This window comes from Ovis aries, chromosome 3, assembly GCF_016772045.2.
Source record: "Ovis aries strain OAR_USU_Benz2616 breed Rambouillet chromosome 3, ARS-UI_Ramb_v3.0, whole genome shotgun sequence".
Classification (NCBI taxonomy): domain Eukaryota; kingdom Metazoa; phylum Chordata; class Mammalia; order Artiodactyla; family Bovidae; genus Ovis; species Ovis aries.
Window position 1 is genome coordinate 183,688,188 of NC_056056.1, and position 576,716 is coordinate 184,264,903.

Sequence of the window (576,716 nt, forward strand, 5' to 3'; positions counted from 1 at the left end):
ATCTAAGAAGTCTTATGATTCACAAGTGAAACAAACAGCATTGTAAAAGTTTGAGTAAAACCATAGCTGCATTTTTTTATGTAAACTGATGATAACATCAGTTTGTAATCTGGGATTATAAATGGGAGCCCCCAAACTGCAATTTGACATCTCACCCATGGAGTAGATACACTACTTTGGACCCTTTCTCAATTAAGACTCCAGATTGCTCTTAATGTGGAACTTCCCAGTGCTGTTCAAATCTGGATGCAGGTGTTGACTCAAGTTGGTGATGAATATGCTGTTCAGTTCAGTTCAGTCCCTCAGTCGTGTCCAACTCTTTGTGACCTCATGAACTGCAGCACACCAGGCCTCTCTGTCCATCACCAACTCCCGGAGTTTACCCAAACTCATGTCCATTGAGTTGGTGATGCTTTCTAACTATCTCATCCTCTGTTGTCCCCTTCTCCTGCCCTCAATCTTTCCCAGCATCAGAGTCTTTTCAAATGAGTCAGCTTTTCACATCAGGTGGCCAAAATATTGGAGTTTTATCTTCAATATCAGTCCATCCAATGAACATCCAGACTGATCTCTGTTAGGGTGGATTGGTTGGATCTCCTTGCAGTCCAAGGGACTCTGAAGAGTCTTCTCCAACACCACAGTTCAAAAGTATCAATTCTTTGGTGCTCAGCTTTCTTTATAGTCCAACTCTCACATCTATACATGACTACTGGAAAAACCATAGCCTTGACTAGACGGACCTTTGTTGACAAAGTAATGTCTCTGCTTTTTAATATGCTGTCTAGGCTGGTGATAACTTTCCTTCCAAGGAGTAAGCGTCTTTTAATTTCATGGCAGCAGTCACCATCTGCAGTGATTTTGGAGCCCCCCAAAATAAAGCCAGCCACTGTTTCCACTGTTTCCACATCTATTTGCCATGAAGTGATAGAACTAGATGCCATGATCTTCGTTTTCTGAATTATGAGCTTTAAACCAAATTTTTCACTCTCCTCTTTCACTTTCATCAAGAGGCTTCTTAGTTCTTCTTCACTTTCTGCCATAAAGGTGATATCATCTGCATATCAGAGGTTATTGATATTTCTCCTGGCAAACTGATTCCAGCCTGTGCTTCTTCCAGCCCAGCGTTTCTCATGATGTACTCTGCATAAAAGTTACATAAGCAGGGTGACAATATACAGCCTTGCTGCTGCATCTGCTAAGTCACTGCAGTCATGTCCGACTCTGTGACCCCATAGACGTCAGCCCACCAGGCTGCCCCATCCCTGGGATTCTCCAGGCAAGAACACTGGAGCAGGTTGCCATTTCCTTCTTTAATGCAAGAAAGTGAAAAGTGAAAGTGAAGTTGCTCAGTCGTATCCAACTCTTAGCGACCCCATGGACTGCAGCCTGCCAGGCTCCTCTGTCCATGGGATTTTCCAGGCAAGAGTACTGGAGTGGGGTGCCATTGCCTTCTCTGAATATACTGCCTTAACGTACTCCTTTTCCTATTTGGAAGCAGTCTGTTGTTCCATATCCAGTTCTAACTGTTGCTTCCTGACCTCATACAGGATTCTCAAGAGGCAGATCAAGTGGTCTGGTATTCCCATCTCTTGAAGAATTTTCCACAGTTTATTGTGATCCACATAGTCAAAGGATTTGGCATAGTCAATAAAGCAGAAGTAGATGTTTTTCTGGAACTCTCTTGCTTTTTCAATGATCCAGTGGATTTTGGCAATTTGATCTCTGGTTCCTCTGCCTTTTCTAAAACCAGCTTGAACATCTGGAAGTTCACGGTTCACATATTGCTAAAGCCTGGCTTGGAGAATTTTAAGCATTACTTTACTAGCATGTGAGATGAGTGCAATTGTGCGGTAGTTTGAGCATTCTTTGGCATTGCCTTTCTTTGGAACTGGAATGACAACTGACTTTTTCCAGTCCTGTGACCCCTGCTGAGTTTTCCAAATCTGCTGGCATATTGATTGCAGCACTTTCACAGCATCATCTTTCAGGATTTGAAATAGCTCAACTGGAATTCCATCACCTCCACTAGCTTTGTGCATAGTGATGCTTCCTAAGGCCCACTTGACTTCACATTCCAGGATGTCTGGCTCTAGGTGAGTGATCACACCATCATGATTATCTGGGTCATGAAGATATTTTTTTGTACAGTTCTTCTGTGTACTCTTGCCACCTCTTCTTAATATCTTCTGCTTCTGATAGGTCCATACCATTTCTGTCCTTTATCAAACCCATCTTTGCATGAAATGTTCCCTTGGTATCTCTAATTTTCTTGAAGAGTTCTCTAGTCTTTCCCATTCTGTTGTTTTTCTTTGCATTTGTGTATTTCTTTGCATTTGTGTATTTCTTTGCACTGATAACTAAGGAAGACTTTCTTATCTCTCCTTACTATTCTTTGGAACTCAGCATTCAAATAGGTATATCTCTCCTTTTCTCCTTTGTTTTTCACTTCTCTTCTTTTCACAGCTATTTGTAAGGGCTGCTCAGACAGCCATTTTGCTTTTTTGCATTTCTTTTTCTTGGGGATGGTCTTGATCCTTGTCTCCTGTACAATGCCACAAACCTCTGTCCATAGTTCATCAGGTACTCTATCAGATCTAGTCCATTAAATCTATTTCTCACTTCCACTGTATAATCATAAGGGGTTTGATTTAGGTCATACCTGAATGGTCTAGTGGTTTTCCCTAGTTTCTTCAATTTAAGTCTGAATTTGGTAATAAGGAGTTCATGATCTGAGCCACAGTCAGTTCCCAGTCTTGTTTTTGCTGACTGTATAGAGCTTCTTCATCTTTGGCTGCAAAGAATAGAATCAATCTGATTTAGGTACTGATCATCTGGTGATGTCCATGTGTAGAGTCTTCTCTTGTGTTGTTGGAAGAGGGTGTTTGCTACGACCAGTGCATTTTCTCTGCAAAACTCTGTTAGCCTTTGCCCTGCTTCATTCTGTACTCCAAGGCCAAATTTGCCTGTTACTCCAGGTGTTTCTTGACTTCCCACTTATGCATTCCAGTCCCCTATAATGAAAAGGACATCTTTTTTGGGTGTTGGTTCTAAAAGGTCTTGTAGTTCTTCATAGAACAGTTCAACTTCAGCTTCTTCAGCATTACTGGCCGGGGCATATATTTGGGTTACCATGATATAATGGTTTGCCTTGGAAACAAACAGAGATCATTCTGTCATTTTTGAGACTGCATCCAAGTACTGCATTTCAGACTCTTTTGTCGACCATGATGGCCACTCCATTTCTTCTAAGGGATTCCTGTGCACATTAGTAGATGTAATGGTCATTTGAGTTAAATTCACCCATTCCAGTCCATTTTAGTCGCTGATTTCTGGAATGTTGACGTTTACTCTTGCCATCTCCTATTTGACCTCTTCCAATTTGCCTTGATTCATGGACCTAACATTCCAAGTTCCTATGCAATATTTGTCTTTATAGCATCAGACCTTGCTTCTATCACCAGTCACATCCACATCTGGTTGTTGTTTTTGCTTTGACTCCATCTCTTCATTCTTTCTGGAGTTATTTCTCCACTAATTTCCAGTAGCATATTGGGCACCTACCGACATGGGGAGTCCATCTTTCAGTGTCCTATCTTTTTGCTTTTTGATACTATTCATGGCGTTCTCAAGGCAAGAATACCGAAGTGGTTTGCCATTCCCTTCTCCAGTGGACCACATTCTGTCAGACCTTTCCACCATGACCTGTTACTTCTCTCTATTGTTTCTATTTCTTTTTTTCTTCTAAGGACCATGTATTGAAATTAAGTTAAATAATCTTTTATTAAAAGTTGAAATCATTTATTTTTGTGTAATGAGTGGTTTCCTTTGTTAAGGAACCCTTTAAACCTAAAATAAAGTAAAACTTTTGGCAAAACTAAATTGTTGTGAGCCGGATTCATGAAACCAAATGCTACCCTTTAAAAAAAGGAGAAAATAAATAAGAGGTTAAGTTTTTACTTAACCTCTTAAGATGGGATGATTTGCTTACTGCTTAGGACCCCAAATTAAAGCAGGCTAAATCTTTGGAAGTTGTTGAATGTTTGCAGCTTGTGCCAATTGAGAAAGGACAAAAATGTAGCATTCTGCGTTGGAGAGGCTGGATCCTCCTCCCTGCCTGCCATGAGGTACATGATTAAAATTGGTTGAGGAAAAATTAAAATTGGAGAAAGAGTCATCTGGTTTGCAGGTATAGTTGTTTATCTTAGAATGTCAAAATTACATTTTAGCCTACCAAGTCTCTACTTTCCAGTGTGTAACTGAAAAAAGTTGCTGTAAGTGTTGCACAAGGTAAGTGTCGAAAGTGGTGTGGTAAGGTTAACAAAAGAAAGTTCATTCTTGGAAAATGATGGGAGAAAAAGCACAGAGACCAAGAGATATTTTAAATCTCAAACAGAAACTATGAAATCTCTGTTTGTCTGGATATATGTATACGTATATGTCTCAGTATGTAGTTTTGTCTTTGGAAATATTGCTAAGGGTAATTTGTAAATAAACTATTTAATTCCTTAAATAAAAGTAAGTGTTTACAAATCAAACAATTATAAATACAAAAGAACTAAGCTAAATGAATGTCAATTTCACTGGGAAGTATTTAGTCTTAAATTTATAGCTGACATTGTGATTCTTAATCTAATTAACATAGACATGCTGTGAATGTGTTGTACTCATCATGCCATCAAATTTGGAAAACTCAGCAGTGGCCACAGGACTGGAAAAGATCAGTTTTCATCACAATCCCAAAGAAAGGCAATGCCAAAGAATGTTCAAACTACCACACAATTGCATTCATCTCATACACCAGAAAAGTAATGCTCAAAATTCTCTATGCTAGGCTTCAACAGTACATGAACTGAGAACTTCCAGATGTTCAAGCTAGATTTAGAAAAGGCAAAGGAATTAGGGATCAAATTGCCAACATCTGTTGGGTCATAGAAAAAGCAAGAGAGTTTCAGAAAAACACCTATTTCTGTTTTATTGACTATGCTAAAACCTTTGACTGTGTGGATCACAACAAACTGGAAAATTCTTCAAGAGATGGGAAGACCAGACTGCCTTACTTGCCTCCTGAGATATTTGTGTGCAGGTCAAGAAGCAATAGTTAGGACCACAGATGGAACAATGGACTGGTTCCAAACTGGGAAAGGAGTACGTCAAGGCTGTACATTTTCACCCTGCTTATTTAACTGCTGGGGTCCTGCCCCGGTGGATCCAGGGAATTCGAAGGGTGGACGGCGTTGGCGTGGAAAGACTTGTTTATTTATTAATATAAGATTAGATTAAGAAACTATAGTGTAGTAAGAAGATTAAGTGGAGGAAGAGGGCTGAATAGCTTGGTTTACACGGAAGGCCAATAAAATTCCAGACAAGGAATTTGCACCATCTACGTTGGGCCACCGGCGCCCGCTTGCATATCTAAGGGTGCCTCGCCTTAAGCTCCCTTTCACGCGGGTCATAACAGCCAGGGCAAGTAAGTAGACCTGGCGAGCCTCCGCGCCCCAGGTGGAGATTCAGCCTGAAGTTAAAGTAAAGAGCAGAGAGAGGGAAAGGGAGAGAAGAAGAAAGAGAGAGAAAGACACGGGGGAAGCCAGAGTCCCAAGAAACCAGGCCGAGAGACTAGTTCGAGAAACTGGTCCAAGAAACTGGCCCCCTCCTTTATTGTTCAGAAGGCCTTTTATACTTTTGATAAAACATGGAGATCAATGGGTAACACAAAATTATGTAGCGTTCGCAACCCAGATTCTTCCAGTATATCATTTTGTATACAAAAGGTCTCAGGTGATTTACATTATCTTCTGGCCAAGAGGCTTGTTAACACTTTTTGGCTCTCTTCCTTAGTGAATGTTAATTTTGTTTCCCCTGAAGTGTTTTTCTTTAATCTGCATCTCCTTAAAGCATTAAAGTTACATCTCTATAGAACAAAGGTGCAGTGGGATATAACAAAGAAGGTACTTAACTCAAAGATCTAATGTTGCTAATATAAGATCTACTACTTGCATTTCTATATACCAACTATATCTAAAAATAAAGGATATCAAAATTTGGCAGCAAGCATTGACTCAACAAATGAAACCTTTAATCAGTCCTATTCTAAAGATTTTGACTCCTCGGAAGCCCCTACATTCCTAGGATGTTTTAAGCTTCCTGTGCCTCCTGCGGTCAGGAGGCCTCAAACAATCACCCGCGCAGCTGTAGGAGTCCTGCAGGCAGGCTAGAAAGCCATCAGAGGGGTATTTGGATTGAAACACTCTTTCAAATGCAGAAGACTAAAGCCCTGAATTGACTTTTTCCAGAAAATGTCAGAAGAGTAGAAAAGCAGAGCACAAAAACCGGCAGATTTTTGTTGGGGTACATGCTTAGGAATTTCCAGAGGGGCCCCTGAAGTCTGAGCACGCCTTGCGTATGTCAGCTTCCTTCCTCATGACCTTGTCACGGGCAGGACTCTTCACACTGGCTCCCGGCATTTAACTTCTATGCAGAGTACATCATGTGAAATGCCAGGCTAGATGAATCACAAGCTGGAATCAGGATTGCTGGGAGAAAGATCAATAACCTCAGATATGTAGATGACATCCTCCTTATGACAGAAAGTAAACAGGAACTAAAGAACCTCTTGATGAGGTGAACAGGAGAGTGAAAAAGTTGGCTTAAAAGTCAATATTCAAAAAATTAAGATCAAGGCATCCAGTCCCATCACTGCATGGTGAATAGATGGAGAAACTATGGAGACAGTGACAGACTTTATTTTCTTGGGCTACAAAATCACTGGATGGTGACGGCAGCCATGAAATTCAAAGATGCTTGGTCCTTTGAAGAAAAGCTATGACCAACCTAGATAGGAAATTAAAAAGCAGAGACATTACTTTTGACAAAAGTCCATGTAGTCAAAGCTATGGTTTTTCCAATAGTCATGTATGGATGTGAGAGTTGGACCATAAAGAAAGCTGAGTTCCAGAGAATTGATGCTTTTGAAATGTGGTATGGAAGAAGACTCTTGAGAATCCTTGGGACAGCAAGGAGATCAAACCAGTCAATCCTAAAGGAGATCAGTCCTGAGTATTCATTGGAAGGACTGACACTGTAGCTGCAGCTCCAACACTTTGCCCACCTGATGCGAAGAACTGATTCATTGAAAAAGACCCTGATGATGGGAAAGATTGAAGGCAGGAGGAGAAGAGGACGAGAGAGGATGAGATGGTTGGATGGCATCACCGACTCAATGGACATGAGTTTGAGCAAGCTCCGAGAGTTCGTGATGAACAGGGAAGCCTGGTGTACTGCAGTTCATGGGGTTGCAAAGAGTCAGACACTGAGTGACTGAACTGAATTGAGACATGTCTTCGTTCAGTTCAACTCAGTTGCTCAGTTGTGTCCGACTCTTTGCGACCCCATGAGTCGCAGCACACCAGGCCTCCCTGTCCATCACCAATACCTGGAGTTCACTCAGACTCACATCCATCGAGTCCGTGATGCCATCCAGCCATCTCATCCTCTGTCGTCCTCTTCTCCTCCTGCCCCCAATCCCTCCCAGCATCAAAGTCTTTTCCAGTGAGTCAACTCTTCCCATGAGGTGGCCAAAGTACTGGAGCTTCAGCTTTAGCATCATTCCTTCCAAAGAAATCTCAGGGCTGATCTCCTTCAGAATGGACTGGTTGGATCTCCTTGCAGTCCAAGGGACTCTCAAGAATCTTCTCCAACACCACAGTTCAAAAGCTTCAATTCTTTGGCACTCAGCCTTCTTCACAGTCTAACTCTCACATCCACACATGACCACAGGAAAAACCATAGCCTTGACTAGATGGACCTTAGTTGGCAAAGTAATGTCTCTGCTTTTGACATGTCTTCGTAGTCACTGATATTAAGTATAATACTTTCATTGTGCCTATGTTTACTATAACTTAAATAAAATATTGTTTTATCGGTTACAAATTTGTCAGAAAGGAAAGCAACTCAACGTGAAGAAACTTTTAAGGAAAGAAAATGTAAATGAGATAAGAGCTTTTAGATTAAACTCTACTAAGAATAATTAAGCTTTAGGAATATCTACCTAAAATTGTTTTTCCAGATTTTGGTAAATTGAAATTCTAGGGTTGTGGTAAATTAAGTTAAATGATGCAAGCTTATTAAATAATTAGGCCACTTGCAAATAAAGTAAGATGATAAAATATTAATTAATAAACACTGGCTTCCTTTTATAGAGACACAAAAAGTTTAGAACTAATAATGAGTATGTTTGGGATCATCCTGAGTTGTTCTCTATAAGAAAGTAAATATTTTTAGAAATTATTACCGACATTTATGTTCACCAATCTTCTGAGTGCTAATATAAAGGACAGTTTATGGTTACTTAAGGAAAATAGGATATGTGTTTTTAGAAAAGGAGTTATGATGAATGGAACTGCATTATGTTAAGGGAAACCGAAGTAGGTCTGACTTACAGGTGTCCGTTTCTCAGTGGGAAGATAAAGTTACAGATACAGAATGTAAAAGAAAGGTTTGTGGAAAGTGGACCTGGGAAAAGAGTTTTATTCATGGTGCAAGTTTTCTTGGGATGTTGAGCTTCCTTTGATAACAGATTCTGTTACTTTACCTCTTAAGTGGTTTGTTCTGTATTTGCTTTGAAAACTTTTATTGTTACTTTGGCTGAGTGAATAACTATTGTTTCATAGTGACTTGTGATCTTATCTGACTGAGTGTTCTTAACCCTTTGATATTTTTGACAGACCTTCCTAAAATCAAATTGTAATGAAATTATTTTGACTTCTAACCACTTTGGGGTGCTTCAGAGTGTTCCTGAGGCATCCCAAAGAAAGATACTAAACAATTAGTTTTATTTGGTATGTTAAAGTATATGGGAAGTATTATCAAATAACTAATAAATTTTCTCAGGTTGTATTATATGGTAAATGTTACTAATATAGATATTCTAGAAAGTATATAGAAATCATAAAGTTTTTATATGACCCGGTAAAATTTTATCTGTCATAATTCTAGTTACTGTATTAAAGTGTTACATGTCATAGTAGTAACCAAGTTACTTTGTCAAATGCATTCTAATCAGATTTTAAATGTGCCTTTTTAAGTTTTTTGTTATTATAGAGAGTTATGATTTCACCCTGATGCCTTGCAAAAATACTGCCTCTTCAAGATTTATAGAAAGGACTTTGTAAGATTAAATTAAAATTAACCAGATAAACAAATTTTGTTATTATCAGTAAGCTGCTATCAGACTGGAATTTGGTTTTCTCTGTTAAGGCAACAAAGTTTTCTTGGCATGCGGCATTTGATAACACATTAGATGAATCTCTTTGTCTTTAAATAATTTTTATGTATTTTTAAAAGCTTTTGTTATTTTCTTAAATATTATTTCACAATTATCTATGAAGTTTGTAGCACACATAAATAAAGCTCATTGTGTTTCTACAAAAAATTAACACATCATTGTCAGACTTTCCCTGGTGGCTCAGATGGTAAAGAATCCCCCTGCAATGCAGAAGACCTGAGTTTGATCCCTGGGTCAGAAAGATCCCCTGGAGAAGGGAATGCCTACCCACTCCAGAATTCTTGCCTAGAGAATTCTATGGACAGCAGAGCCTGGCAGGCTACAGTCCATGGGGTTGCAAAGAGTCGGACATGACTGAGCAACTAACATTTTCACTTTCGGTTTCATGCCCTTAGGACATGGCAACAGTCTACTCCTAAAACAAGGAATTTAAAATGGATAAGCAATAGCTATAGATCAACAGTCAGGGCTGTGGGAAATCTAAGATGGCCGCTTGGCTTTTTCTGGCTCTCTGACAAACCTCATTTTTTTTTTTTTTTTTTAAATTTGATGGGATAAAACCTTCCCTGGCTGTGAGGTTAATGCCCTCACAAAAAATTTTGTTTCATTGAATAGTAAATTCTAGTTTTGTTCATTGAGATCTATGTTGACCAAGACTCACTAACTGATAGTTACTTGCTGTTATGTTTTATTGCTAAAAAGTTTAATTGAACTACTCTAAAGCTTAACTCAGTAACCTATCTTTGGATGGAAATCAGATACCCCATGAACTACAACCAAGGGACATAAAATTATATGTATCTATCAATAAATTAAATGCTAATTGGAACTTATGGCAAAAACAAGGCAAAAGAGAGCCCTTGCATCTCTGGGACAGGGAAATTTCCAGAGCTGAAAAGAGTTATACTAAGAGGAGTCAATTTGCTGAATTATATGTAATATATCAGGTTCTAAAACAAGAAAATTTAACAGAATGTCAAATTTATACAGATTCTTATTCAGTAGCCGATGGATTGGCCACTTAGCTTTCCATGTGGGTAAAGAATAATGTAAATTCATTCCAAGGAATTATGGGGAAAGGAATTAAGGTCTGACATTTGGGAACCTGTTCAAATCGCTAATGTTTCAGTCTTCAATGTAGAAGCTCACAGTATTCCAAATCTATGGAACAATGGTATAACTGTATTATAAATTAATAAACCCAAATCCAAACAGTAGAAGTTGACTCAAACTCTGGCGACTTAAAAGGTTTGACTTTATGGGCACGCCAAAAAATGTGGCCATCTGGGGGGAAAAAAGCAAGATACAGGTGGGCCCAGGATCAAGGTATTTCTTTAACTATCAATCTCTTTAAATCTGCATTTTACAATGCAGATTTAAATGTCCAATTGTCCGATTTACAATGTCCAACTTGTCAACGTATTAAGCATAGAAGCTTGCCACACCTAGTCAAAGGACAATTGGCTTGTGGGAAAATATGGCAAATTGATTATATTGGATCCATTAATTTGAGATAAAGGATGTCAACACATGTGTACTGCTGTGGACACCTATACTGGATATTTAGTGGTCATTCTCTTCAGGAAAGCCAATTAGGCTAAAACTATTAAAACATTGGAGATAGTTTATATCACGGTGTTCCATTTCAAACTGAGAGTGACAATGGGTAACATTTAAAAGGTAAGTTAATGCAAGAGTTTGCCCAGGAACATAACATACAATGGATTTTTTATATTCCTTACTATTTCCTGGTTTGATTTAAAGAAGGAATGGTCTGCTTGAACGTCTTTTAATTAAACTTGGAGAGGGCTTTTATAAAAACTGGAGGACAGATGGCTCATTGGTAAAGAACCTCCCTACTAATGCAGAAGACACGAGTTCAGTCCCTGGGTCGAGAAGATCCCCTGGAGAAGGAAATGGCAGCCCACTCCAGTATTCTTGCCCACTCCAGAAATCCCATGGACAGGGGGAGCCTGGAAGGCTACAGTCCATGAGGTTGCAAAAGAGTCAGACATGACAGCATTTGAGCATGAGCATGAGGAGAATCAGAAACTCCTTTGATGAGGACGATTATTCCAAATTTACAAATTCATAAAATACACTTCTTTCCTGGAACAACTAAATATTGGGAAATCTGGAAAAGGAAATGGCAACCCACTTCAGTATTCTTGTCTGAGAAATCCTATGAACAGAGGAACCTGGCAGGCTACAGTCCCCAGGGTTGCAGAGGAGCCAGACACTAAAACTGAGAGACTAAACAACGATAACAAATTGGAAAATTAGCCCAAGAGCATTAGCTCCTTTCCGAGCTACTCCTGAGGCCACTGGACAGGATTTGTACTCCATATCTGAACACATACTTACTGAAAGATTGGCATGTGCTATTTCAACTGGTCTTGTAATTAAAATGCCTCTCAGACACTTTGGATTAATCAAAGAATGTTCCAGTGTAGCGTTAAGAGGGATCTGTGTCTATGGGGGAGTTACAGATCCAGACTACCAAGGAGAAATCTTAGTAATTTTACAAAATGAAGGAAAAGATGATCTGTCTGTTAATAAACATAATCAAATTGCCCAATTGCTGATTTTTCTAATGTAATTGGAAAAGTACAAAAAGGAGACTCTCCCATCGTACTAACAGAGATGATAGAGGGTTTGGGTCCACAAAAGAAATATATGCAATTGGAGCTAAAGTCTGGGTGAAGCAGCCTAACAGTCCTCCCATACCTGCTGATGTGATTACACAGGGAAAGGATAACACTGTATTAGTGATGATCCCTGGACAGGAAAAATGGAAATATGGTACATTAACCCACTGTTAATTCTCACAAATAGATTATTCTTAGAAGCCTGACTGTAATGCAGATTGTCATTCAAGCCTCAACCTTCAAGGATCTTTAGCTGGAGAAACATGAGCTGGACCTGAACTCAAGATAATTTTTCCTGCCCAGCAAATAAGATTGTCTTTTCTTAACTTTGACTTTCTAAGGACAAAATTTATCTGTTTGTTAGATTACACAGCATTAGTAAAGACATAGCTCAAGCCTTGACCATTAATGCTAAGTGGATGCCTACAATATTAAAACCCCAAGAACTTAGTTTTAACGTACCATAAAGACTTTTTATGGCCTTCCCTGGTGGCTCAGAGGTTAAAGCGTCTGCCTGGAATGTGGGAGACCTGGGTTCGATCCCTGGGTCGGGAAGATCCCCTGAAGAAGGAAATGGCAACTCACTCCAGTATTCTTGCCTGGAGAATCCCATGGAGGGAGGAGCCTGGTAGGCTATAGTCCATGGGGTCACAAAGATTCGGAGACGACTGAGCGACTTCACTTCAAAGACTTTTTACAGGTGTTTTAATGACTCAGTAATATTTCAGCTATACCAAACTAAATCCTTAACTGACATGTTTGATTGCATTGTTCTATGCAGCTGTTATATTACCTTGCTCAAAAGGATAAGGCCCCAGGAATTTTAATGTCTACTAATGCACATTCGCTGGATCATCGAAAAAGCAAGAGAGTTCCAGAAAAACATCTATTTCTGATTTATTGACTATGCCAAAGCCTTTGACTGTGTGGATCACAATAAACTGTGGAAATTCTGAGAGAGATGGAAATACAGACCACCTGACCTGCCTCTTGAGAAATCTGTATGCAGGTCAGGAAGCAACAGTTAGAACTGGACATGGAACAACAGACTGGTTCCAAATAGGAAAAGGAGTACGTCAAGGCTGTATATTGTCACCCTGCTTATTTAACTCCTATGCAGAGTACATCATGAGAAACGCTGGGCTGGAAGAAGCACAGCTGGGATCAAGATTGTCAGGAGAAATATCAATAACCTCAGATATGCAGATGACACCACGCTTCTGGCAGAAAGTGAAGAGGAACTAAAAAGCCTCTTGATGAAAGTGAAAGAGGAGAGTGAAAAGTTGGCTTAAAGCTCAACATTCAGAAAACGAAGATCATGGCATCTGGTCCCATCACTTCATGGCAAATAGATGGGGAAACAATGGAAACAGTGTCAGACTTAATTTTGGGGGGCTCCAAAATCACTGCAGATGGTGACTGCAACCATGAAATTAAAAGACGCTTACTCCTTGGAAGAAAAGTTATGACCAACCTAGATAGCATATTCAAAAGCAGAGACATTACTTTGCCAACTAAGGTCCATCTAGTCAAGGCTATGGTTTTTCCAGTAGTCATGTATGGATGTGAGAGTTGGGCTGTGAAGAAGGCTGAGCGCTGAAGAATTGATGCTTTTGAACTGTGGTGTTGGAGAAGACTCTTGAGAGTCCCTTGGACTGGAAGGAAATCCAACCAGTCCATTCTGAAGGAGATCAGCCCTGGGATTTCTTTGGAAAGAATGATGCTAAAGTTGAAGCTCCAGTACTTTGGCCACCTCATGCAAAGAGTTAACTCATTGGAAAAGACTTTGATGCTGGGAGGGATTGGGGGCAGGAAGAGAAGGGGACGACAGAGGATGAGATGGCTGGATGGCACCACGGACTCGATGGACGTGAGTCTGAGTGAACTCCAGGAGTTGGTGGTGGACAGGGTGGCCTGGCGTGCTGCGATTAATGGGGTCACAAAGAGTCGGACATGACTGAGCAACTGAACTGAACTGAACTGAATGCATATGAGTGGAAAAATTATTTAGAGAATGTTTCCTAAAAAACACTAGGTATTTATTTCTGAAGCATTACCAAGGGCACTGACACCTGGTGCCAAGGAACTCTATACCATTATGGTATAGTTGGTATGAGTTTAATGTGCCTATTTTACCTATTGTTTTTGAGAATACTGGCCACCTCATTCACTGGAAATTATTTGGATGTTAATAATTCGGAGAAGGCAGTGGCACCCCACTCCAGCACTCTTGCCTGGAAAATCCCATGGATGGGGGAGCCTGGTGGGCCACAGTCCACGGGGTCGTGAAGAGTCAGACACGACTGAACGATTTCACTTTCACGCATTGGAGAAGGAAATGGCAACCTACTCCAGTGTTCTTCCCTGGAGAATTCCAGGGACGAGGGAGCCTGGTGGGCTGCCGTCTCTGGGGTCGCACAGAGTCGCACACGACTGAAGCAACTTAGCAGTAGCAGTAGCAATTGCACTCACTTACTGATAGACTGTAACAAGGCTACTGAGGGACTCTTATGTGGACCAACTTTTCACGTTTGGGATCCCTGCTTATTGGAGAACTCGATCAACTACTGTGAATGGGCTATCTTCCCTAAATCCTGTTTTTGAAATAACCCCTCAATTTGTGTGTATTGTAGCCAATGACGTAGAAATTACTTTTACATATTAGTTCAATTCAGTCACTCAGTCGTGTCTGACTCTTTGTGACCCCATGAACTGCAGCACACCAGGCCTCCCTGTCCATCACCAACTCCTGGAGTTCACCCAAACTTATCTCTGTCGAGTCGGTGATGCCATCCAGTCATCTCATCCTCTGTCATTCCCTTCTCCTCCTGCCCCCAATCCCTCCCAGCATCAGTCTTTTCCAATGAGTCAACTCTTCGCATGAGGTGGCCAGAGTACTGGAGTTTCAGCCTCAGCATCAGCCCTTCCAAAGAACACCCAGGACTGATCTCCTTCAGAATGGACTGGTTGGATCTCCTTGCAGTCCAAGAGACTCTCAAGAGTCTTCTCCAACACCACAGTTCAAAAGCATCAATTCTTCGGTGCTCAGCCTTCTTCACAGTCCAATTTCATATCCATACATGACTACTGGAAAAACCATAGCCTTGACTAGATGGACCTTAGTTGCCAAAGTAATGTCTCTGCTTTTGAATATGCTATCTAGGTTGGTCATAACTTTTCTTCCAAGGAGTAAGCGTCTTTTAATTTCATGGCTGCAGTCACCATCTGCAGTGATTTTGGAGCCCCCCAAAATAAAGTCTGACACTGTTTTCACTGTTTCCCCATCTATTTCCCATGAAGTGATGGGACCAGATGCCATGATCTTCGTTTTCTGAATGTTGAGCTTTAAGCCAACTTTTACTCTCCTCTTTCACTTTCATCAAGAGGCTTTTTAGTTCCTCTTCACTTTCTGTCATAAGGGTGGTGTTATCTGCATATCTGAGGTTATTGATATTTCTCCCGGCAGTCTTGATCCCAGCTGTGCTTCTTCCAGCCCAGCGTTTCTCATGATGTAGTCTGCATATAAGTTAAATAAGCAGGGTGACAATATACAGCCTTGACGTACTCCTTTTCCTATTTGGAACCAGTCTGTTGTACCATGTCCAGTTCTAACTGTTGCTTCCTGATCTGCATATAGGTTTCTCAAGAGGCAGGTCAGGTGATCTGGTATTTCCATCTCTCTCAGAATTTTCCACAGTTTATTGTGATCCACACAGTCAAAGGCTTTGGCATAGTCAATAAATCAGAAATAGATGTTTTTTCTGGAATTCTCTTCCTATTTCCATAATCCAGCAGATGTTGGCAATTTGTCTCTGGTTCCTCTGCCTTTTCTAAAACCAGCTGGAACATCAGGAAGTTCACGGTCATGTATTGCTGAAGGCTGGCTTGGAGAATTTTGAGCATTACTTTACTAGCATGTGAGATGAGTGCAACTGTATGGTAGTTTGAGCATTCTTTGGCATTGCCTTTCTTTGGAACTGAAATGAAAACTGACCTTTTCCAGTCCTGTGGCCACTGCTGAGTTTTCCAAACTTGCTGGCATGTTGAGTGCAGCACTTTCATAGCGTCCGCTTTCAGGATTTTAAATAGCTCTACTGGAATTCCATCACCGCTACTCACTTTGTTCGTTGTGATGCTTTCTAAGGCCCACTTGACTTCACATTCCAGGATGTCTGGCTATAGGTGAGTGATCACACCATCATGATTATATCGGTCATGAAGATTTGTTTTGTACAGTTCTTCTTGTATTCTTGCCACCCCTTTTTAATATCTTCTGCTTCTGTTAGGTCCATACCATTTCTGTCCTTTATCGAGCCCATCTTTGCATGAAATGTTCCCTTGGAATCTCTAATTTTCTTGAAGTGATCTCTAGTCTTTTCCATTCTGTTGTTTTCATCTATTTCTTTGCATTGATCACTGAGGAAGGCTTTCTTATCTCTCCTTGCTATTTTTTGGAACTCTGCATTCAGATGCTTATATCTTTCCTTTTCTCCTTTGCTTTTTGCTTCTCTTCTTTTCACAACTATTTGTAAGACCTACTCAGACAGCAATTTTGCTTTTTTGCCTTTCTTTTCCATGGGGATGGTCTTGATCCCTGTCTCCTGTACAATGTCATGAACCTCTGTCCATAGTTCGTCAGGTACTCTATCAGATCTAGGCCCTTAAATCTATTTCTCACTTCCACTGTATAATCATAAGGGATTTGATTTAGGTCATACCTGAATGGTCTAGCGGTTTTCCCTACTTTCTTCAATTTAAGTCTGAATTTGGCATTAAGGAGTTCATGATCTGAGTCACAGTCAGCTCCTGGTCTTGTTTTCGTTGACTGTATAGAGCTTCTCCATCTTTGGCTGCAAAGAATAGAATCAATCTGATTTCAGTGTTGACCATCTGGTGATGTCTTCTCTTGTGTTATTGGAAGAGGGTGTTTGCTATGACCATTGCATTTTCTTGGCAAAACTCTATTAGTCTTTGCCCTGCTTCATTCCACATTCCAAGACCAAATTTGCCAGTTACTCCAGATGTTTCTTGACTTCCTACTTTTGCATTCCAGTCCTCTATAATGAAAAGGACATCTTTTTGGGTGTTAGTTCTAAAAGGCCTTGTAGGTCTTCATAGAACCCTTCAACATCAGCTTCTTCAGCGTTACTGGTTGGGGCATAGACTTGGATTACTGTGATATTGAATGGTTTGCCTTGCAAATAAACAGAGATCATTCTGTTATTTTAGGAACCCCTTTTCTCAGATGCCTAGCACACGTTGATCATTTATATTGAAAGTGATAGTAGTGTGAAAGTGTTAGTCGCTCAGTCATGTCCAACTCTTCATGACCCCTCATGGACCATAGCTCTCCACACTCCTCTGTCTGAAATTTCTCATGTAAGAATGCTGGAGTGGGTAGCCATTCCCTTCTCCAAGGAATCTTCCTGAGTTAGGGATCAAACCCAGGTCTCCTGCATTGCAGCGGATTCTTTACCATCTGAGCTACCAGGGAAGCCCTGATATTGGAAGGGTATCACCTATTTATTTTTTCTTATTCCCCCATGAGAACTCTGGTATTGTGAACTCAAATGTTATTCCCTACTCTTTCTGTTCCCAATATTAGCTTCTCCTTAAGTAAGATTTTGCAGGGAATCAAAGAGTCGCAAAATCTATTGATAAACATAATTGTACCTTGATAGAACATTCTGTTATTACTACTATTGCTGCAAATACGTTAATAGATGTAGGAGCTGATATACAAAAACAAATTTCTCTTTCACGGGATTTTTTCTTTACTAAATCCCCTATTGCTCAAAAATTGTTTTCTGCATTGTTTAACCCATACATGTTTCTTTGATCACTGTTTCTATTGACTATCTAGAACTGCTATTAATATTTGATTTATAGAATTAAGAAGACTGCTCATTTTATTTTGCTTCATTCCTGTGCTCTACAGCCTAAACAATCTTGAGGCTGACTGTTAGGAAATTAACATGGAGGAAGTTGTGTTCAGGCTTCAGAAGTAGGAGAGCAGGCCTCTGACCTGTCTGGACACTGCTGGGATTCTGTGCCTGCTTGCAAGCTCAGCAAGTCAGAAGGCATTTTAGATAAGAAAGGGAGTAGGTCTGGGAACTCTTGAGTCCCTGGAGGTCTGGACAACACCACAGGGTCTAAGTTTTATAACTCACAAGTTCAAACAAATAACATTATAATGTTGTTTAAAGAAAGTAAAATCAATCCCTCCCCTACAATGGGCAGAAGCCAGAAGGCTGATAATTAAGATTCCCCAAACATCAGTCCAGAGAAGGCAATGGCAACCCACTCCAGTACTCTTGCCTGGAAAATCCCATGGGTGGAGGAGCCTGGTGGGCCACAGTCCAGGGGGTCGCGAAGAGTCAGACACGACTGAACGACTTTACTTTCACTTTTCACTTTCATGCATTGGAGAAGGAAATGGCAACCCACTCCAGTATTCTTGCCTGGAGAATCCCAGGGACGGGGGAGCCTGGCAGGATGCCGTCTCTGGGGTCGTACAGAGTAGGACATGACTGAAGCGACTTAGCAGCAGCAAACATCAGTCATCCTGTTACCTCACCACTGACCAATCAGAAAAAATTTCCTCAAGCTGATCACACACCTGCTGCCCTCATCCTCTGTGGGGCCCTAAATGGGAAACCTTAAAAAAGATGGGTGAGCTTTGCCGTTGGAAACTAAGATGGCGCCTGGCAGAAGAGATAGGGGCGTGGTCTATGTTACAATTTTTGATTGGCTCTCTTGATTTCCGTGCATGTGGACAGCGCGTGAGCACCATAGACTCCTGTTATAATGAAGGCACAAGACGATTTGAACTTTAACGTGATTGGTGCAACTATGGCATATTACGATTTGACCTTTAATGTGATTGGTGCAACTATGGAAAGTCCCTCGGAAAAACCCCCTTGCTTGTCTATATAAACCAAGAGTTTGTGGCAATAAAGCGGAACTGCTTAGACTGAACGCCTGTCACGTGTGATTGTCTCTCACTCGCAGAGGGGCTGGGTTGGCGGACAGCAGGCTCACCTCTCCTCGGGACCCCTTGGCTTTGGTGAGGGAAGTTCCACTGCCTCTCTCTTTCTGTGGAGCGACCCCCGCAATCCTCTACTGTTGTTTAGTTGCCAAGTTGTGTCTGACTCTTTTGCGACCCCATGGGCTGTAGCCCACTAGGCTACTCTGTCCAGGAGATTTCCCGGGCAAGAATACTGGAATGGGTTGCCATTTCCTTCTCTAGGGGATCTCGTCAACCCAGGGATCAAATTCATGTCTTTGGCATTGGCGGCAGATTCTTCATCACTGAGCCACCTGGGAAGCCCACCCTCACCCTCAGGGTTGTCTTTAAGAACTCTTGCCTGAAAGCCATGAGGGAAATTCTGATGTTTGGCAAACCAGCTGCCTGTTTTCCTTGCTTGGAGCCTTGTACTTTCTCTTACCACAGTCCACTGTGGGTAGATTGGCTTGGCTTCAGGTAGGATGAGCAAGAGCCCAGTTCGATTCAGTGAGAAAGTATGTCCCACGAAAACAAAAATGTGTATACTATTAATATCTCACCCTTCATAGAAAAAGTTTGCCTATTTCTTCCTTTATACTTGCCTCTCACCACTCTCCATTGTAGCAACCCCAAACTGTTTGCAGTCCCTAACAGACTATGTTTTTCTCTCTGATCTGCTCTCCTCTCCCACCCCTCCAGGGTGTTTCAATAAAACTAACTCCATTTTAGCATTTAACAGTTATTTTGATTTCCCTTTTATTTGTCTGGTTCAAGTGTTCACCACTGAATTCTTAACACCCAGCACAATTCTTGCCCTCCTTCAGCACTGGTAAAAGTGTGGTGATTGAACAAGCAGCATCTTGAAGAAATGAACAATACTGTCTTCCAACTTTCAAAAGTCTGCAAAAGGAAGACATATAAATGACAAATTAATTTACAAAGAAGAATTGAAAAGTAGCAAGTACTCTGCAGTATAACCAAGTAGAGAGAATTCCACCAAGTGAAAGTTTCCCCTTTAGAATTCTTTCTGATTTGAACACAAGCCCCCTCTATGATGAAATTCTTACTGAGCTTTTTGCAGTCATGTAGTGTTCTCATCTGTAAAATAAAGCTAAATAATTCCAATTACCAAGGGAACATTTCTGCATAGATGGGCACAATAAAGGACAGAAATGGTGTGAACCTAACAGAAGCAGAACATATTAGGAAGAGGTGGCAAGAATACACAGAACTATACAAAAAAGATCTTCATGATGCAGATAACCACGATGGTGTGATCACTCAGCTAGAGCCAGACATCCTGGGGTGCAAAGTCAAGTGGGCCTTAAGAAGCATCACTACGAACAAAGCTAGTGGAGGTGATGGAATTCCAACTGAGCTATTTCAAATCCTAAAATATGATGCTGTGAGAGTGCTGCATTCAATATGCCAGCAAATTTGGAAAACTCAGCAATGGCCACAGGACTGGAAAAGGTCAGTTTTCATTTCAATCCCAAAGAAGGGCAATGGCAAAAATGTGCAAACTACTATACAGTTGCACTCATTTCAAATGCTAGCAAGATCATCCTCAAAATCCTTCAAGCCAGGCTTCAACAGTATGTGAACCAAGAACTTCCAGATGTACGTTAGATTTAGAAAAGGCAGAGGAATCAGAGATCAAATTGCCAACGTTTGCTGGATCATACAAAAAGCAAGAGAATTCCAGGAAAACATCCCCTTCTGCTTCACTGACTATGCTAAAGCCTTTAACTCTGTGGATCACAACAAACTGTGGAAAACTCTTAAAGAGATGGGAATACCAGACCACCTTACCTGTCTCCTGAGAAATCTGTACGCAGGTCAAGAAGCAACAGTTAGAACTGGACATGGAACAACAACTGGTTCAAAATCGGGAAAGAAGTACGTCAAGGCTGTATATTGTCATCCTGCTTATTTAACTTATATGCAGAGTACACCATACAAAATGCCCGGCTGGATGAACCACAAGCTGGAATGAAAATTGCATGGAGAAATATCAATAATCTCAGATATGGAAATGACACCTCCCTTATGGAAGAAAAGGAAGAGGAGCTAAAGAGACTCTTGATGAAGGTGAAAGTGGAGAGTGAAAAAGCTAACTTAAACTCAGCGTTCAAAAAACTAAGATCATGGCATCCAGCCCCATCACTTCATGGCAAATAGATGCGGAAAAAATGGAAACAGTTCAGTTCAGTTCAGCGGCTGAGTCACATCTGACTCTTTGTGACCCCATGGACTGCAGTACGCCAGGCTTCCCTGGCTGACTGGATTGACTGGTTTGATTTCTCTTGGGCTCCAAAATCACTGTGGACGGTGCTGGCAGCCATGAAATGAAGAGACACTTGCTCCTTGGAAGAAAAGCTATGACATACCTAGAGAGTGTATTAATAATCAGAGACATCACTTTGCCCACAAACGTCCATACAGTCAAAGCTATGGTTTTTCCCGTAGTCATGTATGGATGTGAGAGTTGGACCATGAAGAAGGCTGAGCACCAAGGAGTTGATGCTTTCGACCTGTGGTGTTGGGAAAGACTCTTGAGAGTCCTCTGAACAGCAGCAGATCAAACCAGTCAATCCTAAAGGAAATCAATCCTGATTATTCATTGGAAGGACTGATGCTGAAGCTGAAGCTGAAGCTGAAGCTCCAATACTTTGGCCACCTGATGCAAAGAGCCAACTCATTGGAAAAGACCTTGATGCTGGAAAGATAAAAGGCAGGAGAAGAAGGGGCGAGAGAGGATGAGATGATTGGATGGCATCACCGATTCAATGGACATGAGTTTGAGCAAGCTCCGAGAGATCGTGAAGGACAGGGAAGCCTGGCGAGCTGTAGTCCATGGGGTCACAAAGAGTTGGACACAACTTGACTAACAACAACAAATTCCGATTTCACAGGATTAAAAGAATATGGTTAATTTTTTATTATTTTTGGTTATGCTGGGTCTTTGTTGCTGCATGCAGGCTTTCACTAGTTGCAGTAGTGGGTAGGAGGCTACTCTTCCTTGTAGTGGCTTCTCTTCTTCTGGAGCACAGGCTCTAGTAAAATAGGCTTCAGTAGTTGTGGCTCACGGGTTTAGTTACTCTAACGCCTGTGGAATCCTCCTCAACCAAAGATTAAACCCATGCCCCCTGCATTGACAGGCTGATTCTTATCCACGGTACCATCAGGGAAGACCAGAATATGGTTAACTATTGAAAACAAGCAGTTCAGTGCTTACTTTCTTATAGGAGGTGCTCGATAAACGTCACTCTCCAGTCCTCTAAAACACGCCCTTTGACGGTCATGGTTTCTGTATCTAAGAGGGTCTCCGGTGTGCATCCACTAACGCTGGGCCCAGCATGGAATGCACCCCTGTAGTAACAGCGGCCACGCCTAGAGCCGCGAGGTTCCAGGAGGTACTAGCAGAGGTCCGGCGCCGGGCTAGCCCACCAGGGGGTACCGCCCGAGCCGCGCCAGAGGGACTGCAGAATGACAGCTCACGCAGTCCTTCTCAGAGCCCAAGACTTCCCTCTGGTTTATCACACTGTCTCTCCGGCGCAGCGTCCAGGGTTCCGCCCAGAAGGGGCTACGCGATCCCTCTGTAGTCGCGAGCGCGCCGGCGCCTGTCACCGGAAGAGGCGGGTGACGTCACGAGGGACTACGCGTTGCGCTGGAGGCGGGAGTTGAGAGGCGGTCTCTGGCTGAATCTCCGCGGCCCCGGGACCCTGGAAGAGGCTCCGAAAGGCGGCCGCGATGCCCAGCCCCCAGCGGGTCAGTCAGCTCCTGGATCTGTGAGTCCGCCCCGGCCTGCCTTCCTCTCGCCCCGCCCCGGCACAGCCCGCGCCCGCCACCCGTCACGGCACCCCATCCCCGCCCCCTTCCTGCACCCCATCCCCGCCCCCTTCCTGCACCCCATCCCCGCCCCCTTCCTGCCTCCCATCGAGGAGGTCCACAGGCTGTTTCTGCTCCTGGGTCCGTGATTTGTCCTATCCTGGCTGAGAAAAATCGTGCCAAGTGGGCTGCCCGGCAGGCTTGCCCCTCTGTCCCCCGATAGGTGTCCGAACTCAGCCTTGACAGCTCCTCGCCCAGGCGATTCCTGGCAGTGGCCTGTCTCTGGCGGGAGCTAAAAGCCTTAGTAAAACAAAACAAAACACTGGATGGGGCTCTCAAAAGCCTTCAGCAGAGTTACACCCAGTTGCTGTAATGGGGATAATTATTGATTCTTTGACGCAGCGCTTAAATCCCTGATTGCGCTTGCTGGGTTCAGCACCCGGGTCTACCATTCTCCAGCTGTATGACTATGGGAGAGTAGCTTAACCTTACAAAGTTGGTATAATAACAGCTACCTGTCTCATGGCGTTATGTGCTGTGCTTAGTCGCTCAGTCGTGTCTGACTCTACGACCACATGGACTGTAGCCAGCCAGGCTCCTCTGTCCATGGGGATTTTCTATGCCTGTAAAATATTCGTATCAAGTTAAGGTCTCTGAAATTTCTTTTACTACTAGGCAGTCTTCTAAGGATTTAGGTTTAAATTTACTCCTCCCTGTAACGCTATGGCATGTAACTGCCTAGTATTAAAAGAAATTTCAGAGAGCTTAACTTGATATGAATATTTTATAGGCATGTCATTATAGGATGGCTTATAAAGTGAGCATAAGGAAGTTCTTTAACCTTTGCAATGGTTTAGGACATTAGGAGTTTACAGATGGTAGGAGATTGGTTTAAAGTGATTACTTTAGGCTATTTTAAGAAGACGATTTAAGTTGATTGTCAGAGGCATTTACAAGAAATAAGTTTCACTTATGTTCATGATATAAACTAGATTTGGTTTTGCTTATGTGACTTAACTGGTTTGGTCACCTTGAGGGATTTTTCAAGCCTCATCTCGATTTATTTTATTTAAAAAAATCCCCAACTTTCAGTCATTCTCTCAGCAGGCTAAGAGTGAACCAATCTAGTGTTACTCTCACTACTCCTTCAGTGTAGGCATTGGGATGGATGGTTTTGTAATTGCCCTTACCGGCAGTTGCACAGTCACCCTGGACACTGGCAGTAGGATCTCTGTGTTCTTCCAGTTGTCTAACACTAATGGATAACATTTGATGTGTGAGTAGCCACTGAAGACATTTAGAACTCTAGAGAGGATACAATGCGTTAAGGAGGCTAAGATGATGACTATCAGGAGAATAATAGCCAGGTATTGAAAAGGATTCTCCAGAGCAGAGATTTCCAACTAAATAATCAAGAGAAGTGTGTGTGTGTTAAGTCACCTAAGTCATGTCTGACTCTTTGCGACCCTATGGACTGTAGCCTGCCAGGGTCCACTGTACATGGAATTCTCCAGGCAAGAATACTGGAGTGGGTTGGCGTTTCCTTTTTCAGGAGATCTTCCTGATCCAGGGATTGAACCCGTATTTCAGAAGTGTTGCCAATTTGTTGAAAGATTGGCATCTAGTCTTTCAGATCTTTTTGGTATATTAACATAGAAACTTTTTTTTTTAAACTAGTTATGCTGTTAACGAATCACAAGTCCATGTGCCCAGTGAGGGCCATCAATACTAAAACATTAGAGTTTGAAACAGAGATTTATTACAGACTCATACAAGGAGATGGGTGGTTCATGCCCTAAGAACCCCAAAGTTACTGAAAGCTCTCAGCAAGCCCCTTAAAAGTAAAAGGTGAGGGGGGGCGGGGGTGTGGTTAGTTGTTACAAACATTTTGTGTAAGATCCTTTGCTCTTGAGGTCAGGTGATGGTCAGGTAACATTCCTGTAAATCTCCACCAAATGAATGTTATTCTGTGTCTTGACAAGAAAGGGCAGGATCCCAAAGCACAGCTTTCACCCTCCAAAAGCCCAGGAGGCAGATCTCAGTTGGCAGTTCTCTCAGGGCCAGGTTCCCACATCCTGCCCAGATGTCATCTCTGAGGGAGCCAGGCACTCAACCCCACTGACCCTCAGTCTCCTCAAGCCACCTAGATGGGGAGACCAGGTTCAAGGCCTGGGCCAAGGCTAGTGGAAGGCCTTAGTAAGGGCTCTGGAGCCCTGTAGAATAACACAGTTCTTAGTGTGTTCCCTGGGCGCTCCAGCTCACCTGCTGGCCCAAGACTAAGTGAGCTGGAGGGCCTCCTTTCAGGAGAAGGCCTGAATCTGCCTCTTACCTCACTCTTCACCTAATGACCACCACACCAATGACCTTTGGGTAAATCACTTCCCTAATGGTCCCTCATTGACAGTTACTTGTGGACAGGGCCCACTGGGGCACTGAGCAATGACTGAGCAAGACCTGTTGCCTAGTAACAGAGTGCAGAGTAGTGAGGCACAGCAATGGCTGCCTGCTAAGGGCTGTGCTCATCTTGCTGTCTTACAATAGTACATGTACCTCCATCTTGGGTAGTTAGGGTGTCTAAGGCTATGCAGTTGTCTAAAACAACTCTGGCTAAAGAATTTCTAGATTCTTGCTGTGATTATAGAGTTTTTCAGAGGATAAGGTCTCTCTTAGTGAGATTTAAGTGCAATTTTTTGTTGGTGTCTTTTCCAATAAACTGAGTCTCTAGATTTTAATATATGAGGCATTGTCTTGTTTAAGAAGCAGACCACAGAAAGCTTTATGGAGCTGGTGGAAATAAGCCTTTTAGTATTACATTAATGTCTTATAGTACTGAACTATGTCATGTTTACTTAGGATGGGATTAACATGAAGATGCCTTATTTTAGGAAGTGGTATGATAGATAAGCTCCCATGTAAGTAAGCTTCTATATGGTATAAGCAATCAGTTAGTTAATAAGTATTACTGTGGAAACAAACGAAAGGCAAAGATTAAAGATTAGTTGGAGCAAAGTATAAGTGTAGTTGTTGAGTCTAGAGAGCAGCCAGTCAAGAAAATTTTTGGAGCTGAGCTTAGATTTTTAGATGGTGGAATGAAGATGGCAGTTTTAAACTGATAGATTTTCCTGGTTTGCGGTTTGAATGTTAGTGATGATGTCATCAGGTGTTCTGAAGTAAGTATGAAGGTTGTTTTTTTGTCTATGCATGATCCATTGTGGTGAATTCTCTGAAGTCTATATTAAGACCTATAGCTTTATCTTGTAGGGTTTGATGAAAAGAACAGTTTTAGTTTTAATTTCAAGTCAGAAGTGTGGGAGAAAGTTGAAAATATTAGTTTGGAGAGTTGTAATCAGATTTTAGAGAAAACCGCAAGAGTTCAGGATCCAGTCCAGTTTACAGTTAGAAAAAAAAAAACCCAAAGAAAATAAGCAGGACTAGAATTTGATTATGGGTATGCCAAAGTTTTCTGTTTAAACATAATTTTTCTTTCTATAGTCACTTTTACCAAAGTAATTTGTTTGTAAAATAAGTCTAGTCTCTTTAAACCTGACTTGTTATTTACATAAGTACAGCAAGAATAGATTTTATGTGCATTCTCAACTATGATATTCCAATCAAAGCTTTGGTAATATCCAAGGGCTTTTATTGACTCTATAGAGTTAACTTTAGGAACTTCTCTGGTGGTCCAGTGGTTAAGAATCCACCTTCCAATACAGTGGACCCAGATCCAATCCCTGGTAAGGAAGTAAGATCCCACAGGCCCTAGGGCAGATAAGCCCCCATGTACCACCACTGTGGAGCCTGCTATCTCTGGAGCCTGTGTGGCAACAAAAGATCCCTCATGCCAACAAAAGATCCCTCGTGTGACAACTAAGACCCGTCACAGCCAAAAACAAACAAACATATATATATATATATATATATATATATTTTTTTTAAAGTCAACTTTAGATACTTAAAACTGACTTAACAAGGAAACTCAGGTTACATCTTTAAAAGCCTCTTTTTGCTAAGAAGCCAAGTGAAGGACTTAGCAGTTATGTCCTATTACAGGAAAAACAAATTCTTATTGAATTTATGCAAATATCTATTGCCATGAAAATAGGAATAGTCAATAACAGGGTTTTTAAAATTTGTTTTAATTCTGAAGGAATCAGATAAGGAGAGAAAGAAAAATGTTTCATTTTTATTTATAGAAGTATACCAAATTGTAGGTTTAGATAATTTAGAAGGAGAGGGGAAAAAAAGATTTTTAAATCTGGAAAACAAGCATTAAATAACAACAATGTTTCAAGAAATGTCATAAAAGTTAGCTATTTTCATCAGTTCATTTGGGCCCTTGGCATTAATCTTTATTTTCCCTAATCTTGGGTTAGCAGTTTTATGAATTAAGCAGTTTCTCCATTAGAGTTCTAGAAATTCTTACTCAGTGTACTGGTATGATCATAAAGTTATCAGAAAGCTATATTCTAGAGTACTTGTCAGGGTCCTTTCTGTGACTCTCCACAAAGACAAAGCATTCTGGCCTATCAGTTCAGTTCAGTCGCTCAGTCGTGTCCGACTCTTTGCGACCCCACGATTCGCAGCACGCCAGGCCTCCCTGTCCATCACCAACTCCCGGAGTTCACCCAGGCTCATGTGCATCGAGTCGGTGATGGCATCCAGCCATCTCATCCTCTGTCGTCCCCTTCTCCTCATGCCCCCAATCCCTCCCAGCATCAGGGTCTTTTCCAGTGAGTCAGCTCTTTGCATGAGGTGGCCAAAGTACTAGAGTTTCAGCCTCAGCATCAGTCCTTCCAATGAACACCCACGACTGATCTCCTTTAGAATGGACTGGTTGGACTTCCTTGCAGTCCAAGGGACTCTCAAGAATCTTCTCCAACACAGTTCAAAAGCATCAATTCTTTGGTGCTCAGCTTTCTTCACATCCATACATGACGATCCAACTCTCACATCCATACCTGACCACTGGAAAAACCATAGCCTTGACTAGACAGACCTTTGTTGGCAAAGTAATATCTCTGCTTTTGAATATGCCATCTAGGTTGGTCATAACTTTCCTTCCAAGGAATAAGCATCTTTTAATTTCATGGCTGCAGTCACCATCTGCAGTGATTTTGGAGCCCCCCAAAATAAAGTGTGACACTCTTTCCACTGTTTCCCCATCTATTTCTCATGAAGCGATAGGACCAGATGCCATGATCTTCGTTTTCTGAATGTTGAGCTTTAAGCCAACTTTTTCACTCTCCTCTTTCACTTTCATCAAGAGGCTTTTTAGTTCCTCTTTACTTTCTGCCATAAGGGTGGTGTCATCTGCATAACAGGTTATTGATATTTCTCCTGGAAATCTTGATTCCAGCTTGTGCTTCATCCAGCCCAGTGTTTCTCATGATGTATTCTGCATATAAGTTAAATAAGCAGGGTGACAATATACAGCCTTGACGTACTCCTTTTCCTATTTGGAACCAGTCTGTTGTTCTGGCCTATAGTTGATTGCAAATGCTTTCCAAGAAGAATTAAGAGTAGAACAATAACTCTCTGTGAATGACAAAAAACTTAAAAATAGCCATGGTTAAAGACCTGATGAGAGTTCCCTATTTAAAAAAATGATAAAATTGTCAGATAAATTCAGTTATTTCTATGACATACAATATTTTAAGATGACTGATAACATTATACTAGGATGGGTCAGATTTCTAAGAATTTCATGTAATTTCTGGAACACATATTAATAACATTTTGCTGTTGTTCAGTCACTCAGTTGTGTCTGACTCTGCAACCCATGGTCTGTAGCACACCAGGCTTCCCTGTCCATCAGCCATTCCTGGAGCTTGCTCAAACTCTTGTCCATCGAGTCAGTGATGGCATCCAACCATCTAATCCTCTGTTGTCCCCTTCTCCTCCCACCTTCAATCTTTCCCAGCATCAGGGTCTTTTCCAATGAGTTGACTCTGCATCAGGTGGCCAAACTATTGGAGCTACAGCTTCAGCATCAGTCCTTACAATGAATAATCAGGATTGGTTTCCTTTAGGATTGACTGGTTTGATCTCCTTGCAGTCCAAGGGATTCTCAAGAGTCTTCTCCAACCCCACAGTTCAAAAGCATCAATTCTTCTGTGCTCAGCCTTCTTTATGGTCCAACTCTCACATCCCATACATGACTACTGGAAAAACCATAGCTTTGATTAGACGGACCTTTGTCAGCAAAGTAATGTCTCTGCTTTTGAGTATGCTGTTTAGGTTGGTCATACCTTTTCTTCCAAGGAGCAAGTGTCTTTTAATTTTATGGTGGGAGTCATCATGTGCAGTGATTTTGGATCCCCAAAAAATAAAGTCTCACTGTTTCCATTGTTTCCCCATCTACTTGCCATGAAGTGATGGGATCAGATACCATGATCTTAGTTTTTTGAATGTTGAGTTTTAAGCCAAGTTTTTCACTCTCCTCTTTTATTTTCATCAAGAGGCTCTTTAGAGAACCCCATGAACCCCATGAACAGTATGAAAATTCAGACAAAAATTAGTGTAAAATAAATAATTTTTTTCTTTGTAAAACCAAAAAGCCTTACCTTTTGTAATGTTGCAAAGGTTCAGTTTTCCTAACTAATTACAGATCTGATAAAGATAACATGAAGCATAGGAAATTATTTTGCTAAGACACAGAATCTTTATTTTTTTTACTATAAATTTATTTATTTTAATTGGAGGCTAATTACTTTACAATATTGTATTGGTTTTGCCATACATCGACATGAATCCACCACAGGTATACATGTGTTCCCCATCCTGAACCCCCCTCCCACCTCCCTCCCCATACCATCCCTCTGGGTCATCCCAATGCACCAGCCCCAAGCATCCTGTATCATGCATTGAACCTGGACTGGTGATTCGTTTCACATATGATATTATACATGTTTCAATGCCATTCTCCCAAATCATCCCACCCTTGCCCTCTCCCACAGAATCCAAAAGACTGTTCTATACATCTGTGTCTCTGTTGCTGTCTTGCATACAGGGTTATCGTTACCATCTTTCTAAATTCCATATATACGTTAGTATACTGTATTGGTGTTTTTCTTTCTGGCTTACTTCACTCTGTATAATAGGCTCCAGTTTCATCCACCTCCTTAGAACTGATTCAAATGTATTCTTTTTAACGGCTGAGTAATACTCCATTGTGTATATGTACCACAGCTTTCTTATCCATTCGTCTGCTGATAGACATCTAGGTTGCTTCCATGTCCTGGCTATTATGAACAGTGCTGCGGTGAACATTGGGGTACACGTGTCTCTTTCAATTCTGGTTTCCTCAGTGTGTATGCCCAGCAGTGGGATTGCTAGGTCATAATGCAGTTCTATTTGCAGTTTTTAAAGGAATCTCCACACTGTTCTCCATAGAGGCTGTACTAGTTTGCATTCCTACCAACAGTGTAATAGGGTTCCCTTTTCTCCACACCCTCTCCAGCATTTATTGCTAGTAGACTTTTGGATCACAGCCATTCTGACTGGTGTGAAATGGTACCTCATTGTGGTTTTGATTTGCATTTCTCTGATAATGAGTCATGTTGAACATCTTTTCATGTGTTTGTTAGCCATCTGTATGTCTTCTTTGGAGAAATGTCTGTTTAGTTTGTTGGCCCATTTTTTGACTATGTCATTTATTTTTCTGGAATTGAGCTGAAGGAGTTGCTTGTATATTTTTGAGATTAGTTGTTTATCAGTTGCTTCATTTGCTATTATTTTCTCCCATTCTGAAGGCTGTCTTTTCACCTTGCTTATAGTTTTCTTTGTTGTGCAGAAGCTTTTAATTTTAATGAGGTTCCATTTGTTTATTTTTGCTTTTATTTCCAATATTCTGGGAGGTGGGTCATAGAGGATCCTGCTGTGGTTTATGTCAGAGAGTGTTTTGCTTATGTTCTCCTCTAGGAGTTTTATAGTTTCTGGTCTTATGTTTAGATCTTTAATCCATTTTGAGTTTTTGTGTATGGTGTTAGGTAGTGTTCTAGTTTCATTCTTTTACAAGTGGTTGACCAGCTTTCCCAGCACCACTTGTTAAAGAGATTGTCTTTTCTCCATTGTATATTCTTGCCTCCTTTGTCAAAGATAAGATGTCCATAGGTGCATGGATTTATCTCTGGGCTTTCTATTTTGTTCCATTGATCTATATGTCTGTCTTTGTGCCAGTACCATACTGTCTTGATGACTGGCTTTGTAGTAGAGCCTGAAGTCAGGCAGGTTGATTCTTCCAGTTCCATTCCTCTTTCTCAAGATTGCTTTGGCTATTCGAGGTTCTTTTTTATTTCCATACAAATTGTGGAGTTATTTGTTCTAGCTCTGTGAAAAATACCATTGGTAGCTTGATAGGGATTGCATTGAATCTATAGATTGCTTTGGGTAGTATACTCATTTTCACTATATTGAGTCTTCCGATCCATGAACATGGTATATTTCTTCATCTATTAGTGTCCTCTTTGATTTCTTTCACCAGTGTTTTATAGTTTTCTATATATAGGTCTTTAGTTTCTTTAGGTCGATATATTCCTAAGTATTCTTTTCATTGCAATGGTGAATGGAATTGTTTCCTTAATTTCTCTTTCTATTTTCTCATTATTATTGTTTAGGAATGCAAGGGATTTCTGTGTGTTGATTTTATATCCTGAAACTTTACTATATTCATTGATTAGTTCTAGTAATTTTCTGGTGGAGTCTTTAGGGTTTTCTATGTAGAGGATCATGTCATCTGCAAACGGTGAGAGTTTTACTTCTTCTTTTCCAATTTGGATTCCTTTTATTTCTTTCTCTGCTCTGATTGCTATGGCCAAAACTTCCAAAACTATGTTGAATAGTAGTGGTGAAAGTGGGCACCCTTGTCTTGTTCCTGACTTTAGGAGAAATGCTTTCAATTTTTCACCATTGAGGATAATGTTTGCTGTGGGTTTGTCATATATAGCTTTTATTATGTTGAGGTATGTTCCTTCTATTCCTGCTTCTGGAGAGTTTTTATCATAAATGATGTTGAATTTTGTCAAAGGCTTTCTCTGCATCTATTGAGATAATCATATGGCTTTCATTTTTCAGTTTGTTAATGTGGTGTATTACACTGATTGATTTACGGATATTGAAGAATCCTTGCATCCTTGGGATAAAGCCCACTTGGTCATGGTGTATGATCTTTTTAATGTGTTGTTGGATTCTGATTGCTAGAATTTTGTTAAGGATTTTTGCATCTATGTTCATCAGTGATATTGGCCTATAGTTTTCTTTTTTTGTGGCATCTTTGTCAGGTTTTGGTATTAGGGTGATGGTGGCCTCATAGAATGTGTTTGGAAGTTTACCTTCCTCTGCAATTTTCTGGAAGAGTTTGAGTAGGATAGGTGTTAGCTCTTCTCGAAATTTTTGGTAGAATTCAGCTGTGAAGCCATCTGGACCTGGGCTTTTGTTTGCTGGAAGATTTCTGATTACACTCAATTTCCGTGCTTGTGATGGGTCTGTTAAGATTTTCTATTTCTTCCCAGTTCAGTTTTGGAAAGTTGTACTTTTCTAAGAATTTGTCCATTTCTTCCAGGTTGTCCATTTTATTGGCATATAATTGCTGATAGTAGTCTCTTACAATCCTTTGTATTTCTGTGTTGTCTGTTGTGATCTCTCCATTTTCATTTCTAATTTTATTGATTTGATTTTTCTCCCTTTGTTTCTTGATGAGTCTGGCTAATGGTTTGTCAATTTTATTTATCCTTTCAAAGAACCAGCTTTTGGCTTTGTTGATTTTTGCTATGGTCTCTTTTGTTTCTTTTGCATTTATTTCTGCACTAATTTTTAAGATTTCTTTCCTTCTGCTAACTCTGGGGTTCTCCATTTCTTTTTTTTTTTCTAGTTGCTTTAGGTGTAGAATTAGGTTATTTATTTGACTTTTTTCTTGTTTCTTGATGTATGCCTGTATTGCTATGAACCTTCCCCTTAGCACTACTTTTACAGTGTCCCACAGGTTTTGGGTTGTTGTGTTTTCATTTTCATTCATTTCTATGCATATTTTGATTTCTTTTTGATTTCTTCTGTGATTTGTTGGTTATTCAGTAGCATGTTGTTCAGCCTCCATATATTGGAATTTTTAATAGTTTTTCTCCTGTAATTGAGATCTAATCTTACTGCATCATGGTCAGAAAAGATGCTTGGAATGATTTCAGTTTTTTTGAATTTACCAAGGCTAGATTATGGCCCAGGATGTGATCTATCCTGGTGAAGGTTCTGTGTGCTTGAGAAAAAGGTGAAATTCATTGTTTTGGGGTGAAATGGCCTATAGATATCAATTGTATCATTTAAAGTTTGTGTTTCCTTGTTAATTTTCTGTTTAATTGATCTATCCATAGGTGTGAGTGGGGTTATTAAAGTCTCCCACTATTATTGTGTTATTGTTAATTTCCCCTTTCATACTTATTAGCATTTGTCTTACATATTGTGGTGCTCCTATGTTGAGTGCATATATATTTATAATTGTTATATCTTATTTTTGGATTGATCCTTTGATCATTATGTGGTGTCCTTCTTTGTCTCTTCACAGCCTTTGTTTTAAAGTCTATTTTCTCTGATACGAGTATTGCTACTCCTGTTTTCTTTTCGTCTCTATTTGCATGGAATATATTTTTCCAGCCCTTCACTTGCAGTCTGTATGTTTTGTTCACTTGCAGTCCCCTGTTTTGAGGTGGGTCTCTTGTAGACAACATATATAGGGGTCTTGTTTTTGTGTCCATTCAGCCAGTCTTTGTCTTTTGGTTGGGGCTCAACCCATTTAAGTTTAAGGTAATTATTGATAAGTATGATCCCATTGCCATTTACTTTATTGTTTTGGGTTTGAGTTTATACATGCTTTTTGTGTTTCCTGTCTAGAGAAGATCCTTTAGCATTTGTTGGAGAGCTGGTTTGGTGGTGCTGATGAATTCTCTCAGTTTTTGCTTGTCTGTAAAGCTTTTGATTTCTCCTTCATATTTGAATGAGATCCTTGCTGGGTACAGTAATCTGGGCTGTAGTTTATTTTCTTTCATCACTTTAAGTATGTCCTGCCATTGCCTCCTGGCCTGAAGAGTTTCTATTGAAAGATCAGCTCTTATCCTTATGGGAATCCCCTGTGTGTTTTTTGTTGTTTTTCCCTTGCTGCTTTTAATATTTGTTCTTTGTGTTTGATCTTTGTTAATTTGATTAATATGTGTCTTGGGGTGTTTCACCTTGGGTTTACCCTGTTTGGGACTCTCTGGGTTTCTTGGACTTGGGTGATTATTTCCTTCCCCATTTTAGGGAAGTTTTCAACTATTATCTCCTCAAGTATTTTCTCATGGTCTTTCTTTTTGTCTTCTTCTGGGACTCCTATGATTCGAATGTTGGGGCATTTAACACTGTCCTGGAGGTCTCTGAGATTGTCCTCATTTCTTTTAATTTGGTTTTCTTTTTTCCTTTCTGATTCATTTATTTCTACTATTCTATCTTCTACTTCACTAATCCTATCTTCTGCCTCCGTTATTCTACTGTTTGTTCCCTCCAGAGTGTTTTTTATCTCATTTATTGCATTATTCATTATATACTGACTCCTTTTTATTTCTTCTAGGTCCTTATTAAACCTTTCTTGCATCTTCTCAATCCTTGTCTCCAGACTATTTATCTGTGATTCTATTTTGGTTTCAAGATTTTGGATCATTTTCACTATCATTATTCAGAATTATTTATCAGGTAGATTCCCTATCTTTTCCTCTTTTGTTTGGTTTGGTGGGCATTTATCCTGTTCCTTTACCTGCTTGGTATTCCTTTGTCTCTTCATCCTGTTTACATTGCTGTTTGTGGGGTGGCCTTTCTGTATTCTGACGGTGTGTGGAGTTCTCTTTATTGTGGAGTTTCCTCACTGCATGTGGCTTATCAAGGTTTCCTGGTTAGGGAAGCTTGTGTCGGTGTTCTGGTGGGTGGAGCTGGATTTCTTCTCTCTGGAGTGCAATGAAGTGTCCAGTAATGACTTATGAGATGTCAGTGTGTTTGGAGTGACTTTGGGCAGCCTGTATATTGAAGCTCAGGGCTGTGTTCCTGTGTTGCTGGAGAATTTGCATGGTATGTCTTGCTCTGGAACTTGCTGGCCCTTGGGTGGTACTTGGTTTCAGTGTAGGTGTGGAGGCATTTGATGAGCTCCTGTCAATTTATGTTCCCTGGAATCAGGAGTTCTCTGGTGTTCTCAGGATTTGGACTTAAGCCTCCTGCTTCTGGTTTTCAGTCTTATTTTTACAGTAACCTCTAGACTTCTCCATCTATACAGCACCCTTGATAAGACATCTAGGTTAAAGATGAAAAGTTTCTCCACAGTGAGGGACACCCAGAGAGCTTCCCAGAGTTACATGGAGAAGAGAAGAAGGAGGAGAGAGATAGAGGTGACCAGGATGAGATGAGGTGGAATCCAAAGATGAGAGAGCAAGCTAGCCAGTAATCACTTCCTTATGTGTGCTCCACAGTCTGGACCACTCAGAGATGTTCATGGAGTTATACAGAGAAGAGAAGAGGGAGGAAGGAGACAGGTGGCCAGGAGGATAAAGGAGGGAATCAAAAGAAGAGAGACAGATCCAGCCAGTAATCAGTTCCCTAAGTGTTCTCCACTGTCTGGAATACACACACAGATTCACAGAGTTGGGTAGAGAAGAGAAGGGGGAGGGAGGAGATAGAGGCGACCTGGTAGAGAAAAAGGAGAGTCCAAAGGGGGAGAGAGCAGTCAAGCCAGTAATCTCGCTCCCAAGTAAAAATGGGTACTGAAGATTGGGTTCTTAAAGGTACAAAATTGATAACAAATACCAAAAAGCAAAGATTAAAAATCTAGAGTAGAGGTTGGATTTTCAAAAATACAATATTAAAGGAAAGAAAAAAAGGAAAAAAAAGTCACAAAAATTATAAAAATATATATATATGAAGTTTGCTTTAAAAAATAGGGTCTCTCTTTTTTTTTTGCGAAGTAATAGTATTGTATAAAAATGAAAATTAAAGGAGTAATAGAGGACTTAAAAATTTTTTAAATAATGATAGTAAAAATAGTAAAAATATATCTAGGACTTTCTCTGGTGGTGTTGTGGGCAGTGTGGGGTCAGTTCATTTTTGGCTAGTTCCTTGATCCAGCTCATATTTCTCAAGATCTATAGGCCCCTTCCTATGTAGTCGGTACTAACGACAGGGTTGTAATCTATTGCACCTGTCACTTCCAAGACAGTTCCCTCTGTTTTAGCTTCTTCTGTTTGCTGGTCTCTTCAGTGTCTGATTTCCTCCCTGACACAGGGGGCCGTGGTGGACACTTTTTTAGGCTCACTTGTTCGGTCACACTGTGGGGAGGGAGGGACGCTGCAAACAAATAACACTGGCGTGTGCTCGCAATGTCTCAGCCACACTGGGCCTGCCCCCGCTCATGGCACGTGTGCCCTCCCTGCCCACACTGTTCAGGCTCTAGGTTGCTCCACTGGGAAACATCCAAGGCCAGCCCTGGGCTGCATGCACCTCCCAGGTCTAAGCTGCTCAGGTTCACATGCTGGGGTAGTCCTTAGAAGCACAGACTTGGTTGGGCTTGCGTTTTGTGCCCTTCCCAGGTCCGAGCAGCTCAGGTGATGAGGTGTTTAGCGAGCACGATCACTGTGACTTATCGCCTCCCCCATCCCTGCCGCTGGGTTTTCCAGAGGTACAACCGGCACACCTTCTCAGGTGGATGTTGAAATCCAGAACCCCAAAAAGTCTTAGTTAGCAAAGAAGCCTGCTTGCAGTTTTGTAGATAATGTCTCTCTGGGTCTGTGATTGCCCCCTTCCAGCTCTGGCTGCTGGTCACCAAAGGGGGGTGGTCTGCAGCCAGCTGTCTCTGTTCAGTCCTTTGTTCTGTGAGTGGGCCTGACAGTGTGTTACATTAGGGCTTTCGCATGGTAGGTATCCCACAGTCTGGTTTGCTCGCCCAAGTTAGTTCCCTCAGATTGCCCTCAGGGCATTCAGGCCCGGTCCTTACTCTAAGCAATGCAGCCCGCACCTCCCTGCCCAGCCTCTGCTTGCTAGTGGTGGGTGCAGGCATCTGCGCTGCTTCTCTACTGGGGGAGTTACCGTTGGGCACGTGATCTGTGGGTTTTAATTATTTATTTATTTTTCCTCCCAGTTATGTTGCCCTCTGTGGTTCCAAGGTTCGCCACAGATTCAGCAGTGAGAGTGTTTCCTGGTGTTTGGAAACTTCTCTCTTTTAAGACTCCCTTCCCGGGACAGAGCTCCCATCCCTACCTCTTTTGTCTTTTATATTTTTTCCTACCTCCTTTCAAAGACAGTAGGTGCCTCATATCCTCTGCCGGCATTCAGAAGTTGTTTTGTGGAGTTCACTCAGCGTTTAAATATTCTTTTGATGAATTTGTTGGGGAGAAAGTGGTCTCCCCATCCTGTTCCTCCACCATCTTAGGACTGCCCCCCAGAATCTTTAGTTTCTAGATAGATTACACAAAAGGTAAAGAAAAACCTTTTATAATATTAAGAGTAGATCAGTAATCTACTTTTTAACACAGGGGGCAGGGTGCCTCCAATTTGTATCAGTTTATTACTGAGCTCATTTTTAAAACTCTTATAAGTAAATCTATTTAAGTTTAGCTAAATTCCACCTTTCAACATAAAATTTATAAACAAGCAACTTTCTATATTCATTTAGACTTTGTATTAGTCCTTTTGCTCATTTTGGAGTAATCAGTAATTTTACTTTACAAAGTTACTGTATAAAATTACTCCCTTTCTTTCCATAACAAAAACACAACCTGTATTCTTTACATAGTCTTCCCTGATAGCTCAGTTGGTAAAGAATCCACCTGTGATGGGGAGACCCCAGTTCAATTCCTGGGTCAGGAAGATGCCCTGGAGAAGGGATAGGCTACCTACTCCAGTCTTTTGGGGCTTCCCTGGTGGCTCCATTGGTAAAGAATCTGCCTGCAGTACAGGAGACCTGGGTTTGATTTCTTGGTCAGGAAGATCCCCTGGAGAAGGAAGCAGCTACCCACTCCAGTCTGGCCTGGAGAATTCCATGGACGGAGGAGCCTGGCAGGCCACCATCGGTGGGGTCTCAAAGAGTTGGACACAACTGATCGACTTTCACTTTCATATAGAAATACATCCCATTTCTCTCTCATACCTTGTATACAAAGTTGTTTTCTTTCATTTTTGTTTCTAGTATTTATTTTTATATATGATTATTAAATTTAACTTTTATTAACATTTGTTTTCCAGTGGAAACTCAGAAGCATGCAGTTGTTGAACTGTCTATCATATAGCAGCATCCTGTAGTAGATTAGCAAATTCATGAATATATAATTACAAAACATATTTTTAGAGACTTTTTTTTTACAGTATAACTTTTTCTCACAGTTTCATTGAGAAATAATTGCCATGCAGCACTGTGTAAGTTTGAAATATACTGCATAATGACTTGACTGACATATACAGTAAGTTCAGTGAATTATTTGTCATCTTATATAGATACAAAATAAAATAGAAAAAAAAAAGATTTTTCTCATGATGAGAACTCTTAGGAATTATTCTCATAACAACTTTTATGTGTGACATACAGTGTTAATTGTATTTGCCATGTTGTACATTCCATCCCTAGCACCTATTTGTCCTATAACTGCAAGTTTGTACCTTAAAGATTAATGCCTTCATTCAATTCTCCCTGCTTCTGGTAATCACAAATCTGATATCTTTCTATAAATTTGTTTTTTGTTTTTAAAGTATACTTGTCCTACAACACTGTATTAGTTCCTGTTACACAAAATAGTGATTCAGTATTTCTACACATTTCAAAGTAATAACCACAATAAATCTAGTTATAATATCTCACCATATAAAGATATTTTATAGTTATTGATTATATTTTATATACTATGTTTTTCATACCCATGACTCATTTATTTTTAAACTAGAGGTTTATACCTCTTAATCCCCCTCATCTATTTCTTCCTCACCCCATCCCCTCCCCTCTGGCAGCCATCTGTTTGTTCTCTATATCTGTAGCTATATCTGTTTTGTTATGTTCAGTTTTGTCTTTTAGATTTCACATATAAGTGAAATTGCATAGTATTTGTCTTTGTCTGACTGGTCTCACTTAAGCATCATGCCTTCTAGGCCCATTCATATTGTCGCAAATGGCTATATTTCATTCTTTTTAATGGCTGAGTAATAGTCCATTTTGTAATATATATCACATTTTTATCCATTCATCTCTTGATGAGTGCTTAGGTTGCATCCATATCTTTATTATAAGTAATGCTGCATTGAACGTAGTGTAGTATATATCTTTTTAGTTTTTGTTTTCTAAAGATAAATACTTAGGAGTGGGATTGCTGGATCACATGGTGGTTCTATTTTTAACATTTTGAGGAATCTCCATACTGTTTTCTATAGTGGCTGCACCAATTTACATTCTCACCAGCAGTGCACAGGGCTTCCCTTTTCTTCACATCCTTGTCAACACTTGTTACTTCTCTTTCTGATAATGTCCATTCTAACAGGTGTGAGTTGATATCTCATGGTTTTGATTCGTATTTCCTTGATGATTAGTGAAATGATCATCTCTTCAGGTGCCTCTTGGCCATCTGTGTGTCTTCTTTAGAAATGTATCTATTCCGGTCCTCTGCTCATTTTGTAAGTTGTTTGTTTTTTAATGTTGAGATGTGTGAATTCTTTGTATATTTTGGATATTAAACCCTTATCAGTTATATTGTTTGCAAATATCTTTATATTCACTAGGTGGCCTTTTGTTTTGTTGATAGTTTCCTTCACTCTGCAAAACCTTTTTAGTTTAATTTAGTCTCATTTGTTTATGTTTGCTTTTGTTTCCCTTGCCTGAGGAGAAATAACCCTACAAGTATTGCTAGGACCAGTGTCAGAGAGCTTAACTACCTGTGTTTTTATTCTAGGATTTTTATGGTTTCAGGCCTTTCATTGAAGTCTTTAACCCAGTTTGAGTTTATTTTTACATATGGTATGAGAAATGTTCTAATTTTATTTCTTTAAATGTAACTGTTCAATTTTCCCAGGAATGCTTATTGAAGAGACAGTCTTTTCCTCATTGTATGTTCTTGCCCCTATGTCATAGTTTAACTGACCAAAAATGTTTATTTCTGGACTTTGTATCCTGCTCCATTTAACCTAATGTGTCTGCTTTTGTGCCAGTACAATACTGTTTTGATTTCTGTAGCTTTGTAGTACAGTATGAAATCAGGAAGCATGATGCTTCCATCTGTGTCCTTCTTACTCAACTTGTTTTGGCTGTTGAGGGGTCTTTTGTGTTTCCATACAGATTGTCAGATTATTTTTTCTAGTACTCTGTAAAATGCCAGTGGTGTTTTGATAGGAATTGCATAGAATCTGTAGATGGCCTTGAGTAGTATGATCATTGCAACAATATTAATTCTTTCAGTTCATGAAAACAGTATATCTTTTCATCTATTTGTATCATCTTCAATTTCTTTCATCAGTGCTTTATAGTTTTCTAAGTACAGATCTTTTACCTCCTTAGTTATATTTATTCCTAGGTATTTTATTCTTTTTGATGTAGTTGAACATGGGATTGTTTTTTTTTAATTCCTCTGTCTGATAGTTCATTGTTAATATACAGAAATGCAACAGATTTCTGTATATCGTATCCTACAAGTTTACTGAATTCACTGATCAAATATGGTGTTTTAGATGGTGGCGTTGGGATTTTCTATGTGTAGTACCATGTCATCTGCAAACAGTGATGGTTTTAATTCTTCCCTTCTTATGTTGATTCCTTTTATTTCTTTGTCTTTTCTGATTGCTGTGGCTCGGACTTACAATACTACATTGAATAGAATTGGTGAGAGTGGTATCCTTGTCTTGTTCCTTGTCTTAGAGGAATTGCCTTCAACTTTTCACTGTTGAATATGATGTTAGATGTGGGCTTGTCATATATGGCCTTTATTATGTCATGGTACATTACTTCTATACCAACTTTGTTGAGAGTTTTTATCATAAATAGATGTTGAATTTTGTCAAAAGTTTTTATACATTTATTGAGATGATGATATTTTTCTTCAGTATGTTAATGTGGTATAACTCATTGATTTCTTTGTGGATATTGAACTATTCAAGGATGAGATTGATTCATCCCATCCCTGATGACTCTTTTAATGTACTATTGAATTCAGCTTGCTAATATTTTGATGAGGATTTTCACATTTATGTTCATCAGTGATGTTGGCCTGTAATTTTCTTTTTTGTGATATTTTTGTCTGGTTTGGGTATCAGATTGATGATATTCACTCACAGAATGAGTTTGGAAGTGTTCCTTGGTCTGCAATTTTTTGGATTTATTTGGGAGAAACAAATAAACTTGTTAACTTTTTTCCTAAATTTATGGTAGAATTCACTTATAAAGCCATCTGGTCCTGAAGTTTTGTTTGTTGGGAGATTTTTAAATTACTGATTCAATTTAATTCAGATTCATAACTGGCCTGTTCACATTTTCTATTGTGTAATTTTTTTAATCTGCAAGAGGCATGTTTATTACTCAACCTCAGTAGAGACTTCTCCAGTTGTCGAGTGGTTAAGAATCTGCCTCCCAATTCAGGGGAGTTGAGTTCAATCCCTCGTTGGGAAACTAAGATTCCATGTGCTGCAGGGAAATTAATCGTGCACACCACAACTAGAGAGAAGCCCTCACACTGCAATGAAGAGCCTTTGTGCCACCAGCAAGATCCCAAGTATTGCAACTAAGATCCAACATAACTAAAAATAAAATAATAATAATAAATATTTTTTAAAAATTAAAAAATAAAGCAATTGTAAAAATTAAAAAGCCAAAAGTAGGTAAAAATTAATGTTTCAGTATATTATCATATTTAGAATTGGTCTAGAAAAGCTATGATAGGTAATGAATATCCATCATTTAATTTAACTTAGTATAAACTTTTATCTTACATCTATTTAATCTACTTGTTTTTAATAAGTATGCTTGGCCTTAAACATTAAACAGCTAATAATCATCTTATATTGTTTTTCTTGCTGACAAATTTTATAGCATAGAAATAGCACAAACTTCTTTGACTATTACCTTGGTAGAAATGGTTGTGTGTTCACATTATATTTAATATTGACAACCCTGAGGACAAGCCTGTTTTATTAAACTGACACATTTAAGTTGGCTTTTATTTAGCAAAGTTTATTCCAGATAATACAAACTTGAAAAACATGTGGGTTAGTCTCTATAATTTACATAAGTGCTTATTTTCCTTTAAGTAGATTAAATAGAGCTCTTTAAAAATTTTCACATAACATACATGAATTTGTGTATACATGCATCTATATGCATAAACAGACACAGATCATATAACTTTCATTTTAAAAATTTAGCCATGCATCAGGTACAATAATATAAAGCTTTTTTAAAAAAATAGCTGAATCCAAATTGTTTCTGACAGATGGAATAAATTAAGGTTACCTGCTTATGGCCAGAGTTTTACCAAAATTTTTCTGTCTGTGTGCTGTAATGATTCTTTTAGGGAAGCTATTTTTGGGGTCATTTTGTCTTTTAGAAGTTTTTGCCTACCATTGTCTCTGAGAAGTTTGGGATATTCTTTTTTCAAGGGTGTCACTAAGATGGACTATCATATCTAAATTAAAGATTCCCCAAAGTGGCTACTGTGAATCCAGTTATCCTTCATAAAGTTCACCTATTTTTTCAAAAAGTCTCAAGATATTGGTCTGTGATTTGGACCAGGTAGAACCCATCTTCACCTTAGATTCTCTAGGACATCTTAACTCTGAAGGGTACGGTTTTTGAACAGGTGTTCTGAAACCAGGGGATTACTCCTCCCAACCCCCCACTTTTTGAACAGGGTTGGGTACTTACCAAAAAGTTTCAGTAACAGTTCTTAGTAAAATTGGAGAGCTCAACACAAAAGGTAGTGATGCTTGGATCCAAGAGAGATTTACCATGAAACTCCATGGTCAGTGAGAAAATAGTGAGCATAATGAACTCTATTAGTACTGGTACTTGTTTACTCACCACGCCCTTGACTAATAAGGGGTTGTCTATAGGTCCCACTTCTGACACCAAAAACTGTCAGAAGAAAATAAAGAGAGATTTATTTGTTATGAATATTTTTTTGAATGGGGAAGAAGCTATTCATGAACAGAGACTTCAACTGAAAGTGGTTAGAAGTTCAGAGTTATGTAGTTACAGGATGATTTATAAAGTGAGAATGAGGAAGTCATTTAACATTTACAGTGATTGGCTATTACAGTGGAAGTTTACAGATAACAGGAATTTGGTTAAAAATGTTTATCTTATACTATTTTGGAAGATGATTTAAGTTTTACCTATTGTTATCAGAAGCATATATAAGAAATAGTCTAAGTTAACTTTTGCTTAAGTTCATGAAATAATCTAGCGTTTCACTTATGTAGCCTAGCTGGTTTTGTTTTCTTGGAGGATTTGCAAGCTTAGTTTCCATTTTATTTTAACACTAGCAAGTAATATATCGGAGAAGGTGATGGCACCCCACTCCAGTACTCTTGCCTGGAAAATCCCATGGGCGGAGGAGCCTGGTAGGCTGCAGTCCATGGGGTCACTAAGAATCAGACAGGACTGAGCGACTTCACTTTCACTTTTCACTTTCATGCATTGGAGAAGGAAATGACAATCCAGTGTTCTTGCCTGGAGAATCCCAGGGACAGGGGTGCCTGGTGGGCTGCCGTCTATGGGGTCGCACAGAGTCGGACACGACTGAAGCGACTTAAGCAGCAGTAGCAGCAGCAAGTAATATATACTAAATGCTAGTTATTGTTACTATTAATTATTTTACACCAGAAATTGTGCTGGAAATTGCAGTTATAAAGGAAATTGTTTATCTCCAGGAGCTTTCAGTCTATTAATATTGCCACAAAAAAAGTTAAGATTGAGAAGAACAATTGCTTTAATCTACCAGATGCCTTCTAAAAGAGTAGGATTTGACATTTATGTTATATCTCATAAACTTCTGGCCCTCAGTCCACAGTCACTTTTCATAAAAGAAAAATCTATTGATTCTCCTTTATGTAGACTCAGACTTGCATAGAGTCCTGAATAAAGTATCTTGGTTTAGTTCTTGGTATAGTTTTTATACTTCATCCAAACAGAATATCTTTACTGTCAGTAAAGACAGAGTGGTTCGGCATCTGAGAAAGCCGAGCAGCCATGGCCCATCAAAGGGTTCTTGGGGCACTTCAGAGGTTTCCCAAGGCCCATGGAGGTGGCAGAGGTCTCCTCCACCCACCAATGCCTCAGCCTTCATCCATGGCATCAGCTTCAGGCTTCACAAAAGTAAAAACAAGCCAGGAGTAAGACAAAACCAGTACAAAGAAATCCACAAGTCAAAACAGTTACAGTCAAGTTCAAGGAAAGCAAAGAACTTGATAAGCAAAAGCTACCAGAAAGATGGCAGAGTAAAAGGACATGCACTCATCTTCTTCTATGAGAACTCCAAAGTTGCAACTAATAGCTGAACAACCATTGACAGAAGAATGTTGGATCCCACCAAAAAAAGATACTGCATGTCCAGGGGCAAAGGATAAGCCCCAACAAGACAATAGGAGGGGCGAAATCATGTTTTGAATCACACCCCATACCCACCAGAAAGCTCAGAGGGCTCAAACAAAACATTCGCACCAGGACTCAGGGACCCCACAAGAGACTGAGCCAGACCTGCCTTTGAGTGTTTGTCTCCTGTGGGGGCATGGGTCAGCAGTGGCCTCCTGTGAGGACAGGGACTCTGGCTGCAGCAGACCTGGGAGGGACGGCATGTGAGCCCCACCATAGAACCACTGAGTGGATAACCCACAAACAGGAGAACAGTTACACCAAAGAATTTCTCACACTGTTGCAAAAGTTCTAGGGCCACAACATATTTCCCAACTGGGGATCCAGTAAAGGGACTGAGAACCCCCAGGGAATTTGACTTTGAAGGCCAGTGGGATTTGATTACAGAACTTCCACAGGACTGGGGCAACACTCTTGGAGGGCACAAACAAAACCTAGTGTGCACCAGGACCCAGAAGAAAGGAGCAGTGACCCAAATAGAGACTGAGCCAAACTTGCCTGTGAGTGTCCAGGAGTCTCTGGGGGAGACGTGGATCAACAGTGGCCGGCCATGGGGTAAGGAGCACTAAATAAAACAGTCCTGGCATAAGCCCTTTTGAAGAAGGTCACCATCCCCATACCATAGTTTGGCCTAAGACCAAACTACAGGGAGGAAACACAGCCCCACCCATCAACAGAAAATTGGATTAAAGATTTATTGAGCATAGCCCATCAGAGCAAGACCCACATTCCCCCACAGCCAGGCCTTCCCATCAGGAAGCTTCACAAGCCTCTTATCTTTATCCTTCAGAGGGCAGACAAAATGGAAACCACAATTACAGAAACCTAACCAAACTGATCACTTGGATCATAGTCCTGTCTAACTCAGTGAAAGTGAGCCATGATGTGTAGGGCCACCCAAGACGGATGGGTCATGGGGGAGAATTCTGACAAGACGTGGTCCACTGGAGAAGGGAATGGCAAACTACTTCAGTATTCTTGCCTTGAGAACCCCATGAACAGTATGAAAAGGCAATAAGATATGACATGGAAAGACGAGCTCCCCAGGTCAGTAGGTGCCCAGTATTCTACTGGAGAAGAGTGGAGAAATACCTCCAGAAAGAATGAAGAGGCTGAGGCAAAGTGAAAACAATGCCCAGTTTATACAATTATAATTATATGTGGAAGTGGCAAATAGATTCAAGAGATTAGATCCGGTAGATAGAGTGCCTAAAGAACTATGGATGAAGGTTTGTATCCTTGTACCAGAGGCTATGATCAAAATCATCCCCAAGAAAAAGAAATGCAAAAAGGCAAAATGGTAGTCTGAGAAGGCCTTACAAATAGCTGGGAAAAGAAGAGAATCGAAAGGCAAAGGAGAAGAGGAAAGATATATCCATCTGAATGCAGAATTTCAAAGAATAGCAAGGAGATTAAGAAAGCCTTCTTAAGTGATCAATACAAAGAAATAGAGGAAAATGATAGATTGGGAAAGACTAGAAATCTCTTCAAGAAAATTAGAGATACCAAGGGAACATTGCATGCAAAGATGGGCTCAATGAAGGAGAGAAAGAGCAAGGACTTAACAGAAGCAGAACATATTAAAAAGAGGTGGCAAAAATACACAGAAGAACTATACAAAAAAAGATCTTCATGACTCAGATAACCACGGTGGTGTGGTCGCTAACCTAGAGCCAGACATCCTGGAGTGCAAAGTCAAAAGGGCCTTAGGAAGCATTACTATGAACAAAGCTAGTGGAGGTGGTGAAATTCCAGCTGAACTATTTCAAATCCTAAAAGATGATACTGTGAAAGTGCTACACTTAATATGCAAGCAAATATGGATAACTCAGCAATGGCCATAGGACTGGAAAAGGTCAGTTTTGATTCTAATCCCAAAGGAAGGCAATGCCAAAGAATGTTCAAACTACTGCACAATTGTACTCATCTCACACACTAGCTAAGTAATGCTCAAAATTCTCCATGCTAGGCTTCAGCAGTATGTGAACTGAGAACTTCCAGATGTTCAAGCTGGATTTGGGAAAGTCAGAGGAACCAGAGATCAAACTGCCAACATCCATTGCATCATAGAAAAAGCAAGAGAATTCTAGAACATCTACTTCTGCTTCATTGACTACACTAAAGCCTTTGACTGTTTGGATCACAGCAAACTGGAAAATTCTTCAAGTGATAGGAATATCAGACCACTTTATCTGCCTCCTGAGAAATCTGTATGCAGGTCAAGAAGCAACAATTAGAACCAGACATGGACCAATGGACTGTTTCCAGTTGGGAAAGGAGTACATCAAGGCTGTGTATTTTCACTTTGCTTATTTAACTTCTGTGCAGAGTGTATCATGTGAAATGCTGGACTGGATGAAACACAAGCTAAAATCAGGATTGTTGGGAGAAATATCAATAACCTCATATATGCAGATGATATCACCCTTATGGCAGAAAGTGAAGAGGAACTTAAAAGCCTTTTGATGAAAGTGAAAGAGGAGAGTGAAAAAGATGGCTTAAAACTCAACATTCATAGAACTAAGATCATGGCATCTGGTCCTATCACTTTATGGCTAATAGACAGGGAAACAATGGAAACAATGACAAACTTTATTTTTGGGGGCTCCAAAATCACTGCAGATGGTGACTGCAGCCATGAAATGAAAAGATGCTTGCTCCTTGGAAGAAAAGCTGTGGCCAACCTAGACAGCATATTAAAAAGTGGAGATATTCCTTTACTGACAAAGGTCAGTGTACTCTAAACTATGATTTTTCCAGTAGTCATGTATGGATGTGAAAGTTGGACTATAAAGAAAGCTGAGTGCTGAAGAATTGATGCTTTTGAACTGTGGTGTTGGAGAAGACTCTTGAGAGTCCCTTGGACAACAAAGAGATCAAACCAGTCAATCCTAAAGGAAATCAGGCCTGAATATTCATGGGAAGGATTTGTGCTGGAGCTGAAACTCCAATACTTTGGCCACCTGATTCAAAGAACAGTGAGCCTTCATTGGAAAAGACCCTGATGCTCAGAAAGATTAAAGGCAGGACGAGAGAGGATGTGATGATTGGATGGCATCACTGACTTGATGGATGTGAGTTTGAGCAAGCTCCGGGAGTTGGTGAAGGACAGGGAAGCCTGGCATGCTGCAGTCTACAGGGTCATTAATAGTTGGATACAACTTAGTGACTGAACTGAACTGAACTGAAATACACAGTAGGTTAAGAGTAGAAGTTAGGAAAACAGACTACCTGGGTTCTATACATACACTTAATATTTACTAGTTATACAGTCTTATGCAAATGATATAACTTGTCTGAATTTCAGTTTTCTCATCTGTAAATGAAAGATCATGGTAATATTACGTGCCTTATTGAACTGCTATGAAGATTAAAAGCCAGTACATGTAAATTCCATGAAATAGTGGTTGGCACATAGTAAGTATTCATTTATATTAGTTATTAATCTTATTTCATACCTACCATGGAAAGCAGTGTAACAAGGGCTTTGTTACCTAAGGCCTGACCTTTTTTTCCTAAGATGTGACTTAGTTCCTATCTCTTAGTTCTGAACTCTATTCTAAGGTCCCTTGAGGGTTCCATGCAAATGATCCTCTGAACCTCTGTGGGCAGATTCAAGTCTTCCATCTCTTTGTATGCATCGTTTTTTATTTTTAGGAGTTACTATTCAGGTAAGCACCCTCTTCCAACAACACAAGAGATGACTCTACACATGACCAATGTGTAGATGGTCACCAGATGATCAATACCAAAATCAGATGGATTATATTCTTTGTAGTCAAAGATGGAGAAGCTATATACAGTTAGCAAAAACAAGACCAGGAGCTGACTATGGATCAGATCATGAACTCCTTATTACAAAATTCAGACTTAAATTGAAGAAAGTAGGGAAAACCACTAGACCATTCAGGTATGACCTAAATAAATCCCTTAAGATTATACAGTGGAAGTGACTAACAGATTCAAGGGATTAAATTTGATAGACAGAGTGCCTGAAGAACAATGGATGGAGGTTCCTAACATTGTACAGGAGGTGGCTACCAGAACCGCCCCCCCTCCCCAAAAAAAAAAAAACAGAAATGCAAGAAGGCAAAGTGGTTGTCTGAGGAGGCCTTAGAAATAGCTGAGAAAAGAAGAGAAGTGAAAGGCAAAGGAAAAAGGGAAAGATAAACCCAACTGAATGCAGAGTTTCAGAGAATAGCAAGGATAGATAAGACAGCCTTCTTAAGTGAACAGTGAATGCAAAGAAGTAGAGGAAAACACTAGAATGGGAAAGAATAGAGATCTCTTCAAGAAAACCAGAGATACCAAGGGAACCTTTCATGCAAAGATGGGCACAATAAAGGAGAGAAACAGCAATGACCTCACAGAAGCAGAAAAGATTAAAAAGAGGTGCAAGAATACGCAGAAGAACTATACAAAAAAGGTCTTAATGACATGGATAACCACAATGGTGTGGTCACTACCTACCGTCAGACATCCTGGAGTAAGAAGTCAAGTGGGCTTTAGGAAGCGTTACTGCAAACAAAGCTAGTGGGGATGATGGAATTCCAGCTGAGATATTTCAATTCCTAAAAGATGATGCTGTGAAAGTGCTGCACTCAATATGCCAGCAAATTTGGGAAAAACTCAGAAGTCACCACAGGACTGGAATAGGTCAGTTTTCATTCCAATCTCAAAGAAAGGCAATGCCAAAGAATGTTCAAACTACGCCACAGTTACGCTCATTTCACATGCTAGCAAGGTAATGCTCAAAATCCTTCAAACTAGGCTTCAACAGCATGTGCACTGAGAACTTCCAGATGTACAAGTTATATTTAGAAAAGGCAGAGGAACCAGAGATCAAATTGCCAAACATCTTTTGGATCATAGAAAAAGCAAGAGGGTTCCAGAAAAACATTTACTTCTGCTTCACTGACTACACCAAAACCTTCGACTCTGTGGATCACAACAAACTGTGGAAAATTCTTAAAGAGAGAGAAATACCAAATCACCTTACCTGCCTCCAAGAAACTTGTATGCAGGACAAGAAGCAACAGCTAGAACTGGACATGGAACAATAGACTGTTTCAAAATTGCCAAATGAGTATGTCAAGGCTGTAGTCACTGTGCTCATTTAACTGATGTGGAGAGTACATCATTGAAATGCCAAGCTGGATGAAACACAAGCTGGAATCACGATTATGGGAAGAAATATCAATAACCTCAGATATGCAGATGACACCATCCTAATGGCAGAAAGTGAAGAACTAAAGAATCTCTTGAAGGTGAAAGAGGAGAGTGAAAAAGCTGGCTTAAAACTCAACATTCAAAAAACTAAGATCATGCATCCAGTCCCATTGTGCATACAGCTAAGTTGCTTCAGTCATGTCTGACTCTTTGTGACCCTATGGACTGTAGCCTATCAGGGTTTTTTGTCCACCGGATTCTCCAGGCAAGAATACTGGAGTAGGTTGCTGTACCCTCCTCCAGGGGATCGAACCCAGCCAAGGATCGAACCCATATCTCTTGCAGCTCCTGCATTGCAAATGGATTCTTTACTGCTGAGCCACCAGGGAAGCCCCCAGTCACATCACTTCATGGCAGGTAGATGGGAAAACAGTGGAAGCAGTGACAGACTATACTTTCTTGGGTTCCAAAACCACTGTGGACAGTGACTGCAGCCATGAAATTAAAAGATGCTTGCTCCTTGGAAGAAAAGCTATGACAAATATAGACAGCATATTAAAAAGCAGAGACACCACTTTGCTGACAAATGTCCGTATAGTCAAAGCTATGGTTTTCCCATGTTCATATATGGATGTGAGAGTTGGACCATAAAGAAGGCTGAGCACCAGAGAATTGATGCTTTAGAACTATGGTGCTGGGGAAGACCCTTGAGAGTGCCTTTGACAAAAAGGTCATCAAACCAGTCACTCCTAAAGGAAATCAACCCTAAGTATTCAGTGGAGATAGTGAAGGACAGGGAAGCCTGGCATGCTGCAGTTCATGGGATTGCAAAGAATCAGACACAACTGAATGACTGAACAGCAACAGATTCAGTTAAGTATGCATTTAAAAAACACACGTGGCATATGAACCACTATGCCAATGATAGTTGGAAATAACTAGCATGAAAGAGGTATAGTCTTATGGGACTAGCACAAGTATATAGACAACTATAATATAGGTGGAGTAATGACAAAAAGAGGGATTAACAAATGGAAGTACATTCAAGAGGAAGTAAAAAGAACAAAGTCTGACAAACAGGAAAGTTAGAAATATGTGAGAAGACAGTACGTAGTATTTCTGTCTGGCTGGAAAATACAATAGTGGAATAGTAAGACATAAAGCCAGGTAATTAGGAGCAGAATGTTGGCCACGAGAATGAAATGAGTGTTTAATTTATGTAGCAGTGGGAAGTTATTGAAGGTTTTGGAACTATGCTGGGAGCAGAGAGAGAGTCGAATTAGGGAGCAGCTAAGAATAAGGGGACAGGAAACTGTTTTAAAATTTTGGGAAGGGGTAGAAAGAGCCCAAACCGAGAGACATATGTGATGATGGTCATTGCAAAATTCATTCTGGTAAAAGAGAGCTGGAATGTCCATCACTGGTAGAGGTGCCAGTATGCAGTTGCTAGGAGAGTAAAGAATAGATGTGTATGTGTTCACTTGGATGGAACTTGAAAACATAGAGCTTAGTGAAAAAAGATGAAAAGAGAACATATGAAGAAAAATTATCCAAAACTTTGAATTAAAACAAAAAGACTGACTACATGACCTTCATTGTCATATTGGAGTATTGTTTCCCATGTTAAGGCCCATATTTTCAGATAATACTTTCTAACCTTTTGGAGTCAAAATATGTTCAGACTAGTTGTTCAGCAAGCTATTTCTGGAGTTACCTTGGTTTTTGTTACCTTCTAACAAGGTAAGGAACTTGATCCAGAACAGCAGTCAGCTGTTACTAAGTGCGCTGTTTAGTCCAGAGGAATGGGACTTCTCCATGATGTAAACTGCTTGGTTTACATCCTTGCCTAAGTTCATAATCTCTTCACTGGGCCAGCATTTTAATAGCACTGCCTCTGGCTCTGAGATATGGTGAACAGTTTTGAATAAAGGGAACAAAGAAAGACAGGAGTTAAAAATTACTCTGAAGTTTTTAACTTTGTTGACCAGAAATATTGTGATATCGTTAGATAATTATGGAGGAGTGTCTTATCAGGAAAATTAATCAGAACATCCAGTTGAAAAACAAATAGCAGTTAGAAATATAATTTTTAAAAATTTTAAACCAAAAAAAGCCAAACAGTTCAGCTATTTCTCCCTAACCCCTACCCCCAGCCTCCACCTCCAAGAACCACCAGTCTGTTTTCTGCATCTATGAACTTTTGTTTAGGTTTTCTGTTTTGTTTTGTTTTCATACTCCACAAATAAGAGAAGTCATATGGTATCTGACTTTCTCTGTCATCTCACTTACCATAATGCTCTCTAGGTCTGTCCATGTTGCTGCAAATGACAGGATATAATTCTTTTTTATGGCTGAGTGATAGTCTATTGTATATATGCCACATATTTCTTTATACATTTATTCATTGATGGACAGTTAGGTTATTTCCATATCTTAATATTGTAAATAAAGTTGCAATGAACATGGTAGTGGAAATACCTTTTCAAATTATTATTTTCATTTTCTTTGTGTCAGTTCAGTTCAGTCAGTCGTGTTTGACTCTGCGACCCCATGGACTGCAGCACACCAGGCTTCCCTGTCCATCACCAACTCCCAGAGCTTGCTCAAACTCATATCCATCGAGACAGTGATGCCATCCAACCATCTCATCCTCTGTCATCCCCTTCTCCTCCTGATTTCAGTCTTTCCCAGCATCAGGGTCTTTTCCAGCCTGATGGGCTGCCGTATGGGGTCTTACAGAGTCAGACACGACTGAAGCGACTCAGTAGCAGCAGTAGATGGATGCACAACTCTGTAGAATCACTAAAACCCACTGTTATGTCAGTTATATCTTAATAAAGCAGTTACTCCACAAATGATCCTTTTTTGCTAAGCTTTTAACTTTTAGAATAAATGATGTAAATTTCTGTTAATGGTAGAGCATCTGATTTCAACATCATAACAGAGTTGAAGAGAATGAGAGCTGAGAATGTCTGAACTTGTCACCCTTCTTATTCCTTCAGTTCAGTTCAGTCGCTCAGTCGTGTCCGACTCTTTGCGACCCCATGAATCACAGCACGCCAGGCCTCCCTGTCCATCACCAACTCCTGGAGTTCACTCAAACTCACGTCCATCAAGTTGGTGATGCCATCCAAGCCATCTCATCCTCTGTCGTCCCCTTCTTCTCCTGCCCCCAATCCCTCCCAGCATCAGAGTCTTTTCCAATGAGTCTTACTCCTTGCAGTCTATTAAATATGAATTACGTAAAATGTAGAAACATAATGATACATAGTTTTGGTAAGTGAGAGTGATATCCATGGAGATGTGTTACCCAGATCACCCTTCAAGGAAGGACTTTCTGCCCACCTTCAGAATTTACCTCTGCTGACTCTGCACTCACCTCACTTCAAGTCACACTCTTCCAAGAGCAGCCCACATTGATGGCAAGGATATAAAATCCCAGTCAAAACTAGAATTCCTGTTTAAAACCTAGTGTCTCATGCCTTTATTATGCACAGGTATATGGTCTGAATTTTCACTATTAATATCCTCAGATGGAAAAATACCATTTAACTATGCTTTGGAATTTGTGAATATTCATTAGGCCCTATTATGGTCTAAATGTTTTTGTATCATATGTTGCAATCCTACCCATAAAGGTGATGCCTTTAGTAACTGGAGCCTTTGGGAGGTGTTTAAATCATGAGGGTGGAGCTGTTACCAAAAAGTGTGGGGTCTGGCTGCTCACCACCCAAAATCCAGTAAGCAGGCCGGGTTGGTGGAAAGAAACGTTTGCTTTATTTCAGATGCTGGCAACTGGTGGGGAGGTTGAACATATGTCCAAAGGCCAACTCCCCACCCCAAGAAGCAGAGAGTAAGAGCTTTTATACACAGAGTCAGGAGTGGGGGATGCTACATGGAGAAACAGAAGTCATCTCTGACAGTCATCCTCAAATTGGTCATTAGTGGTCTGACCAGTGTCATCTTGGTTGTTTTCAGTTCAGTTCAGTCCAGTCACTCAGTCATGTCTGACTCTTTGTGACCCCATGGACTGCAGCATGCCAGGCTTCCCTGTCCATCACCAACTCCTGAAGCTTGCTCAAATTCATGTCCATCGAGTCAGTGATGCCATCTAATCATCTCATTCTCTGTTGTCCCCTTCTCCTCCTGCCTTCAATCTTTCCCAGCATCAGGGTCTTCTCTAATAAGTCAATTCTTTACATCAGGTGGTCAAAGTATCAGAGTTTCAGCTTCAGCATCAGTCCTTCCAATGAATATTCAGGACTGATTTCCTTTTGGATAGACTGGTTGGATCTCCTTGTAGCCCAAGGGACTCTCAAGAGTCTTCTCCAGCACCACAGTTCAAAAGCATCAATTCTTTGGCACTCAACTTTCTTTATGGTCCAATTCTCATATCCATACGTGACTCCTAAAAAAACATAGCTTTGAATATATGGACCTTAGTTGGCAAAGTAATATCTCTGCTTTTTAATATGCTGTCTAGGTTTGTCATTGGAGAAGGCAATGGCATCCCACTCCAGTACTCTTGCCTGGAAAATCCCATGGACAGAGGAGCCTGGTAGGTTGCAGTCCATGGGGCTGCTAAGAGTCGGACACGACTGAGTGACTTCAGTTTCACTTTTCACTTTCATGCATTGGAGAAGGAAATGGCAGCCCACTCCAGTGTTCTTGCCTGGAGAATCCCAGGGACAGGAGAGCCTGGTGGGCTGCCGTTTATGGGGTCGCAAAATCAGACACGACTGAAGCGACTTAGCAGCAGCAGCAGCAGGTTTGTCATAGCTTTTCTTCCAAGGAGCAAGTGTCTTTTAATTGGTTTTAATTGGTTGTTTTATGTACGGTTAATCTTCAGTTCCAAAATCCATTTGTTACCGTTTCTTTGAGGCCAGTTCTAGGAACTGTGACAGCTCATTTCATGGGTACAGTCTGGTCATTATGTAGTTAACTTCTTCACCCCTATGTTTTAATATCTATAAAACAGTTCACAGGATATGGCTCAGAATATTATCTGTAGCCTTGAGAAAGAACTAAAGGTCCTTGACTATGCTTAATGCCTACATTATTATTTGGTCTCTTTTGACTGTTTTTCTTTGTTTTCCACATTTCTCACTTCTCTGATTAAACTTTCTCTTTGACTAAAGTTTTCCACAGACCAAAGGCAGACAGAGGACATGGGGTAGGGGTAAGGATGATAGAGTCCTGCTCCATTTCAAAATCTTACAAATTGGATTAGTGTCTTTACAAAGAAGCTCCAGAGAAATCCCTAGCCCCTTCTACCATAAGAGGACACATAGAGAAGGTGCCAGATGTGAGTCAGGAAGAGAGCCCTAACTCAACCATGCTGGCACTTTGATCTTAGCCTTCTAGCATCCAGAACTGTGAAAATTAAAGTTCTTTTGTTTAACAGATCTATCCAATCTATGGCATTTTGTTATTGCAATTCAACCAGACAAAGACAGTGTCCTTAAGTGGAGGAAAACTCAGACTTTCACCATGAGGTTTGCTTTCACAACACCAAGAACACAGGATTCTCACGCAAAACTACTTCTGCCGAAGAAGTGTTAACAGTCAAAATTTACAAAGTACCTAAAGAACAAAATAGCATGAAAGAGACTCAACAGAAAATAGGACAATTGACACTTTATTAACTTCGGACAGTAAAATAACTTGAAAGATATTTTAAAACAAATATATTGGAAATGTTCAAAAACAAAGCAACAGTTATTCTTAAGAGATGAATATAGATAAAATAACAGATAAATTTAAAAAAATTAAAAGCCCTAGGAAAGAAAAATGTAGTCATTGAAATAACCACCTAAATTTCCTTGTATCTTTCATAAGAGGTGATAGACTGGACTTTGACCACATCCTGTGTGTTGAAAATAACACCTGCTGGTTACCTTCCCCCACGCCACACTTTTTCACAGTTAGCTGAATCTGGGGCCCAGTGGTTACTTTTGAGGTCATCACTGCAGGTTGGCCTTATCCTGCTACTTGGAGTACTACTGATATGTCAGGAGACATTCAACTTTAAGGAATCGACTTAAAGAAATTGTTTTCTTCCTTTGTGTGCTGTTTCTCAAGGGCCCTCTGTTCCTTATCAGTTCCTTGAAAACAAATGAACAGAGCTACACGCAGTTCTTAGGACTGAGGTCATGAGACAGCACATACATGGATTCCCTTCAGTGACCTTTTACTTTAAACTATTCAGTCACATCCCTATTACTCAGATATGGATTGTCTTTTGGCCCTGTGACGATTATTATTCACCTGGTTCTATTTTTGCTCAACTTTATTTTTGCTGCCTAAAGCTTCCTTGTATGGGGATATATAAGCACACTCTGCCACAAATAAAGCACCCTTGTTTCACTCGAGACTTGGGTCCCCTGCGTCCCTCTTTTCGTGGTCTCCAGTCCCCAGGTCCCAGTCTATAAAGACCATGACGTTGATAGCTGTTCACTCACTAAGTCATATATCCAACTCTTTGTGACCCTGTGGACTGTAGCACACCAGGCTCCTCTGTCCTCCACTATCTCTGACAGTTTGCTCAGTTTCATGTCCATCGAGTCAGTGATGCTATCTAACTACCTCATCCTCTGCCACTCCTTTCTCCTTTGCTTTCAGTATTTCCTTGGATCAAGGTCTTTTCCAATGAGTTGGCTATTGATAATAGCTTTAATTAAGTGCTTTAAGAGACAAATTGAACAGATTAGGTTTTAGCCTCTGTTGGTCAAATTAAAGTAGCTGATAGAGTGGCATACTTCCATGAATATTTGAATTAAGCCAAGAACTTACTGGGGTGGATTGTTGGAAGAGGCGACACCATGGACCTGCACATTCTTGCTGGGTATACCAAGAATGCAGGGCCTTGATTACCTAGGCCATTTCTCAAGGTTGCGTTTGTAGTAAACAGCCTTGAGAGATGAAGTATTTTCTCCTTCCAAAAAGAGCAGTGTTGCTTCCGGTTGCTATAAAAATGGTGAACCCCCTCAAGCTCAGTGTTTCTGTCTTGTAATACAACACACTACATGAGTAAACATCTATCTGGACCAACTTTCCTACATTATACTGTAGGACCTGGGGCATGGATAACCAACACAAACATGAAGCTCCAGCTACTACTCTTTTTCTTTTTTTAAATTTATTTATTTTTGACTGAACTGGGTCTTTGTTGCTGCCCATGGGCTTTCTCTAGTTGCAGCGACCAGGGGTTACTCTGCTCATTGCTGTGGCTTCTCTTGTTATGGAGCACAAGCTCTAGGGTGCACAGGCTCGTGCTTGTGAAGTATGGGGTTAAGTTGCTTAGCAGCATGTGGGTTCTTAATTCCTGGACCAGGGTTTGAACCCCAGTCCCCTGCATTGGCAGGCAGATTCTTAACCACGGAAGAATCCTGGGAAGTTCCTTGGCTACTGCTCTTATCCTGAGTAATAAAGTCGTTTTTCACTGACCCAGCATTCTTCTGCCAGCATTCATAAAATGATAATAAAGCTAACTCATAAACTGGTAAGTAGGATCAACTCTCAAATTCTGCACAACTCTTGACAGTTATAAAAATCAATTACAAGAGAATTTTTAAGCAAAAAATGAAAGGTAAGGGACTTCCCTTTGGTCCAGTGGTTAAGACTCCATGTTCTTACTGCAAGCGGCATGGCTTCCATCCCTGGTCAGGGAACTAAGATCCCACATGATGCAACTAAGACCCAGCACAGCCAAATAAATAACTATTTTTTAAAAAGTACAAGTATTGCAAACTAAGAATTCTACAGATTTAGTAGAAAGAATAAGAACATAGAAGAATTAAATGATACTAATCAATGAATAATCACATACACAGTGGCTCAGATGGTAAAGAACCTGTCTGCAATACTGGAGGCCTGGGTTCAGTCCATGGGTTGGGAAGATCCCTTGGAGAAGGAAATGTATTCTTCCCTGAAAAATCCCATGGACAGAAGAGTCTGGTAGGCTACAGTCCATGGGGTTGCAAAGTGTTGGACACGACTGAGAGATTAACACTAACACACATAATATATTTATGTGCACATACATGTACATACATGGAGAGAGATATTTAGGCACACATATATAAAACACAGAAAGAGAACATTGGAACTCTCAGATAGAAAGTACACATTTTCCGAATATTTATAGAGCACATACAAAATCAGTCATGTATTTGACCACAAAAATAGCTAATAAATTTAAGTAAAAAACATAGCAAAATAGATAAAAGATATGAATAGACTATTTTGAGGAAAGAATATCTAGATAGCCAGCAAGTTTATAAAAAGATGTTAAACTTACTAGCAATTAGAGAAATAATTAAATTAGTAATGAGATACTAGTTTTCACCCATGATATCTGTAAACATTTAAGAGTAAGCAGATCATAAAAATAGTGCTCAGTGAAAAACTAAACAAATCTGTGACAAATACCACACACATAAATTAGAAATACATCCATAGAACAATCATGTTAAAAGGATACATATAACAAAAGGATACACATTAGACATTAGAATGATTTCCTAGAGCCAGGGGATGAGATTGGGAAATGGACATAATGAAAATAAATGGAAAAATAAATAAATAAAATGAACAATAACATATATTGCTCAGCGATGTAGAGGAAAAGGAACTCTCCAACAGTGCTGATGGGAATATGAAGAAAATAATCTGACAACATATGTTATATCCTAGAAACAGTGGAATGCTCCTCAATAGGGGATGACTAAGTCATCTACACTATGAAATACAATATTTAGCCACTAAAGGAGAATTAAAACTATACTTGATGCTTTAAAGAATTATTATTAAATGAGTTTGTAGAAAAGTGAGTATACACTGATGCCATTCTAAGAAACAGTAATCTCTCCCCACCCCCACCCTAACTTTTAAAAGTATGTGTGAGAACATAGATACATGTGTGAGTGAATGTGTGTGTGTGTATGTGTGTGTGTGTGTGTGTGTACAAGCACAGAGGAAAAATAAGAATATACAAGGAATAGCATGAGGAACTAAACTAATGGAAGGGGGAAAGATAGGAGAAAGAAAGGCAGAGGCAACCAAAAGAAGAAAAGAAAAAAAGACCGCACTAAAAAAATTCAAGTGTGTATATGTGAAAGTATTTGTAGGCAGAAACTAAGAAAGATTTGTATTTATTTAACATACAAGTATCTCAGATAGTTGGACTTTCAGGCCACATGTCAATATGAAGCATGTTGGTTGTATGGGTCTTGGTTGTTGCCTGCCTTAATGACTCTGTGATATGTAATACTGGCAGTAAGTTTATTATCTCTCTGATTTGTACTATTTGTGGAATCTTTGTGGTTACAGTTCTTTCTTGGTCCTTATACCTGTACAATTTTTAGGAAAAATAGTGAAAGCAAGTTTGTTGGATTAACACATAAAATTTGTCAATTAATAGGCCCTAGTTTAATGTTTACTTAGGAATGTATGTGACTAAAAGCTTGATAGTAACTGTGTATCTTAGGAATTGGAGAGACTGACTTAAGAAACATTTTTTGTCATTCAGAATGCATTTTAGTAAGTGATGGATGCTGAGAAAAAGTTGTAGAGGAAAAGGGCAACTTGTTCATAACTGAGGCTTTTGAATCTTACCAAGCTTAGGTTGTAAATATTCATATAAAATGTGCACCCATTTTTTCTTTCTTGTTTATGAAAGAACTAAGTACTAACAAATGCATTAAACAAATATTAGGAGTCAATACCTGTATAGTGTAATTTACCATATTGTATTTGTATTTCAGATGCCTTTGGTGCTTCATGAAGAATATTTCTAGATATATCACAGACATTAAGCCTTTGCCACCCAACATAAAAGATAGACTCATCAAAATTATGAGCGTGCAGGGGCAGATAACAGATTCAAACATAAGTGAGGTAAGAAAATATACAACTGTAAAGCAAGCTTATTATATTTTACTGTTGAGTTATCATTTCAGATTTTTGGAACAATGTTTTATATTAGGATGAGTAATTTTAGAATATACTAAAGTTCTTTTTTTCTCCAGATAACCATAATGTCCTTGTGTAATAGCTTCTAAAATAATCTCCCTTTGACTTCCCTGGGGGTCCAGAGGTTAAGACTCAACGCTTCCGATGCAGGGGGTGCAGATTTCATTCCTGGTTGGGGGACTAAGATCCCACATGCTGAGCAGCCAAAAAACAAAATAAAAATTAAAAATCTTCTCCCACTGTTCCAGTTATTCCCCTGTCTTCATGGTACCAACATCCATGAACTACCTATTTTCAAGAAATGTTAAATGTTTTGGTTAAGTATACCTTAATAAATCTGGAAAAAATTAAAATGCAGAGCAAAAAAAATGAATGGAAAAAAAAGACCCACAAGAAGAAATATGAATGTTACATTGTCACTCTAGGACACAAACCACACCTACGTGTAACAGTACAGTGTGCAGTACACTTGGATATTTTCTATTTTATTCTAGTATGTCTTATTTCAATTAAAAAATGTTGATCATAGCCTACTAGATTGGTTTTATCCATTCAAGGATAACAATCAGTTAAAAATCATTCTTCTAAACTCTTTTCATTCTTCTTCTGGCCACCTCACTCCATCTAACTTATACTTACTCCCTTTCCCTTTATATATGTTAGTTGCCCAGTCGTGTCTGACTCTTTGTGACCCCCATGGACTGTAGCCCACTAGACTCCTCTGTCCATGGGAATTCTCCAGGCAAGAATACTGAGTGGTTTGCCATGCCCTTCTCCAGGGGATCTTCTGTATCCAGGGACTGAACCCAGGTCTCCCACATTATAGGCAGATCTTTACCAACTGAGCTTCCTAGGAAGCCCTTTTCCCTAATTAAGCTAAAATTAACAATTCTGTAAGGGAGAATGTATAGTAAAGCTTCTGGCCTGAATGAAAATACCAGCCTTGCCACTCTTTCTGACACTGAACCTCAGTTCTCTTAATTGTAAAATGGGTTTGCAACTATCATCACTCACTGCCTACAGAGATTAAAGACTTGTACCTGCTGAGCAAAGAAGCACATAGCTAGACTCTCTCATGATAGTCAGAAACTACTGGAAGAGGATAAGCACCCCACTACCTTGGTTCTGCTTCCATATCTAATGGGTTCTTATTCTGTACCAACTGTCTCAGTAGAGCTCTGTGTCCCAACAAGACTTTGGGGACACTATAAGCTGCACCCTCAGTTGGAAGTAGACTTGGTTTTTTCTGCTTTTTGTGTCTGTCTTCTCACAAATGCATTTCTGTATTCTTTGCTATAGTTTTCACCTGCCATTTCTCTGTTATGACCATTAAAACACTGAATATGGAATAAATATTTATGTCTGTAGGAAATTTTAATTTTTCAAAATAATGTATGTATTATAGATTTTACATCCTGAAGTCCAAACTCTAGATCTACGAAGCTGTGATGTTTCAGATACTGCTCTCCTGCACCTATGTAACTGCAGAAAACTGAAGAAATTAAATTTAAATTCCTCAAAAGAAAACAGAATTTCCATAACTTCAAAAGGTATGTTTATTAACACTATCAATTACGAATGAATTGGTACAGAACTATTCACCATAGTTTTGGAGCAGAGAAGGGGAAGCTATATTAAAAGATAGTATGAAGATGTCAGTCAGTCAGTTCAGTCGCTCAGTCATGTCCAACTCTTTGCTACCCCATGGACTACAGCACTCCAGGCTTCCCTGTCCATCACCAACTCCCAGAGCTTGCTCAAACTCATGTCCATTGAGTCGGTGATGCCATCCAACCATCTCATCCTTGGTCATCCCCTTCTCTTCCCACCTTCAATCTTTCCCAGCATCAGGGTCTTTTCCAATGAGTCAGTTCTGAGAACCCCATGAACAGTATGAAGGTGTCAAAGAAATAGAAACTATATTTATCAATTAAAATATTCAAAATAAGCTAGAGAATCCTAATTAGAATTCTTGCTTATAATCGGTGCTGAAAGTTAGGAAATACGTTGTCACTATTTAAATTTTAAATATATTTAAAATAAACATGGCTAGATAAATATTTTAAATATTTGCCTAGTATAGTGAAATAAGAAATGACCAGTTCATAACTTTGTTAAGACTTTTTTGTTGTAATATTACAACAGAAAGTTAAATCATTAACAAATATTTACTAGGTTCTCTTCTATCAGCCTGTATAACACATAGTTTTGTAGCCAGAACTGCCTCATTTTGAACTGCACAAAACTTGAAATGTGTATTTTCAAGTTGCCCCATTTTGAGCTGCACGAAACTTGAAACATGTATTTTCCACTCCTGCTAACCTAAGCAAGCCTCAAAACAGTTTTAGACAATGACTAATTGACTAAGAAAGAACTAATTTTGCTTGCTTAATTCCAGATACCAACTTCAAGGACATTGGCAGGGAAGCTGAAACAATTTAGACTATAAGCCAGTCACATAACAAAATCACCAAACGCCCAGTTCTCTGAAAGCTATAAGGATCTAACACACACTCCTAAGTTGTTTTCACAGGAAGCAGACCAGATGAAAACTGCTGACTGCAAGCATGTAGACCCCAGACCAGTTGAAACCAGAAGACTGGTGATGTTTGAAACTTCACCTTGATGCCAACCAGTCTGAGAACTGTGTATGAACTGCTTGTGTGCCTTGCAGCCCACCCCCTCACATATGCTTTAGAACCTTTATCTCCCAACTGGCAACTTGGAGATGCTCTTAAGGACGTCAGTCTACCATCTTCCCAGTTTGCCGGCTTCCTGACTAAAGCCACTTTAAGATTTCCACCAAGTCTTGTCTCTTGAGTATTGACCTTCCGAGTGGCAGGAAGCTGAAATTGGGTTTGGTACCGACCTTGTCCAGTTACAGTGTTTTATAACCAGGCAGACTGCATGTATCAGTGTGACTGTTACATGAATTAATGGATTTTTACCATTTTTAAAAAATATAAAATTTTTACTCTTTTCAATATAAGAAAGAGGGAGTTATTTGGCTACCTAGGTTTCTGGAAAATTTTGTAGGTAGTTGGCTTTATTTTACAATTAGCTTGGTTAGCAAGTTAGAATATTCATAATATTGCAAGGAAGCATAAGTTTTAAAATGTTTACACAAATACTGACTCTCTAAAAAGAACTTTCATGCTGAACACTAATGAATAAAGTAAGAGTTCTTTCAGTTCAGTTCAGTTCAGTTCAGTCGCTCAGTTGTGTCCGAATCTTTGCGACCCCATGAATCGCAGCAAGACATAGTAAACAATAAAAATGACCTACACACGAATTTACCATCTTCCATTTTGTGTATTTTGCCCATAAAGGTGTCTTTTAACAGTGCTATAATGTTTGTCCATGACTGAAGGGCCCAGGATTCCTTCAGTACTCTTTTTATTTATAGGGCACATCATCACATACCTGTTACCAAAGTGCTTTTACATCAATTTAATTGGATTAGGGCCTGTCTTTTCTTGACCCTTGGTAAAATTTAAGATTCATCCAGGCTAACAGAAGGAGCATGGTGGTAGGAAAGGGTAGAATCAAAGAGGTAGGGGAAAACACAGAAACATGGGTATGATTTCTAAGGATAAGCATGAAAGCTATTAAGACATTTGCGGCATTTAACTTTTGACTTCTTTTCAGAGTCTACAAGAAAATTAACTTTATTACTTTAAAACTTTTAACAAAAAGGAGATTCATTACTATTTAATTACCTAATTTGGTTCTGAATGATATTTGGTCATTTCTTAAAAGCAAATCTAATCATAAAAACGCATGTCATTAATTACAGATATTCTGAAGACTGTACTACAGAGAATATAGAGAATTCTTGAAACATTCTAAAAGAGTTTTAAATAATGACAGCATCACTGGAAAAATAGTATGTTCCCCATATGAACTACTTTGGAAAAGGCTAACTGGATGTATCAGTACTGGTGATTACTAAAATAAAAATCAGTCACATTTCTCATATATAAACATCTATAGCTCATTGATATGGAATTATATTTTCCCTCAGGAATAAAAGCTGTGGCTTCATCTTGTTCTTACCTGCATGAAGCTTCTTTGAAAAGATGCTGCAATCTCACTGATGAAGGAGTCCTTGCTCTTGCACTCAATTGCCGGCTGTTAAAGATCATTGATTTAGGAGGCTGCTTAGGTATTACTGATGTGTCCTTGCAGGCATTAGGAGAAAACTGCGCATTTTTGCAGTGTGTTGATTTTTCAGCTACTCAGGTAAATGAAATAAAACTTGAAATGTAGAGACTGTATGTATTTATTTGCCCAGTATATTTCCATAACTCATCAGAACACAATTTTTGTTGTTGCTGAAATTATTGACTTCATATTTTGATAGTTAAATAATTACAATATAATTTGGCACCCTCTCCTCAATTGTTTTAAGTAAGGGTAGAAGGTATGTGGTGGCTAAAACACATGTTTGCTAAATGGGAGGAAATAAAACAATATCTAAATAATAATTTTTAGAAAAATATGCTTCCATCATCTCCATTTATGTGCTGTGTTCTTTTTCCCTTTGCTTAGGTATCTGACCACGGTGTGGTTGCGCTTGTTAGTGGACCTTGTGCCAAGAAATTAGAGGTAATTTAAAAATATCTATAAAGATGATGATAACTGAATTTATATTATCCTCAGAAATTCTTTATTAAACCTAGAAGACAACCAGTGCCTTATTCTCAATTAGGTATTTCCAAGGACTTTTTTCCCCCTCCACCTCTTTATTCCAGAGTGAAAAAAAAGACTGGTAAAGTTAGGAGATAAAGTATGCTTTATAAAAACCCATTTTACTTCCAATAAATGTTCTTATTTTCCAGAGGTTTTAACTTCTAATATATTTAAGGATAGCCTTATTATGGATAAAGATAATGAAAATTTATCAATGTAAAATGACATCCTTTAGAATTTTCATGTCTGACTGATATTTTTACCAGGACTACTTATGCTCTTGCCAGTGTATTTTTCTTGACATCATATTTATTCTCTCTTGATCATCTTTTTCTGAATCTATGAAGGCATCCAAAGTATACCACTGTGGCATAAAGATTATTTTGAGCTGAAGATGTCTAAGAAACCACAGAGGTTAAAAAAAAGACTTTGTCTGAACCGCCTCCCATCCCCCCTCTCTGCCTAAAAGCAGACACTTCCAAAAGAATTCAAACGCCTCAAATCCTTTTTAAGGGAGATTTTCAGATGAGAAATTGCATTAAACAGGCATTGTCAAAAGATTATCATAACTCCCATCTATTTTCCTAAAGGTCCATTTTGTCTTCCCTAAAAGTCATTTGTATGACTGTTAAGTATCCTTTCTCCTCCTCCTCTTCCCCTATTAAGATGGTATATAAACTAAATTCTAGCCATTTCTTTGAACCACGACCTTTGTGAGCTTGTGAATAAATTTTGCCTTTCCTCTTGTTAATCTTACTGTCAGTTTAATTTAAAGGCTTCCAAAGGCAAATATAAGCAGATAGAGAAAAGGTTTTTCCTCCCCCAGAAGCCACATTGTGCAGCTGTTTAAAAAGATCTTAGTGTTCCTTCTTTGTATTCAATGACAGATGTGGCACCTATAACCTGTTTCTAAATATTAAGAAGTCTTTTGTCCCAAGATTTTTATTTTTTTCCTTTCCCAGTTTACAGTGTTTTAGTTTGTTTTTACTCTTAATTAAAAGCTGTGCTTTTCAACAAAAAGTCACATCAAATCCTTTTTGGAAGTAAGCAGCCTGTAAATGAATTATACATGTTAGTAACCACTATTAGAATGGTGATGCCATGTTTTTGCCAAAATATTTCTGCTTGATTTATTGCCCAAAGAATTTTTTTTGTGATGTCTATATATCTGCATCCTGCTTATATGTATATATATGTGTTTGCATATATAAAATAGCATATATATTTTTATGAATTTTTTCATTAAGAAATTTTGTTTTTAAAGAAGTTTCAAATTCCAAATTGCATTCTAACTGTAGGTGCAATAAACTGCCAAAACTTTTACTGTTTTAAATACAAACATTTATTGAGCACTTAATATGCTATCCTCCATGCTACTTCCTTATATTCATTAGGTTATTTTATTTTTACAGCATTATGCTATAATCACCATCAATTTTATCAAAGCTATCCAACATTTAACCTAGTTTATCACTTCCTAATAAAACCACCAGGAAATTAGTTGTTGTGCAGTGGTAGGGAATATACCTACATATCTACTTTAGCTTTATAAAATAAAGGGTACCTAGGCAGACTGAGGAAAAAATCCAACCACCAGTGCATTGGTCATTGTAATGTTTTTGAATTTGTCGTTTTTTCAGTTTTCCAAAGCTTATTTCTGTAAGTGTCAAAATATTTTAATGAAAATCTTTCTAAAATTTGTTAGAACTTAATTCCTTCCTTAAACAAAGGAACATATTTTAACATTTGACTCATTGCATCTTTGTGACCACAATTTCTGACAAATAGAAATGCAAACACCTTCATTTCTTTTAACTGATTCTTCTCTTTTGGGTAATATATATACCTACATTTTCAGATACCCCATTTTTAACCTGTTGCTTTTAATTTGTTCAGTTCCTGAGAGTTAGGGGCTTCCCTCATAGCTCAAGTGGTAAAGAATCCACCTGCAATGCAGGAGACCTAGGTTCAATTCTTGGGTCAAGAAGATCCCCTGGAGAAGCAATAGGCTACCCACTCCAATATTCTTGGGCTTCTCTTGTGGCTCAGCTGGTTAAGAATACACCTGCAATGCCGGAGACCTGGGTTTGGTCCCTGGGTTAGGAAGATCCCCTGGAGAAGGAAAAGGTTACCCACTCCAGTATTCTGGCCTGGAGAATTCCACGGACTGCATAGTCCATGGGGTCTCAAAGAGTTGAACACGACTGAGTGACTTTCACTTTCATTTTCTGGGAAGTTAAATATCAAGGTTGCTAAATAGTTAATAATTTGAAAATATATTTGATTAAAAGTCTAAGAACCTCTCCTAAAGATTGCCATTTAGTAAAAACATATGTTACAGCATTTATGGGCTTCCCTGGTAGCTCAGATGACAAAGAATCTGCCTGCAATGTGGGAGACCTGGGTTTGATCCCTGGGTTGGGAGGATCCCCTGGCAAAGGAAACGGCTACCCACTCCAGTATTCTTTCCTGGAGAATTCCATGAACAGAGGAGCCTGGCAGTCTACAGCCCATGGTGTCGCAAACAGTTGGACACAACTAAGCACCTTTCACACACACACAGCATTAATTGAATGTCAGTATTGACTCTGAAATCTTTATTGGTCTGAGTTCTCAGTGAGAGCAGATCATTTTGTTCATCACTCGGTCATCATTCTATACCTAGGTTTTACTACAGTTCCAGTCACACAGTAGTACCTCAATAAATGCTGTCATATTTTAAACTTTATATCACAGTCATTTTATAGCTTTCTACAATCTTAATGGTTAAACTTTAATTTGCTGTGAAAGAATTATTCATTTATTAAATATTTATTGAGTATCTGTTAAGTTCTAGGCACTGTCATATTAGAGAACAAAATCTGTCCTTGTTATGTATCACTTTTCCTTAATGGTTTTTCTGATGTTGGTACTTCAGCTTATTTACAGCTTTTATCTATTGGAAATAATCATGTGTTGGGACATATCACTTTTTCTTCCTTTACTATAATTAAGTCCCTAAAACAACACAAGTGGATCAATTCTACGTCATTGTCTGTTGTTCTTCAGTCTCTTAAGTCATGTCCCATTCCTTGTGACCCCCATACCATAGCACAGCAGGCTCCTCTGTCCTCCACCACCCCCTACAGTTTGTTCAGATTCATGTCCATTCTGCCGTATTGACTATGCCAAAGCCTTTGACTGTGTGGATCACAATAAGCTATGGAAAATTCTGAAAGAGATGGAAATACAGACCACCTGACCTGCCTCTTGAGAAATCTGTATGCAGGTCAGGAAGCAGCAGTTAGAACTGGACATGGAACAACAGACTGGTTCCAAATAGGAAAAGGAGTACGTCAAGGCTGTATATTGTCACCCTGCTTATTTAACTTCTATGCAGAGTACATCATGAGAAACGCTGGCCTGGAAGAAACACAAGCTGGAATCGATTGCCGGGAGAAATATCAATAACCTCAGATATGCAGATGACACCACTCTTATGGCAGAAAGTGAAGAGGAACTAAAAAGCCTCTTGATGAAAGTGAAAGAGGAGAGTGAAAAAGTTGGCCTAAAGCTCAACATTCAGAAAACGAAGATCATGGCATCTGGTCCCATCACTTCATAGGAAATAGATGGGGAAACAGTGGAAACAGTGTCAGACTTTATTTTTTAGGGTTCCAGAATCACTGCAGATGGTGACTGCAGCCATGAAATTAAAAGACGCTTACTCCTTGGAAGAAAAGTTATGACCAACCTAGATAGTATATTCAAAAGCAGAGACATTACTTTGCCGACTAAGGTCCGTCTAGTCAAGGCTATGGTTTTTCCTGTGGTCATGTATGGATGTGAGAGTTGGACTGTGAAGAAGGCTGAGCGCCAAAGAATTGATGCTTTTGAACTGTGGTGTTGGAAAAGACTCTTGAGAGTCCCTTGGACTGCAAGGAGATCCAACCAGTCCATTCTGAAGGAGATCAACCCTGGGATTTTTTTGGAAGGAATGATGCTAAAGCTGAAGCTCCAGTACTTTGGCCACCTCATGCAAAGAGTTGACTCATTGGAAAAAACTCTGATGCTGGGAGGGATTGGGGGCAGGAGGAGAAGGGACGACAGAGGATGAGATGGCTGGATGGCATCACAGACTCGATGGATGTGAGTCTGAGTGAACTCCAGGAGATGGTGATGAACAGGAAGGCCTGGCGTGCTGCAATTCATGGGGTCACAAAGAGTCGGACACGACTGAGCGACTGAACTGAACGGAACTGGGTTGGTGATGTTATCTAACCATGTTGTCCTCTGCTATCCCCTTCTCCTTTTGCCTTCAATCTTTCCCAGCACCAAAGTCTTTTCCAGTGAGTCAACTCTTCATATCAGGTGGCCAAAGTACTGGGGCTTCAGCTTCAGCATTTGTCCTTCCAAAGAATATTCAGGGTTGATTTCCTTTAGGAACGACTGGTTTGATCTTGCATTTCAAGGGACTGTCACGAGTCTTCTCCAACACCACAATTTGAAAGCATCGATTCTTCAGCACTCAGCCTTTCTTGTGAGGACAGAGAAGCCTGGTGTACTACAGAATGGGGTCGCAAAGTGTTGGACACGACTTAGCAACTGAACAACAATAACATACAATGAGAACAACAGATGGAAGGAACAGTGTTCAGCTCAGGTTTCATTTAAAGTATATTAAGGGCTTCCCTGGTGGTTCAGAGGTTAAAGCATCTGCCTCCAATGCGGGAGACCTGGGTTCGATCCCTGGGTCAGGAGGATCCCTTGGAGAAGGGAATGGCAACCCACTCCAGTATTCTTGCCTGGAGAATCCCACGGACAGAGAAGCCTGGTAGGCTACAGTCCACAGGGTCGCAAAGAGTCGGACACAACTGAGCAACTTCATTTTCACTTTCACTTGAAAGGCATTTAAAAAAAGAAAGTATTCAATTCTGGCAAATACGGGTTCTAGCAAAAATTTCAAATTCACAATATTAACTTCATGGGAAACAATATAGCAATGTGAATTTAGGACCTTTTCTCCTCTACATGGAAAACCCTAAAGACTCCACCAGAAAATTACTAGAGCTCATCAATGAATATAGTAAAGTTGCAGGATATAAAATCAACACACAGAAATCCCTTGCATTCCTATACACGAATAATGAGAAAGTACAAAAAGAAATTAAGGAAACAATTCCATTCACCATTGCAACGAAAAGAATAAAATACTTAGGAATATATCTACCTAAAGAAACTAAAGACCTATATAGAGAAAACTATAAAACACTGATGAAAGAAATCAAAGAGGACACTAATAGATGGAGAAATATACCATGTTCATGGATCGGAAGAATCAATATACTGAAAATGAGTATACTACCCAAAGCAATTTACAAATTCATTGCAATCCCTGTCAAGCTACCAGCCACATTTTTCACAGAACTAGAACAAATAATTTCAAGATTTGTATGGAAATACAAAAAACCTCGAATAGCCAAAGCAATCTTGAGAAAGAAGAATGGAACTGGAGGAATCAACTTGCCTGACTTCAGGCTCTACTACAAAGCCACAGTCATCAAGACAGTATGGTACTGGCACAAAGACAGACATATAGATCAATGGAACAAAATAGAAAGCCCAGAGATAAATCCACACACATATGGACACCTTATCTTTGACAAAGGAGGCAAGAATATACAATGGAGTAAAGACCATCTCTTTAACAAGTTGTGCTGGGAAAACTGGTCAACCACTTGTAAAAGAATGAAACTAGATCACTTTCTAACACCGTACACAAAAATAAACTCAAAATGGATTAAAGATCTAAATGTAAGATCAGAAACTATAAAACTCCTAGAGGAGAATATAGGCAAAACACTCTCAGAAATAAATCACAGCAGGATCCTCTATGATCCACCTCCCAGAATTCTGGAAATAAAAGCAAAAATAAACAAATGGGATCTAATTAAAATTAAAAGCTTCTGCACAACAAAGGAAAATATAAGCAAGGTGAAAAGACAGCCTTCTGAATGGGAGAAAATAATAGCAAATGAAGCAACTGACAAACAACTAATCTCAAAAATATACAAGCAACTTATGCAGCTCAATTCCAGAAAAATAAACGACCCAATCAAAAAATGGGCCAAAGAACTAAATAGACATTTCTCCAAAGAAGACATACGGATGGCTAACAAACACATGAAAAGATGCTCAACATCACTCATTATTAGAGAAATGCAAATCAAAGTCTCTGCTTTTTAATACACTGTCTAGGTTTATCATCCCTTTCCTTCAAGCAGCAAGCATCTTTTCATTACATGGCTGCAGTCACCATTCACAGTGATTTTGGAGCCCAAGAAAATATAACCTGTCACTTCTCCCACTTTTTGCCTCCTGTCACTGCTTCCACTTTTTGCCATTAAGTGATGGCACCAGATGCCATGATCTTGTGTTTTTTGAATGTTGAGTTTCAAGGCAGCTTTTTCACTCTCCTCTTTGACCTTCATCAAGAGGCTCTTCAGTTCCTCTTCACTTTCTGCCATTAGAGTGTTATCATCTGCATATCTGAGGTTGTTGATATTTCTCCCAGCAGTCTTGTGTTCCAGCTTGTGCTTCATCTAGCCTGGCACTTTGCATAATGTACCCTGCATATAAGTGAAATAAGCAAGGTGACAATATACAGCCTTGTTGTACTCCTTTCCTAATTTGGACGAACCCATTATTCCATGTCCGTTTCTAACTGTTGTTTCTGGCCTGCACACAGGTTTCTCAGGAGACAGGTAAGGTGGTCTGCTACTCTCATCTCTTTAATATTTTTCCACAGTTTGTTGTGATCCACACAGTCAAAGGCTTTAGCACAGTTGATGAGGCAGAAGTAGATTTTTTTTGGACCTCCTTGCCTTCCCCATGATCCAAAGAATGTTGCCAATTTGATCTCTGGTTCCTCTGCCTTTTCTATACCCAGCCTGTACATCTGAAGTTTCTTTGTTCTCATACTGCTGAAACCTAGCTTGAAGAATTTTGAACACTGCCTTGATAGTATGTGAAATGAGTGCAATTGTATGGTAGTTGGAATATTCTTTAGCATTGCCCTTCTGTGGGATTGAAATGAAAACTGAACTTTTCCAGGCCTGTGGCCACTACTGAGTTTTCCAAATTTGCTGGCATATTGAGTGCAGCACTTTCACAGCATCATCTTTTAGACTTTGAAATAGCTCAGCTAGAATTCCATCACTTCAACTTGTTTTGTTCATAATATGCTTCCTAAGGCCCACTTGACTTCTCACTCCAGGATGTCCAACACTAGGTGAGTGACCACACCATCATTGTTATCTGGGTCATTAAGGCCTTTCTTGTATAGTTCTGTGTATTTTTGCACCTCTTCTTAATATCTTCTGCTTCTGTTAGGTCCTTACCATTTCTGTCCTTTATCATGCCCATCCTTGACTGAAACGTTCCCTTGATATCTCCCGTTTTCTTGAAGCGATCTCTAGCCTTTCTCATTCCATTGTTTTCCTCTGTTTCTCTGTATTGTTCATTTAAGAAAGCTTTCTTATCTCTCTTTGCTATTCTCTGGAACTCTGCATCCAGTGCATGTATCTTCTCCCTTGCCTTTTGTTCCCCTTCTGTCCTCAGCTATTTGTAAAGCCTCTTCAAATAACCACTTTGCCTTCTTGCATTTCTTTTTCTTTGGGATGGATTTTGGTCACTGCCTCCTGTATAATGTTATAAACTTCATTTAATAATAATCTCATATAAATGTCCATAGTTCTTGAGGCACTCTATCAGATCTAATCTCTTGAATCTGTTCATCACCTCTACAGTACAACCATAAGGTATTTTATTTAGGTCATACCTGAACGGCCTAGTTGATTTCTCTGTTTCTTTCAGTTTAAGCCTGAATTTTGCAATAAGGAGCTCATGATCTGAGCCACACTCAGCTCTGGCTCTAGGTATAGAGCTTCTCCATCCTCAGCTTAAAGAATATAATCAGTCTGACTTTGGTATTGACCATCTGGTTATGTCCATGTATAGAGTCATCTCTTGTGTTTTTGGAAAAGGGTGTTTGCTATGACCAGTGTGTTCTCTTGACAAAACTCTGCTAGCCTTTGCCCTACTTTATTTGGTACACCAAGGCCAAACTTGCCTGTTATTCCTGGAATCTCTTGACTTATCTACTTTTGTATTCCAATCCCCAAGGATGAAAAGGACATCTTTTTTTGTGTTAGCTCCAGAAGGTGTTGTAGGTCTTCATAAAATCGGTCAGCTTCAGTTTCTTCAGCATCAGCGTTTGGGCATAGACTTGGATTACTGTGATGTTGAATGGTTTGCCTTGGAAATGAACCAAGATCTTTCTGTCATTTTTGAGGACACACCCAAGTACTGCATTGTGGACTCTTTCATTGACTGTGAGAGCTACTCTACTTCTTCTAAGGGAGTCTTGCCCACAGTAGTAGACATTACAGTTATCTGAATTAAATTTGCCCATTCCCATCCATTTTAGTTCACTGATTCCTGTCATTGTTCACTCTTGCCATCTCCTTCTTGTCCACATCTAATTTACCTTGATTCATGGACTTTACATTCCAGGTTCTTATGCAACATTGTTTTTTACATCGTCAGACTTTACTTTCACCACCAGATACTTCATCCACAGGGAGTGCTGCTCCTGTTTTGACCCAGCCACTTCATTCTTTCTGGAGCTATTCGTAATTGCCCTCCACTCTTCCCCAGTAGCATACTGGACACCTTCCTACCTAGGGGCCGCTCATCTTCTGGTGTCATATCTTTTGCCTTTTCATACTGTCCATTGGGTTCTCCAGGCAAGAATGTTGGAGTGAGTTGCCAACCCCTCCTCCTGTGGACCACGTTTTGTCAGAACTCTTCAGTATGACCCATCTGTCTTGGGTGGCCCTGCATGGCATGGCTCATAGATTCAGTGAGTTATGCAAGCCCCTGCCCCACAACAAGGCTGTGATCCATGAAGGGGTTTATTGTCTGTCACCTTGCCAATTCATATCATAGGATGCCTTTTCCATGTAGAATATGATGCTTTCTCTTCAGTTTTCAAGAATTTTCAATATATTCAAGTTTCCTTTATTTTAAGACATGATTAATTATAATAATATGTATACCAACATAATATCAGCTTTTCAATAGAAAAGAAAAACTACTACCATAAGTATACATATCAATTATTAGTTGAATCTTACTTTCAGAATTGTTAAAAAGTTCTTGATGTTGGCAAATATACATAAAATTTACTATTTTAACCATTTTTAGGGTACAATTCAGTGGATTTAAGTACATTCACATCATTGTGCAGCAAATAGAAATTCTTTGCCCTTTAAACAATAACTCCCCATTATCCTTTCCCCCAGCCTCTGACAACCTCTGTTCTATCTTCTGTCTTTATGAATTCACCATTATAGTGACATTTTTAAAAACCATTCATCCACTGATATGGTTCCACCTTTTGCCTTCTGTGAATATCTCTACTATGAACATAGCTGTATAGACATCTATTTATATCCCTGCATGCAGTTCTTTGGAGTATATCCCTAGAAGTGAAATAGCTAGATAATATTCTAATCTATATATAATTTTTTGAGGAACTGCCATACTGTTTCCATAGCAACCATATCCTTTTACATTTTCACTAGCAATGAGAAAGTATTTCAAATTAGAACATTAAACAAAAGATTGATAATATTTCAAATATATGAAAATGTATGGAAATTTTTATAACAGAGACCTGTGAGCCAACCACTTGAATTGTCTGCATTTATTCCAGCCAATTATATTTTTTAAAAATTATTAAATGTGATATCTAAAGCTCCCTCCCCTCATTTATTCCCCTTCTTCCGTCAGAGGTAACCACTCTTCTGAAGATGCCTGTGTATCTTTCCTTCCATGTTTGACTATTTCATCTTTCTACATATGTGTGTGTATATCTGTGACTGTTGTTGTTCAGTTACTAAGTTATATCTGACCCTGCAGTCCCATGGGACTGTGACACGCCAGGCTTCTCTGTCCTTCACCATCTCCCAGAGCTTGATCAAACTCATGTCCATTGAGTCAGTGATGCCATCCAACCATCTCATCCTTTGTTGTCCCCTTCTCCTCCTGCCCTCAGTCTTTCCCAGCATCAGGGTCTTATCTAACGAGTCAGCCCTTCACATCTGGTGGCCAAAGTATTGGAGCTTCAGCTTCAACATAAGTCCTTCTAATGAATATTCAGGACTGATTCCCTTTAGAATCAACTGGTTTGATCTCCTTGCAGTCCAAGGGATTCTCAAGAGTCTTCTCCAACACCATAGTTCAAAAGCATCAATTCTTTGGTGTTCAGCCTTCTTTATGCTCCAACTCTCACATCCATACGTGACTACTGGAAAAAACCATAGCTTTGACTATACAGACCTTTGTTGGCAAAGTAATGTATCTGGTCTTTAATATGCTGTTTTGGTTTGTCATAGTTTTTCTTCCAAGGAGCAAATGTCCTTTAATTTTGTGGCTGCAGTCACCATCTGCAGTGACTTTGGAGCCCAAGAAAATAAAGTCTCTCACTTTTTCTGTTGTTTCCCCATCTACTTGCCATAAAGTGATGGGACCGGATGCCATGATCTTCTTTTTTGAATGTTGAGGTTTAAGCCAGCTTTTTAACTCTCCTCTTTCACCTGCATCACGAGGCTTTTTAGTTCCTCTCTGCTTTCTGCCCTAAAGGTAGTGTCATCTGCATATCTGAGGTTATTAATATTTCTCCCAGCAATCTTGATTTCAGCTTGTGCTTCATCATTTGTGATCAGTTCAGTCGCTCAGTCGTGTCCAACTCTGCGACCCCATGGACTGTAGCACGCCAGGCCTCCCTGTCCATCACCAACTCCCAGAGTTTACTCAGACTCATGTCCATTGAGATGGTGATACCATCCAACCATCTCATCTCTGTCATCCCCTTCTCCACTGCCTTCATTGTGATATATTCATAAACAAGACATTATATTATGTGTTTTTCAGTTCAGTTCAGTCACTCAGTCATGTCTGACTTTTTGCAACCCCATGGACTGCAGCACACCAGGCCTCCCTGACCATCACCAACTCCTGGAGTTTACTCAACCTCATGTACATTGAGTCGGTGATGCCATCCAACCATCTCATCCTCTGTTGTCCCCTTCTCCTGCCTTCAATCTTTTCCAGCGTCAGGGTCTTTTCAAATGAGTCGTGTGTTTTTAAATAGTGCATAATAGTTTCATATCATATGTGTTGTTTTACAATTTGAGTTTTTATTCAAAATCATGTTTTAAAAATTTTTTTAAGCTTTATTGGAGTTTTATTTACATACAATAAAATTCACCTATTTTAAGTGTACAGTTTGATGAATGTCAGTAATTGTTTACAATCTTATAACCACTACCACAATTAGGTACAGAATATTTCCATCACCCCAGGAGGTTTTCTCCCATCTCTTTTCAGTCAGTGCTCTGCTGTAGCCTTCCCCCAAGCAACCACTCATTTGTCAATATAGTTTTGCTTTTTCTATAATATTTTATATGAATGAAATCATACAGTATATCATCCTTTGGCTTTTTACTATTTTCTTTACTTCTTTCATTTGGCATAATATTTTTGAGATTCATCCATGTTGTTAAACATGTTAATATTTCATCCCTTTTTTTGGCCGAGTAGTATTCCATAGTCTGGGTATAACACAGCATGCTCATATATTCACCTTTCAGGTTGTTCCAATTTTAGACTATTATAAATACTGCTGTGGACATTTGCATACAAGTGTCTGTGTAGACATATGATTTCATTTTGGGGGGTAATGACTAGAATGGAACTGCTGTGTCAGACAGTAAGTACATGTTTAGCTTTATAAAATGCTACAACACTGTTTTGCAAAGTGTCTGAACTAACATGTTTAGGATTTATGTCTATTAATACAAGTAAATATTTTTCTTTGTAACTGTTTTATCTTATTACAATGTATTAATGAACCACCATTTACTTACCCAATCTCCATTTATCTACTATTACAAGTAATATTTCAGTTGACATATTTATAAGTTGTTTCCTTACACACATGTACAAGCATTTCTATATATATAGTGGACATCTGCTGTTTGAATTAATTGCTAGGTTCTGGAGGATACTTATTGTCAGTTTAAATAGATACTGCCAAATTGCCTTATAAAGTGGTTGGGCATTTAACTTTTAAAGCTGCTATACCTTCCAAATTACTGTAGACTTTCATCGGTCCTTCCTATAGTTTTTCATAGGTATTGGGGGTTTTGTTATCAGAGTACAGCATTTCCCAAGCATTTCACACTGTTCTTATTGTCCTGTTTTTTCTTTTGATTATACTTTCTTTATTTTTAAACAGGAGATTCATATGGGGCATTGTGTGAATCTGACTGATGAGGCTGTAGAAGCTGTCCTTACTTGCTGTCCTCAGATATGTATATTACTCTTCCATGGATGCCCTCTAATAACAGGTTAGTATAAGGCTGTGTGTGTGTGTATGTTAGTTAAGCAATCATGTCTGACTCTTTGCGACCCCATGGGCTGGCTGTGGAATTCTCCAGGCAAGAATACTGGAGTGGGTTGCCATTCCCTTCTCCAGGTGTGTGTGTGGGCTAAGTTGCTTCAGTTGTGTCTGACTCTTTGCAACCGTATGGACTGTAGCTTGTCAGGGTCCTCTGTCCATTTGGATTCTCCAGGCCAGAATACTGGAGTGGGTTGCCATGCCCTCCTCCAGGGGATCTTCCCAACCCAGGGATCGAACCCATGTCTCGTGAAGTTCCTGCATTGCAGGTGGATTCTTAACTACTGAGCCACCAGGGAAGCCCCTCCTTCTTCAGGGGATCTTCCCAACGTAGGGATTGAACCCAGATCTCCTGCATTGCAGGCAGATTCTTTATACCATCTGATCCACCAGGGTAAGTATGAGGCTGCTTGGGTTCAAATCTTGGTTTCATCTTTTAATAACTGTGTAACTTGAGTAAATTACTTAACCCATTCCATTATTCAGTTTCCTCATCTGAAGGTGAGTATAATCACAGTACCTACCTTATAAACTTGATCATGACAAACATTTTTTGGTGCCTAGCACATACTGAAGGCTCAGTAAATGTTAATCGTGATGATGATGGTGATGGTGATGGTGGTGATGGCCAAGGCTCAGTAAATGCTAACTGTGCTGATAAGGATGATGGTGGCAGTAGTAGTGGTCATGATATTAAACATGATGCCTTATGTAGTCGTTCATATTATTACATCTATCAAATATGCTAAATGACCTGTTAACTGTAATCACACCAAGCTGTAGCTATTGAGATTCAGAATCATTCGGCTAACATGGCACTTCACTTAATTAGTCACAGCCTTTGGCTTGTATAAGAGCCATGACACCTCTTTCACATTATTCCTACACATGGGTCCCCTACCACAATATAACCTGGTTCTCACTTGTAAGTCAGTACTTAATGCCCTGCCCTTCCAGCTTATTTTCCTAATTATAGTTTAATAGTTACTGTCCTTTTGACAACTTCCACTTTTTCTGTTTGAACTGCCAATCTAAACTAAGCCTGTAATGGGTTATATTTGGTTATTGAAGACATCTGTAATGAAGATTAAAATCTTATTTTAGGTAGACATTTTTCAGAACACTAACGCCAAAACTTTAGTTGGAAACTATTACCAGTGGGTACCTCTGGGGAAGGTTGTGGAGAGACAAGAGTAGGAAAAAGCTTTCATCATATACTCTTTTGTCCTTTTGAATTTTGTACCATGTGAATGATTTTACCTGTTAAAAATTAATAATCATAATTTTAAGAAAATAATTTAGAACCAGAAAAATTTCTGTGACTGAGTACAGGGAATCAGTTAATGTGAACACTATTCTGAGGGTTGTGAGAGGCAGGCAGAGGCTTTCTAGTCATCAAACAAGGCAGAAAATTACATTTTAACAAGAAGGCTATTATTATAAGGTGGAAGAGTCCACAATATGTGAAATGTAATTGCAGCCATTTTTGATAATAGGTCTTTTCAGAATACCAACTAAAAGTGTGTAAATCTACTCAGTGAGGTATATGTATATTTAATCAATACACTGAACAAGAAAGTGGTATTCATAAAGTGACTCCATTTTCCTCTCACTGTATTAATTACAAATTTGCTCTACAGGAGTTAATTTTTCCCAAACCCAAATGAAAATCTCAAACATGTGCCACTGACTTTTCTTATTATTCCCATGTAATACTCCAAATGAGTTCAAATTAAAGATGTTCACTCCTCCAGTTAGCTCAGGTTTGCTGTAGGTGGAAAGGCTGCTGTGTTAAGGGAATATTGTTAGTTTCCCTGTTTTCCCTCCTGATTCTCCTCCTCCTTTCCTAAATCACCCACCATGGTTTCTGACCTCAGCAGTGTTAGTGCAGGGTAGGACTGCGATGAGCAGGAGGGCAGGTAAGGGAAAAAAAGGTCTTACTTGAGCACTACTGCTGTGATCTAGTTGCAGCACCATGGGCTCAGTGGGTGAGCTGATCCTGATCCATACTCTCACAAAAGTGGGGCACTGTTTACCTTCTTCAGAGTCCACTTTCTGCCATTCCCCTCCTCACTGCGTGTATCTCCTATCTACAGTTCTCTTGATTCAAGCAAATGTGTCTCGTGGCTAGTAGCAAGCTTTTTCTTCCTCTGCCCTCATGCCTTTAGCAGCATACCTTCAGTTTCTTTCTGTTGAGGTTGCCTCAACCATCTAGGTTGCTTTCATGAGCAAAATACAAGGCAACCCATGCCAGCCCACATCTGTCCACAGGGAACACAATACTTTAGATGGTGAGAGTGCAGATATTTCCCCGCTTCAGTACTCTCTTTGGCCCCATGGACTCTTAACATAGCCTGCTTTTTAGTTTTCTTAGGTCTGATGTGTACTGTTTGTGATGTGTATTGTGTGTGATGTGTATTGTGTTCCCCAAGCTCCAAGGGACGTATCAGATTCTCCAACTGATCCCCTTGGAGCCCTCTCTCACTAGGCTTCAAGGGAAGAGCAAGCACCTGCAGCCCTCTTTCTAGAACTCAAATCACAACTGTCTTCAAAGAAATCCTTTCTTTAATTTCCAATTTTCCATCACTTCCCATTTTTACACTTTTATATCTTTGAATGGATAAGGCACCAAAGATTCCAAAATCAGTTTTCAGCCAAGCATTTGCAAGTCATGTACAAGTGGTCTGGTATCTCATTTCGGAATGAGAGAGTAGCTGATACCTCTAGTCCTAGAACCTTAGCTGGAATAATTCTGGTTTAATGTTCTATTTGTCTCAGATCAGCTTGACTACCTAACATGTTATAAACTCAACATTTGGTAATTTTACCTTGATCATCTTTCTGGTTACAATTTGGAAATAGTTAATCTGGCATTTCGTCTCACTTTTAATAGAAATGAAAACAGAGTATACACAGTCAACCAGAAAAGCTTCTCCTTAGGCAAACTGCTTAAAACAATTATCAAAGACCTTATAGGTAATGAAATATTTAGAAGATACAACCAAAGAACTGAAAATTTGAGTACAAGACCAATATTAAAATGCTTAAATGTGCCTGTATTAATTTAGACATGGCTAATGAATATGAATTGAAAATATGTTGTGTGGTTAGTCTGATTTTTAAAGCAAAAAGACAGTTTTGAGATAAATTCTATAATTACTGAGATCACTGGAAACCAAAGATATATTATCAGCTGGTGAATTAAAGAGAAATGCCTATCTGGTATGATTATATAACACTGGATGTAGACTACTGGAGTGTGTTGCTGTTTCCTTCTCCAGGAGATCTCCTTGACCCAGGGATCAAACCCAGGTCTCCTGCATTGTAGGCAGATTCTTTACTGCTGCACCACTGGGGAAGCCCCTGACTGTAGACTCTTTTCCCATCCATATCATGACTCAAAATACTGAATTTACCAGCTCTCATGTGACCTAGAATAGAATGACAAATAACCTCCCTCCTCAGTCTCCTGGGAGTTCCCTTACCTTACTTCCTTTCCGAGACTCTTACACACACCCCTTTGGAAGTTTTTCTGTTGTGTGGGACTCCCCTTCCCTGCAAACCTGGAAAAGGGCTGGCAAGTAAATCTCTTTGTATGCTACTGCTACCTTGTGGTCATATCTTTTTTCTTGTTCTATCACACAATCCCTTGCTCAAGGTATGCAGCATAAAGCAAAATATGTTTGTTATGTCCAAAAAGTTTAGGAAATATATCACTGTAATGAATATTCATTTTTCAAAGGCTCTAAGAAATACTATAGCTAAGAAACTTTTTTTTATCTGAATGTCAAGGAGTTAGAAATTTTCCTCTACCCTTTTAGATTCTTCTGGCTTATCGAAGAATTAAATTGACAGAAGGCAGGTAAAGAGGAGAAAATCAGAATTTACATACATGGGAGAGACCCAAGAGAACTGAGTAACTAGCCAAAGTGTCTGAAACATCTTCAGCAGCTAAAGAGGACATGCAGGGGTAGACATTTGGAACTTCGAAGGAGATGAAGGCAATTCACATGGAGATAAAAAAGCAAATGCTTGGTAAACAAATATTTGTTGGGCCATGCAGAGACCGTGGAACATAAAGGTTCTCTGAACTCTAGCCCCCTCACTGAGTTTCCCCCACCATACCTAGCCCAGATTCTTGGCAGATAATCTCTGATGGGGATAGGAGGACTTATCTGAACTTCCTTTAGGCAGTAAGGGGAAAGGGCAAAGTTTCTTCTGGAGTCTTTTGGGCCTTGATTGTTTTTGGCTTGAAATAATCCTGATGCCAGACATTTTGGGATGGCTACAAAGTTTTGCTCCCCTAAACAAGCATTTCTCAAATTTTTTTTAACACAGGATAATTTATGTGGGTTTTTTTTTTTCAATCCCTGCTTTCCCAGAATAGGAAAGTGAGAAACTGAAATGGTACTTGCCCATTGTGACAGAGTTTTTAATAATAGTGCTAAGATTAAACAAAAATCTCAAGATGAAGTGAAATGAGCACCAATCCTCAGTGTCAGCCACACATAGGTACTTGCCATGGGAGCCTGCCGTCTACCTCTACAAGGATTTAATCTTGTGCTGCTGTAGTTGCTGACCTTCAACACCCCCTGAAAGGAGTTCAGGGTGGAGAAATGAGGCACTCTGTGCTGGTGGGGAGGGGGAAACTGGCAGGTCAGGTCTTCAGATAGTTGGATATAAAATTTTATATCCCCAATTCTTGTATCTCCTCATCTGTAGAAAAGTGCTAAAATCCTTCATGGAGATGATTGTTTCTCGTGACCAGCAGAAAGCTTCACGAGGCTTGAGGCAACTTTCTGGGAAAATGTGTGCTTGATTGCATATACTCTCCCTTCCTCAAAATCACATGTATCTTGACCTTTCCCCCTACATCTTTGGAGCAGTTTCTCTGAGGTGCTTTCTCCTGGGCTGCAGTCCTCATTTTGCCCCCAAATAAAATTTATCTCTTAACTCTCACATTATGCATTTTTTTTAAGTCAACATTGGTCTTCTCAGTTCAGTTGAGTTCAGTCGCTCAGTCATGTCCGACTCTTTGTGACCCCATGGACTGCAGCTCGCCAGGCCTCCCTGTCCATCACCAACTCCCAGAGTCCACCCACACCTGTGTCCATTGAGTCGGCAATGCCATCCAACCATCTCATGCTCTGTTGTCCCCTTCTCCTTCTGCCTTCAATCTTTCCCAGCATCAGGGTCTTTTCCAGTGAATCAGTTCTTCGCATCAGGTGGCCAAAGTATTGGAATTTCAACTTCAACATTAGTCCTTCCAATGAATACTCAGGACTGATTGACTTTGGGATGGATTGGTTGGATCTCCTTGCAGTCCAAGGGACTCTCAAGAGTCTTCTCCAGCACCACAGTTCAAAACCTTCAATTCTTCAGTGCTCAGCTTACTTCACAGTCCAACTCTCACATCCATACATGACCACTGGAAAAACCATAGCCTTGACCAGAGGGACCTTTGTTGACAAAGGTCTCTGCTTTTTAATATGCCATCTAAGTTGGTCATAACTTTTCTTCCAAGGAGTAAGCATCTTTTAATTTCATGGCTGCAATCACCATTTGCAGTGATTTTGGAGCCCAAAAATATAAAGTCTCTCACTGTTTCCACTGTTTGCCCATCTATTTCCCATGAAGTGATGGGACCAGATGCCATGATCTTAGTTTTCTGAATGTTGAGCTTTAAGCCAACTTTTTCACTCTTCTCTTTCACTTTCATCAAGAAGCTCTTTAGTTCATTTTCAGCCATAAGAGTGGTATCATCTGCATATCTGAGGTTACTGACATTTCTCCCAGCAATCTTGATTCCAGCTTGTGCTTCTTCCAGCCCAGAGTTTCTCATGATGTACTCTGCATGTAAGTTAAATAAACAGGATGACAATATACAGTTTTGACATACTCCTTTCTCGATTTGGAACCAGTCTTGTTGTTCCATGTCCAGGTCTAACTGTTGCTTCCTGACCTGCATACAAATTTCTCAAGAGTCAGGTCAGGTGGTCTGGTATTCCTGTCTCTTTAAGAATTTTCCAGTTTGTGGTGATCCACACAGTCAAAGGCTTTGGCATAGTCAATAAAGCAGAAGTAGATGTTTTTCTAGAACTCTCTTCTCTCCAAAACACTGAATAACTTAACTTTATGGACCTCAACTTTCCCTTATGTATAACTGTCAGTCATAAAATTGGGTGATCTGATAATAATACAGGAGTTCCTATACAATGGTTTTTATCATTAAAGTTTCTTAAAGAGAAAAAAGCTGAAGTTTTTCAACTACCCAGATCATCTCTACTCTTCACTCTTTCCTGTCAGCACTGCACCATTGTATATTTTTGCTACCATCATTGAATAAAAATAAATCAGTTCAGTTGTTCATCATGTCCAGCTCTTTGCGACCCCATGGACTGAAGCACGCCAGGCCTCCCTGTCCATCACCAACTCCTAGAGTTTACTCAAACTCATGTCCATTGAGTTGGTGATGCCATCCAACCATCTCATCCTCTTTTGTCCCCTTCTCTTGCCTTCAACCTTTCCCAGCATCAGGGTCTTTTCTAGTGAGTCAGTTCTTCGCATCAGGTGGCCAAAGTATTGGAGTTTCAGCTTCAGCATCAGTCCCTCCAATGAATATTCAGGACTGATTTCCTTTAGGATGGACTGCTTGATCTCCTTGCAGTCCAAGGGACTCTCAAGAGTCTTCTCCAACACCACAGTTCAATAAAAATAAAATGAGTTAATATATTCACCTTATGTTTATTAATTTCTTTTTTCTCCAAAGAAGACGAATGCTTTTTTTTTGAATGCTTTTTTTTTAAACCTGATAAATGAAAGTTCTTTCTTCGTTCCTATCCTAACACTTTATATGCTTCCTCTTTTATATTCATGTGATTTGTCACATCTGACTAGATAAAACAATATGATTTATATTCTGTAAAAAGAAGGTATGTATAGGACTTCCCTGGCAGTCCAGTGGTTAAGACTTCACCTTCCAATGGAGGGGTGTGGGTTTGATCCCTGGTGGGGGTTTCCTTGTAGCTCAGTTGGTAAAGAATCTGCCTGCAATGCAGGAGACCTGGGTTCAATTCCTGGGTCAGTAAGATCCCCTGGAGAAGGAAATGGCAACCCACTCCAGTACTCTTGCCTGGAAAATCCCATAGACAGAGAAGCCTGGCAGGCTACAGTCCATGAGGTCGCAAGAGTCAGACACGACTTAGTGACTAAACCTCCTCCTCCTCAGAGAGCTGAGATCCCACATGCCTCTAGGACAAAAAACCAAAACATGAAACAGAAGCAATATTGTAACAAATTCAATAAAGACTTTAAAAATGGTCCACTTTAAAAAAAGAATTTATGTATATACATATGTTTGTGCAATTCTAGTATTATGTTATTCTCAAAGCAACCTGACCCCCAGATTGGCAGTTACTCATCTGATTCCCTGAATTAACAAGTTTATCTTCTTCTCTGTGTTTCTAAGTTTTTATAAAATTTCTTAACATTACAATCAGACTGTAAGGAAAACTACACATTATAAATTAGGTATTGAAACTATTAGAAGCACTCTGACTTTATATCTGCAGAAGAGACAAAAAAATTATGCTGCTGTTTAAAATATTGTAAATCATAGACATTACAGAAAACAGGAAAATAATTTTAAAATGTATTATTTTAAATTCAGTTATGTCTGCTATGATTTTCAGTAATATCAACTCACATAGTTTTGTTAATCTCCTTAATTGGACATGCATTTCTATTTCTAACCATTATCTAAACATGTTTCACAGTATTCACAGCCATCTAGGTTTAGATTTGAGAAGGGCAATAAAGCAATTAGCACAGACATCCTAATGTTTATATTGAAAGGCAGGAAAACCCAGCAGGAAATCTGGCACTTTGGGTTGACTTGACTCAAATTTTAGTGATATCTGAGGATTTGTTTCAGCTTCATTACTTAACAAGCAAGTTCTTTAGATTCCTGGATAATAAATATGTCAAGATTTACCACATTGAGCCAAGTGGTTTGTTTCAGAGTTTTCTGTAATTAAAGCTGATTCCTTGCTTCAAGGACAACTACTTTTTAAATTTCGTATATTTCATTTTCTGTACCCTAGATTATTCTGTTTCTTCATTGTTCTTTAGTTATCTGTTGCTAATCCAGCATGACAGAACTTCTTTATGCCATACACTGTAATGGCGTAATAGACAAAATGTGCACAGCCTCGCTTATTTACCTGTGTATTTTTTTTAATGTGTTAATTACATTCCCCTTGATCATTTGAAAAACTTAGTTTGTTAATTTATATTCCCTTAGTTTCTTCTTTTTCTTGGGGCTTCAACAGCTCCCATAGTGAATCTCTTTCAAAAAGTGGTCTCCATCTACATTAGTCATAGATTTTTAAAAAGATGGTAAAGTAAAAGATTCCTCAGAAGTCATCTACACAGTTTCTTTGTTTGAAAGATAAGGGAACAGAAATTCAGTGAATTTAGGTGGCTTATCCCAGATATTAAAAATAGGTACCAATAGAACTGGAAGTAAAAAACCTAAATCACCTAATCTACAATCTCCACTTTTTTTTCCAATAGAGGAATTTCCTAAGCCTTTGGTGTCAAGTGGCTTAACTACTAGTAGAGAAGGGAAGGAAGTAGGAGAGTGACATCAAGCATCAGTAATGTGATTGGTATAAATGACCTTTAGAGTCTTTTTCAGTCCCTAGTCTGCTTTTGATGAGTAGCAGAATTTTTATTTAGTTGGTTAGTCATGTCTGACTGCCAGGCTCCTCTATCTGTGGGATTTCCTGGCAAGAATGCTGCAGTGGGTTGCCATTTTCTTCTCTGGAGGATCTTTCAGACCCAGGGATCGAACCCAGGTCTTCTGAATTGGCAGGTGGGTTCTTGAGCCACCAGAGAAGCCCAAGTAGCAGAATAAGCCACCCCAAATATGCCTCTTTGGCATAAGGATTATTTTAAGCTATTTTTCCTGAGAATCAGCAGACACTGGAGGAGCTCTGAAAAGAGTAGAAGTTACCCTTTTGTGAAGAGAGTTCACATTTTTAAAGAAAATCTTCATTTGTAAAATGTCTCCCTCTGTGTCTCCCTCTCTGTGCCAAGAGGAGAGTGAAAGTGAGAAGAGAGGGTGACTCTAAATCAGAATCATATTCAGTGGATAAGGCACTTTAAATCTTCATAGTGAATCTTACTGTTACCAAACTGAAATCGGGTCTCTTCACCTCATGTGCAGCAAAGCCAATCTTCTGACACCAAGCTGTGGTGAGGGAAAGTGCAGGGTGCCAAGCAAGCAGCATGGGCAGCTGATTCTCAAAAGGCGGGAACTCCCTGATGGCTTTCAGCCAAGGGGTTTTTAAAGGCAACATAAGTGATGAGGGTCACAGGGTGCATGATCAACTCATGCATGTTTTTCTGATTGGTTGGTGGTGAAATAGTTGATGTTTTGGGAATCTCAATCATCAATCTGGTTTCAGCCAGTCTTCGGTCAGCCAGAATGCTGGTGGTCATCATGTAGTCAACATCTTCCACTTGGTGAAAGGGGTGTTAGTTTCTGCAGAAAAACTCAAAGATATGCATCAGATTGTTATCTGTATCCCTTCAGGAGGAACTAGGAGTCCTGTGACTCTATTGTTCAAGCTATTATTACTTTTCTTGCTTGATTGCTTTCTTTGTTTCTGCATTTTCTATTTCTCTAATCATTAACTGTTTAAGTGTTCTTTGGAACTCAGTGAAGGCCTAGTAGACACAAGGCTTTTCTATAAATAAGAAGTGGGAGACATGGAGGGGCTTATACCTAGGAGGGCCTGGCAGAGTTTGGTTTCATTACCCTTGTTAATTGTACTTTTACTGGTAACTTTCCATAACCAGTTTCCCAACAATCCCAACATGTCTCAATTGTCTTTAGCTAAAAATGGTGGTAACGTGGGCCATCTCAAGGAATTTACTCATTTTTCCTGGTTATCTCCCATATATACATGAAGTATTCTTGTTGATAAACTTCTGTTTGTTTTTCTTTTGTTAATTCATCTTTGGTTACAAGGGGATCTCAGCCAAGAGCTCAGAAGGGTAAAGAATTTTTTTCCTCTTCCACAGTTTCTACAAAATATTCTGGCAAGAGATCATGAAATACTTAGAGACGCCACAGTTTCTCCCTATAGCATAAGAAACTTACAGGCATTAAATATTCCTACTATTGACTCACTGCCCTAAGTACTCTATATATTTATGAGGAAAAGCTGCCTGATTAGACTGAGTAATGTAAATCTGGAAAAGACAGAGGGCAGAAAGAGATGAGGGCATCAGAGGATGAGATGGCTGGATGTCATCACAATGCAATGGACATGAACTTGGGCAGACTCCAGGAGATGGTGAGGGACAGGGAAGCCTGGCATGCTATAGTCCATAGGGTTGCAAAGAGTCAGACACAACAAGGCAACTGCCCTCTAGCATCAGAATTTGTAATTACATTAATATACACTGTATACTCAGAGCTAGAGGGAAAAGTGTTTTTCTATATATATATGTGTGTGTAATAATAGATTCCTACAGAAGAATGACACACATATATAATCAGAAGTTAAATATTTACATATATTTGATAATAAATTCATAATTAGTAAAAATGCCAAAATAGTCTTAGAAACACTAACTAAAGTATATCAGTAAGTATATGTTTCCCATTTTGTTCTTTTTCAAAACCGTATTGACTGTTCTGATTCCCTTAAATTCCTGTGTAAATACTAGGATTGTTTTATCAATTTCTTTTTTAAAAATTAGGTGGCATTTTGCTAAGGATGGTATTGAATCTGTAGATCAGTTTGGGGAGTACTGCCATGTTAACGAAAACTTCTGATCTATGAAAAAATGGATAATGATCCATGAATCATTTATACCTTTGAATAAATGGACATCTTCCCATTTATTAGACCTACTTTCATTTCTTTCAACAGTCTTTTGTAGTTTTCAGAGTATAAGTTTTCACTTATTTTGTTAAACTTATTCCTAAGTATTCTTTTTGATGGTAATATAAATGAAATATTTTCTTAATTTCGTTTTTTAACCAAACCCAGATTTGGCTGCTTGCATCTCACATGCCAGTAATTCAAGAGACAAGTGTCATTAGAAAAGAAAGTGCTTTAATCAGAAAGCTTGGAGAAATTCCCTGGCATTCCAGAGGTTAGGACTCCATGCTTTCACTGCTGAGGGCCTGGGTTTGATCCCTGCTGAGAGAACTAAGATCCTGCAAGCCACCTGGTATGGCCAAAATAATATAATAATAATGAAGAAGAGTCTTCTCTTGTATTGTTGGAAGAGGATATTTGCTACAACCAGTGCGTTCTCTTGGCATAACTCTAGTAGCCTTTGCCCTGCTTCATTCTGTACTCCAAGACCAAATTTGCCTGTTATTCTTTTTTATCCAGCAAAAGAATCAACAGGTTAGACAAACCACAATGTGCACTCAGGAGAACATAAGTCAGGTGTTCATTTCAATTGCTTACTGATTTCATTTCTATAATTAGTTCTTTTACGATTAGAGGGGAACAGAAATGGGTAAACATGAAAGGAGCAAAGAGCTACTTTCAATTTTTGGATTGTTCATTGCATAGAAATAAATTTATTTTTATATATTGATCTTATGCACTGCAACATTTCTGAACTGATTTATTAATTCTAATTTTTAGTAGATTCCTTAGAAAATTCTATAAACTGTATTATGTAACTACAATTTTTTAAAAAAAGTTTTACTTTTTCCTTTCCAACATGAATGGTTTTTCTTTTTCTTCCATAATTTCCATGGTTAGAACCTCCAGTGCACGGTAGTATAGAAATGACAAAAGCAGAAATCCTTGTATTTGTTCCTGATCTTAGGAGGAAAGTAGTTAGTCTCTCACCAGGAAGGATGACATTAGTGGCAGCTTTTTCATAGATGCCCTTTATCAGGTTGAAGAAGTTCCTTTCTGTTTCTAATATGCTAAATGTTTTTTATCATGAATGTTGGATTTTATCAAATGTCTTTTCTGTGTCTTTTATAATGATAATGTCGTTTTTATCCTTTATTCTATTAAGATGGTATAGCCATAAGCAAAATAATGTCCCCACCCAAAAACGTCCATGTTCTGATGGTTAGAACCTACAAATATACTGACCTTACAATAGGAAGATGATCCTGAGTTACCCAGGTCAGCCCAATGCAATCATTGTTGTTCAGTTGCTAAGTCATGTCCAACTCTTTGCCATGCCATGGACTGCAGCACACCAAATTCCCTGTCCTTCACTATCTCCCAGAGTTTACTCAAATTCATGTCCATTGAGTTGGTGATGACATCAAACCATCTGGTCCTCTGTCATCCCCTTCTCCTCTCGCCCTCAATCTGTCCCAACATCAGGATCTTTTCCAGTGGGTCAGCTCCTCCTATCACGTGGCCAGAGTATTGGAGCTTTGGCTTCAGCCTCAATCCTTCCAATGAATATTCAGGATTGATTTCCTATAGGATTGACTGGTTTGATCTCTCTTGCTGTCCAAGGGACTCTCAGGAGTCTTCTCTAGCACCACAATCTGAAAGCAACAAATCTTTGGCAATCAGCTCTCTTTATGGTCCAACTCTCACAACCATACATGTTGTTGTTTTTCAGTCACTCAGTCATGTCCAACTCTTTGCAACCCCATGGACTGTAGCATGCCAGGCTTCCCTGCCTTTCATTGTCTCCCAGAGTTTGCTCAGATTCATGTCCGTTGAGTTGGTGATGCCATCCAACCATCTCATCCTCTCTTACCCTCTTCTACTCCTGCCTTCAATCTTTCCCAGCATCAGGGTCTTTTCTAGTGAGTTGGCTTTTCCCATCAGGTGGCCAAAGTATTGGAGCTTCAGCTTTAGCATCAGTCCTTCCCATTCAAGGTTGATTTTGTTCAGGAATGACTGGTTTGATCTCCTTGCAGTCCAAGAGACTCTCAAGAGTCTTCTCCAGCACCACAGTTCGAAAGCATCAATTCTTTGGCGATCAGCCTTCTTTATGGTCCACCTCTCACATCTGTATATGACTCCTGGAAAAACCATAGCTTTGACTATATGGACCTTTGTTGGCAAAGTGAAGTCTCTAGTTTTTAATATGCTGTCTAGGTTTGTCATCGCTTTCCTTCCACAGAGCAAGTGTCTTTTAATGTCATGGCTGCAGTCACAGTCCACAATGATTTTGGAGCCCGAGAAAGTAAAATCTGCCACTGCTTCCACTTTTCCCCTTCTATTTGCTATGAAGTGATAGGATCAGATGCCATGATCTTAGTTTTTTTCAATGTTGAGTTTCAAGCCAACTTTTTCACTCTCCTCTTTCATGTTCATCAAGAGGCACCATAGTTCCTCTTTATTTTCTGACATTAAAGTGGTATCATCTGCATATCTGAGGTTATTGATATTTCCCCCAGCAAGCTTGATTCCAGCATTTTACATGAGATACTTTGCATAGAAGTTAAATAAGCAAGGAGACAATATACAACTTTGGCATACCACTTTCCCAATTTTTAACCAATTATTCGATGTCAGTTCTAACTGTGGCTTCTTGACTCATACAGGTTTCACAGGAGGCAGGTAAGGTGAGTTGGTATTCCAATGTCTTTAAGAATTTTCCACAGTTTGTTGTGATCCACACAACCAAAGACTTTAACATAGTCAATGAAGCAGAAGTAGATGTCTTTTCTGGAATTCCCTTGTTTTCTCCATGATCCAACGAATGTTGCCAATTTGATCTCTGGTTCCTCTGCCTTTTCTAAACCCAGCTTGCATATCTAACAATTCTCAGTTCATGTAGTGCTGAAGCCTAGCTTGACAGATTTAGAGCATAACCTTGCTAGGATGTGAAATGATTGCAATTGTATGGTAGTTTGAACATTCTTTGGCATTGCCCTTCTTTGATATTGGAATGAAAACTGACCTGTTCCAGTTTCTGTGGCCCCTGCTGATTTTTCCAAACTTGCTGACATATTGAGTGCAGTGCTTTAACAGCATCATCTTTTAGGATTTTAAATAATTCAGCTGGAATTCCATCACTTCCACTATCTTTGTTCATATTAACAGTAATGCTCTCTAGTGAAAGTTGCTCAGTCATGTCTAACTCTTTGTGACCCCATGGAATTCTCCAGGCCAGAATACTAGAGTGGGCAGCCTTTCCCTTCTCTGGGGAGTCTTCCCAACCCAGGGATTGAAGGCAGGTTTCCCACATTGCACGTGGATTCTTTACCAGCTGAGCTACAGGGAAGCCCAAGAATACTGGAATGGGTAGCCTATCCCTTCTCCAGCCAATTGTCCCAACCCAGGAATTGAACCGGGGTTTCCTGCATTGCAGGTGGATTCTTTACCAGCTGAGCTACCAGGGAAGCCCTCTAAAGGTTTGGCCTGCTTTAATTTAAGGTTCCAATTCTCACATAATCCAGTGAATACATCCTATTCACTAGCTAACGAGCAATAGGATGAATCTTCCCACCTAGGAATAAAAACTTCATCAACCTTAGTCTCTTTTTTTCTTAAAGAGTGGCATTTTGTCTCACAAATCCTGCTCACAGCACCAATTAGTGTTTTGCCTAAAGTTTTCACTTTCATCTCAGGTTCAAAAGATTTGTTAACAAAATAAGCCACTCACTATATACAAATAAATAATAGATATTTATTAGAGAACTATCTACCTTACTTTCAATATAATAACATTAAAAGAAAAGAGAAATAGAAAGAGCAGCGAGTACATCGCCAAATTGGGTTTTGACCAACATCCGGACTTAAACAGTGCTGGAAAGTCCCGTGTCACAGCACATCTGGAGTCCCAGTTGGGAAAGGGTCCCAGGCAGCACATCTGCTCCATGGGTGAGACTTCCAATGCTTCCTAATGCCCACTTGACTTCACGCTGCAGAATGTCTGGCTCTAGCTGAGTGCCCCCACCATTGTGGTTATCTGGGTCTTTAAGACCTTTCTTGTACAGTTCTGTGTATTCTTGCCACCTCTTCTTAATTTCTTCTTCTGTTAGGTCCTTACCATTTCTGTCCTTTATCGTGTCCATCCTTGCATGAAATATTCCCTTAATATCTCCAATTTTCTTGAAGAGATCTCTAGTCTTTCTCATTCTGTTGTTTTCCTCTGTTTCTTTGCATTGTTCATTTAAGAAGGCCTTCTTCTTCCTTGCTATTCTCTGGAATTCTGCATTCAGTTGGGTATATTTTCCCCTTTCTTCCTTACCTTTCACTTCTCTTCTTTCGTCAGCTATTTGTAAAGCCTCCTCAACCAACCACTTTGCTTTCTTGGATTTCTTTTCCTTTGGGATGGTTTTGGTCACTGCCTCCTGTTCAGTGTTACAAACTTCTGTCCATAGTTCTTGAGGCAATCTGTCTATCAGATCTAACCCGTTGAATCTATCTGTCACCTCACTGTATAAGGGATTCGATTTGGGTCATACCTGAATGGCCTACTGGTTTTCCCTACTTTCTTCAATTTAAGCCTGAATTTTTCAATAAGGAGCTCATGATATGAGCCACAATCAGCTCCAGGTCTTCTTTTTACTGACTATATAGAGCTTCTCCATCTGTGGCTGCAAAGAACATAATCAATTTGATTTCAGTATTGACCACCTGGTGATGTCCATGTATAGAGTCATCTTTTGTGTTGTTGGAAAAGTGCTATGAAAAGTTGTTGCTATGGTCAGTGTGTTTTCTTGACAAAACTCTGTTAGCTTCTGTCCTGCTTCATTTTGTACTCCAAAGCCAAACTTGCCTGTTACTCCAAGTATCTCTTGACTTCCTACTTTTGTATTTCAGTCCCCAAGGATAAAAAGGACATCTTTTTTGGTGTTCTAGAAGGTGTTGTAGGTCTTCATAGAACCAGTCAACTTCAGTTTCTTCAGCATCAGTGTTTGGGCGTAGACTTGGATTACTCTGATGTTGAATGGTTTGCCTTGGAAATGAACCAAGATCTTTCTGTCATTTTTGAGGATGTACCCAAGTACTGCATTGTGGATTCTTTTATTGACTGTGAGAGCTACTCCACTTCTTCTAAGGGAGTCTTGCCCACAGAAGTAGACATATTATAGTTATCTGAATTAAATTTGCCCATTCCCATCCATTTTAGTTCACTGATTCCTAAGATGTCAGTGTTCACTCTTGCCATCTCCTTCGTGTCCACATCTAATTTACCTTGATTCATAGACCTTACATTCCAGTTTCTTATGCAATATTGTTTCTTACATCGTCAGACTTTACTTTCACCACCAGATACATCCACAGGTGAGTGCTGCTCCTGTTTTGACCTAGCCACTTCATTCTTTCCGGAGCTATTTGCAATTGCCCTCCACTCTTCCCCAGTAGCATACTGGACACTTTCCTACCTGGGGGGGCTCATCTTCTGGTGTCATATCTTTTGCCTTTTCATACTGTCCATTGGGTTCTCCAGGCAAGAATATTGGAGTGAGTTGCCAACCCCTCCTCCTGTGGACCACGTTTTGTCAGAACTCTTCAGTATGACCCATCTGTCTTGGGTGGCCCTGCATGGCATGGCTCATAGATTCAGTGAGTTATGCAAGCCCCTGCCCTACAACAAGGCTGTGATCCATGAAGGGGTTTATTGTCTGTCACCTTGCCAATTCATATCATAGGATGCTTTGTCCAATGTAAAATATATGATGTGTTTTCACCTCAGTTTTCATGAATTTTCAATACATTCAAGTTTCCTTTAAGATTTGATAAATTATAATAATATGTACACCAACATATATCAACTTTTCGATAGAAAACTACTGCCATAGGTATACATATCAATTATTAGTTGAATCTTACTTTCAGAATTGTTTAAAAAAATTGATATTGGCAAATATACATAAAATTTACTATTTTAACCATTTTTAGGATAGAATTCAATGGATTTAAGTACATTCATATCATTGTGCAGCCATCACCATTAACTATCCCCAGAACTTCTTCCTCATCCCAAACAGAAACTCTTTACCCTTTAAATAATAACTCCGCATTATCCTTTCCCCCAGCCTCTGGCAACTTCTGTTCTATCTTCTGTCTTTATGAATTTGCCATTATAATCAGATTTTTTAATGTGACAATTAATGTGTCCTGTCACCACAACAAGACTGTCCATGAAGGGGAAAATAGTGTACATTAATTAATTCCCAAATGTTACGCTAACCTTACATTCCTAAGGTAAATCCCAGCTGATCATGTCATATAATCCTTTTTCTGTGTTGCTAGATTTGGTTTGCTCTTGTCTTATTGAGGATCTTTGAATATATGTTCATAAAAAATATTGACCTGTTGTTCTTTTTCTCTGTGTGTGTAATGCCTTTGTCTGGCTTTTGTGTAAAGGTAATACTGTCTGCATAGAATAAACTAGAAGGTGTTCCTCCCTCTCATATTATAGATAAGGTATAAACTTCTATACATAGTTTTGTTATAGTTGCTGTCTTTATCCATCCTTTTACTTTCAACCTATTTGAAATCTGCCATTAATCTAAATTTCCTGTAATAATAGACCTCCTCTGTAATAACTAATGATACTTTTAAAACAATGAAAACTCCATTTGTTGTATTTTTAGGCACTTAACAAAATTAGCTGCCAATGTAAACCTTGATTTCACAACTATAATTTCTTGTTTCCAGATACTCTGTGGTTCTCTTTCTTGTACTAAATCTTAATGTTTGACTTATTTTTGTTTTACTTAAAATAAAATCTAGTAACCATATGTTGGGCCCTCTTTTTTTCCTTGTTGTTGCTGTTGTTTAGTCATGTCTGACTCAGCGACCCCATGGACTGCACCATGCCAGTCTTTCCTGTCCTTCACTATCTCCCAGAATTTGCTCAAACTCATGTCCACTGAGTCGGTGATGCCATCCAACCATCTCATCCTCTGTTACCCACTTCTCCTCCTGCCCTCAATCTTTCCCAGCATCAAGGTCTTTTCCAGTGAGTCGGCTCTTTGCATCAAATGACCAAAGTATTGGAGCTTCAGCTTCAGTATGTGTCCTTCCAATGAGTATTCAGGGTTACTTTCCTTTAGGATTGACTGGTTTGATCTCCTTGCAGTCCAAGGGACTCACAAGAGTCTTCTCCAACACCACAGTTCAAAAGCATCAATTCTTCAGCACTCAGCCTTCTTTATGATCCAACTCTCACATCCATACGTGACTACTGGAAAAACCATAGCTTTGACTATATGGACCTTTGTCAGCAAAGTGATGTCTCTGCTTTTTAATATGCTGTCTAGGTTTGTCAGCTTTTCTTCCAAGGAGCAAGTGTCTTTTCATTTCATGGCTGTAGTCATCTTCTACAGTGATTTTGGAGCCCCCCCAAAATAAAGTCAGCCACTGTTTCCATTTTTCCCCCTTCTGTTTGCCATGAAGTGATGGGACCAGATACTATAGTCTTAGTTTTTCCAGTGTTAAGTTTCAAACCAGCGCTTTCACTCTCCTCTTTCACCTTCATCAAGAGGCTCTTTAGTTCCTCTTAGCTTTCTGCCATTAGGGAGGTGTCATCTGCATATCTGAGGTTATTGATATTTCTCCCAGCAATCTTGATTCCAGCTTGTGCTTCATCCAGCCCAGTTAAATAACCATGGTGACAGTATACAGCCTTGATGTACTCCTTTACTAATTTTGAACAGGTCCATATCTGGTTCTAACTGCTGCTTCTTGACCCACATACAGGTTTCCCAGGAGGCAGGTAAGGTGGTCTGGTATTCCCATCTCTTTAAGAATTTTCCACAGCTTGCTGTGATCCACACAGTCAAAGGATTTAGCATAGTTTCTTTAAGTCTGAGAACCACTAAGACTAGGTTGAAAGTGAAAGTGAAGTCGCTCAGTCGTGTCTGACTCTCTGCGACCCCATGGACTGTAGCCTACCAGGCTCCGCCGTCCATGAGATTTTCCAGGCAATAGTCCTGGAGTGGGCTGCCATTTCCTTCTCCAGAAGACTAGGTTAGAGATATGTTATACATACAACATAGATTGTTCATTGCTTTACAATGTTTTGTTGGTTTCTGCCAAACATCCAATCAACCAGCCATAGGTTTACATATGTCCCCTCGGTCTTAAGCCTCCCTCACACCTCCCACCCTATCCCACTCCTCTGGGTTGTCACAGAGCACTGCTTGAACTACCTATGTCATACAGCAAATTCCCACTGGCTATGGCAATGTATGTTTCAATGCTACTCTCTCAATTTGTCCCACCTTCTCCTTCCCCTGCTGTGTCCACAAGTCTGTTCTCTATGTCTGTGTCTCTATTGCTGCCCTGCAAATAGGTTCATCAGTATCATTTTTCTAGATTCCATATATATGTGATAATATACGATATTTGTTTTTCTGACTTACTTACAGACTCTAGGTTCATCGACCTCACTAGAACCAACCAAATTCGTTCCTTTTTATGGCCGAAACTCCTGAATAATTTTTTAACTAATTTATTTTAATTGGAGGCTAACTATAATGTGATAGTGCTTTTTGCCATACATTGACATGAATCAGCCATGGGTGTATATGTGTCCCCCATCCTGAACCCCTCTCCCACCTTCCTCCCAATCCCATCCCTCAGGGTTGTCCCAGTGCGCTGGCTTTGAGTGCCGTTCCATGCATCAAACTTACTGGTCATCTCTTTCACATATGGTAATATACATGTTTCAATGCTATTATCTCAAATTATCACACCCTTGCCTTCTCCCACAGAGTCCAAAAGTGTTCTTTACATCAGTGTATCTTTTGCTATCTTGCTTATGGGGTCATCATTACCATCTTTCTAAAATCCATATATATGCGTTAATATACTGTATTGGTCTCTTCCTTTCTGACTTACTTCATTGTATAATAGGCTCCAGTTTCATCCATCTCATTAGAACTCAAATGCGTTCTTTTTAATAGCTGAGTAATACTCCATTGTGTATATATACCACAGCTTTCTTATCCATTTGTCTGCCAATAGACATCTAGGTTGCTTCCATGTCCTAGATACTGTAAACAGTAGTTCAGTTCAGTTCAGTTCAGTTGCTCAGTCGTGTCCGACTCTGCGACCCCATGAATTGCAGCACCCCAGGCCTCCCTGTCCATCACCAACTCCCAGAGTTCACTCAAACTCACATCCATCGAGTCGGTGATGCCATCCAGCCATCTCATCCTCTGTCGTCCCCTTCTTCTCCTGCCCCTGATCCCTCCCAGCATCAGAGTCTTTTCCAATGAGTCACCACTTCGCATGGGGTGGCCAAAGTACTGGAGTTTCAGCTTTAGCATCATTCCTTCCAAAGAAATCCCAGGGTTGATCTCCTTCAGAATGGACTGGTTGGATCTCCTTGCAGTCCAAGGGACCCTCAAGAGTCTTCAACACCAGACTTCAAAAGCATCAATTCTTCGGCACTCAGCCCTCTTCACAGTACAACTCTCACATCCATACATGACCACTGGAAAACCATAGCCTTGACTAGATGGATCTTAGTTGGCAAAGTAATGTCTGTGCTTTTGAATATGCTATCTAGGTTGGTCATAACTTTTCTTCCAAGGAGTAAGCGTCTTTTAATTTCATGGCTGCAGTCACCATCTGCAGTGATTTTGGAGCCCAGAAAAATAAAGTCTAACACTGTTTCCACTGTTTCCCCATCTATTTCCCATGAAGTGATGGGACCGGATGCCATGATCTTCGCTTTCTGAATGTTGAACTTTAAGCCAACTTTTTTACTCTCCTGTTTCACTTTCATCAAGAGGCTTTTTAGTTGAGCTTTAAGCCAACTTCTTCACTTTCCTCTTTCACTTTCATCAAGAGGCTTTTAGCTCCTCTTCACTTTCTGCCACAAGGGTGGTGTCATCTGCATATCTGAGGTTATTGATATTTCTCCCGGCAATCTTGATTCCAGTCTGTGCTTCTTCCAGCCCAGTGTTGCTCATGATGTACTCTGCATATAAGTTAAATAAGCAGGGTGACAATATACAGCCTTGATGTACTTCTTAAACAGTAGTGCAATGAACATTGACCCCAGTGTTCTCTTGGGGAGACCCCAATGTGTCGCTTTCAATTCTGATTTCCTCATTGTGTATGCCCAGCTGTGTGATTGCTGGGTCGTATGTCAGTTCTATTTCCAGTTTTTTAAGGAATCTCCAGACTGTTCTCCGTAGTAGCTGTACTAGTTTGCATTCCCACCAACAGTGTAAGAAGGTTCCCTTTTCTCCACATCCTCTCCAGCATTTATCCTGAATAAGTTTTAAAGTAATAAAATTGTAGCAGTATTTTTACATTAGAAGATATTATAAAACTGACTTTGTAAAATCACTCCTATATATTGTGATAACTGAAAACCATCTAAATGTCTATCATATACATTGGTTAAATTACAAGGAATTCATATAATAGTTATCTATTTAAAACCATGTTTTGTAAGTATATGACATGGAACATGTTCAACAGTTGGTTAAGTTGTCCTGTTCTGGTAACTACTCTGGAGAAGGTAATGGCACCCCACTCTAATACTCTTGCTTGGAAAATCCCATGGATGGAGGAGCCTGGTGGGCTGCAGTCCATGGGGTCGCTGAGAGTTGGACACGACTCAGTGACTTCACTTTCACTTTTCACTTTCATGCATTGGAGAAGGAAATGGCAACCCACTCCAGTGTTCTCGCCTGGAGAATCCTAGGGACGGCGGAGCCTGGTGAGCTGCCATCTATGGGATCACAGTGTCGGACACGACTGAAGTGACTTAGCAGTAACTACTCTCTCCCCTAACTTTTTTCAGCATTTTGCAGGTTCCCAAGGTGTTTTGCCATACCTGCTGGCTTCCTTTATCATACTTTCTTTAATCACTCCTTTTTAAATAGTCACTTCATTAACCACTGTTCAAACATGCTACTTTAGCATGTCATCTAATTCCTAGCAGGACCCTGAGAAAGTTTAACCCTGTTACTCTCTGTTTGGTGTAATTAAGATAAAATTAAAGGACTTCCTTGGCAGTCTAGTGGATAAGAATCCAGCTGCCAAAGCAGGGGACATGGTTCAAACCCTGGTCAGGGAAGATCCCAGATGCTGCAGAGCAACTAAGCCCATGTACTACAACTACTGAGCCCATGCTCTAGGCCCTGTGAGCCACAACTACTGAGCCCGTGTGCCTAGAGCCTGTGAGAAGCTACCACAAGAGAAGCTCACTCACTGCAAAGAAGAGTAGCCCCCACTCACCACAATGAGAGAAAGCCTCTGAGCAACAATGAAGACCCAGCACAGCCAAAAAAAAAAAAAAAGATGAGATTACCGAGAAAATAAGAAATGCCTGTTTTTTCAAAGTATCACTATGTTTACTGCAGCTGTGTTAGTCTCTCAGTCACGTCTGACTCTTTGCAACCCCATGGACTGTAACCCACCAGGCTTCTCTGTCCATGGAATTTTTCAAGCAATACTGGAGTGGATTGCCATGCCCTCCTCTAGGAGATCTTCCGAGCCCAGGGATCAAACCCGGGTCTCCTACATTGCAGCCATATTCTTTACCATCTGAACTACCAGCAGGGAAGTCCAATAACAGTGATGGCTACCATTAATTAAATGTATTTTTAGGTACGCCATGGCAGACTCTTTGTGACCCCATGACCTGCAGTACGCCAGGCTTCCCTGACCTTCACCATCTCCCAGCATTTGTTCAAACTCATGTCCATTAAATAAAAATTAAAAACGAGAAGGTGATCTGAATAAGTATACTTTAATAAAGAAAAATTCTAACTTAAAAAGTAAATAAATAAATAAATAAATAAATGTATTTTTAGTTTATACTATGCTTTGTATATCATCTAAGTCTTTTAACCCTATGAGGTATAATAATCATCATCCCCAGTTTATACATGAGGATACATTCAATATCGTTGACTACTGTGTATTAATATATTGTCATTGTTTTCTTTTGTAGATCATTCACGAGAAGTCTTGGAGCAATTAGTAGGCCCGAACAAACTAAAGCAAGTGACGTGGACTGTGTATTGAAGCTCACTGAAGCTTATCAAATCTATGATCTTCATACTACTTTCCCTGGAAACAATGGTCTCAGAGATTGGCTTTCCAATAGTATGATTTATGCTTTGAAGTTAACCTGGCTTTTATACATTTTGACAGTGCTTTTATTTCTATATGTAAGTTCATTGATGAGTGAGTGTTCTTGAAATGGCAGTTATAGCATACCCTCTGATATATTGGGGGAGGGTATTGTTTTTTTTCTTAAATAAGAATGTTTTAAGTTACCTGTTTACCCTGGAAATTTCCTTCTCCTAACTAGATATTTGAGCTGCTATAAGAGATATTTATCACTGTGGATAAATAGGAGAATTCTAAGTTATTTGTAAAAGCATAGTTACCTTCCCAGCTGTTTTCTGGCTACTGCCTTCCAACGTATTTAAATGTCCACTGGCCAAAAAGCAAAGCCTGAATATCAGGCCTGTATATTCTTCACAAAAAATTATTATTTCAGTGAAACAAAGAAATGTAATAGTTTAATGTCATAATCTCAGATATCATACCTTAGACATTTAGCATATGAGTGATACTGAGGCCTTTGCCCAGCCACTTATTACATTGATTTTTATGGCTACTTTCCCCCAATACATGCTATTCATCCACAAACTTTCTTCCTTAAAAACTGCATTCAAGAATGTGTAAGAATGAGTAAATATGAACTAGCATCACAGAGGCTGTATCCTGAAGCTCTACTGGTTTCACATTGTAAAATAAACAGCAGAGGTCTTGGCTTTCAAATGAAATGTATTACTATCTATAATCACAAAATTCTCTGAAATATACCATGCTTAAACTACCCCCAAATTCACCATATTCCCTGTGCCAAAAGCCTTTGTCAGTGGGATCTTCTTAAAGACTTCCTATTTTAACTGTGATACAGTGAATAACAGGGAAAGTATGGTATGGTAGATTACTTGGACATACATAGAGGGACAGGTATACATATTCAACTCTACTGCTTCTCCTTACTATTAACTACTTTATAAATGTGCTATGTTTGTAGTGTACAGTGTACATTATAGTGTTTGCCACTGCAAAGGTGGTACACATGTATGTATGTATAAAATGGGTAAGGCCTCTTCCATCTATGAAATTTCTCTAAAGACAAATTCAGTAAGATTTAACATTGAACACCTAACCAAGTCACTACCCTTTTCCCCTTTTAAAGAAACTAGTTTCAAGATCTAAAGTGTCAGATTTTGGGGGTCTATAAAGGACTTATCATCCTAAAGCAGCTTGTGGCTTGATCTTTTTTATATCCCTGGTTGTATCAGCTATTTTTCAGCACCCTGCTTAAAGGTCTGGTCTCCCATCCCTATCCTACCTATAACTGTCACCCTTACCTGTCATTCTGAACTCTATTTTTCCCCTATCCATCTTTTACCATCTGACATCTTATTTTTTATTTATTATCTGTCTGTCCACCCTAGTATATAAGCTTCATGAAGACAGACATTATTTCTCTTTTTTCACTGCTGTATCTCCAGTACCTAGAACAGTGTCTGGTATATAATAAGCACCCAAATATTTGTTGAATAAATAGACAAGAAAATGAATAAAAGTAATACCCATACTTCAAGTTTCTGGTCTGTGACATGTACAGAGATTGGAAGTTATCACTCCTGTCCCCACAAGATAAAAGCTGAACAAACTGAAAATCATGAAGCAGTACAGCATTGTTTGAAAGTAGAGTTGTATTAGTTGTAGATGTACACTGCAAACTGCAAACTCTAGGGCAACCATAAAATAAATTTTAATAAATATGATTGATGTCCTAAGGGAGGGGAGATGAAACCATATAAAATGCTCAGTTACACCAGAAAAGGAGGCTTCCCTGGTGGCTCAGTGGTAAAGAATCTGCCTGCCAATGCAGGAGACACAAGCTTGATCTCTGGTCTGGGAAGATCTCACAAGCCAGTGCGCGTCAACTATTGAGTCTATGCCCAGGAGTCCAAGAGCTGCAACTATGGAAGCTGATGCACCCTTGAGCCCATGCTCCACAAGAAGAGAAGTCATGGCAATGAGGAGCCCACACACCACAACTTCAGAAAGCCTAAGCAGCAACAAAGACCCAGCACAGCCAAAAAACAAAAAAAGATAAAGGAGAATTCCCCAGTGGTCTAGTGGCTAAGGACTCTGCACTTTCACTGACAAGAGCCTGGGTTCTATTCCTGGTCCAGGAACTAAGATCCCACAAGACTTGCATTGCAGCCCCACCCCACACCCCCACCCTGCAAAAAAAGATAAAATCAGAAAAGGTAGAAAAAGTAGAACACAAAAAAGAAAGAACAAAGGCAAGGAATAGGAGACAGCTATAAGGATGGTAGAAATTAATCCAACTATATCAATAACGTCTTTAAATGTTTAAATGTGAACAATTTATTTGTTAAAAGGTTTTTTATTTATTTAAGGTTTTGGCTGTGGTGGGTCTTTGTTGCTGCATGCAGGCTTTTCTCTAGCTGTGATGAGTGCGGGCTACTCTGATACAGCGTTCAGGCTACTCTTGTTGCAGAGCACAGGCTCTACTCACTTGAGCTTCAGTAGTTTCAGCAAGTGCACTCTAGAGCTCAGGCTTAGTGTTGTTGCATCACACAAATTTAGTTGCTCTGCGGCATGTGCGTTATTCCCAGAGCACGGATCGAGCCAGTTTCTCCTGCATTGGCAGGATCTCTGAAGAAGGTTTAGCTTCAGGGCCAGGAACCAGGCTTGATCACTCAAGAGCTTTTGTGTAGCAGTTTTGTTAAAGTATAAGAGGGGACAAAGAAAACTTCTAACATAGACATCACAAGGGGAATGGACAGCACCCCACTTGCTACTCTTAGCAAGGGAGCTATATACTTTTTAATTGGGTATAACAACAAATCAAAAGAATGTCTCACGGTTACAAAGATCTTACTAGATCCACTCCCACAATTTACATTTTCAGATGACATTTCAGTTCAGTTGCTCAGTCGTGTCCAACTCTTTGCAACCCCATGCACTGCAGCACACCAGGCCTCCCTGTCCATCACCAACTCCCAGAGTTCACCCAAACTCATGTCCATTGAGTCGGTGATGCCATCCAACCATCTCATCCTCTGTCGTCCCCTTCTCCTGCCCTCAATCTTTCCCAGCATCAGGGTCTTCTCAAATGAGTCTGCTGTCACGTCAGGTGACACAAGTACTGGAGTTTCAGCTTTAACATCAGTCCTTCCAATGAACACCCAGACTGATCTCCTTTAGGATAGACTGGTTGGATCTCCTTGCAGTCCAGGGGACTCTCAAGAGTCTTCCCTAACACGGTTCAAAAGCATCAATTCTTTGGTGCTCAGCTTTCTTTATAGTCCCAACTCTCACAGTCATACATGACAACTGAATGTATGACTACCATAGCTTTGACTAGACGGACCTTTGGTGGCAAAGTAATGTCTCTGTTTTTTAATATGCTGTCTAGGTTGGTCATAACTTTCCTTCCAAGGAATAAGCATCTTTTAATTTCATGGCTGCAGTCACCATCTGCAGTGATTTTGGATCCCAAAAAAATAAAGTCTGACACTGTTTCCACTGTTTCCCCATCTATTTGCCATGAGGTGATGGGACCGGATGCCATTATCTTCGTTTTCTGAATGTTGAGCTTTAAGCCAACTTCTTCACTCTCCTCTTTCACTTTCATCAAGAGGCTCTTTAGTTCTTCTTCACTTTCTGCCATAAGGTGGTGTCATCTGCATATCTGAGGTTATTGATACTTCTCCTGGCAGTCTTGACTCCAGCTTGTGCTTCTTCCAGCCCAGTGTTTCTCATGATGCATATAAGTTAAATAAGCAGGGTGACAATATACAGCCTTGACGTACTCCTTTTCCTATTTGGAACCAGTCTGTTGTTCCATGTCCAGTTCTAACTGTTGCTTCCTGACTTGCACACAGGAAAAGGCAGGTCAGGTGGTCTAGTATTCCCATCTCTTTCAGAATTTTCCACAGTTTATTGTGATCCACACAGTCAAAGGCTTTGGCATAGTCAATAAAGCAGAAATAGATGTTTTTCCTGGAACTCTCTTGCTTTTTCCATGATCCAGCAGATGTTGGCAATTTGATCTCTGGTTCCTCTGCCTTTTCTAAAACCAGCTTGAACATCTGGAAGTTCATGGTTCACGTACTGTTGAAGCCTGGCTTGGAGAATTTTGAGCATTATTGTACTAGCATGTGAGATGAATACAATTATGCAGTAGTTTGAGCATTCTTTGGCATTGCCTTTCTTTGGGATTGGAATGAAAACTGACCTTTTCCAGTCTTGTGGCCACTGCTGAGTTTCCCAAATTTGCTGGCATCTTGAGTGCAGCATTTTCACAGCATCATCTTTCAGGATTTGAAAAAGCTCAACTGGAATTCCATCACCTCCACTAGCTTTGTTCATAGTGATGCTTCCTAAGGCCCACTTGACTTCGCATTCCAGGATATCTAGCTCTAGGTGAGTGATCATACCATTGTGATTATCTGGGTCGTAAAGATCTTTTTTGTATAGTTCTTCTGTGTATTCTTGCCACCTCTTCTTAATATCTTCTGCTTCTGTTAGGTTCATACCATTTCTGTCCTTTATTGAGCCCATCTTTGCATGGAATGTTCCCTTGGTATCTCTGATTTTCTTGAAGAGATCTCTAGTCTTTCCCATTCTATTGTTTTCCTCTATTTCTTTGCACTGATATCTGAGGAAGGCTTTCTTATCTCTCCTTGCTATTCTTTGGAACTCTGCATTCAAATGGGTATATCTTTCCTTTTCTCCTTTGTTTTTCACTTCTCTGTTTCACAGCTATTTGTAAAGCCTACTCAGACAGCCATTTTGCTTTTTTGCATTTTTTTTTCTTGGAGATGGTCTTGATCTCTGTTTCCTGTACAGTGTCATGAACCTCCATCCATAGTTCATCAGGCACTCTGTCAGATCTAATCCCTTAAATCTATTTCTCACTTCCACTGTATAACCATAAGGGACTTGATTTAGGTCATACCTGAATGGTCTAGTGGTTTTCCCCACTTTCTTCAATTTAAGTTTGAATTTGGCAATAAGGAGTTCATGATCTGAGCCACAGTCAGCTCCCGGTCTTTTTTTGCTGACTATATGGAACTTCTCCATCTTTGGCTGCAAAGAATATAATCAGTCTGATTTTGGTATTGACCATCTGGTGATGTCCATGTGTAGAGTCTTCTCTTATGTTGTTGGAAGAGGGTGTTTGCTATGACCAGTGCGTTCTTTTGGCAAAATTCTATTAGCCTTTGCCCTGCTTCACTCTGTACTCCAAGACCAAATTTGCCTGTTACTCCAGGTGTTTCTTGACTTCCTGCTTTTGCATTCCAGTCCCCTATAATGAAAAGGACATCTTTTGGGGTGTTAGTTCTAGAAGGTCTTGTAGGTCTTCATAGAACCGTTCAACTTCAGCTTCTCAGTATTACTGGTCAGGGCACAGACTTCTATTACCATGATACTGAATGGTTTGCCTTGGAAACAAACAGAGATAATTCTGTAGTTTTTGAGATTGCAACTAAGTACTGCATTTCAGACTCTTTTGTTGGCTATGAGCTACTCCATTTCTTCTAAGGATTATTCAGAAGGTTCTTAGGGAGGAGAAATATGTCCTTGAGCAGGATACATTGTTTATATAGTCATTGGTACAGAGTTTAAGGAAAAACATACCCTTTAGCAAGATGAGTTGTTTTGTTGTGCAATCATCAGCTCTTGATTTAAAGAAAAAAAATTTGTCCTTTTATCCTCCTTGAGAACTCCAGACTCCTATCTTCTTCTCGGGGACCCTGGACTTCTCATCAGCCTTCCTAGGAATTGACTCTCAGATTCTCAACCACTGCACCACCAGGGAAGTTCATATGTGAACCGTCTTAATACAACCTGTTTGTTAGCTATTAAGTCATTTCAAGGATCACTGTTATATATATATGGGAGATTTAAAATATTTTAAGTAATATTTGAATATCTCAAACACCTTCTTGTACCCACCTCATAAATAATTAAGATAACAGAAACAGGGTTGTAGATATTTAAAATTAATATCTACTCTTGGCCTCTTCAAGTCAATGTCCAACAGTGCTCCAGAGTATAATTCCCTTTAATTTTCTCCTTCTTATCCTGCTGAGAAAGACACTACCCAGCAGAATATCCTGAATTTCCAAAGAATGTGTCGTCAAAACTCTTTCTCGCCAAATACCATCCAATACCACTGTAGCCTATAATTTCCATTAATGTTTACCAATGCAGAATCAAACTTTTGAGTTTATAATTTATCCCCAGTAGATCAATGGAAATTGGGTATAAGAATTGATTTATTGGGTTATAATAATCTCTGCTAAATTCAGAAATCAGAAGGTCCTCTGTTGACCCCAGCTCCAAAACTCCCATGTAATGATCCTGTTTTCCTATCTAAGCAACAACTTGCTCCTAACTGCTTTCTCTACATTTCTGTTGAATGACTGTAACTATGATCACATCTCCCTGGTATCCTAATCCCATTGGCATGTGTGTATTATTAGAAAGCACATAATGCAAGTGTCGTAACCAATTCCTAAGTAGTATGTAAGAACTAGAGAGTACAGTTGACCCTTGAACAACATGGGTGTGAACTGCACTTAATGTGTTTTTGTTTGGTTGGTTTTCAATAAATACTACAGTATTATGCAATCCATCCTTGGATGCAGAAACTTGGATTTGTAATGTAAAGTTATACGTAGATTTTCAATTCTAAGGGGGTGGTTGGCGATTGTCAGCACCCTAACCCCCACGTGTGTACAAAGTTGCATTTTATACTTCACATGTAATATGTATTGTGGTCATGTTTTGTTTTAAATTGAAGAATAGGAAATATAGTACATAAAATCAGTACAAAATTATAAGACCCAAAAGTAAAAACTAGATCTCCCTCCCACCCTCATCCATCAGCCATCTGGTACCCTTTCTGAACACAACCACTCTGACCAGTTTCTTACTTACCTTTCCGAAGACATGTCTACTGCAAGTAAATATATATCCTTTACACATACATTCATATGTAGGTATATACACATCTTTTTTTTCATAAATAGTAGTATACTATACATATAATCCTTCACATTGTTTCTCATTTATGTCGTAACATTCTTATTGATATATAAGATCCTGACAACCTGGGGCACTGGTGGTATAACAAACTGTCACTGACCTTAATAAACCATAAAAATCCATCATAAGGTATCACAGTACTGAGTATGTTGTTGTTGTTGAGTCACTCAGTCCTGTCCAACTCTTTTTGAGACCCCATGGACTGCAGCACATCAGGCTTCCCTGTCCTTCACCAATTCCCAGAGCTTGCTCAAGCTCATGTCCACTGAATCGGTGATGCTATCCAACCATCTTATCCTCTGTTGTTCCCTTCGCCTCCTGCCCTAAATCTTTCCCAGCATCGCGGTCTTTTCTAATGACTCACTTCTTCCCACCAGGTGACATATCGGCCCTTCCAATGAATATTCAGGGTTGATTTCTTTAGGATTGACTGGTTTGATCTCCTTGCAGTCAAAGGGGCTCTCAAGTGTCTTCTCCAACACAACTCAAAAGCATCAGTTCTTCAGCGCTCAGCTCTCAAAACATCTATAAATTACTACTGGAAAAACCATAGCTTTGACTACATGGACCTTTGCTGGCAGAGTAATGTCTCTGCTTTTGAATATGCTGTCTAGGTTGGTCATAACTTTTCTTCCAGGAGCAACTGTCTTTTAACTTCATGGCTGCAGTCATCATCTGCAGTGACTTTGGAGCCCAAAATAGTCTGACACTGTATCCATTGTTTCTCCATCTATTTGCCATGAAGTGATGGGACCAGATGCCATGATATTCATTTTTGAATGTTGAGTTTTAAGCCAGTTTTTTCACTCTCCTCTTACACTTTCATCAAGAGGCTCTTTAGTTCCTCTTTGCTTTCTGCCATTAGGGTGGTGTCATCTGCATATCTGAGGTTATTGATATTTCTCCCAGAAATCTTGATTCCAGCTTCTGATTCTTCCAGCCCAGCATTTCCCATGATGTACCCTGCATAGAAGTTAAAATAAGCATGGTGATAATATACAGCTTTGGTGTACTCCTTTCCCAATTTTTAACCAGTCCATTGTTTCATGTCTGGTTGTAACTTGCTTTTTGACCTGCATACAGGTTTCTCAGGAGGCAGGTCAGGTGGTCTGGTATTCCCATCTTTTGAAGAATTTTCCAGTTTGTTGTGATACACACAGTCAAAGGCTTTAGCATAGTCAATAAAGCAGAAGCAGATGGTTTTCTGGAATTCTCTTGCTTTTTCTATTATTCAGTGGATGTTGGCAATTTGATCTCTGGTTCCGCTGCCTTTTCTAAATCCAGCTTGTATATCTGGAAGTTCTTGGTTCACGTACTGTTGATGCCTAGCTTGGAGGAATTTGAGCATTAGCTGCCTAGCATGTGAAATGTGTACAGTTTTGCAGTAGTCTGAACATTCTTTGGCTTGCCCTTCTTTGGGATTGGAATGAAAATCGACCTTTTCCAGTCCTCTGGCCACTGCTGAGTTTTCTAAATTTGCTGGCAGCAAATTTTCTAAATTTGAGTGCAGCACTTTAACAGCATCATCTTTTAGGATTTCAAATAGCTCAGCTGGAATTTCATCACCTCCACTAGCTTTGTTCATAGTAATGCTTCCTAAGGCCCACTTGACTTCACACTCCAGGATGTCTGGCTGTCGGTGAATGTTGGCAATTTGATCTCTGGTTCCTCTGTCTTTTCTAAATCCATCTTGTACATCTGGAAGTTCTTGGTTCACATACTGTTGATACCTATAACTACACCATAGTAGTTATCTGGGTCATGAAGATCTTTTTTGTATAGTTCTTCTGTGTATTCTTGCCACCTCTTCTTAATATTTTCTGCTTCTGTTAGGTCCATACTGTTTCTGTCCTTTATTGTGCCCATCTTTGCATTAAATGTTCCCTTGGTATCTCTAATTTTCTTGAAGAGATCTCTAGTCTTTCCCATTCTATTGTTTTCCTCTTTTACTTTACACTTCCTTCACTTAGGAAGGTTTTCTCATCTCTCTTTGCTATTCTTGAGAACTCTGCTTTCAAATGGGTATATATTTCCTTTTCTCCTTTGCCTTCTGATTCTCTTCTTTTCTCGGCTATTTGTCAGGCCTCCTCAGACAACCATTTTGCCTTTTTGCATTTCTTTTTCTTGGGGATGGTTTTGATCACTGTCTCTTGTACAATGTTACAAACCTTCTAAACTCTTTATTTTTATCTATGTTTCTTAATTGATGCCCTATTGTGTACTAACCTATACTAGGCACTTTATACTTTCATTTAATACAATAACCTTTTGAAGTACAGTACAAATTTATTACTATTAACATGAGCCCATGTACTTAATCCCCTGCTAACTGCATCTCTGATATTTACAGGTAATTTTAATATAGTATTCTTCTGTATTTTTTATTTTAATTCAAAGATACACTGTAGTTCTCAACTATAGAAACAGACTCTGTGAAAACATCTAATTCCAAAAAACTTTAAAAAATCGAATTCCTCTCTGCTACTTAAATTACATGTGGTTACTATTGGATACTGCCTTGTATAATTATATTTCTATAGCAGGATGAAGGTATGGCAACCTGCTCCAATATTCTTGCCTGGAGAATCCCTATGGACAGAAGACCTGTTGGGCTACAGTCCATGGACTGCAAAGAGTTTGACATAACAGAACAACTAAGCATAGCAGTAAAACTAGAAAAAAATAAATTACAGATAGAGATTTCTGCATTTGGCTTACTATAGAACAAGTTATATGACAAAGGCTGACAAAATTTTAACCTTCATATTTTCAAAGCAAGATTTACCATTTAACACAAATCACCTTCTTTGAACCAGACAGTCTTTTCAGGTTAAACCCAAACATAGCGATATCCCCTATTGGAGGAACTTCAACAGCTCAAGGCTGAAACTGCCACACTGTGCTTGTTGTCAGTCCATTGTTTTCCTGCCTTGTAGGCTCTGGAAGTGAATATTCTGCTACTTTGTGCAGTTGATGCTGAATGCTGTGTCCACTGAATTGGGGTCGCCCAGGGTCACCAATCAGTACTTGAGTTCTGTGGGTCTCAAAGCAGTTCTTCAGCCATTGAAGCAGACTGTCTGCAAGGTCTTCATCATAAAACATATCTCCAAGCACAACAAGGTCCCACTTATCTTGTTCCAAATCCAAAATGTTTTTGATTAAAATGGGAAAAGGATTCAGTTGGTTCAACTCACAATTTAGTGTAATAGCCATTCCTGCAACTTTAAAAAGAGGACATGGTGAATTGGTATATGCTAGGTTATTTTAATTTCCTACTGATTAATTTAAATAATTTAGAGAATCTCCAAAAGGTTTTTTTCCCCTTTCTGTTGAAAGCTGTTTTTTTAGGTAAAGAAGCCTAAACTATATGCCAATATAAGCTATTTCCTCCAATGCTCAAGTATATGACTATTCTGAAAACAAAGCAAACAATACCACACACCTGGAAAAGCAGAAGTTTTAAGGAATATTTGCTTATCTCAACAAGACCATTTAGAACTAACACCAAAAAAAGATGTCCTTGTCAACCTAGTGGGGTGGAATGTAAAACTAGAAGTGAAGAGATACCTGGAGTAACAGGCAAGTATGGCCTTGGAGTACAAAATGAAGCAAGGCAATGGCTGACAGAGTTTTGTCAAGAGAACACACTGGTCATAACAAACACCCTTTTCCAACAACACAAGAGACAACTCTACACATGGATATCACCAGATCATCATCATCATCACCAACATCAAAATCAGATTGATTATATTCTTTGCAGCTGAAGACTGCGAAGCTCTATACAGTCAGTAAAATCAAGACCTGGATCTGACTGTGGCTCAGATCATGAGCTCCTTATTGCAAAATTCAGGCTTAAATTGAAGAAAGTAGAGAAAACCACTGGGTCATTCAGGTATGACCTAAGTCATATCCCTTATAAATATATAGTGGGGTTGATGAATAGATTCAAGAGATTAGATCTGGTAGACAGAGTGCCTGAAGAACTACAGACACAAGTTTGAAACATTGTACAGGAGGTAGTGATGAAAAGCAAAAAAAATGCAAGAAAGCAAAGTGGTTGTCTGAGAAGGTCTTACAAAAGATTGAGGAAAGAAGAAAAGCAAAAGGCAAGGGAGGAAGGGAATGATAAACCCAACTGAATACAGAGTTCCAGAGAATAGCCAAGAGAGATAGGAAGGTCTTCTTAAATGAACAATGTAAATAGAGGGAAACAACAGAATAGAAAGACTGGAGATCTCGAGAAAAATTTGAGACATTAAGGGAACATTTCATGCAAGGATGGGCGTGATAAAGGACAGAAATGGTAAGGACCTAACAAAAGCAGAAGAGATTAAGAAGAGGTGGCAAGAATACACCAAAGAACTATACAAAAAAGGCCCGAATGACTCAGACAATGACAATGGTGTGGTCACTCACCTAGAGCCAGACATCTTAGAGTGTGAAGTCAAGTGGGCCTTAGGAAACATCACTATGAACAAAGCTAGTAGAGGTGATAGAATTCCAGCTGAGCTATTTCAAATCCTAAAAGATGATGTGGTTAAAGTGCTGCATTCAGTGTGTCAGCAAATTTCAAAAACTCAGCAGTAGTCACAGGACTGGAAAGGGTGAGTTTTCATTCCAATCCCAAAGAAATGCAATGTCAAAGAACGTTCAAACTACTGTACAGTTGAACTCCTTTCACATGCTAATAAGATTATGCTCAAAATCCTTCAAGTTAGGCTTCAGGAGTCACTGAATGGAAAAATTATAGATGAACAAGCTGGATTTAGAAAAGGCAGAGGAACCAGAGATCAAATTGCCAACATCCACTGGATCATGGAAAAGCAAGAGAGTTCCAGGAAAACATCTATTTCTGCTTTATTGACTATGCCAAAGGCTTTCACTGTGTGGATCACAATAAACTGTGGAAAATTCTGAAAGAGATGGGAATAGCAGACCACCTGACCTGCCTCTTGAGAAACGTATATGCAGGTCAGGAAGCAACAGTTAGAACTGGACATGGGACAACAGACTGGTTCCAAATAGGAAAAGGAGTAGTCGAGGCTGTATATTGTCACCCTGCTTATTTAACTTATATGCAGAGTACATCATGAGAAACGCTGGGGTGGAAGAAATACAAGCTGGAATCAAGACTGCCGGGAGAAGTATCAATAACCTCAGATATGCAGATGACACCACCCTTGTGGCAGAAAGTGAAGAGGAACTAAAAGCCTCTTGATGAAAGTGAAAGAGGAGAGTGAAAAAGTTGGCTTAAAGCTTAACTAAAAAGCCTCTTGATGAAAGTGAAAGTGGAGAGTGAAAAAGTTGGCTTAAAGCTCAACATTCAGAAAACGAAGATCATGGCATCTGGTCCCATCACTTCATGGGAAATAGATGGGAAACAGTGGAAACAATGTCACACTTTATTTGGGGGGGCTCCAAAATCACTGCAGATGGTGATTGCAGCCATGAAATTAAAAGACGCTTACTCCTTGGAAGGAAAGTTATGACCAACCTAGATAACATATTAAAAAGCAGAGACATTACTTTGCCAACAAAGATCCGTCTAGTCAAGGCTATGGTTTTTCCTGTGGTCATGTATGGATGTGAGAGTTGGACTGTGAAGAAAGCTGAGCACCGAAGAGTTGATGCTTTTGAGCTGTGGTGTTGGAGAAGACTCTTGAGAGTCTCTTGGACTGCAAGGAGATCCAGCCAGTCCATTCTGAAGGAGATCAATCCTGGGTGTTCACTGGAAGGACTGGTGCTAAAGCTGAAACTCCGATACTTTGGCCACCTGATGCAAAGAGTTGACTCATTCGAAAAGACTCTGATGCTGAGAGGGATTGAGGGCAGGAGGAAAAGGGGACGACAGTAGATGAGATGGTTGGATGGCATCACTGACTCGATGGACATGAGTTTGAGTAAACTCTGGGAGTCGGTGATGGACAGGGATGCCTGGCATGCTGCAATTCATGAGATCGCAAAGAGTCAGACATGACTGCGCAACTGAACTGACTGACTGACCACTCCAATGGCAGAAAGTAAAGAACTGAAGAGCCTCCTGATAAGGTTGAAAGAAGACAGTTAAAAAATACTGGCTTAAAACTCAACATTCAAAAAACTAAGATCATAGCATCTGGTCCCATCACTTCATGTCAAACAGAGGGTGAAAGTGGAAGCGGTGACAGCTTTTATTTTCCTGGGCTCCAAGGTCACTGCTGATGGAGACTGCAGCCATGAAATTTTTAAAAATGCTTACTCCTTGGAAGGAAAGCTATAACAAACATAAACAGTGTATTAAAAAGCAGAGATATCACAAAGCCAACAAAGGTCCATATAGTCAAAGCTATGGTTTTTCCAGTAGTCATGTATGAATGTGAGAGTTGGACTTTAAAGAAGGCTGAGCACTGAAGAATTGATGATTTTGAACTGTGGTGTTAGAGAAGACTCTTTAGAGTCCCTTGGACTGCAAGAAGATCAAACCAGTCAATCCAAAAGGAAATCAACCCTGAATATTCATTGGAAGGACTGATGCTGAAGCCCCAATATTTTGGCCACCTGATTGGAAGAGCCAACTCATTGGAAAAGACCCTGGTGCTGGGAAAGATTGAAGGCAAAAGGAGAAGGGGCAGCAAAGGATGAGATGGTTAGACAGCATCACTGACTCAACAGCCATAAATCTGAGCAAACTCTGGGAGACAGTGAAGGACAGGGGAGCCTGGTGGGCTGCAGTCCATTGGGTCACAAAGAGTTGGATAACAATGAAGACTTTTGTTTGTCACGGCTGTACAAGAGACAGGGAAACAAGGCTTATGTTTGAGCAGGATAACAACTTGGAACTGAGAGTCCTATTTATAATAAGGCTCAAGGGCTAGATCCTCAACGAAAGGGAAAACTACAGAAAATCAGGTAAAATTAACATTTACCTGCCTCAGCTTGGGTTCGAATGGAATAAAACCTCCCTCAAACGCCCAGGTCTATCTTCACTTGGGTTTTGGTCAAACAAACACTACCTACATATTTCAGGAAATCCCTAGCCCAGAGATGACCAACAATAACTTTTCCCAGGTTGGTATCACTTTGGGATATCTGCCAGACACAAATAAAAGTCCTCCTGTCAAAAATGCACCATCAACTCAGGCCTTACAGGGTTCCCACAGACAATGTCACACTGAGTTCACCATATTAGATTATGAAGTACAACATGGAAATGGCTTATGGTGTTGGAGCAACTGTAGATATTTATCCTGGAGGAAAAAAATAGATGAGTTCAAAATATTCAAAAATATGACAGTCTTACTAGGGTCTATGTCATTGGCCAAGATCCTGAAGGCTCCACTCATCTTAGCAGCGATGGCTGTAGCTCCACATCCACTCCCAATATCTAACACAGATTTTCCTCTGACAACATCAGGATTATCCAAAAGATACCTAAATTAGAAAAGGGAAAATATAATCTAAGACAGATGGGAGGTCAGTAAGAGGTGTCCAATATTTTTTCTTTGGATTGATTGGACAAGGAAATAGTGAAACTTAGCAGAAGAATTCAGTCTGACATTGGCAAGTTTGGCCTGAATAGAGTGAGAAAAAAATGTCAGTTTTAAGAGCTGGGCAGAGATGGCAGAGAGAGGACCTAGTCGTTTTAGTCTGTTACTTTACCAAGTGTGAAGAGCAGTTCCATACAACTGACTAATCACGCTTTTAAAGTCAACTTTTTAAAGTATTGACCATTTACTACGAATCAGAAAGTACCAACCACCAAAAATACAGACTGACAAAATACTGTTATAATCAGGACTCAGTAAGTTAGATCCAAAATTCACTCTCTCCTTTTCATTGTTCATCAGAAAGTGGTTTTACCTACAGCTTGAATGGTATAAAAATGACCTCTCTAGAAAAGTACCATCAAAGTCCAGTTCAACCAAAGAATGTGGACCTGGGTTAAGCATTTACCAAACAAGTGAAGATGAATGGGCAAACACTGAAATAATAAATGTCAACTGACACTTGACCTCAGTACTGGAAAAATAAAGAGCAGAGGAAATTCCCTGGTGGTCCAGTGGTTAGGACTCCACATTTTCACTGCCAAGGGCCTATCCCTGAGATCCTGCAATCCAAAGACAGACTAAGGAACAATGGCAAGGCAGGGGTATAGTGCCCCATCTAAAGGGACAGCTGTTACCCATCTTGAGGTAACAGTTGCCACAACAGAAATTAGGTGTAAGCAGAGATTTAAATCTGATGTTAGCAGAGATTTTTTTTTTTTTTTTGCCATGTGTTTTGGCTTGCAGGATCTTAGTTCCCTGAATAGGGACTGAAATTGGACCAGGCAGTGAAAGTGCCAAGTAACTCCAGAGATTCTTATTTTTCAATTGAAGTAAATTTTTACATGCTTCAAGTTTTAAATGATAGCAACTGATTGTTGTAAAGTTTATAAGTAAAACAAGTTTAAAAGTTTACAAAAACATATCCATTTTTTTAAAACAGAAAACACATCTGTGGATCACCAATTTGTGACCTCTGATTCAGTCTCCTAAGGAATCTGATTGCCCTTATATTTGGAGTTGATACATAACAATTCGCATAGGTATCACTTGCAAAGATATCACTTATTTTTTTTTAATGATACAAGTAAATATAGGAAAATTTGGCAACACAACAGCCAGAAAATTGGAATTGATACCACCTGTAAAGTTTTCCAGAACTCAGGGTTTTCCAAAAAGCTCTATGTTTGCATTTATTTATTTTGCATTTAAAACTATGTACAAACTGGACTTCACTGGCAGTCCAGTGGTTAAAACTCCATGCTTCCAATACAGGGGATGCAGGTTCAATCCCTGGTCGGGGAACTAAGACCCCACACACCACATAGCGTGGCCAAAGAAATAAATTTTAAAAACTGAATACAATCTGAGTTCTACTAGACCATACCATTCCTGTGAAAGAGAAGTTCTTATACATTTCCTTTCACAGTTTTGTAACATCAAGGCATTAAAAAATTAAATTATTTACCAATCTAAGAGCAAAGATTAGATTAAAATGCTGAAAGTTCTTGCATTTGTTTCAGTGACTGTTTTAATAAAAAGCTTTGTGTGTATATGTGAGAAAATGTCCTAAAGAAGACCTTTGCAGTATGGGGAGTTGAAAGGGGGGACCTTAAAAATGCAGGTTCAAGTCCACCTGAGTGATGTCCCAATCACTCCTATCCCTCATTCTTTGGGCGCCTGGGAAAAGGCAGTGGTAGAGGGAGCAACATTTACAGAATTAAACCAGGAGAAGGAGTGGGGGGCTTTAAGTTCCACCAAGGATCTGCATGGGCATCATAAACCATGAACCTGATAATAGTGTGAGATTTCTGGATCATTACCAGTTCCCTAGGGTCTTGACAGCTGACCTAGGATTTCTCTGTTCCTAAACTCTAATAAAAGGGTTTGGGGTTTTTCTGAGGAGCAGGGAGAATGTGGAGTTGGAAGGGACAGAAAAGAGAGAGGTGGTGAGGAGCCATAAAGGTTCCTGCTTCACGTAAGGCCATACGTACCTAGATAGGGCTTGGCCCCCTGGCCAGTAGATTGCCCAGTAAGGATCCCTGAGGGGCCACAGGTCAGCTCTCTCCCACCAGAACTTGCATCTGGGGGTCAAAAGCCGCAACTGGATTTCAGGGGTGAGGCTGCCACTGCTGGTGACTTCAGTGTTCTCTTCCAGGAAAGCTTTCATCTTAGGGTCCAAAAGGCTTCCAGTTCCTCTCCAGGGGCAGTGACCCCAAGGAAACAAGAGGAAGCCACTGCTTCTCACAGCCTTCCAGAGGACAACATAGTGGTTCATGGGAAATGATGCAAACACTCTCCAGCCTGGGCTCAAAGCCATCAGTCTGGTCCCAAAGCACAGGTATGCTGGTGTTGCTCTTGCTAAGAGCTGCTTCTCCTGGGGAAAGAGTCTGGTTGCCAAACTGATCTCAGCTGGAGTCACTGGACCTCTAAAAACATAATAATGAAAACTCTAACATTTCCAAATCCTATCACATAGTAAGAAAATATTAGTGTTACCTCTGTAGCAGATGATGCACAAGTGCAAGTTCACTTTAGATGAAAAGTTTTTGTGTGTTAATTTAGGAAAATCCAATCTTCTAAAACATGCCTTTTCATTCTTTGTGAACAACAGAATCCGTTTAATAATTTAGAAAACCAAATATACAAGCATTTGATTTTGATAGAATCCTCAGGAATATCCCTGTTATATAAAATAAGGTATACACTTAACATTATTTCATTCATTTAATAAATCATTCTCCTTTAAGCAGACACTGTGCTTGATAACCGTGAACAAAATAAACAAAAGTCCCCATCTTGAGGAAACTTAGATTCTAGTGATAGAATAGAGCAGGTGATCAGGGCAAACACAGTTCTTGCCTTTATGGAGTCTAGCCAAGAGTCGTGCAGATTATCAAACTGTAGCTGTGGTTAGAGATATATAAATTATACGGACCGGTCAATTAAGATAACCCTAGCATATGGGGACTTTCCTGGTGGTCCAGTGGTTAAGAATCCACCTTTCAATGCAACAGATTCAATCCCTGGTCTGGAACTAAGACCGCTTGTCACAACTACTGAGTCCTCATGTTCTACAGTCAGTGCACCACAGCTAGAGAAGCCTGTCCACTGCAACAAAGACCCAGCCCAACCGAAAAAAAAAAAAAAAGCCCTAGCATAAAACAGCAATGTAATTGTTTTTTTCCTAAAACAAACAAAAAATACTATGGATTTAATTGTAATAAAAGAATATCAAATCACTTTCTGTAAATACCTCTGATGAGTCATCTTCATGAAACCTAGACTTAATAGACATTTTGATTAAGAATAAGTAAGAATGAGGAAGAGAAGTTTAAACACAAATTATACACCAAGTTGTTTGGAACCTTTGGTCTGTTCTGCATAAATATTTTAAATAGTCTTAAATTCACCCAAATATTTAGAGTTGTTCAGTTGCTAAGTCAAGTCCGACTCTTTCAACACCATGAACTGCAGCGCTTCCAGGCTTCCCTGTCCTCCAGAGTTTGCTCAAACTCATGACCCTTGAGTCAGTGATGCCATCCAACAATCTCATCCTCTGTCACCCCCTTCTCCTCCTGCCCTCAATCTTTCCCAGCATCAGGGTTTTTTCCAATTAGTCAGCTCTCCCCATCAGGTGGCCAAAGCACTGAAACTTTAGCTTCAGCATCAGCATGAGTCCTTCCAATGAATATTCAGGTTTGATTTCCTTCAGGATTGACTGGTTTGATCTCCTTGCTGTCCAAGGGTAGGGGCCCCAAACTCAAATGCCTACCTGGGGCCAGACTGGTGATAAATGAGGGATGCAGGCTGGTTGCTGATAACAGAGAGGCTGTGGCAAACTAGAAAGTGTTTCAAAACAGTCCAACGGAGCCAGCAAGCTGTAGCCTGTCCTGGGACATATGGCCAGATCTTTCCATTTTTCGAGATAATCCACAGACTTCCCCCGCAGTCCAGTGGCTAAGACTCCCAATGAAGGGGGCACAATCCCCGCTCCTGGAACTAAGATCCCATCTGCTACAAGTCCCCACCCGAAAAATAACAATAAAATTCCCACTTTTAAACGCGGGAAATTAATTAAAATGTCAAGACAGAAGGAGGGTCAAAATGCCTGTCAGGCCACTAGTCTGTGAACTCGGGATAGATTTTAAGTGGGTGTCAGCCCACATTTATGCCCTTGTAATCACATGCTCTCTTAACAGCCTGACCTCACTGGACTAATTGTGTAGGAAGGATTGGGTAAGCCCTTGAGTCTAAGGTTTAAAAAGAAAGCAGAGCAAATACGAGACGATTTTGGACATAGTGTCATCCAAACCGATGCCGCTCCCTCCCACGCCAAGAACCAATGAAGCATCTGTTATGAATATGTGATTAAGCGGGGGACACTGGGTATTTGGATTAATTAGTAAGAAGACAGGTTTAAAAGTGCAAGCTCCAAAAGCGTCAGCACGTTATTTTCCTCCTAGGAGGACGGGAGTCAGCCTTAAAGGGGCAGGCACAGTCTTCCTTTTCTCCTTACCTGTCTGCGCTAACATCACCCTGGGGAGCAAAGCACAGGGCAAGTCAGTCACTTTGCCTTTGCGCCTCTTTTGGCGCTTTCTTTACAACTGCACTCGGGATCCAGAGTTCCCGGCGTAGCCTGCTACCAGCACCCCTGTCCCCGCCCTTGCCCTGACCTCCTGCTCCGCCTTCCTTCCCGGCAGCGCTCTCTCCCTTCACTTAAAGGGCTTCTTAAAGGGACAGAATGTGAAACCAGAGGGTGCCCTGACCTCGCTTGGAAAATAAGGGAATGTCAAATACTGATTTCTAAAAAATATGCTCTAAAGCCGTGGAGCATCTGCTTTGTGCTAATCACACTTCTAGGTACTGGGCATAGGGTGGTGAGGCAAATAGACACAGTAGAAACCCTTAATGACCCACTCAACTGAGATTAAATCATAATATGTCCTCCCTATTATAATAATTTTCATGCACGTACAATCTTTTTTGTTTAATTGTAACTTGTCATTTCAATTAATGCTCACTGATTCTATTGTTAGTCATAATTCCTAATAGATGTTCAAGATCTAGAGACTTCCCTGGCAGTCCAGTGGTTAAGACTCTCATTATCCCAATGCAGGGGGAATGATCCCTTGTCTGAAAACTAAGATCCCACATGCCACACTGTGTGGCAAAAAAAAAAAAAAAATCCAGATCGGTTTGTCTCAGGATTTTAGTTTTTAACCAGCTAATGTATTCTATCACAGAGACAGTTTTCAAATTGATCTTTCCATTCCTCTTGCCTTGCCCTTAGTTCTGGCTTGTGATTGCTCGCCTGAATTCCAGCAACTGGTCTCTCTGCAATCCTGCCTTTTCTATCCCATTCACTATTGTGCAATTTAAATGTTTTTTTTTCCTGAAACTTTCATTCCATAGTCCAAAATAAAAGGATTCCTACAAGATAAGCTAAGCAGATAAGCCAAGAGAAACAGACTGTAAGCCGTGAGAAGCAAACCTGGACTTTCTTCTCTATTGTTTGCTGTTGATTTTTTTATTTTTATTTATGTATTTATTTTTGTCAAGGGGCAAAATCTTAGTTCCTTGATCAGGGATTGAACCTGTGCTCCCTGCAGTGGAAGCCTGGAGTCTTTACCGCAGGACAGCCAGGGAAGTCTCTTTTGTTCTTTTTAACTGAGAGAAAGAATTGTCTCTCTTTTATCAACATTGACCCAAATGCAACCAAGCAGACCTGTCAATTGTTTGGTAACAACTGAGCTATCATCTGACCTTGTGATTTTTGCCTTTAAATATCTGCCTGCATCTTTGTACACGTTCCAATTCCCTAATAACTGGACACTCTTGCAAGTTAAAAAATATATATTTCATACTCAAATTTGTCTTTCAAGGTTTTTTTGAACAAGTTATTTAAGTATACTTATTAGCTGTGTGACCTTGGGCACATTATTAAACTTTCCTAATTAATAGGGATCAGGATATGCCACTGTAGCACAGGAATTGTTTTGAGTGAAAGAGATTTGAGTTTCTGAAATCTCTTATCTGTCTAAAGCAGACTCTCCCCAAAGAACTCAATTGTCATAAAACCCCTCCTTGAGAACACTCTTAATTTTCTTGGACTTGAAAAGTGGACACCACACCCAAACAGACATTGTCTCAAGATTATCATATCTCTTATCTATTCTCCTAGAAAAACACTGATCTTTCCGAAATGTCATTCCTATAAGCTCTTTCCCGATCACCTATGATGGAATAAAATGTATGTTTTTTAAGGCAGGACAAGAAAATTTAAGCATAACACATGCCCTCCCAGACAGGGCTCTCCCCAGTGTGCAATGTGCTTCTTAATTATACATTAACCAGACCTCTTCAAACACAGAAATGTCTGCTCAACCATAAAGTTCGTTTTTCCCTTCTTCTGACGCCAGCAATGTGACTCCTTAGAAGATAACATTCCTTTCCTAATCCTGTAAGGGGTCATGGTGACCTGCTGCTCCCTTCCTACATGTAGGTCTGGACTTCATGTCTCTACTGAACTGTAAAATGTCAGTGTACCGGTTTGATGAATGATCCTTTGTCTCAAAAATATATAAATGTGCTTTTGACTTCTAACCAAGGGGAACAATCTGCAGAGTTATCTGACTGTGATAGCCTTCAGGTTGGCTAGAAAAAAAAAGAACACCTCTATTTCTTCTTTAGATCTACTATTGATTAATTTTTCATCAACACCAACTGAGTTAGATATATAAACACAAAAATTTAGCCACTCCCTATGAGCTGCTCATCACTGAATTCTCCTGTGTGTATGGTATGTGTTGCATATGTAAACTTGGGTTTTTTTTACCTGTTAAGCTGTCTTTTGTGAGTTTAATAATTTACAGATCCCAGACAGTGAACATAAGAAGGTAAAGAAATGCTTTACCTTCCCTACACTAAGTATCAGTGTTCTCATCTGTAAAATAATGATGATGATAATAACAATGTATTGAGAAGATTTAATGAGATAGAAAGTAAAGTGCTTGGCATAGTTCCTGACATATCTGAACAGTGTGATTATCGTTACTGAAACTATGGAGTTAGTGTTGGTATTAATAAGACACAAAACTGGAAGATGAAGATCAAGTTTTCAGTGAAGAATGACAGGATCAGATTTGAGTTTTAGAAAACAGTTTTAAACTGTGGGTATCAAACAAAGAGGTTGGACTGAAGGAGACATCAGTAGAAGAACCTGGTGGTAACCCAAGGAAGAATTAATGAAGGCATGGGAAGAAATGGACACATCTGAGCGTGACTCAGCAAAAGCCATTGGCAGGACTTGGAGACCAATTAAATATGCTTGCTTAACCATGTGCATGTGTGTGCGTAGTCACTTGGTGGTGTACAACTTTGTGACCCCATGGACTGCACTCCGCCAGACTTCTCTGTCAGTGGGATTCTCCAGAAAAGATACTTAAGTGGGTTGCCATTCCCTTCTCCAGGGGATCTTCCCAACCCTCGGATCAGACCCAGGCCTCCCTCATTGCAGGCAGATTCTTTACCATCTGAGCCACTATGGTTAAGCTAGCTATGCTTAACCATAATGATAGACAATCCAAGGACAAGATGTCATTTTTTTCTTTATCAGCTTGACCTGGGCTCTTAATCACCATGCTATCTGACCTCATTCTTCCCTGCTTGAAATCCTGTCTGACTTTCCAAGCAGTAAATATCAGAGCCAAATTGCTGATCACAGCTTCCTAAGCTCTTAGTAATCAGTCCCTGCTTACCCATCTTTTCTTTAGAAAACCCTTTCTCTCCTACAGTTTGTTTTCTTGTAGCAAGCCCTTGTTCTCTCACTTCATGCCTTGCTTCCAACAAAGTTACTGGGCCCACCACACATACATCCCCTCCTCACTGTCCCTAACCACCTCCTCATTTTTCAGAATGCAGCTCAGAGTTAAAGCCCTCAGAAACCATCTGCAACACACACACTGATCTTGACATTTCATTAGCTTCCTATGGGCATGTCCAGCAAGAATACCATGCAAACTATCATCGTCTGGCTCCTCTACTGGACTTAGAGGTAGACCATTTCATTCCTCTTTTATCTTCTGCCACAGTTAAGACACTCAATAAATGCAGTTAAGTGAAAGAAAAACCAAATAAAGGAGGAAATTAACAAATATGACATGTCAGTATCTCATTTCCAAATTTTATTTTTAACAGCTTTTTTGAGGTAGAACTGACATACAATAAATTTCACAAATTTCAAGTGTACATTTTGATGTGTTGCTATGAAATTTTCCCCAAAATTAAGAGACTGAACATCTTCAGTGCCCTCTGTTATCCCTCCCTCTTGCCCTTCCCTATATCCTCTCTATCCCCAGGTAGACTCTGATCTGCTTTCTGTCAGTATAGATTAGTTTGCATTTTCTAGATATTTATATAAATGCAGTTTTACAGTATGTACTCTTTTTTTTGGTCTTTTTTTTCCACTCATCATAATTATTTTGAGATTCATCTATGCTATTTCATGCATCAGTTATTCATTCCTTTTCACTGCAAAGTAATTTTCCATTGCATGTATGTATTGTTGTTGCTGTGTTGTTCAGTTGCTAAGTTGTATTCAACTCTTTTCAACCCCATGGACTACAGCACACCGAGCTTCCCTGTCCTTGACTATTTCCCAGAGTTTGCTCAGACTCATGTCCATTGAGTCAGTGATGCCATTCAACCATCTCATCCTCTGTCTCCCCTTTATCCTCCTGCCTTCAATCTTTCCCAACATCAGGGTCTTTTCCAATGAGTCAGTTATTCCCATCAGGTGGCCAAAGTATTGGAGCTTCAGCTTCAGCATCCATCCTTCTAATGAAGATTCAGGGTTGATTTCCTTTAGGATTGACTAAATTCAAGGAATTCTCAAGAGTCTTCTCCAGCACAATTCAAAGCATCAATACTTCAGTGCTCAGCATTCTTTATGGTCCAACTCTCATATCTTACATGACTACTGGAAAAGCCAGTATGTATGTATTATATGTGTTTATTCCTTTATCTGTTGATGAATATCTGGGGGGTTTTGTTTGTTTACTATTACAAACAAAACTGCTGCTAACTCTTGTGCACTAGTCTTTGTATGTGCTCAATCACTTCAGTCATGTCTGACTTCATGCAACCCCATAGAATCCATGGGATTCTCCAGGCAAGAATACTGGAGTGGGTTGCCATTTCCTTCTCCAGGGGATCTTCCTGACCCAGGGATTGAACTTGCATCTCTTACATCTTCTGCACTGGCAGCCAGGTTCTTTACCACTAGCATCACCTTCAGAGCCCCAAGTCTTTTATAGACATATGCTCTTTTTTTCACTGGGCAAATACTTAGGAGTGAAATGGCTAAGTCACATGGTGGTGTGATTAACTGCAAACCTTTTCCAAAAGGGTTGTCATTTTACATTTCAATCATTCAGTGAATGAAAACCCCAGTCTTTCAAAGAGATGAGAAAAATAATTTCGTTTTTCTGGGTTGCTTCAGTTCAGTCACTCAGTCATATCCGACTCTTCGTGACCGCATGGACTGCAGCACTCCAGGCCTCCCTGTCCATCACCAATTCCCGGAGTTTACTCAAACTCATGTCCATTGAGTCAGTGATACCATCCAACCATCTCATCCTCTGTCATCCCCTTCTCCTCTTGCCTTCAATCTTTCCCAGCATCAGGGTCTTTTCAAATGAGTCAGCTCTTCACATCAGGTAGCCAAAGTGTTGCTACCTATTCGTTTTACAATATGAAAACACGACTCACACCTAGAGTCTGAACATTTAGAAAAAACTTGAGTTGATAATACCCACAGTAAGTTCCTGCTTTGCTTTCTGCAGGGCACCTTTTAAAATAACAACTTAGGGGAAAGCCTGATGAAAGTTAGCAACCTCTGCCCAACCACCTTGAGTAACAGGTGCTTGCTACCCTGCTCTCCACTTCCTGTTTACCTAGCTCTCCTTTCCTATAGCTCAGTGTACCCCCCTTGCTTTTGGGATCTGTAATAATAAATCTTGTGATTCTGCTTCCTTTGTGTGTGTATATTGAAACTACATCTTCACTTAACATGACCCATGGGCTTCACTTCCCCAAAGTGGGAGCTTATTTGCTGAGGGAGTTACATGCTGACCCTGAGTGACTTTTGCCCCTTCATTATTCAGGTCATAATCTGCATATTCTTATATATGTGCATGTGTGCTTAGTCACTCACTCATGTCCAACTCTTTGTGACCCAATGGACTGCAGCCCACGAGGCTCCTCTGTCCATGGGGATTCTCCAGGCAAGAATACTGCAGTGGGTTGCCATGCCCTCCTCCAGGGAATCTTCCCAACCCAGGGATCAAGCCTAGGTATCACTCATTGCAGGTGGATTCTTTACTGACTGAGCCATCACAGAAGCCCATTCTTATACATACATATAATTTATTTTTAGCTGCACTTGGCCTTTGTTGCTGCATGGACTTTTCTCTATTTGCTGCAAGTGGGCACTATTCTCCAGTTTCGGGGCACAGGCTTCTCATAGTAGTGGCTTCTCTTCTTGCAGAGTACGGGCTCTAGGGCAAACAGGCTCAGTAGTTGTGGCTCCCAGGCAATAGTGTACATACTTAATAATTGTGGTGCACAGACACAGTTGCTCTGTAGCGTGTGAAATCTTCCTGGACCAGGGACAGAACCTGTGTCTCCTATATTGGCACCAGATTCTTTACTACTGGGCCAACAGGGAAGCCCTCTACATATACTTAACTCAGTACACAAGCTCTGGCTTCTCAACACATTCCACATCCTCATCCACACTTCTTTCTTTCTGATTATAGACGTCCTAGGAGGCATGAAGTGCTAGTTCATCATGGTTTTAATTTGCATTTCCTCAAAGACTAACAATGTCTCAGCATCCAAATTGTTGCTTTATTTTTCTGATCTTTCACAATTTGGGCACATTAAAAATAGGCATTTTTTATCTATGTTTTTCCTCAGTGCTGGAAGAATAGTTCAATAAAGCTGGTGGAATTATCTGGAATTATGAGAGAAAAATAACCTTTTTTAGAGAATTTATTTATAAATATAACACAATTGGCAGATGTTTATAAATACTAATTCTAAATAAATTTGTAAGTATAGTTATTTTAAAATTATTTTTTTATTTATTTATTTTTGGCTGCATTTGATCTTTGTTGCTGTGCGTAGGCTTTCTCTAGTTGTTGTGAGGTGGGGTTTGCAGTGCACAGGCTTCTCATTGCTGTGGCTTCTCTTGTTGTGTAGCACAGGCTCTTGAGTGCAGGCTCATTATTTAGTTATTCCCCAGTGTGTGGGATCTTCCCTGACCAGGGATCAAAGCTGTGTCTCCTGTATTGGCAGGTAGATTCTTAACCACTGGACCATCAGGTAAATGCTTGTAAATATATTTCTAATAAAATATTTACTTCAATCAGCCTTGAGATGTGAACAACAGATAAATTGTACTCAGGAAAGTGTGATTTGCCTCTGCCATCCCAGAATGTGTTTCTTGGCATACTTTTAAATGAAGTTTGAGGTTTTGGATTTTCCAGAGCTTTGGCTTCCTCTTTTCTCCCTCAAACTGCCCTTGCAAAAAGTCCAGAGCACCATGTCATTTTTAGGCTTCCTTTTCTCAGTTCCTTATCTGCATTTGCAGTCTTCAGTCACTTGGCAAGCTTTTATTTTATTTTATTTTATTTATTTATTTATTTTTGGCTGCACCTCACAGTGCATGAGATCTTATTTCCTTGATCAGGGATCAAACCCACACCCCTTGCAGTAGAGGCACAGAGTCTTAACCACTGGACCACCAGGGCAATCTCTAGACAAACTTTGAACACCTGTCACTAAATCTTGCCTAAAAATCCTGACATCTGGCCCTTTAAGACCAGTCTGTTATAAAAAAAAAGATTGTGGGCCCACAGAGATGTGAAATCCTCAACCAACTAAATCCATAGTGCCATCTGGTGGTAATTTAGGTGTCTCTGAGCAAAAATGGTAAAAACTTAAAAATGATACACAAGATTCTCACCCACAATTTGACCACACACTGGTATATGTGTTTAGTTGTAAGATGCAGCAGAAATACTTGTCACTGATTAAAGTGAAGGCCTAAAATTTATGAAAGAATTGGTATCACTCATGATTCTATCTCTGTCTCACACAAACACACGCACACACACTCCACAACTAATCCATCAGGAAATCCGTAGGTTTCACCTTCAAAATTTACTAGAATCTGAGCTCTCTTCACCACCTGCAGTGCTTCCCTCCAGTACAGCCACTGGCAGGTGATTATTGTGATGGTCTCTGAACCAACCCCTAGATTTCTGCCCTTCTTCTCCCGGTGGTCTATAACAAAAAAGCTAAAGTGATCCTTTGAGAAGGAAGTGAAGTTATCAGCACTTCACTGGAGCCCTCTGACAATGCCCTATTGTTCCTTCCTGGTATATCCAGCCCAGCTCCTTCTCTGACTTCCACTCCGACTGCTTTCCCCCGTTTTGATGACCTTTCATACACACTCGACCAACTTCTACTGTTTTGTTTTTTGTTTGGCCGTGGTGTGTGGCTTGTGAAATCTTTTTTTTAAATTACTTTTTAAATGTGTTTGTGGCTATCCTGAGTCTTCGTTGCTGTATGAGCTCCTCTTGAGTTGCAGCGCGCTGGCCTCTCATTACAGTAACTTCTCTTGTTGCAGAGCATGGGCTCCAGGGCACGTGGGCTTCAGTAGCTGTGGCTCCCCTACTCTAAAGCACAGGCTCCGCTGATGTGGCACAGGGGCTTAGCTCCTCCACGGCAGGTGGGATCTTCCCAGATTGAACCCATGTCTCCTGCATTGGCAGGCAGAGTCCTTACTACTGAGCCACCAAGGAAGCCCGGCTTGTAAGATCTTAGTTCCCCAACCAGGGATTGAACCCCGTCCCTTGGCAGTGAAAGCGTGTAATCCTAACCACTGGATGGTCAGGGAGTTCCTTCAACAATTGCTTAAGTGTTTTGTTTTGGTTTTGGCTATGCTGGGTGTTCATTGCTGCAGGCGGGCTTTTTTCTGGTTGTGGTGTGCGGACTTCTCTTTCCTATGGCTTCTCTTGTAGCACAGCATGCGCTCTAGAGCTCTCAGGCTTCAGTAGTTGTGTCATGCGGGCTCTAGAGCAAGGGCTCAATAGTCGCGGCACATGGGCTTTGTTGCCCCAAAGCATGTGGAATCTTCCCAGACCAGGGATCGAACCTGTGTTCCCTGCATTGGCAAGCGAATTCTTAACCACTGGACCACCAGGGAAGTCTAGATTAACTTTACCTGTTCTAGAGTTTTACATAAATGAAATTACACAGTTTTTTGTATCTGGGCTTCTTTTGCTCAGCATAATGTTTCTGAGATTCAGCTACACTGTTGTTTGTATTGTTGATCCTTCACTCCTCTTTCTTGTTCAGTAGCATTCCACTATGTGAACATACTTCAGTTTGTTTCTTTTTCCGATTATTGACAATTGTATCATTTCCAGTTTGAGGCCATTATTAATAAAGTATCTATGAATATTCTTCTAGAATTCTTCTTGTGGGCATATGTTTTCATTTCTCTTGGGTAAATATCTAGAAGGGGAATTACTGGACTATAGGATAGGTATATGTTTAACTTTATAAGAAACTACCAAATAGTTTTCCAAAATGGTTATGACATTTTAAGATTCTCACCAGCTGTAAGAGGTCTACATCATGGACTGTGGCCCATTTCAATTTTAGCCATTCTACTGGCAGTACGGTAGTATTTCATTGTGGTTTTTAACTTGTGTTTTTCTGTAACTGAATTTCCACATGCTTATTGAAGGCTGGGATTTTGTCCATTTTATTTATTGCTTTATTATCTGACCATTAGTGCAAGCAGAGAAGGCAATGGCACCCCACTCCAGTACCCTTGCCTGGAAAATCCCATGGATGGAGAAGCCTAGTGGGCTACAGTCCATGGGGTCACCAAAAGTCGGACACGACTGAGTGACTTCAGTTTCAATTTTCACTTTCATGCATTGGAGGAGGAAATGGCACCCACTCCAATGTTCTTGCCTGGAGAATCCCAGGGACGGGGAAGCCTGGTGGGCTGCTGTCTCTGGGGTCGCACAGAGTCGGACACGACTGAAGCAACTTAGCAGCAGCAACAGTAGCAGCATTAGTGCAAGGTGGAACTCACATTAGGAGATAAATAAATATCTACCACAGTGCTTTAGTTCCCTAAAAGGTTGTTTAAATTTAAAAAAATTATTTTATGCCTATGGTGGTGGGAAATGTGAGAACTATTAATAAAATTTAGGTAACTGAAAGGGCTTCCCCCATGGCTCAGTGGTGAAGAATTCACCTGCAATGTAGGAGATGTAGGAGACCTGGGCTTGATCCCTGGGTTGAGAAAGATCCCCTGGAGGAGGGCATGGCAACCCACTCTAGTATTCTGTCCTGGAGAATCTCATGAACAGAAGAGCCTAGTGGGCTACAGCCCAATGAGTCACAAAGCGTTGGACATGACTGAAGCAGCTGAGCACACACACACAACTGATTGAAAATTATCCTTGGATTTTTAACTGATATGCTCAGAATTCTTAAAGTGTTGTTCTTCAGTTGCTAAGTCATGCCCTACACTCTGCAACCCCATGGACTACAGCATGCCAGGATTACCTGTCCTTCACTGTCTCCCAGAGTTTGCTCAGATTCATGTCCACTGAATAGATGATGCCATCAAACCATCTCATCCTCTGCCATCCCTTCTCCTTTTACTTTCAATCTTCTCAGCATCAGGGTCTTTTCCAATGAGTCAGCTCTTGACATCAGGTGACCAAAGTATTGGAGCTTCAGCTTTAGTATCAGCCCTTCCAATGCATATTCAGGGATGATTTCCTTTAGGATTGGCTGGTTTGATCTTGCTGTCCAAGGGACTCTCCAGAGTCTTCTCCAGCATCACAGTTAGAAAGCATCAATTCTTCAGCGCTCAGTCTTCTTTTTGGTCCAACTCTCGTATCTGTACATGATTACTGGAAAAACCGTAGCTTTGATTATCCTGACCTTTGTTGGTAAAGTGATGTCTTTGTTTTTTAATATGCTGTCTAGGTTTGTCATAGCTTTCCTTCCAAGGAGCAAGTGTCTTTTAATTTCATAGCTGCAGTCATCATCGGCAGTATTTTGGAGCTCAAGAAAGTAAAATCTGTCTCTGCTTCCACTGCTTCCCCTTCTACTTGCCATGAAGTGATGGGACCGGATGCCTCAATCGGCGTTAATATAGAATTGTAAGCCAGATTATTTTTTAAGATTTGAGGAAAGTCCTTTAACCAATAGTATTCCATCTATAGCTTGTTTTTACTATGTTTTCATTGATTACATTTTAAACTTCTCAAAATCCAACTATAAAAATGGATTATAGCCAAAAAAATAGTATCACTAAATCATTAATTCATAATGTTGTAATCAATAATGTAACCTTGAAATGATTAAAATATGCTTTGCTATACTTAGAGCTTTTGAAGAAAGTAATCCTTTTTTAAATTTTTTTAAATTTTATCTTTAATTGGAGGATAATTACTTTACAATATATGATGGTTTCTGCCATACATCAACCTGAATGAGCCTCAGGTATACATATGTCCCCTCCCTCTTAAACCTCCCTCACAACTCCCTCCCCAGCCCACCCCTCTAGGTTGTCATGGAGCACCGGTTTTGGGTTCCCTGTGTCATTCAGCAAATTCCTATTGGCTATCTAATTTACATATGATAATATATTTGTTTCATTGCTACTCTTTCAAATAATCCCACCTTCTCTCTCCCCCACTGTGTCCAAAAATCTGTTCTCTATGTCTGCATCTCTATTGCTGCCCTATAGAAAGGTTCATTAGTACCATCTTTCTAGATTCCATGTATATGCATTAATATATGATATTTGTCTTTCTCTTTCTGACTTACTTCATTTTGTATAATAGACTTTATATTTGTCCACTTCATTAGAACCTTTTTGAATTCCTTTTAATAGCTGAGTAATATTCCATTGTGTGTATGTACCACTACTTCTTTATCCATTCATCTGTCGATGGACATCTAAGTTTCTTCCATGTCCCGGCTATTGTAAATAGTTCTGCAATGAACACTTGGGTACATGTGTCTTTTTCAGTTATGATTTCCTCAGAGTGTTTGCCCAGTAGTGGGATTTCTGGCTCATATAGTAGCTTTATTCCTAGTTTTTTTATAAGGACTATCCATACTGTTCTCCATAGTGGGTGTACCAATTTGCATTCCCAACAACCGTGGAAGAGGTTTCCCTTTTCTCCACATCCTCGTCAGCATTTATTATTTGTAGACTTTTTGATGATGGCCATTCTGACCAGTGTGAGATGATACCTCATTGTAATTTTGACTTGCATATCTCTAATAATGATTGATGTTGAGTATCTTTTCGTATGTTTATTAACCATCTGTATGGAGAAATGTCTCATCCTTAGAGAAATGTCTGCTTAAATCTTCTGCCCACTTTTTGATAGGGTTGTTTGTTTTTCTGGTATTGACCTGAACAAACTGGTTGTATATTATAGGGGTGTTTCTTTTGCTATTATTTCCTCCAATTCTGAGGGCTGTCTCTTTTTTATTTATTTATTTTTAATTGAAGAATAATTGCTTTACAGTATTTGCGGGTTTCTGCCAAACATCAACATGAATCAGCAATAGGTATACATATGTCCTCTCCCTGAAGGCTGTCTTTTATTCTTATTTATTGTTTCCTTTGCTGTGCATAAACTTTTAAGTTTAATTAGATCCATTTGTTTATTTTTGTTTTTATTTCCATTACTTGAGGAGGTGGGTCAGAGAGGATCAAGCAATAGTTTATGCCAAAGAGTGTTCTATGTTTCCCTCTAAGAGTTTTATAGTTCTTGGTCTTACATTTACATCTTTAGTTCATTTTGAAATTTTTCTGTGTATGGTATTAGTATGTCCTTTTCATCCTAGGGGACTGAAATGCAAAAGTAGGAGTCAAGGGATATGTAGGGTAACAAGCAAGTTTGGCATTGGAGTGAAAAATGAAGCAGGGCAAAGGCTAACAGAGTTTTGCCAAGAGAACATGCTGGTCAGTCAGAGCAAACATCCTCTTCCAACAACCCAAGAGACAACTCTACACAGGGACAAGAGTTCAGTTCAGTTCAGTCACTCAGTTGTGTCCGACTCTTTGCAACACCATGAATCGCAGCACATCAGGCCTCCCTGTCCATCACGAACTCCCGGACTTCACTCAGACTCATGTCCATCAAGTCAGTGATGCCATCCAGCCATCTCATCCTTTGTCGTCCCCTTCTCCTCCTGCCCCCAATCCCTCCCAGCATCACAGTCTTTCCCAATGAGTCAACTCTTTGAATGAGGTGGCCTAAGTACTGGTGTTTCAGCTTTAGCATCATTCCTTCCAAAGAAATCCCAGGGCTGATCTCCTTCAGAATGGACTGGTTGGATCTCCTTGCAGTCCAAGGGACTCTCAAGAGTCTTCTCCAACACCACAGTTCAAAAGCATCAATTCTTCAGCGCTCAGCCTTCTTCACAGTCCAACTCTCACATCCATACATGACCACTGGAAAAACCATAGCCTTGACTAGACTGACCTTAGTTGGCAAAGTAATGTCTCTGCTTTTGAATATGCTATCTAGGTTGGTCATAACTTTCCTTTCAAGGAGTAAGCATCTTTTAATTTCATGGCAGCAAACACCATCTGAAGTGATTTGGAAGCCCAGAAATAAAGTCTGACCCTGTTTCCACTGTTTCCCCATCTATTTGCCATGAAGTGATGGGATCAGATGCCATGATCTTCGTTTTCTGAATGGTGAGCTTTAAGCCAACTTTTTCACTTTCTTCTTTCACTTTCATCAAGAGGCTTTTTAGTTCCTCTTCACTTTCTGCCATAAGGTGGTGTCATCTGCATATCTGAGGTTATTGATATTTCTCCCGGCAATCTTGATTCCAGATTGTGCTTCTTCCAGTCCAGCGATTCTCATGATGCACTATGCACATAAGTTAAATAAGCAGGGTGACAATATACAGCCTTGATGTACTCCTTTTCCTATTTGGAACCAGTCTGTTGTTCTATGTCCAGTTCTAACAGTTGCTTCCTGACCTGCATACAGATTTCTCGAGAGACAGGTCAGGTGGTCTGGTATTCCCATTGCTTTCAGAATTTTCCACAGTTTATTGTGATCTACACAGTCAAAGGGTTTGGCATAGTCAATAAAGCAGAAATAGATGTTTTTCTAGAACTCTCTTGCTTTTTCCATGATCCAGCGGATGTTGGCAATTTGATCTCTGGTTCCTCTGCCTTTTCTAAAACCAGCTTGAACATCAGGAAGTTCACGGTTCATGTATTGCTGAAGCCTGGCTTGGAGAATTTTGAGCATTGCTTTACTAGCATGTGAGATGAGTGCAATTGTGCAGTAGTTTAAGCATTTTTTGGCATTGCCTTTCTTTGGGATTGCAGTGAAAACTGACCTTTTCCAGTCTTGTGGCCACTGGTGAGTTTTCCAAATTTGCTGGCATCTTGAGTGCAGCACTTTCACAGCATCATCTTTCAGGATTTGAAACAGCTCAACTGGAATTCCATCACCTCCACTAGCTTTGTTGGTAGCAAAGCTTTCCAAGGCCCACTTGACTTCACATTCCAGGATGTCTGGCTCTAGGTGAGTGATCACACCATCATGATTATCTGGGCCATGAAGATTTTTTTTTTTTTGTACAGTTCTTCTGTGTATTCTTGCCACCTCTTCTTAATATCTTCTGCTTCTGTTAGGTCCAGACCATTTCTGTCCTTTATCGAGCCCATCTTTGCGTGAAATGTTCCCTTGGTATCTCTAATTTTCTCTTAGAGATCTCTAGTCTTTCCCATTCTGTTCTTTTCCTCTGATTCTTTAATTGATTGCTGAAGAAGGCTTTCTTTCTCTTCTTGCTATTCTCTGGAACTCTGCATTCAGAAGCTTATATCTTTCCTTTTCTCCTTTGCTTTTTGCTTCTCTTCTTTTCACAGCTATTTGTAAGGCCTTCCCAGACAGCCATTTTGCTTTTTTGCATTTCTTTTCCATGGGGATGGTCTTGATCCCTGTCTCCTGTACAATGTCACGAACCTCATTCCATAGTTCATCAGGCACTCTATCTATCAGATATAGGCCCTTAAATCTATTTCTCTCTTCCACTGTATAATCATAAGGGATTTGATTTAGGTCATACCTGAATGGTCTAGCGTTTTTCCCTACTTTCTTCAATTTGAGTCTGAATTTGGTAATAAGAAGTTAATGAACTGAGCCACAGTCAGCTCCTGGTCTTGTTTTTGTTGACTGTATAGAGCTTCTCCATCTTTGGCTGCAAAGAATATAATCAATATGATTTTGGTGTTGACCATCTGGTGATGTCCATGTGTAGAGTCTTCTCTTGTGTTGTTGGAAGAGGGTGTTTGCTATAACCAGTGCATTTTCTTGGCAAAACTCTATTTTCTTTGCCCTGCTTCATTCCACATTCCAAGGCCAAATTTGCCTGTTACTCCAGGTGTTTCTTGACTTCCTACTTTTGCATTCCAGTCCCCTATAATGAAAAGGACATCTTTTTTGAGTGTTAGTTCTAAAAGGTCTTGTAGGTCTGCATAGAACCGTTCAACTTCAACTTCTTCAGCATTACTGGTTGAGGCATAGACTTGGATAACTGTGATATTGAATGGTTTGCCTTGCAGATGAACAGAGATCATTCTGTCATTTTTGAGACTGCATCCAAGTACTGCATTTCAGACTCTTTTGTTGACCATGATGGCTACTCCATTTCTTCTGAGGGATTCCTGCCCACAGTAGTAGATATAATGGTCATCTGAGTTAAATTCACCCATTCCAGTCCATTTTAGTTCGCTGATTCCTAGGATGTCAACGTTCATCCTTGCCATCTCTTGTTTGACCACTTCCAATTTGCCTTGATTCATGGACCTGACATTCCAGGTTCCTATGCAATATTGCTCTTTACAGCATCAGACCTTGCTTCTATCACCTGTCACATCCACAGCTGGGTACTGTTTTTGCTGTGGCTTCATCCCTTCATTCTTTCTGGAGTTATTTCTCCACTGACCTCCAGTAGCATACTGGACACCTACTGACCTGAGGAGTTCCTCTTTCAGTATCCTATCATTTTGCCTTTTCATACTGTTCATGGGATTCTCAAGGCAAGAATACTGAAGTGGTTTGCCATTCCCTTCTCCAGTGGACCACATTCTGTCAGACCTCTCCACCATGACCCGCCCATCTTGGGTTGCCACGTGGGCATGACTTGGTTTCATTGGGTTAGACAAGGCTGTGGTCCTAGTGATAGTAAATACCAAAATCAGATTGATCATATTCTTTGAAGCTGAAGATGGAGAAGCTCTATACAGTCAGCAAAAGCAAGACTGGGAGCCGACTGTGGCTCTGATCATTAATTCCTTATTGCAAAATTCAGACTTAAATTGAAGTAGGGAAAACCACTAGATCATTCAGGTATGACCTAAATCAAATCCCTTATTATTATACAGTGGAAGTGGAAAATAGATTAAAGGGATTCGATCTGATAGAGTGCCTGAAGAACTATGGGCAGAGGTTTGTAACACTGGACTAAAGGCCGTGATCAAAACCATTCCCAAGAAAAATAAATGCAAAAAGGAAAATGGTTGTTTGAGGAGGACTTACAAATAACTGAGAAAACAAGAGAAGGAAAAGGCAAAGGAGAAAATGAAAGATATATCCATTTGAATGCAGAGTTCCAAAGAATAGCAAGGAGAGATGAGAAAGCCATTCTCAGTGATCAGTGCAAAGAAATAGAGGAAAACAATAGAATGGGAAAGGCTAGAGATCTCTTCAAGAAAATTAGAGATACCAAGGGAATATTTCATGCAAAGATGGGCTCAATAAAGGACAGAATGGTATGGACCTAACAGAAAAGAAGGTATTAAGAAGAGGTGGCAAGAATACACAGAAGAACTATATAAAAAAATCTTAATGACCCAAGAAACCACAATGGTGTGATCACTCACCTAGAGCCAGACATCCTGGAGTATGAAGTCAAGTGGGCCTTAGGAAGCAATTCTAGGAACAAAGCTAGTGGAGGTGATGAAATTCCAGTTGAGCTATTTCAAATCCTGAAAGATGATGCTGTGAAAGTGCTGCACTCAATATGCCAGCAAATTTGGAAAACTCAGCAGTGGCCAAAGGACTGGAATAAATCAGTTTTTGTTGTAATCCCAAAGAAAGGTAATACCAAAGAATGTTCAAACTACTGCACAATTGTACTCATCTCACACACTAGCAAAGCAATGCTCAAAATTTTCCAAGCCAGGCTTCAACAGTACTTGAACCATGAACTTCCAGATGTTCAAGCTGGATTTAGAAAAGTCAGAGGAACCAGAGATCAAACTGCCAACATCCACTGGACCATCAAAAAAGCAAGAGAATTCCAGAAAAACATCTACTTCTTCTTTATTGACTACACCAAAACCTATGACTGTGTGGATCAAAACAAACTGTGGAAAATTCTTAAAGAGATCGGAATACCAGACCACCTGACCTGCCTCCTGAGAAACCTGTATGCAGGTCAAGAAGCAACCGTTAGAACTGGACATGGAACAACAGACTGGTTCCAAATTGGGAAAGGAGTACATCAAAGGCTGTATATCGTCACCTTGCTTACTTAACTTATACGCAGAGTACATCATTCGAAATGCTGGGCTGGATGAATCACAAGCTGGAATCAAGACTGCTGGGAGAAATATCAATAACCTCAGATATGCAGATGACACCACCTTATGGCAGAAAGTGAAGAGGAACTAAAAAGCCTCTTGATGAAAGTGAAAGAAGAAAGTGAAAAAGTTGGCTTAAAGCTCACCATTCAGAAAACGAAGATCATGGCATCTGATCCCATCACTTCATGGCAAATAGATGGGGAAACAGTGGAAACAGGGTCAGACTTTATTTCTGGGCTTCCAAATCACTTCAGATGGTGTTTGCTGCCATGAAATTAAAAGATGCTTACTCCTTGAAAGGAAAGTTATGACCAACCTAGATAGCATATTCAAAAGCAGAGACATTACTTTGCCAACTAAGGTCAGTCTAGTCAAGGCTATGGTTTTTCCAGTGGTCATGTATGGATGTGAGAGTTGGACTGTGAAGAAGGCTGAGCGCTGAAGAATTGATGCTTTTGAACTGTGGTGTTGGAGAAGACTCTTGAGAGTCCCTTGGACTGCAAGGAGATCCAACCAGTCCATTCTGAAGGAGATCAGCCCTGGGTGTTCTTTGGAAGGAATGATGCTAAAGCTGAAACTCCAATACTTTGGCCACCTCATGCGAAGAGTTGGCTCATTGGGAAAGACTGTGATGCTGGGGGGGATTGGGGGCAGGAGGAGAAGGGGACGACAGAGGATGAAATGGCTGGATGGCATCACCGACTCGATGTAGATGAGTTTTCGTAAACTCCGAGAGTTGGTGATGGACAGGGTGGCCTGGCGTGCTGCAATTCATGGGGTCACAAAGAGTCGGACACAACTGAGTGACTGAACTAGAATGGACCTGCCCAGTTTTCCCAGCACCACTTCTTTTTTTTCTTGTTGGCACAAGGATACATGTGCTTTATTGCTTACGCTGCATGTTCAAGTGAATACAGTAAACCCCCTTTAAAAAGTAAGGCACGTGAGTGGCCTTCTGTGCAAGTTCCATATTATTTAAAGTTCCTATTGGCTAATGAAGTATTTCCACTCCAGAACTACAGCTATCTGAAAAAGCACATAAGTTTTTTGCAAGCAGAATACCTGAAACATTATTATATGTTACCTCATGGCAGAATTAAACAGCCTCGTATCAAATGTCTTTATCTAAGGAAAGATATAACTATTGTTACAACTGGGAAACGTTAACCAGCTTATCCACATATATACAGTTGGGTCCCCAAATAGTAGTTATACAAAATCTAAAGAAAGAGCAGTGTCTAACTGCACTGGTGCTTGTTTCATTAGAGGTAAGAGATTTGGCATTTTCAGTCTTTTTTTCCGTAAGTCATGCTGGTATTTGCAGAAAGGCAGGGTCATACGATGCTGACGACCATGGACAGATACTGTTCATATGACACTTGGATCCAGCCATCCTGGTCTGTATCGTAGCGTCTGAATATATCTGTCAACCTCTGCAGCACGATGCAGCCCTGGATGAAGTCGTCGAAGGTGATCTGCCCCGGCCTTGTCGGTTGAACTTCCGAATGAGGATGTCGTGAAACTGATCAGAGAGCCGGTACCCGAAACCTGAGAGGGCTTGCTTGAGCTCGTTCTTGTCGATCATGCCTGAGTTGTCCTTGTCGTATGTGCGGAAGACGTTCTGCCAGTCCGTGATGTATTTCCAGACGCCAGTGAACTCACTGAAGTTCACACCGGCCTTGTTCTCTCTGTCAAACATGAATATGATCGATCGGACAGTCACTGGGTTAAACGGAGTCCAGGTGCCATTGGACAGTGCTTGCTGAAGCTTATTGTCAGATATCACACCGCTCCTGTCCTTATCAACCCTCTGGTAGACGTTCCACAGGAAGCTCTGGTCTGGCAGCATGGTGCCCGCGGCAGGGCGGTTGCCAGGCCCGGGCAGTACGGGTAGGCGGCCATGGGCCGAGGCGCAGCAGGGTTGAGGTGCAGCTGAGGGGCCCCCAGCACCACTTCTTGAAAAGACTGTCTTTTTTCCATTGTACATTTTTGCCTACTTTGTCAAAGATAAATTGCCCAAATGTGGGTGGATTTGTCTCCAGGCTTTCTATTTTGTTCCCTTTTTCTATGTTTCTATTTTTGTGCCTGGAGAAGGCAATGGCACCCCACTCCAGTACTCTTGCCTGGAAAATCCTATGGACTGAGGAGCCTGGTAGGCTGCAGTTCATGGGGTCAGGAAGAGTCGGACACGACTGAGTGACTTCACTTTCACTTTTCACTTTCACACATTGGAGAAGGAAATGGCAACTCACTCCAGTTTTCTTGCCTGGAGAATCCCAGGGATGGGGGAGCCTGGTGGGCTGCCGTCTATGGGGTCGCACAGAGTTGGACAGGACTGAAGCAACTTAGCAGCAGCAACAGCATTTTTGTGCCAGTACCATACTGTCTTGATGACTGTAGCTTTACAGTAAAGCCTGAAGTCAGGGAGGTTGATTCTTCCAGCTCCATTCTTCCTTCTCAAGATTGCTTTGGCTATTCAGGGTCTTTTGTGTTTCCATACAAATTGTGGAATTATTTGTTCTACTTCTTTGAAAAATACCATTGGTAGTTTGATAGGGATTGCACTGAATCTATAGACTGCTTTGAGCAGTATAGTCATTTTCACAATATTGATTCTTCCAATCCAAGAACAATTTATATCTCTCCATCTGTTAATTAATTTCTTTCATAAGCATCTTACAGTTTTCTGCAAACAGGTCTTTTGTCTCTTTAGATAAGTTACTCCTAAGTATTTTATTCATTTTGCTGCAATGGTGAATGGGATTGTTTCCTTAATTTCTCTTTCTAATTTTTCATTGTTAGTGTATAGGAATACAAAGGAGTTCTGTGTATTGATTTTAGATCCTGTGACTTTACTATTTTCATTGGTTAGCACTAGTAATTTTCTGGTGGAATCTTTAGGGTTTCTATATAGAGAAGCATATCATGTGCAAACAGTATGAGTTTTACTTCTTTTCCAATCTGGATTACTTTTATTTCTTTTTCTTCCCTGATTACTGTGGCTAAGACTTCCAAAATTATGTTGAATGATAGTGGCAAGAGTGGGCACCCTTGCCTTGTTCCTACTCTTAAGTGAAATGCTTTCAATTTCCTTACCATTGAGAATAATGTTAGCTGTGGGTTTGTTGTGCTGTGCATGCTAAGTTGCTTCAGTTGTGTCTGACTCTTTTCTGACTCTGATCCTAAGGACTGTAGCCTGCCAGGCTCCTCTGTTCATGGGATTCTCCAGGCAAGAATATTGGACTGGGTTGCCATTTCCTCCTCCAGGGCATCTTCCCGACCCAGGGATCGAAACCACATCTCTTATATCTCCTGTATTGGTACGTGGGTTCTTTACCACTAGTGCCACCTGGGAAGCGTGGGTTTGTTGTATATGGCCTTTATTATGTCGAGGTATGTTCTTTCTATACCTACTCTCTGGAGAGTTTTTATAATAAATGGGTATTGAATTTTATCAAAAGCTTTTCTGAATCTATTGAGATGATCATATGGTATTTATCTTTCAATTTGTTGATATGGTGTCACATTGATTGACTTGTGTATATTGAAGAATCCTTGCATCCCTAGGATAAAGCCCATTTGATCATGATGTGTGACCTTTTTAATGTGTTGTTGGATTCTGTTTGCTAGAATTTTGTTGAGGATTTCTGCATCTGTGTTCATCAGTGATATTGGCCTATAATTTTGTGTGTGGGTGGTATCTTTGTCTGGTTTGGTATCAGGGTAATGGTGATCTTGTAGAATGAGTTTGGGAGTTTTCCTTCCTCTGCAATTTTCTGAAAGAGTTTAAACACAAAATGTGTTAGCTAGTGTCTAAACTTTTGGTAAAAATAGCCTGTGAAGCCACCTGGCCTTGAGCTTTTGTTTGTTGGAAGATTTTTTATTATAGTTTTGATTTCCATGTTTGTGGTTGTTCTGTTCATGTTTTCTATTTCTTCCTGGTTCAGTTTTGGAAGGTTTTACTTTTCTAAGGATCTGTCCATTTCTTCCAGATTGCCCATTTTATTGGCATAGAGTTGCTCATAGTACTCTCTTATGATCCTTCGTATTTCTGTGTTGTTTGCTGTGTCTCCTTTTTCATTTCTATTTTTATTGATCTGAGTCTTTTATTTTTGATGAATTTGTCAACTTTGTTTATTTTCTCAAAGAATCAACTTTTAGTTTTGTTCATCTTTGTTATTGCCTCCTTCCTTTTTTTTTTTTTTTCATTTATTTCTAATCTGATCCTTACAATTTCATCCATTCTATCAATTTTGGTGGGGTTTTTTGTTCTTTTTTTCTAGTTGCTTTAGTCGTAAGCTTAGGTTGTTTATTTGATGTCTGTTGTTTCAAGGTAGGTTTGCATTGCTATAAAATTCCCTCTTAGCATTGCTTTTACTGCAACCTATAGGTTTTGAATTGTCGTGTTTTTATCATCATTTGTTTCTAGGCATAATTTGATTTCCTGTTTGATTTATTCAGTGATCTGTTGGTTAGTAAGAACCATAGCTTCCATGTTTTTGTGTTTTTTATAGTTTTTTTTTTCTTCTGTAGTTGATGTCTAATCTTGCAGCATCATGGTCAGAGAAGATGCTTGAAATTATTTCAGTTTTTAAAAACTTGCCAAGGCTTAATTTGTGGCCCAAGATGTGATCTATTCTGGTTCCATGTGCACTTGAGAGAAAAACATGAAATCTATTGTTTTTGGATGAAATGCCATGTAGATCTCAATCAGGTCCAACTGGTCCAATGTATCATTCAAAGCCTATGTTTTCCTGCTAATTTTCAGTGTGGATGATCTGTCCATTGCTGTGAGTGGGGTATTAAAGTCTCCCACTATTGTTGTGTTATTGTCAATTTCCCCTTTAATAGGCATTAGCATTGGCTTTTGGAGAAGGCAATGGCACCCCACTCCAGTACTCTTGCCTGGAAAATCCCATGGACAGAGGAGCCTGGTAGGCTGCAGTCCATGGGGTCGCTAGGAGTCGGACATGACTGAGCGACTTCACTTTCACTTTTCACTTTCATGCATTGGAGAAGGAAATGGCAACTCACTCCGGTGTTCTTGCCTGGAGAATCCCAGGGACCGAGGAGCCTGGTGGGCTGCTGTCTCTGGGGTCGCACAGAGTCGGACACGACTGAAGCAATTTAGCAGCAGCAGCATCTGCCTCAGTTTCTGTTAAGTGAGCACAGATGTGGGCATAGATCAGTGGATTGTGGTGGGAAAAGAAAATGTAGGTTAGTTTTGTATAGGTGTGGGTCTCTTCCTGGTGGTAGTTTCATGTTAACTTCTGAATTAGCTTTTCCAGGGTTTGATAAACTCTATTTCTTCATCTCCACCATAATCAGACTTTCGGATAATGATTTTGAAAGGACTGTAGGCATCTCCCAGGCATTTGAAAAATTTTAATTATTATCTATGGAGGAAAAAGTGAACTGCAGAATCTAAACATTTTTTTTTTAGAATATCTGGCATGAGAAATCTCAAGAGGAGCAGTCAATTTAGGGGAAAGAGTAGAAATGTTTTATGGGACTTTAGCAAGCAGAGTGTATCAAAGTTCAGATTGTTCTGAGAATAGAGAAAAATCATTCTTGAGGATTAGCAGCCATATCTTTAGTAATCTGCAGTTTGCATGCAGTGCTGGGAAAGAACAGATATAAGTCCTGGGCCCAAAGGTTGGGCAGAAGAACTGTTGGGACAAACACCTACCAGGTTCTCAGTGGAAAGTTTCTAGTCTTTCTTTTCTAGTCTTGCAGTCCCTCGTTTTGGTTGATGGGGATACTGAGTCTCATATCTAGGTCTTACTACATCTTGCTTGTTCAATTCACTAGATCTATGTTGCCCCTGAAGACTTGGTGAAACACAGACATTCAGGATTCCCATGACTTTTGCCTTTGTAACTCCAGTCACCTGATGAATGAGTGGTTGCCTAGAGGAGAAAATAGTAAATGACTGTCAACTGTCATGAACTGCCCATTTACATCTCCCCACCACCACCACCCAAATTCAGATTTGAAACCATAATCCCCAGTGTGATGGGACCTTTGGGAAGTGATTATGTCATATGGATAGGGCAATCATGATGGAATTAGTGCCCTTATAAGAAGAGGCAGGAGAGAGCTTGTTCTTTCTGCTCAGCCCTATGTGAAGATGTAGCTAGAAGATGGCTGTGTGGAAATGGGAAAAGGGTCCTCATCAAGGGCCCATAGAGAATCTATAGAGAAATAAGACTCTATATTAATGTGTTTCTGTAACACTCTCTTTGCTCATCCTTCTCATTTTCCCAAAGTAACAAACATCAAGGGAAGAAACTTTAAGAATTTCATTTTAGCAATAAGAGCTTTAAATTAACACAGAGAGAAGAGATAGCCAAGCAAAAGAGAAGAAAGAGACAAAGAAGAGTGTGGCAGTCACTGACTTCAGGTACACCAGGATCCTGATTCCCAGGTCTTGGGTAGAAGATATCCACAGCTATCCACCTGCTGTATAGTCTGAGGCTCTTGGGAAAATGGTTTCCTTCATGATGCTTCTGTTTCTGATAAATTTCCTCCCAGTGATGCTCAAGACAGTCTTACACTGTTATGATTTTCAATAAGCCAAACTCTCTTGGATGAAGGTCATGCAGAGGTTTACCTTTTAGAAAAGTTGCTGAACCCATTTTATAAACTGGGAAATTCTGCATTCACCCTCACCTTTTGCAATATTGGGCTGTATAAGAGCAGCCTCAAGGGTAAGGGTGAGATCCACAGATACTAAAGAGTTCAGTGAGTAGCTTACATGGGGATTGTCTATGAATTCTTTTTGGAGTGACCCTAAAGGCCAGGAGAGCCTTTGACTGCAGTAACTGGAGTTCCTTTGGTAGTTTAATAAATTACCATTTATTCAATTTTTTCTGAGAACTAATGGTGATAAGGCAGCAAAGCTTATGCGTGACGGAGCCCTAGAGAGTTCCTTAACTATTTCAGTGAATTGTGTTCCTCCATCACTAGACAAATTAGGTGGATTTTCTCCAAGTGGGAACATAAGAACTAAAAAAATTTTACTACCATCAGAGCAGTTGCTTTACAAGAGAAGGCTTCTACCCAACCAGAAAACAGAGACAGAGTAGTAAGAACACATATAGAATTCCATGAGAATGAAGCTGAGTTAAATCCATCTGTAGAAGTTTAAAGGACATAAAGGGTTTTGGCTCACTTAAATGTTCCTTCTTTAAAAGGTTTCCTAGGAATATGGTTTGGATGGATGGATTGTATTCCAGAGATATCCTCTGAAATCTTATGGAAGATTTCCTAAAAGCTTATAAAAGACTGTGATATCATAAGATATATATATTTGGTCGTTGTTCCTGGTACAGGTTGTACCTTCACCCTATCTGACAAAATTTGGGTTAACAGTGAGACAACTATATTACCTAGTGATAGAAACAGCTCACTAATCTTATAACCCTTTCCTATATGAATCAGAGTGAACTGAAGGGAGATTCCTGCTAGACTGGTTTTGCTGCCTGCAGACTACACCACCAGTGTAGCCAAACCCAATGTCCTTCCAAAGGTGGAAAAGTTTGGGTATAAGTAGAGAGGAGGAATAGCAGTATAGGAATGAATAAATGAGTTGTTAAATAAGGGAATCCCAATATTACATTAATACTCAAAAGAGATTCAGAGCAAGAGATGACATTGTCTCTTAGCTCAATTTATCAGATGCCTGAAAGGATGAAGCCAGGTACTGCTGGCAGTGCTCCTGCTTTTAGAACCTGACAAGATGAAATGGAAGTTTGCAAACCTGAGTTACTTTCCCTGGAGAAATTTTTCCTTGGAGACATTTTTGTACAGTAAGGATTCCAGTCCAGAATAATTATTAATGACTGAGTCAGTTCTAGTCGTGTGCCACATCTCTTAAATGTTAGGATCCTCAGACCTGTGGCATATTTAAAAATATGTATTTGATCTTTGTCCCCAGTTCCTGGCACAAAGCTTCTAAAACCCTTGGAATTTCCTGTTATAGGAACATCTTTTATTACTCATAACAAGCCTTTTTCAACCAACCCTGAGTTTAAGTTGATTAACTGACTCTTGGTAAACCTTTAGACAGCTTCAGGATGAGGGCTGCTCATCAGAGGAACAAGTCTTATGACTGGAGGGCTGGAACATTCAACCCCACTCCCAGAACTCAGGGGAGCAGAGACAGACTGGAGATGGAGCTAATTACCAATAGCCAATAATTTAATTGATCTTGTCTACCTAATGGAACCTCCATAAAAGCCCCTAAATGAAGGGGTTTCAGAGAACTTCTGGGTTGGGAGACACATCTAGATTGTGGAAGGATTGTACTCCTGGAGAGGGCATGAAAGCTCTGCCCTCCTTCCCTCTTCAGTACCTTCTACTATATATTTTTCCATTTGACTGTTCCTCAGTTGTAACTATTGCTGTGCTGTGCTCAGTTGTGTATGACCCTTTGCGACCCCATGGACTGTAGCCCATCAGGCTTCTCTGTCCATGGGATTTTTCAGTCAAGAATACTGAAGTGGGGTGCCATTTCCTCCTCCAGGGAAACTTTCCAATCCAGGGATAGATTGCACATCTCCTGCACTGGCAGGCAAATTATTTACCACTGAGCCACCTGGGAATCCCGATAAGGTAAATCACTTTCTTGAGTTCTGTGGGTTGTAGTGATTTACTGAAACTGAAAAAGGGGTTGTGGGAAGCTCTGACTTTGTAGTCAAGTTGGACAGAAGTGTTGGTAACCTGAGGACTTGATCCTGGTGACTGGTGTTTGCAGCGAGGGCAGTCTTGTGGGAATGAGCCCTTGGACCTGTGGAATTTGATGCTAACTACAAATGGATGGTGTCAGAATATCCCAAGATTCATCTGTCACTGATTCTTATTTCATTCCATTGGAATTAGAGAGCACACTTTGTACGATTTCAATACTTTTGATATCATTGAGACTCACTGATATCATTTTTCACCCAGCATATCGTCCATCCTGGAGAACTTTCCATGTGTACTCGAGAAGGATATATATTCTACTGTTATTGTCTGTAGTGTCTATTGCTGTTAAGTAGCTAAGTCTATCCAACTCTTTGTGACCCCATGAACTGCAGCACACTGGGCCTCCCTGTCCTTCACTGTCTCCCATAGTTTGCTCAAGCTCATGTCCATTGAGTTTGTGATGCCATCCCACCATCTCATCCTCTGCCAGCCTCTTCTCCTTTTGCCCTCAGTCTTTCTCAACATCAGGGTGTTTTCCAGAGAGTCAGTTCTTTGCATCAGGTGGCCAAAATATTGGTGCTTCAGCTTCAGTACCAGTCCTTCCAATGAATATTCAGGGTTTGATTTCCTTTAGGATTGACTTGTTTGATCTCCTTGCTGTCCAAGGAACTTTTAAGAGTCTTCTCCACCACCACAGTTTGAAAGCATCAATTCCTTGGTGCTCAGCCTTCTTTATGCTCCAACTCTCACATCTATATATGACTACTGGAAAAACCATAGCCTTAACTATACGGACCTTTATTGGCAAAGTGACATCTCTGCTTTTGGATACATTGTCTAATCTGTCATAGCTTTTCTTCCAAAGAGCAACTTTTTCTTTTTTTTTTAATTGGAGGCTAATTACTTTACAATATTGTAGTGGTTTTCACCATACATCAACATGAATCAGCCATGGGTGTACATGTGTCCCCTCATCATGAACCCCCCTCCGTCCTCCCTCCCCACCCCATCCTTCTGGTTGTCCCAGAGCACTGGCTTTGAGTGCCATGCTTCATGCATCAGATTTGCACTGGTCATCTGTTTTACATATGGCAAAATACATGTTTCAATGCTATTCTCTCAAATCATCCCACCCTTGCCTTCTCCCACAGAGTCCAAATGTCTGTTCTTTATGTCAGAGTCTCTTTTGCTGTCATGCATATACGGTCATTGTTACTGTCTTTCTAAATTCCATATATATGCATTGTGTGAGTATGAGTGTGTGAAGTCTCTCAGTCATGTCCGGCTCTTTGCAACCCCATAGACTGTAGCCTACCAGGCTTCTCCATCCATGGGATTCTCCATGCAAGAATACTGGAGTAGGTTACCATTTCCTTCTCCAGGGGATCTTCCCAACCCAGGGATCGAACCCGGGTCTCCCACACTGAAGGCAGACGTTTAACCTCTGAGCCACCAGGGAAGTCATATATGCATTAACATACTGTATTGGTGTTTCTATTTCTGACTTACTTCACTCTGTGTAATAGGCTCCAGTTTCATCCACCTCATTAAAACTTACTCAAAAGTGTTCTTTTTTATAGCTGAGTAATATTCCATTGGGTTTATGTACCAAACTTTTTTATCCATTCATCTGCCAATGGACATCTAGGTCGCTTCCATGTCCTAGCTGTTGTAAACAGAGCTGCAATAAACACTGGGATACATGTGTCTCTTTCAATTCTGGTTTTCTCAGCATGTATGCTCAGCAATGGGGATGCTGGGTCATATGGCAGTTCTATTTCCAGGTTTTTAAGGAATCTCCACACTGTTCTCAAAAGTGTCTGTACTAGTTTGCATTCCCACCAACAGCGTAAGAGTGTTCCCTTTTCTCCACACCCTTTCCAGCATATATTGTTTATAGACATTTTGATGGCAGCCATTCTGAACTACACGAGATAGTACCTCATTGTGGTTTTGATTTGCATTTCTCTGATAATGAGTGATGTTGAGCATCTTTTCATGTGTTTGTTAGCCATCTGTTTGTCTTCTTCGGAGAAATGCCTGTTTAGTTCTTTAACCCACTTTTTGATTGGGTCATTTATTTTTCTGGTATGGAGCTGCATGAGCTCCTTGTATATTTTGGAGATTAATTCTTTGTCAGTTATTTCATCTGTTATTATTTTCTCCCGTTCTGTAGGGTGCTATTCTTTTCACCTTACTTATAGTTTCCTTTACTGTGTAAAAGCTTTTAAGTTTAATTAGGTCCCATTTGTTTATTTTTGTTTTTATTTCCATTACTCTGGGAGGTGGATCATAGAGGATCTTGCTGTGATTTATGTCAGAGTGTGTTCTGCCTATGTTTTCCTCTAAGAGTTTTATAGTTTCTGCTCTTACATTTAGATCTTTAGTCCATTTTGAGTTTATTTTTGTGTATGGTGTTAGAAAGTGTTCTAGTTTCATTCTTTTACAAGTGGTTGACCAGTTTTCCCAGCATCACTTGATAAAGAGATTGTTTTTTCTCCATTGTATATTTTTTTCCTTCTTTGTCAAAGATAAGGTGCCCATAGGTGCATGAATTTATCTCTGGGCTTTGTATTTTGTTCCATTGATCTATATTTCTGTCTTTGTGCAAGGGCCATGCTGTCTTGTTGCCTGTACCTTTGTAGTATAGTCTGAAGTCAGGAAGGTTGATTCCTCCAGTTCCATTCTTCTTTCTCAAAATTGCTTTGGCTATTCGAGGTTTTTTGTATTTCCAAACAAATTGTGAAATTATTTGCTCTATTTCTGTGAAAAATACTGTTGGTAGCTTGATAGGGATTTCATTGAATCTATAGATTGCTACTCATTTTCACTATATTGATTCTTCCAATCCATGAGCATGGTATATTTCTTCATCTAATGTGTCATCTTTGATTTCTTTCATCAGTGATTTATTCTTTTCTATATAGAGCTCTTTTGTTTCTTTAGGTAAATTTATTCCTAGGCATTTTATTCTTTTTGTTGCAAAGGTGAATGTGATTGTTTCCTTAATTTCTCTTTCTGTTTTCTCATTGTTAGTGAATAGGAATGCAAGAGATTTCTGTGCATTAATTTTATATCCCACAACTTTACTATATTCGTTGATTAGCTCTAGTAATTTTCCGGTGGTGTTTTTAGGGTTTTCTATGTAGAGGATCATGTCATCTGCAAACAGTGAGGGTTTTACTTCTTTTCCAGTCTGGATTCCTTTTATATCTTTTTCTTCTCTGATTGCTTTGGCTAGGAATTCGAAAACTATGTTGGATAGTGGTGGTGAGAGTGGGCACCCTTGTCTTGTTCCTGATTTTAGAGGAAATGTTTTCAATTTTTCACCATTAAGGATTGTTTGCTGTGGGTTTGTCATATATGACTTTAATTATGTTGAGGTATGTTCCTTCTATGCCTGCTTTCTGGAGAGTTTTGATTATAACTGGGTGTTGAATTTTCTCAAACGCTTTCTCTGCATCTATTGAGATAATCATATGGTTTTTATCTTTCAGTTTGTTAACATTGTGCATCACATTGATTGATTTGCAAATATTGAAGGATCCTTGCATCCCTGGGATAAAGCACACTTGGTCATGATGTATGATCTTTTTAATATGTTGTTGGAGTCTGTTTGCTAGAATTTTGTTGAGGATTTTTGCATTTATGTTCATCAGTGATGTTGCCCTGTAGTTTTCATTTTTTGTGGCATCTTTTTCTGGTTTTGGTATTAGGGTGCTGGTGGCCTCACAGAATGAGTTGGGTATATAAGAGGAAGGAATTTACCTTCTTCTGCAATTTTCTGAAAGAGTCTGAGTAGGAAAGGTGTTAGCTCTTCTCTGAATTTTTGGTAGAATTCACCTGTGAAGCCATCTGGTGCTGAGCATTTGTTTGTTGGAAGATTTTTTTTTTAATTACGGTTTCAATTTCTGTGCTTGTGATGTCTCTGTTAAGATTTTATATTTCTTCCTGGTTCAGTTTTGGAAGGCTATACTTTTCTAAGAATTTGTCCATTTCTTCCAAGTTGTCCACTTTATTGGCATATAATTGCTCATAGCAATCTCTTGTGATCTTTTTTATTTCTGTGTTGTCTGTTGTGATTTCTCCATTATCATTTCTAATTTTATTGATTCTTCTCTCTTTTTTTTCTTGATAAGTCTGGCTAATGGTTGGCCTATTTTATTTATCTTCTCAAAGAACCAGCTTTTAGTTGTGTTGATTTTTGCTATAGTCTCCTTCATTTCTTTTTTATTTATTTCTGCTCTGATTTTTATGATTTATTTCCTTCTACTAACTTTGGGGTTTTTGTTTTTTTCTGTTTCTAGTTGTTTTAGGTGTAAAGTTAGGTTGTTTATTTGTTGTTTCTCTTGATTCTTGAAGTAGGCTTGTTTTGCTATGAACTTCCCTCTTAGCACTGCTTTTACTGAGTCCCATAGTTTTTGGGTTTTCATGTTTGCATTTTCATTTGCTTCTATGGTTTCCTTTGGTTTCCTTTTTTATTTCTTCTGTGATCTGTTGGTTATTCAGAAGCATGTGGCTTAGCTCCATATGTTTTAATTTTTAATAGGTTTTTTTTTTCCTGTAGTTGACATCTAATCTTACTTCACTGTGATCAGAAAAGATGCTGGAAAGGATTCAATTTTTTCAAATTTCCCAAGGCTAGATTTATGGCCCAGGATGTAATCTATCCTGGAGAGTGTTCCATGTACACTTGAGAAAAAGGTGAAATCCATTGTTTTGGAGTGAAATGCCTATAGATATCAATTAGGTCTAACTGGTCCATTGCATCATTTAAAGCTTGCGTTTCCTTGCTAATTTTCTGTTTGGTTGCTCTAACCATAGGTGTGAATGGGGTATTAAAGTCCCCCACTACTATTGTGTTACTGTTAATTTCCCCTTTCATACTTGCTAGCATTTGCCTTATGTATTGAAGTGCTGCATGTATATTTACAATTGTTATATCTTCTCTGATTGGTCCTTTGATCATTATGTAATGTCCTTCTTTGTCTCTTAGTGTGGTCTTTATTTCAAAGTCTATTTTATCTGATATGAGCATTGCTACTCCTGCTTTCTTTTGGTCTCCATTTGCATGAAATATCTTTTTCCAGCCCTTCACTTTCAGTCTGTATGTATTCCTAGGTTTGAGGTGTGTTTCTTGTAGACAGTATAAATAGGGCTCTTGTTTTTGTATCCATTCAGCCAGTCTTTGTCTTTTGGTTGGAGCACTTAGTCCACTTACATTTAAGGTAATCATTAATAAGTATGATCCTATTACCATTTATTTTGTTGTTTTGGGTTCATTTTTATAAACCTTGTCTGTGTTTCCTTTCTAGAGAAGATCCTTTAGCATTTGTTGAAGAGCTGGTTTGGTGGTGATGAATTCTCTCAGCTTTTGCTTGTCTGTAGAGCTTTTGATTTCTCCTTCATATCTGAATGAGATCCTTGCTGGTTAGAGTAATCTTGGTTATAGGTTTTTCTCTTTCATCACTTTAAATATGTCCTGCCATTCCCTTCTGGCCTGAAGACTTGCTATTGAAAGATCAGCTGTTATCCTTACGGGGATCTTCTTATGTCTTATTTGTTGCCTCTCCCTTCCTGCTTTTAATATTTGTTCTTTGTGTTGATCTTTGTTAGTTTGATTAATATGTGTCTTGGTGTGTTTTGCCTTGGGCTTACCCTGTTTGGGACTCTCTGGGTTTCTTGGAATTGGGTGGCTATTTTCTTCCCATTTTAGGGAAGTTTTTGACAATTATCTCCTTAATTATTTTCTCATACCCTTTCTTTTTGTCTTCTTCTTCTGGAACACCTATGATTTGTATGTTGGGGCATGTAACATTGTCCCAGAGGTCTCTAAGGTTGTCTTTTAATTCTTTTTCTTTTTTCTTGTCTGCTTCATTTATTTCCACCATTCTATCTTCCACCTCATTTATCCTTTCTTCTGCCTCAGTTATTCTACTGTTGGTTCCTTCCAGAGTGCTTTTGATCTCAGTTATTGCATTGTTCAACATGGATTAACTCTTCTTTATTTCTTCTAGGTCCTTGTTAAACATTTCTTGAATCATCTTAATCCTTGTCTCTAGTCTGTAACTCCGTTTTGTTTTCAAGATTTTGGATGATCTATACTATCAGTATTCTGAATTCATTTTCAGGTAGACTCCCTAACTACTCCTTTTTTGTTTGGTTTGGTGGGTTTTTATCATGTTCCTTTACCAGCTGAATATTTCTCTGCCTTTTCATTTTGTCTATACTTCTGTGTTTGGGGTGCCTTTTCTGTAGGCTCGAAGTTCATGGTTCCTCTTAATTGTGGAGTTTTCCCTGTGGGTGGAGTTGGACTAGTGGCTTGTCAAGATTTCCTGGCTGGGGGAGCTTGCATCTGTATTCTGCTGAGTTTAGCTGGATCTATTCTCTCTGGAGTGCAATGAAGTGTCCAGTAGTGAGTTTTGGAGCATTTATGGGTTTGGCATAACTTTGGGCAGCCTGTCTTTTAATGTTCAGGATTGTGTTCCTGTTTTACTGGAGAATTAGCATGGCATGTCTTTCACTGGAACTTGTTGGCTCTTGGGTGGAGCTTGATTTCAGTGTAGGTATGGAGACTTTGCGTGAGATCACAATAAACTGTGGAAAATTCTGTAAGAGATGGGAATACCAGACCACCTGACCTGCCTCTTAAGAAACCTGTATGCAGGTCAGGAAGCAACAGTTAGAACTGGACATGGAACAACAGACTAGTTCCAAATAGGAAAAGGAGTGTGTCAAGGCTGTATATTGTCACCCTGCTTATTTAACTTATATGCAGAGTACATCATGAGAAATGCTGGGCTGGAGGAAGCACAGGCTGAAATCAAGATTGCCAGGAGAAATATCAATAACCTCAGATATGCAAAAGTTGGTCACCCAGAACAATAATTTTCCCTTAAAGTGTTTCTTCTTAAATGCCACGCCTGTGTCACCCTTAAAGTAGAGTCACATTTTTATGGAGCAAAGATTTAGTGGGTTACAGCAAGAAAAGAACTTATTAACTCAAAGTCTAATGTTACTAATGCTAAGGCTACTGCTTGTTTTTTCTACATCCTGACTATATGCACTCCCAGGAACACAATGGATAAGGGATGTGGGAACTTGGCAGCAAGCATTGGCTCAACAGTGTTGCAAGAGTCTGGATAAACCTGCCAAGTAAGCTAGAATGCTAACAGGGGGTTTGAAATACTCCTTTCATGCCCAGGAGATTTATCAACTAGAGTCCTAAGTTAATTTTTTCCAGAAAAAGGTGGTCGGGGATAGCCCCCTGTTAATGTCAGAAGAGTTGGTGAAAGGCATAAAATAGTAAGACAGACAGATTCTGGTTTTGGGGTAGATGCTCGAGCAGGTCCTGGGGGTCCCTCAAGTCCTGATCCACCTTGCTCATCAGATCTCTCCACATGACCTTGTCATGGGTGGGATCGGCCCAGAGAGTCCCTCAAATCCTGAAGCCTTGCTTGTCAGGTCTCCTTGTCACGAGTGGGATCTCCCGTGCTGGCTCCCAGCAATCACCGACTCAATGGACATGGGTTTGGGTGAACTCTGGGAGTTGGTGATGGACAGGGAGACCTGGCGTGCTGCAGTTCATGGGGTCATGGGGAGTCGGACACGACTGAGTGACTGAACTGAACTGAACTTGTCTATTAAAGTTCCCTGGAGTCAGGAGTTCTCTGATGTTCTAAAGTTTTGGAGTTAAGCCTCCTGCCTCTGGCTTTTGGTCCTTCTCTTACAGTAGCCTCTAGATTTCTCTGTCCATATAGCACAGAAGATAAAACCCCTAGGTTAATGGTGAAACAATTCTCCATAGCCAGGAACACCCAGAGAGATTCACAGGTTTATATAGAGAAGAGAAGAGCAAGGAGGGAGGGAGAGGTGACCAGGAGGAGAAAAGGGAAAGTCAAAAGGGGAGAGAGAAATCTAGCCAGTAATCAAATCCCTAAGTGCTCTCCACAGCCCAGAACACCCAGAGAGATTCGCAAAGTTATGCAGAGAAGAGAAGAGGGAGGAAGGAGATAGAGGTGACCTGGTAGAGAAAAAGAAGAGTTAAAAGGGGAGAGAGCAATCAAGCCAGTAATTAAACGCTAAGTGAAAATGGATACTGATTAGTTTCTTAAAGGTAAAAAATTGATAGCAAATATCATAAAGCAAAGATTAAAAATCTAGAATAGAGGTTCAGTTCAGTTTAGTCACTCAGTCGTGTCCAACTCTTTGTGACCCCATGAAGTGCAGAATGCCAGGCCTCCCTGTCCATCATCAACTCCTGGAGTATACCCAAACCCATGTCCATTGAGTCAGTGATGCCATCCAACCATCTCATCCTCTGTCGTCCACTTCTCCTCCTGCCCTCAATCTTTCCCAGCATAGAATAGAGGTTAGACTCTTAAAAATACATTATAAAAAATACAAAACAAAATCAATCACAAAAATTAAAAATATATATAAGGAATTTGTTTTTTAAAAAATAGGGTTTTTTTGTAAAGGTAATAGTAGGGTATAAAAAATGAAAGTTAAAGGGGAAATAAAGAACTAAATTTTTTTAAATTAAAAGTGATAATAGTAAAAATGTATCTAGGAATTTCTCTGGAGCTGTTGCGGGCAATGTGGGGTCAGTTCAGTGTCCAATAGTCCCTTGTTCTGGCTTGTACTTGTTCTTAAGTTTTATAGGTGTCCCTCAAATGCACAGTCTCATTATTAATTGATGGATTTTAATCTGTTGCACCTGTCATTTCCAGAGTGGTTCCCCTTTCTTTGTTTATTTTGGCTTCCTCTGTTTGCAAGTCTTTTCAGTATCTAATTTCTGCCCTGAAACAAGGATGAAGGTGGCCACTTATTTAGGCTCACTTGTTCAGTTGTGTTGTGGGGAGAGAAAGACACTGCAAACAAATCCTGCTGTCATGTGTGGGGAGTGCTCTCAGTGGATGGACCACACTGGGTTTGCCACAACCCAAGCCAGCATGTACTCCCCAGGTCTCCACTGCTCAGGCTCCAGGGTGCTCTGTAAGGGCACTGTCCCAAATGAGCCCTGCATTTTGTGCACTTCCCAGGTCTAAGCTGCCTAGGTTCTTGGGTGCTCAGCAGGGGCACAGACCCAGATGGGCTGTGTGTTTTGTGCCCATCCCAGATCCAAGCAGCTCAGTCAACTGGGTGCTTGGTGAGCATGCTGTCCCAGGTGGGCTGTGCATCTTATTCACCTCCCTGGTCCCGGCTGCTTGGTTTCCCAGGTGTGCCTCGAGAGCACAGTCCCAGGTGTGCCATGTGTCTCTTCTGGGGAGCTGATCTTAGGCTGTGACACTCCTGGCAGATGTCAACCATCCAGGATCCCAGGAAGACATGGTTAGCAACTGGGAACCTGCTCACAGTCTGATGGAAGATGCGGTCTCTGGGGCCGAAGCTGAAGCAGCCCCTTGCCTTCTAGCTCTGGCTGCCACATGTCTGCCTCTCTGCCTCTTGGGAAGGAGGGCCCTATAAGGCAGCCAGTTTGCTCTCCCTTGGTATTCACTCAATTCTTTGTTCTGTGAGTGTGCCAGGGGTCACTGTGCAGCATTAGAGCCTTCATGGGAAAGGTCTTTTTTTTTCTTCTCTCTCTGGTAATGCCACAGTTTGGGTTGAAATCTCACATAAGCTCCCTCAGATTGTCCTCAGGGTATTTAGACCCAGTCCTTATCCTAATGACTTATCCTACGATGCAGCCCGCACATCCCTGCCCAGCCCCCACTCACCGGTGGCAGATTCAAATATCTGTGCCACTTCTTGGTCTTCACTTGTAGTTGCAGTTAGACACATATTCTGTGTTTTGTTTTGTTTTTAATTCCCCTCCTGGTTATGTTGCCCTCTGAGATTCCAAAATTCCCCACAGACACGCCTGTGAGAGGGTTTCCTACTGTGTGGAAACTTCTCCTCTTTCATGATTCCCTCCCCGAGAGGGGTCTCTGTCCCTAAATCTTTTGTCTATTTTTGTCTTTTATATTTTGTCTTACCTCCTTTTGAAGAGATTGGGCTGCCTTTCAGGGATTTCCTGATGTCCTCATCAGGACGCCTGATGTCCTTCACCTGTGTTTAGAAGTTGTTTTGTGGGAATTGCTCAACATTGAAATGATCCTTTGATGAATTTGTAGGGGAGAAAGTAGTCTCCCTGTCCTATTCCTCTGCCATCTTGGGACCACCCCCTCAAAGAGCAACCGTCTTAATTTCATGGCTGCAGTGGCTGTCCTCCATGATTTTGGAGCCCAAGAAAACAAAATTGGTTACTGTTTCCATTTTTTCCCATCTATTTGCCATAAAGTGATGGGACAGGATCCCTTGATCTTCATTTTTTGAATGTTTAGTTTTAAGCCAGCCTTTTCATTCTTCTCTTTCACCTTTTATCAAGAGGCTCTTTAGCTCCTCTCCACTTTCTGCCATTTAAGTGGTATTATCTGCATATCTGAGGTCGTTGATATTCCTCCTAGCAATCTTGATTCCCACTTGTGACTCATCTAGCCTGGCATTTTGCATATAAGTTAAATAAACAGGGTGACAATATACAGCCTTGATGTACTCCTTTCCCAATTTGGAACCAGGCTGTTGTTCCTTGTCTGATTCTAACTGTTGCTTCTTGTCCTGCATACAGATTTCTCAGGAGATAAGTAAGGTGGTCTGGTATTCCTATCTCTTTAAGAATTTTCCATATTTTGTTGTGATGCACACAGTCAAAGGCTCTAGCTTAGTCAATGAAGCAGATGTTTTTCTCAAATTCCTTTGCTTTTTCTATGATCCAATGCATATTGACAATTTGATCTCTGGTTCCTCTGCCTTTTGTAAGTCTAACTTGTACATTTGGAAGTTCTTGGTTCAGATACTCCTGAAGTCTAGCTTGAAGGATTTTGAGCATGTGAAATGAGTGCAATTTTATGGTAATTTGAACATCCTTTGGCATTGCCTTTCTTTGGGATTGGAAAGAAAACTGACCTTTTCCAGTCTTGTGGCCACTGCTGAGTTTTCCAAATTTGCTGACTCATTGAGTGCAGCACTTTAACAACATCATCTTTTAGGATTTGAAATAGCTCAGTTGGAATTCCATCACCTCCACTAGCGTTGTTCATAGTAATGCTTCCTAAGGCCCACTTGACTTCACACTCCAGATGTCTGGCTCTAGGTGAGGGACCACTCCATTGTGGTTATCCAGGTCATTAAGATCTTTTTTGTATAGTTCTACTGTGTATTCTTGCCACCTCTTCTTAATCTCTTCTGCTTCTGTTAGATCCAAACCATTTCTGTTCTTTATTTTGCCCATCTTCAGATGAAATATTCCCTTGGTATCTCTAATTTTCTTGAAGAAATCTCTAGTCTTTCCCACTCTATTGTTTTCCTCAGTTTATTTGTATTGTTCACTAATGACTTTCTTAGCTCTCCTTGCTTTTCTCTGGAATTCTGCATTCAGTTGGGTATATCTTCCCATTTTTCCTTTGCCTTTCATTTCTCTTCTTTTCTCAGCTATTTGTAAGCCCTCCTCAAACAACCAATTTGCCTTCTTGCATTCTTTCTCTTGGGGATGGTTTTGGTAACCACCTCCTATACAGTGTTACAGACTTCCATCTACCAGATCTAATCCCGTGAACATATTCATCACTTCCACTGTATAATAAGGGATATGATGTAGGTCATGTCTGAATGGCCTAGTGGTTTTCCCTCCTTTCTTCAATTTGAGTCTGAATTTATAGATGCTTATTGAAAGGTCAGGGCGAGGTCAGGATGAAGGGTCAGGGCAAGGTCAGGATGAAAGTTCAGGGCGAGGTCAGGATGAAGGGTCAGGGCGAGGTCAGGATGAGAGGTCAGGGCAAGGTCAGGAGTGCTGAGGCGTGCCTGGGCATGCCCGGGCATGTTGGGACATGTCCCGGCAGAGAGCGATGCAGACAAGCCCCGGAGACAGGCTGGCAACCAAGCCGACCAATCAGGAGCCGACACGAAGCCCTCACTGTCCAATCAGGAACCGACACGGAGCCCTTGGACACCAATCACCGCTGAGCCCGCGTTTTCTTCCTTATATGGGAGCCCCAGCCCGGGCTGTGTAGACCTCCAGCTTCGGCCTCCGGCTTCGGCCTCCTCGGTCCCCAGCTTGGGAGGGAGATGTCCCGAACTGCTGTACGGACCCCCGGCTTCAGCCTTTCCGGTCTCCCAGCACGGGAGGAAGACTTTCCGAATGGCTGTGCGGATCTCCGGCTTCCCTTGGCACCCAAAGACGTTCGGGCAGCGAGGGTTTGTCTCCGTTTGGTGATCGCCATGGGATCGACGGCCTCCAAACCTGATCCCCAATATTCCACCCCCTTAGAGTGCCTGCTGGCTAACCTGCGGACCCTAAGACTAAAGGGATATATCCGCTCCAAGCAGCTCACTTTTCTGTGTTCACAAGCCTGGCCTCAGTATCCCCTAGATAATGGCTCACAATGGCCAGCCACAGGGACATTTGACTTTGACGTCCTCCGTGATTTAGATAACTAACTACTGCTGGAGAACAGGAAAATGGTCTGAGGCCCCCTATGTTCAGGCCTTTTGGGCGTTGCGCTCTCGCCCCACCCTTTGCACCACATGCACTCCCCGCCAAATCCTGCTTATCCTGGCTCCCCCTATTCCACCCTCCCGGGCCAAACCAGCTCCTCCCGTCTCTGAGTCCTCTGCTTTCTCTGTTCCCCCAGAAGATTTGGTGGCCCCTCCTCCCTATACCTCTCCTACGGCCCTTACCCCTTCCACTCCGGTTTCTGCTACCTCCCCTTCCACTCCGGACTCTCCTACCTCCGCTCCCGCCCCCGAGATTCCACTACCGGTCCCGGATCCTCCGGCCCTTAACCCTATCTTGTATCCTCCTCTTCCCCTCGTCACTCCCTCACCTTCCCCGGTTAGCTCCCACACTCGCTCCCACAGCAACCCTCCGGGAGCCCCCCTTCCCCCTTCCCCAGCCCCGCTATTCCCTCTCCGACAAGTAGCCGGAGCTGAGGGTCTAGCCCAAGTCCATGTCCCCTTCTCCCTCCAAGACTTAGCACAGATTGAGGCCAAACTGGGTTCCTTCTCCTCCAACCCCGCTCAGTACATCAAGCAGTTTACTGGTCTGACCCGTGCCTACGCCTTGACATGGCAGGACATATATGTCATCCTGGGGTCTACCACCACCCCCGAAGAGAGGCAGGCCATCTGGACGGCAGCCAAGGCTCAGGCCGACCAGTGGCACTATGCCAACCCCTCCCCCGAGCGCCCCCCGGGGGCTCAGGCAGTCCCTGACACTGACCCTGATTGGAACTACCAGGAGAGGGGTGGCGGCCAGCTTCGAGTACGCTATATGATCGAGTGTATCCTCGACGGGATGGAAGTGTCCTCTCACAAGGTTGTAAACCTCCTCAAACTAGATGAGGTGACCCAGGAGCCTGACGAAAACCCAGCCATGTTCCTTAATCGGCTGACCAAGGCCCTCGTCCAATACACCAGGCTGTCACCTGAGTCCCCTATCGGGGCGGCCACCTTGGCCAATCGTTTTATCTCCCAGTCTGCCCCCGATATCTGGAAAAAGTTGGCCAAGGCCAAGGATGGCCCTCAGACCCCTGTCCGAGACCTGGTAAAAATGGCTTTTAAGGTCTACCATGCCTGCGAGGAAATTGCTGAGGCCAGCTGGAAGGCAAGGCTCAAGCAAAAGGCGGAATTTCAGGCAAGCCTCCTAAACCAGCAAACCCAGGCCTTGGTAGCGGCCCTGCGGCCGGCAGCGGGCTCGGGGCCCCAAAACCCCCCTCCGGGGGCCTGCTTCAAGTGCGGCCAAGAAGGGCACTGGGCCAGGATGTGCCCCAATCCACGACCTCCTTCCAAGCCATGCCCGTTGTGCAAACGACGAGGACACTGGGCTAGTGACTGTCCCCAGGCCTCTCGGGCCCCGACCTCTAGGGGCCGGGGACCAGAGCGCCCCAGGGAGACCTCCTGCCCTCCTTCGGCTTTGGAGCTGCTGAACTTCGACGGTGACTGACGACGCCCAGACTCGGGGACCCCAATAACCCAAGCTGAGCCCAGGGTAACGCTCCAGATAGCGGGTAAGTCCATCAATTTTTTGGTTGATACGGGGGCTACCTATTCGGTCCTTCCCTCTTTCAGAGGCACTTTACGTCCTTCCCAGGTTTTGGTTATGGGCATTGACGGCCAACCCTCATGTCCGCTCCAAACCCAACCACTATCCTGTCAATTAGATTTCTGTCTATTTACCCACTCCTTTCTGGTCATCCCCTCCTGCCCTACTCCTCTCTTGGGAAGAGATATACTGGCTAAGCTGAAGGCCACTCTTCAGTTAGCTCCAGGGTCAGCTCCCACGTCAGGGGCCTTCCTAATGCTACTGGTTGACCCTCCAACCCCTTCTGTTAATCCTGAGGTCTGGGACACCTGAGTCCCGGTGGTGGCTCGGCACCACCCTCCAGTCTTCATCCGGCTAAGGGACCCCACCTGTTTCCCAGCCCGGTCCCAGTTTCCTTTATCTACTCGCAACCTCAGAGGGCTAAAGCCCATCATCGACCGTCTCATGAGACAGGGTCTCCTGATCCCCACGACCTCCCCCTGTAACACGCCTATCCTCCCTGTTCGGAAGGCTTCAGGAGACTACCGGCTAGTGCAGGATCTCCGCCTGATCAACGCGGCGGTAATCCCTGCCCATCCACTTGTCCCTAACCCCTACACCCTCCTTTCTTCCATACCTCCTCAGACTTCTCATTTCACCGTTATTGACCTCAAGGATGCCTTTTTTACCATCCCACTCCACCCCGACTGGCAATTCCTCTTTGCATTCACCTGGACTGACCCCGACACCCAGCTGACGACACAACTCACATGGACCGTACTCCCTCAGGGGTTCAGAGACAATCCCCACTACTTCGGGTAAGCTCTGTCCCAGGACCTGGCTAGGTGCTCACTTCGCCCTAGCACCCTCCTCCAATACGTAGATGACTTGCTCCTTTGCAGCCCCTCAGAAGAGACCTCCCGACAACATACTACAACTCTCCTCAATTTCCTTGGTTCCCAGGGTTACAGAGCCTCACAATCCAAAGCCCAACTGACTCAGACTTCTGTCGTCTATCTGGGTCTCCAAATCACTCCGACCACTAAAGCCCTGACAGCCGACCGGTGTAGCCTCCTCCGGTCCATTTGCCCTCCGGCCAACGGAAACCAGATATTGTCCTTCTTAGGACTGACGGGATTCTTCCGACACTGGGTCCCAAATTATGCTACCCTGGCCAAACCTCTATATGCGGCAGCCAAAGAGACTCCCACAGGGCCGCTGTCTTCTCCCACCGAAGTGATTCTCCTACCGCTCCACCCTCACGGGGCCGACCAAACTGACCATTACCCGAACCCCTCTGTCGCCGATTCCTGAGTGACGGAGAAACCACTGTCCAAATCTTTTATTAAGAGGAGAGGGAGGAAGACCTTAGGGAGAGCAACAGAGGGACAGGACAGAAGGAGTAAGACAGAGAGGAGGAGACGCAGAAAAAGGAAGGAAGACGAGGGAAGGAAAGAACCAGGGGAAATGGAACCAGAGAAGGAAAGAGGAGAAAGTCAGAGAAAGCAAAAGAAAGTCAGAGAAAGGAAAGAGAAGAGTTGAAGAGCGAAAAGGAGAGAAAGTAAAAGAAAGTAGGAGAGAGAGAGAAACAGAGAGAGAGACAAGGCACGTAGGAAAGGAAGGAAGAGAAAGACTGAAACTGAAAGAGTGAGAGGAAAGAGAGACAGAAAGGAGTTAGAGAGTGTGCAGAGAAGCAGAAAAGAGAGACAGAATCGAAGGAAAAAGAGAGAGACAAAGGCAGAAACTGCCAGGAAGGAAGGCAAAAGGCGAGAGAGAGAGAGGCCCAGCAGGGCTGGTTTGAATCCTGGTTCCAGAGCTTCCAGAGCTCCCCTTGACTGACAACTTTGCTATCTTCCCTAGTGGGACGGATCATCATTCTCCTGCTGCTCCTGACTTTTGGGCCCTGGATCCTGGATGGGCTTTTGGCCTTCATCAAACAACGGCTCGACATGGTCCAGCTGATGGTACACCGACGGCAGTACCAAGGGCTTCCAACAAGCACTCCGTGGCAAGATTAATGGCAGACGCCCCCTGTCATCCCGGCCATACCCTACCCCTCGTCGCCCCCGTTCAGCAGGAAGTAGCCAGAGAGAATCGGCGCCCCTTGTCCTATATCAAAAAGGCCGGGATGAAAGGTCAGGGCGAGGTCAGGATGAAGGGTCAGGGCAAGGTCAGGATGAAAGGTCAGGGTGAGGTCAGGATGAAGGGGCAGGGCGAGGTCAGGATGAGAGGTCAGGGCAAGGTCAGGCGTGTTGAGGCATGCCTGGGCATGCCCGGGCATGTCGCGACATGTCCCGGCAGAGAGCGCTGCAGACAAGCCCCAGAGACGGGCCGGCAACCAAGCCGACCAATCAGGAGCCGACACGGAGCCCTTGGACACCAATCACCGCTGAGCCCGCGTTTTCTTCCTTATATGGGAGCCCCGGCCCGGGCTATAAAACCCTTCCCCACCCTCGCAGACTCCGCAGACTCCCTTTACCCCGCAGACTCCCTTTACCCCGCAGACTCCCTTTACCCTGCAGACTCCCTTTGCTTCGCAGACCCCCCTCGCTCCCTTGCTCACCCGCCCCCGGGAGTTCTGCCCGAGAGCGACTGCCCAATAAAAGGCCCTGATCAACGGTCTATAGGGGTGGCTCCTTCTTCCCGCAGCGTTTCTTACACTTATTAGGTCTAGTTGGCTTGTAACGTAGTTTGTCTTCTATTTCTTCATTGATCTTCTGTCTATTTGTTCTGGTTATTGTTGAAACTGAGTTATCCCCTCTTATTACTAAATTTTCTGTTTCTTTCAGTTCTGTCAGTTTTTGCTTCATCTATTTTAGGGTTCAATTATTAGATGTGTATATGTCTGTAATATTAACATATTTTTGATGGATTGGCTATTTGTTATCATATACTGTTCTTTGTTTTTTGTAACTATTTTTTGTCTTAATTGTCTGTCTAATACTATTACAGCCACTCTTTGCTTATTCTTTTCATGGAATATCTTTTTCCATTCTTTTACTTTCTTTTATATCTTTAAATGTAAAGCAAATCTCTTCTGGACAGCATATAGTTAAATCATGATCTTTAAAAATTCATTATGCCAATTTCTGCCTTTTAATTGGCATTTTAATCCATTTAAGTGTATGCTGCTAAAGCCAGACTTACTTCTGCCATTTTGCTACTTGTTTTCCCTGTCTCATGGTTTTTTGTTTTTGTTTTTGTTTTTCTGTCTTTGTTCTTCCATTACTGCCTTCCTTTCCGTTAAGCAGATCTTTTCTGGTGTACTGTTTTAATTCCGTTGTTGTTTGTTCTGGTATTCATTTTTGAGTTATTTTCTTAGTGGTTGCTCTTGGATTACAATTAATATATTAACTTATAAAACCAGTTCAGATTAATACCAACTTAATTCCAATAGTATCCAAAATTTTTGCTCTTCATTCCTCCCCATCTCTTTTGTGCCATTAATGCCATACATATTACATCTTCATACAGTCTATGCCCACTCTGTCCATGAAGTTCTCCAGGCAAGAATACTGGAGTGGGTTCCCATTCCCTATTCCAGGGAATCTTCCCAACCCAGGAATCAAACCTAGGTCTTCTGCATTACAGGTGGATTCTTTACTGTCTGAGCCACCAAGAAGCCTTTCTATGCCCATTAGCATAAATTTATATTTATTGCTTTCTGTAGTTGCCTTTTAAATCATATAGAACAAGAAAAAAGTGTCACAACAAAAAATATATTTCTAGTGTCCTTTTAATTCAACCTCGAAAGATTTATTTTACTATTCATTTACTGTAAACAAATTCTCTTGGTTTTTGTTTATCTGGAAATATCTTTATTTCTCTGACATTGACAAATTTGAACTTTCCTGGGTGATGCAGTGGTTAAGAGTCCACCTGACAATGTGGAGTACATGGGTTCCATCCCTGGTCTGGGAAGATTCCACATGCTCCAGGGCAACTAAGTCCATGTGCCACAAGTACTGAGCCTCAGTTCTAGACTCCATGAGCCACAGCTACTGAACCCGCATGTTGCAACTACTGAAGCCCTTGGGCTCTAGAGCCCATGCTCCCCAACAAGAGAAGACACCCAACAATGCTCACACACTGCAACTAGAGAATAGCCCCCACTCGCTGCCACTAGAGAAAGCCATGAGCAGCAACAAAGACCTAGCACAGTCATAAATAAATAAATAAATCTTTTCTAAAATAAATAAATACAATAAAATAGATAAGTTCCCTCAACTCACAACCCACCTTCTTGGTAACCACCTTTCCTTCAGGCCATAGAAGGGCCCATGCTCTGTTCTAGAGGGCTGTCTCCTCCAGCTTGTCTGCACTGTGACCCTGCCTCCTGATTCAGATGGCATGGCCTAAGGGAGGAAATGACTGAATTTGGACTTGGAACTAAGAAGACTCCTTCGAACCACCTGACTCCTAGGAGCTGTCAGAATATATTTCCCACCAAGCAAAATGAACACTAGATATACTGAATAGATAAAGTCATGCATGGAGAGGTATAGTGTAACCAGGGCCTATGGAAGATACAAAGAACTATTAAACACTGTTCTTATCTTCAAGCAAGGGACAGGAAAGATAAATTGAGCAAGAGGGAGTTCATATTGTGCCCAGGTCATAAGGTAGTTCCTAAAAGTCAATGATAAAATTCATCAAAGTCCTCAGGAACCTTATCATCTTATGGAGAAAATTACTGGAAGGACAATCACAGTTTGATCAATTCTAGCACTAAGTATAGGGTGCTGAAAGCACTCAGAAGCGATCTTCCTAATCCAAATTCAGAGCCAGGGAAGAAGCTTCTTTAAGAAAAGCCTAAGCTAATTCTTGGTATAAGAGTAGTTAGCATTATTAACAGATCATTGTCTCATTTAATCTTCTCTATAACATTATGTGGCTTTCCAGGTGACCAAGGGGTAAAGAATCTTCCTGCCAATGCAGGAGACGCAGGAGACACAGTTTCAGTCCTTGGGATGGGAAGATCCCCAGGAGGAGGAAATGGCAACCCACTCCATTATTCATGCCTGGGAAATCCCATGGACAGAGGAGCCTGACAGGCTACTGTCGATGGGGTGGAAAAGAGTCGGACACGACTTAGCGACTGAACACATGACAACACTACGTGGTAAGGACAAATATTCTGTCCAACTTACAGATGAGGAAGCTGAGCTTCAGTGAAGCTCAGGGACCTGTTAAAGGTCACACAGCTCTGCAGCGGTAATGCTGAGCAGCTCTAACCAGGCATGATGAGTTTAACCACCCATACTCATAACCACTGTGCTGCTACAGCTCTCTAGCAGTTCATGGGGCTGGATTGGGAAAGGGGAACTTCAAGTCAAGGGGGTCAGGAGGAGAAAGGTGGATGGGTGAGAGTGCAGAATGTGTTCTGCAACTGAAGCAGTTCAGAGTGGCTAGATTGAGAGAGTAAAGGGGGAAAGAGCAGGAACAGTAGGTTGGAGGAGGGACTCATAAAATTGAACCGCTGATGATTTTAAGCATCAAGAACTAAGATAAGATGTTGAAAGTATGCAGAATGGATCACGGAAAGTGTATGACTAGAGTCAAGGAAATCAGATAAGAGATGATTGCTTAATTCCAGCAAAAATGATGACCTTATGAAGACTGCAGCAGGAATGGAGAGAAAGAACAGATTCAAGAGACACAGAAACATTATACTCAGAAATGTGGCAGTCAGCTGTTTTTCTACCTGAGCAATACACTCTAAGAGACCTTTTCAGAGTCTTGGTAGAATCTGGAAATTTTGTGGAGAACTAAGGCAAATGCACTGTAGGTTTTTTTCCTTTGATGATAACACCCATCATTCTGACTTGAAGAATTGTATGTGCGCCTAGTTGCGCTTACTCGCTCAGTCATGTCCGACTCTTTGTGACCCCATGGACTGTTGCCTACCAGGCTCCTCTGTCCGTGGGGATTCTCCAGACAAGAATATTGGAGTAGGTTGCCATGCCCTCCTCCAGCGGATCTTCACAACCCAGGGATTGAAATGAGGTCTCCTGCACATACCCAGGTCTCCTACATTATAGGCAGATTCTTTACCATCAACAATGGAAAGTGGCAATACTTCCCTAAGTAGAGAAGTCCAAGAAAAAATTTTGTATGGAATATATAAATTCAGTTTGAGTTCATCTTGAGTTTGAGGTAACTGAGGGAATCTGAGATTAAGGGATATTCTAGAGGCAGCTGAATATATTTCTGGAGTTCAAGAGAGTTTCTGGTTTGGATGTGGTGTAGACAGTCTGCAAGGTGACCAGGTGCCCAGACCCAAGAGGTATCCTGGAACGTGAGATTTTCAGTGCTAAAACCAGGACAGTTGCAGGCAGAGCAGGACAGCTAGTCACCCTAGGAAAAGTCTGGGACCCCAGAGAGAAAACTGAGTTAGAAACACATATGTAGGCAGCACCAGTCTATAAGTGGCAGCCAGGAAGGAATGGAATCACCCAAGAAAGATGTTTGTGATATAAAGAAACAACTGCCGAGGAACGAATCTTGAGGATTGCTAACACTAAATGAAAAGGTAGAGAAGTTAAAAACTGGCTCTCTGTTGGTTGTTTACCCAATAGCCATTCTCCTTTCTTTAATTTTGGGCCACAATGTACTCAGCTGAGGGTGAGCGGTGGACCGTCCAAGCCAGTTAACAGCAATTGTCTCCCCCTTTCCAGGGATGGGTTTAAGGGTGGGCATGTGACCCAGTTCTGATAAATGAGAGTCATTGGTCCCTTCAGCAAGCAAGGACTGATTGCCTACCAGGCACCAAAGCTGTGGGGATATAGTTGAGATGAAACTCCTTAACTTCACAGAGTCTACTTTTTCATGGATAAGAAAGAAAGGCGTATGTCGGCTATTGATAATCGCTAAGAAGAAAAAGCAGAATAAGGGGAATAGGTTAAAGCGGGTTGAAGTAAACAAAAATTTTATTTGGAGGAATGGAAAGCCTCAGTGGTAAAATGATATGAAATACATGGGACACTGTCCCGGTGGCAGATACCTACCAGAGATTTCAGCACCACCTGGTGACCACAGAGGGAGATACCACTGAATCAAGTCTAGGGGAAAGAGCCTGGATTCTTAGTGACATCACTGAGTAGCCAAACAGGGGTGGGAAAGGAAAGAAGGAAAGGAGGGAAGAAGGTCATAAAGCTTTGTGTCCTAGAAACTAAGGAGAAGGAAAGTTAACAGTTTCAAATGCTACAGGGAGGCTAAGGAAGATAAATGTTTGAAAAGTATCTAATGGTGACCTTGATCAGGGCCATTTCAGCAGAGCTATGATCACATGATCACACATTTTTCGGGACCCTGGTGTGGAAATGGAAGGTGAGGAAAGGACACAACTGCCAGATGAGGGATATAAACCAGAGGATGAAACTCATAAATCCATAACTACATCTACGCTTGTTTTACATTGAGGAAAAGTGAAAAACAATAGACGGGGGAAAGCTAAAGCCATGGGAGTTAATTGATAGAGACAGTATTCATGGGCAGGGAAACCACAAATGTACAAACTGCTTTTCTTCTCATAGAAAGCCAAGTCCTTTTGGGCTTTCAAGGCCCCCACTACAGCTCTGCTCCTGTCCGCAGCCCCCTCCCCGCACCACTCTGAGGCTTCCGTCCCGGCCTTCTTACTGCTCCTCCCTCCAGCTGCTCATTGTTCTTCCCCCCAGATATTTAAGTTCTCCCTTCCTTCCTTCTGTGCTCTGCTTACAGATCACCTTTTCAAGGAGTCTCCTTGACCAACTGATATAAAATAACACCGCCATGGGCACTCCGCACTCCCAATCCCTTGCCTAACTTATTTTCGTTGCACTTATTACCATCCGACCTATCGTTCGTCTCACTTTCTTAATCGTCCACTGCCTGTCTCCCCACAACTAGACTACAAGCTCCACGAAAACAAGGCCTTTGCTTTGTTTTAAGCACTGAGTACACTGTGTGGCACGTAACAGGCATCCAACCAACATGTGTGGAATGAATGAATACGTGGCAAACAAGCAGCGGAGACAACATAGGAACTTAGAACTTAGAACATATGAACTGCTGTGACACGGTGGTCAGAAAAGGCTCAGGTCCAAGAAGGCAGCATGAGCAATAGGAGCTCACATCCTGCCTGCTAGACTTTGTTCTAAGTACTTTACATAAATTGTCTTTTAAGTTTCAAAATGGGTCTAGAATGTAGGTGTTCTTGTGACCTCTGGAGGCACAGAGAGGGTAAGTCGTGTACTTGAAATCTCATACACAATTCACAGCAGAGCTGAGATGACAGACATAGGCAGTCTGGTTCCGGAACTGCGCACATAAAGACCAGGTTCTATTCCTTTATCCTTTAAGGATTTAGACTTGGGGGTGAGAGAAGAGAAAGATATTTCGGGCACAGAGTGAAAGGCCAGAATTTACAAGTTCATTGTGGAAAGAATAAAGAGGCCAGTCTAACTGCAGAGGGGCATTCATGGGCTCCAGGAAATATGAGACAAAATTAGAAAGACAGGGTGGGGCCAGCTGGTGGACAGCTCAATTGCCAGACTTAGAAGCTTAGATTCCATTAGGAATTTCAGCTGGGAGTCATGGTAGACATGTGATCAGGGGAGTAACAATCTGTCAGCAGCAGTGCAGTAGCTGTAGGCATGTTAACAGCCTCTGAAAATAAAGCAGACACAGCTAGGAGGATTGGGAGGGTGAAAGAAAAGCTTTCTCGTCACCGAGTTCAAACTACTCTGTATTTTAATTAAGTGTTTTAAACAGATGAAATGGTAGACTGACAGTCCTCGCCAACTTTCCTGTCTCCAGCAGACAGATTTAGACCTTCTAGTCCATAATTGGGATTCCCAGGTGGTGCTGTGGTAAAGAATCTGCCCTCCAATGCAGGACACAGGCGATGCAGGTTCAGTCCCTGGGTGAGAAAGATCCCCTGGAGGAGGGCATGGCAACCCACGCCAGTATTCTCACCTGGAAAATCCCACGGACAGAGGGTCTGTCAGGCTGCAGTCCATGGGGTTGCCACTGTGAACAGGGATGATGCAGTCATGACCGGTAGCACCCGAGTACTGCATTTCACATCATTTACATAAAGTATTTCATTTAATCTGCACAACAACCTGTTCATGAGAGTAAACTGATGCTCAGTTCTAGAATCATAGACTGTTAGAATGTAAAGGAACTTTACTATCATCCATGCTATCATCCATACTTACCTGGCAGGCTTTACTATCATCCATACTTACCTGGCAGGCTTTACTATCATCCATACTTACCTGGCAGGCTTCCCTGGTGGCTCAAACGGTAAAGCGTCTGCCTGCAATGCAGGAGACCCAGGTTCAATTCCTGGGTTGGGAAGATCCCCTGGAGAAGGAAATGGCAATCCACTCCAGCACTCTTGCCTGGAAAATCTCATGGACAGAGGAGCCTGATAAGCTACAGTCCATGGGGTCGCAAAGAGTCAGACATGACTGAGCGACTTCACTTCACTTCACTTCACTTCACAACATCTGAAACTCACCAGAGTCTGGGCTGTCCAGTTCTAGCTGCTACTGAGAAGAGGGACGGGCAGTATTTCTCAAAGTCAGTCTCTCATTCTCAGCCCAAAGTAATCCTTAGAAGCTTAAAGAACACTGAAGAAGAGACTTCCCTGGCAGCTCAGTGGCTAAGACTTAGAGATCCCAATATCAGCAAGGGGCCCTGGACCGATCCCTGGTTAGGGAACTAGATCCCACACACTGTAACTAAAGATCCCAAGTGTCACAATTAAGAGACAGCACAGCCAAATAAATAAATAAGTACATTTTTTTAAAATCAAATGAAAATATCACAAATAGCTCAAGGATAGTAAGTGTTGTTACTTCAGAAATTAGAATATGTATATCTTTACACAGAAACATTGTAATAGATAATATTTAGTTCCTAGGCCCTCAAACAAAAGATTGTTTAAGCCATGCTGTCACTTAAGACTTCCATGTTTGCAGTTTAAAAACAAATTTAAAACCATTCTTTGGGGAGGGAAAGGGGAAAGAGGTTCAGAAGGGAGGGGATATATGTATACCTATGGCTGATTCATGTTTAGGTTTGACAGAAAACAACAAAATTCTGTAAAGCAATTATCCTTCAACCAAAGAAATAAACCAATCTGTTGTAATAGCAGAAAATAACAAAAAATATTCTAAATATAATCAGCAGCTTTTTATTTATCTTGAAAGTTGACACTTTAAGAAAAAGAAAGTCGACTTCTAAATGAATGAAAAGGAGTAGGGAAATTCCTGACAAGATGAAAAGAAACATCTGGGTAACTGAAAGGCTTTAGAAGTTGACACTATGTTTTTAGAAAGTCTTATTTCATTCAGGACTTATATGGCTTTTGCCCCCAGTCACTATCAGCAGTGGTTTTGCACCTGTACATGGAATTAAAAGTAACAGAAGACATTTTCCTTAAAACAATATGTATACATGTGGAAGAAAAACCTGGAAGGCAAGTAAATCCGTTTTAAGGAAAAAAAAAAAAGATAGAATCTCCAAAAAGAAAAAGAAAATATTATAACAGTTATTGATTTTCAAGCACTGTACATTCAAACCTACACTTTTACATGGTAAACAATGGTGCTCAGCAAATAATGGAGTTGGGCTCTTGTCCAGAGTTTCCTGCCAGCCAAAAGTACAGGCTGCCATCTGTGGCACTGTTTGCCCATGTGATTTAATACTTTACTGTTTCCTCTTATTTCGTTTTTTATTTTTTGCCTTTTAAAATTTATTTTTAACTGGAGGATAATTGCTTTACAATGTCGTGTTGGTTTCTGCCATACATCAACATGAATCAGTCATAGGTATACATATGTCCCCTCCTTCTTAAAACTCTCCGCCACCTCCCACCCATCCCACCCCGCTAGGTTGTCACAGAGCACTGGTTTTGAGCACCCTGAGCCATAGTTTTCCCTTATTTCAATGAAAAAAAAAATCAAAGAAACTGTTTAAAAATGAAAACAACAAATAGACCACATTCAGTTCAGTTTAGTTCAGTCGCTCAGTTGTGTCCGAATCCTTGCAACCCCACGAACTGACACGCCAGGCCTCCCTGTCCATCACCAACTCCCGGAGTTCACTCAGACTCACGTCCATCGAGTCAGTGATGCCATCCAGCCATCTCATCCTCTGTCATCCCCTTCTCCTCCTGCCCCCAATCCCTCCCAGCATCAGAGTCTTTTCCAATGAGTCAACTCTTCGCATGAGGTGGCCAAAGTATTGGAGTTTCAGCTTTAGCATCAGACCTTCCAAGAACACCCAGGACTGATCTCCTTTAGAATGGACTGGTTGGATCTCCTTGCAGTCCAAGGGACTCTCAAGAGTCTTCTCCAACACCACAGTTCAAAAGCATCAATTCTTCGGCCCTCAGCTTTCTTCACAGTCCAACTCTCACATCCATACATGACCACTGGAAAAACCATAGCCTTGACTAGACAGACCTTTGTTGGCAAAGTAATGTCTCTGCGTTTGAGTATGCTGTCTAGGTTGGTCATAACTTTTCTTCCAAGGAGTAAGCATCTTTTAATTTCATGGCTGCAGTCACCATCTGCAGTGATTTTGGAGCCCCAAAAAATAAAGTGTGACATTGTTTCCACTGTTTCCCCATCTATTTGCCATGAAGTGATGGGACTAGATGCCATGATCTTCATTTTCTGAATGTTGAGCTTTAAGCCAACTTTTTCACTCTCCTCTTTCACTTTCATCAAGAGGCTTTTGAGTTCCTCTTCACTTTCTGCCATAAGGGTGGTAGACCACATTAATAGAATACAATTGAGACAGAAAGGGTTCTCAAAAGAGCACCTCCTGAGTTTCTGCTGAATGCTCACTAGTTGAACTATGAAGGAAAAGAAAAAAATTAAAGAATATGAGCCAGGTATTAGAAACAAATATTTGAAGAGTGTGAAATAAAATTAAAGATTTGATTACTCATTTTAGTTCTCTTTAGTTTTAACAACTAAAACTCCCATAACACATAAGTTCATATAGAGCACCTAAATCCAACTTTCAAACTTTTGATTCTCAGAAATGCTGCACTATAAGCACAAGAGTAAAGAGATGGCCAGTACAAAACAAGGAAGCACCTGTGCCAGGTGATTTCCCAGGGTGGCCACCAAGGGGCACCATCAGGTCATTCATAAATAACTTGCTCAGGGAGCTGTAAGTGAGGGAGGGCTGTTTCCAGTGTGGTTTAATAAGGAGCTGTTTCATGCATTGATTCAGCTGGGACTTGTACAATTTAGTATTTGTAGCTGAGAGACTGCCAGAGATTCAGAACGTAATTTGATTCTGCCAGAGATTCAGAATGTAATTTGAGTTTTGCTATGTCACTGAACACATCTCCTGTATAAATGTAGTCTTGATTCTCACTTCTCCATTCTCTTAACGGCTTATAGAATTATTCCATTTCTGACAAGGCCCCAGTAGCCTCATCTGCTAGAGTGGATTCTCTTATCTCTTTGAACTCTGAAACACCGAATCTAAGTAAGAATCTGACCTTGGATTTTTAATTTAAATTAGATAAACTGTTGCACTTACATTTATCTGCATAAGTGCTGTTTGTGTCAAGACAGGAGGCAGATTCTAGACCAAACTAAACTCTCAGTCAAGAAAATGGCAGCCATGCAGCCCTCTCGGTTCCCGCGGCTCTGCTCCCAGGAAGACACCCAGTGTTGCTGAGTGATCTTGCACTAATCGCTGTCTAGCATGCTTTCCCTTTTCAGGTATTTCCTGTTGCTGACAATCTGCTTATTTTAAGGCCTAAGTTACTATAAACCATTTAAAAGACAACTTGGTGTGAGAAGCTTTGGCTGGCAAGCCTTGCTGCCTGCTAAAGAGGGTCTTCCTGGGAAGCAGAGAGCTGGTGGGAACCTCACATTCAGGATCTGGCCCCAAAGTCAGCTTTGACAAGACACAGAGATAGAGACTTACACCACCACATTCCCAAGAGTCTACTGTACAAAGAACAATACACTGTGATTTATTACAGCATAACAAACAAACCGGGTAAAGGAACACTGATGGAGGCTCCTCCATGGTTTGATGAAAAGAGCTTTTCTTGAGTTGTTTCAACTGATGGTAGCCTGATCCAATAGAAGCAAGTTTTGTTTGTTCATTTCTCAAGGGCACGTCATTTCCACATGTGGGGAATGCATTTTCCTGTAATGTCGCTCACATACTAGGGTGTGTGTGTGTGTGTGTGCATACGCACACTTAGTCGCTCAGTTGAGTCCACTCTGTGACACCATGGACTGTAGCCCACCAGGCTCCTCTGTCCATAGAATTCTCCAGGAAAGATACTGGAGTGGATTGTCATTTCTTCAGTGGATCTTCCTAACCCAGGGATCAAACCTATGTCTCCTGCAGGAGATCCTGCATTAGCAGGCAGGTTCTTTACCACTGAGCCACTTAGGAAGCCCAGGGAAGCCCTTAAAACAGTATGAATATGCCTTATTGTGCAGTCACTCCCCACACTATACATCCCACACGCTGTTCCTCCTCATGTTGAGGTGGCCTCTCTTTCCAGTAAAGAGTAAGGATGATCATAGCCTGGTGTTAAGATAGTTAGGCTCTGCCAGGTAACAAATAAACCCTGAACTCTCAATGGCTGAATAGTATAGAAATTTGTTTCTCGATCGTGCTGATGTTCCTGGTCAGAGGGTTTTCCAGGACAACTATTCTCTAAACAGCAACTTCCAGGATTAGCGCTGCTTCCATCACACACCTCTGCCAACTCAGAGTCTTCACTGTCAGCCTCCCAGATGGAGAGACAGCCGACTAAAAGAGCGTGAGGAAGTTTATATATGGGGTCCTGGGAAATGTAGACTTCCTGCAAGCTCAAAAGGAAATGAAATGATCTGGTCAACACACAGAATCAGCTCTGCCATGATCATGAATCATTATTTCTAAAAAGGAACTTTCTGTAAACATCAAGTTCATCTTCCATTTTAATCTCACGTTCTTGGATTCTATAACGTTTCTAATAACAGGGAGAAATTAAGTCAAAATTTTTCATCCTTGTGATTTTATTGCCTGTATAACCTACATAAGTATCTTAATCTACATAATATTTTGCTTAACCTGGAAGAATATTTTAATTACAAGCCACCCTTCATAGATGGAAAAGCACTGACCACACTGTCGCTCACCCTGACATTCCACCTTGAGACTTCACACCATGTTACAATTGGAGCCCACAACCATGTGCAAGACCTTGCTTCTCCACATTTGCAAAGCCTTAACACTCCCAAACACAACAGAGAACATTAAACTAGAGTAAAGTTTTCAAATTCCTGACACATATTAATCTTCGGGATTTAGGAATGAGATACCAGAATTCCCAAGAAGCCCCAAAACCATTTTCCTTAAAATACTGCTAACATTCTTCCTACTCTTTATTCATGATTATAAATATTGGAAATAAATATAACAATTAATAAATATTAAGTTTAGTGGTATTGCAGAGAACTACAGCCTACGGCAAATATTAAAACACTGAAGAAAAGTGGGTGAATGTTAGTAGATAGTATTTGTAACATTCACATCTTCCACCAAGGTTAACAGCACTATCAGAATCACATATGAAAATTGCCAACTTAAGCATTTGTTGTGCTTCCCAAACGTGTTATTTTTGTAATAGCACTCACAGGATTTGTGTAAGGTATATGATGCACATAATTGAATTGATACTTTCTTTGCAAGAATGACTCAGTTAGCAGCAGATGGGACCGTGAATATACAGGTGTAACATGGCAACAGCTGCAAGCAACATGGCCTGATTAGATGGTGACCACTTCTCTCTAAGTGTTGACTCCAGCCTCAGCTCCATGTGTCAGCAAAACCTTACCGAGCAAAGCTCAAAAGAATTCTGGCACAGACACAGTGAATCAGGACAAGTTCAGCTAACTCCTGCACTAGAACTGTTTGCTCCCACTGATTGCCAGTCTCTTGCCTTGTGTCTGACATTTGGTGAGTCCTTTGCCTTCTATGCTCTTCCCAATGCTGACTAATTTCCATCCACTTGGTGAGATCCCCCCTGAGCTCTAAATGCTTCTTTCCCCTAGGTGTCCCTTCTCAGGCTCCCCACCCTCCCCAAGTCCCTGCTCTATCTACTGCTTAACCAGCCTTGGTCCCCTGGCTTAATCCCAGACCTGAGCACTGCCAGCTTCCATTACCACTGATGCTTCCCATTGATCCTGATAACTAACCTTCCTATGTGGCCCTTAATGGAAGATACAAGTATAAATAATATATTAGAAAAGGGAACCCTCCTACACTGCTGTGGGAATGCAATTGGTACAACCACTATAGAAAATAATATGGAGCTTCCTCAGAAAACTAAAAATAGAGTTGCTATATGATCCAGAAATCCCACTCCTGGACATATATCCAGAGAAAACTAATTTGAAAAGATACGTGCACCCCAATGTTCATATCATTATTTACAATAGCCAAAACATGGAAGCAAACTAAATGTCCAAATATATTCAGTGAAATACTGAAGTGAATTGAAGTGAATCACTCCATTGTGTCTGACTCTTTGCAACCCCATTGACTGTAGCCCACCAGGCTCCTCCATCCATGGGATTTTCCAGGCATGAATACTGGAATGGGTTGCTATTTCCTCTCCAGGGGATCTTCCCGACCCCAGGATCAAACCCGGGTCTCCCGCATTATAGGCAGATGCTTTTACCATCTGAGCCACCAGGGAAGTCCCACTCAACCATAAAAAAAGAATGAATGCCATTTGGAGCAATATGGATGGACTTAAAGATTATTATACTAAGTGAAGGAAGTCAGACAGAGAAGACAAATATCATATGATATCACTTATACATAGAATGTAAAATATGATACAAATGAAATTATTTACAAAACAGAAACAGACTCACACACAAAAAAAACTTACAGAAAGGGGGGAAGGGATAATCAGAAGTTTGGGATTAGCAGATACAAACTACTATATATAAAACAGATAAATAACAAGATCCCACTGTACATAGCACAGGAAACTATGTTCAGTATCTTGTAATAAACTTGTAATAATGGAAAAGAAAATGCCAATATATTAAATGTACAGATTGAAATAAAATGCTTCATATATGATCTCAATCTCATAACACATCTGAGAGATGAAAACAATGACAGCATTATTTCCTTAATCTTAAGATGAGAAAAAAATGATGAATATGAAAGTTGTGATAAATTTAAACAGGTCAACTTTTAATATAGCTGAACCAGAATCAGTGTTTCTTTTTTATTATTTGAATAGATAAGTGAATGCTTACTAGTGCCAGGCGCTTAATGCAGTTTTCATTTTATTTATTTATATTCTCTAGAAGGGAATGTGCTTATATCAATGGTGAATAGTGCTCTATCACTATTAACCAGATAGTCATAGCAAGAGGTTACAGAGGTAGAGTCTGTGTTGGTTGAATGTTATTTAGAAACCATTAATCATATCTGAGCACTTTCATTAACTGTTTCTTAATGATTGATGCTAAGAACTAATTCATCCATCTTTGCAGCCCAGAGAGGAAGGCTTGAGGAACTGTCAGAGAAAGGAACTTTGAGCACTTTACAAACTATAAAGTGTCACTAACATATCCTTTAATATAATCCTCAATTTTCTGAAGGGATATGGCCAGGATTATCTTTACTACATAAATGAAACAAAGACAGGGACATAAAATGAAATCCAAGGACAAACCTACTTTTTCACTCTTGATAAATTTTGGAACAGTCTTTGTGGAAACCCCCCTGCAGGTCAAGAATGTAGCAAGAAAGTGATGGTGATGAAATATTCCCAAATTTAGTTTTACCCAACTGACAAAGACAGGTAAGTAAATCTTTCAGTTTGGAGAAACCCATCCCAGTTTTTGACAATACATAAAGGCTTAGACCAACTGTACTGACCGCATTTGTTTGTTTTTGGCTGCGCTGGGTTTTTGTTGCTGGGTTTTGGCTGCATTCAACATGCCAGCAAATTTGGAAAACTCAGCAGTGTTCATAGGACTGAAAAACGTCAGTTTTCATTCCAATCCCAAAGAAAGGCAATGCCAAAGAATGTTCAAACTACCGCACAGTTGCACTCATCTCACAAGCTAGCAAAGTAATGCTCAAAATTCTCCAACTCAGGCTTCAACAGTACATGAACCATGAACTTCCAGATGGTCAAGCTGGATTTAGTAAAGGCAGAGGAACCAGAGATCAAACTGCCAACATCCATTGGACCATCAGAAAAGCAAGAGAATTCCAGAAAAACATCTACTTCTTTATTGACTACACCAAAGCCTGTGACTGTGTGGATCAAAACAAACTGTGGAAAATTCTTAAAGAGATGGGAATACCAGACCACCTGACCTGCCTCCTGAGAAATCTGTATGCAGGTCAAGAAGCAACCATTAGAACTGGATATGGAACAACAGACTGGTTCCAAATTGGGTGAGGAGTATGTCAAGACTGTATATCGTCACCCTGCTTATTTAACTTAAATGCAGAGTACATCATGCAAAATGCCAGGCTAGATGAAGCACAAGCTGGAATCAAGATTTCCAGGGGAAACATCAATAACCTCAGATATGCAGATGACACCACCCTTATGGCAGAAAGCAAAGAACTAAAGAGCCTCTTGATGAAAATAAAAGAGGAGAGTGAAAAACTCAACATTCAGAAAATTAAGATCATGGCATTTGGTCCCATCACTTCATTGCAAATAGATGGGAAAACAGTGGAAACACTGACAGACTTTATTTTCTTGGGCTCCAAAATCACTGCAGATGGTGACTGCAGCCATGAAATTAAAAGATGCTTACTCCTTGGAAGAAAAGCCATGACCAACCTAGACAGCATATTAAAAAGCAGAGATATTACTTTGCTGACAAAGGTTCGTCTAGTCAAAACTATGGTTTTTCCAGTGGTCATGTATGGATGTGAGAGTTGGACTATAAAGAAAGCTGAGCACCGAAGAAATGATGCTTTTGAAATGTGGTGTTGGAGAAGACTCTTGAGATTGCTTTGGACTGCAAGGAGATCAAACCAGTCCATCCTAAAGGAAATCAACCCTGAATATTCATTGGAAGGACTGATGTTGAAGCTGATGTTCCAATACTTTGGCCACCTGATGCAAAGAACTGCTCATGGGAAAAGACCCTGATTCTGGGAAAGAAAGAAGGCAGGAGAAGGGGACGACAGAGGATGAGATGGTTGGATGGCATCACCGACTTGATGGACATGAGTTTGAGCAATCTCCAGGAGTTGGTGATCGACAGGGAAGCCTGCCGTCCTGCAGTCAATGGGGTTGCAAAGAGTTGGACACGACTGAGCAATGGAACTGAACTGACTGGGTTTTTATTGCTGCCCTCGGGCTTCTCTTGTTTTAGCATCATGGCTCAGTAGTTTTACCCATTGCATTTCTTGCTTCAAGTTAGCAGCACTTTCTACTGCATTCCTACTGTGTTTATACCACAGTGAAGCTTTGCAACAGCCTGGATTCAGCTGCACAAATTTCCCGGGTGACCACCATTGCAGTCTCATCAGTTATCACTGAAAAGCCACATAGCAATAAACATGTAGCCCACTCAACTCCTGTGGGTAAAACCAAAAAGCAGCTGGGGTAATATTGAACTTGCCACTGGGAGGTGATACAGAGTTGAGATTGATGGTTCGGGACGGTGAGCCCAGACAGCTCAAAATCTGGCTTCATTATTCACCAGTGGTGCAACTTGAACTGCGACCTCCTCTGTGATTCTGGCTCCTTATCTGTACATGGGTAACTAATAGCACAGCCTCAGAGGTGGCAGTGAAGATGAAGGGCGGCAGAGTATGCCTGCTCAAAACAGGCCACTTTGGCCTGAGGATTATTTTGAGCTGGGGGCTTCCCTGATAGCTCAGTTGGTAAAGAATCCACTTGTTATACAGGAGATGTGGGTTTGATCCCTGGGTTGGGAAGATTCCCCTGAAGAAGGGAAACCTTACCCCCTCCAGTATTTTGGCCTGGAGAATTCCACGGACTGTATATTCTCTGTACATGGGTAACTAATGGCACAGCCTCAAAGGCAGTTGTGAAGATGAAGGGTGGCAGAGAATGGCAACTCAAAACAGGCCACTTTGGCCTGAGGATTATTTTGAGCTAAAGGTACACAGCAAGTGAGCTGACCAGCTCTCTTTTCTTCCTAAAAGCAGGAGACAAACTGCCCTATGGCTTTCCTGATGGCCCAAGCGGTAAACAATCCGCCCTGAATGCAGAAGACACAGGGGACTTGGGTTCGATCCCTGAGCAGGGAAGATCCCCTGGAGAAGAAAACAGCAACCCACTCCAGTATTCTTGCCTGGAAAATCCCATGGACAGAGGAGCCTGGCAGGCTACAGTCCAGGAGTTGGACACGACTGAGCACACACACACTGTTGGAATTGGAAACCAGCCTATGAGAGGTGTCCACCTACAGAAAGGAAACAACCTTATCATCAAGGGTGGGAAGGTGGAGGCAAGAGACTTCTGTGCAAAAAGACCTTGTTAAAGTAACTCTTATCTTTCTTTAGCCTCCTTGTTTATTTTAGTTAGTTTTCCACAGTTACCTGTCTTTGCTCATTAGGTCTTTATTTCCTTATGAGGGCTTTCCTGTCACATTAAAATTATACTAAATAAATATGTATGCTTTTCTCTGGTTAATCTGCCTCATGTAAATTTAAATCTAATGCCCAGATGAAAACTCTAAGTTGTTCAGTCACTAAGTCGTGCCGTACTCTTTGCGATCACATGGACTGTAGCACACCAGGCTCTTCTGTCCTCCGCTGTCTCCCAGAGTTTGCTCAAATTCATGTCCATTAAGTTGGTGAGGCTATCTAACCATCTTATCCTCTACCACCCCCCCTCCTCCTTTTGCCTTCAATCTTTCCCAGCTTCAGGGTCTTTTCCAACAAGGTTCTTCACCTCAAGTGGCCAAAGTACTGGAGCTTCAGCTTCAACAACAGCCCTTCCAACGAATATTCAGGGTTGATTTCCTCTAAGATTGACTGGTTTGAGCTCCTTGCAGTCCACGGAACTCTCAAGAGTCTTCACTGCTGCTAAGTTGCTTCAGTCGTGTCTGACTCTGTGCGACCCCATAGATGGCAGCCCACCAGGCTCCCCCGTCCCTGGGATTCTCCAGGCAAGAACACTGGAGTAAGGTGCCATTGCCTTCTCCAAAGAGTCTTCACTAGCACCACAATTCAAAAGCATCAATTCTTCAGCCAAAGGTTAGGTAAAATTTTGCCTCCTCTACAGGGATTAAATAGGATAACTATGTATCTGAAACACCTTAATATAGAAGAAACACTATTATTATCTACTAAATATGTGCATATATGTGAATGTGAATGTAAATGCCAAACAAAAAAAAGTGCTCTGGAAGGAAGCACAAAAAAATGGTAGTAGTTGTCATTCTAGGGAAGGGGAGTGAGATTCAGGGGAAGGGTTGAGAATGATGGGTGACTTTTACTATTTACTCTGTATTTTTCTGAATTTTAATTTTTTTCAATGAGAATTTCTTCATCAATGAATTATTTGTGGAACTTTAAAAGTGATATATAGGGAATTTCCCAGCAGTCCAGTGCTTAGGACCGCAAGCTTCCACTGCAAGGGGCATATTTGATCCCTGGTAGGGAAACTAAGATCCCACAAGCCTCATGACTCAAAAGCCATGTGACATGGCCAAACCAAAAAAAATTTTTAATTGAAAGAACTGACATATAAAAGTCACCCTTTGCAATAGTGTTAGAAAAATCACATCATGTACTAAAAGTACCTATCATTTAATCAAGTAAAACAGGTTTTGTATTTTTTAAAATAACCTGAAAATATCTTTTAAAAATTAAAAATCTGATTTTTAAAAAAATCATATCGGTTTTACCATAGGAGAGGATTGCCTTAGGAAGTAGCTAAAGCAGTGTCATAGGAAAGTGTGTTAATGTGCTCCAATCACAACATCTTAGAAACCTCTTGTGGTGTAATTATAATGGAAGTTCTTACATGACAATGCCAACCTTTTTCATTACTGTGTCACTGTCTAGAGCGGTCATTGCTTTTAGTCTTCTGCAGTCATATCATCATGACTATTTGAGTTTCCACACCAACATTACTTCACCTAGGCCACAGCCATGCATTATTATATAGGACACGTTTTATTATAGGTAATAAAAGTCACAGCAAAAATACACTTTTAAATTTAAAGCCAGTATTCTGCACTAGTCCAGAATATTTCTGGTGACTTTTGTGCCTCATGTTTGGAAATATTAAAACAATAATTTACCTGAGCGGTTTATCCCTTATTTCAAGGGTATAAACTCTGGGAAGAGGAGCTGTGGTAGAGATGCTTCTGGGGCTCCTATTCCCCCATACCGAGCCTAACTGTACCCACGGAGGCCTCTGCTGACCCTTCCTCCTTTTACAGGTATATAGAGAAAGTGCAGGGACTGTAAAGGCTGAAGCTTGAGATTCTCCAGCTGGTGAAATTGAATCGAAGATAACTAAGTTAGAGAAACTTGTTCAGTGTGGTCAACCATTCACACTATCCTAAAGGAAATAAAGGCTTTTCTAGAGGGATATTAGCGGGGGCGGGGGTTGGGGACAGATGTGTGCAATTCGCAGCCAGCACAATGAGAAGCCCTCCCACGGCAACTTGAGAGTAGCCCTACTCACCACAACTAGAGAAAAGCCCGAGCAGCAATGAAGACTCAATACACGCAAAAAAAGAGAACAATTAAAAACGTCTGCCTTAAAAAAAAGAGAGAGAGGGGGGGAAAAAAGGAAAGGAGGAGGAATGGTAAACTGAAAGGGGCAAAGGAGTGGCCTTTGAGGAACCAGCCCAGATGAAAGCTCCTGCGATTGCATAACATAACCACCAGGTGGCGCACGGAAAAGCATCAAACTCGGGTCTTCGGAGGACTACAGTTCAGTCATTCAGTCCTGTCCGCCTCTTGGTGACCCCATGGACTGCAGCGCGCCAGGCTTCCTTTCCGTTACCAAATCCCGGAGCTTACGCATGTCCATCGAGTAGGACTACGGTCTTGCGTTAAAGCCACCAGCCCCTTAAGTTCCCACCAGTAGTCAAACAAAGCAAGGGTGGTCTCGCTTTGGCAGCACATAGACTAAAATTGGAACGGTACAGAGATGAGTATGGCCCCTGCGCAAGGATGACACGCAAATTCCTGAAGCGTTCCGTATTTTGCGCCCTTCCCCACCGTCCAGACACCGTTTGCGTCTTAGCCCCCAAGGAAACGCTTTTTGTCAAAACCACAACGCCTAGCAGTTAATTCTGAACTTGTGGTTTTTCACTATAAAAAATAAGGCAAGGGTGATTGTAAACACCATGGAATTGTGCCGCATAGATAGGAGGGAATTGGGAGGGGCTCATAAAAGGGTTTGGGTTTCTGTTAGATGATTTAGGGAAGAGTTCATCAGGTGAGGCTTGCTCTGGACCAGGTGCAGTCAGAAAGAAGGGGTAATTTAGTGACTGAGTATCTTAATGATTTTCATCAAATATATGACAGGAACGGGATCAAGCTAACGCCGTCATTCAGAAAGAACCATAAAGAAGGGGCAGTTACTCGTGTCAGCTAGGAAATGGTGGCGGGGAGCGCAGGGCAGGAGGCAGGAGTTTGGTTGTTTCCCCTGGTTCTAAGAGCTGCTTTCGGAGAAGGCGATGGCACCCCACTCCAGTGCTCTTGCCTGGAAAATCCCGCGGACGGAGGAGCCTGGTGGGCTGCAGTGCATGGGGTAGCTAAGAGTCGGACACGACTGAGCGACTTCACTTTCACTTTTCACTTTCATGCATTGAAGGAAATGGCAACCCATTCCAGTGTTCTTGCCTGGAGAATCCCAGGGACAGGGGAGCCTGATGGGCTGCCATCTGTGGGGTCGCATAGAGTCGGACACGACTGAAGCGACTTAGCAGCAGCAGCAGCAGCAGCAGCAAGAGCTGCTTTGGTTTGTGCTGGAGGCATGATTGCAGAATGGTCTCTGTTTCACTCCACAGAGGGTTCTCAGGAGACAGTGCCTTTCTGAGAAAAGGTTTATGATTGGCAGGTACTAAACCAGTTCCCAGCTGTAGAGGCCAGGCCGGTTACCAGCTGACAGCTATGGAAACTTCTTTTTTTTTTTTTTTTCACATGCTTCTTATCCTCTGGTTCCCTGCTGTCAGAAGGAGCATCCTAGGAAGTCATCCCCAGGGAAGCCTGTGGCATGGTAGCTAACCGGCTGAACCATGGCTTTAGACTGACCTGACTCTGCTTCTCAAGTCTACCATTCACACTGGCTGTGGGACCTTGGATAAATTATTTAACTTCTCTGTGCCTGTTTCCTCTTTTGTAAAAGAAAATAAAAATAGTACATGGAAACTGGGAAACTGGGAAAATGAAATGAGATAGCATATGTAAAGCACTTACAACAGTGCCTAAAACATGATAGGCATTTAACTTAGACTAATCTACCCTGTTCTGGAGAAGGAAATGGCAACCCACTCCAGTATTATTGTGTGGGAAATCCCACAGAGGATCCTGGCGGGATACAGTCCATGGGGTCACAAAAGATTCCGACATGAGTTAGCGACTAAACAACAACTCAGTTCATTATTTGTCAGAGGTCACAATGCTCAATGCACTCTGGAAACCCATCAGGGGACTGAAGAATCAACTAATATTCAGTTTATGAAAACACTTCTACTATCAGAAGGTGCTCATGCATATACCACTACTATATATAAAGTAGATAACTACTGATAATAAGAACCTACTGTATAGCACAGAGAACTCCATCAATACTCGATAATAATCTATATGGGGAAAAGAAGGGATATATGTATTCACTTTGCTGTTCACCTGAAACTAACACAACATTGTAGATCAACAATCAATGCCAGTAAATTTTTTTAAAATGTGTTCATTAAATAATGTTTTTCTTTTTTATGACAACTTGAAAATAAAATCAGAATATTTAAAAGAAAACAAAAAAGATTACTCATAAATGAAGTTGAAGTGTTCTCTTTTATTTCTGGTTTGTCCAAAGCATATCTATTCCAGACTTACTAAGAAGAGACTTGTATTCAAAAAGATTGTTGCAAGGAGGGAAGGAAAATACTGCAGTGAGCAAAGGCTGTGACATAGGTTTGCTGCAAGCATCTCAAAGTTGGGCAAACAGATTTTCCCTCTGTTATAGAGAGGAGTAAACAAGGCTGGGAAGAGCCAGTCTCAGGGAAGTGGGATGAAACAGTGGTGTGAGAACTTCCCTGGTGGTCCAGTGGTTTAAAATGTACCTGTCAATACAGGGTACACAGGTTCAATCCCTGGTCCAGCAAAGTCCCACGTGCCACAGAGCAACTAAGCTTGTGTGACACAACTCTCGAGCCCAAGAGTCACAACAAGAGAAGCCACTGCAATGAGAAGCCTGTGCACCGCTACTAGAGAGTAGCCTCTGCTTGCCATCACAAGAGAAAGCCAATGAGCAGCAATGCAGACCCAGTGCAATCAAAAATAAACTGGAAAATAAAAAAGAACTTAAAAAAGAGTGGCATGAATGGATGGTAGATTAGAGAATGTTTGACCGTATTCTCAGAAGCTGTGTGTTCAAACATATCTGACTCTTTGTGACTTCATAGACTGTAGCTCATCAGGCTCCTCTGCCCATGGAATTTTTCAGGCAAGAATACGGGACTGGGTTGCCATTTCCTTCTCCCAAAGGATCTCTCTGACCCAGGGATCTAACCTGCATCTCCTGTGTCTCCTGCACTGCAAGCAGATTCTTTACCACTCAGCTACTGGGGAAGCCCTTTCTCAGAAGCTGAAGTGAAGTGAAGTCGCTCAGTCGTGTCCGACTCTTTGCGACCCCATGGACTGTAGCCTACCAGGCTCCTCTGTCCATGGGATTTTCCAGGCAAGAATACTGGAGTGGGTTGCCATTTCCTTCTCCAGGAGATCTTCCCAACCTGGGGATTGAAACCAGGTCTCCCACATTGTAGGCAGATGCTTTACTGTCTGAGCCACCGGGGAAGTCACTGAGGATGGGCCAAAGTTCAAGGACCTAGAGGAAGAAGAGAGCTTAACCAAAGGTTAACATTATTGTGGTGCGTTTATTGGTAGAGACAAGCAGTTCAGCTAATCATTTATGAGGCAAAGAAAGGAAATCATGAGGGTCTATGTCTGGCCTTGTCACAGTGAACAAGGGACATCTTGTCTACATTGGCCAGGAAAGGACGGGTCTTAGTATTAAGCAAAGGCTGCTGGGGGATTTCTTAATCCTCACCAATGTTTTCCAGGATAACAGGACTCAGGTAAGATTCAGCATTTATTCAGGTTGCAAATTATAATACAAGTTTCCTATTTCTTAAATTGCTGTGTTTCACATAAAGGATGAAATATCCTGAGAGATCATGGATCCTTACATAGAGGCACGGGTCTGTAAGGCAGAATGGGCAGGGAAGGGCTGGTTTATTTGCAAAGCCCTTGGCAAACTGAACTGTTTAGAACATATAACTTGTGTGGCTCTTGCATTTCTTCCAGCCTACAAATGAATCCTGGTGACTCAGTGTTGAAAAATCCACCTACTAATGCAAGGAGACACAGGAGACACTGGTTTGATCCCTGGATCGGGAAGATCCCCTGGAGAAGGAAATGGCAAACTACTCCAGTATTCTGCTGAGATAATCCCATGGACAGAGGAGCCTGACAGGCTACAATACATCGGGTCACACAACTGAGTGACTAAGCATGCATGCACCCACAAGTGGATCAATAAAAACTAAACCTTGAAATGAGGCAACATCAGCACATATGTTGAAACCACATGTTAGTTCAAACCCTGTTGAGGGCCCAGCTCTCCTCCAGGGCTTTGGGGAGTCTCAGTGTTAAAATGCTGCTCAGCCCACACCCACTGCAGGGCGATTGCTGTGCTGCTTACTTCCCTTTGCCTGAAAGGAGTCCAGCCTGCATGTAGACCATCTCCCTCTCATTCTGTCCTCTCCTTTCAGAGCCTTTCCATCTGGAGTGACACAGCTTGAGGGTGCTCACATATTCCACTTTGGAGCTGGGCAATCTTGTAACTCCTGCATTTTGCGATGTGTCCTGGAGGCAGCCTGGATCTGCGCTAGACCTGAGAGGCTCCCCACACCTGCCCTCCACCTCGGGGAACGTCTTTATTACATGGTCTTGTCAGGTTCTGAGCAGTCAAGCTTTGATTTACTTTTCCTTCTGAGAACCAAGGGAATAAAACTGTCACGTACAAGCTGATGATCTGAACTCGTTCTGAGGATTTATGAAAATGCTCAAAATCCATGCAGGGCGTGAGGACAAACAGCCTGACGTCCTCAGCCAGGAAATGCGTGCAGTGGGTCTCACCACCCTCCCCACTCGACCGCCCCTTCCTCTTTCCTGAAGAGATTCCTCTCCCGCTCCTCCCCACCACGTCAGGGGACAATGCTCTCCCCGTCTTAAAAACAAAACCAACCCCTGCCTGTTCTGAGAAAGAGGATGTGAATCAGAGTCTCCTGTAACTGGAAGGAGCTTGACTGACTTGTCTGGTCCCCTTCCCTCCTTTGAGAAACTACTTGTGGCTCCACATTTGGAAGGTTAGCTCCGCCCTTTTTCTTTACATCTAAGAAGCTTCTAATTATGAATCTTTCTAGGGGCTTCCCTGGCAGTTCAGATGGTAAAGAATCCACCTGCAATACGGGAGACCTAGTTTCCATTCCTGGGTTGGGAAGATCCCCTGGAGGAGGGCAAGGCAACCCACTCCAGTATTCTTACCTGGAGAATCCCCATGGACAGAGGAGACTGGGCTCACAGTCCATAGGGTCGCGAAGAGTCAGACACAACTGAGCTACTTAAGCACAACTGCAGGTGCCCACACACACTCAGTCCTCTCTGGTTCCTTTCTTCAAGTAAGCTCAGAGAGCGCTGTGTGTTTAAATTCAAAATAGATGAATGGTTACGTATTAATTTTGCTTGAAGATGAACAGAGTTTACAGTGGGGGATTGCCAGGAAGCAAACTAGAGACACAAGCTAAGAAAGCAGAGGAGGACTTCCTCAATGAGTGGCCACTATTCAGATGAAAGGCAAAGTAAAATTCCTCCCAGAAAGACACAGGAACAGTTGGAGAACAGAATCCTTCTAAGGCTTGCACCTTGACAAGCATATAGACTTTCTGAGGCACTGCAAACTGTATAAACTGTTTCAGTCCTCTTAGGAATGCATTTGTTAGCATTTAGAGAAAAGAAAATTTTACCTTTGGACCCACATTTTAAATACCTGTTAATAGCTAACTATCACAGGTTGTAGAGCTTAATATAGCCATTTTTTAAAAAGATGTATTGATTTACTTGGCTGTGGTGGGTGAGTAGGGGCTATTCTGTTGCAGTATGCAGGCTTCTCATTGTGGTGGCTTTTGTTGTGGAGGCTCGAGGCACAGGGGCTTCAATAATAGCAGCTCATGGGCTCCCTAGTTGTGGCTCTCGAACTCTAGAGAGCTGGCTTAGTAGTTGTGGTACATAGACTTAGTTGCTCCGCAGTATAGGGGATCTCCCTGGACCAGGGATCAAACCAGTGTCCCTTGCATCAGCAGGTGGATTCTAAACCACTGGACCACCAGGGAAGCCCTTGTCAATCATTTATTTTGCAAGTGGTTTCACAGGTGAGCAATTTGAGGACTCCACAGGGCAGTCTGTCTGCCTGGCTTCATGTGGGGGCAGCAAGGTCTAGTGATAGCCTTCTAGGTGGCGTCTTTGCTCCTGTGTCTGACATCTCAGTGATCCTTGGGCTTTTCTTGATGCCCACCTGGGGCTTCAGACCCCAGGGCTTCTTCATGTGGCTTGAGCTGCTCATAGCATGGTGGTTTTGAGAAAGCTGCACTTTCTAGAAGTAGGAAATAGATGTTACTAAGGCCAGTTAAGGGCTATACCTGAAACAGGAACAGTGTCACCGCTGCCGTATTCTAACAGTCAAAGTAGTCACAGAGCCCATCGAGGTTCAAGGGGAGTGTCAAGTCCTTGTTGCAGAAGAGCAGTGGGGTTGGGAGATATTATGTGGCCATCTTTAGAACATACAACCTATCACAACTGATAATCTTTTTAGGAATATATCACATGGAAATTATGCCAGAGAAGTACAAATCAGAGAAGCTCATCACAGCTTTTGTAGGAAAAAACCTCCAAACAGTGGAAACAATCTATAGGCCTACCAATAGGTAAATGACTAAATCAATTGTCACGTACCAACTCACAGGAATAAAAAGCCATAATAATTGAAAAGACTACGAAATAACGTGAATAAGTGTTACTCGTAGCTCAGTTGGTAAAGAATCTGCCTGCAGCGCAGGAGACCTGGGTTCAATTCCTGGGTCGGGAAGATTCCCTGGAGAAGGAAATGGCTTTCCACTCCAGTATTCTTGCCTGGAGAATCCCATGGACAGAGGAGCCTGGCAGGCCAGTCCATGGGGTCGCAAGAGTCGGACATGACTTAGCGACTAAACTACTACTACTACTACTATAAAAGGAGAAAATGTACAATTGAAAAGCATATGTACTACGATGATAATTATGTAAAACCCTGCACACATCTGGGTAAAGTCTGGAAGGAAATATGCAGAAATGAAAATTATTGCCTTGAGGTGGTAAGATTCTACATATCTTCCATTTTCCTCTTTATTGTTACAGCTTCACGAAAAATGAAATTGAGAAGAAAAGAAGTAAAGCTTTAATTGTCAGTGCTCAGTGCTTGGCAGGTACATGTAGAAGTGCAGGGAAGATACACTGAATACAGGGAATTACAGCTCTCCCTGTAATTCACTCATTCAGATAAACTGCCAGGTCAGAGGATCCACAGATATTCTTGTTTATAATTAACTTTCTGCTTTGACCTCTCATTTTCAGAATGCTGATTGTCATAGGAGCAATAATTGTCATATTAGCCTTGCTATGTTCTTAAGGCTGGTCATGATATGAGATTGTAAATACTTTAAAAGCTACTATAACATAAAACATAAGGTGATATTTTAATCTTTTTCATAATAACTCCATCTACCGCTACCCCTCCTTCTAACCCTGTCTCCCATGAAACACTCCCAGTAGTGAAGCCTCTATGCAGTCTCTTGAATCTTGGCTGACATTGTTGACCCTATTAACCAATAAAATATGCCAGAAGTGATGCTGTGTTAGGTCCAGGCTTCAGTCTTGAAATGATAGTAGCTTCCACTTTTTGCTCTTGGGAGCCCTGAGCTGCCATGTACGAAATCCAATTACCTTGTTGTAGGGACCACATAAAGCTGGGAGGTCAGCTGACCAGGGAGCTGGGAGGCCTCCCTCAATATGCCAGCTGATTGCAGATACACAAGTGACCACTGGCAAGATCAATAGAAAAATCACTCAGCTGAGCCTAGCCCAAGTGAACAGTTGTTTTACAACACTAAGTTTGGGGAGAGTTTGTTATGCAGCAACAGAAACACCAGATACCTGTGCCTTTTATTGATGTACTCATTCCAAAATATTTATTGAATCTCTTGTTGTTGTTGTTGTTCAGTAGCTAAGTCATGTCTGACTCTTTGCAACACCATGAACTTAGCACTCCAGGCTTCCCTGTCCTTCATTATCTCCCTGAGTTTGCTCAAACTCATGTCCCTTAAGTCAGAGATGCCATCCAACCATTTCATCTTCTGTCACTCCCTTCTCCTCTTGCCCTCTATCTTTCCTAGCATTTGGGTCTTTACAAATGAGTCGGCTCTTCACATCAGGTGGCCAAAGTATTGGAGCTTCAGCTTCAGCATCAGTCCTTCCAATGAATATTCAGGGTTGATTTCCTTTAGGATTGACTGGTTTGATCTCCTTGCTGTCCAAGGACTTTCAAGAGTCTTTTCCAGCACCACAGTTCAAAAGCATCAGTTCTTCAGCACTCAGCCTTCTTCACGGTCCATCTCTCACATTGGTACATAACCACTGGAAAACCCGTAGTTTGATTATATGGACCTTTGTCGGCAAAGCGGTATCTCTGCTTTTTAATACACTGTCTAGGTTTGTCATAGCTTTTCTTCCAAGGAGCAAGTGTCTTTTAATTTCATACCTGCAGTCACCCTCTGCAGTGATTTTGGAGCCCAAGAAAATGAAATCTGACACTGTTTCCACTTTTTCCTCATTTATTTGCCATGAAATGATAGGACCACATGCCATGATCTTCATTTTTTGAATGTTGAGTTTTAAGCCAGCTTTTTCACTCTTTTCTTTCACCTTCATCAAGAAACTCTTTAGTTCCTCTTCATTTTTTGCCATTAAAATGGTATCATCTACATATCTGAGGCTGTTGATATTTCTCCCAGCAATCTTGCTTCCAGCTTGTGATTCATCCAGCCCAGCATTTTGTATGAGGTACTCTGCATATAAGTTAAATAAGCAGGGCAACAATATATAGCCTTGACATACTCCTTTCCCAATTTTGAACTAGTCCATTGTTCCATGTCCAGTTCTAACTGTTTCTTCTTGATCTGCTTACAGGTTTCTCAGGAGGCAGCTTAGTGGTTTGGTATTCCCATCTCTTTAAGAATCTTCCACAGTTTTTTGTGATCCACACAGTCAAAGGCTTGAATATCTACCAGTGCCAGTTCTAGGAACTGGATACAGTGGTGAAAATTAACAATTAAACAAATAGATAAACACTTCCTAAGGAAGTTGGTCTTGAGTAGAGATCTAAATGATTAGATGGAGCCAACTATACAAAGATTAGAAGGAATCATGTTGCAGAGATGGTGAAGAGATGCAGTCAAACAGGTAGGTAGGGACTAGATCATGTTTTGGCCCTGGAGGAGTATGGATTTTATTCTATATGTAATGGGTATTTACTGGAGAGTTTAACAAAATAGAATAATATTGTCTAATGTGGTCTCTTAAAAAGATGATTCTGGCAGCCATGTAGAATAAAAACTGTAGGGTCACCAGAGGAATTAGCCAACTCTTGCCATAGTCCAGGTAGTACGTAAGGATGGTTCAGACTAGAGAAGTAGATCTCAAAGTATGGTCTTGGTAGCTTAGTGTTTCCTTAAAAAACTAAACATTGATTTGCTATATGACCTAGCAGTTCTACTTCTTGGTGTATATCCAAGAAAACGGAAAAGCTTGCACACTGATGTTCATAGCAACATTATTGATAATAGCTAAAAAGTGGAAAGAACTCAAATGTCTATCAACTAGTGAATAAATAAAATGCAGTATATATCCCGGAGAAGGCAATGGCACCCCACTCCAGTACTCTTGCCTGGAAAATCCCATGGATGGAGGAGCCTGGTAGGCTGCAGTCCATGGGGTCGCCAAGTCGGGCACGACTGAGCAACTTCACTTTCACTTTTCACTTTCCTGCATTGGAGAAGGAAATGGCAACCCACTCCAGTGTTCTTGCCTGGAGAATCCCAGGGATGGGGGAGCCTGGTGGGCTGCTGACTATGGAGTCACACAGAGTTGGACATGACTGCAGAGACTTAGCAGTATATATCCATGTAATGGAATATTATTAAGCTATAGGAGTAAATGAAGTACTGATAGATGCTACACATGAACTCTGAAAATACTATGCTAAGTAAAAGAAGACCACTGAATTGAAAGTTCAATTCAGTTTTTACAAAGCACCCAGAATTGGCAAATCCTTAGAAAAAGAAAGTAGATCAGTGGTTATCAGGGGTTGGTATGAGAGGCAATGGGTAAAGATTGCTAATGCAGAGATAATTGCACAACTTTGTAAACATGCTGAAAACTATTGAACCATCGGTCTTTTCTTTCCTTTTTTTTTTTTTTTTTTTTTTTAAGCTTCATCATACATCTCATGTGCTCTTAGTCCTTCCACCAGGGATTGAACCCAGACGCCCAGCATTGGAACCTTGAGTCCTAACCACTGGACCACCAGGGAATCCCCTGTTGATCTTAAAAGGGTGAAGTTTATGGTATACAAAGTATAGCTCCATTTTTTTTAATGTTAAAAAGTGCTTTCTGGGGAGCCCTGAAGATCCCTCTGAGACATTCTTGTGGGTTTGTAAGGTCAAAAGTACTTTCATAATAGCAGTAAGACATTACTTGCCTTTCTTACTCTCATTCTTTCATGAGTATACAGCAGAATTTTCCAGAGGCTATGTGACATGTGATATTGCAGCAAATTGAATGCAGAAGTAGCTATGAAAGAAAATCCAGCCTTTTTAAAAAAAGTCAGACATTAAAGAGATTGGCAAAAAAGTAAAGCAATGCTACCATTATCACTAAATTTGGGGGGATATGTCTATTTAAAGTGTACTATTTATATTAACATGATACAGACTTATTTTTTAAAGGGTAAATAAATATTTTAAATTGTTTCAGCTCTGATTTCTGATGCTAATGATATATATTAATACAACTCATATAAACATAACAGGTCTTTAGAGTCCATAACAGGAATTTCCAAGAGTGTGAAGGAACCCTGAGACCAAAACATCTGAGGATTGCTGAAGTAGAATGATAGCAATGGAAACATTAAAAAGTGGTTTGAAATAAGCTCTATTGCTGGGGATTTAGATGTTAGTAGTAAGAGGAAGAAAGAATCAAGGATGGGTTCTGGTTGGGGGCCTAAGCAAGTATGCATGGTGGGGCCATGAGCTGAAATCAGGAGAACTTCAATATGTCAGCAAATCTGGAAAACTCAGCAGTGGGCACAGGATTGGAAAAGGTCAGTTTTCACTCCAGTCACAAAGAAGGACAATGCCAAAGAAAGTTCAAACTACCATACAGTTGTACTCATCTCACATGCTAGCAAGGGTATGCTCAAAATTCTTCAAGTTAGGCTTCAGCAGTGCATGAAAACTTCCAGATGTACAAGTTGGGTTTAGAGAAGGCAGAAGAACCAGAGATTAAATTGCCAACATTCGTGGGATCATCGAGAAAGCAAGGGAATTCCAGAAAAAATGCCTACTTCTGCTTCATTGACTACGCTAAAGCCTTTGACTGTGTGGATCACAAGAAACTCTGGAAAATTCTTAGAGAGGAATACCAGACCACTTACCTGTCTCTTGAAAAACCTGTATGCTGGTCAAGAAGCAACCGTTAGAACTGGACATGGAATAACAGACTGGTTCAAAATTGGGAAAGGCAAAACAAACAAAAAAAATGGGGAAAGGAATACGTCAAGGCTGTATATTGTCACCCTGCTTCTTTATAACTTATGTGCAGAGTATATCATGCGAAATGCCGGGCTGGATGAATCACAAGCTGAAGTCAAGATTCCTGGGGAAAATACCCACAAACTCAGATAATTGATACCACTCTAAAGGCAGAAAGTGAAGAGGAACTAAAGAGTCTCCTGGTGAGGGTGAAAGAGGAGAGTAAAAAGGTGGCTTGAAACTCAACATTTAAAGAAAACCAAGATCATGGCATCCAGTGTCATCATGTGTGTGTGCTAAGTTGCTTCAGTTGTGTTCGACTCTGTGCGGCCCCATGGACTGTAGCCCACCAGGCTCCTTTGTCCATGGGATTCTCCAGCCAACAATACTGTAGTGGGTTGCCATGCCCTCCTGCAGGGGATCTTCCCAACCCAGGGGCTGAACCTTCATCTCTTATGTTTCCTATATTGGCAGGTGAGTTCTTTGCCTCTAGTGCCACCTGGGAAACCCTCTGGTGCCATCAGTTCAGTTTAGTTCAATTACTCAGTCATGTCCGACTCCATGGACTGCCGCATGCCAGGCTATCACCAACTCCTGGAGCTTGCTCAAACTCATATCCATCGAGTCGCTGATGTCATCCAACCATCTCATCTTCTGTCGCCCCCTTCTCCTCCTGCCTTCAATCTTGCCCAGAATCAGGGTCTTTTCCAATTAGACAGTTCCTTACATCAGGTGGCCAAAGTATTGGCATGTCAGCTTTAACATCAGCTTTTCCAGTGAATATTCAGGTCTGATTTCCTTTAGGATTGACTGGTTGATCTCCTTGCAGTCCAAGGGACTCTCAAGAGTCTTCCACAACACCATAGTTCAAAAGCATCATTTCTTCAGCCCTCAGCTTCGTTTATAGTTCAACTCTCACACATATACATGACTACTGGAAAAACCATAGCTTTGACTAGATGGAGCATTTGTTGGCAAAGTAATGTCTCTGCTTTTCAATATGCTGTCTAGGGTGGTCATAGCTTTTCTTCCAAGGAGCAAGTGTCTTTTAATTTCATGGCTGCAGTCACCATCCACAGTGATTTTGGAGCCCAAGAAAATTAAATCTGACACTGTTTCCCCTTTTTCCCCATTTATTTGCCATGAAATGATAGAACCAGATGCCATGATCCTCATTTTTTGAATGTTGAGTTTTAACCCAGCTTTTTTCACTCTGTTTCACTTTCATCAAGAAGTTCTTTAGTTCCTCTTTGCTTTCTGTGTTAAGGATGGTGTCATCTGCATATTTGAGGTTATTGATTTTCCCCTGACCATCTTGATTCCAGCTTGTGCTCATCCAGCCTGGCATTTCACAAGATGTTTGCCCATCTTTGGATGAAATGTTCCCTTGGTATCTCTAATTTTCTTGAAGAGATCTCTAGTCTTTCCCATTCTATTGTTTTCCTCTATTTCTTTGCATTGATCACTTAGGAAGGCTTTCTTATCTCTCCTTGCTGTTCTTTGGAACTCTGCATTCAGATGGATATCTCTTTCCTTTTCTCCTTTGCCTTTCGCTTCTTTTTTTCTCTCAGCTATTTGTAAGACCTCCTCAGACAACCTCAGACAGGCTTTTTGCATTTCTTTTTCTTGGGGATAGTCTTGATCACTGTCTCCTGTATAACGTCATAAACTTCGGTCCATAGTTCTTCAGGCAGTCTATCAAATCTAATCCCTTGATTCTATTTGTCACTTCCACTGAAAAATAAGGGATTTGATTTAGGTCATATCTGAATGGTCTAGTGGTTTTCTCTACTTCCTTCAATTTAAGCCTGAATTTTGCAATAAGGTGCTCATTATCTGCAAAGAAGGCAATGGCACCCCACTCCAGTACTCTTGCATGGAAAATCCCATGGATGGAGGAGCCTGGTGGGTTGCTAGGAGTCAGACACGACTGAGCGATTTCACTTTCACTTTTCACTTTCATGCTTTGGAGAAGGAAATAGCAACCCAATCCAGTGTTCTTGCCTTGAGAATCCTAGGGACGGGGGAGCCTGGTGGGCTGCCATCTATGGGGTTGCACAGAGTCGGACACAACTAAAGTGACTTAGCAGCAGCTCGTTATCTGAGCCACAGTCACCTCCTGATCTTGTTTTTGCTGACTGTATAGAGCTTTTCCATCTTCAGCTGCAAAGAATATAATCTATCTGATTCCAGTATTGACCATCTGGTGATGTCCATGTGTAGAGTCTTTTCTTGTATTGTTGGAAGAGGGTGTTTGCTATGACCGGTGTAGTCTCTTGACAAAATTCTGTTAGCCTTTATCCTGTTTCATTTTGTACTCCAAAGCCAAACTCGCCTGTTACTCCAGTTATCTCTTGACTTCCTACTTTTGCACTCCAGTTCCCTATGATGAAAAGGACATCTCTTTCTGGTGTTAGTTCTAGATGGTCTTGCAGGTTTTCATAGAATCATTCAGCTTCAGCTTCTTCAGCACTAGTGTTTGGTGCATAGACTTGGATTACTGTGATATTGAATGGTTTGCCTTGAAAACCAAGAGAGATCATTCTGTTGTTTTTGAAATTGCACCCGAGTACTGCATTTCAGACTCTAGTTGACTATGATGGCTCCTCCATTTCTTCTAAGGGATTCTTGCTCACAGAAGTAGATATAATGGTCATCTGAATTAAATTCACCCATTCCAGTCCATTCAAGTTCACTGATTCCTAAAATGCCGATGTTCACTCTTGACTCTTGCCATCTCCTGTTTGGCCACTTCCAATTTACTTTGATTCATGGACCTAACCTTTCCTATGCAATATTGTGCTTACAGAATCGGACTTTACTTCCATTACCAGTCACATCCACACCTGGGCATGGTTTTTTTCTTTGGCTCTGTCTCTTCATTCTTTCTAGAGTTACTTCTCCACTCTTCTCCAGCAGCATATTGGGTACCTACTGACCTGGGGAGTTCATCTTTCAGTATCATATCTTTGTGTTTTCACACTGTTCATGGGGTTCTGAAGGCAAGAATACTGAAGTGGTTTGCCATTCCCTTCTCCAGGGGACCCCGTTTTGTCAGAACTCTCCACTATGACCTGTCTATCTTGGGTGGCCCTACATGGCATGGCTCATTGTTTCATTGAGTTACACAATGCTGTGGTCCATTTGATCAGTTTGGTTAGTTTTCTGTGATCATGGCTTTCATTCTGTCTGCCCTCTGATGGATAAGGATAAGAGGTTTATGGAAGCTTCCTGATGGGACAGACTGACTTTGGGGGTCACTGGTACCTCACTTCACGGCAAATAGAAGAGGGGAAAGTGGAAGTAGTGACATTTTATTTTCTTGGGCTCCGAAGTCACTGTGAACAGTAGCTGCATCCGTGAAGTTAAAAGACCTTTGTTCCTTGGAAACAAAGCTATGATGAACCTAAACAGTATATTAAAAAGCAGAGACATTACTTTGCCAACAAAGGTCTGTATAGTCAAATGTATGGTTTTTCCTGTAGTCATGTACGGATGCGAGAGTTGGACTATAAAGAAGGCTGAGCCCAAAGAACTGATGCTTTCAAACTGTGGTGCTGAAGAAGACTCTTAGTTCTTTGGACTGCAAGGAGATCAAACAGTCAATTCTAAAGGAAATCAACTAAATACCCATTGGAAGGATCAATGCTGAAGCTGAAACTTCAATACTTTGGCCACCTGATGGGAAGTGCCACCTCATTGGAAAAGACCTTGAGGCTGGGAAACATTGAGGGCAGGAGAAGAACTTGACAGAGGATGAGATGTTTGGATAGCATCTCATCAGTGGACATGAGTTTGAGGAAATTCCAGGAAATTGTAAGGGACAGTGAAGCCTGGTGTGCTGTAATCCATGAGATCACAAAGTATTGGACATGACTTAGCAACTGAACAACAGCAACGTGTGAGGAAGAAGTTGGGCAGAGAAAAATTAACTTCTACATCAGAAATTTAGATACTTAGACATTGAAGGACGACCTTATTTACTGCTTTCTCCAATCTGATGAATTAGATATTTTATCTTCATTTTACATATGAAGATGTTATAACTCAGAATTTGCCTAGAAAGCAGGAGATGAATCCTGCTCTGCACCAGGTCTGACTGAAATCCATGCTTATCTCAGTTTCCCTTAACTAAATTCACCTAAACTCCCAAATGAGCTTCCCCGGTGGCACAGTGGTAAGAATCTGCCCGCTAATGCAGGAGGTGCAAGAGAAATGCGTTTGATTCCTGGGTCGGAGGATCCCCTGGAGTAGGAAATGGCAACTCATTCCAGTATTCTTCCCTGGAAAATTCCATGGACAGAGAAGGTTGGAGGGCTACAGTCCATGGCGTCGCAGAGTCAGACATGACTGAGAGCACACACACACACACAAACTCCCAAATAGGAGGAAACAATAAAGGGATTTAGGTAAAAATGATATTTAAAGTGTGTAGCCACCATTTTGGTACCCTATGAAGGCTTCAGTTCCCACAAGCAGCCACGGCAGGTTTCCTGTGAGATGGTACAAGATGAGGGACCAAGTGGGCATCAAGCATGTCCACTAGGTGTGGGCCCATCAGAGACCAATCCTGCCCCACAGAGGGCCAGAAAAGCCAGGGGCTGGGTCAAGGGGAGGAGGAGGAGGAAGTGATAGGGTGAGTTTTCACCTTTTAGGAAGAATTTTAATATTTCAACAGAATGCAACAACTGCAGTGTAAAGCCAGCTGAAAGTTAGCTGTGATGTTAGTAAGGTTGGTGTTAAAATATTTCCCCTTTCATTCTGGATTCAGAGAAATTGTTTTCAAAATCAGAGATTGGGTTTTAGTTTTGCCCTTTTTGTTGTCTTGCAAATAATCAACTTACTCTATTTCTAATTCTTGGATAAAATTAACCACCTACGCAACCAATCTATCAAATATGGGAATGTGATTTATAAGATATATTCATTTTAACATAATTTCAGCATAACAAAACAATACATGGAGACAAACTCAAAGTTCAAATTCCTGCAAGTTCAATCTGAAAAAATGTTTGTATTACTATTGTTATCTAAGCTAGGTACTATCAGTAAGACCTTAATATTGCTTACTGTATATTATTTGGTATTAAAGTTTTCATTCTTTCACATTTGTAAATGGCATTATGATTGTGCTTTTTAAAAAAGATTCAATATCTTAGATGTACATACTACAGTATTTCTGATGAGATATTTTATATCTGACAGTTAATTTCCAATAATCTAGTGTAGTGGAGTGTGGGGTTATAAATGAACAAGACTGCCCATATAGCGATAAATGTTGAATCCAGGTAATCAGTACATAGTAGCAGTTTAGTCACTAAGTCGTGTCCAACTCTTGTGACCCCATGGACTATATAGCTTGCCAGGCTCCTCTGTCCATGGGATTCTCTAGGCAAGAATACTGGAGTGGATTGCCATTTCCTTCTGCAGGGAATCTTCCCAACCCACGAACTGAACCCGGGTCTCCTGCACTGCAGGCCGATTCTTTTCCAACTGAGCTACGATGGAAGGCCAGTACATAGCTCTGAGGGAATCAGTACACAGGGACTCATTATTCCATTCTTTCTACTTTGTCTATGTTTGGAAATTTCCAAAACAAAAAATTTAAGAAAAAAGTTCTATATTTATGCAATTTTTGGAGAGTGCTGCTGTTCAAAAAAAAAGGACACAGGATACCAGACAGTAAATTATTTTCTGTATTTCACTTGCTTTAGGTTCTCTTTTTTTTCTTCCTTGAAAGGGTTCTGTGAAACTGTACATTTCAAGATGAATATAAAAAGTAGTATGTATTTACCCATAATTTCCTTTTAGTAGTTTCTGGGCGTCTCTTATATACTTCCAACTATAGCAATGAGAGTAAATAATTCCCCCTAATTTAGTCTTAACGCTCAACTGCTGTCACATTAATTGCTACTTTTGTGTAGCTGCTGCCTAGCAATACATTACTAGACAAGACAGATATTTTAGAATCTAAATTTGGATATTAACTTAGCAAGTTTTTCATTTCTCATTAATTTACTTTTTAAGGTGAAAAAATGTTAATTCTGTTATTGGCTTAGTTCTTTATTATAATCTGGGCACATTTCATCTTAGAGGAATCTCCAGAACTTTTACCCAACAATGTTCGAAAGATGGTCCCACAATACTTTAACATTTCTAGCTATCAATTATTTTTATATCCCTAAATAAGGCACTCTTGCCACCCTTACCACCAACACCCCTTACCACCATGTGAAGAGATAACTTGAAGATGGCTATCTGCACACCGGAAAGAGCATTCTTCCCAAACAACTAAGCTGACCCTTTGCTCTTGGATTTCTCAGCCTTCAAAAGTGTGAGAAATAAATTTCTATGCTTAAACCTCCCAGTCTATGATAATCTGTTACTTGCAGCCTTAACTAAGACATGGAGTTTGGTGTTTTATAAGCCTAGATAGCAATTTTGTAAAGTAATAAAAGTTAGGCAAATGATTAAATTTAAGGACAGAACAGCTAAATACAGAGAGTTGAAACTATATTATCTAGCTCAAACCTTGAAGAAATGGAGTGTAAATTTTAAAATGATTATTTCCTGCTCTTGGTTCTTTAGTACTAGACAGTGTTCTTTCCTACTCTTAGTTAATAACATGCATATCTAAAATTAAGCCTCTTGTGTTGCCTTGGATTCTGTTACTTTAAATAGGCACCCACCAGATTATAATTTTTACTTGTTTGAAGATTGTTGGAGTCTGATATTAATTTCTTTCCTGCCAAAAAATCACAATGAGCAAGCTGGAAGTCAGAGACAATTATTCAGGATAGTACAATTAAATTGGCTTTTCTCCCAGCATCTTTCTTGTTACCTTTAATTATCGTTGGAGTCTGAAGTTCAAGGAAATAGTCATAGGAGAAGAATTCTTTTACAAAAAGAGGGGGAAAGGGAGAGAGATTGTGAGAGGAAGAGTCCATAGTTTTCCTAAAACAGAAGCGGTACTTTTCACAATGTATTCTAAAAACTGTTATGTAATTAAAATTGCTCCCTGGAAATGACCGAGAGAGTTCTAAGCTTGGAGGATAACAGTTGCTTAGAAGCAACTAAGGTTAATAAACATCCTACAATTTCTTTCTAAGATTTCAAGGCTAATTCAATGATGTGGTTATGTCTAAATTGCTAAGCTTAAAATAATTGCCTCATGAATAGTCTTATTGATTATGACTGAAAAACACAGAGGATCTGTGTTCTATTTTTAGTTTAAACATATGCTCTTTGTTGAAGAAGCCGAGGGATGCATTTAGTCAACTTTCTGAAAGAGTAAACTGTGATGTGTGGATGTGAGGAGAGAGAAAACAGTTCCTAACCTCCATAAGCTCTCAGCTACACAAGTTGGAAGAAAAAGATTTTTATATATGAATTAATTCATATTGCAAGAATAAATTACGTAGGACTAATTACAAATGCCTCTGAATTCAGAGTGGGAGAAAGTAGATGAGTGAGAGTTTTGTGATTTAGAGAAGGTATTCAAAATTGTATACGAAGTCTGAAACTAAGAACTCAGGTTTAAATTCCAGCATGTGGTTAGAGTCTAAAAATGGTGGATCCAAAATACACCCAAATCAAGATTGGTAGTTTTATTTAGTTGGCTTTTCGATTTGGTGGTTTCAACCATGAAATTTGTAGTTGAAACTGAGGAAGACTGCACATTTATAACATGAAATCGAGTTCATTAATGAATAGCCAAATTAAATAGTTTTGATTGAAAATTATGCATACATAAACATTATACCCTGCTAGATTTCAACATTTATAGTTACTTGTATTCTTAAGACTATTTTGGATCTCCTTATGTGCAACACTGTAAATCTGTAGGACTCTTTGACATATCACTAGAACACTGCCTGGCATACAGTAGGCACACGGCAAGAATTCTTGAGGACTTCCCTGGTAGTCTAGGGATTGGGAATCTGCCTGCTAATGCAAGGGACATGGGTTTGCTCCCTGCTCCGGGAAGATTTCACATGCCTTGGGATAACTGAGCCCGTGTGCCACAGCTACTGAACCCACATGCCCTGGAGCCCGGGCTCTGAAACAAGAGAAGCTATCGCAGTGAGAAGCCTGTGCATTCAACTAGAGAAAACCCCCATGCAGCAATGCAGCAATGAAGACCCAGAGCAACCAAAAATAAATAAAATTATTTTAAAAATTGTCAATTCATTCTCCATTATGCATGCATGTGTATATATGCATATATTCAATATTACTTTATCTATAGTCATTCGAATTACCCTTAAGGATAAGTCAGTAAAATAGCTACAAGTGTGTTATGTTTATGAGAATGACTATGATTCACAATGTTGATAATCTCACAGAAAAATACACATACACACTTTCAAAGAAAGATTTTGAATTACAAAAAGCAATAGATGCCTGTTGTACAATTTTTAATAATTAATAAATTTAATATTCAGAGATATGAAAAATAAAAAGTGGATGCTTTTCATATTTTTTAAGCACAAACATATGTATAGTTTATTTTTAACACAGAATCATACTACATATTTTCTTTCTTGATTTTCCATTCAACCATATAGTGAATTTTTTTTCCACCAATGCAACTTCTTTCTTTGCATTACACCACATAAATATACTATAATTTATATAAGCATTTCCTCTTGGTAGAAATAAGATTGTCTCCATTTTTTTATATCATAAACAATGTTTCAGGTAATATCATTGCACACAGTATGCTTTACTTGTGTGTTTTTGTAGGAGAGGTTCTGAGAAGCAGAACTGTTGAACCAAAAGGTAGGAGTGTTCTAAACTTTGATGGAAGATCTGTATTTTAATCACTACTCATATTCTCAATCTTGGCTTTGTGACAAGGAATCCATCCAACCAAAGAAACTATCAATTTCTTCCTCACGCTATGGACCCTGATTCTCAGTGGGGAGCCTGCCCTAGCTGCCTGAGATTCTAGTGGCTTACTGTTACCTCCTTGAAAAGAGATAAGCCTGGGTTGTTTTTTCCTCCAGAATATGGACTTACATATTCTTTCCTTTTAGGTTTAAAATATGTATTTTTTTTTTTTAAACTGGGAAGGATCTTACAGACCAATCCCCTTATTTGGGGGGCATACTTTTAGTTGCAAGTAAAAGAAAAATAATTCAAGCTGGCTGAAACACTAAAAGGAATGTATTGGCTCACATTAACTGACAAACTTCAGATACTGAGCTGGCTTCTTGTGTGATTTGACCCAGAGTTCACGATACAATCTGCTTTTCAGAGTTTCTCTACTCTCTGCACTGACCTGTATGATGGCTTCATCCTTGGTCTGGCTTTCCCCCATAGGGCTACCAGCAATTCTGTATTCTTCCTTACTGACATCCAAGATGAGAAGATGGTGCTCCTTCCTCTGTCAAACAAAGGTTCCGAACCTCACACTAAATAGACCAGCTTAGACAATAGACAATTGTACATCTCCAAATCATTAACCCTTGAAAAGGTCATAGGTTCACAAAGCCTCCCCCTAGAGTTAGTGGTAAGGCCAGTCCCACCCAAACAACATCCAGGCTACACAATGAAGGGAGGGGAATGGCTTCTGATTAAACAAACACTCCTTAGGGAGGAACTTCCTTTCCTCTTGCCTCCTGTTTCCATAAGGAGGGACCTCTACTACTGTAACACTCGTGGCCCCTCCTTTACCCGATGCTTACTGTTCTCGTGGGTGATGGATAGCAAAGGCTGTTCATGGTCCTCATTTCTCTGATGGAAGAAGCTAATCTAATTAAATGTTGTAAGCACTGAAGATTCGGCTGTTTTCTTTCCTCCTGGAACTTACATGGGATGGCAATACTAGGTTAAATGCAGTTGCTCTGCAATCTCAAATGTTCCCTTCTGTGTGCTGTGTCAGGGTATGGCCTGGGGGAAGATTTCTGAACACAAAATGCAACCTATCAACAATTGAGGAAATAAATGTATGATATTTCAAATATAGTTTGCTATTGTTTCAAGAAGTAGACAGATAAGGTACACTTAGTTTCTACAGGTTTGTGTCTTTATAATTGTATAGAGATCTTGAGGGCTTCCTAGGTGGTGCTAGCAGTAAAGACTCTGCTTCCCAATGTGGGGAGATGTTAAGAGACTCGGGTTTGATCCCTGGGTTGGGAAGATCCCCTGGAGGACGGCATGGCAACCCATTCCAGTATTCTTGCCTAGAGAATCCCATGGACAGAGGAGCCTTGCAGCCTGCAGTCCACAGGACTGTACACAGTTGGACACGACTGAAGTGACTTAGCATGCATGCACGCAGAGATCTTTAAAACATACAGAAATACAGGTTCTCTTCATATCCTTTGAATCAGGGGCTGAGTGGATATATAGACAAGCCTTTATACTTTTTAGCCCAGGGTAGCCTGAAGGTTTGCCCAATTCTTCCTGTCAACATTCTCCAGGCCAAATTGCACTTAAATATGTGCTCTTTCGGCTGCAAGTGGCAGAAGCCCAACTTAAATTACCTTAGGCAAAAAAAAAAGTCAAATTCACAATAACGATAAAGGATGTTTGCTCCATTTGTCTTCTCTGTCCTGGATGTCAGTCTCATTCTTCTCTCTCGCTGCAGACTATTTTTCTTCGCACAACAGAAACATGCCCACTGGTATCTCCTGAGGATTTCCGCTTACAACACTGGCCATCTGCAGAGAGACCACCTCAACTCTCTGGGCCCGAAGTCCAAGACCAATGGGAATCGCTTATTGGCCCAGCTTGAGCCATAAGCCTTCTTCTAGACCAATCAATTCTTCTGAGAGGAGTGTGTGTGTGCGTGTGTGTGCACGTGTGTGATGTTGTATAATATCATTGTAGCTTCTGAGAGAGCAATTTGGTTGGAATGAAAGGAAGGAGGTTCTCAGAAGGAGGCAGTCCTGAGAAAACAATTACACGTAAATCTACTAAAGTATTATTGGAAAAAAGAGAAAGAACAGGACTAGATGATGAAAAGGAACTAATGTTGGGTATTTTATGTGAGGTAAAGGGAGAAAAGAAGGTCTAGATATTTCATTGAGAAAGTAAGGAAACGTTTATGCGAAACTTTAGATAGGACAGACATACTCAAAATGCTGACTAATCTTGTGCTTTATTTACTTTCAAATACTTCAGTAAAATGGAGGAGGAAATGGCAACCCGCTCCAATTTTCTTGCCTGGAGAATCCCATGGACAGGGAAGCTTGGTGGGCTATAGTCCACAGGGTCAAAAAGAGTTGGATACAACTGATCGACTAAGCACCCACGCACTTCAGTAAAAAAAAAACAATTAAATGGCAAAATGTTAATATTCAAACCAGGTGATGGGAGAATAGTCAAATTCATGGAATCGTAAAGTACCCTGGTAGATGGTAGGGGAGGAGGTTGGGATAGGCGAGGGAGAATGGGTAGTTGGTGTTCAATGGGGACAGAGTTTCAATTTAGGAAGATGAAAAATTCAGGAGGATGATGGTACAACAATGTGAATGTATTTAGTGCCCCTGAACTATACTGTTAAATATGGTTAAAACAGTATATTTTATATAATGTGACTTTACCATAACAAAAAATTTTTAAAGACTAAGTGATGGGTATACTGCTGCTGCTGCTGCTGCTGCTAAGTCGCTCCAGTCGTGTCCGACAGGTGTCCATTATTCTAGTCTTTCTGTATGCTTGAAAAATGTTCATCACAAAAGAAAAAAATAATCAAATTCTGAAGTGAACCTAAGATGAGAAGTCATAAGCAGCACAGAGGGAAAAGATTAGTCAACTCAGGTAGAGAGATTTCATAGACTTACAGACATCAGAGGGCTTTCCAGGTGGCTCAGTGGTAAAGAATTGGCCTACCAATGCAAGAGACTCAGGAGACACAGGTTCAACCCCTGGGTCTGGAAGATCCCCTGGAGAAGGGAATGGCAACCCACTCCAGTTTTCTTGCTTGGACAGTTCCATGGACAGAGGAGCCTGGGGGACTACAGTCCATGGGGTTGCAAAGAGTCAGACATGACTGAGTGTATGTGCACACATACACACAGACATCAGAGCTGAGAAGGCCTTAGATAGTCTACAATCCAGTCTTTGGTTTTGTTCCCAGTTCCACCACTGACAGTGTGTGTTTGGGTAAGTCACGAAAATCCAGTGGAACTTAAGACATTTTTATTTGTAAAATGAGGGAGCTAGCTTTGCTGATTTCAAATATTCTGTGTTAAACTCATTCAAAGCTAGCTAAGCCGAGCTCTCAGGTATCAGCAAAACCAAGAAAGTGAGTTACCCCTACTGCCTGGCATTCAAGGCCCTTCATGCTCTGGCTCCAACTGAATTTCTGTCCTCTATACACTTTTATACCCCAGTCATTTCTTCTGTGCCCGGATGTTCCCTCCCAGTTCTACCTCCTATTTCTTTTATGAGATCATCTCAAATATGACCACGTTCATGGTGTCATATTGGATTCCTTAATAAGATCTGACTTCTGTTCACTATATCCCACATATTTATAGAACGTGTCATGTGGAATACACAATATTTTACTTTTTACTATTTCTAATGGTATTTTAATTAGTTTTGAAAAATATTTTCCTTCCTTGTTGTTCCATTGCTCAGTCATGTCTCTTTGCAACCCCATGGACTGCAGCATGCCAGGCTTCTCTGTCCTGCAACATCTCCTGGAGCTTGCTCAAAACTTATGTCCCTCGAGTCCGTGATGCCATCCAACCATCTCATCCTCTGTCATTCCCTTCTCCTCCTGCCTTCAACCTCTCTCAGCATCAAGGTCTTTTCTAATGAGTCAGCTCTTCGCATGAGGTGGCCAAATATTGGAGTTTCAACTTTAGCATCAGTCCTTCCAATGAATATTCAGGATTGATTTCCTTTAGGATTGACTGGTTTGATCTCCTTGCAGTCCAAGGGACTCTCAAGAATCTTCTCCAACACCACAGTTCAAAAGCATCAATTCTTCAGCACTCAGCCCTCTTTATGGTCCAACTCTCAGATGCATACATGACTACTGGAAAAACCATAGCTTTGACTAGACGGACCTTTGGCAGCAAAGTAATGTCTCCGCTTTTCAATATGCTGTCTAGGTTGGTCATAGCTTTTCTTCCAAGGAGCAAGCATCTTTTAATTTCATGGCTGCAGTCACCATCTGCAGTGATTTTGGAGCCCAAGAAAATAAAGTCTGTCACTGTTTCCATTGTTTCCCTATCTATTTGCCATGAAGTTTACCCATCTATTTTCTTTCCTGCTAGACTATAAACTCATGAGGAAAAGGGATTGTGTCTTATTTAGTTTCATATTCTCAGATCATTAGCATAATGACTTAGACAAAAGTTTTTTTAAAAAATAATTTTAGACCCATTGTTTAAGGTGGAAACAGATTTATGTAAAACTGTGAGTTGGCTGTTTAGCTTCCAAACTCTATTTTTTTTTTTTTTTTTTTGGTTGCATTGGATCTTTGTTGCAGTACGGGGGCATTCTCTAGCTGTACCTCGCTTGGGACTTCTGGTTACAGTGGTTGGGCTTCTCGTGTTGTGGAACACAGGCTCCAGCTTGCATGGGCTCAATAATTGCAGAATACAGGCTAATTTGCCCTGAGGCATGGGGTATCTTAGTTCCCCAACCAGGGATCGAACCCGTGTCCCTTCACTGGAATGTGGATTCTCAACCTTTGGATCACCAGGGAAGTTCTGCCACCAAACTCTTATTGGCATAAACTAATGCTTTTTCTGAAACTAATGATGAGGGAATATGACTATTGATTTTCCAAATAATTTTTAATAGTGGTAAGATTTTCCCAGAAACCTTTTTAGTTGGCAGAAGAAAACATTGCTCAAAAAAATTCTGCCACAAAAGAGAATCTTTTGTTGGAATTGCGATTATTTGGCATGTTTTGTGCTATGGGATTGTTGCCTCCACTGTAGGTTTCCAGGTGGGCAGCATATGTACCAGGAACATCAGCAGAATGGAAGGCAATGCTGTTAAGTATTTGAGCAATGATCTCTAAAGGACTCTCTGGTAAAACCTCTAATGGAGGGGATGACTTATGTGTGGAGAGGTTCAGCCATGCCAGGGTTTGCTCCCTGCAGGAGGCACAGGAATGAGGAATTAACTGATTACTGCTAACCTGGCATAACATATGGTGACTCTGACTACTAGTAAAACGTGGTCTAAGGAATGTGTAGGGCTCTGAGTAGTTTCTTTAGCAATCCTGTCTCTCTTGGTTATGAATATGTGTAGATGACATGGTGGAAAGGAAGAATGGTGCCAACAACAGTTATCTTAGCATGGGAATAGAGATATGATCTCTCCCCTTCTCAACACAGTTGAAATACCTTGTAAGATTTAAGTCATTTTACAAGCAACTTCTGCAGCTCAATTCCAGAAAAATAAATGACCCAATCAAAAAATGGGCCAGTGAACTAAACAGACATTTCTCCAAAGAAGACATACAGATGGCTAACAAACACATGAAAAGATGTTCAACATCACTCATTATCAGAGAAATGCAAATCAAAACCACAATGAGGTATCATTTCACACCAGTCAGAATGGCTGCGATCCAAAAGTCTACAAGCAATAAATGCTGGCGAGGGTGTGGAAAAAAGGGAACGCTTTTACACTGTTGGTGGGAAGGCAAAGTAGTACAGCCACTATGGAGAACAGTGTGGAGATTCCTTTAAAAACTGAAGATAGAACTGCCGTACAACCCAGCAATCCCACTGCTGGGCATACACACTGAGGAAACCAGAATTGAAAGAGACACGTGTACTCCAATGTTCATCACAGCACTGTTTATAATAGCCAGGACATGGAAGCAACCTAGATGTCCATCAGCAGATAAATGGATAAGAAAGCTGTGGTACATATACACAATGGAGTATTACTCAGCCATTAAAAAGAATACATTTGAATCAGTTCTAATGAGGTGGATGAAACTGGAGCCTATTATACAGAGTGAAGTAAGCCAGAAAGAAAAACACTAATACTAACGCTAGTATACTAATGTATACTAATGCATATATATGGAATTTAGAAAGATGGTAATGATAACCCTGTATTCGAGACAGCGAAAGAGACACAGATGTATAGAACAGTCTTTTGGACTCTGTGGGAGAGGGCGAGGGCAGGATGATATGGGAGAATGGCATTGAAACATGTATATTATCACATGTGAAATGAATCGCCAGTCCAGGTTTGATGCATGATACAGGGTGCTCGGGGCTGGTGTACTGGGATGACCCAGAGGGATGGGATGGGGAGGGAAGAGGGAGCGGGGTTCAGGATGGGGAACACATGTACCCCCATGGAGGATTCATGTCAATGTATGGCAAAACCAATACCATATTGTAAAGTAAAAAAATAATAATAATAAATTTAAATAAATAAATAAAAATGTCCTTTAAAAAAAGATTTAAGTCATTTTATTCACTTAGCTAATTTATTTCTGTGTCATCATTTTAGAGGAAAACATATGTGCATTGATGTATAGTTAATTCTTTTTCTTTTTTTTTGCTGAGATCTTCATCATGCAGGATCTTCTGTTGTCTTAGACTCTCTAGCTGTGGCACACAGGCTTAGGTGCTCCAAGGCATGTGGGATCTTACTTCCCTGACCAGGACTTGAACCCGCTTCCTCCGCATTGCACAGTGAACTCTTAAATACTGTACCACTAGGGAAGTCTCTCTTGGTTATTCTTTCAACTTTGTTTTATTGCAGCTTAATGCAGAATATACCACAGTGTTGTTCTGAAGTGATAATTAGGAACATACCCAGGTATTTTCAAATTAGAGTTTTAACCTTGTAACGTGTGATAATTCTATTGAAAGCTTTAGGCAAGATTTTAGCCACAACTAAAAGATCCCACATAACACAGCTAAGATCAAGCACAACCAAATAAAACATTTTTTTAAGTCAGTTACTTTTCAAATCAACAAAAGTACCATATCCCTTGGCTAGTTCAAACAGTGAATTAGTTTTCTATTGTCCTTTGTTAATCTAGAATCAAACAAACATTCTGTAAGGATCTACCAGCAAAGATAGGAGAAACACATACACATCCTGTCATTCTCTCCCCTCATTAGTGAAATTGTTTTACATATTTCAGTTCTGTCTATATGAGAAAAAGCAATCATTTCATAATAGCAAATTAGCATATGTTCATAAATATGTCACAGATAGAATTTCTGTATTTTCCTAGTAGCATTAACAACTTGTTACTACCGATATAACCACCCTTCTTTCATTCATTTAATAAACATGAATTGAGGGGCTAGGTGGACCAGGGTTCTGCTAGACACTAAAATAGAAACAGGCTGAACCTAGTAGGATCCTGACTCCTGCTCTGTGGAGCTTACAATCCAGTTGAGCAGACAGACATAGGAAAGGTCATTGTAAGTGTTTTGAAGGAAAAGTGCAGGGTGGAGTAGGAGCTAAAGGTGCATTACCCAGGCTGTGGCTCATTCTGATTTTTTTATTCTTCTTACACTTCAAACCTGAGGAGAAAGTGAGGGTACAAGCTACAGTACCTGATGGTATGCGTGTATGTGCTCCATGGACTGCAGCACATCAGGCTCTTCCATGAGATTTTCCAGGCAAGAATACTGGAGTCGGTTGCTATTTCGTTCTCTAAGGGATCTTCCCAACCCAGGGATGGAGCTTTTGTCTCTGGGGTCTCCTGCAGTGGCAGGCAGGTTCTCTATCACTGAGCCACCTGAGTGAGTGAGTGTTCAGTCGCTCAGTCGACTCCAACTCTTTGCAACTTGATGAACTGTAGCCTGCCAGGCTCCTCTGTTCATGGGATTCTCCAGGCAAGACTGCAGAGTGGGTTGCTGTGCCCCTCCCCAAGGGATCTTCCAGACTCAAGGATCAAACCCCTGTCCCTTAGTCTCCTACACTGGCTGGTGGGCTCTTTACGACTAGCGGCACCTGGGAAGCCCACTGAACTTCCATACATATCTTCCAGGGAGGACATTTTCCAGTCAAATAATTGAGGTTTGGTCTCTCAGTCCATCTCCCTGGAATATTTGCTAGAATGTCTACCAGAAATGTCACGATGCATACCCACACGCTCCCCCCAACCCACCCCATACATTATACCCAAATCCCTAAAAAAGAGTACCGAAGTGGTATGGAAGGAATGACCATGTGGAGATAGTATGGATTTAGTTTTTCACTTTTCAAGGGAGTAAGAGTAAATCTGTGATGTCGTTGTGAAGAGTGGAGAGTCAGAGGAAAGAGCAGGGTAAGAAAGCCTTAGCCTTGTGAAGAGAAGAGTTCAAGGTTTAATTTCTTTTGCCTTATTAGCCGCCGATTGTACCTGCTGGAAGAGCAGATAAGTTCAAATGAGTACAGAGCTGGGGAACTGGAGCGCCTTGACTACATTACACTGACCTGGAAAATGTCAGGATAAATTACGGAATGGGTCGGCTAGGGGAAGTTGGTAATTGTGGTCATTTTAGAAGTCTTGGAAAAGGAAATGGCAACCCACTCCAGTGTTCTTGGTGGGCTGCCGTCTATGGGGTCGCACAGAGTCGGACGCGACTGAAGCGACTTAGCAGTAGCAGTAGAAGTCTTAAAGCTTTGTGGATATTGAGTGGGTTTTTTGTTTTCTTTGTGCCATTGAGTAGGCACCAATTCGGTGAGGAAGGATGGCTTATGAGCAGGGTTGGGCGCTGGTGGAAGAATTCAAGGACTACGATCTTAAAATAAGATGGACATCCGCACTTGTCAGTTTAAAATATGTTGATGGTCCAGATCGTTGTGGGAAATGATTTCGGAGCAGCCGTTAACCTTTCCCCAAGCTGCATGTCTTTTTTAAAAATTCAGGATAGGAAGCATTTCCTCTGCGGCTTTGCCTCTTGTTGGCAGCCGGAGGCGCGTGTGTGGGGTCGCCCTTGTGCCGCAGCCCCGGCCGCCGGGCTGGCACGAATCCCGCCAGCATCCGGTGCTCCCTTCCGAGCCCGCTGGACGCGCGCGCACGCACCGCCGAAACGCGCGCTCCCGCCCCTCGCGAGCGCGCCCTCCCCTCCGCGCCCCCGCCCTCCCCGCGCTCCCACCGCCAGAGCGCCGCTCAGCTGACCGGCGGGCGCCAGACGGCGAGGCTCCCAGCTCGCGAGCGCAGCTGCGGCGACGCGGGCCTCTCACGGCGACACTCCCCCCGCTCGCCCCTCCCCCGCCGGGCACCGGGAGCGGGACCGACCGGGCACGAGCTCGAGGCCGCTTCCCCGGCGCCGAGCGAGGAGCGAGGCTGCGCTAACGAGCGGCGGCTGTGCGGCCATGGGCTCGCCCGGATCGCCCTAGGGCGGGCGCGCGGAGACCGAAGCCCGAGCGGCAGCCTCAGCAGCGAGTCCTCTCAGGCGACGGCGGCGACAGGAGCAGCGCGGCCGGGATGAGCGGGAGCGGCGCGGCGCCCGGCCCGGCCTCGGGTTCCTCCCCGGCCGCCTGCCGCTTCGCGCACTACTTCGTGCTGTGCGGGATCGACGCGGACAGCGGGCTGGAGCCGGACGAGCTGGCGGGTAAGGCCGGGCTGCGGCAGCGCGGGGTCCCCTCAGGGACGCGGGGGACGCTGCGGGGACGCGCGGGAGGCGGGGTGCCGGCTCCAGACAAAGTCAGCTCCCGGCGGCGCTCTCTGGCTGGCCGGCCAGGCTCTCGGGCAGCGGTTTAATGACATTGTTATTTATTCCGCGTGCAGGGTGCTCTGCTGAGCCCGCGGGCGCCCGCAAGCCGGCCCCCTCGCCCGCAGCTGCCGGCGGAGGCGGCCGGTGAGTCACCGGGCGCGTTAACTCCCGGCCTCGCTGTGCTCCCGCCCCCAACCCTCAGCCCGGACCTCGAAGTTTCAGCCTCTGCACGTGACGCGGCGCCCCGACCCTTCGGGGAGGGGGCGTCGGGGGCCGCGGGGCGAGAGTCCACCCAGTCGGCGGCGGCCCGCGGGGCGGGCGCGGGGCGGGCGGCTGATTGGACTTCATCCTTGAGTGTTCGCGGTCTGCGCCGCCTCCGGCCTCGGGTTCTGCGCTGACGGTGGAGTCACCTTTTGGAATCCTGTCGATTTGGCAGTATCGCGGGGGCTGGAGAAGATCTTTGAACCTCGGGACTTAGGACGATGCTTTGTTGATACCGCCTATAGGGTTCCGAGTTTAAGGAGTTAGACATTTCCACTCAGTTGGGTGCACCGAGTGTTGTTGCCTGGGTTTTCCCGGAGGGGCATCGTGCGTCCTCTTGACTCATTATTTGATGGCGCAGTGCGGGGCTGAGCTGGGGAGCAGCCGCTGGAAAGGGGGCTGTTAAAGGCTGGTGGTGGAGGGGGCAGGGGTGTGTGCGCAGTGTCAGGAGGAGCCTGGGGAGAAACGACTGATTTCATTTTTCACGCCTGTTTCTTTCTGCTTGCCTTCTTGGGTTCTGAATCTCGATTTTTTTTTTTTTTTTGACGTGTGAGACAAGTGACATCTACCGCTTGAACTTTATCTGTGTCAGTGTTAAACACTTAGGTCATAGCCTTTCAGAACAGCTTTTTTGGACATAGCATTCTTGATTGCACCAGTGTATGTGTGTGTGTGTGTGTGTGTTTTCCTTTTTTGGCGGGGAGGGGGTGACTGTGAAGAATGTATTAAATAATAAACAGTAGTAAACAGAACTATTCAGCCTTTAGAACAATACCCACCAGCTCACCTCTTGGCTAAATGAATATCTTAAGTCAGTTTCACAGCAAAACATTTTCAACAAAAGCTATGTCTAATTTTACTTAAAAATTTTATTTGAAAAGAGAGATGAGTACCAGGCTATGTAAAATTATATATTCCTGTCGTTTCTTCATGTACGTATTAAGAATGGCTTTGTTAAGGGTTATGGAGTTAGAAAAAAGAAATGTTTGGAGAGATTCCTCTTTCAGGATTGGTGAAGGGGTTATTTTAGATTTCTAGAATCCCTTTCCCCCTAAACATTTCCCTAAACATTTATGACACTGAGTCACTTGGAGACCTTCTGTCAGTGGTTACTGATGACTGGAAAAAGCCTGTATTTTTTTCTTCATCAAGTCTGTATGCCTAGTAAAGCTAAAACAGCACCTGTAAGTGTGACCTGAGTCTCTTTGGGCATAGTGAGAATGGCTTTAACAAAACAGTAAAAAAAAAATTTTAATGCATTCATTCAGTAAGTAGTTTTGAAAGCCTTTAGGTATAGATTGTGTTCTAGGCACTGGGCTCAGCTGTAATCAAAGCCGTCAAAAAAATCACTGCCATCATAGAGCTTACATTGTAGTGTAAAGAAATAATAAACATATGTAGTTTTGTCAGAGGTTATTAAGTGCTGTGAGGAAAAATACATCTGGGAGATGAGAGTAGAGCAGTGCCAACAGAATGATGGAATTTGTAGGGTTGTAATGATTTTAAATAAGATGGTTAGGGAAGGCCTCGCTGATAAGATAATGTTTGAAAAGAACCCTAAAGGAGGTGAAGAAGCTGGCCATGGGGATTGTCTCAGGGAACAGCATTGTAGGCAGAGGAAACAGCATGTGCAAAGACCTGAGGTGGAAGACTTCCTAGTTTTGTGGTAACAGCAAGGAGGCCAATACTGAGTAAGAAGGAGAGTAGTAGCTGTCATCACTGAGAAGAAGTTAGGGCTTCATAGACTGTTAGGCTTATAGATGGGAAACCATATCACTAGGCTTTGAGCAGTGTAATGAGATATGATCTACTTTCTAAACAGATGGCTATGGCTGCCATGTTGACTGGACTATATCAAGGGCAAGATAGAGGCAGACCAGTTAGGAGGCTCTTTTTCACTCTTTGAGGCAAAAGTTGTTGGGGGTTGAATCAAGTTATGTGGTTAGAAGCTGAGTATATTTTTAAGGTAGAGCCAGCAGGACTTGGTGATGAATTGAGTATGGTATTCATAATAAAAGAAAATGATTAAAAAAAAAAGACTCCAAGATTTTTTCTCTAAACAATTACAGGCACCTGTTTACTGAAATTGGAAGTCTGATGGAGAAGCTGGCTGGAGAAGGTTAGTTTAGCTTTGGGCATACTAAGTTTGAGGTTCATATTAGATATTCAGGTAGAAATACCAAGTAGGCAAGACGTCTGTCAGGGCCCCTAACTTTATTTTTGGGTGTAAGTTGAAAGCCTTGAAGTTGAGTGTTGTCACCCAGGGAGTGGATGTAGATAGAAAAGAGAAGAGGCTTGAGGATTGAGTCCTGGGGATATTGCAACATTCTGAGGGAAGAAAGATGAGGTGGAAACGACCAAGGAGTTAAAGAAATATGGCTAGTGTGACAAGAGGAAAACAAGAGAATGTAGTATCATGAACCCAACTACCAACTTCTTAACTTTTTCCACAGAGCTACATTTAGGGATCAGGAAACAAGGCTGGTGAGTTAAGCAAATTAGTCACAAGGTGGTTTCTGTTTTGCTGCATTAATTTCAGAGTTAATGATAGTTAGGTTTCTGTTTTACTTTTCTGGAACTAATCTATTTTTATCCTACTGTTTCTTGGCAAGTTGTCACCCCACCTGTAGAAGATCTTAATTGACTTCTATTAAACATAAACCAGTTGCTTTATAGACTTTTTCTTAACATATACATATTCCTAGAACTTATACTTTGCAGGTGGTGGGTCATTATTATCAAATGAAGGACACGAACCATATGATGAAGTAACAGTTACATAGACTGAGATCTAATGAGAAATGAGATCTTGTAATAAAGTGATCTGGGCTTTACCTTGCTTTTTAGACACTCCTCCAGAAAGCTTTGCTTTACCAACAATGGAAAAGACTTCTTTCATCTCATATAGGTCTTTTAACAACTGAAAGTAATTTAAATATATATAAATTTAAAATATGGAAGTCCTAGAGATTTTATGGAAGTGTCTCTCTCTGTATGTATACTGATACAGCAGTATTGGGCTTCCCAGGTGTTGCTAGTGGTAAAGAACCCACATGCCAATGCAGGAGACATAAGAGATGTGGGTTCGATCCCTGGGTCAGTAAGATCCTCTGGAGGAGGGCATGGCAACAGACTCTAGTATCCTTCCCCGGAGAATCCCATGGACAGAGGACCCTGGCGGGCTACAGTCCATAGGGTCGCAAAAAATCGAACACAACTAAGTGACTTAGCATGCTGCATGCACGCACAGCAGTATTGCCTGTTGTTCTTCTCTGCCATGTCTTAGCTATTGTTTTTCTCCTACTCACGGTGTATTTTCAAGATCTATTTGATCCATAAACAAAAATGTCCCTAAAATGTTAAAGCAGAAATATTTAAATTTCCTTTAATGTTAAAGATAAGATGTTTCAGACTGACTATTGCATAAAGAAGAAAGGTGTAAATAGAAGTCACTGGAATTAGTTGATGTGAAGGGAAGTAGGTATCATTTTGAAATTTTCCTTTATGTCTCTCATTTCCTCTAAGACCAAGCTGTAGGAATTTATGTGGCTTGATATACAGCAACAGATCTTTTAGGCAGTGGGAAAATGAAGGATATAATTAGACCTTTATTCAAGTAACGTAAATATGCAAGGCCCCAAATATTCTTTCCCCCAAGAGGGAAATAAGCGTCTTTGCTGCTCTCTTTCATAGTACCTTGTACAGAGTGTTTAATAAGTGAATATAAAGTTTACAAATGAGTCTGCAGATTGTGTGGGACCAGAATATTCTTAAAGCTTTTCCATGGTAGCTTGGATTCAGGAATGCTGATAGATATGGAAGTCTGATGGGTGAGATCCTTGCCTTGTTTCGAGATCTTCCTTGGTGCCTCCAGCTGTTTATTTTTAGCCTTGGTATCTTGGCTGTGGTTTAGAGCTTAGAGGCAGTGCAGACCATGTTCTGAATTCAGATATAAAATTTTGTTAAAACTGACAGTATCATGCTGCAGTAGTACCGGAAGGGACCGTAGACATCATTTAGAGTGGAGAAACGAAGACTGAAGAGCTTAAGATCTCAGAGATCCCATTTGATCAGAGCAGGCACCAGACTAAAGGCTGGTGGTTCTTTTTTTTTCACCCGTGCCATTCAGCTTGTGGGATCTTACTTCCTCAACCAGGAACTGAAACCAGGGCTCCAGCAGTGAGAGCAGCAAGTCCTTAACCAGGGAATTCCAAGTTTGGTTGTTGTAATGCACAAAGCTGCATAGTTATTTAAACTCAAAAAAAGATGAGCTTAACATGAGTTCTGCAAGCATTTCAGGATTACTCTCAATCCAGACTGAATGTCATAGTCAAGGCTGTGCTAAAGTCTTTTAAAAACCATGGCCAGGTGTACAGGGATGGATGGGATAGGAACTTCCCTGATCTGACCACAATTGATAGTGCCTCAATTGTTAACTTTACTGACATCCTTGGTCCACAGTTGATTATGTTTGGGAGTTTGCAAGGTCTGCCCTGGTAACTGGGGGGCTGGGGAAGGAATAATACAAGGATCAACTTACGTTCGAATGGGGCCAAAGAAGATTGAAGGTCTAATTGCTGTGGTATAGTGATACTTGATTTTAAAATCCACTTGGGATAAAATTCTTTGTAGTGAAATTGTCCCAACAGTGAGGGGAACTAAGTCCTAGGGCTCAGGCATCTACTGCACTGGTTCATGCAGGGCATACCAGCATAGGGAGCTCAGAAGAGCAGAGAAGATGAGATGGTTAGGAAAGAGGGCAGGAGCGAGGAACGTAAGTGTTTTTGGAGGAGAAATAGTAACAGAAAGGGAAAGAAAGGGGATGAGAAGATAAAAAGGAGGCTGGAGGAGGGCAGGTACATAGTATCCAGTGCTGAGGAGTTGAGACAGACTGTCCTGACATTCCTGAGTATATTCTTTGATTTGCATTTCCACTTCTGGTCACAGACACTCTGGGAGTAATAGAAGTAAATGTCTACAATACAGTGCATTGTTAGTCATAATTTTTGTTGAACTCCATATGGAAGAGAACATTTTCTTCTATAATTTGTTAGAGGGTAGAGGCAATTCCTACATAAGGTACTTCAGTCAACTGTACTTCACTTTTAAAAAATAGGTACTTTAGGAAACAAGTGCCGTGTGTCCAAATCCTTAACAGTTTTGATTAGGCTTTGGATTAATTATTCAGTGTTAAATGCTTACAGTGTGCCAGGTTGAGGAGTATATAGGTGACAGTCACTGTTTTGAAAGATCTACAATAAAATAGCAATAATAAAATAACTTTCTGCATGCCAAGCACTGGCTAAATGCTTCATAACTATTACCTCATTTCATCCTGACAACAACCTTAGGAAATGGCACTATTTTCTCTATTTTACAGATGAGGAAGCTGAGGCTAGAGAATTTAAGTACTTTGCCTAGGTTCATATAAGAAGTGAGAAGCCTGAATTAAAAGTCTGACATGATCCATCCATGCTTGGAACCTCTACATTCAATGCCTCCTTCATAATACACACTGTATCACACAGGTTATAAATTCTGCCAGTACCCTACATGGATAACCTTATAATCAAGTATGATTGTTGTTTAACACCTCTGTAGAAAAAAGGTGTTAAGAGGGAGAAAACTAGTCTTTATTACCTTTAAGACCCGACCTGAAAAAAAAAAAAAAAGACCCGACCTGGCTTGTCTCCTTGAAGGCAGCACTGCATGCATTCTTTTATTCATTTATCAAAACAAAAAAAGAAGAGTATATATTTGATACTACACCTGTTCTTATTAATGAATATAAGATACAATGGACGTATAAGGTATTTACTGCACAAATAAAAACACTACTTCCAAAAAATGTTAAGCCTTTTGTTCTTATTGGGTTTTATACCTATCTTTTCTTGGCATAAATTACCTGTCCTTAGATAAGTTTATACTTTTTAAAAGGAATGTTGCTTGCTTGTGAAACCTTGGCTGGTGTGGCTGTCAGTACAATTGTTAAAGCTGTATGCACAGTCAGAAGCTCAGAATCCGGTCCTGGGTCTGTTATTTAGGACAGCTCTGGGTCTCAAGTGTTTTTATATGTGTTGAAGGGTTGAATGAGGTACTTGGTTTATGAATTTACCACTCCTCTCTTTATGGGTTGGAAATTGTTTTTGAATGAAAAACTAACTGTATCAGTTTTTAAAAAGAGTAATCCTAAATGACATAGAACGTGAAGACTAAATATACCCCATATTTCACATGAGGATTGAGTAATTATAATCTCAGCCACAAGGAATGGAAAAAAATAAGTTAGTCTGTGCTGTGCAGTTTTTTAGTAAGCATTTTGAAATGTTAGCTCATGCGCACTCAGTTGTTATCTGCATGGACTCTTAGAAATCCAGAGATCTCTGTTTGAAATGACCATGTTAAGTAATCTCTAGAAGTCTGTACTCTAGCAGTGTGAATGATACTGCCAGTTCTCCACAAAATAGCCAGTGGTATATTAGAATAATTTTTTTCCTTTTAAAATTCTTCAGTAACTGTCTTTGTAAAGGCCCAAGCTCCAAATACCATCACATGAGGGATTAAATTTCAACATAGGAATTAGGGGGTTCAGTTCAGTTCAGTTCAGTTGCTCAGTCATGTCCGACTCTTTGCGACCCCATGAATCGCAGCACGCCAGGCCTCCCTGTCCATCACCAACTCCCAGAGTCCGCTGCGACTCACGTCCATCGAGTCAGTGATGCTATCCAACCATCTCATCCTCTGTCGTCCTCTTCTCCTCCTGCCCCCAATCCCTCCCAGCATCAGAGTCTTTTCCAATGAGTCAACTCTTCGCATGAGGTGGCCAAAGTACTGGAGTTTCAGCTTTAGCATCATTCCTTCCAAAAGAAATCCCAGGGCTGATCTCCTTCAGAATGGACTAGTTGGATCTCCTTGCATTCCAAGGAACTCTCAAGAGTCTTCTCCAACACCACAGTTCAAAAGCATCAATTCTTCAGCACTCTGCCTTCTTCACAGTCCAACTCTCACATCCATACATGACCACTGGAAAAACCATAGCCTTGACTAGACAGACCTTAGTTGGCAAAGTAATGTCTGTGCTTTTGAATATGCTATCTAGGTTGGTCATAACTTTTCTTCCAAGGAGTAATCGTCTTTTAATTTCATGGCTGCAATCACCATCTGCTGTGATTTTGGAGCCCCCCAAAATAAAGTCTGACACTGTTTCCACTGTTTCCCTATCTATTTCCCATGAAGTGATGGGACCAGATGCCATGATCTTTGTTTTCTGAATGTTGAGCTTTAGGCCAACTTTTTCACTCTCCTCTTTCACTTTCATCAAGAGGCTTTTGAGTTCCTCTTCACTTCTGCCATAAGGGTGGTGTCATCTGCATATCTGGGGCTATTGATATTTCTCTCGGCAATCTTGATTCCAGCTTGTGTTTCTGGAATTCCAGTCCAGCGTTTCTCATGATGTACTCTGCATAGAAGTTAAATAAGCAGGGTGACAATATACAGCCTTGACGTACTCCTTTTCCCATCTGGAACCAGTCTGTTGTTCCATGTCCAGTTCTAACTGTTGCTTCCTGACCTGCATACAGATTTCTCAAGAGGCAGGTCAGGTGGTCTGTATTCCCATCTCTTTCAGGATTTTCCACAGTTTAATGTGATCCATACAGTCAAAGGCTTTGGCATAGTCAATAAAGCAGAAATAGATGTTTTTCTGGAATTCTCTTGCTTTTTCCACGATCCAGCGGATGTTAGCAATTTGATCTCTGGTTCTTCTGCCTTTTCTAAAACCAGCTTGAACATCAGGAAGTTCATGGTTCATGTATTGCTGAAGCCTAGCTTGGAGAATTTTGAGCATTACTTTACTAGCATGTGAGATGAGTGCAATTTTGTGGTAGTTTGAGCATTCTTTGGCATTGCCCTTCTTTGGAATTGGAATGAGAACTGACCTTTTCCAGTCCTATGGCCACTGCTGAGTTTTCCAAATTTGCTGGCATATTGAGTGCAGCACTTTCACAGCATCATCTTTCAGAATTTGAAACAGCTCAACTGGAATTCCATTACCTCCACTAGCTTTGTTCGTAGCGATGCTTTCTAAGGCCCACTTGACTTCACATTCCAAGATATCTGGCTCTAGATTAGTGATCACATCATCATGATTATCTGGGTCGTGAAGATCTCTTTTGTACAGTTCTTCTGTGTGGGACACAGATATTCAGTCTGTTCACCTGGTTGGCAGAGCTCTTCCTAATCTGCTCTCTGCCTGTCTTTCCAACCTTTTCTGATTGGAACAGTCTTTCCTGTTGCATTGGTTTTCTTAAAGGTCCTTAAACATGGCAAGCTTCTCATCTCATGACCTGTTTATCTTTTGTTCTCTCCCTAGAACCTCTTCCCCTAGACCACCATGGTCCGTTATAATTATTAATATAATGTAAGACATGTTTATAGTTTTAAAATCTCAAGCCACATTTAGAAAAGTAAAAAGAAACAGGTGATATTAATTTTAGCAATATATTTTATTTATATATCTAGGAGTTTATTTCAACATATAATCAACATAAAAATTATTCGTGGGATATTTCACATTCTTTTATTCTTACAAAATCTTCAAAATCTGGTGTGTATTTTATGCTTACAGCATATCTCATTTGGACTAGCCACATTTCAAGTGTTTGGTAGCCATGTTTCAAGTGTTCAGTAACCACGTGGGTCAGGTAGCCACCTTTGCACAGTGTAGCCCTGCATCTTTGCAAGATTGGCTTCTTCCTGTTCAGATTTTTGCACAAGTGTTGCCTTCTCAGAGTAGCCTTCCCAGACCATCCTATATAAAGTTGTGTCCTTCCTCTCTCTCCCTGCCCAACCCTTGAAGTCTCCCTGCTTTATTTCCACATTATTTATTTCCAGGTATATTGTACTTGACATGTCAATATTTCCCATTCAATTGTCGGCTCCTGGAGGGCAGGACCATGTCTCTCTTGTTTAGTTTTGTATACCCAGTGACTAGATTATTTGAATAAATGAATGAAATCCCTTGAGATGGGCTTTCCTGATAGCTTAGTTGATAAAGAATCCACCTGCAATGCAGGAGACCCTGGTTTGATTCCTGGGTCAGGAAGATCCCCTGGAGAAGGGATAGGCTACCCACTCCAGTGTTCTTGGGCTTCCCTTGTGGCTCAGCTGGTAAAGAATCCACCTGTAATACAGGAGACCTGGGTTCGGTCCCTGGGTTGAGAAGATCCCCTGGAGAAGGGAAAGGCTACCCACTCCAGTGTTGTGGCCTAGAGAATTCCATTGACGGTATAGTCCATGGGGTCGCAAAGAGTCAGACATGACTGAGCAACTTTTGCTTTAACTTTCACCCAGTGGGTAGATTGTTTGAATAAATAAATGAAATCACTTGAGATGGATAAATATAGAACTTTTCTTTTTGTTACCAACAATAAAAGTTAGTATATTTGGTTTATTTGTGGGTTTTTTAACCTCTAAAGTGAACTAGCGTTTTTTGTTGTTGTTTTTTTTTTTTAAATAGGAAACTTGAAATTGATAAAAAAGCAAGAGAGTAGAAGAATGGTTAATTTTTTAAAAGGTCTATGTCAGTTTTGTGGAAGGCTATTAAAATTTCTTATGTTTATAATATCTTTAGTCTATTCCTTTCCTCTTGAAATAAGCTATGATAGGTAAATAAAATTAATAAACTTTTTTTAAAACACCAATTTTAAGCAAGCATGCAGATACCAACAAATCTTTGATTTTTTCCTCTAAGCAGACAACATGTCTTATTTATTTCTAAACTAGTGCCAAGTAATGAGCACATAAATGGTGAGTAGTGTTCCTGAAGTTTCAGAAAGTGGCTGTATGAAAGAACACTGATAACTTCAGTTGTGTCTTTAGAGGGATACTTCAGGAAATTGCGTTCCATTTCCTTCTTTGTGGACATCCACATCGGTTTTGGGCCTGGTCAGCCAGGACAGTTCTCTTTTTCTATAAAGTTTAATCCTTTGTAATTTTTCCCCATTTATATTTTGTTTTTATTGTACCTTGTATAATGTTCTCTTCTGCCTGAGACTTGACTTTTTAAGATTTAATAACCTCTTAGCCAAAGATTCCAGAAATTTTCAGTATGAGGCTACTTTTCAAATAGCTACTTTTCTACACTACTTTTCAAACAGAATGCAACAATAGCTGTTTTATTGTGAGGAGATAAGAACTGAGAGTTCTAGGAATAAAAATGAAATGTTTTATGTACTGCTGAGATAGCACATCATGAAGCTAGAAAAATACGAAACAGTTGCTTTCCCCTTCATTCCTGCACCAAGAATCCATGATTTTTACCAACTTTATTCTGAATAAAATATTGTAACTATTTTAATTAATGGATTTCTTAAGTTAGTGCCTTTTATTTTCCTTTCATAAATTTTTATACATCACTGGTGTAGAAAGTTAAGTTTGAAATAATGCTTTTTTAAAATAACTTTCAAAGATACATGCTAGCACTATTAAGTCAGAAGTATCCCCAGGAAATCCCCTTTATATAATGAAGCTGTGAAAATAGTTAATGTTTATTGGGCCATGAACTTTGATGATTTATAAATATTATCTTGAATCCCCACAATAACTTGAATGTATTACTGTCATCACTTTATAGGCGAGAAGGCTGAGGTTTGGTGAGTTGCTGCCCAGAGTCACAGAGACAATAAAGCCCAAAGCTGGAGTTGCATCCTGCTGGCCCTTTTCCGCTGTGCCCTGCTGCCCCTCAAAGTCCTCCAGACCAGCTGTCCTCAGCTGCTGGGTGGTGACATATTTCCAGGCCTGGTGGCTGTGGATTGGGTCACAATTAGTTATTAATAATAGTTGAGGACTTTCTGGTGGTCCATTGATTAAGAATCTGCCTGCCAATGCAGGGAATACAGATTCGATCCCTAGTCCAGGAAGATTTCATGTGCCATGGATCAACTAAGCCCGTGGGCCGCAACTACTGAGCACGTAGTCTAGAGCTAGAGCTTCGCAACAAGAGAAGCCACTGTAGGGAGATGCTCTCGCATGCAACAGAGTAACCCCTGCTTGCTGCAACTAGAGAAAGCCTACGGACAGCAATGAAGACCCAGCGTAGCCAAAAATTAATTAATAAAAAGTAGGTGAAATACTGAGGTTTTAAGTGGTATTTTTAAATAAGTGGAATTAATTCAATATCTGCCCTTTAATGATGTCATTCTCACTTCCATTCCTATGTGCTTTTATTAAGTGGTGGAAGAGAAAGTTGGCGTTACGTGCACTATACCAGCAATTGTGAATAGCCCTACACAGGATGGGAAATCTATCTTGTTAATGCTACCACCAGGTTATTCATGAGCTGTGAATAGTTTCCACATATTTCTATTCTATTAGGAATACCGTTGCAAAAGTAGTCTGCTTGCTTCCCTTCCCCGTAGATTTTTTTAAAAATTATTCATAGTTCAAGGACACGTAAGGGAGTATGTTTTTGAATTCTTCATGCTGATCTAGGTTGTTTCTTGATACTTTTCTCAATTATGAAATGTGACAGTGTTTTGCCAAAGAGCTTTCTAAACTATAGGATAAAAATATGAGGTATAATTATAATTTTAGAGTTGTAGAATTTTTTAAGTTCAACCCTGCCGTGGGCTAGTAGGCTGAACCCTTAGATACAGCTTGTAGACCTCTAGGTTTTAAGTATGAAACCCAGTTTAGAGATATTTTAAGTTTTGGGTTTTTTTTTTTCCTATATCCCGGAGGCCTTGTGATGTAAATCCATCTGTCTTGCGTAATTTTCTGGTGCTCTGGCCGAAAGAATCCAGGTTTCTGCTATGAAGCTCTTGTTTTCTTGTCCTCTTTGTCTCCCTCTTTTCTAGTACAAGGTACTCCTTCTGTCATTTATTTAGCATAGGAAAGTGTTCTATAGTTTGAAGCAATATCGTGTAGAACTGGTGTCTAAATTAAGTTTCAGATAGTCATCATGGCACAAGTTTGCTCACAGGCTAGGTTTTTGTATTTTTTTCCCCCAGTCCCTTCTTCAGAGATCACCCTTATTTTCACTTTAGTTCTCATGAACCTGCTCTTTTGGTTGTTTTTTCTGTAATAATGGGGAGAAGATTTTTTTTTTTGGCAAAATTTTTTATTGTCATTAAAATCTCATAGTGAAGAAATTCTAAGGTCTTATTGAATCCTCCAGTTACCTTCATCCTTAGCAGAACAAGGAGGAGTTTTTATTATTATTATTTTCTTTTTGGCTGCACTTTGTGGCTTGTGGGATCTTTATTCCCTTAACAGGGATGGAACTCCAGCCCAGCAGTGAGAGCACCAGGTCCTAACCACTAGACTGCCAGGGAATTCCCAGGAGGAATTCTTATTTCCCACAGCTATTCAGTTTCATACTTTCTGTTTCTAGTATCCTTTCCATTTCCCTCCTTTTTCTTCCCTCATAGTCCTTTGGGAAAACAGGGACAGTCTGCTAGACCAACAATATTTTTTCTATTATTAAAATTTTATATATTTTTTCTCCCAGGACTAAAATAACAGAGATTGTTTCCCTATAGGCAGATGAAACATGATTGTTTCATAATCATCCCATAATCTCATATAATTTCCAGACATGGAAGTCCTCCCTGTCATAAGACTCAACACCAACATATCAACTGGAATTCCATGAGAATAAGGTATTGACTTTAATAAGAGTAGTTTGGGCAGTAGGAATTTAGGACTGTAGTTGAGTTTGATCCCTGGGTCGGAAGGATCCCCTGGAGAAGGAAACGGCAACCCACTCTAGGAGTCTTGCCTGGGAAACCCCGTGGACAGGGCAGCGGGTGATAGTCCATGAGGTTGCAAAAGAGTTGTGTCGACTGAGTGACTGAAAACAACAACACGTGTTTGAAGTTTCTGGGTGATGCACTTCTAGCACCACGTTTTGTTTTACTTTCTTGTTAATTTTCTTCACTTTAAGTTTAACCCTAACTTTTAAGGAAATTTAAATGGCTGGGGTAACAAGATAATAAATTGTTGAAAAATATTTCCCCATCTATGTCAAGTATGTTCTTTTTCTTAAGAAATAAACTTTTGTCCAGATTTTAAAATATTCTGGCTCAGCTCCACGGAAATGAGCTTTGGTACTTGACTGTTCGCTTTGTGCCATTGTTCATTAGAACAATGACTGTGATTTCACAGTTTATTAAAACAAAAGCATTGGTACCACTGAGGTGATTTGATTATGCCAAAATTGGTTATTTTGTTTAGTTGTTCTCACTCCTGTCTGGCAGTGCTTATTTTTCCATTGGCAGCCCTGTTGTAGTTCTATTTTAAATAAACACCTGAAAGCTGTGTGGGCTCGAATATGAAATCTTGCATATTCCTCACAGTGAAGGGTTGAGAGGCCTCATTTACTGTGAAGCACTAGTAAGCCGTCTTGTCCCTGGTGGAAGGAGCCACTGGGGAGAGAGGTAAAGTATGTGTGTATAGAGGGTGGAAGGTGATGGAAAACAAAAAGTTAAAACCGTACTTATTATTCCAAAATCTTCTTTTCCTGATCTTGCTGACCTGGTACTGTTACCCTGTCTTCTGTGTGGAACACAGTTTTGTGGTTAGAGTGTGATGAACGATACAGAGATATCCAGAGATGCCCTAGATCCTGGAGTCCCCACAGTGATTGTGTGAGAGAAGTCATTACAGAGTCTCCTGTACAAATGTCACACCTGCTGAAAGTCTAACAGAATCGTATTCACTCTTCCTGGAATGAAATCTCCTGTAACAGAAATAAAAATGTGGCCATAAGGTCAAGAAGTAGACATATTTTGTTGAACCATTAGGGAGTAGAAGCCTTGCTGTGAAATGTCTGTTGACATGTATGCATATTTAGTATTTATTTCTGTGTCCCTGTGAACCAACCTTGTTGAATAGATCAGGTGACAGCTTTTATCTGAAAGTCAGTCTTTGAGGGGCAGCTGAAGCGTGCGTGGGTGTGTGAGTGTGAGGGATTGGTGTTTTTTTCAATGTCGGGGAAAGATGTAACTTCTTAAATTCCTTGCTCTTAGAAATAAGGAATACTTTCATAAAATTCAGATTTGCTCCGGGACTTACAGGAAATGGTTGTATTATTTTAGTGTGTGTGACTGAATAGTTTTTTAATGTCTTCTGGAATAATGAGATATAGGCTCCTCTCAAGTGTGGGAACTGTTTTGCACCCTGTTCCCATTTGCTGACCTCTGCCTTTTGACCCTGCTGCTTTGTGACGAGATTATGGGCCTTTGAGCTTTTCACCAGTCCACCCAGACTTATGTTTCGTTATACAGAAACATAAAGCTTTAAAGCTTCCTTAAAAGGTGTTTTTAGAATTGAGGCGAACATTCAGATTTAATTGTGGGCATGAGCTTTTGTAAATATTTTTTCCTTGAAATGTTTGTTTTTTTCTGTCCAAAGTATTACATGTTTTCTAATAGGAACTTTAAAGTTTTGTGGATATGTATATGACTAAATATGGTTTTCTTTTCCCCTTAGGAGTAAAGTGTCACAAAGTAACAGTGTGTATTTAGGGAGAGACTTAAAATTCAAGTTTTCTAGCTTAAGGGAACCAAGGGAGACCCAACTGTTTGCTCTCCATTGTTGTCTTTTTAGGCACGAGAAGTTAAAAATCTGTATTCAGAGAGTGTTATACAAGAGCAACAAATCAAATATTTCCAGAGAGAATCAATGCTTTTTCACCTGCTTATCTTACAGTAAATACTTTTTAGACACCTTGCCAGATGCCCAAAATAGAGAAGGAAGAAAATCAGGAACAGACAAAAAGAGATAAACTCATTTAGTTTTGCAACTTGTTTGTAGTTAATGTGATAGTTTTCCTTTTGTTTTTGGAAAGAGGGTAAATTTAGTATCAAAAATAAAGGTTTGTTGATTGTCTGTGTATTTTATTATTATTTTATATACTGTCTTCAAGATTATCCAGAAAACTGTGCATTTGCTGTTTCAAACATTGTTGTAAGGCTTTCTGAAGAATGTCTGTTTACACGCTGTTCGAAAGATTTATAATAATGAAGCTTTTGAATTTTTGTTTACATGGCACTGTCCTGCTACTGAATATCCTACCAGAAGTGAGGATAAGCAAAACAATTGACTTGAGATAATGAAAAAGAAAAGTGCTTTTTTTAAAAAAAAAATGTGGCTTTTAAATTATAAAAATAATGTGTGTTCAATTTAAAAACTGAAGTAGGTAGAGAATTGTATTAAAGAGAACAAGCATTTATTATCCCAGAGGGGTGGAATTTAAAATACGAATAGAAGTTCTGATTTCGGATCACTAGGTAGAAGCCACAGTGATCATTTTACTAAGGTGTTGTGGTTAAATGAACTGAGAAACACAGTAGGATTTTCTTTTGTCCAAGTCATTGCCATTGATTTAGTAAGACAGTTGTGATGACCTCGGTGAACCGTTACTTGAAGGAGTGAATGAATAAATAATATGGAGTTGTCTACCTCAGGTGTTTACTTTGAAGGATAAAAATTAAATGCTTAGTACTTACAACAGAATTTTTTAAAAACCAAAATCCTCTATAAGGTCAGTAATTACAATGAAATAGGAAAAGAAATAGTGGCTTTGAATGTTAAGAGTTTGACATTAATATATATGTTTTCATTATGGAAAAAGAGAAAAGCGTTGGTGACAAATAAAATAGGAAGAGGAAGGAGAAACTGGTAAGCAAAAGAGGCGGCTCAGTGACAGATGAGATAAACTCTTGATCTCCATCTTACTGGGAATCCAGTTTGTTTATAGTCACATAGCGGAATGGAAATATGTTTAGATGGCATAAGAAACCTCTGGTGGAAAAGCTGCTTGTCTCCCCTCAGGTTGCTGAGCCAACACTTGCCCCTCACAGCTCCCGGCCTGCCTCCCACGTAGGGACTTTGTAAACATTTCAGGAGCAGCGCTGGCAGTGGCTGCAGAGGATGCAGAGAGGGCTTGCTGTTTCCTTTTTCATGTAGCAGAACAAGGAGAGCAGGGACAGTCTTTTGATTGTCTTGCAGTGTTTTGGCTGTTAGTTCTTTTAGATCCTTTCTGTTAATTACTTTCCTAAGATACTTAGTCAAATGTTTAAAGTCATATGTTTAACTAACCAACTAGAGACCGTAACATACCAAAGAGGGGATGTTTGTCATCCTAACTGAAAAAAACTTTACAAGAACAGATGTGCTTCTCTCATTTTCTTTAAACCTGTCTGTTTCCTGCCATGAAGGTGAGTTTTGTCAATAATGACTATGCATTCTAAAAATTGTATGAGTAAATGAGGTAAAACTCTTCCTCCAAAAGAAATTTTTTTCAGGGGAGAGAGAGACAGATAAGGAGGGCGGTATGGGGAGAGGGAGAGAGGACTTTAGTTCTTACCTGGAGAGGTATTATTTGCATTTTTGTTTTGGTTTAGTTATTTTAATTTTTTTAGGATGGGCTGAATTGAGGTGAATTTTAGTTGTTCTAAGATCTATGTCTAGCAGTGATTCTTGAAAATTTTTTCTGAGAATATTAACACATTCACAAAAGAAAGTAGAGAGGCAAACCATTGGGAAGAGAGGGTTTATTTATGCCCAGATCTCTGCCCCCACTTCTTGTTTCTATAACTGGATATGTACCTTACACACTTAGAGATAATATAGACTAGCTGCCTTTAAGCATTTCATGCGATGGAGATAAGTCTAGCTTTTAGAAGTTTTTTTCTGTCAGTTAGAATACTTGTGACTATAGGTCAAAGAGGACCTAAGGAATGAAGGGATTTGGCTGGTTCACACAGCAGTTTTCTTCGGGTGGAGGTGATCAGGTACAGTTCAAACAAAGCGCTTGCCCCAGTTCACTGCAGTTCTGTATGCCCCTTCTGTCCCCAGTGTTGACTTCCTCTTCAATTTGGCTTCCTTCATGGTATTAAAATGGCTTTACATTTGCACTTTATGTCTTCCCTAGAGGAGATTTAACTTTTCCTCCTCCATTCCCCACTCATGTCTGAAATAAGAATCTGGGTCTTTGCTATGACTGGTCCACTTTAGGTCACACTGCCCAGAGGGCATCCTTGAACCATTAGTGTGGCCAAGGAAAATGGGGTTAAGCTGACTGTTTAGAGACCAGTTTGGGATCAAAGTACAGGACTTCTTCACAATGGAAGAGCGGAAGATTGGCTGCTGGAGTGCAGCCTCTTTGAATGCTAGACTTTGAAGGCAGAACGTGCTTCTGGGCTGAGTTCTAGGAATATCACTCTGGATGAGGGGTTAGAATAGAATTAAACTGGGGAGAAACTAGAAAAGGGGAACCAATTCGATTGTTTTACAAAACAAACTAGAGAGGAAGGGCCTGAATTAGGGTAGTGGCGATGGGAATAAAGAAGCAAGGATGGATGTAGGAAATAGAATAGATATAGGAAGAATTGAACTTGACTTATATACACTTAAAGAATTGAGCTTTAGTGTATATAAGGTTAAAGGGGAGGTGAGATGCACATGACTAGACTTTGCACCCAGGCAACAGGGCTATAAGAGTGTCATTCATAGCAGGAACACAGGAGGAAATAAGTTTGAGAGGATGGAGGTGAGTTTAGTTTTGAATTTGTGGTAGTGATGGTGCTGGTATGATGTTATTTTTCTTTACATTGGGGTGGACCAAAACCACATTCTCCACATCTTATTATAATAGTAGTGATTAACTGTTAAAGGATGTGTGTGTGTGTGTGTGTGTGTGTGTGTGTGTGTGCAAGTATTGGAACTAGAACTTGAATTCAGGGCTTCAGACCCAGAATTCCATAGTCTTTATATTATGTCACACTTACACTGTTTATAGACATAACTCATGCATTCTTTCTCCTCCTTTTCTCTCCCTCCTCCCTCCTTTCTTTTCTTGCTTGGAGCCAAGAATATATGTGTGTTCATTTAAGTCTCTGTTTTTAAACAGAAGTATAAAAATACCATAGGGACTTCCCAGGTGCTCCAGTGGTTAAGACTCCGAGCTTTCATTGCAGGGGGTGGGGACTGGATCCTTGGTCAGGAAACTAAGATCCCACATGCTGTGCGGTGCAGCCAAAACAAAGTGAAACTATTATTAAGGACAATATGGAAACTGCCCAGGACACAAGTAGAGAGACGTATTTTTTGAGTTAGGGTAATTCATTGGGCATTAATTAGTAAATAATTTACCTTTCTCCCCAGTGCTTCAGTTTGTAGTTAAATGCATAGTGTTTGTGGCAGGCTTTAGTAGAGCATTTAGAATGCATCTGTATTCTTCAGCTGTGAGGCAGTGAGCCATATGCTGCATAAACTCTCTGGAGTTTGTACAGCAAACAACTCCCTCACCAGTTTGTAAGTACTTGTACAGGGTTCTAGGCATTCCCACCTAGAACATTCAGGCCCTCTGTTACTGGTGTAGAACTCTGCCTACCAGTTGGCTGAAACTGCATATATAGTGCATACTGTAGACGCTGGTAAGATACAATTGCTCAATAAACATTAACTGCTACCCTTGTTAACATATAGATTGGATTAAACCCCAGACACTGGTGAGGTTTAAGGTGTTTCTGGAACTCTCCTTTAGACATTAAAAGATAGTCCCTAGGGCTGTGTCCTTTTTTTTTTTTTTTTTTTAATGACAGCTAATTTTATCCATTATTTTTGTTTAAAATGTTTATTCATTGATTGATTTGGCTGCCTCGGGTCCCTGTCGTGTATGTAGGATCTTTCAGTGTGCTCTGCAGACTCTCTAGTTGCTGTGTGTGTGTTCAGTAGTGGCGTGTGGGCTCCCTAGTTGTGGCACACAGGGCTTGGTTGCTCGATGGCCTGTGGGATCTTAGTCCCCTGATAAGGGATCAAACCCTTATCCTCTGCATTGCAAGGTGGATTCTTCACCACTGGACCGCCAGGGAAGTCCATATTCATTATTTTTGAAATAGATAATATACTCATTTGGTATCATTTTTAGAAGATACAAAAAGATTACGTTAAACAATGTGTCCCCTTTTCCCAGCTGTCTAGTTCCTTTCCTCAGATGCAACCTTAGTTATCACTTTCTTGTGTATCCTTCTAGAGACATGCTATGTTCCATGACATGTTTCTTATCAATTTCAGAGTGTACTCTTAACCTCTGAACTTTGATATATTTCTCTTACCCATGTTAATTGCTCTTTTACCCCACTTTAATTATTAACATTAATGATAAAGATATTGCCCAAGTTATATTTTTTATTGCTTATAGCAGGTCAGGTACTAACCCTGGCTTGCTGTTTGTAGTCATGTTCAGAGATTTTAAGTAATGTGCCTAAATTTGCATTGCTTCTGGTAGAAAAAGAACCAGAAAGGGTCTTCTGGGTCCAAATTCAGGCCCCTTTTCCTACAGAAGAACTTAACAGTTTTCATGAGTAAAAGAGCCCACCCCTTTAATCTGATGGAAAGCAGGGCACTTACATTATACTTAAAGAGAATCATAATAAACTTATTAAACTTAAATCACATTTTAAATGAACACAGGACCAACCTTGGGCTGTTGTACACATGGAATTACAGATTTTATTGGTTGACTGTCTGTTTTAGGGATAGATTATCTACACATACAGACATACATTTTTTGTGTGTGTGTGCTTTGCTTTATTACTTTTCACCTTATGGACTTTTTTTTTAATCCTGTGTCCAGCAAATCTGTTGATGTCATCTTTCCAATAGCAGCTGCTCACTTTCTGTCCCTTTGTCACATTTGGTAATTGAAATATTTCAGACTTTTTCATTATTACTGTAACATTTGTTATGGTAATCTGTGATAAGTGTCTTTGATATTACTATTGTAATTGCACCACTAACCAAGCCCATATAAGATAGAACTTAATCAGTATGTGTGTGTATTCTGACTGCTGTATAAATCCACTCTTCCCCTGTGTCTCTCCCTCTCCTCAGGCCTCCCTGTTTCCTGAGACACAGCAATATGGAAATTAGGCCAGTTAATAACCCTACAGTGGCCTCTAATGTTCAAGTGAGGCCACTTGAACGTTAATGTTCAAGTGATGAGTTGCATGTCTCTTGCTTTAAATCAAACCTAGAAATGATTAAGCTTAGTGAGAAAGGCAAGAGCCGAGCAAACAGAAAGCCAGGTCCTTGTGCCTAACAGTTAGCCAAGTTGTGAATGCAAAGGAAAACTTCCTGAAGGAAATTAAAGTTCTCCTCTAGTGAATGCATGAGAGCGAAACACCTTTATTGCTGATGTGTAGAAAGAAGTAGTGATCTGGATAGGAAAACAGGCTGCAACATTCCCTTAAGCCAAAGCCTAATTTGGAGCAAGGACTTAACTCTCTTAAATTCTCTGAAGGCTGAGAGAGGTGAGGAAGCTGCTGAAGAAAAGTTAGAAACTAGCAAAGGTTGGTTCATAAGGTTTAAGGAAAGAAGCCATCTCCCTAACATAAAAGTGCGAGGCGAGGAAGCAAGGGTAATGTAGAAACTGAAGCTATTTATCCAGAAGATATCGCTCAGATAATTAATGAAAGTGGTTACACTAAACAACAGATTTTCAGTGTAAATAAAGCAGCTTTCTATTTGAAGAAGATACCATGTAGGACTTTCATAGCTAGAGAGAAGTCAGTGCCTGGCTTCAAAGCTTCAAAGAATGGGCTGACTCTTTCGTTAAGGGCTGATGTAGCTGTTGACTTGAAGTTGAAGGCACTACTCATTTACCATTCTGAAAATCCTAGGACCCTTAAGAATTCTGCTAAATCTACTCTGCCTGTGCTCTGTAAATGGAACAACAAAGACAACATCTGTTTACAACATGGTTTACTGATTATCTTTAGTCCACTGTTGAGACCTGATGAGAAAAAAAGACTCCTTTCAAAATATTGCTCCTCACTTGACAATGCACCTGGTCACCCAAGAACTGTGATGAAGATGGACAATGAGATTCATGTTGTTTCCATATCTGCTAACACAACATTCATTCTACAACTTATGGATCGTACATTTCATAAGACTATAGCTGCCAAAAACAGTGTTTCTTCTGATGGAACTGGGTAAAGTCAATTAAAAACCTTCTGGAAGGGATTCACAATTCTAGATGCCATTAAGGACGTTTTTGATTTATGGAAAGAAGTAAAAAATACCAACATTTATAGGAGTTTGAAAGAAGTAAATTCTAGCTCTCATGGATGATTTGATGTGGAAATAGCAAGAGAACTAGAATTAGAAGTGGAGCCTGAAGATATAATAGGGTTTCTGCCATTTCATGATAAAACTTGGACGGATGAGCAATTGTTTCTTATGAATAAACAAAGTGGTTTCTGGAAATGGAATCTACTCTTGGTGAAGATGCTGTGAAGATTGTTGAAATGACATATTACATAAACTGAGTTGATAAAGCAGCATTAGGGTTGGAGAGAATTAACTCCAATTTTATTGTTTTTTTAAAAAAAATTTTTTTTTAGTTTTTATTTTTAAATTTTAATATCTTTAATTCTTACATGCGTTCCCAAACATGAACCCCCCCTCCCACCTCCCTCCCCATAACATCTCTCTGGGTCATCCCCATGCACCAGCCCCAAGCATGCTGCATCCTGCGTCAGACATAGACTGGTGATTAAATTCTTACATGATAGTATACATGTTAGAATGTCATTCTCCCAAATAATCCCACCCTCTCCCTCTCCCTCTGAGTCCAAAGGTCCGTTATACACATCTGTGTCTCTCTCCCTGTCTTGCATACAGGGTCGTCATTGCCATCTTCCTAAATTCCATATATATGTGTTAGTATACTGTATTGGTGTTTTTCTTTCTGGCTTACTTCACTCTGTATAATCGGCTCCAGTTTCATCCATCTCATCAGAACTGATTCAAATGAATTCTTTTTTACGGCTGAGTAATACTCCATTGTGTATATGTACCACAGCTTTCTTATCCATTCATCTGCTGATGGACATCTAGGTTGTTTCCATGTCCTGGCTATTATAAACAGTGCTGCGATGAACATTGGGGTACATGTGTCTCTTTCCATTCTGGTTTCCTCGGTGTGTATGCCCAGAAGTGGGATTGCTGGGTCATAAGGTAGTTCTATTTGCAATTTTTTAAGGAATCTCCACACTGTTCTCCATAGTGGCTGTACTAGTTTGCATTCCCACCAACAGTGTAGGAGGGTTCCCTTTTCTCCACACCCTCTCCAGCATTTATTGCTTGCAGATTTTTGGATCGCAGCCATTCTGACTGGTGTGAAGTGGTACCTCATTGTGGTTTTGATTTGCATTTCTCTAATAATGAGTGATGTTGAGCATCTTTTCATGTGTTTGTTAGCCATCCGTATGTCTTCTTTGGAGAAATGTCTATTTAGTTCTTTGGCCCATTTTTTGATTGGGTCGTTTATTTTTCTGGAATTGAGCTGCATAAGTTGCTTGTATATTTTTGAGATTAGTTGTTTGTCAGTTGCTTCATTTGCTATTATTTTCTCCCATTCAGAAGGCTGTCTTTTCACGAGAATTAACTCCAATTTTAAAGTATTCTCACTGTGGGTTAAATGCTATCAAACAGCATTGCATACTACAGAGAAATCATTCATGAAAGGATGGGGCAAACTTTGCTGTTGTATTATTTTAAGGAGTTGCCACAGAAAATCTATGGTGGTCCAGTAGTTAAGATTCCAAGCTTTCACCGCTGAAGGTGTGGGTTTGATCCCTGGTAGGGGAACTAAGATCCCACAAGTCACGCAGTGCAGCCAAAAACTAAAACAAATTGCCACAGCCACCCCAGCCTTTAACCATCCACCACCTGATCAGTCAGCAGCTATCAACCTTGGGACGAGAACCTCCACAGAAAAAAACATTGCAACTCACTGAAGACTCAGATGATGGATAGCACTTGCAGCAATAAAGAATTTTAAAATTATGGTATGTACATTTTTTTTTTTTTAGGCATAGTGCTGTTGCACACTTAGACTACAGGATAGTGTAGCTGTAACTTTTATATATGCTGGAGAACCAAAAAATTCATGTGACTCACTTTATTGCAATATTAGCTTCAATGCTGATTGTCTGGAACCAAACTTACAGTATCTCTGAGGTATGCCTCTGACTGATCAAAGACACCCACATACATAAGACATATGTATGTAGGTCAAAAGGGCTCAAAACATAAATGTAAAAGGACTCAATAGATATAATCCTTTCTTTTTTTTTTCCCCTTCATATTAAGTATCTTCACGGCTTCCCCAGTAGCTCAGCTGATAAAGAATCCGCCAGGGGTGCAGGAAACCCCAGTTCAATTCCTGGTCAGGAAGATCCCCAGGAGAAGAGAACAGCTACCCACTCCAGTATTCTTGCCTGGAGAATTCCATGGACAGAGGAACCTAGCAGGCTACAGGCTCAGTCAAAAGGGCTATATGTTGGTCAAAAGGGATTAATGACATAAATGTAAAAGGACTCAATAGATAATCTTTCTTTTTTTCCTTTGTTTTAAGCGTCTTCATATTTATTTATTTATTGTTTATAGTGAAAGCTCAGTAGTTGCAGTAGCATAGTTTTAAACAAGTATATTGTGTCAGATTCCATTTCAAATTACAGAGAAATGCCTGGAATCTCATTAACTGTGCTTTAACACATTTAACACAAATTTTCATGCTTAGGCTAACTGCAGTTGCATCCTTCCTTGCTGACACCAATCCCCTGAGTGGGCCTCAGAGTCTATGAGACTGGCTGGCCAAGTATGGCAAAAAACAAAGGACTGGAAAATAAGATAATTCCTTCTTTTAATAGATACTTGAAAATAATTCAGAAGTAGAACTGCACATGCTGCATTAATGAAAATTTTACTTTAAAAAATCTTTATTATCAGGAATTTTGTGGCTGTCCAGTGGTTTCATTGCTGAGGGCCTGGGTTCAATCCCTGGTTGGGACCAAGATCCTAGGAGCCACACCTTGCAGCCAAAGCAAACAGACAATCTTTATTATCTAAAGAAGTACAATACACACATTTGATTAACCTTTTTCTTTGGTAAGATGCATTTCTATAAATTATGTGACACTAGTCAAGGCTATGGTTTTTCCAGTAGTCATGTGTGGATGTGAGAGTTGGACTGTGAAGAAGGCTGAGCGCCAAAGAATTGATGCTTTTGAACTGTGGTGTTGGAGAAGACTCTTGAGAGTCCCTTGGACTGCAAGGAGATCCAACCAATCCATTCTGAAGGAGATCAACCCTGGGATTTCTTTGGAAGGAATGATGCTGAAGCTGAAACTCCAGTACTTTGGCCACCTCATGCGAAGAGTTGACTCATTGGAAAGAGTCTGATGCTGGGAGGGATTGAGGGCAGGAGGAGAAGGGGACGACCAAGGATGAGATGGCTGGATGGCATCACTGACTCAATGGACGTGAGTGTGAGTGAACTCCGGGAGATGGTGATGAACAGGGAGGCCTGAAGTGCTGCGATTCATGGAGTCGCAAAGAGTCGGACACGACTGAGCAACTGAACTGAACTGAACTGACCTTGATTTCGTGGAGTGTTGGTATCCTGAGTGGAGGTTTTGGTGGATTTTGGTAGTTAAATAGGAAATTAGGCAGTGTAGAGTATATTTTGTTTTGTCTCCTTAGGGGGAAAAAAAAAACCACACCAAAAACAAACAAACAAAAAATAAATCCCTCATTAGTATGGAGAGTTTGAAACATACTTAAGAAAGAGGAGTTTAATGAACCCTCATGTGCCTCCATGGACAGAGGAGCCTGGTGGGCTGTAGTCCATGGGGTCGCAAAGAGTTGGACATGACTGAGTGATTAAAAATGCACAAACATGTGCCGATCAGCTTACTAGTATATTATTTTAGCTTCCCTCTCCTTCCTCCTACCTATCAGTATAGAATTACTTGAAATAAATGCCATATATTGTCATTTCAACCACAATGTTTTAGAATGTTACTCTAAAGATTAGTACTCTTTTTATGTACACTTTTAATAAAATGAATTTTGGTTTTGTGTTTAATCTTCAAATGCCAGTTGCAAACAGTTTATGTGATGGATAGGCAGTATGAAATGTCTCGTTAACCAAATGCAGTAACTAAATCTAGAAGTAAATCTTTTAACATTTTGAAAGTTAAATTGACGTAGATTCTAAAGATGTGACAAATTTTGGGGGGCCACACCATGTGGCGTGTGGGATCTTAGTGCCCAGACTAGGACGCAAACCTTTTCCCCCTGTGGTGAAAGTGTGGGGTCCTAACCACTGAACTGCCAGGGAATTCCCAAGATGTAACTGATTATTAAAAGCACCAGTGTTATTCTGGCTTAGAAATTTAGACATTTTTTTGCTGGTCTTTTTCTACTTCTCTTTTTAAAATTGAGATTTAGTTGATTTACAGTATCATGAATTTCAGGTAATTTTCAAGAAAATTAGAGACACCAAGGGAACATTTCATGCAAAGATGGGTACAGTAAAGGACAGAAATGGTATGGACCTAATGGAAGGAGAAGATATTAAGAAAAGGTTGCCAGAATACACAGAAGAACTATACAAAAAAGATCTCCATGACCCAGATAATCACAATGCTGTGATCAGTCACCTAGAGTCAGACATCCTGCATTGTGAAGTCAAGTGGGCCTTAGGAACTATGAACAAAGCTAAGGGAGGTGATGGAATTCCAGTTGAGCTATTTCAAGTCCTAAAAGGTGATGCTGTGAAAGTGCTGCACTCAACATGCCAGCAAATTTGGAAAATTCATTAGTGGCCACAGGACTGGAAAAGGTCAGTTTTCATTGAAATCCCAAAGAAAGGCAGTGCCAGAGAATGTTCAAACTACTGCACAATTGTACACATCTCACACACTAGCAAAGTAATGCTCAAAATTCTCCAAGCCAGGCTTTGACAGTACATGAACTGAGAACTTCCACATGTTCAAGCTGGTTTTAGAAAAAGCAGAGGAACCAGAGATCAAATTGCCAACATCCATTGGATCATCAAAAATGCAAGAAGAGTTCCAGAAAAACATCTACTTCTTTTTTATTGACTACACCAAAGCCTTTTACTCTGTAGATCACAACAAACTATGGAAAATTCTTCAAGAGATGGGAATACCAGACTGCCTTACCTGCCTCCTGAGATATCTGTATGCAGGTCAAGTAGCAACAGTTAGAATCAGACTTGGAACAACAGACTGGTTCCAAATCAGGAAAGGAGTATGTCAAGGCTATATATTGTCACCCTGCTTTTTTAACTTATATACAGAGTACATCATGCGCAATGCTGGGCTGGATGAAGCACAAGCCGGAATCAAGATTGCCGGGAGAAATATCAATAACCTCAGATATGCAGATGACACCACCTTTATGGAAGAAAGAGAAGAGGAACTAAAGAGCCTCTTTATGAAAGTGAGAGAGAAGGCTGAAAAGCTGGCTTAAAACTCAGCATTCAAAAAACTAAGATCATGGCATCCACTGTCATCATTTCATGGCAGGTAGATGGGGAAACAGTGGAAACAGTGACAGACTTTATTTTCTTGGGCTCCAAAATCACTGCAGATGGTGGCTGTAGCCATGAAATTAAAAGACGCTTGCTCCTTGGAAGAAAAGTTATGACCAACCTGGATAGCATTTTAAAAAACAGAGGTAATACTTTGCCAACATAGGTCTGTCTAGTAAAAGCTGTGGTTTTTCCAGTAGTCATGTATGGATGTGAGAGTTGGAGCATAAAGAAAGCTGAGCACCGAAGAATTGATGCTTTAGAACTGTGGTGTTGGAGAAGACTCTTGAGATTCCCTTGGACTGCAAGGAGATCAAACCAGTCAATCCTAAAGGAAATCAGTCCTAAATATTCATTGAGATGATGCTGAAGCTGAAATTCCAATACTTTGGCCACCTGATGCGAAGAACTGACTCATAGGAAAAGACCCTGATTCTGGGAAAGATTGAAGGCAGGATAAGGGGGCAACAGAGGATGAGATGGTTGGATGGCATCACCGACTCGATGGACATGAGTTTGAGCAAGCTCCGGGAATTGGTGATGGACAGGGAAGCGGTGGTGTGCTACAGTCCACAGGGTCACAAAGAGCCAGACATGACTGAACAACTGAACTGACCTGAAAGAGTATGCTTCACTTATAGTTACTATGAAATATTGACTGTATTCTCTGTATTGTAAAATAAAAGGCTCTTTCTATTAACATCTTGTTATAAGTAAGCTGTCAGTAGGGCTACTTGCTTGTATTATTTAACTATCGCCATGGAACAAATTATCCTAAAATTTAGCACTGAACAGAAGTGTTTATTATCTTGCATACTTTCTGAGGGTCAGAAATCCAGGGGCAGCTTAACTGGATGGTTCTGGCTCAGAATCTGTCTATTACAAGATTGCAGTCAAGCTGCTGGCAGGGAGTGCAGTCACCCCAGGGCCCTGCCCAACTGTGGCTGAAGAGTCTGCTTCTAAATGCAGTTGTGTAACTGTTAGCAGCCTGTTTCTTACCACTTGGGCCTCTTTGTAGGCTGCCTGTTCATCCTAATTACATGACTGCAGACTTCCCTCAGAGCAGGTTATGAGAGAGACAGACAGACAGTCACAGATAGATAGATGGAGAGAGGGCTCATGATGGAATCCGTGGGGTTTTTTATACCTTATCTCAGAAGTGGCATACCATGGTTCCTGTCTTACGTGTAGGACCCACAGTCCTGCCCTAGTTCACTGTGAGAGGGTATCCTCAGGGCTATGAATGTCAGATGATGGGGATTGAGCTATCTTGCAGGTTGGCTACCACAATGATTTTGGCAATATTAAAGCCTTTAAATTTCTGATTTAGGACTTGAAACTTTCAGCAGTGATTTTAAATAGGATGTATCAAAGCTGTGGTAGTAGTGTGCAGGATTTTGAGCAATCTGTATTTGAAAGAGATAATACTGATATGCTGTTTCAGAGAGGCAGAGCAAGCAGAATTTGAGTGCAGGCTCTGAAGCAGACTGCTTTGGGCAAGGTACTTAAATTTCCTTTACCTAATAATAATAGAACTCTAACTCCTCTTGGGATTTGCTGGTCAAATGCTTAGAACAGCGTGGCACATGAAAATGAAAGTAAAAGTCACTCATTTGTGTCCAACTCTTTGTGACTGCTTAGACTGTACAGTCCTTGGAGCTCTCCAGACCAGAATACTGGAATGGGTAGCCTTTCCCTTCTCCAGGGGATCTTCCCAACCCAGAGATCAAACCCAGGACTCCCGCATTGCAGGTGGATTCTTTACCAAGTGAGCTATGCCGGACACACAGTAGGCGCTTAAATCTTATTTGCAATTTTAATTTTTATTGTTAAAAGCTTGAGTGAACTTGGTTGTTTTTGTCTCTGGAACATATGTTAGAGTGTTGGAAGATGAGTCTGGAGAGGTAGGCAGGGACCTGTGTGCTCTGGGAAGGATGAAGCTTCACCTCTGTTAGCTAAGCAGAGCTGATTTGTGTTTATGCCTGATAACGCTTGGCAATTAGTGTTTATTTAAAACTACTTTGTTTAGAAAAGAGTGGTTAGGCTTTTGTAGCACTTCCTTTGTTTTGCCTCAGTAATAACACCTAGACTCATACTTTGGCCTCAGAGGATACAGATATTCTTTTCTTTAAAAACAAAAAACCAAACCAAAAAACAGTCCCATTTGAAAGAGAAGCAGTGGTGGTATTGCTCTTTAAAAAAGGAAAATGAAAAAAGAAAGAACAAAAAGGGTGGTAGTAGAAGGGAACTGAAAAGTGCTTGATAAATTATGTAAGGAAGCATTTAGCTTTGGTTGGAAATTTAGTTGTTAGCCAGCTGCAAGCAAACCCATCTGGCACTTTTTCATTATTCTTCTGAAATATTCATGGGCTCCACCAGCCCTGCCTTGTTTCCATCAGTTCCTCAAGCAGTCTCATGCTTGGGAGCCAGTCTGGAGTTGCAGTGAGTTGCCCTTTTTTGTTTCCTTGTTGCTGTGGATGTAATCAATAAAGAATAGACACTCAAGGAAAACTTTGTGTATACTCAAATTCTCTTCAAAAATAAACTGTGAGCCAAATTAAATAATGTAGGATTTGAACAAAGTAATCACTACAGTTCGTTATGCTTAGAAGTGTCTATGATACTTTAGGCATTTCTGAATTATGCCTCTCACTTGATCATCAGCAGTACCATTCATTTTCATTAAAGAAATTTTATTTTTTATTTAGAGAGCATAGGATTAGTAAACTTAAAAAACTGAGTGAAGTCGCTCAGTCATGTCTGACTCTTTGCGACCCCATGGACTGTAGCCTATCAGGCTCCTCTGTCCATGGATTTGCCAGGCAAGAGTGCTAGAGTGGATTGCCATTTCCTTCTCCAGGGGATCTTCCCGACCCAGGAATCAAACCCAGGTCTCCCGCATTGCAGGCAGACGCTTTACCATCTGAGCCACCAGGGAAGCCCCAACTTAAAAACAAAAATGTTTGTACAAGGTATTTGCATGTTTCTTATTTCTCAGAGATCTCTTGAAGTCATTTAGAATGTAGATCATGGGAGCATAAGCAATCCTTTTATATTTTAAAATTAGCTTCTTTATTGAAGTATAGTTGGTTTATAATATTAATTTCAGGTATAATATAGTGATTCAGTATTTTTACAGATTATACTCCATTTAAATAATGGCTGTATTTCCTTGTGCTGTACACTGTATTCTGTTGCTTATCTATTTTATACAAGTAGTTGGTATCTCTTAGTCCCAGACTCCTAACTTGTCCCCCTCCTCTTTCCTCTCCCCACTAGTAACCACTAGTTAGTCCTCTGTGTCTGTAAGTCTTGTTTCTTTTTTGTTATATATATTTGTTTGCTTTATTTTTAGATTCCAGGTATAAGAGATAAGAGCATTTGTCTTTCCCTGTCTAACTTGAACATTAGAGCGCATGTATCTTTTTGAACTAGTGTTTTCATTTTTTGGATATATACTCAGGAGTAGAATTGCTTGATTATGTGGTAGTCCTATTTTTAATTTTTGAGAGATCTCCATACTGTTTTCCACAGTGTCTGTGCTAGTTTACATCCTTACCATCAGTGCACAAGTGTTCCTTTTTCTCTACATCCTTATTTCTTGTCTTTCTAATGATGGCCTTTCTGGCGGGTGTGAGGTGATATTTCACTGTGGTTTTGATTTTCATTTCTGATGTTAAGCATCTTTTCATGTGCTTGTTAGCCATCAATATGTTTTTGGAAAAAATGTCAATTTACAGTTTCTGCCCATTTTCAAAATTGGATTAGTTCAGGGTTGTTGTTGTTTTCTATATTGGGTTATATGAGCTGTTTATATATATTGGGTATTAACCCCTTATCAGTCATATCATTTGCAGATATCTTCTCCCTTTCAGTAGGTTGTTTAATTCTTTTACCCCAGATCATTGATGTTGGAATTGTTTTTAATATTCAAAAAAAGGTTCTGAAACTGGTCTTATAAATTTCTCTCCAGGTTCACAAAAGTGCTCTTCCTACACATCTATTATAGTTATTCCTACTTCTCTCTCTCTCTCTCCCTCTTTTTTTGGGCTTGCTGTTACTGCTTTATCTCAAATTCCTTAATGTGGGCTTTAATAGAGGGATATCTGGAACTTTGGCGGGGATGTTGGTGTCTTAAAAGGGCTGTCTTATGAGAAGCTTAAAGAGCCCCCTTATTCCGTGCTGCTTTTTTTAAAAGAATTTTTTGGTTTTAATCTTATTTTTTCTTTTACCTTTTGACTCCTTTCAGCAATTTCTCTAACTTCCCCCCACCCTTGCCACCTTTGGCACCACCAGTTTGTTCTGTGAACTTGGGTTTATATATACGTGTGTGTGCGTGTGTATGTATGCACATATGTATATAATATATATTATATATAATTTTTATATATACTATATGGGCTTCCCTGATAGCTCAGTTGGTAAAGAATCTGCCTGCAATGTGGAAGACCTGGGTTCAATCCCTGGGTTGGGAAGATCCCTGGAGAAGGCCAGTATTCTGGCCTGGAGAATGCCATGGACTGGGTAGTCCATGGGGTCACAAAGAGCCGGACACAACTGAGTGCTTTTCACTGTGTAAGTTTTCTTGCCTGGGAAATCCCATGGACAAAGGAGCCTGGCAGGCTGTACAGTCTGTGGAATTGCAGAGAGTCAAACAGGACTGAGCACACACACATGTATATACACATATATGTGTTTGAGTAGTTTTTAGATTCTGTGTGTAAAAGACATCATACAGTATTTGTCTTTCTCTGTCTGACTTTCTTCACTTACTATAGTGCCCTTGAGATCCATCCATGTTGTCACAATGGCAAGATTCTATTCTTTCTATGGCTGAATAATATTCCATTATATGTATATGTGTCTTTGTGTGTATATCTATCTCACAGTTTCTTTATTCATTTATCCGATGGTGGACACTTGTTTTCAAATGTTGGCTCTTGCAAACCATGCTGCAATTAATATTGGGGTGCAAATATCTTTTCAAGTTAGTGTTTTCATTTTCTTCAGATAAATACCCAGAAGTGGAATTACTAGGTCATATTGTGGTTTTGTTTTTACTTTTTTGAGGAACCTCTATACTCTTTTCCATAGTACCTGCACCAGTTTAACTTCCTTTCTTTTGGCTCTGCTGCATGGCTTAGAGGACCACCCAGGGAATTCCTGTCAGTTCAGTTCCCGTCCCTCAGTAGTGTCCGACTCTTTGCAACCCCCTGGGCTGCAGCACACCAGGCTTCCCTGTCTATCACCAACTCCCGGAGCTTGCTCAAACTCATGTCCATCAAGTCAGTGATGCCATCCAACCATCTCATCCTCTGTCGTCCCCTTCTCCTCCTGCCTTTGACCTTTACCAGTATCAGGGTCTTTTCCAATGAGTCAGTTCTTTGCATCAAGTGGCCAAAGTATTGGAGTTTCAACTTTAACATCAGTCCTTCCAATGAATATTCAGGACTGATTTCCTTTAGGATTAACTCTTTTGATCTCCTTGCAGTCCAAGGGATTATCAAGTCTTCTCCAACACCACAAATCTAAAGCTACAATTCTTTGACGCTCAGCTTTCTTCATAGTCCAACTCTCACATCCATACATGACTATGTAGCCTTGACTAGATGGACCTATGTTGGCAAAGTAATATCTCTGCTTTTTAAAATGCTGTCTAGGTTGGTCATAGCTTTTCTTCCAAGGATCAGGCGTCTTTTAATTTCATAGTTGCAGTCACCATCTGCAGTGATTTTGGAACCCAAGAAAATAAAGTCTGTCACTGTTTCCCCATTTATTTGCCATGAAGTGATGGGACCGGATGCCATGATCTTAGTTATTTGAATGTTGAGTTTTAAGCCAACTTTTTCACTCTCCTCTTTCACTTCCACCAAGAAGCTCTTCAGCTCCTCCTGACTTTCTGCCATAAGGGTGGTATCATCTGCGTATATGAGGTTATTGATATTTCTCCCAACAGTCTTGATTCCAGTTTGTGCTTCATCCAGCCTGTCATTGCTCATGATATAAGTAAAATAAGCAGGGTAATAATATATAGCCTTGACATACTCCTTTCCCAATTTGGTACCAGTCTGTTGTTCGATGTCTAGTTCTAACTGTTGCTACTTGACCTGCATACAGATATCTCAGGAGGCAGGTAAGGTGGTCTGGTATTCCCATCTCTTGAAGAATTTTCCACAGTTTGTTGTGATCTACACAGTCAAAGGCTTTGATATAGTCAATAAAGCAGAAGTAGATGTTTTTCTGGAATTCTCTTGCTTTTTCTATGATCCAGCAGATGTTGGCAATTTGATCTCTGGTTCCTCTGCCTTTTCTAAATCCAGCTTGAACATCTGGAAGTTCTCGGTTCGCGTACTGTTGAAGTCTGGCTTAGTGGAAGTTCTCAGTTCACATACTATTGAAGTCTGGCTTGGAGAATTTTGAGCATTACTTTGTCAGCATGTGAGATGAGTGCAATTGTGCGGTAGTTTGAGCATTCTTTGGCATTGCCTTTCTTTGGGATTTTAATGAAAACTGACCTTTTCCAGTCCTGTGGCGACTGGTGAGTTTTCCAAATTTGCTGGCATATTGAGTGCAGCAGGTTCACAGCATCATCTTCCAGGATTTGAAATGGCTCAACTGGAATTCCATCACGTCCACTAGCTTTGTTCGTAGAATTGCTTCCTAAGGCCCACTTGACTTCGCATTCCAGGATGTCTGACTCTAGGTGAGTGATCACACCATCGTGATTATCTGGGTTGTGAAGATCTCTTTTGTATAGTTCTTCTGTGTATTCTTGCCACCTCTTCTTAATATCTTCTGCTTCTGTTAGGTCCATACCATTTCTGTACTTTATTGAGCCCATCTTTGCATGAAATGTTCCCTTGGTATCTCTAATTTTCTTGGAGAGATCTCTAGTCTTTCCCATTCTATTGTTTTCCTCTATTTCTTTGCATTGATCACTGAGGAAGACTTTCTCTTCTCTCCTTGCTATTCTTTGGAACTCTACATTCAAAATGGTATATCTTTCCTTTTAACCTTTGCCTTTAACAAAAGAGAACCTGAGGGGTCTCTTTTCTTTACATTCTTGCCGATGCTTGTTGTTGTTGTTCTTTTTGATGTTAGCCATTCTGACAGGTGTGAAGTAATATCTTATTTTGGTTTTGATTTGTATTTCCCTGATGATTAGTGATGTTGAGCATCTTCTCATGCACATGTTAGCTATCTGTATGTCTTTGGAAAAATGTCAGTTCAGATCTTCCCCCCATTTTTAAATTGGATTTTTTTTTTTGCTATTGTAAGAGTTCTTTGTATATTTTAGATATTTACCCGTTATCAGATACATGATTTGCAGATATTTTTTTTCCATTCAGTAACTTGGCTTTTCATTTTGTTGATGGTTTTCTTTCTTGTGCAGAAGCTTTTTGTACGATATAGTCCCACTAATTTATTTTTTGTTGCTATTGCTTTTGGTGTTAGATTTTAAAAAATCATTGCCAAGACCTATGTCAAGGAGCTTACTGGCTATGTTTTCTTTGGGGATTTTAGTGGTTTTAGATCTAATGCTCAGATCTTTAATCCACTTGATTAAATCCATGATTGGTGGATTTAATCCATGCATGGCATAAGATAGTGGTTGAATTTCACTTGTTTGCATGTGGCTGTTCAGTTTTCCCAACATGGTTAGCTGAAGAGACTGTCCTTTCCCTATTGTATATTCTTGGGTCCTTTGTTGTAAATTAATTGACCATTTATATGTGAGTTTGTTTCTCCATGTTCTCTTCTATTCCATTGATCTGTGTGTCTGTTTTTATGCCAGTCACATGCTCTTTTAATTGCTATAGCTTTGTAATATAGTTTGAAATCAGAGAGTATGATGCCTCCAGCTTTGTTGTTCTTTCTCAGGATTGCTTTTGCTATTCAGATCTTTTATGTGTGTGGTTCCTTATAAATTTTGGGATTATTTATTCTGTTTCTTTGGAAAATGTCATTTGAATTTTGATAGAGATTGCAGTGAATTTGTAGATTGTGTTAGATGGTTATCATATTTTAACAGTCTTGATTCTTCCAATCCATGAGCATAGAATATCCTTCCATTTATTTGTGTCATTTTCAATTTTAAAAAAAAAACTTCAATACACAGATCTTTGATATACAGATGTTTTCAATATACAGATCCATTTATTTGTGTCTTTTTTTTATTACTGTCTTTGATATATACAGAAAATTTTGATATATAGGTCTTTTTCTTCCTTGCTTAAATTTATTCTAGGTATTTATTGTTTTTGATGCAATTGTAAAGGGGATTGAATTGCAACAGTTTTTTGCATATTGATTTCATGTCCTACAACCTTACTGGATTTATTTATTAGTTCTAATAGAATTTTGATGGCTTCATCAGGGTGTTCTATACATACCTACTTCTTTTTCAAGAAGAAACCTTGCAACTATTTAGGGATATCGTCAGTGGTCATACATGACATTCTTCTATTAGCTCCCAGTTTTACATGGGAAGAAAACTCTTATATATATTTTAAAGGAGATTGGCAGTTTTTATGCATACCAACTGCTAAGATTTTACCTACCTGCACAATAGATTAAAATTTTTAAAACAGTGAGGTCAGTCTTTTCATTTTTGTAGGTTAGCATTATGACAGTGGTGTTAATTAAAAAACAGGGGCTGTTTGTGTCACAAATTTGTGTGAGATGGATTTTAATGTGTGTATGATCTTCCTTTGGTTTCTCTTTTAGCTTTGGCTCCTTTGTCTGCTCTGGTCTTGCAAGATGAAGAAACATAATGACTTTTTTGGGGTCAGTGCTTCCCAGAAACCTGGCTGGCTTTATTGGTCAATAGGACCCATTTGCCACCTTTTAAACAAAGGATTTGAAGGCCTTGCAGGCTGCCCATCTGTCCTAGGAAGCTTTGTATAGCTAACGTCTAGAAAGAAGTTTTACTTAGAGGCAGAAGGAAGTCTTTTCTACATAAGTATTTAGAATTTATGAAAGGTAAATACATAAAGTGACTTTCAGCTTTGTTTTATATTCTAAGTCACCTGATTTTGTTTTCATGTGGTATGAAGAGATAAGTTGAACAGAAGAAGTGAAGGTCACATCATTTCTAAGCTCATTTTTCTGTCCTCCAGATTTGAATCTAGTTGAGGGAAACAGTTTACCATAGCAGTTGAGTATATGCATTCTGGAGTTTGAAGTGCCTGGGATTAAACCCTAACTCTGACACTTGCTAGTTTTGCTTCTTAAATTTTCTAAGCTCTCATCTCTAAAACAAAGAAGTTTAACTCATAAGGTTGTTACATTAATAAATGAGATAATATGCACTGTTTGGGATACATAGGAAACAGTAAATATAATCTGTTATTTACTTTTGTAACCCCTCAGCATCTAGTACAGTGCCAGAATGCATAATCATTGTCAATATAATTGATAAGTGTACTTGAAAGATCAGTCCTGGGTGTTCATTGGAAGGACTGATGCTAAAGCTGAAACTCCAATACTTTGGCCACCTCATGCAAAGAGTTGACTCATTGGAAAAGACTCTGATGATGGGAGGGATTGTGGGCAGGAGGAGGATGGCATCACTGACTCGATAGACGTGAGTCTGAGTGAACTCCAGGAGTTGGTGATGGACAGGGAGGCCTGGGATGCTTCGATTCATGGGGTCGCAGAGTCAGACACGACTGAGCGACTGAACTGAACTGATGCTTAAAAGAAAAGCAAATGCTTATGATTTGATATTTATATCTTATTTTGACTGTAGTCACTACACTCAAGGTCATATCAGCTCCTATCACAGACCTAACAAATATTAGGTACCCAAGATGTGTTTGAATAAATTGTTGATTTTTCACCTGTCCTTGAAATGGCAAGTTTTTGTTTGTCACTTTATGTTATGATAAACAGATTAGAGCTTTTGGTGTCCTTTTTGAAGACTGAAACTATAAATTCAGAATGTTAGATGCTGTCTAAGATTCAGAATGGTGATGAGTTCTGGTTTTGTTTTGGTTTTTGTTTCTAAAGCTGATCATCTCAGCTTTAGGTTTTCAGGTAAAACAAACTGTTTTAGATATATACCTCTAGCAGAAATTATTGTTTAATTTATTTGCATTTACCTGGCATTGAGATTTATTTCCTTGCTGTTTCTCTTTGCCGTGTTTGGGTAAGGAAATGCTTTCTAAGCTTTAAGTTATATTTGATTTGCTTTTTTTCCCCCCATGAAACTCTTACATTAGTGTGTACCAGGTATATATATGTGACTCAGGGCATCTGAGTGTAGATCTTTCTTGGTAACAGAACTCCTCCTTTCTTTGTCCTTTGCATAGAGTTCTTCAAGTCTCTAAACATGACTGGAGTCTTGACAAAAGGTTTCAGATAATCTCTTATTCCATTTTCTCGTGGGAATATACTCCTAGTTCTAGGACTGTCTTCCACAGTCTTTGCAAGGTGAAGTGAGTTCACTGAGGGTGAATTTCTTCCTCCCTTTCTCCTTTCTTTCCTTCCTTCCCACTATATTAAGCATACTGGCCAGGGTAGGCCTCACTGAGAAGTGATCTTTGAGCAGAGACCTTAAGGAAGTAAGGAAGTTAACCAAGTGAACGTTTGGGATAAGTGCCTTCCAGGTAAGAATTTTTATTCCATTTTACTTATGTTAAAGTTAGATTTATTGAGGTATATTTCCACAAGGTAAAGTTAAACTATTTTAGCTCATAGTGTTGTGCATTTTAACAAGCTCATACAGTTGCATAAACACCGCTGTAATCAAGACACAGAACAGTCCAACACTGCCCCCAACCCCTTAGCACTTGGCAATCACTGATCTGTTTTCTGTCACTATAGTTTTGACTCTTCTAGAATATCATGTAATGTATGGCTGCATGCATCAGTTTATTCCCTTTTATTGCAGAGTAGTATTCCATTGTGTGAATGCAACATAGGTTGTTTATCCATTCACCCATTTAAGAACATTTTGCTTATTTCTGGATTTTGGCAGTTACCAAAAAACTACTACGAACATTCTTATACAACAAAACATAAGCTTTGTCAACCAAAATTTTGACAGGTAATTTCTGTATTTACAGGAAATAGAAAGAAAAGAAAAAGAAGGAAAAAAAACAAACATTGAAGTCTGAGATGAACATTCCACAGAGCGTCTCTTCACAGAGTGTTTCATAGTAGGAATCAAAAGAGTTTTTAAGGATGGATAGAAAATCTGATGATGTTTGAGGGCCTTTCCAAAGGAGGAGGATAATTCTTAACAAAACTGGAGATTGGGAGTAACAAAACTGGAAATTGGGAGTAAGAAAAACAAATAAATTGGTTTCAAGATGAAAAGAGAGAGAGAACAAGAAAAGCACAGATTCTCGGTGTGATTCTGGTGGTGGTCTGTGACTCCAAGGAACCTTAAGGAGCCTGGAGGAATGAACAGGAAGAAGGATAACGGAGAGGAGGGCAGAAGGGTCACTGTACAGCCCATGGAATTCTCCAGGCCAGAATACTGGCATGGGTAACCTTTCCCTTCTCCAGGGGATCTTCCCAGCCCAGGCATCGAACCCAGGTCTCTCCCATTGCAGGTGGACTCTTCACCAGCTGAGCCACAAGGGAAGCCCCAGAAGGGTCGCGGATGAGGTCAGATCCTGAAAGGCCTTGTATGATTGAAAGGGCTTTGGCTTTTAACTCTCGGAGATGAAGAGCCATGGCAGGGTTTGAACAGAGGGGAGACCTCTGACTTAGTTTTCAAAAGATCATTCTGGCAGCTGTTTCAAGACTGAACTGCAAGGGTATAAGAGTAGAAGCAAGAAGATCTGTTAGGAAGCCTGTAGTAATCTAGGTAAGAGATGGTGGTAGCTCAGAATACATGGTGAGATACGATTAATTTTGAGATATATTTGGAAGATTGAAGCAATAGGATTTCATTACCAAATTGTGGGATGTGATAGAAGGATAGGAATCAAGAACAACTTCAAAGGTTTGAACTTCAGCAACTTGAAAAATGGAATTGCTGTCAGCTTAAATGGGGGAAGACTGTGGGTTACAAAGGTTGGAGGAGTGGCAGTGCAGATCAGGACATGGACATGCTGAGTTTGAAATGCTTATTAGATATCTTGGTCAAGTATGTTAAGGGTATGAGTTTGAAGTTAGAAAAGACTGAGCTGAAATTAAAATGTAATTATGCATGTATTTAAATCCTAGAGAGAATTATAGATAGAGAAGAGGAAAAGAGCCAAAGATAGCTCATGGACACTCTAACATTAATACTGTATCAATAAGCACATGTAAAACATTTTAGGGAAAAATTGTGAATATTTTTTAAATAATAGGATAATAAAGGAGTGTGGCTGTACTCAGAGACTGAACTGTAGGAGTTCTTTTTTCTTCCTACTCTTCCTTCATTTACAAAATTCTTAAAAAATTTTCCTTTGGTAGTAAGCTGAAGGTCAGAGTGAACCTACTCAGTTCAGTTCAGTCGCTCAGTCATGTCTGACTCTGCAGCCCCATGGACTGCAGTATGCCAGGCTTCCCTGTCCATCACCAACTCCTGGAGCTTGCTCAAACTCATGTGCATCGAGTCAGTGATGCCATCCAACCACTTCACCCTCTGTCTTCCCCTTCTCCTGCCTTCAATCTTTCCCAGCATCAGGGTCTTTTCCAGTGATTCAGTTCTTTGCGTCAGGTGGCCGAAGTATTGGAACTTCAGCTTCAGCATCAGTACTTCCAATGAATATTCCAGCCTGATTTCCTTTAGGATTGACTGGTTTGATCTCCTTGCAGACCAAGGGATTCTCAAGAGTCTTCTCGAACACCACATTTCAAAAACATCAATTCTTTGGCGCTCAGCTTTCTTTATGGTCCAACTCTCACATCCATACATGACTACTGAAAAAACCATAGCTTTTACTAGATGGACCTTTGTGGGCAAAGTAGTATCTCTGCTTTTGAATATGCTGTCTAGGTTTGTCATAGCTTTTCTTCCAAAGAGCAAGCGTCTTTTAATTTCATGGCTGCAGCCACCATTTACAGTGATTTTGGAGCCCAAGAAAATAAAGTCTGTCACTGTTTCCATTGTTTCCCCATCTATTTGCCATAAAGTGATGGGACTGGATGCCACGATCTTCGTTTTTTGAATGTTGAGTTTTAAGCCAACTTTTTCACTCTCTTCTTTGACTTTCATCAAGAGACTCTTTGGTTCCTCTTCTCTTTCTGCCATAAGGGTGGTGTCATCTGCATATCTAAGGTTGTTGGCAGTCTTGATTTCAGCTTGTGCTTCCAGCCCAGCATTTCGCTTGATGTACTTTCCATATAAGTTAATTAAGCAGGGTGACAATATACAGCCTTGACATACTCCTTTCCTAATTTTGAACCAGTCCTTTGTTCCATGTCCAGTTATCTAACAGTTGCTTCTTGGCCTGCATGCAGATATCTCTGGAGGCAGGTAAGGTGGTCTGGTATTCTCATCTCGAAGAATTTTCCACAGTTTGTTGCGATCCACAGTCAAAGGCTTTGGCATAGTCAATACAGCAGAAGTAGATGTTTTTCTGTAACTCCCTTGCTTTTTTGATGATCCAGTGGATGTTGGCAATTTGATCTCTGGTTCCTCTGCCTTTTCTAAATCCAGCTTGAACATCTGTAAGTTCTCGATTCATGTACTGTTGAAGCTTAGCTTGGAGGATTTTGAGCATTACCTTGATGGCATGTGAAATGAGTGCTAAAATATTTGTGTTTCAATAATTTTATGCACTTAAGCGGTATTCATAATGAATGATAGAAAGTGGCTGACCTAGCAGCTGGAAAATTCTTACTGATAATTTTAGTGAGTTGGGTGGAGCTGATTCTGAACTATAATGTGGCTTAGAAGACCATGTCCTTCTTTCTTCGCTCTTCTTCCATTCTGTGTCCAGTTCTTGAGCTTGTCTTTGAATTTGTTGAGTACAGAAAGTAGCTTGACTTGCCATCAGTTCATTTCCTCTACTAATTGTTCAGCTAAAATAGGCTGGAGACTGATTATTTTTCCTTCACTCAGTAATAAGGATTATCAGTACTAAAATAATATAAAGTTTGCTTTTCGTTTTTCACCTGTTGTTAAAACTTCTGTTCTAAATGACATACTTACCATTGAATGAAGGTATATTTGGTGATTGAACATGTGATATTTGGGAAGACTGTTTTTCCTCTCCTCACAGATAATGCTTCAACAATGCTGATTAAGTTGGCAGTTAAGAGTCTTTAATCACTCCTAATGAGGAATGAAATTGTATTAGTTGCATTTGTTAATAAAAATCAGTAACAGACCATATTCATGAGGTTTCTAGTTTGAAGAATCACAGATTTTCGAATACTAAAACTTTCAATTACTAAATGAATGTGTAGTCAATTCTTGGTCATTAGGCTGATTGGTTTTGGGGCTTTACTTCTATAATTAAGCCAGTCCTTTAGGAGGAGGGAAGCAGAGGGGCAGTGATTTAGAGTACTGTACAAAATCATTGGAAGTATTTTTCTGCTTTTATTCATGAAGTCATGAGTTCAAAGAAGTTTTAGTAAAATGCCCAGTTTTATTTCCAAAGTCAGAATAAACTTTGAAAATAAGTTTGTAACACTTGGGTACAAACTGAAAGTCCAGGGAAGGGAGTAATTTGGATCTTGCATCTAAAATTTAGAAGTTCTAAGGAAAACTTTCTGTCTGATTTTGGACATCTGTAAGTCTCCATAGATCAAAGAGCTGGGGTTCAGTTTTCTTCTTTTGCTATTCCTTCACTTTCACTGCAGTAATCTTTGTGAAATGGTATCATTGCAATTGTTTTTTGTTCCAAGCCCAAGAAAAAGAAAAAGAAGAGGGAGAGAGAAGCTCACTTATGTGTGTCCAACTCTCTGTAACCCCATGGACCATAGCCTGCCTGACTCCTCTGTCCATGGGATTTTCTCAGCAAAAATACTGGGGTGGGTTGCCATGTTCTCTTCCAGGGGATCTTTCCAACCCAGGGATTGAACCTGCATCTCCTGCACTGCAGGCAAATTCTTTGCTGCTGAGCCACTAGGGCAGCCCCATTGATATGTTGTATGTGAGGAAATTTAGAACTGTCCTTTATGAGGAATTACTAAAAAATACATTTTCAGTAATTTTGCTGTAAATATCACAGTAAAGCTTTGTGATATGTTTCCATATAACTTTAGAACAGGTTCAGTGTCTGAGGATAACCAAAGCTAGATTATCGTGATGGTGAGCTCCTGAGACTGGCCTCTGTGGTTGGTTTTGTTTTGGATGGGGTGGTGGGCTTAAAAGCAGCTTCCCTTGTGCTGCTTCTGCTGTGGTGAAAGTGGTGAGCATCTCTCTGGTGAAACAGGTTGCTCATTGTTCCCACTCTTTCAGTTGTTTTTCTCATTTCTCCTTTTCCCTACCCCCCAAGAGACCTGAAATGTAGTAGAGAGGTGGGGAGGGCTTTGTGCTTTTATTATTTTTTTCCATTGTTAAGCTTCCTTATTCATTCTAAGCCTTGAATTTGCACTTCTACTTTTTGCCTTTAAAAATGAATATATTGGACTTTACTGGTGGTCCAGTGTTTAAGGCTCTGTGCTTCCACTGCAGGGGGTCTGGTTTCAGTCTTGGTCTGGAAAGTTCTGCATGCCTCGTGGTGTGGCCAAAAAAAGAGAATAGTATTTTTAAACTGATTATAAATATATTACATATGATTTGTAGGAAATTCAAGCAGTACAGGGAAATATAAAGGAGATAAAAGTGAAAAGCAGCCCAACAGTTGAGGAGATAACCACTGATACATTTTATTGGACATCATATCTCTATTCTCTATACATGAAGATACAACATATAATAAATTATTTATTTAATATTAATAGTAACTTTAATATATATGATTTAAATGTGTCATTTAATATATTTCCATAATGTTTTTTCATTATATAAAAACAATGGGAGGGTTTCCCAGGTGGCACTAGTGGTAAAGAATATGCCTGTCAGTGCAGGAGATGCAAAAGATGCAAGTTCAATCCCTGGGTCAGAAAGATCGAGAAATAACAACCCACTCCAGTATTCTTGCCTGGGAAATTTCATGGACAGAGGAACCTGATAGGCTACAGTCATGGGGTTGGCACGAGTCAGACACAAGTGAGCAACTAACACTGTTCTTCTAACAGTAGAATACCATGTGTTTTATCTATCCACTGAGATGGTTGGATGGCATCACCAGCTCAATGGAAGTGAGTATTGAGCAAACTCCAGGAGATGGTGAAGGACAGGGAAGCCTGGCGTGCTGCAGTCCATGGGGTCACAGAGTTGGACATGATTGAGTGACTGAAAAACAAAATATATTTTATGATGCACTTATTTATTTACATATTATCTTCCAATAGCTTCTTAGGTTGTTTTGAATTTTTTATTTATAAACAGTATTGTGGGGTGGAGTGGGGGAGAAACTCAAGAGGGAGGTGATACATGTATACTTATGGCTAATTCATGTTGTTGTAAGGGAGAAGCCAGCACAATTGCTTACAGCATTGTAAAGCAATTATCCTCCAGTTAAAAGAAAAACAGTATTGCATGAAACTGCCTAGTAGGAAAATCTTTGCACAGTTTTAAATTATTTCTTTAGGTCATTTTCCAAAGGGGGAAGTTACTGGGTCCAGTGGTATATATATTTTATTTTTTAATGTATTTTGCCAAACTGCCCTTTATAAAGGCTATACTTGTTTGCCAGTATTATTTTTTACCTGTATTCTTGAAGGAATATTAATGGTTTTGACACTTTTTTAATCCTCCACTATTTATTTTGTTAAGAAAACACATTCCACTGAAGGTTTCAGAATCTCTTTATTCTGTAGAAGATGGATTTCTTAATAGTGTCCTGCAAAACCTCTGGAATTTCCAGGTGCTGTCAAGCTCTCTCTGAAAATTAAGAGCAGCCTCTTAAAGAAACTCATTTGGCCAAAAAAAATTTTTTAAAGAAATACGTAGATAACATTAATTAGTATTTGTCTTCTAGAATAATTTTAATAATCTTAGGTTTTGTGCACAACTGTCAAAATTATAATTCCTTTTCTTATAATGAAGAAAAAGAAGTTGGTGCCTTTTTAGTGTAATGAGGAGACTTGGTTATCATTGCTGATGCGAAACGATGATACATTTTAACTCATTTCTGAATTTTCTTACTGAAGCCACATTAGAAAATGAGTTTAGCTTTCAGTACTGTGCTTATTGATCCTATGATGAAAGGCTTAAGTTTTCAGTTGGACCCAATAATATATTCTCTGCATAAGGAAACTGTAGTACTGACCTTTCAAAAATACATAACTGTAAATTAATTAAATTGGTTCCCTTGAGGGCACTCTTGCTGAAAAGGTCCATTCTTTTACACAAAGAAGGAGGAAGTTTGATTAATTTACAAATTTTACTATAGCATATTATATAGTATTTGGGGAAATGTCAGGCTTTCATGAATTTAAAAAACCTATACTATGGGAAATTCACTTACGTGTTAATTGAATTAATTTCCAGAAGAATGTGAAAGCCTCAGAAGGTCTTGTGATGGGAATCAGGTTTGTTGAGAGGCAGTATGTCATGTAAGAAAAAAGAAACCTGATCTCAGAATCAGATATTCTGGGTATTACTCCTGTGGGGAGACTGACTTGGTCTCTCTCGGCCCCAGTTTTCTCAACTGAGCAGTGTTGGTTCACTTTCTGGGACTTCAGTGAGCATGCCTGTCTTGGGGACAGAGTCAGTTCAGTAGTTCTGGGCTGGGTCTGAAGTTCTGCCTTTTGAACAAGCTCCTAGGTAACGCCACTGCTTCTGGCCCAAGTCTATTTTAGTAGCAAGGAATATATAATAAATATGTGTTTCTTCTAGCTCCAAAAGTCAAACTGAGGCTGTAGTAGTGTGCATACTCAGTCGTGTCCGACTCTCTTGTGACCCCCTGGACCATAGCCCGCCAGGCTCCTCAGACCATGGAATTTTCCAGGCAAGAATACTGGAGTGGGTTGCCATTTCCTATTCCTGGGGATTTTCCCAATCCAAGGGTGAAACACACATCTGTTTCATTGCCTGCATTAGTAGGTAGATTCTTTACCACCAGCACCACCTGGGAAGCTATAATAGAGATGGTTTAATATCTTAACATTTTAATATTTTTTTTGGCCATGCCACACAGCATGCAGAATTTTAGTTCCCTTACCAGGGATCAAACCCAAGCCCCCTACAGTGAAAATGAAAGCAGGGATCTTAACCACAAGACCACCAGGAATTCCCCAATGTAAGTGTTTTTAATATTGTTAGCTTTAAGTGAAAGAAGACATGTGTCTTTACAAATTTTAAGTTTGCTAATGAGAGACTTTCTTCTGATCATGTCCAAGATTTGTTTTCAAGCAGTCCAGTATTCACTCCCTCCCTTAAAAAGTTGCAAGGGTAGGGCATGGGTAATAGATAAAACCAGAATAACAGATGTTGGTAATTGTTGAAGCTGGATGACCGGTACATAGGGGTTAATTATACTTTTCCCTTACTCTCTGTCCTTATGTGAATATATGAAAATTTATTTTTAAAAAAGAAAGAAAACACAAGCAATAATAAATTTGAATTTGCCAGGGTCGCAGGCTGATATAAATACATACATATATGTATAGCTTTAGGCACCATTTCTCAGTACTAACTTGTCTAATATGAAACAACAGTGGCAGTGACCTGAGAGAAGCGCTTTGAAGGAAAAAAAGCACAGTAGCTAATGAAGCACATTTGCCAGAAAGAAAGGACTCAGAGCTGCCATTCTCCATGTGCAAGTCTTAGGCTGTTTGTTTCTTTTAAACATTGCAAATATGCTTCTGCCGACTAAACTTCAGTGTGTTAAAATGATATTTTTGGAAATTGATTTTGCAAACTGTAAACTCAGAATAAATTTTGGTCGCTATAGTTGGATACATCAGTCAAATATTGTATTTTTTTAATAGAACAAAGATACTTAAATTAGTGTACAGGAAGTACACATTCAACAAATGTTTCCCACAAATCCAGGGGCTTTTAGATATGGGGTTATAATGTTGCTTTTAAAGCTAGAGTGATTTTTAAAAAACTTGATTCCCACTAAACATGTATTTTTCAGGGAGGAGTTGAAAACAAAATGGAGAAAGAACATGAGAGCTTTGTTTTGGTAGGATTTCAAGGAAATGATCAGAAAATAGTTAGAGAATGGTACCCTATTTAGGAAATAACATGTTCATATGAGATAAAAAAACTATCTAGATTAGTTATTATATAGGTCATAATATAGTTTATACTTTGAAAATAAATACTTTTAAAACACAAATTTTAAAAACAAAAACAAAAACTAGAAAAAAAAATTTAGAAGTGTAAACCCCAGGTACAACCATTGTTAATATTTCTTTGTATGTCTGTGTTTAATGTGATTTTTTGTTTTTAATGTGATTTTATATAGTTTTTCTCCTTGATAAATCCTTTTATCCTGTTTTTTTTTTCCATTCAACATTGTAAAGTATGCACTTTTGTTATTATACAGTCTTTTGTAAATATAACCTGAGTAAAGTAATTCTCTGTCAGGTCAGGATAAAGACCTTCATGGCTCTCAAATGGATAGTTGAGAAGGATCCACTTTGATTAGGTCTAGGTTATCTATTATGATGAGTGAAATGGAGATAGAAAGTAATTTTCTGTTGGAAAAATCAAGGCAGTTGCAAGATCTATTCAATATTTTGAGTTTTGAACTGAAAAAAATTTTTATCTTCATCCGAGAAAGAATGTAATCCCAGGTTGAACGGAGCCACACTGAACTTTTATGAAGTCCAGACAAGTGACAGCTCTGATGCCAGGATTCAGCACTTGGAAGGCTCTTCATAGGGAAGTGAACCTTTGGGGATAAATAAGATACGATACTGGTGATTCTTGTCAGTCCAGGGAGTTCAAGTCTCAGCAGAGGACAAAACAAAAAGTCTGTATTTACAAACATGGATTAAGTGAACTGATACCAGTAAAGTGCTTAGAATAATTCTTACCACATAGTAGGAATATAAATGTTAGGTACTGTGTAAAGAACTGAAGAGAGTTTAAGGCAGCTTTATGTTTAATGTTAAAAGTAGTGTAAGTAAAAGTTCAATTTCTTTGAACACTGAATATGTTGAACCAAGTTGAAAGCAATGATTAAGCCCGTTTGCCTCTCCTTTTCTTTCATGCTTTATCCCTGTTACTGAGGACCTTTCTCGGTGTTACCTATTTCTCTATTTTAAGTCTTTTTTTAGATTCCTAGAGTAGAGTAGGAGGTGAATCTTATTATTAGAAGCAGGGGGAATTAGCTAATAACCTCACTGGTAGCTGAGAGCAGTAACTTAAATTTAAGGTCCTAGGCTTCTGTTCCTTTAAGGTTTAAAGTTTTCAGAAGTTAATGTACTTGCTCTGTTAAGGAAATTCTTTGGAGCATGTTTTCATTAGAACATTTTCCTGGCATCTAAACCTGACTTGAACTTGACAAATTTCCTTTATTATCAATGTAATTGCTTTTAAAGGTGTGAAAGTATATTCTTTTTCTAAAATTCAATAATTTCTTCAATCCTGACACATTCAGCTTGTGGTTTATTTTGATTTTCAGATCTCTAGTGATGTTAACTTTCAAACCTGAAAGTTTAAACTATGTTAAGATCATGGATCCCATTGAAAATATAATAAAATATGTGAACCTTCTTTCTGGAAAGATGTATGTACATTCAAAATGTTGTATATAGTGTAAGACTTTTCACAAATATCCTGAAACTTATCCATATATTGTTTTTAAAAACTGTTGCTCCTCCTAAGTTAAAAAAAAAAAAAGAAAATAAAGATTCCTTCTACCAGGATTAAAAAAAAAAAATGAAAAAACTGTTGCTCTTCCTTAGATATATTACTAGTCTATTTCCATTTCATTAATGTCTTATTCAAATTTTAAAATTGAACTACAAAAAATTGAACTACAATGCTATAGTATTTAATTTGGATAACACACAAGTTCTAGATTGTCTCTTTGTAAGTAGTAATAAAATAGAGGAAGGCTAGTTGTGCTCAGTGGATTGTTTTTGGAGGGGGCAGAATTCAAAGCAGTGACTACTAAGGCAAATAAAGCTATCCTTATTTTATATGATTTCCCTGGTAGTTCAGCTGGTAAAGAATCTGCCTGCAATGCAGGAGACCTGGGTTTGATCCGTGGGTTGGGAAGATCCCCTGGAGAAGGAAAAGGCTACCCACTCCAATTTTCTGGCCTGGAGAATTCCATGAACTGTATAGTCCATGGGGTCACAAAGAGTCGGACACGACTGAGTGACTTTCACTTGTTTTGTATACTTTATATATTTGTATATACTTCGGCTTACTTTTTAAAATGTAGTATTAGAGATTCTAAAAAAAAATTATTGACATAATTTTATGTAGGATATTTTTTAAAGGTATTCTCTTGAATGATGGATATTTATTTCTGTAGCAATTAGAAGGCTATGTAGCAGTATGTATTGTAAAATTTGGGGATAAACCAGAAGATCTTCCAAGATATTAAGTAAGCTAGGCTTTTCTTCATTAGATCCAGTTTCCTTAAAGAAATGCTAATAGCTCCATTTAATCTTAGGATGACTGAGGTTATCAAATTTTCTTTAGTTCTTTTCTGCCCTGATACATATGTACCACTTTGTGATTTTATAGGCATGCTGTAACTGTCTTCTCTCTTGGTGATTTAGTCCAATATCATGACTTTAATATGATCTAATATTAGCACTCTACTGATTAAATGTTAAATTTATATCTCTAACTCAAGAGTTTTCTCCTGAAATCCGAACTTGTATCTAATTGCCTTCCTAACATCTCCATTTTGAATTACTATCTCAAAATCAGTATTTCCAAAACTGAAATTCTGTTATTTTTCTCTAAAATTTGTCTTCCCCTTCTTAGTTGATGATATCAGTCTCAAAGCATTGGAGTCATTCCTGATTCCTCTCTTTCTCTCACACTTCACACTCTGTTTTGCCTATCAGTACTTATTACCTCAACCTTCAGAATATACCCAGAATCCAACTGCCTCTCACTAACTCCGCTGCTATCACCCTGGTTAGAGTTACTACCATCTTTTGCCTAGATTACAGCTTCTGTAGTGTCTACAGCTTCTACTTCTTCGTTTGCCCTCTCTATACTTAAATTTTTTTTGCTGCAGATTCTTATTCTGAAAAATATCACATCTATAGAAGTGCTGAAAGAATAGTTTAATAAAAACCCATAAACCCTTCCTGCTAGATTCACCCATTGATAACAATTTGCTATATTTTCATGTTATCTAGTATGTGCTCTCTTTTTCTCTCTCTCTGTGTTTGTTTTTGCTGTACAGTTTAAAAGCAAGTTACACGCTTTATTCTTTCAGCATTTAACCCCTAAGAACAGGGTATTGCCCTGTAACTGCAGTCCTATTATCACACCTAAGAAAATTAATGTTAACTCAGTATCATCTGGTCTTCCCTAGTGGCTCAACTGGTAAAGAATCACCTGCACTGCGGGAGACCTGGGTTCGATCCCTGGGTTGGGAAGATAGATCCTCTGGAGAAGGGAACGGCTACCCACTCCAGTATTCTGGCGTGGAGAATTCCATGGACTATATTGTCCATGGGATCGCGAAGAGTTGGACACGACTGAATGACTTTCACCTTCATTTTCAGTATCATCTAATGTCTAAGAAATGTCTTTCTATGCCTTTCCCTTCAGTAGTAGGCTGAATGATAGTCTTTTAAAACATCAGATCCTGGAACCTAAATGTTTCATTATTTAGAAAAAGCATTTTTGCAGTTGTGATTATATTTAGGATTTTGGGATAGAGATATTATCCTGGATTATCCCAGTGGACTCTAAATAAGAGGGACGCAGAGAGCAACTTCACACACACACACACACACACACATACACACACACACATACACACACACACATACACACATAATAAGAGGGAGACAGAGAGCAACTTCACACACACACACACACAATAAGAGGGAGGCAGAGAGCAACTTCACACACACACACATACACACACAATAAGAGGGAGGCAGAGAGCTACTTCACACACACACACACAATAAGAGGGAGGCAGAGAGCAACTTCACACACACACACACACACACACACACAATAAGAGGGAGGCAGAGAGCAACTTCACACACACACACACAATAAGAGGGAGGCAGAGAGCAACTTCACACACACACACACACACAATAAGAGGGAGGCAGAGAGCAACTTCACACACACACACACACACACACACACAATAAGAGGGAGGCAGAGAGCTACTTCACACACACACACACAATAAGAGGGAGGCAGAGAGCAACTTCACACACACACACACACACACAATAAGAGGGAGGCAGAGAGCTACTTCACACACACACACACACACAATAAGAGGGAGGCAGAGAGCTACTTCACACACACACACACACACACACACAATAAGAGGGAGGCAGAGAGCTACTTCACACACACACACACACATATGAGGAAGTGATGTAAAGACAGAGGTAAATATTGCAGTAATACAGCCAACAAGCTAAGGTATGTGAGAGCCACCAGTAGTAAGGAACAGATTTGCCTGTGGAGGGATGACGGTCCTGTCAGGACCTTGCTTTCCACCCAGTGATGCTGATTTCTGCCTTTAGAACTGTGAGGTATTCAATTTCTGCTGTGTTATGCCACACAGTTTGTCGTGATTTGTTACAGCAGCCATAGGAAACAAATATATGCCCCCTTGAGGATTTGAGTCAAGGTTGTTCGTTTTGCTTCTTTGTTCTGGCTCCTTTAATCTAAAATAGTCCCTCACCTTTTTTTGTTTGTTTGTTTTTCATGACGATGACTGTTTTAAAAAGTCTGGGCCTGTTGTTTTGTAGAATTTCCCATACCCTAGAATTACCTGATTGTTTTCTCATGGCCAGGTTCAGGCTAAACATTTTTTGACAAGACTGTCACCTAGGTCATGTGTAAAAACTATTCTTAGTACAACTGCCAGAGCCATCCTTGTTTTAAAACAGTGAGTTTGAGCATTGTACTCAGTGCGGTCTCCAGCGGCCCCCATCTTGTTCAGAGGAGAAGCCAAAGCCCTCCTGTGGTCTGGCTCCTGGGACCCTCTCCCCTCCCACCCCCGCCTCCCTCCCTGTTCTTCCTTCTCACTGACTGTTGTGCTGCTCTCTGAACAAGATGGGCTGCTCCAGTCTTGGAACCTTTGTTCGATCTGCTCCTTGGCCTGGAAAGCTCTTCCAGAGAATAGCCTTGCCCTGCCCGCCCCTCCCTCACCCTCGCCAACCTTGTTCTTATGTCATCTTCTCAGAGGGGCCTTTCCACACGACTGTTTTGAAGATGCCAACTTTTCCTCCCCTTCTCTACTTCCGGTCTCCTGAAACTGCTTTACTGTTGTGTTTTGTCATAGCACTATTACCTTCTCACACATCATATAACTTACTTTTGAAATTTATTACTTATTGTTTACTTCTCCTACTTGGAAAGCAAGAGCCATAAGGCGGAAATCTTTATTTTTCATTCACAGAGTCATCCCATGATCTTAATGTTCATAGCAAGTACACAGTAACATAAAAGAACTTTAGATGAATGTATCTAACTTTACCTTACTCCATAGGTATGGAGCCTGCTTTTTTAAAAAAGTAACCAAAACCCTTTATTTTGAAATAACTGTAGATTTGCAGAAGAGTTTCTAAGACAATACAGAGTTCCTGTACGCTTCACCCATCTCTCCAGATGTTAACACTCCACATGACCATGGTACATTTATCAAAACTAAGAAATTAAAATTGGTATAATACTGCTTACTAAACTACAGACTCTATTTGAATTTCACTAATTTTTCCGCCACCCTCCTCTTTCTGTTCCTTGGGCCAATCTAGGATACCACACATTGCATTTGGTTGTGTCTCTTTGGTGTGCTCTACTCTGTGGAGAGGCTGATTCAAAAAGATAAATCTTTCCTAAGAATATTACCTTGTGTAAATTATTGTAAAACACTGCAGCTTGTTCATTGTTTGAGCAAATGGCTATGTCAAGAGAAAGAAAGATGGTAAAACCCAGGAGCACCAGACTGTGTAGCCACGGGCATTGTTAAACTTCAGATCACAGGATTTGACAGTACTTTCTGCTTTTGATGCAGAATATACCTGTCTGGTCCATTTTCTTCTGCCATCAGAACTTCCCACCCCATCCATATTATCACTATGAAGAGATGAATCCTAGATGAATCCAGACCATTTGTGACTTTTTAACAGGTAAATTTGACTCAATATGTTTAACTTGCTTCATATTATTTGCCTGTGTCTCTCTTTGAGGGTAATTAATTCTGTAGTGCACTAAAGTAGAGATGCGTTGAGTACCTACTCTGTAATGCATTGTGTTAGGCCTTGGGAGAGTGGGTGCAGAAGATTCAAAGAAGAGTAACAAGGTTTTTACTGTTCAGAAGCTTTCATTCTAATATGAGTAATAAAGAACTAATGGAGTGTAATAACAACTGGTTTGACAGTGTAGAGGAAATTATTAATTTTTCCTAGGTAAGGTAAGAAATGGGGGAGGATCATATTTGAACTTGCCCTTAAAGTACACATCAGTTCAGTTCAGTCGCTCAGTCGTGTCCGACTCTGCGACCCCGTGAATCGCAGCATGCCAGGCCTCCCTGTCTATCACCATCTCCCGGAGTTCACTCAGACTCACATCCATCGAGTCAGTGATGCCATCCAGCCATCTCATCCTCTGTCGTCCCCTTCTCCTCCTGCCCCCAATCCCTCCCAGCATCAGAGTCTTTTCCAGTGAGTCAACTCTTCACATGAGGTGGCCAGAGTACTGGTGTTTCAGCTTTAGCATCATTCCTTCCAAAGAAATCCCAGGGCTGATCTCCTTTAGGATGGACTGGTTGGATCTCCTTGCAGTCCAAGGGACTCTCAAGAGTCTTCTCCAACACCACAGTTCAGATGCATCAATTCTTCGGCACTCAGCTTTCTTCAAAGTATACATAGAGCTTTTTAAATTTTTTTTATTTTTTAATATCACATGTTTTTTAAAATTTATCTTTTTCACACACAGCAGGGCATTCAGGATCTTAGTTCCCTGACCAGGGATGAAACCTATTCCCCCTGCAATGTAAGCAGAGTCTTAACCACTGGACTGCCAGGGAAGTTCCTGCATAGAGCTTTTAACACAGTTTGAGATGTAATTCATATACCCTATGCACACCACACATACCATTTAAAGCAGATAATTCAGTGGCATTTAGTATATTCACAGGGTTATGAAACCATAAGCACAAATCAATTTTATAACATTTTCATTATGCTGAAGAGAAACCCCATAGCTGTGTTGGCTCCCTGTTCTCCCCTCCTCTCAACTCCTGGTGACTACAAAGCTATGATTTGCCTACTCTGGACAATCCATGTAGGTGAAATCATACAATATGTGTCTCACTTCTCTCACTTGGGCTTCCCTGATAGCTCAGAGGGTAAAGTGTCTGGCTGCAATGCAGGAGACCTTGGTTCGATCCCCAGATTGGGAATATCCCCTGGAGAAGGAAATGGCCACCCTTTCCAGTACTCTTGCCTGGAAAATGCCATGGACAGAAGCATGACTATTAGGCTACAGTCAATGTAGCCTAATAGCTGTACATGACTGAGCAATGTCACTTCTCTCACTTAGCATAACATTTTCAAAGATCATCTGTTTTATGGTATAATTTAACATTTCTTTCCTTTGAATTGCCAAACATTATTCCATTGTATTAGAAATACTGTATTTTATTTTTCCATTCATTAGTTGATGGACATTTGAGTGTTTCTACTTTTTGACTATTATGAATAATACTGCTATGAATATTCATGTACAAGAATTTGGGGGGACATATATTTTCAGTAATTTGGGGTATTGAAACTGGGAGTGGAATTGCTGGGTTGAGGAACTGTCAGATTGTTTTCTAAGGTACCGTTTACATTCCTGCCAGCAGTGCACGAGGATTCCAGTTTCTCCACATCCTAGCCAACATGTGTTGCTTTTTATTTTAGCTGATCCATGCAGCTTGTAGGATTTTAGTGCCCTGACCAGGGATTGAACCCAGGCCTTGACAGTGAGAGTGCAGGGTCCTAGTATCTCCAGGAATTAATTCCCTTTTTGTTTTTGTTTTGTTTTAAATTTACTAATCCTAGTAAATGAGATCATAGAAAAAACAAGACAATTCCAGAAAAACATCTGCTTCATTGACTACATGAAAGCTTTTGACTGTGTAGATCACAACAAACTGGGAAATTCTTAAAGAGATGAGAATATCAGACCACCTTAAAAATAAGAATACCAGACCACCTCCTGAGAAGCGTGTATACATGGTCAAGAAGCAACAGTTAGAACTGGACATGGAACATCAGACTGGTTCAAAATTGGGAAAGGAGTACATCAAGGCTGTATATTGTCATCCTGCTTATTTAACATATATGCGGAATACATCATTTGAAATGGCAGCCTGAATGAAGCACAAGCTGGAATCAAGATTGCTGGGAGAAATATCAACAACCACAGATACGCAGATGACACCACTCTAATGGCAGAAAGTGAAGAAGAACTAAAGAGCCTCTTGATGAAGGTGAAAGAAGAGAGTGAAAAAACTGGCTTAAAACTTAACATTCAAAAACTAAGATCATGGTTTCCAGTCCCATCACTTCATGGCAAATAGATGGGGAAACAATGAAAATAGTGACAAAATTTATTTTCTTGGGCTCCAAAATCACTGTGATAGTAACTGCAGTGAAAGTGAAAGTTGCTCAGTCGTGTCCAACTCTTTGCAACCCCATGGACTATGCAGTCCATGGAATTCTCTAGGCCAGAATACTGGAGTGGGTAGCCTTTCCCTTCTCCAGGGAAGATCTTCATGGTAACTGCAGCCATGAAATTAAAAGATGCTTGCTCCTTGGAAGAAAAGCTATGATAAACCTAATGTGTGTGTCTTAGTCGCTCAGTTGTGTCCAACTCTTTGTGACCTCTTGAAATGTAGCCCATCAGGCTCCTCTGTCCAGGCCGTTCTCCAGGCAAGAATACTGGTGTGGGTTGCCATTCCCTTCTACAGGAGGTCTTCCCCAGGAATCGAACCTGAGTCTCCTGCATTTAAGACATATTCTTTACCATCTGAGACAGCATATTAAGAAAGTAGAGACATCACTTTGTTGACAAAGGTGTGTATAGTCAAAGTGATGGTTTTTCCAGTAGTCATGTAGGGATGTGACAGTTGGACCATAAAGAAGGCTGAGAGCCAAAGAATTGATGCTTTCGAGCTGTGGTGCTGGAGAATGCTCTGGAGAGTCCCTTGGATGGCAAGTTCTAACCAGTCAATCCTAAAGGAAGTCAACCCTGAATATTCCTTGGAAGGACTGATGCTGAAGCTGAAACTCCAATACTTTGGCCCCACTTGATGCAAAGAGCTGACTGATTGGAAAAGACCCTGATACTGGCAGGGATTGAGAGCAAGAGGAGAAGGGGGTGACAGAGGATGAGATGGTCGGATGGTATCACTGACTCAATGGATGTGAGTTTGAACAAACTCCTTGAGATGGTGAAGGACATGAAGACCTAAAGTTCATAGGGTTTCGAATGAAGAGTCAGACAGTACTCAGCAACTGAATAGTAACAGTGAATGTGAAGTGGTTTTGATTTGCATTTCCTTAATGACTAATGATGCTGAGCATCTTTTCATGTGCTTGTTGGTCATTTGTAGGTCTTCTTTTGAAGCATAGAATTTTAATAGATGAAGAAAGGAGAAAGGAAGGGAACACTTAAGCCTAAGATAACAGGGTCAAAGACCTGAGAAATGGTGCTGCTGCTGCTGCTAAGTCGCTTCAGTCGTGTCCGACTCTGCAGCCCACCAGGCTCCCCAATCCCTGGGATTCTCCAGGCAGGTACACTGGAGTGGGTTGCCATTTCCTTCTCCAATGCATGAAAGTGAAAAGTGAAAGTGAAGTCGCTCAGTCGTGTCCCACTCTTAACGACCTTAAGGACTGCAGCCTACCAGGCTCCTCTGTCCATGAGATTTTCCAAGCAGGAGTACTGGAGTGGGGTGCCATTGCCTTTTCCGGAGAAATGGTGAGAAGTCAGTAAAAGTAAATAGTAGGGTCTCCAGATGAAGGGAGTGAGAGAGAATACTGGAAAATTTAGATACGATTGAGTCTGTTTTCTTGGGCTTCTCAGATGGTAAAGAATCTGCCTGAATTGTGGGAGACCTGGGTTTTATCCCTGGGTTGGAAAGATCCCCTGGAGAAGGGAATGACTACCCATTCCAGTATTCTGGCCTGGAGACTTTCATGGACAGAGGAGCCTGATGGGCTACAGTCCATGGGATTGTAAAGAGTCGAACGTGACTGAGTGACTTTCACTCCCTGAGTCTTTTTATTTTTTGATGAGTCAAGTCACTCTGTCCTCTGCTTATCTTAAACTTATATTGGTTGAATTTCAAGGTTATTCCTTCTTTTGTAAATGTCAGAGTGTTGTGGCTAGCTCACTTGATTGATTCATCCAACCTTAAGTAAAAAATCATTGAGGGCTTACTTCATTCCAGGAGTTCCAGGCCTCAGTTAGTGAGGAGATACGTCAGAGCAAAAGCAGGGAAGGTCCTTGCTTTTCATGTACCTTATTTTCTAGTGGGGCGATTTTTGTACCAATGAAAACCTGCCCTTTAGAGGCTGCCTTTATCCAGCATTTCTAGGCTTGATAAGCGAATCCAGGTCTATTTTGCTCATGCTGTTGCTGATTTTGTTGGCTTGGATCATAGCACCTTTCAGCTTTCACTTTTTTCAGACCTATGTTTTAATTTTTAATAATCTCTTATACAGCAGCAGCCTGAAATCCTTCCTGGCATCCTTGTTCCTCTTTTTGGTAGTGTTATACTTGAAATTTTTTCCCACTGTGTGTAGGAATTACTCAAAAAGTCTGATGAAGTATAAAGAAAAGTTACATAAATATTTTTAACATTTTCTCTTAGAACATACTATGTGTATTTCATAGGTGTTTTGTTTTAGGACCGAGGCTTTTCATTTGAATAAGGATCTGCTGAGAGTAATTTTCTGTGATATGTACTTTTTACAATATTTAATCGTTTATTTGGCAACATCAAGTCTTAGTTGTGGAACACAGGCTCTTCATTGCTGCGCACAGGCTTTTCTAATTGTTGCAAGCGAGTTGTATAATGTTTCTTATGTAAACCTCACATAAAAAATGAATCAACTGTGGTTTTTGATTTCCATTTCTTACAGTAGAGTGAGAATTTAAAGCCATTTCAAAGAAATCTGAGTGCAAAATCTATTTAGATTTTTATGATTTTTCCACCCTTATCTAATTAGATAGCTTATTATTTTTGTAGCAACTTGCCTATGATTTAGCTTCATTTTTATAGAAATTCTGGATCCTTTCACAGTCATATTTGATCATTTATTTGCTGATTAAATTATGAATTAAGCATCATATAAGACTGCATAAACAGGTTGGGAAAGGCTGTGGCAAACAAATTTAAGGACAGGAAGCAGAAGTGCTACTGACTATGATCATTTTGGCCCACTGTGACCATCAGCCATAACGTTTTATAGGAGAAGCAGTATTAGTTCAATCCAGGCTATTGGCTAAGGAGAAATTGGTTAGGATTGTTGCTTTCATGTATTCCAAGCTCAGTCCTCTTCCACTGTTTCTCCTAGTACTCTGTGGAGACCTCTTTTATAACACGTATGCTGCTCTCTAGTTGTCTACTTGTTTGTCTTCCTTACGGGATTTCATAGTCTTTGAGGGAACAGTATTCTCTCTTGTTGTTATATTCATAGTTTCTAGTATATTCTTGGCATATAATTATTCATTCACTTTTAAAAATAATTGACTGTAAGCGCAATATAATTCAATTATATGACCAGTTGCACTTAGTTGTTTATAGTATTCAGAATAGTTCCACTGTATTCATGTTGTGTTGAACTAGGGTGATAGATTTTAAGATACATATTGACTAACGTAAGCACATCCCTTAAAAAGTTAATTCAGTGAGACTGTGTTTTATGTACTGCTGTATCTCCAGTACATTATAAGATAGAGTATTAATGCCTGGTAGACCAAAGGTGCACAGTTTTTTAAATTTTAAATTACTGAATCCAAACAATGGAAAATAGGATAGTGACATTTCTTTAGTATTTCTTGAGGAATGGTAAAATGAATAGGGTGTGCTTCCTTACAGGAGGAAATCAGTGAATATATCAACCAAATTTGAGGCCTAGTGATACAGAAGAGAATGTGGATCTCATTAGCTCTAGGACTGAACTGAAACTAGAGAATATAAATGGAAGAAAAGCAGATTGTATCTTAAGTTTTTTCTAATTATTAGGACTTTAAAAATAGAAAAATAGAATCAATTGTTTCATGAGGTCACTGGAACAGAAGTTTAATAACTTATTTCAAGGATGTAAAAAAAATAAATTTTTGTATGAAGTGTGAGACTGGTTTATCTAGACAAGCCAAATTCATCCTAATCTAGGCCCTGTAATCTCCTGTTTCAGTCTTCCATTGAATTAATATTCTTCATCAGTCATTTATCTTATAAGCTGTTATAGGTCTTTGGACATTAAGGAGAAAAAGTGACTTTTTATCTCCCCATTTAATTTTTAACTTTGATGGCAAGCAGATACTATATCGTCAATTCAGTTCAGTTCAGTCGCCCAGTCATGTCCAAGTCTTTGCCACCCCATGGACTGCAACACACCAGGATTCCCTGTCAATCACCAACTCCTGGGGCTTGCTCAGACTCACGTCTATCATGTCCATGATGCCATCCAACCATCTCATCCTCTCTTGTGCCGGTCCCCTCCTGCCTTCAGTCTTTCCCATAATCAGTGTCTTTTGCAATGAGTAAGCACTTTGCATCAAATGGCCAAAGTGTTGAAGCTATAGCTTCAACATCAGTCCTTCCAATGAATATTCAGGGTTGATTTCCTTTAGGATTGACTGGTTTGATCTCCTTGCAACCCAAGGGACTCTCAAGAGTCTTCTCCCACACCACATTTCAAAAGCATCAATTTTTCAGTTCTCAACTTTCTTTATGGTCCAACTCTCACATCCATACATGACTCTTGGAAAAACCATAGCTCTGACTAGGCAGACCTTTGTCAGCAAAATAATGTCTCTGCTTTTGAATATGCTGTCTAAGTTGGTCATAGCTTTTCTTCCAAGGAGCAAGCAACTTTTAATTTCATGGCTGTAGTCACCATCCACAGTGATTTTGGAGCCCCCCAAAATAAGTCTCTCACTGTTTCCATTGTTTCCCCAATCTGTTTGCCATGAAGTGATGGGACCGGATGCCATGATCTTAGTTTCTTGAATGTTGAGTTTTAAGCCAACTTTTTCACTCTCCACTTTCACTTTCATCAAGAGGCTTTTTAGTTCCTCTGCTTTCTGTGGTTAGGGTGATGTCATCTGCGTATCTGAGGTTATTGATATTTCTCCCAGCAATCTTGATTCCAGCTTGTGCTTCTTCCAGCCCAGTGTTTCTCATGATGTACTCTGCATATAAGTTAAATAAGCAGGGTGACAATATACAGCCTTGACATACTCCTTTCCCAATTTTGAACCAGTGCTTTATTCCATGTAGAATTCTAACGGTTGCTTCTTGGCCTGCATACAGATATCTCAGGAGGCAAGTAAGGTGGTCTGGTATTCCCACCTGTTGAGGAATTTCCCACAGTTTGTTGTGATCCACACAGTCAAAGGCTTTGGCATAGTCAATAAAGCAGAAGTAGATGTTTTTCTGGAACTCTCACTTTTTCTGTGATCCAGCAGATATTGGCAATTAGATCCTCTGCCTTTTCTAAACCCAGCTTGAACATCTGAAAGTTCTCGGTTCAGGTACTGTTGAAGCCTAGCTTGGAGAATTTTGAGCATTACTTTGCTAGCATGTGAGATGAGTGCAGTTGTGTGGTAATTTGAGCATTCTTTGGCATTGCCTTTATTGGAATGAAAACTGACCTTTCCCAGTCATGCCGTCACTGCTGAGTTTTCCAAATGTGCTGGCATATTGAGTGCAGCACTTTCATGCATCATCTTTTAGGATTTGAAATAGCTCAACTGGAATTCCATCATCTCTTCTAGCTTTGTTTGTGGTGATGCTTCCTAAGGCCCACTTGACTTCACACTCCAGGATGTCTGGCTCTAGGTGAGTGATCACAGCATCATGATTATCTGGGCCATTAAGAACTTTTTTGTATAGTTCTTCTGTGTATTCTTGCCACCTTTTCTTAATATCTTCTGTTTCTGTTAGGTCCATACTGTTTCTGTCCTTTTTCGTGCCCATCTTTCTATGAAATGTTCCCTTGGTATCTCTGATTTTCTTGAAGAGATCTCTAGCCTTTCGCATCGTATGGTTTTCTTCAATTTCTTTGCATTGATCACTTAGAAAGGCTTTCTTTTTTTAAAAAAAAATTTATTTATTTATTTTAATTGGAGGCTAATTACTTTATAATATTGTAGTGGTTTTTGCCATACATTGACATGAATTAGCCGTGGCTGTACATGTGTTCCCCATCCTGAACCCCCTTCCCACTACCCTCCTCATCTCATCCCTCAGGGTCATCCCAGTGCACCAGCCCTGAGCACCCTGTCTCATGCATCGAACCTGGACTGGCGATCTGTTTCACATATGATAATATACATGTTTCAGTGCTGTTCTCTCAAATCATCCCACCCTCGCCTTCTCCCACAGAGTCCAAAAGACTACTTCACATCTATGTCTCTTGCTGTCTCGCATATAAGGTCATCGTTACCATCTTAGAAAGGCTTTCTTATCTTTCCTTGTATTCTTTGGAACTCTGCTTTCAGATGGATATACCTTTCCTTTTCTCCTTTGCGTTTTACTTCACTTTTCTCAGCTATTTTTAAAGCCTCCTCAGATAACCATTTTGCCTTTTTGCATTTCTTTTTCTTATGGATGGTTTTGATCACAGATTCCCATATAGTATGTTACAAACTTCTATCCATAGCTCTTCATGCACTCTGTCTATCAGATCTAATCCCTTGATTCTATTTGTCATTTCCACTGTATAATTGTAAGGGATTTGATTTAGGTCATACCTGAATGGGCTAGTGGTTTTCCGTACTTTCTTCAGTTTAAGTCTGAATTTGGCAATAAGGGGTTCATGAGCTGAGCCACAGTCAACTCCCTATCTGTTCTTGCTGACTGTATAGAGCTTCTCCATCTTCAGCTGCAAAGAATATAATCAGTGTGATTCTGGTGTTGACCATCTGGTGATGTCCATGTGTAGAGTCTTCTCTTGTGTTGTTTCAAGAGGGTGTTTGCTATGACCAGCGTATTATCTTGGCAAAACTCTGTTAGCCTTTGCTGTGCTTCTTTTGTATTCCAAGGCCGAACTTGCGTGATACTCCAGATATATCTTGACTTTCTTGACTTACTACTTTTGCATTCCAGTCCCCTATGATGAAAAGGACATCTTTTTTTTGGATGTTAGTTCTAGAAGGTCTTTTAGGTCTTCAGAGAACTGGTCAAGTAAACTTTGACACCAGTGGTTGGGGCATAGACTTGGATTATTGTGATATTGAATGGTTTGCCCTGGAAACAAACAGAGATCATTCTGTCATTTTGAGATTGCACCCAAGAACTGCATTTCAGACTCTTGTTGACTGTGAGGGTACTCCATCTCTTCTAAGGGATTCTTGCCCACAGGAGTCGATACAATGGTCATCTGAATTAAATTTGCCCATTCTAGTCCATTTTAGTTGCTGATTCATAAAATGATGTTCACTCTTGCCAACTCTTTTTGGACCACTTTCAATTTATCTTGCTGAGTGGGCCTAACATTCCAGGTTCCTATGCAATATTGTTCTTTACAGCATGGGACTTTACTTCCATCACCAGTCACATCCACAGCTGGGTGCTGTTTTTGCTTTGGCTCAGCGTCTTCATTCTTTCTGGAGTTATTCTCCACTCTTCTCCAGTAGCATATTGGGCACCTACTGACCTGGAAAGTTCATCTTTCAGTGTCATATCTTTTGCCTTTTCATACTGTTCATGGGGTTCTCAAGGCGAGAATGCTGAAGTGGTTTGCCATTCCCTTCTCCAGTGGACCACATTTTGTCAGAACTCTCCACCATGACCCCTCCATCTTGGACCCTACACGGTATCTCTCATAGTTTCATTGCGTGAGAAAGCTGTGATCCATGTGATCAGTTTGTTTAGTTTCCTGTTTTTGTGGTTTTCATTCTGTATGCCCTCTGATGGATAAGGATAAAAGGCTTATGGAAGCTTCCTGATGGGAGGGACTAGCTGTGGGGGAATCTGGATCTTGCCCCTGATGGGCGGGGCCGGGCTCAGTAAGTATTGAAACCAATTTTCTGTTAATGGATGGGGCTGTGTTCCCTGTTTTCTGTTGATGGGTAGGGGTAGTGGTGGTAATTACTAGAGAAATACAAATCAAAACCAGTGAAGTATCATCTCACACCCATCAGAATAGCCATCATCAGAAAGTCTACAAATAATAGTGCTGGAGAGGGTGTGTAGAAAAGAGAACCCTCTTATACTGTTGGTGAGAATGCAGACTGGTATAACCACTATGGAGAACAGTATAGAGATTCATTGTGGTTTTAATTTGTATCTTGTGTGCGTTGTGTGTGTCTGCATGCTCAGTCTTGTCTGACTCTTTGCTACACCAAGGACTGTAGCCCACCAGGCTCCTCTGTCCATGGGATTTTCCAGGCAAGAATACTGGAGTGGATTGCCATTTCCTTCTCCTGGGAATCTTTTCAACCCAGGGATTGAACCCCTGTCTCCTGCTTGGCAGGCTAGTTCTTTACCATTGAGCCAGCTGGGAAGCCCTAATGACTAATGATGCTGAGCTCCTTTTAATTTGCTTATTGGCTTTTTGTATATATAAAATTTATTCTCTTGTTCAGCTCTTTTGTCCATTTTTTAAAATGGGTTGTCTTTTTAAAATTATTATTATAGGAATTCTTTTAATATTCTGCTAAACAAGTCCTTTGTTAAATATAAGGACTTTGGTTTTAAAAATTAATAAAATATTCAATTAGATGTTTCAAGATTCTTTGGGCATCAGAGTAAAAGTCAATTTAATATTGGCAGAAATTCCATTCCAGTTCTAAATCTAGGGTTCCAGAAAAAAATTGGTTGGGATATGTGGATTTTCTGATTATCTATTGCTGTGTAACAAGCTATCCCATAGTGGCTTAAATCACCAGTGATTTGCTATTTCTCACAATTTTCTGGGTCAGTTAGGCAGGTTCTCTGTTTTACACAGTGCCTACAGGGGTTGCTTGTTTGGCTTGATGTCCCAGGGTGGCTTCTCTCACTTGATTTGGGTGGCTGTAATGGCTATAGACTAGGTCTGTTTCTGCTTCTCCATGTCATCTCTCATTATTATTTAGTAGGTTAGCCCAAGTCTCTGTATGTGGTAGCTTGATTCTAAGAGAGAACAAATAGGAGCTGTCAGGACTGTTAAGGGCTAGGTGTAGAACTGACATAGTGACACTTCTGTCGCATTTTGCTGGTTAAAGCAAACCACAGGGCCAGCCCAGATTCAAGGGGAGGAAAGTACAGCCCTTGTTTTGATGGAAGAGGCAGCATGTACACATTCAGGAAAGGGGAGAATTTTTGGTGGTCATTTTTTGTGATATTTTATTACAGTGGAGGAGATGTTTATAATTCCCTAGTAAAAGATGATTTCATTAAAAATATAATCTGTAAATTATCCCCGTATTTATTTCTAAGTATCTTTCTAATTGGTTTTTATTTCGTGCATTTATTTATTCCTACTGCATATACTCTGCTACCAGTGTTTCTCAGACATGATTCAAAATTGGAGATGATTTTAAAAAACTCAGTAGCTTTCACTTAAAAAACAACAAGGAGGCTTACTGAGCTATTCCAGATGTTAATTAGGGTTCATTTCCTTTAATATGCTAGAGAGAAGTTATGACGCCACTTTACTGATGAACAAAATGAGCTTAATCACATCCTGGGTGCTAAATATTCTGACATTATAATCTTTTCTCTCAGGGCCCATCAGAGCAGTCTTAGGATTCAGGATAAGATGCTGGGTGACATTATAGGGCCAAGTGTGTCATGTACAAACAATGAAGGAAAAGGGGATGTCCTTGGGAGTCCTGCAGGGTTTGTCTCCTCATGTACTTGTTTTCACTTTCAAAAATTGGGATAAAATTCCCCTAACATAAAGGTAACCATTTACCATTTAAAAGTACACAGTTTAGCTGCATTTAATATATTCACAGTATTGTATGTCTCCTCTCCTCTTACTTTATAAAGGAAGCCTTTATTTCAGGGAAATGAACAATAGAATTCAGGCCTCCCAGGTGATGCTAATCCACCTACCAATGCAGATTTGGGTTTGATCCCTGGATTGGGAGGATCCCCTGGAGTAGAAAATGGCAACACACTCCAGTATTCTTGCCTGGGAAATCCCAAGGACAGAGGAGCCTGACAGGCTACAGCACATGGGGTCCCAAAGAGTCAGACACAATTGAGCACACTCTCATGAAAACTAGGGCAAAACAGACTGATAAGATGTCTAAACATTAACTCAAAAAGAACTCTTCTTTGGTGGAATGCTTTAAGAGATATGCTGGGACCACTGCCTTCCCACTGAAGTGCCAGTGTCTGGTCAGCAACAGCATGGCCTAAGCAATCTCCTCCTCATCTCCTGCCAGCCTCCTAAATCCTCCAAAATTGCAAGATTAGTTCAACTTTATTTTACCTTCCTTATTCTAGGGACGGTAAGCAGTCTCAGGGAATTCACCACATTGGTCCTCTGTATCACAAGGCTTGGGAATTTCACAGATCTTTATTCCAGATCTGAGAGAAGTGGTTTTCTTGGGAGCAGGGATTGTGGGCATCGTTAGCCTCTCCTGATCCTTTTCTCTGCCACAGAATGACTGACACACAGTTGTTCTGAGGGCCAAAGCCAACTGCAGTAAACTTAAAGTTTACTTGAAAAGGCCCTCCTACCTTTTCCCCTAAAAATGTAAAGATATTTAGATGGTTTTTGTCATTGGTGCTTTACTGGGATCTGGTAAGACCTGAACAGATACAGTAAGTCATTCGAGATATAAAGATGTCTTAAAAATTTAGCTATACTTGCCCTTACACACTTAAAATAGTCTCAGGACTTAGCTACCACCTCCCTTGACCTAAAAAGGGGTGGAGAAATGGGGAGAGCGAGGAGACATCTGTGAGGAAAAAGAGATACTTTGCCGAGAAGAATCAGTCATTCCAATATCCATCTTAATACTTAGAATAAGATGAACTGGAAGCAAGAAGATTAAAGAGAATATAACCTCCTTGCTGCTGCTGCTAAGTCACTTCAGTCATGCAGTCATGTCTGACTCTTTGTGACCCCATGGACTGTAGCCCTCCAGGCTCCTCTGTCCATGGGATCCTCCAGGGAGAAATACCAGAGTGGGTTGCCCTGCCCTCCTCCAGGGGATCTTCCCAATTTAGGAATTGAACCGTGCTTCTTAAGTCTCCTACATTGGCAAGTGGGTTTTTTTTTACCACTAGTGCCACCTTGGATAGTAGTAATCCAGTAATTTTTTTTTTCAATGAGATGTTGGAAAAGCAGTGCTGATGATTATGGGGCACACCAAGAATAATATTAGCAACCTTACTAATTAAAATGTAATACCGGTCATAACTTATTTGATATTTCCCTCATCTATGAAATGGAGATCTACCTTACTCCTAGAGAAAGTTGCATTTAGAACTGCAGAGTACAGCAAGTTTTAGTTCTCAATAAGGCCGTGGTATTCTGAGAAATTTCCAGAGGTATTTTAACCTTGATTTTAGCCTTCCGTGATCACATTATAGACAAAGCCTTGTAAAATTTGACTCCATTGCACACCGTGATAGGTGTGGAAAAAGGAGGTTGAGCGAAGTGCATCTAACATTCCCTGGCAGCATTTCCCTGAGATTGTATCACTGAACTAGGAGCAGATGTTTGCTAACTTGGCAGGGATTGAGGGGAGAATGTCTTAAGCTGAGTGAAAATATTTGTAAAGGCAGAAAGAGGTAAGAATGTGACAGAAGCAATTCACTCTAGCTAATGTGGGAGGGAAGAAGATGAGTTGTACAAGTTAAGGAATCTGGGGCTTCCCAGGTGGCGCTAGTGGTAAAGAACCCACCTGTAGGAGACACAAGAGACTCAGGTTCAATCCCTGGGTCCAGAAGATCCCTTGGAGGAGGACATGGCACCCCATTCCAGGATTCTTGTCTGGAGAATCCCATGGACAGAGGAGCCTGGCAGGCTACAGTCCATAGCATTGCAAAGAGTCCAACATGACTGAAGCAGCTTAGCACACACACAAGGCATTTGGGTTTTTATTCAGCATTAAAGGGCCACTGAAGGATTTCATGCCCAGGATTGTAACAATCAGACTAGAATAATAACAGCAGTATAGAGGCCAGATTAACAAGGAGGCCAGTTCGGAGTCTACTGGAATACTCTGGGCAAGAGATGACAAATACCTTAACTAAGGCACTCCTTCAGTTCAGTTCAGTCACTCAGTTGTGTCCGACTCTTTGCAACCCCATGAACTGCAGCACGCCAGGCCTCCCTGTCCAGCACTACTTAGGCTGAATTAAAAGAGAAGCTAACTTCAGGTATCTAATGCTGTGCTGCTGAGTATGGGGCACTTAGCCAAACATGGCTATTGAGCACTTGAAACTTGACTATTGCAAAGTGAGATATGCTATAGATGCACTCACTCAACAGATTTCAGACTCTTGGTGTCTCAGCAGAATGTTCTTGTGTATTGATGACAAGTTAAAGCAATATGTTGAATACATTGTGTTAAGTAAAATATATCAGTACAATTAATTTTTCTTGTTACTTTTTACTATTTCAAGAATGTGGCTACTAGAAAATTTTAAGCTACATATATGGCTCACATTGTATTTTTACCTTTTTCATTGCTGACTGAATTTATTTCAGTTTAGTTGCTTGCCTAATTTATGCTAGCTGTTTGACTAGAAGGTGTTTCATTTTAATTTGTAATAGGTCTGAAAACTGCAGTAATGCAAAATGAGTTTCATATATTTGGGAAACAAGGTTGAAAAGCTCTGTAAGACTATATTTTTATTAATTTATTTATTTTATTAATATGAACCTCAGCACTTGAGTATCTGCAGGAACCTGGCTTTTGCAGATGAGGTCACAGTGTATTTTCAAATCCATTGTTAGATAATGTTTATTCACTCTTCTGCAAATAATTTTTACAACAAATGTTCCAAAGCTCATGCATGGATAAGACTAGACTAGAGAAAAAGTTTATCTGAAAAACATTTTTTGAGACTTCTTAGGTGTTGTCTAAACACTTTATAATTTTTCCTCCCATGTTCCAGTTGATAAGGCCAAGAAATGCCCTCACAGGTAACAAACTTTCATAGCTAACAGGGATGGCTATTATGTCAAAAACTCTGTCTACTCATAGGTACAGATGTGTTTTTTTGTTTTTTTGGTTTTTTTTTTTTTGAAATGATGAAACGTTCTAAAATTAGATAGTGGTTATACAACTCTGTGATTATCCCCCAAACCTCTGAATTTTTTACTTAAAAAGGATGAATGTTAGTGTGTATGAAACATATCTCAATAAAGTTGTTATTTAAAAAGCTCAATCTTTACATGCACATCTATTGCGGTTACTGATTTCCTAGTCATTTAATGAGAATTATGTGAGCAGACACACAAAAAGGAGCCATATGTTCACAAATTACTGTGATCAGACAAAAACGGTCTATCCTGTTTTGGCTTCTCTACTAGCCTCACAGATCTGGTGGTATATAGGGAAGCCTAGTAGCCTCCTTTGGTGAGTACTTGTGAAGCTATTAAGCATTGTTTAGCTTAAGAGAGTGAAAGATTAAGTACACTTGGTTCTTATTCATGTTCTAGTACACAGTGGATGTGAGTAGAAAAAATAATACTCTGATATTTGATCATTTGATGTTGAGGAATTTCTTAGTTTTTAGACAGAGTTCTAAGAGTTGGTTTATATGTACTCTGGATTTTGTTAGGCCCGTCTCCTGTTTCTTATATCTTGGTTCATCCTGTAGAATACCATGCCATCTGACTCACTAGATATCCAGAGAACAGCCGTGGAGTGTTTTCAACTCAGAAACTGGCAGAGGATGCCTTACTATTTCTTTTCCATTTGCTACCATCTGAAGGAGGATTTTCTGGCTCATCACCACACACCTATCATCTCAGAAAGGAAGAAGCAGGGTGGATTTGGTGCATCTTTTTTTCTCTCTACAACCTCTTTCCGAGTTGTTTCCACAGAACTGCCATGGTACAGAAGAGACGCTGGGTGCCAGTTTTTCTGTCAAAAGCAGAGCTCTTCAAATAGATCTTTACACAGCTGCTGCATTTGTTGTAATCCTTTTCCTTGCAGCCTTGTTACTGCGGCCTTGCTCTAGAGCTGCTTTCAGCAACCTCTCTGACACAGGTTTAATGCTGATTAGTTCTCAAATGATTCTAGGGCGGCGCTCCCTGCCAGGATAAAGAATGAACAAAATTGGTTTGCACACAGGCCAGCTGCAGTTGCTGCAACTTGAGCCTGTCAAATACGGACCACTTTCTTGTTTACCAAGATGAGGTTAACTTAGCACGGCATGAAGCAAAACAGATTTAAAAAAATTAAAACTAACTATGCTAGTTGAGTAGGATGCAGTGAGTGTGGAATTCAGGTGATTTTAAGTTAGTTTGAAAAGGTAAGGTAGTATACAGCACTAAAAGCTGATTAAAAGTCACTTTCAGGTCTAGCGCGGTATGAATTGCTCATTTATGAAGTTATTTTCTGAAATATTTGAATCAGGTTTTATGTGTTTATAGAGCGATCTCTGGCAGACAGACTTCCAGACTAGATGAGAAAGCAAGGTGAACTATGTAATAAGAGAACCCCAAACCCAAGAGGTCTCTGACTTCCAGAGCTTAAGTATTTGAGACTCCCTTCCTCTTTTGTGTGAAACCTGCGCACAGATCATCTCTTGGGAACCCAAAACTTCCATCCCTTACATTCAGGGCAAGTTGAGGGGAAGAGGTGGAGTAATTAGCTGAGGATTGGAAGAAGTATAGGAGTGGACAAGGAAGAAAAGGCACATGCAGAGAAGAGTGAGACAAAAGGTACAGTGTCTCATCTGACTCCCGAGCCACTAAGCTTCACTCCCTCGTCCTTCATTATCTGTGGGTTTGAGAGCTCCAGATCTTCTCTTCACTCTGACCTTCCCAGGTTCTTGTCTTAGGTTGTTAGGTGTTTTACTCCTGCTAGTTTAGGGCTGGAGAGAGAGAGACACTTAACCGCCTATAACATTGTTTCTAAGGGAAATGAATTCTCTTATAGACCAGTCCCTGCGTATAACCATTAATTAAATTAAGGCTATTAAACTGCAGGTTGTGTGGTAGAGAGAGATCTTTTTACCAACTGTGCACTTCTCACTAGCACCGTACTGTACATTTCGCTATCCGTCACCTCCACTGAGATAATGTACCTAATGTCTCAAGACAAGGAAGCAACAGGAGTATTAAGACACAGCAGCATAATCAGCATGTTACCTACTCACAGGCCATTATCAGTTCAGGCTGGAGGGAACTCACAGAAAAAATAAGATCTGCCTGTATTGGAAATAAAGTGGGTTGGATTTAGAGAAAAGAGGAATCATTGTGGATTGTAGTAGGGTAGTTTGTAATTTAGACTGTGTCCTGAGAGAGGAATGACTGAGCTAGGGCGGACTAGTGTTCTAAGTTCCAGACCTATAGGGGTCAGGGAGGGACATAAAGGGGACTTTTATCTCTAAGATTTTGTTTCTGTTTTTAAAACATTGTGAAGATGCTATAGCAACATGTTAACATTTGTTAAATTTAAGTGGAAGATACCCACACAAGTGTTGATTATTTTTCTTTTACTTTTCTCTGTGTTTGAAATGTTTTTTAATTACAAAAAGGAAAATAAATAGCCTTAGAGCTGGGCAGTACAAGAGAAAAATGGGCTTCCCAGATGACTCAGTGGTAAAGAATCTGCCTGCCAGTGCAGGATGCAGGTTCAATCCCTGGGTCAGGAAAATGCCCTAGAGGAGGAAATGGCAGCCTACTACAGTATTCTTGTCTGGGAAATCCCATGGCCGGAGGAGCCTGGAGGGCTACAGTCGTGTGGTTGCAGAGTCGGATATGACTTAGTGACTAAACAACAGCAACAAGAGACAAATGGAAGAACTTAAATAACATACAAGTCAGTAACCAACTCTTGAGTAGGGAGGTGGTAATGGTAGTCATTTTATCAAGGGTCTTGAAGAAACATACAAATAGTATATTTTTCTCCAAGCAAAGAACTGATAAATGATCAAAATCATCCATAATAAAAGATCAAATTAATGAAAAAGTAAATAACAAATCAAAGCATCTTCATGGCTTGGGCTTAACCACCTTTAGGTCTGGAGGTATGCTAACACAGAAATACATTGTGTATCATTGGAGGAAGTGAACTGTTCAGTCGCTCAGTTGTGTCTGACTATTTGTGACCGCATTAACTACAGCATGCCAGTCTCCCTGACCTTCACCATCTTCCAGCGCTTGTTCAAACTCATGTCCTTTGAATTGGTGATGCCATCCAACCATCTTGTCCTCTGTCGTCCCTTTCTCCAATAAATTATATATTTTAGTCACTGTAATCAAAAGGAACAAGTTCAGGAGCAAAGGAAGAAAGCATAACCATTTGGTTTTCACATGAATGTTTATCATGAAAAGTAACCATAAGCATAAGAATTATTTTTTTGAGAGGTTGGCTTTGATACATATATATATATATATAGGGATTCCCTGGTAGTCCATTGGTTAGGACTCTACTCTTTCATTGTAGAAGGCAAGGGTTCGATCCCTGGTTGGGGAACTAAGATCTGATATGATACAGCCCCACCTCAAAGACCATATATTTAAATCCTGTAAAAATATACTGTATTGCCTCTCTTTTTCTGATATAATTGTTTCTGTTTACCAGCTTGAACTATTGCCTTCCCAGGAATTTCTTCTATAAGCATTGAGGGGAAAACCATTACTAATAATCTTTCTGTATTCCTAATATGCTTGATTAATTTTATAGAAAGAGCTGGATATATTTGTTGGTTGGCAATATAGAATTGTGAGCAGTATATTAACTACCAGTTATGCTGTGTTCTGGGCTTCCCGGTAGCTCAGATGGTAAAGCTTCTGCCTGCAGTGTGGGAGACCCAGGTTCAATCCCCAGGTCAGGAACATCCCCAGAGAAGGAAATGGCAACCCACTCCAGTTATTCTTGCCTGGAAAATTCCATGGACGGAGGAGCCTGGTAGGTTACAGTCCATGAGGTCTCAAAGAGTTGGATGCGACTGAGTGACTTCACTTTCACTTTTAACTTTCATACTGTGTTCCTAGTGAATAAAACAGTTTAATCTTAGTGTGAAAACTATGTCCATGTAATGTAGTTTTCCAAATTGACACACTACTGATTATATGTAACTGAATGAAGTTTGAATTTAATGGATTTTTGTTCATTCATTCATGCAAAATGGAAAGACCTTTAAAACCCATCCTAAAAGTACCTCCCTCCTATTAGGATGTCTTCTTTCAAAAAACCAGAAACAAGGAATGTTGGTGAGGATATGGAGAAACTGAATAATTGAGTTTATTAGAATGTAGACTGGTATACTTGCTGTGGAAAACAATGTGACAGTTCTTCGAAATATTAAAAATAGAATCACCATAGGATTTCACAGAGGGCATATACCTACCTGAATGGATCGAAAGCCAGAGTCTCAAAGAGATATTTGTGTCAGGTTCATAACAGCATTATTCACAATGGCTCTGACAAGGAGGCAGCCCAGGTGTCCATCAGTGGATGAAAGGGTAAACACATTGTGGTTTATGCTATACACGGGAATTATTCAGCTTTCAAAAGGAAGAAGATTCTTCAGTACACTGCAACCTAAATAAACTTTGAGAACATTATGTTTAAGTGAAGCAAGCCAGGCATGAAAACACTCTGTGATTCCATTCATATGAGGTACTTAGGAGTAGCCCTCATAGTCAGTGAAAGAATCTGAAATGCAGTAATTGTGTGCAGCCTCAAAAATGACAGGATGATCTTGGTTTGTTTCTAAGATAGACCATTCAACGTCATAATAATCCAAACCTGTGCCCAAATCACTAATGCCGAAGAAGCTGAAGTTGAACATTTCTATGGAGACCTACAGTCTTCCCTGGTGGTTCAAATGGTAAAGAGTCTGCCTGCAATGCAGTAGAAGTGGGTTCGATTCCTGTGTTGAGAAGATCCCCTGGAAAAGGAAATGGCAGCCCACTCCGATATTCTTGCCTGGAAAAGCCCATGGACAGAGGAGCCTGGTGGGCTATAGTCCATGGGGTCACAGAGAGTCAGACATGACTGACAGACTTTCAGTTCACCTCACTTCATTTCATGAAGACATACAAGACCTTCTGGAACTAACACCAAAAAAAAAAAAATGTCCTTTTCGTCATAGGGGACTGGAATGCAAAAGCAGGAAGTCAAGAGATACCAAGAGTAACAGGCAAGTTTGGCCTTAAGTACAAAATGAAGCAGGGCAAAGGCTAGCAGAATTTTGTCAAGAGAACACATTGGTCATAACAAACACCCTCTTCCAACAACCCAAGAGATGACTGTGGACATCACCAGATGGTCAATACCAAAATCAGATTGATTATATTCTTTGTAACCGAAGATGGAGAAGCCCTATACAGTCAGCCAAAACAAGACTGGGAGCTGACTGTGGCTCAGATCATGAACTCCTTATTGCAAAATTCAGGCCTAAATTGAAGAAAGTAGGGAAAACTACTAGGCCTTTCAGATACGACCTAAATAAAATCCATATGATTACACAGTGAAGGTAATGAATAGATTCAAGGGATTAGATCTGATAGAGTGCCTGAAGAACTATGGGTAGAGGTTCATAACATTGTACAAGAGGTGGTGACCAAAACCATCCTAGAAAAAAAGAAATACAAGAAGGCAAAGTGGTTGTCTGATGAGGAAGACTGAAGGCAGAAGAAGAGGGTGACAGAGGATGAGATGGTTGGATGGCATCACTGAAAGAGTGGTGAGTTTGAGCAAACTCTGGGAGATAGTTAAGGACAGGGAAGCCTGGCGTGGTACAGTCCATGGGGTCGCAAGTACTCAAAAGCTAATTAGTGACTGAACAGCAACAGCAATAGTAATCAAAACCATAGAGATAGTAGAATGATGATTGCCAGGGACTGAGGGATAGGAGCAAATGCGTAATTTTTTTTTTTAAAGGGGATAGGGTTTCAGTTTACTCAGTTCAGTTCAGTTCAGTCACTCAGTCGTGTCCGACTCTTTGCGACCCCATGAATCGCAGCATGCCAGGCCTCCCTGTCCATCACCATCTCCCAGAGTTCACTCAGACTCGCGTCCATCGAGCCTGTGATGCCATCTCATCCTCAGTTGTCCCCTTCTCCTCCTGCCCCCAATCCCTCCCAGCATCAGACTCTTTTCCAATGAGTCTCTTTTCCAATCAGACTCGCTTCGCATGACGTGGCCAAAGTACTGGAGTTTCAGCTTTAGCATCATTCCTTCCAAAGAAATCCCAGGGTTGATCTCCTTCAGAATAGACTGGTTGGATCTCCTTGCAGTCCAGGGGACTCTCAGGAGTCTTCTCCAACACCACACTTCAAAAGCATCAATTCTTCGGCGTTCAGCCTTCTTCATAGTCCACCTCTCACATCCATACATGACCACAGGAAAAACCATAGCCTTGACTAGACGGACCTTAGTCGGCAAGTAATATCTCTGCTTTTGAATATACTTTCTAGGTTGGTCATAACTTTTCTTCCAAGTAGTAAGCGTCTTTTAATTTCATGGCTGCAGTCACCATCTGCAGTGATTTTGGAGCCCAAAAAAATAAAGTCTGACACTGTTTCCACTGTTTCCCCATCTATTGCCCATGATGTGATGGGACCAGATGCCATGATCTTCATTTTCTGAATGTTGAGCTTTAAGCCAACTTTTTCACTTTCCTCTTTCACTTTCATCAAGAGGCTTTTGAGTTCCTCTTCACTTTCTGCCATAAGGGTGGTGTCATCTGCATATCTGAGGTTATTGATATTTCTCCCAGGAATGTTGATTCCAGCTTGTGCTTCTTCCAGCTCAGCGTTTCTCATGATGTACTCTGCATAAAAGTTAAATAAGCAGGGTGACAATATACAGCCTTGACGTACTCCTTTTCCCAGTCTGTTGTTCCATGTCCAGTTCTAACTGTTGCTTCCTGACCTGCATACAGATTTCTCAAGAGGCAGGTCAGGTGGTCTGGTATTCCCAACTCTTTCAGAATTTTCCACAGTTTATTGTGATCCACACAATCCAAGGCTTTAGCATAGTCAATAAAGCAGAAATAGATGTTTTTCTGGAACTCTCTTGCTTTTTTCATGATGCAGCGGATATTGGCAATTTGATCTCTGGTTCCTCTGCCTTTTCTAAAACCAGCTTGAACATCAGGAAGTTCACGGTTCACATATTGCTGAAGCCTGGCTTGGAAAATTTTGAGCATTACTTTACTAGCATGTGAGATGAGCGCAATTGTGAGGTAGTTTGAGCATTCTTTGGCATTGCCTTTCTTTGGGATTGGAATGAAAACTGACCTTTTCCAGTTCCATGGCCACTGCTGAGTTTTCCAAATTTGCTGGCATATTGAGTGCAGCACTTTCACAGCATCATCTTTCAGGATTTGAAACAGCTTAACTGGAATTCTATCACCTCCACTAGCTTTGTTTGTAGTGATGCTTTCTAAGGCCCACTTGACTTCACATTCCAGGATGTCTGGCTCTAGATTAGTGATCACATCATCATGATTATCCGGGTCGTGAATATCTTTTTTGTACAGTTCTTCTGTGTATTCTTGCCACCTCTTCTTAGTATCTTCTGCTTCTGTTAGGTCCAGACCATTTCTGTCCTTTATCAAGCCCATCTTTGCATGATATGTTCCCTTGGTATCTCTAATTTTCTTGAAGAGATCTCTAGTCTTTCCCATTCTGTTGTTTTCCTCTGTTTCTTTGCATTGATTCCTGAAGAAGGCTTTCTTATCTCTTCTTGCTATTCTTTGGAACTCTGCATTCAGATGCTTATATCTTTCCTTTTCTCCTTTGCTTTTCGCTTCTCTTCTTGTCACAGCTATTTATAAGACCTCCCCAGACAGTCCTTTTGCTTTCTTGCATTTCTTTTCCATGGGGATGGTCTTGATCCCTGTCTCCTGTACAATGTCACGAACCTCATTCCATAGTTCATCAGGCACTCTATCTATCAGATCTAGGCCCTTAAATCTATTTCTCACTTCCACTGTATAATCATAAGGGATTCAATTTAGGTCATACCTGAATGGTCTAGCAGTTTTCCCTACTTTCTTCAATTTGAGTCTGAATTTGGTAATAAGGAGTTCATGATCTGAGCCACAGTCAGCTGCTGGTCTTGTTTTTGTTGACTGTATAGAGCTTCTCCATCTTTGACTGCAAAGAATATAATCAGTCTGATTTCGGTGTTGACCATCTGGTGATATCTTCCATTGTGTTACTGGAAGAGGGTGTTTGCTATGACCAGTGCATTTTCTTGGCAAAACTCTATTAGTCTTTGCCCTGCTTCATTCCGCATTCCAAGACCAATTTGCCTGTTACTCCAGATGTTTTTTGACTTCTTACTTTTGCATTCCAGTCCCCTATAATGAAAAGGACATCTTTTTTGGGTGTTAGTTCTAAAAGGTCTTGTAGGTCTTCATAAAACCGTTCAACTTCAGCTTCTTCAGCATTCCTGGTTGGGGCATAGACTTGGATAACTGTGATATTGAATGGTTTGCCTTGGAGATGAACAGAGATCATTCTGTCGTTTTTGAGGATGCATCCAAGTACTGCATTTCAAACTCTTTTTTTGACCATGATGGCTACTCCATTTCTTCTGAGGGATTCTTGCCCACAGTAGTAGATATAATGGTCATCTGAGTTAAATTCACCCATTCCAGTCCATTTTAGTTCACTGATTCCTAGGATGTCGACGTTCACCCTTGCCATCTCTTGTCTGACCACTTCCAATTTGCCTTGATTCATGGACCTGACATTCCAGGTTCCTATGCAATATTGCTCTTTACAGCATCGTATCTTTCTTCTATCACCAGTCACATCCACAACTGGGTATTGTTTTTGCTTTGGCTCCATCCCTTCATTCTTTCTGGAGTTATTTCTCCACTGATCTCCAGTAGCATATTGGGCACCTACTGACCTGGGGAGTTCCTCTGTCAGTATCGTATCATTTTGCCTTTTCATACTGTTCATGGGGTTCTCAAGGCAAGAATACTGAAGTGGTTTGCCATTCTCTTCTCCAGTGGACCACATTCTGTCAGATCTCTCCACCATGACCCGCCCATCTTGGGTTGCCCCACAGGCATGGCTTGGTTTCATTAAGTTAGACAAGGCTGTGGTCCTAGTGGGATTAGATTGACTAGTTTTCTGTGAGTATGGTTTCAGTGTGTCTGCCCTCTGATGCCCTCTTGCAACACCTACCATCTTACTTGGGTTTCTCTTACCTTGGGCATGGGGTATCTCTTCACGGCTACTCCAGCAAAGCACAGCCGCTGCTCCTTACTTTGGATGAGGGGTATCTCCTTACCGCCACCGTTCCTGACCTTCAACGTGGGATAGCTCCTCTAGGAATCATATAGATGGATTGGAGTGATGGTTGCACATTATAAATGTGTGTAATGCCACTGAATTGTATACTTAAGAATAGTTTAAATGGTATTTTTTACATTATGTGTATTTTGCTATAATAAAAAAATTGAAGGAAAAAATTAACCCTAAAATGAATTTGGCTTGTATTCTATCACAGAAATACAAACATTTATGGCAGTAAAATTTAACCACAATACAAGTATATCTGCAAAACTATATGTATCTGTAATGGTCATGGCAGGAGCACAAAATCCATAATGTGCTTCCCTGGTTATTTCTCACCTATTTCTGCATAATTAGTTCAGTTCAGTTGCTCAGTCATGTCTGACTCTTTGCGACCCCATGGACTGCAGCATGCCAGGCCTCCCTGTCCATCACCAACTCCCAGAGTTTACTCAAACTCATGTCCATTGAGGCTGTGATGCCATCCAACCATCTCATCCTCGGTCGTCCCCTTCTCCTCCCGGCTTCTATCCTTCCCAGCATCAGAGTCTTTTCAAATGAGTCAGTTCTTCGCATCAAGTGGCCAAAGTATTGGAGATTCAGCTTCAGCATCAGTCCTTTCAATGAATATTCAGGAGTGATCTCCTTTAGGATGGACTGGCTGGATCTCCTTGCAGTCCAAGGGACTCTCAAGAGTCTTCTCCAACACCACACTTCAAAAACATCAATTCTTTGGCCCTTGGCTTTCTTTATAGTCCAACTCTCACATCCATACATGACTACTGGAAAACACATAGCTTTGACTAGATGGATCTTTGTTGGCAAAGTAATGTCTCTGATTTTTAATATGCTGTCTAGGTTGATCAGAACTTTTCTTCCAAGAAGTAAGCATCTTTTAATTTCATGGCTGCAGTCACCATCTGCAGTGATTTTGGAGCCCAAGAAGATAAAGTCTCTCACTGTTTCTACTGCTTCCCCATCTATTTGCCATGAAGTGATGGGACCAGATGCCATGATCTTCGTTTTCTGAATGTTGAGCTTGAAGCCAACTTTTTCACTCTCCTCTTTCACTTTCATCAAGAGGCTGTTTAGTTCTTTGCTTTCTGCCATAAGAATGGTGTCATCTGCATATCTGAGGTTATAGACATTTTTCCCAGCAATCTTGATTCCAGCTTATGCTTCATCTAGTCCAGCATTCCTCATGATGTACTCTGCATATAAGTTAAATAAGCAGGGTGACAGTGTACAACCTTGACATACTCCTTTCCTGATTTGGAACCAGTCTGTTGTTCCATGTTCAGTTCTAACTGTTGCTCCTTGACCTGCATACAGATTTCTCAGGAGGCAGGTAAGGTGGTCTGGTATTGCCATCTCTTGAAGAATTTTCCACAGTTTGTTTTGATCCACGCAGTGAAAGTCTTTGGCATGGTCAATAAAGCAGAAATCGATGTTTTTCATGAACTCTTCCTGCTTTTTTGATGATCCAGCAGATGTTGGCAATTTGATCTCTGGTTCCTCTACTTTTTCTAAATTCAGCTTGAACATATGGAAGTTCACAGTTTAGGTACTGTTGAAGCCTGGCTTGGAGAATTTTGAGCATTATTTTGCTAGTGTGTGAGACGAGTGCAGTCATGTGGTAGTTTGAACGTTGTTTGTCATTGCCTTTCTTTGGGATTTTAATGAAAACTGACCTTTTCCAGTCCTGTGGCCACTGCTGAGTTTTCCAAATTTGCTGGCATATTGAGTGCAGCACTTTCACAGCATCATCTTTTAGGATTTGAAATAGCTCAACTGGAATTCCATCACCTCCACTAGCTTTGTTCGTAGTAATGCTTCCTAAGGCCCACTTGACTTCACATTCCAGGATGTCGACTCTAGGTGAGTGATCACACCATCGTGATTATCTGGGTCATGAAGATCTCTTTTGTATGGTCCTTCTTTGTATTCTTGCCACCTCTTCTTAATATCTTATACTTCTATTAGATCCTTACCATTTCTGTCCTTTATTGTGCTCATCTTTGTATGAAACATTCCCTTGGTATCTCTGATTTTCTTGAAGCGATCTCCAGTCTTTCCCATTCTGTTGTTTTCCTCTATTTCTTTTTGTTGATCACTGAGAAAGGCATTCTTATCTCTCCTTAGTATTCTTTGAAACTCTGCATTCAAAATGATTTATCTTTCCTTTTCTCCTTTGCCTTTCACTTCTCTTCTTTTCATAGCTATTTGTAAGGCCTCTTGAGACAACCATTTTGCCTCTTGGCATTTTTTTTTCCTGGGGATGGTCTTGATCACTGCCTCTTATACAATATCGTAAACTTCATCCATAGTTCTTCAGGCACTCTGTCTCTCAGATCTGTACCTTTGTATCTATTTGTCACTTCTACTGTATAATTGTAAGGGATTTGATTTAGGTCATACCCAATGGTCTAGTGGTTTTCCCTACTTTCTTCAATTTAAGTCTTAATTTTGCATAAGGAGTTCATTATCTGAGCCACAGCTCCCAGTCTTGTTTTTGCTGACTGTATAGAGCTTCTCCATCTTTGGCTGCAAAACATATAATCAGTCTGATTTCATTATTGACCATCTGGTCATTTTGACAGATTGAAAACCACAATTACAGAAAACTAACCAATCTGATCACATGGACCACAGCCTTGTCTGGCTCAGTGAAGCTATGAGCCATGCCAGGTAGGGCCACCCAAGATGGATGGGTCATGGTGGAAAGTTCTGACAAAACGTGATCCACTGGAGATGGGAATGGCAAACCACTTCAGTATTCTTGCCTTCAGAACCCCATGAACAGTATGAAAAAGCAAAAAGATAGGACACATGATAGATGAACTCCCCAGGTTGGTAGGTGCCCAATATACTACTGGAGAAGAGTGGAGAAATAACTCCAGAAAGAATCAAGAGGCTGAGCCAAAGCTAAAACTGTGCCCAGTTGTCGATTTGACTGGTGATGCAAGTTAAGGCTGATGCTGTAAAGAGCAATATTGCATAGGAACCTGGAAAGTTAGGTCCATGAATCAAGGTAAATTGGAAGTAGCCAAACAGGAGATGGCAAGAGTGAACATCAACATTTTAGGAACAGCGAACCAAAATGGACTGGAATGTGTGAATTTAACTCAGATGACCATTATATCTACCACTGTGGGCCGGAATCCCTTAGAAGAAATGGAGTAGCCATCGTAGTCATCAAAAGAGTCTGAAATGCAGTACTTGGATGCAAGGCTAACCATTCAGTATCACAGTAATCCAAGTCTATGCCCTGACCAGTAATGCTGAAGAAGCTAAAGTTGAAAACCTACAAGACCTTCTAGAACTAACACCCAAAAAAGATTTCTACATAATATTGTGAAAGAAACAAATACTTTTACAATAATAGTAGTGATAATTTTTAATACTACTACAAAACTGTTTACCTAAAATTGGTACAAAAATGATAAAAATCTTTACACATTGTCGGTAGTGACTCCTGCTCTTTCTGCTAGCCTGTGTTCATACTTGTTTGCTTACTTAATGAGTGATCCCTGAGTTCACGTATCCTTGGCCCTGTGTAGGCCCTGGGGATTGAGTAGTGAGCAACTTTTACTTTCACAGAGCTGCAGCCTTTTCCAGAAGAAATGACTATAAGCTTTGATCTGAAGTGTGGTCAAGAATTCACGGTGGGCTATGGAGTGGGGGCAATACTAAAAGCAGTGTTTGCAGCAGACAGGCAGCATGTGTAAAAGTCAGCTAATGTGAGAGTGCGTAGTAAATATGGTGAACAGCATGACTGGAGTACAGAATGCAAAGCATATGAAAAATTCTGCAGAAAGGGTTAAGACATAAGCAGTCAGGTTGTGAAAAATTTTGAAGTGATACTAGGCAATTTGAGATTTAACATCAGGGTAATGAAGCAGTATTGAAGGAAAGTATTGGATTTGCATTTAGAAAGATTTCTTGGCTGCATTGCAGAGTAGGGTTGGTAGGGAGTAAGCCTGGAGGCAGAACACATTTTTAATAATTCAGGTGAGAGATGGCATTGGATTGGATTAGAGCAGTGGCAGAGGGGATGGAGAGAGCTAGACAAAGTTAAGAAAATAGGAAGTAAAATCAATAGGATGAAGCAACTGATTAGATGTGGGCAATCAGAGGGGAAAAGGAGTCAAAGATGACTGCAGCTATCCATCTTGAGCCTCTGGTTAAAACGGTTGTACTAATTGGGATGGAGAAGTTACAGCTCAGGGCTTTGGAAGTGATTCCCTGTTTGATCTCTAAGAATTGTCCTATTGTGAGGAACAGTTCTCACAAATCTAAGAATTTGTGATTCTTAACTCTTCTAAGGAAGCTCATTATATATCCTACAGATTAGATCTTTTTATTTTTTATTTATTTATTTTTTTTTTAGATCATTTTTATTGCCATGTACACAAACATCATTCCTGAGATGTCCATATCCTTAATTACTCTTGGAATTCATTGTTAGAGCTCATTGGCTTTTTTGTTAAAGAGAATATTGTTTTCTGTAGGCAGTGTATACTCCAGTGTTCTTGCCTGGAGAATCCCAGGAACGGGGGAGCCTGGTGGGCTGCCGTCTCTGGGGTCGCACAGAGTCGGACACAACTGAAGCGACTGAAGCCACTGAAGCGATTTAGCTGCAGCAGCAGACAGTGTATAATTTTGTCAAGTTGCATACATAACTGTTAGGTATAACCCTTTGTAGGCAACATAGCCATGTATCAAATGACTCCAAAACTAACTGTAATGATAACAATGCCACTGTTGACAAGGATGACAACATAAATATATCTGAATAAGTTAATGTTAAAAGTAAACATTTGACAATTCTCATTCATTGCCAGTGGAAATGCAAAATGGTATAGCCATTTTAGACATCACTGTGACAGTTTCTTATAAAACTTAACATACTTTACCATGTTTCATCAGTCACACTCCCTGTTATCTATCCAAAGGAATTGAAGGCTTACATCTACACAAAAACCCTTACACATGAATGTTTCTAGCAGTTTTATTCTTAATTGCTCAAATTTGGAAGCGTTCACGATATCCTTAAGTAGGTAAATGGATAAATAAGTTGTGGTATGTTCATACAATGGAATATTATTCAGTGCAAAATTGAAAGGCTAACAAGCCTTGCAGAGACATGGAGGAAACCTAAATGCATATTACTAAGTGAAAGAAGCCAGCCTCAGAACATTTCAATTGTGTGACTTTTCTTGAAAAGACTAAACAATAAAGATGGTAAAAAGTTGGTTATCAGAGATTAAAGAGGAGATGGGAATGAATAGGCAGAGCACAGAGGACTTTTAGTGCAGTGGATTGTTCTGTACCATACTACAACAGTGGATACATGGCATTACAAATTTATAAAGACCCCTAGAATGTACATAACCAAGAGTGAACTCAGTTGTAAACTATGGACTTTGGATGATATTGATGTGTGAATCCTCTCTTATTCAGGATTACCTTTTATTCAAACACACACACACACACACACACACACACAAATTAGGCAAATGGTTGTCTGAGGAGGCCTTAAAAATATCTGAGAAAAGAAGAGAAGCAAAAGGCAAAGGATAAAAGGAAAGATATACCCATCTGAATGCAGCGTTCCAAAGAATAGCAAGGATAGATAAAGCCTTCTTCAGTGATCAGTGCAAAGAAATAGAGGAAAACAATAGAATGGGAAAGACTGGAGATCGCTTCATAAGGAATGCTGGACTGGATGAAGCACAGCTGGAATCAGGATTGCTGGGAGAAATATCAATCACCTCAGATATACAGATGACACCACCCTTATGGTAGAAAACAAAGAACTAAAGAACCTCTTGATGAAAGTGAAAGAGGAGAGTGAAGAAGTTGGCTTAAAACTCAACATTCAGAAAACTAAGATCGTGGTGTATGGTGCCATCACTTCATGGCAAATAGATGGGGAAACAGTGGAAATAGTGAGAGACCTTATCTTTTGGGGCTCCAAAATCAGTGCAGATGGTGACTGCAGCCATGAAATTGAAAGATGCTTGCTTCTTGGGAGAAAAGCTATGACCAACCTAGACAGCACATTAAAAAGCAGAGACAGCTTTGCCAACAAAGATCCATCTAGTCAAAGCTATGGTTTTTCCAGTAGTCATGTATGGATGTGAGAGTTGGACTATAAGGAAAGCTGAGCGCAGTAGAATTGACGCTTTTAAACTGTGGTGTTGGAGAAGACTGTTGAGAGTCCCTTGGACTGCAAGGAGATCCAACCAGTCCATCCTAAAGGAAATCAGTCCTGAATATTCATTGAAAGGACTGATGCTAAAGCTGAAACTCCAATACTTTGGCACCTGCTTCAAAAAACTGAGTCTTCAGAAAAGACCCTAGGAGAGCTAGCTTTGTACGTCAAGAATGCTTTTTAGACATGCTTGCTATTGTGTTCTCTTTTCCTGGCGTTTGGAGGAGGATTTTGAAAATAACCTTTATAATATTTATAATTTTAATGATATAACTTCACTCATCATTGCATTGTCCTTTCTGGAAAATACAGAAAAACTTAAGTAGTGTACCCAAGGTCACATGTGGCTTGTTCGTTGTATATATATTTATGTTCCAGAAACAGAAAGCTAAAATTCATTCCCCGCATTGTGGGAATGTTGAACTCTCTCCATTTCAGAAAATACTTTGTATGCTAGATGAATTCTATTTATAGTCATTCTATTTTTTTCAACCTTTTTCAAGAGAATAGAGTCAATCTCAGGTCTTGACTTGGATGATTCTTGGTATATCCAATATGATAGCTATTAGAAATGTATCTTATGCAGCTAAGGAATGGAATTTTAAATTTTATTTAATTAAAATGTAGATATCCATGTGTTAATAGTGGCTACTTTATTGAACAGTGCAGCTCTAGATTACCAGTTAGAAGACAGGACCATGTTAAACTCTAGTAGGGGGAGGCAGTCAGCACAATTCAGACTGTGGGAAACTCTGTCAGGTTCTTCAACAGAGAAACTCCAAGCGGGGAAAAAGATGTGGAGGGGAAATCCTAAGATTAAAAGAGACTTAAAGGGCATATCAGCAAATCACAATGTATGGACTTTATTTGAGTCCTGGTCAGTTCAGTTCAGTTCAGTCGCTCAGTCGTGCCCAACTCTTTGCAACCCCATGAATTGCAGCACGCCAGGCCTCCCTGTCCATCACCAACTCCCTGATTTCACTCAGACTCACGTCCATCGAGTCAGTGATGCCATCCAGCCATCTCACCCTCGGTCGTCCCCTTCTCCTCCTGCCCCCAATCCCTCCCAGCATCACAGTCTTTTCCAATGAGTCAACTCTTTGCATGAGGTGGCCAAAGTACTGGAGTTTCAGGTTCAGCATCATTCCCTCCAAAGAAATCCCAGGGTTGATCTCCTTCAGAATGGACTGGTTGGATCTCCTTGTAGTCCAAGGGACTCTCAAAAGTCTTCTCCAACACCACAGTTCAAAAGCATCAATTCTTCGGCACTCAGCTTTCTTCACAGTCCAACTCTCACATCCATACGTGACCACTGGAAAAACCATAACCTTGACTAGATGGACCTTTGTTGGCAAAGTAATGTCTCTGCTTTACAATATTCTATCTAGGTTGGTCATAACTTTCCTTCCAAGGAGTAAGTGTCTTTTAATTTCATGGCTGCAGTCACCATCTGCAGTGATTCTGGAGCCCAAAAATAAAGTCTGACCCTGTTTCCACTGTTTCCCATCTATTTCCCAAGAAGTGATGGGACTGGATGCCATGATCTTTGTTTTCTGAATGTTGAGCTTTAAGCCAACTTTTTCACTCTCCTCTTTCACTTTCATCAAGAGGCATTTTAGTTCTTCTTCACTTTCTGCCATAAGGGTGGTGTCATCTGCATGTCTGAGGTGATTGATATCCAGCTGGTGTTTCTTCCAGTCCAGCGTTTCTCATGATGTACTCTGCATAGAAGTTAATTAAGCAAGGTGACAATATACAGCCTTGATGTATTCCTTTTCCTATTTGGAACCAGTCTGTTGTTCCATGTCCAGTTCTAACTGTTGCTTCCTGACCTGCATGCAGATTTCTCAAGAGGCAGGTCAGGTGGTCTGTATTCCCATCTCTTTTAGAATTTTCCACAGTTTATTGTGATCTACACAGTCAAAGGCTTTGGCATAGTCAATAAAGCAGAAATAGACGTTTTTCTGGAACTCTCTTGCTTTTTCAATGATCCAGCGGATGTTGTCCTCTGCCTTTTGTGAAACTGTTAAAAATATTTATTACATTTATGAAATAATTGAATAACAGTTAGATTTTTGGTATTAGGGAATTATTGTATTTTTTTAAGCATCATGATATATTGTAGTTGTCTAACAAAAGGAGGAGAGTGAGTCATTATCTTTTAGAAAGATGTTGAAAGATTTACTTCCTGCCATATGAAATTAGGTTTATATTTACTGCATTTTTCATCAATGACCTATTTTATTTTAGCATTGAGTTAAAAAAAAAAAAACTTCTTACATGGAGAATTTTGAACACATGCAGGTGGATAGATTACTACAGTGATTATCCATATTTAAGAATTATCAATTCATGACCAACATTGTTTCCTCTTCATATCCCCATATTATGTTTTATAAGCAAATCCTAGACGTTTTATGATTTTATTTATCAGGCGAAAAAAATGCTGTTGTTGGAAAGATATCAGTTGTAAACATTGCTAATTCCGTTAAAGTGGTATAAATTAGTCTGAAGTGCTCAACCACTAGATCAACTCTAACTCAAAGGATAAATATGTTGAGCTTTTCTGACCTTCCTGACTTCAAACAGGAAGCTTGGATTCTGTAGACCTATCAAGTGTCCAAGCCTTTTCATGAATTTGCATGTATCTTTAGCTTAAAACTTCCGGAGACAGGAAGTTCAGGAGACACTGTGTTGGGAAAGCTCCTTAGTGTTCTCCTTGTGTGTATGTGTGCTAAGTCCCGTCAGCCATGTCCAACTCTTTGCAACCCCATGGACTGTAAGCCTGCAAGGCTCCTCTATCCATGTTATTCTCCAGGCAAGACTACTGGAGTGGTTCGCTGTGAGCTTCCTCAGGGGATCTTCCCCACCCATGGATTGAACTGTCTCTTAGCCTGTTGCATTGGCAGACAGGTTCTTTACCATTAGCGCCACTTGCTGTAAATAGTGGGTCCTTTTCTCAATCTTGGCTTGACACCCACTGAGAGGCAAACCCAGTTTTCAGATAACAAGGCCTCTTTGGTTTTCCATTTCTTCAATACAATTACCAAACCTAAAATTTTTAAATAATATTATTTTTAAAATATCATTATTTTATATTCAAATTCCCACTTGCTTCAAAAACTTATAGTTTACATTTAAATGACCAAACATGACAATTCCGTAAATAAACCAAGTTACATGATCCATTTTATGTTAACGAAGTGGCAATGTAAAACAAATGTTGCATGAAGTACTAATTATGAAAAGGATTGTGTAGACCTTTGTGACAGTTATGAAATAAGCCAAAAATAACGTAAGGTAGCATTGCATTTGTCAAGTTGATAAGTCTCATTGTAAAGATACTTGAAATGTAATGGGAAAGCTTTTTTAGAAATTTTTCTTTTAAATTTATTATTTAGTGCTGGGTCTTTGTTGCTCTGTGCAGGCTTTCTCTAGTTGCAACAAGCGGGAGATACTCTCTAGCTGTGACACATCGGCTTCTCATTGCAGTGGCTTCTGTTGTTGTCGAGAGTGGGCTATAGGGCATGCGGGCTTCAGTACTTGTAGTACATGGGTTTGGTTGCCTCAGAGCATGTGGAGTCTTCTCAAAGCGGGGATTGAACCCATGTCCACTGCACTGGCAGGTGGATTCCTATCCACTGGATCACCAGGAAAGTCTGGGAAAGCTTTTTAGAAAATAAATAAGATATTAGAGTGGAAACTACTCGAAGGCCTCTATAAAACTCTTTGGTTTGGACAACTTGAATCATAGAGTTCATGAGAAGTTAAATAATGATTGTACAGTATAGACAAGGAAATGGGATAAGATGAATATGTTTTAATAGTAATTTACCTTGAGTGTTGCTGAAAGAGCGTAGTGAAGAGATTGCTAGGAAATAGAAATTTTTTTTTCTTTAAAATGCCCTCCTATAGAAAATAATAGCAAATGAAGCAACTGACAAACAACTAATCTCAAAAATATACAAGCAACTCAAGAAGCTCAATTCCAGAAAAATATACGACCCAATCAAAAAATGGGCCAAAGAACTAAATAGACATTTCTCCAAAGAAGACATAAAGATGGCTAACAAACACATGAAAAGATGCTCAGCATCACTCATTATCAGAGAAATGCAAATCAAAACCACAATGAAGTACCATTTCACACCAGTCAGAATGGCTGTGATCCAAAAGTCTACAAGCAATAAATGCTGGAGAGGTTGTGGAGAAAAGGGAACCCTATTACACTGTTGGTGGGAATGCAAACTAGTACAGCCACTATGGAGAACAGTGTGGAGATTCCTTAAAAAACTGCAAATAGACCTGCCTTATGACCCAGCAATCCCACTGCTGGGCATAAACACCAAGGAAACCAGAATTGAAAGAGACACATGTACCCCAATGTTCATCGCAGCACTGTTTATAATAGCCAGGACATGGAAGCAACCCAGATGTCCATCAGCAGATGAATGGATAAGAAAGCTGTGGTACATATACACAATGGAGTATTACTCAGCCATCAAAAAGAATACATTTGAATCAGTTCTAATGAGGTGGATAAAACTGGAGCCGATTATACAGAGTGAAGTAAGCCAGAAAGAAAAACACCAATACAGTATACAAACACATATATATGGAATTTAGAAAGATGGTAACGATAACCCTATACGCGAGACAGCAAAAGAGATACAGATGTACAGAGCAGACTTTTTGACTCTGTGGGAGAGGGAGAAGGCGGGATGATTTGGGAGAATGGCATTGAAACATGTATAATATCATATAAGAAACGAATCACCAGTCTAGGTTCAATGCAGGATACACAATGCTTGGAGCTGGTGCACTGGGATAACCCAGAGGGATGGTATAGGAAGGGAGGTGAGAGGGGTTTCAGGAGTGGGAACTTATGTACACCCGTGGCAGATTCATGTTGATGTATGGCAAAACCAATACAGTATTGTAAAGTAAAAACATTAAAAAAAATTCAAAAAAATGCCCTACTATATAATAATAAATACATTTTTTGTTGTTTGAAAGGTTTAAGACCATCCAAAATAAAAAATTCTGAGAAATACAAGAATTCCACAGAAATACGGATATACTCATTTCTTGTCTTGAATATGCTCAATTTTTGTCTCCATCTGGGATGGATGAGATTCATAAAATCTTTTCATATGTGGGCAGCATAGGGTATTATTTGCATTAAGAGTTTCACCTGTTTTGCAACTACATTTGTATAAAACTACTTGTAAATTTGTGTAAAATCAGTTATTTATTAAGTCTATAAAAATATTCTTGGTATCTTTTCTCTGAGGATCTCAACAGAGATGTTAAAAACTGTAAGTCCCATTGATCCTCTAGGTTAAGAATTGAGGAATATGTAGAGATAGGTTATTAGAGAAGAGGGGAATGGTGCAATCATAACATGAGGCAACTGCTGAAAATATTACAAAGAACAAATCCTGCATAAGATATTGTTGTGAAGAAGTTTAAATTTTACCTATTTAAAATGCATTGCCAACCATCTCCTATTTCTGAATATTTAAGTGGTAGATAAAAACAAGTTAACTTCTAAAGGGCTTAGATGCAGTGGTACCCCAGTAGAAAAATGAGTGCCCAGTCTTGATTTCTAATATGATTCCCCAGATAATGGATTAAGAGAGACCCTTGAAGAAAGGGCTAACTCTTGAAGTGGAGCAAGAAACAAAAATGAGCTTAGAGCATCTCATAGAGTTGAAAATTAAGGAAATGGCTAAAACCAAAATAAATGAAACACATAAATAGGAGTATGTCAAAAGGCCACAAGAGCCAAATGAAAGAGTTCCCATTGGCCATGTGAGCAACAAAATAGAAGTCCCGTTGGTTATGACCCCAAATATAAAAGGTCCACAAGTTTTTACTGATATAAATAAACGATCCAATAAGTTAATAAATAGAAGAGGAGAGACACATCTCCCTTGCAAAAGAATTCCAAATAATTTATGTAGATACTCTTCCTTGAAGGACATGGAGCACAACTCTCTTCTCCAGTGTGCGCTATTTACAGTGATTTCCTTCTGAAGATTATAGTTGGAAAGGAAGAAAATAGAGGACCTTTACAATGGAGAAATGTTGTTTCAGATAATCAAAGTGATCATCATCAGTGATGAGTCATGGTGATGTGTATTCCTAATATGATGTGGTGAAAATGGCACTTTACCTCCATGGTCTTCTTCCCCAAACCCATAACCTCAGTTTCATCATTAGAGAAACATCAGGCAAATCCCGTTTGAGAGACTTTCTGCAAAATACCTGACAACTGCTCTTCAAAACTGTCAGTTGATACCTAAAACAAGGAAAGAATGAGAAGCTGTCACAGCCAAGAAGAGCTTAGAGAGACATGATGCAATGTGGTATCCTGTATGGGATTCTGGAACAAAGAAAGGACCTTAGATAAAAAATCTGAAAACCTGAGTAATGTGTGAAAGTGTTTAGTAACTCAGTCATGTCTGACTGTTTGCAATCTCATGGACTGTAACCCACCGGGCTCCTCTGTCCATGGAATTTTCCAGGCAGGAATACTGGAGTGGGTAGCCATTCCCTTCTCCAGAGAATCTTCCTGACCTAGGGATTGAACTGAGGCCTCCTGCATTGCAGGTGGATTCTTTACTGTCTGTTTTCATTTTTCAGGGAATCCCTGAAAAATGAATCAGTTCAGTTCAGTTCGCTCAGTCTTGTCCAATTCTTTGCGACCCCGTGAATCGCAGCACACCAGGCCTCCCTGTCCATCACCAACTCCGAGTTCACTCAGACTCATGTCCATTGAGTCGATGATGCCATTCAGCCATCTCATCCTCTGTCGTCCCCTTCTCCCCTTGCCCCCAATCCCTCCCAGCATCAGAGTCTTTTCCAGTGAGTCAAGTATTCACATGAGGTGGCCAAAGTACTGGAGTTTCAGCTTCAGCGTTATTCCCTCTAAAGAAATCCCAGGGCTGATCTCCTTCAGAATGGACTGGTTGGATCTCCTTGGGAGTCCAGGGGACTCCCAAGAGTCTTCTGCAACACCACAGTTGAAAAGCATCAATTCTTCAGCACTCAGCTTTCTTCACAGACCAACTCTCACATCCATACATAACCACTGGAAAAACCATAGCCTTGACTAGACGGAAAAATGAATAATTTAGTTAATAATAATGTGCCAGTATTGCTTCACTAATTATAACATAATGCTTACTGATAGGGAAAACTGGTTGGAGGGTATATTGGAACTCTGTACTTGTCTTCCCAGTTCTGTACATCTAAAACTATTCCAAAAACTAAAGTTTACTTTGAAAAAAAAAGTTAGCCATGAAGTACTGGGTTCAAAACAAAGAATAATAAAGTTCTGGTGGTGTGATACCACCATGGGCAAATAATATGATATGATATGATATGATAATAATATCCTATGTCTTATGTTTGACATAAGGTAGGTATCAAATTTTAATGTATAAGCTGGTACAAATTAGAAAAGAAATAAAATGTCCTAAAGAAAATGGACTAATTTTATTCCTTTACTTATATTACTTTTCAGTTTATGTAGTCAAAGTTTGGAAGTGAATCATTTTCACAGCTATCAGTTATTTAAGTTTTCCAAATTCTGGAGTATATGATTCAGATCCAAGTACAATTTTCATTTTCATTTATCCATTTATGCAGCAAACATTAATGAACAAATGTACCAGGCACAGTATTAAGTAGGTGCTGAGGATGTAAGAATGAATAATATGTTGTATAGATTAAAGTCTAAAGGAGGAGATAGGATTGAACAGTTTTAACGCAGTATGTTAAGTGAATAGCAATATGCAGAGCAATTATGAGAACAGAGTTCCAAAACCTAAACAGTTCTATTTCTTTAAAAAAAAATTATATTTACATATTATGTGTCAACCAAGAAGAAAAATGCAGTGTCCTGAACCTTAATATCAAGGAAAGTTTTTATTTTAACACATCAACTAATACATATTTAGTACAATGTTTGTACAATAGTGATTTACTCAAAAATTAAGCTCATGGAATTTAAAAGATGTTGGACCATAAAACTTATCTGTTCTAATTAAGGTTTATATTGAAAAAACTTTTTCTTTGCTTAAAGACCATGTGAGACCTGGAGCAAAGGAACTGTTGGGCCACACTGTACCCAGACTTCTGACCCACAGAAACTGATAAGAAGTGTGGATATTGTTTTAAGTTGCCAAATTTGTCATAATTGATTAAGGGCGTAATAGAAAAGATGGAAGAAGACATTCCAGACACAAGACTACAGTACTTAAAGGGAACTGCCAGTCATTGAACTTAAGTGCAGGTGTGTAGTGGGGAGATTCAGAACCTGGAGCTGAACATGTAGGCTAGGGCTAGATCACAATGGTCCTCAAGTGCCATCTCAGGAATCTGGGCTCTGGGTGACAGGGGTCTGAACTCAGGAGGCTGTTGTCTTAGTTCGCTTTGATTTTCCTGAGAGAGAAAATTAATTCACTTATCTCCACTTGAGTCTCTGCCCAGACATCATCATCTTAATGAGACCGCCTGACCTCCCTATTTAATATTGCAATTGGTGCTCTGTACTGCCCTTCTTACTCTATTCTTTTCTTTAACTTTCCGTTGCACTTTTTGTCTTTCAACATACTGTATAATTTAAATTTATTATTTTTGTTTATCTCCTCCTAGAATATAAACTCTGTGAGGAAAAGGATTTTTTTTTTTTTGCCTTTTTGTTCATTGTTTGTTCCAGTTATTTATTGTTGCATAACAAACCAGATAGAAAACTCTCTGCTTAAATGACAGTCATTTACTTTACTCACAGATCTGCAATTTGGGCAGCCCATGGTGATGCCACCTTGTCTGTGCTCCATGCTGCATCAGCTGAGTGGCCTGACAGGGCCAGAGGACGCACTTGCAGGTGGCTCACTTCCAGGACTGGCAGGCTGTTGCTCACTGTCAGCTGGGCCCTCAGTTTCTCTCCTTCCCATAGCATGTGACTGTGCTGTAAGGGCATGTGTCCCAAGAGAATACGGTAGAAATGCCTGGCATTTTTTATGGCTTAGCCTTAGAAGCCATAACCTCATTTCTCTGGTATGCTTATGTTTGAGGCAGTCTTAAGGTCCTTCCAGCTTTAAGAGCAGGGAACGTGGACTCCACCTCCTGATGGAGTTTCAGAAGAGCATGTGGATAGGAGATATTGTTGTGGCCATCTTTGGAAAATACAGTCTGTGTGCTGTTGTATCACCAAAGCTAGAACAGTGCCTTGGCTGGTAGAGCTCTATAAATGTTTGTTGAGTAAATGAGTAAGTGAGAGAAAGAGAGAGAGGAGGAGGAGGAGGAGGAGGAATTACAAGGGAATTGTGTACAGTGTGTGCCAGGGAGACTAGAATTTTGGAAACTGTAAGTATTCTGAGCCTGGCTTGAGATTCAGAATTAACAAAGTGGCAGTGAAAATAGAAAGGAAAGGCTGATTGGGAGGGATAGTAAGGAAGCATAGATTATAAATTTTAATGACTGTTTGAATCTGGAAGGAAAGGGGTGGGGTCCAGATGAGGGAAGGGGGAGAAATCTAGAATCTAAATTAAGAATGACTCCTAGTCAGTCAGCTATCCAAGCTATGTGCCAGGTACTAGAGTAAAAGTAGTGAATGTGATACCTTTTTGATAGAATTATTTTTAGTGTTAAATTCATCCCTCTTCAGAGATGAATAGTAGATAGTAATATTGGAAAACTACATGGATTATGGCACTGTTAACAGCAGAAAACCTTTAGGGGAGAAGAGTTTAGCTTTGAAAATGAAGTTCAGGCTGCCGATACTGAGACAGATGAGTGGAAAGTCTTGATGAGAAGTAAGACTTGTGAATTGAAATGCAGGGCTAGAGATCATCTTGAGGGTTTTCTTCCTGTGTTTTTCTGGTGGAGAGAGGAAGGAAGAGAAGAGGAAAATTCTACTCCTCTCTCCCATTTTTATCCTTCTTGGTGGGTTTTGTTTCATGTTAATTTTAAAAACTTCAGAAAGTGATTGAAAGGACATTTTTCCCCACCAAAGTTGATTTTCTTCTTTTGTAATATACTAGATAGTAGCTTTAGGAATCACAGTCCCTTGTAGAAATGGGAAAGTCTTAGTCATCATATAGGTCACATTCCCTCTGACCCCCAGCCCCACCCCACCCCTAGTGTATGTGAACCCTGGGTCTGTGCTCAACCTTAGTACCATTTTAAAACATGGAGTTTAGTTAGTTCATTTTAAAGCCTAAGTGTTCTAGCTCACACTCAGCATATTAGTGGAGGCCTGGAAGGCCTTCGGTGAGTGTGTACGCCGATGCAGAGAGACTCAGAGGTGGTCACATCAGCGGAACATTCTAGCTACCAGCAGCTTCAGGTAACTGTTGGAATAATACTTCTTCTCTGAAGTATTCTTGTAGGAATACTTCTTGTAGGAATATTCTCTTTCCTAGTGAATCCTGTTACTGATACTTATTTTGCCTGATTTTAGAACAATTGCATATACCATGGGGCAGTAGCGTTGTAAAACAAATGTATCCTTCCCTGTCTTATAATTTATATACCTCCTTCAGAGAACATTGTTGATTTCTTATGCAGGAATTTTTTTATTTTTAAAAAGTGTAGGGGGAATAAAGTGGTATTCCTGTGACAGTTAATTGCTACTCCTGTGTAAACTAAATGTGTGTGTGTAGGTGAGTATAGTAATGAATGAAAACGGAGGGAAAGGTCTGCTTTAGCTCTGTGCAGATAGTGCTTCTTTGAGTCATGCAGTGGAAACGTTCAGTTTGAATGTCTCAGACCTCTAGCTCTGCAGTATTACTTGTCAGCTATAAATATTTTAACGTTGGGTGACTTTCTTTTGTTCTTAAAGGCAAAGGGTGGCTCTTGTAGCCTCTTTAGCAAAGAACAAGTTCTTTATTTTTTTTTTCTTTTTTTTTTTTCCTCTAGCCATTAATTTTATTTATTTATTTTTTAAATTTTAAAATCATTAATTCTTACATGCATTCCCAAACATGAACCCCCCTCCCACCTCCCTCCCCATAACATCTTTCTGGGTCATCCCCATGCACCAGCCCCAAGCATGCTGCATCCCGTGTCAGACACAGACTGGCGATTCAATTCACATGATAGTATACATGTTAGAATGTCATTCTCCCAAATCATCCCACCCTCTCCCTCTCCCTCTGAGTCCAAAAGTCCGTTATACACATCTGTGTCTCTTTCCCTGTCTTGCATACAGGGTCGTCATTGCCATCTTCCTAAATTCCATATATATGTGTTAGTATACTGTATTGGTGTTTTTCTTTCTGGCTTACTTCACTCTGTATAATCGGCTCCAGTTTCATCCATCTCATCAGAACTGATTCAAATGAACAAGTTCTTTAGCAGTAGGGGAAGATTCATTTTATTTTGTATAATAAAAAGCAGTATGAATAGTAACATTAAAATGCTTTTTTTGGATAAATGATTCTTATAGCAGATAGATATCTAATAACACTACATGCTAGTAATGTGTTGACAGTAATAAAATAATCTGTATTTTATGTATGAGGATATTTTTTGCTCAAAGAAATTGTGATTTGCCCTAGACTACTAGAACTAAAACCTTGTTTTCTTGGGTATAATTATTATTTGAAAATCACTTGTATATAAAAATAATAAAAATCATGTACTAAACACAAGTGAACACATAGGAGAAGGCAGTGGCAACCCACTCCAGTACTCTTGCCTGGAAAATCCGCTGGACGGAGGAGCCTGGTGGGCTGCAGTCCATGGGGTCGCGAAGAGTCAGCACGACTGAGTGACTTCACTTTCCCTTTGCATTTTCATGCATTGGAGAAGGAAATGGCGACCCACTCCAGTGTTCTTGCCTGGAGAATCCCAGGGACAGGGGAGCCTGGTGGGCTGCCGTCTATGGGGTTGCACAGAATCGGACACGACTGAAGTGGCTTAGCAGCAGCAGCAGCAGTGAACACATGACACTTATTTGATTATTAACCTAATAATTACGGACCTTTTCCTCTTAGAGAGTTTCATGATATCAGTTGTACTATTTCAATGGCTTTTTAAAGTTTTTTTTCTTGTTTCACAATTTTATTGCAAAAGGGATATTATGACAAGCATGGGTTAGGATCAGAACGGTTTGTTATTTCATCTTTAGCAGAGGACCATAGCACCTGGTTTCATTGTTAATATTTTTTACAGGTAAATAATATACTGTTATATTCTATGCTTGGTGGTAGGAGGCACAGTGCCTAATAAGAATTTATCTGGTCTTTGTCCCGAGTTCCTGGAGCAAAACTTCCAGAACCCTGAGGATTTCCTGGTAACAGGAGTGTTATCCTAATGAAGCAACTACTAATGGGCTCCTAGATAACTTCAGGTAGGGCTTGGTCACAGAACCAACCTAGCAGAGGGGAGGAGGTTGGAGATTGAGTGTCAGTAACATGGCTGTGATTTAACAAGTCATGCCTATGTAATGGTGCCCTAATAAAAACTTTAGACACCAAAGCTTAGTGGGGCTTCCTGGTTGATGAACACATTGTTGGGAGTAGGAGTGTGACACACTCTGATTCCACAAGGAGAGAGCATGAAAGTTCTTCTCTGATCTCAACCTGTGTATATGTTCATTTGTCTAGTCCCTCTGATTTCTATGCCTTAAAATAAAACTGTAATCATAAGTGTAGTGCTTTCATGATTTCTGTGAGTTGTTGCTGTTCAGTCGCTAAGTTGTATCTGACCCTTTGTGACCCCGTGGATGGCAGCATGCCAGGCTCCTCTGTCCTTCACTGTCTTCTGGAGTTTGCTCAAATTCATGTCCATTGAGTCAATGATACTGTCTTAACTATCTGATCCTCTGCCACCCTCTTCTCCTTTTGCCTTTAATCTTTCCCAACATCAGGCTTTTCCAATGAGTTGGCTCTTTGCATCAGGTGGCCAAAGTATTGGAGCTTCAGCTTCAGCATAAGTCCTTCCATGAATATTCAGGGTGGATTTCCTTTAGGATTGACTGGTTTTATCTCCTTGCTGTCCAAGGGACTCTTTAAGAGTCTTCTCTAGTATCACACTTTGAAAGCATCAGTTCTTTGATGCTCAGCCTTCTTTATAGTCCAGCTCTCACGTTTGTGCATGACTGCTGGATAAACCATAGCTTTGACTATACAGACCTTTGTTGGCAAAATGATGTCTCCACTTTTTAATATGCTGCCTAGATTTGTCATAGCTTTCCTTCCAAAGAGCAAACATCTTTTAATTTTGTGGTTGGAGTTACCATCTGCAGTGATTTTGGTTATTAATTGCCAAATCTGAGGGATTTGTGGGAACTTCAAGATGTATATCCAGTCTGTGAGCAGTGCAGGTGGCCTGGGGAACTTCTGAAATCAGGGCAGTCTTATTGGGAACTGTGCCCTTGGAGAGTTAATACCTGCAGTAACTCCAGGATTAAATTAGGATACCTCTGGTTGAGTTTGACGCAAAATTGCTGTATTGTGTACTCTTTTGATTCCCAGTGAATAAACTTCAGTATTATGAGTCTGTTATTAGAAATTAACAACTTACTGGATTGCTGTTAATGTACTTTATTAAGCTCTTAATCAAGATAAACTTTTAGGATTAGCAGAATTCAGATTTCTTTATCAATGAACATTCTTCAGTAGGGCCTATGAATTTTCAGACTCCTCTACCTTGTTTTGCTTGATTTTCTTTGTGGCCAGCAGCCTGTACCTGCAAGATTGCAGATTGGATTTAGAGTTTATAGATTTAAAATGGCTAATAGGCCCATCGTGAATTAATACCTCTGGTCTTGATTAGTAGCTTAGTGATTGGTATATGAAAGATAAAGAGCATTCACAGAAAATGGGCTAATTCTATCCCGTATTTGAAGAACTATACTCATCAGGTATTTGAACACAGCAGCTTTTCACTTTGATGCATTGGAGAAAGAAATGGCAACCCACTCCATTGTTCTTGTCTGGCGAATCCCAGGGACGGGGGAGCCTGGTGGGCTGCCATCTATGGGGTTGCACAGAGTCGGACAGGACTGAAGCGACTTAGCAGCAGCAGCAGCAGGCAGTGTAGAACATTACCAAGGAAGCAAAGGTGGTATATAGTCAGGGATTGACATTAGAGTCAGAAGGTCAAGACTAATGCAAGTTAAAACTCAGGCTAATCCAGAAACATAAAAATAGCTAACTACTGTAATAACAACCATAGACTATCAGTGGCTCAAAACAATAGAAACTTCTCATTCGTTGTTTAGTCTATTAGGCCAAGGTGGAGAGGGGCTCTATTTTGCAGAGACGTTCAATGACCCAGGTTTCTTCCATGTGTGACCTTCCATCTTCACAGCCTCATTTCCATTTACATTTAGCTGGTGAGTCACAGAAGAAAGACAGATTGTGTGCCTCAGGCTGGAAGTGATACACATCACTTCTGCTCACATTTCATTGGCAAGAGCTAGTCTTTTGGCCCCCACCCAGATGCAAGGATGTTGGGAAGGAGAGGAGAATAGGGATGTTGGTGAGCACCTGCTGTCTGTCATAAACTCAGGATCAGTGATAGCTATTCCCTGGTGCTAAGATAATTGGCATGGCTTATCCAGTGAGAATGATTTGGGATTGTTTCAAGGAGTGCTAGAGGGAGAAAAGATGCAATCCCTTATGGATTCAGTGTCCTGTATAAATGTTATCAAACTCAGGTTTGGCTGCTCAATGCTTGAAAGCCAGTACAGGTGCTGGTAGGAATGGAAGTGTTGCTGCATTCAGGAGGCCAGCAACTTTGGGCACAAGCAAGCCAGCTCCAGGGATTTTACTCTACCATGAAATTTTTTAAAGGGAGAATTACTCGGGAAGGGGTTCAGTGTCTTTGTTGTCTTCCACTGTGTGCGGACTTTCTTCTGATTGGTTGGCGGTGAGGTAACAGGACAGTGTTCCAGGACTCTGGAGCTCAGCCTGAAGTTACCATTCTGCATCTAAGTGGGGGCTTTAGTTCCTGCTGCTGCTGCTGCTGCAGTCATGTTCGACTCTGCATGACCCCATAGACATCAGCCCACCAGCATCCCCTGCCCTTGGAATTCTCCAGGCAAGAACACTGGAGTGGGTTGCATTTCCTTCTCCAGTGCATGCAGAGGAACTCAAAGGTGTTTCATTATGTATGTTCCGTGTGGAGGAACCACAGTGTAGGCACAGTGGAAATGTTGCTGAATGTGTTAACATTCTCCTGTCTTTAAGAAAACAAAATCTGAAACCCTTCCCTGAACCCCACATTCTCCTCCAGTATTATCACTTATCATCTTTCCAACAAAACTCCTCAAGGGTTAATTATACTCTCTGCCTTGACTTCCTCTCTTTTGCAGTCTTTCTTGGAACCGTACCAGGTAGGTTTTCACCCCCACACCCTGCAGAAATCTCTTTGTCCTGGTCACAGTGACATCCTTGTTGTTGACAGCCTTCTTTAACTTGGCTTCCATGATGCTTCTGGTTTTCTCTTATTTACTGACTGCTTTTTCTCTTTTACCTTTCTGCCAGTCAGTTCTTTTTCCTCTTCCCAGGCTCTTAATGTTGCTTGAGTCCCCTGGGGCTCTGACCTCAGCCTCTGTCTCCATCTGCAGTCATTTCCTAGGTGACCTTATCCAGCCCTGTGATGTTAAATACTGTCTTTTTTATGTAGACCCCTGAGTTTCTAAACTTTTCCCTTGAATTTAAATTCATATATCTAAATGCTTACTCAAAAATGTCTCTCTAGGATATCTAGTAGGCTTCTCAGACTTACCATATCCAAAACTGAATTCTTCATTCCAGCTCCCTGACCTCTATCCTCCCCCCAGCAAAAGCTCCGTCTTCCTTCTTTGAGTAAGTAGGTACACTGTTAATCCAGGTGCTTAGACCAAAATTCATGGTATCACAATATCCTTCTTGACTACTTCTTTCTCTCACGTCTCATTCATCAGAAGATCATCTATTTTATGCCTTCAGGATATATTTAAAATCTTATCACTGCTCACCACCCTAGCACTTACCGTCTCTCTAGTCTGTACTGCCATCATCTCTTACCTGGACTGTTGCAGAAGGTCCTAACTGATCATTTTCCTTCTACTCTTGCCCACTATAATATGTTCTCTCAGCTGCCAGGGTGATCTTTTTAAAACAAAGTCACTTCTCTGTGGAAGACACTCCAGTTATTTCCCAGGATGCATGCTAAGTTGCTTCAGTCGTGTCCAACTCTGTGACCCTGTGGCTATATAGCCTACCAAATTCTCTGTCTGTAGCATTCTTCAGGCAAAAATACTGGAGTGGGTTGCCATTTCCTTCTCCAGGGGCTTCCTGTGATACGTAATATAAAATCAGAAATCCTCACCATTGCTTACAATTCTCACCTGTTTTATCTGGCTCCTGGGTGCCTCTGACTTCATCTTCTACCACCTCAGTAGATGCATCTATGTCCTGGTCTTACTGCAGCTCACCTGGGACAAGCTCACTTGTACCACCAGGATTGTCCACTTGCTATTTCCCTTGCCAGAAATACTCTTTCCTGAGATGACCTCGTACATAGAATTAAGAGCACAGACTCTGGAGTCAGACTGCTTAGGTTTGAATTTCCTTATTATCTGACCTGAGCAAGTTATTTAACCTTTCTGTGCCCCAGTTTCTACATGAGTAAAATGAGAATGATAATAGGATCCACTTCATATAGTAATTATGATGGTAAAATGGGTTAATATATGTAGAGCACTTAGAATAACATCTGCCTGTAGTAAGCTCTGAGTGTTAGTTGTGTGATGGTCACTACTTCATAAGGTCTCTACTTATACATTGCCTGTTCAGAGGTGTTTAGTTGTAGGATCATCAGAATGAATATTGAATATGCAGCCTCCTGGGTGACCTGCTTTGAAGAGGACAGCTTACTGTGGTGTAGAGACAGCACATGTGTAGCAAATGTCTTTCTATGAATGTCACAGAAGTGCCCCCCTATTTTATTTATCACCCTGATGGTGCCCTCTCCTCCTCACCCACGCCTGCTTCTCTTTCCCTGTGAAAGTGAAAGTGAAGTCAGTTGTGTCTGACGTTTTACGACCCCATGGGCTGTAGCCTACCAGGCTCCTCCATCCATGGGCTTTTCCGGGCAAGAGTACTGGAGTGGGTTGCCATTTCCTTCTCCAGGCGATCTTCCCGACCCAGGGATGGAACCCGGGTCTCCTGCATTGTAGGCAGACGCTTTACTGTCTGAGCCACCAGGGAAGTCCCACTGCTGCCCTGGTGTTCCCCTCCCCAGCTTCCGCTTACGCCAGCTCAGGTTGGCTCTTTGGAGACACATCTGGAGACCTTTGGGGGCAGACATGAGAAGGAGGAGTGACCACCACATCATCCCTCCTTCTTTGCCTCGGCATGGGCTTCATCACAGGTAGCATCCATAGTATCTCCACTTACTTCTGTCACCTTTGTTATCATGCTGAGGAAGATTTACTGATGGTGAATATTGTGTCCACGTGTGTATGTGTGTCTATGTTTTAACTTTCCTTTAGAGAGAAAAAGAATAAAATGAAAAAAAAAGACAGGGTGGAAGAGATTACCTGTTTCAGCTTCCCTTCTGTTTTCATTGTTCCCATCAACAAACTTTCTTTAAAGCATCTAGACTTCAGTGACATCCTTCAGGGATAGGCGCATAGGGAAGTATTGGGAGCCTTGGCCTTGTTTTGTGGAGAAATACCCTGCTCAGAAATAGGCTGTGATGGAAATGGATAATGAGCGAGGGAATTCACTGGGGCCCTCGGAGTGAGAAGGTTCAGAGAGGAAATGAGTGAAGAAATATATAACAGGGACATTCAGCCTGAGAAATAGCTCTGAGATTCACAGATCTCTCTCTGCTTACAATGTCATGCACAGACTAGAGAAATCCTTACCAGTGGCTGGAATGGGGGCAGTGTCCCTGCTCCCATTGCCAGTTGAAAGGAAACATGGAGCTTCCAGAAGGTCAGATCTTGTGCTCCTAACCACAGGGGAAAGAGGTATATTATTGATATTCTGACGTCATCTACAAAGTGAAAGGAGGCTCAGACACTTTATAATATGCCATATTTCAGAAACTGTGAGAGTTTAAGAAATGTTAGAGCTTAGTCCTTCTGGACCTGCCTGTATACATTTTTGTATGTTAAGTGGAATATTAGTAACATTTCTTTTGTAGTTATACATTATCTTTTTAAATATCTATGCTATAAAGTAGACTGAAGTCCAGATTTGGTCTAATGGTGACTCTCATTATGCTTTGCAGGAAGCAGATGCACTTATTTCACTGGAAGTTCTCTCAATTATTTAGACCACTGTTAATTGGATTTTGGTGATCTGGAGGTAGTGATAAAATAATTGAACCTCACATCTATTAGCATTATTTTTGCTTATGTACCATTTTCTGTATAACTGGTCAGAATAAAATGATCTGAAATAACTTTCGTATTTTTTTATTTTTGGCCAATGAAACCAGAAACAATGGCTATATGAAATAATTGGGACTGTTTGTAAATATAATGGCAGTGATACTCTGAACACAACCAAGAGTATCAGGGCAGATTTAGGCTTTAGATGAGAGCTGGGCAGAATTGTCAGACCGTTGAATAGATTAGTTTCCCTGCTTTGTGTCTCATTTTTATAAGAAGGATATTCAGTATCAGTAGTAAAGTTCGTGCTCGCTTTTCCAAACAGGGAGATTTTTGTGCTGCTTGGAGTAGTCCAGTACTATTCTACTCTGCTACTACCCTCTCTAGTTTGTAGTTGTTATTCTTTTGACCCAGAAAGAGGAAATGCCATAGTATATATTTAGTCACAGAGCTCTACCGTAAATTTCCCCCTTCACCCCCAAGTGTGAATATTTTAATAGCCTGTGTCCTCATTGTAGTAAAACTTTTCCCCAAGAGTTGATATTTCTTCGTTAAAGTACCTAAGAGGATAGTTGACTAATGGAATCTCTACTGAGCAAACTTCAGCTTGTGTTTGCTTAGTAATTTACAAAAGAGAGAATAATTAAAAGATCAGATGTAATATATGTTTTTGTCCTTACATTAAATCATTTTTTAAAATTTAAACTTTGCAGTTTTTTAAAGTTCTAAAGACTTGTTTAAAAAATTTTTTAAACAGACTTGATTTTTAGAAACAGTTTTAGATTTACAGAAAAATTGAGAAGATAATACAGAGTTCTCACACACACCCCTCCATCCATGCACATAGTTTTCCCTATCATTTACAACCTAGGGCGGTGCCATACATGTGTTGCAATTAATGAATCAATATTATTGTTAACTAAAATCTATACTTTATTCAAATTTCCTGGTGTTTACTTAATGTCCTTTTTCTGTTGGAGGAGCCCATCCAATATACCACATTACACCTTTCTTCTCTCCTTAGGCTCCTCTCAGCTATGATAGTTTCTGAGACCTTACTTGTTTTTGATGACCTTGACAGTTTTGACAAGTATTCATCCAGGTGTACTGTAGGTTGCTCCTCTTGAAATTTGTCTGACTTTTTTCTGCTGGTTAGACAAGGGTTGTAGGATCATATGGACTATGTTTAGCCTTATAAAAACTGCCAAACTGTCTTTCCTAAGGGGTTATACCTTTTTGCATTACCTCCAGCAATTTATGAGAGTTCTGTCTCTCTGCATACTTGTCAGATTGTATAGTCAGTTTCTTGAACTTCAGCCAATCTGATAGGTTTACAGAAGTTGGGATGCAGTTTCCATAGTTCGTCATTTAGTCTTACTATCATATTTTATTATATCTGGCTATAGAAACATTAGCTTTCTCCTGATACTTCTTTTTAAATTAGCATTAAGAAAAGAACATGCACCTTTTCCCATATGAATTATTGCTACAGATGTTTAAATGGTATTTCACTTATTACATTAAAACACAATTACTTATTCTCTTTGCTTTCTTATCACTAATAGCCTATAAGCTACATACTATTGGTGTTGTGTTCTGTTGATGTTAATGTCTCATGTTTAATTGCTTTTGTTTAATTTTTTAAATTCTTATTTTCCATTCTTCAAAGTCATTATTGCTTTTTGTTTGTGTTTCTTTGTTCATAAAAGCTTTTTTGTTTCTATTACATTATGTAGTTTTATACCAATGGCTAGAAGCAGATCGTCATGGCAAGAGCCAAGATGCTGCAAATACGACTTCAGGTAAAAATAAAAAGTTGAGGTGTTGGAAGTTATTATTTTAACTCACCCCAAGTCCATCATAATTGTTTCATTATTCAGTTTTGCTTAGGCAAAAAAATGTGTTATTTTGTATTTCTGTTCTCTTATTTGCATCTTAATTTTTGTAAAGATCTCATTTGCTTCAAGCCTTGAAGAAATTAATTCATTAGTCTTTAAGCTCTCTTGGCAGATATGTTCTATTTTCTAAGGAGGAAAGGCTTAATTGTAGTTTAAGTTTAGTAGGAGGTTATTTGGCAATATTACTTGAAATTAAGTCTACTTGTAGTTGTTGTGGGGGATATTAATAATTGCACAAATTTATAATCCTTGTTTATTTCAGGATAATGTTTGAAAGGTGGATTTTAGGTTAATTAAAGCATCCTTATGTAATTTCCATTTCCTTGGAATCCAGATTCTTAGACTGGTTCATTTTTCCTGCTAAGTCCTAACAGTAAATTCTCAGTTAGAGGTTTATGGGTTCAAAATGCAAAGGTTAGGTTGTTCCCCTGTCTGACATCTCCAAAAGTCATCTCCACAATTCTTTTCTTTGACTGATATTAGTAGGAATAGCTGCACTTACTCACTTCTAAATCCTTAACAGTGTTATCAGAATTTCCAGTCAGCTTATCTCCAAATTTTCTTCAAAGTAATATTTGCCAAGACAGCTGTATATATAGCAGTGATCTTCCCCTTTTTAGAGCAGGCTAATGAGAAGTGGTGGTGGTGGTGGTGGCGGTGCTGGTGATGGTTCTGTTTTTCTTTCGCTAGATTTCTGTTTCTGTTTCATGGGGTTTTGTTTTTGTGAAATTCTTTTCCTCTCAAGGTGGTTTTCTTTCTCTCTCTTCTGGTTGATTCATTGTTCCTCAAGGGTGTGGTATTCCTTAGTTAACAGGACAATTATATTGAAAATAGCAGTGTCATGACTTTTTCTGATTTATTTCCTGTCACATTAATAACTTGATATATGAATGAAGATAAAGTTCTATTTTAACCAAACTCAGGCAGGAATTCATTAAAAGGTAAGTGTTGCAAGGATTTATATCCTCATTGTATGCTGTTTCTTCTGCCCCTGCAGTATTTCATATTTCATTTACATTTGTGAATGATAAAATAAGCATATTTGGTATTTGAGGGCAGGTAAAGGAGAGAGTTTCTTGATGGCTGGGTATTATCTAAGGTGAGATTATCCTTTTGCTGTGTCACTGGCACAGTCAGCAGCATAAACCTTAGAACCAGGAGAGAATTCTAGTTTTGCTTTTTCTCTGACTTAAACTGAAGTGAAATATAACCCTTTTTTTTGTTGTTGTTGTTGTTAATGAAGAAGTAAATAATCTAAAAATTCTTAGTGTTTGCATAAGAATCTAGTACCAGCTTAAAGATACCATTTACTTTTGTGAAATCAACCGTGAACCCTGACTCATTTCTTCGGACATAGTGACTCTTGAACGGTTTCGTATTTTCCACTGACTTTTCCCATGTTCACATACCCTAGAAGCATGGTGCAGAAATTGATAAACTTTCACTGGAGACACCTTTGACAGTTTCTCTTCTAGAAGTGAAAGCTCTTTACTCTGTCACTTAGAAGATGAAAATATGAAGTAGAAAGATAGAGAGATGCAGAGGAGGAATGAATGAAGAGGAATCCAAAGGAAAAAGATTGTTAGCCAAGGGCCTAAATTAGAAGTAATAGGTTAATTGTTGCAACAGATCTGTTTAAATTATGTGCCTTTATTAAAAAACACTCCTGTGTGTTTTATATTGCATTCTCCAACAAAATTTCAGAGTGTGACTTTTCCCTCCATCTGAGATCTGTTAAGTTTCTCACTGAAAGGTGTTTTAGTATACATATTTTAGATTTTTACCAGAGATGGAAACTGAATCTAACTAGGTGTCCGCATGTGACTCATGAATTGCTTTATGATATTTTTGCTTGTACAAATACTGGTAAATAGCATTTATCTTTGAATATATCAGCTTGTGTTTTGTAATTAGAACTTAAAAAGTAGAAAAAAACACAAGAGACAGATGGTATTGCTCCCAAGGTCTTTCTAATTCCTTAATCTCAACTTTTTGACACTGATGATTTAAGATCCGTCCATATTAAAATATTTTATGAAACTAAGGTATTTGGAGGTAGCAGGTCTCACGGAAGTTAATTTGGTTAAGGACTTTAAAGAACTGAGCTGACAGCTTTATTGAATTTTGTTATATGTAATGATCAAAGCGTATCCTTTTACCTTTTCAGGATTTTAACAGGTGATTAATTTGGCTTAGGATAGCTTCTTTTTAGAGGTTAGTGTTCTTTAATGTGCCCTGTTTACTAAACCAGACAACTCAGTAATGATATTTCTGATTCTATTAATTCTTGTAAAAGCATGGAGATGCAGTCACATTTATCAGAGGATTTTGTGAAAACTCAAGCAAACTTGCCTCCTTTGGGCACTGCACCATTATGTTTATCTCTGTAAAAAATTTCAGAATCTTAGTTACAGTTAGTTTATTTGGGGATGTTTCTTTAGTGAGTTAAATGTTTCCAAATAGGATTTTTTTTTTTTTTTTTTTTGTCATCATGTGTTGAAATGAGGACAGTAATTAGGTCACAGTAAGGATTATTTTAGCATATCTTGGTTTTTAGTATCAGTTGTCTAGCCAGGATTTTAAAATTTGTATTGTGAAGTTCTAAATGCACGTCTCTTATTAAAAGTTCCTTTTTAGTTGTCCATGGAAAAATTTACAAGCCAGACTATTAGACGTAGAAATTGAATCAGATTTCAACATTTTCATTCAGTGTATCTACAAAATAAAAACAAAATTATGACATGCTTTTGAAAAAATTCTAGATATTAACTAATTATTAATTATCTGTTGTAGGTGAAAATTTTGACCAGAGTCCTTTGAGAAGAACATTCAAATCCAAAGTTCTGGCCCACTATCCTCAGAATATAGAATGGAACCCTTTCGATCAAGATGCAGTAAACATGGTATGTGGTTTTTTCTCCTCTTCAAGGCTTCTTTTTATTTTATTAATATGACAGTTGTGACTATGTTTTGAATTTATACATTATTTCATTTAACCCTTTAAATAAAAAGTTTTTTAAAAAGTATTATCCTCACTTTGGAGAAGGCAATGGCACCCCACTCCAGTACTCTTGCCTGGAAAATCCCATGGATGGAGGAGCCTGGTGGGCTGCAGTCCATGGGGTCGCTAAGAGTCGGACACGACTGAGCGACTTCACTTTCACTTTTCACTTTCATGCATTGGAGAAGGAAATGGCAACCCACTCCAGTGTTCTTGCCTGGAGAATCCCAGAGATGGGGGAGCCTGGTGGGCTGCCGTCTATGGGGTCTCACAGAGTCGGACATGACTGAAGCGACTTAGCAGCCGCAGCAGCAGCATCCTCACTTTACAGATGTGGAAAATGAAGCTCAGAGAAGTTAAGTAACTTGCCTAAGATCCCCATAGCTAATTAGTACATACAACAGACCCTCAGCAGCCCCTTTTCTTTTCCTGCCATTAAGCTGTGTGGTGAATTTGCATTAATTAAGACATAGATGCTTTGATAACAGTGATAATAGTTTGTTTCCTGGAGAGGAGCCTGATGGAAGGTGCATGATTACAGTTTTCATATTTCAAGGAATGTTATATGATGGGTCTTTAATTTATCATGTTCACAAAGTAAGGTAGGAAAGGAACTTAAGTGCCTCATTTAGACATTAGTAGGAATTTCCCATGGGCAGAGGAGCCTGGTAGGCTGCAGTTGATGGGGTCGCACAGAGTTGGGCATGGCTGAAGCGACTTAGCAGCAGCAGCAGCAGGAATTTGTTTATAAGGAATTTAAAATGATGTAATGAGTTACCAGTGGTGATTGTAAGTCCCATTAGAGGTTCTTAAAAATACAGTCAGTCATAATTGTCCCATTAGAGGTTCTTAAAAATAGTCGGTCATAATTTTCAGGTCAGTTAGGAACAGTTCTTAGAAGTCTGGAAAATATTTTGTACCTCCGTGAACTCTGCAGTTATAAAGATCAGGGGCCCCAAAGTGAGCAAATCGGAGATCAGGCACCATAGGCACAAAAATGATTAAAGGTGGACTAAGACACATAGATGTGGTTCTTTTTGAGTATTTTAAAGATGGAACCAAAAAATCCCATTATGATGTGATACTGTAAGGGAAGAAAAATTTAGTAGATATCTGTTAGATCCCTTATATATGTTACTTTCACATACTTGCTTACATGTACCCAGTGAGGATTATTATTCATATTTTACAGAGATTAAATTAGTTGCCCAAAGTTGTACAGGGAGTCTCAGAGATTAAATCCAGATTATTTTTACTCTCTAGTTCACTTTTTTCCCACCTACATGCTACTTCCCCCAAAGAAAAACTGTATATTTTTAATGACTTGGTTTTCACCTGCTCTCAGTGATATGGTATTTCTATATGACAGTAAACCCATTCCAGTCTGATGTTACTCCAAGAAGGGAATATCATGGTACGTTTTCTAAGGACAGATGACTAAGGCACATGGTACTTCGACTTTGATTCTTTACAGAGCATGGTATAGTTATTCTCTAAACTGTTGCCCTATACTAGAGTAACAGGAAATGTCACTTTGCTAGAAGTTAATACTGTGGGGCCTAGCCTCATCTTTGGCGAAGACAGTGCTGTAGATATTAAGCAGAATACAACTGTTAGTCATATTTATGAGACTTGGGGAAGTGCAGACAAGCTTCGTACTAAAGTAGTCAGCAAAAAGCAGTGACAAAAAATAAATTATCAGCTGCTTATGTCAGAAAATTAATGGAAAGATATCAATGATATAAAAGAGTACCTAAATGAAACATTTGGAAGAATGGGTAAGAATGTAAATAGATTATAACACTAATTTTCTTAAATTAGTAATATGTTTAAAAGTATTTATAAATTATTCTGTGAGAAGTCAAAACGGTGTCCAAAACTAGATTCTTATTTTCATATGAATCCACAGTCATTTGAACAAAATGCCACACTTGATGTGTTTTATTACTTTTAATCATTTGGATGTCTTAATAGTAAAGATATCTGTGTTAACCTTTGCCTCTGACTAGCGCTTATCTTTTGGAGAAGGAAATGGCAACCCACTCCTGTACTCTTGCCTGGAAAATCCCATGGTCAGAGGAGCCTGGTAGGTTACAGTCCATGGGGTCACAAAGAGTCGGACACAACTGAGCGACTTCACTTTCACTTTTTACTTTCATGTGTTGGAGAAGGAAATGGCAACCCACTCCAGTATCCTTGCCTGGAGAATCCCAGGGACAGGGGAGCCTGGTGGGCTGCCGACTGTGGGGTTGCACAGAGTCAGATAAGACTGAAGCGAGTCCAAAAGTCCCTTATACACAGCTGACTCAGAGGGAGAGGGAGAGGGTGGGATGATTTGGGAGAATGGCATTCTAACATGTATACTATCATGTAAGAATTGAATCGCCAGTCTCTGTCTGACGCAGGATACAGCATGCTTGGGGCTGGTGCATGGGGATGACCCACAGAGATGTTATGGGGAGGGAGGTGGGAGGGGGGTTCATGTTTGGGAACACATGTAAGAATTAAAGATTTTAAAATTAAAAAAATAAAAAACTAAAAAAAAAAAAAAAGACTGAAGCGACTTAGCAGCAGCAGCAGCATTTATCTTTAAAGCAATTGTCTGCTTCCTTGACGGTCTTTAATATTTCCTTTACCTGTTGTCTCTGAGTTATTTTATGTAAACAGGAAACATTTCCCTCTGAAGAATAGACTTGTAGGCTTGTGTTTTGATGCTTAAACACAATACAGCATTTTGCTTTTGCTGCAGATCTAAAAGGATTTGCTAGTACTCCTTGAAAATCTCTGTAAAGCATTCCATTAAATTAGTCTGCATTTGGGTCATAGATTTACTGCCCTTAATTTCCTCTTTGATTTATTAGTAAGTGCATTTGTATGAAGCTGTAATTTATTCCCACCTAAAGTTAGAAAGCTTTGTTCTTAGCTTTAGCAAAACTCCACTCCAATAAGTTACTGCCGTCTATAATATCACTCATTCTGCTAGCAAAGTGGAGCTTTGAAAAGGATCATTCAGTTCAGTTCAGTCGCTCAGTCGTGTCCGATTCTTTGCGACCCCATGAACCGCAGCATGCCAGGCCTCCATGTCCATCACTAATTCCCAGAGTCTGGACTTCCCTGGTGGCTCAGATGGTAAAGCCTCTGTCTACAATGCGGGAGGCCCGGGTTCGAGCCCTGGGTTGGGAAGATCCCCTGGAGAAGGAAATGGCAATCCACTCCAGTACTATTGCCTAGAAAATCCCATGGACAGAGGAGCCTGGCAGATTGCAGTCTATGGGGTCGCAAAGAGTCGGACACGACTGAGTGACTTCACTTCACCCAAACACATGTTCATTGAGTCGGTGATGCCATCCAGCCATCTAATTCCTCTGTCGTCCCCTTCTCCTTCTGCCCTCAATCTTTCCCAGCATCAGGGGGGTCTTTTCAAATGGTCAGCTCTTCGCATCAGGTGGCCAAAGTATTGGAGTTTCAGCTTCAACATCAGTCCTTCCAGTGAACACCCAGGACTGATCTCCTTTAGGATGGACTGGTTGGATCTCCTTGCAGTCCAAGGGACTCTCAAGAGTCTTCTCTAACACTACAGTTCAAAAGCATCAGTTCTTACTGCACTCAGCTTTCCTTATAGTCCAACTCTCGCATCCATACATGACCACTGGAAAAAACCATAGCCTTGACTAGACGGACCTTTGTTGACAAAGTAATGTCTCTGCTTTTTAATGTGCTGTCTAAGTTGGTCATAACTTGCCTTCCAAGGAGTAAGTGTCTTTTAATTTCATGGCTATAGTCACCATCTGCAGTGATTTTGGAGCCCAAAAAATAAAGTCAGCCACCATTTTCACTGTTTCCCCATCTATTTGCCATGAAGTGATGGGACCGGATGCCATGATCCTTATTTTCTGAATGTTGAGCTTTAAGCCAACTTTTTCACTCTCCTCTTTCATTTTCATCAAGAGGCTCTTCGGTTCTTCTTCACTTTCTGCCATAAGGGTGGTGTCATCTGCATATCTGAGGTTATTGATATTTCTCCCGGCAATCTTGATTCCAGCTTGTGTTTCCTCCAACCCAGCGTTTCTCATGATGTACTCTGCATAGAAGTTAAATAAGCAGGGTGACAATATATAGCCTTGACGTACTCCTTTTCCTATTTGGAACCAGCCTGTTGTTCCATGTTCAGTTCTAACTGTTGCTTCCTGACCTGCATATAGGTTTCTCAGGAGACAGGTCAGGTGGTCTGGTATTCCCATCTCTTTCAGAATTTTCCACAGTTTATTGTGATCCACACAGTCAAAGGCTTTGGCATAGTCAATCAAGCAGAAATAGATGTTTCTCTGGACCTCTCTTGCTTTTTCCATGATCTAAATGGATGTTGGCAATTTGATCTCTGGTTCCTCTGCCTTTTCTAAAACCAGCTTGAACATCAGGAAGTTCACGGTTCATGTATTGCTGAAGCCTGGCTTGGAGAATTTTAAACATCACTTTACTAGTGTGTGACATTAATTTCATACAAATTAAGTCCCCCAAAGCAATGAAACTTGTTAAACAAAAAACAAAGTCCATGTATATGAGTGCAATGCATATGTAACAGCAAATAGGTATGTGACATTTGAAATTTTCTGAATTAATTGCTTTTATATCTCTTTTGGTTGTGGATTCACAGATTTTTGTGGGAAAAAAATAGAAGTATCATAAAACAGAGAGAACAAAACAATCATAAACCCACCACCGAGAAATAACAGAATTCAACATTTGACAAATTTGCTTCAGATCAATACCTTTCCTCTTAAATGAAATAAAGCAATGCAAATGGAGCTGAAGTTCCCCGCCACCCCCCCCCATTTCAGATCTCCTGTGAAATCTGTGTATTAGTGTCTGTGACTGACTGTCTATGTAATGTTCTAGTAGATAGAGCTTATACTTAAAATGTAATGAACCTAGGAATGCTTAGGAAAAAAATGTGGTCAATACCTTTTTAAGCATGTTCTGTGAAATATAAAGACTCCATTTTGTGTTTATGTCCTAAATAAAACATCCTTGGCCCCTTATACCTTTTTGTAGCACCATTACAATTATATTAATTAATTATATAGCTGGTTGTCCTAATCCTTATCTCCTGCTGTAAAGTAAGAACCATTAGGACAGGAACACACTGTTATTCATTGCGATAGGTGGCTCAGAGTTAAAGAATTCGCTTGCTTAAGCAGGAAATGCAGGTTTGATCCCTGGATTGGGAAGATCCCTTGGAGAAGGAAATGCAGTCCCCTCCCCTCTAGCATTCTTAGGAGAAGGCGATGGCACCCCACTCCAGTACTATTGCCTGGAAAATCCCGTAGACAGAGGATCCTGGTAGGCTGAGGTCCATGGGGTCGCAAAGAGTCGGACACGACTGAACGACTTCCCTTTCACTCTTCACTTTCATGCATTGGAGAAGGAAATGGCAACCCACTCCAGTGTTCTTGCCTGGCGAATCCCAGGGATGGCGGAGCCTGGTGGGCTGCCGTCTATGGGGTCACACAGAGTCGGACACGACTGAAGTGACTTAGCAGCAATAGCAGCAGCAGCCAGCATTCTTGCCTGGAAAATCCAACGGGCAGAGGAGCCTGGCGGTCTACATTCCATGAGGTTGCAGAGTTAGACACCACTTAGCGACTAAACCACCATATGCTTAGCTTTGCACATAGTTTAGGTTCAGACCATTAAATAAATGAAGGAGAATATGCTTGCTTACAGAACTTCGCTTCCCCATCTTTGATCAGGTGTCACCTCCACTGCAAAACTATCTCTTAAGCAGGAATAGTTAGGTACTCTGTCTTCTCTGTTCCTGAAACATGTTGAACACACTCTGTAGCAATAGGGATCACATTATTTTGTAACTGTTGGTTTATATGTCTCTCTCTGCTATTAGACTGTAAGCTCCCAGAAGTAAAAAATTATCTTATTTGTCTTCTGAGTTATCAAGATTTAATGCAATATATGACATAAAGTAAATGTTTATTAAATGAAGAACGGAAAGAGAAGGAAAGAAGAACAGAAAACTAACTGACTCATTAAGAGTTTTCTAAATAGCTTTTATTTGTAGCATAAGAGAAAAGGAATGGGATCAATAGAGCCATCGAAAATGGGGGAAAAATTGTTACAGTTCTAGCCACACTGACTAAAAGAGTCCAGGGAGATAATAAGGATATTTGGTCACTCAAACCAAGAAAGGTACACAGACAGCATTGTGAGCCTACTGTGGCTCGAGTAATCTAGCCAGTGACAATCTGGTTAGCAGTGACAGCTCTTAAGTTTTTTAGTTGCTGTGAGAGTGGGGTGGGGAGACGATATTGTTAGTAAACATCAGTATTAGAGGACAAAAAGTATTGATTGTCATGGTGAGCAAATCTTGATTTATAGCTTAGAATTATGAAAAATAAACAAGTCATATGATTCTCACTTTTAAAAATGAAAAAACAATAGCATTTTCAAACTATGGTTCCCAGATTAGAAATATAATTCTTACTTTTTTTTTATTTGTAGGAGAGTTTAAAAATTCTTACATCTGTTATCTGTAGCATAGAAAGTCATTCTTCACTTTGGGCACAACTTTTGGCAAGCTTTTCCTGTAAATGTTTGAATGCATGCTAAAGAAAGCTACAGACCATTAAGGGAATATTTGGCAGCTCTTCAAAAACAGTTTGAACTTGAATTTAATGGTTTATGATGTTGGGAAAGCCTGTCAATTAAATTAAGCCTTTCTGTTGACTTTGGAGGTCACTATGTTTCTGTATTGCCTACTTGATGTATAAAGAGAACTATGGACTGAATGAAGAGATGAACTAAATCTGATCCTGTACCCTGAGCTGTTGTTTTTGATTGTTTTTTTGTTCGTTAATTTATTCATTCATTTAAAAGACACTTATATATGCCATGCACTGTGCTGTGCAGGTTTGAGCTTAGCCTGAGGCAAGACTGATTCAGATCATCCTTCCTATAACCTATATTGACTCTGGTAAATGTGTCAGATGAATTTTTATTCATAATCAGTAGAGGATCTCATTGACTTGTTATAATGAAAGCAACCTTAATCTAAAGGCCAAATTATGAAAATATCTTGCCATGGCCTTTTTTTCCAAGAGTAGGAATAAGCAAAATTTCCCCCCAACAAATCCAGATATTCATGTGTTTAATCTAAATCTATATCTTATTCTGCCCAAATATACACAGTAATTTAATTTGTCAACATACATATAATAATAGTGATTAAAGCTACTATAGCTGTTTCCAATTCTCATGTTCAGTGATGTGAAATGTAAAGACATTTTCACTGAGATATTTATGCTGAGGGTCACAGTTTTTGCTTTTTACCTTTATCAGTCACCATTTATTATGGCCCAAATACTATATTGTTCCATGTGTGGTACTCTTGAATGGTTAAAGCTATTACCAGTCCATGAGTAGTTTTTCAGTCTAGAGATGAAACAAAATTAGAGAAACTACTCATGTGTGTCATACATATGCAGTGTACATATACTGTGGTGCAAGGCTTTAACTGCTTCATTCAGTAAAAGCTTTTTAGAGGAGAAGTGACATTTTAATGGCATTTATGGGATGAAAACACTTTTTTTTACGGAAAGATGAATTAAGGCCTCTTTAAGGTAGTTATATGGAGACTTACAGGAAGTAAGGAAGTGTTTTGGGTAAGCTGCATAACAAACCTTCTCAGTGTTACTTAAGTGACTTAAAACATAGACTTGCTGGTTTTTTTCCCCCACACAAAGGGCTAGATAGTAAATAGCTGAGTGTTGTGGGCTGCGCAGTCTCTGTCACAGTGATTCAGCTCTTCTTGTAGTGCAGAAGCAGCTAGACAGTGCTTAAAGGGAGTGCGATTGTGTACCAATAAGATTTTATTTTCAAGGCATGTGGCAGATTAGATTTCACCTGAAGGCTGTAGTCTCTTCATTTAAAACAACAAAGCCATCATTCTGCTTACAGATCTGCAGTTTGGTTAGGGTTTGGCAGAGTAGCCCTCCTCTGTTCTAGCAGGTGTCAGTTAGGGTGGATTGAAGGCTGAGGAGTAGGATTGTCTGAAGGCCCACAGCAGAGTAGGTGAGCTGAAGAGCAGTGGAGGGTGGAGAAAGAGCTGCTGGGGCCGAGTGATGTAGGGCCTCACAGGGGCCTTGTAGTGTGAAGATTTCACCTTCTAACAATATGAGAGACCATTGGAGGGTTTTGAATAGTGGCAAGATCGAACATATTTTTTTTAAGAATCACTTTGGCTGCTCTATGGGGAGCAGGTTATTGAGGACAAGGACAAAAGCAAGGAGATGGGTTAACAGGCTATTATATTAAATAGTCATCCAGATGAGAGAAGAGTATGGCTTAGAGTAGTAAGAGTAATGATGGAAGTAATTTGTTCCTGAATATATCTTTGAAGGTAGAACTGGTCTTTTTTGGTAGATTGGGTAATGGAGTGAGCGAGAAAGAAAGGAGTCAAGCGTGACTCTGAGGCTCTGAGCATTCCTGCTGCCTCCCTAGAACCTCTGGGGAAGCCACCGCCCTCACATGCCGGAAGGTTGATGTGCTAAGCAGCACTCTGTTTCTGTCCCTGTCCTGCTGAAAACCCTCCAGAGGTTTCTCATCCCCCTCCTCAGACTTCTGCTGTGACTCTCCAAGGCCCTTTGGGGTTCAGTATCTCCTGCAGTCACTCTCCCCTCCCCACACCTTTCATTCTGCTCCCCACCCACAGTGAACCTCACCTTCTGTCTTCTGGGCTTTTGCCCATGCCCTCTCTGTCTTCATTTCATCTCATTAACACCTGTACTTATCCTCAGGTCTCCACTTAGGCTTCCTTCATTTTTTTGCCTGGTCATTTGTTATTTTTAGTCGCTAAGTCATGTCCACCTTACCTGCCTCCTGAGACCACCCTACCTACCTCCTGAGAAATTTGCATGCAGGTCAAGAAGCAATAGTTAGAACTGGACATGGAACAACAGACTGGTTCCAAATCGGGAAAGGAATACGTCAAGGCTGTATATTGTCACCCTACTTATTTAACTCATATGCACAGTACATCATGCAAAATGCTGGGCTGGATGGAGCACAAGCTGGAGTCAAGATTGCCGGGAGAAATATCAATAATCTCAGATATGCAGATGACACCACCCTTATGGCAGAAAGCAAAGAGGAACTAAAGAGCCTCTTGATGAAAGTGAAAGAGGAGAGTGAAAAAGCTGGCTTAAAACTCAACATTCAGAAAACTAAGATCATAGCATCTGGTCCCATCACTTCATGGCAAATAGATGGGGAAACAATGGAAACAGAGAGAGACTTTATCTTTTTGGGCTCCAAAATCACTGTGGATGGTGACTGCAGCCATGAAATTAAAAGATACTTGTTCCTTGGAAGAAAAGCTATGACCAACCTAGACAGCATATTAAAAAGCAGAGACATTACCAACAAAGGTCCATCTAGTCAAAGCTATGGTTTTTCCAGTAGTCATGTATGGATGTAAGAGTTGGACTGTAAAGAAAGCTGAGTGCCAAAGAATTGATGCTTTAGAACTGTGGTGTTGGAGAAGACTCTTAAGAGTTCCTTGGACTGCAAGGAGATCCAACCAGTCCATCCTAAAGGAAATCAGTCCTGAATGTTCATTGGAAGGACTGATGCTCAAGCTTTGGCCACCTGATGCGAAGAACTGACTCATTGCAAAAGACCCTGATGCTGGCAAGGATTGAAGGTGGGAGGAGAAGGGGATGACAGAGGATGAGATGATTGGATGGCATTACTGTTTTGATGGACATGAGTTTGTGCAAGCTCCGGGAGTTGGTGATAGACAGAGAGGCCTGGTGTGCTCTGTCCATGGGGAGTTAGACACGATAAGTGACTGAACTGAACTAAACTGAAATCATGTCCGACTCTTCTACAACCCCATGGTAGCCCACCAATGCTCCTCTGTCCATGACATTTCCCAGGCAAGAATACTGGCGTGGGTTACCATTTCCTTCTCCAGGGGATCTTCCTAATCCAGGGATAAGACCTGTGTCTCCTGCTCTGACAGGCAGATTTTTTTATCACTGATCTGCCAGGGAAGTGCCTTTTAAACCATGGTAGCTGTCTCTTTTGGAGAAGGCAATGACACCCCACTCCAGTACTCTTGCCTGGAAAATCCATGGACGGAGGAGCCTGGTAGTCTGCAGTCCATGGGGTCGCTAAGAGTCGGACACGACTGAGCGACTTCACTTTCACTTTCACTTTCATGTATTGGAGAAGGAAATGGCAACCCACTCCAGTGTTTTGCCTGGAGAATCCCAGGGATGGGGGAGCCTGGTGGGCTGCTGTCTGTGGGGTCGCACAGAGTCAACCGTGACAGAAGCGACTTAGCAGCAGCAGCAACAGCAGCTCCCTCTTTTCTCAATTATGTCCTCCTATTGTGTTTTCCCTAGCAGCCTATGTTTACCCTATCACAGCACTTCCCATAGTTTATAGTTTATATATATATATATTTAATAGTCTATTGTCCTTATTGCACTGGAAACTCGGGAGCAGAAACTGTATTTCTCACCATTGTATCACTATCATAGGGCCTAGCTCAGAAAGGTGGTTAATAAGTGTTTGTTCACAGTTTGAATTAAAGTCATAACTCTTAAGGGAATTAAATTTTTTGGTAATGTGGGGATTTGGGAGAACTTCTAAATTTTAGAAGATCGATTATTAAATCTGAAATAAAAGAAAAGTCATAATGTATGGTAAAATTATTTCTATGCAGAAAGCATATTGTAATACAAAAGTAGAAAGGAATAATAGAAAAATTAATAATGATCATGATTTTAGGATAGTTGAATTACAATTCTGTTTTCTTAGTATATTTCAAATTTTCTATAATTTTTCCTGTTTAAAGTGCTTTAGACTCAATTCTAATTTTTTATGCTTTATAAAGTATCTTAAATATAGCATCTTTAAGTCTTCAGGTAATTTTATTCTCAAATTTGACTCAATCCTGAGTGGTTCCCAAGACCTGGGGCATAATCTCTGCTGGAAATAATCTGAAGTGTCTTGGTTCTACCCTTTTGCTTCAGTAAAGAAAAATCAATTCGTTTTCAACATTTATTTTTTCTAAGGATAAAGTATCATATTGTTCAAAAGAGCAAAAATTATACTTTTGTTTTTATTATTCTGTGTTTTAACTTTTTTCCATTTATCAAATGAACCTTCACCTGTTTCTGTATTCCTCTGAAACATTATCAACTTTACTCTAAAAATAGTCCTTAAATATTAAATATTTGTCAAGTGTCCTTGCGTATTTTGTCTTAAAGTCACTGATGCCACAGATGTCATAGATAAAGAAACTAAGGCTCCGAGAAGTTACGTGACTTAATGAAGGTCATAAGCTCAGAGAGAACTTCACAACCGTTTTCCTCTGGTTTGAATTTTTTCATATATTGCCTTCTGATGCTCTTCTTCTCCTTCTTCCACAGTTGTGCATGCCTAAAGGGCTGTCTTTCAGAACACAAACTGACAACAAAGACCCTCAGTTCCACTCATTTATAATTACCCGGGAAGATGGTTCTCGTACCTACGGTTTTGTTCTCACTTTTTATGAAGAAGTTACAAGTAAGCAAATCTGCACAGCAATGCAGACACTCTACCAGATGCACAATGCAGAGCATTACAGCAGTGTGTACGCTTCATCCTCCTGCAGCATGGATTCACTGGCGAGCAGTATTGACGAAGGAGATACAACTTCCCTTTTGAAACTCCAGCGATACAACTCCTATGACATCAGCAGAGACACTCTGTATGTTTCAAAAAGTATATGTTTGATCACACCACTGCCTTTCATGCAAGCCTGCAAGAAATTCCTCATCCAACTTTACAAGGCAGTTACCTCACAGCAGCCACCACCTTTGCCTCTTGAGAGCTACATCCATAATATTCTCTATGAGGTGCCCCTTCCACCTCCAGGGAGATCACTGAAGTTTTACGGTGTTTATGAACCTGTCATCTGCCAGAGGCCGGGGCTCAGTGAACTCCCTCTCTCCGATTACCCTCTCCGAGAGGTCTTTGAGCTCCTAGGCCTGGAGAACCTGGTGCAGGTGTTTACCTGTGTTCTTCTAGAGATGCAGATCCTTCTCTATTCACAAGGTAGGTCTGCCCTAAAGTTTAGGTCTCCCAAAACCAACTGCTTATGCTCTTAGCTACTGGGGTATATTAATAGAGCCAAATAATTGATGGTCAGAAGTCTTTTCTGTCTTGTGTAAAAGGAGAGGGTTTTAGGTAGGACCAGATGCCAAGAGGTTACTTCTCTTTTAGGTGACAGTGGCTGTAGAGAAAAAAAAAGGGGGGGGAGATATAAAAGCATTAGCTTGGCTGATTTGCATATGTTTATTTTTTTAATGGAAGTAACCTTTTTTTCCTGATTATACATATTCTTTGTAAAAGAAGCATATTTCTCTTTATAATAAAAGTGAGAGAATCCTCTTACTTTTATTATACCTCTTACTACCGTGCAGACTTTGCTCGCTCGCTCTTTTTTTTTTTTTTTTTTTTTTACGGATTAGTAAAGGTTCACATCAAAACTCAGCTGACACTGGAAAGGGACAGACAGAATTGTTAACTCTGAAGCTTTCTAAGGTGATTACCTTTGGATCTTTGCCTATGGGTGATTTCATGGAGTGAGAGAAGGGGTATAGGCATGTGAAACAGACACAGTTCTCCTAGGTGTAAAAGTTCCACCAAAGGTATATGGAGGTTTTGTGTTTTGTTTTTAATCCCAAAGGAAGCTATCGTCGTGATGCTTTTCATTCAAAATTCTCCCAAAACATACTTTAGAAACAAACAATTTGGGTTTTATTTTACCAGTGCATTTGCGATGACTAATGTTGAGCCTAGACTAAAGCACTGGTTCCAGTCTGAACCTGAATTTGCAGAGGAGATAGAGATGCTGTGTTTTTTGGATAGTGAATTGACAGAAAATGTAAAATAGTACCTGGGCATTGATGAGTTTTTCGAAAAATGTGGCACAAATATTTAGTTTAGCATTTTGCTAACTTGTATTTAGGCTGGCAGAACTGTAGTGCAGTCTTCTGACTGTGGCTGTCAAACTTATTTTACCAGTTTCCTTTTTTTTCTTTTCTATTTTAAATTATAAATGAGGCTGAGCCAAGTAGGCTGTATTTGTACTTCCCCATCTTGTGTGTATGTTGACACTGTTTGTGTGTTGACAGCCCTTCACAAGGTTGCATTTTCTTCAGTTTATTCTCATCATGTTCTCTGATAATGTGTTGCAGTGTCTCAGTTTTTGTTGTCGGGAAGTTCTTCTCTAATGACTAATTTAAATTCTTTCCTGTCCTCGTGCCCTCACTTTCTTAGTGCTGGTCATTACCTGCAGATCACCCTTTGGTATCCAAAATATTTAATGTTAAGTAATTCTCTCTTCTTTTCAATGTCTTCCTTTTTTCCCTGAAAGGATTGGGATTAGAGAGTTGCTTGGAGAGGCAAAGGCTTGGAGCTTAATACTTTCAGGTTTATTAGCTTATTAGTAAAAAGAACTTTAGATCCTAGATTTTCAAGAGATCTTCCCAATCATGGAATTCCATGTCCTGTTCTACCTAGGGAAGCAATTTGGTATTGGAAGAATATTGATTTTTGAAGTGAAAACAATCATGAGTTCAAATCTCTGTTCTGTAACTTGCTAACTGAACCTTGGACAAGATACATAATCTTCCTATGTGTCAGTCAGTTCATCTTTATGGAGATAACAGGTTTTTTCCTTCCTCTCTCACTGATTCATTCTGACAAAGTGAGAAATCTGTGCTGACTAAACAATAACCAGTGTTGTTGTAATTATTATCAGTTTTATCAGTCCTACATAATCCTTTATAAATTATGTGCATCTTAAGTTGTGAAATTCTGATATGTTCAGTTCAGTTCATTTCAGGTGCTCAGTCATGTCCGACTCTTTGCAACCCCATGGATTGCAGCATGTCAGGCCTCCCTGTCCATCACCAACTCCCAGAGCTTTCTCAAACTCATGTCCATTGAGTCAGTGATACCATCCAGCTATCTCATCCTCTGTCGTCCCCTTCTCCTCCTGCCTTCAATCTTTCCCAGCATCAGGGTCTTTCCCAATGAGTCAGTCCTTCACAACAGGTGGCCAAAGTATTGGAGTTTCAGCTTGAGCATCAGTCCTTCGAATATTCAGGACTGATTTCCTTTAGGATGGACTAGTTGGATCTCCTTGCAGTCCAAGGGACTCTGAAGAGTCTTCTCCAACACCACAGTTCAAAAGCATCAATTCTACATATATATATTTTTTTAAAGTGTCATACCTTATAATTTTCTAATCATTCACAGAAATCACTTTGTATTAGGAATTAAATGTTAAAATGCCTTGTACATTTTGATTTTTCCCCCAACACTTAATCCTCTCAACAATGAGTTATTACTGCCCATGCTTTTAATGAAGGGGGAAATTAATGCTCAGGGAAGCTTAGTAACCTACCCAAGATCACATAGCTGTTGGGTAATGTGGTAGAGCTGAGAATGGGCTTGGATCTGTCTTTCTCCAGAATTCTTACCCATATGTTAGCTATATTGGACATTGCACTTAACCTCTCCTTATCTATCTCATTATTTGTTTTTATTTTATTTTATTTATTTTTTTAAATTTTTTTGGCCACACTGCCCAGCATATGGGCCCTTAGTTCCCTGACCAAGGTTTGAACCCATGCCTCCTACAGTGGAAACTTGGGAGTCTTAACTACGGACCACCGGAGAAGTCCCTGTGTCTCAGTATTTATTTTTAAATCATAAACTCACCTCTGAGGGTCTTTTGTAAAGGTTCCGTATTAGATAATTGTAGATTATCTGTGTAAATGCAGATTTTAACAGTAGGAGACCCCAGTTCGATTCATGGGTTGGAAAGATCCACTGGGGAAGGAACAGGCTACCCTTTCCAGTATTCTTGGGCTTCCCTGGTGGCTCAGCTGTAAAGAATCTGCCTGTAATGTGGGAGACCTGGGTTTGATTGTTGGGTTGGGAAGATCCCCTGGATAAGGGAAAGGCTACCCACCCCAGTATTCTGGCCTGGAGAATTTTATGGACTGTATAGTTCATGGGGTTGCAAAGAGTCTGACATAACTGAGCAACGTTTACTTCACTTTAGTTCACTTCTCCCATTAGAGAAAGAAAGGAATGAACTAAGAGTTGTTGGGTTGATCTGTACTCTGGTGCCATTTTTCATTTCTCCTGACTGTATTTTAGGGTTTTTAATGATATCTGATCATTTCTTGTTCACTGATGTCATACAATTTTAAAACATTGCAAATGTTGAACAATTACTATGAAAACCCAAAGTGAATAAAAGTATAGATGGATTTCAGTGATGAAGATGTCTTTCTAGACTGATTTGAAATTCTTGTCCACAGCCCATATAAATCTATCCAGTCTGTTGTTTCGAAAGTGTGTTAATCACAGTCACTTTGCAGTGGTAACTGGCTAGACATTTTAAGAGGAGAAGGAATCCAAGAGGTAAAGACTCTTTTTTAGAACCCCGAATCAGAAAAGAGTACTTTTCTTTGAGGCCTACAAATACTTGGAGCAAGACAGTGGGAAGATTGGAGTCTGATCATCTTTTCAAAGAAACAGTGGAAGAATGAAAAGAATTTAAACAGCAGGGTCTAACTTTTGATACCAGTAATTAAAGTCTCAGGACATTTTTGGACCTTGCTTACGTCCTTTGATTCTTCACAATGGAAATAAGCAGTTACTCACAGCCCACGCTGCACTGGCTGCCTGTGAGCCTTCACAGTGCTCCTCTCCCTCTCCTCCCTTTGCAAACTGTGCATGAATTAACGTTTTCAGAAAGTAGAAGCTGCTTGAAATTTTCTTGAAAAAGTTGGGAGCCTTCTAAACACAGATTGCTAGTTATGCTCAACTAAACTTTATAGCTTATTTATTATGGAGCTGATAAATATAAAGCAGACCTGATATTTTGATGGCAAAAAATGGATTCCCCTGCCCAGTATCCAAAAAGCATTAGAATTTTAACAGCTTAGGCCAATATCTTTATACTATTAGTTTTACCTTGTAGTAAATGAAAACTTAATATTAAGAAATTTTTCTAAATAAATTTTTATTACATATTCAAGAAACGTGGTCAGTTATATGACTAGTACGTATCTCCTTCCAGTTTGTGTTCTTAATTTTCTTTTAGGGATCTTTTGATGAATTAAGATACTCTTAATTGTAAGTGATTAAGGTGTTCTTAATCATAAATTCCAATTTATTGATCTTCCTTGTGAATTAACTTTGTGTTCTATTTAAGAAATCCTTCTCTATTCTGAGTTCATAAAAATGGTCTACATTTTTTCTAAATGTTTTAAAGTTACGTTTAGCATGTAAGGCCTTAGTCTGTAAGAAATCGATTTTTGTTTATGTTGTGAATAAGAGATCAAACTTAATATTTTAGAAATATCTGTAACTAGATATTCTCTGCTAGTTATTAGATAAACCATTCTTCTTCACTCTGATCTGCAGTGCCACTTCTGTCTTGTATAAGTTTCTGTATATGAAGTTCCTGTATGTATTTCTGGACAGTCAGTTTATTCTGCCAGTTTTTCGATCCCTGTACTAAATCACACTGTTGTAATTACTACAGCCTTACAGTAAGTCTCAGAATCTTGTAGGATAGTTCTCTTCACCACCTCTTTTTTATTGAAGTTTCATTGAATCTAGTTTTGAGACAATTAACATATTTAGAGTATTATCCTCCCCTTCATGAAAATGGTATGTCTCTCCATTTATAAGGGCTTTCTCTAGTGTCTCTAGGTAAAGATTTATAACAACAAAGTAAATGACAAGGTACAAATAATGATGGTTTTATTTCTTAATTTTCTATCTTTGTCACCTTTTTGTTCTTGTCTTATAGTCCTAACTAGGCTTTTCAGTACTGTGCAGAATGGAATTGATAGTAGCAGACATCCCTGTCTTTTTCCTGATGTTAAAAAGAATCCTTTTAATGCTTCACTCTTAACATTTGCTATGGTGTTTCTGGTAAATATCTTGTACCAGACTAAAGACTTTTCATTTATCCCTAGAATGTTCAAAGTTTTTAAAAATCATGAATGCATGTTGTATATTATTGAATATTCTTTCTGCATCAAGTAAGGTGATCTTGTTTTTCTTACTTTAATCATTTAGTAAGATGAAAAATGTACATTCTGCCCTTATATTCCTGTGACAAACCTGCCTTGGTCATGGTTTTCACTTATGGCTTGCTGATATTTTGATTAGAAGTTTTGCATCTATGTATTTGATTGATTTGGCTTATTTTTATTTCTTGTACTATCTTACCTGGTTTTTGGTATTAAGATTATTCTAGCTCCAGAACGCTTGCCTGGAAAATCCCATGGACAGAGGAGCCTGGTAGGCTGTGGTTCATGGGGTTGTGAAGAGTTGGACACGAGTGAGCGACTTCCCTTTCACTTTTCACTTTCATGCATTGGAGGAAGAAATGGTAACCCACTCCAGTGTTCTTGCCTGGAAAATCCCAGGGATGGGGGAGCCTGGTGGGCTGCCATCTATGGAGTCACACAGAGTCGGACACGACTGAAGTGACTTAGCAGCAGCAGCAGCTTCATAGAATGAGTTGAAAAGTATTCCATTTTGCTCTGGAAGATAAAATGGAGAAGAATTCATTTAAGATTGTCATTGTTTGATCCATGACTATTTGAGGGAACCTGTCAGTCTGTTTGGTCTTGTTGGAAAGATGTTAAGTACCAGAGCAGTATCTTTAATGGTTTATTTAGGGTTTTCTATATCAGTAACCTCAGATATGCAGATGACACCACCTCTTGGCAGAAAGCAAAGAACTAAAGAGCTTCTTGATGAAAATGAAAGAAGAGAGTGAAAAAGCTGGCTTAAAACTCAACATTCAGAAAACTAAGATCTTGGCATCTGGTCCCATCACTTCATGGCAAATAGATGAGGAAACAATGGAAACAGTGAGAGACTTTATTTTCTTGGGCTCCAAAATTACTGCGGCTGGTGACTGTAGCCATGAAATTAAAAGACGCTTGCTCCTTGGAAGAAAAGGTATGACCAACCTAGACAGCATATTAAAAAGCAGAGACATTACCAACAAAGATCCATCTAGTCAAAGCTATGGTTTTTCCAGTAGTCATGTAGGATGTGAGAGTTGGACTATAAAGAAAGCTGAGCACCGAAGAATGGATGCTTTAGAACTGTGGTGTTGGAGAAGACTCTTTAAGAGTCCCTTGGACAGCCAGGAGATCCAACCAGTCAATCCTAAAGGAAATCAGTATTCCCTTTGAATATTTCCTTTGAATTCAGGGAATCAGTATTCCCTGACTATTCACTGGAAGGACTGATACTGAAGCTGAAACTCCAATACTTTGGCCACCTGATGCAAAGAACTGACTCAGATGGTTGGTGGCATCACTGACTCAGTGGACATGAGTTTGAGTAAACTCCGGGAGTTGGTAATGGACAGGGAGGCCTGGCGTGCTGCAGTTCATGAAGTTGCAAAGAGTTGGACACGACTGACTGAACTGAATTGAAGTGATTTCTCCTCTCCCATCCCCCTCCCACTCCTCCTCTGTCATCATTATCATCATCATGGTCACTATCATCAACTGTGGACAAAAGTAAAATATTTTTGTTATACCACAGACCATTCCCTGGCCTTTGACTGTGATCCCTTATAGCACAAGGATCCTAACAGTTAAGACAATGTTGGCATATTACTGGTCCCATTGTTATTACTGTTTAGTTCAGTCTGTCATCCTGTTGTATGAAAATGTCTCCCAGGGCATTGCCCTGGGAAACACAGAGGTATCTGTATAGTAGTTGAGTGTGATCACACACTTGCAAAGGCATGTAAGTCAGCCCTTTATGCTTTTGTCTGTCTTGCCCTTTTAGACAGCAGATGTTTCACCTGCCTGTTCTAACTCTCAGTTAAGCCATTACTGTGAGGGTGATAAACAGCATCGTATGTCTGTTTGATGTGGTATCTCTTTACGCACTGTTGGACTCTGTGTGCTGTGAAGCATGTTGTGTCCCATACTCTGAAAATGTGTAACTTGTCAGCCCACATTGGTAGAGTATCTTCTGTTCCACTCCTCTCCTAGTATTTTAAGCATTTGCATCTAGTTCAGACTGCAAAGCCCAGTCTGAAGCATCTATTCCTGGTAGGACCCATTTACAGCCCTCCTACCAGGGCCGCTGGCATTAATCCAGTGTAATCTACTTGCTGGCTGTGTGTAGCAGGGCCTTCCCCTCTGGGGAATCTTCCCCACAGCCATCTGCAGCCTCTGTCTCTCTTGTTAGCAGACAAAAATAGTTGTTGTTGGCAATTTGTGCCTCAGAGGTTATAAGAAGATTATATATAGATTCAGCCCATCTCTGCATTGCTGAAGTCTCTAGGTGGGCATTTCAAGGGAGTATACCAAAAGGTCCACTTCGGGGTCACAGTTACCTCCCAAACCTGAAAGCGGGTTCTTCTGATGAGCGTTAGCATGTCCTATTTAATGTGGTCCATGGATTCCCAGAGGGATTTCCATATGGCTGCAGCTTACACAGACATCCTTTTAGTAGTCCAGTTTTCCACTGTGCATGAGTCAGTAAAAACCTAAGCATATATACTTTTGGATTTCCCAGGTGGCTCAGCAGTAAAGAATCTGCCTGCAATGCAGGAGGCACAGGAGCTTCAGGTTTGATCCTTGGGTCAGGAGATCCCCTGGAGGAGGGCATAGCAACCCACTCCAGTATTCTTGCCTGGAGAATCCATGGACAGAGAAGCCTGGCGGGCTATAGTCCATGGGGCCACAGAGAGTTGAACACAACTGAAGCGACTTAGCACACACACACGCATGGACTTTTACCATTGTTTAGTTCGTCCATCACTGCTAAGAAAACAGCATGCAAGTCAGTCCACTGAGCCCATTTGTGTTTACCTGCTTCAATCAAAGTAATGGCCATTCACCTTGAATCTGTCACCCATAACCAAGAAGCTCTGTGTTGGTCAGTTGAGAAATATTTATGCTGTCCAAGTGACAATATAATCTGGTACCTCCTCACTCAGTTCTCTGGGAAAAAAAGCTCTTGGTTGTATCTCCTTGTATTTTCCTCCTAACAAGATTCTGTATAAACTCTTATGTGCATTGTCTTCCTCATTAGAGTGTTTTTCTGATCACCCAAGACACCGTGATTATATAGGGTTTCAGTATCATTTTGTTTTCAGTTTATAGGGGCAATTTAGACTAACGTGCAGTAGCAGGCTAGTGATTGCCTCTCAAATGGAAGTTCTCCAGTCCAGAATCCCAGTTGTTTTTTGTCACTGGGAGTCAATCACAGGCTTTTGCCCTAAGTGCCAGTCTGTGTTCTCTGTAGAGCTGCTGTACAGAGTTTGTCTCCAGACTCCAGCTTCTTGTCTGCAACACTGTACGGGCTTAGGCAGTCTTGTTCTCATTTAGCATGATGTCCAGTTAATATTGTTTGGAGGGCAGTTGACATGCCATCTGTTTCATGTTGGGGGAAGACATAGTATGTTTAGTATAGTATCTATCTTTAGTATAGTATCTATAGATAGTATCTGTCCTGTTTAGACATAGTATCTATTCCTATAAACCATTGAAGTAAGCCTGTGGACAACTCTACACATGGGCTTCGCCAGATGGTCAGTACTGAAATCAGATTGATTATATTCTTTGTAGCTGAAGATGGAGATGCTCTACACAGTGAACAAAAACAAGATCTGGAGCTGACTGTGGCTCACATCACCAGCTCCTTATTGCAAACTTCAGGCTCAAATTGAAGAAAGTAGTGAAAACCAGTAGACCATTCAGTGAATGTGAAAGTGTGAGTTGTTCAGTCATGTCCAACTCTTTGTGACCTCATGAGCAGAAGACCCCATGGACTGTAGCCTGCCAGGCTCTCCTGTTCATGGGATTCTCCAAGCAAGAATACTGGAGTGGGTTGCCGTTGGCTTTTTTAGGGGATCTTCCCGATCTGGGAATCAAACCTAGATCTGCTGCATTGCAGGCAGATTCTTTACCATCTGAGATAGCAGGGAAACCCCCAAAACATATGGGATTTAAAAAAAAGAATACTGGAGTGGGTTGCCATTCCTTTCTCCAGGGGGTCTTCCCAACCCAGGGATCAAACCTGGATCTCCTGCATTGTAGGCAGATTCTTTACTGTCTGATCCACCAGGAAAGCCTAGGCCATTCAGATACGACCTAAGTCAAATCCCTTATCATTATACAGTGGAGTTTGAGTAGATTCAAGGAATTAGACCTGGTAAACAGAGTGCCTGAAGAACTATGGACAGAGCTTCATAACATTGTGCAAGAGGTAGTGACCGAAACCATCCCCAAGAAAAAGAAATGCAAAAAGTCAAAGTGGTTGTTGAGGAGGCCTTACAAATAGCTGAGAAAAGAAGAGAAACAGAAGGCAAATAGAAAGGGAAATATATACCCAACTGAATGCAGAATTCCAGAGACTAGCAAAGAAAGATAAGAAAGCCTTCTTAAGTGAACAATGCAGAGAAATAAAGGAAAACAATACAATGGCAAAAAATAGAGATATTTTCAAGAAAATTAGAGATACCAAGGGAACATTTCATGGAAAGATGGGCACCAAAAAAAGGGTAGAAATGGCAAGGACCTAACAGAAGAAGAAGATATTAAGAAGAGGTAGCAAGAATACACAGAAGAACTGTACAAAAAATGTCTTAATGACCCAGATAACCAAAATGGTACAGTCACTCACATAGAGCCAGACATCCTGGAGTGTGAAGTCAAGTGGGCCTTGGAAAGTATCACTATGAGCAAAGCTAGTGAAGGGGATGGAATTCCAGTTGAGCTATTTCAAATCCTAAAGGATGATGCCTTTAAAGTGTTGCACTCAATATGCCAGCAAATTTGGAAAACTCAGCAGTGGCCACAGCACTGGAAAAGGTCAGTTTTCATTCCAATACCAAAGAAAAGCAATGCCAAAGAATGTTCAAATTACTGTATAGCTGTACTCATTTCGTATACTACCAAGATTATGCTCAAAATCCTTCAAGCTTTCTTTCAGCAGTCCATGAATGGAAAACTTCCAGATGTACAAGCTAGATTTAGAAAAGGCAGAGGAACCAGAGATCAAATTGCTGACAACTGCTGGATCATAGAAAAGGCAAGAGAATTCATGAAAAACATCTACTTCTGCTTCATTAACTATGCTAAAGCCTTTCACTGTGTGGATCACAATAAACTATGGAAAATTCTTCTAGAGATGGAAATACCGCCTTACTGCCTCCTGAGAAATGTGTATGCTGATTAAGAAGCAGTAGTTAGAACCAGACATGGAACAACAGACTGGTTCAAAATTGGGAAAGGAGTACATCAAGGCCACCCTGCTTTTTTAATTTCCATGCAGAGTACATCATGCTAAATTCTGGGCTGGATGACTCACAAGCTGGAATCAAGATTGATGGGGAAAATATCAACAACCTTAGATACGCAGATGATACCACTCTGATGGCAGAAAGTGAAGAGGAACTAACGAGCCTCTTGATGAAGGTGAAAAAGGAGAGTGAAAAAGCTGGCTTCAAACTCAGCATTCAGAAAGCAAAGATCATAGTATCTAGTCCCATCACTTTATGACAAATAAGATGGATGAAAAGTGGAAACAGTAACAGACTTTATTTCCTTGGGCTCCAAAATCACTGTGGGTGGTGACTACAGCCATGAAATTCAAAGACTCTTGCTCCTTGGAAGAAAAGCTATGACCAACCTAGACAGCATATAAAATGGAGAAACATCACTTTGCCAACAAAGGTCCATATAGTTTTTCCAGTAGTCATGTATAGATGAGAGAGGTGGACCATAAAGAAAGCTGAGCACAGAAGAATTGATGCTTTTGGATTCTGCTGCTGAAGACTCTTGAGAGTCCCTTGGACTGCAGGCAGATCAAACCAGTTAATCTTAAGGAAATCAACCCTGAAAATTCCTTGGAAGGACCAGTGCTAAAGCTGAAGCTCCAATACTTTGGCCACCTGATATGAAGAGCTGACTCATTGGAAAAGGCCCTGATTCTGGAAAAGATTGAGGGCAAGCGGAGAAGATGGCAACAGAGAATGAGATGGTTGAATGGCATCACTGACTCAATGGACATGAGTTTGAACTAACTCTGGGAGACAGTGAAGGACAGGGAAGCCTGGCGTGTTGCATTCCATGGGGTGTCAGAGAGTTGAACACAGCTTAGAGACTGAACAACAACAACAAAGCCTGTTGAAAGATTCCAGTTTTCACCCAGACTTAATCCAGTCAACCTTAACTTTTTTCATATTCTCTCAATCTATTTGTAGCCTGTGTTAAGACTTCACCAGAGGGTTTTGGTATCATAGCGCATGCGGTCCCATCCAAGTAAAGGAGTCCCAGAAACTTCTCTTCCCTGATCATTTTAGCCAGCAGGGGGTTTGAGCCAAGAGACTTTGGTCCTTCTTGTCAGTCTTCATCTCAGATAATTTGCCTGTTACCCTGTACGGTTTCTCATTATAATCTTTGCTTTCCCTGTGTCTTAAATTTGTCCAAACTGGGGTAGATAGACTCAACTAGTTTAACGCCATTTTATACAGGGATACTAGCAGGGTCCCTGGAGAAGGCAGTGGCTCCCCACTCTAGTACTCTTGCCTGGAAAATCCCATGGACGGAGGAGCCTGGTGGGCTGCAGTCCTTCGGCTCGCTAGGAGTTGGACACAACTGAGCGACTTCACTTTGACTTTTCACTTTACTGCACTGGAGAAGGAAATGGCAACCCACTCCAATGTTCTTGCCTGGAAAATCCCAGGGACGGGGGAGCCTGATGGGCTGCCGTCTGTGGGGTCGCACAGAGTCGGACACGACTGAAGCGACTTAGCAGCAGCAGGAGGATCCCTTTGATCCAGCCAGTCTCAAATAGTACTGTGTTAAATCCTTTGTTTCAGGGACTTCTCTGGTGGTCCAGTGGTTAGGGATCTACTTTGCAATGCAGGGGACATGATTTTGATCCCTGATGGAAGAGCTCAGATCCCCCATGGGTTTAGTAAGCCTGAGTGCTGCAACAAAGACCTAAGGCAGCCAAATAAATAAATAAAAATATACATTTTTTAAAAGACCTTTGTTTCAACCCCATCAATGCCCATTTTATTCGTCCCATTTCTTAATAACCATCCACAGATTTCCATCCTTCGGGAATGAGTCCTGTGACGCCTTTCTTTCTTTTTCCTCTTTTCCACTCCTCTGCTGCTGCTGCTAAGTCGCTTCAGTCAGGTCTGACTCTGTGCGACCCCATAGACAGCAGCCCACCAGGCTCCCCTGCCCCTGGGATTCTCCAGGCAAGAACACTGGAGTGGATTGCCATTTCCTTCTCCAGTGCAAGATAGTGAAAAGTGAAAGCTTAGCCGCTCATGGGGTGAATTCATCTGGGTTATTCTACTGTACATTTTTAGAGGGAGTCAGGCAGTCCCTGTTCTTTGTGTAAACATAGTAGCTTTTATCCAGTTCACTAGGCTGGCTGTTCTCTCAGGAATAACCCACTGTGATGTCTGTGTCATGGATAGCCATCTGTGATTGTCCCATAGTTAGCTGTGGTCCTGCATCAACCCTTCCACTCTACAGCATTTAAAAATGAATATACTGCTCCTAAATTTCTTTCTTAGTCCTTTAGTAAAGCTTCTTCAGGAAGCTGGTGGTGCCAGTCTACAAAGGAAATGATAGTTCCTTCACAGTAAGCCCCTGTTCTCACTAGTTTCTTGGTTTTGCCCTTCCCAACCCCCACAGTGAACCTTGGTGACCTTTGTCCCCAGATAATTGTTCCCTTTGAGGGAAGCTTTGAAGCTAGATTGCCCAGCAACAAAATCTGACCTTGCCGTCTCTTTTAATTTTGTTTTAGCTGTTATAGCTCAATCAGTCAAAGAATTGCACCTGTCACTTTTTTTCTTACTGGTTTCTTTATACATCCATTGAAACAACTCCCCAGGAGTTAGATCCATCAATAAATTGCATTAATAACTTTTACCTTCAGTGATTTATCTCAGCACAACTTTTGCTCTATACCGTGATTAACCATGTGGCCTCCCATGGGTCAACAGTTCCTCATACCCTGCCCTGCTCCTCATTGTTTCTCCAGTTCCTCATACCCTGCCCTGCTCCTCATCCTTTCTCTCCCCAGACCACATATTTCTACAAACCTAAGTCATTCTGTTAGCTCCCACATTTTCTGACAATGAATGAGAGTTTTTTTTCTTTCCTGACATCTGTCAGACATGATACTGGCAATTCAGTTCACTTTGACACTAGTCATGTGAATTTAACATCAGGTTTAAAGTTTTGATCCTGCAGAACTGCCCTCACTTCAGACACCAGCCACAAATAGGGTGATCAGGTTACCCACATTTCTGTCCAGCCAACTGTGAATTCAGGATTCACTAGAGCAGCCCATAAAACTCAAGGAAGCACTTTACTTACTGTCACCATTTATCACAAAGGCTACAACTCAGAAACAGCCAAATGGAGATGTATAGGAGAACGTATGCGAGGAGGAACGCATAGCTTCTGTGCCTGGAGGGCGGGCCTCCCCCCACCCCACCTCAGTGTGTTCACCAACCTAGAAGCTCCTCTGTTCCTTCTTGAATCAATTTTTGTTCATTTCTTATTTATCTAGGAAAAATTCTCTTGCCGTTCAGCTTATTGACATAAAGTCTTAATTATATTTCCTTATCATCTTAATCTCTGCTGTCTGTAGTTTTGTTCCCCTTTTCATCCCTCATGCTGTTTATTTTTGCCTGCTCTCTTTTTTCTCTTGATTATTTTCCCGTGAAGTGTGTCAGTTTTACTGCTCTTTATAAAGAACTTTTACCTTTGTCTGTATTTTCTGTTGTATCTTTATTTTCTACTTTATTAATTTATGGTTTTGTTTTTTATTTGCATTGGGCTCACCCCACCCCCAAATATTAGCATCTAGAGTGTTTGAGTGATGTGATCGTTGTACCCTACAAGTCTTCAGTTCAGTCATTCAATCATGTCTGACTCCTTGCAGCCCCATGGACTGCAGCACCCCAGGCCTCCCTGTCCATCACCAGCTCCCAAAGTTTACTCAGACTCATGTTCATTTAGTCAGTGATGCCATCCAACCATCTCATCCTCTTGTCATCCCCTTCTCCTCCCGCCTTCAATCTTTCCTAGCATCAGGGTCTTTTCAAATGAGTCAGTTCTTCGCATCAGGTGGTCAAAGTATTGGAGTTTCAGCTTCAGCATCAGTCCTTGCATTGAATATTCAGGACTGATTTCCTTTAGGATGGACTGGTTGGATCTTCTTTGCAGTCCAAGGGACTCTCAAGAGTCTTCTCTAGCACCACAGTTCAAAAACATCAATTCTTCGGTGCTCAGCTTTCTTTATAGTCCAACTCTCACATCCATACATGACTATTGGAAAAACCGTAACTTTGACTAGACAGACCTTTGTTGGCAAAGTAATATCTCTGCTTTATAATATGCTGTCTAGCTTGGTCATAGCTTTTCTTCCAAGGAGCAAGCGTCTTTTAATATCATGGCTGCAGTCACTATCTGCAGTTATTTTGGAGCCCAAAGAAATAAAGTCTGTCACTGTTTCCATGTTTCCCCATCTATTTGCCATGAAGTCTTAGTATCTGGTATTTTCATTATTCAATATTCTAATGATTTTAAATTTTTCATTTATTTTAACCATTTGCCTTTCTCCTTTTTTTTCTTTTTTGCCTTCTTTTGAAATAATTGAAAGATTTTTCTCATTTGTTTTTTTAATTTAATTATTGTAGATGTGATATGCTCTGTTTCCCTTTATTAATGGTAAGCTTTGAGGTTTTAACATGAACACTCAGTATTATGTTAATAAGAATCTTTAAAATACAGATACTCTAAAAATGCTTTGACTTCAGTCACCCCCATCATGGCTTACTTTTTATAGTTGTTCAAAATTTTAAATAATCCCTCAAGTTAGATATATTTATTTACTTGATTTTGCTTGAACTTACTCATAATTGCCATTTGTTGAAAATTCACATTCCATCTTATATCTTAAATATTTCTTCTGGGATTAGTCTCCTTATTCCTAAAGTTTATCCTTACAAGTTCCTTAAGTGAGGTGGCGTTCTCTATTAGATTTTGTTCATCTAACAGTGTTTTAAATTTGTCCTTGTTTTTGAAAGATGGTTTCATTAGATATTAAATTCTGTACTGAAAGGTTTGTTTTCCTCTCCCTCTTAGCACATTATATTCCAGTATCTTCTTGAAACCATTCCATTCTCATTTAAATGAGAAGTCATTTATTATAGTCACTCTCATTGTCATTCCTTGGCCAGAAATCTTTTTTCATTCTGGCTCTATATATGATTTCGTTTGTCCTTGGTGTCCCATATTTTTACTGTGATTTATCTAGATGAGGATTTCTTTATTTGTCCTAGTGTGATTCATTGTGTTTCCTGAAATCTAGGATTAATATTTCTCACCAGTTTTGGAAAATTCTCAGTTTTCTTTCTGAATTTTACTTCCATCTGTCTTTTTTCTTTTTTTATCCTCTTGAAACTTTAATTAAATGTGTTACTCTGTCTTGCTCAGTCTTCCATATCTTTCGACCTCTTTTTCTGTCTGTCTGTCTCTTTGCTGTATTCTGATTGATTTATCTCTCACCTTATTCTCCTTTTGCCCATGTTTAATCAATCCTTAGTTAACCCTTCCTTTGACATTTTAATTTCAGTGGTCCTATAAATAGTCTTACTCCTAATTTTTCTCTTAATTTCCTTAAATACATTAAACATACACATCTTACATTCTTTTTCACATAAATTCAGTATTTCATGAATTGAGGATTGAGGATTTATTCCTCCAGGGAGGGTTTGTATTTTCTTTCACCAAGTACCTGAATTCACTGGCAGCACAGATTAGTTTACTTTAAGCTCTAGTTTTCACTGTGAGTCTTTCTTTGGGCCTTACAAATAGCATGAGAGCCCTAAACACCTTTGAAAACTAGCCAGTAGATAGGAATTTTCAGGAAGGCTTTTTTCCACCTTCCTCCCTGGGCCAGGGCCAGGGCCAGAGCAGACAATTTTCGTTGGCAACACAGACTTTTTGTTGTAATCATTTTGGTTTTATTTTTTCCTTTCTTGGTCTCCTTTCCCTGAGTTTTTTGCCCTTTTTAGATCTGACTTTTTTGCAAGAGGATCTACCATTTTAATTCTAGCCCTTCTTGAACTTTGTCCCTCAGCATGCACAAAAATAATACTGAAGCTTTGGCCACCTTAGTTCAGTAAACACCCCAAAGACAGCCAGACATTTCATCTTTACCACACTGAAATCTCACTCCCATTTTGTTCCCGGCCTCCAATGACTTCCTTTATATTTTTTTGCAAATTCATATGGTCACGTACTGGGTGTTAAATAGTTATTTTATTTACCATTTTTAGGTTAGTTTTGGAGCCCTAGTCTATAACATTGTCATAAATAGAAATGTTTAAAACAGATCATTGAACTAAAAATGAACAGATTGTGACAGTTATTATAGACTATAACAAATGTTAGGTATAATATAACTGTTAGTAATATAAAAAGGGAAATAATGCAGATCTTTTTTCTCTTTTACCAGCAATTACCAATTATGTTTAACCTACATTAAATAATTTAAGTACCCAGTATGTATGTAAATATTTTGTTTTTGTTGTAACCATTGTTGAAGCAATAAGAGATACTACTTTGCACAGATCCTCATGAGTGTTAGAAAATTATATTTTTATGAATATAGATATTTATAGGAAGTTATATTTAAAATTATGAATTAAACAAGACCTTTAATATAGAAAACAATTTTCAATGAATATATATTTCATTACCTATTTTGCAAGCCTATTTGTCTTTGAAACCTATATATACTTTCTTAAAAAGTCATCTCATATCAAATAAAAAATCATTTTCAAGTCAGATTCAAATTATTTATTCTTATAGATCCATTTTGGAGGGGATTCCACTTCCCACAGATTATTTCCATATAGATTAGATTCAGTAAGTTTTTAAAATTGTAGTAAAAAAAAAGATGTATGAATTTACCATCGTAACTACTGCTTAGTGAAAAATTCAGTATATTCACATTGCACTAAGTATATTCAGATTGTTTTGCAACCAATCTCCAGAGGTTTTTCCTCTTGCAAAACTGAAGCTCTATACCCATTCAACAGTAACTCCCTGTTTCCTAGTCCTCTTAGTCCCTTCCTGACAACCGCCATTCTTCATTTGTTTCTATGAACTGACTACTTTAAGTACCTCATCTAAGTGGAATTATACAGTATTTGTCTTTCTATGACTCGCTTATTTCACTTAGCATAATGTCGTTAACGTTCATCCACATTGTAGCATATGCCAGGATTTCCTTCCTTCTTAAGGCTGAATAACATTCCATTGTATAAAATTTTTTAAAAAGAAAAGCAAAAAAGCATTCCATTATATGTATATACCACATTTTGTTTATCCATTTACCCATTTTGTTTCCACCTTGGCTACTGTGAATAATGGTACTATAAACATAGACATTTGACTATATCTTCTTCAGCACTCTGCCTTCAGTTCTTTGGGTTCAGTTCAGTTCAGTCACTCAGTCATGTCTGACTCTGACTCTTGGCGACCCCATGAATCGCAGCACGCCAGGCATCCCTGTCCATCACCAACTCCTGGAGTTCACCCAAACTCAAGTGCATCGAGTCAGTGATGCCATCTAGTCATCTCATCCTCTGTCCTCCCCTTCTCCTCCTGCCCCCAATCCCTCCCAGCATCAGGGTCTTTTCCAGTCAACTCTTCACATGAGGTGGCCAAAGTATTGGAGTTTCAGCCTCAGCACCAGTCCTTCCAATGAACACCCAGGAATGATCTCCTTTAGGATGGACTGGTTGGATCTCCTTGTAGTCCAAGGGACTCTCAAGAATCTTCTCCAACACCACAGCTCAAAAGCATCAATTCTTTGGCACTCAGCTTTCTTCACAGTTCAATTCTCACATCCATACATGACCACTGGAAAAACCATAGCCTTGACTAGACGGACCTTTGTTAGCAAAGTAATATCTCTGCTTTTGAATATGCTATCTAGGTTGGTCATAACTTTCCTTCCAAGGAGTAAACATCTTTTAATTTCATGGCTCCAATCACCATCTGCAGTGATTTTGGAGACCAAAAAAAAAAGTCTGACACTGGTTCCACTGTTTCCCATCTATTTCCCATGAAGTGATGGGACTGGATGCCATGATCTTCGTTTTCTGAATGTTGGGCTTTAAGCCAACTTTTTCACTCTCCTCTTTTACTTTCATCAAGAGACTTTTTAGTTCCTCTTCACTTTCTGCCATAAGGGTGGTGTCATCTGCATATCTGAGGTTATTGATATTTCTTCTGGCAGTCTTGATTCCAGCTTGTGTTTCTTCCAGTCCAGCGTTTCTCATGATGTACTCTGCATATAAGTTAATTAAGCAAGGTGACAATACACAGCCTTGATGTACTCCTTTTCCTATTTGGAACCAATCTGTTGTTCTATTTCCAGTTCTAACTGGTTCTTTGGGAATATGTACCCAAAGTACCCAAATTCCCAAAGGGGAGTTTTAGGAAATTTTTAGTACCTACCTGCTTCCTACTGCTGCCAAACACATTTTGGTTTTCCATGGTAATAATATAGATATGCTCTTAATAGCTTTAGTATATTTCATTATATAAGTGGCCATAAATCTAACCCTTTTGTTAATTACTTAGAATATTGCAAATAGTTTACTGTATAAATAACATTTTATACACTTTAAGCATCCATGTACATATACGTTTGTTTATATGATAAATTAACTAGAATTTCTGGGTCAGATGATCTGTTTTATTTTTAAGCTTTTGAAAAATATTGCTGAGTACAAAGGTCTAGCAATTTATGCTGCCTTTATAAGACAATATATGAGAATACTCTTTCCTCCACATTTTTGCTGGGATTTTCTTTTTTAATCTTTGTCAATCTGATAAGCAAAATATAGCTCACTCTTCAGCCATCATTGAGGCTAATTTTTTAAATGCTCTTTGAATTTGTAATCTGCCTTTTGAGATACCTTTGTGAACTAGTCAGGTCCAAGGCCTCAAAGCCAGTCTGGCTCAATCAGTAGCCAGTCACTGCCCTGGGTTAGTACATGTGTAATCTTCCAGCTTTCATCAGGATGTTCACCAAAGGTATGCTGGACACGACTATCTTCACACCTCCATTGTCAGTGCTTCGTAATATGTAAACCCCAGTAAGTGCGGCCTTTCCATGGGCTGTTGCACCATCAGCCAGCACTAGACCTGTCCTGTGTCACTCAGCCATCTCCTGAGGCTGTAGCCTGGGTCCTGTGCTCCCAATCTCAGTTCCAGCCTCAGGCTGCTTGACTGTCCCCATAGGGCTGACCTTATTCTTCACAGTGATGCTGGTAGACAGGGGCCAAGTCCCAGGGATGAGATAGCAGAGGCCAGGCCATCTCAGGGTCTGTGCTTTTGCCACTGCTAGGCAAATTTTTGACAGTGTGTTTTGTTGTAAAACATGGAATCAAGATTGCCAGGAGAAATATCAGTAACCTCAGATATGCAGATGACACCACCTTTATGGCAGAAAGTGAAGAGGAACTAAAAAGCCTCTTGATGAAAGTGAAAGTGGAGAGTGAAAAAGTTGGCTTAAAGCTCAACATTCAGAAAACGAAGATCATGGCATCCAGTCCCATCACTTCATGGGAAATAGATGGGAAACAGTGGAAATAGTGTCAGAAAATCACTGCAGATGGTGATTGGAGCCATGAAATTAAAAGACACTTACTCCTTGGAAGAAAAGTTATGACCAACCTAGATAGCATATTCAAAAGCAGAGGCATTACTTTGCCGACTAAGGTCTGTCTAGTCAAGGCTATGGTTTTTCCTGTGGTCTTGCATGGATGTGAGAGTTGGACTGTGAAGAAAGCTGAGCACAGAAGAATTGATGCTTTTGAGCTGTGGTGCTGGAAAAGACTCTTGGGAGTCCCTTGGACTCAAGGAGATCCAACCAGTCCATTCTGAAGGAGATCAGCCCTGGGATTTCTTTGGAAGGAATGATGCTAAAGCTGAAACTCCAGTACTTTGGCCACCTCATGCAAAGAGTTGACTCACTGGAAAAGAGTCTGATGCTGGGAGGGATTGGGGGCAGGAGGAGAAGGGGACGACAGAGGATGAGATGGCTGGATGGCATCACTGACTCGATGGACGTGAGTCTGAGTGAACTCCGGGAGTTGGTGATGGACAGGGAGGCCTGGCGTGCTGCGATTCACGGGGTTGCAAAGAGTCAGACACAACTGAGCGACTGAACTAAACTGAACTGATGGTCAAGCATAATGTCCGGTAGTTTTATTTCATTTTACATGCCTTAGATGTTCACATAATAATTTCTCAGTGTACATTTGTTGACCATTCACTATGTAGTAGGCCATGTACCAAGTGCTGGAAACTCTGAGATTAAAAATATAGTCATTGGTGCTCTAACAATGTTTAGCCGGGAAGAGAGGAGAGACACATAAATAGATAATTATAATAGAATTTTGATAGTTTTACTGGGAGGAATAATTACTGTGATGAAAATAGAGGTGGGATACTGTGGAAGCATGTGAAAGGGACTGTAGTGCCAATAAAAAGTATTTAGGGAATGCTTTACAAAGGAACCACTGCCTAAAGAAAAAGTGGAACTTCGCCAGGTACTGCAAGGGAAAGAGACATCCTGGGCAGAGGGAAAGGATTACAGAGGCGCAGGGACCTGTCATGTTCAGAACTGAATTGCTAACATATGATTTGGCTACATATGTGGTGGTAAGAAATGAGGCAAGAAAGGACCAAATTATGAAGCTGAGATGTATCTTAAATATGGAAACTTACTACACATTCATCATGTTGAGTATCAAAGAAAAAATAATTTTCCTAAGTTATTTAATTTTTTAAAAAAATGTTTAGAGAAAACTAACTTTTATTTCTTGATTCAGTTAAAAAGAATTGCCTTGTTTCTGCTAAGTAACTGCATTATTAAAAAGCATGTGGCATTTATACTGTCCTTGAGAAAGCAGAACTAGAAAGAAGAATAGACATGAAACACACGTAACAAGTGGGTAGAATTGTGGCGAAGGAAAAATAAACTACGTATATCAGTCTTTCATGTCTGCTAGAAAGGTGGGAAATATATAATTTGTTTTCATTTCCCCATGTGAAAGTTTCCCATAATTAAAGCAAGAAAATAGCCTAAGATGGCCAGTTGCCATTCCTTAAAGAAGTTATTTTTCCTTTGAGATTAAACATTTTCCCATTAACAGTAAATAAAGTAGCCAAGCTGCTAGGGATTTGATTTGAGTGCTTAAAACCCTCTGCCTTTCAGCATTGGTCCAATCAGGAAACAGGTTAAACCACACAGTAATTTAAATAGAGGAATGTGATATGAAGAATTATTAAGCTATAATAGGAAAGTAACCATAAAGACATGAAGAACACTCTAAAGGGTATCCTCGGAAGGTCCAACTTGGAAGGAGGCCTACTTCCCAAGGCTAAGGTTCATACTTCATTGAAGAAGGTGTGGTTACAGCTTATTGGATGGTGGAGGCCAATGGGTTGCCTGGAACTGATCCTCAGTCAGACAAGCAGAAAACAAACCTCCCAGGTCCAAGTGAGCAGTCGCTGTGAGCTATGAGTATGCCCTATCCTTATTAGGAGGGCCTAGTCACTGAGACTGCCCACTCTAGGTGTGTGGCCAGGAAAGTGGACCGTCAAAGTCCTCACAGATCCACACCACTGATCAGCCGTGCAGTAGGAACAAAAGCACACAAAACACTGCACCTTATCCACTGTCCTCCAAAGCCACTGAGAGAAGCCCTTCCTCCGCAGTGTCTCTCTAGTTATCTCTACTGGCAAAGCTTCATGGTGTGCTCACTGTAAAAGAGGACATGCTAACTGGCCAGTCCATTTTCATAGACCACCTGCGGAGTGAATTTGGAGCTCAGTAAATAGATCAGTAGATAACTGGCACACAATCTGACTGCTTAAAACCCCGAACATTTCACCTGTGTCTGGCTTATAATTGTGAAAAAAATTTTAAAAACCCTGAAACCCAGGAACTGATGTAGCTCTCAGAGCTCAGCCTCCCTGTTACCACAGAGTGATGGGATGCTCACAGCTGAACCATGCAGTTCTGTTGAGCATAAGCAGCCCTATGGGACCATCTGCTACAAGCAAGGTCACTGTGCAACCCACAAAATACGAAGCACCCTCTTCCTTCAAGCTGCCTGGTATATATTTTTTAGAAGTGCTCCTCTAAGCAGGTTTTCACCTAACACTTAATAATGAATCAGATAAGGAAATTTTTAAATACATATAGGCTGTGGGTAGATGATAATTCGTGACCAAAATCCTGTTATAGACTATTAAAAGTAGTCATTTACAGATTATAAAACAACACAAGAAAAATTTTAATGGAAAACATCTTGCTTGTGTGTGGTTGGGTGTTCTTTGAGTTTGATATGAACCAAGTAACATCGGCTCATTTCCCTTAACTTTTTTAAAAAGTCTCCCCCAAAGCCTACTCCCTCAGATTTTACTGTATTTGTGCACAGTGAATTCTGTGAGAGAATTATTACAATTCTACAATATCCATTCTGAAGACCAAACATTTTTTGGTAACATGTTTATTAGTAAAATTAGATCTGAACCAGCATGACCCTCGGACACTCATATAGTTTGATGCAGAAACATTAACTGATTATAGGGTGCTGCCCTAGGTAGTTCATGTATGTGTTGTATGCACAGTATTACCTTTGTAAATTAAGTTATGACATGTCTGCCTCCAAAGGTTTAAATAGGGATTATAGACATATGTCTGTACCACTGGTGGCTCCTGCCAATTGCTGGAAATGCGGGTTCTACCCCTGGGTTGTGAAGATCCCCTGGAGAAGGAAATGGCAACCCACTCCAGTATTCTTGCCTGGGAAATCCCATGGATAGATCAGCCTGATGGGCTACAGTCCATGGGGTTGCAGAAGTATCCAACAAGACTTAGCACCTAAACAACAAACAGTAGACATATGTATGTATAGCATCCATGGCAGAGTGGTTTTAGAGGGCACTTCATTTGTAACTATGTGAGTTAATGAATATTAGCTGAACTTATTGTGGTAATATATTTTCCTGTTTATGCATATATCAAATTATAATGTTATATACCTAATACTAATATAATATTTATGTTAATTATATTTCAGTAAAACTGTGAGGAGGAAAGAGGCACTTTAATATTGTGGACAGTTTTTAGTTTTGATAAATTAGCTCATGTAAACAAAACAATAAGAAAAGCAACCTTTAATTTTCCAGTAACTTTCCATTTTGTCTCTGAATTTCAGTTGGAGGTTAACATAGGAAATGTGACTGTAAATATCTTGTATCCTTGAAATGAAGGCTAAAATAAATACAATCAGGACAACTATAGGTTATAGCCATGATCATTTATACAAAAAAAAAAAGAGCCTCTGAATTGAGGATTACATAGATAATACATGTATATGAAAAGGGATCAATAGCAGTATTCTTACACATTTTCAATGGGGGAAATGCCAAGAACAATTTTATTAGTTCTTGTTTGCTTTGCATTTTAAAGGAATGTCAGTTCACATACCAGTGTTTTCATAAACAAAAAGTTTGATGATGTTTCCCACCTGCTCATACCCCCCTGAAAATCATTCAAGTGAAACCTTTCAGCTCTTTAAATTATGATGGGGTAGAACTGACTTCTGTTCTGTGTGGTCATGAAGAAGCATTTTAGCTCAAGAATGTAGCACAAGAATTTTAGCACTTTAGGATTTTAGCACAAGAATTTTTCTGGAAATTGATGTTTTTAAGCTTAATGCAGTGATTATGTTTTGACTTGGAATCTTCCCCTCCGTTTCTGTTATTGTTGTTCTATGCAGATTATCAACGCCTGATGACCGTGGCTGAAGGCATCACCACACTTCTGTTCCCATTTCAGTGGCAGCATGTTTATGTGCCCATCCTCCCTGCTTCTCTGCTACATTTTCTTGATGCTCCTGTCCCTTATCTGATGGGCCTTCAGTCAAAAGAAGGAACTGACCGTTCTAAGCTAGAACTTCCTCAAGAGGTAAAACTTTAAATGAATGATGCAGCATTTGCTCTTTGTTAATTTAGGTCAGGGCCACTTTTGTTAGATAACATTGTCTTTGTCCAAACTGCGTCTCTGGCTATTCTGAATCTTCCAAGTAGGTCTAGGGCAGACACTTGGCATTCAGATCCTGACTTCTAATGGTTATTATGTGACATAGTCAATAATGAAACATGGTTCAAAACAGAACACTGGCAGATTTTCACAGCTGAAAATTTGTGAAGATGGAGTGATAGTAGTATTATCTAGTTGCTTTATTATTCTAATAGTATTTTATTTTTTTACTCATGTTTTAAATTTTGTTTTTAAGTGGTACAGCGCAGTTTTAAAATCCTTCAAAATTATTGTATTAATTGAAGTGAATTTGATTTTTAACCTCTGTCAAATGAAAAGTAAAATCTTTCTGCAAACTAAGGATCATGGAAATATTAAATACTTAGTCTTTGTTTTCAGACATAAGACCAGTTATCAACTTTTTCTGAATGTCAGCTTAGCTAGCTGCGTGAGATAAAAATTCTAACCCTTAGCTTTTAGGCCACCTTAAGATTACTGTACTTTCTGTGTGTTATATTTCCCAATGTTGTTTCAAAAGAAAATAAACAGGAATTATTGAAAGCATTTTGAATCTAATTTTTAGCTGTTTTAGTAGTACTCAGAATTGAAATGTAAAGACTTTGAATTGAAATATTGATGAGAGAGCCATGGCATATTAAAAAACATAAAATGGTTAATTACATTATATTATTAGCCATTTAATTAGCACCTTTCTCAGTAAAGTTTTTCATGCTGTGCTTCACTTTATTTGCTATTATTTCCCATAGAGATTCTCATTTTAATAAGTGAATTTAAAATAACACACTAAGCCACAGATGTTATACCCAGAAATGATTCCTGTAATCATCCATTTCTTGCTTTATTCTAATGAATGTTTTCTTACCAAAATGAACATTTTTGTTCAGGGGAAAGTAGCCAGTTCAGGTCATGTAGAATACACATGCAAACTCTTCTTGTTCCTTTTGAGCTTGTGCATGCTCTCTGCATCTTTCTCGGATGCCTCTTTTTTCTTATAACTGAACTCTCATTTTCTCTTTTATTAAATTAATGTAAGTGTTTTGTTGGTCCAAAGAAGTAAGCCCTTTAAATTTTCAAGGAAAAAGAAGTAGACTAGCCAAAAACAGTTTGATTTAAAGATTTAAACTGTGATGTGTTTTAGTTTCTTGTTGAGTATCTGGTCTATTTACATGTTAATTAAATTATATTTGTTTAGACACAAATGTTACGTTTCCATTTTTGCATGAGTAATAATTGTTGAGAAATTTTTATTTATTTACTTTTAGAGAATTTTAATGCCAGCTTGAAGTATTTGTTATTAGGAAATCTTTCTGTTCTATGTGTCTATGTGTATCCTCTGTGTGTATGTGTCTATATGTATCCTCTGACTCTAAAACTGAACATTAAATACTCTGAAAGCTCTTATAGTAATACCTGTGATTTTCTAAATCATTTACTAAATCAGTACTTTAATAAGTATACATATGTATCTATTCATAGAGTAGAATAATATGAAATAACCTGAATCAGCTGTGAAAATAGTAGTGCTTCTGTGTAGAAAGTATACATGTGTGCATTACTGACTTAGAAGAAAAGGCTAATGGCATATCACTTTGCTCTGCTGTTGTTTTACAATGAGATGAAATAATCCACACACATAATTTGGAAGAGGAAATGGTTATAAAAATAATCATTTTTAAGAGTGGCTAGTAATATTCCCCTTTCCCTAAAAACTGCAAAATAAAATAATAGCTAAAAATAGTGAGAGAGTCTCTTAGAATAGTTGTGAAAATAAGTTTACAAATTATTTTAAGAAGATATGACTTTAGTTGTTAACTAACTAATGTAACTACATAGGCTTATAATTAACTACGCACTCACTAGCCCCATGATTCCAAAATGATAGGCACAGGTAGCTGTTTCTTACATTGTTTTTGGTGGGGTATGGGAACGTGATGGTGCAAGGATGTAACACTGAGAATTAGTTTTATAGACTGGTACCTCACTTTCTAACATCTTTATAATGAATGGTGGACAAAAAGCAAGAGAAAAGCTGAAATAGCATTGCTTTTGCTATTTTCTTTTTGTTAATATCTTGCTTTTGCTACTTTCTTATTGTCATATCTTGCCCTAAAATTCTATGAAACTGTTAAATTTTCTTCTCTGACATACACTTATGCCAGCTTCAGCCATTGAGAAAGCCGAACTCTTACCAAACGTGGAGAGAGCTGCCCTGGCCTCACGTTTTTGGATACTTTATTCTGTCGCCTTCATTTTTAAGGTTCCATAAAATGACCATCTCCTTGAGCCTTATTCATTCATGCAGCAAACAGTTGTCTCATACACTACTAGTATGTGATATCCTGGGAGACATCTAGAGGAAAAAAGTCACCTTTTAAGAGGTGTTCTGTTTTCCAGAATAAGACATTTACAAATATCAATAGCAGAGGCTAAAAAAAATAAGAGGAATGAAAGATCGAAGAATGTATACAAAGGAAATCAGAATGCCTTTAGGATTGGAACAGGCTTCGTGGGAAAAGAGATCATTAAGCTTCAATCCTTTGTCCCATTACTTTTGAGGGAATGTGGGTTGTTTTTAATTGGTAGTAATTACATATCATGAAGGCTTCTGGCAGGTTGATTAGCAAAGTTATAGAAGTATTTAGTCCTAAAACAACATTGAATTGAGATGTTGAGTATATTTTTCATTCTTGAGTTTAAAAAATTTTTTTTAGATTTAATGGTATTAAAAATGAGAAACTGACTTACAAGAATACCCTATTGTATGCAGTTCTTTTCTGTTGTAGAAAAAGGGCTCTTTGATTTGTCTTCAATAAATTTATACAACACAAGTTTACACTCCCTATCTCTTCTTTGCAATAAAACCCCAATTTGGACCCTTGCAAGCCTGCATAGGAAAGTGAGAGAGAATCGAAGGAATATGGAGAGAGAAGCCAATAACTGCAGTGCAGGAACACCCACCTTGCCGTACATTTTGGCTCAGTAGTGATTACGTGTGGAGAAGGAAATGGCAACCCACTCCAGTGTTCTTGCCTGGAGAATCCCAGGGATGGGGGAGCCTGGTCGGCTGCTGTCTATGGGGTCGCACAGAGTCAGGCACGACTGAGGCAACTTAGCAGCAGCAACAGCAGTGATTACATGAGCATGACAAGCTTTAAAATTTCCCCAAACGTATCATTTTTCTCTTTTAATGGGGGAAGGAGAGGGATAGAAAAGGATAACAGGAAGGCATTAATGATGGAGACAGTACAAAATCTAAGTGGTGAGAGGTTGCAGGTTAACATTTAGATTAGCAAGTTAGTGAATTTTTTTCTTCCATTTTTAAAGATATTGAATCATCCATTTGAATTATGGTGACCTAGTTTCTCCCTTTAAGCCTTACAATACATCCTACTTTCTAGAGACTGTAGAAACATATATAAAGATGTGGATTTAAATAAAGCTGTAAGTAGCACTACTGTCTTCGGTAAGATATGACTTCAGCTCTTACTTTATTTTGAGAAAACTATTAACATTGGAAATGAAGCATAATGGAAAAGAAAAGAATCCCTTAAGCCACCAGGCTGTTTGAAGATGCATATCTGGAACAGGTGTCAGGAAATCATGTCCGTTCTTGGGCCTCAGTTTCTTCATCTACAGAATTAAAAGGTTGGATTCAAAGGTTGTCTTAGGCTTAAATAGTCACTGTTGATTCTCTGGTTTTGGATAGCAGAAAATCTTGAGCTTTTATTGATCTTAATGTGGAACTCTGCTATACTCTTGCTTATCAATATCTAACAAGAAGAACAGAGATCAAAAGAGAATAACAGAGACCCAGGTGTTTGCTCTCCTTTTTTCATCTTGGTGGTGGTGGTTTAGTAGCTAAGTTGTGTCCGACTCTTGTGACCCCATGGACTGTAGCCTGCCAGGCTTCTCTGTCCATGGAATTCTCCAGGCAAGAATACTGGAGTGGATTGCCATTTCCTTCTCCAGAGGATCTTCCTAACTCAGGGATTGAACCTGGGTCTCCTGCATTGCAGGCAGATTCTTTACAGACTTAGCTACGAAGGATGTTAGCATTCAAGATCAGAGGACAGTGTGAATTCTGTCTTTGTTGACCTTGGGGGCATTGTTGGGGGCCAGGTAGAGGGAAGTATGAGCTGAGACTTCCTGTTCTGTTTACTGACTTCACCTTATGCATACTAATACAGTCAGGATCAATTTTATGTGATGGGCTACCTTGCCCTCCTCCTCCACCCCAATTTAGGAGCCCAGTTTTCCTTTACTCTGACAACCTTGTTCTGACTAAGAGGGTGTGAACAATAAAGGTAAAATGCTGGTTTTGCATATATTGTCATCAGGTACCTGAGGGATAATCCAAATTTTATGCAAGTACTTAGCCCCTTGAATTTTCTTTATCTACTTGAAAGATATTTAAAAGTCTTTTAATTCAAAATCTTGAGTGTAAGCAAACTCAAAAAAAAAAAAGCCATTTTCTCTTACTTCAGCCTCTTCTTTTGCTTGACTCAGAATATTCAAGTCAAGTCTGAATTACTCAAGGGTCACTTACCTTTTCTCGAGGCACTAACCCCACCCCTCTCTGTCTCCTGCTCTTTGTCCTGGCTTCTGAAATGGTCTTGCCATATATGAGGTTGAAGCTAATTTTGGATAAAGTGAAAATTTGTGGATTTTCTGTGAACTGTAATGCTCTTTGACAATTTCTTTCAATTTTGGAATACTATAGCTGCTAAGTTTTAGCAATTATTAATTCTAAATTATAAATGGTGTTAGAGCAGTGGAATGGCATAGAAAGTTCAAGCTCAGTGAGCATTTTACCCTGTGCCTCCTATTTGTAAGGTGCTATGAATCTCTGCACTTTTACTTGTTTAAGGAATACTTACTGGATGCCATATATTGCAGAGTCACATCCCCATCAGTTATAATAGACTGATGAGACCTGGAGGAAATGATTTATATATATGTTAAAGATATATATTCTTTTACATAGGGGAAAATGCTGACAACAGAGATTTATTTTTAAAGAACAAAAAATTCTTAACTCTGAGGAGGTTAACATAAAAGGCTGTGGAAACCTGTAGTTTTGTTAATAATAGCTGGCAAGAATATTTTAGAACATAATATTCCTTTACTTTAAAACCTTTGTATTTCTTTTTTCTCTTTCAGGCTAACTTGTGTTTTGTAGATATTGACAACCATTTTATTGAGTTGCCTGAAGAATTTCCACAGTTCCCCAATAAAGTGGATTTTATCCAGGAACTCTCTGAAGTTCTTCTTCAGTTTGGGATCCCTCCTGAGGGCAGTCTACATTGCAGTGAGAGTGCCACCAAGCTCAAGAATCTGGTTCTGAAAGACTTGGTCAATGACAAGAAGAATGGCAACGTCTCTGCAAATAGCATCAGCATGTATGAGTTACTGAAGGGCAATGAAACCATAGCTCGTCTCCAGGCTCTGGCCAAGCGGACTGGTGTGACTGTGGAAAAAATGGACCTCTCTGCCTCTCTGAGTGAAAAAGAAAAAGACTTAAAACTGCAGTGTGAAGAGGCAGAACTAAGGGACTACCAGCTCAATGTTCAACTCCGAGAGATCTTTGCCAACCGCTTTACACAGATGTTTGCAGATTATGAAGCGTTTGTGATTCAGACTGCCCAGGACCTGGAATCATGGCTGACCAACCGGGAACAGATGCAAAACTTTGATAAAGTAAAAAGACCAGAGTTTCCCTTTTTATGGTTCTTAATAGTCTATATGTTATTGATTTTGCTAACTTTTTTAAAATAGATATTCCCCCCACCCATCCCCTTAAGAACTTTTCTTAACCATTATTTTATAATAGATAAAATAATTTCACAGGAAAGTAAATGAACTAGCTCATTAAGCTGCTCACTGAATCATGTATTAAATTGCCTTTAACCTCATTTTTGAATTTTCTATACTTTGAAGATACTTGAAATAGAAACTCTTAAATTTCATTCATTTTTCAAATCTGTTAACACTACCTCACCTTGTAAGAGTTTTATTTACTCATATTTTAGGATCAAATCTAGTTAAATGAAGCCTATTCCTTTCTAATAAAGCCTTAGATTTTTGTCTTCATCCCACGGTGAAGTCACAACTTGCCCATATAAAGGTAACAAACAGTTTACTTTCAGAAGGTAAATTTTTATCTCAGCATCAAAAGAGAAAAAAATGAGGTTTTATGAGAAAAATGAGGTTTTATGACTGTTAGACTGTGTTCTGAAGTATCAGAAAAGGAAGACAGAAAATGATACTAGCTTTTAATTGTCCTGCTGAAGTTGAGGCTTCTTTCTAAGGTCTACTATGTTCTTCTGCCAGTTTTTCTGGACACATTCACCAGATTCCTTTCCCCACCACCACCACCACCACCACCCCTGCCCAAGACGAGAGCACTTAGGGGTGTACATTAACTCTTTCAGGTCACTAGGATGTAGTTCAGTCCCTTGCCTTTATGGTTGCCAAGGCATGATGTTGCAATTAGAATAAATTATGGCCTTTTGCTAAATGGTATCTTTGTGTCATGGAAGACCTCTCAAAGAAGCTAATATGTTCCAAGAGGCTAATCTACAATCTTGGAGCATCTGCCAAATAAGTGTTAACAAAAAATTTCTGTAAAGGTGGGTAGTAGAAAAGATTTTTTTCTGATTTCATCAGGTATTTTTCAGATAGTTATATAAACCACATTTAACAGTTAAATTCTGATGCACTTTATGTTAGAGAAAACTTCTTTAATAAATTAAGAGGCCTTCACCTATCCAAATGTATTCCTGCTGTTAGGTTCCTTTCTCATTAAGCTTAACCATTTCTGCACATTTTTTCCTAGCCAGCTTGGAACTAATCTTTGTATACTCATGATTTATCCTTGAAGCAATTCAAATTATTATCTAAATCAAGCCCTGGTACATTCTTCCTCTTAATCTTTATGTAGCTTTAAACTATAAATGGAATTCTTTTTATATAACCCCTAGAGAAATGAAAGTTTCATGTTGGATTCCAGAAGGCTTGTAATCATCTCATTTTTCACTAGGAAAATTTACAGAACTATCACATACTAGTCCTGTAAGCCAAGTCTTTGCTGACTTAAAGTGATACAGCCCACAAGCATCTGAATATCAAAAAGCCAGACATTTGGTCCATTTAGGAAAAAAGGCTGTTTGCTCTATGAAAAGTAGGGTTGATATTTATCTCTAAAATACCTTTTTAAGAGGTGAGCTGACTTCTGGAGACTGCTATGAACCATTCTTGGGCCATTTGGATTTGTGTGACTACATCTAAGCTATGAAGGCACTTAAATTGAATAAGTGGATTTCTGTAAGGAAGTTTTTCAAAGACATCCTAAATATCAGAACTTGTTTCCTAAATAAATATGCTGGGAGAAAGCTATAAGTATTAAGGAGAGCAACAATAGGTCAGAACATATACTTCCACCTTTCCCCTTCTGGCTTTTGCCACATTGCATTCAGTCAAAAGAATGAAAAGCAGAGGCATCTCAGTAGGTGAAATATTAGTCCAGTTCCAAATTTTAGCTAGTGCCAAGTTGTGACTAGAATTCCTCTACATGCATGGATCTGAAGAGCCAAAGGAAAGAAATGAACCCTTTGAATTAGAAGCTGATCACAATTTCCTGAGCCATTCCATGCAAGCAGACAAGCTGGTAACAGGGACATGTGGCTGGCTGTACATGTTTTCAACAGGCTTGGCTTGCTTTGGATGGTTTTCCAGGCAGTGATTTTTTTAGTGGTTAAGGCCCAGACTATTCTGTTAGCACAGGTCTGGATGGAGTTTGATCTTGAATTAGTACTCATCCATCAGTTTCTCACTTTGGGCACCTAGGAAAACTTCTACGTGAAGAACAGATGATTTTACTTATAAACACAAATTCCATATTGTTGGGGTTTTTTTTTGAAGAGTATTGCTTATGCATATATTAATGCTATTATTGTATCCATTAATCACCTGGCTGCCTTATGACTTGGAGGTATTTGGCATAGTCTAGGAATAGAGAGTGGAAAAAATTACAGCTCACTGGGGAAAAGGTGTCAAATTTAATGGCAAGTGAAGAGAATAATTGATGTTCGTGTAGCGACTGATCCACCATGTTTCATTAACAGTGCTCTCTTTTTCCTGCATGATGGTCATGAGGACCAGAATGTAAATCAGTTTTGAAAGGTAGGAGCAGCACTAATGACTTAAGTGACCTGAATTCTATGAATTTAAAAGATGGGGGAGGCGGGGAGTGAAGTTTTAAGGATTTTTGAATTTCATACATTAGTTTTGCGTGTTATAAGATTGAAAAGGAATGACCTTAGCGACAGATAATTTTGGGGTTTATCATGTAGTATTAAGATGATCTCTTTGCACTAATAATTGCCTGATTGTCTCACTACAGGCTTCCTTCCTGTCTGACCAGCCAGAGCCATACCTGCCATTTCTTTCACGCTTCATTGAAACACAGATGTTTGCCACCTTTATTGATAACAAAATTATGTCTCAATGGGAAGAGAAAGACCCTTTGCTTCGAGTCTTTGACTCTCGGATTGAAAAGATAAGACTGTATAATGTAAGGGCACCTACCTTGAGGACATCTATTTATCAGAAATGCAGCACTTTAAAAGAAGCAGGTACATTTGTCATGCCTTTAAAAACGAGCTTAAAATCCACGATCATTTCTTTTTACACATTGTTGACCTTATAAACCACAAAATTAATTTTCAGTTTTAGACTTCCTGGTTAATCCTTGTGCTATATCAAGAGATGCTTTCTGCAGTTTTGTTTCGTTCTGTTTTGTGAGCTAATGTCTGTCCTATTCCCACTTGACATTCCTCTTCCCTGAGAAGACGAAAAACAGGAACAAGCTGAGTGGATTAGAACTATTAGGTTCCTGTAATTTCTGTCTTATTCTCTTTATTACCTTAATGAAAAAAATATTAATTTTTGTTTTGCTGCTTATTTTGCTTTTTTTTGCTTTTTACCTTTTCTTCTCTTCATCTAAGGAAAATAAGTATTAATTTACCATAGTAAATTTGAGTTGCTACCTAATTTACATAATTAAAACTATTTATTTTAGTGGCACCATTAATTAAAATAGCTTCATCTATTGAAATTAAACCTCTAGATTCTCGTATTCAAATGAGAGCTTCCCAACCCTGATGTTAGTTTTTCTCTCAGAGAATTAATAGTCTTGGCTGATCTTGTCTGGCAGTGTAATACTATAGTCAGTTAAATAAATAATCATATTAAAAGTGTTTACTGAGCACATACTATTTCATGTACAGTTTTGCATTTGATCATCATAATGGGGAGGTATAGACACATTTTATTGCCTGTTTTATTGCTGCCTTCATCTTACAGTTGAGAAAACTGAGAGGTGAAGTCACTTGCTTGTGATTGCATAGCTAGTTGTTGATGAAGCCCTGATTTGAACCAGAGTTTGACTGATTCTAGCACCTGGAGTCTTAACACATTAAGCTGTTCTTTCAATAAATAAACAATAAATAAACATGTAAAATGTACCAGTCCACATAGTTTTATAGTTTTGTACCCGATTCCTAACTCTTTCTTAGTTTATTTCTCTGCCAATAAACTGACCTCTATCACTTGAGTGCCCCTTCCTTTTATTTCTTCCCCTTCAAGTGTAAAAGCTGTTTGAGAGCAACCTTCTTTTTTTTTTTTTTTTTTTTGAGCAAAAAGCAGCAAATATAGATTTTCTTTGCTCTGCCTCTGTTGCTTGCCTTTCTTGCTTCATTTGAGGTAGAGCAGAGTTACAAGAGTGTGGTGATGCTGTAACTAGCATGTTTTAAGGAAAGAAGTATATAAATGATGTCTCGTGTAGCCTTCAGAGGTTTCTGATAACTTGAGGAAATATCATTCTGTTATATCCCACTTATGAGGGTAGATCCTTGGAACCCTTTAGAAAGTGACAGTTGCCTCTCTGTTTCTGAAAGTTGGGGGAGTAGAGTGATCAAAATTGTCTATGCCTGTTCAGAGAGTAGTGTGGCTTTCAGTGCTTTAGTAGCCATGTAAATAGTATAATGCCTTCTTGAGCAAATTTTATTCTTCCCTTCCTGACAGAATTTTTTAAATGAAGCTAAGTACTGATTGCTTTATTTGTATGCTTCTAGAAAGTTTCTTCAATTAAAATAGATTCTTGGCCTCTCAAGAGTTTGGTACTCGTACTGTCATCACAAAAATTATATAATACTCTTAAAACTGTACCATTATAGATTTACCATATTTGAAAGAGATTAAACTAAGTTTAGGAATAGTCTCCCAGGAACTTAATTTATCAAAGACTTTCTTTAAAGGGAGGCAGTTGACTGTGACTATATCTGTCTCTCATGAATGGTGCAGTTATTTCTTTTATCAGGTAAAAGGTAATAGACTTTTATCTTTTAAAAGACTTACCTCACCCTCACCCCCATCCCAGCCCCAACAGAAGCTATAGAGATTGGGATTTTGTTGTTGACATTGAGTTTTATTGTGTATCTTTTGTTTTGTTTGGTCCTTTGTTGTTTTGCTTTTGTTTCTATTTTGCCTCAACTAAAAAGAATTTTGATTTGCAGGTGAACGCTTTAGGCAGAGGCTATCTGCTGCTGATATTGTGGCACCAGAACCTCATGATTTCTTTGCAGAAAGACAACAAATTGCTAGTAACGCAGAGTTTTCTTATTCCTTACCGATCACAGAAAATTAGTTTTGGCACAAACCCTTGAAAGTCTAACAACAGGCCTATGACCTCTTGAAGCAGGCATTTAATAATTTCTGAATGTTCAGTATTCACTGATGGTATAATCACTGAAATGTAACATTGCATTGTGCTCCCTGTGGCAATCTTATAAACCCAGATAATTAATTGTGAATCACTATTTTTGTTTCTACAGAGCTTCCTAACTAAAGGAAAATAACTCAATATCAGATGGGTTTTTCTATCACTTTAAATCCAACAGAAAAACTGATGCTACTTTTCTTTTTTTCCTTTTGTGAGGGTAGAAGCACTTTTTGGCAGAGGTGAAATTTTGTAGTAGTTCATGGAACATAAAATTGGCGGGGACTTCAGAGAATTCCACACCATGAATCTAAGCATTATTTGCCTAAATCTAATTGTGTTTTATAAAATTAGGAAGCATTAAGAATATATATATACTGTTGTGGAAAGTCAGAGGGCATCATTGAAAATTAAATATCACTGCATTAAAGCATGACACCCTTTTGCCCAGTCCAGAATATATGGACTGTATTTTGAGAGAAGTTACAAGTTACACATTAAAATGAAATTTTAAAAAGTTTTGGATAAATTCATATGAGTTATAAAGAAAAATTAGGAAAGCTTAAAGTAGATGTCTCACACTTTGAAGTTTAGTGTAATAACGCCTTCTGTACACATCTCTTAATTCTGCAGACACAAACACTGGCTGGGAAGCATTGATCTCACATAAGATGATCTTAAGTAGATTCTTTTGACTAGAGTGAAATGTATCATTCACAGACCTCTTCCCACCCCAAAGATTTTCTTTAGAATATATATGGAGAAGAACCAGCAATACTCAATCTGCTGGTATTGAATAGGGCAAAGTAAACTGATTCTGTGAAATATTTATAAGAAAATACCTTTTTACTTCTCTCAGATCCCAAGATTGGCAGTGCCCACAGTGTGTTCTGTTCATCACACACACAGTTACTGTTTGTCCTTCCCAGCAGTAATCTCTAGGCAAGGTTACGAGTATTAATGTTTTCTCTTATAAATTCAATTGATAAAGACATTTAAGATCAGATTTTTTTTAACCAGAGAAATAGTTCACAGTTTCTTTCCTGAGCCTTTGAAACATCTCTCAACTTTCAGTGGTTTTAAAATAGAAATATTGAGTAATTTCTATTTTTTAACTCTGGCCTATATTATTCTTGAAATGACAGTTTTTTATTCTCTGGACATTTTCTAAATGCCTGCTTATTTTATTTTTCTCTGCATTACCCATTTTGATCTAATGAACACTTTTAAATAACTCCTAATGAGAATGAGACTGTTGCTAAAAGTAAAGGTAATAGACTTTACACAGTTCCTTGTTTTTTACAAGTGGAAAAGCATGAATATTTAATGGATCTTTGCACAAAGAAATAAAGTAACATAGGGCTATAGTGCTTGCTTTTACCTTCTCTAATTTGTCTTTCAGCTCAAGGAAGATATTTTATTTGCCATCATTTTCTTTAATGTTGTACTTAGAACCATATTTTCATTAAGAATATGAATTTCCCACTCACGGGAAACTGTTTCAGTACTAAATTATAGATTGTTTTTTAACCCCACTGCCCTGCTTTTGCCACATGCAGAAAATAGTATGAAAATTCATTATCTAGTATTTACTTAAAACTAACCTTTTTATACTTACATTATACTGATTTCTGAAGAGCTTTTGTAAAAATCTATTTCAGACTATCACAAAGATTGAGTTTCTTGTCACTGCATGAGTAGAGGAAGCATTATCTTTTAAGGTTTAGCCAATGAAATGTTTCTAACATGTTATAAATTTAATTTATAGCCCAGTCAATTGAACAGCGACTGATGAAAATGGATCACACTGCTATCCACCCACATCTGCTTGATATGAAAATTGGTCAAGGCAAATATGAGCAAGGATTTTTTCCAAAGTTACAGTCTGATGTCTTGGCAACAGGACCGACTAATAACAAGTAAGCATGTTCTTCTTTTGAGTCGTTGGTTGAAATAGTGAATGAAGGGCACAGTGCTCTGCACCTCTTATGGGGACTGCTTAACTATTAAAGATTTTATCAGTCATTACTTTTTTGAAAACCAAATTAATCTGCTTGAAATATGAATTGATAACGAGTATTTGACTTTTAATTTCATCATGTAAGAAAATGCAAAAGTAGAGATTTTTTTCTTGTTGAAGTAATGTGCGCTTAGGAATAGTTTTAAATGACTGTTTAAATATAATGCTAATACTGTCTAATGGAATTAGAAAAGTTATGCCTTCACTGTCCATATTAGTTTCCTAGGACTGCTGTAACAAAGTACTGCAAACTTGGTGGCTTAAAATGACAAATTTATTCTTTCATAGTTCTGGAAGCTGTAAGTCCAAAATCAAAATGTTGGCAGTGCTATGCTCCTTCCAAAGCCTGTAGGAGAGGATCCTTTCTTGTGTTTTCCAACTTCTGGTGGCCCCAGGCAATATTTGGCTTATAGTAACATAACTCAGTCTCTGCCTCTACTTCACATGGCTACTATCGCTTGTCTATGTTCAAGTATTTCTCTTCTTATGAGGACACCAGTCATGTTGGATCAGGGCCCATCCTAATGGCCTTATCTTAACATCTGCAAAGACCTATTTCCAAATAAGATCAAATTCACAGGTGTTGGGATTAAGATTTCAGCATTTATTTTAGGGAGACACAATTCGACCCATGCCACCATTTAGTACTTTTAAATATCAGGTGCAGAAATTACAAAACAACCAAAAATAAAGATAAACCCTGTCATTCTTTATGGTAGATGATCCCATTCAGAAAATATTTGAATATGGTTAGAATTGAAAACACTTACTTGGGTTTAAAGGAATTCTTGATTTTAGATGAATACCTGTATGTATACTCAGTCCTGTCCGACTCTTTGCAACCGCACAGACTATAGCCCATTTTCATACAGTTCATGGGGTTCTCAAGGCAAGAATACTGAAGTGGTTTGCCATTCCCTTCTCCAGTGGACTGCATTTTCTCAGAACTCTCCACCATGAGCCATCCATCTTAGGTGGCCCTATACAGCATGGCTCATAGTTTCATTGAGTTAGACAAGGCTGTGGTCTGTGTGATCAGATTAGTTAGTTTTCTGTGATTGTGATATTCACCCTGTCTGCCCTCTGATGTAGAAGAATAAGAGGCTTATGGAAGCTTCCTGATGGGAGAGACTGACTGAGAGGGAAACTGGGTCTTGTTCTGATGGGCGGAGCCATGTTCAGTTCAGTTCAGTCACTCAGTAGTGTCCAACTCTTTGTGAACCCATGAATTGCAGCACGCCAGGCCTCCCTGTCCATCACCAACTCCTGGAGTTCATTCAAACTCATACCCATCAAGTCAGTGATGCCATCCAGCCATCTCATCCTCTGCCATCCCCTTCTTCTCCTGCCCCCAATCCCTCCTAGCATCAGGTTCTTTTCCAGTGAGTCAACTCTTCGTATGAGGTGGCCAAAGTATTGAGTTTCAGCTTTAACATCATTCCTTCCAGTGAACACCCAGGACTGATCTCCTATAGGATGGATGGGTTGGACCTCCTTGCAGTCCAGGGACTCTCAAGAGTCTTCTCCAACACCACAGTTCAGAAGCATCAGTTCTTCAGCACTCAGTTTTCTTCACAGTCCAACTCTCACATCCATACATGACTACTGGAAAAACCATAGCCTTGACTAGACGGACCTTTGTTGGCAAAGTAATGTCTCTGCTTTTCAATATACTATCTAGGTTGGTCATAACTTTCCTTCCAAGGAGTAAGTGTCTTAATTTCATGGCTGCAGTCACCAACTGCAGTGATTTTGGAGCCCAAGAAAATAAAGTTAACCACTGTTGCCCCAACTGTTTCCCATGAAGTGATGGGACCAGATGCCATGATCTTAGTTTCCTGAATGTTGAGCTTTAAGCCAACTTTTTCACTCTCCACTTTCACTTTCATCAAGAGGCTTTTTAATTCACTTTCTGCCATAAAGGTGGTGTCATCTGCATATCTGAGGTTATTGATATTTCTCCCGGCAGTCTTGATTCCAGCTTGTGCTTCTTCCAGCTCAGCATTTCTCATGATGTACTCTGCATGTAAGTTAAATAAGCAGGGTGACAATATACAGCCTTGACATACTCCTTTTCCTATTTGGAACCAGTGTGTTGTTCCATGTCCAGTTCTAACTGTTGCTTCCTGACCTGCATATAGGTTTCTCAAGAGGCAGGTCGGGTGGTCTGGTACTCCCATCTCTTTCAGAATTTTCCACAATTTATTGTGATCCACACAGTCAAAGGCTTTGGCATAGTCAATCAAGCAGAAATAGATGTTTTTCTGGAACTCTCTTGCTTTTTTGATGATGCAGCGGATGTTGGCAATTTGATCTCTGGTTCCTCTGCCTTTTCTAAAACCAGCTTGAACATCAAGAAGTTCACAGTTCACGTATTGCTGAAGTCTGGCTTGGAGAATTTTGAGCATTACTTTACTAGCATGTGAGATGAGTGCAATTGTGCAGTAGTTTGAGGATTCTTTGGCATTGCCTTTCTTTGGGATTGGAATGAAAACTGACCTTTTCCAGTCTTGTGGCCACTGCTGAGTTTTCCAAATTTGATGGCATATTGAGTGCAGCACTTTCACAGCATCATGTTTCAGGATCTGAAATAGCTCAACTGAAATTCCACCACCTCCACTAGCTTACTTTCTAAGGCCCACTTGATTTCACATTCCAGGATGTCTGGATCTAGGTGAGTGATCGCACCATCGTGATTATTTGGGTCATGAAGCTTTTTTTGTACAGTTCTGTGTATTCTTGCCACCTCTTCTTAATATCTTCTGCTTCTGTTAGGTCCATACAATTTCTGTCCTTTATCAAGCCCATCTTTGCATGAAATGTTCCCTTGGTATCTCTAATTTTCTTGGAGAGATCTCTAGTCTTTCCCATTCTATTGTTTTCCTCTATTTCTTTGCATTGATCACTGAGGAAGGCTTTCTTATCTCTTCTTGCTATTCTTTGGAACTCTGCATTCAAATGGGAATATCTTTCCTTTTCTCCTTTGCTTTTCACTTCTCTTCTTTTCACAGCTATTTGTAAGGCCTCCCCAGACAGCCATTTTGCTTTTTTGCATTTCTTTTCCATGGGGATGGTCCTGATTTCTGTCTCCTGTAAAATGTCACGAACCTCAGTCCATAGTTCTTCAGGCACTCTTGTCTATCAGATCTAGTCCTTTTAATCTATTTCTCACTTCCACTGTATAATCATAAGGGATTCGATTTAGGTCATACCTGAATGGTCTAGTGGTTTTCCCTACTTTCTTCAATTTAAGTCTGAATTTGACAATAAGGAGTTCATGATCTGAGCCACAGTCAGCTCCCAGTCTTGTTTTTGCTGACTGTATAGAGCTTCTCCATCTTTGGCTGCAAAGAATATAATCAGTCTGATTTCAGTGTTGACCATCTGGTGATATCCATGTGTAGAGTCTTCTCTTGTGTTGTTGGAAGAGGGTGTTTGCTATGACCAATGCGTTCTCTTGGCAAAACTGTATAAGCCTTTGTCCTGCTGCATTCTGTACTCCAAGGCCAAATTTCCCTTTACTCCAGGTATTTCTTGACTTCCTACTTGTGCATTCCAGTCCCCTATAATAAAAAAAAAAAAAACATCTTTTTTGTGTGTTAGTTCTAAAAGGTCTTTTAGATCTTCATAGAATTGTTCAACTTCACCTTCTTCACCGTTACTGGTTGGGGCATAGGCTTGGATTATGGTGATATTGGATGCTTTGCCATGGAAACGAACAGAGATCATTCTGTTGTTTTTGAGATTGCATCCAAGTACTGCATTTTGGACTCTTTTGTTGACCATGATGGCTACTCCATTTCTTCTGAGGGATTCCTGCCCACAGTAGTAGATATAGTGGTCATCTGAGTTAAATTCAGCCATTCCAGTCCATTTTAGTTTGCTGATTCCTAGAATGTCGACGTTCACTCTTGCCATCTCCTGTTTGACCACTTCCAATTTGCCTTGATTCATGGACCTAACATTCCAGGTTCCTCTGCAATATTGCTCTTTACAGCATCAGACCTTGCTTCTATCATCAGTCACATCCACAACTGGGTATCGCTTTTGCTTTGGCTTCATCCCTTCATTCTTTCTGGAGTTATTTCTCCACTGATCTCCAGTAGTATATTGGGCACCTACTGACCTGGGGAGTTCCTCTTTCAGTATCCTATCATTTTGCCTTTTCATACTGTTCATGGGGTTCTCATGGCAGGAATAATGAGGTGGTTTGCCATTCCCTTCTCCAGTGGACCACATTCTGTCAGACCTCTCCACCATGACCTGTACGTCTTGGGTGGCCCCACACAGCATGGCTTAATTTCATTGAATTAGACAAGGCCGTGGTACATGTGATCAGATTGGCTAGTTTTCTGTGATTATGGTTTTAGTGGGTCTACCCTCTTATGCCCTCTCGCAACACCTGCCATCTTACTTGGGTTTCTCTTACCTTGGACAAAGGGTATCTCCTCACAGCTGCCCCTCCTGACCTTGAACGTGGAGTAGCTCTTCCTGGCCCTCCCCCGTGCAGCCGCTGCTCCTTGGACGTGGGGTTGTTCCTCTCAATCTTTAATCCAATTTTCTGTTGATGGGTGGAGCTGTGTTCCCTCCCTGCTATTTATCTGGGGCCAAACTGTGGTGGAGATAATGAAGATAATGGTGGCCTCCGTCAAAATATCCCATGCATGTACTGCTACACTCAATACCCCCAACCCTGCAGCAGGCCACCACTGACCCACCCTTCTGCCGGAGACTCCTGGACACTCCCAGGCAAGTCTGAGTCAGTCTCTTGTGGGGTCACTGCTCCTTTCTCCTGGGTCCTGGTGCGCACAAGGTCTGTTTGTGCCATCCAAGAGTCTGTTTCCCAGTCTTGTGTAAGTTCTGGCAGCTCTGTTAGGGTTAGGCGACTTCCTCCAAGAGGGCTTATGCCATACCCAAGTATGCTGCACCCAGAGGCCCTGCCCCTGCGGCAGTCCACTGCAGACCCATACCTCCACAGGAACACTCAAACAGTTGTGTCTCGGTCTCTGTGGGGTCTCTAGGTCCTGGTGTGCACACAGTTTGTTTGAGCCCTCTGAGCATGTCTGGCGGGAATGGGGTTTGATTCTAAACGCAAATTCGCCCCTCCTGCCATCTTGCTAGGGCTTCACCTTTGCCCTTGGACGTGGGGTATCTCCTCTCAGCCACTCTAGCGCCGCACAACCACCACTCCAGCACCTACTATCTTGGCTGGGGCTTCTCTGACCTTGGACGTGGGGTACCTCCTCACAGCCATTCCAGCGCCACACCAAAGCAAAAACAACAGCCAGTTGCAGATGTGATTGGTGTTAGAAGGAAAGTCCGATGCTGTAAAGAGCAGTATTGCCTAGGAACCTGGAATGTTAGGTCCACAAATCAAGGCAAATTGGAAGTGGTCAAACAGGAGATGGCAAGAGTAAACGTCGACATTTTAGGAAACAACAACTAAAATGGACTGGAATGAGTGAATTTAACTCAGATGACCATTATATCTACTACTATGGACAATAATCCCTTATAAGAAATGGAGTAGCCATCATAGTCAACAAAAGAGTCCAAAATGCAGTACTTGGATGTAATCTCAAAAACGACAGAATGATCTCTGTTCGTTTCCCAGGCAAACCATTCAATATTACAGTAATCCAAGTCTTTCCCCCAACCAGTAATGCTGAAGAAGCTGAAGTTAAACGGTTCTGTGAAGACCTACAAGACCTTTTAGAACTAACACCCAAAAAAGATGTCCTTTTCATTATAGGGGACTGGAATGCAAAAGTAGGAAGTCAAGAAACACCTGGAGTAGCGGGCAGATTTGACCTTGGAGTACAGAATGAAGTAGGGCAAAGGCTAATAGAGTTTTGCCAAGCTTTTGACTGTGTGGATCAAAACAAACTGTGGAAAATTCTGAAAGAGATGGGAATACCAGACCACCTGACCTGCCTCTTGAGAGATCTGTATGCAGGTCAGGAAGCAACAGTTAGAACTGCACGTGGAAGAGCAGACTGGTTCCAAATAGGAAAAGGAGTACATCAAGGCTGTATATTGTCACCCTGCTTATTTAACTTATATACAGAATACATCATGAGAAACACTGGGCTGGATGAAGCACAAACTGGAATTAAGATTGCCGAAGATTGCCGGGAGAAATATCAATAACCTCAGATATGCAGATGACACCAGCCATATGGCAGGAAGTGAAGAACTAAAGAGCCTCTTTGATGAAAGTGAAAAGGTTGGCTTAAAACTCAACATACAGAAAGCTAAGATCATGGCATCTTGGCCTATCACTTCATGGCAAAAAGATGGGGAAACAATGGAAAGAGTGAGAGACTTTATTTTGGGGGGCTCCAAAATCACTGTAGATGGTGACTGCAGCCATGAAATTAAAAGATGCTTGTTCCTTGGAAATAAAGTTATGGCCAACCTAGACAGCATATTGAAAAGCAGAGACATTACTTTGCCATCAAAGGTCCATCTAGTCAATGCTATGGTTTTTCTAGTAGTCATGTATGGACATGAGAGTTGGATTATAAAGAAAGCTGAGCTTCAGAGAATTGATGCTTTGAACTGTGGTATTGAAGAAGACTTTTGAGAGTCCCTTGAACTGCAAGGAGGTCCAACCAGTCCATCCTAAAGGAAATCAGTCCTGAATATTCCTTGGAAGGACTGATGCTGAAACTCCAATTCTTTGGCCATCTGATGGGACGAACTCACTCATTTGAAAAGACTCCGATGCTGGGAAAGATTAAAGGTGGGAAGAAAGAGAAGGGGACGACGAGGATGAGATGTTTGGATGATGTCACTGACTCAGTGGACATGAGTTTGAGTAAACTTTGGGAGTTGGTGATGGTCAGGGAGGCCTGGTGTGCTGCAGTTCATGGGGTCTCAAAGAGTCAGACACGATTGAGTGATCAAACTGAACTGAACTGTAGCCCACCAGGCTCCTCTGTCCATGGGATTTCCTAGGCAAGAATGCTGGTGGGTTGCCATTTCCTTTTCCAAGGGATCTTCCTGGACCAGGGAGCAAATCTGAGTCTTCTGCTTTGGCAGGAGGTGAATACAGGTGTGTAATAAAGGAATATTTTGTAAGAAGAGAACTCAAAGACTGGTAATGGGGAATATGTTAAGTTGGAAAGAAGATTTTGAATTGGAAATTGGCAATTTTGAAATTTAGTTCATTCCTGGCCACTTAGAATGCTTGAACAGTTGGAATCATTTGCCTCTTTTATGATCTGTAAACATGCTAACATTCTATAACATCTGTGATTTTCTTAAAGATGCTCAGAGAAGAAAAAGGAAAAGCCAAGCAGTGGCAAAGAAATGGTAAAAGACTGTGATGGAGGTTGGGTGTACAAAATGGAGTGCCATTGAGCCACCAGAATTGTCAGAAGGCAGGTGGAGAATCAGTTGTGTTTGGGTAAACTGAGGAGAGTAAAACATACGGAATTACGCCTTTTAACCTTAGTGACCTAAACTAAATATTGATAATATTATGCAGGTTCTTGAAAAATGGCTAAAAAATGTGATGTTTCTATCTTCCAGATGAGCTGCTGAGCTATTTGTTGGAGAAGTTTTGGTACTTACCTTTTTATTTCTCACGATGCTTGTCATGATTTTATTGTCAGGAAAAAAAAAAAAAAAAACTTGGTAAATTACCATATGTGACAATAATGCTTGGTTTAATTTACTGAATACTATTTAAGCTAAGTATTGTGCTGTTGGAGTTTCTTGGGGTGCATATATGTGATAATATTTGTAGATCCTTGTATTTGTGTAGTTACTGTCCTATTTTTAAGAACCTGAAGGGAATAAAATCCTTACCGTTTTCTTACCTAAAAGTGTCCCATTAAATATGTTTCTGAAATGTGTCAAATTATTGATTCATTTAGGTTTACATGTGGGAAAACTATGGTGATAGGACAAAAGAGGGTGTGTATGAATTAAGAAAGGCTTCTCTGGTGAAAGAGAAAGTTGCTCAGTCATGTCCAAGTCTTTGCGACCCCATGGACTATTCAGTCCATGCAATTCTCCAGGCCAGAATACTGGAGTGGGTAGCCTTTCTCCTCTCCAGGGGATCTTCCCAACCCATAGATCGAACCCAGTTCTCCCACATTGTAGGCAGATTCTTTACCAGCTGAGCCACAGGGAAGCCCAAGAATTCTGGAGTGGGTAGCCTATCCCTTCTCCAGCGGATCTTCCCAACCCAGGAATCAAACCAGAGTCTCCTGCATTGCAGGTGGATTCTTTACCAACTGAGCTACCAGGGAAGCCCCGTCAGTAAAGAATCCACCTGCTGATATAGGAGACAAAAGTTCCATCCCTGGGTCGGGAATATCCTCGGGAGTAGGAAATGGCAACCCTCTCCAGTATTCTTGCCTAGGAAATCCCATGGACAGAGGAGCCTGGCAGGCTAAATCCATGGGATTGCAGAGTCAGACACAGGAACTTCACCAGTGGTCCAGTAGTTAAGACTCTTTGTCTTCCAATGCAAAGAATCAGACACAACTTAGCGACTAAGCAACAATAACAATGAATTAAGGAAAACAGTCACAATACTGTATATATCGCCATTTCCTTTGCTTTCAGAGTATAGTACAGGCATACCTCAGAGATCTCCGATTTTGGTTCCAGATCACCACAGTAAAGAGAATATCACAATAAAGCAAGTTTGGTTTGCCAGTGCATATGTTTACACTGTGCTGTTATCTATTAAGTGTGCAAAAGCATATCTAAAAAAACAATACAGTTACCTTAATTTCAGATACTTTATTGCTAAAAAATGCTAACGACCCTCTGACAGCACAGGTTGCTACTAACTTTCAATTTGTATAAAATGCAGTATCTTTGAAGTGCAATGAAATGTATGCTTGTATTTATTATTATAAATATCCATCTCCTTTCAGATCTCAGTCAAAAAAATTGTTAATTTTCATCATTGCTTTACTTAATTATCCTTCCTTGTAGCCCCCTTTTTTTCCCCTGCTTTCAAAAGCAGTGCCTTTCCTGCCAGTGGAGCCTTCTCCATGCCAAGAGAGTGTTAGTTGTGGAGATACTGCTGATAATAGCTAGTATTATTAAGCTGGTGTGCACTACCTTCTTTGCTGACTGCATTAAGTATATTAGTCCTTTGATCCTTATTATAAGCGTATCCCTACATATAAACCTATATTGTTTTACGCATTTTATGATGGAGGCTCAGAGATTATCAAGAGCTTGCTTCAGGATCACACAGCTAGGAAGTGGTGAAACTAGGATTCAAACTTAGGTCTACTAATTCAGAGCCCAAGCACTTAACCATTGTACTATATATACCTGGCTCTGTCACTCTAATACAAAGGTGATGTATGCCTTTTGTTGCTATTGAGCTGGATGTTTTACTTTGGTAGCCCCCTAAGAAATTTTGAATAACCTAAAATACTGAATATAAGAGAGTTCAGCAACAGCCTGTCATACCAATCTGATGAGGTCTTTCACAATGAAAGAACTCTCAGATGCCTCGTCCCTGCCTTACTCTGGACTCTGTGAAGAGGGGTGGACCCAAAAGAAGATAGGATAATACCCTGGGAAGCAGGGTACATTCTCAGGTGCCATTTTGCCTCATAAAGAGTTGCATGAAGCAAAGATTGAGATCAAAGAGCCTAACCCTGAAACAGTGTCATCATTACCTGTTGGTAAGTGTACAAGCTTGGATTAGTAGCAGAGTTAGGATTAGAACCTGGGTTTCCTTATTTCTGGCACCATGTTCATGATGTCTAATTCATAAGGACTGTGAAAAGATGTGGAAAATCTTCAGTACCAGCATTCTTTTACATATTTGGAAAAAGAATGCTATGCAGTAAAGTGAACTGTGGATTTTTAAAAAGCTTTATTTGATTGAACTCTCTTATTTAAGTAGGTTGCTTCAACTCTAATGAAGACCGTGAAAGAGGATGATTCACTAGAAAGGTGGAAAAGTTATATGTTCAGGATGAAATCTTCCTTTCCTATAGAAATGCAAGTGTTTATACTAAAGTCTTGGGGAGGAAGGTTGCAGAGAGAATTAATATGCTGCTTATGAGATGGAAGTAAATAGCTAATGACTGTAATTTTTACTCACTTACTTACCTTAGTTAATTTGTAGAGTTTCAGCCTCCAGTGAAGAGCTATCCTTGCTTTTATAAACAGTGAACTTGAAATGCACTAAGAGATGTTGACCGTTATGGGGATTCAGACTTTCCAGATGATTGTACTAGATACAGTGTTTTATTTTTCACAAATGGATGACTAAGTCATCAGTTCATTCATTTTCTTTCATGTTTATAAATTATCCTAATTTTTTGAATCAGTGTGACATGGGCAGACACTTAATTTAAATGGTTTTTATTTCCTTTTGATAGCATTAAAGTGCTCATTCATTCATTTGAAAAATATTTATGGAACCCATACTATATATGACACTGTCCTGTTCATTGGGAGTTTAACAATGAACAAAATAACAAAAATCCCTTCTTTCAGCATGAGAAAGCAAACAAGGAACTTATTAATATATAAAATAAATAATCTGTCAGAAAGTGATAAAGTTTGTGAAGAAAAATAAAGTAGGGAAAGGAAGCAAGGAGTGCTTAGGAGGAAAGATTTCAGGTTTAAAATCTTCCTGCGATATTTTATTGCATTTAATCTTATATATAATCTCAAATTTTCCCATTTCTACACAGAGCATCAAGAATTACATTTTTAGCTGAGTTGTAGTCTGAAAACATTACATTTTCACCTAGATTGTAGTCTGACTGAAAGAGAATAGGTCTCAGAATTAGTTACAGGGTAAAGGGATTTATAACCATGACTATGCAAATGATTGATCAACTGTTAGAATCTCGTATACTACTTACAAAACGAAAACAAATAAGCAGTCTTTAGCATTTGAGCAAATGTATTCTTCTTTGGTAAAACTATACTTAATAAGTGAGGTTTAATAATATAAAGAATAAATGATTTAACAAGTTGAGGAATGTATAGACTTCATAGTAATTTTTTAAGCAGATGCCGATTTCCCTGTTTTGAAAATAAAATTAAACTGGGCTTTTTGTCTCAAAGAATGAAATGCTAGTTATATCCTGAAAGTTAATATTTATCGTTATCTTTTGTGCTTTTCCAGTTTGCCTACCAGGAGAAATGTTCAGCCATGTGTATTTTGCTCCTTCCTTTATTCATTATATAAGTTCATTAGCTGGTGTTTATAATCCACCTCATATTTTCACTATTTGTTTAGTAACCCTAATTTTTTAATCTGAGCAAATTCTACTATCATACATGACAGGGTTTGGTTTGGGGTTGTTTTTTTTTCCCCCCCTCTGGCTACAGGGCTGTTTCCAAGGCCTCCAGGTCTTTATAGATTATGTTACTTATATTTTACTCTTCCTCTTTATTTACGACATAGATTAATCAGCTAGTATTTATATTTTGCTTCCGAGTTCTTAAAAAAAACAAATTTCATGACACTTGTTGAAGAGAGTTCCTTTATTTAAGGTATAGAGACCACTGCAGTGGAGTCTTGCAGTGGAGAGGGAGATTAGAGGCTTCTCTGAATATTGCATGGACACGGAATTTATCACCAAGGAGCAGAGTGGAGATCAGTGAGTAGGAAATTACCAAGAGGGAACATCAGGGGTAAAGGGGGATTCTGAGTGAGCTGACCTAATAGGATTCTTGCTGAAGACAGACCTGAGTGATTTGACATCACCTGGGGGATGGTGGAGAATTCAGAACTTGATCGGATGTCCAGAATGATCATATAATGAGAGGGGAAATGGTTTCTGCTAAGCTGACTTAATAAGTTTCTTACTAAAACTGAATTTTACAAAGAAATCCATAGATAGGCTTAGGAGAAGTTCCAGGGGTCTGACTAAATTTTGATGAAGCAGAGAATCTTTTTCAGTGTCTTGATGTGCTTTTTTCCTGAATCTTCCTTTTCAATATCCTTTTTTACAGTCTTATACAGTCTTACATTGATCTTTTGCTTTAGGGACATTTCCACGGATTCTACTTCAAAGATCTGTCACTAGCTCTTTGCATTTTTTTCTCAATATAAACCTATTATTTTTAAAAAAAAAAAAACTATTTTAAGAGAGGCTACTTTACTTTGCTACCATTTTTATCATAATTATTCAGTGTTCCTCTAAATAGCAGACTGAAATTAGATGATTCATCAGTTTGAAACCAAAGGCATGCATAAATTATTTAAAGAGCAACAAAAGAAGCAGCACTCTGATTTTAAACTTTTTTGTAAATTGGATGCTATATTAATAATACATTTTAAATCATCGATTGTCAGTCATTCAGTGTGACTTGCTAGATGGCAAAAGTATAAATTCACTTCTTGTGTATAGCTCTGTGCTCTCAGGGATATATCAAGAGTAAATAGTTCTAGAATAGTGCAATGAATGCAGTCATGGGCATGATAAATTAAGAGCTGATAAATCTTTTAAAATAATTTGATATATGAAGAAAACATAGAACACTATTTGACATAAATTGTAACAGAATTTTTTTGGATCTGTCTCCTAAAGAAAATAAAACCAAAAATAAATAAATGAGACCTAATTAGACTTAAAATTTTTGCATAGCAAAGGGAGCCATCAGGAAAACCAGAAGACAGCCTACTGAATGGGAGAAAATATTTGCAAATGATATGACTGATAAGGGATTAATATCCAGCATAAATAAATGGCTCATCCAACTCAACATCAAAAAAAAAAAAAACAATTAAAAATGAGCAGAAAGTCGGGATAGAAATTTTTGCAAAGAAGACATACACAAATGGCCAACAGGCACAGGAAAAGATGCTCAACATCGTTAATCATCAGAGAAGTCTAAGTTAAAACCACAGTGAAATAACACCTCATGCGTATGTCACTCGGTCATGTCCAACTCTCGTGACCCTATGGACTGCAGCCCACCAGGCCCCTCTGTCCATGGGGATTCTCCAGGCAAGAATACTGGAGTGGGTTGCCATGCCTCCCTCCAGGGATTCCTCCCAACCCAGGTCTCCTGAACTGCAGGTGGATTCTTTACCATCTGAGCCAGCAGGGAAGCCCAAGAAAACTGGAGTAGGTAGCCTATCCCTTCTCCAAGGTATCTTCCTGATGCAGGAATCAAACCAGGGTCTCCTGCCGGGGTCTCCTGCATTGCAGGTGGTCTTCATGAGCTGAGCTACCAGGGAAGCCCCAAATATCACCTCACACTTGTCAAAATGGCTGTCATCAAAAAGACCACAAATAACAAATGTTGGTGAGTAAATGGAGAAAATAGAACCCTTGTACACTGTTGATGGGGATGTAAATCAGGGAGGTCACTATGGAAAACAGTACGGGTATTTCTCTAAAAACTAAAAGCTATTGTATCATTCTATTGACATATTTTATTGTAGTTCTATTTCTGGGTATTTATCTGAAAAAAAGGCTAATTCAAAAAGATACATACACCCTAATGTTCATAGAAGCATTATTTATAATTGCCAAGATATGGAAGCACGCTCAGTGTCCTTCAATAGATGAATGGATAGAGAAGATGCAATATTTGTACATATACACAATGGAGTAATACTCAGCCATAAAAAAAGAATGAAATTTTGCCATCTGCAACAACACGGATGGGCTTGAAATCAGCACAAGAAATAAGTCAGAGAAAGACAAATACTGTATGATATCACTTATATGTAGAATCTAAAAAGTAAGACAAATTAGTGAACATAAAACAGAAACAGATTCACAGATACAGAGAACAAACTAGTGATTATCAGTGGGGAGAGGGAAGGAGAAGAAGAGATAAGAAAGGGGTAGGAGATTAAGAAGTACAAACTATATGAAATAAATATACTACAAGGATATAGAAGAATGTAGGGAAAACCACTCAGCCATTCAGGTATGACCTAAGTCAAATCCTGTATAATTATACAGTAGAAATGACAAATAGATTGAAGGGATAGATCTGATAGAGTGCCTGAAGACCTATGGATAGAAATTTGTAACATTGTATAGGAGGCAGTGATCAAAAATACCCCCAAGAAAAAAAAATGTAAAAAGGCAAAGTGGTTGTCTGAGGAGGCTTTACGAATAGCTGAGAAAAGAGAAGCAAAAGGCAAATGAGAAAAGGAAAGATATACCCATCTGAATGCAGAGTTCCAGAGAATAGCAAGGAGAGGTAGGAAAGCCTTTGTAAGTGAACAATGCAAAGAAATAGAGGGAAATAATAGTAGGAAAGACTAGAGATCTCTTCAAGAAAATTAGAGATACCAAGAGAAACGTTTCATGCAAAGATAGGCACAATAAAGGACAGAAATGGTATGGACCTAACAGAAGGAGAAGATATTAAGAAGAGATGTCAAGAATACACAGAACTGTACAAAAAAGATCTTGACCCAGATAACCACGATGGTGTGATCAGTGATACAGAGTCAGACATCCTGGAATGTCAAGTCAAGTGGGCCTTAGGAAGTATCACTATGAACAAAGCTAGTGAAGGTAATGGAATTTCAGCTGAACTATTTCAAATCCTAAAAGATGATCCCGTGAAAGTGCTACACTCAATATGCCTGCAAATTGGAAAACAGCAGTGGCCACAGGACTGGAAAAGGTCAGATTTCATTTCAGTCCCAAAGAGGGGCAATGCCAAAGAACATTCAAATTACTGCACAATTGTACTCAAAATTGTACCGCACAATTGAATTCAAAATTGTACCGCACAGTTTTACATGCTAGAAAAATAATGCTAAAAGTCCTTCAAGATAGGCTTCAATAGTATCTGAACTTCCAGATGTACAAGCTGGGTTTACAAAAGGCAGAGGAACCGGAGATCATATTGCCAACATCCATTGGATCATAGAAAAAGCTAGAGAATTTCAGAAAAATATTTGCTTCATTGTCTATACTAAAGCCTTTGACTATGTAGATCAGAACAAAGTGTGGAAAATTCTTCAAGAAATGAGAATACCAGACTACCTTCAATGGACTGGTCCAAATTGGGAAAGGAGTACATCAAGGCTATATATTGTCACTCTGCTTATTTAACTTCTGTGCAGAGTACATCATGTGAAATGCCAGACTGGATGAAGCACAAGCTGGAATCAAGACTTCCAGGAGAAATATCAATAACCTCATACATGCAGATGACACCACTCTTATGGCAGAAAGCAAAGAGGAACTAAAGAGCCTCTTAATGAAGGTGAAAGAGAGTTTAAAAGCTGGCTTAAAACTCAGCATTCAAAAAAACAAAAAGATCATGGCATCCAGGTCCATCACTTCATGGCAAATAGATGGGGAAACAATGGAAACAGTGACAGATTTTATTTTCTTGGACTCCAAAATCACTGCAGATAGTAACTGCAGCCATGAAATTAAAGGACACTTGCTCCTTGGAAGAAAAGCAGTGACAAACCTAAACAGTATTTTAAAAAGCAGAGACATTACTTTGCCTACAAAGGTCTGTATAGTCAATGCTATGGTTTTTCCAATAGTCATGTATGGATGTAAGAGTTGGACAATATAAAAGGTTGAGTACTGAAGAATTGATGCCTTCAAATTGTGGAAAAAACCCTTGAACAGCAGGGAGATCAAACCAGTCAATCCTAAAGGAAATCAACCCTAAAGGAAATCAACACTGAATATTCATTGGAAGGACTGATGCCGAAGCTGAAGGTCCAGTACTCTGGCTGCCTCATGCAAAGAGCTGACTCATTGAAGAAGACCCTGATGCTGGGAAAGATTGAAGGTAGGAGGAGAAGGGGACAACAGAGGATAAGATGGTTAGATGGCACCACCAACTCAATGACATGAGTTTGAGCAAACTCCAGAAGATAGAGAAGGACAGGGAAGCCTGGCGGGCTACAGTCCATGGAGTTGCAAAGAGTCTAACACTACTGAGCAACTGAACAACAAAAACAACAAGGATATATTGTACAGCACAAGAAATGCAGCCATTACTTTATAATAACTATAAATGAGATATAACTTTAAAAAACTATGAATACTTTGTTGTATACTGAAACTTACATTGTATATCAGCTGTACTTCAATTAAAAATTAATTGAAAATAAAAAAAAAACCACCTATAATGCCATCACCATGAAATGTTAACTTTTGGTATTATGTCTTTCCATTGCATGTATCCTGGTATGTGTGCATGTCCATACTTATTTTGTTAATTAGAAAATTTCTTACACAGCATTGTATCCAGCTTTTTCATTCATTATTGTATCATGACCACTGTCCCATATTATTGATATTCCTGAAAGTGAAAGTCTTAGTCACTCAGTCGTGTCCAACTCTTTGCAACGCCATGGACAGTAGCCCACCAGGCTCCTCTGTCAGTGGCATTTTCTGGGCAAGAATACTGGAGTGGGTAGCCATTCCCTTCTCCAGGGGATCTTCCCTACCCAGGAATCAAACCCAGGTCTCCTGCATTGGAGGCAGATTCTTCACTATCTGAGCCACCTGGAAGCCCCATTGATATTCCTGGTAACTTAATTTTTTTAATGACTATGTGGTCTTTCATTATATCACCCCCTACTGTTGAACATTTAGGTTGCATTGAACCATGAAATTAAAAGACGCTTGCTCCTTGGAAGAAAAGCTTTGACCAAGCTAGACAGTATATTAAAAAGCAGAGACTTTGCCAACAAAGACCCAGTCTAGTCAATGCTGTCGTTTTTTCAGTAGTCATGTATAGATGTGAGAGTTGGACTATAAAGAAAGCTGAGCACCAAAGAATTGATGCTTTTGAACTGTGGTGTTAGAGAAGACTCTTGAGAGTGTTTTGGGTTGCAAGGAGATCCAACCAGTCAATCCTAAAGGAAATCAGGCCTGAATATTCATTGGAAGGGCTGATACTGAAGCTGAAACTCCAATACTTTGGCCACCTGATGCAAACAAATAACTGACTCATTGGAAAAGACCCTGAACCTGGGAAAGATTGAAGGCGGGAGGAGAAGGGGACGACAGAGGATGAGATAGTTGGGATAGCATCACTGACTCGATGGACATGAGTTTGAGCAAGCTCCAGGAGTTGATGGACAGGGAATCCTGGCGTGCTGCAGTTCATGGGGTCACAAAGTGTCGTACACAACTGAACAACTGAACTGAACTGAGCATGTTTACTTGATTCTGAGTAACTGTTGATTGTAAGATCTGCTATTAATTCAAAAGCTTTTTGGAAAAATTATACTTTAAACTTGTATATGACACAGAAGATTCATCCTAGTTTCAGAAACATGTAAAAACCAAAATGTGAGTCTTGTGTGTGTAGTCACTCAGTCATGTCCAACTCTTTGCTGCCTTTTGGACCATAGCCTGCCAGGCTCCTTTGTCCATGGGATTCTCCAGGCAAGAATATTGGAGTCGGTTGCCATTCCTTTCTGCAGGGTATCTTCCCAACCCAGAATTAAACCCTCATCTCCTGTGTTTCCTGCATTACAGGCAGATTCTTTATCCATTGAGCCACTGGGGAATCCCCAAGTGTGAGTGGCTAACTCATTCAAAATGTGAATCTTCGAATAAAGGAAACTTAGAATTCATTATTGCATGTATGCTGTGATGAACATCTGTAACCCTAAATATTAGACTGTGTCTCTGATTACATTTATTTAGGGTGTATTTTTAGAAGGAGTAGGTGATGTAGTTGACTCTGCAGATAAATGGCTTACAGACATGACATCAACCCTTCAAGCATTTATAGCAGAGATGATTATATAGAAAATAGACAAGTTATCAAAAAAACACTGTGATAAATACTATAATTGGAGAGTATGAGAGGGATAGCTAATTTAAATTTGGAGGAATTATAGAACACTTTCTATGTAGCACCTAAGGCTGTCTGAGAGATGAATAGAAGTTGGAAGAAAACTTCATCTTCCAAGATTCAAATGTGGAGAGATCTTACCCCACTGGGATCACTCAGGTATTTGAAGACAGCTGGAGGTTTAAGGTAGAGAGAAGGATCAGCAGAAAGTGTAAGTAAGCTAAAAATTGAATTACAGCCATTGGATTGGCAGTTAGGGCTATAAATGGCTTCATCAAGATCATTTTCAGGGAAAGAAGCTGATTTGAGATGAACAAAAGATCCAGAGATAATTAAGCAGAGGCCTTACATGTAAACTTTTCTGAAGAATGTTTACATGAAAGAGCAAAGAAACAGATTGAAATGTAGTGTCAGAGAGACCAGCATACTTGTAAGCTGAAGGGCAATACTCATTTGAGAGAAAAAAAAAATTGGAGATATGGCACACGAGATTTCTAATGGAGAAGATTCGAATAGGCAAGAGAGGATTGGTCAAGGATCCTGGTGGAAGAAAGTTTCGAGCTGTGGCCAATATATATTACATTTTGGGATTAGAAGAAAGATGAGTAGGGGTTGGGTCTGTATGTGTGTATCAGTGAAGTAGAGAGCAGCAGGAGGGAGGCAAGGCTGGGTCATCAAGTTGAGTAGAGGCACTTGAGGATAAAGGGAAAGGTTTGGTAACAGTCTTGAAGAGAAATGGGGGAACTTGAAAAAGGGCAGCAGGTTCAGTGATTCTTGGTAGTCATGAGGGAAATCAAGAACTAATCTATTAATACATGGATATGATAAAGGAAAGTGCTGCAGTGGTCTCTATCCAGGCTTGGGGCTCTGTTGGGCAGGTAGGTGGAAAGGAGAAAATCATTACAGACACTGTACACTTGTTAACCTCAGTTTGAAAGAAGCATTGATTGTGGTGAAGGTTGCACATCTCTATGAATATGCTAAAAACCACTGAATTGGATACTTTAAATGGATGAATTATATGGTATCTCCTAGAGAAGGAAATGGCAATACTTCTGTATTCTTGCTTTCAAAAATTTCCATTGTCAGGGGAGCCTGCAGGCTATAGTCCAAGGGGTTGCAAAGAGCTGGCCATGACTGAGTAACTGAGCCAGTATCTGGTATCTAAATTACATCTCAGTAAAGCTGATATATACTTGTTTAAAAAGAATCTATTGAAAAATAAGTATTGCTGGTCTTTAGTTTTCAACTGTATATCCTTTCTATTTTAAAGACAGGTGAGATCACATTTTATTTTTTCATTTGATTGTTTGTTTTAACCTACCCCCTTCTATTCTTTCAGTCGCTGGGTGAGTCGGAGTGCCACTGCACAGCGCAGGAAAGACCGCCTTCGCCAGCATTCTGAGCACGTTGGGCTGGACAACGATTTGCGGGAGGTATGTGTGTTGCCTTCCTGGGATGCCTTGATGCGGAACTGTAAGCTAGGCTTACTTAGTCCAGCAGGTATCATTGTGTAGCTTCTCTTGCATTCTTCTAAAAAAAATAATTGTTCAATTTATGTTTTAAAATAGTAATTCTCTTATGCTCACTGACATAGCTGAAACACCTTTTTTTTTCCATTTTGTGATTTTAATACATCTAAAATAAGGCTGTAAAACAAGTCTCCCTGTGGACCACATCAAGTAAAGGCTGAGCTTAGGATAAAGTTTTGGTCAGTATATCTCCTGCAGGGGGAAAAAGGTATAAGAAGCATAGACTTTCTAAGTTTCAAACATAATTTAAACTTAGTAAATATATATTTGCCTGTGATTTGTCCTTGGCTTGTTGACACCATTTTTAGGAGTGTTTTAAAATTACTTTAAATTAATATCCTTATGCTTTATTTGTACTATTTGAAAATAAAACAGTAATTATACATTTGAATAATGATAAGTAATTTTTAATTTTTTGTGATCAAAAAAATGCAGTCAATTATCTGTTAACTCTTCTAAACTCAAATGAGTTTAAAAAAACAGAAAACATCATTCTGAATATATATATATTGCTTTTTGTTGATTTGTTCATACGTACATGGTTTTAAACATCTTCTTAAGAACTGAAGCATAGCCTGTCTACTGCTTTTCTTTGTGCTACTGTATTTCTCTCCCTTCCCTTCTGCTGTGACTTTATCATATGCATGCTTGTTTTGCTTGTCTCTTTCTCCCATCCTTTTCTCTTTTGCTTTTCTGTCATTTGCACTTCTCCATCCTCATAGCCTTCCGGGGAACTTGTGGTCTGTCAGAACTCCATGGCATTCTGGGAGTGGGATCAGGGTCCACCTCCTCCTGCACGACTTCCTAAAAAATCCTTCTCTGAGTGCTGCCTGGTATGTTCTTTGCCTGAAAGTCCTTTGCAGATGTTCCTGAATCTTGTCTGTGGTGTTCCTTGAATCATCCACGTGTGTGAGTGCACATAGCTCTAGATGCCTCACATCACCTTGTGACGTGAAATCTTAGCTCTCCACTTCCTTTTGTGACTTGTACCTCTTCGTGATGGTGTGTGCGCTAACGAGAGTATTCTCTACATTTGGCAGAGAAAACTGATTATTTGAATCCCAAATCAGTGGTATTTTTGAGGGAAAAGAAGGGGACTAGATTTAGCACATTGTTTTTCTTCCAAAAAGGGGAAATATTTAAGTATTCAAATTTTCTTTTACTTAAGCATTTTGCAAAAGTGCATAAGTGATTCATTTTCAAACAACTTTTCTTTTGCTGAGTTTATCTGTTCCTGGTCTGTATTTTATATGGTCAGAAAATCAGATCACCAATATAGAATCTTAGTGCTAAAAGAAACAGTTGAGGTATCTTTGTCCAGCTAGACATGATTTAACCGAATCCAAGTGTTAGTCGATCAGTCATGTCTGACTCTTTGTGGCTCCATGTACTGTAGCCTGCCAGGCTCCTCTGTTCGTGGAACTTTTCAGGCAAGAATACTGGATTGGGTAGCCATTCCTTTCTCCAGGGGATCTTCCTGACTCAGGGTTCGAATCTGGGTCTCCTGCATTGCAGGCAGTCTTTACCGTCTGAGCCAGCAAGGAAGAAAGTCCAAAAGGCTTTGTCTAAAGTCAAATGGACACACAGAGGCAGGGCTAGGCCCACATGCCAGGCCTCCTGACTCCAAGCCAATACTCTTGCCAGGAACCCTGCACAGCTAGGTTGCACTGAACATTACTCACCTGAGGGCCAGAGTTACTTAGGACTTTTGGTTGTATTTTATCCCATTATGACATAGTAAGATAAATTTACTTAACTTTACATTGGTCTGCTCTTCACATGCTCCACGTTGGTTAGAGGGACAGGGTATTTATTAGATGAAATCCTGTGCTGAAGAGCAGTTATTTCAGTGTTTATTGAATAACAGGATATGTTTTTATAGATAGGTCCTACTATTTTGGGCTTCCCTGATAGCTCAGTTGGTAAGGAATCTGCCTATAATGCAAGAGACCCCAGTTTGATTCCTGGGTCGGGAAGATCCGCTGGAGAAGGGATAGGCTACCCACTCCAGTATTCTGGCCTGGAGAATTCCATGGACTATTAAGTCATGTAAGAGTCAAGGGTCACAAAGAGTTGGACACGACTGAGCAACTTTCACTTTATTTACTCACTTTTCTACTATTTTTGGTTTAGAAATGAAGAAGAGCATAGTAGAAGTCTTAGAAGAAACCTGGGGTGACTTCCCTCTGTAGGAAAATGGACTTTATTATGAAACCACTCCCTATGAAAGATTTCTTCCTTCTCAGTTTTTTATCTTAAAATACACCTTTTCCTCCAGTTACCCCAAAGAAAGCACAATCTGTATTGTCACTTGTTTATTGTAAGGGCACTGCTTTGTTTTTTCAGTATGCAGAAGCAGCCTCACTTCTTGCTATGAGAAGGGGTCTTTAGCCACCCCTGTATTCATTCTGCACATGTCCATGGAATGTGACTTGTTTTGTGGCTTCAACAAAGTGCTCAGAAGGAGAGTTTGCATGTGGCTCCATGGAATTCACTGTTGGCTAATACTTTATCTGCCTCGTATGTGCTGGCTGATCAGTGAATATGGCCACTCAAAGGACAGTCCCATTCTAGCTTGCTGTCATTTATATTATAAAATAGAACCTAAACTTTAAACAGTGGTTAATTTTTAATCCAATTATTGACTTTTTAAAATCTGGTCATGTATTTCAGAGAAAAGGAAAATGCCTGAGGCTTCTTCCTATCCTCTTGCTTTGTCATGTACCTCACTTCTTTCATTGTAGCTAGTGTATTTCTTCCTAAGCCACGTGTGATACTTCACTCTTCTTGAGAATTGGGTCTTGTAGTGGTTCTCTCTGTATTTGTCCTAAAGATGGAGGAATTGAGGCCTGGGGAGAAACAGAACCCTTTTAACATTAGCAGTTAACGTTTGCTTTTACCAACCATTTATCTCTAAGTTGTAATGTTCCAAATAACATTAGTACAACCTGAAATGATAGGAAATGGAGGTAATTATAGTCTCATATATGATCCCTGTCTTATATCTCAGGTTTATTTTTCTGAAATTCTTCATTTCCTGCTTTTATGTATACTAACCTTCAGGATGTTTCACACAACTCTGTTACACTTAATTTCCCTGGTGGAGATTGTTGCCTCTCATTGTCAATTTTCCCTCTTCCTTTTACCCTCTAAAAAGGATTTGAAGCAGGAAGAAATATACACAACTAACCGTGTGCAGAGTCCATTTAATTTTTAAGTCCATCCTTAAAATAACTACACTAGAAAAGAGATTATTTTGTAAATGCTGCCTTTTGTCAGGAGGGTTGGGAAGTAGAAGGTAAATGGCTTTGTTGAATCCCTAATTGGTGAGATTTTTAACAATTGTACTAAATTTAGCGGGTTATTTTTCTTCTAAAGGGGAAATGTGTTAAATATGCAAAAACTCTCTTTTATTTAAAGAATGCAAAAGATTTTACACTTATTTTTCTTATACTATCAAATCTTCCCTTAAGATAGTAAAGATAGATTTCACATATGTGTCTGTGGGAGGATGTGCTGACTTGCAGTCTCTCTCACTCCAATAAACTGCTGGTTTTACTATATAATTAGAGCAATTATTCTCTAAATACAGACCTAAGACACTTAGACTTCTTGGAGATTCTGCCCTGCAGTCCTGACACCAACATAAGGTATCCGGATGAGCTTTCGCAGGTGCCACAGAAAGAAGAAAGTTAACAGCTGTCCTGAACTAATTACATGTAGTGCTTCTCTTACTGGAAATTCACTAACCAAAGTTCAAGAGCAGTGGTCTGAGTTTCTGTGGTCCTCTCTGAGTCGTTGATGTCTTCTAAAATGATATGATATTTCTGATTTATTTTGACCATGGAACAAGGCAAAGTACGGATGTCGCGAAGTATCTTGGAAATAAGAGGTCACCTCCTACATTGGGAGTACATGATACTTTTCAGAGCGGTCGCCTAGCCTTTGTTATGAGGCAGGTGGGCTTGTTTTATGCCCATTTTATGAATAAGCACGTATGCCTGAGGTCATAAAATTCATTGCAGCCATTTTCCAGAGCTGGCTTAATTTACTGTTGTGACTTGATTAGAACAAAGGACAGCACTCCCCAAGAGGCTGGAAGCACCTCGGGGCTCTTGATCTGTGGGGAAATGGGTGGAGGAAACCAGTAATTTGAGAATCACTGGGTTCCTGGAAAACCATAGGTTTAATATTCATTCAGACACCCCAGTTTTTCCATGCCAGCCATGATCCCAACTAATCATACACTGGGTATTCCCAGTAAAAGACTGAATGAGTTTTTATTTGCTGTGGCTTCTGTCACTCATTTTCACGGGACTAACAGTAGAGGGAGTGTGACTACCCTCTGCCTTTCAGTGTACTAAACCTTGAACTGCTGTTGCACATATATAGATGTACGGCCTTTTTTTGCATTTTGTTCCTGCACTTATTTTTAAGGTTAAGTAGGTTAGAAGAATATCTGATGTTTATGCATTAAAAATACTCTTTAATTTTTAGAAATACATGCAAGAGGCACGAAGTTTAGGAAAAAACCTGAGGCAACCCAAATTGTCAGACCTCTCTCCTGCGGTGATTGCACAAACCAACTGGAAATTTGTAGAAGGCTTATTAAAAGAATGTAGAATGAAGGTACGTATTACTCACTGGTGCAGGACAGTGCGCATTCATGTTCACTCCATGTGCGAAGCTAAAATGAACTGAGCCAACCCCCACTTGAGTCTTTAGCTTCATTAGAAAGACACTTAATACTGTGGCATAAACCTCGTGAGCTCTTTACTAAAGTCATGAACCTCTGTGGGTTCTGTCTGTCACCACAGAATCAATGAAATAGGAGCCCTGCACAGTTTTTCTCACCTTTCAGCTGTTGCTGTCTTCCTCTCCAACATGGACAGATATTAAGCCAATCAGAAGTTCTCTGTCAGGGATGTTGTCAACTTACGTGAAAGGCAGCACATGTTTTATATGTGTTTGTATGTATCTCTGTGTGAACCTGTGTAGAACCTCATCTGTGCCATATGTGTGTGCATATACCCATAAGGAAGATCTTAGCTGTGTTGTAGATTTGTGTGTTCTGTACATGAGTCTCCTCTCAGATATCTGTGTTTATCAGAGGTAGCACTACAAGTTGACAAAACTCAGCACATCATTTTAGCCAATAATTTCATTCATTTATTTGACAGTCATTTCTTGAGTACCTTCTCTGTGTTGAGTAAATGCACTGTGTCCACATCAGCTTGCAATGCTGAATCACACAGACATGGTCCTTGCCTAAAGTAACTAGATTCTCACTCACTTACATTTTATGAGGACAGTTAAGTCTACTGTAAGTTACCGTACTTGAAACTGATTTCCATTTCCTTTCCATTTTCTGGTACATACTTATTCCAGAGAAGAGATGAAAGGGAAAATGAAGAAGGAAAAAAAGAGGTCTGCTTCACTTACAAATTAGAGAATTCTGAAAAAATTTAGAACTGCCTGTTTGTATTGTGGTTTTTGCCTAAGTGCAATCAAAACTTAAGTGTGAATATCTTTAGTGTGCTAAGATGGAGCATGAGTGGTGGTGGCAGGATGGAGTTTCAGATTCTATGATATATAGTAGATCTGGTGTAATTGCCCAATGTTATTCAAATTAGTAATCTGAAAATTGTTGTACATAAGCATTTTCATGAGGATACTTTAAAATAGCATCAGAATCTCTCTTTAGTTGCTCTCTATTTCTCTGAAAGTTATTCCTGATATTATTTATTGTTGACCACAGAGATTAAGACACTTTCCTCAAGGTGATTCAAAATCTGCAGTTGGAAATATAGTGAAGGGATCCCAGGTCTCCTCATTCAGGAATTGACTTGATGGCTTTTGGCCTCATTGCTGGTATAACACTTGAGACCACATGTTATATTTTCAGACGAAACGCATGTTGGTGGAGAAGATGGGACATGAAGCAGTGGAACTGGGCCATGGGGAAGCAAACATAACTGGCTTGGAGGAGAACACCCTGATTGCCAGCCTCTGTGACCTGTTGGAAAGGATATGGAGCCATGGCTTGCAAGTCAAGCAGGTAACAGGTTCAAGAGGCCCTGCTGACAGGACCAGTTAGAAGTCCTGTTAAGAAAAGTAACAAAAAGGGAAAAAACCATGAAAATGAAAGGATAAGTCCCTTTGTCACAGGATAATGAGAAATATACCACAGACATTTTAATTCCAGAAAAAGAAAATACAACCCATGATTAGCAAGTAGTTTGGGGCTCCTTTCCTAGTACAGGAAAAGATAACACAAAACACATTCACTGCAGGGACTGTATTCACTGAAGTTCCATTAAGTATCTACTTTCATCACTGTTTAAGAAAAAAATCGAAATATTAGTTCTTTGCCATTTTAAGTTGTCTGGTAATTCAGGGTGGAAAAACTAGATGCTTACTTTGCTTTTGTCCCTCTTATCTCCCTTTCTGCTTTTTTTTTTCCCCCTGCTGTGTGCATCTTTCTTTCTTCCTCATCTTTTCTGTTTCTCCTCCTGCCCCACTTTTCTTCCCTCATTGCTCCTGCATACATTCAAACATGTTTTGCAGACACAAATACATTCTGGGTTGCTAGAGCCTTTAATTCCACGGTTACTAATGTGGCCAGTGTAGACAGCCCTAGTTATATACAGTGAAGTAATAGCCCAGCTGAAGTTGGGAATTTCCATGCCTGCACTTCTGGCCTTTGCTTTGCTGACCTTCCCCAGGCTGCTGTCAGCCTTGTCAGTGAGGCAAAGGATGGCCCTCACCACACGTGGAGCGGGATGCTCAGGATGTCACATAGCTAGGAATGGATGAACTTCAGTTTCCCAGCTTCATAATTGGCATTTCAATGTGAATGGTTTTGATGAGAAGTTATTTTTTAATGAATTCTTTGTTATAAAATGAAAAATTATATATACTTTGTACTTTCAGGGGAAGTCAGCTTTGTGGTCACATTTAATTCAGTTTCAAGACAGAGAAGAGAAACAAGAGCACCTTGCAGAGTCGCCAGGTGAGAATTCATTGGCTTGATTGTTTCTACAGCACTGGCAGCAGTGGACCATGTGAAAAAATCAGTCCCTATGGCTTTGTCTTCACCTCTTTCTCTCTCAAACTGCCACTCACCCCATCTTGCCACTAGTGGGTGGAGTAGGAGGAGGAATATTACTAACTCTGAGACCTGGGGAAAGTCCCTTGACCTTTTGATCTTCAGCTTCCTCGTCCACAGATTGGGAAAATAATATTAGCCATGTCAAGGCTATAATGTTGATCAAATCAGATAACATTTGAAAACCTCTAATAAGGTGTTCAGTTCAGTTGCTCAGTCGTGTCCGACTCTTTGCGACCCCATGAATTGCAGCATGCCAGGCCTCCCTGTCCATCACCAACCTCCGGAGTTAATAAAGTGTAAAGAATCATATAAGTAGTATCCCTACTCTAAGCAGTATTAGGGTATGGTGTATACTGATTTTTTCTTGAATAAAAGTTTTATCACATTGTTAATAATCTTTCAGGGGAGAAAACGTGTGTGTGTGTGTGTGTGTGTATATATATATTTCAAAAATCTTCAGAAATCATATTCTTCAATTTATGAGACATCTTATGTTACACTGTCATGATTCATTAGCTCTTTAATTATATAGGATTCATAGATGCTCTACCTGTTGTATATTTTTCATAAAAATGAGCTTGTTTTTCTTTAAGCAAAATAACCATCTATTTCATAAAAAGAAGTAATAGTAGAGAGTTAGTAGATAGTAGAGTTAGAGATAAAATATTTTATATTGAATCAGCTATTTGGGAACATTTTCTAAAATTATGAATTAGGCATTGAAAAAATATTTTTAAAGGCTTATTTTAAAAAAAAAATTCATAAGCCAACCACTAACTTTAGAAATACAGCACTGCAGAGACTTCGCTGTGGTCCAGTGGCTGGGACTCCATGCCCGTAATGCAAGGGCCTGGGTTCAGTCCCTGCTCAGGGAACTATATCCCACATGCCACAACTACAGATCCCACGTGCAGCAACAAGGATTGACGATCTCATGTGCCACGCCAAAGGCCCAGCACAGCCAAAAAAATACATATTTTTTGAAAAAGAAGGAAAAGAAAGCATTGCAAGTATGATTGAAGCACACTATTTCCATTCCCCTCACTGCCTCTAGAGGGCAATACTACTCTAAAAGTGGTATTTATTATTGGAAACCTGCTTTTTCAATGTATCCAATGAGACAGCTAGGAATAGGAACTGGATACTACATTGCCCTGCTGCTGCTGCTGCTGCTGCTGCTGCTAAGTCGCTTCAGTCGTGTCCGACTCTGTGCGACCCCATAGATGGCAGCCCACGAGGCTCCCCCGTCCCTGGGATTCTCCAGGCAAGAACATGGGATTGGGTTGCCATTTCCTTCTCCAGTGCATGAAAGTGAAAAGTGAAAGTGAAGTTGCTCAGTTGTGTCCGGCTCTTAGCGACACCATGGACTGTAGCCCACCAGGCTCCTCCATCCATGGGATTTTCCAGGCAAGAGTACTGGAGTGGGGTGCCATTGCCCTGGACCTCCTCTAAATAGAATGTCAAAGTTCTAATGTCCCATAATGTAACTGTGTTTATAATGATTGAGATCAAGCTTAAAAGCATTCTCTAGTGTCCGTTTGTCCCTTTTCCTATTGAAAAAGTAAAAATGCATTAGTGTATCTGAAATTATCTCTAATATTTACCCAAGTTCATGGAAAATTTAGCAATTCAGACATAAGACCATATTTAAGGTAGTTTACCCTAATTAGAATAAATTCTTAGGACCATTTGTAGTGTGAAATGTTGCAAAAACCAAGCTTTGTTAGGCAGGGAGGCATTTGACTTCTACTAAACAGGCGTGTGAGAATGTCCATCTGTTAGAGTGAGCAGCTACCAGGCAACACCAGGAAGTTCATGGCTTTGAATAACCAAATCATGGGTGGTTGAGCTAGAGACCAGAGACTCAGCCATTTGCAGGGCGCTTCAGGCAGTCAGTAATGACACTAGTAAAACTCAAGTCAGGGCTCAGAAATACAGAATGTGTCAAAGCCTCATGCGGTCATTGTGCTGCACTGCCAAGTGTCAGTGAAGGGCCGGTGATCTAAGAATAAACATAAGCTAAATATTATACTGATCCTAAGTAGGATTAATGTAAGCTGTGTAGCTTTTGAAATCAAATTTACTGTCTGTTTGGAGGGGTGGATTTGATAAATATTGCTCTAACACTTGTGATGATTCAGCCCATGAAGTTAGGACTTAAAAATATGACAGTGTAGGACTTAAAAATACGACAGTGTGAAATGTATATAAAAACATCAGTTTAAAAATAAAAGTCATTATTGAGAAACAGTATGTTCTAATTATACAAAAATTAGCAGTTCCCTGACTTTAATGATTTTAAATCTGGTGTTTTGTTTTTTTCCAAAAAAAATAGTTTGTTTGCCAACTACTTAGCTTCCTAACTAATGGCAGTAAACAGTATGTGTCTTCATATTATGCAAAGATCCTCCAGGTCCTTGGAGATTCACAGTGGATTTGAACACAGCTCTTACTAGCATTGAGCCAGGAAGCAGCCCTAAACAAGAATCAGACATTTTAAGGATTGTAGAAGAATGGAAAAAGTCTGTGTTAGCAAGAGGACCATAGCAGGGTAGACTGCCTTAAATTTTTTGATAGATTTTATTTTTCGAGCGGTTTTAGGTTCATGGCAATATTGAACAGATGGTTCAGAGATTTCCCCTGAACTCTCCGCCCCAACACATGCATAACCTCCCTCATTATCCTGCTTCTCCATCAGAGTAGTACCTTTCTTACAGTTGTTGAACCTTCGTCGACACATCAGCACCCTAAGCCCATAGTTTATCTACATTAGGATTCACTCTTGATGTGTCATACGTACTATGGGTTTAGACAGATACGTGTTAATGACATGGATCCACCATTATAGTGTAATATAGAGTAACTTCACTGTCCTAATAATCGTGTGTTCCACCTATTCATCCATCCCTCTCCTCTAACCCCTGGCAACCACTGATCTTTTTAATTAGTTGTCTCCATAGTCTTGCCTTACCTAGAGTGTCATATAGTTGACATCATGTGGTATGAGGCCTTTACAGATTGGCTTCTTTCACTTAGTAATGTGCACTTAAGTTCCCTCCATATCTTTTAAAACTGTCTTAATTTTGACTTCATCAAATTTTGACCAAGTCACTGTACCTAGTAGTTAGAAATCCTGTTTTAGAGAGAGGATCTCAGAATGTAGTTGATTCTAGAAAGAGGACCATTCTTGATATATCACCCCAAAGTTTCTACCTTTAAAATGTGGACCAGCTTAGACATGGGTGTTGTCTCCAAACCTTGCATCCTCAGATAAGTTTCAACTAAACTTTAAATGCACTTTTAAAACAGTTGGCAAGGAGGGAGGTAGAATGCAGAAGGGAATAGAAATGACTGTTTCTATTTAAATGGTTTTTATGGTTTAAATGGTTTATTCTAGATCTAGCCAAGAATTTGGAGTCACTCTTTAAAGGTCTTACATCAAAAGTGTCTTTAATTACTTACCTGCCCATGGGTATATTATGACTCTATAAAACAATACATGCAGTCTCTATGCTCTGTGTACTTGCTGTCTATGCGGTAGCATTCTTGCAGGCAGAATACAAAGGACATTTCTGTGGCTGAGTATTAAACCAGTATTTGTATTGAAGGAGAAAGTAGCCTTTTGCATTTGAGTATAGTGAATTAAGAAATACTAAGAAGTTCCCTGTTGAACTAGTGTTTAGGATTCCAGAGTTTCACTGATGTGACCCAGGTTCAATCCCTGGTGGGAACTGAGATCCTGCAAGCTGTGTGGTGTAGCCAGAAAAAAAAAAAAGAAATACTAATAGAAATATACATTTGAATAGTTTATAAATTTTTATTCTGTCTAGAAGAGACTTCATGGAAACTTTCTTAGATTTTAGATCTCTAGATTAAAACTATGGCCTCATTCCTTAATTCCTAATCTGCATTTTTGTTCACAGGCTTCTAAACTTTCCTCCAAAGTTTAGTAATAAAATACTGTATTAATTAATTTCCCTCAGTTGCCATTATATAGGACCGCAAACGGGATGGCTTGATCAACAGACATTCATTGCAGAAGTACTGGGGGTTAGGACATCAGCATCTTTTTGTTGACAGCTAATGTACTGTTATCATCAATCTGTCCCATTAGCAGATTTTTCATAAATCTCTATCTCCAGCCCTAGTTCCTAGACATCCATAGCCCAGTGGGACCTCAAACTCAACTCATCCTGAAACAAACTCATTATCTTAGCACCTCTCCCTCCTGTCCCAATCGTACTTTCTTCCTTCTTCTCAGTTCCACTTAATGACATCATAATCCTCTTCTCAGTCAGGCAAGCCAGAAAGTCATCCTTAATGTAACAGTCCACTGGACATGACATCAGAATACTCTACCCCTTTTAATTAATGGAATTTGGGGGGCAGATATCTTAACCTCTTTGAGCCTCATTTTTTTTTATTTGCAAAATCAAGATTAAATAAAGGAAAGTTATGATTATGGAATACTATATAGTAAAACAGTTTATATTCATACTTAATATTGTTTTGACTCTTGAGTCTTGCTTACCCTTAATCTAGTTATTTAATTCCACTGCATATTTCTCCTCTTTGTTTTCACTGGCTGCCACTGTCTTAGTTCATCTACAAGCTGGCCTCTGAAACAACTTCTAGCTCATCTGCCTTGTAGCATTTGTACCATTACACTGGGCTTCCCTGGCTCAGATGGTAAAGAATCTGCCTGCAGTACAGGAGACCCAGGTTTGATTCCTCAGTTGGGAAGATCCCCTGCAGAAGGAAATGGCTACCCACTCTAGTATTCTTGCCTGGAGAATCTCATGGGCAGAGAGGAGCCTGGCGGGCTCCAGTCTATGGAGTCGCAAAGAGTCAGAGGTGACTGAGGGACTAAGTGCACACACACCCCGTCACGCTGTCACTCTGCTTAACTGACTAAAAAGCAGTAGGGAACTTCCCTGGAGGTTCAGTAATTGAGACTCTGCACTTCTACTGCAGGGATGCGGGTTCAGTCCTTGGTCAGGAAATAAGATCCCACATGCCGTAGCATGTGGCCAAAAAAAAAGCACTGAGAAGCATATCATTTCTTTTCAAAATCTCTTTCCCCTCCCTAGGATTTCTAGATGTTTCTAACTCATTATTTAAGCTTCTGCCATCTGGCCCTAAATAATCTTATCTTCCTCAATGAGTATTTGCTCAGCATTTTGAGGGGGCCTCCAGAGGAGCCTGGTAGGCTGCAGTCCATGGGGTCACTAAGAGTCGGACACGACTGAGCAACTTTCCTTTCACTTTTAACTTTTCATGCGTTGGAGAAGGAAATGGCAACCCACTCCAGTATTCTTGCCTGGAGAATCCTAGGGACAGAGGAGCCTAGTGGGCTGATGCCTATGGGGTCGCAAAGAGTCGGACACAACTGAAGCATCTTAGCAGCAGTAGCAGCTGGATATTCTAAGAATAGGATATGACCAAGCCTCAAGAGGCATGTAATTTAATAATAAGAGTAACAGAAGTGTTAAATTGTGATTGGTTTGTGATAGAGGTTCAGTATTAAAAGTCCCACAGGAGAAAGGGAATAACTTACCTAACAGTGTGCCTAGGGGAGAAAGTATATTCAGGAAAGATTTCACACAGAGGCAAAATTAAAGCTAAATTTCTTTTTTTTTTTTCTTTTGAGAGTTTACTTTGTGCCAGGCACCGTTATAAGTGTTTTACATCTGTTTGAATAAGGTAGGTATTGTGACTGTCCCCAATTTGCAGGTGATGAAACAGACCATAGAGGGGTTAAATGACCTACCCAAGGTCAGTGAGCTATTAATTCCTCTGTAGGGTTTGAGAAGACCATCTTCTTAACCATTATGCTCTACTGCTCTCAATCTGAGGTGATAAGCAGGCCATAAACAAGGAGAAAAATACAGAAACACTGTAAAAGCAAAAGCCTTTAACAAATTGCATGAAGACATGAAAAAGTATATTGTGTGTTTAAGGAATATGGAACTGAGGAACATTTTTGCAAAGCAGGAACAGAGATGCAGACATAGAAAATGGACTCGTGGACACAGTGGGGGAAGGGGAAAGTGGTACTGACATATCTACACTACCATGTGTAAAGCAGATAGCTAGTGGGAAGTTGCTGTATAGCACTAGGAGCTCAGCCTGGTGCTCTGTGGTGACCTAGAGGGGTGGGATGGCGGGAATGGGAGGCAGGCTGAAGAGGGAGAGGGTATATGTGTACTTATGGCTGATTCACATCCTTGTACAGCAGAAACCAACACAACATTGTAAAGCAGTTACCTTCTAATTAAAAATATATATATATATTTTTTTAAAAGGAATACTGATCAGTGAAGGGTGGCTTGGAAAGAGGATTCCAAAATAGGATTCCTAGAACATGCTTAGACCTGTGAATGTTCTTTTTGTGGATGCTGCTGCTTTTTTAAATGTCAAGCTCCTCTGTTATTTAGTACCTCACTTGTTCTCTGCCCCCCTGAGGCATGATTCCTTCTATAGTCCTGTCTTCCTCTGGTCAAGTTGCCAGATAATGGTAACTCAGCCCCTTTTTCCTGCCTCATAGTCTTTTTCTTTTTCTCTTCTCAACCCATTTCTTACCACATGTGCGGCCATCTTACATGCTGTCTAATCATCTAGGATGTAGAGGCATTCTCTGAGGCATTTCACTTTCTCTCCAATAAGAGGGATGTTCTTTCATTAATTAACACACTTAAGTGGTAATAATAGTCTCAAACAGGAAGACAAACAGCATATTGCCTGCAAATCTCTGAAATAGTGTCTTTTGTGTCTGTTACCTGTTGGGTATTGAGATCAACCAGTGTTTTCAGTGACCCATCGAAAACTCCCTCCACAGACTGCCAAGACAGATGCCCTATTTATTACCTATTTGATACGGCAGGCCCTCAAAAGAACTGCCTTTAGGTTGGTCGGCTACATTCTTTTTGTCGTGGCAACTCCATCAATGTTCACTTATGTTATACCTGCCAAGTATCAGTTGAGCTTCTTGCATCAAGTGCCAAAATCTTGCAGATCCTTATCCACCAAAATGTTCCCTGTCTTCCTTCAGTGCCAGCTTCATATAAACTTACGTGTTCTGATATTGTACCCTAGCCCCCGAAAGTAGAATGTGTCTAAAAACTGAGAAAATGTAAGTTTAATGTACAGTGAAAACCCTCATCCTTAATTCTCATTTTATGATGTATTTGCGAAGTGTTATGTTGCAATTTAGTTTTCTTTTACAGATAAGGAAATAGAAATAAAGGGCACTGAACTCCACAGAACCTCACTTACAGTGAGATTGAGCACTCCAACAATATTGTTACTGTTTAGTCCCTAAGTCGTATCTGACTCTTTGCAACCCCATGGACTGCAGCCCACCAGGCTCCTCTGTCCATGGGATTCCCCAGGCAAGAATACTGGAGTGGGCTGCCATTTCCTTTTCCAGGGGATCTTCCTGACCCAGGGAAGATTCTGAGTCTCCCACATTGGGACCACTGAGCTACCAGGGAAGCCCAACTACAATATATTAGCCACTAATTGATTGTTTAGCCATTGTTACATAAAAGAATAATCTTTCCTTCTTACATAAATGTTAGCTCTTCAGGCTTCATAAGAGAATGACTCATAGACATTATACTTCTAACTGTCCATTTAGGTTACTCACTTTGTATGATAAACATATTGTTACTTGGATTCTGAACTTGACGTAGAAACTTCTCAGACTAAAGAATCCAAACTCAGGTTTTTCTTTGTAAACATTTTTTCGAAAGGAAAATTCTATGATTGTAGCTAACGAGACCAGAGATGATTCACGTACTTAGGTTAATTTACAGACACTGCTTTCCTGTAGTTATTCAGAACTATTAGAATGATAACTTTAGAAAATGACTGGCCCTCTGGCCAAAATGTACACACATTGTCTTATTTGCTATGTGGGTTCTTATGATTCATTTAAAATTTTCAGATAAAGCCCCATATTAACTAGGAAGAAAATAGCTAGTTTACTGTAATCATAAAGTAGGAATATTTGGGTAAACAAATTTGAGCTTTTCTATTATCTTTAACATTTGTTCATATCAAAATAGCTTCAAAGTACTTATTTGTGGAATGTGAACCATGTAGATTTTGTTTTAAGTCTTTACTGTTGTTTTTCTAATACTTTGCTGTTATTTTTCTACATAGTTGCCCTTGGACCAGAAAGAAGAAAATCTGACTCAGGAGTTATGTTGCCAACCCTCAGGGTCTCTCTTATCCAAGACATGAGGTATTTGTTATATGTGCTAGCATATGGTGATAACTTTTGATATATTCATGGTTTTCATATAAATTGCTCAAATAACTGTGACTATGGTTTTGCCTATGTATTCTGAAGAAAACATTTTTTATAATCTCATTTATTTTAATTTTGTACTGTTATGATTTTCCTGACATTAAATCCAAAGGCAAAATGCAATGGAGAAGAGTTTTTTAAATATCCCTAAATTATTTTACAGTTTCTTTTGTTCTATTTTTTTCTTTTTTAGTATCCTTAAATTCTTATTATCCCCAGATATAAACCAAAAAATCTGCAAATAATAGCAAGTTACTCAGCAGAAAAATATCTGTCACGTAGATTTCCCTTGAAGCAAATGCAAATCTGAAAATTATCACATGCAATTACTAGTTTTAAGAGGTATCAACATACCTAAAATAGATTTATTGAATGAGGAAGACAGAAGTTTTTTCTTTTGAATATTTTGGGTCCTTTTTAGTTAACTTTTAAAATATATGGGTTTAATGTTACAACATTTAATTATTGATGTTTATTTGATTTGTCAAAGGCTTACAACTGAAAAGCATAACTTTTATGAGTAGCATCATAATCCTGTAGTGGCACATCCTGACTTCACACAAGCTGTGTGATCCCAGGCACTTTTTGTAACTTCTCTTTATCTCAGTTTTTCTTTCTCTTGTTGCTGTTCAGTTGCCAAGTTGTGTCCAACTCTTTGTGACCCCATAGATTGCAGCACGCCAGGCTTCCCCCTGTCCCTCACCATCTCCCAGAGTTTGCCCATATTCTTTCTCTCAAATAAAGATAAAAACAGTTGTCTAGCTCATGAGACTTAAACAAGTTAGTCCATTATAAAAGTTTCAAGAAGTTCTTGGCTTATCCTAAGAGTTTAGTAAATGTTGGATTTTGTTTTCTGAATCCATTTTCATATTTATATCTTAAGTGCTCTTATTGCTTGATAGATGAAATGTAGTTGTCCTCATGTGGCTTATGATTCCTTTTGAGGTCAGCAAGAGATGAATAGTTCTAACTATGAGGGGAATGCACTCCCCCTCTCTTAATGGAAACATAAAACCACATGTGTTATGCCTTGATTTCACAGTAGCCATCAGTTTAAGGTGATGATTGTTGAGAGCTTTGCAGCAGTGACCTCAAGGACCAAACTTCTAAAACCTAATTAGGAGATGATCACATTACATAAGGGTACCCTACTCCTTCCAGTTTCCTGCATATTTACTTTTATCTCCTTTATGTTGTTGGTTTTGTTTGGGGAGGGGTGTCCAGCCTTGATAAACTCCCTTCATTTGATAAAAGGCGGTCTAGCGTGCTGATTGAGAGCTCAGACTGTGGAACCAGCCCACAAGGGTTGTTGTTTTAACTCTGCCACATACTAGGCTCTGTGGCCAAAGGCAATTGCTCATATTCCCAGTTTCCTCACCTATTAAATAATAGTGTTTCTCTTAAAAATTTTGGTATAAATATTCAATGAGTTAATAAATGTAAAGCACTCAAAATTGTCCTGGAAATAAATGTATGTTTGTGCACTCATGCATACATATACATCTATATTTATTTCTGTTTCTATATTTATTTGTATGTGTGTGTGTATTTTTATGACCATAAATTCATAATGATATCCCTGATTCCAATTCTGTACCACAGGGATCATTCTAGCTTTCTCCCTTATTTGTAATTTTTTTCTCAAACTATGAGAAACCTGGGTCTCATTATCCGCAATATATTCACTTATTTGAGTAACCTGTAAGGTAGTTTTGAAATTGCTGCCTCACACCCCTGTAAGAAACAGAGGTACTAACTAAGCACAGTGTTTGCACAGCTCAGTTTTGTCATTAACCTTTCAGTATCCAGTCAAAATACTGTTTTCCAAAACTTAGGTTTCTTCTTTTTTTCTCCACTCCCTTCAGTGTGGTCTTATTATTCATTTGTAACAGTGTTAGGTTTATTTGTTACCTTGTATTCCATTTGGGGTTTCCTTCACATCCTAGTGATTTTTGTTTGGGGTTTTGCTTAAATGTATATACAGTGAACTTCATTCTTGGTGTGTAGTCGTATATGTTTTCATAAAAACACAATTGTGATGCAGAACAGTTCCATCACCCCCTTGTGCTACTGCTTTTGCATCAGCCCCTCTCCTAGCTTCCTACTCTGGGCAATCACTGATACATTTCCAGGCTCTTTCCACTGAGAGAGCCTAGAAGTAGTAATACCCCAGCAATAGTGAGCACAGCTAGTGCCCACAGATTGGATTCTGGATACCATTTTCCAATGAAAGGAACCATGGCTATCTAGAGAAGTGATTGATTCCAGGAACTGAGGAAGGGAAAATATAGAATGAACCAAGTGCATCTTTGGTAAGGCCAAAAAGTAAGGAAGTGCTCAGAAAGTATGCTGTTAAGTCACTTCAGTCGGGTCCGACTCTGTGCGACCCCATAGACGGAAGCCCACCAGGCTCCCCCATTCCTGGGATTCTCTAGGCAAGAACACTGGAGCGGGTTGCCATTTCCTTCTCCAATGCGTGAAAGTGAAGTCACTCAGTCGCGTCCGACTCTTTAGCGGCCCCATGGACTGCAGCCTACCAGGCTCCTCCGTCCATGGGATTTTCCAGGCAAGAGTACTGGAGTGGATTGCCATTGCCTTCTCCATCAGAAAGTATGGGATCACATAATAAAGACATAGAGGAGCCAGCCTGAAAGAGCTCCAAATGGCCAAAGCTGAAACAATTTGAGCAAAAAAAGTAATTTACAGTAGTAATAAAATGAATATCCAAGAGCCTTTTCCTATATAAATAGTTAAGTGAATACAGTGGAACAGCTTTTTTACAGAAGCACTCCAATTAATGTAGAAGAATGAATTAGAAAAATCAGTGCTTGAAGCATCTAAGCTGAAACAAGAATATTTGCATAGTCTCAAAAGTATTTTCCCCAAGAATTTATTAATTACAGAGGAAAAAGTATTAAGTTTACAGTGGATTTCCCAGGCAAGAATACTGGAGTGGTTTGCCATTTTCTTCTCCAGGGGATCTTCCAGACCCAAGAATCAAACCCTAGTCTCCTGCATTAGCAGGCAGATTCTTCACCACTGAGCCACCAGGGAAGCCCCTTATTCATAATATATTTACTTACATCTCAGTGGATGTGCTTATTTCTGTTTCTAAGTTCTTAGGCAAGATCTTCATTGTAATCCCTAGTTGCAATCTAGATAGTTCATGTGGACCTTTTTCCTTAAAGAGAAATACCTAAGTAATATGCTAAACTTTGACAGATAAACAAAACAAAAAAAAATTGTGTTCTAAAGATTAGATTACATAGATATCAGAGTTCACATGTTGTTGGCCTCATGCCCTGCCAGTACCTCCTGTCTCCCAAATTTCTGTCTTGAGGCAAAGACATGGGCAGTTTAGAGACTTTTGAGTCTCTGTGGTTGTCAAGAGTCTTGGTACCAGATTGCTCAGCAGCTGGCATGAGTCCAGGACAGATGTGTCTACAGGCTATCCCCTTTATCTTAGTATCTCTGACAATTCCCCAGGACTTTCATAGATCCTAGGTATCACTGTACTGTCAATAATAGAATGATTTCTTTTCTTCCAAAGAGAAAGGCTTGGGACAATAAATAATTATACAGATTATCTACATATAAAAGAGGAGTATTACTATGCCATTATCATTATTACTAATTTCTTTCCAGAGTAGCTATGCATATATCATCTAGACATTCAAACCAACTTTTATTGTTAATGACAAAATGTAATTAATAATGAGGGGTATAGTAGAATATTACATGATTGAGGAGATTGTTAGTACTGTTATCTAAGTATAGATACTCTGAATATGTCAACAAATGAGCAGGATGTCTTAAGTATATCTTAGAAGTATTTGATTTTCCTATAAAGATGGGAATAAATTACTTGACAGTAAACTGGATGGTCACTTTTATCTTATTATAAATAATGTTTGCATATGTGCTTGTGAGCATCAGCTGTATTCTCCACTAAGGTTAAAATAAGCATGATTAATTTTGTTACCCTAGGAAAGAATATTTGAGGAAGTTTTATGACTACAGAGTGTGGGCTTAAACTAAAATTGGCTAATTCCTTAATTTCTCTAATAAATATTACTGGCTTTCACTGGTGATAACAGTGAAATAAAGACCAGTTTTGGATTCGGGAAATGTGGATTCAAACTTAGTTGCTTCTACTCTCAAGAATCATTCAGTTTTAGGCAACAGAAGCCTGTTCAAACTAGCTTCAGGAAAAAGGAGGATTTATGGGAGGATTTGGTGGCTCAGAGGTTAAAGCGTATGCCTCCAATGCGGGAGACCCAGGTTCGATCCCTGGGTCGGGAAGATCCCCTGGAGAAGGAAATGGCAACCCACTCCAGTATTCTTGCCTGGAGAATCCCATGGACGGAGAAGCCTGGTAGGCTACAGTCCACGGGGTCGCAAAGAGTCGGACACGACTGAGCAACTTCATTTCACTTTATGGGAGATATGCAAGGGATTTCCCAGAATCCAAGCCCAAGAATTGTTGCTGGATTGGAAACAGCTTTGTCCATCTCACTGGAAGTAAATTGTCCCTGCTTTTACCTCCACTTGTGTGTGCTTCTCCTCTCCTCTGCCCCTTTCCCTCCTTTTCTGCTTTACTGTGAGCATGCTCTCCCAAGCCCTGGCCTTGACACCTGTCTTATTTGAAGCATTCAGCAAAGACTGACTTGGTTTTTCCAGTTTGTGTGAGAAAATCTGATTGACTCAGCTTAGATCAGGTAGATGCTGCTTATCCATTCAGTTCTAGCTGACGGATAAGGAGCACCAGTCATGGTGGTACCTGGAGTTGTTTCTTCTGGGTCTGAAAAGGGAGAACTTCTCCAAGAATGTGAGTACCATGAAGAAATGCTTGGTAGAAAATGAGTGGCATCTATAGAATAATATGTATTACCTCTGAGATCTTGGGTGGGTCGCTTAGTCTCGACGAATCTCAGTTTCCTCATCTTTGAAGTGAAATAATGATGGTCTCCCTCTCACTAGATATTGTGACAATCAGGTAAGACAGAATACATGAAAATTAGAAAGCTTTGTACCAGGGCTGGAAACGCATAAAGTAAATAAGGTATTTAAACCACACACTATGTATACTTTACTGTGAATTAACAGGATCTATTTTAGAAGTAATAACTTCTAGAATATTATGATGAATGTCATTGTAGTTACCTATAATAAAAATTATTCCAATTAAAAACAGATTCGAATGGTATAACTATACAGAAAAATTTTAAAAGATTTAAAGTTTAATAACAGCATAAATTGTTTTAAAGCATAAAATTAGACACAGACTTTTACAAAGCAACAGTTTTCTGAGCTTCTAATATACATTAGGCCTTATAGGGAACAAACAGGGATGCAAGGCTAGTAAGTATTGGGCTCGTCATTCTCGGGAAGCTTTTGTCAAAATGAGAAATATGTATACCAGGAGAAAATGATAAAATAGCAGACAGTGCATGATAAATGCAAATTAGACTATAGAACTTCATAAATTAGATCATTGAAGGCTGTCAAGGTCAAGGAAAGCTTTCTAGAAGAAGCTGGGATTTCAAACATGAATAGAATCAAATAAGGAAGCTCAAAAAAAGTAAGTACTTCAGGTAATAAAACACAGAGTCTATGAGTTAACTGCTTGGAGTAGAATTTTTTAATAGGAAAATATGTTGAGGCCAAGGCTTCATGGGCCTTGAATGCAGGCTTGAGCAATTCAGGTGATATCCTGTGAGCTTTTGAAGATTCTGCAACAAAGCAATTAATTACATTAGGAAGCAGTCTTTTAGGCAAAGAAATTTCCCTAGTGCCAGTAAACAAAGGGTTTGAGAAGAGTCTGGTGGCCTCATCTCTTGATGCCCGTGCCTCCTGCCAAAAAAAAATAGTGCAAACATTTTTATGAGGGGAATGCTAATAGCTACGTAAAGAAAATACGTTTTACTTTATGTATTCCAGTCCTGCCCATTTTCCTTAACCATACATTGTTTTTCAAATTATTATATCCCATTTTGACATTCTTGAGCTATTATGTCTGCAGTTTAAGACCATCATAAAACTAATTTCAGTAGATTTTACTATGTTAGAGCAGTAAGAATACTTAGGGAAAGATTATACAACATAAGTACTTACCAAACTTCATGTAGATTCATTTTGGGTGGATACACTTTGACAGCGTGGTATTCCTGGATCCTGTGAACTCTTATCCGGCACTGAGCTCATAGAGGGACCTTATAAGTACTGTGGAACTTTAAGTAGTACATACCTGAGCATTTCCCAGTGTTGCTTTTAGTCAGCTGTTTCATCTGGGCAATGTCAGGGTTGAGGAACAACCAATGCTGTTTCCTAGGCTCATATTGGCTGTGCCCACGTGGGTTGTCCAGTGCCCACCCCTGCTGCCACCACCATAATCAGGGTGTAAATGGAGCTTGCCTGACCCCAGTTTTCCTCATTTGTGACCACGTGTAATGGTCTTAGCCCTTTAAAGATAAATTAAGTCTGTCATAATTTCTGAAAAAAATTCTTAGAGATGAGGTGAAGTTGGTTAACACGAAAATGTCAACAGAATTTTCTTTTATCTCCTCATTCTGATGTGTTTTTCAGCCACTTCTATAAGCCTCTCGTGTGATGTGATAATGCTTTATTTTACATTTTGTTTATCAAAAGTGTTTGATCAGACGCCAGGGAGTCTGCCCCATACAGGAAGCTGCAGCTGCGAGCCTCCCTTGCCCTGCCCCTGCTGGGGGAATAGCCACCATGAGACTGCCTAATAGGGCTGGTTTGACCTGAGCAGGTGACCTTAGCAAGGGGTAGGGGGTACACTGAAGAAGGCTGGCCCACAACTGGGATTGAGGGGCATGACCACACTGCAGAAATGGAACCCTCTGCCCAGGACACATGAGAAAACCAAACCTCAGGAGGAAGTGGCGGGGGGAGGGACACGTGCAAACACATGAGGACTCACAAGGCATCCCCGACATGGAAGGGCAATACTGGGGACCACAGGTGACCCATAGCCAGGCACCCAGCACAGAGAGCATCATGGCAGAGCAGGTGGCTCTGAGCCGGACTCAGGCGTGTGGGATACTGCGGGAAGAGCTGTACCAAAGTGATTCTTTCCATCAATCAGGGACAATATATCTTAATATGTACATATCCTCTTCAAGAGGAAGATCTATCCCACCATCTGGTGGCTGTTCCAGGATGGCTTCTGCCAAAAGATACCTTCATTGTGGGCTACACCCACTCCCACTTCACAGTGGCCAACATCTGCAAGCAGAGTGAGCCCACTCCAGAGAAGGAGCCCAAGCTGGAGGAGTTCTTTGCCCAAACTCCTACATGGCCAGCCAGTATGATGACTTGGCTTCCTAGGAGCACCTCAACAGTGGCATGAACGCTCTCTACCAGGGTCCACAGGCCAATGCCTCTTCTACCTGGCCTTGCCCCCCAGCGGCTACAGGACCGTCACCAAGAAGATCCATGACACCTGTGTGAGCCAGACAGAACCGTATCATCATGGAGAAGATCTTTGGGAGGGACCTGCATATTTCCAACCAGCTGTCCGACTACACAGCCTCCCTGTTTTGTGAAAACCAGATCTACTGCATCGACCACTACCTGGGCAAGGAGGTGGTCCAGAACCTCATGGTGCTGAGGTTTTGTCAACAGGATCTTCAGGCCCCAACTGGAACCATGACAACATGACAACATTGCCTACACAGAGCCTTCAAGGAGCCATTTGGCACTGAGGGCCGGTGGAGCTTCTTCTGGTGGCCATGGAGAAGCCCGCCTACACCAACTCAGATGACATCCATGATGATAAGGTCAAGGTGTTGAAATGTATATCAAAGGTGCAGGTGAGCAATGTGGTCCTGAGCCAGTATATGGAGAACTCCACTGAAGAAGGTGAGGCCACCAGAGGGTACCCAGAGGACCCCAGTGTGCCCCGTGGATCCACCACTGACACCTTTGCGGCTTTTATGTTCTCTGTGGGAAATGAGAGGTGGGACGGGCTGCCCTTCATACTGTGCTGCGGCAGAGCCCTGAATTAGCATAAAACCAAGGTGTGTCTGCAGTTCCTAAACATGGCTGGTGATGTCTTCTAGCAGCAATGCAAACGCAATGAACTGGTAATCCGTGTGCAGCCCAAGGATGCCATGTATGCCAAGGTGATGACCAAGAAGCCTGGCATGTTCTTCAGCCCTGAGGAGTCAGAGCTGGACCTTGCCGGGGTCCAGCCCCGGTGGATCCAGGGTGATTCGAAGGTGGGGGGACGGAGTCGGCGTCTTTGGAAAAATACATATTTAATCACAGATATAGAGAGATTAGAAATGGATAGTGTTGTAGGAAGATTAGTGGAGAAAAGGAGGCTGAATAATTTGGATTACGTGGAATAGCATCCATGCTCCAGATGGGAATTCAGCCAGAAAAACGGGAGCAAGAAGCGACATGGGGGAATCAGTCTTTCCGGAAACTGATCCGATTTCTTTATTTTGGGGTTTGCTTATATACCTTTTGTTACACATAGGGTTGAATACAGAGTCACGTGGGGATCAGCAGTCCTGACCTTTATCAAAATCAGGTGCTTCACATAAATGTATAAAAAAAAAGGTCATAGGGATATTACATCTTCTGGCCATGAGTGAGACCTGCTTACATTTTATGATCCTTTCTTTCTGATAACCAAAAAAACCTATTTCTTCCAAGGGTGTTTTTTCTTAAACCAGGCACCACCCTCCAAATAAAGTTGCATTCCTATAGGGTGAGGGTGTAGTGAGTTACAATCAAGAGAGGAATTTATTTAACCCAAGGTTAACATGATTAGTCTTAAAGGTTAACACATATTTCTCCTATATGCTTAAAGGTTAATACTTATTTCTCCTATATGTTAGTTATATTCATTATAAGAGTAGGGAACATGGAGATTTAGCAGCAAACATCAGCCCAACAAATGAAAATCCTTTCACCAATGCTCCCCTTAAGATCTATTTAGTCTTAAGATATGATAAAGTTACATTTTTACATAGCAAGGACGCAGTGATTTATAACAAAGTACAGTGATCTATTACAAAAGAGAAAATCCATTAACTCAAAAAGTCTAGTATTGCTAACATCAAAAACTGCTATATTTCCTTTGCTATATTCCAAATACATTGATTAATATATTCCCAGGTGCCTAAGGATATAGAGGCCTGGCGGCAGTCATTGACTCAACAAGAAGAAAAAGTCCTCTGCTAATTAAGACTCTCAAAATACTCCAAAACTCTGTGCTGTTTATGGTTGAGAGGTAGTAAACAATCATGTGACAGGAGTATGGATAATCCTGTCACACAAGCTAGTCTGTCAGCAGAGAGGTTTGACCTGAGACATCCTTGTCCCACCCAGAGCAGGGAATTAGTAGCAATTATTGACACAACAAATGAAAAACCCTTCACCAATATAATTCCTAACCAACCCACTATACTAATAATTTCTAACTCCCCAAAAGAATTCGCCTTTAATAAGTCTAAAACATCTCGTGCCTCTCAGATTGGGAGGCTGTAAACAATCACCTGTGGCCGGACAAACCTATACAGGCGGGCTAGATAACCTTCAGAGGAGTCCGTAAGCTGAAACACTCTTGTCACACCCAGGAATTTTTATTGCCTTGGAGCTGCGCGTTTACTCCTTCTCTGAGAGAAACGGTTATGGGGGAGAGCCCCCCGTAAAGTCAGAGGTATAGGTGAGAGCATAAAACAGACTCTGGCTTTGGGGTTAGATGCTCGGGAACAGGGGGTTTCCTGAGGCTTGATCACGCCTTTGCATATGCCAAGCCTCCTTCCTCATGACCTTTGCCATGGGCAGAATTCCTCACGCTGGCCCCCGGCAGGACCTGACTTACAGTAACAGATACAAGAACATGAAGCTCCCTGATGCATATGAGCACACCTCATCCTGGACATCTTCAGTGGAAGCCAGATGCACTTTGTACGCAGTGGCGAGCTCCAGCAGGCTGGGCGCATCTTTACCCCACTGCTGCACCAGATCGATTGCGAGAATCCCCAGCCCATCCCCTACATCTATGGTAGCCCAGGCCCCGCAGAGGTTGATGAGCTGATGAAGAGAGTAGGCTTCCAGTACAAAGGGACCGACAAGTGGGTGAACGCCACACGCTCTGAGCCCTGAGCACCTGGTCCCCACCCCAACCCACCTTGGCCTGTCTGTGTCCTTCCCACTGTCTGACCCCATTTCAGGAGGACCTTGGGACCATAACCATCAGCATCACAATACCGGCTCCAGGCTCTGGCCACGCTGTGCCATGGCTGCCTTGGACCCAGTTACATTCTTCAGCCACGAGCGCTGGAGAATCACACTGTGACCATCCCCAGCAACCAGTGAGCCAGCTTCTGTCCTCAAAACTGAGCCCCAGTGGAAGAAAGAAGAGTGGCTCTTCATCTGTCCTGGCTCTTTCCAGATGACTGGAGTTAGAGGACCATAGGGAGGGGCAGTGGTAGGCCTCAGTGGGCCATGGCTGTCAGCAGGCTCCTCAGAACTCAGGAGGAAGGCCCAGTGCTTCTGCACCAGCCTCAGTGCCATTTGATATTCCTGGTCACCCCTGAAAGGAACTTCCAGGCTGCCCAGCACCCGCCCCCCATGTCTTGGCTTCCTCAAATGTCCTCCTTGAATGTCCTCCCCACTGGAAACCAAGCAGCAGATAGGATGCCCCACCTCAGTCCTCTGTCATTAAACCAGCAAATAGGAATAAAAAAAAGAGTGTTTGATCATATGTCAGTGCCCTGGATTGAGAGGCTAAATCTTTACATCCAAGGATTGAGAGAGAAGGAGGGAAGGAGAGAAGTAAGAATGTGTGTATTATAACATGGGTGGACCTAGAGCACATTACGCTAAGTGAAGAGAAATCCTGCATGATGTCACTTATATGTGGAATCTAAAAAAGAAAATGAATGAATAAACATAATCAGTCATAGATACAGAAAACAGGTGGCTGCTAAGAGGAAAGGGGTCTGGGGAGAGGAAAGAAATAAATGAGGAAGATTGAGGTACTAACTTTCAGTTAACAAAATAGTCACAGGTATGAAATGTAGTGTGGGGAATATAAACAATAACTATGTAATACTGTTGTATGGTGACAGATGACAGCTAGACTTATAGTGATCTTTTTGAAATGTATAGAAATCAAATCAGTGTTGTGTAGCAGAAACTAACATAGTGTTGTGGGTCAGTTATACTGCAAAAACAAACAAGTTCATAGAAAAAGAGATCAGGTTTGTGATCACCAGAGGCCAACGTGGGGTGGAGGGAGATTGTCTGAAGGCAGTCAAAAAGTGTAAACTCTGAGTTTTAAGTACTTAGTAGGGATGTAATGTGTTGGAGAAGACTCTTGAGAGTCCCTTGGACTGCAAGGAGATCCAGCCAGTCCATTCTGAAGGAGATCAGCCCTGGGATTTCTTTTGGAAGGAGTGATGCTAAAGCTGAAACTCCAGTACTTTGGCCACCTCATGCGAAGTGTTGACTCATTGGAAAAGACTCTGATGCTGGGAGGGATTGGGGGCAGGAGGAGAAGGGGACGACAGAGGATGAGATGGCTGGATGGCATCACTGACTCGATGGACGTGAGTCTGAGTGAACTCCGGGAGTTGGTGATGGACAGGGAGGCCTGGCATTCTGCGATTCATGGGGTCGCAAAGAGTCGGACACGACTGAGCAACTGAACTGAGGGATGTAATCTGTCGTGCAACATGACAAGACAACACTGCTGTACAATGTAAATGAAAGTTGTTAAGAGAAAATCATAAAAATTCTAATTACAAGGAAAAAAACTGTCTTTAATGTATCTATAAGAAATGGTAGATGTTCACTAAACCTATTTTGATCATTATTTCATAATCTATATAAGTCAAATCATTATGTTGTGTACCTTATATGTTGTGTGTCAGTTATATCTCAGTAAAACTGGGCAGGGGGAGAGATGTGTTTTGCAAGGAGGCTATTCCTTATTCCGAATGCTGGAATCATCAAAGAGTCTGCAATATTTATTACAGCTGAGATAAGTCATTCTATACTTAAAAAAAAAAAATCGAAAGGATGGTGGGTCACAATCACAAAGACTTTTCAGTGACTCATTGTACTGTTTCTGTAATTACCTTGTCCCTTAGGTTTGTCCTTCCTGCTCAATCCGTCTTTCCCCCTAGGAGGGGAATCATTTAGGAAGATTAATTCAGTCCTGCTGCGCATAGCATCAACTTCAACACAGAATACCAATTTATACATATATGTAACATTCATTTGGAGGTTGATCACACAATTTGTGGGCACACAGTATCCTAAGTCTTTAAAATTTTTAAGAATTTTGAATTTATTAGTATAATACAGCTTTTCTTTTAATGCCATAGAAAATGGAATTTCATATTTTCCAGATGTTGTCAGGGCAATTTGAAAAATGATTCAGTGAATTAAAGTTGTAGCAGAGACTTAACTAAACTGTAGAACAATTATTTTGAGTAAGAGCATGAATATTCAGCCTGTTTTATTACTTTTATTTTTCTGAGGGTCAGGGATAACCAATTGCCAGTTTATATGTATCTGCAAGCATGAAACAAGAACAAAATAAAACCTGAAAGAGTAAATGAGTGTTAAATGCTTTATCTCAGGATATTGTCTGTATGGTCATGTTGTAATGGTAATTCTGATGTGGGAGTAATTTCATGATTCAGATGGGACACTTAAAGTTTAATCAGCATAAATGGTGCGTGGCCTATTGTTTCCTCTAAGTAGAAAATAACTTTTCTGTGCGAAGTGCTGTAATTCTTCAGTTCTTTCCCAGTTCAACGTTAGCCTTAGGATTTACATCTTTGCTGTTTTACTGTTCATTAGGCATATTCAAAACATGAGTGAGATCAAGACTGATGTCGGACGAGCTCGAGCATGGATAAGATTGTCTCTAGAAAAGAAGCTCTTGTCCCAGCATCTCAAGCAGTTGCTCTCTAACCAGCTGCTCACAAAGTAAGAGGTGGCCTCGAGGCATTTCTGTTTCTATGTGTGCTTACAAAATAAATTGCATAGACTGACAGGCTGCCTTCTTCAGCATGAGTTGTTCACTCCTGTGCACATGTAGTCTTCCTTTCTAACAGGCACATGTTTCAGATGTCATGACTTCCTATTTGATTGTATATGGGAGGGTACAGATTTCATAGCCAGAGGCAGATGGTGCTACCTTTTTAAGAAAAAAAGCGAAGTAGTCCCACAGGTTGATGGTAACATCCAAAAAGTGAAAATGGCTCAGTTGTGTCCAATTCTTTGCGACCCCATGGACTGTATAGTCCATGGAATTCTCCAGGCCAGAATACTGGAATGGGTAACCTTTCCCTTCTCCAGGGGATCTTCCCAATGCAAGGACTGAACCCAGGTTTCCCATATTGCAGGCAGATTCTTTACCAGCTGAGTCACAAGGGAAGCTTTATCAGCTGAGCCACAAGGGAAATATCCAAAAGATGGGTTGAATTTATGTAAACCTTGTATCCTATTGTGAACATCACAACAAAACCAGAAGTAGCAAAAAAAAAAGGTCCATAGTAAACAGCTTCTCTGAGAGTCTTACCAATACTTACATTTAGTAGTGTAGAGCCAGTAAACCAGTCAAGTGCATATTAGTTAATTATTAACTGTTTTGATTGATTCCCTTTATTCCATCAGAAACCTGGATGAAATGCATCATCCAGATAATACGTATAGTAGAATTAATTTGAAAATTAAGGGCTTTGGGGTTCTGTAGAGCAAAGGCATGCAAAGGATTCAGCAGAGACCTCAAACACGAGAGTGTTGGAATCCTACCATAACCCAATCCTTTTTGTGATTTTTAAATTTGTATGTATCACTGTCGAGTTCATTATCCTTTGGAGCATTTTAGGATGAGTCTTAATATCCAAAGAATGGATTAGATAAAGAGTATATGATGTGAAGTACAGCCTGTGAACCTGACCTTCTCCTCTTAAAACTGACTACACTCCCCACCCCTTATCCCTGCTGATAAGTCTTCTGCCCTTTGTGGCCAAAGTACAAAGGAGAAGATGATAATTGTTTAAAAATCTTACTACATAAAGGTAACTACTAAGTATCTTACATGTTTTCTACTGTACTTTCTTCTATGCATGTTCTCTTAGTTAAGATTATACTGTATTTGCAATTCAGTTCATCCTTTTTTCAGGTTAATATTATACCATAACATTTTATATGTCAAAAAGTCTCTGAAATCTGAATGCCTGAGTTCAAATACTGCCTTTACTATTCACTATTTGAATGGCCTTAGGCAAGATCCTTAACTTCATTTTATCACTTTTCCTCATCTGTAAAAGGAGAATGCTAATAGACTTACCTCTCATGTGATCACGAGGATTAGATATATTAATAACTATGAAATACTTGAGAAATGCTTAAATGTAAGTGCTTAATAAAAAGTTACTGTTTAAGGGAGCAGTAGTTTTTTTCTTACTCAGTTAAAATTAAATCCTTATTTGAAATGAAACATCTGAAACACAGAGTGGTTTAAATTTTCCAGAAAGATATCTCCCAAACACTATAATATAGATGATTATATTACAACTAGTCAATATTTTTAAAAATTTATCTTTTGTGAATGTAATGTCCTTCAGCCATAGGATGAGAAAAAAAATCCACCATAGGCTATTAATAGCAGATGTGGGGAGTAGTAGTTTTGTTATTGTTAAAACTCTTCTTAAACTTTATTTTTTCAACAAATTTTTTAAAATGTGTTTTTAGCTGCACTGAGCCTTCATTCTGCATGCTGGCTTTCTCTAGTTGCCATGAGCAGGGGGCTACTCTCTAGTTGTGGTGCCTGGGCTTCTCACTGCTGTTGCTTCTCTCGTTGGAGCTTGCAAGCTCTAGAGCTCAGGCTCAGTACTTGTGGTGCCTGGGCTTAGTTGCGCCGTGACACGTGAAATCTTCTGAGACCCAGGGATTGAAGCTGTGTTCCCTGCATTGGCAGGTGGATTCTTATCCATTGTATCACTAGGAAAGTCCTAAACTTTATTTTAAATTATGATATATTGGGTTAGCCAAAAACTTTGTTTGGTTTTTCTGTACCATCCTCTGGAAAAACCTGAATGAACTTTTTTGGCCAACTCAGTATTTTTATTTTTTACAAATAATATTCAAGTTTGGCCAACTCAGTATTTTTATTTTTTACAAATAATATTCAAGTGGACATTTGTGAGTAAATCTTTGCCATTTCATATTATATCCTTAGGACTGAGTCCTTAAAATAATAAGTCAAAGAATAATTATTTTTTAATTACTTAAATATTACCAACAAATTGCTTTTCTGAAATTTTCAGAAGATTACACTTTCTGTTATTCACTGCCACCCCCCACATATACCCCCAACAGCACTGATCATAATTTTAAATCTTTATTACTTTGATAGACAAAATGAAATCACAGGAGGTTGTTTCTTTAATTACTAAGTAGGTTAAAATATTAACATATATACATTCATTTTTATGAATTGTCTGCTCTTTCTAGATTGACGTTTCTACTCATAGTTTGTCTAAGAGGAAGTATTTTTTAGCGGAAGACATAAGGAAAAATACACTGTACTATTACTTTGTGTTTGTCCCTTTCCTAGGAAGCTTTATAAACGTTATGCTTTTCTCCGTTGTGAAGAAGAAAGAGAGCAGTTTCTTTACCATCTTCTTTCCCTCAATGCTGTGGACTATTTCTGCTTCACCAGTGTCTTCACCACTATCAGTAAGTCTGAAGAAGTGAATGTTAAGTGAAGTGCTGCTCAGATGACTAATGGAATAAGAGTTTATATTTTTGAAAGTGAGACATACCACAGTTCAGTGAGACAGACACTGTAACATCCACCCCTCCCCCCACCTTCCCTGCCCTACCCCATCTCCATTTAGCAATAAAGGTTATGCCCCAGCAGCCCCACCTCCTGAAGACAGCCCTGACTATTTGGGGAATGTCTCACCAAAGAAAAAAACTACCTTCCCTGAGGCTGTCCGTCCTACTAAAGCCAGCCAGGATCCTTGCCTGATCCCTGGGCTGCCCCAGAACTCACTGTAGTATCAGCTGAGGACTCACAGCATCAGAGCTCAGTTTCTGCCTCAGCCCACCCTTTCTTCCTCACATGTTGAACCCAGAAGCAGCATTCTTCATGCTAATTTCTGACTCAGAGTCTGCTTACCAAAAAACCCATCCTGCAGTAGGAAATGGGGTGGATGTGAAGAGGAATGTTTTATTAAACAAACATTGCAGTGTCTTATCTGAAACACATAAATTCAAAGAATCAGTATATGATAATAATAAACATGTAACTTAACAGCCATGAAATTAAAAGATGCTTGCTCCTTGGAAGAAAAGCTGTGACCAACCTAGACAGCATATTAAAAAGCAGAGATATTACTTTGCCAACAAAGATCTGTCTAGTCAAAGCTATGGTTTTTCCAGTAGTCATGTGTGGATGTGAAAGTTGGACTATAAAGAAAACTGAGTGTCGAAGAACTGATGCTTTAGAACTGTGGTGAAGACTCTTGAGAGTTCCTGGGACTGCAAGGGGATCAAACCAGTCAACCCTAAAGGAAATCAGTCCTGAATACTCATTGGAAGGACTGATGCTAAAGCTGAAACTCAATACTTTGGCCACCTGTTGTGAAGAACTAACTCACTGAAAAAGTCCCTGGAGCTGGGAAAGATTGAAGGCAGGAGGAGAAGGGGACGACAGAGGATGAAGTGGTTGGATGGCATCACCAACCCGTTGGACATGAGTTTGAGCAAGCTCCCGGAGTTGGTGATGGCCAGGGAAGCCTGGTGTGCTGCAGTCCATGGGGTTGCAGAGTTGGACACAACTGAGTGACTGAACTGAACATCATTAAACTTTGATGATTCAGAAAGACTTAAGAATCTTGCTGAATGTTGTAGATCTCAATGACCCAGATAACCATGATGGTGTGGTCGCTTACCTAGAGCCCAATATCCTGGAGTATAAAGTGGGCCTTAAGAAATGTGACTACAAACAAAGGTAGTGGAGGTGACGGAATTCCAGCTGAGCTATTTCAGATCCTAAAGGATGATGCTTTGAAAGTGCTGCATTCAGTATGCCAGCAAATTCGAAAAATTCTGTAGCAGCCACAGGACTGGAAAAGGTCCATTTTCATTCCAACCCTGAAGAATAGCAGTGCCAAAGAATGTTCAAACTACCATACAATTGCACTCATTTTGAATACTAGTAAGACTATGCTCAAAATCCTTCAAGCTAGACAGACTTCAGCAGTACATGAACTGTGAATTTCTAGATGTGCAAGCTGGGTTTAGAAAAGGCAGAGGAACCAGAGATCAAATTACCAATATCCGCTGGATCATAGAGAAAGCAAGGGAATTTAAAAAAAAAAAAAATCTGCTTCATTGACTATACTAAAGCCTTTGTGTGGATCACAGCAAACTGTGGAAAATTCTTCAAGAGATGGGAATACCATACCACCTTACTTGTCTCCTGAGAAACTTGTATGTGGCTTAAGAAGCAATTAGAAACTTACATGGAACAACTGACTGGTTTAAAATTGGGAAAGAAGTAAGACAAGGTTGTAAATTGTCACCCTGTTTATTTAACTTCTATAACTTCTTATATAGAAGTTAATGCCTGACTGGATGAATTATAAGTTGGAATCAAGATTGCCAGGAGAAATATCAACAAACTCAGATATGCAGATGATACCACTCTAATGGCAGAAAGTAAAGTTAATCTAAAGAGCCTCTTGGTGAAGATGAAAGAGGAGAGTGAAGAAGCTGGCGTAAAACTCAACATTCAAAAAACTAAAATTATGGCATCTAGTCCCATCACTTCATGGCAAATAGAAGGGGGAAAAGTGGAAGCAGTGACAGATTTTATTTTCTTGAGTTCCAAAGTCACCTCACTGAGGACAGTGAATACAGCCATGAAATTAAAGTGCTTGCTCCATGGAAGGAGAGCTGGGACAAACCTAGACAGCGTATTCAAAAGCAGAGACATCACTTTGCTGACAAAGGTCCATATACTCAAAGCTATGGTTTTTCCAGTAGTCATGTATAGATGTGAGAGTTGGACCATAAAGAAGGCTGAGCACCAAGGAACTGGTGCTTTCAAACTGTGGTGTTAAGAAGACTCTTGAGAGTTCCTTGGGCTGCAGGGAGATCATACCAGTCAATATAAAGGAAATCAGCCTTGAATATTCACTGCAAGGACTAATGCTGAAGTTGAAGCTCCAATACTTTGGCCACTTGATGGAGAGTCAACTCATTGAAAAAGACCCTGATGCTGGGAAAGATTGCAATCGAGCAAAATGAGGATGTGGTGGTTAAATAGCTTCACTGATTCTGAATGCTAATGGACATGAATTTGAGCAAACTCTGGGAGGTAGTGAAGGACAGGGAAACCTGACATGCTACAGTCCATGGGGATCAAAAAAAGTCAGACACAGCTTAGCCACTGAGCAACAGTAAGAGGGAGGAAATACTGATTAAAGATGTGTTTTTGATAATTATAGCATTTATTCTGTTGCATTGGTCCCCTTTCCTACTTTGGAGAATTTTTACTTGTATCAGTTAGGAGTTATTTTCAGTTGCAAATATCAGAAAACAATGGTTTAAACAAATGGGTACTTTTGTTTCTCTTACACAGTGAGAAGTCTTGAGGTAGGCAGTCTGCAGTGCTATCCCAGACCCAAGCTCTGTGACAGCTGTCAGTGTGTGCTCGTCACCTCATGGTCAGATGGCTATTCTCAGTTTACCCTCCAGCGTGAAGAAGGAAGCAGTGCCAAGGAAGAGGGGTCAGAATCTGTGCCAGAAGAACATAGTTTTCTAAGAAATTTCAATAAATACGACCAGTATTTCACTGGGCAGAGTTGTATAGGTTTTGGTCTTCGAAGTCTCTGGTAGAGGCAGACAAAGAAAATGGAGTTAGGCTAACCTGTAATATCTGTCAAGATACTGTTAGTTAATTAGAAGTTAAGGTGTTATATACAATTTTGAAAGAGAAGAAATTGCAGAGGGAGTTAGGACTCCTAAGCTCCGCCCCATATCTGCAGATTTCTCTTTATCCGTGTAACTCTTACAACTAGGGAATTGAAATGCTTCATGAAATAAATATTCTGAGTTTAATACTACTACTCTTTTTCTGCTTTATGAAATCATTGTTGTGTATCTGTGAGCCCTTTGCAGCCAACAGAACTGCCGACCCTAAACAAGCCTTTTTCTACATCTTTTCTAATCCTGTCAGTGAAAGAAATGAGTAGCCTCTGGCACCTAAAATAACGTCTTGCACTAACCTCTTCTGCTTTCAGTTTCAAAAATCGTTTGATTCTCATGATTACTAAACCGTGAAAATATGGCCTTTTTCTCTGACATTTTCCTTTCCTTCAGCCAAAATAAAAGGACAGAAAGGGGGGTTATTCAGCCAACAGAAAGAAAGTCCTCTATGTAAAATTAGAGAAATGAGCCATTTATCCCATTCATTTTGCTCATCTAAGAGCACACTGAAACATGAACCCCTACTGTGAGGCAGTATCTGAGCCCCTTGTCCAGTGACTGGTTTTAATCCTACGTGTAGTTCTTTCAAAGAGGACTTTTTAATAGTTCTCTTGTGACTGGATGAAGAGAATACCAACCAAAATATTGATTCTACCCTGCCTTTTTTTAAAAAAAAAAGTATGGCTCTGAGGGATAAAAATATGCTAATGTGTTTGAGCCATCCTCATTTTTTAAAGGAAAGGGAGGTATGTGGAATGCCTAACTGTGGGCTCCACATTTGAGCAAACGATGGTGTTTGGCCAGTGACATCTAGTGGCTTGCCTTTGAAGAGCCTTCAAAGGGAACGATTTTACAGATTTCCTTTCCGCATCCTGAGTCTCTCCCTGAGGCACCTCTTGCCCTAGAGCCCCCTTTCCAAGTTGTAGCTAATAGACTTCATATTACAACTGGAATGGAGGTGCTGTTGTTTATTACTGGCTTTGCATATAGGACTGTAACACTGGGATGAGAAAGTTCTGAAGTGCAGTGTTGTGAAGCATTGCCCAAGAAAATCAGCAACAAACAGATACTATGCAAGTAGTCACCAACCACCTTCTTTATATGAAACCATGCCAGTAACCATGCTCATTTGTACTCCATCTTGGAACAAAATGAATAAAAACATCACAGCAATGAAAATACTACACAGTCACTGTTTATGTCCTCAGGTATTCTGGTGCTTATGCCTGACATTGTTTATAAAATGTGGTGCTGATGATAAGCATGCCATGTTATGGGTGTGAGAGTTGGACCATGAGAAGGCTGAGTGCCGAAGAATTGGTGCTTTCTAATTGTGGTGCTGGGAAGGACTCTTGAGAGTCCCTTGGGCTGCATGGAGATCAAATCGGTCAATCCTGAAGGGAATCAACCCTGAATATTTCTTGAAAGGACTGTTGCTGCAGCTGAAGCTCCAATACTTTGGCCACCTGATGCGAATAGCCAACTCATTGAAAACAACCCTGGTACTGAGAAAGATTGAGGGCAAAAGGATAAGAGGGTGACAGAGGTTGAGATGGTTAGATAGTTATCACCGACTCGATGTATAAGAATTTGAGCAAACTCCAGGTAATAGTGAAGGACAGAGGAGCCTGGTGTGCTGCAGTCCATGGGGTTGCAAAGAGTCAGACAGAATTTAGCAACTGAACAACAATGCCGTGTATACATAATGATGTATAAGTATGGAAACTAGTTCAAGTATTGGGACTTGTGGCTTATAAACCACACCTCATCTTTCTAGACTAGAGGAGGTTATGATCTCATCCTGTTGCTTAAGTATATCTTGATAGATCGTTGAAAAGCAAATTATCTGTGAAAGCCAACAGAATTCTGAATATGTATTTGTTTTCTTCAAGAGAACTTCACTGTAATTTTGTATTAATTTCAGCATTTTTCTTTCAGTGATTCCATATAGGTCAGTGATCATTCCCATCAAAAAGCTGAGCAACGCAATCATCACGTCGAACCCTTGGATCTGTGTATCAGGAGAACTAGGAGACACGGGAGTAATGCAGATTCCCAAAAACCTCCTTGAAATGACTTTTGAAGTAGGTTCAGCTAATTGCTTTCTTAGCACAAAGTGTCATACATAGTTCTACACAACAATGCCAGCTTCAGTTTTTCATTTTTCCCTGAGTCAGATAATATAAAGGGTAATTAAGCATGCAGGATCATTTAGGGGAATGTACACCCAAAGTTGTCTTGAACACATGGATTTGTTTTGCATTTTTATTGTTTTAATTGTTAAGCTGTGTATTTCTACTTGTAGTGGTGCACTCTGGGGCTTTGCCAGGTCCTTTTCCATAATTCCCAACCCGTGTAGAACCTGGCACGTAGAGAACATTCAGGTGAATGCTTTCCCCACAGTGGTTCTCTTCCAAACTGTAAATTCACCCTGCCTGAACCTGGACAAAGGGAGTGGGAGCTGCTGTTCATGCTTTGGCCTTTAGACCACAGGGTGATATTTATAAAGTGATCTTGTGAAAATACCTCACTATGATAGTCAGTTTTCCAGTCTTACCTGCTGAAGTGGCCCCATACTTTTGAGCCCACATGCTGGTTGATGCTGGCATGCAGAAAGGAGGCAAACACCTGTTCTTCCAGAAGGGAAGTGGTACTAACTGAACATTCTGTTCCTGGGGTCTAAGAATGGCAGTTTCCACTCAGAATCATGACACTGCCCAAGAGCTTATTTTGACACCATCTAACCAGTGGGCTCACACTTCTCTGTATATAAAAGATGAAAATCCTTGGCTTTTCTTTGACTACCAAGCATAAACTGCATTATAAGTCCCATAATTACTGTTTCTAGACTCTCACATTTGCCTGCTTCTTTCTGTCTCTGCTGCCACAGCTAATTCAAGATGCCCTCCTCCATCACCTAGATCATTGTGATTCAAAGATGTCAAGTGCTTTGAGAACTCATACCTTTGAGGTTCCCAGCTATACATAGTCAGTTGGGGTCTGTGATCTTTGATCAGAATTTCTAAGTCAGAATTTTGTTGACATTTATTTTTACCATTTCTGTTATCACTTTCTCTTGTACTTACGCACAAAGGGTCAGGAAGGATGCCGATAACTATGCTTTTTTTTTTTTTTTTAACAGTAGCTTCAGAGACTTCTAGATGATGTTTGAGGTCAGTTCTGCCTTAGTATTTATTAAAGCAGAAAAAGTTGGTGATTTTTTTTATGTCTATAATTATTTTTCTGACCTCCCTATAACTAAATCTAAATAGCATCCTTTCCCATTTTTTGGAATTCTTCTCATCCTTCAAAGGAAAAAGATCTACTGACTCGGTGATGTTTCTGGATTCTCCAGTTGGAAATCATTGTTCTTTCCCAAGTGTTCTTCAAGCACCTGTTTACATAGCTACTCTCAGACATTGTGTAGTCCCTCTCATTTAATAATGTTCCTATGTCTCCTGTCTCATTAGAAGGGATCTATTTGGATATTTTTCTCTAGTGCACAACAGAACACATTATGCAGAGTCCTCTGCACTTGTAAATTGTTTGGAACCACTGCTAAAGCTGAGAGGTGGCAGGAAAAGATCAGGAACTGAGTACCCTATGGTCCTGTCCCTACAGTGCCAGAACCTGGGGAAGCTGACAACTGTCCAGATTGGTCACGATAACTCAGGACTGTTAGCCAAATGGCTAGTGGATTGTGTCATGGTCAGAAATGAAATCACAGGACATACATATAGGTAAGTAAATGTCCTTGGGAGTTCAAATTTCTTTCAATACCTTTTAGACAAGAAAAAGTTTGAGAATTATTTTCATTCTAAAGCTTTCCCACTACCTTTTGAATTTTACTTTAGTTTTTTGCGTTGTCTTGTTTATGTAATAACAAAGTTCTGTTATTTTGTTCCAAATACAAAATTGCCCCCAAAATAGTTCTCGAAAAGACTGATTGTGTTTACTGCTAACACTTAGTCCACAAATATTGAAAAAGATTGGGACTCTGATAAGAAAAGGAAAAAAAGAAGCTTAAAATAATGTCAGTAAGACAAAAGACTCTTTTGGACATTCCTGATTGCAGCCAGCACTCCTCTTTGAGAACATTCTCCTCTTTTTTCCTGGAACTTAATTCCCACATTAACATCTAGTTTGAAGATACTCTTGTTGAAACTACAGAATTTTGATATAGATGAGGTATGAGAAAATATTTAAAAGTTACTTTAATTTGAAAATAATTTTTGGCTATACAGAGAGAATTTCTTTATTTTTTAGAGATTCACTGAAGTAATTAGTAAAATGTCCTGATGTGTGTAATTTACTTTAAAATACTTTTAACAAAAAACAAAAATGAAGTATATGGGAGAATGTTATAACTAAGTCATAAGAACATGGGTGTCTATTTTTTTGTCTTCTAAGTGTTTGCAATTTTTCATAATGAAAAAAATCAGCCACAGGCTGATCACCCACTAAAATGATGGGTTTCACCCTTGGTACCATTTTAAAATTCTGATTCAAGCTAGTAAAACATTGGAGATTCTGAAGTTTATTTCTGGCCTGCTAGGTTCCCATGCGGGCGGTGGCTGGGGAAAGGCATTGATGATGGAAGTCTGGAGAGAATTCTCATTGGAGAATTGATGACATCAGCAGCAGAGGAGGATCTAGTAAAGCAGTGTCGGACTCCACCCCAGCAGAAATCACCCACTGTGGCCAGGAGGCTGAGCATCACATCACTGACAGGAAAAACTACCAGTAATTAGTTGTTTGTTTATTTTCCAATGTGTCGGCATCATGTGGCCATTTCATAAAAAACTGTTGTATTAAATGAATTATGGTAAGGAGATTAAAAAGAAAGCTGAGGAAAATTAATTTGTGAGAAAGACTTTAGAGTGGAGAGAGAAAAGGGGGGAAATAAGGCAGGATAATTACAAATAATTAAAAGCCTGAAGAATTTAGATGTTAAAATCCAATAAAAAACCACCTGCTCTGTTTTAGTTATGCTCTGAAAGTATGAATAAATAATATTTTGCCTGAAACTTCAAGGAAGAATAAGGACAGTTATAGTACTCTCATATCTAGTTATTCAAAGCCCCTTTTTCTAAGAGGAATTCTAAAACTTCCACTCCCCACCCCACCGCCAAACTTCCTGTAGAAGTGACAAAATATATAAAAAAGTGACTTCTACAGATAGGGTACTGTGTTCACATGCCATTTTTAATAGCACAATAAACTTCTAGTTTATACTAATGTGGTCTTTAGTCTCCCAAGGATATCAAATTTTAATCCCTGGGATATGTAAATGTTACTTTATTTGCATGCAAATATGAGTAAGTTAAGGATCTTGAGATAGGGAAATTATCTGGGTTATCCAGGTGGACCCTAAATGCAATTACATGTATTGTTATAAGAGGCAAAAGGAAATTAGACACACAGAGGAGAAGACAGTAAATAGATGGAGGCAGAGACTGGAGTGATGTGGACGCAAGCCAAGGAATGCCGCCTGGGCTGGAAGAGGCAAGGAGCAGCTTCTTCCATTGAGCCTCCTGAGGAAGCACAGCCCTGTCCACAACTTGATTTCTACCCATTGATACTAATTTCTGACTTCTTCTGGAATTGTGAGAGAAGAAATTTCTCCTTTTTTTAAGTTACTAAATTGTGGTCATCTATTACAGGAGCCACAGAAAACTAAAGAGACAGTGAAGAAGTGGTTTTATTCCAATTCATAGACAATAACCGTGAGTTATTGGAGGTACCTTATTAATAAGAGGTACCTAAGAGGTCCTTAGTTAACAAAGCAATTTCCTTAGACATTATTATTCTATATCCATTTGTTAGCATATAGTGATATATTAACTATTAGAATGATATGGTCTTTAACAATCTCCCTTATTCTTTAATAAATGATTCCCTTTATCCATAATTCTTTTCTGCCTCCAGAAGTAAACTTAATACCACACATACACTAGAATAGCTAAAAAGAGGATAGACAACAGTGAATACGCATATATTACAATGGGAATGCAAAAGGAAAAACCATTTGGCAATTTCTTATAAAGATGTATACATGTACTAACCATACACTTCACCCAGAACTCTCAATCTAGATGTATATATCCTAGAGAAATGAATGCATATATCTATACCAAGACTCGTACTCAAATTTTGCAAGCAGCTTTATTCATAATAGCCAGAATGGAAACACCCGCAATATCCACCAGCTGGTAAGTGGATAAGCAGATAGTGATATATCTAGTCAGTGGGATAGTATTCAGCAATACTGTTCATATAGCTAACATCATACATAGATGAATCAAAAGTATTGTGCCAGGTAAGAAAAAGCAGACATTATACAATTCTATTTATTAAATTCTAGAAAAGGCAATATAATAATGATGGAAAGCAGATCAGTAGTTGACAGGGGTTACAAAGTTACAAGCTGGGGAAAGGAATTGACTGAAAAGGGGAACAGCGGAACTTTTGCGGTTGATGGAAATTTTCTGTATTTTGATTATAGTGGTAGTTAATGTCTAAACATCCGTCAAAACTCATCAAACTACATACTTAAAACTGGTGACTATAGTTACAGATTTTGAGTGATAAGGCTGGGATTTGAGTCTTGGGGGTCTCTTAGGTTCTTTTCCGTTGTGCCAATATGCCTCACTTGACCAAACTGGCAAGGCAGGCTTCATGGATCCCTGACAAGGCAGCCTGCCCTGGTGAAGTGTTTCCTGCACAGGCAGGCACAGCTGATGCCCTGTAGTACTTGGTATATTTTCCTTGCCTGAAATTTCCACCATTATTCATTATTTTTTAGAACCCAATGCAGGACAGATCCAAGAAGGAATTGGAGAAGCTGTGAACAACATTGTGAAACATTTTCACAAACCTGAAAAAGAGGTATGATGGGCTATAAAACTTCCTATGGTAGGATTTTAAAGTGGCCTTTATACATGACACATAAGGCAATAAAAAGGTGCATTAATTTTCATTTGTAAGCTTTCTAATAGCTGCAAAAACATGTTTCATAGCTACCCTCAGCACTTGTTCCTCTACTGTTTTTCTTAAACATCAATGCAGGAGCTTATTCTCTGGCACTGTGTGTTGCTCTCCACAGAGAGGAAGCCTCACTGTGTTGCTGTGTGGAGAGAGTGGCTTAGTTGCAGCACTTGAGCAAGTTTTCCACCATGGCTTCAAATCAGCTCGCATCTTTCACAAGAATGTCTTCATCTGGGACTTCATAGGTAAATTAAAGCTGGTGTACATTGTTGTGAGGTCATTGAAATGTGTCTTAGAAAACTCAAAAACCCAAGAATTTGAGCAAATAAGGGTTAGTGATAAGGGTATATGTTTTTCAAAATATCAAATAAGCAGTGTCTGTGCTTTTCATTCAGTCAGCAAATATATCTGTGTGTGTGTGTGTTCACAATATTCTAAACTATTTTAGATGCTCAAGATATACACTTCAAATTAAAAGTAAACAAGACACAGTAATTCCTATGGTTGACAAACTTACAATCTTGTGGGGTCAGGAGGGCAAACAATATACAAAATCATAACAGATATGTAATTTATATGATATGTTGGAAGGTCATCATTGATGCAGACAAAAATGGAGCAAGGCAAAAGGAAACGGAGTGGGAGTACTCTTTTAATTAGGAAGGTTGTAGACCTTGTTGATAAGGTACTGCTGAGCAAAGACTTTAAGGACGTGAGGGAGTGAGCCTTGTGAATACCAGGAGGTGAGTACCCCAGGCTGAGACAAGTGCCCTGGCAGAGCAGGTTGGGGCTGTGCTTGGCTTTCTGTAGAGCAGCAAGGAGGTGAGTGTGACTGGAACAGAGGGAGAGAGGGTGGGTATTTGGAGAGAAGATTTTTATTGCTAGAGCCGGGTTGTGGAGGGCTTTCTATGTCTTTGGAAGCAGTTGGTCTTTATCCTGAATGGAATGGGAAGTCATTGGAAGACTTGGAGCTAAGGTGTGCTTAGTTCCTCAGTCGTGTTCAACTCCTTTGCAACCCCATGGACTGTTGCCCGCCAGGCTTCTCTGTCCATGGGGATTGGATTCTCCGGGCAAGAATACTCGAGTTGGTTGCCATGCCCTTCTCTAGGGGATCTTCCCAACCCAGGGATCAAACCCAGGCCTCCCGCATTACAGGCGGACTCTTTACCGTCTGAGCTACCAGGGAGCTGAGGAATATATAATTTATGTTTTAAAAAGATTACTCTAGTTCTGTGCTATCCAGTATGGTAACCACTAGTCAAATGTGGCTATTTAAAATTGACTTAATTTAAGTCAAATTTTAAATTGACTCCATTAGTCATACTGGCCCTACAAGGGGCTATAGAATTGGACCTTGCAGATATAGAATGTTTCCATCTTCAGGAAAGTTTGATTAGATTGTGGTTCTCTAGCTCCCTAAACTTTGTATTCTTTATTTTGCTATGCACCTCTTCTACAGTTCACAGTCTCTTTAACAGGGTGATTGTTTCATGTTTTGTAAATAAGACCTGGATGAAATAGTTGGTTTTATCCAGATTTGAACTTTTAGACAAAGAAAGGAAAGTGGACAGAGCTAGGCCCCTAGAGTGGGGTATTTTTTTCCTTTTGGAATGCACTGAATCTTACTAGTCCTGCTTCTGATAAATGTATTAATAACTCTTCCTCAGATTTACTGAAACAGTTCTGTTTCAAGATTTTGCTGCAGAGTGTTAGCCAGCCATTCTATAACTAGATCAAAGGGCACCATCTCAATGGCTACCATGTCTTTGCTGCTTACTCCTAGAAGGATCCAGTCTTAACAGACAAGACCATGTTTATTTTTTCTTTGCTATCAATTGCCATTTTTGAAGGTATTCTAAAGAGAGTAAGCTTTCCAACCATCTACAATGTAGTCTAGATCAGATAATAAATTCCTGGGAGCATATTGTTCTACAGGAAGCATGGGCCTTTAGGATTTATTGTGAAACCAATGTTAAAATAATGGTTTGGGTTTTAGGATTGGCTATAATGCAAAGCATTGATAGTATTTCCAGAATAAATTGTTTCATCTTTTTGTAGATGAAGTATTAATGTGCATTGTGATATGATTCTGATTTCCTTCCCCAGAAAGAGCAGTTGCTTATTTTGAAACCACTGACCAGATTCTAGATAATGAAGATGATGTCCTCATTCAGAAATCATCCTGCAAAACCTTCTGCCACTATGTAAATGCTATTAATACTGCACCCCGGAATATTGGGAAGGATGGCAAATTCCAGATCTTAGTTTGCCTTGGAACACGGTATTAAGCTAGTTCTTGATTTTCCCTGTCTTTGTCATGTGTTGAACAAGAATTTAGAAAGGTTTATACCAGACCATGCCCCTTCCAAAGCTCTCCAGTTGGTTTCTTCCATTCCAGGTTTTATGAGACTCCTGTTTATTGGGTGTTTGCTGTGTGTTGGGCACTATGCTTAGTACTTCACATGTATTATCTCATTTAACCCTCCTGTCACTTCACTACCACCCCTGCATGAAGGAGCAAGCAATATCCCCACTGTATAGGTGGGGAAATAGAAAGCAGAAGAGGCACAGATAAATTAACAGACTTTCCCAAGGTCACACAGCTAGAAAGAGGCAGAGCCAAGATTTATACCCAGCGTCACCCCAGCGCCCCAAGCTCTGAACCGTGACACAGTACTGCGCCATAGACAGGTGGAGGTAATAGACACACCAGCACATTCACACATACATATTTTCTGTACAGAGCTTGTATGGTATGTATACAGTACCATACTGCCTTAAATTTGATGACATTGTAGAATTCTTACTATGGAAAATCTCTTTAAGACAGTTTCCTACCCCTTTATTTTTGTAAAATGACACACAGGAGCTATACAATCCATTAATTTTAAAACAGCTCTCAGAATTGTAAGAAATGAACCATACAGACCCTTAGAAGATTTTTTATCTTTGCAGTGTTTGTTCTTCTGTGCCCCAACACCTCTTGTAGGATAGCCCAGCTGCCTTGTCATGAAGGTGTACTGACAGCCGCTCAGCAAGGGTCTCTAAGCAACTTAGTGGCAGATACTAATGTCAGTTTAATCAGGAAACATTAAAGATTGAGATCCTGTCCTCCTGAAACAGCTGGTTTATTAAGCTAAATTGTATATTTTTTTCTTAATAAAAGCTGTCCAACTTCAGCTGTGCTTTTTAAGTTCCTTTTGAGCATGATCCTTATCTCCTTTTCTCTCTTTACTGTTGTGATATATTAGATCAATGCAACACTTCTTTTTTATAAGATCTAATGTTTTTCTGCTTTGATTTTGTTCCTTACCTTTTTATGTTGTGTAAATTTTTTAAGTGCTAGTCCCTACAATTTAATGGAGTCTTTCTTCCCAAAAGGTCTACTGTGGCATGGCTTGTCACAGATGTCTGGATAACATCTCTGTTAAACAAAGAAAATGACATTCTTCTTTTTAAAAGAGGTAGAATCAGAATAGAGAATATCTTTACCACATCTAAGTCTTTATGGCCAACTTGTGCAGACTCACTCTTAGAATCTGATAGGTTTCCTTTCCCCCTTAGCATATCTTTTTAACCAGTAATTATCCAACTACTTTGATTTTCTCTCTGGTGACCTCAGAGCTTGGCTAGATTTTGCCTCATTCAGCCTCGCACCTTCCTGTCCAAAGCTCCAGTGTGTGTGTAGTTCTGCAGCAGGGCAGCAGTGCTCAGGACTTGTTTCTGTTTGGGTCTGCAGAGATCGCCTGCTCCCACAGTGGATTCCTCTGTTAGCCGAGTGTCCTGCCATCACCCGAATGTATGAGGAGAACGCCCTCCTGCGAGATCACATGACTGTCAACTCCCTCATCCGCATTCTGCAGACCATCCAGGACTTCACCATAGTCTTAGAAGGCTCACTCATCAAAGGAGTGGATGTGTAACCCAATTAGCTAGAAACTCAGTCCAGAACCCTGTTCCTGAACCTTCCCCGACAATGGGGACGGATTTGGACTTGTCTGACAAGGCAGTGAGTCACTGCAGGGGCGGCACGGTGTGTCCCCCAATGTGAACAGTCCTCACACTGCAGACAAGGCAAAATGCTGTATTGTAGTTCATTTGAACCTGGAATTTAGTATAAAATAGAGTATTTTCATGTGTTAGATGTGTGTAAATATTCTCTCTTCTTCAAGAAATTCTATTACTCTAATAAGATACTTTTCTTAGATTGAATACTCCTGTAACTTAAAATCAGTAGCTTAAAAGTATTGGGAGTTGGGTAGTGGGGAGAGTGGTGCTAGTCAGGAAGAAGCCAGTAAACATGTAAATATAGTACAACCCATTGGGGCTTTTTATTTTCCTCCAGGTACCACAAAGGAATCCAGAAAGCATTGTTATGTACTAGCCAGCCATCCTGGTGTCTTACCCTTTATATTGTGAATGTAAACAGTTTACCTACTGTAGGGGAATAGCCCTCATTTACATCTTTTAAGTTTCAGATGGTTTCATAATTTGAATTGAGCCACTCTTCCAGTCTTTTGGAAAGTTTTTTTCATCAGCACAAGATAAAGATATAATTCAAATATTTTAAATACTGGACCCCAGGAGCTTGGCTGAACTGAAAAGAGAACACACAAAGCCCTGAGAAGTGTGTGAAATTGTGGGATTATATTAACTTCTTTACACTTTAGAAAGATTAGCCTAGACTAACTTCATCCTTGACATTTTTATTCTTGTTATTTGAGGTACTTTGGGGAGATGTGAATTTCAGAGTGTTGGCCTCATAGTCTTAAAAACTGCAAACAGCAGTTTGATTCTATACTTTTAATTTGGCCATCTCAACCCTGCAGTGGTCCCTTACCTCTCAAGAATAACCACAAACACTGTCTTTGTTTGGTTCCAATCACCCGCCTCCCCTCTTCCAGTGCCCATCCCCCCTCAGGAAATGGAAAGAATGTCTAAGAAGGAGGAGGACTCTGTGTGGCTTGGAATGTTTTTGTGAAAGTATTTGTTGACCATGATAATGCAAATACCAGAAGAAAAGAGAAAGAATGAACCCTTTCTGGGTGTTTCAGGGCCAGCTGTCTGTTCCTTTGTAAGCAGTGGTGAAAATGTAATACTGCTGGCCCAGGAAGGTAAAAGCCAGTACTGCGCAGACTGGCAAAATGGAAGCAAAACAAGAGGCAACAATTTGGAAGAACAAACGTTGTGAGTAACTTTCCAATTTGGTGTTTTTTAAGGAAGTTAAATACAGTGTTAGCACGTTACCTTAAGTCTTCATGTTACGGTTGGTCTTGTAAGTAATTTAGACATTTGCACGTTGTTAGCAGTGAAATTGCCTTAGCAGAGCTCCAGGTTTTATTCCCAGTTGTGACTGAGAAGCAAAGTCATGGCCTCTCAGGACCCTTGTGTCATCTGAGGGTCCTGGGCTTTAGCCAGTAGTATTGCTTCCCTTTTTCTCTTGAGGAAGAAACTAATGAAATAAGTGTCCCACTCCCATTATCAAACACTGTACTCAGCCAAGGCACACTCCCTTTTAATACATGACTGAGTCCTTGAGGAGGTAAGAGAGAACTGAAGGCAGCATTTAGAAACCCACGGAAAGGGTTTAAGATGGTTCTGGGTGACCTGGGTAGACCAGAAATTTGTTTGCCTGCAGCTAATGTTTGTCCACAGTGGTGTGGCTACCCCTGGGACATGGAGAGTCTATTATGGGATATATCCAGAACCTGTTTCACACAGGTGCTTACTGTTTCAGTGATGAGAACCCATAGAATGATCCAATCTAGGGTGGCGGTCTCGTTACCTTTTCCAAAGGCCTAGCTGCTGACACATTCTGGGCAAACAGAGAGGTGACTTAGGTTAGCATGCTAGAACTGACTCATCTCATCTAGCCTTCTCATTTTACAGACGGGAAGACTTAAGGATCAGAGAGATTAAATACTTACCTGCACACCTGGTCAGTGGCAGCACAGGGTGTAGAATTCATGATTTTTTAATTATACCAGGCTACATGAGACTGCCCTTCAGGGCATTCATATTAATAATAAGTTTTTCTACCCTTGGATCTTAATTCATCCACCTTTACAAGTAGCAGATAATGATTAATATTCATTTATAGTAATAATTTATAGGGATTAATATTCATTTTAACAAATTGTCCTTAAGTAATAGAAAATTACACCTGTTACAAAAAGTAGGAGCAGAAATTCCCTGGCAGTCCAGTGGTTAGGTTTCCACACTTTTACTGCTAAGGACCTAGGTTTGATCCCTGGTCAGGGAACTAAAATCTCACAAGCCGTATGGCACAGCCAAAAACAAAACTAGGAGCAAAGTTGGCTTTCAGACCTATGAGTAAAACCATTACTTTAGAAAGTAATACCCACCCCCAAGAGTTTGACCTTAAGTTTCATCCCATTTTCTATTATCTGACTACAGTAGTGAAATGACGAATTTCAGAAGAAATCACACCAGAAAACACATCCTCTAGAATGCTGTGCCCTTTATAGAGTTATCACCTTGGGAGTCCATACATAGTCCAGTAATACAGCCTGTGCTCCAGATCCATGGGGACCTCCTTATGAACTGCCCGAATGCCCTATGGCCCATTCTTTTGAATATTTCTAGTGATGGGTAATGCTGGCTTTTCAGAAACAACAAAAAGTTCTTAGAACCCAAGTTGCTGAATGGAAAGGATACTTAAGCAGAGTTTGGGGTTGTGTAAGAAATAGAGTTCTAAAGAAGTAAGACAGTTTTTACATGGCGTATAACTGTCATTGAGTATCAAAGTATTTTGTGCAGGAAAGCAGCAAAATTCTTAGAATAAATGTACATAAGTGTTCATAGCCTTCCGACCTGACTTTGGAAAGTCACTCAGAGGTGTACTTTTTGCTGTTAATAAATTAGTATATTGCTGTATCATCATACTTCAAAGTTAAAGTATACAAAATCAAAATTGACTTTTTCTTCAAAATAAATTAAAAGTTGTATCTGGAGTCATGATTAGTATTTTCACAGAATAGCTTAAGAAGAAATTATTTTAAAATTAAATTGCCAAAAATGTTACCTCCTGAAATACTTATCTTCCAAGTGTTTTTCAAACGTTCTGAAACTCCTAATAATAACCTTTTTGATATAGTGGCATTACACCAGTGTTGGTATTATGTGTGAGACCCTGAAGCTGTGTTCTGTTTGGGGGCTCATCTGCACCTTAAAATGACCAAGGCTTAGTGTGGAGCAGTATAAGGTAGGGTTGTCAGTGGAGAAAATGGGGCTACTGAGAACAGAAGGAAGGCTTCCCAACCTTCCCTTCCTCTTTCCCACTGTGGGAAGAAACTGAAAGCTTGCAAAATTTATGATTTCCCTCTAAATTTTATTTTAAATATTTCATACATTTTGTACCTTTTGTAACCCTGTGGTATTTATTTTAACATGGCTTTTTAAGAAATCATTTTAATGAACTTCTGTCACACTGTATGAATATACAGGGGAAATACTGAATTGCTCATATTTCCTTTTTTGGCAATAAAGCACTGTTATATGTAAATGGAAGTAAAAGAGGGATGGAGACTATACATTACAGTTTGTGTATAGTAAATGCTGACCCCTCTGAGATACTTTGAAATATGAGGCAACAGACAAGGACCTCGGATTGCCCAGGGAAATATTTATTTGACAGCATTGGGAGTGTAGCTTTTAATTATAAAATAGCTTCTTTCTGGTAAGAATTATGATTTTTCAGTAGATTTTCATTTTGAGAACTGTTGAGTATTTTCTCTGTGAGGTTTATAGAAACTAGTCTATCTTTTTCACCATTTGGAAGGACAATCTGAACCGTAGCTATTTATATTTCAGTATTAATACACCTTCATTGATTGAGAATGGAGTCTTGAGATCTTCTCTACTTTTATAAAGTGAATTCTATTTCCACATCATCCATGTCATTTGAAGTCAGTGTTTCTATATAAGTATTTGTTATATTACCTTTTAGTGTAAAAGGAGAAACATAATAAACTACTAGGTCTCTTATTCCTATTAAAATCCATTTATAAAACTCTTGAATCAAACTGATTCCCAAGCTTTTTGAAGAGGGTATCAATGGAGTGTGATCAGAATAATCCAAGGAGAACCTCATCCTTTCAGATCTTAGCAGACCTGATTGTCCTCTCACGGACAAAATAAAGATTGGATCCAGAAAGGTATCACACTGAGCAGTTAATATCACAGTGAAAAAAAATCATCAAAAACATTCTCCTCATTGGAATGAATCCAGGGTATCGTTGGGTTATGTGGGAGGGAATTATGCTTGACACATTTACCTAAATATATTTGTGTGTGGCCCAGTCTCTATTCCAAACACCAGACAGATCTTGTTAACAGTAGAGAGGTATGGTGAGAGTTCCTGTTGTCAATCAAATGAGGGTGTTAAACATATAGAAAGAATTCTCTGTGTTACACTTGAACCATGTATAAATGTATCCTGTGTATCTTTTTTTTAAAATAAGCATTTCTGCATTTAAATTATATATTTTTTCTTTGTATTGTTAACAAAATGCATCAGAACTGGATTTTTTTTCTCATCTGAACATAATTAAAATTTAAAAAGTATTGTGATATCAAGCACTTTAACATATGTATCAGAGAAACTGATGTGGGTTTTTCAGGTTTTGGAGTACATTTAAATATGACTTTTCATGCTTTGTTCTTTACAAATAAAACTGTGGGGTTGATACTTTGTTTTGCTTCATTATTGTAGAACCTTAATACTGAGTAGTGCACAGGGCCAGTGACTCCAGAAAATAGAGCAATAAAACCATCATGAGAGAAAGCTACATGAAACCATTATGTAGTAGAAATATAAGCTTCCCAGATGGCACAGTGGTAAAGAATCCATCTGCCAGTGCAAGAGGCACAAGTGTAGATTCGAGTTCAATCCCTGGGTCGGGAAGATCTCCTGAAGTAGGAAATGGCAACCTGCTCTAGGATTCTTGCCTGAAGAATTCCACAGAGAACGTACACACATGCATGCAGGCACAGACACACACACACACACACACACACACACACACGCGCGCGCGAAATATAATCTGCTGGGCAATTGGTTATTCCAGAAGCAGTAAAAAGAAAAGAAAAAAATGTGAACCCTATCTCACACCATACAAAAAAATCAATTCTTCGCTTAACAATCTAAACATAAACAGCAAAAACAGTTTTTGAAAGAAAATGTAGAATGTATTTATGAATTTGGGATAAACGACATTCAAAAATAACTAGCACTGTAGTCTTTACTAAAAATGAAAGGCAGAGATGCATTGATTATTCACCACATGTTAAGCATTACTTTAGGTTATGACCATGCAGCAGTTTAAACACACACATCAAATTCCTGCTTTTATGGAATTTATATTCTAATGGAGCAAATTACCTAATAAACATAACAATACATATAGTTGATGTTTAGTTGCTGAGTCATATCCAACACTTTCGTGACCCCATGGTCTGTGGCCCACCAGGCTCCTCTGTCCATGGAATTTCCCAGGCAAGAATACTGGAGTGGGTTCCCATTTCTTTCTCCAGGGGAATCTTCCTGACCCGGGGACCAAACCCACATCTCCTGCATTGGCAGGCAGATTCTTTACCAACTGAGCCACCTGGGAAGCCCAATACATATAGTAATTAGATAACAGTAATAACAAGCGAAGAAGAAGGATGGGAAGTATGGTTGGGGCTGCTTAAAGATGGACTGTAACTAAATTGGGTTAGCCAGGGAAAGCCTCACTGAAAATGGAGTTGTCTTCAGCTGAGATTGGAAAAAGCATAAGAGAAACAAGTTTGCAGGAGGAACATCAAGAGCTTACTTTTGGCTGTAAGTTTGGCATGCCTGTTAGACATCTAAGTAAAGATGTTGGATAGTTGGCACTATGGATTTGGAGTTCAGGAGAAAATAATGGTGTATTTTTCAGGATCCAAATCAAGAGACAGAAACTACATAGCAATCTGAAGAGAGGTAGTTTAATGTTAAGAACAGTTAGAATTATCCAGAGAAACAGAGCTAAGGGTGTATACAGATGTCTGTGTGTGTGTATGTATATGTATAGAGAGAGATTTATTTTAAGGAATCAACTGACACAGTTGTGGAGCCATGGTAAATCCAAAATCTGCAGATTAGGCTGGTGGACTGGAGACCCAAGGGAAGAATTGTAGTTAAAGTTCAAAGATCACTGACTGGCAGAATTTCTTCTTGCTCAAACGAGGTCAGTCTATGCTGAATTAAGGCCTTCAACAGATTGGATACATTATGGAGGATAATCTGCTTTACTCAAACTCCACCAATGTAAATGTTTGTCTCATCTGAAGAACACCGTCACAGAAACTTCCAGAATAATGTCTGATTAAATTTCTGGGCAACATGGCCCAGCTAAGGTGATGCATAAAATTAACCATCACAGACTACTATAATAAACTGAAATAATGAAGGATTTGCTACTAAGCAATAAAAAGAACTCTAAAGAATACAAAAATAGCACATATAGGGAGCAGCTACTAACTCTAGGGCTGAGGTAAGGTAAACCTCAAAGAGCCCCCTCCCACTTTGGCTGAGCTCAGACTTTGATATTAGAGAGGCCACACCCATGGCCCACTGGATGGCAGAGAAGTTTATTGAGATGCTGCACCAGTGCCACTTGTTTGGAATCTGCTGTCAGATGCCAGGGAAGCATCCTTGGAGAGTTGGCATAGCCCAGAACTTGCTGGGAAGCCATGGTAGAAGGAGGTTCCAGGGAGGCCCTGCATGGAGAGGTGTGATACCAGTAAAGCTCACTATGGGGCCCCCCAAGCCTCCCTACCACAAGAGGTTAGCCTCTGAGACCACAAGGGCTTCCCTTGTGGCTCAGCTGGTAAAGAATCTGCCTGCAGTGCAGGAGACCTGGGTTCAATCCCTGGGTTGGGAAGATCCCCTGGAGAAGGGAAAGGCTTCCCACTCCAGTATTCTGGCCTGGAGAATTCCGTGGACCATATAGTCCATGGGGTTACAGAGTCAGAGACGACTGAGCGATTTTCACTTTCACTTTCCACAAGAGCCAAGAGCTGCACACTGGAGGAGCTCACAGAGGAGAGCACAGCAGAACCTGGAAGAGAAGCTCCCTCCTCCAGTGCCTCTCCAGTGCATTCTATTAAAGAAGATTAATACTGTGCCACCTTGTCAAAGGAGAAATGTTTACAAAAAGGTCTAGCTCCATTGTTGCAGAGCAACATTTTTATTGCTATGGGGCAATAAATTGATAACTGCTCCAAACAGTTTAGTTCCTTATATTCAGTTAAGGAGTAAACGAAGGAGGGGAGTAGGAAAACGCAGGAGAAGATAAGAAGATAGTGAGCAAATGTCTCCAAACTTAATGACGTAATGATTTGGAGCGGACACTGTCTGCCATGTTCATTTGAACTTAGTCCAGATGTATACAGTTTTCATCAGTGCTCTTTAAAATATTGACTAACTGCAGTTATTATAATAAGGTCAGGAGGCTTTTGCAGTGTAAGGGAAAGAAGACCTCAGTGGTCGCAATGGTGAAAAGCATTGGGTATGGGTATATTTTGAAGCTAAAGTCAGAAAGTTTCCTGATGGATTGAATATCGGGGATGAGGAAGAGTCAAAAATGACTCCAGGGGAAACCAGGAGAGCCACTAGAATCATCACCTTCCTCAAGAATGTCAGGCTGGTGGCATCTTTCACCACCAGAGGCCTCACTCTAATTCTGCCCACACTCAGCTCATGCACTAAGTACACCAACATGATCAACTAGGCCACAACCTACACCTATTTACCCAGTGATCTTTCAAGATGATGGGAACATGCCCAACATGCCTTGCCACCCCCAGACCTTCAGAGCCTTGAAATGGCTGAAGGACTGTGAGCTCCTCTGTTGACAGGGACAGGGCCCCTCCCTGGTGGCCCCCAATAAAAACATGAAAACCAAAAACAAAAATGACTTCAAGGATTTTGACCTGAACAAATAGGAAAGGAGGCTAGAATTTCTACTAACTGAGATGAGTAAGGATGTGGGGAGAACAGGATTTAAAGACAGATCAGGAGTTCAGTTTTGACATGTTAAATTTCAGATATTGACTAGACATCGGAGTGAAAATGGTGAACAGGAAACTGAATGTCTGAGTCTGGATCTTCTGAGCTGTTGGACTTATGATATGCATTTTGGAGTTGCTGGCATGTATAGACAGAATTTAATATTATAAAATTGGATGAGGACACAAAAGGAGTAAATTATTAAATAATCTCTCAAAACTTTAATTTTCCAGTATTGTGACATGATTTACTGCTTGACATTTACATTACTCTCAGTGTTTCACTATTCTGAACAATACTATAATGAACAAACATCCTTGCTTTGTGAGAAATTACCATTTTTGTAGGTCAAAGACAAATGTCAACTCCATATGATTCAACCTAATATTTTTGATGATTCCTGTGGTTCTTTTATCCTGATATGTGCTTTACTTTGATTAAAATAGATAGTGTTACCTAGATGGAGCAATTACTCTCTGAGCAGAGTAATCTAAAAATAAATCAGTCTAGTCAGAGCCAACATGTGGGCCAGATGTTCCTTATACTCAACATAACCTGGAGGCCTTTTACCTACCCATACTACCTACCTACTACTCATACCACCTATCTACTTGTGTTAAGTGCCTCAAAACTCTTCCTTGATTTCCCACTTACATCCTGTTCAAAACCAGCAGAACTTCAAAATGCCTGGACACAAAAACAATGGACTCAATAAGAAATAGACAAAGTCTCAGTTACAGTAAGATAAAGCTCTCGTTTCTCAATAATTGATAAAGAAATGGGAAATGAGTAGAAACACAGAGGACTTGCACAACAGTACCAACCAACCTGCCCTAGTTGATATTATTAGAATGTCCAACACCACCAGAATACAAATTCTTTTCAAGTACACAAAGAACACTTAGCAAGATTGCCCATTTTCAGGTCAATAAAACATGTCAAATTTAAAAAGATTTAAGTAATGCAAAGTATGTTCTTTGGCCCCAAGGGTCAAAAAATGAATCAAAACTGAAAGCAGAAAGTATTTTGAACTGAATGAAAATAAAGCATATCAATATTTGTGGGATACATCGAAAGCAGCTCTTAAAAAGAAATTAATTGCATTGAACACCTCTGTGAGGAAAAAAAAAAGATCTCAAATCAATGACATATACTTCAACCTTTAAAAACCTAAAAACAATAATAGTAATAAAAATAAATATCAGAGCAGAAATCAATTAAACAGAAAACAGATAAAGAAAATCAGTGAAAACAGAAGGTGGTTCTTTGAGAAACCAATAAAATTGATAAACCTTTAGCGAGACTGATTACAGAAAAAAAAAAAAAAAAAGACACAAATTGCCATATAAGAATGAGAGGTGATGCAAATACAGACATTACATACATTAAAAGGATAATAAGAGAATATGAATATCTTTTTGGCAAGAAATTCTATATCTTAGATGGTAGATAAATTTCTTAAAGACATTAACTACCAAAGATCACTTGAGAAACAGATAAAATGAGTAGCCTATATGTATTAAAGAAATTGAATTTGTTATTCAACTTTTTTTATCTTTGTCATCTGAGTTTGTTTCCAAGGCAAAACATTCAACCTCACAGTAATCCAAGTTGATGCCCCAACCACTAATGCCAAAAAAGCTGAAGTTGAACAATTCTATGAAGACCTATAAGACCTCCTAGAACTAACACCAAAAAAAGATGTCCTTTTCATTATAGGCGACTGGAATGCAAAAGTAAGAAGATAAAAGAAAGCTGGAATAAGAGGCAAGTTTGGCCTTGGAGTACAAAATGAAGGCAAAGGCTAACAGAGTTTTGCCAAGAGAACACACTAGTCTTAGCAAATACCCTCTTCCAACAGCACAAGAGACGACTGTATGCCTGGACATCACCAGATGGTCAATACCGAATCAGATTTACTATATGCTTTGCAGCCAAAGATGGAGAAGCTCTATCCAGTCGACAAAAGAAGACCAGTAGCTGACAGTGGCTCAGATCATGAGCTCCTTATTGCAAAACTCAGACTTACATTGAAGAAAGTAGGGAAAACCACTAGGCCATTAAAGTATGACCTAAATCAAATCCCTTATGATTATACAGTAGAGGTGACAAATAGATTTAAGGGACTAGATCTGTTAGACAGAGTGCCTGAAGAAATAGGGACAAAGGTTCGTAACATTGTACAGAGGGTGGTGACCAAAACCATCCCCAAGAAAAAGAAATGCAAGAAGGCAAGGTGGTTGTCTGAGGAGGCCTTATAAATAGTTGAGAAAAGAAGAGAAATGAAAGGAAAGGAGAAAGGGAAAGATATGCCCAAATGAATGCAGATTTCCAAAGAATAGCACGGAGAGATAAGAAAGCCTTCCTCAGTGATCACGGCAAAGAGAGAGAGGAAAACAATGAGATGATGCTGTGAAAGCGCTGCACTCAGTATGCCAGCAAAATTGTAAAACTCAGCAGCAGCCACAGGACTGGAAAAGTCATTTTCATTCCAATCCCAAAGAAGGGCAATGCCAAAGAATGTTCAAATTACTATATAATTGCATTCTTTTCACATGCCAGCAAGATTATGCTCAAAATCCTTCAAGCTAGGCTTCAGCAATATGTGAATCGAGAACTTCCAGATGTACACGTTAGATTTAGAAAAGGGAGAAGAACCAGAGATCAAATTGCCAACATATGCCAGATCATCGAAAAAGCAAGGGAATTTAAAAAAAAAAAAATCCACTTCTGCTTCACTGACTATGCTAAAGTCTTTGATTGTGTGGATCACAACAAACTGTGGAAGATTCTTAATGAGATGGGAATACCACAACACATTACCTGCCTCCTGAGAAATGTGCATGCAGACGAGAACAGTTAGAACTGGACATGAAACAATGGGCTGGTTCAAAACTGGGAAAGAAGTACATCAAGGCTGTATATTGTCACCCTGCTTATTTAACTGCTATGCAGAGTATATCATGCGAAATGCTAGGCTGGATGAAGTACAGGCTGGAATCAAGATTGTTGGGAGAAATATCAACAACCTCAGATATGTAGGTGATACCATTTTAATGGCAGAAAGTGAAGAGGATCTAAAGAGCCTCTTGAAGGTGAAATGGGAGAGTGAAAAAGCTGGCTTAAAACTCAATATTCAAAAAATTAAGATCATGCCATCTGGTCCTATCACTTAAAGGCAAACAGATGGGGGAAATGTGGAAAGAGTGTCGGATTTCATTTCCTTGGGCTCTAAAATCACTGCAGACGGTGACTACAGCCTTGAAATTAAAAGACACTTGCTTCTTGGAAGAACAGCTATGACAAACCTAGACAGTGTATTAAAAAGGAGACATCACTTTACTGACAAAGGTACATATAGTCAAAGCTAAGTTTGGTAGCTTTTCTGGTAGTTGTATATGGATGTGAGAGTTGGACTATGAAGAAGGTTAAGTGCGGAAGAATTGATGCTTTCAACAGACACGTGTACCCCAGTGTTCATCGCAGCACTGTTTACAATAGCCAGGACATGGAAGCAATCTAGATGTCCATCGGCAGATGAATGGATAAGAAAGCTGTGGTACATATACACAATGGAATATTACTTGGCTATTAAAAAGAGTGCATTTTAATCAGTTCTGATGAGGTGGATGAAACTGGAGCCTATTATACAGAGTGAAGTAAGCCAGAAAGAAAAATACCAATACAGTATATTAACACATATATATATATATGGAATTTAGAAAAATAATAACAAGGACCCTCTATGTGAGACAGCAAAGGAGACACAGATATAAAGAACAGACTTTTGGACTCTGTGGGAGAAAGCAAGGGTGGGATGATTTAAGAGAATATAATAACATGTATATTATCATATGTGAAATAGATCACCAGTCCAGGTTCGATGCATGGGACAGGGTGCTCAGGGCTGCTGCACTGGGATGACCCTGAGGGATGTGATGGGGAGGGAGGTGGGAGGGGGGTTCAGGATGGGGAACACATGTACACCTATGGCTGATTCATGTTAATGTATGGCAAAAACCACTACAATATTGTAAAGCGATTAGCCTCCAATTAAGATAAATACTTAAAAAAAAAAAAAAGAATTGATGCTTTCAAACTGTGGTCCTGGAGAAGACTCTTGAGAGTCCCTTGGACAATGAGATCAAACCAGTCCTAAAAGAAATCAACCCTGAATATTCACTGAAAGGACTGATGCTGAAGCTAAAACTCTAGTACTTTGGCCACCTGATGCAAAGAGTTGACTCATTAGAAAAAGCCTTGATTCTAGGAAAGATCGTGAGCAAGAGAAGAGGGTGACACAGGATGAGATGGTTGGATGGCATCACTAACATGAGTTTGAGCAAGTTCCAGGAGATAGTGAAGGACGGGGAAGCCTGGTGTGCTGCAGTTCATGGGGTCACAAATAGTCAGATACAACTTAGCACGTGAACAACAACAAATTAACCTTCTCCCAAAGAAAAACTCCATGTCCAGATAACTTTACTAGTGAATTCTATCCAAAATTTAAGAAATAAATAATGAAAATGCCACACAAAGTCTTCCAGAAAATGGATACAGAAGTATGTGTTAGTTTGTTAGGGCTGCCATAACAAAGACTAGTTGGCTTAAGCAACAGAAATTTATTTTGTCAATATTCTGAAGGCTAGAATTCTGAGAGCATGGTGTCAACAGGACTGGTTTCTTCCACGGCCTTTCTCTTTGATTTACAGATGGCTGTCCTCTCTCTCCTCATATGGTCTTCTCTCAGTAGATGTCTGGGTCCTAATTTCCTCTTCCTCTAAGGTCACCAGTCATATTGGATTAGGGCCAACCCTAATGACTTCATTTCAACCTACCTCTTTAAAGACCTTATCTCCAAATACTGTCAGAATCTGAGGTACTGGGGGTTAGGATTTCAACACATGAATTCTGAGAGGATACAATTCAGCCCACGACAAGGTAATACTTCCCAACACATCCCATGAGTCAGCACTGCCCTGATACCAATACCAAACAAATTACAAGAAAAGAAAAATACAGACCAAGAACTCTTATGAAGGTAGATGTTTAAATTCTTAACAAAATATTAATTCAAATTCTATGATACAAATAATATGTCATGACTAATTGGGGTCTATTAGGGAAAGCAAGGTTGGGTTAACATTCAATCAACAATATAATTCACCATACTTACAGACTAAAAAAATAAAAGCAAGTTATAGGCTCATCCCAATAGAGGCAAAAAAATCGACAAATTCTACTGTTAATTCAAGGTTTAGGGAAAAAAACTCAGCAGACTTCCTCACATCAGACATACTGGGTTCATAGGTTAGAAAATGCTGAAAGTCATCTGCAAAAATCTACAGCTAACATCATCCTTTATGTAAATACTGAGTGCTTCCCCCGTAAGATCAAGAACAGGCAAAGACATCCACTCTTAACACTTCTATTCAACATTGTACTGTAGTTTCTAATCAGTGCAATAAAATAAAAAGAAAAGGCATAAAGATTGGAAAGAAAGAAGTAAAACTGTCTTTATTCACAGATGATTAATGACTGTCCATTTATCAACAGACAATCCTATGGGATTTACTAAAAACTTACTGATGCTAGTGAGTGAGATTAGCAAGGTCAGAAGATATATAGTCAAGGTACAAAAATCAATTGCATTTCTATATGCAACAGCATTACAAATCTGAGATACTTGGGGGTAAATTTTACAAAAAATGGGCAAGACTCACTTACTGAAAACTACTGAGGAAAGCTTAAGTCCTAAATACATGTAAAACTATAGTGTGGTCCTAGATCAGAAGATTCAATATACATTAAGATGTCAATTCTCCCTAAATTGATCTATAGAGTCAACACAACCTATTCAAACTCCCAGCAATCGTTTTCACAGAACTTAAACTGATCCTAAAATGTATGGAATTTGAAAGCCCTAGAAGAGCCTAAATAATATGGAAATTGATTAAAAAAAAAAAACTTGGAAGACTTACACTACCTGATTTCAATACAGTGAATCCCCTACATATGAACGAGTTCCATATTAAAAGCACATTCGTAAGTCCAATTTGTTTGTAAGTTCAACAAAGTTAGCCTAGGTGCCCAGCTAACACAATTGGCTATATAGTATTATACTGTAATAGGTTTATAATACTTTTAACATAAATAATACATAAAAACAAAAATAAAACAATCTTACAGTACAGTACTTTGAAAAGTACAGTAGTATAGTACAATAGCTGGCATACAGAGGCTGGCTTTAAGTGAATAAGCAAGAAGAGTTAGTGATTATAGGAGGGAGAGAAGGTGGGAGATGGTAAAGCTGAAGGATCATCAGCAATAGGAGAGAAAGGGCAATTTCACTCATGCCTAATGCTGACAGAACGCTCTTTCTTTGAAAGTCTGTAACTTGAAGGTTCATATGTAGGGGCTTGTGTGTGTGCCCTGTCACTCAGTCATGTCCAACTCTTTGCGGCCCAGTGGACTGTAAGCTGCCAGGCTCCTCTGCCCACGGAATTTTCCAGGCAAGAATACTGGAGTGGGGTGCCATTTCCTACTCTGGGGGATCTTCCAGACCCAGGGATTCATCTCCTGCATTGGTGGGTGGATTCTTTACCACTAGCACCACCTGGGAACCCCTTTAGTGCTTATACTTAAAGCTACAGTGATTAATACAGTGTGGGGGAAATTAAGGTAAAGCTAGACAAATTCAGGTCAACTGTACAAAAAGTCTGGTAACACAGTCACACATACATGCTCAATTGCTCAACAAAGTTATAAGGGTTGTTAAATGTCGAAAGGGTAGTCTTTTCAGTGAATGGTCCTGGAACAATTGAATAACTACATGCAAAAGAAATGGAAGTTTGATCCACACCTCATAGCATATATTTTAAATCAACTCAAAATGGATCACAGATATAAATGTAAATTTTAAAATTAAAAAATTGATAGAATATAGAGTAAATGACCTTGGGTTAGGCAAAGATTTCTGATATGACAAATAAATACAGTCCTTAAAACTGATAAATTTGACTAAACAAAAATTAAGAATGTCTGTATGCTTTTTGTTCAAGTTTCAGACATGTATTAATCAAGGTAAACCCTCAACACAATACACAATCATGATTTCATACATTTAAAGGGGAAATATTTCCTGGTTAAATAGAAAATTTTACAAATGGCTTCTGGGAGACCTTCATTCTAAGCAGCTTTATAGTCAAACATTTCATTTAGAAGTCTGGACCTTCTTTCTTCAGCTTACTGTAATCCACATTCACCGAATAGAACTTACATTGATCACTAGGATTCAGTTTCTTCTGGCTTATTCTTTCTGTTCCAACTGATTGAACAATGCCAGATACAAGGCATACAGTGCTGCTACAGTACCTCCAGCTCCAATAAATACAAGGAAAGAAACCCTGTATGTTTCTTGGGCTAACCAAGGAGCATATTTGTGGCAAAGGCCTTTGATCTGAAAGGAGAAGAGAACAAATCTGACAGGCCCCAGACTAAGTAGTCTCTGCCCAAATGTACACTTTTTGGAAGATACTTTTAGAAGAATGCAAAAATAACCCACAGGTTAGGAGAACATTAGCAAATCACATATATGATAAAGGACTTGTATCCAACATACATAAGAACTCCCAAAATGCAATAGAGTCCAACAACAACAAAAAGTGACAACTGATTTGAAAGAATACTTCACCAAAGAAGATATTTTTTGTTTGTGTTAATTGTTCAGTCGTGTCCAACTCTTTGCAACCCCATGGACTACAGCCCACCAGGCTCCTCTGTCCATAGAATTCTCCAGGCAAGAATACTGGAGTGGGTTGCCACTCCCTTCTCCAGGGGATCTTCCCAACCCAGGGATTGAACCCCAGTCTCCAGAATTGCAGACAGATTCTTTACCATCTGACCCACCAGGAAGCCCTCCTGACATATTGATGGCAAAAAGCACACAAAAAGATGCTCAGCATCATTAATTATCTCAGAAATGCAAATTAAAATAAGATACCATTGCACGCCTCTGAGGATGGCTAAAATCAAAAGGACTGGCCAGACCAAATAATGGAAAAGGAAGTAAAATAACTGGAATTTTCATAGACTGCTGACAGCAATGTAAAATAGTGCAACTACATTGGAAAACAGTTTGACAGTTTCTTAAAAACTTTGACATATACCAATAGTATGATCCAGCCATTCTATTAAGAAGTAATTAATTACTGAAGAAATAAAATCATATGTCTACAAAAACACTTGCACATGAATGTTAATCACAGTTTCATTTGTAATAGCCCTAAACTGGAATCAACCATATAATCAACAAATGAGTGGATAAATAATTTGTGGTATATCCATACAATGAAATACTACTCAGAAATAAAAAGCAGTAAACTATTAATACATGCAACAACACAGATGCAAACAATTTTAAAAAAAAGAGCCATGCAAATAACCTGTAGGACAAAAGACAATCAGTTGCTGCTTGGAGAGGGGCCTGGAGGGAGGGGTTGACAGAAGCCCAAGGAGACTTTGGAGGTAACAGATATATTCATAATCTTAATTGCAGTGATAAGTTTCATGAATACATACTCATGTCAAAATTGCATACTTCAAGTATATGAAACTTGTTGAATGTCAATGACACCTCAAGGTTTTCTTAAAAATATATAACTGAAAAGTTGAGAATACACATATAATTAAAATGTGATTTTAAGCAAAGGAAAAACCCAATAACTTGATTTATCAATCATTCCCTTCTACCTCATTCTATAAGCTTCTTAGTTTCATCACTTGTTTATCCACAAGCACTGAAGGCATTGATGCCAAAGGCTAGAAGAGGTCAGGTAAATCTAGACAAACCCAACAAGCACTAGCATAAAGAATTGCAGGCATACAATTGCAGTCACAGTTATACATTCTTTCAAAAAAGACAACCTGCATTTTTGCTTCTAAGTTTCTACTTGGCATGTTGTCATTTCAGTTCAGTTGCTCAGTCGTGTCTGACTCTTTGCAAACCCATGAACCACAGCACGCCAGGCCTCCCTGTCCGTCACCAGCTCCCGGAGTCCACCCAAACCCATGTCCATTGAGTCAGTGATGCCATCCAATCATCTCATCCTCTGTCGTCTGCTTCTCCTCGTGCCCTCAATCTTTCCCAGCATCAGGGTCTTTTCAAATGAGTCAGCTCTTCGCATCATGTGCCCAAACTTTTGGAGTTTCAGCTTCAACATTAGTTCTTCCAATCAACATCCAGGACTGATCTCCTTTAGGATGGACTGGTTGGATCTCCTTGCAATCCAAGGGACTCTCAAGAGTCTTCTCCAACACCACAGTTCAAAAGCATCAATTCTTCGGCGCTCAGCTTTCTTTGTAGTCCAACTCTCACATCCATACATGACTACTGGAAAACCATAGCCTTGACTAGAGAGATCTTTGTTGACAAAGCAATGTCTCTGGCATGTGTCAGTCAGTTCAGTCGCTCAGTCGTGTCCGACTCTTTGCATGCTGTAGTGACTCTTTAATCTTCTTTCCTTAAAACCCTTGCAGGACTGTCCATTAATCCCAAATTACTGTATCATGATCCTACCCAAACTTAACCAAGCCCCTTTCCCCATGGAAAGTTCTGCCTTAGACCAATCTCCAAAACTTCAGTAAATATCCAGTCTCAACCCTTTGCCCTCTGACAGGTTACTAAGACTCTGCCAAGGTAAAGCTCTTCCTTACTGTGCAAGCAATAAACAGAAAGTTTTGATGATAATTCAGGAAGCCAGTGTTCAACATTATTGATTGTGTATTTCCTCTTCTGAGTTATTTTAGTAACCTTTTCCCGTTCATTTTTAATGTGCGGCTTTGACTTATAGTTTAAAAACATTTTGGAGCTATTCTTTGCTCTATATGATGTCAGAATTTTCTCACTTTCCTTTTAGGTTTGGGGATTTTCTGTTGCACAGAAATTTTAAGCTTTCAATTGTTTGAAATTATTAACCATTCCTTTAAAATAAATAAAGTGGTACAGCTTCTGGTGCCATACTGCCTCAGTTCAAATCTCTGCTGCTTACTAGCTGAAGACCCTTGTTTATCACTTAACTCTCTGGGAAACTGGTTTCCTCATCTGTCTCCCCACAGGAATGCAAGCTCCACAAAGGAAGCATTTTTGACTGTTTTGTTAATTGCCGTAGCTCTGGGAACAGTGCCTGACACACAGCGCTCAATAAATATTTATTAAATGAATTAATCTACAAAGCCAGAACAATAATCTTATTTACCTCATAAGGTTGTTATATGAATGAACTAATCCTTGTAAATTTTGGTCTAGAACAATGCCTGGCACACAGTAAGAGTGCAAGAAATGTCAGCTCCCCCATCCCCAATACCAGAATCCTGCCTCTGGGAAGTCTTACCTGAATACCCCTCTCCTCCATGCTCCTTTCTCTCTGTCCACTCCTGCAGGATTTGCATCACTGTTCCCCTTTAGCAGCACCCACATGTCACTTGGAGTTCTTAACCTTTGGGCAGCTGTAAGCCCCTCTGAGAATCCAAGGAGAGCTATAAATACTCCCCCTAGAAAAAAAACACCTATGCATAAGCTACTTTTCAGTACAATTTCAAGGAGCTCATAGAATCTAGATTCCTGAATTATGTAGACCTTAATGTCAAAACTCCATACTGCTTAGTAGCAACAAACCGTAACACGTCACAGGAAATTTCTCAGAGCAGATCTTAAGGGTCAGAGCACAAACTGAGCGAGAGCAGAGCTCCTCTGGGTTGCAAATTTCTTTCTCCTTTGGAAGAGATGAGGATTATTCCTTCCTGACTGTCCTTTCAGAGCTGACCCTTCACCCTAACCGGACAGGGAAAGGCTGTGGGGGCAAATTTCTTTCTCCTTTGGAAGAGATGAGGATTATTCCTTCCTGACTGTCCTTTCAGAGCTGACCCTTCACCCTAACCGGACAGGGAAAGGCTGTGGGGGACGAGGGGCCGGGAGGAAGGGGGTTCTTAGTGAAAGCAGGGGGCTTCAACAGATTCCAAGATGAGCCGTAAACTTCCTAAACTTCGGCCACCCAGTCTCCCGGTTGGTAGTCAACAAATTCTCACCAACGTAATGACCCGAGTTCCAGTCTTCTCAAGCAGTAAAGAGGGGTAAAACGAAGACTGTCTTACTGCCCTCTCGGGAAAAGAGGCAGACTGGGCAGTATGCAAGTGAAGAGCCCTGGACCCTACGACTACCCGCGTAACTTCTATCAATCTTGTAAACTTCCTAAGCCTCCGTTTTGCCCTAAGAATGGGAATTAGCAGAATGAACCTCGTACTTTGGTTGTGAGGTAACTAAACCACCGACACACTGTTTTGCACCTGGAAGCACCCAATAGTTATGAGCTGTTCTTTATTAATATTAAATAACAACTGGAAGGAAGGACGTTGCCTGCTTACCCACCTCGTGGGCCTGGAGTCGGCTCTGAGGCAGGAGAGCGGCGCGCACAGCGCTGGCCTGGGCGGGGCCTGGGCGGGGCCTGCGCAACCTCCCGGCCTCCCCCGACACAGGCCCGCCCACTTCTAGACTTTCGCCCCGCTTCCACGGAGGCGGCCCCTTACCTCGTCGGTGTTCTGGAACTCCCTAGACAGAAGTGCGCAGATCTTCGAGGGGTTCCCTGCCTCCCCCTCCTTTTAGCCAAGGGCTGAGACTTCCTCATCTACGGATGGTTCTGTCAGAGTAAAAAATTACTGGACTCCGAGAAAGATGAAGGCCAGCCTTTTATTTTGATTAGAAACAATCCCGGAGGGGAGAATGGATACATGTATATGTCAGGCTGAATTCCTTCGCTGTTCACCTGAAACTATCACAGCACTTTGTTAACCAGGTTATACCCCAATACAAAATACAAGTTTAAAAAGAAAGAAACAGTCCCAGAGGTGACGTGATTTGCCCAAAGTCGGCAACTTCCTGAAATTAGAAACCAATCGGAAGACTTCCATGTGGGTGTTCTTTCCGCTGTTATCAGGTTACCTCAGAGCCTTAGGATCTGCTTTTGAAAAGGAATGAAGAGGTCGGTTAGGGAAAGCCACTGAAGGAAAAAATACTCGGATTTGGTAACTGCTTATGGCAGGGGTTGAAAGAGTCGGGGGTGATACAGTATGTAATCGGCTTCCCCCCAAAAAACACAGTGTAAATAATTTTAGAATTGTTTTAGCTCATGAATTTTAGTCGAGTGCATCTTCGGGCGGGGAGGGGGGGAACCTAACCTGTTTTATTTACCCAGCCAAGTGCCTAATGCAGAGTACCTAGTAAACGTTTGCCATCTGAATGACCACGTGGCTGGGCGCGCCCCATCCACCATCGAGGTGCTGGAGGGTTTGTGGAGCCAAGCCCCACCTGGGAGGCACGTACGTCTGTCTTTTCCAATTTTTCTCAGTTATGGCTTTGCCCTGAATATTCTTTGTTCATAAATCCTTGGCTGCATCTCTTGATTATTTCCTTAGGATATTTTCCTCGATGTGGGATTACTGTGAAGGGTATGCACACATTTAAGGCTCTAGATTCAGAATCCCTCCAGCCGTGCAAGAATGAGTCAGCTTCCCAGCGAGCTGGTGTGCGGTAGACGACCAGTGAAATTAGGCACCTTCTGCCCCGAGAGGGGAAACCTAAGGGCAACCATTGTTTGGAGCAATTTGACCTGAAGATGTAAACATCTGAGCCTTCCTAGAGAGGCTCCCCCTGGGCCAGGGAGGGGAGCTCTGATTTATGCCTTTCCCTCTGCTACTTTCATTTCCTGATGAGTTAATATTTTAAAACTAATGAAAAACCAATATATGTGTCTTTAAGGACAGCAAGAGAAGGTAGAAGTGGGGAAACTATTTTAAGTTAAAGTCCTGGAGAAAGGGGAGGGGTGAGTGGTGAACTGTGAAACGTTTCCAGAAGATGAGAGGTAAGTCCTTGGGGGTCTGTTGCCAGTCTGGAGGGGCCCAAGGTGGGGTCTAGAGACTTTGTATGTGAAAGGCTGCTCTTTGGTTGTGGAACTTATGAGGACAGTGGTCCCCGAAGGACCTGGAAGGGGCTTTTAAAGCACTTTGGAGGCTCACAGTTAAATCTCCAGGGACAAAGGAAAGCGGTAAGGAAGTGGAGGGAGCCATGCAGCCCAGGCTGCTCTCAGAGTGCTGAGAAGGGAGCTTGTGGTTTTCCCAGAGAAGAGGCAACCAGGAGCCGGGGAGCTTTTCTTGGTTTATTAAACAGTGAGGACTTCCCACCCTGCTAGAGCCAGGAACCAGCCCCAGCTCTTTAGAGGTCCATCAGGTTCTTTTTCAAACCATACGGAGGAGGAGAACTATTTTACAAATGTTTACAGGCAGTTTTATTTACTAAACTAGCTCTCATTTACTCGCAACTAAATTTGTAGTCTTAATTGCCATCATTAGCATTTTTCTTGATAATAAACATACAAGATGTGTTTTATAGTTGATGGGGTTGTTTTTTTTTTAATTAGCTTTGTGGGGGAGTTTATTTTCTTGATTGCTTTAAATTTCCTATTAAAGTCTTAAATTTAACAATCAGCTTCTCACAGTTCAGCAATCTACGAATTTTTCTGTCACTTTAATTCTGAAAGAGCTTAGGCCAAATATGAACCAGCAGTTCTTAGAGGTTTAAATGAGTGATTTCAAAATCTTGTCACACTTCAAAATCACTTCGCTACTTTTAGAAAAAAAATTACAGTTGCCCCTGCCTCGTTTTTGAGAGACTAATTTTATAGGGTTGGGACATCCCCTGGAACTGGTTTTTGTTTTTTTTTAAGCCTCCTTGGTGATCTTTTAGGGAACTGATGCCTAAATGTTTATCTATTCTGTTTGTCTTTTAAAATAGGATTTTGAAATGGCAGCTTTAACTTCTAAAATATTAAATCAATTTGCATTTTTGGAGAACATTCCTTTTCACCTCTCTCCCCACTTGGCCCAGGCTTCAGCTCTCCAGGCTCTGCAGTCCTTGCTTGACACTTAAACTGCCCTGTGTTCTCTCTGGTTCCTATGACTCCTGGTTTTCCTTCCTGGCAGCATATTTGGGACTTTCTGTTGTTCACTGGCCTCTCTTCTTGTACTGTCTTTTGAAGCACTGTTGCTGCTTAAGGTATCCTGGAAACTCTAGTGGGCATATTATCCACTCCCACGATGGATCATTGATCAGCATTTGGGTGCTTACTGTTCTCTAATCTGCATCTCTCACTCTTTCTGTGGGAAGCCCTCCAGATGCCCACGTCAGCTGCCTAGAGAGCACCTACTCTCACAAAGCACCTCACACTCCCTGTTTTTCAAATATTGAGCTCCTCACCATGTTTGTCCCATGGTTTCATATCTCAGAGAAAGGCTCTCCCAAGTTTTTCAAGGAGAAACCTGGGGATACCAGAGACTCTGCTGAACTTGCATCCTACCAGGTGGCGACAGTCAGTCTCTCAGCCTCACAAATTCCAGCTCCTTCGAATCTCTAGACTCCATTTTGTCCCTTCAGTCACTCCTTAGATCAAAATTCCCCAATGGCCTGCCTCATTCTCCCCACAGTGTAATCAGTTTTAGTCCCCAGCTTTAAGTTTTCCATCCTCCCAGGATAAAGTTCACCTTCACAAACCTGGGTTAAAAGGTTACACACCCTCTGGGCCCTGCTGGTCTCTCTACCACACCTCTCCTCCCATGGAAGGCACTTTCCCCACAGCCACACTGAGTTACAGCTGCAGCACCCCCTACTGGCCACTCACCCCCCACCCCCCACCCCCCCTTCTAGTCAATTTCTCTTCACTGTTCAGGTCCCAGCCTAGACACTGACAGCCTTTGAGATGGCCTCCTGCTATTCACACCTTTGAGTGTGAGCTGGACTTCCTGATGTGATTCTGGAGAAGAGAAGATGGCCAAAGTAACAGGCTGCTCCTTTCAGGCACCCTCCCCCACCTTACCTGCTCTGTAGGAAGCTAGTTGCCCTGTTGAAATGCCCTGTGACGCAGGGGAGGGCTCCAGCCAACTGGACTGGAACTGACTCCTGTCAGTAACTGCAAGAGTGAGCTCAGAACTGGATTCTCCACCAGTTGAGCCTTCAGCTGAGAGGATGGCCTTGGCCAATGGCAGTAGTGCCCCACCTCCCCATAAAAGGCCTTCAGCCTGGGGGCACCTGGCTAAGCCACACCTGGATTCCTGACCCCAAGAAACTGAGATAATAAATGATAGGCCTTAAGCCTGGGGGCACCTGGCTAAGCCACACCTGGATTCCTGACCCCAAGAAACTGAGATAATAAACATAATAAACGTTTGTTGGTGAAGCAACTCTGCTTTTGTTAATTTATTACAGAGAAATAGATAACCAGTACCTCCTCTGGACCCCTGCCCTTCCTTCACACCAACTTCAGGGTCCTTCTGAGTTCCAGTTTCCACCTATCATGATCAGAACTTAGCCTTAGTAATAGAATTAAGATTTGTCCTGATCTCTGCCTCCAAACTGCAGACTATGGGGAAAAGTAGGATAGGAGGGAAGAAGGTCCCATTTCCTTCCAGAGACCCTGAATCCCACCCTGCTCCTACCACACCCTGGCACACCACAGCATCACAAAGAGCACATGCCCCAAGGAAGAGGCTCAGGTAGCAGAGCCACGCCTGCAGTCCCCACCTCCCGGCCAGTACACACTGGGCCCACAGGCCTTTGTGGGCACACTGCCCTCTCTGAGGAGGAGGGTAGAGAATGGAGTCTCTCTTTGCTCTTTTGCACACAGCCTCAGGCCATGCTTTTGCCAGGGATCTGAGTAGGGGGAGCTAAATGGCAGGTGGGGAAGGAGGGCCGCCCAGTTCCTCCAGCCAGCTTAACTGTCACACTGTTCCAGGTGTGGCGGGGAGGCCCTGCCAAAAGCGAAACAAAACAAAAACCCCACTAGCCCAGGGTGCTTCCTGCTGCTTTCACTTTCCTGTGACTCAAAGCACAGGTCACTCGCTATCTCAGACCTATCCCTGAGCTCTGAATACAGTTCCTGGTTCCCAGCACCCGCCTCAGGGCAGGTATCAGCACTTCCGGCCCTATGCCTGCTGTACCAGGAAGGTGGCATCTCCCGAGGCCCCGCCCCCCACCCCTGCTGCCAACCAGCCGACATCTCTATTGTGCCCAAGCTGGATGAATCAATGTTTGAGAGACATGCCTGGGTATGAACACTTCTGTATTTCCAAAGAAAAGATTCTAAATAACACTGCACGCACGCATGGTGTGGGCTTCTGCCCTGCCCCACTCCCAGCAGTTTTCCTCTGGGCCCTTCCTCCTGCAGTGGCTTTCTGCTAGCTGCTGTCTGTGGCTAAAAAGGTTCTGCTCTAGAATGTGGTAATGTGGTCATGGGAAGCACACAAGTTTGAGGGCGCAGGTCTGCTTTCAAAGCTGGATTCTGTCCTTTAGGATATCTGACCCTGATTGTGTTACTATCCAGCTAGGCCTCATACTCTGGATGAGGTCAGCTAAAAAGCTGTTTGCCCCAGTACTGTGATTAGATGAAATAAACCATGAATATGACTATGCAAGGCATCTGTAGTAGTAAGTGTTCAATAATTGCTTCTTGTGTGTTTTAAAAGGACTTTAACCATCCTTGTAATTTTTCCTTGGAAATTAAGCTAAAGAAGATTGTTGATGTCTAGTTGACAAAGTGTCACTTTAGGTTTTTTGTTTGTTTTTTTGGCAGGAGGTGGAGTAGGAAAAGATTGAAGGGTTAGGGGACCACTGTTTTACTGGTTTCTAATCTGACTCTCCCATCTGCTGTTCTGGGCAATACAGTAGAAACAGCTGCTCAAATGCACAAGGAATGGATGTGCCTGAACCTGCCTCTGACTCCCAGGTGGTAAGGTGTTTTTCGTGTTTGTATTCAGGCCCCTGTGCCTCTGCTTTGGCCCTGTCACAGATGAAAGGGAATTGCTCATGTCACTAAGAGCATGCAAACACACTCAGCCATTAGAGGCAGGTATACAGACTCAATTTCCAGATCAATAAACAGCTTGACTTCAAAACTTAAGTGCATTCGACTTTCTTTTCACTGCCCAGAGTATACACGGGGTCGAATAACAAGTCAGTAGTCTTTTCAAATCAGTCCAGTTTAAGTCTAGAGCATGCCAGTGCCTGCGTGATGAGAAGAAGTGTCAGACACACTGTGGTGAGATTTTTAGATATTTACATCGACTACAGAAGCATCTACACCCACAGAAAATTCATTGTAATTGTTCATCTTTTTCTCAACAATGTGAAAAGTTACCATAGTGTGGTAAACCTAGGTTTAATCAAAACCAGATCAAAATTTGAGTCCTGAAGTCAACATACTTACTTCCTTGATACCATAAAGAGGAAGGGGAAGTATAACAAGATATTTTAACAGTGGAGAGGGAATCTGACGTTTTTGTATAAAGTCCACACTTCAAATAATACTCTAAAGGGGCATCTACTCTCACCTAGTCCCTAGCAACTGTGTCTGAACTTGCTCTTCACCACAGCCACTTAGAGTCGTTTGCCGTTTAAAATGATAAATACCAGTCATCACGTATAATCATTGGTAAGACACTTAAAGAAAGCAAAATAAAGATGTCAGGGAAGGAGACTGACAGGATTTGACTGGTTGCTCAGACAGGACTGCCTGACTTTATTTAAGTCATAATGCCCAGATCCTCAGCTTTGAAGATCCCCAAACTCCCTATTTTGCTGTATTGGAGGTAAATCACTAGGGCTCACAGTGGGAGCTAACAGTAACTAAACTCCTAAGAAACTTACGTGCAAAACCAGCTGCCAATTTATAGGTTCATAGTAAGAAACTGTAATACCAAGAGATCCAAATGGTCAGCCCAGTCTCCCTTATGGGAATAGACATAAGCAGTGGGCAGCCACGTGTTAGTCTAGGATAACAGAAGACAGAGACCAGGAGCTCACAATCAGGATCTGAGAGGTCAAGAAGCCCTTCACTATTGTGATAAATGAAAGCCCGTGTTATAAAACAGTATGTCCAGAGTAGCCCCCACTTTGATTATTTGTTTATTTTTCTTTTTTGGGTGTGCTGTGTGGCTTGTGGGATCATAGTTCCCCAATCAGAAATCGAACCCAGGCCTTCGAGAGTGAAAGCATGGCATACTTACCACCGGACCACCAGGGAATTCCCCCACCTTTGTTTAAAAATACAAACAAACCTGGAAAAACATACATCATGATGTCTTAATAGCAGTTATAATCTCTCTGTAATGGCATTATGAGCAATTTTAATTTTTCTTATCTCCACTTTAAATTTTTTCCACAAAGTAATTATGAGTTCCTTTTGAAGAGAGAAAATAAAGGATAAGTTAAAAGTTCAACTTTAAAGTCTTTGTTAAGTAAATCATGAAAAACTACATGGAAAGCTATGCTGTCATTAAATATCATGTTGGAGAAGAGTTTTTAATGCTTGAGGAAGTATTAATAGCAGTTAATATTTGTGAGGCACTTACCATGTGTTAGGTACATGTGCTTTATGTGTCTGAGCTCACTTAATTCTGTACCAAGCTTGCAAGGTAGGTGAGAAAGCTGAGGCCGAGAAACATGAAGAATCTTGCCAGCGTCACCCAGCTGATCCCAAGGTCAATCTTCTCTTCCATAAAATGAGTTCCCTTCCTGACCTTAACTCATCAGATTGATATTTGAATTCAAGAAGATAACAAATATAAAGAAGAGAATCCATCGTCCATAACGGGCATCAGCAAACTTCAGCCACTGTCCAAATCCAGCCCTGTCACCTGGTTTTGTATTTTGTATGAGCCATGAGCTAAGAATTGTTTTCACAGTTTTAAATAGTTGGGAAAAGTCAAATCAGAAAGAGAATAGTATTTCATGACATGTGAAAATTACATGAAGTTCAAATTTAAGTGTCCAAAAATAAACTTCTACAGGAACACTATCAAGTTTATTCTTATTTGTCTGTGGATGCTTTTCTGCTCTGCTGGGATGAGTAGTTGAGACAGAGCCTGAACCGCAAAGCTTAAGATATTTACTATCTGACCCTTTACAGAGAAAGTTTGCCAAAAGCCCCAGGTGAGGTCTAGCACGGATTATAATAGTTACATGAAGCCTAGTATTAATCAGTTAAAGCAGTGGTCTCTGACTTTGGCCGCACTTCAGAAGCTCCTTGCATGCTCCACTGGTCACCGTACCCTGCTCCCCTGCACAATTACTGCTTATCCTGTAGCAAGGTAGTTGGGAAGTTTGTATTTTCATGTGCAAACTGTGTCTGATATGTTTGTGTTTACATATATATCCTATTTAATTTTGACAATAGTCCAATGACACCAGTTTTACAGATGAGGAAACTGAGGCTCACAAAATGAAGGTAGTTTGCTGAAAAAGTATATAGTTTAGCCAATGGCAGTAATACCAGTTTTCTGGAGCTGGTTTAGTGAGTATTCCTACTACACATGCTGCCTCTCTGCACCTCTCTTGCTGTTTCACATGCTTTGTTTATTCTCTACAACCGTTGATCACTTCATATTTGGGGTTGGCACCCCAATCCCACATAAAAATCAAACGAGTCCACTAAGAGTAGTAGCTAATCCTCTGGCCAACCACAGTTTACTAATGGGCAAAAACTAACCTCCTTTCAGCCCCAGGTAACATTTAAATCTCAGTGTATTTGAACCCAGTTCTTCCGAAACTGACCTTGCTGTCTTATTGAGGGACACTGTTGGTGGATATTCTCAGTGGAGGCAAGCACAATGGCAGGTTGATGGGGATTTCTGTCTGGATAGGTGTGACTCCATTAAAAACCACACTATGCAGACTTTCACCATTCCACAGGGCACTTGTGTAATCTTGCATGCACTCATTTTTACAAAGTGAAAATGGCTTTTCCTTTGTATTTTTGCATTTGAGTACCTCATGCTTGCTGGTAATGCCAACTCATAGCAGATGAAAGATCCATAAATACTGTTAAATCCAGTGGCAGAGTGTTTATTAATGCAAAGTGTATTAGTAAACTTTGATTCTATTATTTTTTCTTCTTCATGTAGAAGATGTACTTATTTTTTCATTATTTTCATGGTTCTTTATAGACTGTTACTTTGATTCAGTCTTTTTCCTTCTGGCATATTTAGTTTCTCCCTCATTGAGCCCCTACCCTTGTGGCCACTCAGTAGGGCAGGGCAGGCCAAGGGGAAGAGAGTGTTGGGTTCTTTGCCAGCCCTAGCTTGGAAGCAATGTTTTCTAGTGACTCTGCTTGCCGAAAGCGTGCGCAATACCTCTGGGGCCCAGAATCAGTAGAAAGTGTCGTGCAAAGTTGCTGCTTTCCTGGAAGAGCAAGTCTTAAATAGTTAATGATTGTAAAGAAACTCATTAAGAGAGGCATATTTTACCTCCTTTTCTGTCATCGTTGTAACAGAGGATTCAATCAACTTTAATTTATTCAGCCAGGTGCCTGCGGAAGCTGCCTCGTTTGTTTGGCTTTGTTTTCATGAAATCCCTTGTCAACTGTGTTCCAAGCATCAGTGAGCTAATCCTGCCCCTCTGTCAGAGTCACAGTAGACAAAGGCCACTAGCACAGAGTCTCCACAATGAGAACGGCAGAGGATCTATTAATGTGTCAGTTGCCTGTGAATTACAGCCAAGATATTTGCCTAACATATGGCATAAGGTTATCATGTTGTAAAGCATCTCATTGGAAGTCAAGTATCCATGCCCGCTTATAGACGCTCATAACTACTTAGTTGTATAAAAAATTATGCCCAAGGACAAATATCCTTGGGAATTTGATGCAACCACCAAATTACAGTAGAGTTAATCTATTGGGAGCATTTTACTTTTTATAGGATAAAAATAGAGATGAAATCAGAGCAGCTTTTAGGGATAAGTGGAAAAACTGTCACATTTAATTCTAATCCTCAATTAGGACTGAGAGGCAGGGTCCATGGGCAGTAAGAGTGTTATGATCAGAGTCCATTTTATCCATAAAGACATTCAAATGGAAAGGAATAAGGTAATGTCATGGAGACAGATATCACCTGGTTTTCTGATTTCCCCTCCATATAGGCCCAAGAAGTTCGGCTTCCACTTTTGCTGATCAGGAATCTTTAATCAGTAGCCCCAAGTTAAAAGAACTCAGATACTAACTCACTAACAAAGCTCAAAAACAGAAATGTATAAAAGAGAATGCCAAATTATTCATTTCCAATGAGAAATAGAATGGCCCAACTTAACAGTTACTGAGTCAACCTAATCAAAAATCTCTCTTCTGGCCAGTAAGAGAGGTTGCCTTTTCCTCTTATTAATTTTCCATCCACTGACCATCTCCCACCCTGATTTCTTGCTATAAATTTCTACTTTTCCTTGATGTGTTCAAAATCGAGCCCAAGCTCTCTTCCATACTTCCAAAAACCCCCTACTGTGATGGTACCTGAATAAAATCTCCCTCATCATTTTTTAATGAGGTTGAGAATAATTCTTATAAGGACACAAGTTATATGAGGTAATGACTCACAGTGTGACACCATCTTAACTACAACTGAACTTTTAAACAACACGGGTTCAAACTGCATGGGTCCACAGTACTACATGATCTACAGTCGACTGAGTCCACAGATGTGGAACCAAGGATATGGAGGGCAAACTGTAAAGTTACACGCAGATTTTCAACTGAGTCATTGTCCCTACCCCTCCACCCCCATCCCAACTCCTTTGTTCAAAGATCAACTGTAACACAACAGCAATGACCTTATTTCCAAATAAGGTCACAGCTGAGGTCCTGGGGTTTAGGACTTCAGCGTGTCTTTTGGGACACAATTCAGCCCATAACAGGCAACTTCTCCAGAATGCATGGTGGGCATTCTGATGTTGCCTCCCACACTCTTATTCTTTCTTCCGGTAGTGCACCATCCTCCTTCAGTCCCCTCATTCCAAACCTGAGATTCCACACCTCTGGCCACACAGGACTCAAGCAAGGCCTTCCACTGGCTGGTCAGCTAACACCCTTCCCTCAGATTTCTCTAAGTAGAGTTGGCGTGGGAGAAGCCCTCCCCCACTGGTATGTGGTACTTGGGTATGAAACCTTTAGACCTGCTGTGCTATGTCCCCAAATAAGTGGAAAGAACTTGTTTACAGGATGAGCCAATGAAGCCACCAGAGGGAAGAAGCTGAGATGAGGGGCAGAGAGCCAGAGCTTGGAGTTTCCCCAGGCTCAGCCTCAGCTCTTCCAGGGGTCATGAGAACTAATCAGGCCTTCTTTGTGTTCAAACAAGTTTGAGTTGGGACCTATGATTTGGAAGGAAAAGAGTCCCAGGAGAAGACAAAAGATAAAGAGCATTAAGTGGATCCTTGAGGGCTGTGTCATTGGGGAAAACCCTGGAGAGAGCCTCTTGGGAAGGATAACACCCCCCAGAGAAGCAGAGGGGCTGGAACCCTTCTCTTCAGAAGAGAAGGGAACCCTGAGACATACTTGGGGACACTTCGTGGGCTGAGGCAGGTGGCTTGCTACAGGAGAGCCACTGAATCAGAAAACTTGGTGTTAAAACTCAGGTGGACTCAGTTATGACCCTGTGTGACCTGAAGATACTTGAATTAGAAATGAGAATCCAAGTTATCAAAAGGCTGGTTGATAAGCCTAGAATCCTAGCAAGAGATATTGACATGAGTTGAATGACTTAACTGTTTACTGGCACCAGGCTCTGATATCTGTTTCCATAACAGAACATACCTGTCAGAAGAATATTAATCTATTCATTATTCAACAAATATTTATTAAGAGCCTTTGATGTCCCAAGCAGTGCTGTAAGAATAACTATATACTGATATGCAAAAGATGTGAACTCCCCTCCCATGGAGTTTTTAGTCTATGGAGGTAAAAAGATATTTAACAAATAAATATACTACTAAATGTACAAATTGTAGTAAATGTGATGGAAAAGTTATGGGAATTGAGAATTTTAGATCAGAAGGTCAAGAAAGTCCTCTCTGGGACTACTGAGACTTGAATAGAAGTTAGCCAGGTATGGGGAAGGGTGGTAAGGCAGGAGACAACAGGAGAATCCACATGCAGGAAACAGGTCCAGAAGGAGCTCGACAAGAAATGAGAGAGACGCATGGCTGAAGAATAACTAGGGTGGGCATAGCGTGGCCTAAGAAGAGCCTAGAGAGATGGGCAAAGGCCTGATATAAAGATCCTAGAGTCTCTCCCAAGTAATTAATGTTCCAAGGCACCTCTTAAGAAAGAGAAGTGATTGAAGGACATAGAGCAAAGAGAGACCAATTAGGAGGTTGTTTGCTGTAGTTCAGATGAAAGAAGACTATGGGTGACGGCAGAGACGTCTGCATTTGAGACACTTGTTGAAGGCAGAACTTACGGCTCTGGGCCTGGTATAGGTGACATGAGGGAGGCATTGAGAATGACTTTCAGGTTACTGGCTTGAACTTTTGATGGTTGGTAGTGCCTAACTGAAGTGAGAAATAATAAAGAAGGATGTTGCAAAGAGATAGGCAAGCAGAATCAAAGAGTGATTTCAGGTTTAACATGTTCAGTCGAAGATTCTTGAAGGACTTTCAGGTGGAGATAGGAAATACTAGTTGGATAGTCAGTCTCGTGATATAGGGAAGATCTGGACTGCTGGCAGAAATCTGTGAATTACTGGAAAAAAGCACTTGGGATAGGATAGTTGAGACTGCCTAAGAACAGAGTATAGAGCAAGAGGAGAACCTAAGGACTGAAGGAACTCTTTGCAATGAGTTGTTGGGTATAAGCCACTGTGTTAACAAAGGGAACTGAAAAGGCACAACCAGACAGGCGGCAGAAGAACCAAGAGCAGTTAGTGTCACAGATTCCACAAGGAGAGTGTTACGCGGAGACATTCCTCATGAAGTCCAGTAGGATGAGGAGGGAAAGGTATTTATTGACTTTCGTGGCCTCATCAAGAGCCTCCTCAATGAGCAGTGGGAGGGTAAGCTAGACTGGAAAGGGTAGAAGGGTCAATGGGAGGTGGGCAATGGAGTTAGGAAGAAGTGTAGACAGTGCTTTCAGGGATTTCCCTGACAGTCCAGTGGTTAGGACTCTTGTGTTTCTACTGCCAGGAGGCCTGGGTTCAATCTCTCATCAGGGAACTAAGATCCCGCAAACTGCATGGCATAGCCAAACAACAGTAACAACAAAACCCCCTAGGGCTTCCCTGGTGGCTCGGATGGTAGGATGGTAAAGAATCTGCCCGCAATGACGGAGACCCAGGTTTGATCCCTGGGTCAGGAAGATCCCCTGGAGAAGGGAATGGCTTACGACTGACACTTTCACTTCACTTTCACCATGGGAGGCAGAGAAATGGTACTGTGACCAAAGAGAGAATACAGGGTCAACAGGGGCAGGATTTAAATATGAAAGATAATAGAGCATGTGTGTTAGTCGCTTAGTCATGTCCAACCCTATGGGACCCCATGGACTGTAGCCCACCAGGCTCCTCTGTCCATGGGATTTTCCAGGCAAGAATACTGGAGTGAGTTGCCATTTCTTCCTCCATAATAAAGCATATTTGAAGGCAAATGAGAATTATTCCCACTGAGCAGGAGATAAAGCACAGGGGAGGTACGAGGCAGGATCCAGGAAGTAGCCTGAGAGAAGGCACTCTCCTCTGGGCAGGGTAACACCTGACTCCAGCTGTGTGCTGCTTTTGTTGATGACCTTTTCCTCCTTATCCTACTCCTGGTTGACAGAAGAATGCTTCATTTTTGTGAATCATTTAACTGTGAGTCAGAGTCTACGTCTGTCTTTGTGTTGTGATTTGGTTTTATAGTTTTGTTCTTTGGGAAGAATTTACATTTTCCTTAGATACTGTACTAATGAGAAATATTCTGTCCCAAAGTAGCCTGGGTGGTGTGATTGAAATACCTAGTAAAATTTATCCTTGCCCCAAAGTATCATTTAGTAAGAACTAATAATAATTAACTCAAGTACTGGAGTTACCTTTAATGAGCATCTTAATTTCACAGATATTACCTCCTTTCATCTTTTTTTTTTTTCCCCCAGCCATGCATCACAGCTTGTGGGATCTTAGTTTCCCAACCAGGGGATGGAGTTCTGGCCCTTGGCAGTGAAAGTGCAGAGCCCTAACCACTGGACCACCAGTGGTCCCTGCTTTCATCTTTTTTTTTTTTACACTTAAAAAAAATTTTTTATTGGCATATAGTTGATTTACAATGTTGTGTTAGTTTCAGGTGGACACCAAAGTAAATCAGTTATACAGATACATATATTCATGCTTTTTTTAAGATTCTTTTCCCATATAAGTCATTACAGAGTATTGAGTAGAGTTCCCTGTGCTCTAATAAGATAGCAGGTCTTTATTACTTACCTATTTTATAAGAAACTCTGATGTAGTTTTTATTATTATTATCTCCACTAGGAAAATAAGAAACTGAGACCAGGAGAAGTTAAGTAATTCATAACTTTTTAAAGCCAATAAATGGCAGATCCTTGGTAGTTTAAACCCAAAATTCCAAGAAAAGCTCTAACTGTATCTTTATAGATGTAGTTTCATTGTCCTTGAGATAGATGTAGATGATGAAACAATCACAGATATTCTGACAACAGCCCTCAATTGTCAGCCTCTAAGAATAGGGACAGGGAGCGGGGGTAGAAACAAAAAGCCCACATTTGAAGTTCAGCTCTGAAAGCCCCTTGAGAGTGCCCTGAACCCCATCACCTGGGAATCTTTCACAGATAATCATCATTCCACAGAATTCAGCTCATGTCCTCACATGCAAAAGTGAGATTGAGAAATGATCTGGTTCCTGTGGACAATCAGCCTGGAACCAGGCATGAATTAACTGCAATTAACCAGGAGGAGGCTTATATTGTTACCTTTCTGGTAGCAGCACACAAAGTGGAGGGCAGAATAGAGGTTTCTCACAGCTTAATTTTCTGAGAATAGTGTTTGCAGTTGGGATGAGACAATGGAAATGAAATCCTCTTGAAAACAGAGCATTCACATTGCTGTGTGATGGTGGTGGGGGAAAGTAACTGGCAGCTCATGGCATTACCCTAGAGTTCAGGGTCTGTGAGCCAATGACCTTTCCTCCTCCCAGGGAGTGCGGAGCCTACGGAGCCTCCCTGAATCCCCCAACTGTGGTGCTCCATTTACTGATGGGCCCTTAGCTCTTCCAGCACATGGGAAGCCCACGAACACTGCAGTGGGAAGCCTATCCCTTCTCCAGCAGATCTTCCCCCAGGAATTGAACCACGGTCTCCCGCATTGCCGGCGGATTCTTTACCAACCGAGCTACGAGGGAATCCCCTCCATCACAAGAGATTCAAAATGGAAGATGGACAGTGTCCTTTAAAAGCTTTGAGGACGGTTCAGAAGCCTAAGTCAACTCTTTGTTTGTGCAAAGTTAAGAAGGATTTTGGAAAATGTCCACCATGTAGTTAAGCTGTAGGACTCCTCCACACACACTTAGTGATAGGCAAACTGAGAAAAGCCATCCCTTTTTCAGAAAATGATCCTATATAAACTAAGAAGGTAAAATGATAGGTGCAATATTTGGATTCAAAAGGACCAGGGGTGGGATGGGATGGGAGGTGGGAGGGAGGTACAAGACAGAGGAGACATACATATACCTATGGCTGATTCATGTATGGCAGAAACTAGCACAGATTGTAAAGCAATTACCCTCCAATTAAAAAATAAATTTAAAAAAAAAAGGACTGGGGTACAGTCTCATTTCTATCACTTATAAGATGTGAGGTCTTACTTTATTTCTCTCGAACTCACTTTGCTCAGTGATGCAAGGAATATGATAACAATAATAATGCTTAGTTCACAGCAACAGTGTAAAGTGAAGAGATAAAGTGACAGACCAGATAAAGTAGGCAAAGTGCTTGGTGTTTTGTGTTACAGCCATTGGTCTATAGCTGACAGGCTACAGTCTATGGGGTCACAGAGTCGGACATGATTGAGCGACTTTCACACTGTAGCTGAAATGTAAGAAAGTGGGTTTGTAGACATCTTGAGGAAAGTATAAGGAATCAGGTGAGGTTTTGAGAACAGCTGCTACAGAGTGAAGAAGTGCTGGTCTGGAGAAGTGGGTGGTGGTGTGCCAGAGGCTTGGTGCTCTGAGGGCTGTAGCAAGTGGTCTGCTGGCTTAGTCAGATTTGGACTGGAGGCTATGAAGCTTGTGTCGTTCCTGACACATTAAATCAAGTCCTTCATACTGGCTTCTAAGTTCAAGGTTTTACAGCTCACCTTGGAGGGTAAAAAGCATTTTGCTGCTAGCTTCACTGTTGCTTGTGTGCTTGTTTTCCAACACAGGTGCTTTCATTTCTGAGAACCAGTTTGTCAAGACTAAAGACTAATGCCTATGCTGTAGGCTTGTCTGGAGAAAAGAAAGCCATTAATGTCAGTTAACATATTAATTGCAGAAAGCGCTTCTTTAGGTTTCTGTTGGCAACAAGTTACCAGTCTAACAGAGTAAGTGAAGTGCATCCAGACTCAATTTAAAACCTGGCCAGGCAGGGCTTTTAATCTCCATGCTTCAGGTTTTCGTTATTACCGTTGCCAAAACGCCAAGCTTATAATTTACAAGTATTACCCGTGTGTCACTTAGAAAGAAACCCAAACCTAAAAATAGAAATGAAACTCAGGAAAACACCAACCCAGATAAATGAATCTCATATTAAGTGCAGAAAGCTTCTAAACTGTGCTCAAGGTTATACTAATTGTTAAATTTCAATTGATTAAAGCAAGTGCATTAACAAGTCAGTATGTCACTGCCCAGAGGAAAGTGACAATTCAAGAGAATTACCTCAGAAAATTTTCTCACAATCATTTGCTCTTTTTTCTTCCTGTCCAATTATTCAGTTCTTAGGTAACAGACTGCTCTTTCTGTAACAGCCATGATAATACTTCCATTGTGATTACTTTTTATTTATAATATTCATTTGGCTGCACCAGACCTTAGTTGCAGCATGTAGGATCTTTAGTTGCAACATATGGGATCTAGTTCACCAGGGATTGAACCCCAGGCCCCCTGCATTGGGAGTGTGGAGTCTTAGCTACCAGACCACCAGGGAAGTCCCCATCATGATTGCTTTTACCTGAAGCATTACTCCTATAGGGCCGCAGTCACTGACCTTCCCTGTGCAGAACTCTGTTACACTGCCACACACTCTGTCCTTAACCCCGATCCTTGTGAGAAATGTGTGTGCCATTGTTCAGGGTAGGAAAAGAGATGGAAGTTAAGGGTAGAAAGAGAGTACTTGTTCTTAAGGGTAGGCCAGAAGTGAGGATAGTTGCAAACCATTGCATCCAAGCCTAAAACGTTGGACCTCCTATGTCTTTAGCCCCCAACCCCCACATTCTAGCCAATCACCAAAGCCTCCTAATGTTTTCTCAAATTTTTTTTTTAACATTATCCATCCTTTCTTTCCCTTGTGTGATGGTTTGTTTTATATGTCAACTTGGCTGAGCTATACTACCCAATTATTTAATCATACGCTAACCTAAGTTTGGGTTACACTGAAGGTATTTTATAGATGTGTTAACATCTTCGATCAATTAACTTTAAGTAAGGGAGATTATCTTGTTAATGTGGGTGGGCCTCATACAATCAACTGAAATTGTAGGGGAAGGAAAACTTTTTATCTGCCCTCTTAGGTTAAGTGAATGGGAGCTGCAAATTGAACTGATCAAGACCAATTAACAGGAAGAGAAAATGGAGTTTATTTATGCAATGTGCATATAGCGGGAGAACTCTGTGAGAACTCACAGGAGTGGTTAGAATTTGGGATTTACATACCATCTTAATATTAGGTGAAGGGAAGATGGAGGAAGGCATTTACGGAAAAGCAAGATAATGGATTTTCAAGAGAACAAACAGGAGATAAGAAAGGTTGTGATGATGTTTGTCTATACAGGTATGAGTAGTCTTTCCTGCTCCTTCAGGACCATAAGGAAACCTCCTTTGTAGAAGGGGTAGCTCTTTTTCATAGTCTCCCTTCTGGGAATAGATCTACCTTGAAGAAGAATTTATGGTAGCCTAATTTCCCAGAAGTTGCTGCTTTTAGTCAGATAAGATGAGCTCTCAGAATGATTTTTCTTCATCTGTTGAATTTCGAATATCTTCAGCTTAAGATAATCTTTATAACAATGTTTGGTTCTGAGCGGACAAAAACTGAGGTTTCCCAGAGAGGAAGTGATTTTGTCTCCTCAACTTCTGTCTAAATTCTAAGTCTTCAGCCTGCGGGCCTGCCCTAAGCATTTCAGACTTATCAGCCTCCACAAATGATTAAGCCAATTCCTTAAAATCAGTCTCTTTGTATATACATACATACATCGGTTCTGTTTCCCTGGAGAACTCTGAGAGGTACATAGTGCCACTACCACTAATGAAGGATCTTATCATCTAATATTTATATTAATGGAAACTTATGTAGTCTTCCTATTCGAAGTATTTCTCTGCTCTAAAGTCTTATACATCAACTTTTCTTTCTTCGGTTGCTCTCCTAAGCCTGCAGAGCACAGCACAACTCATTAAGGAGGCAATCTAGGTCCTCAGCATTTGATGGACCCCACCAATTCAGCCTCCTTTTCCAGCGCACTTTCTCTTCTTGTCTCCTAGTTCCTGAGTACGCTGTGGGCACTGTCAGCTTGTTACTATCTACATTTTTTATCACCCATTTCCCCATTCCCTTGTCTTTGTTTATAGATGTCCTGCCATCCCTCCAATGTCTACCTTTTCTGACAAGCCTTCTTTTACCACTTATATTAGTTTCTCACTCAGTCGTGTCCGACTCTTTGCGAACCCATAGACAGTAGCCTACCAGGCTCCTCTGTCCATGGGATTTTCCAGGCAAGAGTACTGGAGTGGATTGCCATTTCCTTCTCTATTTCTATTTCTACTGTGACAAATTATTACAAATTTAGTAGCTTAAAACAACAACACAAATTTATTCTGTTACAGTTCTGGAAGTCAGGGGTCAAAAATCAGTTTCATTAGGCTAAGGTCAAGATGTCAGGAAATTTGGTTTCTTCTGAAGGTGGGAATATATTAACTTGCTTTTTTCAGTTTCTAGCAGTCACCTATATTCTTTGGCTTGTGGCCCCTTCATCCATCTTTAAAGCACATCACCTTAGTCCCTGCATCTGCCATTGTCAAATGGCTTTCTCTCTCATACATAGAAAAATCTCCCTCTGCCAACTTCTAAGGTTACTTGTGATGAAAGCACTCTCTCCCACTCAAGTCAGCAATGGTCCCCTCACAATTCTTCTCAGTCCACTCAAGCACTTGACTTTTTCTCTGAAGCTGGCTAACTTGCTTCCATTTCATTAACAAAATCAAGGTCATCAAGCAACAGATATCTAAACTTCTCCCACTCCTAGAAACGTGGCTTCATTTCCCACCACAGCCACATCCTTCCCATGGATCTCAAAAGATGAGACATCCTTCTGTTGCTCCAGGCCAACTCATCTACCTCTGCCCTTGGGTTTTCTATGTCTTGTTTTCCCAGGACCTTGCTTTATCAGTCATGCTCGCTGTCTTCAACATCTTCCGCCTAACTCATTCTTTTCATTCTTTCAACAAATAATTTATTGAGTGCTATGCAGCATAAAATGCAATGCTGGGACTCATAGCCTACGAGCATGATCAAGTTATTCACACTAAAACACAACAAAATGTATAAACAAAAAACTGTCTTTGAGCTTTTATTCCTTTCTAGCTTCTACTTTCTCCTTCCCTTCCTCAAATTAGATCTGTTCATCTGTTCTTCTAAACCTGTTGATTTCCCACTTTTCTCAATCTCAGTTCATGTGACTATTATCTAAATTAAAAAAAACAGCAACCCACTTATTCCAGACTCTATGCTCTCCTTCATATACATCCAATAAATAACCAAGTACTTCTTATTTTTCCTCCTTGAAATCTCCCAATCTGTCCTCTTTGGATAGTTCATTTATATCCAATTATGGCCCTTAATGATATTTCGCCTAAACTACAGCACTATAATCTTAAGTAATCAGCCTGCCTGCGGCCTTATTTCCTTTAATCTGTCCTCCATGCTGCACTTAGATATTTAAAAACATGAATCTAATTATGTCATCCCCCTGCTTAAATGCTTTTAATGGCTCCCACTGCTTACAGCCTAAGTTCGAGCTCTTCATTAGCATGGCTCCCAGGCCCTTCATGACCTGACCAAACTTATCCCCCATAAATCCTAATCATGCACTTGACACTGTAATAATTCTGCATGTTCCTTCAACATGGCGTGCTTTTTCCCACTTAAGAGCTTTTGTTTATGCAGTTACTGTAACTTTGAAAGGCCTGCCCATGTTTGCTCATCTGTCAGTCTCACATTCATCCTTCCAGATCTGCTCAAGCAGCATTTTCTCCAAATGTTTGAACAACAAGCTGTGCTAAACATTCCAGCCTTGTGTTTCCCTAGTACCTTGTTCATACTTTAACATGTTATGTTGAAATTATCTGTTACCTATCCAGGATCTTTACAAGCTCCTTAAGGACACAGACCATGTGAACTCATAATGTAATATGGTGAGTATATTTCATTTAATACAGAACTTATATTACTTTGTGTATTTGGGTAATTACTTTTTATATAACTGTTATGTCTCCCTTGTGAGGCTGGAAGCCCATTAAGGGTAGGAATTATATTTTATAATATTGTGTATCTTTATCAAATAGCTAATGTTCTAAAGATATTCATTAATGATTATTATTGTGAAGATTATGAAAAACACCTCAAGGATATACTCTACTATTTGTTCAGTTGCCAAGTTGTGTCCAGCTCTTTGCGATCCCATGGACTGTGGCATGCCAGGCTTCCCTGTCCTTCACTATCTCCTGGAGTTTGCTCAATTTCAAGTCCACTGAGTTGGTGATACAATCTAACCATATCATCCTCTGTCACCTGCTTTCCTTTTGCCTTCCATCTTTCCTAGCATGAGGGTCTTTTCCAGTGAGTCCGCTCTTCGCATTAGGTGGCCAAAGTATTAGAGCTTTAGTTTCAGCATCAGTCCGTCCAATGAATATTCAGGGTTGATTTCCTTTAGGATTGACTGGTTTGATCTCATTACTGTCACAGGAGCTCTCAAGAGTCTTCTCCAGCACCACAGTTCAAAAGCATCGTTCTTTGGCATCCAGTTTTCTTATGATCCAACTCTCACATCCATACATGACTACTGGGAACAGCTTAGCTTTGACTACCTGGACCTTTGTTGGCAAAGTGATGCCTTTGCTTTTAAATAGACTGTCTAGGTTGGTTATAGCTTTCCTTCCAAAGAGCAAGCGTCTTTTCATTTCATGGCTGCAGTCACCACTCACAGTGTTTTGGAGCCCAAATCTGTCATTGTTTCCACTTTTCCCCCTTCTGTTTAAAATGAAATAATGGGACCAAATGCCATGATCTTAGGTTTGTTTTAAGCCAGTTGAATTTTAAGCCAGTTTTTTCACTCCTCTTTCACCCTCATCAAGAAGTTCTTTAGTTCCTCTTCACTTTCTGCCATTAGAGTGGTATCATCTGACTATCTGAGGCTGTTGATATTTCGCCTGGCAATCTTAACTCTATCATGTAAAGAAAGTAACCCGTTTCAGGGAAAATCTAATTACAGCAGATTCTAACAAGACCTCTAAACTTATACTGATTGTTAATATGAAAGGTTGACTGAGAAAAGTGAAGCATCAGTTAGTATGTATTATACATACACACAAAAACTTTTGTGTTATTATAAAAGTATCCAACTGACAGGCAGAGATATCAACAAAATTGGGCTGCTTTAATAGATAACTCCTCAGGTAAGGAACACCATATTTTATGCGGCATTTGCAGTCAGTCCTGTTCAACCACATTCTTGCTGTGGTCCCCTTAAGTCCCCTTCTCCTCCTAGACAAATTCATCCATTTTCAAAGCACTGCCAGCATGTTCTAGTCTTATTTTGCTTTCTTACAAGTTTAAGGGAATTTGGAGAGTCAAGGCAAGCTTTTTTTTTTTCCGTAGAAATATTATGGTCCAATAAGTGGACCACTTGGTCCACTGCTTGTGAGTGGCTCCATGCTGGTTAGAAAGCTATCTAGTACACATAAAAAGATACTAAACATTGCTAATTATTAGAGAAATGAAAATTAAAACTACAATGGGTCAGAATAGCCATCATTAAAAATCCTACAAAATGGGGGCTTCCTTAGTAGTTCAAAGGTAAAGAATCTGCCTGCTAATGAAGAAGACATGGATTCCATCCTGGTTCAGGACAATTTTGAGAAAAAAAAATTTCTACAAATAACAAATGCTAGAAGGGTATGGAGAAAAGGGAACCTTCCTACACTGTTGGTGGGAATGTAAATTGCTGCAGACACTATGGAAAATGGTATGGAAGTTGCTCAAAAATAGTAAAAATAGAGTTGCAGTAAGATTCAGCAATCCCACTTCTGGGCATATAGCCAGACAAAACTATAATTTGAAAGATAATGCACCCCCATATTCATAGCAGCACTATTTATAATAGTCAAGACATGGAAACAACCTAAATGTCCATCAACAGGTGACTGGTGTAAAGAAGATGTGGAATATGTACAGCAGAATTATTATTATTATTATTATTCAGCCGTAAAAAGAATAAAATAATGCCATTTGCAGCACCATGGATGGACTTAGAGATTATCATACTAAGTGAAGTGAGCCAGAAAGAGAAAGATAGATACCATACGATGTCACTTACATATGGAATCTAAAATCTGGCACAGGTGAGCTTACCCATAAAACAGAAACAGACTCATAGACATGGAAAACAGACTTACCATTGCCCATGGGGAGGGAAGGTGGCAGAGGAGTGGACTGGAAATTTGGGATCAGCAGATGCAAACTATTATATGTAGAATGGATGAACAACAAGGACCTGCTGCGTAGCACATGGAACAATATTCAATATCCTGTGATAAACATAATGGAAAAGAATATGAAAAAGAATGTATATATATATGTATAACTGAATCACTTTTCCGAACAGCAGAAATTAACACAACATTGTAAATCAATTATCCTTCAACAAAATAAATTTTTTAAAAAGCTGTTTAGTGGCTGCAGGGAGTCTTCAGGCCAATGCCCTAAAAGCAGGGGGATGCCAGGGCTCCTTAAATGACACTGGGCTCCATTCTAGAGGCTCCTTGGCATGCTTGAGGGTGAGTTCTTTTGAAGAGATACCCGCTTAGTGCAGTCTGGGGGCCTCCAGCCTGTTGAATTTAGTTAGATAGTGGCCGACTTCTTGATGAGTTTCACCTTTTCATCTAGAAAGTGGCTCTCCAGGAAGTCACAGAGATGGGGGTTTATAAGGGTAGAACCCAGGGCATGCAAATCCAAAAAGCTTGGTTCATGAGATGTAAACCTAGCATCCTAGGTATACCCCATTCATCTTGAGAACACTTCTCCTTGTCTTAGAAGAGAGGTCAGCTACTGCATTGGTTTTGCATTTTCAAGAGATACATTTCTCCTTGGCCCATTCACAAAAAAAGCAGCTCATACCCTCCAGAGCCACATCACTGCCTTCGAAATAGAAGCCCAGAGAAAGGTAGGATGGCAATGGCCTGCACCTTGGCAGAATAATTCTTATGAATCTGGAAGTTTATGGTTGATCAGCAATAAGGAGCTGAGCTCCATACCGTTGGCTGGTCCTGGAGGTTGAGGATGGCTGAATGGTTGGTTCTGAAGACTGTGACTGGAAAAAAGGTTGGAGGATGACAGGAGGCTGGAAGAAAGGGTGTCCCTGGGTCTGTTCTGACCAAATACTGTTGAAACAAGAGACACAACTGTGGACCAGGAGAGGAATGAAGGCAAACTCATTCTCCCAAGATAGCAAAACATTTTTATGCATGTGTGATCTGGATAATATAAGGGTGCCTTTCAAAGGAAAACGAAGAGCAAAGCCATCATAAAAGGGCAGTATGTAGCCTGAGTGAAAGTGTTAGTCGTTCAGTCACATTTGACTCTGTGACCCCATAGACTGTAGCCCTCCAAGCCCGTCAGGCTCCTCTGTCCATGGGATTTTCCAAGCAAGAATACTGGAGTGGGTTGCCATTTCCTTCTCCAATGTAGTCTGAGGGAGTGACCTAATAAGCCTGTTTTCCTTATTCTTTATGGCTGTTAACATCTAAGATGTGTTTGAGCACACCTTTGTGCCCCAATTGTTTCACCTCTCAACTTCATTGTCCACTACCTCCCTAGAGCATATACTATTTTATCTTCACGGTGTTCATATCACCAAATTACTTGGACTTTTCTTTCTAGAGATGTATCTCTAATTTTACATTTGAATTTACAAAATCATTAATGATTATGAATAACAACGAATATTACTAGGCAACTGCTTTTCACAAAGTACTAGGGAAATTCAAAGATGAATGAGGTGTGGATAAGCCGAGCAGTCCTCAACCCTTGGTATGCATCAGAATGGCTTATGTAGTTGGTGTTTTGTTTTTTTTTAATATGCAAGTATCAACTGCAGAAATTCTAATTCCGTTGGTCTGTGATCTAAACATCTTTTAAAAATTAACACATCTATTAATATCAAAGCCAGACAAAGACACTACAAGAAGAGACTACAGATCAACATCCCTTATGAATGTTGATACAAAAATTCTTAATAAAATACTAGCAATACAAATATATCAGTATATTAAAAGTATTATACACCATGACCAAGTGAGACTCATTTCTGGAGTAAAAGGATGGTTCAACATACAAAAAAAACCCCAAAACCTCACTTATATGATTATCTCAATTGAGGCAGAAAAAGCATTTGGTAAATTGAACACTCTAGTATGATAAAAACCTTCAACAACCAAGGAATATAAATAAATTCCCTCAATATAATAAAATCCATGTTGTGAAAATCACAGAGTGAAAATCATACTCAGTGATGAAAAATTGAAAGTATTCTTTCTAAGATGAGGAACAAGGCAAAGATGCTCACTTTTGCCACTTCCATTCAACATAGCACTAGAAGTTCTACCCAGAGCAATTAGGCAAGAAAAATGAATACAAAATATCCAAATTGGAAAGGAAGAAATAAAATTATCTCTGCTTGCTGATGCAAAGAACTGAAAGATTTCCCTCAATCTTCTTATCCCTGGTTGCACCTGAAAATTAAAGGGGCAAAGACAGAGTAACAGGAGAAAACCATAAAAACTTAGTTGTTTTATGTGGTATGAGAACTTTCATAAAGAAACAGAGACCCAAAGAAACAGTTAAACCTAAATATTTTTATGCCAAGTTTGATAAAGTATGCTGCTGCTGCTGCTAAGTCACTTCAGTCGTGTCCGACTCTGTGCGACCCCATAGACGGCAGCCCACCAGGCTCCCCCGTCCCTGGGATTCTCCAGGCAAGAACACTGGAGTGGGTTGCCATTTCCTTCTCTAATGCATGAAAGTGAAAAGTGATAGTGAAGTCACTTAGTCGTGTCCAGACTCTTTGTGACCCCATGAACTGCAGCCCACCAGGCTCCTCCATCTATGGGATTTCCAGGCAAGAGTTTTGGAGTGGGGTGTCATCGCCTTCTCTGTGATAAAGTATAGAGAGTTATTAAGAAAAATCATAGTTCAAAGAGTATGAAGTATAGTAAACTGAATGAAACTTAGCAAGGCCAGTTTGATTAGATTTTCCTTAGTGAAACTCATTCAGTCATGTCCAACTCTTTGTGACCTCATGGACTATACAGTCCATGGAATTCTCCAGGCCAGAATACCTGAGCCGGTAGCCGTTACCCCAACCTAGGAAGAGAACTGAAGTCTACCTCATTGCAAGTGGATTCTTTACCAGCTGAGCCACCAGGGAAGCCCTTTGTGACCCTTTATTTGGAGATAAGCATGCTCATTTCCTCTTGGTAAACAGAGGGCATCTTCTCACATGATATGAAACTTGCTCATGAAACAAGGTGACTTGCTTCAGGGGAGAAAGTTTGTGGGGGAAGGTGAAAATGACTTTCCTGTTCATACCATTTTCTCAAACTCCTTTAGCCAAAAATATCCAACATACCAAGGTGCCATATTATGGGGTGAAAGTGTTAGTCACTCAGTCATGCCCAACTCTTTGCGACCCCATGGACTGCAGCCCATCAGGCTCCTTTGCCTATGGAATTTTCCAGGCAAGGATTCTGGAGTGGTTTGCCATTTCCCTCTCCAGGGGATCTTCCCCACCCAGGGATCAAACCCAGGTCTCTTGCACTGCAAACAGATTCTTTACCGACTGAGCTACCAGGGAAGTCATTTATTATGGGGTAGTATGTCTTAAATCTCATCATAGATTTATATCTTATATGTAGAAAACCCTAAAAAGTCCACAAAAAGAACTGTTAATACTAATGAATTCAGCAAAGTTCAGTTCAGTCGCCCGGCAGTGTCCAACTCTTTGCAACCCCAGGGACCGCAGCACACCAGACTTCCCTGTCCATCACCAACTCCTGGAGTTTACCCAAACTCATGTTCATTGAGTTGGTGATGGCATCCAACCATCTCATCCTCTGTCATCTGCTTCTCCTCCTGCCCTTAATCTTTCCCAGCATCAGGATCTTTTCAAATGAGTCAGCTCTTCGCATCAGGTGGCCAAAGTATTGGAGTTTCAGCCTCAACATCAGTCCTTCCAATGAACACTCAGAACTGATCTCCTTTAGGATGGACTGGCTGGATCTCCTTGCAGTCCAAGGGACTCTCAAGAGTCTTCTCCAACACCACAGTTCAAAAGGATCAATTCTTCGGCGCTCAGCTTTCTTTATAGTCCAACTCTCACATCCATACATGACTACTGGAAAAACCACAGCCTTGACTAGACGGACCTTTGTTGGCAAAGTAATGTCTCTGCTTTAGAATACGCTGTCTAGGTTGGTCACAATGTTCTTTCCAAGGAGTAAGTGTCTCTTAATTTCATGGCTACAATCACCATCTGCTGTGATTTTGGAGCCCAAGAAAATAAAGTCAACCACTGTGTCCACTGTTTCCCCATCTACTTGCCATTAAGTGATGGGACCAGATGCCATGATCTTAGTTTTCTGAATGTTGAGCTTTAAGCCAACTTTTCCACTCTCCTCTTTCACTTTCATCAAGAGGCTTTTTAGTTCCTCTTCACTTTCTGCCACAAGGGTGGTGTCATCTGCTTATCTGAGGTTATCAGCAAAGTAGCAGGATACAAAATTAACCTGCAAAAATCCATTGTATTTCTGTACACAAACAATAAACAATCTGAAAAGAAACTTATGAAAATAATTCCATTTACAATAGCATCAGAAAGAAAAAAATTCTAGGAATTAACCAGTGACAGAAAACCTGTACAGTGAAAACTGCAAGACATTGTTGAAACAAATTAAAGAAGATATAAATAAATGGAAATGCACTCCTTGGAAGGAAAGTTATGACCAACCTAGACAGCATATTAAAAAGAAGAGACATCACTTTGTCAGCAAAGGTCCATCTAGTCAAGGCTATGGTTTATCCAGCGGTCATGTATGCATGTAAGAGTTGGACTGTGAAGAAAGCTGAGCGCTGAAGAATTAATGCTTTTGAACTGTGGTGTTGGAGAAGACTCTTGAGAGTCCCTTGGACTGCAAGGAGATCCAGCCAGTCCATCCTAAAGGAGATAAGTCCTGGGTGTTCATTGGAAGGACTGATGTTGAAGCTAAAACTCCAATACTTTGGCCACCTGATGTGAAACACTGACTCATTTGAAAAGACCCTGATGCTGGGAAAGATTGAGGGCAGGAGAAGAAGCAGATGACAGAGGATGAGATGGTTGGATGGCATCACTGACTCAATGGACATGGGTTTGGGTGGACTCTGAGAGTTGGTGATAGACAGGGAGGCCTGGCGTGCTGCACTTCATTGGGGTTGCAAAGAGTTGGACACGACTGAGCGACTGAACTGAACGAACCCATGTTTATAGGCTGGAAGACTTAATATTGTTAAGAGATGTCAATTCTACTCAAAGTGATCTACAAATTCAATGCAATCCCTATAAAAATCCCAATGAGTTTTTTTTCAGAAGTAGAAAAATCCATACCCAAATTTATGTGAAAACATAAAGGACTCTGAATAGCCAAATAATATTTAAAAAGAACAAAGCTGGAGTATGAAATCATACTTCCTGACTTCAGAACTCATCAGAAAACTATAGCAGTCAAAACAGTTTGCTGTAGGCATAAAGACAGACACATATAGACCAGTGAAATAGCATTGACAGCCCAGAAACAAACCGATGCATTTAACCCATGGCTAAATTATTTTTGACAAGAATGCCAAGACCATTCAATGGGGAAAGGATAATCTTTGCAATAAATGGTGCTGGGAAAACTGGATATCCATATTCAAAAGAATGAAGTTGGAACTTATACAATACTATACATAAAAACTAACTCAAAAGGCATTAAAGACTATAATACTTAAAATAATTCCTGAAACTATAAAAACTCTTAGACAAAGGAATTCCCTGGCAGTCCAGTGGTTAGGACTCAGCACTTTCACTGCTGTGGCCCATGTTCAATCCCTGGACAGGGAACTAAGAACCTACAAGCCATGTGGAGCCTCCCCCCCAATAAAAAATGGCCATTAAAAAACTCTTAGATGAAATATAGGGCAAAAGCTTCATAACACTGGATTTAGAGGTGAATTCTTGGATAGGACATCAAACCACAGGAAACAAAAGAAAAAATAGCCAAATTGCACTTCACAAAAATGAAAACATTTTCTGCGTCAAAAGACAGTTATCGACAAAGTAAAAGGTCAACTCAAAGAATGGGGGAAAATATTTGCATATCATATATGGGGGATTACTATCCAGTACATAAAGAGAACTACTAAAACTAAACAACAAAGCAACCTGATTCAAAAATGGGCAAAAACTTTATGTTTTAATTTTTTTTTTACTTTTTGGCCATATCAAGTGGCATGTGGGACCTTAAATCCCCAACCAGGGGATGAACCCATGCCCCCTGCAATAGAAGCAGAGTCCTAACCACTGGACCACCAGGGAAGTCCCCCCCAAATGGGCAAAAACTTTAAATAGATATTTCCCCAAAGAAAATGTATAAATGGCCAATAAGCACTTGAAAATATGCTCAATAGCACCAATCTTCAAGGAAATGCAAATCAAAACTACAGTGAGATGAGATATCACCTTATATATGTTGGAATAGTTATTGTCTAAAAGGCAGAATATAACAATTGTTGGTGAGGATACGAAGAAATTGAAACCCTTGAGTGCTACTGGTTGGGAAGCAAAACGGTGTATACTGTGGGAAACAGTACAGTGTTTTCCCAAAAAAATTAAAAATAGAATTACCGTATGATTCTTCTAACAACACAAGAGAGGACTTTACACATGGACAGCACCAGATGGTCAACACTGAAATCAGATTGATTATATTCTTTACAGCCAAAGATGGAGAAGCTCTATACTGTATACAAAAATAAGACCAGGAGCTAACTCTGACTCAGATCATGAAATCCTTATTGCCAAATTCAGACTTAAATATAAGAAAGTGGGAAAAACCACTAGACCATTCAGTTATGACCTAAATCAAATCCCTTATGATTATACAGTGGATGTGACAGGCAGATTCAAGGGATTAGATCTGATAGAGTACCTGAAAATATGGATGGAGGTTCATGACATTGTACAGGAGAGAGTGATCAAGATCATCCCCAAGAAAAAGAAATGCAAAAGTGTAAAATGGTTGTCTGAGGAGGCCTTACAAATAGCTGAGCAGAGACTCTAAAGGCAAAGGAGAAAAGGAAAGATATACCCATCTGAATGCAGAGTTCCAAAGAATAGCAAGGAGAGATAAAAAAGCCTTCCTCAGTGTTCTGGGCTTCCCTTGTGGCTCAGCTGGTAAAGAATCCACCTGCAATGCAGGAGACACGGTTCAATTCCTGGGTCAGGAAGAGACGCTGGAGAAGGGATAGGCTACCCACTCCAGTATTCTTGGGCTTCCCTTGTGGCTCAGCTGGTAAAGAATCCGCCTGCAATGTGGGAGACCTGGGTTTGATCCCTGGGTTGGGAAGATTCTCTGGAGAAGGGAATAGCTACCCATTCCAGTATTCTGGCCTGGAGAATTCCATGGACTGTATAGTCCACAGGGTCACAAAGAGCTGGACACAACTGAGCGACTTAACTTTCACTTTTCACTTTCATGCATTGGAGAAAGAAATGGCAACCGACTCCAGTGTTCTTGTCTGGAGAATCCCAGGGATGGGGGAGTCTGGTGGGCTGCCATCTATGGGGTCGCAGAGAGTTGGACACAACTGAAGCGACTTAGCAGCAGATGCTGCAGAGAGACTTTCACTTTCACTTTTTTCTTTCCTCAGTGATCAATGCAAAGAAATAGGGAAAAAATAGAATGGGAAAGACTAGAGATTTCTTCAAGAAAACTAGAGATACCAAGGGAACATTTCATGCAAAGATAGGCACAATAAAGGACAGAAATGGTATGGATCTAACAGAAGGAGAAAATATTAAGAAGAGGTGGCAAGAATACACAGAAGAACTATACAAAAAAATCTTAATGACCCAGATAACTATGATGGTGTGATCAGTCACCTAGAGCCAGACATCCTGGAATGCAAAGTCAAGTGGGCCTTAGGAAGCATCACTATAAACAAAGCTAGTGAAGGTGATAAAATTCCAGCAGAGCTATTTGAAATCCTAAAAGATGATCCTGTGAAAGTGCTGCACTCAATATGCCAGCCTATTTGGAAAACAGTGGCCACAGGACTGGAAAAGGTCAGTTTTCATTCCAGTCCCAAAGAAAGGTCATGCCAAAGAATGTTCGAACTACCACACAATTGCACTCGTCTCACACACTAGCAAAGTAATGCTCAGAATTCTCCAGGTGAGTCTTCAATAGTATGTGAACCGAGAATCCAGATGTTCAAGCTGGATTTTAAAAAGGAAGAGGAATCAGAGATCAAATTGCCATCATTCATTGGATCATTGAAAAAGCAAGAGAGTTTCAGAAAAACAGCTACTTCTGCTTTATTGACTGTGCCAAAGCCTTTGACTGTGTGGATCACAACAAACTGTGGAAAATTCTTCATGAGATGGGAGTATCAGACCATCTTACTTGCCTCCTGAGAAACCTGTATGTAGGTTGGAAGCAACATTTAGAACCCAGACATAGAACAATGGACTGGTTCAAAGTTGGGTAAGGAATATGTCAAGGCTGTATATTGTCACCCTGTTTATTTAACTTCTACTCAGTGTATATCATGCAAAATGCCTGGCTGGATGAAGCACAAGTTGTTATCAAGATTGCTGGGAGGAATATCAATAACCTCAGATATGCAGATGACACCACCCTTATGGCGGAATGTTAAGAAGACCTGAAGAGCTTCTTGATGAAAGTGAAAGAGGAGAGTGAAAAAGCTGGCTTAAAACTCAACATTCAAAACCTAAGATCATGGCATCCAGTCCCATCACTTCATGGCAAATAGATGGGGAAACAATGGAAAGAGTGACAGACTTTATTTTCTTGGGCTCCAAAATCACTGCAGATGGTGACTTCACCCGTGAAATTAAAAGACACTTGCTCCTTGGAAGAAAAGCTATGACCAACCTAGACAGCATATTCAACAGCAGAGACATTACTTTGCTGACAAAGGTCCGTCTAGTCAAAGCTATGGTTTTTCCAGTAGTCATGTATGGTTGTGAGAGTTAGAGTACAAAGAAATCTGAGCACTTAAGAATTGATCCTTTTAAACAGTGGTGTTGGAGAAGACTCTTGAGAGTTCCCTGTACTGCAAGGAGATCAAACCAGTCAATTGTAAAAGAAATCAATCCTGAATATTCATCGAAGGACTGATGTTGAAATTGAAGCTCCAATACTTTGGCCACCTGATGAAGAACTGACTTATTGGAAAAGACCCTGATGCTGGGAAAGACTGAAAGCAGGAGGAGAAGGGGGCAACAGAGGATGAGATGGTTAGATGGCATCCCGACTTGAGGGATATTATTTTGAGCAAGCTCTGGGAGTTGGTGAAGGACAGGGAAGCCTGGCGTGCTGCAGTCCATGGGGTTGCAAAGAGTTAGACGTGACTGAGTGACTGAACTGAACTGAACTGAACTGATGATTCAACAATTCAACTTCTGGATATATATCCAAAATAACTGAAAAGAGGTACTTGAAGAGATATTTGTATGTCCATGTTCACGGCAGCATCATTCACAGCTGCTAAAACAGGGAAGCAACCCAAGTGTCCCTTGATAGATGAATGGGTAAGCAAAATGTGGTAATATACATATAATGGAATATTACTTATTCTTAAAAAGGAAGAATATTCTGACATACGCTGCAATGTGAGTGAACCTGGGGACATTATCCTAAGGGAAACAAACCAGTCATGAAAAGATAAATATGGAATGACTCCACTTATATGAAATACTTACACTAGTCAAAATCATAGACAGGAAGTAGAATGGTGGTTGCCAGGAGCTATAGGGAAGGAAGAATGAACAGTTACTATTTGAGTATAGAGTTTCAGTTTTACAAGATGAAAATAGTTATGGAGATGGATGCTAGCGATGGTTGCACATTATGAATGCATTTAGTACCATTGAACTGTATATTTAAAATGGTTAAGATAATTTTTATGTTATATATATTTTAGCACAATAAAAAAACTGAAAAAATATTCTTTGGTGATTTTTACACACTGCAAGGGTTGAAATATTGGAAAATATCACTTGCTGTTTGAGGAATCAGGGTGAAGCCCACGAAGTACAGTAGAATGAATCCAGAATTTCGATCTCAGAGACCTGGTTTCCTCTTTTGCCGCTGCTTCTTACTATGACATGTGAGACACTTAGTAAGCCTCATAACTGCTAAGCCTAGTTTTTATATGCAAATAAAAATGTGTCAAAGACTCACATCTGTCACAGAATTTTTATGAAGATTTTAAACAATGAAGAGAGATAAAACATGTGGAAGCACATAGAGTAATGCCAGATCTAGAGCTGGCAATCAATAAATGATAATTTTGTCTGAACCGGAGCTGGTATTTGAGTCAGGCCTTGAAGGATGGATAAGATTTAAACATTCAGATCTGAGAGGGAAAATGTTTCCAGTAAAAAAAAGAAGAGTTTTTATGTACTGCATGATTTTATGGCTATTTATGTGTATGCACCATACAAAACACTTGGAAGCTTTGGAGCCAAATCAGATACAGATCTTTAGTTCAAAAAGCTAACAGTCACCTTAGTAATTCATTCATTAAACTGATACAGACACTTTTTCTTTTGTAATGTTGCTTGTATTTCTAATGTGCTACATATGTTTTAATAGGTGTTTTCTACCTTAAAATATTTTACAAGTATCTATAATAGATGTTCATAAAGGTTCAAAGAGGAAAAATCATATAAAATTTACTACCCCCACTTTCTCAATTCTGTCTTCATCAGACGTAACATGTGGTATGTCTACTTAAAATCACTTTTTGTGCACATACAAATACAGTATGTATATATTTCTTTTTGCCTCTTGAAATCATACCTTACCTGCTGTTCTGGAAACTGCTTTTTATCCACTTTAAATAGAGTGCCAGTATCTTACTAAGTCAATATATATAAAGCAACCTCATTCTTTGAAATAACAGTATAGAATTCCATTTTATGTACATTTCTTCATTTCTTCAATTAGTTACCTTTTGATAAGCATTTTGGCTATTTCCATTATGAATAATGCTGGAATAAATACCCTTAGACATATCTATGTTCTTTGTATAAATACATCTTAAGGGCAAATCCCCAGAAATGGAACCAAACAAAATTTCCACATTTCAATAGATAATATTAAATTAGTATCTTAATGGAATGACTAATGTATACTCCCAATAAAAGAATATGACAGTTGCTGTTTCCCTACATGTTCATCAACCCTGGATATTATCAAACAAATTTATTTATAATCAAATATAGATAAAAAGTGGTTGATTTCCTTATAGTAAAATTATTAATAAAGTTACTATAAAATTTTTAAATAATCTTATTATAAAGTATGACTAAAGTTCAACATCTTTCCATGTATTTATTTCTATTTATATATTTTTGGGTGAATTATCTTTTTATATTCTTACTCATATTAAGAAATTATTTTTATTTTGCAAGATTTTTTCAGTTTGACTTTTTTTCATTGGCACTGTCATATCTTTCCCCATGTACAAATTTTTAAATTTTATGTAGTTAAATTTATTAATCTTTCAAGTATTTTGAATTCCTTCATTCCAGGATTTAAAAAAATGATATACATTTTAAATTCTAGGGCTTCCCTGGTGGCTAGTTGGTAAAGAATCTGCCTGCAGTGTGGAAGACCCAGGTTTGATCCCTGCGTTGGGAAGATCCCCTGGAGAAGGAAATGACAACGCACTCCAGTATTCTTGCCTGGAGAATTCCATGGACAGAGAAGCCTGGCAGGCTACACCCTATGGGGTCACAAAGAGTAGGACATGACTGAATAACTAACACTTTCACTTTAAATTCCAGTCTTAAATTGCAACATTCTATTAAAATAATATGCATAATATGACAAAAAGAGGGAAAAGTTTATAAATTTTATCTTCTGATTATACTATATCAGTTATGGTAAAAGTTAATGAATGTGATTTATTTATGTTCAGTTTTTCAAATCAAGATTTTGGACAATATTAGTTAATTATTCAAAACATGAAATTTATTTTAGCCCCACTGGCAACTGTTCTGATTTGAAGAAATGACAGGTAAAATTTTAAAGAATGCATTTTTTCAGAAATAGTTTTAAAGATCTGGGAGTCCTGTACTCTCCTCCACAAAGTATTATTTTGTAAATTATTAGTCTAAGTATAGATCACATTGCTGGCATTATAGTATTGTTTTAGTTGTCAACAGTTGAGTACTAACATACCCCCTATTTTCAACAAGCTTGAGGGTATGTTTTAATTTTATTACTGCAAAGAAATTTAAATTATGTTCATAAGTCTAAACCTTGCCTGCTAGCAAAACAGTATGTAATGTTTTATTCTCTGCCGATACCATCATCTCTAACCATTGCCACAGATGCAATATGGTACATTGATTACCTCTGTTTCATCTGCACTGCTTTGTATTTCCATTTCTGGAACACTAAAGCACTGCCAAATTAGCAATATATCTGGATAAACTACTAATGCTTGCATCATCTGAAACCTTGAAACCAGTATCTCTTATTTGCTGAGCTAAACTAGGAAGATACATTCTTTTTTTTTATTATTCATGCACAAAAATTCAAATTTTTAAAATACATATTTAAATGTTTTTAAAAATTAACTGTCAGCAAAATATTAAAATTTTCTAGTTTCCTAATTTCTACATTCAAAGTTTTTAGAAATGGCATCCCAGCATGTATCTTTTACTTTTTTGTATTATGTAACTGCTTGTTCACCTACTCATCTGTTGTAGCATCTGTTGTTCATCTGACGTAGCATATTTGCCTTTAGCAGTGATCTGAATAATTAGAACAAGGATTCTTTCAGGAAGTGGATTCTATGCTTGGGGGATCAATTTCCTATTGACGTTTAGAGAAAAAATATTTGCAGAAGAAATATATATCGATTATACCAATTGTAATCTAATCACAGGGGTTTGTTTCTGGAGTCTCTGCACTTGCATAGTGCAACTACTTCCAGCTCAGTGTCAGTTCAGTTCAGTTGCTCAGTCGTGTCCGACTCTTTGCGACCCCAACTCAGTGTAGGTACTTCCAAATCCATAGGGCTTACATTCTGATTTCTACCAGACTCCAACACTTGACATGATCTTTTCCCTCAGACAAGATTCATGAGTGATTTTTATTCTGCCGGGGTCCAGCCCCGGTGGATCCAGGGTGATTCGAAGGTGGGGACGGAGTCGGCGTCTTTGGAAAAATACATATTTAATCACAGATATAGAGAGATTAGAAATGGATAGTGTAGTAGGAAGATCAGTGGAGAAAAGGAGGCTGAATAACTTGGATTACGTGGAATAGCATCCATGCTCCAGATGGGAATTCAGCCAGAAAAACGGGAGCAAGAAAGAAGCGACATGGGGGAATCAGTCTTTCCGGAAACTGATCCGATTTTTTTATTTTTGGGTTTGCTTATATACCTTTTGTTACACATAGGGATGAATACAGAGTCACGTGGGGGTCAGCAGTCCTGACCTTTGTCAAAATCAGGTGCTTCACATAAATGTATAAAAAAAAAAGGTCTTAGGGATATTACATCATCTTCTGGCCATGAGTGAGACCTGCTTACATTTTATGATCCTTTCTTTCTGATAACCAAAAAAACTTATTTCTTCCAAGGGTGTTTTTTCTTAAACCAGGCACCACCCTCCAAATAAAGTTACATTCCTATAGGGTGAGGGTGTAGTGAGTTACAATCAAGAAAGGAATTTATTCAACCCAAGGTTAACATGATTAGTCTTAAAGGTTAATACTTATTTCTCCTAATGCTTCAAGGTTAATACTTATTTCTTCCTATATGCTAGTTATATTCATTATAAGGGTAGGGAACATGGAGATTTAGCAGCAAACATCAACCCAACAAATGAAAATCCTTTCACCAATGCTCCCCTTAAGATCTATTTAGTCTTAAGATATGATAAAGTTACATTCTTACACAGCAAGGACACAGTGATATATAACAAAGTACAGTGATCTATTGCAAAAGAGAAAATCCATTAACTCAAAAAGTCTAGTATTGCTAACATCAAAAACTACCATATTTCCTTTGCTATATTCCAGATACATTGATTAATACATTCCCAGGTGCCTAAGGATATAGAGGCCTGGCGGCAATCATTGACTCAACAAGAAGAAAAAGTCCTAGGCTAATTAAGACTCTCAAAATACTCCAAAACTCTCTGTGCTGTTTATGGTTGAGAGGTAGTAAACAATCATGTGCCTAGTGGCGGCAGTAAGGATAATCCTGTCACACAAGCTAGTCTGTCAGCAGAGAGGTTTGACCTGAGACATCCTTGTCCCACCCAGAGCAGGGAATTAGCAGCAATTATTGACACAACAAATGAAGAACCCTTCACCAAATAATTCCTAACCAACACACTATACTAATAATTTTAACTCCCCAAAATAATTTGCCTTTAGTAAGTCTAAAACATCTCATGCCTCTCAGATTGGGAGGCTGTAAACAATCACATGTGGCTGGACAAACCTATACAGGCGGGCTAGATAACCTTCAGAGGAGTCCGTAAGCTGAAACACTCTTGTCACGCCCAAGAATTTTTATTGCCTTGGAGCTGCACGTTTACTCCTTCTCAGAGAGAAACGGTTATGGGGGAGAGCCCCCGTAAAGTCAGAGGTGTAGGTGAGAGCATAAAACAGACTCTGGTTTTGGGGTTAGATGCTCGGGAACAGGGGGTTTCCTGAGGCTTGATCACGCCTTTGCGTATGCCAAGCCTCCTTCCTCATGACCTTTGCCATGGGCGGAATTCCTCACGCTGGCCCCCGGCATTATTCAATCAAACTTATGATTCTTCTGGTCATGTCTTTTCTCACCACCCCAAGTGCCTGACTATCTTTAAGAACTTGTTCCTAAAATTGCCATTGGTTCAACAACTCTTTCCACCCTCCAATCCACCATCTAATCCTGCTGATAATTCAACTTTCCCTCTTCAAAGATGCTTTTACCTCCAGATTATATCAGATCTCCTTGCTATACATGATTAGGTTCATAGTACTTTTTTCCTTTTATTTCTCATGCTCTGTCATCATATTTGTGCTGTTATTTGGAATGCCTGCCACATTCCATGAGAGACTGTTTCTGCATTGCTCACCATTTTACTGTCGGAGCCTGGCAATTAGTAGATACCCACTACATTGTTGAATGAATCAATGAATTCATGTCCAAACTCAAATCTCATATTCTCCAAAATGGCATTCCTCACCTTTCCAGCCACAGTGATGGACAAGTGCCTTTCTTGAACTTAAGACTCATCTTGTTGATGCCATTCATTTATCCTAAGGAAGCACAGATTCACAGATTCAGTAGGAGTAGATAGAAAGCTTTCTACTATAAATAATGCAAGTCCCTGAAATAAAAGTCTTGGTTTAGTTTTTGTGAACACCATCATTAATGATGGGGACTTGACTTCTGAAGTATCATGAACCATCCTTGGACTATTCAAATGTTTAGAAATATTTCTTATATTTAGCAAGACATTCTTGGGCTTTTCAAGATGAATTTGGCTCCTAAGCATAAAAGACTAAGCCCATTTGCTCTTCTAATGATGGTCCTTTCAGGTAGTCAAAGATTGCTCTCTTGCTCAATCAAAACATAGCCCCTCCTTCAATTATTGCTTTTATGCTGTGGTTTTTGGACTCTTTCATCATCCTGATTTCCTCTCCGTGAACTCATTCCAGTTTGTCAATGTCCTTCTTGAAATAAAATTACTTTTGTTACCAGTAATTTTATTTTAAATTTAAAAATTCTTATTTTTTGAAAGTTAAAGTCACTCAGTCCTGTCCAACTCATGGGATTCTCCAGGCCAAAACACTGGAGTGGTTACCCGTTCCCTTATCCAGGGGATCTTCCTAACCCAGGGATTGAACCCAGGTCTTCCGCATTGCAGGCAGATTCTTTACCAGCTGAGCCACAAGGGAAACCCATGAATATTGGAGTGGGTAGCCTATCCCTTTTCCAGCAGATCTTCCCAACCCAGGAATTGAAGGAGGGTCTCCTGCATTGCAGGCAGATTCTTTACCAACTGAGCTCTCAGGGAAGCCTAATTATTATTATTATTATTATTAAAAAAAATTTTAAGTATGCTAATATCATAATATTTAAAATTTCTATAAATTCAGAGGTTGCTCTTTCTAAGAATAAATTTATGACAGTTCTTTAAGTCTAAGTTCAGAAATTTGAAAAGTTAATTTTGATTAAGTAATAGATACATTTTCTGGCAGCTGTGAACAGTTAGTTGCTGGTGGACTGGTTAGATTACACAACCAATTCTATACTTACTGTTTAAAATTATCTGACTTGCTCTGTCCACTGGCTAGTTGAACTTCAAACGGACTTAAACAAATGAGTAACAAAATACTGTGCTTGTTTAGGTGTGAGGAAAAGGTTTAGTTTTATAGCTATTACCTGTTAAGGATCCAAACCCAACGGTTAATAATAATCATCTCTTTCCTGGGCTCAACAAAAATGTTTTGATGTGGTTCATACCAGCCTCTGATGAGGGTATCAGCTTTCATTTAAAAAATCATCATTAGTTTCAGTGGTCATTACAAACCTTACTAAATTGCTGATGATATCCTTCATTGCCAAGCATGAATTGTCTTTTTCAGTCATTTATATAGAATTTATCCTCCATTCCAAGATCATAATAAATTGCAAAGTTGCTGATAATAATAATAACTGTTTTTAATCCTCAAAACAAGACAACAAATGCTACAGAAGAGAAAGTAGCAAGTAAAATGGAATAAATTAGAAGAGGCAAGAAATCTCTCTACTTAAATGGTTTTACTGTCTGGCACATAGTTATGATCATTCAGTGTTTGCTAAATGATTGAAAACATTTAGGCAATAGGCATAATCCTACAACGGGGACAACACATAAGTCAGGTATTTGGCTTATCTGGTAACTTATTTTCAATTTCAATTTTTACTACATTTTCAATTTCCATATTTTTGATAACTCAGAATGAGTTCAAAATAGCACTATAGTCATTAAAAATACTCAAATATTTCCCGAACATGGTATAAGTCAATCTCCTATAATCCAAATATAATCTAAACTTATATAAGTTTCTTCCGTCCTACCTTCTTTCCTTATGAAAAATTTATTTAGGCTATTTAAGAAATAGTTATTTTAAAAGTAGCTCGTAAATGAAGCTATTAGTTGGCCCTGGATAGAGCCAGCTATAACAACGTGTTCAAGCTAATGAAAGGAACAAAAGAACCTTTGGAATGCATCAGCTTATTCAAAAATAGTAGTTGTTTTTTTTCAAGACCCTAAGGAACTGAAATTTCTCTTTAACAATTTTGTTGCTACCTTTCCTACAGAAATTACCTAGATTGCTTCTTGACCTCTACTTTGAGAGTAGAGGAAGTCTGGCTGTATAGTATTAGTTCCATAGCACGAAATATCCAAAATACTGTAGTTCCTGCATTCCTTGCACATTTGGACCTATTTCATCCCTATATTAAAATGTATATCCTTTTTTTTTGTATTGAGCTATAGTTGATTTACAATATATTAATGTCAGGCGTACAACATAGCAATTCAATATTTTTGTAGATCATACTCTGCTTCAAGTTATTACGAACCAGTGGCTTACAATATATATTCTTTACATAAATTTTTAAGAGAAAAGGCATTGGAAGTACATATTTTTTACATGAATATACATTATATATATTAAACATATATATTAAAATATATAGATATATCCTACAAACAATAATTGAAGTTTGAAAAATATTACTATACTTGTAAGTTCCATACTTTCAGAAGCATACACTAATGTAAAATAACTTTTGGACTATCTGTCATAAACCAAATAAGTACTCGAGACAACCTGGGCCACATTTTAAAAATCTTTAAAAAGAAGAAAATAGAAGTGTATGCTTAAGAGTCCAATTTTCCATTAAAGTCCAGAAATGGTTATGAATCTTATTCTGCTTTACTTATTATGATTTAAGGATAGCCATCATATCAATCGAGGTGATCACCATAACTTCCAAGATCATTTTAGATAAAATAAAAAAATTTTAAACTAAAACTGTTTTTATATGAAATAAATCTGTAATAAATTTGAAAACATCCTTTGATTTATTATTTACAAGCAGTCTGTCATACCGTGCACTGTTTCAGGCACTAGGGTACAAAAAAGAATGTAACATAAAATTCTTGCCCTTAGGGAACTGACATTTTAGTGACAGGTGTCAGCTTTTTTCTCCTTTGTAGGTATTTAGCATAGAGTTTTTACAAACAGTTACAGAAATAGTATGCTGCAGAACCTAAAGAAAATGAAGAAACATTAGTTGAAGACTTCAGAAGTGGGTTTGTCTTGTTTGTACTAGGAATTGACTGTCACATTAAATTAGCATTTCAGAAGTAGCTATTTAAATCCATATTGTTGACACTACAGTGAAAGCAGTGAAACTAGTCAGCAGATGATTAAGTTTTATGGTTGATGTCCACACTTTTGTATCCTGGGACCAATATCAAGTTTCTGGGAAAAACATCCTTGCTCTCTCCCCATGTCCCTCTATTATTATTAAGTCAGGGTCTCAGCTTGTTGTTGGTGTTAAATGTGTTCTGGGAATAGAGATGTATCTCAATCATTCTTTCTGCATTTTTCACTTATCAATCTGAGAAGATTTACTTCAGCTTTTCCAGGTTTTTTCCTCTCTTGAGGCAAGAAGCATTTAGATTGTTTATTATATATTCCACAAGGGAAAGTCTGCATTTAACTGGCTACTTTTTCAATTCCCAAGACCATCAGTTAGTAGAATCAATATTATTTCTGGGTGAGTGGAACAACCTTTACTAGCAGCTAGAGGTGGTATGTACATTTCTAGCTAGATTACTGACTTCCCATTAACTAGTCTATTAGGAAAGCGACACTGTTCCCACGGAAATTAACAACCATTCAATTCAGGCTTGAAATCTTAAGGCTGAAGTGGAGAAAAAATTGGATTGTCATGGGTTGTGTTACTGTTTGAGGAGGGCAGACAGGAGTTAGTGAATGGATAGTGTCAAAATCGGACTTTACTAAATGACTCATTAAAACTGCAAGAAAGACGAACCTCTACTGGCTCCAGAAGATTAAAACAGGAAAAAGATTCAAAAACCTGTTTTCAAACAAAATTTAGCAAATGTGGGAAACATATAAATTCAGTCTGGATGCTTGCAAGACCACCTCCCCTATCGCTCAGGCCAGAAACCGGGCACAGGTATGAGAATTTTGCAAAAACAGCTTTCAAAACTATTTTCCAAAGCGAAACGGTGTGCCTGAAGAGCTTCGGAGTGGAAACCACTTCACGCAGTCTAGTATTCTCCCTGGGTTGCTAACCTCTCCGCCTTTCCCATCCCGCCACTCCCACTTGGCCGCTGCCTCAAGGCAGAGGGCGTTTGTTTACGTGACGTCAGCCATAGTAAGCAGCCCCCGCCCCCGTTTCCCTCTGGCCGCCGCGTTTCCCGCGCCACGGCACTTCTCCCCTTAAAAGGACAATAGAGGCCTCGGGAGCGCGCTCGGCCGCCGGGCCTTTTCCCCTCCCAGCCCTCGACGCGCGCGCGCCCGTATGCAAATAAGTTCGATTCAGGAGAATTTTGTACCGGGAGTCGCGCGTGCGCAGAGGGAAAGCGGAATCTACACCTTCCCCGCCAGCGGTAGCAACTGCAGAACTGCAGGAGACAATCTTTCTAGACAAGGCAGTTGAGGAGGAGGGAGCGATTTGGAGGGGGGGTTGACTTGGCGTGCACTTCGCCCCTCGGGAACGTTATTGCGCGTGGAACGGCTGCTTTTGGAAGGTGAGTAACTCGAACCATTACTGTGGTGCAAAACTGTCTCACGAGGCTTTGATTTCAGAGTGGTTTCTTTTCTCTTTTCACCTCACCTCACTACCTCCCCCAGTCCTTCTACAGACACACGCACACATTTATACACACAGGAAGTTTTGTCTTGGAGATGGCATTTCGGGGAGCGCTGTTTTCGTGATCTTCAGACCCCAGATTCTTTTGTATCTGCATGTTTAGTGTGCCCTTTTGAATTAGGGAGGTTATTTGAGGAAAAGCGAAAGTCTTGGGGTGGGGGAAGTGAACAGAGTCAGGAAAGGGGTGAGGAGTCGCCGGAGTTGAGGGATCCACGTTGAAGGTGACAATGACTTTTCGCAGCCGCAGTGTTCGCTGGCGAAAGGGAGCCCGGTGGCTTAAAGGCCCCAGAGAAAAGGACTTGCTGGTGTTTGCAGAGGGGCCCCGGGTCTGTGCAGCCGCGTGGGCGCGCGCCCGGGAGTGGCCGGGCGCCGTTGTTGGCCCTCGTGGTTTAGTTTCTTGCGGCCCCTCGCGCGTGTTGTCATGAGGGTGGACAATGAACGCCCGTCGCTCGGAAACTAAGTTGCCGCCTACTTGCGAGCTGGAGGGCGGAGGGGGTTTAAATCGGCCTTTCGGGTCGGTGCCGGCGTGGCCATAGTGCACGCGGGTGGCGTTGTCCGCCCAACTCCGGAGGGATGCGGATGCGACAATGAGCAACACGCGGCCGCTCGGAAGCGGCCCCGGCTCTCAAACGCCTCTCCCCGGGCCGCGCCCAGACAGCGCGGGCGTCCGGGGTGTCGGTGGAGCCTCAAGTTTGGTTCGCAAATTTATTCACCTGTAGCGTATAAAGTGGGCGCCGCGGAGCTCTCTAGGGCGACGGTGCGCGCGGCTTAAGATGGCCAGTCGGAGCCGAGTTGACTCCGGGATGGAGGCAGCGGCGTTGTCTGCGCCTGAGGAGTGCGGGAACTCCGGAGGGCACTGCTTTTTGTGGGGAGCGTGACAGACCACGTGCTGGGGCTGCGACCCGGGTTTGGTCCGGGGTCCGACTGAGTGTCTGGCTCGCGGTTAGCCGGGAGATGCGAGCGCTGTCGGGGCTGGCCGGCCGGACAATGTGACTTGCTTGATGATGGCGTCTTGCCAGTTTAAAAAGCAGAGTGAAAGTCGCCAACTCTCGGCCGGTGCGGGGCGGGGGATCCGGGCGTTTCTCATCAAGGACATTGCAAAACTTTGATTAAATGGGCCTACTTCTTGGGGAGGACGGCGGGACCGTCCCCGGACTCCCGGGGCGCAGGGTCCGGACCCTTCCCCTGGGCGATCGTCAAGTGTCTCCCCCTGGGAAACAATCCCACGCCCCTGATGCTGCACGTAGGCAGCGCCCGGCTGGACAGAAAACAAAGAGCTGCATGTGCCGGTGCGGGCCCGGCCGACCCTGGAGGCGGCCGCCTTGCAGGCCGGGCCCTCCTAAGTTCGGGCGAGTTTCGGGAGGGGCTTTTGTCCCTCGGCCCCTCGCGGGGAAACTTTGGCGACGCTACTTGTGCGTGGTGCGGTGCCGGAGCGCGGCGGGGAGGCGGCGTGCTTCCTCGCGGCGGGCGGCCGAGGGGCAGCAGTCGGGGCTTGGCGCTGGAGCCGGGGCGCTGGGTGCCGCGACGGCCGAGGGCCCGGGAGAGAGCGGCCGCGAGGGCTCGGCCCGCTCGCCGGGGCCGGAGCCTGCGTCTGGGAGGTCTGTGGATCCGCCTTTGAAGTCGAACTGTTGCCATGTTTGAATTACGTCAGGGCAAAGCCATGAGGAGGAACAAGCCCCGGCAGCACGGCGTGCGGGAGGCGCGGCCTGCGGGAGGCGCCGGGCCGGCCGGGTGGGCGGGCGCGGGGCCCGTTGTTCCGGCGCAGGTGAGGGAGGCGGCGGAGAGGGAGGCGCTTCCCTCCCGCCGCCACCCCCTCCCCTGCGGGCAGCTCTCCACTGGAACTTTCCTCCCGACCCCAGCTGCTGTATTTACCCACGGGTCCGCCGGGGAGCTGTTCTGTTTGCTGCCTGGGTGTTTCTCTCTCGGCCGTCGCCGCGTGCCCGGGGGGAAGCGCAGCCTGGGGCCACCGCGGAGGACTGGGGTGGGACGGGGAGGCATTTTGCTGCTTTCGGGGAAACTGGCGAGCACCCCTTCCCCCCAGCCGAGCCGCGGCCCCCACGTTCAGGGGACCCAGCCCCGACGACACCCAAAAAGCAACCGCAGGGAACTTCGGGGCTCCCGTTGTCCTACAAAGGGAAGCGAGGACTGTGGGCGAACCGTGCGTGCAGCTCCGGTCTTTGTGTGTTTACGTGCGGGAGGGGGGCCGGCTGTGGCCAGGGCTGTTTTGGTTGGGGTGGTGCTATTTGAGGTGGTCGCGCGGTGCAGAGTTTGTTCTGGTAACTCTGACCCCTACTAGATTTCTTTGTTTTTATTTTCTCGCTCTAATCTTCGATTACTCCAGGCACCCGGAAGACCAAGAATTACTGTGTCACAGCCAGACATGAAATGCTAGACAGTTCTCCCCATCCGTCCTTCCCCACACTCCTCACTCATATTATCCTAAGGAAGGTTAAGAAAAGGTCCCCCTCCCCCCCCGCTTTTCTCCTAATAATTTTTTTAAAAAATGAATTTGACCTTGTCATTAAAAGTACTCAAAGCACCTGTTTTTAAACTGGAGTTTGTCACTCTTGAGCGTTTTCATAATTTATGTTACAAAGCCGAACACGTTTATTAGTTGCTCAATTTAAATAAACTTCTGGGACTGTTTCTGGTGGGCTATGGCATTTAAAGTATTTACGTAATGGTTTGGGCAAGGGGGAATCTTTTGGCCTAAAGGTGTGTTCAGCTCAGTGTTTCTGCGTTATCTTTGTACGACCTTGAAGAAGCTAGCACATAGGAGTTAGGCCTTTCTAGATTTTCTGTGGGGGCTGGGGAGGAAGCTGCCCAGGGGGATGATACAAGGTAACGGCTAGCTGTCTCTGCTAGCTCTTCCTAGTTCCTCTGACTGGGATTGACCTGCTGGTTACCCCTCTTAGATTTTCTTTTCAAGCTAACTTTTTTTTTTTTTTTTGGTATGTGGCCCCAGGCATAGCTCAGAAATTATGCTGGTTTGACACATGGATGCTTCTTTGGTATTTGGGGTTTGCTTGCAGTCTAGACATCCGATAAGCAGCACCGTGTCTGTTGTTTCTTTCCTTATTTCTCCTGTATTTTGATCATGTTTAAGGGTTAGAATCCAAAAGTGGCCTTTACTGAAAAATAAAAATATCCTTTGAGGGCCACGCCCACACATACCAGAATATCCATACAAATTGAAACCAGTTTTGTGCTTTCATTGTTTTGCTATTCAATACACTCTTTTCCCCCAAGTTTTGGTTGACCGAATGACAAATACCTACATGCTGCCAATATTAGTACATTTCTGAAATGGATAGAAAGATCTTGTCAAGAGAATGAGAAACTTCAGATTTAATAACCTTATGGCTTTCCTTTGGGGAGTTATTTCTCTGGGTCAGGTATTTATTAATAAAACGCATATGAGGACCTTTGCCAATACACTGAGATTCTTTAATTTGTTTTCTTAATTAGTATTTCATAGCCGAGTTACAGCTAGATTTCAATGTTCTGAGAAATTTCAAATGTATCTAGAGTTTAAGGCTTTTGTTTTAAATATCATGATATGTGCAGCAGAGATTTGGTTTATCAAGGTAAATGAGTTGAGAGTGGGAAAGACACAGACAAGGTCTCTGCTGCCTTCTCGTTTTGCATTACTTTTGCAAGAGATTGGAGATAAAAAGTTCAATACATAGTATATTCTAGAATCTTGGGTGGGCCTCAAGACTGCTATTGCACAGTACTATTCTGTATATCTGGAACCTGAATGATCAGTTTTTTCTCCAGAGTTGGCAGGCAGACCTTGGGAAAACCTGGCTCATAAGCTCACAGTCAGGCAGATTTATGTCACAAAAGCACTTTGAGAATGATTTTCCATGTAAAATAAGTTTCTCACTGGGAAAAACTTAAAGCTAATTTGAAATGTAGACCAACGTCATAAGCTGTTGCAAGGACAAATTAATTTACCGTGCTAGGCACTTACTGGTTGCTTTAAAAGTATTACATTTTCTTTTTTTTTCCCTAAGCAGTGCTAGGCATATAATTGGCTAGGAAGGAGGGAAGAATATTTGTTGAGACACTAGGTTAGTGTTCAGAAGTCTATGGGGTTGAAAAGATGTGATCCAAAGACGCTTGGTTTCCAAAGACATGATCATCTTAAGCAAGTCACTTTGTAGTCAAATTTTGTCATTTGCAAAATAGCAATAATCATACCTGGTTCTCGGGGGTGTAAATAAGTAAATCATGTGCTTGGTAATACCTGTTGTCCTCACAACTTTGGAAAGTAGATATTTTGCAGAAGACAAAGCAGATTTGGATCAGTTTCCTTGCTGGAATACATAATTTAGTAAATGAGAAGTGGAAAGAATAATTGTTTTTGGCCCCATTCCCCACCTTCAGAAACTGTTTCTGGGAAGACACTGCCTTAAACTCCTGGTTGCCGATCTAATTCTGATTCAACCAGGTAACATCAGAAATTCCAGTGGAAATCTAGAAAATACCATCTTCTTTCTGATTTGTCTACAAGAGTGTCCTGTTATAAACTGAAAATATTTTGTTATCTTTTGGTTCTCCAGTTTCTCTTTTTCAGTTTCCCTTTTAATTGAATTTGCAACTGAGTGGTTTTCTGTATTATGGAAATGCAGCTAATCCAAAAGAAGGGAGTTTATTTTCAAGGGAGAGTTTTCTTTTTGTACTAGAAATATAGAAGTCACAGACACATTTGCTATTACATATTCAAGTACAAAAGTTGCAGTTTAACTAAAATAATTTTTTTAGCTTCATATTTAGTTGTTACCACCTACTATAAGTTTGATTTGGCTTAATGTTATTTTAATTTGGTTGATGTTAATGTATGCTGAGTTTAAATAGCTCTCTTTTTGAGATCCATTTCTACACACATTGTTCTCTTAATCCTCCTTTCCTCTACACATGCCTGCTTGAAATCGGGAAATATTTTTTCTACCAATTGTTACGAAAATGTTGACTTGTTTGCTATTAGTCTTTTCTAATTAAAGTCATTCATTTGGTTTACATTTCTTGGAAATCTTTAAAGCCCACTTTTTTTGTGTGTGGGGGTGCAAAAGTCTAGAAGCTAAATGTTAAAGAAAAATGACATTGTTTAAAACATCAGTTTTTTTTTTTTTTAATGCACGTCTTTATTGTGGATACCATTCCTACTTCATGCCCTTAAAAACACTGTTCGACTCCATTCTGTCTACCCCACACTTCTTAGCAAGTTCCACCCAGTTCTGTATACGATGTACAGTTAGCACCTTGTTGTAATATAAGACTTATTAATAGTTTCTGTCCTGTAACAGTTTATCACTGAGTAGAGGGAGCAATCCCCTGGAGGAAGGCATGGCAGTCCACTCCAGTATTCTTGCCTGGAGAATCTCCATGGACGGAGGAGCCTGGTGGGCTATAATAGTCCATGGGGTTGCAGAGTCAGACACCACTGAGTGACAAGCACAGAGGGAACAATAGCTTAAACAAGTATGTGAAATCCAGTGTGTTTGTTAGGAATGGAAAGGTTTTATAAAAAGATGAAATTCTCAAGTAATTTCTTAGGTTAAGAGGATGAAGGAGAAACCATTTGGACAGAAATAGCAGCCTTAAGCATTGATGTGGCTGGTTATAAGGTTGATTTGACACTCCTGGAATATCAGAATTCTATGTTGGGAGTAGCTGGTAGACAGGACTAGATCCTGAGAAGCTTTGAATTTCTTGCCAAGGAGTTTGGATATTATCCTGATAGCCAAGTGTTGGTACCTTGGAAGGAATATTAATATTTGAACCTTTTAGGATGATACCACCTATTTGAGGGGTGCAGCCTTATAAGTCAGTTATGAGGCTCTGACAGAAGTTCAAACACCATAATGAGGGACAGACAGACAATGGGAATGGAAGGAACATGAACCAGAGAAGTGAAAGAAGCAGATTCTTTAAGGGCTTCATCATGGAGATGGTAGAGATCTTGCAGAAGATGAAGAGGGAGCACCTGGTTGACCTTCAGATTTCTTTATGTGATTGTATGGATTAAAGCCAGGTTAGGTGAACATAAAAAGAATGTGTTTGGAAGAGAAGACTATATAATCAGGAGGACATTTAAAGGTTAGGACTGCCAGTCCTTGTGCTTCAGAGAGCTTTAGGAACTTTCCTGAGATTCGGGTTAGACCAGGTATGTGCTTCCTTAACATTTTTGTCAAGTTTGAAAATGGAGAACGACCTTCGTGGAAAGGAATAGGGTTGTTTCATAAACTTAAAATCTCTGGAAATTTTAAGTTCCTCCTTCCCCACAAACTTGTTCTTAAAACCTTCAGAAATCAGGATTCTACCCTCATTTTAGTTGGGTGTGTCTTGGGACAGATAAGAGTTTATATTTCTATAATGTGCAAGTCATAAATTTAAGGAAATAAATCGTATACATACACTGATATTTTCATATTCTTGCTCCACAGCATTCCTGGAAGGTAGAAGTAAGCTTTTGCCCTAATATTACAGAGGACAAATAAAATTTGAGGTGACTGTCTATTCACTTGTAAAGACACAAGCAGAAATATAGATTCCAGCTTGACTTCTTCATCACACTCACAGTAGTCACATTTCTTAACGAATAATCATCCTTTAAAAGCAAATGAATACTACCCGCCCAACCTTTAACTTTCTCATTCACTGGAATTGCTCTTAATCTGGTATTGGAATACCTAGTTTTGTTTTTACAGTATCAAAATGGGAAGACCTAGTATTTCTTCTTACACTGTCTAAAACGCAGAGACCTGGATTTGTGATTTTTATTTTTAACTTGTGCTATGTCAGCTGAAGACTTAATTTCTGAGTTTGACCCCTTTTCTGTAGGAGGAGTTCTAGGGTCTTCTACTGAGCATGGATTCCATAGGCAGCACTGATTTTATTATATAATTTCTCAGTCTGGATACATGTTTGGAGAACATGTCTGTTTTTGGCAGACAAGTGGGCATCTACCACCTCTTTCTGTTTTTCTCCAGGCAAGTTTAAATTTTTAAATTTCACTTGAAAAAGTGAATTAATTAATTCAGAAACTTTGGTATTGGGATGTGGGTAGGTATCTACTAGAAGCAGGTAAAAGGAAATAGTAGTGTTTGATTGCCCCATGCTTTTCCTTAAGTACTACTGAAACGTATCTTTTTGTAGGGGAATACTGCAACCAAGTGGCCTAGCAGTGGGAGAACACAAAACAATCCTATTTGACTCTTTGTGAAGAGTGTTGCAACAGTTACACTGTTAGTGTTTACTAGTTCCTGTACTTACATGTAATTAAAGATAGCATACTGTTGACTAAAATGGTGTCGAAGGTGGCATTACCAGTTTCAGGCACTCGAGATGGCACTTAACTTTGGATCATAAGTGCTTTTTCGTATTTATTTCTCTTCCTTTCCCATAATCATGCCGTTTAAAGTTCAGCTCTAAAAAATGCATCTCCTTCCCTTCAGAGTTGTCTTTGGTTGCTTGGTTCCTTTCCTCTTTGTTCACTGCTGCTTCCTTTCCCACTTTACAAATCTTTTGCTTGTCTCGTCTCTGCAGTTTCCTTCCCATTCTGTTCTGTCTGTTCTGATTTTATTAGTCTATTCTGTATGCTGTCTTGTGGAATATATTTCCTAATGTGTATCTCTTCATCTGTATGTCTTTGAGGAAGTTTATTTAAGTTCTTTGGGCTTTTTCAGATTCCTCTTTAGTTAAGTCAAGATATGTGATGATGACTAAAGTTTTGGGGTGTGGTGCTCTTGACTGAAAAAAAAAAAAAGTATAGAAAGGAGTAAAGTGAAAGTAAACCTCCTTCATTCTTGCACCCCTCAGAGACAATTGCTAGTTACTGGTTCTTAAAAGTCTAATTTAAAAAGCCAGGTTGTGTATTCAAGATCTCATTAAAAACATACTATATAACAAGATATCTTTAAAAAGTTCCCTCTCTGCACATGTTGTAGATCTACTGCCTTCTTTCAAGGGCTGAAAGGGTATCCTGTAGTGTGAAGACACCATACTTTAACCAGTCTGAGAATCCATGGACATTTACACTGTGGCACAGTGGTAAAGAATCTGCCTGACAGTGCAGGAGATACTAGGAGGGGTGGGGTTGATCCCTGGGTCAGGAAGATTCCCTGGAGGAGGAAATGGCAACTCACTCTAGTATTTTTTCCCAGAAAATTCCACGGACAGAGAAGACTGGTGGGCTATAGTCCAAGGGGTCACAAAGGGTCAGACACAATGCCTGAGCGTGTATGCACACACACTATCTTACGTGTGCTTTTTTAGAAAAGAAGTCTAGGTCATTTGATTTTTTTAGAAAAGATGATTAGAAGCTATAGGATTTGGTCTCTTGAAAATGAAGAACAATTTAGAAATGTTTTAATTTGGGAGGTCGCACCCCTGATTTGCATCAGAATTTCACTTCTCAAGATGGTAAGGACAAATGACAACGTTAAGTGTAAAAGCTGATTTATCATCATCTTTGGCATATTTACTTCTGTTTTCTTCTACCTAGTCCATCCAGTGCGTTTTGAGTTTTGAAAAAAGTTTTTCTGAACATTTGTTTATTTTGTTTCTTGGATGTGTTGAGTCGTCTTTGCTGCACTGGAACTTTCCCTAGTTGCAGCAAGCTGGGGCTGCTCTCTAGCTGTGCGCGGGCTTCTCATTGCAGTGGCCTCTCTTGCTGTGGAGCACGGACTCTAGGTAGGGCATGTGGAATCTTCCTGGACAAGGGATGGAACCCATGTCCTCTGCATTGGCAGGTGCATTTTAACCACTGGACCACCAGGGAAGCCCCTGAAAGGTATTTTTGAATATAAGAAAAACAACTGCCCAGAAGGAATCTAGAAAATGGAATTGGGGAAGTTATGACACTGGAGGAACTATTGGTGTCCTTCAAAGCATGCCAACTAAGGTTACTGTTGGCTTCCCTGAGCCACCAGGGAAGTCCTAATAGACGTTACATACATCATAATAAGAACCTTCTCCATTTTCCTAAGTGTTAATGGAAATCACACCCTTACAAGATTTGAAAGATAAGAAAATACTCTGCAGAATTAAGATCTTCACCCCACTGCCTCCTAATTCCATGTTAGAAAGGGTACTAAAAGCTCTAAAATTTGCATTTTCCACGATTCTTCATACTGTTTCTTAGTTTATACCAAATCAGACTGTTCTTTTTGGTATCACTAAAAATTAAAAGAGATCATCTTTAAGCTTGGAACTATCAGAAAACTTCTTATACAGCCTTTACTATTGGTTGTGAAGATTACTTCACCGTCATGTTAAACTGTGCTCAGTAAACTTACATTATGTGTGCTATATTAAGTGTACTAGGACACCATCCTGCTCTTTGCCTTCATAGTCTCATTAAATGAGATTAGACTTGGCTCTTTTGCATCTTGATAAATAGTGGTTACTTCACACTTTCCTTGCTTCAACACTAAGTATGCATTTCCCCATCCTTTCACTAAGTTGATCATTGAATTTTTATGAAATTTACAGTTTTAAACTAGATGAAACCCCAATAAATCAATCAAAACAAATGTTCAGAATTGATTGTTGTATTTTAAAAACTCACATTGCTGTCTTTGTATGCTATTTGTTCATGTAATTACAGTTATTTCTCTTATGGCTTTTGCTGACTTAGCTATTAACTTTAATCTTTGAGATTGAATTAAATTGGACAGAACAGTAATTTCAGCATGGTTGGTTTGTCTTTAACTGTTACAATATTTTTAAAAAATTATGGCTTTTTGGCTGACAGTAGGTAAAGAAGTGAAAGTGCTTTAGCAAACATAAAGTACTGTACAAATGACAGTTTTTTTAAAAAAGTTTAATCCACAGATTTATTGAGTACATATTACGTGATTGACAATATTCTAGGTGCTGAGGTTACAAAGATGAATAAAGTCAAGAGAATTCCAAACCCAATCTTTTTATTTTTAGAAACAAGCATATTGTAACAATTTATATATCAGAAAATTCACTCTCAAAGTATATAATTCGGTAGCTCTTAGTATATTTAGGGTTTTGCAACCACCGCTACCGTCTATTTTTAGAAGGCATATGACAGTTTTAAAATCAGCATTTTAAGTCTTATTTTTGCCTTTATTTCAAAGGTAAATTTTCTTCTGGTTCTGCAGATACACGCTTAAGGGTGATGCTATATGGAGTCTACTCTCATCTGTAACTGTTCATCAATTAGGAAGCAGATGGCATTGGCTTCCTTCTATTAAAACACTGCTGAGCGATGTGACATCTGTAAGGATACATGCAAAAATCACTAACAGTTTGAACAAATAGGTTGTTCTGGGGGAATCATTTAATACTGCACAAATGTGAGCTTAGGAAAGAAATACTCTTTTTTAAAAACTGAAGTTGATTCAGTTTTATTATGTTACTTATTTTTATTATGTTAATTTCAGGTGTACAAAACAACGTAGTGATTCACTGTCTTATAGGGAAGATGTATTCTAAAGACCACTTAGTTTGTTGAGATAATAGAAATCCCAAGTTTAAAATCAAATTGTGCCATGCTCACTCACCACTTTCTCAAATATATAAAGTAACTTGGTTTCAGAGCCATTTTGTGTCTTAGTTTTTTCCCAGAGATTAGAAAAGGTTTTTTATTTTTTTAAAACATTAGTGGGTCTGTAGGTTTTGTGAAAATACTTTCAGTTACTCCCTGGCCTCCCCAAAGCTCAAAATGGTTAAACACCAATCACTGCTTAAGTGGGTTGCTCGTAAACAAAGCCCAGAATGAAACCCCTGTGTATTCACTGCAGATTCCCAGGTGCCTCTCAAGTGCAGGAATAAGCTCAAGGAAAGGTTTACTAGGTTTACTAAGTCGTCATCCATTAAAAGGCTCATGTGCTACTTGTGTGTTGCATCAGGACAGGTGCCTCCCTTCTTTACTGCACTTGGCACTGAAAGAGGGTGAACCCTAGAATTTAGACTCCTCACTCAGCTGTTTAGGCAGAAGAATTTTGTCAGGAAAAACAAGGTTGCAGAGCTACATAAAAGATATCAGGCAGAAGACATCAGGCTATTAGATTTTCTCTGATGTCTAAGAACATTTCTCAGGCTGAAGAGTGGATTGTTTTGCTTACTATTGGGTAAGTTTTGTGGCGATTCCTACCACCAACAAAAATTGATTCACAATCGCTGCTAATGAAAAGGAAAGTAATATTTAGCTATAGTCTTTTTTTTTTTTTTTTTTTTTTAACTATTTATTTCGTTGTGCCGTGTCTTAGTTGTGGCATGTGGGATCTAGTTCCCTGACCGGGGATCGAACCCTTGCCCCTTGCATTTGGAGCATGGAGTCTCAGCCACTGGACCACCAGGGAAGCCCCTAGCTATAGTCTTAATGTTCCCTAGCAGCTTGCCGGCATGATAACTGACACAACTATGACTTCTTGGTCAATCAGATCCAGCCTCAGTGAAGGTAGTAGTTCATATCCTGGAGATGACCTGAATTTTTTATAGTTTTGATAGTGTGTTTATTATTTGTGGAAGGAAGGCGATTGTGAGGGTAGAATAGTCTGTCCTTTAATGGGATTTGGCCTGTGTGTTAATGGAATGAACCGGCCTTTCTTGCTGTACTTCCTCTGTCCTTGCTGAGAACGGAGAAGGGAGGTTGAAGTTTCCTAGAGCTATTGATGAAGCTGCCGACTGCAGGAGGATCTGTGGACTTTTGACCTTGATGATAACGGAAGGTATTAGGGGAATTTGGAGAGGCCGCAGGTTAGTGTAAGGACTAGAAAGAGTTGTGTTACATTTTTGCCTCAAAACAGGAATATAGAAATTAAAGCAGTAGCTTCTACTTTCTTAGTACTTCTTTTAAAGTTTGTATAAACCTGTGTCGTTTGACATTGTTTTTTCCAAAGCAGTGCATGGCCATTTTCTTCAGGAGGCAATTTTCTTTTCATTTATCATGTGAATTTTTGTTAGACTGAAAATCTACTTCATTTCACAGGTCTATACCTTTTCCTACTATATTGAGCACCTTTCTCATTTTTTTTCCTTTCAAAAAAGTCTCACTTAATGAAAAAAATTACCTTAATCAACTAGAAACATTATGTTCTTGTTTGTTTTAACAATTCTTAAACTAACTTAGTTTAGAATTATTGAAATACATCAGTGGCCTTCTGATCCATCACATCTTTCTTTTACTTGCCTCTCAAAAACATCAAAGAACACTAGTTCCTGTTTAAAAGGAAAACAAGTGTTTGGCTAATTATTTGCTGATAAATTATTTTCTTAAAAGCAAATTTTAAATCCTTTGTATTTCAGAATTGCTTCATCTCAAACACACACAGGCACACACAGAGTCTGATTATTTGGTTATTTTTATAAATCACTTTCATAAATACTTACTCTGGTATGGCTAACCAGAATTGGAGAGGGATGAGGTTAGGGAAGAGGTCATTCAAAGACAAACACAAGGCTTTTGTTTTACTCATATATTTGAGTGTATTTCTAAAAGAACTTTTAAAAGGATGGCATTCCTTTTAAAATGTGGTTATAACTCCTAAAACTGTGGGTACAAATCTAGTTAATTTTAATAATTTTCTCTTATGCTTTATGCCCGCACACACAGGCACACACAACAGAGGCCCTGCTCTGGATTTGTCCTTTGGGGTTTAGTTTCTGTTCATTACATTTTCATCACCTCTTAGTCCAGATGTTTTGTGAAGTTGGTCCTTGGTTTGGATATTCTAAATTATTTATAAGGTGTATGTTTACTACCAGCTGCCTTTTGTTGCAACCAGCCCTGGAGTTCTTTCCTCCTTCCTTGATGGATGTTGAGGGTTTTTTTGATCATGGAAATCACAGTTTATCTCAATCTACATTTTTGAACATCTGCCTCCCACTATTAGAGCTCAGGCACAGCACCTCATTGAAGAACTTCAAAAACCTCTGTAACGGCTGAGGGGCAGACCGCTGGTCAGGCAACATGAGCTCACTCTTAATCTGCCTTAATGATTTATGAAATTAGCATTCTTAAACTATAACCCTAGTTTTTTGTATGTTTTACATCCTCCTTTCCGTAGTTTCAATTCAAGGATAACTTGCCTGCTTAGAACTTCCCGTTTATCACAGAAGAAAGCCCCTCTGATTTCCCATAGGGCAAAGTAGTGTGGGTTGATGCATATTGAGTTACTTCTGTGCTTGGTATCAAATTGTAGTCCTGTGGTAAATGCTCAGAACTTTCCAAGAGGGGAATCACAGTAATGCAAACATGCAGAGTAAAAAGGGGTACCTTTAATTTTAGGATGTGTCCTCCACTGTGTATGATCCCGGTGTTTCACAGGACAGTGGAGAGAGAGAATTTGTTGTATTCTCTACTTTGTTGTTGGGCAGTCACTCAGTTGTATTTGACTGTTTGCAACCCCATGGACTGCAGCACACTAGGCTTCTCTGTCCTTCTCTTCTTAGCATCTTGAATTTTAGAAAATGCCTGCTTCCTGTAGTATTAGAGTGAGTTTTTGCCAGGATAGTAGAAGGAGGTAGGAGAAGCCTTGTTATATATCTGAACTGTCCTGTTTGTTTTAGACACTTGGCATGCTCGTGTGCCAAGAATTGAGGTAGATCCAAGAGGTCTTCACCAGAGCCCTCCTGTCTGGCTTGGTCATGTAATACCATGTTGCAGGGGGAGGGGTGGAGCAGAGAGCTTGCTTTTAATGGTTTCTTGTTATAGCCCTCAACAAAGCTGTGTCAATTCCCTTGGCTTTACAGGCTATTGCCCAGAAGAAAAGATGTTTGGTTTTCACAAGCCAAAGATGTACCGAAGTATAGAGGGCTGCTGTATTTGCAGAGCTAAATCCTCCAGTTCTCGATTCACTGACAGTAAACGCTATGAAAAGGATTTCCAGAGCTGTTTTGGGTAAGATCATGTGATGTTTGTACCATTTTTAGAGTGAAAAAGATCACAGTATAAGGAAATATTTCTAAGCAAAGGGATTGGAACAGTGCAATAAAAATTAAAATCACTCATATTCTAATCTAGGTTGTTTCAAGGCACTTGCTCTTAAATCCAAACAATACTGAAAGCATACCCTTCTTTTTTTTTTCTAGATTATGAGGAACTACTAAGTTTATTGTGAAGCCCTAAATCATGGGGGAGTTGAGAGGGAAGCTCAAAAGGGAGGAGATACATGTGTACTGATAGCTGATTCATGTTGTACAGTAGAAACCAAAACAACATTGTAAAGCAATTATCTACCGATTAAAAATGTATTTTAAAAAAGTTATAATAGAACCTTTCATTGTTAACTTCAAGATGTATAAAGAGATTAAAAAAATAACCCTTATTCTCAGAGTAATTGTCCTCCACTAGTACTTTGTATTGTTTTTCTAACTGAGGATCCTAACAGGGTTTAATGTTCTGCCCTGAAACCTGTTAGGGTACATTAATTTTATTTTATAATTTTGTTCTTTATTTTTTCTTTTGACAGTAAACCTCTGCTTAATAAAATGGAATTTACGTTTCAAAAAATACTTTGATGAAACAAGATACTTAATGTTGAGCCATTTTTGATGTTAGAAATTAATTTTACCCCTGTATTTCTTATCAAAACATTCTGTTGATTAGTTATTATTAATCCTAGACTGTATTTATTTTGAAGGTTGTCAAAGAGTCTCCACCAACCAACCTTGCCATTTGAAGTCACATTTTTCTCTTAATGCTTTATTTCTGATTGTATATATGATAAATGCTATTAGTATTTTTCTGTATATGTTTTTAATATAGAAATATGTATAGTAAATGAAAAATTCCTCAGAGAAACAATTAAAAAATAACTTGGAAACTATACATTTATTTCCCCTTATGCAGATACATTCATTAAAATAATACTACAGTGCCTCTCTAGTTTTGTTTGTTGTGAAACTAGAATATCATGGCACATTATTTTACTTAAAGGGTAGCGTTTTATTGCTTACATATCTATACATTTCAAGAAAGATTAATTGGACATCATTGTTTAAAACCATGGTGGCCAGGATCTTCTCTAGGTCTTAAATGTTACCACTGTTTAATTAAAAAAACAATCTTTATTTTAAAATGACCAAATTGCAGCAAATATAAGTTAATTAGACTTCTGAAATATTCTACAGAAACAGTAGAACTGGATCACCCCAGACAATTGGAAATAACATCTGTAAACTATAAATAGTGTTTTTTCTAAAAGAAATGTACTATGAATTCTTTTATGTAAAGGAGATGAGTAAAGGTTTGATCATTTTCTTATCAGGTTACATGAGACTCGTTCAGGAGATATCTGTAATGCCTGTGTCCTGCTTGTGAAAAGATGGAAGAAATTGCCAGCAGGATCAAAAAAAAACTGGAATCATGTGAGTTTATCTTTTCCCCTTTTTCAGTTGTACCTCTGTTATATTTAAAGTAACACTAGTTTTTCCCTTAATTTAGGAAATAATATGTTCCTGGGGTAGAAAAGTCTGAAAAAAAAATAAAGAAAAATACTAGTTGCTGCTTAGATATAATCATTTAACATTTTGGCATGTATTGTATTGAATTTACCCATTTTGGAGATTCACAGTGTACATTTAACATATTTTTAGGTTCAACCCAGAAATTCCTCCAGTTAATTAGACATGAATCCTTTTTTCATCTCTTAGGACCACCGATTTCCTAACTCACGTTGGTACTAATGAGCACATGAGTTTACATTCAGAACTGGATTTAAACCCTCCTTTTTTACCACTTACTACTTGTGAACTTTGGACAGTGACATTTATTTATTAAGTGCAAAAGAGGCTAATAGCCATGTCACAAAACTGTTGTAAGAACTGAATGAGATGATATATATTAAGAATAATTAGTAATCACTCAGTAAAATAGAAGCTGTTTTTATTCTCTATGTTAAATTGAGATTTGCATTTCACTTAATAACGTCACTAGAATTCTTCAGAAAATATTTTCAGTGACCAGAACAACACTGATAAGTGTTATTTGTTTTTCTATATGCTAGCTTTCAGAAGATTTATGACATTTATATAAGATACTTGTTTTTAAGCAGGCAGGCATTTTTTCTTATGCTAGCCTTGTAAGCTGTTCTTTGGTGACAATGTTACATTATTATAATAGGTTTCTGTGTGTCTGTTAACTTCTAAAATTGTGAGTTTTTCTTTAATGAATAGCTTATGTGGGGAAGATCCAAATTGTGATTTTGAAGGTGATGTCAACATCAGGATACATGCATGCTAAGTCGCTTCAGTTGTGTCTGACTCTTTGCAACCCCGCGGACTATAACACACCAGGCTCCTCTGTCCATTACATAAGGACAGAAATCTGCAAATAGTAAATGTGAATGAAGACATGAGAAATGAGACCATATGGGGCTAGACCAGTGGCTTACCGGGCTGTGGGAGAACATGCCATTGCCTGCACGTGGCTGACCTCAGGCTTAAGGGTGTGTAGTAAAAAGAGCATAAAGCATGAATCTGGGCGCCTTCCCTACCTACCTTTGCCTATTTACTAGTTTAGTGAAATAAGGCAAAATACATAGTTTAATGTCTCTTGGTTTTCTGTACCCTAAAATTGGAATAACAAATTACTGCTTACTGCCTTGTGGTGAAGTTAGAATCAAAAGTATATGAAAACGTTTTGTGAACTGCAGACATCATCCAGTGGGAATGTTAATTGTTGTACGGTCTGGTTTTTCTTAACCTACTTGGCTCATTTTCACCATATATAAAACCTATATAAATTTTTTGTCCAGCTACTCTTGCTGTTACTACTTCAAAGTAAAAAAAAACCCCTAGATAAACTGTTTTTAACACCATGTGATGATTCAAAGTGCACATGAGCTCTTAAACACTGAGTAGAAAACTATGGTTCTCAAATTGGGCTCCTTCAAATAAGCACTCATCTGAACTAAGAGAGTACAGAGGTGTCATTTTTAAAATGGTATTAAATATTCAGTATTTTCTTCCAGGTGGTAGATGCAAGGGCAGGACCCAGTCTAAAGACTACACTGAAACCAAAGAAAGTGAAAACTCTATCTGGAAACAGGATAAAAAGTAACCAGATCAGTAAACTGCAGAAGGAATTTAAACGCCACAGTAAGTTGGATATTGAGACATGAGGATTTAAGAATGGATGTTTTGTTTTTGTCTGCGGGTGGCACATGGCATATGTAGACCATTTTTTCTTTTGTTGCTTTTTTAAAAAAGTGGGAGGCAATGTTGACTGGTAGAGATATTTTATTTCTAGGAAATCTTGGAACTTTATCTTTGATTTTGATGTCTTAAAAGTACTTTCATTAGCCACTTCTTCAAACTGTACTCAGAACACTTGGACCATTCTCATCTCTGTATTGACATCTTTTCTAGAACATTAATGTTTCAAGTTTGTTTACTTGATTTTTACCCTTAAGGAGATTGAGGCCTGAAGACATGCAGAAAGGTATGTAAATAATTAGTGGGCAACTTAAGACTAAAACCCAGGTTTTCTGGAGAGTAATTTTGGAAATCATAACTCACATATTGCAGCCTCAAGATTTTTAGGTTTAAAGGGGCTTGGTGTGTTGGGTCAGAGGATGGGAAAGAAATGATAAATTAATAATAAGTTCATCTACTTTTATGGGAAGTCACTGGGGGCATGGGACCTGTTGTAGTACTTCTGTATTTAGTAATTTAAATTTTGAAAAGGAAATCCACTGAATATAATGTTATTACCCCCAGGGGATTTGAGGCAGTACTATTGAGTCAAGCACAATAGTGTTTCTGCAGGAGAAATGTAGACATATTTATATCGGTGGAATAAACTAACTATAAATAAACTAGTCATGTTTGCCCACCTGATTATGGCCCAGATCAGGCCAGATTTTGTGGCCAAATGGGTTAGAGATAAACGTTTGTTTTGAGAACCTTTTCAGAATTGTGGGTGGACCTATATTGGAGTTTTCAGGATTAAAAAAGATATGGGGACTTCCCTGGAGGGCTAATGGTTAGAACACCGTTATATGGGGCATGAGTTGTCGCTAAAAAAAAGATCCGTAGGGCATTGTTAGACAAAATATTATCAATCAATGTTTGTTTTAGAGTAATGGAGAAAGACAGTTAAATTTACTGATCAGACAGAAGGAAAGGAAGGAAGGAAAACTATCATCTCTTGAGCATTTTGCTATATATACCAAGCACTTTACAATTATCCCAGTGATATCAGTTTTAGAGATTAGGATAGGAAGTGCAAGGTAGTGGTTTCACCTTGATCTGGGGTCACTTAATAAGTAGTAGAGATGAACTTGACCTGGGGTTTATCTAATCTCAAAACCCTGTGCCCTTTCTACGCAATCATCCTGCTCTTTTGGATAGCATAGCTTATGCCCCAGGACCCCAAAGTCTTTCCAGATCTGCTACTAACTCCATGCTCTAAGCTGGTGTTACTAGTAAGTTGTTGGTGCTACTAGTCCATAGTTATTTTGAAAATATATTTAATTTAATTAATTATACATTTAATTAATATATATTTAATCTTTGGGTAAACTTTTATAATACATTGGTAGTAAAATATTTAGGCAACATCAAATACATGTGTATTTTAATCATAGATGTTTCTTTCTTAACCAGCTATCACCAAGGGGCAAATAAAAACTGACTCTACCCTTTATTCTCAGAAAATGTTTTAGTGAACGTTTGGAAAACAGTAATTTTCTTATCATTTGAGGAGTAGAGAAATTGAAAGTTTGTATGTATATTCTTAGCATCTTTAATTATAGGGAAGGTGACACCTAACTTTTGCCTTACCTAAGGGAATATGTCCAGGGTAATTTTAGATTTTTGTGATAAAGCTATGTTGTGGAGGGGTTGGAGATTGAAAATTAATGGGTTTGGAGACTCAGTGAAACAAGATTTTTTAGGTGCATTGTGAATTGCTAGCAGCTGTGTGCAGTGTAAGAGTTTTGAGATATTTGAATTTTTATACATCACCCACTAAATGGTTTCTCTGCCCCTAGTTACATATTTACTTCTGTGCATCTTGCGTGTACCTGACATGTATTCCTCTTCTTAGGATGTTCTTTCCTTTGTGATATATTGGAAAGGCATTGGATCTAAGGCTTGAAGATTGGGATTTGAGTTCTTGAACAAATATATGACCCTGGTGTTGCTTAACATTAAACCACAGTTTCCTAATCAAGAGAAGTGAGGATAAGCAAGTAAAAAGGGCTTTTGTAAAACAAAACAAAAATAAATTCCTCTAGAAATGTTAGCCTTTTTTTGTGTGTGTGTGTGTCATTTTTCCTAAAATCTGCCATGATTCTGGTTGCTGTAGAATAAAATTGAAACTGCCTAGCAAGTCTTGGGGTGTCTCCTTTAGGGTAAGGTCAGTTCCCTTACTGTGCATGGTGTATTCTGTGTCCATCACTTTGCTCATCATCCCCGTCTATCCCATGTGGGGGATGGCATTTCCAAATCCAACCTAATGTTTAAGATTTTAAAGGTTTCAGTTCTTTGAAGAATTTCCAGATTTACATTCTAGAAGACAACTGCATTTCTGTGTGTAGTTAATTGTATCCTGTTGTCCCAGGTATTATTAGATTAAGCCATATAAAAAATTTGCCACTTTTATAGTTAGAAACGGACAAATATAACTGCAATTTCAAATGGTTCATAGATATTAAGCACTTACTAGGATAGTACATTTTCTTCAGAAGCATAGCACTGCTATTGCTATTAATTGTTAGGGAAGTCTTTTAAGTATTCCCATAGCCTTACTCCTTTAAAGCCTGCTATTTTTTTTTTTTACATTAAAAAAATATATTCTTTTACCATTATGGTTTATCATAAGATATTGAATATATTTCTCTGTGCTATACAGCAGGACCTTGTTGTTTATCCATTCTATGTGTAAAAGCTTCCATCTGCTAAGCTCACCCTCCACTTCATCCCACCCCAGCCTCCCCGCCTTGGCAACCACAAGTCTCTTCTCTATGTCCGTGATTCTCCTTCTGTTTCATAGGCTCATTTGTGTCATGTTTTAGATTCCGTGTATAAGTGTTATCATGTGGTATTTGTCTTTCTCTATCTGACTTATTTCACTTAGTATGATAGTCTCTAGTTGTATCCATGTTGTTGCAAATGGTGTTATTTTGTTCTTTTTTATGTGAAGCTTGCTGTTCCTAAGAATTTTGCTTGGTTGTTTTTTTCCATGGAGTTTAAGCTATTCATAGATTGGAAGTAAATGAACATATTAAAAACACCAATGGTGCTTTCTTTGTTTTAGATACTTAATATTAAATGTAATTTTATGTAAAATTTTGTTAATAGAAAACACTTGTGAGCACTGTTCAAAACAGCTTTCTTCAGTCTTGTTTCTCCCCATGCAGGATGTGACACAGGGTTTGTTGTCTAGTGGATACTTCATGAATATTTGATTGGTCCTCTAAATTGGAGGATTGTTCTATCCACCTGTCCTGGGAGGGGGGGAGTCTGCAGATAAAGGTGAGGTGTGTAGTAGACTCAGCCCCTGTCTGATATTTCTGTTGCTGGGAATAGCAGTAGGATGGCTTTATAGCTCAGTGACTATTAACCAAAAGATTTATATTCTGGTTTGTAAATGTATGTGATAGCTTCTGAGGGCAAAAATACTAAATCATGTGTAGCTTGTATCTGATTAACTGCCTTTATTCCTTACTAAGTTAGAATCTATTGTTTTTGCTTTATAGGTAGGGTTTCATTTTTCTTTGGATGCTTTCAAGATTTTTCTCTCTTTCTTCAGTTTTCGGGAGTTTAATAATTATAGTGTGTTTAACCGGCCCTGCAGTGCAGGAGACCCAGGTTTGATCCCTGGTTTGGGAAGATCCCTGGAGAAGGGAATGGTTACCCATTCCAGTATTCTTGCCTGGAGAATCCCATGGACAGAGGAGCCTGTGGGCTGCAGTCCACGGGGTCACAAACAGTCAGACACGACTGGGTGACTAACACTTGCACTTTGGCATTGGTTTCTTTGGGTATATCCTGTGTGACGTTTGCTCATCTTAAATCTGTAGGTTTGTCTCTTGCCAAGTTTGGCACATTTTCTGCCACTGTATTTGAGTACTTTTTTACCTGCACCTTCTTTGTCCTCTTCCTTCAGGACTGCAGTCACATGGATGAAGATTTTTTATCGTAGTTACGCAGGTCTCTTAAGGCTCTTCATTTGTTTTCTTAGTGTTGTACGGGTTGGCTGATTTCTGTTCTTTCTTCCAATTCACTGATTGTTAACTCTGTCCCCTCCATTCTGCTGTAGAGCCTGTCCACTCTCCTGTCATTTATTGTGTTTTTTTCAGTTTGGATTTTAGTTCCTTGATTCTTTATAGCTTTTTTTTTTTTTTTTTAAACTGAGACCTGCTTATTGAGTTTATGTTTCCATTTATTTTAAGCTTGTTTGTAAAGGCTCACTGAAGCATTTTTGTCATGGCTGCTTTAAAATCTGTCAGATAATTATAACATCTCTGTCATCTTGGCATTAATATATACTTGACTTTTCATTCAATTTGAGATCTCCCTGGTTCTGGATATGATGTGATTTTTTTAAAAAATTGAAACCTAGACATTCAAAAATTGTGTGATGAGACTCTGAGTTTTATTTAAACCTTCTGTTTTAACTGGCTTTTTTTTTTTTTCCCTCGGTCAGAGGGGGAAATGGGAGAGGGGCACAGCCTTGTTACTGCCAGGTGGTGTTAAAGTCAGGTTCCCCACCCAACCTCTATAGATCTGAAGTGGGAGTGGCTCCTGACTGCAGCTGGGTGGGGCTGGGATGGGAGTTAAGGCTCCCACGTGGTTGGGGTCCTCCTGTTCTTGGTGGGCCATGGTGAAAGCCCAGACTCTTTAGTAGGCTGTCACTGCCATCACCCTGGTGAAGGTGTTGGGGAGGCCTCATAACATTCTTGATAGGATGGAAATCTAGGCTTTCCAGGTGGCCTTTGCTAGGGTCGGTGGGGGTAGGGACCTGTTTTTTCTGTTTGGCTGCAGTAAAGTGATTATTGTGTTGTAAAGATTTTCTGTCTTGCTAGACTGCCCCTTTCTTAGTCCTCTGGCTAGAGAGGGCCGACTTTTGTTGGGGGTGTGTGTGCGTGTGTGTCTCTGTGTGTACCCACTGGCTTTTCTGAATTACTGGCTTCTTCAGCTTCAAGACTGGGGTTTATAAGGCAAAAATAAAACCCATAAAAGCTAGGGTGCTAACCTCCACATCCTTCCTTAAGTGTTAAGGCCTCTAGCTGTTGCCAACTTTTGGAGTCTTTAGTTTTGTTTTATATGGAAGAGAGGAAAGCATGTCTACTCTTAGTCTTACCAGAAGCTCATTTTCTTTTAGATACACTTTAGTACAAATACAGTAGAATAGAAAATAATTTTTTTCCATTTTCGACTATCTCATTCAGTGTTTTATGCTGAGGCTTAGTTGCGAGGGCATATAATGAAATTATCATTTTTGTTTTCTCTTTACTTCAGATTCTGATGCTCACAGTACAACCTCAAGTGCCTCTCCAGCTCAGTCTCCCTGTTACAGTAACCAGTCAGATGATGGCTCAGATACAGAGATGGCTTCTGGCTCCAACAGAACGCCAGTGTTTTCCTTTTTAGATCTCACATACTGGAAAAGGTAAAAGCAACAGAAAATATCTCTCTAACCAGCAAACCTTCTTAATTACAGGCGACCGTTTCCCACTTCCTTAGCAATTATATGGCATTTGGCAAACCGCTGGCAGCATGTGTGGTTGGAGGTGGATTAGGCAAGAATGGAGCTGAGAGTTTGGATTTTGTGTGTTTTTCCTATTAAAATTGGTTTAAAATAAAAACCATGTTAAGGAATCTAAACTTGCTATAATGGAGTATACTTAGGTATTCAATGTGACCAACTCTCCCACTGAAAAAAAGTAAAAAGACTAGAAGTATATATATATTTTTATGTCTTTAAAAATGGCATTAACAAGTAGACAAGTTGATGAGGAATATATATGCATGCTCAGTCACTCAGTCATGTCTGACTCTTTGTGACCGCCATGGACTGTAGCCTGCCAGGCTTCTCTGTCCATGGGATTACCTTGGCAAAAATACTGGAGTGGGTTGTCATTTCCTCCTAGGGGATCTTCTCGACCACAGGTATCAAACTTGTGACTCCTGCGGCCCCTGCATTGGCAGGTGGATTCTTTACCCCGTAGCGGCCTGGGAAGCCCCTAATAAGGAATAACCAGAGGCCAGATGTCATGTGAATGAGAAACCCCAAAGTCAAAAAAGAGATAATAGACTAGGAAAGAGAGAATATTGAAAGAGAAAGTGGTTAAGGATTTTCTAGTTCACAGATTTGGGAAGACTAACAAGTTAAAAGCAAGGTAATAAGCAGTTATCATATGGGTGAGGAAAATTCACCCATATGACACATTATAAGCAAACTATGGAACATGGGAGGCAAAACAGTTAGTGAAGAAAATAAAGACTTTATTTTCAGAGGAACACCAGACACACAAGCTGAGTTCTCAGCATGAACAAAGGATGCCATAAAACCATAGATTTAACACCTTCAGTGGCCCCAGAGATAATAGCTGGGGGATAATTCTCCCAGGCAAGAATACTGGAGTGGGTTGCCGTGCCCTTCTCCAGGGGTTGAACTTATGTCACTTAGGTATCCTGTGTTGGCAGCTGGGTTCTTCACCACTAGCACACCTGGGAAGCCCGTACATGACAACAATAGCATGCAGATCAAAGTAGTAGGAGTAATGGGAGTTAAAATGTCCTAATATCTTTGTATTGTTGAGAAAAAATATTGAATAACTTTAAAGTTTGATGAATGAACTGTATAACCACTAGAGGAATAAAAATAAGAATGTAAAACCTCCAGAGAAGAAGAGAAAGACCAAGAATTTACACATATACCTAGCAAGATAAAATGAAGAAAACTTCTATATATTTGTAAATTGAGAAACCTTGGGTCAAGAAGAAAGTGTAAGTTAGAACATCCTTATAACTAAAAAATTGAAAAATACCACAAATCAAAATGTGTGATATGAAGTTAAAGAGGTAAATAGAAGAAAAGTTGCTTTTAGTACTTTCTTTTAACACAAAGATTTAAAATAAACGAAGTGATATATATCCAGTTTACAGATTAATAAAGAAAAATAAAAGCAAGGAAATCCTAAAGTAGGAATAAATGGAATAGAAAACCAATATGAAGGAGTAGTATCAGTAAAGCCAAGAGTTGGTTCTTGAAAAAGATGACCAAAGAAGTCTCTACAGATCAAGAAAAAGAGATAGTCCCTTGTTATTTCTTGGATAAGAAAGTGATATTCAACTCTAGACAAACAGAGGTTTAGAAGACAAAGGATATTATAAACAACTTTATGCCAGTAAATTTGAACATACAGGTGAAGTGGATACATTAGTAGAAAAAGACAGTTTACCGAAACTGTGCCAAGACTTGAAGAGTCACATAATAAAGAAAATGGATTCAGAGGTCAGAAGCCTTCCCACAAAAAACCCCAGGCTGAGATAGACAAGTCCTACTGAATGTTCCAGAAACAAATGAATCTGATCTTGCACTGGCTTTCCAGATTATGGATCAAATAAGGCCTAGGCGCCAAGCATTCTGTGAGGCTAATATACCTTTGATATGTTATAAACAGTTTATCATAAGCATATTAGATTTATTCTAGGGATGTGAGATTGTTTTAAGCATTAGAAAGCCAACTAACATAATTTGACAGTTCCTAAAGGAGAGGGGAAAATGCCTGTCGTATTAGTGGTGTATTGAAGACATTTGATAAATTTGAACTTCAAGGTTTAAAATAAAACCTTTAGCAAAATAGGAATAGAAGTCAACCACACTGATAAATACTTTGTATTTTCAGGTAAAATCGAACATGGTCCCGTTCCTATATTTCAGCAACATTACCTTCAGACATGTGCACTGATGTGTGCAGCGTGTTTGCAATAGCAAAAATGGTCCCATCAGAAGAACAGTGTTCACCTAAACTATCACAACAGTGTTAATCGGTTGTACCTTAATGTGGAATAAAAAGTTTTAAAAAAGGAGTCTGCAAACTGTGGTATATTCACATGGTGGAATACCGTACATATGTTAAAATGAAAAAAAGCTCTAATAGTACAGTATATTTGAACCTCAGTTATTGTTGAGGAAAAAAATTGCAGCATACAGTATGATTCCATATATGTGCATTTCTGTATCTATTTTTATTTTATATGTTACATATATGAGATAACAAGCAATATGTTTAGAGATGCAAACATGTATACAAAGAAAAAGGGGAGTGATAAACCTAAAATTTTAAAGAGGATGAGATTGAGTGGAGTGGGATTGAGAAGAGCATACAGGGGGATTTCATAGGAAGTAATCATTTTTTTCCTTAGAGTGTATGATCCATGAGTGATTTGCTGTGTTGTCATTTTTGTATGCCTTTATGTGTATTTGATAATATGTGTATATATTTTTTGTCTGATCAATATTAAAACCGCCAGCTGTATCAGCCTGTTCATGGTGGCTATTTTTCTTTAAGATGTGGTGACTTTTGGAGGAAACAGTTAATAACTTTAGGAACAGCCTCTGAAACTGAGGAATACCTTCTCCCCCTTAATATTTATTAAGATTCAGTGTGGGATTTGGGCTTTCCTCATGGCTCAGCTGGTAAAGAATCCGCCTGCAATGTGGGAGACCTGGGTTTGATCCCTGAGTTGGGAAGATCCGCTAGAGAAGGGAAAGGCTACCCACTCCAGTATTCTGGCCTGGAGAATTCCATGGACTACACAGTCCATGGGATCACAAGAGTCACATATGACTGAGTGACCTTCACTCACTCACTCAGTGTGGGATTTAAGGGGCTTGGGTAATTCCCGTTACCTGGCAAATTGAGGTCACTCTAGGAGACCATTCGTTAGAAATTTGATAAGATTGTGGCTGTAGAACCTTTCTTTGATCATATTCTCCTAGTTATAATGTTTGGTGTGTATGTGTGTATGTTAGTGGCTCATTCTACTAGTTATAGTAGAATAACTAGTTATAATGTTCTACTAGTTATAATGATTGGTGTGTATGCGTGTATGTTAGTTGCTCGTTCCTGTCCACCTCTTGGCTACTCCATGGACTGTAGCCCGCCAGGCTCCTCTGTCCATGGGATTCTCCGGGCAAGAATACTGGAGTGGGTTGCCAGTTCCTTCTCCAGAGGATCTTCCCAACTCATGGATTGAACCCAAGTCTCCCACAGTGCAGGCAGGTTCTTAACCATCTGAGCCACCATTAAACCAGTATAATGATTGGTGGGTTGTTCTTTTTTTTTTTGTATTCTTATTCTGCCTTATTGATATATTTTGTTCTCTCTCCGTTTTTTCTTTTAGACAGAAAATATGCTGTGGCATTATCTATAAGGGCCGTTTTGGGGAAGTCCTCATCGACACACATCTATTCAAGCCTTGCTGCAGCAATAAGAAAGCAGCTGCTGAGAAGCCGGAGGAGCAGGGGCCAGAGCCTCTGCCTATCTCCACTCAGGAGTGGTGACTAAGCTTTATGTAGAAGGGGAGCAAAAACGATTTAAATTTTGGAAAACAAAGCAACAAAATGACCCTCCTGTTTTTAATTTGGATACCTGCTATTCTGCCAAAAGATGGATTTGTAGAATAGTTTTGAATGGGTTATTTTTCCTCCAGTTCCACAAACTCTGAAGCCAGTGAAGCTTACTAAGAGATAAAAAAGAAGTGTACATAATATTTAAGATGCTGAGTATTTCATAGGAAAGCTGAATGCTGCTGTAAAGTGCTCTTTAAGTCTTTTTTAAAAATCCCCTTCTAATGAATGAAATTAGGGGAATTTTCAGGGGACAGAGATGGGATTTGTTGTATGATAAACGTATGTAGTTTTAGTCTTTCTATTTTGAGAAGCAGTGGTTGGGGCATTTTTTAAAATGGCTGGCTACACTTGTTTTCCTTCATTATAATAAATTTGTCATAACTCAGTAAACATGGACTTGCCCCTAGAGGTAGTTGTTAATAACTGAAATATTAAGGTCTTGCCGAGGTTCTGGTGATTCAAACCTGTACTACTGAATATTAAGCAGGACAGGCAGCTCTCTGGTGCGAATATCTTGAAGGAGTAATTTCTAAATATGCAGAGGTAACTTGACTGTATATGTTGCATCCTGTGTCACCTCCCTCCATATTGATATTTGATACAGATTTTAATTTATATGAAACTTAAAAAGCAGAATCAAAACTTAAAGCAGAATTAAAGTTCCTCTTGGGGAAATGTCAAGTCTTTGGGATAAGCAATCCTATATGAATAGTACCAAAGCATTACCACTTGGTAGAGAACATTCTCTATTAAAAATGTTAGATTATCTGAAAAATAACAATGCAAGTCTTGAGGATGGCACACGAGAAAAACAAAGGTTAATGCTTCTTGGGGCACGTTTCTTAGAGGGCTTGCAAGTGTGTAAATAATTTGTTTGTGTTACGTGACTGGTGACTTCACTGAAAATCTGCACAATTCAGTTTTAGCTCTGGATTTCTTCAGTTGACCTTTGTGAAGGTTTTATCTGTGTAGAATGGTTGTTTGACTTGTTTTAACCTGTTAGGGTTTTGGGATTTTTTTTTTTTTCATTCTATATTAAAGTAAAATTCTACTAAAAGAAAAGAGGTGTGTGTTAATGCTGAGTGGGTTGGTTTTGGTTTGGCTTCTTTTAGTCAGGCTTTCTGAACATTGAGGTGTTAGATGATACATCCTAAATGTGGAGCTCTTCCATTCTAAAACCTTCATTAAAGGCCTTTTACTTGAACCCAAACCAAAGTACTATCTATTGCCTCTTTTCTAAAAGTACAGGAAAAATATATCACCTGTTTTCATAATGAGGAAGCATCGTTTGCCTCTCTGGTAAAACATGACTCAGTCCTTATTTTTAAAACTGGATTTTAAAGATTGGATAGTATACATAACAAGAGAGTGAGCCACTTTTTATGGGCACCCTATAGTTTTATAGTTCTTAATTGAAACTTAAAGTTTTATATTTCTTCCTTTGGGAAAAACTACAAGCCACCATATGCACAGACTACACAGTGAGTTGGGTCAGTGCTCCCGCAGACTTTGAGGTGTATTACAAGAACCCCAGCCATTATCATCTTCCTCCTGAGTTATTTTGAAATTTTTTTTTGTACATTTTGGCTGCAGTATTGGTGGTAGAATATACTATAATATGGATCATCTCTACTTCTGTATTTATTTATTTATTGCTAGACCTCAACCACAGTCTTCTTTCCCCCTTCCACCTCTCTTTGCCTGTAGGATGTACTGTATGTAGTCATGCACTTTGTATTAATATATTAGAAATCTACAAATCTGTTTTGTACTTTTTATACTGTTGGATACTTATAATCAAAACTTTTACTAGGGTATTGAATAAATTTAGTCTTATTAGAAAATAAAAGAGGCTGTTTTGTGGCTTTGTTTGAAAGGTGTTCTTAAGTAAGAATAACTAATACTTTTGGCCCGCACAGGTGTTACTCAGTATAAGCCTTTAGTATTGTAAGAAGCCATGAAGGAAAAAAGTCCTCTTTACCAAGAAATACAGACTTTAAAATACAGATCTTCTCTACTTACCTTAGGGTTACACCTCAATAAACACAAGTTGAAACCACTGTAAGTGAAAAATGCATTTAAGTGACTTTCCTTCCTGTGGTCCAGTGGTTAGGAATTCCCCTTGCGGCAGGGGGAGAGAAGAGGGAGGGAGTGAGGAGCACACAGGTTGGGAACTAAGATCCACATGCTGCAGAGCCGCTGAGCCCCTGTGCAGCAAGCAGCCAGAGTCAGCTGCAAGGAAAGATCCTGCATGCTACGTGAGATAAATATTTTTAAAATGCATTTCATACATTATAGCTTAGCCTAGCCTACCTTAAACATACTCAGAACATTTATATTAGCTTACAGTTAGCAAAATGATCTAACACAAGGCCTATTTTTAATTACATATTGAATGTCTCATGTGATTTATTGAATGTTGCACTGAAAGGGAAGCCAGAATGGCAAAACATACTGGTAGTTTGCCTCAGGATCATGTGGCTGATTGGGAGCTGTGGTTTGCTAAGGCTCCCTGCTGCCAGTGCCTCACAAGAGTATCCTCCTGTGTATTGCTAGCCTGGGAAGAGATCAAAATTCCAAGCCTGATTTCTACTGAAAGCATGTCTCTTGCACGATCATAAAGTCAAAAAATTAAGTTGAACCATCATTAATCCAGAGACTGACTATAAAAGACATTTTAACTGATACGTGCAATGAGGTGATTTTAACAATAAAGGACAAAAGTTCTCCAATGATTCAATGACTACAGTGTTGTTATTACTGTTGTCTATGTACATATGGGAAGCACCACTGAGACTTTAGAGAAACTAAAAATTGTTTGGAGATAGATTTTGGCATTGGGATCAGACCTGGGTTCTCTAATTTCTGATCCTATGTTAGCTATGTGAGTCACTTGACTGTGAGTCTCCAAACTTTCTGTTAAGGACTTCCCTGGTAGTTCAGATGGTAAAGAATCTGCCTGCAATGCAGGAGACCTGGATTCAGTCCCTGGGTCAGGAAGATCCCTTGGAGAAGGGAATGGTAACCCACTCCAGTATTCTTACCTGGAGAATACTATGGACCGAGGAGCCTGGCAGGCTACAGTCCATGGGGTTGCAAAGAGATGGACATGACTGAGTGACTAACACATAAACTTAACGTTACTTTATTTCACAGAATTGTTTATATATTTATGAGGAAACCAAGAGGTATAATTCATACCAATGGTTTTTTTTTTGTTTTTGTTTTCTTTTGTACCACTCTGCTTGTGGGATTTCAGTTCCCCGACCTAGGAATTGAACCAGGGCCATAGCAGTGAAAGCCCAGAATGTTAGCCACTAGGCCACCAGGGAACTCCCATATATCAAAGTTTTAAAGACAAATTGTTACTTGGGCAAGGTATATTCTGTGGGTCAAACCTTTTATACTACAGTTAAATTTGCTTTGGGATAGTCCGGGTGATTTTGCCAGCAATTAACCTAGTTACTGGGAAGCTACTAAATTAGGTAGTGAAAGATGATAGCACCTTCATTATTATCTATTGCTGTTTAATGAAATTACCACAGATTTAATGGCTTACAATAAATTGATTTCAGTTTCCATCTAGGTGCAGTGTGGCTGGGTCTTCAGCTCAGGATCTGATAAGGCTGCAACAGGTGTCAACTTGGTTGCATTCTCATCAGATGACCTGAGAGTAAGTCACTCCAAACTCGCTTGCATTGTTGACAGAATTCTTTCCCTGTGGCTGTGGGTGGGATGGTGGGCCCCCTAGATCCTTACCAGTTTGTTCAGTCGCTCAGTTGTGCCCAACACTTTGCAACCCCGTGGACTGCAGCATGCCTGGCTTCCCTGTCCTTCACTATCTTCCAGAGTTTGCCCAAGCTCATGTCCACTGAGTCGGTAATGCTATCCAACCATCTCATCCTCTGTTGCCCCCTCTTCTGCCCTCAATCTTGCCCCAAATTAGGATCTGTTGAGGTCTCCCAACATGGCACTCACTGTACACAGCCGGTAGGCCTCCAGAGCCAGTCGGCGGGGCAAGAGTCTGGTCCACGTTTAGCTCTCAGCACAAGTGGTAGAGTGTGGGAACCATAGCGTTTGGTCTGCCACAGCACCTCTTTCATAAATGAACCAGTTGAAAGTGTCCTATAATACAAGCATTTGGTGTAGCAAGAAAAAAGAAAAAGAAGCCCCTCCTATTAGGAAACACTGGTGGGCCTGGCACCTTTAAACTTTGTTCAAACAACCTCACAGGTGGAAAAAAAAAATCAACGTGTTTACAGGTAGTCAGTGAAAGGGTGCAAGGGGGCCATATAATTCCTGATTGCAAAGCCTCTGCTCTTCAGACTGGCCCCTGTCCCTGCTCTAACTTGAGTCTCTTCTGAAGGCTGCAGATGGGGCAAGTTTCACCCTTGCAAAGAGGCTGACTTTTGTCTAAATCAGTTACTCGAATTCTGATACTTTTGATGTTGAAAATGCATAGTATAATCTTTTCATGGAGAAGATAGTCTCCAGGAGGTTCAGTAAAACACGGAATCATCTAAATAAAGGAGCCAGAACTAACTGCTTGCTCTGTACTAAAGAATGGAAGATCCCGAGGGAGCCCCTTGATGTGCTGTCCCTAGAGCAGTTTCTCAATCACCCAGATTTAGCATTGTGCTGCCCTGGCAATCGCTGTTGTGTGATGTTCAGTGAACTGGGAAGGAGGAGAAAGCCAAACTGGATCAAAGTTAGGTATTTTCACAGGCTCATGTTTTCAAAGAAAGAGATCTGAGGGTTCTAACAATTTCTCAAGCTATGGAGTTTGGTTACTCATTGTGATCATGAGAATGCTTCAGGTTTCAAATATCTTGCCCCTGGTTAGAAACTGCTTGTTATTTTATGTTGAGTAGGGGGGTCTTGGACATGCTTAGTTACAGGCTTCAGTGTAAAGGAGCTTAATCTCTCAGTTTGTTTGTTGTTGTTTTGTCGCTCAGTCGTGTCCGACTCTTTGCAACCCTATGGACTGCAGCACGCCAGGCTCCTCTGTCCATGGGATTTCCCAGGCAAGAATGCTGGAGTGGGTTGAAAAGACTTTGGCAAAGCTTGCCTTTTGTCTCAGTGACTGAGAGAGGGGGAAGTAATTTACTCTGTTTTAGAGCTTTGATTCTCTACACTTCTGTAGCTTACATTAGCTTTAGTATTGTCCAGGTATTGTTTTTTCTTTTGTAACTGCAAGGAAGAGTGGCTGTTTTATGTTTATACTTACACCTCAAAAATTAAGACAAAAATCTCGAGATTCTTTAGAAAGTCCCTGGAAGAGTTAAAAAGTTAAAATAGGAAACTGAACAGTTGTGTCTCTTTCTGTGGTAACAAGTGTGTTCTTTGCCTCCAACCACCATTACAGTCCACTGAAGTTAATTTTGCCCCCACCGCCCCAAGGATGGCTTTCTCATGGGGAATTCCAAGGCCCTCATTTTACTCATCCAGCCTCTCAACAGCACTTAATACAATTGTTTCTCTTTGGAAACATTCTTGGCTGATAAGGCTGCTGTTTACAGATTTCCTACTGCAGATGTTTACTGGCCCAGGGTGCACCTTCAGCCCCCTTCTCAGACTGTCTTCATTGCCACGGTTCCAAATAACATCTACAACATGCAGGCATCTCCCAAGTCTATCTTATCAGGGTACCAGTGGGAAACACATGGTTTTTTAAAATTGGATAATTTGAGGAAAGTTTAATAAAGGGACTTTACAAAGCTGTGCACACAGTATAGGGACACTCAAAGGAGGGTGCAGTTCTCAGGACTGGTAACATTGTCGCTAGTAACCTAAGGTTGCTGTTAACTACCCCTGGGTCTGAAGGGTTGGGAGTAGGGCATTATCGATGTAAAAAAGGGTGGGGGGCATGGTGAAGCCGTAGGAATAAGTATTTTTGTCACTCCGTATTAAACTGCACCATCATTGGTTGGCACATACTGTTAGTTCTCTCTGACCCGCTTCCCCACCATACCGTAGCTATGTGCTGCTGCTGCTAAGTCGCTTCAGTCGTGTCCGACTCTGTGCGACCCCACAGACATCAGCCCACCAGGCTCCCCCGTCCCTGGCATTCTCCAGGCAAGAACACTGGAGTGGGTTGCCATTTCCTTCTCTAGTGCAGGAAAGTGAAAAGTCAAAGTGGAGTTGCTCAGTCGTGTCCGACTCTTTGCGACCCCATGGACTGCAGCCCACCAGGTTCCTCTGCCCATGGGATTTTCCAGGCAAGAGTACTGGAATGCGGTGCCATTGCCTTCTCCGCCATAGCTATGTAAAACCTACTTATTCACCAGGTTTCAGCTTAGGCACCACCTGAGGAAGGCTTCCAGAACAACCAATACCCTTCACAACACACACACACACACACACACACACACACACACACACACACACACATAGAATTGTATGCTAAGTGGGTTCCATGAAAGCAGAAACCAAGTTTATTTTTTTAACCACACTAGTTCCCAGAATCTAGTATGGTTGTTATTGAGTAGGAGCACAATAAATATTTATTAACTGACTCATTGGTTACAACTTCGTGTTTTCATAAGTCATGATCATAAAAGAGTTGGATTTATGCTAATGGTCATGATGAATTTCAAGCGTTTAAAAAAATATTTTGACTTTGAAAAATTTTTAAATATCCAAAAAGTTGACCCACCAACTTTTAAATTTTACAAGTACTTTATCTGCTTTGCTGAATCATTTGAAATTAAGTTATGACAACTGACACTTCATCCCCGAATACGTAAGCATTCATCTCCTAGGAACTCTGCATCCTTGGATGTGCCATTGCCATACTTGAGACAAATAGCTCAGCAACATCTAACATGATAGGTCTGTATGGAATAATTGCCCCAATCATGCCAGTGTGTCTTTTAAAACTTTTTTCCTCATCCAGAATCTAGTCAAAGTTTATTTATTTGGTTATGTCTCTCCTCTTTTCATTTAATCAAGAATAGTCCTTTCTGCTTTTTTTTTCTCCTTCACGACACTGAACTTCTTCACATATCCAAATCAGTGTATAATATCCTAAATCTTGAATTTTTTCTAATTGTTTTCTTCGTAGATTTAGATTGCTCATTCTGTGTGGTTCATCTCTTAGCACCTCAGTAGAGGTGCTGGTGATGCTAACATGATCACTTGTTTAAGGTAGTGAGAGCCAGATCTTTTCAAAGTACATTTTTGCCTTTTGTAAATGAATAATCAGTGGGATGATACTGTAAACCTTTTTAAACACCTTTTCATTCAAGTGTTCATTGAGCACACATGTCCAAGACCCTAAGTGTCCTAAACAGTCCTTTGATGCTTGAGAAATCATGTAATCCTTAATTCCTTTGAGAATCCTTGCTTGCTAAGGTTCCTTTATGTATTCTTGCCATTTGACTTCTATTTACTTGATTTCCCTGTGGGTCCCATTCAGAAATAAAGGGGTGATGGATGGGAGTAGGGGTTATGTTTGGCATGTGACCTTATTAATATCACTGGGGCATACATGAATAAACAATGAAGTTAAAGTTGGAAGACCTGGGTTCAAATTCAGATCTTGATTTTGGTGCTTGCGTTATCTCTGGTAAATTTTCTCTGAGATCATTTCCTTACCGAGTTGTAGTAATGCGGAGTGAGTAATACGGGATGAGTAGTGCACAGTGAAGCTTTGTGCCATCACTTTTTCTTAGCATCGAGGTCTATTTGGATATGGAGAAATGAAAACTTTTTTTTGTTATCTGTAGTTATGGTGAACACAGGAAAGGTCATCAAGAGTTCACATCAAGACACCTACCTCCTCCAAACCACCCCCTCTAAAAAAACTACAACCCTAAAGCTTTCTTAGGTTTCAGTGCTTCAAGGAGAAAATGTATTCAGTGCAGGATAATTACCCTTTGGCAGCACATGAATTCCAGGATTGGGAAATTGTATAGAGGACACGAAGTGATGCCAAATATAATTACACTATCCAAAAGTGTGCTGAGATCCAGAGAGTGGCCAAGATAGGCTTGCAGGATGGTTTTTGAACGGTTAAATTTGGCTGTGCTGTAGCTGTACTGTGGAACCAATTCATAAACATGATGAAATAGTAGAACATACCTCTTAGCCTCAAGGCCTGAGTCTTCAGTTGGTTTAAGCCAGACCAGTTGCCTGCTTCGGCCAGCCTAACCTCCTGGAGCAACTCCAAGGGTGAACCGTTCATATCCTACAGAAACGCTGTCCCTCCTCCTCGCCCCCCTCCCCCTGTTATGCTAGCACTGAAGGTAATGTCAGTGCAGTGCATGAGTTCCTGAATGCTTGTGGCTCTAGCAGCTTGAAATTCTTCCTAAACTCCGTGGGACAGAGTTCGGTTCTCTTTGTAATGTTTTCTTTCTTTCCCAAATAAACCAGTGATGAGGGGTATCTTTGGCTGTTTCTAGACCATCCTGGGGGTAAAAGTCTGTCAATTGTTAAAGAAATCTGACATAATTAAAAATTCTAATTTTCATTTTCTTTGGAATTACTGAAACCATTTTTGAGGGGGAGGCTGACATTGGGCCACCAAGCTTCCCTTATCATGTTATTACATGAATATCCACAAGGTGGTGCTAGTCACACAATAATTTTAGGGCCATTCAGTTTAGCGCTTGCATTTACAGAGGAAGAAATTTACCAAATGATCACCTAGCTCATTAGTTGAAGACCTAAAACTGGAGCTAATCCATTGTTGAATCCACAGTCAGCTAAACAGTTGTTTTAGTTTAAATATAAGTCTAGAAACATATTTAAAATGTCTGGAGAATCTATTTGTATTTCCTTTGACAAGATAACTTAAATCCTTTTGAAGAACTGAAAGCCAAGCCTTAGTGTTTTCTGCAGTTAAATTATCACAAAGGAGAAATAAAACATGCTTGTGTTTTCCTTCTTCTAATTTCCAGTCCCAGAAGACTGCTGTTGTGGATAAACATATGCTATTGGGGGAGTCAGTTCTTGAATATCACAGATACTGTGGCCATAGTCCTAAAGGTTTAGGACGGCTGGGGTGTCTGCCCAGTGTACATTTGGAGATTAATCTGGTGCCATATGACAGAGACTAGAAGTTATCAAGCCCACCGACAGCATACTCTCGCTGTCTCTACAGGTGTAGTTTCCAAGTAGTGTGCAAGGCTGGTCCTTTTGAGGTATGCAAAGTAACTTGTTTATTTTTTCTTATTCTTTTTGTCTCCTATTTGTTATTGAAGTATAGTTGACATATAGCATTATATTAGTTTCAGGTATTCAACATCATGATTTAATATAGGTATGTTTTGTGAAATGATCATCACAGTAAGTCTTGTTAACATCCATCACTGACATAGAGTTACAGAGTTTTCTTCTTGTGATGAGAACTTTGAAGATCTATTTTTCTTCTGATTAAAAAAAATTTTTTTTAATGTACATAATATTAGCACAGTGCTACATACATATGGAAAAAACATATATGGAGTATATACTCAGTTTTTTTCTTACCAGTTGGAGAGGGATCAGAAAGGTTTGGAGAGAATTGTGTACTTCTCTGCACGTGTATTACATATCAATAAGAAGTTTACTTTTACTATATTTGAAGTTCATTGCTCTAGATACCATACAGTGATGGAGGGTTAGGAGTAGGAGCTGTTTATTTTTAAGTCTAAGAGATTCTTTAGTATGAAATATTAGAGAAAGTGGTTTATGGACCTTTCCTAAATTGGATGGGGAAGAAGGAATGGCAGTTGCCAGAGCTGGTTTATATTACATGCTTTTTAAACGGTTGTTTCCTCTCCCATGGTGTAATGTTTCCTCCTTCCTGCCTTTATCACCTAGAGTGGAGTGTTTTTCAGAATGGGATATCCTCCCTTGGGAGTAAAGTTATTAAGTGTGCCTTGTCATTGGTGGGAATCGAAAAAAGAAAAACCTAGCTTTACCTGGGGTTTTCTAGTTTTTTACTTTTACCTCCCATTCAACTGGATCCCTACAATTTCTAACCCCCAATTATTTTTTTGTAATCGTATTGAAACTCCATAGAAAATGGTAAAAAATGACCAAACTGGCTTATTAGTCAAGGATAAGTCTGTACATTTGCCAAATTATTGAAGGCACTGAAATGGATCAGGAAAGATAAAATTATGCGCAAGCCTTTTCAAGGGAGGTTGAGAGTGGAGGGTAGAAAATCAGTTACTTAGATTTTTAGTTGTAAAATGAAGCTCCACAGCTACCCAACAGGACAGGTAATGTATTCATTATGAGGAAATAGAAGAAAGAGTTTCTTTTGGAAGATAATCAAGTTGAAACTTTTCAGGAGAAATTATTAGTGGATGGTGTGTATGTGTGTTAATTGCTCAGTTGTGTCCGACTTTTTGCGACCCCCATGGATTATATAGCCTATGAGGCTCCTCTGTCCATGGAATTCAGAGTGGAATACTGGAGTGGGTAGTCATTCCCTTCTCCAGGGCATCTTCCTAACCCAGGGATCAAACCCGAGTCTCCTTCATCACAGGCAGATTCTCCTTACTATATAATATTTCATCATGTGAATGTACCATAAATTTTCACAGATATTTGGGTAGCTTCAGTGAACATTTTAGTATGTGTCTTCTGGTAAACCTATGGATGTATTTCTGTTGGGTGTATACTAGGAGTGATATTACTGTCTCATAGGAGATGCATATGTTCAGTTTTAGGAGATGTTGGCAAGTGATTTTCCCAAGTGTTCGTACCAGTTTGTACTTGACTAGATTTGTGTGAGAACTCCAGTTGTTCATAGCCTTTCTAACACTTGGTGTTTTGCATCTTTTCACTTCCGCCATCTGGTCACATTTTAGTTTTAATCCACATATCCCTGATAATGAATCAATCAGTTGAGTGCATTTTTCCACATGTTTATCAGATGTACAATTTCATATACTCTTATGAAATGTGTGCAGCGTCTTTTGTCTTTTTCTATTGGGTTGTATTTTTTTCTTACTGATCTGTAAGAGTTTTATATATATTTGGGATATGAGTCCTTGGAGGGATATGTGTGTCTGTGAGTATCTCCTCTCACTCTAAGTTGCTTTTTAGATCTCTTAGTAGTATCTTTTGAACACGTTCTTGACTTTTATTTTGGATGGTATATAGGGAAAAGTGTCTGACTGACTCAACTTTTAAGGCACTGAGGCCTGAGAATTGTTGAATCTCATAGTAGTTTTGAACACTTTCATATACATGGCTGGGGAGGGAATGGTTTTTCCCAGCTTTATTGAGGTATAATTGTAAAATATTTAAAGTGTAGAACATGATGATTTGATATATATATGTATATGTATTGTGAAAGGATTCCCCAGTTGAGTGAATTAGCACAGATGTTCCTAATTTTAATACAGACTAACATCACCTTTTTCCTTTTTTGGTTAATGTGTTTTTTTTGGTCCTCTTGAAGAAATCTTTGCTACAAGATATCCTTTTAAATGGATTTTAAATGTAATGGAAAAGGAGGCTTATCATTGATAGGAAGTAGCAGAAAAATAGTATCATGTGGAATGCTCTTTATTCAATCAGAGGAGCTCAGAAAATCATCATTACTTGATATTTATAGAATATAAAGTGAACCTGCAAAGTATGCTCTCTACAGAAGGTACTGACCACTTGATTCTTATTGTAGTGCATACTCCCAGTGTTGACTATGCCAGGCAGCTTGTAGAACCAAGCTGCTTAATTTTTGACTCAGCTAAGGGAGAGAGCTTTTAGACCTCAAATATGTTCAAAGACCACATTTTATTTATTTTCACATTGTGAGAGAACTCAGTTACTACTTGGTTAGATACAGGCTTCTTCTTTTATTGATTAAAAACATATACATATTAGATGAATAAGTTCACATGATTTTCCTTGACAGTGGCTATTATCCTCATGTTATGCAGGATGCAATAGGCACATTAAACATGACCCTCTTTACACCAGAACGAAAAACCATAGCTAGAACTCTAATCTTTAATGCTCTGGAAACATATATTCTTGGGACTTTCCTGATGGTCAGTGGTTAAAACTCCATGCTTCCAATGCAGGGAGCCTAGGTTCGATACCTGATCAGAGAACTAGGTCCTGCATGCTGCAACCAAGAGCTTATAGGCCGCAGCTGAAGATCCTGCATGCTGCAATGAAGATTCCATGTGCTGCAACTAAGCCAAATTAAATACATATATACACACATATGTATATTTTTCTTGTTGTGAAGATAATGGACTTTAAAAAAAATGAACTAAAAAATCACTTATAAATCCATCTCTACAGCCCCAGCCCCTAGTACAATAATAGCCTTTGTCTTTTATTTTCCACTCCAGATCTTAGTATCTAGGTCCTCTTGCTCTTTCCCAATTGTGGTTTATGGTCCACTGCTATACACAGTTTTCCAAGTCACTAAATGGCGGAAGACTTGCCTGGCAAATCCCATGGGCGGAGGAGCCTGATGGGCTGCAGTCCAAGGGGTCGCTAGGAGTCGGACACGAGTGAGCGACTTCACTTTCACTTTTCACTTTCAAGCATTGGAGAAGGCAATGGCACCCCACTCCAGTACTCTTGCCTGGGAAATCCCATGGGTGGAGGAGCCTGGTAGGCTGCAGTCCACGGGGTCGCTAGAAGTCGGACACGAGTGAGCGACTTCACTTTCACTTTTCACTTTCAAGCATTGGAGAAGGAAATGGCAACCCACTCCAGTGTTCTTGCCTGGAGAATCCCAGGGACGGGGGAGCCAGGTGGGCTGCCGTCTCTGGGGTTGCACAGAGACGGACACGACTGAAGCGACTTAGCAGCGGCAGCAGCAGCAGATGGCGGAAGACTCAGGGAGGTTTTTTCCCTACAGCTTTAATAGCACTAATGAAATACAGGGAGAAGAGATGGAAACCTCAGCTGTTCCAATTTTGTAGCTCCAAGGAAAGAAAGTATAGGGAAAGAGGAGGTAATTCACGTTTAGAAAATTAGAGGATAAAGGCAAGTCTATATTCTTAGATGAACAAGGGTTGCTAGTCATAAATGGTTTCTGCAGGTTCTCATGTTTGTGAAGAGCCTCCATGCCATCTCTTCATGTAGAGTCTTTAAAAAGAGATGAAATTCGCCCACAGTGATTCAGAAGTTCCCAAAGGAATTCTCAACAGTGATGGTTCTGACAAGCATCAAACAAAAGCAATTAAGATAGTAGAGGTAGCAGACAGAAATAGCCATGGCAAATGAGATAGGCAGTGATACAGTAATTTCTTGCTGTTGATTTTAGTCCTTTACTTATAAAGAAAATGAAAGGTGTGTTACAGACTGCGTTCTTGTCTCTTTCATTGTTACTGGTGATGGAACTGTGACTGGAATTAGAAATCCAACTTCTGTGTTTAAAACAAAAGCATTGTGTGTTTAGGAATCTATCCAAGGTAAGTAATGAAAATTATGTATAAGATTTAGCTACACGAATGAATAAATTTCAACCCTTACTTCATAACACTTACAAAAATTAACTCACAATAGATCAGAGGCCTAAATGTAAGAGCTAAGACTGTAAAACTCTTAGAAGGAAATAAAGGTATAAATCCTATGACCTTGGGTTTGGCAACAGTTTCTTAAATATGATACCAAAAGCACAAGCAACAAAAGAATTGCTTTTGATAGTCCAATTGCTTTCGAAGTCCAATAGATAAATTGGACTTTATCAAAATTAAAAACTTTCATGCATTAAAGACACTATCAAGAAAGTGAAAAGACAAAATGGAATGGGAAAAAATATTCACAAGTAACATCAGGTAATGGCATAGTATCCAGAATATATAAAGAACCCTTAAAACCAATAATAAAAAGACAAACAACCCAGTTAAAAAGTGGGCAAAAGATTTTAACAGACCTTCTTAAAAGATGGTATACAAACAACCAGTAAACATGTGAAAAATGTTCCAATTCAATAGTCATTACGGAAAAGTAAATCAAAACCACAATGAAATACCATGCATACATACTGAGATAATGATACTAATAATATTTTAAAAGGAAAATAAAAATTGGTGAGGATATGGAGGAATTAGAATCTATACACACTGCTGGAGGAGTGTAAAATGGCATAGCCACTGTGGAAAATAGTTTGTTATTGTTGTTAAGTCTCTAAGTTGTGTCCAACTCTTTGTGACCCCATGAACTGAAGCGTTAGAAAGCATTCACTGTCCTTCACTATCTTCTGGAGTTTGCTCAAACTCATGTCCGTTGAGTAGGTGATGCCATCTAACCATCTCATCCTCTGTTGCCCCCTTCTCTGCCATCAATCTTTCCCAGGGTCTTTTCCAATGGGTCAGCTCTTCTCATCAGGTGGCCGAAGTACTGGAGTTTTAACTTCAGCATCAGTCCGTCCAATGAATATTTAGGGTTGATTTTCTATAGGATTGACTGGTTTTATCTCCTTGCTGTCCAAGGGGCTCTCAAGAGTCTTCTCCAGCACCGCAATTTGAAAACATCAATTTTTTGGTGCTTTGCTTTCTTTATGGTCCAACTCTCACATCCATACATGACTACTGGAAAAACCATAGCTTTGACTAGATGGACCTTTGTCAGCAAAGTGATATCTCTGCTTTTATATATGCTGTCTAGGTTTGTCATAGCTTTCCTTCCAAAGGAGCAAGCGTCTTTTAATTTCATGGGTACAGTCACTGACTGCAGTGATTTTGGAGCCCAAGAAAATAAAATTTACCACTGTTTCCACTCTCCCCCATCTATTTGCAATGAAGTGTTGGGACTGGATGCCACGATCCTCATTACTTGAATGTTGAGTTTTAAGCCAGATTTTCACTCTTGTCTTTCACTCTTATCAAGAGGTTCTTTAGTTCCTTTTTGCTTTCTGCCATTAGAGTGGTATCATCTGCATATCTGAGATTGTTGATATTTCTCCTGGCAATCTTGATTCCAGCTTGTGATTCATGCAGCCTGGCATTTCACGTGATGTACTCTGCATAGAAGTCAAATAAGCAGGGTGACAATATACAGTCTTGACATACTCCTTGCCCAGTTTTGAAGGAGTGTGTTGTTTCATGTCTGGTTCTACTGCTTTTTGACCTGCATACAAGTTACTCAGGAGACAGGTAAGGTGGTCTGGTATTCCCATCTCTTAAAGAATTTTCCGTAGTTTGTTGTGATCCACACAGTCGAAGGCTTTAGTGTAGTCTATGAAGCAGACTGGAGATCAGTGGAGAAATAACTCCAGAAAGAATGAAGTGATGGAGCCAAAGCAAAAACAACACCCAGTTGTGGATGTGACTGGTGATGGAAGCAAGGTCCGATGCTGTAAAGAGCAATATTGCACAGAAACCTGGAATGTTAGGTCCATGAATCAAGGCAAATTGGAAGAAGTAAAACAGGAGATGGCAAGAGTAAATGTCGACATTCTAGGAATCAGCGACTAAAATGGACTGGAATGGGTGAATTTAATTCAGGTGACCATCATATCTACTACTGTGGGCAAGAATCCCTTAAAGAAATGGAGTAGCCATCATAGTCAACGAGAGAGTCTGAAATGCAGTACTTGGATGCTATCTCAAAAACAACAGAATGATCTCGGTTCATTTCCAAGGCAAACCATTCAGTATCACAGTAATTCAAGCCTATGCCCCAATCAGTAATGATGAAGAAGCTGAAGTGGAATGGTTCTGTGAAGACCTACAAGACCTTTTAGAACTAACACCCAAAAAAAGATAACCTTTTCATTATAGGGGACTGGAAAGCAAAAGTAGGAAGTCAAGAAACACCTGGAGTAACAGGCAAATTTGGCCTTGGAGTACAGAATGAAGCAGGGCAAAGGCTCATAGAGTTTTGCCAAGAGAACGCAATGGTCATAGTAAACACTGGTGGCTCAGATGGTAAAGCGTCTGTCTACGATGCGGGAGACCTGGGTTCGATCCCTGGGTTGTGAAGATCCCCAGGAGAAGGAAATGGCAATCCACTCCAGGACTATTGCCTGGAAAATCCCATGGACAGAGGAGCCTGGTAGGCTACAGTCCATGGGGTCACAAAGAGTCGGACACGACTGAGCGACTTCACTTCACTTCACTTCACTTCCAACAACGCAAGAGAAGACTCTACACATGGACATCACCAATGGTCAACACCGAAATCAGATTGATTATATTCTTTGCAGCCTAAGATGGAGAAGCTCTATTAGTTCAGTTCAGTCGCTCAGTCGTGTCTGACCCTTTGTGATCCCATGAATTGCAGCACGCCAGGCCTCCCTGTCCATTACCAACTCCCGGAGTTCATTCAAATTCATGTCCATCAAGTCAGTGATGCTATCCATCCGCTCATTCTCTGTCGTCCCCTTCTCCTCCTGCCCCGAGTCCCTCCCAGCATCAGAGTCTTTTCCAATGAGTCAACTCTTTGCATGAGGTGGCCAAAGTACTGGAGTTTCAGCTTTAGCATCAGTCCTTCCAAAGAACACCCAGGACTGATCTCCTTTAGAATGGACTGGCTGGATATCCTTGCAGTCCAAGGGACTCTCAAGAGTCTTCTCCAACACCACAGTTCAAAAGCATCAATTCTTTGGTGCTCGGCTTTCTTCACAGTCCTACTCTCACATCCATACATGACTACTGGAAAAACCATAGCCCTGACTAGATGGACCTTTGTTGACAAAGTAATGTCCCTGCTTTTGAATATGCTATCTAGGTTGGTCATAAATTTCCTTCCAAGTAGTAGGTGTCAAGGTAAGGGGCAGCGGCTGTGCTTTGCTGGAGCAGCAGTGAAGAGATATCCCTCCTCCAATGTAAGAGAAACCCAATTAAGATGGTAAGTGTTGCAAGAGGGCATCAGAGGAGAAGCTCTATACAGTCAGCAAAGACAAGACCAGGAGCTGACTGTGGCTCAGATCATGAACTCCTAATTGCCAAATTCAGACTTAAATTGAAGAAAGTAGGGAAAACCACTAGACCATTCAGGTATGACCTAAATAAAATCACTTATGATTGTACAGTGGAAGTGGGAAATAGATTTAAGGGACTAGATCTGATAGAGTGCCTGATGAACTATGGGCGGAGGCTTGTTGCATTGTACAGGAGACAGTGATCAAGACCATCCCCAAGAAAAACAAATGCAAAAAAGCAAAATGGCTGTCTGAGGAGGCCTTACAATTAACTGTGAGAAGAAGAGAAGTGAAAAGCAAAGGAGAAAAGGAAAGATATACCCATTTGAATGCAGAGTTCCAAAGAATAGCAAAGAGAGATAAGAAAGCCTTCCTCAATGATCAATGCAAAGAAATAGAGGAAAACAATAGAATGGGAAAGACTGGAGATCTCTTCAAGAAAATTAGAGATACCATGGGAACATTTCATGCAAAGATGAGCTCAATAAAGGACAGAAATGGTATGGACCTAACAGAAGCAGAAGATATTAACAAGAAGTGGCAAGAATACACAGAAGAACTGTACCAAAAAGATCTTCATGACCAAGATAATCACGATGGTGTGATCACTCACCTAGAGCCAGACATCCTGGAATGTGAAGTCAAGTGGGCCTTAGAAAGCATCACTATGAACAAAGCTAGTGGAAGTGATGAAATTCCAGTTCAGTTCAGTTCAGTAGCTCAGTCGTGTCCAACTCTTTGCGACCCCATGAATTGCAGCACACCAGGCCTCCCTGTCCATCACCATCTCCCGGAGTTCACTCAAATTCACATCCATTGAGTCGGTGATGCCATCCACCCATCTCATCCTCGGTCATCCCCTTCTCCTCCTGCCCCCAATCCCAGCCTCAGAGTCTTTTCCAACGAGTCAACTCTTCACACCAGGTGGCCAAAGTACTGGAGTTTCAGCTTTAGCATCATTCCTTCCAAAGAAATCTCAGGGCTGATCTCCTTTAGAATGGACTGGTTGGATCTCCTTGCAGTCCAAGGGACTCTCATGAGGCTTCTCCAACACCACAGTTCAAAAGCATCAGTTCTTCGGCACTCAGCTTTCTTCACACTCCAACTCTGACATCCATACATGACTACTGGAAAAACCATAGCCTTGACTAGATGGACCTTTTTTGGCAAAGTAATGTCTCTGCTTTCCAGCTGAGCTATTTCAAACGCTGAAAGATGATGCTATAAAAGTTCTGCACTCAATATGCCAGCCAATTTGGAAAACTCAGCAGTGGTCATAGGACTGGAAAATGTCAGTTTTCATTCCAATCCCAAAGAAAGGCAATGCCAAAGAATGCTCAGACTACTGCACAGTTGCACTCATCTCACATGCTAGTAAAGTAATGCTCAAAATTCTCCAAGCCAGGCTTCAGCAATACGTGAACCACGAAATTCCAGATGTTCCAGCAGATTTTAGAAAAGGCAGAAGAACCAGAGATCAAATTGCCAACATCTGCTGGATCATCAAAAAAGCAAGAGAGTTCCAGAAAAACATCTATTTCTGCTTTATTGACTATGCCAAAGCCTTGGACTGTGTGGGTCACAATAAACTGTGGAAAATTCTGAAAGAGATGGGCATACAGACCACCTGACCTGCCTCTTGAGAAACCTATATGCAGATCAGGAAGCAACAGTTAGAACTGGACACGGAACAACAGACTGGTTCCAAATAGGAAAAGGAGTACATCAAGGCTGTATATTATCACCCTGCTTATTTAACTTGTATGCAGAGTACATCATGAGAAACACTGGGCTGGAAGAAACACAAGCTGGAATCAAGATTGCTGGGAGAAATATCAATAACCTCAGATATGCAGATGACACCACCCTTATGGGAGAAAGTGAAGAGGAACTAAAAAGCCTCTTGATGAAAGTGAAAGAGGAGAGTGAAAAAGTTGGCTTAAAGCTCAACATTCAGAAAACGAAGATCATGGCATCTGGTCCCATCACTTCATAGGAAATAATAGATGGGGAAACAGTGGAAACAGTGTCAGACTTTATTTTGGGGGGCTCCAAAATCACTGCAGATGGTGAGTGCAGCCATGAAATTAAAAGACGCTTACTCCTTGGAAGAAAAGTTATGACCAACCTAGATAACATATTCAAAAGCAGAGACATTACTTTGCCGACTAAGGTCCGTCTAGTCAAGGCTATGGTTTTCCAGTGGTCATGTATGGATGTGAAAGTTGGACTGTGAAGAAAGCTGAGCACTGAAGAATTGATGCTTTTGAACTGTGGTGTTGGAGAAGACTTTTGAGAGTCCCTTGGACTGCAAGGAGATCCAACCAGTCCATTCTGAAGGAGATCAGCCCTGGGATTTCTTTGGAAGGAATGATGCTAAAGCTGAAACTCCAGTACTTTGACCACTGCATGCGAAGAGTTGACTCATTGGAAAAGACTCTGATGTTAGGAGGGATTGGGGGCAGGAGGAGAAGGGGACGATCCAGGATGAGATGGCTGGATGGCATCACCGACTCGATGGACATGAGTTTGTGTGAACTCCGGGAGTTGGTGATGGACAGGGAGGGCTGGCGTGCTGCGATTCATGGGGTCGCAGAGAGTCAGACACGGCTGAGCGACTGAACTGACGCATCCTTTTGAAGTGCATGTGGACCATTCTCTAGGTTAAACCACATTCTAAGTCATAAATAAGCCTCAACAAATATAAGAAGATAGAAATTATTTCAAGCATATTTTCTGACCACAATGGTATAAAACTAGAAATTAACCATAGGAACAAAAATAGTAAACTAACAAACAGATGGAGACTAAACAACATGCTACCAGAAGAACAGTGGGTCAATGACGAAATCAAAGAAGAAATAAGAAAATGCTTTGAAAAAATAGATTAAAAAAACATAAAGAAAATACCTCAAGACAAACCACGCAATGAAAACACAGCCTTACAAAATCTTGGGATGTAGCAAAAGCAGTTCTAAGAAAGAAGTTAACAGTGATACAGGTCTTCCTCAAGAAAAAAAGAAAAACTCAGAAAATAATCTAATCTACCACCTGAAATGATTAAAAAAAAGAAGAAAAAACAAGCCCAAAGTCAGCAGAAGGGAGGATATCATAAAGATCAGAGAGGAAATAAATAAGATAGAGATGAAAAAACAATAGAAAAGATCAAGAAAACCAACAGCTGGTTTTTGAAAGGAAAAACAAAATTGAGAAACCTCTAGGTAGACTCACCAAGAAGAGAGAGAGAACTCAAATGAACAAAATAAGAAATGAAAGAGGAGAATTACAACTTATACAACATAAATACAAAAAAAAAAAAAAGGAGAATACTACGAACAGTTGTTATTGTTGTTCAGTTGCTCAGTTGTGTCTGACTTTGTGACCCCCATGGACTGCAGCCCCTCAGGTCTCCCTGTCCTTCACCACCTCCCAGAGTTTGCCCAAGTTCATGCCCATTGAATCAGTGATGCCAACTAACCATCTCATCCTCTGCTGCCCTCTTCTCCTTGTCTTCAGTCTTTCCCAGCATCAGGGTCTTTTCCAGTGAGTCTGCTCTTTGCATCAGGTGGCCAAAGTGTTGGTGCTTCAGCTTCGGCATCAGTCCTTCCAATGTGTATTCAGGGTTGATTTCTCTTAGGATTGACTGGTTTGATCTCCTTGCAGTCTAGGGGATTCTCGACAGTCTTCTCCAGCACCACAATTCAAAAACATCAATTCTTCAGCGCTCAGCCTTCTTTATGGTCCAGCTCTCATGTCTGTACCTGACTACAGGAAAAACCATAGCTCTGACTTTATGGAACTTTGTTGGCAAAGTGATGTCTTTGCTTTTCAATACACTGTCTAGGTTTGTCATAGTCTTCCTTCCAAGAAGCAAGAGCATTCTAATTTCATGGCAGCAGTCATCATCCACAGTGATTTTGGAGCCCAAGAAAATAAAATCTGTCACTGCTGCCACTTTTCCCGCTTCTATTTGCCATGAAGTGATGGGATCAGATGTCCTGATCTTAGTTTTCTTAATATTGAGTTTTAAGCCAGCTTTTTCACTCTCCTCCTTCACCCTCAGCAAGAGGCTCTTTAGTTCCTCTTCACTTCCTGCTATTAGAGTGGTATCATCTGCATATCTGAGGTTGGTGGTATTTCTCCCAGCAGTCTTGATTCCAGCTTATAACTCATCCAGCATTTTTCATGATGTACTCTGCCTGGAGAATTCCTGTGGACAGAGGATCCTGGTGTGCTACAGTCCGTGGGGTTACAAAGAGTTGGACATGACTGAGCGACTAAGCATAGCGCAGCACTCTGCATATAAGTTCAATAAACAAGGTGACAGTATACAGCCTTGCCATACTCCATTTCCAATTTGGAACCAGTCCACTGTTCCATGTCCAGTTCTAACTGTTGCTTCTTGACCCGCATACAGGTTTCTTAGGAGACAGGTAAGATGGTCTGGTATTCCCATCTCTTGAAGAATTTTCCAGTTTGTTGTGATTCACACAGTCAAAGGCTTTCGCATAGTCAATGAAACAGAAGTAGATGTTTTTCTCAAATTCCCTTGCTTTCTCTATGATCCAATGAATGTTGTTGATCTCTGCTTCCTCTGCCTTTTCTAAATCATGCTTGTACATCTGGGAGATCTCAATTCAAGTACTCCTGAAGCCTAGCTTAAAGGATATTAAGCATAACTTTATTAGCATGGGATGTGAGCACAATTGTCTGATAATCTGAACATTGTTTAGCACTGCCCTTCTTTGGAATTGGGGTGAAAACTGACCTTTTCCAGTCCTGTGGCCACTGCTGAATTTTCCAGATTTGCTGCCATATTGAGTGCAGCACTTTAATAGCATCATATTTTAGGATTTGAAACAGCTCAGCTGGAATTCCATCACTTCTACTAATGTGATAATGCTTCCTAAGGCCCACTTGACTTCACACTCCAGGATGTCTGGCTTTAGGTGAGTGACCACACCATCGTGGTTATCTGGGTCATCAAGACCTTTTTTGTACAGTTCTTCTGTGTATTCTCGCTACCTCTTCTTAATCAGTTATATGCCAACAAATTGGACAAACTATAAGAAATGGATGTTTCTAGATATATACATCCTGCCAAAATTCAATCAAGAAGAAAGAGATAATTTGAACAAACCAATCAGTAGAAGTCAAATAGAATCTATAATTTAAAAAAATCTCTGCAAACTAAAGTCTAGGACCAGACGGCTTCACTGGGGAATTCTACCAAACATACAAAAAACTTATCCTTCTCAAACCATACCAAAATATTGAAGAGGAGAGAACACTTACAAATTCATTCTATGAAGCCACCATCACCATGATACCAAAGCCAGAAAAAGACAGTAACCAAAAAAAAAAAAAAAAAAAAAAGAAAGAAAGAAAATTACAGGGCAATATATTTGTAGTCATTTAAAAACTATTTTCTGTGTCATGATTCCCAACATTATCCAGATTGGAAGCACCTGCTGAATACTGATGTATGCAGTTGGCTATCAGATATTTTAGAAACCTTTTGTGCTTTTAGGTAAATCTAACAGAAAATGAGCAAGGCAAAGTCCACTGTTTGATTGCCATGAATGTAGGCATTAAAGTCTGTTCCTTTTTATGGTGGATCACACTTTATGAGTAAGATCAATCAGAGAACATGGTTAGACAGGTTTTTGCCCTGAACATCTTTGGTACTTAGTTGGATGAAATTTTGTCAAAAAATCTTTCCAAAAATATAACCTTAGAGACTATCAGGTACAGTTTTGGCTTCTTGAGTCTTGTGACTAATATCAAACATTGCTGGCATTTTCCCATCATGTCAGTTTAAACAGGGTCATCTGTTTTCTTCTTGCCCCTTTTTTGTTTGAATGCTTTTCTGTAAGATGTCAGTTCTTCCTTGCCATGCTTGTTACTGATCAGAAAAGTAAAGTCAGTTTATTTCTTAGTCAAAGGGCAATGGGAGAGTAAAAGTTGTCATGAGTCTACAGAAAAGGCATAGCACTCTAAGCTTCTTAAGGACAGTTATTGTGGTATATCTAATTGTATTGTCTACAATTCTTACCCTTATTGATATGCATGTTATAGTTTATGAAAATAAATTTAGGGAGTGTGTTAAAATATATGTGCATGTGTAAATTGTGGAGTGAGCCATAGGAGTTTATAGATTTTTATGTGGTTATTATAAGGGTAACTGAAATATACACATGCACAGAACATGAATTTGATTATTTTAAACACAGTACACTCCTGGCTCTTTCAATATTATCTGGTTTATAACTCTCAGGAAATCTTCAGCTGTGTTAATCAAAGTCATTTAGAATGTTGCCGAGATGTTGCCACTAGCACAATCAAAGATGCACAGTTTGCAGAGAGATGAGCCTCTATTCTCTGGGGGAACTAGAGAGGCTGGTCAAGGACAGGACAATAGGAACTGATGGCCTCTCAATAAACTCTGTTATAAGGAATGCATTCCCCATCCCTTGCAACATTCAAGCCAAAATTAATTGACCTCTTCTTAGAATCCTGAAGAGGTGATTTGTATATGAGAGTTGGACAGGAAGAGAAGACTGCTAAGATTTTTTCTGCATGAAAATAAAAAAAACCCGTCTTTGAGAATTCATTTCAGTTCAGTTCAGTTCCATCGCTCAGTCGTGTCCGACTCTTTGCGACCCCATGAATCGCAGCACGCCAGGCCTCCCTGTCCATCACCAACTCCCGGAATTCACCCAAACTCATGTCCATCGAGTTGGTGATGCCATCCAGCCATCTCATCCTCTGTCGTCCCCTTCTCCTCCTGCCTTCAATCCCTCCCAGCATCAGAGTCTTTTCCAATGAGTCAACTCTTTGCATGAGGTGGCCAAGTACTGGAGAATTAGATTTACAAAATTAGCAATGTTTAATGCTTCATCAAGGACATTCTTAATTGGAACTTTTTTTGTGTGTGTGAGTACCTGTCAGTGAAGAGAACAATAGTTATTAGTACAGTTTAGTGTCACTGCCTTGACTTGGGCTACAGTTCCAGCTGAGTTCCCCACCATTGCTTTTTCCATCATAGTGCAAATGTCAACAGACACATTTTCTGGTAAATGTCATACTTTCATTATGAACACAGAATCATTTTAAAATCCAGTCTGACAATCCTTCTCTTTTAGTCTCTTTACATTTATGATGAAGTGAAGTCGCTCATTTGTGTCTGACTCTTTGAGACCCCATACTGTAGCCTACCAGGCTCCTCTGTCCATGGGATTCTCCAGGCAAGAATACTGGAGTGGGTTACCATTTCCTTCTCCAGGGAAATTTCCCACCCCAGGGATTGAACCCAGGTCTCCCGCATTGGAGGCAGACGCTTTAACCTCTGAGCCACAGGGAAGCCAGCACATTTATTATAAGTACTATATATTTGGATTTAGATCTATCATTTTACCCTTTACTTTCTTATTTTATTCCATGTATGCTATCCTCCTTATTCCTTCACTTTCTATGCTTTCTTTTGGAGTAATTATTTTTTTACTATTCCATTACTGTCCCTACTCGCCCTATTAGGTTGTTACTTGATTGCATTAGCTTGTTAGTTATTCTTTTACTATTCTTTTTGTTAAAGAATCCACCTGCCAAGATCCCTGGATTGGAAAGGCTCCTTGGAGATGCAAATAGCAACCCACTCCAGTATTCTTGCCTGGAAAAATCACATGGACAGAGGAACATGGCAGGCTACAGTCTGTGTGGTCACAAAAGAATGAGACATGACTAAGTGACTGAACAACAACAACTCTTTTAGTGGTTCCTGGAGATACCAAGGGAACATTTCATGCAAAGATAGGCTTTATAAAGGACAGAAATGGTATGGACCTAACAGAAGCAGAAGATATTAAGAAGAGGTGGCAAGAATACACAGAAGAACTGTACCAAAAAGATCTTCACGACCCGGATAATCACGATGGTGTGATCACTCATCTAGAGCCAGATATCCTGGAATGTGAAGTCAAGTAGGCCTTAGAAAGCATCACTACAAACAAAGCTAGTGGAGGTGATGGAATTCCAGTGGAGCTATTTCAAATCCTGAAAGATGATGCTGTGAAAGTGCTACATTCAATATGCCAGCAAATTTGGAAAACTCAGCAGTGGCCACAGGACTGGAAAAGGTCAGTTTTCTTCCAATCCCAAAGAAAGGCAATGCCAAAGAATGCTCAAACTACCGCACAATTGCACTCATCTCACATGCTAGTAAAGTAATGCTCAAAATTCTCCAAGCCAGGCTTCAGCAATAAGTGAACCGTGAACTTCCTGATGTTCAAGCTGGTTTTAGAAAAGGCAGAGGAACCAGAGATCAAATTGCCAACATGCACTGGATCATGGAAAAAGCAAGAGAGTTCCTGAAAAACATCTATTTCTGCTTTATTGATTATGCCAAAGCCTATGGTTTTTCCAGTGGTCATGTATGGATGTGAGAGTTGGATTATGAAGAAGGCTGAGCGCCAAAGAATTGATGCTTTTGAACTGTGGTGTTGGAGAAGACTCTTGAGAGTCCCTTGGACTGCAAGGAGATCCAGCCAGTCCATTCTGAAGATCAGCCCTGGGATTTCTTTGGAAGGAATGATGCTAAAGCTGAAACTCCAGTACTTTGGTCACCTTATGCGAAGAGTTGACTCATTGGAAAAGACTCTGATGCTGGGAGGGATTGGACGCAGGAGGAGAAGGGGACGACAGAGGATGAGATGGCTGGATGGCATCACTGACTCGATGGACGTGAGTCTGAGTGAACTCCGGGAGTTGGTGATGGACAGGGAGGCCTGGCGTGCTGCAATTCATGCTGGACACGACTGAGCGACCGAAATGAACTGAACTGAACTGAACTGGAGGAGGCAATGGCACCCCACTCCAGTACGCTTGCCTGGAAAATCCCATGGATGGAAGAGCCTGATGGGCCACAGTCCATGGGGTCGCTAGGAGTCGGACACGACTGAGTGACTTCACTTTCACTTTTCACTTTCATGCAGTGGAGAAGGAAATGACAACGCACTGCAGTGTTCTTGCCTGGAGAATCCCAGGGACGGGGGAGCCTGGTAGGCTGCCGTCTCTGGGGTTGCACAGAGTCGGACACGACTGAAGCAACTTGGCAGCAGCAGCACTAGCAGCAAGAGATTAAACATGAATCCTTGATCAATCAAACTCTTAATATAAATAAATACTTTTGCTACTTCCCAGACAATATAAGAACTTTGACCATTTGTACTCCATTTACCTTCTTTCAGCCTTTAAACAATCTTTTTTTGAAAAAATTTTTACACCTTCAAAAAGTTGCAGTAATAATATAATAAACTTCTATGTACACAAACATATATATTCTTATAGGTTCACCAGTTGTGGATGTCTGTCTCTTCCCCTCTCATTGTTGCTCATAAGGCCTTTCTATTGATTGGATGAGGCCCACCCAGATTATCAAGGATAATCTCCAGTATTTAAAGTCAGCTAATTCTAAATGTTACTTATCTAAAAAATACTTTCACTTAGATCAGTGTTTAATTGAATAAATGGGTACAATGGCTTAACCGATTTGCACATAAAATGAATCATCAGAAAGCACATCAAGTTTTTTTCTTGTTTCAAGTCAGAGGATATAATAGCCATTTACACTCACCATTTGTACATTCGTCTCTTCATTCATTCATTTATTTAAGAACTATTTTTTAATATAAATTTATTTATTTTAGTTGGAGGCTAATTACTTTACAATATGGTATTGGTTTTGCCATACATTGACATGAATCCACCACAGGGATACATGTGTTCCCCATCCTGAACCCCCTTCCCACCTCCCTCCCCATACCATCCCTCTGGGTCATCCCAGTGCACCAGCCCCAAGCATCCAGTATCATGCATCAAACCTGGACTGGCGATTCATTTCACATATGATAATATACATGTTTCAATGACATTCTCCCAAATCATCCCATCCTCGCCCTCTCCCACAGAGTCCAAAAGACAGTTCTATACATCTGTGTCTCTTTTGCTGTCTTTCATACAGGGTTATTGTTACCATCTTTCTAAATTCCATATACATGCATTAGTATACTGTATTGGTATTTTACTTTCTGGCTTACTTCACGCTGTATAATCGGCTCCAGTTTCATCCACCTCATTAGAACTGATTCAGATGTATTCTTTTTAATGGCTGAGTAATACTCCATTGTGTATATGTACCACAGCTTTCTTATCCATTTGTCTGCTGATGGACATCTGGGTTGCTTCCATGTCCTGGCTATTGTACACAGTGCTGCAATGAACATTGGGGTGCACGTGTCTCTTTCAATTCTGGTTTCCTCAGTGTGTATGCCCAGAAGTGGGATTGCTGGGTCGTATGGCAGTTCTATTTCCAGTTTTTAAGGAATCTCCATACTGTTCTCCATAGTGGCTGTACTAGTTTGCATTCCTACAAACAGTGTAAGAGGGTTCCCTTTACTCCACACCCTCTCCAGCATTTATTGCTTGTAGACTTTTGGATAGCAGCCATTCTGACTGGCATGAAATGGTACCTCATTTTGGTACCATTTTATATGTGGTACCATTGTGGTACCTCATTTGATTTGCATTTCTCTGATAATGAGTGACGTTGCGCATCTTTTCATGTGTTTGTTAGTCATCTGTATGTCTTCTTTGGAGAAATGTCTGTTTAGTTCTTTGCCCCATTTTTTGATTGGGTCATTTATTTTCCTGGAATTGAGCTGCAGGAGTTGCTTGTATGTTTTTGAGATTAGTTCTTTGTCAGTTACTTCATTTGCTATTATTTTCTCACATTCTGAAGGCTGTCTTTTCACCTTGCTTATAGTTTCCTTTGTTGTGCAGAAGCTTTTAATTTTAATTAGGTTCCATATTTTTATTTTTGCTTTTATTTCCAATATTCTGGGAGGTGGGTCATAGAGGATCCTGCTGTGATTTATGTTGGAGACTGTTTTGCCTATGTTCTCCTCTAGGAGTTTTATAGTTTCTGGTCTTATGTTTAGATCTTTAATCCATTTTGAGTTTATTTTTGTGTATGGTGTTAGAAATTGTTCTAGTTTCATTCTTTTACAAGTGGTTGACCAGTTTTCCCAGCACCACTTGTTAAAGAGATTGTCTTTTCTCCATTGTATATTTCAAGAACTATTTCTTGAGCACTAGCTATGTTCCAAACACTGTGATAGATACATGGATACATTTTCTAAGATCCAGACAACTGACAACAGTTATAAATAACTGTTACAATACAACCTAATTTTTGTTAAGCTAGGACCCTACTGTGTATTTTTAAGGCTATTGTCTTATTAATTTTCCTAAGGACATAGACAAGAATATATTCATTTTCATGGGTTTCATAAATCTCCTTGCATAATTGCTTGTCAGGTTATATATATAAATACTTCCTATCAAAAAAAAATAGCATTTTGATTAAATCAATAGTTTTATCAGAAAGGTTGAACTCAGTGGTTATTAAAATGGAGGGGAAATCTCAGCTCTATTTAGCAGCTTACTTCCAAAAGCTACAATAGTGGATCAGCCTCAGTGCATAATTGCTTTTCAAACTTCTGCTTGCACCTCATTTGTTTATGTCCCATGCCAGGTTCAGGATGTGGGGAAATAGACTCTATATCCTGATGGACATTGCTGCCATCATGAATTCATGGCCATTTTCCCCCTCCATGTACTACCATGGTTTGAAGGTAAGGTGAAGCACATGACAGTTTTTTTTGCAGAGGGTCACAATAGTGTAGCCCAACTGGACATATTCTGGGGTACGTGGTGCCTTCCCTACCATACTATCATACCTGATCATTTTAAAAGTTGAAGTATAAATGAAATAACTTACAATGTTATATTAGTTTCAGGTGTACAACCTAGTGAATTTAATATGTCGCAAAATGATCACCACGACATGTCTAGCTTCCATGTATCACCACACAAAGTTATTACATTATTGACTATATTCACTGTGCTATACATTATATCTCTGAGGCTTATTTATTTTGTAATTGGAAGTCTATATCTCTTAATCTCTTTCACTTATTTGCCCACCCCAACCCTCCTCACTTCTGGCAACCATCTGTTTGTTCCCTATATCTACAAATCTGTTTCTGTTTATTATGTTTGCTAATTAAAAACAATTCCATATATAAATGAAATTATATGATATTTGTCTTTGTCTGAATTATTTAACTTAGCATAATACCCCTTAGGTCCATCCATGTTGTGGCAAGTGGCAAGATTTTATTCATATTTTATGGTTTATATGTAATGGAATAATATGCCTGCAATGCAGGAGAAGAGATGACAACCCACTCCAGTACTCTTGCGTTGAAAAACCCATGGACGGAGGAGCCTGGTAGGTTACAGTCCATGGGGTCACAAAGAGTTGGACACGATTGAGCGACTTCACTTTCACTTTCAATGCAGGAGACCCAGGTTCGATCCCTGGGTGGGGAAGATCCCCTGGAGAAGGAAATGGCAACCCACTCCAGTATTCTTGCCTGGAGAATCCCATAGACAGAGGAGTCTTGCAGGCTACAGTCCAGGGTCATAAGAGTCAGACATGACTTAGTGACTAAACCCAAATATTCCATTGTGTATATACACCACAATTTCTTTGTCTATTAATCTTTTGATGGACATTGACTTTGCATCCATATCTTGGCTATTATGATTAATGCTGCTATGAACATAGGAGTGCATATATTTTTTCAAATTAATATTTTGAAAAAAACATTGCTTTTGTTTTCTTCAGAAGAATACTGATAAGTGGGATTGCTGGATCATATGACATCACCGACACAACGGACATGAATTTGAGCAAGCTCTGGGAGTTGGTGATGGATAGAGAAGCCTGGCATGCTGCAGTCCACGGGGTCGCAAAGAGTCAGACGCAACTGAACGACTGAACTGGACTGATGGTAGTTCTGGGCTTTCCTGCTGGCTTAGGTGGTAAAGAATCTGCCTGCAGTGTGGAAGAGCTGGGTTCCATCTCTGAGTCAGGAAGATCCCCTGGAGAAGGAAATGGCTAAATACTCCAGTATTCTTGCCTGGAAAACCCCAGGGACAGAGGAGCCTGGAGGGCTCCAGTCTATTGGGGTCACATAGTTAGACACGACTGAGCAAGTAACTGCCACTTCATGGCAGTTCTATTTTTATTTTTTTGAGGAAACTTTATGCTGTTTTCATTGTGGCTGCACCAATTTATATTCCTACCAACAGTGCATGAGGGTTCCCTCTTTTCCATATCCTCACCAACATTTATTATTCCTTGTCTTTTTGATAATAGCCATTCTGACAGGTGTGAGGTGATATCCCATGGCTGTTTTGATTTGCATTTCCCTGATAATTAGTGATGTATACTTTTTTCATGTACCTGTTAGCCATCTGTATGTCTTCTTTGGAAAAATGTCAATTCGGATCCTCTGCTCTTTTTTTAGTCAGATTGTTTGGGTTTTTTTGCTATTAAATTGTGAGTTCTATATATTTTGATTATTAATTCCTTATCATTTGCAAATATCTTCTCTCTGCCCACAGACTGATTTTTAAAAATTTTCTTGATCGTTTCCTTCGCTGTGCAAAAGTTTGATGTAATCAATCCAATTTTAAACTTTTTGCTTTTTTTCCCCTTACCTGAGAAGACACATTTACCTGGTTACTTTTTAACATAAAAGGTAAAAGCTGGTGATTATGTAGTTAAATAAGACAAACTAGACAGTTCAAGCATAAAAACAAAAATCTCCTTTGAAACCTGAATTATTGGTTTTTCCATTACATCAACCAGGTACCTTGTCAGCTGTTCCCTTTGTTTTGAAGACATTAGATCTGCAATCTAAGTTACTGCCTCTTTCCTTTATTTCTATGCACATAACCATTCCTTCAACCTTTGGGAAAATGTCAAAATTTCCTTTTTTTTCCTTGATTATATACTTTCTAAACGATTCTTGGTCATTTAGACTCAAAATAAAGCATTTTACTTACCTGGAAATACCTTTTTTTTTTTTTTAAATAAGTAGAGTGGAAGATATGTAATAGGTGCTATGGTAGTTGTTTTCCTCTCATGGGACAATTATTTAGTTTTTGTTATAAGATGCTATGCTTTAAACTTTGGCAAGAAGTAATGAAAGTATACTCTTCAACAAAATTCCAGTGAGGACAACTGAGTAGCTAAGATACTTAGTGAGGGAAATTCAACCATAAGCTGTCTAATTTAACTGAGCATGAAAGCTCAGAATCTTACAGTGTGACCCTATTGACCTGAAAGTATGTGTGCACCTTTAAACATTGAGCAGATTACTTGCTTCCCATCAGCAGGTTTAAACTTGGTATTTTCATGGTTGTGTAATAAAGCTTTAAAAACAACACAGTTAAAATGATAACCACTAGTTGGAGAAGGAAAAGATTAAAATTCAAACATATTTCAGTTCTCTTAAACAAATTCTGCCTGGGGTGTGCACATATACAATTGGCTGCTTTCCTCAGTGAATACTGTACAATCACACACCCTAGAAGGATTTGGCTGTGTTCAGTTCCAATTAACAAAGAGCCTTTTTTTCAAACATCTCAAGAGTGATATAAATAGCTGGGAAGGGTGTTAATTGCAGAAGTACAATGGTTTATCAAATGAATAGCTATGTGAATGAGCTCTGTAAACTCTATAAAACACTCTAAAACTTTGTTGTCATTCTTTTTATACTTGTGTACATAATACAAGAACATAGTCTAACATTTCACCTTCCACAAATTGGCTTTGCAGTGTGTTGGACTGAAAATGAAATAACTTTGGTAACACTCTTCCTAGATGACTGAATTTTTTAAATTTTGCTTTCTTGTCACTAGAATCTAGACACAGTTCCCAACAGTATGAGTAGTTTCTTAAAAGGATTATTTCTGATGATCTGCCTAATATGTACCCATTTTAGAAAAATTTGAAAATGGAGGAAAGTATGAAAAATAAAGTGAACAATCACTTACAATTTCATAATCTAGAGGTGCCCTCTGTGCTCAGTCACTCAGTTGTGTTCAAATTTTAGCAAACTTTTGGAATGTAGCCTGCCAGGCTCCTCTGTCCATGGGGTTTCCCAGGCAAGAGTACTGAAGTGAGTTGCCATTTCCTCCTCTAAAGGATCATCTCCAACCCAGGAACTGAACTTGGGTCTCCTGTGACTCTTGCTTTGCAGGTGAATTCTTTACCACGGAGCCACTGGGGAGGCAGCAGTCATTAATATTTTAGCATTTTCTTCTCATTTTTTTCTATACATATAATATACACAGAAATATGAAAATTATATATATTTACTATAATATATGGGGCTTCCCCAGTAGCTCAGCAGTAAAGAATCTGCCTGCAATACAGGAGCCGCAGGAGACATGGGTTCAATCCCTGGGTGGGGAAGATCCCCTGGAGGTGAGCATGGCAACCCACTCCAGTAATATTGCCTGGAGAATCCCATGGACAGAGGAGCCTGGCGGGCTACAGTCCATAGGGTCACAAAGAGCCAAACACAACTGAAGCAGCTTAGCATGCACACACGCACTATAGTGCTATGATACTATATATGAGGCAATATAGTATAGTGGTTAACACTGTCAGAATATTAAGTTTGAATTCTGGATATTCTACTTTCTAGTTGGGTATTTGGGCAATTTATTTTCACTGTAACTCACTGTGTATGTTAACTACTCAGTTGTGTCCGACTCTTTGCGACCCTATGGACTATAGCCCACCAGGCTTTTCTGTCCATGGAATTCTCCAGGCAAGAAAACTGGATCAGTTTGCCATTTCTTCCTTCAGGGTATCTTCCCTACCCAGGGACTGAAGCCTGTTCTCCTGCACTTCAACCAGATTCTTTACCATCTGAGCCATGAGGAAAGCCGTTTCCTTAGCTGTAATATGAAATAATATTACTGACCTATTTTGTAGAGGTATTTTGAGGGTTAAGTGAATTGATAGACTCAAAGCACTTAAAACTGTCTTCTGCCGCTGCCACTAGTTGCTTCAATCGTGTCTGACTCTGTGTGACCCCAGAGACGGCAGCCCACCAGGCGCCCCCATCCCTGGGATTCTCCAGGCAAGAACACTGGAGTGGGTTGCCATTTCCTTCTCCATCCATGAAAGTAAAAAGTGAAAGTGAAGTCGTTCAGTCGTGTCTGACTCTTAGCGACCCCATGGACTGCAAGCCTACTAGGCTCCTCCATCCATGGGATTTTCCAGGAAGAGTACTGGAGTGGGTTGCCATTGCCTTCTCTGAGAACAGTGTCTAGTACATTATAAATGCTCAATTTTTAATTTTTTTGGTGATACCACATGGCTTGTGGGATCTTAGTTCTCAGACCAGGGATCAAAACCCAGGCCCATAGCAGTGAAAGTGCCAAGTCCTAATCACTGGACCACCAGGGATTTCCCTAAGTGCTGAATACTATAAACCATTTTTATCATATAACACCGAGGCATAAGCACTTTCCAAAATAATTTAAACATTTAAAGATTGTGCTTGTGTGCTGTTGCTTCAGTCATGTTCAGTTGTTTGCAACCCTATGGACTGTGGCCCACCAGGCTTCAATATTCATGATTATTCTCCAGGCAAGAATACTAGAGTGGGTTGCCATGCCCTCCTCCAGAGGATCTTTCTGACCCAGGGATTGAACCCATGTCTCATGTCTCCTGCATTAGTACGCAGACTCTTTACCACTAGTGCCACCTGGGAAGCCCATTTAATGAGCATAATTGAATATATTCCACTGGATAAATATGCCATAGTATACTTACCCAGTTTCATTGTTGAATTTTGTTTGCAAATTGTTACGATTATAAACATCATTTCAATGAATACATTAATACATACAATTTTATTGCATTTCAGATGATTTGATTAAACTACATTCCTACAAGTAGACTCTGGTGACCAGCCCCCATTATGGTCCCCAGTGATCCCCTTCTTCTGGTATTCTGGCCCTTGTCTAAGACCTCCCCATTCCCAACCTCACACTAAATACACAGCTTTTTGGTTTAACCAGCAAAATATTGCAAACATGATGAAGTGTGACTTCTGAGGCTAGGTCACAAAAATCATCATGGGTTCTTCCCTGTCTCTCTCTGATCACTCTCTCTGGCAAAGGACAACTGGCACACTGTAAAGGTACTTCAGCACCTCCATGAAGAAGAGCATTATGAAGGCCGTATGTTGAGGAACCGAGGCCTCACGCCAACTGCTATGTGAATGAGTTGTCCTGGAAGCAGATCATGCAGCCCCAGATGACTAACGATGTGGCAAACAGCTTGAAAAACCTTGACCCGGAACCATCCAGCCCAAGCTGTTCCCAGATTCCTAACCTGGAGAAACCATATGAGATGATAAATGTGTTGTCTATAGTGAATACAGACAACATTAGTCTATTATAATCATCAAACTTGCTAAAAGGCTAGAACCTAATTATTCCAAGCACTAAAAAAAAAAAAAGATAATTATGTCATGTGATGGACACGTTTATCGCTTCAATAGCAGTCACACTACAGTATGTAAATGTATGAAATTAATATGTTGTATACCTTAAATTTGGGGCTTCCCAGGTGGCGCTAGTGCTAAAGAACACCCCTGCCAATCTAGGAGCTGTAAGAGACATGGGTTCGATACCTGGGTGGGGAAGACCCTTGGGCAGAGGGCATGGCAACCCACTCCAGTATCTTGCTGGAGAATCCCATGGACAGAGGAGCCTGGAGGGTTACCGTCCATGGGATCGCACAGAGTTGGACATGACTGAGGTGACTTAGCATGTGCACACACACATCTTAAATTTATACAATAGTATATGTCAAATACATTTCAATAAAGAAAAGTTATTGTCCTATAGCTATTAAATTTGGGGGTACTTTGTTTTTTTATTTTTTTGGGGGGTACTTTGTTATGTAGCAGTAGATTAGTAATATATAGACAAACTGGATTAAAAGTGTTTGATTAACATGTTTGATTATCAAACATTAAACATGTTTGATAGTGTTAAATGGCTTTCTGGAAATGGTATATTGATCAACTCCCATCAGAAATATGTGAGAGTAATTACATAATGGTACCTTCATCACCACTGAATATTCAACTTTGTAATCACTGAGTAACCAATCTTTTAATTTCATAGAAAAAGCAGGTATTTTTCCACTGAAAAATTTTGCTTTCATTTACTCTCTAGTGAAGTTAATATTTTTTTTTACAGTCTTCTTTTTAAGACAAATTTTTTTGAGCAGTTTTAGGTTCACAGCAAAATGAGAAAAAGGTACAGAGATTTCTCATATATCTTCTGCTCCCACACACACATAACTTAGACCATTATCACAAATGTCATCAGAGTGGTACAGTTTTTACAATTGATAAACCTATATTGATGCTTCATAACCACCCGAAGCTCATAGCTCACTTAGTTGACTCATGCGGGATCTTCACTGAGTCATGCAGCAACTTTTGTTGCATCACCTGGACCCCCTCTTGTGGCGGGAGGGCTTGGTAGCTGTGGCATGTGGGCCTAGTGGCTTGGCATGTGGGATCTCAGTTCCCTGATCAGGGATTGAACCTGTATACCCTGCATTGCGAGGTGGATTCTTAGCCACTGGACCACTGGGGAAGTCCTTCATGTTTCTTTTCTATTTGTATTTCCTCTTCTTGGAAACCTCTTTATATATAATTTGATCAATTTCCTATTGAGGTCTTAGTGTTTTTCTTACAATTTGTATGAACTCTATAAAGGATATTAACCAGTTTATGCTCGTCACATTTTCAACTGGTTATTCTTTTTATGGTTTTATTTTTAATGATATGTAGATGTTTTAAATTTTTATACAGTCATTGGACTATGATATTTTCTTTAGGGTTTAAGCCTAGAAAGTCCTATTCTATTCAAAGAGAAGACAAACATTTATGTCAGTTTTTTAAAATCTGCAATTTCCAACTTTTTTGGCACCAGGGACCACTTTCATGGAACACAATTTTCCCACAGACCAGAAAGAGGGGAATGGTTTCAGGATAATTCAAGCGTATTACACTTATTGTGCACCTTATTTCTACTATTATTACATCAGCTTCATCTCAGGTCATTAAGAATTGGATCTCAGAGGTTGGGGACCCCTGCCCCACATCACTCCTGACCCCACTATGTGTAATAGCCTCCCATATGTTATAGTTTTTGATTTTGTTTTATATTTGGGTCTTCAGTTCATTTGGAATTTATAGTGTTTTTTTGGTATCACTAAATAGCTAATTTTTTAAAACAATTTATGAAATAAATAGAACAGTTTTCCTCTTTTCTATCAATCAATGATTATGATAAATTAAGTTTTTTAAAGATCTTGTGCCTGTTTCTATGTTCTCTATTTCACTGAAAAGCTCTTCCTGTGTCACTATCACTCTGTTTTAATTAATGTGGTCTATAATGTTTTAATAACTGGAAGGACTAGTTAGTAGAATGACCTTAGTAGCATGACCTCTAGAAAGCCACAGAACTTTCCAGAATGCAATCAGATACCATTCAGAACTGTTTAAAAGTTGGGTGACATTTCACAGAACAATATGAAAGAAGGCAAAATTTCATCAAGGTCAGAAGTCCGGGGAGCTAGGCAGAAAAAACATTTTAATTTCCTAAGAACCAAAGAAATAAAAAGTCCAATCAGGAGTTTTATCAGTCTGCTAAGAGTTGTAGACTTCCAGGAGTCAGCAAAGAAAGAAGGCAGATGGATTCACACACAGGAATGCGAATGAGTTCCGCTGCGCAAACTAAGTTTGGCCAATAAATTCATTTTCATATTTTTGTGTATCTTTGTCAAACTCTGGAAAGTTTGAAATAATTCAACTACAAAAAAACCTGAGCTTGAAAAAGAACTAATCTTGGAAAGCTTCTTGAGATATTCAGCTTTGATAACTGAATATTTTCTTCAGTTCCCTATTATTTTGAAAATAGTTTGGTGTTATATTTGTTTTCCTCTTTGACTCAACATTGTTTTACTTAAAAAACGAAGCCCTGAGTAAACAAACCACAGTTCTCTTTCTCTCTTCATTTACATCTTCAAAAGTGGAGTTGCTCCTCCCTGAAAATAATCTTTCAAAATTATGCCATAGAAGAATTTTAGGAAAACTAATAGAAATCATTGATTTTGAGACATTCATTTCACTTACTTGATACTTCTTCCTCTTGACTGACATTAAACCAACTGATTTTGAGAATAAAAGTTCTAAGCCATTATGGCTGAATGAAATATGTAAAGTGAAAGCCTCAGGTAAACGGATATTTTTTGGCATCAGTTAATTTGTGCTACAGCTAATATCTTGGATCCATGATTCAAAGCAGAAATGTAGCTGAAACAGCTGTTTAATTTACCAAGAGCACCAAGTAAGCAGCATATCTAACGGCAGGAGAAAGGTACAGGTCTAGGTCATAGAATCTACGAGAAGGGGGCGGCCAGGTGATCGTTGTCGTCTGAGAGAAAAGAGGCATGACCCCATTTGTTGAGCCCTTCAGTCTCCACAGCGGTAGTGCCTGGGGGTGAACGTCACTTTCTGCTGCCAGGGATTCACTGTAGCCAGTTACTGCGGTGACCTGTACATGCCTCCCACCATCTATATGAACTCTGGGTCCGCTTAGATGGAGGCACAGCCTAGAGCATTAATATGTGCTCAGCTTCCTCTCCTGTATGGCTGCACCATGGCATGTGAACGGCTTGGGGATCATGCAGGATCTTTAGTTGTGGCATAAGGGATCTAGTTCCCTGTCCAGGGATGGAACCCAGGCACCCTTCATTGGGAGCATGGAGTCTTAGCCACCGGACCACTAAGGGAAGGGAAGTCCCTTCACTTTAGAATTTTAAGGTCTAATCTTCTATTTTCAATTGAAATTATCTGAGCTTTAAAAACATACTCATATCGACCAGAAAGATTTAGATACACAACAAAGTATGCATGTGGGCTAAGCCATGTCTGACTGACTCTTTGTGACCCTATGGACTGTAGCCCACCAGGCTTCTCAGTCCATGGAATTCTCCAGGCAAGAATACTGGAGTGGGTTGCCAGACCCCCCGCCCAGGGGTCTTCCCGACCCAGGGATCGAACTCACATCTCTTATGGCTCCTGCGTTGGCAGGGGTGTTCTTTAATGCTAGCACTACCTAGGAAGCCCTTCACAGTTAAATATTGTTGTTGTTCAGTGGCCAGGTTGTGTCTGACTCGGTGACCCCATTAGGGGCAGCACACCAGGCTTCCCTGTCCTTCACTGCCTTCTGGAGTTTGCTCAGACTTATGTCAATTGAGGCAGTGATGCTATCTAATCATCTCATCCTCTGCTGTCCTCTTCTCTCGATCATATTGGACACCTACCAATCTAGGGTACTCATCTTCTGGTGTCATATCTTTTTGCCTTTTCATACTGTTTATGGGGTTCTGGAGACAAGAATACTGCAGTGGTTTGCCATTCCCTTCTCTTAAGTACAAATCTTAAATATTATTTAAACTCAGAACTTGAAGCTGTGTAAAAGTATTTATTTGTAACTAGCTCCCCCTAGTGATAATTATTTTAAATAGCATAATTCATTTCAGAATTTCTCTTGAACTGGTAAAATTTTTTGAGAGTGGTTTCAAATTTTTAAATTTTATTCTCTAGTGAATCCCAGGTTGTAAACCAATAGATTTTCATTATTACAGGGTCTGTTTTAGAAATTTATGATGGAAAATAATCTAAAGACACACATAATTAATTATCCATGTCTCAACACCATAATTGCAACTTTTCGGATAAACAATAAAATTTACTTTCAAAGATAAAAATATTGGTAGAAAAGTGTAATACTGACAGCCCTTGAGACAAAAAGTGAGTGTGGGACACAGCAGAAAAATGGTGATGAGACTGTTAGAGAATTCAGACTAAAAATAATAACCTTGTTGCTGCTGCTGCTGCTGCTGCTGCTGCTGCTAAGTCGCTTCAGTAGTGTCTGACTCTGTGCAACCCTCTACATGGCAGCCCACCAGGCTCTCCCATCCCTGGAATTCTCCAGGCAAGAACACTGGAGTGGGTTGCCATTTCCTTCTCCAATGCATGAAAGTGAAAAGTGAAATTGAAGTCGCTCAGTCGTGTCTGACTCTTCGTGACCCCATGGACTGCAGCCCACCAGGCTCCTACGTCCATGGGATTTTCCAGGCAAGAGTGCTGGAGTGGGTTGCCATTGCCTTCTCCGAATAACCTTGTTAACAGTTCCAAATTGCTTGTGTTAATACTTGTTTTTTCATTTGCTCTTTTGGGTATCCTGTAAGGTAGGTATCATTCCTATGTTTTGCAGATCAGAAAGCAGTCTCAACAAGAGAAGTGCTGTGCTCAGGGTCACAAAGTACTGTGGATGCTGTGCGTGCACTCAGATTCCCAGACTCTCCTTCGGGGCAGGGTTACTTCTTATTTCTCCAGTTGCTGGGAGAGTTTTGGCGAATGCCTCTCAGCTAGAACCTTTTCTCAACCAAAGAAAGACACTTTGCCCAAGGTTATGCTCTGTTCCCAGGGACAGTACACATCTAATGACTGGTTCATGAGAGGGACAAAGACTTGTTCACTTTGCCTCAATCTGGGATATCACAGAAGGGCCATCCCAGCTTCAGAACCCTCCATGGGATCTTCTGTGACCTCAGTTGCAGCCACACTGCCGTTCGACTTTTCTTCTCTGCCTGGTCTTTCTACCCTCACCACTCACAGGTGCTACTTCTGCCAGGGTTCTCCATTCACCTCTGCTCAAAAACCTCAGTTTCTCAGTCTGTTTCCTGGAAAACCCAACCAATGACAGTTGGTTCTGGATGTGCTCCTAAAGTGAGATTTTGTTGCTGGCCCTGGCTGGCTGGGATAAAGACCCCATTGCTGTTGGTGAGAGGAATATTAATAGCCCCAGGCAGGCAGTTCCAGTGCTATTCCTAAAATTTTACAAGTGGTAAACGGAAATGGATACCGATGGGAAGCAATCCACTGGCAGGTGCAATATCTCAGGGGTTTGAGAGTTTTGGGGGAAATTCAGTAAATATAAGAATTTTGAAAATTAGCTGACTTGTTTGGAAGTAGATGGCCATGGATATTTTAGAGAGAGGCAATGAAAGACTGAGGATGATTACTCACCAGTACATGGTGCAATGTGAAGCCAGAGTGCTTTCTTTCTGTATATAAATGGATTCCCATCTCCTGCAGCCTGGGAGGAGTAAACTGAAGACTTCTGCATTTTAAGAGTAGCAGAATTCCAGAGAATGTTAAATTCTCAGCTTGAGCTGATCTGCTGTTTCTAGGTTAGGGCCCTGATTTGGAAGGAGTGAGAGCCTGAGGCTTTGGGTGGGGACATCTGGGTTGTGCACTAAAAACTCCGTGATTCCTCTGGACCCTCTGGACCTGCAGAAATGATTCACTCCTCCCTACTTAAGGCTAGTGACTCTTATTTATTTGCAGATAATGCAAGCTGTAAACAGGGGCTCTAGAGGGGTGGGATGGGGAGGCAGATGGGAGGGAGGTTCAAAAGGGAGAGGATATATGTATACCTATGGCTGATTTATGTTGAAGTTTCACAGAAAACAACAAAATTCTGTAAAGCAATTATCCTTCAATTAAAAAATAAATTAATTAAAAAAGATAACCTCATGCCCTGCTCAGGATGTATCTCTATCTCCTCTTGTGGCCATCAGACCCATAACTAGGGTTAAGTTAATCGTAACTCAGCCAGAGAAGTGCTGGGCCTGCTAAGGAAGCAAGGGACTGTCCCCTGAAGTAAAGTGACTGCGGGAGCTGGTCAGCATGTACTCTTAGAAATTGGGAGTTGTGTGTGTGGGGCTGGATTCTGAGGGTACTGAATCAAGGGGCACAGAATATAATATTGGAAAAGGGATTTTGTTTTGTGTGTGTTCTCTCATGGTACAGGACTTACACCTTGGCAAGAATGCCAGGAGATGGCGCTAATACATTGCAACTTTGCCTCCGACACATGGTGGGGGAAAAAGTATGCATGAGCTTACATGAAGTAAGGTATTAGAACTGGAAGCCCTGCTATGGAAAATAGTGAAAGACAAAATCAAAATGTCCAGTGATGTGGGCGAGCTAGACTGAATACACCACATAGGCCTGAAACCTCACCAGCCACTACTTTCTGCGGGAACCAGAGGACATTCCTTTTACCTTAGAAATAAGCAGGTCCTTAGGGAGAAGCTCTAGGCTGCTGTTAGGAGATGCTGTTACAGACCGGGCTCACTGATTGTAATGGGAACAATGAGGAGCTGAAATAATGGAGGCCAGGTGGCAAGCCTAACTGCTGTAAGCCAGTTGAAGGCAGCTGAGAGTCTGTTGGCTGTACAAAACAGAAAGGCAGTAAACCAGGACAGGGTCCCAGTCCCCACCCCGATTCTCCACCCCGGACTCATAACACTTCAGTGAGCAAAGTTCGGAACTCCACTTTTTGTTTTAAATGTTAGGCTCCAATTCTTGTTTTTTGTTATTGTCAGTTGTTGTTTTTTCAAATGCTTCTCTTTACCAGAGGCCTTTGTCAACCAGATCCAAGAGCAATTCAGCTGCAACGCTGCTGGCATCTGTTGCAGGGTGGCATCTCAGGCTTACAAGCCCAAGCTGGAGGGAAATCCTGACTCTAACTTTTTACATTTTCTTGCCCTTTCTGGCAGCTCAAGCTAAACATCTATGAGCCATCCTCAGTGCCTCTGATTTCTTCATCCAATTGTTCAGTAAATTCTTTGATTGAGCCTCCAAAGTGCATTCCTGTCCATCCAACTTTTTCACATAACTACAGCTTTCACACTGTAGTCTAAAGTTTTTGTCTACTATTAGCTTACATTTATCGAGTGCTTGAGTATTGTATTAGTTATCTATTGTGGCATAACAAATTACCCCCAAACATAGGGCCTAAAACACTATTTTCTTGCAGTATCTGTGGGCCAGGAATCTGGAGTGGCTTAGCTGGATTTTCTGGCTCTGGAACCCACACAGTTACAGGTGTCTCAGGACTCATTTGGGAAGGGTCTTCTTCCCTGGGCCCTGGTGGTTGCTTGAAGAGTTCATTTTCTTGCAAGTTGTTGGACTGAGCCTTTAATTCCTCACAAACTCCTAGCTAGAGGCCTCCTTCAGTTCCTTGCTGCCTGGGCCTCTCCACAGAGCATCTCACAAGATGAGATCTGACTTCATCAGTGAGAGTTTCAGAAGAGGGAGTGCTAGCAAGACAGAAGTCAATCTTTCATAACATAATCACAGAAGTGATAGTTCATGATTGTGGTCATATTCTGTTTGGTTCTAGAAGCAAGTCATTGGGTCCAGCCCACTCAGTGGGAAGAAATTAACACAAGGGTTGAATACCAAGAGTTGGAGACTATTGGGAGCAATGTCAGAAGCTGCCTACCACAGGTATGTAGGTACTCTTCTAAATGCTTTACCCATCTTAATGCATTTAGTCCTCATAAGAGACCTTAAGATAAATATGGTATTCAGTTCAGTTCAGTTCAGTCACTCAGTTGTGTCCAACTCTTTGCGACCCCATGAATCGCAGCACGCCAGGCCTCCCTATCCATCACCAACTCCCAGAGTTCACTCAGACTCACGCCCATCAAGTCAATGATGCCATCCAGCCATCTCATCCTCTGTTGTCCCCTTCTCCTCCTGCCCCCAATCCCTCCCAGCATCAGAGTCTTTTCCAATGAGTCAACTCTTCGCATGAGGTGGCCAAAGTACTGGAGTTTCATCTTTAGCATCATTCCTTCCAAAGAAATCCCAGGGCTGATCTCCTTCAGAATGGACTGGTTGGCTCTCTTTGCAGTCCAAGGGACTCTCAAGAGTCTTCTCCAACACCACAGTTCAAAAGCATTAATTCTTCTGTGCTCAGCCTTCTTCACAGTCCAACTCTCACATCCATACATGACTACTGGAAAACCATAGTCTTGACTAGACGGACCTTAGTTGGCAAAGTAATGTCTCTGCTTTTGAATATGCTATCTCGGTTGGTCAACTTTTCTTCCAAGGAGTAAGCGTCTTTTAATGTCATGGCTGCAGTCACCATCTGCAGTGATTTTGGAGCCCCCCCAAATAAAGTCAGCCACTGTTTCCACTGTTTCCTCATCTATTTCCCATGAAGCGATGGGACCGGATGCCATGATCTTTGTTTTCTGAATGTTGAGCTCTAAGCCAACTTTTTCACTCTCCTCTTTTACTTTCATCAATACGGTATTACTGTATTCATTTCACAGGCAAGTAAGTGCCAAGCAGTCAAGTAACTTTTCCAGGGTCAGATAGCTAAGGTCAGTAGGATACAGAAATTTGAACCTAGGCTGTCTGGGTTTAGCATGTATATTCTTTCCTTTCATGCCACTTTTTAAGAAGTTGAGATATAATTAACATGTAAAATTATATGTGTATATTGTGGAATGATCACCACAGTAAGTCTAGTTAATATCCATCACCATACATAGTTGCCCCTGGAGAAAGAAATGGAAACCCACTCCATTATTTTTGCCTGGAAAATTCCATAGACAGAGGAGCCTGGCAGGCTATAGTCCATGGAGTTGCAAACAGTTGGACACAACCGAGTGACTAACACACACATACATAGTTGCAAGTTTTTTTCTTACCATGAGAATTTTGAAGATCTCAATCAGTAACTTCCAAACATACAATACAGTATTATTAACTATAGTCATCATGCTGTATATTACATCCCCAAGACTTTTTGGAATTTTGTAACTTTTGATCACTTTTGCCCATTTGATGCCCCCTGCCCCCACTCCTCAGCTCTGGCAAAAGAAACCTGTTTTTTTTTTTTTTAATTTTTAGATTTCACATATAAATGAGATTTATTTTACCCTGACTTATTTCACTTAGCATAATGTCCTCAAGGTCCATCCATATTGTCCCAAATGGCAGGATTTCCTTCTTTGTTATTGCTGAATAATATTCCTCCTTGTATATGTATGTGTGTGTGTGTGTATACATATATATACACACACACACACATACATAGAGCACACCAATGTCAGTATTCAAGTGACAGGTGGCATCTGGACTTCTTGGAAGAGGATTGGTCTGGCAAAAGATATTTAGAAGATGAAATTGACTAATTTGAGAAAAAGAATCACAACTGATTCCCAGTTTGTTTCTGTATAGTACCCAGACTCCTCCAGTGCCAAGGAGTTAAAGAAAAATAGATTTAAAGCTTTTCTTCTGTACTTTTTCCTTCCTTTCTCCCCTCCCTTTCCTTCCTTCCTTCTACAAATACTCACTGCCAACTATGTTCTTGGGAAAATACTAGATCCTGGGGAATGTATTTTTTTTAGCTCTCCAGATGCAAAAGATATATTATTTTGAGCAGTTTATGAACAACCTGTAGTCATCCCTGAATCATCTACTTAACTGTCACGTATTTCAACTTAAATGGTCTTCCTATTAAATGTACCAATATTAAGTGTTGTGACAGTACTAGAAAATAAGCAATTTGTAAAGCATATGCACAAATTCTGACCAGGCTAACTATTCTGGCTTTCTCTATTAATTTGAGCAATTCCTTAATTTAACATATGATGATGAAAATAATTTTACAATATTTCCAATTAAGTTAATCTTCACATTGCTTTTGTGTTCTTTGTCATAACACGTAGAATGATAAAATTCTGTTTTGCATATTATTAATGAATATGGGGCATGTTTTTCCATCTGGGTCATTAATAGCTCGCTTTTATCTAATTTCAGAAATGAGTTCAGTACTCAGTCTACAGATTATACAGTAACCAACCTCTCTCAATGAACCACAATTCTGTTAAGCCCCCAACCCATTTTTTCCTACATTTGTGCCATCTATAACAAGCCAAATCCTGATGTTCTACTTCAGCTAAGTTGGTTGCACAAAATTTAGAAGTCATTAGCAAGAAATCTGACCCAGAATCAATATGGGCCCTCACACACATGAAGAAAAGATGAAAATAACAAGGTCTTATTATATAGCAAAGGGAGCTATATTCAATATTCTTTGATAAAACCATAATGGAAAAGAATATGAAAAGATAATATATACATATAACGGAATCTTTTTCCTCTACAGAGAAATTAACACAACATCACAAATCAAATATACTTCAGTAGAACTAAAAAAGTGGGTTAAAAAGAGAAAAGATGAAGTTGCGCAATCTACATTAGATTGGGTAGATCTAGTCCGCATTGGTTAGGTCCACATTAACCATTCCCTAGTTTATGATTTGAGAAGATCATTGAAGTGGCAACCCTGCTTCTTATTTATAAATGACTTTAAAACAATGGGAACAGTAACTGTTCTATTTTCAGCTTCTGCTGAGTATTTAGATGATTACCAAGAAAAGTATGTTGTAAACAGCAGCCTACAGAAAATATCAGGAAAGAAAGCAATTTTGCTTGGGAAAATCTAACCTATTGAATTGTGAATTGTGTATGGGCTACTAATTTAGTGCTAGGATATTCTGAAAAAAGACAACTATTTCTAAGGAATCTATCTGAAAGAGTCTCACAATAGCTCCATTTGGGCATTTAAAAAGTTGTCATGTTGTTGCCATGGAAATATTCTGATGATTTACAGGGCTGTGTCAGAGCACTTTTATTTGTCTATTGGAATTGTAAGAACTTCCTTTACAAAAGTGCTCAATTTTATGTGCCTGAGAAGCCAATTCCTGGTTAGAGAATAGCTTACTCTATTTTGGAGAAGGGAATGGCAACCCACTCCTGTATTCTTGTCTAGAGAATCCCATGGACAGAGGAGCCTGTCTACTCTGTTTGTGGGCGGGCTACAGTCCACGGGGTCGCAGAGTGGAACATGACTGAGCGACTAACACACAAGAAGCCAATACAGATATTGTCCAAAGATACCGTCATCATGACTCAAATGAAATTAGCATACCAAAGGATTTCTATTTAACTGCTGGAAGTGCTCTCTGGGTCAAAATCAGTCTATCAGGCAGGCATGCATGCTCAGTTGTGTCTGACTCATTGTGACCCTGTGGACTGTAGCAGGTCAGGCTCCTCTGTCCATGGAATTCTCCAGGCAAGAATACCAGAGTAGGTTGCCATTTCCTCCTCCATTTGGCAAGGCTTTACAAAACCCTGACTGAGAGCCTAGCATACTTCTAGGTACCCTGGGGTTGTGGAACACCACACGTGCTGCACATCAAGATCTAATGGGGAGCTTTATCAAATAAATGAACACACATGGTGCCAAACCTTGAGTCTCATTGGTAGGTTCTGGCACCAGCCTCCTGGGAATCTGCTTTTATTTTTATTTTTAACCTCCCAGGTGATTCTAATGATTTATTGGAACTGGGAACTGTTCTTGCAGAGATTGTCAAAGTCTGGTCCCTGGACCTATATCACTAGCATCACCTGGGAACTTGTTAGGAATATAAATTCCTAACCCCATTCAGATTTATTATAAGTCATAGACTCTGGAGTTAACAATCAGTGGTTTTTTCCAAGAGAATTTATTTATTTTTATTTTTGGCTTTGCTGGGTCTTCAGTGCTGGATGGCTGTCTTGCCACTCACACTGTTCACTGAACCCAGGTAGATAAGGCACGACCAGGGAAGCTGGAAGAAGACTTGAAGAGCCATGGGGACTGCAGACATGTTTATTCTTTCCGGGCAGCAACAGTTATAGCTATGGAGAAAAAAGCAGTAGCTAAGTCCACCACTTAGTGATAAGTGCCCAGTGCTGTAGTTAACTGGTCTATCAAGTCATGGATTGAAGGCATGGCAGAATGCATAGGTGGCTCACTTTATTCAGTTCCCTGCAGTCCACAGTCATCCACCAAGAGCCATCAGGCTTCCAGACAGGCCACACAGGGAGTTGAATGGGCTCTGTGCAGGATGTACAGTGTCCACTTTTGCCAGCTCAGCAATGGTGGCGCCTATTTTCTAGTGGCTGCCTGGTACACGATATTGTCTCATAGTCACTGCCCTCTGGGGTGTCGGCAACACCTGCTTTGCATATCCCCTCACAATTGCCTTTACAGCACGCACTTGGAGATGGAATGCCCCCACAGAGGTCCGCAACACAAGACCTTTTAAGACATCTATCCCTAAAATATATTCCAGAACTGGGGCACGTACACAGTGTACATCGCATAGAAAGTCTTCCAATTTCCAGTGGTAAGGACGCAGGCTTTACTTCGGTGCTTTGGTCATCATAGCCATCCATATATGCACTGTGGCCAGGAAACTGTTCTGGTTTGCCATGTGCCAGGCTGCATTCAGCACCAGGGTCAACCAGGGCCATTACTCTTTGTACATTGATCGGTGACCAGTGAATTGCAAGTTCCACATGGGGCCTCCGCTCCCTGCTTGGGCTCTCTGGATGGGCATCTTGTCCTGAGCCCTATTTAAAGTGGAACAGGGCATCAACAGAGACATCCCCAGTCGGCATTAAGTCCTCTAGTTGAACAACCCATACTTCATGGACACTTCTTTTTACATTTGGTAAACTGCTGCTCCGGGCTCAACTGTTTCCATAGCTCTAAGAATACAACATAAGGTTGCTTATCAGTTTTATTTCTGTCAAGTCTTGCTGTTAGCGAATCAACCCACATTTGTAACCGTGTCTGCCAGGTGGGGTCTTATGTTTATTCTCCTCAGGCAGCAGCAGCCAGGAGTCTTCAAAGACTACCGATTCACCGAGACAGGCGAAAGTGGCCCGTGCCCAAGCGGGCACGCAGGCACAGCGCTACCGAGGTCAGCAGTATCTATGTTTATAGCACATAAGGTATGAGGCTGTGAGAGGGCAGGGCAGGAAAGCCTGACTGATGCCATGTTGTTGGTCAATTTCTTCACAGTGGCTTTTCCCTAGCAATGGTGAGCTGGGGCTGCTCTCCAGCTGCGGTGCACCAGCTTCTCACTGCAGAGGCGTGTGTTGCTGCAGGGCACAGGCTCTAGGGTGCAAGGGCTCAGTAGTTCGGGCTCTCAGGTTCTAGAGCCTGGGCTCAGTAGTTGTGGCGCACAGCCTTAGTCGCCCCAAGGCACCTGGGATCTTCCTGGACCAGGGATGGAAATTGCCCTTTCATTGCAAGGTGGATTCTTAACCACTGGACCACAAGGGAAGCCCCACAATCTGTGTTTTAACAAGTCCACAAGGTGACAAATTCAGAGGATCTTGGCCTTTTCTCCAGACTGAGATAGATGCTGAAGTTCTTTCTTTCTTTGCTGCAGAGCTAAGGAGCTAGGATGGACTTTCTCTCCCTAGTAGGTAGCCAGTCACTCTCTCCTCTTTACTCTGAGAGTGTCTGAAGAAGTGTGGAGCGAAATATGTTTCCTCATCCCACTTCCTTGCTGCTTGGCAAGATGATATATAGAGAGAGGCCCTTTTGTTTTCAGGGAAAATAGAAAGAGGATTACAAACAATAACCAACATATGGAAGTGGCAGAAGTCCTAATATTAAAAAAAAAAAAAAAAGCCTTCTGTCTGGGCCCAGGGCCTTCTATCTTCTGTTTTGACTCCTGAATATGGAGCTCATATCCTCCCTATTTCTCACTTCACCTTCAGCAAAGCCATATGACTCTTCACAGTAACTCAAGGCCTAAAAAGAAATAAAACCATGCAATAGATATCCTCTTTCAGCATAAAAGTTTTCTTTTTTACTTTTAATGAAAATTACTCTAAAATGAATTTTGTTCAGTATATTCTGGATTTTTCTTGATCATCTAGTGTTATTATAATGAACATTAATTGTCTATCCTACAACAATCAATGATATCATGGATTATTGAAGACTGAAGACACATTTGCATAGTAAATAATCTCAGATGTCTAGGATTTTTTCTTGTATTCTAAATTTTTGTCTTTCCTCTCACTCTCAAGCTATCAGAAAACATGTCCAGGTATCTTTCTCAGTATTTCACCTTGCTCCTAATTTTTTGTTTTTGATGTGTGGGGGCTGGGAAATCAGAAAACAAGTTTGTTACATCTATGTTTTAAAAAAGGGTACAACACATTGGGAAATTTTATTTTTCACTGATAATACTCAGTGTTAGTGAGGTTGTATTAAAGCTAATATATCCTGATATTGTCCATAAAAATGTGACATAATCCTTTGGGAAAACAGTATGGCACTATATGCCAAGATCCTTAAACTATGCATACTCTTTAATAAAACATTTTAGGAATTTCCCTGGTGGTTCAGTGGTTAAGAATCTGCCTGCCAATGCAGGGGACATGGATTCAATCCCTGATCCAGGAACCAAGATTCCACATGCTGCAGAGCAACTAAGCCTGTGTACCATAACTGCTAAAGCCTGCATGCCCTAGAGGCCGTGCTCTGCAACGAAAGAAGTCCCCATGAGAAGCCTGTGCACCGCACCTAGAGAGTAGCACCTGCTCACTGCATCTAGAGAGAGCCTGCAGGCAGCAACAAAGACTCAGTGAAGCCAAAACATAGATAACATTTTACTTGCCAGAACTAATATAAGAAAATAATTTATCATAAAAATATTTATCCACAATGAAGTTTCTTGTTTTATTATTTAAATAGGAAAAAGCTGGAAATGATCAGAATGTTTATTAGTAAAAGAATTTTTAGGTCAATTCTTTTTAAAATTCTTTGATTTAATGTTTCCTAAACTGATAGATAAAAAGATTCTGAAATAAGTTTAGCATATGTGTGTATAACATTAAATGAGAGAGACAATCCTCTTATGTTTTGCAGAGCTTAAAATAATATAATAGTAATGGCTAATTACTTAATTTATGTTAACTCATTTAAACCCCATTAAAAAAACCCTGTTAAGTAAGTAGTATTATAAACTTCATTTAATAGATGAAGAAATTGTTATTAAGAGTGTAAGTAATTGGAAAATAATTGCCAGAGCTGGTATTCAGACCCAAGCAAGGTGGGTAAAAAAGCTCATGCTTCTAGCCACTAGGGCTTTAAATAGGGACATCTCAGGTTATGCTCGCGGAACTAGAACAATTATCCATGGTGTCCCATTTCATCCTCAGAAGTCCTAATTGAGAGGATAAGTCATATGGTTGCACTAGCTCTAGGTGTACACAGCGATCTCAGCAATTCTCAGAGGATCAGAAACTGTGAGGGTTTTCTGACACTGAATACATATGGAATAAAATAGGAGAGGGACCCAGACATGACTAATGCAAGGGCATGTATGATCACAAAGGATCAGTGACTAAGTGGGCCTCATGCCTGGAGGCTATCAAAGCCAGGAGGGGATCCAGGGGAAACTAGTATGGGGGGTAGTGGGTTCCTATGGCAGGAAGAGTGACTTCAGTTATAACAGACTGCAAAAATGGTCACCATTTGCCTCCCACCAAGGAGTGGTATCTATTTCCTTCCCAATCCCCTTGAATCTGGGCCAGCTTCATGACTTTCTTTGACCAAAAGAGTGTGATGAAAGTGATGCTGGGTGGATTCTGAACACTGCTACCATGCAAACAAGCCTGAGTTAGCCTGGTGAGAGATGAGTGATCACATGGAGAAGAACCAAGTGGCCCCCGCCAAGATCCAGACACCTGTCAGACATGCAAGTGAGGCCGCTTTGGACAAGTAAGACTCCAGCAGACCAGCCAGCTGACTGCACACCCAGCAGCTGACTACAAATTCATGAACAGGACCATGGAATGGCTGCCTGCTGAGCTCAAATTGCTGACCCACCAGAACTGTGAGCTGAATAACTCAGTGTTATTTTAAGCCACTGAGATTTGGAGTGATTTGGGATACAGCAAAAGCTAACTAACATTTCAGGAAATCCTTGAAAATATCTCCAGCTTCCACTCTTCAGAGGTCTAGGCAGTGTTTCTTTGGGCAGGAGAAATGCTTGGGGCAGGGGTGAGATCTGTGGGTCTAAAGTTACTCAGGAAAAAATATGAAGATCACCGAGTCTGGAAAAATCAGCCTTAGGATAATATACAATAAGATGTGTTTGGTCACTTCTTTCAAAAAATAAATAATATATGTTGCAAAATGTGATAAGAACAGATGAAGTTTTGCCAAATTTCTAACAGAAATTCCTTTATCCAGAAATTATTCTGTTTTTTAATGCAGCTATTGAAGAGAAACCTGTTCAAGAGGAACTCATCAGACCTGCTCCTCCATGTAATTCAAATGGTAGAATTACAACTGAATGTTACCACAGCCCATATAACTTTCCCCTCAAGAGAGGATATAAAGAAACAACATTGCCTCTTTGAAGCAGATTCTTGTTCATGCTACAAGTTTGGCTGTAAACTGCAGACAAACTTCTGTTTCATAGCCAAGATAAATAAATGAGATCAGAACTGCTTCAGTTCAGTTCAGTCGCTCAGTCGTGTCCAACTCTTTGCAACCCCATGAACTGCAGCACGCCGGCCTCCCTGTCCATCACCAACTCCGGGAGTCCACCCAAACCCATGTTCATTGAGTCTTGCTTGTAAGTTTGCAAAAAGTAATTCATCTCTTAAGCAGAGGTAATGTCTAGCATTGTTTTACATATTTATTTTTTGTTGAGGTCTATTTCATCTATTACAGAATTAACCATTGTAAAGGGTACAAGTCAGTGGCATTTAGTGTATTCACCATGTTGTGTAACTACCACTTCTCTCTAGTTTCAATACTCTTTTTCCACCCCTCCAAAATACCCATACCATTAACTAATCACTGTGTCCTCCTCTAATACCCTGATAACCACTAATATACTTTTTATATCTTTGTGGATTGCCTATTCTGGATATATCATATTAAAAGAATCATTCAATATGTGACCTTTGTGTCTAGTTTCTTTCTTAGCATAATGTTTTCAAGGTTCATCCAAATTGTGGAACGTATTCAGCTCAGTTCAGTTCAGCTGCTCAGTCGTGTCCGACTCTTTGTGATCCCATGGACTGCAGCATGCCAGGCCTCCTTGTCTATCGCCAACTCCTGGAGTTTACTCAAACTCATGTCCGTTGAGTCAGTGATGCCATCCAGCCATCTCATCCTCTGTTGTCCCCTTCTCTTCCCACTTTCAATCTTTCACAGCATCAGGGTCTTTTCAAATGAGTCAGTTCTTTACATCAAGTGGCCAAAGTACTGAAGTTTCAGCTTTAGCATCAGTCCTTCCAGTGAATATTCAGGACTGATTTCCTTTAAGATGAACTGGTTGGATCTCCTTGCAGTCCAAGGGACTCTCAAGAGTCTTCTCCAACACCACGGTTCAAAAGCATCAATTCTACGGTGCTCAGCTTTCATTATAGTCCAACTCTCACATCCATACATGACTACCGGAAAAACCATAGCTTTGACTGGGTGGACCTTTGTCAGCAAAGTAATGTCTCTGCTTTTTAATATGCTGTCTAGGTTGGTCATAGCTTTTCTTCCAAGGAGCAAGTGTCTTTTAATTTCATGGCTTCAGTCACCATCTGTAGTGATTTTGGAGCCCCCCAAAATAAAGTCTCTCACTGTTTCCACTGTTTCCCCATCTATTTGCCATGAAGTGATGGGACCAGATGCCATGATCTTAGTTTTCTGAATGTTGAGTTTTAAGCCAACTTTTTCACTCTCCTCTTTCACTTATTAGTACATCCTTATTTTTTGTGACTAAATTATATTCATTATGTATATGCCATAATTTGTTTATGCATGTATTCATTGATGAGTATCTGGGTTATTTCCACCTTTTGGCTATTATGAATAATATTGCCATTAACATTTGTATATGAGTTTCTGTTTGGACACACATTTTCTTTTCTCTTGGTTATTTACCTAAAAGTAGAATTGCTGTGTCATGTGGCAATTCTATATAAAACATTTTGAGAAAGCTCTAGCATTGTTCAAAATAGGTAGAGAATAAAAGGAAAAACAAAAATACCCTTTGACTAGCTTCTGTCTCTTGGTCCCCTAAAATCTTGGTGTCCTAAAATTTTTTTCTTATTGTCCATTATAAAAAATTAAAAATAGGCTTAAGATGAAAAAGATTAATACTATTTTCAAATGATGAACAAAGGAGAGAAAAAATATATCTAAAAATATTTATCAGGCAAATGATAAATTAGTATTTTTCAAGAGAGAAAAAGGAGACGGCAATGGCAACCCACTCCTGTACTCTTGCCTGGAAAATCCCATGAGCAGAGGAGCCTGGTGGGCTGCAGTCCATGGGGTCGTGAAGAGTCGGACATGACTGAGCGGCTTCACTTTCACTTTTCACTTTCATGCATTGAAGAAGGAAATGGCAACCCACTCCAGTGTTCTTGCCTGGAGAATCCCAGGGATGGGGGAGCTTGGTGGGCTGCCGTCTATGGGGTCGCACAGAGTTGGACACGACTGAATTGACTTAGCAGCAGCAGCAGCAAGAGAGAAAAAATTTCATAATGATCAAAAGAACATTTACCCAAGAAGATGTAATAGTTATGACATTATGTGGAGCCAGCCTCAGATCTTCAATATATATAAATCAAAATCAGGTTGGAAATACAATGAAAAATAGATGACTTTATAATTATAAGCAAGATTTAAACAGAGTCTTTCTTAAAGACTGACAGATCATATTTGCCAAAAACCAATTTTTTGAGAATTCAATTAACACAATTAACAGGCTTCATCTAGTAGATAAACATAAGAATCTGAGCCAAACACATTGCTTTCTAAGAGGTAGTTTCTAAGCAGTTGTTAGGCACACATGCAGCTGAAGTCAGGTTGTTAATGTTTGTGTGTGTGTGCAGGAGTGTTCGCTGATGGGGCTAAAGTATTGGGCTTTATTTCTAACTCTATCAACTTGCTGAATGATCACTCAAGGCTTTGACCTCAGATTCCTCATTAGTAAAATTCATGGTTTTACTGAATACAATTAATTAGGCAAGTACACATTGAATGTACTTTGTACGTATTGGGACTGAGCTATTCAGTTCAGTTCATTTGCTCAGTCATGTACGGCTCTTTGCGACCCCATGAACTGCAGCATGCCAGGCTTCCCTGTCCATCATCAAATCCTGGAGCATACTCACACTCATGTCCATCGAGTTGGTGATGCCATCCAACCATCTCATCCTCTGTCCTCCCCTTCTCCTCCTGCCTTCAATCCTTCCCAGTATCAGGGTCTTTTCCAATAAGTCAGTTCTTCACATCAGGTGGCCAAAGTATTGGAGTTTCAGCTATAGCATCAGTCCTTCTAATGAATGTTCAGGATTGATTTCCTTTAGGATGAGCTGGTTGGATCTCCTTGCAGTCCAAGAGACTCACAAGAGTCTTTTCCAACACCGCAGTTCAAAAGCATCAATTCTTCGGCGCTCAGCTTTCTTTATAGTCCAACTCTCACATCCATACATGACTACTGGAAAAACCATATCCTCGTGGGAGGGGGGTTCATGTTTGGGAATGCATGTAAGAATTAAAGATTTTAAAATTAAAAAAAAAAGAAAAAAAAAGAAAAACCATATCCTTGGTTAGATGGACCTTTGTGGGCAAAGTAATGTCTCTGCTTTTTAATATGCTGCTTAGGGGGAGCCTGGTGGGCTGCCGTCTATGGGGTCACACAGAGTCGGACACGACTGAAGCGACTTAGCAGCAGCAGCAGGTTGGTCATAGCTTTTCTTCAAGAAGCAAGTGTTTTAATTTCATGGCTGCAGTCACCATCTGCAGTGATTTTGGAGCCCAAGAAAATAAAGTTAGCCACTGTTTCCACTGTTTCCCCATCTATTTGCCATGAAGTGATGGGACCAGATGCCATGATATAAGTTTTCTGAATGTTGAGTTTTAAGCCAACTTTTTCACTCTCTTCTTTCACTTTCATCAAGAGGCTCTTTAGTTTTTCTTTGCTTTCTGTCATAAGTGTGGTGTCATCTGCACATCTGAGGTTATTGATGTTTCTCCTGGCAATCTTGATTCCAGCTTTTGCTTCATCCAGTTCAGCGTTTCTCCTGATGTACTCTGCATATAAGTTAATGAGCCATTGCTGGGGATGAAATGTTGAACCAGATGTCATTGTTACCTTCCAGGAGTTCAGTTTGGTGGGACAGACAAACAGGGAAAAGGGGGAATTTTTGTGCAGTATGTTGAGATGAAAGCAGCGTTAAGTCAGGGTGTTTTGGGACCTTTCTTCTTTTCTTTCAAAAAAATTCTACTTTATTGAAGTATAATTGATTAACAATGCTTGTGTTAATGTCTATTGCACAGCAAAGCAATATATATATATATATATTTATATTATATACATACACATATACATACATATTATAGGGGCTTTCCAGGTGAGTCGGTGGTAAAAAAATCCACCTGCCAATGCAGGAGATGTAGGTTTGATCCCCGGGTCAGGAAGATCCCTTGAAGGAAATGGCAACCTACTCCAGTATTCTTGCCTAGGAAATCCCATGGACAGAGGAGCCTGGTGGGCTACAGTCCATGGGGTTGCAAAGAGTCTGACACGACTTAGTGACTGAACCACAACCACCACCACCACAAAAATATATGTGTATAATTTTTTCACATTATTTTCTATTATAGTTTATCACAGGATAATAAATATTACTATCTCTGTGCTATACAGTAGGATGTTGTTTATCCATTCCACATGTAATAGTTTGCATCTGCCAGTCCCAAACTCCCAATCCTTCTGTCCCCTACACCTCTCCCTTTTGGCAACCACAAGTCATTTCTCTATGACTTCAAGGCTGTTTCTGTCTCCTAGATAAGTTCACTTAAGTCATATTTTAGATTCCACATGAAAGTGGTATCACATGTATTTGTTTTTCTCATTCTGACTTACTCCACTAGTATGATAATCTCTAGGTCCATCCATGTTGCTGCAGATAGCACTATTTCATTCTTTTTTATGTCTGAGTAATATTCATGTATATATATATATAGCTGTTTCTCAGTCGCTAAGTTATGTCCGACTCTGTGACATCATGAACTGTAGACACGAGGCTCTTCTGTCTTCCACTACCTCCCAGATTTTGCTCAGGTTCATGTTCGAGTCGGTGGTGCTATCTAACCATCTTTTCCTCTGCTGCCCTTCCTCCTTTTACCTTCAATCTTTCCTGGAATCAATCTTTTCCAGTGAGTTGGCTCTTTGCATCAGGTGGCCAAAGTATTGGAACTTCAGCTTTAGCAACAGCCCTGCAATGAATATTGAGGGTTGATTTCCTTTTATACCACATCTTCTTTATCAGTTCATCAGTTGATGGGCATTTAAGTTCCTTCTGTCTTTGTTATTGTAAATAGTGCTGCTAGCACATTGTGGTGTGTATATCTTTTTGAATTATAATTTTGTCTAGATATTTGCCCAGGAGTAGGATTGCAGGATCATATGGAAATTCAATTTTGAATTTTTTTGAGTAACCTTTCTAATGTTTTCCATGGTGGCTGCACCAATTTACTTTTCTACCAAAGAGCCAAGAAGACGCTGAGGAGTAAGGAATGCCTCAGTTGAGACTTAAGCTTGATTGTGAGTGAGCCAGAAAAAAAGAGAGGAGGGGAAAATCTTCAGGCCAGAAGTCCAATGTGTACAAATTCCCCCAAATGAGGGAGAGCTTGGCCAGTCCAGGGAATCATTTAGCATGACTGGAGGACAATATTCTATCGGGAGAATAAGGAGCAGTAAAAATGCGTAGGGCCCTCTCTGCAGGGTCCTGTGAGATTTCTCATTAATTCTGGGCCTTATGAAAACAGCAGTAGGGAGCCATTCAAAGATTTTAAATGAAGGACGGGGCGAGAATGAAGGTAAGAAGGCTAGTTTGAGAGTTGCCATAAGCTAGATGAGAGGTGATGATGATGTAAACTAATGAGTGCGTAGAGAAGTGAAGAAACAATTAATGGAATTGAATGATATTAAAGAGACAGGTTTTGGAGATTTACCCTGTGTGTGTGTGTGTGTGTGTGCATGTGTGTGTGTGTGTGTATTGGGGTGGGGACAGCTAGTCAAGAGAAGTTAAGGATTACTGGCAGGCTTCCTATCTATGCCTGAGAAAGAAAATAAGTCACTGAGAAGAGCAATGTTGAGTGTGGGCAGAAGTCAAGGTCAGACCTACTGGGTTTGGGGGCCTCTGTGGCAGCTATTTATCAGGCATTTGGATTTGTGAATCTGGAGTCAGGTGAGAGATTTAAGCTGAGGAAGCTTTGGGAATCATCCCCATATAGATGGTGACTGACCCCATGGGTTCTTTCCTTCCATGTCTGAAAGTCTGTCAAAGGACAGAGGAAGAACGGATCCCATTTTCCACAAATTAACCTACACTTCCTCCTCCAAACTTCCTTCACTGACATCTAAGGTGTCAGGAGCACCTTCTGAGAAGCACATTCACCTTCTCAGGAAGCACGTACGGTCTGAGGCTTCAGGGACCTCAGGAGGGGGCAGAGGTCCTCCCAATGATTGTGAACACTTCCTTCACTGGTGGTCAGATCAGCAGTTTCTAGTACTACCAACACTTCCAAAACCTGTTAATTAGAAGAAGAGCAAACAACCAGGTGCCAAGCTCCATCCCTGGAGAGGGGCCATTCCTGGGCCAGAACCACGGGGAGTGAGCTAGGAGCCTGGAGCAAAGGCACAGGGCTGTCAGGGTCTGCGGTTCTTGTGCCGGTCATTGCTTCCTTCTGTTCCTTTAAGCCTGCTCCTGGAAGAAACTTCTGCTTCATCTTGTCAGGGATCTCAGAGGCCAGTGAATTCTGACTGCTAGAAGAGTTCCAAGGCTGTCACTTTGCTTATTTAACTTATATGCAGAGTGAAAGTGTGGAAAGTTTAGTTGTTCAGTTGTGTCTGATTCTTTCTGACCTCATGGACTGTAGCCCACCAGGTTCCTCTGTCCATGGAATTCTCCAGGCAAGAATACTGGAGTGGTTGCCATTCCCTTATCCAGGGGATCTTCCCGACCCAGGGATTGAACCCAGGTCTCCAACATTTCAGGCAGATTCTTTAACATCTGAGTGACTGGGGAAGCCCAGAATACATCTTGTGAAATTCTGGGCTGGATGCAGCACAAGCTGGAATCAAGATTGGCAGGAGAAATGTTAATAACCTCAGATATGCAGATGATAGTACTCTAATGACAGAAAGAGAAGAGGAACTGAAAAGCCTCTTGATGATGATGAAAGAGGAAAGTGAAAAAACTGGCTTAAAACTCAACAGTCAAAAAACTAGGATCATGGCATTTGGTTCCATCACTTCATGGCAAATAGATGGGGGAAAAATGGAAACAGTGACAGACTTTATTTTCTTGGGCTCCAAAATCACTGCAGACAGTGACTGCAGCCTTGAAATTAAAAGATGCTTGCCCTTTGGAAAAGAAGCTATGACAAACCTAGACAGCATATTAAAAAGCAGAGACATCACTTTGATGACAAAGGTCCATATAGTCAAAGCTGTGGTTTTTCCAGTAATCATGTATGGATGTGAGAGTTGGACCATAAAGAAGGCTGAGCACCAAAGAATTGATGCTTTTGAACTGTCATGTTGGAGAAGACTCTTGAGAATTCCTTGGACAGCA

At 40.1% G+C, this 576,716-nt stretch overlaps 4 protein-coding genes, 3 long non-coding RNA genes, 2 other non-coding genes and 2 pseudogenes across 17 annotated transcripts; 6 read left to right on the forward strand and 5 right to left on the reverse strand.

Moving 5' to 3' along the window:
- Positions 1-19,657: 19,657 nt before the first annotated feature.
- On the reverse strand, positions 19,658-22,535 carry LOC105611931 (uncharacterized). Its single transcript, XR_001039400.3, has 3 exons — positions 22,173-22,535; positions 20,747-20,921; positions 19,658-19,834 (listed from the first exon to the last, which is right to left on the reverse strand). It is a non-coding gene; the product is annotated as an uncharacterized LOC105611931 (long non-coding RNA).
- A 49-nt stretch (positions 22,536-22,584) lies between these two features.
- Positions 22,585-101,289, forward strand: AMN1 (antagonist of mitotic exit network 1 homolog). 2 transcript variants are annotated; one of them, XM_004006747.6, is made up of 7 exons: positions 22,585-22,725; positions 59,312-59,444; positions 60,925-61,069; positions 63,544-63,761; positions 64,071-64,127; positions 76,555-76,666; positions 99,616-101,289. In XM_004006747.6, exons 1-7 carry the CDS (start codon positions 22,688-22,690, stop codon positions 99,687-99,689), a joined length of 777 nt encoding a protein of 258 aa, XP_004006796.1. In that variant the 5' UTR covers positions 22,585-22,687; the 3' UTR covers positions 99,690-101,289. The 2 variants fall into 2 exon arrangements, with proteins under 2 accessions (XP_004006796.1, XP_012030455.1); XM_012175065.5 differs by having other exon boundaries at positions 22,585-22,705.
- A 103-nt stretch (positions 101,290-101,392) lies between these two features.
- ETFBKMT (electron transfer flavoprotein subunit beta lysine methyltransferase) lies at positions 101,393-119,000 on the reverse strand. 2 transcript variants are annotated; one of them, XM_004006748.6, is made up of 4 exons: positions 118,836-119,000; positions 116,311-116,745; positions 114,073-114,203; positions 101,393-110,011 (listed from the first exon to the last, which is right to left on the reverse strand). In XM_004006748.6, exons 2-4 carry the CDS (start codon positions 116,634-116,636, stop codon positions 109,668-109,670), a joined length of 801 nt encoding a protein of 266 aa, XP_004006797.1. In that variant the 5' UTR covers positions 116,637-116,745; positions 118,836-119,000; the 3' UTR covers positions 101,393-109,667. The 2 variants fall into 2 exon arrangements, with proteins under 2 accessions (XP_004006797.1, XP_042103227.1); XM_042247293.2 differs by lacking the exon at positions 118,836-119,000 and adding an exon at positions 118,092-118,458.
- Positions 119,001-137,161: 18,161 nt separating this feature from the next.
- LOC114113658 (programmed cell death protein 6-like) lies at positions 137,162-137,957 on the reverse strand (annotated as a pseudogene).
- A 30,118-nt stretch (positions 137,958-168,075) lies between these two features.
- Positions 168,076-168,147, forward strand: TRNAC-GCA (transfer RNA cysteine (anticodon GCA)). The gene has a single exon. It is a non-coding gene; the product is annotated as a tRNA-Cys (tRNA).
- A 429-nt stretch (positions 168,148-168,576) lies between these two features.
- Positions 168,577-185,746, reverse strand: LOC132659471 (uncharacterized). The gene is made up of 2 exons (XR_009599978.1): positions 185,593-185,746; positions 168,577-170,656 (listed from the first exon to the last, which is right to left on the reverse strand). It is a non-coding gene; the product is annotated as an uncharacterized LOC132659471 (long non-coding RNA).
- On the forward strand, positions 180,920-181,025 carry LOC114114180 (U6 spliceosomal RNA). Its single transcript, XR_003589017.1, has one exon. It is a non-coding gene; the product is annotated as a U6 spliceosomal RNA (small nuclear RNA).
- A 24,339-nt stretch (positions 185,747-210,085) lies between the features above and the next one.
- On the forward strand, positions 210,086-434,942 carry DENND5B (DENN domain containing 5B). 3 transcript variants are annotated; one of them, XM_042247295.2, is made up of 22 exons: positions 210,086-210,448; positions 313,282-313,347; positions 316,237-316,346; positions 327,895-328,561; positions 352,440-352,627; positions 357,884-358,420; positions 361,125-361,356; positions 365,269-365,419; positions 384,626-384,719; positions 389,313-389,444; positions 390,721-390,873; positions 391,749-391,827; positions 400,093-400,174; positions 413,096-413,224; positions 415,863-415,984; positions 421,184-421,329; positions 422,867-422,985; positions 423,801-423,988; positions 426,051-426,133; positions 426,351-426,477; positions 428,339-428,513; positions 429,972-434,942. In XM_042247295.2, exons 1-22 carry the CDS (start codon positions 210,322-210,324, stop codon positions 430,153-430,155), a joined length of 3,891 nt encoding a protein of 1,296 aa, XP_042103229.1. In that variant the 5' UTR covers positions 210,086-210,321; the 3' UTR covers positions 430,156-434,942. The 3 variants fall into 3 exon arrangements, with proteins under 3 accessions (XP_042103229.1, XP_027823586.2, XP_042103230.1); XM_027967785.3 differs by lacking the exon at positions 313,282-313,347; XM_042247296.2 differs by lacking the exons at positions 384,626-384,719; positions 389,313-389,444; positions 390,721-390,873; ... (9 more) ...; positions 428,339-428,513; positions 429,972-434,942 and adding an exon at positions 372,792-383,702.
- Positions 400,307-411,162, forward strand: LOC105611933 (glucose-6-phosphate 1-dehydrogenase-like; annotated as a pseudogene).
- Positions 434,943-443,320: 8,378 nt separating the features above from the next.
- On the reverse strand, positions 443,321-453,323 carry LOC114114038 (uncharacterized). Its single transcript, XR_003588883.3, has 2 exons — positions 453,209-453,323; positions 443,321-450,301 (listed from the first exon to the last, which is right to left on the reverse strand). It is a non-coding gene; the product is annotated as an uncharacterized LOC114114038 (long non-coding RNA).
- Positions 453,324-492,419: 39,096 nt separating this feature from the next.
- SINHCAF (SIN3-HDAC complex associated factor) lies at positions 492,420-520,320 on the forward strand. 5 transcript variants are annotated; one of them, XM_060413238.1, is made up of 6 exons: positions 492,420-492,588; positions 505,631-505,778; positions 507,148-507,247; positions 508,852-508,978; positions 514,349-514,499; positions 518,243-520,320. In XM_060413238.1, the coding sequence occupies exons 2-6, from the start codon at positions 505,651-505,653 to the stop codon at positions 518,400-518,402; spliced, it is 666 nt and encodes a 221-aa protein (XP_060269221.1). In that variant the 5' UTR covers positions 492,420-492,588; positions 505,631-505,650; the 3' UTR covers positions 518,403-520,320. The 5 variants fall into 5 exon arrangements, with proteins under 5 accessions (XP_060269221.1, XP_060269219.1, XP_042103231.1 ...); XM_060413236.1 differs by lacking the exon at positions 492,420-492,588 and adding an exon at positions 493,374-493,491; XM_042247297.1 differs by lacking the exon at positions 492,420-492,588 and adding an exon at positions 493,644-496,349.
- The last annotated feature ends 56,396 nt before the right edge of the window (positions 520,321-576,716 follow it).

Coding starts and splice junctions, on each gene's coding strand:
- SINHCAF (XM_004006749.6), top strand. CDS start 505,576: ATGGTTTCTTGTTATAGCCCTCAACAAAGCTGTGTCAATTCCCTTGGC. Junction 505,779..507,147: donor GATTTCCAGAGCTGTTTTGG/GTAAGATCATGT, acceptor TTTTCTTATCAG/GTTACATGAGACTCGTTCAG. Junction 514,500..518,242: donor GATCTCACATACTGGAAAAG/GTAAAAGCAACA, acceptor TTTTTCTTTTAG/ACAGAAAATATGCTGTGGCA.
- ETFBKMT (XM_004006748.6), bottom strand. CDS start 116,636: ATGGCTTTGAGCCCAGGCTGGAGAGTGTTTGCATCATTTCCCATGAAC. Junction 114,204..116,310: donor GGGGGCCAAGCCCTATCTAG/GTACGTATGGCC, acceptor TTTCTAATTTAG/GTATCTTTTGGATAATCCTG. Junction 110,012..114,072: donor GGCCAATGACATAGACCCTA/GTAAGACTGTCA, acceptor CTCTTTTTAAAG/TTGCAGGAATGGCTATTACA.
- AMN1 (XM_004006747.6), top strand. CDS start 22,688: ATGCCCAGCCCCCAGCGGGTCAGTCAGCTCCTGGATCT. Junction 22,726..59,311: donor GTCAGTCAGCTCCTGGATCT/GTGAGTCCGCCC, acceptor TTTGTATTTCAG/ATGCCTTTGGTGCTTCATGA. Junction 63,762..64,070: donor TTGATTTTTCAGCTACTCAG/GTAAATGAAATA, acceptor CCCTTTGCTTAG/GTATCTGACCACGGTGTGGT.
- DENND5B (XM_042247295.2), top strand. CDS start 210,322: ATGAGCGGGAGCGGCGCGGCGCCCGGCCCGGCCTCGGGTTCCTCCCCG. Junction 352,628..357,883: donor AGCTAGAACTTCCTCAAGAG/GTAAAACTTTAA, acceptor TTTCTCTTTCAG/GCTAACTTGTGTTTTGTAGA. Junction 423,989..426,050: donor ACTGACAGGAAAAACTACCA/GTAATTAGTTGT, acceptor ATTATTTTTTAG/AACCCAATGCAGGACAGATC.